The 531,438-nt window shown below is 45.2% G+C and overlaps 20 protein-coding genes, 7 long non-coding RNA genes and 1 pseudogene across 59 annotated transcripts; 19 read left to right on the top strand and 9 right to left on the bottom strand.

Moving 5' to 3' along the window:
* Positions 1–4,346: 4,346 nt before the first annotated feature.
* LOC125748085 (uncharacterized) lies at positions 4,347–12,908 on the bottom strand. 5 transcript variants are annotated; one of them, XM_049023899.1, is made up of 4 exons: positions 8,977–9,670; positions 6,342–6,505; positions 6,018–6,203; positions 4,347–5,933 (listed from the first exon to the last, which is right to left on the bottom strand). In XM_049023899.1, the coding sequence occupies exons 3-4, from the start codon at positions 6,163–6,165 to the stop codon at positions 4,966–4,968; spliced, it is 1,116 nt and encodes a 371-aa protein (XP_048879856.1). In that variant the 5' UTR covers positions 6,166–6,203; positions 6,342–6,505; positions 8,977–9,670; the 3' UTR covers positions 4,347–4,965. The 5 variants fall into 5 exon arrangements, with proteins under 5 accessions (XP_048879856.1, XP_048879859.1, XP_048879858.1 ...); XM_049023902.1 differs by lacking the exons at positions 6,342–6,505; positions 8,977–9,670 and adding an exon at positions 12,768–12,908; XM_049023901.1 differs by lacking the exon at positions 6,342–6,505 and having other exon boundaries at positions 9,110–9,671.
* Positions 12,909–15,260: 2,352 nt separating this feature from the next.
* znf362a (zinc finger protein 362a) lies at positions 15,261–46,743 on the top strand. 8 transcript variants are annotated; one of them, XM_049023524.1, is made up of 9 exons: positions 15,261–15,551; positions 19,260–19,323; positions 39,058–39,304; positions 39,692–39,998; positions 41,660–41,884; positions 43,509–43,587; positions 44,199–44,435; positions 44,737–44,824; positions 45,468–46,743. In XM_049023524.1, exons 2-9 carry the CDS (start codon positions 19,261–19,263, stop codon positions 45,533–45,535), a joined length of 1,314 nt encoding a protein of 437 aa, XP_048879481.1. In that variant the 5' UTR covers positions 15,261–15,551; position 19,260; the 3' UTR covers positions 45,536–46,743. The 8 variants fall into 8 exon arrangements, with proteins under 8 accessions (XP_048879481.1, XP_048879487.1, XP_048879484.1 ...); XM_049023530.1 differs by having other exon boundaries at positions 39,062–39,304; XM_049023527.1 differs by lacking the exon at positions 15,261–15,551 and adding an exon at positions 15,579–16,265.
* LOC125747917 (uncharacterized) lies at positions 20,542–22,586 on the top strand. Its single transcript, XR_007399401.1, has 3 exons — positions 20,542–20,630; positions 20,748–21,561; positions 22,556–22,586. It is a non-coding gene; the product is annotated as an uncharacterized LOC125747917 (long non-coding RNA).
* On the bottom strand, positions 31,318–31,915 carry LOC125747916 (uncharacterized). The gene is made up of 2 exons (XR_007399400.1): positions 31,825–31,915; positions 31,318–31,707 (listed from the first exon to the last, which is right to left on the bottom strand). It is a non-coding gene; the product is annotated as an uncharacterized LOC125747916 (long non-coding RNA).
* A 4,463-nt stretch (positions 46,744–51,206) lies between the features above and the next one.
* LOC125747788 (alpha-1,3-galactosyltransferase 2-like) lies at positions 51,207–62,483 on the top strand. Of its 3 annotated transcripts, XM_049023281.1 has the most exons (5): positions 51,207–51,357; positions 54,612–54,701; positions 56,131–56,220; positions 57,420–57,557; positions 61,130–62,483. In XM_049023281.1, the coding sequence occupies exons 1-5, from the start codon at positions 51,353–51,355 to the stop codon at positions 61,809–61,811; spliced, it is 1,005 nt and encodes a 334-aa protein (XP_048879238.1). In that variant the 5' UTR covers positions 51,207–51,352; the 3' UTR covers positions 61,812–62,483. The 3 variants fall into 3 exon arrangements, with proteins under 3 accessions (XP_048879238.1, XP_048879240.1, XP_048879239.1); XM_049023283.1 differs by lacking the exon at positions 57,420–57,557; XM_049023282.1 differs by lacking the exon at positions 54,612–54,701 and having other exon boundaries at positions 51,302–51,357.
* Positions 62,484–64,887: 2,404 nt separating this feature from the next.
* On the top strand, positions 64,888–71,861 carry LOC125747789 (epithelial membrane protein 3-like). Its single transcript, XM_049023284.1, has 5 exons — positions 64,888–65,350; positions 67,901–68,005; positions 68,613–68,715; positions 70,679–70,819; positions 71,147–71,861. Exons 2-5 carry the CDS (start codon positions 67,928–67,930, stop codon positions 71,317–71,319), a joined length of 495 nt encoding a protein of 164 aa, XP_048879241.1. The 5' UTR covers positions 64,888–65,350; positions 67,901–67,927; the 3' UTR covers positions 71,320–71,861.
* Positions 71,862–74,041: 2,180 nt separating this feature from the next.
* Positions 74,042–82,159, top strand: fam83e (family with sequence similarity 83 member E). Its single transcript, XM_049023273.1, has 8 exons — positions 74,042–74,325; positions 74,502–75,260; positions 76,946–77,092; positions 77,304–77,428; positions 77,518–77,946; positions 79,070–79,283; positions 80,048–80,245; positions 81,037–82,159. Exons 2-8 carry the CDS (start codon positions 74,781–74,783, stop codon positions 81,223–81,225), a joined length of 1,782 nt encoding a protein of 593 aa, XP_048879230.1. The 5' UTR covers positions 74,042–74,325; positions 74,502–74,780; the 3' UTR covers positions 81,226–82,159.
* Positions 82,160–83,633: 1,474 nt separating this feature from the next.
* On the top strand, positions 83,634–89,432 carry utp3 (UTP3 small subunit processome component). Its single transcript, XM_049023274.1, has 16 exons — positions 83,634–83,780; positions 84,284–84,371; positions 84,687–84,743; positions 84,913–84,969; positions 85,358–85,478; positions 85,845–85,913; positions 86,034–86,155; positions 86,279–86,440; positions 86,578–86,649; positions 86,753–86,793; positions 87,105–87,201; positions 87,769–87,882; positions 88,443–88,582; positions 88,671–88,740; positions 88,840–88,947; positions 89,103–89,432. Exons 1-16 carry the CDS (start codon positions 83,764–83,766, stop codon positions 89,190–89,192), a joined length of 1,425 nt encoding a protein of 474 aa, XP_048879231.1. The 5' UTR covers positions 83,634–83,763; the 3' UTR covers positions 89,193–89,432.
* On the bottom strand, positions 89,346–91,753 carry ppcs (phosphopantothenoylcysteine synthetase). Of its 4 annotated transcripts, none has more exons than XM_049023277.1 (5): positions 91,630–91,707; positions 91,361–91,427; positions 90,421–90,980; positions 90,226–90,329; positions 89,346–90,087 (listed from the first exon to the last, which is right to left on the bottom strand). In XM_049023277.1, exons 3-5 carry the CDS (start codon positions 90,950–90,952, stop codon positions 89,395–89,397), a joined length of 1,329 nt encoding a protein of 442 aa, XP_048879234.1. In that variant the 5' UTR covers positions 90,953–90,980; positions 91,361–91,427; positions 91,630–91,707; the 3' UTR covers positions 89,346–89,394. The 4 variants fall into 4 exon arrangements, with proteins under 4 accessions (XP_048879234.1, XP_048879232.1, XP_048879235.1 ...); XM_049023275.1 differs by having other exon boundaries at positions 89,347–90,087; positions 91,650–91,753; XM_049023278.1 differs by having other exon boundaries at positions 89,621–90,092; positions 91,650–91,752.
* A 7,084-nt stretch (positions 91,754–98,837) lies between these two features.
* LOC125747787 (beta-citrylglutamate synthase B-like) lies at positions 98,838–106,761 on the bottom strand. Its single transcript, XM_049023280.1, has 5 exons — positions 105,875–106,761; positions 101,154–101,384; positions 100,084–100,170; positions 99,792–99,995; positions 98,838–99,582 (listed from the first exon to the last, which is right to left on the bottom strand). Exons 1-5 carry the CDS (start codon positions 106,035–106,037, stop codon positions 99,107–99,109), a joined length of 1,161 nt encoding a protein of 386 aa, XP_048879237.1. The 5' UTR covers positions 106,038–106,761; the 3' UTR covers positions 98,838–99,106.
* Positions 106,762–114,710: 7,949 nt separating this feature from the next.
* LOC125747790 (uncharacterized) lies at positions 114,711–116,146 on the top strand. Its single transcript, XR_007399376.1, has 3 exons — positions 114,711–114,775; positions 115,230–115,308; positions 115,783–116,146. It is a non-coding gene; the product is annotated as an uncharacterized LOC125747790 (long non-coding RNA).
* A 14,029-nt stretch (positions 116,147–130,175) lies between these two features.
* Positions 130,176–187,504, top strand: foxj3 (forkhead box J3). The gene is made up of 12 exons (XM_049023272.1): positions 130,176–130,461; positions 156,211–156,632; positions 169,792–169,866; positions 175,182–175,265; positions 177,687–177,776; positions 180,438–180,566; positions 180,917–181,100; positions 182,221–182,829; positions 183,012–183,113; positions 183,744–183,935; positions 184,072–184,173; positions 184,273–187,504. Exons 2-12 carry the CDS (start codon positions 156,312–156,314, stop codon positions 184,383–184,385), a joined length of 2,001 nt encoding a protein of 666 aa, XP_048879229.1. The 5' UTR covers positions 130,176–130,461; positions 156,211–156,311; the 3' UTR covers positions 184,386–187,504.
* A 12,116-nt stretch (positions 187,505–199,620) lies between these two features.
* prdm2b (PR domain containing 2, with ZNF domain b) lies at positions 199,621–222,121 on the top strand. Of its 5 annotated transcripts, none has more exons than XM_049023266.1 (9): positions 199,621–199,932; positions 203,808–203,873; positions 204,799–204,919; positions 205,913–206,016; positions 206,649–206,801; positions 210,402–210,528; positions 214,888–215,007; positions 215,160–219,802; positions 220,165–222,121. In XM_049023266.1, exons 3-9 carry the CDS (start codon positions 204,805–204,807, stop codon positions 220,189–220,191), a joined length of 5,289 nt encoding a protein of 1,762 aa, XP_048879223.1. In that variant the 5' UTR covers positions 199,621–199,932; positions 203,808–203,873; positions 204,799–204,804; the 3' UTR covers positions 220,192–222,121. The 5 variants fall into 5 exon arrangements, with proteins under 5 accessions (XP_048879223.1, XP_048879225.1, XP_048879226.1 ...); XM_049023268.1 differs by lacking the exon at positions 199,621–199,932 and adding an exon at positions 200,010–200,022; XM_049023269.1 differs by lacking the exons at positions 199,621–199,932; positions 203,808–203,873; positions 204,799–204,919; positions 205,913–206,016; positions 206,649–206,801 and adding an exon at positions 209,776–209,799.
* Positions 222,122–223,003: 882 nt separating this feature from the next.
* LOC125747853 (uncharacterized) lies at positions 223,004–233,302 on the top strand. The gene is made up of 3 exons (XR_007399384.1): positions 223,004–223,486; positions 232,614–232,719; positions 233,054–233,302. It is a non-coding gene; the product is annotated as an uncharacterized LOC125747853 (long non-coding RNA).
* A 1,111-nt stretch (positions 233,303–234,413) lies between these two features.
* kaznb (kazrin, periplakin interacting protein b) lies at positions 234,414–348,736 on the top strand. Of its 4 annotated transcripts, none has more exons than XM_049022226.1 (10): positions 234,414–234,564; positions 259,235–259,392; positions 288,033–288,216; positions 323,691–323,795; positions 338,196–338,375; positions 342,420–342,556; positions 343,579–343,749; positions 344,079–344,268; positions 344,495–344,688; positions 346,089–348,736. In XM_049022226.1, exons 1-10 carry the CDS (start codon positions 234,489–234,491, stop codon positions 346,257–346,259), a joined length of 1,566 nt encoding a protein of 521 aa, XP_048878183.1. In that variant the 5' UTR covers positions 234,414–234,488; the 3' UTR covers positions 346,260–348,736. The 4 variants fall into 4 exon arrangements, with proteins under 4 accessions (XP_048878183.1, XP_048878181.1, XP_048878180.1 ...); XM_049022224.1 differs by having other exon boundaries at positions 344,495–344,625; XM_049022223.1 differs by having other exon boundaries at positions 234,415–234,564; positions 344,492–344,625.
* A 1,341-nt stretch (positions 348,737–350,077) lies between these two features.
* LOC125747629 (uncharacterized) lies at positions 350,078–353,213 on the top strand. Its single transcript, XR_007399348.1, has 2 exons — positions 350,078–350,268; positions 351,271–353,213. It is a non-coding gene; the product is annotated as an uncharacterized LOC125747629 (long non-coding RNA).
* An 8,661-nt stretch (positions 353,214–361,874) lies between these two features.
* On the top strand, positions 361,875–370,085 carry tmem51b (transmembrane protein 51b). Of its 2 annotated transcripts, none has more exons than XM_049023063.1 (3): positions 361,875–362,230; positions 366,863–367,271; positions 368,666–370,085. In XM_049023063.1, exons 2-3 carry the CDS (start codon positions 366,886–366,888, stop codon positions 369,057–369,059), a joined length of 780 nt encoding a protein of 259 aa, XP_048879020.1. In that variant the 5' UTR covers positions 361,875–362,230; positions 366,863–366,885; the 3' UTR covers positions 369,060–370,085. The 2 variants fall into 2 exon arrangements, with proteins under 2 accessions (XP_048879020.1, XP_048879021.1); XM_049023064.1 differs by lacking the exon at positions 361,875–362,230 and adding an exon at positions 362,237–362,575.
* A 5,002-nt stretch (positions 370,086–375,087) lies between these two features.
* efhd2 (EF-hand domain family, member D2) lies at positions 375,088–387,195 on the top strand. Its single transcript, XM_049022820.1, has 4 exons — positions 375,088–375,628; positions 384,143–384,290; positions 384,580–384,714; positions 385,120–387,195. The coding sequence occupies exons 1-4, from the start codon at positions 375,345–375,347 to the stop codon at positions 385,249–385,251; spliced, it is 699 nt and encodes a 232-aa protein (XP_048878777.1). The 5' UTR covers positions 375,088–375,344; the 3' UTR covers positions 385,252–387,195.
* Positions 387,196–387,881: 686 nt separating this feature from the next.
* Positions 387,882–393,577, top strand: taf10 (TAF10 RNA polymerase II, TATA box binding protein (TBP)-associated factor). The gene is made up of 5 exons (XM_049023626.1): positions 387,882–388,252; positions 388,839–388,996; positions 389,076–389,140; positions 389,342–389,456; positions 393,295–393,577. Exons 1-5 carry the CDS (start codon positions 388,114–388,116, stop codon positions 393,382–393,384), a joined length of 567 nt encoding a protein of 188 aa, XP_048879583.1. The 5' UTR covers positions 387,882–388,113; the 3' UTR covers positions 393,385–393,577.
* Positions 393,578–395,635: 2,058 nt separating this feature from the next.
* Positions 395,636–400,181, bottom strand: LOC125748106 (uncharacterized). 2 transcript variants are annotated; one of them, XM_049023940.1, is made up of 3 exons: positions 400,081–400,172; positions 399,611–399,731; positions 395,636–397,276 (listed from the first exon to the last, which is right to left on the bottom strand). In XM_049023940.1, the coding sequence occupies exon 3, from the start codon at positions 397,244–397,246 to the stop codon at positions 396,173–396,175; it is 1,074 nt and encodes a 357-aa protein (XP_048879897.1). In that variant the 5' UTR covers positions 397,247–397,276; positions 399,611–399,731; positions 400,081–400,172; the 3' UTR covers positions 395,636–396,172. The 2 variants fall into 2 exon arrangements, with proteins under 2 accessions (XP_048879897.1, XP_048879896.1); XM_049023939.1 differs by lacking the exon at positions 399,611–399,731 and having other exon boundaries at positions 400,081–400,181.
* A 73-nt stretch (positions 400,182–400,254) lies between these two features.
* LOC125748117 (uncharacterized) lies at positions 400,255–401,958 on the top strand. The gene is made up of 2 exons (XR_007399471.1): positions 400,255–400,409; positions 401,069–401,958. It is a non-coding gene; the product is annotated as an uncharacterized LOC125748117 (long non-coding RNA).
* A 14,148-nt stretch (positions 401,959–416,106) lies between these two features.
* On the top strand, positions 416,107–422,202 carry LOC125747035 (Y-box-binding protein 1-like). Of its 2 annotated transcripts, none has more exons than XM_049021714.1 (8): positions 416,107–416,415; positions 418,535–418,598; positions 418,776–418,809; positions 418,902–418,991; positions 419,390–419,713; positions 419,823–419,920; positions 421,409–421,656; positions 421,879–422,202. In XM_049021714.1, exons 1-7 carry the CDS (start codon positions 416,292–416,294, stop codon positions 421,623–421,625), a joined length of 951 nt encoding a protein of 316 aa, XP_048877671.1. In that variant the 5' UTR covers positions 416,107–416,291; the 3' UTR covers positions 421,626–421,656; positions 421,879–422,202. The 2 variants fall into 2 exon arrangements, with proteins under 2 accessions (XP_048877671.1, XP_048877670.1); XM_049021713.1 differs by having other exon boundaries at positions 416,108–416,415; positions 421,391–421,656.
* On the bottom strand, positions 422,193–432,824 carry LOC125747034 (rho guanine nucleotide exchange factor 16-like). The gene is made up of 14 exons (XM_049021712.1): positions 431,739–432,824; positions 430,904–430,955; positions 430,278–430,444; positions 428,582–428,638; positions 428,002–428,162; positions 426,609–426,761; positions 425,603–425,732; positions 425,418–425,492; positions 425,087–425,179; positions 424,851–425,002; positions 423,607–423,792; positions 423,350–423,420; positions 422,833–422,934; positions 422,193–422,745 (listed from the first exon to the last, which is right to left on the bottom strand). The coding sequence occupies exons 1-14, from the start codon at positions 432,267–432,269 to the stop codon at positions 422,606–422,608; spliced, it is 2,070 nt and encodes a 689-aa protein (XP_048877669.1). The 5' UTR covers positions 432,270–432,824; the 3' UTR covers positions 422,193–422,605.
* Positions 432,225–437,096, top strand: LOC125747037 (uncharacterized). Of its 3 annotated transcripts, none has more exons than XR_007399161.1 (4): positions 433,295–433,427; positions 435,395–435,533; positions 435,895–436,005; positions 436,994–437,096. It is a non-coding gene; the product is annotated as an uncharacterized LOC125747037 (long non-coding RNA). The 3 variants fall into 3 exon arrangements; XR_007399159.1 differs by lacking the exon at positions 433,295–433,427 and adding an exon at positions 433,679–433,756; XR_007399160.1 differs by lacking the exons at positions 433,295–433,427; positions 436,994–437,096 and adding an exon at positions 432,225–432,357 and having other exon boundaries at positions 435,895–436,898.
* On the bottom strand, positions 435,365–436,951 carry LOC125747036 (espin-like; annotated as a pseudogene).
* A 916-nt stretch (positions 437,097–438,012) lies between the features above and the next one.
* LOC125747033 (espin-like) lies at positions 438,013–463,350 on the bottom strand. The gene is given in 14 exon segments (XM_049021710.1): positions 438,013–442,012; positions 443,165–443,500; positions 443,717–443,859; positions 444,824–444,902; positions 444,904–445,032; positions 445,181–445,339; positions 448,440–448,681; positions 451,214–451,442; positions 453,999–454,130; positions 455,343–455,525; positions 456,129–456,315; positions 460,168–460,361; positions 462,577–463,188; positions 463,277–463,350. Coding segments are annotated over 13 exon segments (4,068 nt in total). The 5' UTR covers positions 462,871–463,188; positions 463,277–463,350; the 3' UTR covers positions 438,013–440,251.
* Positions 463,351–503,709: 40,359 nt separating this feature from the next.
* LOC125747918 (probable G-protein coupled receptor 153) lies at positions 503,710–524,370 on the top strand. Of its 5 annotated transcripts, none has more exons than XM_049023535.1 (7): positions 503,710–503,775; positions 504,011–504,060; positions 512,411–512,915; positions 516,194–516,623; positions 518,126–518,315; positions 519,593–519,765; positions 522,585–524,370. In XM_049023535.1, exons 3-7 carry the CDS (start codon positions 512,563–512,565, stop codon positions 523,329–523,331), a joined length of 1,893 nt encoding a protein of 630 aa, XP_048879492.1. In that variant the 5' UTR covers positions 503,710–503,775; positions 504,011–504,060; positions 512,411–512,562; the 3' UTR covers positions 523,332–524,370. The 5 variants fall into 5 exon arrangements, with proteins under 5 accessions (XP_048879492.1, XP_048879490.1, XP_048879489.1 ...); XM_049023536.1 differs by lacking the exons at positions 503,710–503,775; positions 504,011–504,060; positions 519,593–519,765 and adding exons at positions 504,715–505,398; positions 519,088–519,117; positions 522,221–522,240; XM_049023533.1 differs by lacking the exons at positions 503,710–503,775; positions 504,011–504,060 and adding an exon at positions 504,712–504,919.
* Positions 524,371–526,656: 2,286 nt separating this feature from the next.
* On the bottom strand, positions 526,657–528,727 carry LOC125747852 (transcription factor HES-3-like). Its single transcript, XM_049023397.1, has 4 exons — positions 528,156–528,727; positions 527,947–528,042; positions 527,522–527,603; positions 526,657–527,357 (listed from the first exon to the last, which is right to left on the bottom strand). The coding sequence occupies exons 1-4, from the start codon at positions 528,204–528,206 to the stop codon at positions 526,942–526,944; spliced, it is 645 nt and encodes a 214-aa protein (XP_048879354.1). The 5' UTR covers positions 528,207–528,727; the 3' UTR covers positions 526,657–526,941.
* Positions 528,728–531,438: the final 2,711 nt, after the last annotated feature.

Consider the following 531,438-nt stretch of genomic DNA (forward strand, 5'->3'; position numbering starts at 1 on the left):
CCGGGTTCAAGTCTCTGCTGTGGCTCCATGTGTGTGGAGTTTGCTTGTTCTCCTCCCCATGTCGTCATGGGGTTTCTAATAGGTACTCTGGATTGTCCCCACACTACAAAAAATATGCAAATTGTTAATTGGAGTTTTCAAATTGCCCAAAGGTGTGCATGTATGGTTGATTAACGTGTGAGTGTGCCCTGTGATGGGTTGGCACCCCATCCCGGGTTGTTCCCTGCCTTGCGCCCATAGTCTCTGGGTTAGGCTCTGGATCCTCCCCGCAATCCTGAGTAGGACAAGCAGTTACAGAAAATGGATAGATTGGGGGGGGACATGCTCAAATAAATGTAGCAAAGTGGGTTTTTTTTTAAGCCCCTAAGTTGGGTCTCTGCCTATTGGTGGATACACGGCCTCTAACGCACGCCGTCCGTACCATCCGCCAGATTCGCTTTGGCTGACGTAGTTTGATGCGATCGCAGAAGCTTGTTCGTGCCTGAGATGCATCATAAACAAATGTGGAGGGCCTCCAAGTGTTTTCTGAGTAGGAGCACTGCATTGAGGTTCAGTATCTACAGGAACAATTATGTAATGGCATTTATGGAGATTAGAACATGGATGACTTTGGGGGAAAATGTTGCAAAAAAATGTACAGTTAGGCAGTCTATCCCTATGCGTCTTCCCTAAGTGCATTGAGTCTATTGCTCTCCAAATAATATTGCCAACCAAAGAAGCGTAGACATTTCAGTTATTTCTCAGAATTTTTTCCCCACACATTATCAATAGTATAAGGATCTGTGTCTGTCATTTTACGATGTCTAGTGCTCTTCTAATTGTTCCTAGGACCTGGACCTTAGGAAGGAGGGTCCAGGTCCACAAGATTCTTTCCTTTGAGTTTCCATATTTTATTATCCCTAAGTAATGATTATTCGGAGAAGCCGTGGTAGAGGCATGGCAGCTTTCTGGGCTGAGTAAATGTGGGTCTCAGAAGAGGTGCTAAGAAATTTGCCGGGGTTCCTGATGTAACTCCAATCATCTTCGACTCGAAGCAGCAGGCCCCAGAAGACGGGGTTAGTCTGATCGAGGTTCTCATTGGCTGAGCACAAGTGGCCATGGCTTACTCAAAGATGGCCAGATGGGTAAACCCTGTTTCATTTCCAGGTCTTGTTGTTTTCATTATTATTAGTATGATGTTGATCTTCTGAGTTCCGTTTTTTTGGTGTGAAGGTCGGGGTGCTGCCCTGGTCTGGTGGATGCCGTGTTCCTACATTGCCTGATGTGCTTCTCCCTCAATCACTTTGAAGCAAAGCTGCTAATCAGTCATTTAGGCCTGGAATGGTGGCGGGTGGGGATGTGGTTACTCGAGGGCAACCTCCATGGACATTTTTCGTTCTTTAAACATACTTTGTTGTGCTATTGCAGCTAAAGGTCAATGAGGTTTGTGTCTATGTACAATAAAGAATGGTGAAAATCCAGTGCTGTCTGTGTGATCCCTACGTCGTAGGCGATGAGTTGGATGAGTGTCTAACACCCACAGCCACAAACCAAGCGGTATGACTTTAGGGGCTGCTCTGAACCTTTCTGTAGGCTTTTACCGTGGTGTTGCACTTAATTTCCCCGTTGATGTAAAGGAAAGGGCACACTTCCACTCTCTTCTTGTCTTCCACATTTCAATGCTGATTCTCTGATCCTGGAGCTAGGCTCTCTTTATGGAGTAGGATCCAATGTAGACCTGTGATAAAGTAAGCAGTTGTGGCCCTCAACCCCTCAGCCTCTATACTCCACTAATTATCTTGTTTTGTTACCTTGCATCTCTGGGCCACCCCATTCAGGTGTTCCTCACATTTACGTTCAGCCCGTGGATCCCCCCCTCCCATGAAAGTGAGGCTCTATTCTAGATATTCTAACCAGCTCCTTCCCATGAAGGAGCACTTCTCCTGAAACCGCTTGGGTTTCCCGCAAAATTGGATTAACATATTGTTTCTTTCTTACACCACCTAACTAGGGTGTGGCACGCTCCTTGCCAAGCTTGTGTTCTTTGTGCCCTGCAGGTCACACCACTTGTGTGTTGCTGTGCTTCACACGATGCTCCTAAACAAAAATGAACACATTCTCTGTGGCACGTACGTCGAAAATGATGACCACTTTAAAAGAGACCCACTTTCTGGGGTTTGTTTCTGCGTGCTTGTCATATACGACTCCTGCGGGCTGCTTTTAGGCAGCAGCGACTGGTGAATTAGAGACAGCCCTGTTAAATATGAAGGGGACTGTAACCCCGGGGCGTTGCAAAATCCATCTCGGTTTGCTTGCACCAAACTTGCAGCACTGACTTACTTTGCATTATTAACACCGGGTTCACACCCAGCCTGTGTTGGATGGCTGTTGCATCATCCCTGTCTTGCATGTTTAGCACAGCTCCGTTTGCTCTTGAATTGTCTCCGGTGCTTTTCTTCATTTCTCAATTTATATACTTTTATCACCATTCTGCAGATGCTTTCCCCTCTGTTCACAAACGTCCGGCCCTCAAGCTACGGCCCCCATCCATCCACAAGGTGATGAAGGTTGTGTACTATAAGGGACACTAGAAAGCAATAATGGTAGATTTTTATCCTCATCATCCTGATGTGAGAACCTGCCTGTCTGGTCTCAAGACTATGTGGAGGCCCGAGACACTTCAAACTTTTTTTTTTGTTTGCACTTTTTTAAATCTACATCTTAGTCCATCACCCCTCCTTACACACACACACACACACACACAAAGATTATTGCATACTGATGATGTGTGCAAAATAACAGCTTTTGTTAGAGGCAGGCGATACCCCTCCTTGAATACAAAAAATTCTTCCCATGCGTCGCATTCCTGACTAATCCTACAGAGCGGGGTGGTGCCACCCAGGCAGTAGGATCTTCGTTGTTTGCAAGAATGTTTGTGACTCTTGGCCTTTCGGAAGGATTAGGCCATAAAGAAGGTGCCAACGGCTGCACCTTCCAGGCAGGTGGGGTGGATAACAGGACACCTAAAATCCCGGTTTGTCAGTTCAGAGCAAATCAGATATTTCCTCGTATGGCTGAAACAGCTGGTCTTGGGAGAATTTGGTGCAGGTGGCGAAGGTGATATTCTGTGTTTAGACTGATTTTGTGTACAGCAGGGGATGGGTACTTGATCCACTGAAGGTCAGTGTGGGTTTTTGACATGACCTCGATCAGCCAATAGTAAAACAGTGGTTCTGAACTCCAGTCCAGGGGAACCGCTGTTATTGGTTGATCGAGAGGTCATCCCAAAAACCCGCACCGACTCTCAATGGATCAGGTTCCACACCCTTGGTGTACAGCAGTGGTTCTCAAACTCGGTACTCAGGCCCCACTGCCCTGCTTATTTTCCAGCTATCCCTGCCCTACACACTGCTGATTGACTGAACACATCTGATCCAGGTAATCAGAAGCTGAAAGACAGCTGGGACTTGTGTCTGAGGCAGGGATAGCAGGAAAACAAGCAGGGCAGCGGGGCCCGAGGACCGAGTTTGGGAACAACTGGTGTACAGTGTGCAACAGAAACAGACCCTGGATGCTACAGCGCAGAGTGGTCTATGCTCACAGATGGGTTGGCATGTGTCACTGCAGAGCCAGGTATCGATGCCTCTCTACCACCTGCCATAGTCCTGCAGCTCCCTGCTCCCCCGTTAAGGTGCTTTGGCTTGTCCTCTCACATTTTAACTGGCTCCGGCCCAATTTTGGCATAACTGTCATTAATCACTGTCCATATTTCAGACTGTTTCATGCTGCTAAAATGCTTTTAAATCATCCTTGATATGAACTAAGCAGCAAGATTCTTCAGCTTAATTTTTTTGTAAAAAATTTGGCCTAAATCTCAGTTTAATTCAATACCTCTCGAAACCCAACACGTTCCTGCACCCTCATTCATTATAATTTCGCAAGTTCAAAAGATAAAGGTCTTCAGTAAATGTAAAGCAATTTGTGCAGAAATGTTCAGCAGTCAGTGAAACTTGCCCAGAGTTTGACACAGTGCCATTTATTCTCAGACCATCATGCACACTAAAACAAGGTAGGCAGCAACTAGGTGTGCAGTTGGGGGGCAGTGTGAACATGTGTGGACCTGGGTGGTGCCCCCCCATCCCCCTCCCCTTAGCTCCAGGCTCTCTGCTGTAGGAACATCTGTCCCACGCAAGTCTGAGCACAGATTTGCTGAATGTTTCCCCCATAGGATCATGCCCCTCACTGCAAAAAGGTGCTTGTGCAACAGCTTAGCAACTACATAAATATACCACCCACCCACCCTAAGCAAATTTTTTTTCCCAGCTTAGAGCTTCATCTTCCCTGTACCCCCCCCCCCCCCCCCCCCCTTCAATCAAGAGTGGTTGCCGGGAGACCTCTGCTGTTGGACTTCATCGCAAGTTTTCCGGTTTGTCGTCACAGGTTAATAAACGTGAGGAATTTCACTGGCATGTTTGCCAAGAGGAATTTTGGCAGGAGGAACCATCGGTATACGTGAGGATTGTACCGTACTGAGGGCCAACGAAAATACCAGGAACAAACCTGTCAATACAAACCAAACGGAAATCCGGAAGATGTGAGACTGGCTCTGTGTAGCCGTAACATCCACACATAAATGTGATGTCCATCTGTTGAAGGCTGTCGTTTCCACGCTGGTCATGGCTGTCGCTCAGCAGTTACGGCTGTTTTTGTCTCGGTCCCCCTGCTCTGCCTGTCATCTCCTTTATATATTTTTTCCCTGAGAGATTCATGTACAGTTTCACCAGACACGGACCCCAAAAGTTCCAGTCAGTCTCCGAGCAAGAGAGACGGCGAGTTTTAGCCTGTCGTTCACTTTGAGGCTGAGGGATTCTCTTTATGCTCTTCAGAAGACAGGGACTGACACGCTTCTACTCTCTGCGGTGCAGGCAATCTAAAGGCCTGTTGCAGCTTGGTTCCCTGTAGCTGGAGGTTTCACACCCATATATCTCATGCCTCTATTGCCGTCTCCATGAGCTGAACAGCGAGGCCAGTGGAGGCGTCTCTCCGAAAGGTGAGCAGCAGCAGCTGGTTGACAGCCACATCCTCCCTAGACAAAGACAGCAGGGGGGACAGTGTCCACTCAGCCAGAGCCTCCAGGTACCGGATCAGTACGACATTGACACTTATCGAGGGGGGGAAGAGGTAAAGGGTAATGCCGCATGCGAGTCCGGTCAGCACCCTTCCTCGAAGGCAGGAAGTGACCCACCCCCACATGTCGGCCCCCTGTGCCATGTGTCCTAGGGGGACAGCCATTTGCAGGGAGCGGCTAGAGTGACCCAGCATCACGGTCACATGCTGAGGGACTGCAGACTCGCTGGTTTTAGAAGTAGACCCCGCAGCATCCGGGGCACACAAAGATATGGGTGGGAGGTACCCAGGGTGAACTGCTACTGTGCCGCTTTGGGTCGGCTCACTCCTGGGCAGACTCATACTCAGCGCCAAGGCCAGGAGGAGAGCTGGCCCAAACAGTGCCAGTGCAGGGTCCCCCACGGCAGCCAGGGTGATGGCGGGCATGTCAGGGAGGCACGTGGACAGGGAGCCCATCCTCAGCATGCAGGCCTTGGCATGCTGCTCATCCAGCCCAGCACTGAAGCCTCCGCGGAGTCCGCAGACGACCCAGATGACCAAGCAGCTGAGGAAGGCGCCGCCGTGCACCAGAGCTGCCTCCTGGCTGCCGTCCTCCATGTCCCCACCAGCCAGTGCCACCGAAATCCTCTGGTGCCCGACACAGCCTCGCCCTCGAGGCCGCCTCATCTTGTAGACCATCTCCACTGTGATGAGCGGGGCCGTCAAGAGCAGGGCCGTGCCATAGGCCTGCCCCAGGAAGAGCAGGAAGCGGAGGGCGATGACGTCGCTAGGAGTGGACGTTGGAGGCAGTCTGGAGCCTCCGGCCAACCACAGTAGGGCCAGGAACGCTGGGGGCGGGGGCAGAGGAGGTGAGCCGCTGGCGGGACACAGCCCAAAGCGCGGTACCGAGATAGAGGCGGCATCCCGCTCACCTGTGACGCCGAGGTCGGTGAACAGCAGCAGGCAGCTGCAGCAGAGTCCGACGGCACTGAGGTGGGACCTGAGTGTGGTCAGGGAGAGGAGGCTGCAGCCCACCTTACAGAAGCCCAGCGTTATCGCCGTCTCCAGGACGCCATCCATCGCCCGCCTCTCTTGGCGCCTCACCAATTCTCCTGTCGCTGTAAACACATCCATCATCACCCAGGTCTCGCCATGCCCCCACCCCCCAATCCCTGTTCCTGCACCATGCCGGAGATACAGCATCTGTTCTTTTCACCCTGGGCGTTTCTTTTGTGGTTTCGGCAGTTTATAATTACCCCCAATTTACTCCACTATCTGAGAGTTTAGAAGCGGCTTGCAGCTCAGTTCCTTCCTTCCAGGTGTCTGTGCTTTCATGTGGTGCCTCTACAGACCAGGCCTGCTTTCTTGTTTCACATGACTTAAGCAGGATCTCTGATGACTAAGTGCTGTCACCAGAAAGCTGTCAGACAGACATTCGCATTTATTTCTATAATCATGCCTGTCATATAAAACATCACACTAAGGCCATTTAAAGCCAGTTCTTTAGAAGATGCTTTGGAAGATAACTGGCACCTGCCTTGACACTTAGTACTTTATTACATAATGTTTACCTCAGCATAGGAATTAAGAGGTTGGCAGTCCTCAGTAACAGCAGTTGCGCACCAAAATTCAAACTTATAGCAAGATTGAGAGAAAAAGAAAAAAAAAATCACACTGGACTCTGGAGATTACAAACCCAAGATATCTTTTTTTGTCAAAGGTTTGTAGAGCTTTGTAAATACTGTGAAGACACATCTTAAGGGGACTATTACCACTTCAGATACGCGCTCATTTAATTTACCTGATATTCATTGTTTTCCTCTTAAAACAGTGCAGAAGTTAAAACACCCAAACTCAAAGAACCTTTGACAGAAGTGAAACCATTCCTTTTCACTGTTTTATTTCATTGATCAAAGTCCATCTCAACCGTGACAATTTCGTCACTCCCCATACGCCAGTTCTAAAGTTTTTTTGGAAACTGCATTGGGTACATTTCATTGGTTAATTTGAGTGCAATCTAATACTGTCCTCAGTACATATTGTGATTGGTTACTTACTCCTCATGCGTCATCCTTTTACCAAATCATCAATCTTTGAATGCTTAGGCATGCAATATTTACTTAGCATATGATTATTTTTTGTTAATCTTTTAGTAATTAATTAATTTCTCCCTGGCATGGTACCTTGACCCTCCATTTGTCTAAAACATTGTGCCTCTCCTGTCACCAACCTTGCATTGTTGCCCTAGCAGCTATCATTGTCTGTCCTTTATACTCTTTATACTCAGCGCTCCTGCTGCAAAACATATTCCTTCTTTTCTCAGCACACTCTGGGTCATTGTGCCTCCAGAATATATTCCCGTTATTATTTCAGAGATAAATCAAGTAAACGAGAGAGTAAATGCAAAATAAAAAGCTACTGAATTAAAACCTGTTCATTTTAAAGCTCTCTCCCACAATGGACAATCGCTTGTTTGCACCTCCGAAATAAATGTCACTTTCTAGACGTTCAGGCCTAAGCGGAAACGCCACTAAATATGGCTACTTCCTTTTAATGAGATTTAAATAAAACATCTTAGCTTGGAAACATGTACGTATGTAAACCAAGTACTATTCGCGAGAATTTTCACACAGGCCCACTGTTACCATTTTAAATATAACGGATTAGTTGAATGTACAGATTCCTATACTCGCCTTTTTAAGTTGTTCAGAGTAGTTTGCACTTAGGTCTATATAAACTACCGGTATCTTCATGTTTGGGTAGAGGTTGTTTTGATTTTTTTTTCTATCGATCATTATTCTTGTTATTTATTTAGCGAAAATGCGGTGAACTGATACCAGTCGTTCCAATACAAACACTAACTCGTCCAAGCTCCACTTATGCGGGCGCAAAGGGCAGCGTCGACTCACAGTCCTGCACCCAATCAAATAATGGTGAGTCTGAACTAAGGGAGAACAAAAAAAAAGTTTTTCTGAACAATTAAGAACAAGTGCTGCACTTTGGGGAGAAATATCTGTCCAAAACGCAGAGAACATGTGGGACACCGTATTTGAAAAGCTGTAGTCTGGCGTTGACCCGCTGTCACAGATTAACGTATTTGAAGATTATTAGGCCTACTTAATTCTTTTTATTGGCGACAGTGGATCGATTGGTTCCTTGCTTTAAATGAACACTGATTATAATGTCTAAATTTAGTTTGAATTAACCACTTTAATCACCTAGAAAAAAATTATCAAATAACCTTTGGTCATTTGTCAAACAGTTGACTCCGTGATAAAGAGCTATAATCTTTCTCTCTCGAAGTCTTCATTTCAGACTTTCAGTCACACATGCACAGTGTATGTATAATAATATCATTAACAAAACTATATACCATAGATATTAAACGACAAAAACCACGTGATATAGGCTAATAATTTTACGACAGGTTGATAGATTAATTTTAGCCCTGAGGACGCAGGTGCTGAATAAAAAAAGAACGAATTGCGAAAGCAAGATATATTAAGATAAATTATCTTATATTGACACTACTGACTTCTGTTCCTAGCAGCTGAACGATCACTCGTCAAAATACTTATTTCGTCACTCAATAACTCGAAATTGTTGAAATTAATAAAACGCTGTATCTCTCGTTTTTAAATACAAACACACTTCCAAAACAATCTATTAGCACTTCGTAAACGCTCGTCATATGTCAAAGTACAACATAAACCACAATTAAAAACTTCAGCAGGAATAAGTGCACATTAAGTCCCTAGGGGGAGCTGAAACAAAACAGGATAAAAATATTAATTAGAATGATAGCTAGATAACCGTGAAGTAATTTCCAGAAAGTGTCAGTCAGAAGTCGCTTAAATGTGACCATAATTTAATTAGCTAAAACATACATACCCCAGAGAAACAGTGTTTTGTAATCAGTGAGTATTATGACACTCTTATTTCCTTTGTTATTTCTGCCGTCAAGTGAAACCCCTCCATCTGTCATGAAACGTACTGGTGAAACAAAAATCGTTCTCTCGCGGACCTACATTGTTCTGCCACAGCAGCTGCTCCGACTCTACACGACTCTTTCGGGCGCTTTAGCTACACAGCCCGCCCAGTTCCACCCACTTCCATCTGAGAGTTTATACACATCCAGCGATGTGTTCTGCATTGTGCATCACGCATCGAGCTCATTCACCTGCGACCGATGCCTCTTTCCTTGTAAACCTGTTTGACGGTGTTATGAATGAGAGGATTTATGGATTACCTCTCCTCGTTTATTGGAGGGTGGAGGATTTGAAGACGGGAGCAGATGGCTATTGCACTCGCGGTGGACTACAAATTCAGCGGCTTTCCAAACATTGTTTGCTTATGAAAATTGAATGAGAATTGATGGGCTCCAGACCATTAATTAGCCCGATAGTCAGAATATAAATTACGGGGGGAATCCAGCATTGTATCTTTCCTGACACTGCTTTCATTTTTCTCCTTTTTAATATTTAGGGGAAAGCCCCCAGAAATTCTCCATATACCATCCCCAAAGTTTGGTGAATTTCACCAATGGTGGAGGCTGAAGCTAATTTCATGGGGGGGTTCAAACCTATCACACCCAAGGAGGCTTTAATGCACAGGCTTACAGTGGCCTCTGCTTAAAATTTTATTGAATAAAATTTTCAATTGTGGCCACCCCAAATTTTTGTCATCGCCACCCCCCACTTCTCCGTCAACAACCATTACCATCGTAGAAGACAGCAGGGGCCCCAAAACAGCCCAAGTGACCCCCGGACCTCTGTCCATGTTAGTGTACCTCTGAATGCAACCAGCTGTTAAACAGGTAATAGACTGGTACTTAAGGGACAGTGCTGGTATTCAAGTTTTTTTAAATGCTAGGAATTAAAATTGTACTTTCATTTAATTGCTTGTCAATAGATTTTCCGCATAAATGTCCAGGTATTGCAGAGGCTGTCTGCGCTTTTTCCGTGGCCTGCATGACCCACCATAGCCACTGTTTAGGCAACATGTCAAGGCTGGTTCATACTTCACGTGAAAGGGGGACATATGCTGTGCTGTGTTCCCTAGTCTGGTCATTGATGTCACTCGTCTCTCTTCGCTGGTACCCTTCCCTCTACTAATCTTCCCATTTTGACCCCTCGTGGTCTTGTTTATTTCCCTGCTCCACTTTTGCTCAACAAAGCCCATTTCTGTTCTCCTGATGCCTGCCCTCGAGTCCTGCAATATTGTGTCATGACACTAACTAAGTCATTCGAACTGAATTGATTTGCATCTTTAAAATAAGAACTAATTAAACCACACTGAAAACTAAAACTGAACTAGATATCAATTGAAAATAAAAAAGCACACACAGGTATACACCAGTCAGGCATAACATTTAATCCAGCTGCATAATGTTACGTAGGTCCTCCTCGTGCCACCAAAACAGCTCTGACCCGCTGAGGCATGGACTCCACAAGACCACTGAAGGTGTCCTGTGGTATCTGGCACCAAGACATTAGCAGCAGATCCTTTAAGTCGTTTAAGTTGCAAGGTGGGGTCTCCATGGATCAGACTTGTCTAGCAAATCCTATAGATGATCAGGTTTAGATCTGCAGCAGGCCAAGTCAACACCTTGAACTCTTTTATGTTCCTCAAACTACAACTAAACAATTTTTGCAGTGTGGCATCGTACTGCTGAAAGAGGCCACTGCCATCGGTTAATACCCTTGTCATGAAGTGGTCAACTTGGTGCCCAACAATGTTTAGGTAGGTGGTACATGTCAAAGTAACATCCACATGAACGCCAAGACTAGGACTCCCAACAGAACATTGCTCAAAGCATCATCCTCTGCTCCTTTCATCAACAGAAGTACAAGCTGTAGTTATAAACTGTTTATTAGCACTTATGTTTCATTTGTGTCTCATTATATCGGCCATACACAATGTACTGTCCAACCTCTATCTGTGTGCATGTCGCTACAGTGTCTGTATGTGCAAAATACCGCGTAATGCTCAACCGACATCACTAACAATGGCTAACAATGAACCTGTACTGGACTGCAGTTAACTCGGGTTCGACGTCATTCCCAGCGCTGACTTCCATCCCCCAAGGTAAATGGGGTGCAGCGTGACAACTGCATATGGAGAATACTCCCCAAGACTTTATGCTTGTCCATTTTTCCTGCTTCCAACACCTCCACTTCAAGAACTGAATTTTCACTTTCCTAATATATAATGGCACATTGAAACAAGATAATATTATTCACTTCACCAGTTTTAATGTTATGGCTAATTGATGTACGGCGTAGCCTAGCCTTCTGCGAGCCATTATAGGCCTAATCCTGTAACGAGGAATCCTATAAATGCCAGTATTTCCCAAATTTCTCTGTCAACCATTCTTCAAATCCACTAGCCATTTTTGTTCCCATTTTATCACAGATAGGTAGAAAAGGTATATAATCTTTGGCCCGATGTAGATTTTGACTTCCTGATACTTTTTCAATGGCCAATGAACAATCGAGGTTCACTTGCGTCACTCACAAGAGGCTCTGCATTGTTTCGTTTTTCAGGGTTGCGTGGCCCCCCTACGCAGTGCCCAAGGCCGGGAACTATGACAGAAATTAGATGAGAAGCTTTTGGTTGATATTAACCTGGTGTTTCCTAATCCAATCTTCGACAAACTGCAGACGGTCCACTTTTTTCAGTTTATGGAGCAAAAACCGTGGACTGCCTATGGATTCCCAAAGACCAGGTTAGGAAACACTGTATTAACCCATAGGTCTACCTTGTGACCAGGCATCAACACCGTGGTGAATTCTAACGCACATATTGATTAAAATGCATTTTTTCAAATCATAAATTACACACATTTTTCTCAATCAAACCACTGGTCTGCAGACTTATTTGTCTATGTATGGACAGGATGACAATCCCTGCTTGTGAGAAAATGACCCCAGTCGAGTCCCACTTCTGAGGAACCCATGTACTTTAGTGTTTTTCTGTCTACATCATTAATACGTTTAATTACTCGTAGTACGAATGCGTTTCCATGGTGATTTTTGTGATGGCGCAAACACTGTGTGAAATTGCAAATAGTTAGTAAAAGAAATCCTCAACTATTTGACTCCAGAGTTTTTTTTATCGCACATTTCCACTGATCGCACACTGCTTCGCCACATGGAATTCAGATTTTAGGTCGTCTAAAACAAACTTTTGGTTTTACGCCTCACAGTCATGGCATTGTGCATGTTACCTACTGGTTTTGATGTCGGGTGCATTTCATTGCCATGTTTAAAGTTTTACAACAATATGAATTGCAGGGGAAACACACAGTAAATTCCAGCTATTAACATCTTGTAAACAATCTAGGACAGATTCTGCGTAAAACTGCATCACACAAACTATGTAGCCATAGAATGGTACCAGGAATTTTTTTTCATCTCAACAAGAGAAAGACATCTTGGTTGCGATTATCACGGAGGTGATGACAGCTGCTGTTATGATCCAAGAGGCGCAGATAAGAGAGGAAAGTGAGCCTGACAAACGCCTAATGATTTGCTCGCACGTTGCACTCTGTAATGCACCGAACTTCTGTGTCCGGCAAGTGTTCGGATCTATCAGAGGGAAATAGGTGGGGTGCTTAAAGAGGAGATGGGGCAGAAAGGAAACAAGAACTGAAATAGCCAACGAGGGAGACTGTACCTTACCTGCTCCCCCAGTCTCCGGAGCCAAACACCGTAGTGTTCAAACAACTGCTTCTCTTGGGCTCCAGCGTTTTACAGTCCCTCCCTCCACAAGTCGTGGCATCTTGGCCAGCCTCACCTTACGTGTGGTATGCACGCGTCTCTGTATGCCTTTCGGGTGATTTCGAAATTTGCCCCGGATCGCAGCACGACCAGTTTGACTGTCCATCCGAGAATGATCAAATGACTGGTGTTCGAGTTTCGGGGGCTTTGGAGCTTAACTGGATTTTCATGGCTCACAACGTGTTGCACTACATTCATTCATTCATTCATTCATGAGTACATTACTATGTGCCTTAATAAAACCAAAAATTCTGTATTGGTTATATACCGCTTGATGTGTGCATCTAACGTAGCTTCGCATGGATTAATAACTACTGCCATCTAGTGGCAAACATAAGCCTATTGCGTCTAACTAAATCATATTCCTGCTACTTATTTCAGTTTATTGTATTCGGATGCGAGTTCTTTGCCCCAGAGAATTCCGAACAACAATAACTATTATTATTATTATTATAATTATATTGACAAAGTGGCTGAAAGCAACTTCTAGTTAGGAAAATAGCCAACATCTAAGCTAAGAGTAAGACTCCGTCACATGACGGGAAAAAGAAACTGATTTTCTCTCAAGGGACGGTACGGTGGTGCCGTGGTTAGCGCTGTCACCTCGCACCTCGGGGGACCGCGTTGAAGTCTCCCCCATGGGTGTGGAGTTTTCATGTTCTCCCCGTGTCGTCGTGGGGTTTTCCTTTTGGTGCTCAGGTTTCCCCCCATAGTCCAAAATATGCTGAGGCTAATTGGAGTTACCAAATTGCCCATAGGTGTGAGTGTGTGGTTGATTGGTGTGTGAGTGTGCACTGTGACGGACTGGCATCCTCCCATCCTGCGTTTCCCCACCTTGGGCCAGTAACCACATTGATAGTGTCTGGACACCCCCCCCCCCCCAACAGAACAATCGGTTTCAGAAAATGGATGGATGGATGAATTTACTTTCAATGTCAAATAGGCTATAGACTCATTACTACATTATAGTGTTTTTGAATTATACACGTAATTTACTTTATACAATACTGTAATTGGAAAATCGTTTGAAACAGCTGTACTGTATCAGTCAATAAAATTCATTGAATAGCAACACGGTCCGTTTAATTACCCTATATTCATGTAATAAATATACAAATGTCAATTAGATGGTAATCTGCTAGAGACAAAAATTTAAAAAATCAGATATAATGATCATTACAAGCGGTTTCCATTGTATATGGTGGGGTTGTTTCGGTTTATTGGAGATGTTATTGCGTCCCTCACAAACTCCACAACAATCATTACTCCCTCCCGAATGAGGCAGTATCCTTTAAGTAACTCAGCGTTCGTTTAATGTTTCCAAGGCATTGCGACGAGGACTGACAACAGTCATTTTGCGACTACATGCAGGGACGGATTACGGACCGGGCCAGCGGGGCCGCTGCCCAGGGGCCCTTGCGGTGCAGGAGGCCCGTGGGGCCCCTAGCCCAAAACAATTTGCAACGCTTATCAACAATGTATTTTCGTTTGTCTATTTTAGAGGGCCTACATTCTTTGATCCTCTGCCAACAAGGGCCCCTGACCCTATAGGGAGGGCGTTTGGCTGCCAAGGGCCCTTGAATTGTGATGGTTGTGGTGGTGCTGGGGCCCTCGTGAACGTTTTGCGCAGGGGCCCACACAACCCATAACCTGTCCCTGACTACATGTTTGTGAATTGGTCTTAGTAAAAAAAATAGGGGTCCTACATTTTGGACTGACACACTTTTTTGGGAGAATTTGTCCTAAATAGGCAAGTTAGGAGCTACTTTTAGCCTTAAGATGACTTGTGAATACAGGTCCTGGGCTGCAGTCCCTTTCTCGTGCATGTCATAACAGCCAACAGAGACCATTTATTACCTGTTGTATTTTGGTTGATTTTTTTTTCCATCTGCAAAATACTGTAAAAATAAAAATATTTTTCCGTTATACGGACGCCTATAATGATCAGAAGAACAGTGCCGCTGGAATTATATATAGACGTCATGCTCCTGGAAAGAAAGGGCCATTTAAAATGGTGCACGATCACCCGTTTGCAATGGGGGTGGGTGGTGCAATACGCAGCTTTGGGGCCTGGTATATGCAGAATTTGTGTCGGGTTTCGTCTAAATATTAAACAAGCGAGAGAGATGAATTAAGACAATGTTGGGAAAGAACAACACGCCATTTTTACCATTTTGATTTTCAAACCCTCCCAGCAACACCTAAGAGAATATCAAATACGGAGTAACATGTCTTCTTGGCGGTAAAAGCAACGAAAGCACTTAACTATTTTTATGTGTGTGCCATTGCCAGCCTTAAGGAACATTTCATTATCAAACATTCTTTGTTTTTTTCCCAATGCGCTGCTCGTTGTATTTACGGTGTCGTGTTGATTTTTAGGGTCCTTTACGCTGCACCCACAGTATCCACGAGGCTGCACGCGTCGGAGCAGGATCAGTTTATTATTATTTTTTTTTCATCGTTTCCTCCCCCAATCTGTTCAGTTTTCTTGCAGATTAAACATTATCCTGCGGAACGAATCCCCGGCAATAGCACGGTAATGAAGGCTATTCTACGCCTGTAGCACCCAGAAGTGAACAGTAGGCGACCCGGAAGGTCTGATTAACTCGGATTGAAGGCAGGCAGAAAGAACATCTTAACCTTTTATAATATATATTTATTTTAAATCTGCAACCGAGGTCCCAGGTCTGTATGAAATCCTTCCAATATTTTACGTCGGGCAACTTTCGGGTTATTTAGTTTGATTTTAAAACGGATGGATTGACTGATTTGAGTCTCCCAAAAAGTTGCAAAATACCCCAAGAAAGAGGAAAAAAGACGAGCGCATGTTTCAAAAAGGCAGCTTCCAAGCGCATCTGAGGGAAAAATAACGTTTAGACACAATGTAGCAGAATCAGCGTCCGCCCGTTTGCCGCTGGATTTATCTGGCAAAGCCTCCAGCGTAGCGCATCAAACGTGATGTGATTCTGCAACGCATGATTGCTGTAGGAAGTGTCTTTTTTTTTTTTGAGAGCCGGGCTATTCAAACCTGAAGGTCTTCGTAAACAATCATTGACGTCCTTAACCCTGATAAACTCCCGACAAAAATATACATACATGTTGCCCGAATGATCAGTTGTCTTACAAAGGCGAATTCTTGCTTGTAAAATTTAGGATCTGCAGAATATGGCGTCCTGTCCTTATAAAAATAAGACGGGCTGCCATTTTTGTTTTCCTTTTGTCTGAAAATTTTAATAAAACTGTCTGAGAATGTGGGAGAGGCGCTGGGGAGGACCACCGGCGTCCGCGGTTTCTTTTCTCCTCAAATCCTGCACTGGAGCCTTTTCCATTCAAAGCCGATTAAAAATGTTTTACTTGGAATTGCACCCGGAGAATATGGTAGAATAAAAGAAAAGTTAGGTAACTTTTTTTGTTCTAATGTGTATTATATTATCATTCTTGCTTGCCACGCTACAATATTAAAAGTGCATGCAAAATATAACTGAACTGTTTTTAAAAGCGGGTTAAAACACCTTTTCGTAAATCTGTTCTTTGACGCTGAATTCATTTCTGCTGGATAAATGAAGTTAGACAGGATTGATTCGGACACTTTGAACTGTAATTTTTTTTCTGTGTAATGTTGCGTCGCAAATTTCGTAGTTGGAAATGACGAAAAAATAATGAATTTCACATAGGTTAACATGACATCCCTAGTTGACACGTCGAGTAGTTTGCAGAGTTTCAGCGACATATATAGGCTTCAAAACCAATACCGAGTGAAAAACTTGTAAGTCCTTTGTGATTCTTCACTTCTATTGTAATATTATCGCGTAAAAGGTGCTTTGGAATTACAGAAAATTTAGAAATGTAAAATTGTCGAATTACTCATATTTTGCTACAGCCTCCATAATTTGCTCATAACGGGGGTGCGTTTGCTCAGCTGTAATCTTTAGCATTGAGACACTGAACAATTCATACAACTTTACTATCAGTGTCTGTTGTTTTAGGGTTATTTTTGCGTTGGTAATGAAGTGGAAGAGAGGGGAATTCTATAGACTTTTGAAACAGTACTGAAGAGAATCTTAACTTTTGTGTGAATCGTGTTTTTGTTTCTTTGAACAGTATTAGGTCTTAGATGTATACATAAATTATAGTTTTTTGACATTCTGGAATGTTATATTTTTGTATACTCTGTCATTTCTTGTAGTCTCGTTCTGTTTATAAATACTTGGCTCACTGTGAAAGCATGATTAAACATGACGAGAAAATATTTTTTCTTACTTTTTTCCTTCTCCGGTCTGTATGTGACTTTGTATGTGTGCACACCTTGTGCACACAAGCTTGCCATTCCCGGAGAACTTAGGAGTGTCAACACGGCTCCGGTTTGGTTTGTTTACATTAGTAGTTTGTTTTAGTAAAGTTAGCCATGATCCATTTATATCTGCGTCCCCTCAGGCCAGAACGTTTATACAAGTGGTGGTCTCACCGTCTCTGTGTATTGTTCCACCGCTTGATTGTTGAAGTATTTTTTTCTTGCCCAGTCATTACATGATCTTAAGAAGATCATATTCTGTGTTTCGTCTCTTTCGAGTAAAGTATTTGAATAACTGCTGCATTATTAAGATCTATTCAGAGAGCAAAAATGTTAATCTGGGCCGGAAGAAAATGAAATATTTCCTTAGTGTCGTTTTCAGAGTTACCTTGGAAATTTGTATGTTCTGAGGCTGTTTTTGCGGGTGAGTCTAGGACGATCTCGATCTCGATCTTTTTACAGTTAATCTCTTCTTTTTTTATTGGGGTTTCTCGGTGTTTGATGCTGAAAAGGTTCAAAAGTTGCTGTGAAGTTGGTAGAAATGAGGGAAAGTTGTGTGCGGCACTATGAATGAACTTTGGCACATTTCAACCAAGGAACGTTTTCCTTTGTAACATGTCGCTCGTTATGAAGCTTGGTTTCCTCACCGTAGTGATAACAGTCCCTGTCGATCTGTTTGCATTGGCACTACATATCACAGATGCCTGACTGCTTGTATGACATTCCAGAAGCATTTCCACGGTCTGTTCCCTCATAGCCACTCCATCCTCTCTGTCACAGACTTGGAATTCTGGAATGTTGTGTGTTTTCTGTAGACTGTTGCATTAAATTCGCCCCATTGTGTTCTAACTGAAGCAGAAACCAATGGTGTGTTGCTGCATGGGATAACATGTCACAGAGGGTGATGCTATGTCACATTGCAGAGAGATTGTATTCCTGGCGCCTCTCTAACTTTGAACGTAGTGTAAATATTCATTTGTTAAATTTTTTTCCTAGGGTATGGATTATTAAGTAACGATTAACTAAATTTTGTGGTGACTAATTTACTATTAAGCAAATGTGTCCTTTTAGGTTTATCATCACCTCAAACTTACCCCCAAAAAATCCACTACACAGCATTTAAGAATGTCAGGATAGGGAGTAAAGTCCTTAATTAAGACCAGCTGCTGGTACATCCAACTTACTTCGGTGTCCCTCGTTGACCCCAGGCTCAAATACCGGACCTGTTTTCCTGATTCTCCTCCTTACAGCCATTCTGTGTGTCACTGGCTTTTGTTTCAGCTGAGCTCTTAGTTATGCTTGATTGAGCGATCAGCCAGACTAACCACTGAAATCAAGTCACATTAATTTAGAGGTGTGTTTCCTGGGGAATTTTGAGTTTAGAAATAGTTTTGCGGACAAAAAGATATTTATATTTTTAAAATCTTTAATATTTTCTGTTCTTTACTTCAGAAAACAGTTTATTACTGGGACATATCTGCACAAATGAAAAATCAGCTTTTGTTCTTTTGATTTGGTTATTTCTGGGGGAAAAGTATGATTAACATGAATGAAGTTCATTCCTTTCTCTGTGTATCTGTTCCAGTTAGTATTGTGATATTCAATGTCATGTCTCATTTAATCTAAGTTTATTGAATGTGCAACAGTAAATAAACGGTGATAGGTGCAGGCAATGAAGTGAGTTTCCTTGAAAGCTTCATTTATTAATTATGGTTGCAAAATTCTTGGAATTTTCCCATTAATTCCCATATATTTCTATTAATTACCATGGAAAATTTCCAACTTGGAATATTCCCAAAATTCCCCAGCTTAACTTTCCATGAATTGGGAAGTCTCTGGAAATTTTCCACCCCTTTGCAACCCAGTCACATGTAAAAAAAAAAAGTAAGTAAATAATATATATATATTCAAAAATGTCTATGTTATAGCTAGAAGCTTTTACGGAGCATGTTTGCCTGTGCCTTGATGCTCTGATAATGTTTCCCCGCAAGCAGTGTGTGACTGAGATGGCTGGGGTCCCAGAGGATGATCAGTCTTGGGAAGTATGGTCTGGATGATGTTGCCATGGCAATAGTCACACACTGTCCGCCTTCTCGTTCCAGGATGGCCGAGCCTCGGTTTAACAACCCATATTTCTGGCCTCCACCACCTGCCATGCCGGGACAGGTAAGATAGCTCCTGTAGAGAGATGGAATACCGCTTTTGTCAAAATGACAGGTCGGGTCAAAGGTCACGTTCAAAAGTTCAGTGGGCGGAGCTTATGTTGTAGTGGGTTGAGCTTGGTTGTGTAACTGACGCAATAGCATATGGATTTAATTATTTATTTAAATATTTTTTTTTGTCTTCTTCCCCGGGGGGTTGGTTGTGTAACTGCTGCAATGGTATTTGTATTTAATTATTTATTTATTATTTTAAATGATTGTGGCTTAGGGGGCCTGGGTTGGTTGTGTTAGTGCTGCAATGGTATTTGGATTTAATTATTTATTATTTTAAATGCTTATTTTAAATGTTTATTATTTTAAAATGATATTGAGGAGAGTGCTTATGAGTGTGTATTATTTTAAAAATGATATTGATGAGAGTGCTTATGAGCGTGTGTTATTTGAATAAGTTATTATTATTATTATTTTGTGGTGCGCGGGCGGGAGTGAGCGTGGCTGGGTTACCTGATGGAGCGCGAGCGTACGGTGTGCGGTAGCGTGGTAAGGTCCCCGGGCTTCGGAGAATCAGCAAAGGACTTATTCACATACTGGTGCGGTAGCGCGGAAAGGTCCGCACGGCTTTGGATAATCCTCGGAGAGAGCGATGCGGGAGAGCTGAGAGGCGTGCTGCTGCGCGAGTCTGAGAGAAACTGTGAGAGACTGTGGGATAAAATGGTAAAGTTGGAGCAAAGAATGAGAGGAGGAGGTGCAGGGTCTATCGTCCAATAAAAACGCTCGGCGCTAGTTTTGACCGTGTGTTTTTTCCTCACGCGAGCGTTTGTATCACATCGGCGTATGGCGCCAATTTGTAAAGGTCATAAGTCGAGACATACATCGAGTCTGTCAATTTGTCCGCCAGTAAATTCTGCAGGGCCGTGCCACCTGGCCATCGAGGCGCCCCCCTACCCGGCCACGCGGGCCATACATCGAGTCTGACACTTTTGCCCTCCAGTAAATTCTGTTTAAAGTTTTGTTTTCACATACGTCCCAAATTACAGATAATTTTCTTACACAGGCACGAGTAGCATCATCAAGGCCGTACCACCTGGTCATACATCAAGTCTGACAATTTCCCCGCCAGTAAATTCTGTTTATAGTTTTGTTTGTCATACATGACCGTGCAGATATGGGGTGACAGAGACAATTAAATTGTATTGCGGCGAGCGGGGTGGGGGGGGGGGGGGGGGGCTATTCTTCCTAGGGCAGAGGCACAAGTATCTTCGAGGTCTTACCCTTCCTGCCAGCCAAAGAGGTTCATCCAGGCCTTACCCGGTGAGTATATTATTTCTTTTATTCGCGTGATAAAAATGCTAATTAATTAAATTAAATTAAATTAAATTAAAAATAACATTCTAATAATAGGTATTCTCTGTTTTTTCTATGTACAAGAGAGAGAGACTGCGCTGACCGGTCAAGAGAAAATCTACAAGAGACCTGAATCAGCAGTGTTATAAAGCACATAGCCAACGCTAATTAATAAAGAATTTAAGCATAATAGCCCAGACGTACCATGGCCTATAGCTGGTAGAAACGGAGCTATCCTACGGCCTACAAGATAAAAGCATATGGCACCAAATTGGAATCAGTAGTCTTTAAAAGAATAAATGGACTAGCAACTGTCTCTGGGGGAGCAGCCCCGGTTAGGTACTATTAAGCAGCATAGCAACTGTCTCTGGGGGAGCAGCCCCGGTTAGGTACTATTAAGCAGCATTTAGTGACATGCATCAAAACACATTTTTTAAAACTTTGACAGAATAAAGTCTTAGTTATTTTAATAAATATGTTTTTCAGTAAATGTTTATTCACGCGCATGCGGACAAACACACACCCCGGAGGTCAAACTAAAAAAAAGTTGATACAAACTACAGTTGTATCGGACACGCACACAAAAACACGAGAGTTTGCTCAATCAAAAAACACCAAACATATATAGTTCACGTTTTTTATTAAAATGTATAAGGATTGTTTTCTTATAGCGAAATTTTAAATTAATATGAGTGGGATATAAGTCATTTAGGCAACAGGATTTGAGGAAGAACCTAAATAGCAGCTAGAAATGACCGACCAGGCAGGCAGAAGTCTGCTTTTCTTATCTCACAAGTCATGGAAGGGTGGGAGGGGGGCCACATAAGTGTAGGGTAGGAACTGTGGAATCAGGCAGGGGTGCAAGAATTTAGGATATAGTCTTGTTATTTTAAAGAAGGTGTACATGATTATTTAATTATATTTAAAGAAGGTGTACATGATTATTTAATTATATTTAATAGGAACCAGTAAGCTGCATTTAGCACCATGCTGCAAATACACATAAAAAACTTTAAAGAATAAGGTCTTAGTTATTTTAATAAAGACATCCTACAAGGTGCCCACGGCCCCAGCTTATATAATCTACAAGCTTGATCTGAGATGCTTGCTGGAGTACAATGCTAAGTTGACAACGGTAACGGAGCTGCAGACTGTTTGATAGTTAATGAAACATAGTTCAAATTCAACAGTGTCAGCAGTCATCCACTATGCAGGGAGACTACAGATTCACTATAACGACCCCATTTATCTGCTAGAATTATTTAAAAATTGTTTTTGACAGAATAAAGCCTTAGTTATTTTAATAAATATGTTTTTTCAGTAAATGTATATTCATGCTCATGTGCACAAACACACACACACACACACACACACACACACACACACACACACACACACGCACACCGGTGGTCAGGGGCTATAGAGTTTAACTTTAGGTCTGTGAAAGTATAGGACCGCCATGTGTATACAGACCCCAAAACATACTAACTTAGTCGTTCATGAGTCTTATTGTAAAAAACCACACAAAATAGACTTGTAAATTTTAAAGAAAACACATTAACAGCTTTTGTTAATGTTTAAATGTATAAAAACTTTAGATGTGTTTGTTAAACAGTCAAACAAAAATGTGTTATTTTAAAGTAGTATAAAATATAACCTTAACTTTGGACGCAAGATGAACAACCTACACAGACACAAACACAGACAGACACACACACACAGCAAAACCCCAAGCATGCGCACAAGCGCACAACCAAAGGTTGGGAAGTGTGCTTTCCTTATCTCACAAGTCATGGAAGGGTGGGAGGGGGGCCATATAAGTGAGGGGTAGGAACTGTGGAATCAGGCAAGGGTGTAAGAATTTAGGATATAGTCTTGTTATTTTAAAGAAGGTGTACATGATTATTTAATTACATTTAATAGCAACCAGTAAGCTGCATTTACACATTAAATGCAAATACACTTTAAAACTTTAAAGAATGGTAATATAACTTGACCATAGTTTTTAGTTACACAAATATTTTAAGACGTAACATGAACGTTTTTCAAAGTAAGATGTACAAATGTTTTAAAATGTGACATGAAAGTTTTTCAAAGTAAGATGTACAAGTATTTTAAAATGTAACATGAAAGTTTTTCAAAGTAAGATGTACAAATGTTTTAAAATGTAACATTAAAGTTTTTCAAAGTAAGATGTACAACTGTTTTAAGACGTAACATAAAAGTTTTTCAAAGTAAGATGTACAGATGTTTTAAGATGTAAGATGTTTGGGTGTTTTACAAAAACATTTTGTTATATGTTTGCAGCCCAAACGTATTTTTAAAATGTACAAAGTTTTATGCATTCATTTTGTGAATTAGTTTTGAAATCTAATATGAACATGGCTTTTATTTTACAAAAGCAAAGTTGTAAAAATTTTGTAGGGTTTTTATCAAAGGAGATTTTGTTAATGTAACATAAAGTTTTTTTATTTTCAAAGTTGCACAAGTGTTTCAAAATGTATCATGTATACGTGTGTTGTATTTTTCAAGCTTGTACAAAAATGTTTATGCACATTTATCAAATGAGTTTTTAAAATGTACCATGACCGGGTGTTTTATTATTCAAAATAAAAGTTGTACATATGTTTTGTTATATGTATGCACCACGGTTGTGTTTTTAAAATGTACTAATTTTGTGAGGTGGTGGGAATAAAGCATATTTAAAGGGGTACCTCTCATGGAATCTACCAATCTTTACCAGCTGATGAACCCTGAGCCACACGGGGACAGGGGGTTTTAACCGTGAGACTCGACACCTAGGCATTAGATCCTTATGTCAACAATGGTCCCCATGCATGTACCCAGTGTAGGGTCAGGTCCAGAGAAAGCTGTAACTACGAGTGCACCTGGTTAACAGCATTTAATTTATAACAGTACGAGCTAGAAAAATGCATTTAGCAGTCGCATTAAAACACGTTAAAGACTTTAAAGAATAAAGCCTTAGTTATTTTTTAATAAAGATGGCTTTTCAGTAAATGTTGACTTTCCTACAAGGTGACCCCCGAGGCCTATGCTTATAGCATCCGGGTGCCTGATTTGAGATGCTTACTGAGGATGCCATGTTAACACCGGTAACTGAGCTGCACCATGTGTCACACTTAATGAAACTTAGTCCTAATTCAACAGAACCAGTCGTCATCCACTTTGCAGTGAGATTTCTGAGCGAAAAGTGAGCAAAGTTTCATTTTCTTACTTTACCACCTATCGGTTAGTAAGGGAAATGGAGACGGTAATATGTCGGACACGTCAATGGCACTGAGCACGAGGGAGTGTGCGGTGTGGCGCGAGCTGCTAGCTGATGTAACGCTGCGAACAGTGGGGCTCTTACGTTTTTAAGATGCGGCTAACTATCCCCGAGACACTTTAGCCAGGTTCGTGTATATTTGCTCTTAATGCTGCTGTCAATGCCAGGAGGGAGCTGGCTAGCAATAACATCTTTAGCTGGTCTTAAAGCTTGCTGTATTTTTCATTCAGTACATACACGGTTTAGAAGAAAACCTAATCGACATTTAAATAAATAAAAAATAAACGTACAAAACTATTGAAATCCACCAGAAGCATGTGCATATTTTTCTGGTTTGCATGTTATGTGTGGTTGTCTAAGCACCGTCGGGCCTAGTGTTTGATAGGTGATGGAGAAGCATACGGTCGTAAACTGCATGCGCTTATGCCAACAGGTGTTTAACATACAAACATAGACGCTTTCTTTAACGTGAAACATTTAAAGGCTCATTCTGTTTTGTCGACATTCTTAATTTTATTCAAGTAGCCTCTAATCACCTTACACTTGTTCTATTTTACTGTAGAGTATTTTAAAACAATGTCACTGTAATGTCACCACATGTCAAAGCTAACAAGGTAACATGATTGTATCAGCGGAACAAAAAGCCGTCGCCTGGATATGTATAGACAGATCATATATTGCTCAGCAAATCGACCGCATTATGAAATCTATTTGTATTTAGACAAATATATTGGGAATGAAGTGTCGCGTTTTAAGAGGCAGACATTGAGGCCGAATTTAAGTTGGTCACAAATGTATTTTTCTTCTGCAGCTAGAAGCGTCGTCTGAGCCTGATTTTAACTGGCATGTCGGTGTGGGATTCTTATAGTAGAAGTTATGTGAATTGCGGTACTCTGAAATTAAGTGATATGTGTATTAGAATCGTGAAGTGTCATCTTCCTTTTGTTTTAGCTTCCCCCTAGGCATTTTTATGAACTGTATTGCAATATCAGACAGTGTGTCATGAATTTCTGAAGGCATGTTATATATGACCGTTCCTTGGATACGTCTCTTGTACAGTAGTTACAGTTTGTCAGGACAAGACTGTTTGCCTAATGTGACATGGTGAACAAGTCCTGTGATTAAAGCATGTCTGCTGCTTAAAACATTGTGTTGTATGATGAAGGTTTCTTGCCGGTACATGTTGAATTACATTAGAATATTCAAGTATTATTTTTTAAATCATTTAATGAAATAGGTATTTATCTCATTATTGATGATGCCTGTGGTCCACCTGTATGACAAGTAACCTGTCCCGGACAGAGGTTTCTTCAAGGCCTGTTGTAGGAACCCCATGGTGTAGCATTATGAGAAAGTATACAGGGAGTAGTACAAATGAGCAGTCGCCCTGCCCCTCTTTTACTCATTTTGGATGCTTAAATTACTAAATTGTGTCTTTAATGCTATTCTGTATGATTCTATGGTCTGAGTGAGTCTCCAGTACTACATGAATGGTAAACTTAAAAACTCTACTTCTCTTAGCTTAATAATATTTTCTTTCTTGAGTTGAATTAGTTTGTGTCTAATTTTCATTTTATTGATTTTCTGCACACTTGGATTATTTATTTGCCCCCCTTGTCTTAAAGGCTAGAGGGGGTCTGTGCTTGTGACCTGGCAATTATTTTCGGTGTTTGTCACTAAACTTGCAATATAAAATTTGAAGACAGGTCTGTGACCTGTGCTTGCAACAAAAAACGTCTAAGTGGTAGTAGGCAAAGCACAGCACTGCCTATACTTTCTGAAAAGGCTAATCTTTTATGGCACAGACAGGAAAAGGTGATGATCCACTAGCAGCTCCAAGACGAAAATGGGGTTTATTAAAGAAAAACAGAGCACCCTGGGGTAAAATACTAAACAAAAAGGCCGTGAGGGGTCCGAAACTAGCTGGGAGAAATAAGATTGAACTAAAGAAATCATTAAGTAACACAACTAAGGAACTAGGCTAAACAGAGAGCAGGACTAAAAAACCAAGAAAAGGTGATGATCCACTAGCAGCTCCAAGACGAAAATGGGGTTTATTAAAGAAAAACAGAGCACCCTGGGGTAAAATACTAAACAAAAAGGCCGTGAGGGGTCCGAAACTAGCTGGGAGAAATAAGATTGAACTAAAGAAATCATTAAGTAACACAACTAAGGAACTAGGCTAAACAGAGAGCAGGACTAAAAAACCAAGCACACAGTTCACAACTAACACTGACCACAGACAGACGGACGGACAAACGAATGCATGTGCCACACACACACACACACACACACACACACACACACACACACACACACACACACACACACACTGTGAAATGACTGGTTGGTTTTTTAGTCCTGCTCTCTGTTTAGCCTAGTTCCTTAGTTGTGTTACTTAATGATTTCTTTAGTTCAATCTTATTTCTCCCAGCTAGTTTCGGACCCCTCACGGCCTTTTTGTTTAGTATTTTACCCCAGGGTGCTCTGTTTTTCTTTAATAAACCCCATTTTCGTCTTGGAGCTGCTAGTGGATCATCACCTTTTCTTGGTTTTTTAGTCCTGCTCTCTGTTTAGCCTAGTTCCTTAGTTGTGTTACTTAATGATTTCTTTAGTTCAATCTTATTTCTCCCAGCTAGTTTCGGACCCCTCACGGCCTTTTTGTTTAGTATTTTACCCCAGGGTGCTCTGTTTTTCTTTAATAAACCCCATTTTCGTCTTGGAGCTGCTAGTGGATCATCACCTTTTCCTGTCTGTGCCATAAAAGATTAGCCTTTTCAGAAAGTATAGGCAGTGCTGTGCTTTGCCTACTACCACTTAGACGTTTTTTGTTGCAAGCACAGGTCACAGACCTGTCTTCAAATTTTATATTGCAAGTTTAGTGACAAACACCGAAAATAATTGCCAGGTCACAAGCACAGACCCCCTCTAGCCTTTAAGACAAGGGGGGCAAATAAATAATCCAAGTGTGCAGAAAATCAATAAAATGAAAATTAGACACAAACTAATTCAACTCAAGAAAGAAAATATTATTAAGCTAAGAGAAGTAGAGTTTTTAAGTTTACCATTCATGTAGTACTGGAGACTCACTCAGACCATAGAATCATACAGAATAGCATTAAAGACACAATTTAGTAATTTAAGCATCCAAAATGAGTAAAAGAGGGGCAGGGCGACTGCTCATTTGTACTACTCCCTGTATACTTTCTCATAATGCTACACCATGGGGTTCCTACAACAGGCCTTGAAGAAACCTCTGTCCGGGACAGGTTACTTGTCATACAGGTGGACCACAGGCATCATCAATAATGAGATAAATACCTATTTCATTAAATGATTTAAAAAATAATACTTGAATATTCTAATGTAATTCAACATGTACCGGCAAGAAACCTTCATCATACAACACAATGTTTTAAGCAGCAGACATGCTTTAATCACAGGACTTGTTCACCATGTCACATTAGGCAAACAGTCTTGTCCTGACAAACTGTAACTACTGTACAAGAGACGTATCCAAGGAACGGTCATATATAACATGCCTTCAGAAATTCATGACACACTGTCTGATATTGCAATACAGTTCATAAAAATGCCTAGGGGGAAGCTAAAACAAAAGGAAGATGACACTTCACGATTCTAATACACATATCACTTAATTTCAGAGTACCGCAATTCACATAACTTCTACTATAAGAATCCCACACCGACATGCCAGTTAAAATCAGGCTCAGACGACGCTTCTAGCTGCAGAAGAAAAATACATTTGTGACCAACTTAAATTCGGCCTCAATGTCTGCCTCTTAAAACGCGACACTTCATTCCCAATATATTTGTCTAAATACAAATAGATTTCATAATGCGGTCGATTTGCTGAGCAATATATGATCTGTCTATACATATCCAGGCGACGGCTTTTTGTTCCGCTGATACAATCATGTTACCTTGTTAGCTTTGACATGTGGTGACATTACAGTGACATTGTTTTAAAATACTCTACAGTAAAATAGAACAAGTGTAAGGTGATTAGAGGCTACTTGAATAAAATTAAGAATGTCGACAAAACAGAATGAGCCTTTAAATGTTTCACGTTAAAGAAAGCGTCTATGTTTGTATGTTAAACACCTGTTGGCATAAGCGCATGCAGTTTACGACCGTATGCTTCTCCATCACCTATCAAACACTAGGCCCGACGGTGCTTAGACAACCACACATAACATGCAAACCAGAAAAATATGCACATGCTTCTGGTGGATTTCAATAGTTTTGTACGTTTATTTTTTATTTATTTAAATGTCGATTAGGTTTTCTTCTAAACCGTGTATGTACTGAATGAAAAATACAGCAAGCTTTAAGACCAGCTAAAGATGTTATTGCTAGCCAGCTCCCTCCTGGCATTGACAGCAGCATTAAGAGCAAATATACACGAACCTGGCTAAAGTGTCTCGGGGATAGTTAGCCGCATCTTAAAAACGTAAGAGCCCCACTGTTCGCAGCGTTACATCAGCTAGCAGCTCGCGCCACACCGCACACTCCCTCGTGCTCAGTGCCATTGACGTGTCCGACATATTACCGTCTCCATTTCCCTTACTAACCGATAGGTGGTAAAGTAAGAAAATGAAACTTTGCTCACTTTTCGCTCAGAAATCTCACTGCAAAGTGGATGACGACTGGTTCTGTTGAATTAGGACTAAGTTTCATTAAGTGTGACACATGGTGCAGCTCAGTTACCGGTGTTAACATGGCATCCTCAGTAAGCATCTCAAATCAGGCACCCGGATGCTATAAGCATAGGCCTCGGGGGTCACCTTGTAGGAAAGTCAACATTTACTGAAAAGCCATCTTTATTAAAAATAACTAAGGCTTTATTCTTTAAAGTCTTTAACGTGTTTTAATGCGACTGCTAAATGCATTTTTCTAGCTCGTACTGTTATAAATTAAATGCTGTTAACCAGGTGCACTCGTAGTTACAGCTTTCTCTGGACCTGACCCTACACTGGGTACATGCATGGGGACCATTGTTGACATAAGGATCTAATGCCTAGGTGTCGAGTCTCACGGTTAAAACCCCCAGTCCCCGTGTGGCTCAGGGTTCATCAGCTGGTAAAGATTGGTAGATTCCATGAGAGGTACCCCTTTAAATATGCTTTATTCCCACCACCTCACAAAATTAGTACATTTTAAAAACACAACCGTGGTGCATACATATAACAAAACATATGTACAACTTTTATTTTGAATAATAAAACACCCGGTCATGGTACATTTTAAAAACTCATTTGATAAATGTGCATAAACATTTTTGTACAAGCTTGAAAAATACAACACACGTATACATGATACATTTTGAAACACTTGTGCAACTTTGAAAATAAAAAAACTTTATGTTACATTAACAAAATCTCCTTTGATAAAAACCCTACAAAATTTTTACAACTTTGCTTTTGTAAAATAAAAGCCATGTTCATATTAGATTTCAAAACTAATTCACAAAATGAATGCATAAAACTTTGTACATTTTAAAAATACGTTTGGGCTGCAAACACATAACAAAATGTTTTTGTAAAACACCCAAACATCTTACATCTTAAAACATCTGTACATCTTACTTTGAAAAACTTTTATGTAATGTCTTAAAACAGTTGTACATCTTACTTTGAAAAACTTTAATGTTACATTTTAAAACATTTCTACATCTTACTTTGAAAAACTTTCATGTTACATTTTAAAATACTTGTACATCTTACTTTGAAAAACTTTCATGTCACATTTTAAAACATTTGTACATCTTACTTTGAAAAACTTTCATGTTACATTTTAAAACATTTGTGTAACTAAAAACTATGGTCAAGTTATATTACCATTCTTTAAAGTTTTTAAGTGTTTTTGCATTTAATGTGTAAATGCAGCTTACTAGTTGCTATTAAATATAATTAAATAATCATGTACACCTTCTTTAAAATAACAAGACTATATCCTAAATTCTTACACCCTTGCCTGATTCCACAGTTCCTACCCCCCACTTATGTGTCCCCCATCCCCCCCTTCCATGACTTGTGAGATAAGGAAAAGCACATTTCCCAACCTTTGGTTGTGCGCTTGTGCGCATGCTTGGGGTTTTGCTGTGTGTGTGTGTCTGTCTGTGTTTGTGTGTGTGTAGGTTGTTCATCTTGCGTCCAAAGTTAAGGTTATATTTTATACTACTTTAAAATAACACATTTTTGTTTGACTGTTTTACAAACACATCTAAAGTTTTTATACATGTAAACATTAACAAAAGCTGTTAATGTCTTTTCTTTAAAATTTACAAGTCTATTTTGTGTGGTTTTTCACAATAAGACTCATGAACGACTAAGTTAGTATGTTTTGGGGTCTGTATACACATGGCGGTCCTATACTTTCACAGACCTAAAGTTAAACTCTATAGCCCCTGACCACCGGTGTGCGTGTGTGTGTGTGTGTGTGTGTGTGTGTGTGTGTGTGTGTGTGTGTTTGTGCACATGAGCATGAATATACATTTACTGAAAAAACATATTTATTAAAATAACTAAGGCTTTATTCTGTCAAAAACAATTTTTAAATAATTCTAGCAGATAAATGGGGTCGTTATAGTGAATCTGTAGTCTCCCTGCATAGTGGATGACTGCTGACACTGTTGAATTTGAACTATGTTTCATTAACTATCAAACAGTCTGCAGCTCCGTTACCGTTGTCAACTTAGCATTGTACTCCAGCAAGCATCTCAGATCAAGCTTGTAGATTATATAAGCTGGGGCCGTGGGCACCTTGTAGGATGTCTTTATTAAAATAACTAAGACCTTATTCTTTAAAGTTTTTTATGTGTATTTGCAGCATGGTGCTAAATGCAGCTTACTGGTTCCTATTAAATATAATTAAATAATCATGTACACCTTCTTTAAATATAATTAAATAATCATGTACACCTTCTTTAAAATAACAAGACTATATCCTAAATTCTTGCACCCCTGCCTGATTCCACAGTTCCTACCCTACACTTATGTGGCCCCCCTCCCACCCTTCCATGACTTGTGAGATAAGAAAAGCAGACTTCTGCCTGCCTGGTCGGTCATTTCTAGCTGCTATTTAGGTTCTTCCTCAAATCCTGTTGCCTAAATGACTTATATCCCACTCATATTAATTTAAAATTTCGCTATAAGAAAACAATCCTTATACATTTTAATAAAAAACGTGAACTATATATGTTTGGTGTTTTTTGATTGAGCAAACTCTCGTGTTTTTGTGTGCGTGTCCGATACAACTGTAGTTTGTATCAACTTTTTTTTAGTTTGACCTCCGGGGTGTGTGTTTGTCCGCATGCGCGTGAATAAACATTTACTGAAAAACATATTTATTAAAATAACTAAGACTTTATTCTGTCAAAGTTTTAAAAAATGTGTTTTGATGCATGTCACTAAATGCTGCTTAATAGTACCTAACCGGGGCTGCTCCCCCAGAGACAGTTGCTATGCTGCTTAATAGTACCTAACCGGGGCTGCTCCCCCAGAGACAGTTGCTAGTCCATTTATTCTTTTAAAGACTACTGATTCCAATTTGGTGCCATATGCTTTTATCTTGTAGGCCGTAGGATAGCTCCGTTTCTACCAGCTATAGGCCATGGTACGTCTGGGCTATTATGCTTAAATTCTTTATTAATTAGCGTTGGCTATGTGCTTTATAACACTGCTGATTCAGGTCTCTTGTAGATTTTCTCTTGACCGGTCAGCGCAGTCTCTCTCTCTTGTACATAGAAAAAACAGAGAATACCTATTATTAGAATGTTATTTTTAATTTAATTTAATTTAATTTAATTAATTAGCATTTTTATCACGCGAATAAAAGAAATAATATACTCACCGGGTAAGGCCTGGATGAACCTCTTTGGCTGGCAGGAAGGGTAAGACCTCGAAGATACTTGTGCCTCTGCCCTAGGAAGAATAGCCCCCCCCCCCCCCCCCACCCCGCTCGCCGCAATACAATTTAATTGTCTCTGTCACCCCATATCTGCACGGTCATGTATGACAAACAAAACTATAAACAGAATTTACTGGCGGGGAAATTGTCAGACTTGATGTATGACCAGGTGGTACGGCCTTGATGATGCTACTCGTGCCTGTGTAAGAAAATTATCTGTAATTTGGGACGTATGTGAAAACAAAACTTTAAACAGAATTTACTGGAGGGCAAAAGTGTCAGACTCGATGTATGGCCCGCGTGGCCGGGTAGGGGGGCGCCTCGATGGCCAGGTGGCACGGCCCTGCAGAATTTACTGGCGGACAAATTGACAGACTCGATGTATGTCTCGACTTATGACCTTTACAAATTGGCGCCATACGCCGATGTGATACAAACGCTCGCGTGAGGAAAAAACACACGGTCAAAACTAGCGCCGAGCGTTTTTATTGGACGATAGACCCTGCACCTCCTCCTCTCATTCTTTGCTCCAACTTTACCATTTTATCCCACAGTCTCTCACAGTTTCTCTCAGACTCGCGCAGCAGCACGCCTCTCAGCTCTCCCGCATCGCTCTCTCCGAGGATTATCCAAAGCCGTGCGGACCTTTCCGCGCTACCGCACCAGTATGTGAATAAGTCCTTTGCTGATTCTCCGAAGCCCGGGGACCTTACCACGCTACCGCACACCGTACGCTCGCGCTCCATCAGGTAACCCAGCCACGCTCACTCCCGCCCGCGCACCACAAAATAATAATAATAATAACTTATTCAAATAACACACGCTCATAAGCACTCTCATCAATATCATTTTTAAAATAATACACACTCATAAGCACTCTCCTCAATATCATTTTAAAATAATAAACATTTAAAATAAGCATTTAAAATAATAAATAATTAAATCCAAATACCATTGCAGCACTAACACAACCAACCCAGGCCCCCTAAGCCACAATCATTTAAAATAATAAATAAATAATTAAATACAAATACCATTGCAGCAGTTACACAACCAACCCCCCGGGGAAGAAGACAAAAAAAAATATTTAAATAAATAATTAAATCCATATGCTATTGCGTCAGTTACACAACCAAGCTCAACCCACTACAACATAAGCTCCGCCCACTGAACTTTTGAACGTGACCTTTGACCCGACCTGTCATTTTGACAAAAGCGGTATTCCATCTCTCTCTCTTCCTGTTAACCACCCACCCCAGAAAATAAATACAATAAAGTCACAGAATCTTCTGTATCTGATCACAGTGTTACAATCCGGTTAGAGCAGAATAGGACAAGCTATGGCCCACAGGCTGCGTCCGGACTGCCAACAGCTTTAGTCAGCCCTTTAAGCCAACAATTATTCAAATAACATTTGTTAATAGTTTTAGTTTATAGTGATATTGTGATAACGGTGTACATAGTCATCCAGGGCACTAGATGGCGCTAGATCAGCTGCACTACTCTCATTCAAGAGAAATCCTGTTTTAGGTTTTCTTTTACGTTTTTCCTCATCAACTTTTGGAATATTTCTACATTATCTTGCAATACATGTTTATTAATGATTGTGCTGTGGATGTTCAAAGTACAAAGTGTAGTATAAACAGACTAATAACAAAAACTAAGTGACAGAGACATGTCAAGTCAAGTAGGTGTTTATTGTCATTTCAACCATACATACAGTATATAGTGAAATGAGAGAACGTTCCTCCATGTCCTGTACATTGTGCTTTAAGCAGTAGATTATGGGGGACAATGCACACAATTTTATTTTCAGATTATTTATTTTTATATGTATTCATAATTGCATGGTATCCAATTTTCCTTATCATATTAGTTATATTAAAAGTGCACATATGATTAAATTTACATTAGGTCATCTATAACGGAAGTGACCTGTTCTACAATTAAGATTGAATGTGGTCTTTGGGCCATAAAGTTTGCCTACCCCTGGTTTAGAGTACATGGACATTCTCAAAAAGTGTTTTTTCTGTCCCCTGGTGGAGAGTGGGGGGTATTACAGTAGTGAGTCACGATACACCTTTAGAAATCAAATGGGATGGAGCTCAAAGGGACCAATTTGAAATCAGTGTTGTGTTCTTACCTCCAAGTTAAAAATAATTTATAAAGTAATTCAACAAACAGATTGTAAAATTACCCAGGCAAAGGCTTAATTGTTTCAGTTTAGCTTATGTGAGAAGAGTTATCTCAAAAGGGATCTGTTTCAGTTCACATTTAACTAGATATGACTCTGATTTCCAGTTGCTTTTTGGATCAAAGAAACCACATTTGCAAATCGAAAAAAAATCATTGCTCATCAGAAGATGTCACTGCTTTGCGTCACCCTTAGTTTTGCTTAAAAGTTGTCCGGCGACTCAAAAAGTCGTTTGCATCATATGACCAACAGGGGGTGCTAAACAGGTCCTTAAGAATACACCTTACAAATAACATTTTGTTTTAAAGGGATTAGTACTTGTTTTGGAGGGAATATGTTTTATTTCCAAACCTTCATTAAGTCAGATGGTTTCTTAATGTATTTGCCTCACTTCTGTGATGCTTTAGGTAAAATCCCTGCTATATAAATACATTTAAAAAGTCCTACATGTGTGTATTATGTTGCATATGCACTGCTTATTATTAGGGGCAGGTTTTCATACTGATGATGTTGTAAATATGATCCATTTCTGGAAGCTCATTCACCTCAGTGCTTATAAGGAGGTGATTAAGATTATTGATCTGTGGATGTTTCTCCTCGCTTCCGAAACTGGGAATGAGTGCACTTATGGCTGGGTAATATGACAAAATATTTTCTCATGATTCATTTACCCGTAAGTCTATCAGTAGTCATCACGATAAGTCACGTTCAGTGCTCCAATTTTGCCTAAAATTCCCTTAGGATTCTCTTAAACAGATGGAGACCACGAATTGAATGGACTGCAAAGTGAGATCAAATCAAATTTTTATAGATAAATCATATAATTTTTTATCAGAAATTTTGTCAGTTGGCCACTAAAGATCAAATCAGTTCAGCTAATGACTCCATGTCTCCACAGACTTGTCTCTCCTGTTCCGTCGTCATTCTCATTTAGGATGCAGAACTGCAGGCAGCCTGTCCTTTGGTCTGCAGCACGCAGGGGCCCTACAAGCCTGCCTGGTGTTAGTCAGCATCCGTAACTCGGGGGGATGGGACACCTCTAGCTGCATCTCCTGCATTCTTTTTCGAACATAAGAGCCTGACAAGATGTACTTTTTGCTTTTACCATATTTAGCAGATGACTAATCACCTGTCTTGTTACTCTTTGGCCTAGACATGGTCAATCCCCTGACGATTACTGTGTATTTATAAATGCATCTCTGATACTCCTCTGAGTCATACATTCAAACAAGCAGTATTATCGTCTGCTAAGATCAATGTCATGATATAACATAGAACAGAATGTTCTGGTAACAATCATCTCTGACGCAAATCACCGAGGGCGACAGGAATTAATGCATTAAGCCTGCAATTTCACCTGTTTTATAAATTTTACAATCTTACAGTTTTATGTTTATACACGAATATTTAAGTATAATATTCTGTGCTTTTGGTATGTTGGTCAAGAAAATTAAAGGTTAAACTGCTTAAGTATAACTTTAGCTGAGTTGATGTTTTGATATATGGTAAATAGTATAACAATCACAAAAACCAATTGACAAAATATGTAATGTGAGTCTGTGGAATGCCAGTCATCTTTCATTCGTTCACTCCTCATATTAACTGAATAAAGTGTGTATTCTTTCCCATATACAGTGAGGGAAATAAGTATTTGACCCCTTGCTGAATTCTTAAGTTGACCCATTAATAAAGAACTGAGAAGTCTGTAATTTCACTGGTATGTTTATTTAAACAGGAAAAGATAGATAATTAACAAAACAAGCAAAAAAAAAAATCATTATGTAACAACTACAAACCAATTTGTCATTTATCTAGGGAAATAAGTATTTGATCCCCTACAAGCCAGCAAGTAATTAGGTCAAGTACATGTGCACTAACACAGCACAAGTAGTTCTTAATTAAGTATTAACAGATACCAAGCCATCATTGTCATTTAATGGCACTAATTTGTTAAATAGTATTCTTCGGTCACTAACCTGTCTACGTCTTCAACCTTATCACTCTGGGAAATACCAAAGAGACGTCTAAGGACATTGGAGAAAAGATTGTTGACCTTCACAAAGGTGGAATTGGCTGCATTACCATCAGCAAACAACCTGGTGAGGAAGTGACAACTGTTGGTGGAATTATTCGCAAATGGAAGAAAGACAAAATAACTGTCAATCTCCCTCAGTCTGGGGCCCCAAGGAAGATTTTATCTCATGCCGCATCACTGATCTTAAGAATGGTGAGGGCTAACCCAAGATATACACAGGAGGAGCTCGTTAATGATCCCAAAGCAGCAGGGACCCCAGTCACCAAGAAAACCATTGGTAACATATGCCGAAATCCCGCAATGCTCGCAAAGAACCCCTGTACTCTCCTGTGGAGAGGTTCTCAGAAAGGTTCCTCGTAACTTTGTGACAATGCAGCCACAGAAATTCTATTATATGGAATTTACACAAGAATCTTTGTCATACTGCTGTTTACCCAACTCCAGGCTTATAAATGTTAGAGGTATTGGTAAAAAAAATAAGAACAATATGAGACAAAGCAATATGGAAATGCAAAAAAATAAATTATTTAGTTTTTTTTATTTCATATTGAAATACCTTGATCATTACAGTCTCTGTAGAAGGTTAGGGTGGTATCTGATTTTCATACAGTTATACCATATGGTATTTTAACAGTAGTTTCAAAAGCAACACTGCTTCATTATTCTTGGCAATAAAATTCTCCGAGTAGGGGGCTGGGGGGGGGGGGGGGGACATAGCCAAACATACCGCTGTACCTCCCAAGCCTGCATTGAGGCAAAGAGAGGAAGTGTGACACCTCTGGCATCTGTGACCAACTTTAGGGAATGTGCATTGCGGTCCATATTGAGTCTGTAAAGAAACACATGATTGCCACTCGTTCATCATGGAGGCTTTACCACATTTTTGGGATTTAACTGCCTGTGGAATACCATTAGTATTATACCACAGACAGGATGAAGAGTAAGGAATTACTTGTAATGTTGCCACTGTTTCAGGTCAGAGAGCAATAGCATCATGAATAGCATGTGGACCTACAGCGAGTCGCTAAGTGGGCGGAGCCTCTGTGCTTCTGATTGGAAGATCGCTAGTTCAAACCCAGCCTCTGCAGTAAAATCACATGACCGTGGGTCCTTGAGCTAGGCCCTTAATCCCCAGCTCCAGGGCTGTCATTCGCTACCAAGCTTGCTCTCACCTATGTTTGGTATATGGACAAAAGTATTGGGACACCAGGCCAGTACACCTACAAGAAATTTTATGATATCCCATTCTCAATCCATAGGCATCAATATGGAGTTGCTCCGTCCTTTGCCAGTATGACAGCTGCCTGTCTTCTGGGAAGGTTTTCCACAAGATTTTGTAGTGTGTTTGTGGGAAGTTTGCTCATTCATCCAGAAGAGCATTTCTGAGGTCTGGCACCTGATGTTGGGTGTGAAGGCCTGGCTCACAATCTCTGCTCTAGTTCATCCCAAAGGTGTTCAATGGGGTTGAGGTCAAGGCTCTGCTATCCCTGCTGGCCCCTGGAGGATGGGCTCCCCCTTTGAGTCTGGTCCCTCCCAAGGTTTCTTCCTTCTACGGAGTTTTTCCTTGCCACTGTCGCCTATGGCTTACTCACTGGGGGCTTTGGGTGAGGATGCTGTAAAGCGCTTTGAGACAATGTAATGTTGTGATAATGCGCTATATAAAAATAAATTTGTTGTTGTTGTTGTTGTCTGTGCGGGCCAGTCAAGTTCTTCCACACCAAACTCACCCAACTATGTCTTTATGGACCTTGCTTTGTGCACTGGGGCACAGAATTGTCCAAAATGTCTTGATATGCTGAAGCATTAAGAGTTTCCTTCACTGGAACCAAGGGGCCTTGCCCAACCCCTGAAAAACAACCCCGTACCATTATCCCTCCTCCACCAAACTTTACAGTTGCAGTCAGGCAGGTAATGTTGTCCTATCATCCGTTAAACCCAGACTCATCCAACAGACTGCCAGATAGAGAAGCGTGATTCCTCACTCCACTGTACACGTTTCCGCTGCTCCAAAGCCCAGTGGCGACGTGCTTTATAACACTTGGCATTGCGCTTGGTGGTTTGCATGCAGCTGCTCGGCCATGGAAGCCCATTCCATGAAGCTCCCAGTGTGGAGCTCTGCAGTTACTGAGTCGACAGAGCGTGGCAACTTTTACGCTCTATGCGCCTCAGCACTCAGTAACCCTGCTCTGTTACTTTCAATGGGAAGAAATTTCACACTGACTTATTGCAAAGTGGCACCCTGTGACAGCACCACACTTGAATTCATTGAGCTCTTCAGAACGACCCATTCTTTCTCAAATGTTTGTAAACCTGAGTGCACGGCTGGGTGCTTGATTTTGTACACCTATGACAATGGGTCTGAATTCGCTGATTAAGCGACGTGTCCTGATACTTTTGTCCTTCTGGTGCATGTGTCTGTGTGTCATGGAGAATAAGAAGGAGTAGGTGAAAAGATAATTTCCCCACAGGGATCAATAAAATGTCATAATATTAATAACAATAAAGTTCTCAAAGCTTGTTCTTTACTCTAGAGTTGTTCTCAGAAAGTACGGGAATGTTTTTATATGATTCATTTACCTCTGCGCTTTTAAGGAGATGATTAAGATTACTGATCTGTGGGCAATTTTCCTGACTATCCCGACTGGCAATAAATGCACGTAAAAAATACCATGGTAAAAATGCCAGGCCACCCTCTGAGGCAGTCAGGCTTCAGGGGGCTCTTCCTCAAAACTTTGGGATTTAATTCCAAATAGAAAAGAAAAACAGACTAGCTCAAAAGAGAGCAAGGCCGCCAGAGCTGGGTCTTAGTTATTACAGGTCTTAGTTATTACAGGGTCACGTGTGACTCCACCCTTCCAGCTTGTGCTGGAGACTTTGATTGCTGCTCTTGATTCATTAATAACGGAATTTGCGATGACTTCTCTCTACCATGTGTCTCCTTTGCCAGCTAGACAATTTGGTGTTGATTAACAAAATCAAGGAGCAGCTGATGGCCGAGAAGATTCGGCCTCCGCACCTGCCTCCCACCACGCTCCCTTCCCAGCAGCCTCTGCTGGTGGCTCCATCGTCCTTGGATGGTGGGCAGCATGCAATACCGGTCCCAAAGTTCCAGCAGGTGCCTGCTCTTCATTCCCACAGCCCATCCCAGCCTGATCTTGCTCTGCACACCCGCCCTACCTCCAGCACTGTATCAGGTACTGGGGTGGGAGGGGCGTTATCAGTGAATCCTGGGGTATATTCCCACATCATATTAGGATATTATGATGTCGTGTCTCTTGATTGACTAAAAAACACAGCTGTAGGCATCTGTGTCGTTCATGATGTGGAACGTAGGTGTCTCTTGGTACAGCTGCCTGGATGAACTCTTCGGTCAGGCCTGCCAGTCATGTTTGTGTGTCCTAGGATTCAGCTATTAGTCCCTTAAGTTGGAGGATAGAGTTGAAGTTAAATAATAATAATAATAATAATAAACTTTACTGTTGCCTAGTGTTTAACCTGTGAAATATCACTCACTACCGATGACAAAAACTTTGAAATCTGAATGTTTGTGACGTGCCCTCCTTCTGTGACTCCTGCATCAGGTCTGTCACTAGCCTCTCGAACCTCAGAGGCCACAACCCCAACCACGCCCACCTCCAGCATCCAGAGCCGAATGGGCGGAGCTGCGTCCCCCAACATCATCTCAGGATTGGCCAGCCATCCTAGCATGGAATCCTTTAAGAACTGCACGGGCCTGGCAGGCCTGTTGGGCCCACCCCCAAAGATGGAACGTGGACGCAAGAAGATCAAGGCAGAGAACCCCTCTGGCCCCCTGTTGGTGGTGCCCTACCCCATTCTCACTTCAGGCATCGAAGGAACTATCCCCATGAAAGAGGGGAAGATCTACAGGTTAGGAAATTAGTGCAAGAGAAACGCTCACACAGTACTCAGTATTAGTGTTATCTTTCCAGTCCTCACACATGTGGGGACGCACTTTTAAAATGCTTCTTGTGATTAAGAGCTCGATAATGACAACAGTGACCTTTGTCTGTAGTTCATGGGCAGTCATTCGTTAAAGTTCCATTGCCAGGCTGACATCTTTAGATGATTATCTATTATGTCCGAACACGTTCATGCTCCAGAGGGGATCTTTTTCAGTTATGCCAACCAACCGGCTTGTCTTTGACGACACTGTAGGTGTAACTGCGGACTCATCTCAGTTGCAATACAGTGATGGCTGTTTCAAAGAAACCCTGCCCAGTAAAACCTCTGACAACAAAATGTGTCTGTGCCAAAGGGAACAGGATGGAAGGCAGTGTGAATGTGGTATAAAGACTTCGTGGCTTCTGTAGGCTGAGAATATTACCCAAATTCTTGCGTTTTAGTACCTAATCTCTGATAAACTGACTGCAAACAGGCATTTTATATTCACTGGCAGACTGCTCTTTGGACCATATGAACGTTACAAATAAGAAAACAGGCCGCTGTCATGTTAAAGGGGGGGGGGGGGGGTCGTAGAATTTGATGCCTGCTGTATATGGGACATCTTAAAGTTATTGTAAGACTTGTGAAATGGCATTCTTGTTCTTTTCCTTTAGTGCTTCATGTGCAAAGCTACATCTTTAGCCTCTCTGCACTTAGACACTCGAGCATTCGGTGGTATTCTGACTCACCAAAGCTGAGTCTCTCTGCAGAAACCCACAAACTGTATAGTGGTGCTTGAGGTTCATGAATGGATCCCTTCCAGGAAAGTGGTCGCGATCCAATTTGTATGTGAACCAAGGCAATTTTTCTCATAACAAACCATTAAAATTCGATGAATTAGTTCACAAATCTACCAAATAGTATATACTTTTAAATAATTTCATGGTTTTTATAGTAAAAACTTAAAGAAAAAAACACAATATAGTGTGGCGAAGGGCAGACTGAGGCATTGCGGGAGCAATTGTGTGGAAGATTTACACACGGCAAAAACTTGCGAGGATCGGACCCGGAATACACAAGACATGGGCAAACACACGCTCGACAGTAGGGAAATGTAACCATTAACAAGAACAACAATACAAGGGCTATTTACAATTACACGCGGGGCATGCTGGGACATGCATGCTGGGACATACACGCGGTGCATGCTGGGACATGCATGCTGGGACATACACGCGGTGCATACTGGGACATGCATGCTGGGACATACACGATGTGCATGCTGGGACATACACGCGGTGCATGCTGGGACATGCATGCTGGGACATACACGCGGTGCATGCTGGGACATGTATGCTGGGGGCATGCACGCGGGGCATGCTGGGACATGCACCCTGCCGGTGCTAAAGTAGTATTAAAAAAAGGAATCAGGTCAAGGAATCTGTTCATCGACCAAATATTGTACGCGAACCAAATCATTCGTAGGCCAATACGTTCGTGAACCGCAGGCACTGCTGTAGTTGATATGAGTGACACAGCCAGAGTCACATAGGGGGACAGACTTGCCTGATAAAGTGTGCTGATGGTAGGGAGTAAATAGGGTTGGTGTGATATGTGTAAAAGGTCCCTGTCTTCTTTCCCTACAGGTGTAAGGTGTGTCCCCTGACCTTCTTCTCCAAGTCTGACATGCAGATCCACTCCAAATCCCACACAGAAGCCAAGCCACACAAGTGTCCGCACTGTTCCAAGTCCTTCGCCAACGCGTCCTACCTGGCCCAGCACCTGCGCATACACTTGGGTGTCAAGCCCTACCACTGTTCCTACTGTGAGAAGTCCTTCCGGCAGCTCTCGCACCTGCAGCAGCACACCAGGTAGCCAACAGGGGGTGCTGTGCCCCTCCTTATACTTGGGTTCTTATTTATCAACCCTGTGTGAACCGTGCTTATGCACATTTTTATGCATAGAATGACATCAATATATTTCTGTGCGTAGAAATGTGCGTATATTTACGAATATTCCCAACAGTGCGTACACACAAAACCCTGGAGGCAGAGAAGCATTACTGAAGAAAACCAAGTCGCACATAAGATACTCCCACTTATCAGCCTTGATAAGCAAATAAAATGATCTAGTTAAGTTCACATAACAAATACGTGCAGGCAGGTCATGCTAATTGCCATAATGAATCATTCTAATTTCTTATAACAGGGTGGGCAATCTTATCCGCAAAGGGCCGGTGTGTATGCGGCTTTTTGAGATAACCTTTAGGTCAGCTGTTCAAACCCAGATGTGAGGACTCTTCAGCCAATCAGTCCTCTAATTAGTTCACTAATTAGGGAGTTGTAGTGAAAACCTGCATACACAACAGCCCTTTCTGGATAAGATTATCCACCCTGTCTTATAAGGTCCATGCCCAAAGAAACAATATATCACTGTGAATAAATGTGTGCTTTACGAGACAACTGACGTGTAGCCGAGTTAATTTTCAGGCATCATTCACTTATTAGTTTACTGCAGCATATGACACGCATTCCTTTCTGCAGACAGTTAATCACAACCGGAAATCTTGGTCTCATCCATCCATTCTCATCTCAGGTGACACAGCAGTAACTGCATATGTCACCTGCCCCCATGCTGGGCTCTTTTTTTCTTTGACAGGCCACTAGTAAAGTCTCCAAACAATAGCTATTTGTTTTTTGTTTTTTTTTTTAGAATTAGGTGATCAGTGATCATTGTTGACACACCACAGCACACAGTGCAAAACAGCGAAATGTGTCCTCTGCATTTAACCCATATGTGACAATGTGAAATAGCAGGGGGCAGCTAATTCAGCGCCCGGGGAGCAGTGCTTGGGGGCGGTACCTTGCTCAGGGTACCTCAGTGGTGCCTTGCTGGTCGGGGATTCGAACCTGCAGTCTTTCAATTACAACTACGACTCCCTAACCATTAGGCCTGATTTTCTGGTACGTCCAGCAAAAATTCCACCTCATTCTCAGTGAAGTTCAATTTTCCCCAATTTATGGTATATTTTGTTTTTAACTTTATTTCTTAATAGCAAAATACAGTTGCAAGATGACAATTAAAGTGTATAGTGCACAATATATTACAAACGGGAATCAGGATATAGGGGTATATGTCTCTTTATGGTTTCCATTTCCACAACACGTTCTCTTATTGTGCGGATCGACGTGTCTTATGCGGTACTTATGTCCATATATGGCTCATCTAGGGCATGTCTTTCTGTGCACATGCAGTCATACTTGGAATGTGTGAGATTTATCGACATTCACTTTGTACAGCTGTTTGTATGCGCGAGTGATATATACCATTTTCCTTGTACGTACAGGCGATTCATATGAACACATATAGGAATTGTTCTGTGCAAACTTAGATAAACGAGACCCCTGCAAACTTTGATAAATGCCACGATTCTGTTGTCGCTTAACCGGTTCAGTGCTGGCTGGTTGAGCTAATGGATGCTTGTTCCCCCTGCAGAATTCACACTGGGGACCGGCCCTACAAGTGTGCTCACCCAGGCTGTGAAAAGGCCTTTACCCAGCTCTCCAACCTCCAGGTAGGCCCAAAGCCTCACCCCTCGTTCTCATTCTCGCTGAAAAGCACAAAAAGGATGTCAATTCATTGTGCTTAGTGCAGTACGACATCGCAGCATGCTCTGATAAAGCCCCCACAGTACTGCATAGATATAAGAATAAAATGTTTATTTATTGCAAAGTACTTATATATACTTACTTTGCAGTGCCGTGTAAAACAAGCAAGAACAATCAGGGAAATCAACGTAATATATTATGTACATGGATAAGATACTGGGCAGATAAGGTGCCTAGTGCAATGCAAGCTTGCAGCAGGTTCTGCAGATGGGTTGTAGAGGCATATTGTAAGTAGTGTAATGTAGAAGCAGGTGGTTAGATGGGCAGGACAAAGTCAATGGCTGTTGCTGTGGACTACAGCTGCAGGGGAAAAGCTGTTCTGTAGGTGAATGGCTTTGCTCTTGGTAGATGTGGACGAGGTTTTATGGGTTGCCTAACTTCTTTACTTAGGGGTTAAACAACTGGTTACCCAAAAAAATTCAGGCGGCGTGCTACGACCCACTTATCATCCCATCCATACATTGACATGCGACAGCCCAGGTTCTGATGGACCCAAATTCTCTCCCCCACGTCCCAGTCCCACCAGAGGCAGCACAACAAGGACAAACCGTACAAGTGTCCGAACTGCTACCGGGCTTACTCAGACTCGGCGTCCCTGCAGCGCCACCTGTCGGCCCACGCCATCAAGAACGCCAAGGCATACTGCTGCAGCGTGTGCGGACGGGCGTACACGTCGGTGAGCATGCGCCCCGGGGCCGGCTTCGCCGCCACCGCCGTCCCACACCAAAAACAAAACAACAATTGGCACAAGCATGTAAGTTGCCCAAATATCCGTGACAAAGAATCCCAGTAACCTGACTAACAGCATGCTGCCAACACTGCGACCGGAGAAATCTAGCCTGTAATGCAGAGTCACGCTGCCCGGTCCTGCTCACTGATGCTCACGTGTGGACGAAAGCGTCTGCAAAACAGATGAGATGTGATGCTTCTCTGTGGGCCCTGTGACATTTCACTGTTGGAAATTGAGAAAGATTTAAGTGGGTTTTCTTTTCTTCATCAACATCTAATGGTAAGAACTTGCTAATTGCTCATAACTATTCCTTCTTCTTCCCCAGGAGACCTACCTGATGAAGCACATGTCTAAGCACACGGTGGTGGAGCACCTGGTCACCCACCACTCCCCTCAGAGGACCGAGTCTCCCAGTATCCCTATCCGTATTTCCCTAATCTGATTGGACCATGCCGTGCCACACCCCCCCTCGCCACGCCCCCAACCACTTTCACCCTTAGTGAAGCAGCCCCCATCTCAGCACAATTCAGGCCCACATTAATATTCTCATTATTAATACTCCTCATTAGCTTTTGAAGGCAACCCTAACAGGTTTGTCCTAAGCTGTTCCCTGATCCCAGTGGTGTCACCCACCCCCCCCAGGGACGGATTACGGACCGGGCCAGCGGGGCCGCTGCCCAGGGGCCCTTGGGGTGCAGGGGGCCCGTGGGGCCCCTAGCCCAAAACAATTTGCAACGCTTATCAACAATGTATTTTCGTTTGTCTATTTTAGAGGGCCTACATTCTTTGATCCTCTGCCTACAAGGACCCCTGACCCTATAGGGAGGGCGTTTGGCTGCCAAGGGCCCTTGAATTGTGGTGGTTGTGGTGGTGGTGCTGGTGGTGGTGGGGGGGGGGCCCTCGCGAACGTTTTGCCCAGGGGCCACACAACCCATAATCCGTCCCTGCCCCCCCCCCCCCTTGAGGCCTTATGTTCTAGACAGTATTTTTACTTCATAATCATGGAAAAAATAAGCTATTTTGAAAGTATTTTCTTTAACCCCTTTTCCCCTCAAGGTTTGTATCAATGGGGAAGAGTTGGCACCTCCAAAGATTATTTTACAGCACTTTCAGGCCAAGTGTGAAAGAAACCGGCCAAAAAAAAAAAGTTAAATAAATAAAATATTCTTTGGGCAGCTAAATTCTTAGCATAGGAATTGTTGAAGAAACAGAAGCTTTACCCTGTATACTTCCTACTTTGTTTTCATGATGCATAAGGACAATTCTGCTAAGACGACACTCATTCCCTGGCTTCCGAACAGCCAACTTTTATATCTTGTTCCATTCCAAAGAGTCCTTGCTTCTCTCACACCATTTCACTCCTATTGATTCTCTGTCACTGTGTACGGAGCATTACTGTTGTGTAACAGATCTAGAATATGCAGTTAAAATGTTACAAACTTAAGTTTTAACTTAAAAAGCATCTCTTTTTAAAATACATATATTGACATATATCAATACATTTTGACCTGCCAGAATCGAAGCAGACTGTTCCTTATGTACTGGGATGTCTCGTCATCCATAACTGGTCACAGTTCTCATATAGCCAGCAGAACCTCAGCCGAAGAACCATTATCTCCCCCCCCAGCACCCCCAGTAAGATGCTCTTAATCCAGCCACAGCCTGGATGCAAGCCACTGACTGAAGCAGGTGCCGGAAAGCAGGACTCCAGTCTGGAGCAGCCATATGCACTGTCAGAGTGCAGCTTTCTGGTGCTTCCTTGCTTTTCAGGTTTGCCTGATTACACAGGTTGTGGCACCGAAAGATAACAGTTAAAAACTGGTTGGTTTGGGGGGTGTTATTGGGCCAAACACACGCAAAATACAGCAGCAGGCATGCAGTGTCCCCGCCCTGATGTTTAAACCTCAGCTCTCTATGCCAAGAATTACAGACCTTGTCTCCTAACTCTGCCTTTGTTTTCATGAATTAAATGGGAACATGTGTGTTTGTTACCAAGGTAGCTTACTCCCATTTTTTATTTAAAAAACAGTGCGTTTCTGCTTTGGGGTGTCCCGTTAAGTTTGTATAGATATGTTGGTGTAGAAACAGACGACCATATTTTATTACCCATTTATTCATGTCCAAATAATAACAATTCTCCTTTATTTTATACATGTGTAAGCCTTAATTGTATTACCATTGTATATTTAAACATTTTTTTCCAGGTTATGTTTTGTACTGTATGTGTTTTTATTCCTTAGCATGAATACATTGTAAAATACATAACTGTTATTATCCATTTTCTATATGAAATGATTATATATGTCTAGTTATTAAAAATGCATTTTCCTTTGTCCTGCATTGTGGTACTATATACATTTTGCAGTGTGTGATATAAAAAGCCATGACTTTTCAAAAGAAAATTTATGGTAATCAGAAAATTATGACAATTTTTAATTCAGAGCAAGCTATTATATATATATATATATATATATATATATATATATATATATATATATATATATATATATATATATATATATATATATATAATAGCTTGCTCTGAATTAAAAATTGTCATAATTTTTATATATATATATATATTACACACAGACACACACACACAAAAGTTCCAGGTCACTTACAAATTTCCTGTCATTAAAATTACATCAGATTCATCAGAAGTATTATGTAGACATTATTAATGTTGCAAATGACTATCATAACTGGAAAGCCCATTATCAGCAACAATTAGTCCTGTGTTCCAGTGGAACGTTGTGTTTGATAATGCAAGTTTATCATTTTAGAAGGTTAATGGATCATTAAAAACCATTTTGCAATTATGTTAGCGCAGATGAAAATTGTGCTGATTGAAGAGTCAATAAAACTGGCCTTTGGACTCTGGAGCATCAGCAATTGTGGGTTTGGTTACAAGCTCAAAATGGTTATAAACAAAACTTTCTTTTGAAACTCGTCAATCTATTCTTGTTCTGAGAAATGAAGGCTATTCCACATGACAAATTTCCAGGAAACTGAAGATCTCGTACGATGCTGTGTACTGCTCCCTTTAGAGAGCGGAGCAAACCGACCAGGGAGGCCCCACAACTGAGCGAGGGGATTAATATATTTCAGACACTGAACAGAGGAAGACTGGCAAAAAGTGCTATGGATGGACAAATCCAAAAAAAAGTTTGAGGTGTTCGGATCACAAATAAGAAAGTTTGTGAGATTCAGATCAAATGAAAAGATCTGAAATGAAAAGCTCTCCTCAAGCATCTGCCAAGCATGGTGGAGGCAGTATGATGGTCTGGGGCTGCTTAGGTGATGGTGAACTGGGAGATTTGTACAGGGTTAAAGGGATCTTGAGGATTTTGTGGACAGGGCATGATTAATTAATGATGAATTAACATAAGAATGTAACTAAGACTTAACTTGTGGTTAATTAATATATAAGTAAGAGCATAATCCTGTAATGTTTGTGCCCCGGCAAGTAAAGTCTTATTGAGGAAACAAGCACATTTGGTAATTTGAGAACATTTCAAACTAACATCAACAAAAAAGGTAAAAACCTAGAAAATAATGAACAATATAATTGTTATATATGACATTAGAAATAATTTATTCTACGTGCAACAACATATAGAGCAAAGGTCAGGTGTTTGGTCTGTTCTTAGAAGCTGGAATATAATATCATTATTCTGAATTTTTTCTCATAAATTTACACCTTACTTTTTTTGTCTATAGTTACCCTAATGTGCCATCGTAGATTCTTGCGTGAGTGAAAGATTTATAGAAAAATATGCATACATTATTATAATAGCTTCATTAGAGGGACTATTTATTTATATATAATTATAAATGCAGTCAACGCATTTAGCGTTTTAAATGGCCTTTATTCATAAGACGAGTGATGTCACAGCTAAGGCTATCCGACTGATTCGATGCAGTCAAATGCAGCGTTGCGAAGTTAATATCTGCTTCCCTTTGACCACCAGGTGCCGCCACCGTGCTGCGAAGCTTCGAGTGACGATCCCTTTTCCGGCAGATATTTGTAAAGGAAGCTTCATTACTTCAGAAGGCTTCGTTTTCACATCTCTATGGGAGATAGAGCACAACGAGTCATACTTTGAAAACTTTTTTTTCGATTCGGCAGCTTATAAACATTTTGAATACAAAACAAATCAAAATTAAAAGTAATACATTCGAACCTTTACTCTCACTTCCGCCTACGTCACATTTCCGTCATGATCTTTTTTTGAAGCCGGTGGAAGCAAGAGCCAGTTCAGCAGCAGTATAGCAGTCGCCTTCAGTCATAAGAAGATCCATTTACTTAAATAACATAACACCACCTTCATCTTATTTGAAGAAACTAGATGTTATATATCATGCAGCATTGAGGTTTATACCCGGTGCAACAGCAAGAACACATCACTGTAAGTTATATGAGATGGTGGAGTGGACATCATTACATCTTAGAAGGAAAATGCATTGCCTGGTTTATTGCAAAGGCTTTAATGGGCAAATTACCTCAGTACACATGTAGTTTGCTGACATTCTGCACTAATGCATACAGAACCCGTTCATCAGTTAAGCTTCTCCTTCAGCCTCCCACCACACGCACAGAACTGAGGAAATCCAGCTTTTGTTCTTATGCACCGCATGAGTGGAATATATTACAAAATATATTGAATTTGGACTCCTTGCCTTCTCTGAATGTGTTTAAAAATCCCTTAAACTCCGAGCTTAAAGAACAGTGTCATTTCATACAGTTTCATATACCTTTATTATATTCTATGTATTTCTGGAGAGTTTGAGTATTTGTATGTGTTTCAGTTTGATGATTCACATTATTCATCTCTGTATGTATGTATATGAAACTTTTGTCTTATTTTTCTTATTTGCTGCCATCTTGACCAGGACTTTGTGGAAGAAGAGAGATCGTATCTCAGTGGAACCTTCCTGGTAAAATAAAGGATAAATAAATAAAAATAAAAAACACGTTTGACACTTCATTGAACTCATTATGCTGAAATGTTTTTGCTGTTATGCCATCCTTTCATATAATGCAGCAACTAACTTCATACTCAGCACCGTCAGACCTGAATATGACAAGAACATCGAAAACACCAAAAGTCAACAAATTTTCAATGCTCCCTCTAAACCCCGTTTATATAGCACAGCTAACGAGCTACACTCCATTGTACGAGCCATTATGTCAACCTGCACCTCATCTACTATCTAAAATAGATATACCAACCATGCAGCGAAGCTCTCTATTTCTGCAGCTGACATTTTCAGCGAAGCCATAAAAATTGTAATATGCTAGTAATAACATTACAAATATCTTAATCTAGTTTGTATTTTGGATATCCAAAATGGAATTATTACTAGTCACAGTGTCTATTACAGACATCTAAAAAGACAATTGTTGCTACTTCGAATGTAATTTCATATATAATTCACATTTGAAATATCTAAAATGGCCTGCTCAATGAGAACCTCAGTACAGATGAGTGGGGAAAATGACATTATTCCTACTCATAAGCACTGAATTACGAATGTTTGAAATGCTCATGGGTTCTCATAAGGAATGAATTACAGACATCTGAAATGATTACACCTACTTATTTAATGTTAAACCGGCATGCCATTTTGATAGTTGTCTTAAGAGGTCTGTGCCTCCCTCCATGGATTTGCCTCCCCAGACCATCACTGACGCACCACCAAACCGGTCATGCTGAATAACCTTACAGGCAGCATTTTGTAGAGCTCTGGCAGTGCTCCTCCTGCTCCTCCTTGCACAATGGAGCAGATACTGGTCCTGCTTATGGGTTAAGGACCTTCTACGGCCCTGTCCAGCTCTCCTTGAGTAACTGCCTGTCTCCTGGGATCTCCTCCATGCCCTTGAGACTGTGCTGGGAGACACAGCAAACCTTCTGGCAATGGCACGTATTGATGCACCATCCTGGAGGAGTTGGACTACCTGTGCATCCTCTGTAGGGTCCAGATAGTGCACCTGCTGGTAATTTCATTAACACCAAAGCAGCTGAAACTGATTAACAGCCCCCTCTGCTACTTCACTGACCAGATCAATATCCCAGAAGTTTAATTGACTTGATGTTATACCCAGATTAAAAAGTGTAAATTTTTTTGAGCAGTGTATTAATATAGGTCTTTAGTCTCAGCTCATGCAAATACTGAAGTGGACACTGTCAACTATCAATAGGTGAGCTCTCTGCAGCACCAAGCAGGAAGCAGCGAAACAGGAATACAGAATCTCAGGTAGACTAGAAGGATATGGAGACGACTTGGAAATAACAGCAGGTACGGTTCACAGTCCAGTGTTAACAGTACATCAGTATAATGCTTTGAACACAGCTTGCACTGCATTTCCACTGCTCTTTTAACTTACTATTCTATTTAGCACTACTCTGTCCTATTGTGCAGTGATATTTTTCTGTGCAAAGTTGAATAAATACACCTTTTACAAGAATTACGCTCTTGATTGCATTTATCCTGTTCCGTATCCATATATTTCTGTAATACAAAAGCAAATGTACAGCAGTGAAATCCAGTTGCAGTTTTGCAAATAGTGACCCTGTAAGGTCCCCTGTTTTTGCAAAATAATAATCTTTGACAAAAAAAATTATCTGTGACTGACACATTGTCTTTAGATATGAATGTAGGGTTAACAGAACGCCGTAGGACCACCGAGACGGCTGCGGCTTGGAGTACGCCTCGCTGTTGTCTGCCGTGCTGATTTTGCCAAGTTGGCCTACAGGTGAAAAAATGTTTTGCTAAAGCACCACTTTATTCCGGTTCATTTACCGTCGCATTTAAGCAGACATTGGAGAGTGGGAGGTGCCTTGTGCTTTAAAGTCTCTGGAGGAAGAAAATCGTTCAGCAGTTTTCGTACTGCATGGTAACTCGTTACATGGTCACGCCACACAAGAGAACTCACAATGAGGTAGGTGCTTAAGAGTTTGGTCAATCTATCTGGAGATACCACGTTAATAAGGACAACAACTAGCTTGATAATAAGTGTCATTTTATGTTTTGCATTTATTTGACTTCGTACGATTGTATTCTAACCGTGGCCAAAGTGAGCAGGGTAGATTTAATTAGAGGTTTACATTTTAACAGGCTGGCGTACATTTTATAATAACGGCATTTTGATATAAGCGACTATATGTTTTCTTCACCTATCATCGTCAATAGACTGTGCGTACATTTTAAACAAGAACCGCTTTGTCGGTCCCTTGAAATGTCACTATAGGCCACTATAGAATGTATAGGACACTTAAAAATAAATAGATTTGTGACCAATTTAGTCTAGGTATTCAAAATAAACCGCTCTGCTATAATTTGTATTAGTACGAACAAATAGGCGTAAATAAAAATTAAACAATAAAGAATATAACATAATATACTGACAGTTTTTTTATCGCGTTGATGAACAGAATACACACACCGCGTCTTTTTTCAACAGTAGTATTTTAATAGATGAAAGATAGTAGCTTTAACTGTTACAAAAGAGCCAGAAAATGAGAGTATTCGGTTAACTTTGTGTGAATACAGATGTTCAAATTCACATTTCGGAAATTATGTATGACTAAACTCTTCCTTAACTTAGCACGTTGTATCATTGTTCCCTGAAATATTATCACAATAAACAATAATATGTGCGGATAAAAAAAAACTGAATACTGTATGAACAGACAGGTAGCAGAATTTATAAACTTAGCCTATGTTGTACTTCGTATCGCGTTTTATTTCAGTTGCTAACATCTTAAGTTGCATATACCTTGCGCACATTTCTAAAACAAACCGAGGAATAATATTTCTTTACGAACTTATTTCGTGTGAACGTAGGTTCGAAATGCGCTTAAGACATGTTGTTTGTAAGTGTTTAGTTTCCGGCTTATTTCGATGGAAAATTAAATAATAGGCCTACTTGAGCCCTGGAATAGTAATACCAATGCGTGCTTTCTTAGGTAAACTAACAATATTGTAACTTTAAACTGATGAATTTATTATGGAAAATTGTTTTATTTAAAGCTCCTTGGACTTAATGTGAGACTTCGTTAAACATGGCAAACAAATAATAAAGCACGTTATGCAGTATAGACTAATGTGTAACTAATCTTTTTACAACCGAAAGGTGAAGATTTGGATTACCACCCCCACAGCTGCTTGAAAAAATCCACAACTTTAAAGGACTAGTTCACCATTTGTTTCCGCGTAGGTGAAGGGTGTGCTCGTGACCTGATGGAGGGTGGCGTGTTTCACCATGTAGTTTTCTGGTGAAGCAACTCGCGGCTTTTAAGGCAGGTCTTGGACACTGTAAAAACCGATCAGCTGCGAAACTCTGGGTGTTCCCCACAGCTTCCTCATTCGCCGGATGCCATATAATTGCGGTTTGTAACGGCCTAATTTAAGTACACATAAACAGTTTTTATAAGAACCATTCTGTCTCGTATGGGTGACGTTTTTGAGAATATAGGAGGCTCGTTGGTTCTGTTATCCTGATTTTAGACTTCTGTGCGTTTTGATGGGTCTTGAACGGTGTTTTTTAGTGGTTGTGTTGGTTAATATACTAGTAGTGCTGCTAGTTTGCTTTGTTAGAAGTAGTTGTGTAGCTCCTACTCCAGTACTACTTGTACTTGCAGCAGAGCATCCATAGGAAGCTCAGCCTGGCTGCACTTAGACCTATTTGACTCCTTGACAGCATGTATGTGTTATTTGCCTCACTTGTATGTGGCTTTGGCCAAAGGTGTTTGCTAAATACGTAAATGCTCCATTATTTTAGGGGTGCCATGCAGTAGGCAGTGCTGCCCCGCCAGGCCTGGGGGTTTGAATCCTGCCCTGCTCAGTATGTGTGGAGTTTGCATACGTTTTCCATGCTGCGTGGGTCTGCTCCACAGTTTCCTCCTGCATTTCAGGAAGTTGCAGTGTGAGTCATAGTGAGGCGGCAGCCATCTTTCAGTGCCTAGGCAGTTGGGGGTTAAAGGCCTTCCTCAAAGGCCCATGGATATGTAACTGGTCTGCCAAGGCCGGTCTCGAACCAGCAACCTTTCAGTCACAGGCACAGAGACTTATAGAATTCTAGGTGTTGTGATAACAGAATTGAGAGTATCATTCTGCATGCCCCTCACCTCCTCAACCTTTTCACAACTGGTTAAATTAGATCCTTGATGAGTCAAATGTATGCAAAGAAGCCAAGATTCAGAGAGCTTTCTATTTGTTTACGTAACATACAGATGAGGCTCCAGTATGTGTGTGGGAATACAATGAGATTTTAAATGTAGGGGCACATGCTCGACAGGGATGGGGGGTGTCCGTCCCCTGCTCTGTAGGTCATATAGAGAAGGCTAATGTTTGTTTTGGGTGTGAAGGTTGACAAATTCTTCAGGCACAAGGGTTAGATGACTTCATGCGAAGTGTTTAACAGGAGGCAGCAGTGTCAGTAATACTATTCAAATGGTCAAATGACACGATTGATTTCATCAGTGTCATAAATACGGGACATTTTAACTGGCTAGCTGCAAAGAATTGATTGGCCAGGTACAGCTGATTCCACATATTTGCTAATGGTATCCCCAGATAATAGAACAGACTCACCCTAGTGTATAAGGCTTATTGCTGTAAATAAAGGCTTGTTGGTTGGTATAGTCAGGAAACGTCATAGCTGTAACCATTAGTTCGTGCCTTGAGGGGAAGGTAGGGGTACCATGGTCGGTAGGGGTATTTCCTGTAACTGTAGCTCTTAACAACCTGTACCACAATGAGAGGGAAACATGCAGGTTGCAACAAGTCCAAGCAGAATTTACTGTCGGCTTCTCCTCCCCAGTTGACCGTTGTTGTGGGCTCTGAGCTCACGCAGCCTGGCTGTATTTATTCTTGTTTGTCATCCCTCAACCTGGGAAACTTTGTCTTTGGAAGGCAGTGTGTCTGGGCTTTGTTCAGACATGACTCTGTTCCGCCTCGCTTTTCGTCAGCTTTTGCCAGGTTTGTGTTGTCTAACTGCACTCAGGAATCTGCTTCTGTTTTTCATCTGTTCTTGCATTTTCTCTTTATATAGCAAGTCAGGATGCGTATAGATCTGCGTCGCTGTGGCCGATGCGAAACACTCAATGCTGTGACAACGATCATGGGACACAAAGCAGCACTGACTTTTAATTTCATTGTCTTGATTAATTTTACTTTGTTCCCCCCGTCCAGACACTTGCACCGAGGAAAAGGCTTGATTATTCTAATACTAGGTACTGTCCTCGGACTACTCATGACCACTTATGGCCCCATTTCAGTCAGGTAATTGTGTGTTTCTTTTATTTTTTTTCTATTGTCACTAGCTGTAGTTTTGTTTTCCTTTAAACAATAGCTCTCCGATTCCTTTTTGTGGAAATTAAACAACGAACAGGAAGTGACACTACTTTCTGAATGAATTATATCTTTGAAAGCCGGATTCTGTTCTCACAACTGCTGAGGCAAGGTGACACAGTCATCTGAAAATTAACAATATATCACTGATCATGAACTAGTGGCCACATATCGATATCCGAAAAACAATATGCATCTCTATAGAACTAAGAGGGCCCCTATTGTGAAAGTAATCCACAATATTTTTTTTTGTTGTTGAAAATTTAGTGATTAGTTGTCATTGTTGACACTCCACAGCACACAATGTGCAACAACGAAATGCATCCCCTGCATTTAACCCATATGTGACAACGTGACATAGCAGGGGGCAGCTAATTCAGCGCCCAGGAAGCAGTTGTTCAGGGTACCTCAGTGGTCCCTTGCTGGTCAGGGATTCAGACCTGCAATCTTTCAATAACAAGTGCACTTCCCTAACTATTAAGCCACATCTTCACAGGTAATGAAGTGCCCTTCCCCGATGATCGGTTGCATTGCCTTGAAATGAATGATGAGTGTATTGGCTTTATAAAACACTTTAACAGAATATTAATATAGTGTGTGTGTGTCTGTGTGTGCAATCCATGCAATTACCATTTTTGTCAGTGTTATTATTTGAAGTTTTATTTTTTTTTCCAATTTAAAATTAATCACTTTTTTTCAAAAGAAAATTTACCCAACTTAACTTCATACCTGGTAAGAGTTGTCTGCTTTGTTCAGTGCTTCAGATAAGTTTTCATATAAGGAAGATTGCAATTAATTGTGCAATCGCCTAGCACTCCCATCTTGGTGCATTGTAAACCATGATAAAACAGTACTCCGAGAACATTAACGCAAGCACATTACGTCAAATATGGATTTATTATTACACCAATCTTGTTCAGTACACTGACCCGAAATGTTGTCATGAAATAACATTATGTAGTCTAAACACAAATTAAAAGCAAGTGATTTAAAGAAAAAAAAACGGATATTACACCTATGCACACTGATAGCAATATGGTTTGAATGCCGCCCGCTGTCATTTATAAGGATATTGTTAACGGTATGGTTTTTCAAACATTGCATAACACTAAAGGAAAAGAGAGAACTGATCATCTCAGGTTAACGAGCACAGCACAGGAAACCTGACACCAGTGTAATTAGGTGACTGGGTAAAGGCGGGGACGGCGTCCTGTGAAACAAAGAGAGACACCTTTGTTTAAAACTCTGCAACATGTGCATAATTCTGCAAAACAGGGAGATGTCTTCTGTAACACTGTGCAAGCCATCGTGAAGGATATGCAGCTTTGGTAAAATATTTTAACTTCCGTGTTCTTGGCAGGTTCTTGGAAGGATTGATCCCTATGGATGTGTGTCCATTACCTTATGGCAAGAAACTCTGGAATGGAACAGACGGCTTTCTGGATCTCTGGTGAGCTAGTTTGCTTAGTCCACAGTCTCCTGACATGGCGGCCTGTCTCTGTTTACATCTGCCTCTCTTTTGCTACCGCTGGTGTACAGAAACCATAAATTTCTTGCCAATTAACTTGGCATATTCAGAGTGCTCAACTAATTCGTGTCCAGTGACAATACCCAAGCTAAGCACTGTCCTGTAAACCACCGTGCCCTGAGTGTGGGCCGTGTATTGATACAGGTGATGAATGTCCACTCCTGTGTGTATGCAGGTGTCTGCTCCAGTGTATGTCTCTTTTAAATTGTAAGCAGACGGAAATCCCCTCTTCTTTGGTACAAATACCAGTTAGTTAAATAGTAATTGGACCAGTTTGACAAGGTGGTGTTTCACAACAAAAAAAAAAGAAAAAAAAACAGGCCTGAATGGAATATGATCTGAAAAGCAGCACCTGTAGCAGGAGGGACTAAAGTGCACTGAGAGGATTAGGAGGACTGGGAGTGACCCAAGCAAGGTTCCAGGCCCCAACAAGCATTAAAAGATCTTCAGAAACATCCAAATTTGACATTAAGTGGAGCTCATACATCCAGTATCCAGTATGAGCTCCATGTGGGATTTTGGAAATTCATCCTTTTGTGTTTTACTTTCTTGCATAAACCTTCATAGAGGTAACTGTAAAAATAATTAATATTTATTCTATGACCTTTTTTTTACCCCCCCCCCCCCGCCCACAATAGATTACTGCTATATACATGATGTAATACCTACATATAATGCAATAGGAATATGTAATAGTACTACATAATGTGCAAAATGTTACTATGGATGAGGACAAAACATTATAACGTTATTACATTTATACTGTTAGGTTTTACGTGGTAAATGTGTTTTCTCCAATTGAAACATTACTGAGTCGCTACATCGGTTGCTGCATAAATGGTGTAATGCGTGCAGATACACAGCAGCCACAGTCAGCTCTCTTCCTCTCCTGGAAACTAGATTTGTTAAAACAGCACAAACAGGCCCCATGTGCCCTGACAATTAAACCCCCTGAGGGGACTTGGAGCTCTGGCAGACTTTAATTCTGAAACCAGTGAGGAGATCGTGGTATCAGACTGTATATCCACCCCAGACATCGACAGCTAAACATGGCTGACATATTCATTCAGTTGGTGCTCAGTTGAATCACAGCAGCTTCGATGTGTATCCCTCCCCTTCAGGGCCAGGACGGATGTCCAGACGTGCACGTACTGGGGGGCCCCCATAATTTGGGAAGGGATGTTTGACCCCATCGTGTTTGACCAGCTGCACAAGGAGACGAGCACCAGAGTGGCACTGACCGTGTTCGCAGTAGGAAGGTCTGTTCTGTTGCAATCCTTTTGTGTTTTGAGTTTTTTGCTCTTGTCGATAGTCATTCTGTTCGGTGGAGTGGAAAAGCCAGAACAGTATAAGATATTGTTATTCTATTTATACAAAGATATTTTGTGTGGCAACTTGCAGATAGAAAACAGCAGTAGGTATGAAGATGTATATCCATTAAAGAATTTCTGACACATACAAAATAAAAGCAATCAAAAGCAGATAAGTAAAAAGACATCATGGTCAGAAGACATTACTCAGTCAAAGTGAAACTGGGTAAAGTTATTGTAAGCAATATATATGGATGTGAGTGTCAAAGTCCATTAGCAGCAGAGGGGGTGGACGGGAGAAGCTGACTACCATGGACTTTGATGTCCTCAGTCTTCGGCTGCTATGGGGCACGTTTAGATGGAAACTCCAGCTCTAAGGGGAGACACTGGCACTAGGCATTAGGTCATCCGTCAGGTGACCTAGGAGGCTGAAGATGTTGACCCTCTCCACCTCTTTGCTGTTTATATGGAGAGGGGAATGGGTGGTCTTCCTGGATCTGCTGAAGTCCACAATTATCTCCTTGGGTTTTAGTTGTGTTCATGATCAGATTGTTGTCCATTCACCACTCAACCAGATGCTGGACCTCCTCATTGTCAGATATGAGTCCCCCTATAGCTGTATATTTAATTTTCTTTACAATACACACGAGCAGAATGGGCACAATAGAGAGCTTTTTATCTTCAGTATGAATTGCTTTGTATGGAACTTTCTTTTCTGTCCGGTGTTCCATTACCTGCCCATGAAAAATTCAGCACATATGTTTCAAAGGAGATGTTTCACTAGATAGGATCCCACCTGAACCAGTTTGGATGGCAGGCATTCCAGGCTAGAGGTTTCGAAATGGTGTCAGTCCAAGTCTCATGTCAGATGGTTGCCATGAATTCTTTGTAACAATCCCTCTACCTTTCAGAAGTGCTGGAAGAAGTATTCAATTTTCATACTTAACTAAAAGTACAGATACCACACCAAAATACTAATCAAGTAAAAGTGAAAAAAATATAATTCCTGGTGTTAAAAGTAGACTACTTAAGTACTATTGAGTACTATATATTAAAATCTTTTGATCTTACAAAAAGCAGCCTATCCTTTTAAACCTAACCCTCAAGACAGGTTTGAATATAGCATTGTAAGTTAGGGTATAGCCCAATAAGGAAAACCTGAGTAGGACATGTTCTTCTTATTTAGAAAAAGCAGTCAAAGTTTCCAAGCTTGCTGGTGGAGATTAGCAGAATGACCTTTTCGAATTTAATCTATTCACGACCCCCAAATTATTGCCTATTTAAACTTATCTACCTACCTAACTAATTATAAAAAGGATTAGCAATCAATATAAAACTTATACACACAAAAAGCACACATAGAAATGCAATAAACTTGAAATAAATGACAGTCCCGTACTCTGAAGCGAGAGCAGACATCTACGCACCACCATCGAGTCTTGCTAAAATTTCCTTTTTAAGTTCTACAGTTGCTCTCACTTCTTCCCTCTTTGGTTTGCCGCTATCACTGCTCACCTACAGGAATAACAGCCCTTATGAATCACTAAATTAAATAAAGCACGGAAAAATTCCCATTGAATTCAGAAACACAGCTTTCTCACATCGAACTCGATAGCGAGGGACTCATAGGCATCATCATCCCAGGAGGTCCGTCCGCCTTTGTCAGCCCATCAGAGATGCGTCTCGATCCGTACAAGTTTTAGCAGGAATAGTCGAGTTCCAACATTTCGGTTGAGGTTCAAGTTGAAAAAAATTCGACAGATCCGGTCGTTGTCCGAGTTGGTTGATTTAAGAGGCGTTCAAGTTCCAAGGTTCTGTTGTATAAACATTTTGCTGGCCAGCACCTTTAGACCTCTTATGTGAAAGGGCTGACTAAGTGCCTCGTCTTCCACTACGGAAAATAGTTGATTGTCCAATGCAATATCGCTGCCGTTATTTGAATAGGAGCTCTCTAGTTAATAGGGAACATTCCCAAAACTTTAGCCAATGTTATGTGAAGATTTTCTCAATATTGGCAAAGATCATTGTTACTATAGCATGAAACAGTGTAACAAAGGTTCTGTCAATGTTACCATGGAAACATTATTACCTGAACATCCTTTTAACATAATTAATGTTGATAAATATTGTTGTACGATAAAGTATTTCATAACACCTAGAGGGTGCAGAATGCTTTCGATGCAGCAGACCCAAGTATAGAGTGCAATTAGTTATTGTGGCGAGTGTTTGAGGCATTTTGATAAAGGGGATGACACCACGACAATTACTAATCATACAATATCGTATTTCCAAAACGACATCGATTCCATCTATTTTTGTCGGAAGTATATGGCCACTTTTACGTTTAAGTCCTGACTTCCTTAAATCCAACAAGTTATTCAGTTAAGCAAGAAATTGAGCTTTGTGACAGGTGCTGTTTAGTGAAAATTGGGTGCAAATGGCGGGGCCGGTGGTGTCACGTGCAAAGAAAAATATCTCAGAAACTAAAGAATTACAAGGGACAATTTCAACGACATTAACAAGCACAAACGCACCACAAATGATTGAGACCTGTTTGCTTCGAATCAGACACAAGGTTCCCGATGGTGATGTAACCATACAGGCATTTATATCTCAAACTAAAGAAGTGAAACTTCCAACCGCAAAAATGCAACACAAATGATCGAAACACATTGGGATGGGGACTTCACACTGTTCAGCCACACAGTTCCATGTGTTGCTTCACGTCAGGGCAATCTGCACTAACATTCCGAACATTCAAAGATAGATGAAAAGGATTCAGGTAGGATACCAAGTACCTTGTTGGTCTAAAGGGCATACACTTGGCTGCCAAGTACCAAATTATCCCTACCAATATTATTAGCAATGTCAAAACCTTTACACATTAAGATCCTGACATATATACTGTACACGTATATGTTACATGCATGTTTGATATGTGTCATTAATGTCGCCCAATTAGGACAACCACTCAGCCTCCAATGCCATTAGATAGAGGTTAACCAATGACAGGCACGAGATATATAATGACACTATGTTGAGGGGAAGGGGAATGTCACCCTAGGGGATCAGCCATTGGCTTAGCTAAAGCCTTCTAATTGGGGAACAATTTTGCTGCAAGGTTTTAGAGTTCCTGTTTATGTACCCTTCCCACAAGGCATACAGTGCACATTCTTACATCTGACAAACATCCAAAATCAAACAATGCCAATAACTGGGAAAATAGCTGTTTATTGAGCAAGATATTAGCCTTTTTCAGATGTATAACAAAGGCTTAAATTGATTTCGTAAGCAGCACATGGAGTCGTCATTAAATGTGAACATTGGTAGTAGCAGAAAAAATGTGAACCTTGTATTGAGACATGGCATTCCTACTCTTAACTAAATCAGAGCCTGTCTTACATATTTACTTATTGTAGTGCTGCCTGGATCTCTAAGGTGGTCACATGCAAGGCATGCTGAGATCCCTTCTAATAAATGCTGATCTTACAAGCTACCCCCTCTCTGTGGATGTCCTACAGGTATCTGGATGCCTACCTTTTGCCTTTCCTGATGTCTGCAGAGCAGTACTTCATGGTGGGTCTACCTGTGACATATTACGTGTTTACAGACTATCCAGAGAAGATTCCTAGTCTCAAGCTGGGCAGGGGGAGGACTCTTGAGGTCATTAAGGTCGCCAAGGAGAATCGCTGGCAGGATGTGTCCATGATGCGCATGAAGACCATCACTGATGCTATTGACGGCCACATCCATCACCAATGTGAATATGTCTTCTGCTTTGACGTGGACCAGATTTTTAGTGGCCGATTTGGCTCAGAAGCTCTTGGCGATTCAGTGGCTCTACTTCACTCTTTCTACTACCACAGACCCAAAATGTTCTACACCTATGACCGCAACCCCAAGTCAGAGGCCTACATGGATAAAGGGGATTTCTATTACCATGCTGCCGTTTTTGGCGGCCGGTGGCAGGAAGTGAGAAACTTGACTGAAGCGTGCTACCAGGGCATCATGAGGGACAAGGAGAATGAGGTGGAAGCCTTGTGGCACGACGAAAGCCACCTGAACAAGTATTTGTGGCTCCACAAGCCAACAAAGGTGCTCTCCCCCGAGTACTGCTGGGCAATGTTCATCGGCCACCGCAACGACATACACGTCCACCGCCTGCTTTGGGCCAAAAAACAATACAACACACTCAGGAACTGAGCAGTGTGGCACCTGGAAGACTTGTGCAAATACCACATGACTCAAAGTCACTTAAGTTCAGAAGGCGTAACGTCTTTGTGCTCTCTCTGCAGCGTTATTGTTCGTTTCTGTATGTTCTGAACATGCCATGAATATCAGGTCTCGAGTTATGCACGTTGTGCATAATATATACCAAAGACCTCCTGTATCTTCTGTGAGTGTTTATTCATGCATAACCTAGAAGAAGGTGAGGAGAACCCAATTCAAGTATTTGCCCTTTGGGTTTAGTTCTCTGTGAAGGTCACAAAGAAAGCAAAACCACTTGTCGTGAACCGGAAGCCCTGGTGCTAATAAGTTGATTTCAAGTTAAAGTAAAATTAAAAATGCACTATAGTCCATCCCGAAAGGGTACGACAAGGGTTTACTGTAAATTCATAAATACCACAGCTCTGCTTGCTGCTTTGGACGGGAGATGGAATGGTGTACATTGGAATTTACTTGATTCCTAAACTGCTTTTATGTACGTCTTTGCTGTCATGTACACATGTAAGCATGATGATAGCTGCACGTTCAACTTTCACATTGTGCAAACATTAAACATTGAGTGCCTTGAATATTTCACATTCAGAGCTGTCCACAGTCCAAATGTATGTTTGTTTTGTGTTTTTATTAAAGATGATTTTTTGCATTACACATTGCCAGTAAAGGCTGTCATTTTGTAACATATTTCAAACGTGATCTTAATGGAAGGAATAATCAACACAGGGTACAAAGTTTAAACTGGAAAAAATGCATATATCCTCCCACGTCATATCTTTTGTTTTAAGCAACACTGAATTTAAACAAACTGGGGGGTGTTTTTTGCACAAAATGGAACAAATGTGCATGATTGGCCAAAAACCTCATCGCAGTGAAGCCAGTTTTCAGAAGTCGGTTTCCTTCTGAGCTGAGCTTGCACATAAATGTACTAAGCCACGCCTCTTTGGCTACATTACGAGAGCTAGTCACACCTACATGCATGTCCAATAGAAAAAAGTTTGTAAGTTACCATCCACCCTCAGATTAGTCCATTGTTGCAGAAGTAAAGAAGATTGTTACTTCTACTGTTTATTAATTTTAATATACTCTCCATGAACTTAAAAAAATCATCTTCAGTGAAATACTGTTTCACTGTAGGATTCACCATAGATCTGAGTGGGGGAAAAAAGTGTACAGTTTTGAATTTCACTTGAATTTGAATTGCTAATAATGTCTGCAAATACTGGGTACAAACATTTAAAAAAAAAAAAAAAAAAAAGTAACCATAAGAGTCTCTGTAGACAACAGGTTGAAGGCTGAGTCCTTTAAAATGGGTGGTGCTACCACCACCTGCTGGCAGTTCACAGAATGGGAGCTGAGGGGGTGACACCCCCCACCAGTTGGCAAAGAAGCTTCCCTAAGCCGCTACATCGGCTGTGACTGCTACTGCTGCAACCTTTTAATGCGAATAGAGAGATTACAACTCCCACAGGACAACAGGAGGGCAATAAGTGATGGATTCCCTGCAGGTACCTCACCAAAGCCACCCCCCTAGCAGAACACATGATAAGTAAGCTAATTATATTCAGGCTTAACATTTATCCTCCCAGTTTTACCCGAGGGTGACTGAAGGGACAATGGACTAAGGGGACCACCGCCAAACGGACCACATGTGTGATGGTTTATAAATTTGAGCTGGTTTGACTGACAGTGATCACAGTCCCCTAATGATCACCTTTACTGCTGTCTTAGCCACTGGTTGAAAGCCAGGCTGATAGAAATCCAAATTAAGTCCCAAATACAAATCATTAAAGCGTCAGCTAAAGGTGAGTGGATACCGTCAGTGACAAATTAATTAGCCTAGATTTGTTGCGTTTCTCAGTTTATAGACAATCCCGGGTTTCTGTGAACTTCCAGTTAAACCTGGGTTAGTTGCCATATTTTTGTTTATGATGCTTGTGCATTTACATGCAGAAGGATTTGAACACGGGACCCTGGTCTGTAAACTACTGACCACTACTGCTTTTACCTGCTTGCAAGAATCATTTATACTTTAGATCAAAGAGCTGGAGTAAAAGCAGTACTTCATATACAGGATTTAAAGGTGTCATCCCTACATCTCTATGCCAGACTGAAAAATGACTTCCCTTTAAGAGGAGCTTGAGGTCCGGAGCCAAGGACACCTGAGACAACAGGATGAGGTGACTTATAGTCCAAATGATTCCTTAAGTTTAGAATTTTATTTATTTATTTATTTATCTATTTATTTATTTATTTATCTATTTATTTATTTATTTATTTATTTATTTAAAAAAGTGATCATCTCCCTGCAATGGGTTGGGGTCCCGTCTTGGATTAGTCCCTGCCTTGTGTCTGTAGCTTCTCGGATAGGCTCTGGACCCCTACGAGCCTGTGTAAGACAAGCGGGTATGGAAAATTGATGGATGGATCGATGGATGGATTATTAGCCGTGGTTAGGTTTTTGCAGAATGAAAGGTATGGAAAGAGAAGAGCGCATTTTGTTTGTACTACACTAGGTGGCAGCAGAGTAACTCATACTAGGAGAACAATAACCATTTTGATCCCGTAGAATTCTTTAAAATGTCACTATATTATTATTTTGATAACATGAAAATCTGGCTCAAGTTTTATTATATCCATCCACCTTGTCATTTATCCAGTACAGGGAAATTTCTTTATACTCAAAAGTATTAAGATTAGCTATAAATACAAAATGTGCCTGTTTTAAAGATGTACCTATAACCAGATGAAAAGCAATTGCAACCCGCTTCTACCTCAGTCTGCCATGGGTGGTCTGGATTTTGTTTTTTCGGTACAAGAGGAAGCAGAGCAGGTCTCCTGCGAGAGGCAATTTAGTTGTGGCCTAAACATGAATAAATCCAGACAATTATGTGCCGACATCAACAAGAACTCAGTTAACTGATCTTTCACACTGTTAAACTAACTAATGGTCATTGTAAAATTCTTCACCAGGTTAACAATATATTTAAAGTATATTTGTGTAATACAAGTATATTATATTCATGGGAAATTTTATGTGTCGGGAGAATATTTAACAAAGAGGAGATTATAGTACTGCTGGAAGCTGATGCTACAGATATAAATGTATACAATGCATATTTGCTTTGATCTCAAGTAACAGCCAAAGAGTGGAAATATAGACCATGGTAACCGAAATGTTCCACGTTGGAGGAAAAACTCTGAGCCAGTCGGTGTTTACAGTATGCCGCCTTTTCATGTGGTTTGTTCTTTTTTTGTCCCTGGGTGGGTCAGCTTGCCAGGGATCTGGACGCTGCAACTCCAGACTCAAAGACGGGAGTGAAGCAGAGAGGAAGCTCACCCAGGAGGAAATGGGTGTTGAACAGTTTTTTGCTAAAACATCAGGCACGTTCCCCAGCTGGCTCTGGAGAGCAGAGAGGAAGAGGTGGCTGATCAGATGAGAAGGGGAGAGTCCGGGAGCCCAGGCTGTGCTGTGAAATTGACCTTCTCTTTGTCTTGGGACGTCAGCTTATTGGTTAAGGGTGAGTTGTTACATTAGATGTCATGTAATGTAGTTGAGGTGGGCTTTGTAACAAAGCTGTTCGCCTGGAGATCGTCCTGAAGTTGTTTTCTTGGCAGGCCTTAGCTACAACCAGGGAGAAAATCTCTCAGTGACTATTTCTCAGTTAAACTAACATGAACTTTCTTGTTCAGTTTGTTGGTGGCCAAGATACTGAAAAATACCTTATCTTCTACAATGGACAGTATCTTAAAAAAATAATTATTTTCCACTGACCTTAATATTTATTCATATTCCAGAAAAATTGGAAGTAAAAAAAGCTGTCTGCCTATGGTTTGTAAATCAAATGTATAAATGATGCATTTCGATAAACCGTTCTGGATTTTATTATATCATGCATGCATTTCAGCCATTCACACCAGTCACACTCTGCCTTGTGTATTCTTATTTTCTGTAGTGGTATTTTCTCTTATCATGGTCCTGAACCTCATTTCCCACCGTGGTACTTTTCTCCTGGTAAATGTCACATGTTTCTTAATCCCTGGCACCTTCACTCTCATTTTGCTTCTGGGTTCTTCACTCCTATGTTGTTGCTTCTGGTTCCTGCAGCCCTAGTTCTCCAGGTGCTCCGAATCCGTCCTTGCGAGCCTCATCTGTGACACAGCACTTGATCTCAAGCATCATCCAGTGGGGGAGATTAGTGACTATAGGCAGAAGATGACAATTAATCATCCATCCATCCATTTTCCAAACCGCTTATCCTACTGGGTCGCAGGGGGTCCGGAGCCTATCCCGGAAGCAATGGGCACGAGGCAGGGAACAACCCAGGATGGGGGGCCAGCCCATTGCAGGGCACACTCACACACCATTCACTCACACATGCACACCTATGGCCAATTTAGTATGACAATTAATCACTAAATTCTAAATTCTAAGATTCTATTTCTAAGATCTCATATAGTGCTCACATCAAAGTATGGAGTGCCTTCTGCCTGTACAACACAGAACTAACGCTAGGTAAGAATCTTTCATGACATAAATAAAACAGATTTAACAAATGTGAGATGGAAGATGGATGGATGGATGGATGAATGGAGACTTCATTTATTAATATAAATTACAAGTAGCGAAAGGTGTTAGCTGAAAATGTTTTTTTCTTTGTTTGTTTGTGATTTACATTGTTCTCGTGTCCTAACAGAATCAACAGCAGATTTTTCCAGAACCTTCCTCCATAACACTATTTCTGTTAAAAAAAAAAAAAAAACAGACTTCAGCTGGACAGCATCTCCACAAACTGGCAGTCAGAACCCCACCCCCCTGTCCTGAATCTCTCAAAAATTATGCTGACTGAATATCCATCCATTTTCCAAACCGCTTATCCTACTGGGTCGTGGGGGGTCTGGAGCCTATCCCGGAAGCAATGGGCACAAGGCAGGGAACAACCCAGGATGGGGGGCCAGCCCATCGCAGGGCACACTCACACACCATTCACACACACCTACGGGCAATTTAGCATGTTTTTGGACTGTGGGGGGAAACCGGAGTACCCGGAGGAAACCCCACGACGACATGGGGAGAACATGCAAACTCCACACACATGTGACCCAGGCGGAGACTCGAACCCGGGTCCCAGAGGTGTGAGGCGAAAGTGCTAACCACTGCACCACCATGCCACCCCCCTGACTGTATATATTACAGTATATGTTTTGTGAACAAGACTCAATCATGCACAGTTAGCTTGAAGCTGGTTTGTTCCTCTTTACCAGAGGTGAGCAATTTTATCCTGTGTGTGCAGGTTTTCGCTACAACTTCCTAACTAGATTACTAATTAGAGGACTGACTGGCTGAAGAGTCTAGTTCTGAACTGTCCTAGTTCAGTTTGAACAGCTCACCTAAAGGTTACCCCAAAAACCTGCACACACACCGGCCCTTTGCGGATAAGATTGGACACCTCTGCTTTAAAACTTTCTACTGCAATGGTTTAGAATTCTTTCATTTTCACTTCAGTGAAAGAAGCTGCTAAATTTATGAGTGTATTACAATAAAAGGATAGGAATTGGGTGGCGGCATGGTGGTGCAGTGGTTAGCACTGTTGCTTTACACCTCTGGGACCTGGGTTCAAGTCTCCGCCTGGGTCACATGTGTGCGGTGTGTTCCTGTTGACTGTGACTCTCCGTGTGGAATCCTCTGAATTGACCCCAGATTATGATAGTTTTCCTGTTGCCTGTGACTCCCCTTTCAGGATCCCCTGACTTGACTCCTGATTAATATACCTTTCCTGTTGTTTGTGACTCTCCGTGCAGAGTCCCCCGAAATGACTCCAGATTATGAACCTTTTCCTGTTGTTTGTGACTCTCTGTGCAGAGTCCCCCGTAATGACTCCAGATTATGAACCTTTTCCTGTTGTTTGTGACTCTCCGTGCAGAGTCCCCTGTAATGACTCCAGATTATGAACCTTTTCCGGTTGTCTGTGACCATCCGTGCAGAATCCCCTGACTTCACTCCTGATTACCATGTGACGGTTTCCTGTTGCCTGTTGCCGATTTCCTGTTGCCTATGACTCTCTATGCAGAATCCTCAGATTTGACCCCTCATTACGATGCCTTTCCTGCTGGTGTCTATGACCCTCTTGCACCTCATCACCCTGGCCATGCTCTTCATTGCCACCACAGAGAAGGTGAGCCACAACCACCACAAATTTTTCTGGCTGAACTATGAATAATGTGCTCTAATGTGCACTAATTACAGTCTTAATAATTCTGCATCACAAATGCCGTACCGTTATAAAAGGAGTTTGTTTAATTAAGTTCCTTTAGATTGTACTTGATTGTATACAGTGTGATACTGCCAAAGAATCTCAGATAAAGCCTGTACTGTCTTGTCTACCATTGTCTTTTATTCCTCTGCTGTTTGCTCTGTATTGCACTATTGTTTGAACCCCCCCTTCCCCCATGCACTAGTCCCCTCCCTTGCAACTGTAGCATAAAAATTTCAGTGTTCCTTGCAACACAAATGGAAATTAAAACCTGAAACTTGTAACATGAAACTAGAGAAACAAGGTTATAAACAAACAGAGTTTTTGATTGATGTTTTGCATACTGCTGCACGGTCATGCTCTGCTATGCCATTTGTTTCACAATTATCTTAGGGATGAAACAGTTCCTTTTCCTCTTTATTCTCCAATACCCTGTTTTTCAATGTCGTAATAACAAGCTGCATCAGAGTTTCATCTGGGTGTAAACATGCTACCATGCTAATCTGCCTTCCTTGCCTCTTATTCTCAGTGGTGGTGGGTATGGGGAACCACGGAAAGCTCAGACCTATGGTATAACTGTCACCTTCACAACGTCACTGGAAGCTGGCAGTGTGCCGCCGCTCTGGAAAATGGTAAACATCACCGTCACGTGAATCTTCACTCAGGCTCCTCCTACGATCGTCTATAGAGAACATTTACTGCCAATTAAAAAGACAAACCCAAATATTTCCATTATAATACATCACACCTATATACACTAACTATATTCAATTCAAATTCATTTGTCTTTATATAGTGCCCTTCCCAACATTACTGTCCAAAGCGTTTAAATATTTTCAATCAATAGAAAAACATCAGATTGAATAAACTTCAAAGACGTGATGAAAAAACCCAGTAAAACAAATTGCTGTATCACGCACTTTACTAGAATGTCACCCTTAAAGGGCCCCTCCTACACTTTTCCGGTTTCTCCCTTTCCTTTGGTGTGTTATATGGCTTTATGTGCATGTAAATGGCCTGCAAAGTCTTATGGCCCAAAGGGAGTAACTCTCACCACAGAAACCACTCTTCTCTAATCTGCCTGAAACACCTCATTGGAATTCCAGCCCTTACTTCCCTTACAAGGTGAGGTCACAATCCTTCTTGGCCACCTACCTGCAAGGATCTACCTGCACAGTGCAGGACGGGGGGCAGAACACATAGGGCAAGCACACCGGGCTCATCGGGGGCTGGGCTTAAGGCTCTGACAGAGCATTATAGGCTGAATGAATAGAGATGTACAGTATGAGAAAAATAATGTGTTTTGATGTATGTATGTAAATCTATCGTAGTAGACCCCAAAAATCAGGTTATGTGCAGTGAAAATGAGCACAATAGGATCCCTTTAATATGTTCTTTTTCAGATCCCATCTATATACAATAACTTGAGAGTCTGTCCACTAAGATAACATAACATACGATAAAATAAGATATGATATTTTATATACAGCAGCAAGGTAGTTAAAGTGAAGACAAACATATAGTGCAAACCAAGGCAATGTGACAACCAAGACAGTACACATAGAGTGGACAAGTAAACACAGAGTAAGTAAGTACACAAACGTAATCATTAACATAAAAGATTATTAAGTAATAATGAGATATAAATAAAAATAAATAAACTGAAGGTACTGGCTCTGGTGGTATCTATAGTAAGGGACTTTTTATACAGAGTATTAAAGAGTATGAAAGCACACATCTGTTCATCGCTATCGTAATACAGGGTTTCGCTTTAATGTCCAGTGTGGGGTCTGTTGAGTATTTTTCCCCGAAACATACTCTGAAAACCAACCAGTCTCTGAACACAAAACAACACGGACAGCTGCAATGATCTTTTACTTGCTGCAAGGGAAGTCCGGTCCCCACATCGAGGTGTCAGCCTCTAAGTAGGACGCAGCCAACTTCGAAAGAAAAACTCCCCTTGCAGTTTCTTTTATTGAGGTACACAAACAGGATATGTAAATAACATTCAACATTACTTATCACTATATATGGGATGGAAATTTTTAAGCGACAGTTTCTTCAGAACTGTTATTGCTAAATTAAGATCAGGCTGCTGCAGGGTGTTATTTCCAAGAAATGGCAACTAGCATAATGACAAGAATAATACTGTATATTTCTCTAACAGGGTCAGAGCCAGACCTTCTACAATGGGGTGGCCAGACTAGACCCAGTGATTGTACTTGGGTGGCAATGGGGTAATATTTTGGCAGCTGGTCCGCCTCGGTACATCTTGTTGATTGACTCGACGACACACCCTGACTGACTGATGACGGGTTGGCCAGCTCTGGTTTACAGAGTTAAATGCTCCAGATTTTGTTTTCATTTTTTGGTGAGGGCTGGCAACTGGGTTGGGCATCTATTTAATAGAGGGGGGGTCCATGGGCGCCCCTGGGCCCCCCTTTAGATCCACCCCTGATGTCAGCGTCATTAAACCACCACAGACATATCAGAGCACTGCAGCAGCTTGCAGCTGCTTCTCCAAGCTGCAGGCCCTTGGAAATGATTGCTGAGCTACTCCATGTCTGTCTCTCCGGCGCCCCCCTCCCCATACAGACTGGCTCCAGGCTGTGCAGGTCCTAATGGTGCTGTCCAGCACCCTCTCCTTTGTCTCCTTCCTGGTGTTTATGTGGCAGCTTTTCACCATCCCACGAGGGACCCTCTTCTACTTCACCGGCCTGTGCCAGGTGCTGGCAGGTAGGACAGGAAAAGGTCACTCACCGTTCAAACACATCATAGTGTCAGTCCCAGAGGTGGAGAGTTCAGGTCCAGAAAGTGAAAAGCCAGACCAAAATTTTGTTTCAACCAGCCAGTTGAGAACTGGCGGTGACTGTGACTCTTCATACTCAACTGGTTGGTCGAAACAAAATCCTGGTCTAGATTCTTACTTTCTGGACCTGAAATTTCCACCTCTACTCCAGTCCTGCAGATCAACCCTGTTTTCACTCAGTGATCTTCATCCTTTTGGATGTCCTGACTGATAATCTAGGTCTGTTTTAACTCCCTCCCATCTCTCTCCCTCAGGTCTGACGGACTTTGCTGCCGCTGTTATCTACACGCTGCGTAACAGAGACATCTTGGAGGGCTCCAGGTCACTGGAGGGCAAGTTTGGCTACTGTTTCATCCTGGCCTGGACCTGCGCGCCCCTGCTTCTTTGCAGTGGGGTGCTCTACAGCCACCTACGCAAGAAGGAGTGACCACATCCCTCAAGGGCTTCCGTTTACACAGGTTCTTCAGCTCCACCTCAGATTTTAAGTACCAAAGTAATTATTTGAATAGTTACCACACCCAACACCTCAACTCCCAAGGCGGATAATTGAAACATATGGCAGAATAATCTGCGAGATTCCATTCCTCCAGGACAGTGGTGGGGGGGGGGGGAGACCCCCTGGATGAAGCTGACCCAGCGTCCACCTCTGTCACTGCTGTTTTCATACTTTCACAAAGCACCAAGCTTGTAGGTGCTAAGCTTGTCCTACCTTCACTACCTTGACATCACATCGTGAATAAGGGCAGGGCATCTGAGCCAACTACAGCTCTCTGACTCACCCCTGCAAAAATAAGTCCCCAAGACAATAACAGACACAGCCCATATGATGAGATTCTAGATTTTCTTTCAGAAACTGCTATTAAGTTTTTTTTTTTTCTTTTTCGATTGTTTTACATGATTTCGTTTACTGAGTGTGGTGCTGTTACAAGCATTTTTATGAATAATGTTAAAACCATTATTTACTTCCCAGGTTTGTGTCTTGAATATTTATTTAATACAGACAACATATAGCACACAATTAGCAACAGGAAACAGCAGTTCAGGATTTTGTCCCATGTTGTTAAATTTAGATGCGTACAAACTCACAGGTGGTTTACTGTGGACTTTGACAACTCAAAACTCCGGCTGCTGTAAAGAGAATATTTAGATTTGTGCGAGATGGATTTCACACGGCGTTGATTTCAACCGCAGGTGTGTGCAAGCAGTGGAGGCACCGTGCATATCAAACAGATCAGCGTGAACCGGTGTGTCACGGCACGTCTCCATGCGTGCAGCGCCATCTTTGGTGATGTCAAAAAATAGCGACACATCCCTTTAGAGATTACTGTAATCTCCAGGGAATCACATAGCAGCACGAAATGTTCAGCGTATGTTTAATGTTTTACTGAATGACTCACAAAGTGGAAAAATGTAAGCGATAAATTCAGTAGTGGTTGCCAGGGAGAACCACGGGGTGATAAAAACTGTCTGTTTATCTCCCACCCTACACCCCCAACCCACCCTGCCAAAAAATAGTGCATACCATTCCACACTACCCATAAATATCATATCATAAGCAAAAATGCGGGATTGGGCTTGTCAGCATGCGTAAATTCCACTGCCATCTTCTGACAGGGTTCTGATCAGTACCAGCTTACGCCACCAATGGAAGGTGCCGGACTTGTGGATGTTCTAATGAAAATAATGATAAAACTAAACAAGGAATAACATTTCACAATTTTTTTACTACTTAATATAATGTATATATTTAAAATGAGTTAACATTAATATCTATAAAATTACACCATAGTAGCCATTTTACATACAGTAAGAAAATGGCATATCCTGAGATAAAAAAAATAAGTTAATTTGTAATAGAAATTCTATTTATCTACATTAGATCATAAATATGAAAACCTTCATTATTAATTTGACCAAGTATCATGAATACGTGCATGTCTGACATTTGCACATCGCTCCAATGAACAGCAGCGACCAAAGCGGGATCTATGTGTATATCTATGGGCAGTAACAATCATTTTTATTAAGACATTTGGAACGCTACAAAAAAATAATGATAAATTTAAAGCTGAATTTATTAATTGCAATAGTACTGTACAAAGTCAGAGGTGCACTCGCTATATATATTTGACTGATTTCCCCGCTACCTCGGACTTCCAGTGGACCAACCCAGCTCCGCCCCCCTCCCCATCTCGTAGTTTTGAGTGCTAGCCTGCCTAGGTTACAAACTGGACTCAAGGCGTCCGCTCCTACAAGGTTAACTATGTCATAGACGTGATGTGCCACTGAGCAATGGAACATACAGCGCAAATGTCACTATGTTTTTTTTTTTCTCCACGGGCGCCCAGTACAAGATGCCACCCAGTTGCCCAATGTCGCCCATTCCTAAATCCGCCAGTGGATAAATTCCAGTGGGGGGTAGCCTATGCTAATGCCGAAACCTCGCTTTCTTGCCCAGAGGGCAGCAACTGCATCACCTATTGGACCCTGCACTAGTGTTCCTGCACTACCCCCCCTGAAAATCATTGCATGTCGTCATGGACAATAAGAGGCATGACAAGCAATGGCAGTTTGACATTGCGGGGGGCACAACTTAATCATTTAAATTCAAAGGTATGTTTATTTGGGGTGATGAATGAAACCAAATTAAATATTTGGGAGGGGCCATCCCCCTCAGTCCCTACACCCATAATGAGAAGGACAGGACAGGGTCAGCAACAGGACCCTTTTTACAAAGTCAAACTGCCTATAAAGCCCTTGGTGTCCATAAATTAAATGAGCATTGCAAATCTTGTTTGTCTTTGTCTTGCAAGACTGGCAATGCAATGTCCGGTGACAGTGCAGTGAAGGCATTTGACGTGACATGACACTCCTTTCCTCAGAAGCATGTCATGGGGTTCATGTGTGATGTCATGTGGCGACAGGGACTGAATAAATGCAACATGGAAGCTGCAATATTCTTGTAATCCCATATTTGGAGCATATCACATTTCCAAAGAACCTGTCATACAATTATGCCACATTTATATATTTATTTAACTATTCAAAGGGTGGGAGGTGGTAGATTAATAACAGACAGCTCCACCCAAAATGTGTCCCGTCATGGCTTGTACCAGCTGACCTGCCGATCCGGAACGACCGGTAAGAGGATGCTCATGTCACCGAGCTCAAGAAAACACCTGTAGCAGGCAGGGGAGGAGCCCAGTGCAGACAGGCAACCGCTAGCCGGATCAGAGACGGAGCACCATGAATGCGTGAGGCAGCTCGGAGCAGCAGAAGGAGGGCGAGGTGACCGGCAGGCTGATCCGGCACGGCCGAGGCGTCCCTACTGGCAGTCAGTATGCTCTTTCAGCTACTCTCAGAGAAAGAACCAGAAAGCATAACAGGAAACAGGAGGATCCAAAGGAATTAGTGAGAAGAGCCTTTTATAAAGGTAAGTCGTCTCACTGGTATCTGGTTATTAACCAAAATTTACACAATGAAAATTCAACCTTTTCTCTAGTCATTCAATATAGTTATATAAGTACTTATTCTGAATCCTGAGTTCTGTTTCGCCTTGTATGAGAATGACCAGTAGAAAATACAGCGATTCGTTGTTGTTCGTTACAGGTGTTTGCAGCTTGTCTCTCTTAATCTTTGCTGGTGATGGAACTCCAACTCAAGCTGTAGCCTCAACTGATTTCTGGGACAGTGACCGTCAAGGATTAAATTTCACGCGAAAGAAACCTAGGGCGGTAATCTCTGTGGGATCTGCCGGTGCTGGCCCTGCCACCGCAAACGTACGCCGCTGTTATGGACTGGCTCGTTTCCAGCCCAGCCGCACCGTGACTCTTGTGAGAACTGGAATCGCCAAAAGGCATCAGCCTGATCGTCAGCTGAGCCGGAGTCATGTCCAACTCCCAGGAGCAGAGCCTGGACGAGAATGCAGTTTTTGCTCCGGTTCCAGAGACTAGCCCCGAGTTCTTCCACTGCGAGAAGGAGCGGTATGCACTGGAGAGCCTGCTAAGCATGGGGCCCGGAGCCTTTTATACTCAGCTGGAAAAAGAGCACCTAGACCCCTTCCTGTCTCGGCAGGAAGTGGAGCAACTCAGTGCTTGGACCCAGGACTACAGCAGCAGCAATGAGGGTGTGGAACCTTCAGAGGATAAGGGAGCGACTCCTGATGAGCTCAGCCCAGGAGTGGATGACCTCTCCATGTGCTACTGGCCCACATTCTCCGACACCATACCGCCCGATCTGGAGCTCGGCTGGCCAGATGGAGATTCCTGGGCCCAACCGGGCGGCGTTCATATCTACACCAACCCCCCCTTGCCACAGACCCCCCCCATACGGGAGGTGATCAGGAGGTTAATACAGGGAGCTCGCAAGGTCAGTCGATTTTCTCTTTTGACGTCGTGAACAATTTAATGTCCACTTCTGTGTCTGACATTCCTTTTTTAAACATCATATCCCTACAAAAGAATCTTCAGCATTTACTGTTCTGCCATTTTGCCATCTTCAGCCTCATTCCATCCTGTCTTCACCATAACCTTCTCTCAAACCTATTGTTGCTGTTCGCATCACACATACCCAGCAAACGAAAATGATAGTTGCTGATCAACCAAGAACAAACATAAACATTAACATTAATATACTGCTAATGTCTGCCAAAACACATTCAGTCAGAGAGCTCAGTTTAAATCATGCATTAAATAATCCTCAGAATGAGGATAACAACAGTGCTGTATAATTCACAATTACAAGATTAGAAGATATCTTTACTATCACTATGCAAGTACAATTAGATGACGTTTAGATCAACCTGTAGAAGCCTCAATAAAAATGATACAAGCCAATGAAAATTTAAGAAAAAAAAAAAAATATATAAAATAAATTGTATATAACAATTACAATACGCAGTATAAAAGTACAAAGTATTGCACATGAATTATTGCACATGCAATAAATTATTGCATCTGAGAAAAGCAGCAGTTGAGAGTGCAAGATACCGATCACAATCAGCAGTATTGCACGGCATAATGGATTACAGGGAACACAACTGTGCTACTAAGATGAATGTGATAGCAGAAATGTCATACAGTCACCATGGGCAATTGAGTGATGGCTAGAAGCCAGAACAGTTGAAGTGGACGGCACATGTATAGTGCTTGATGAACGTTATGTTTATATGGCTCGTTTTCAAACACCAAAAGCGATTTACAGAACCAGTGGAGAGCCACTTCGACCTCCAGCACTGTGTAGCACCTTCCTGGATGACACAACGGCAACCATTCTGCGCCAGTACGCTCATCACACAGTAGCTAAGGTGGTGAAGGGGCAGGAGAGAGTTCACCAGTTAGATATAGGGGATGATTATGAAGCCAGAGGTTAAAGGACTACAGGGGGCAGTTTAGTCAGAACGTCATGGTACCACCCCTACTCTTCCACACAGATACCCAGGCATCTTTTATGACCTGAGAGAATCAGGACCTCAGGTTTATGTCTCATCTGAAGGACATTACTACCTTTACAACACAGTGTCCCCATCACTGCACTGGGGCACTGGGATCCACACTGACCACAGGACGGGTTACCCTGTTGGCCACACCAACATCCCTTCCAGCAGCATCCCAGCTTTCCCAGTTGGTCTCCAAACCAAGTACTGGCCAGGTCCAAACCTGTTCATCTTCAGATTGATTACCTGGTCTGAACTGCAGGGGGTACAGCTGCTGGCTGATGTGTGTGGTGTGGATAAGTCACAGTTCAGTTCAATCTGCTGCTGCTGCAAGTGTGTTTTCTGCGGTATAATTAGCAGTGGATTGATACAAGTATCCCAAATGAGTAGATATTGGACATGTAATGTTTTAGTACACATGTATAAGACATTTTGTTCAGTGTCTAGTCGGGTGATTTAAACCAAAAAAAAATCGGGCAGAATGTTTTGAAATCTGTTCTCGAATGACAACTCAGATTGCCAAAAACAACAAGAACATAAATCACTAGATGCTAACAGTCAAATGCAGCTCACGTTGGTCCTAGGCTTTTTGGTGACTGATTCTGTGTTTTCCAACCAGGTCATCGCCATAGTAACGGACAGACTGACCGACAGCCTCATAATAAGTGATTTGTGCATTGCCGCATCTCGCGGTGTCCCAGTGTACATCATCTTGAACCACAGGTCTGCCCAGGACACAGACCCCCCCCACAAGCTGAGACACCCGGTGAGAAATCTTTAAGCTGGGGATTTGGGGATTTGGGCACAAATTCACCCCCTGGACACAGGGACGTAAAACCCTGTATCAGTCTTAACTCTCAATGGTTGGCTAATGCTCCCATCAATCTTAACTCTCTGATCCAATCTCAATCTCTTGGCTCTTTGGTAAAAGTTCTGAATGCATTCTTGCATCATGATTTTTTTTCCTACGCATACAGAACATACGAGTTCGCATTCTGGAGGGCAGGTCGTTCTGCTCACGTGAAGGCAAGATGGTTACTGGCGAGCTGAGAGAGACTTTCTTCATGTTCGACTTAGAGGCAGTGATGTTAGGGAGTTACAGGTAAGCCTACCCACCTGTGTCATCCCAAAGGAGTGTCAGATGTCCCATTCAAGCACTAAAGTCATTTCCTATCTTTTTGGACCTTTCAGTCCCACGTGGAGCGATGCCCATTTACACCGGCAGCTAGTAGTGCTCCTGACAGGCCCAGTGGTGATATCTTTTGACCAGGAGTTCCGGATCCTGTATGCAGCGTCACTACCTGTCCCAGACACCTTGTTGGTGGCCCCACCCCAGAAGAAGAGAACATCTGACAGGACATGTCCCCAGTACAAACCTCACAACCAACTGAATGGACTCTCGCCAATATGTGACATGACCAGCCCCCCTCCCTCAGACTTTATTATGGACTGGGACAGCCTTGGGTTGACCAATTACAAGTTTTCAATCGACGAAGCTGTCAGTCCACCTTGGCAGTGGAGGGATCCCTCACTTGGTCCGCCCCCGTTAGGTGACAAAAATTTGTCAGTCCAGAGGAGGCTTCAGAGAAGCGGGGCACACTTATGGATGGACCAGCGCAAGTATGTGAAGATTTGTCTGTTTCACTTCATCCACCTATTGGGTTTAGAGTCTGAATCCATGAATCGGCACTTTCCCCCATTGTCTCATGATCAGTCCAGATATACACGGGGCATGCAGTGCAGTGACTTTGAATGCATATGAGTATGCATACTGTGTCCTGTCCTGAGTATCTCCTGCCTTATGAGCTGTGCATACTGGGAGATGGGACATCTCTGTTCAAAGCTCAGTATTTACCTCAGCTGATATCCTAGTTTTGTTGGACATCATTTACTATGAACTTAATGGCTGGCATGAGAAGTTCTGAAAGTTACATCATTCCAGAAAGTTTAGATGATCCAATAACCAATAACAATTATTGTTGGACAGTCAAAAAGAAAAAAAGGCTTTAAATTAGCATACTGCTACAATCTCTGCATTCAGCCAGTGAACTGCTCATCAAATACTCCTCAATATGAGAATGGCAACAGTGTTGCCCAGTAATTTACATATTAAACAAGTTTTAGTATACATACATATATATGTATACTTTACTGTCAACAGAGATGTCTCTGATGGTGCATGTTTTTTCTCTGGGGTGAAAATGATCTGTGCAAGCTGCATTCCAGAATGCAATGTTCAGCCAACCACATTTTTTTAACTTTCCCAGGCTCCTTCTCCAGCTAACAGGTGATAATAATCATGTTGTAAGCAAGGCCTCGTAAATAATGTGCTCTGACTTCAAGCCACAAATCCCATGATGCCAGTTTGGGAAGATCCTCTCACTTGTTGCTGCTGGTACCCAGCAACCTGAATGCACCCTACTGGCATTTGGGTGGAGAATGTGCTGCTGTCATATGAAACTCCTTAAACAGCTTTACAACCTAATGCTGCCAAAACTCTTCATCTAAGTGTTGGTGTAAGGATTCACCCATGTGGCATCATGTGGCTTTGGATTGTGTGAACGGACTGATCATGACAAGGTCTCCTGTCTACTCCTTCTTGATAAAAAACTTTATTGCAGATTCTGACTATTCTGTTGGCAGTATTTTAGGGCTTTATTGCTGTACCGTGCCATAAATGCTTGGATAAAAGTTTCACTTCTCTTCAGCCTTCTCACTGAGACAGTGTTGCATATTGTTCAAGGGTCCATCACGAGTCCCTCTGCAGGCGGACCAATCAGCTGTCCAGTGAGAAAAAGGAGACCACTCCCAGAGAAGAGTTCCTCTCCCGATCGACCAATCAAAGAGCAAACAATGAAGAAGGTTTACCCATGAGTCACAGGAAAGGGAGTTTTCTCGAGCAGGGGCTGAACTTCGAGTTTGACATCAGCTCTGGAGTGAGCAAACGGGTCCCCAAGGCAAGCCTGTGTGCCCTGTCCCTGTCAAAGTATCTCCTCTGCCTTTGTTCTTATCCAACTTTAAAAACACATAATTCTACCATGTAAGGCTGATTTATTCTTCTGCGTTGATCCTGCCCCGTGACCCATGCAAGTGACTTATGCTGTTGCGAGCAGTTATACTTATGCGCTGGTGTGTCGGTGTCACTCTGCAATCACGCCGCCAAAACGCTAGCTGGCCGAACGCAGTCAGTTTAGGTTTTCCTAAAACATTTTCAGAGGAAACAAAACTTTGCAAGCTTTGAAATTTTAATGATTATTTCTTTGCAAGATTATACAGTATATGTTTAAAAATCATATGCTTTATAAATTTGGCAAAAACAGCCGGCTAGCAACTAGCTAAATGAAACTTGTCCCACACTTAAACACCCCCAGCTGGAAACACATAACAGCAAAGCATTTGTGTAAGAAGACTGTTGTTACCAAGAACACTAATCACAGTTGTTGTGTCTGCATCACCGCAACTTGTAATTACATTTCTGGGGAGGTGCACGTCAGGCTACATTAAAGGCTGTCATAGGCTACGACACAGGTTACATCATAGGCTACGTCATAGGCTATGCCATAGGCTACGACACAGGTTACATCATAGGCTATGTCATATGTTACATCATAGGCTACGGCATAGGCTATGTCATGGGTTACGTCATAGGCTACATCATAGGCTATGAACGAGCAATGACTGCGTTCCTCTCTCCCCCCTCTCTCTCCCTCTCCCCCTGCAGAAGGCGCTGATACTCAGCGTGGCAGAGAACAGGTCTTACAGCAGAATCAGTGATGTCCTGAAGACTCTGCAGGGGCAGGGTAGGTGCTTCACTCAGCAAGTGGACACCACTAGAACACCACTCCCTGGGATCAACACATTTCAGCTCGACCAAAACCTTCAAGAGGAGTTCCCTCCAGATAATCAGCCGAAAACCAATGTAAGGAGGAAGGGTTTATTGTGACTTAGGTGTCTCAGGATGCTGTGAACCATGATTATTTTTATGTGTACAGTACTAAGCAAAAGTTTTAGGCAGCCAAAGAAAATGTTTAAATGATGTTTATGTTGGTATAAAACTATACTATTATGCCTGTCAAAATATGTTAGCTTAGCCATTTCAAAACCTCTGCTAAAATCACCCCATTATTTCCAGCAACCATCCATACACCCATCAATTTTTTAACTTGACCACAAGCACACCTCATATAGCTAATCAATATCTCACTGACTTTTTTTTACTAATTAAATTCATTAATTAATTGTGCTGATGGTGAAGTTTAATAAAGACATGGAACGGCTGAGGTGCCCCTGAGGAGAGGTTGGGGAACTGAAGTGGTGTTCATCTAGCCATCCAACTAGATATCAGTAACTTTTTGGAGAATAAGAAATTTCCACCAATGTTTATCATGTTGCTGTTACGCTGCATATGCTCTAATGTTAAATTGTCTTTTTGTTCTGAGCAAATACACATTTACTACGCAGATAAATAGCTTTAAATATTTATTTTGACTGCCTAAAACAGTATACTTTTGCACAGTACTGCACTTACAGGCGTGCGTGTGTACATGTGCATGCTGTTCATCCACTACGTACCGCTTGAGATATCTGAAATACCAGCCGCTTGTTTTCTTTCATCTGCGTGTCATAAAAAAATTATCAGAGTAAGGAGCTAGTGACTCTGTCCAAATATTCCTGGTCCTGCACTAATCCATTTCACCATCTGTTCCTCAGTCTCACACCACGGGACATGTGACCCCAGCCCAGTCCCTAATGAGGCATCGCACTGTGGAGATCAGGCCTGGGGTCAGCAGGGCCCCCAGGACTTTCCTGGATGGAGGCAGGCCCCGCAGCTCCAGCATAACCCTCCCACGGGAGCGATGGAAGTTCCTGGACGGCCTGAAGCATGACACCGAGAAGTGACCATAGACTTCGGAAATAAACTTATCGGATAATGTTTTTTTGCAATTGGCGGCAGTCTGAAAGAGGAGAAGACTTCCCAGTTATAAAACTGTTTAAAAGAAAATAGACCGAGCTGGAATGCTTAATGTGTCATTCATAGAATGCTAACGTAACATTTGTAAGGAATGAGGGAAGTAAGAAATTATAATGACACTACAACAGAAAATGCACTTGGAAATATCTGACACTGCCTGGAAAAAAAAACTGAACTCACGCAACCACCAACCCAGTATGTTTCTTTGGAAATGTTTTGTTCAAACAACTTCATTCTCAAGTTGCACTCCATACATGGAGATCTTATACTCTTGCTTAACAAAAACCAGTTGTCTGTCCCTTGAGACCTGGAAACATATGCAAACTAACCACTTCATACTGCCGCAACAGAATTCTCTCTTTGAGCACAATTCTCTTTGAGATTTGAGACCTTCCTAGGGACTCTGCTGGGGGCACTTTGATTCTCATTTCCATAGGTCCATAAGTCAATGTCTAACCCATCACCACTTCTGAGTACTGCAAACAAGACTAACATCTCACATGAGATAAAAGAAAAACATTGCAAAAATGATCTGCTTTAATGAATTTGGTCAACGGCAACATGATACAGTTATTCTCTTTGCTTTGTCATAGTGCTCTGAGTTATGATTGTTGTTGAAGTTATGCCACGATATTATCATCAGTGAACAAAGATATCAAACTCAACCATTTTGGCAAGGAATTCTACTATTCCAGGAATGTAGGCAGCATCAGCACCAAAGGTCACCTTCTACTAGACATCAAGTTCTGCATCCTTCAAATGACAATAATGCTGCTTATTTTGAATAGTTCAGGTTACATTCTGTTTCAATCTTAATAATACAAAAAACAAAAACAAATTAAAGACCCCTAAATCATTAAATCTCGCAAACTGTGTTTTACTATTAACTTCAATATTTTAACAAATCAAATAGTATTATCTGGCCTCCTAACCATCTCCTATATCTAACTGATGAAGTCACTCCTGACCCTTCACCACCTACTGCGTGTGTGTGTGGGGCCGTACTGGCGCAAAATGTTTGCCGTCACATCACCCATTTTTATTGCGGGTTCAGTGAACTGATTTTATTGATTCCATCATGCTGTACAAAGTTAGAGGTGCCACGTTTCCATGTTTGATTTCCCCGCTGATGGTACCTCGGGCTTCCAGTGGACCAGTTAACCCACCCCCGCCCACCTCCGTATCTCATACTTCCGAGTGCTAGCCTGCCTAAGTTACAAACTGGATTCACTAGGTTAACTGACCCACACGGTAATATGATATAACTGGCGTGATGTGCAAATGAGCAATAGAAAAGAGATTTCACAAATGTCAAAATAGTGTTTTTTTTTTTTTTTTTTTGGCGGGCGCCCCGTTCTGCCCCCCGCAACATGAGCCCTGAGTGGCTGCCCATGTTGCCCATGCCTAAATCCACCGGTGGTTCGACAAACATGCATATGCAGTGCTCACAGAACGTCTTAGGATGTTTGCTTAATTCAGTAAAAATATTGCAATTGTGTTAGTTTTAAAACAAAAATCATTAATTTATTCATTGGTTTACCAAAAATATACCTTAAAATATTCATTCTAAATAAAGCCTTCATTTTAAGTAGTAAGAAATTGAAACTTAAACTATAATTCTAAAAGAGCTATTCCGAGTTAAAAATTCCATAGATAAGCAATCTAATTCGGTGTTTTTTAATCGGTAACACCTTTGCAATAACATGAAACGCCAAACATTTGTGTTTAGTATCTTTCTGGGAGCCAGTGACTTAATAGCAAAATGGCAATAACAGAACTGAATGAGTCAGTCAAAAAAAAATATGACACTTAATAAAAAGAAAATATGTGCGAAAGATGTTTTGTTATGAATGAGTCCCAATAAATTAGCAACATTTTTAGAGAATTAAGAAGGCGTCCTAAGACTTTCTGAGAGCACTGTAATTGCATGCAATGGAAATTGGTACTAAAACGAATATACGTTTCCCAGCCGACCTCCTTTGGCAGTAGTACCGGAAATCCACAAGCAAAAGACGATGTGTGGAAACGAATGTATACGGTGACTATATTTTGCCTGGCAGAATGCAGTCCTAAAAGCAACACAAAAATGCACACAGAAAGTATACTGACCGTAGAAAGCAAATGTTAACATGGAACAAAACTGAAATCACGGATTTTAAGTCCCAGAAAAGGGACGTACGGTCATTATATTTTAAACGTATAAATCCATTTAGAGAAAACGGTCAATGTGCAATACAAGAATCTGAAAACAATATTAACCATTCAACATTTCAGATATCAAAACGCATTACACGCCCAGCACTCCCTCCACATACAAAAGTTCGGCGACGAAATATTTGCGCATTACGTAATACGTAACGTGTAAAACGTAACACGTAGCGTATCGCCCGCTAGACCAATAGAAAATCTGAAAGCTTTCCAAAGCAGAAACGTGGGGTACGAAGACTTCAGGAGCCGACGGCAGCATGGTCAGAGCGAGAAGGTTCGTATAAATTTATGGTTTGCAGTACCGGCTTGATTGAGGCTCATCTATGCAAGAGCAATTGGCTTAGTCTAAGTTCTCAGTGTGTATATTCGTTTTACAAACCTTATAAAAGTGGTACATTAATGAGGACAGCAGCTGTTTTCCCATCCGCATCAAAATAAACAAAAAAACAGAGAAAATATATAAATTACTTAATTTTCTGGTTGTTTTATGGTTCTACTACATTGTCTCTGGTGGAATTGATATAGTATTATTTTAGCAAATAAATGTAAGTGGTTGGTTCCCTACGTGTTTACTAAATCGTAGCTGACGATTACTTTTTGCTATTTTCCCTAATGACAATTTACATTTTCCTTGCATTAAAGTAGTGGACGAAAGTTGTCATCTCAAGTAAAATTTTTATTGTCTTTTAGTACGAAAGCCCAGTTGCCCAGAATGGGTTTCTTATTGCAGTCGTATTCACACTTGCCGATGGTTCTTTTCCATCTGTTTATCCTCAGGGCCGTCCGCCGGCCAAAGGCGAAGAAGGCGGAGCAATATGACAGCGATGACCCTGCTACTTACCGGGACATGCCAGTCCCTGACAAGGTAGCTTTATACAAACAGACTCTGGTGAAAGTTCCTTACCCTGTCTTTGCATATAGCTGGGAAGTTGCTTGTTCTTTTTATATGTGGGTTAGAGGTTAGAGACACAGAATTGTAAGCTGACAGCAACTCACTGTCCCAGGAAAGGCTGGAAGCCAAATGGCTCCAGAGGAAGTTTTAGATGTTTTTTCCATCGTACTGTAATTTTATTTTCAATCTGTACAAAGTAATTATTTCTAATAATCAGTTGAGTGTTTTGTGTCTTCCATATGATTTTGTACAAAACATTGTCTATTGTCTAATTTTTTTTTCCAACAGAAATCCTCTGAATACGTAGAAGATGAAATTGAGCAGTTCCACAATAAGAGGATCTCGGTTGGTATCCAGGGCTAAATGTTTCCTTTATTATCTCCATCAGTGTCACATCATGTGTCTGACTTAATTTAGGTCTGCTTTGGTGTTTGATATACTGATATTCTAATTCACAATTTGCAGACTCGACTTTTTGTATGTGTGCATGCACTTACGTTCTGGTTCTCTGCAGAATCTCCTTGCACGTGGAATACAAGCGGACAGTGACCAGGAGGACATAGAGGATGAGGTGTGGAGAAAACGTCATGGGTGGGGCTGTCTCTTGCCAGTGTGGACTTAGGGTTAAACAATTCTGATGCGTCAACCAGCCCCTAATGTTGTGAGAGAGTGAAAGTTGTAATACACAGTGGTAAAACAGGGTAATCCAGAAGACTAGAGTTTATGTGTTTTGCTCCAAAGAATGATTAAAAAAAAACTCCAGTCACATTTCCACAGACTCGTCTTAGGAGTTTTACCAACAGTCTGTATGTGACAGAAACATTACTTGCTCTTTAAATATTTGTCCATCGAAGTATTCATCATCCTGATATTAAACTGAGAGGTACTCTCTTCATCGGACTTCTTAATGCTTGTTGCAGAGAGATTGAACATGGAGGTACTTGTGCTTTGATCTTTAGGAGGAAGTGATGGCCCTGGATGACTCTGAAGAGGATGAGGAGGAGCAAGAGGTGGGCGAAGATGGAGAAGAAGAGGAGGAGACAGACATGGAGAGTGACCTTGAAGGAAGGAAAGAGGATGGTGAGTGGAGTGGATCAGAAGAGAGACATGGATGTTTATAACTCTGTTGTTCGATGGTTATTGTCTTCAGTGACACCTAATTGGGGAGCTTCTCTCTTCACCTAACCCATCTTGCTCTAGTTGGCAGCTGGGGGTTAAGGGCCTTACTCAAGGGCCCACTGACATGTGACCATTCTGCCAAGATCAGGCTCAAACCGGTGACCTTCTGATCACTGAGGGTTTAGCCCGCTGAGCCCCTTTTCAATGAGTCCTACTGACATGAGGGATCTGTTCACCTTCTGTTTGGCAGCTGCTGGCTGAAGGAAGCGCCGTTATGGTTTAATTTTGAGATGCGTTGTGTTTGATGCTACCCTGTCTTCCTCTTAGACCTCCCCAGTGACATGGCTTGGGGGCGCAGGAAGAAGATGTATTATGACTCCGATTATGTCGCAGTCAGTGAGTATTTGCTCCTCGCACTTTGTGACTGCCATTGCATTATACTCATGATTTTGGTATGTGGATTATTGAGCATGAGAGATCGTCTGGGAGATTTGACTGTATCTATACACATTCCAGAGGGGAAATCTAAGGAGGAAGTAGATGCTGAAGACCAGGAGGAAGAGGAAGAGGCAAAGAACATCCAGAAGCGCTTGGTGGGGAGTCTGAGCGAGGACGACTATGACCTGCATCTCCTGCAGGTACCTTCTCGGGAACCACAGACTTCATGGTCATGGTCACTTTTCAGCCTGGGAGGCATCTTTTCACACAAGTAAACGCTGCAACCTAAGTCACTGGTGCCTTTTCTGGGCCTTCTCCTGTAGGAGCTTGGAGGGGAGGGAGAGGGAGAGGTGGAGAGAAGCCTGGAGAAAGAGAAGCAGAAGATCGTGAAGGACCTGAAGCAAATGTCCCACAAGGAGAAGGTTAAGCTCTTGAAGAAGGAATCTCCAGAGCTGCTGGAACTGATCCAGGACTTCAAGGCCAAGGTACCATGTTGCATCAGACCTTCTCCCTGGTGTGCTGCTGGCTGTTCCTCAGCACCATCATACAGACAGTTAGCTTCAATGTTCTTCGATGTGATTCCTGAAGCGGCCATGGCGATAACTATGGTATGTTGTTTTAGCTGACGGAGCTCCGGGACGAGTTGCAGCCTCTTCTGAAAATGGTTAAGGATGGGCATATCCCTGCAGGAAAGGTGAGAGCCGGTCACAGAGGCACCTTGGGATGGATTTCGGTGTCTGTAATGAACTGGCTGTGTAAATTAATCCATTTGTGTCCTTTTGACTGGTTTTCTCAAGGGAGCAGAATATCTCAAGACCAAACAGCAACTGTATTTGAAGTAAGTGTGATTTCCTTACTTCCTCATTACATGGGTGGTGTGAAAAGGGCAATCAGCGTAAGATGCAGACAGGTACAATCAGGTCGTGTGTGTCACCATGATGGCTGTGGGATTCCTAATGTGAGCTCACAGTCCTTCTGACTACATCTGCGCAGTTACTGCACCAATGTGAGCTCACAGTCTGTCCTTCTGACTACATCTGCGCAGTTACTGCACCAATGTGAGCTCACAGTCTGTCTTTCTGACTACATCTGCGCAGTTACTGCACCAATGTGAGCTCACAGTCTGTCTTTCTGACTACATCTGCGCAGTTACTGCACCAATGTCAGCTTCTACCTGGTGCTGAAGTCCAAGCGAATCCCAGCCCACAGCCACCCCGTGATCGAGAGGCTGGTCTCCTACCGAAACGTAAGACGGCTCTGATCATGTGGTTACTTCTCATTAAGGTTAGGGCTGGGTAGGGGTTAAGGTCATCCTTGTTGGGATTAGGGTTTTTCCCATAGAAATGAATGGAGAGTCCCCACAAAGATTTGAATACAAATATGTCTGTGTATGTATGTAATGTATGTATGTGCATGCATTTCCCCACAGGGATCAATTCAGTGTTGTTGTTATTATTAATAATAATAATAATAATAATATTATTATATTATATATATAACATTGTGGGGACCAAATGGCTTAGTTTTTCTCTCCCTAAATTTGCCTGACCTTAAAGTTGTCAAATCACATTGAGCTGTACTTGAGTGCAGAAATCTAATATTTAAAAAAAATCTTTCTTGGTTTTCTTCAGTGAGTCAAAGGGTTACCCTTAGCTATCCCAGGCCAGCTCACTGGAAAGTGCAGTGACAGAAATGCAGCTGTTACTGAAATGGGATGCATCCTCATCAGGGAATGTCACAGAGTGCTTGGTTAATGAGCTTTTTAGACACACCTCAGTTAGATTGTCCCTCACGGTTTCCTCTACCTGCACAGCTCATAAATGAACTGTCCCCAGTGGATGCCAGACTCGCCCCCCAGCTGCGCCGCCTGCTGTCAGAGACCCAGCAGGGCACAGCTGTCAGGACCACTGATGCCCCCAGGAGGAAGGTGAGTGCATGGAGGACTGCCAGATGCGGCACATCATTTGGCCTTAAGGGGGACCTGTTATAAGTTTCTAGTTTTTCCCCTTTCCTTTAATGTGCTGTATAGCTTTATGTGTTTGTAAACGGTCTGCAGTCTTAAAAGTACAGGTCAAAGGGAGTAACTCTCACCACAGAAAACACTCTTCGCTAATCTTCTTGACATGCCTTGTTGGAATTCCAGCCCTTACTTCCTTAACATGGTGAAGCCACCTCAATACAATCCTTATCGGCCACCTATCTGCAAGGATCTGTCTGTAGACTGTAGGACGGGGCTGAAACCTTGTAGGGCAAGCTGACCAATCAAGAGCACACTGGGCTCATCAGGGGTGGTGCTTAAAACTCTAACGGAGCATTTCAGACAGTGTTATTGACACAGGGAATAGGGATGTACACTATGAAAAATGTTTTTCGAACATTGACACATATAAATCTATTCTAGTAGACCCCAAAAATACAATGACGTGAACATGAGCATAATGGGGCCCCTTAAAGGGCCACCATTCACAGCATGCATGTGCTTGTCAGGGTCCTGGAGACAGTGAGTCAGAAGCCGAGGAGGATTCTGACTCCGAGCTGGACGAACAAGCAGCCCTGCGTGCCTACAGGGAGATTGAGCGGAGGCAGAAGCTGAAAAGGACAGCCAAAAAGCTGCAGCCGGATGAAGCGTAAGGAGAAAGGCGGGGGGGCTTGTCTGATATGCGTATGGGATCGCCCTGCAGGACGGCAGCCTATGACGGTGGTCTTCTTTTTTAGAGAGGAGGAGGAAGAGAAGGAAGAGGAGTCAGACCTGGACCCAGATGCCAAGAGGGGTATCACTTACCAGGTATACTAAAGACCACTAAAAACACCAAGCTTTTACTGTTTATCGTAGTTCTTGGTGATACGAGCCCTGCACTGATTTCTCGTCCATCTCTTCCGACAGATGGATAAGAACAAAGGCCTCACGCCAAAGAGGAAGAAGATTGATCGTAATCCCCGAGTCAAATACAGGGAGAAGTTCAGGAAGGCTAAGATCAGAAGGAAGGGCCAGGTAGGCTGGAATTGGTTATGGTTTAAGTGACCGATGATTGGAAGTGTGGGGAACTAATTTTGAGTGGCAGTTGTTTTGTCCAGCAGCAGTTTGCTTAGCCTGTAAGTGTATGTTTTGCTAAATATGGTTGCCCAATAAACTAAACTATGTTTCAGGTTCGTGAGGTGCGCAAGGAGGAGGTTCAGTACGGTGGAGAGCTGTCTGGGATCCGTGCCGGAGTCAAGAAGAGCGTCAAGCTTAAGTAAGACTCCAGAGCGGTGCCAGACTGAGTGTATGGGGCTGGCCGTCATGTGGCTGAGCTGGAAAAGTCACACGGATCAGTGGTTTAAAAGTCAGGCCGTTGGCCATGACCCTGAGGGGGGCTGCATTGCTGATTTTGCGGCAAAATTATTAGTTTTTTTTAATTCATGGACATTCAGAACTCCCTTCCCCTCACTGTTTTTTTTGTCATATTTTACACTTTAACATTAAACATCTTTGCTGAATCATGCTCATATTTGGTTTGTAACATACCCACCACAGCACACGTGCAACAGATCTGTGATTTAATGATTGCTCAACCCTCTCGCAGTACACGACATACAGGCGCATCCCGGATAGGGAGACTGGTGACTGCTGCCACAGCAGTCGTGACGCTGTCTCTCCAGGAGGCACAGAACAGGCTCTGCCATCACATGTAGTGTTTACACATTTTACACCAATGCCGAGTACCAGTTTGGATTTATCTAGATAAGCAGGATGGGTGGGTTCTTTGGAGAGTCCGCCATTTCTAATGGTTGAGTTGGGACGGGAGGGGCTTGTCCATGCCCGATATGATCGCCTTACTCCTGCTGGGCAGTAAAGTAGCTGTGGGCTGAGACCAGGTTGCCGACGATCTTCTCCTCGATCTCCAGCCCGGCCTGCTCCTCGGCAGCCATGAGGGCCAGCTCTGTCGCGTGGTCCCGTGTCACCACAACCACGTAGCCGCGCCGCGTATCCAGCACGTTGGCCACCACGGCCTGGTGGTGGTAGGTGTCCAGTGCCCGACGCGCCCGCTCCAGCAGGATACCCGGGTCTGTCTCCAGCTTGAAGGAGATGACAAACGCCTTTGGGGCCCAGTCCTTCACCAGCGGAGACAGCATCTTGGGCACCATCTTCATGCTGAGCTGCGAGGAGGAGGAGGTGGCAGTGAAAGTTGGAAAAAGGTCCAGGCAACATGCTCTGTCAGGGCTGTTCGAGTACCATGACTAGCAAAAACTGCATCGGGCAGGAGGTTTGGCTCAGGCAGCTGGGCCTCACCTGAAGTGGCCCATCGGACGATTGGATCTTGTGCTCCGGCATCTCGGATGCCGGAATGTAGAAATCGGAAACTGCAGCAGCCAGGTAGAACATGGCCTTGGACCCTGCAGGTGGAATGGACGGGCAGCACATTCAGGAACCTGCTGCAAGGGAAAACTAATGTGTCGTGCCATTAGGGGATGCTGACGGCCATACCCATGTTGCTGAGAGCCTGGGCAGCAGCTTTGAGGAGGTGAAGGTACTCCGAGAGTGTGTTGAATTCCACCGGCAACAGCAAGCCTGCAGCCTTGACCTCCTGGTAGCGCTTCAGCACAGCCGCGATGCCAGGCAGGGACTCCTGATCCGCCACAACCCGGGCAGGGGAGCATTCCCCTGTGGCTGGCTCCAGCCGTAAGCCGTCCAGGAGGTTGACACCGGCGTAGCGGCGCGTGTACGGGTACAGGGAGCGGTGGCGGTGTAGAAACACCACGGCATACCCCGCATCCAGGAAGTACTCCGCTGAGGATGCCCCACGCCGCCCACTGCTGAAGTTGTCCAGGAAGCGGACCGTGCGGGACTCCAGGGGCACCTTCGTGCCGCCCGAGGTGACCAGCACCACGCGACGGCCTGCAGACCCATGACGCGCAGCAAACTCTGCCATAAGGCCTTTTACCATCTGTACATGGGATGGCACCACAAACTCCTGTGTCAGGCTGCCTTCCACGGTGGAACATCCTGCCTCTGCCATGTCGCTTTGGTCTGGTCTTGTTAGATTCCTGCATACATGAAGGGTAAGCCGGGATAGACAGAGACATTAGTTGGGAATTTTTAGATCACTAGGTATATATGAGTGCTTGTTCTATTATTTAATCTAAATTTGAGTTAAAATTTTATAATTGTGTCTACTTCCGTATCAGAACAGGTCCGGAATAAGCGTAAAAATGTTTTGGCGGTTCATTTAACTGAAAGCGATATGTCTAAGGGTTTGGGATATGGGGAGCCGGTATGGAGGTCGAAGAGATGTAGTATTGTAATCCAATACATTGCGTCCACACAATTTACAGGCTTCACGCTGCGAAGATTGGTAATGATGCGCGTTAATATAAAATGCTTCACTGTTAACGGATTAAGTGTCCAGGTGACCATCTGAACTTACCAAGTGCAGCTAGGCTAGCTGTCAAGCCCGACAGCGATCGTCTAACTCAAACGAAGAAACTGAAAATCTGTTGAGGAAAAAAGGATATGAAGGTACAAATGGCGATGCCGCACGGGCGGACCTTTTCATGAAGAAAAAATGTTTGTATTTAATGAATACATCCTGTTGAAGGTGAAATCCAATATATTATAACAAATTCGTTTAACTAATGGATATACATGGGTAATATCATCATCCACACATGTAAATGAAATTTTGGATGCACATACGTGATAAACAAATATCTTACTTCGAAAGTACACCATAGGATACACATGACAATTAGAACTGTGGTCCTTCGGTCTTCAAGTTCCCCAAGCACCAAAGGCCCTGTACAAATGTAGTTCCGGGTCAGTTATTGTCTCGTTGTTATTGATATCTGGTGTAGCATTTTCAGTAACAATTTACTGACCCATTATGTAGCTGAAGAAAACAAGACATAAAACATTAGAAGCTTGAATTTTAAAAATGATTTTTTTTGGCTGTCTTCATCGGGGGCATAGAGCTTATGTTTTCGTTATCGTTTTCAATATTAGGTGCTGTCAAGTCGAGGTTGACGCCAAGCGGTCATATAAACGGCATTCCTCATTTTTGTGGTGGTTAATTGAGTTCATCCATCTTGTCATATGTTCAGAAAAACACATCTTCAACTGGGGCATTTGTACTTCACGTGAAAATTTGGCTTGTTTTGATTAAGAATCCACTTCTTTTCCTTGCTCCATGGAATTCTTAAAAGTCTTTTCCAGCTTTTTGATTGTCTAGCTTTCGTATTCATAAAGATTAAAATAAAACAGTATATTCTGAACAATTCCGATTTTTGTTCTTAGACATAATACTGAAAGATTTAATTCTTTATTACTTTTTGTCTTCGTGTTGAGGGCTATTCCAATGAGGCAAAAGCTCTCTATACTTTTTACGTTTTAACTATCAACACTAACGTTTGCTGCCAAATGGAAACCTTTCTTTGTTTCCATTTTTATTTGTTACATATATAATCAAACGCAGTACAACTCTGAAGTGAGGTTACTGGATTAAATAAAAATAAAATTATTAAATATGATCTAAATAACAATTAAAATAATAATAAAAATAAAAAACACTGCAAAATAAATAATTAAATGAAAAATCCTGGGAGCCAGTTTGAACTTCCCAAGCATCCTGCGGTAGTGGAAGCGCTGTCGTTTAAGCCATATCGTTGGGTTGCGCTACGTTTGGCAGACCTTCTGGATGAGGACACCCTCTCCATAGGTGCCCTGCTGATTGTCGGGGGCTGTAATGCCTCACCTGTTTCCTTCAAAAGTAAACAATTTACTCTTTTGTTTGCTGATGTACAGCAGGGGGCCGCTTTCCTTGCTACAACTTGCCAGGTTCTCCACCTCCTCCTTGTAGGCCATTTCATCATCATTGAAGATCCGACCTGCCACGACTGTGTTGTCAGCGAACTCGACAATAGTGTTGAAGGTGAATGTGGCTGCACGATCGTGCATGTTGTGGACGACACAAAAATGACTATGACATAATCTTACAAGCCGACTATCAACTAACTTTAAGCTGCCGCATGTACGACGGGGCCAAGGGTTATGACATTGTGACTCAGTGGGTCTTCTTCCAAGTTTTAGCTGTTTCGGATTGGATTAAAGAAGATTAAAAAAAAGACAGTTCGACGGTGTTTGTGCAACACTCGCAGTATATAATGATCAGTGTTTGTGCGTTACCACCGTGTATAGTGATCAGAGCAGGGGACTTTGCATTCAGTCGTAGTCCCTCATATTCTTTATTAGGGCTATTTTTCTTTCAAGTGTCCAGAGATATTTTTCAATTTCCAGGATAAGTGTGGCGTCATCAGCATGTTGTGGGTCGTTACTGTTTCTTCTATCAAACTTGAGTCCATAGTTGTCTTCTTCCAGCCCAACTTTACTCATCAGGCCTATATTTTTTTGCATATTTGCATATGCAGACAAACTATAATGACAAAATACAATCATGTCTTGCTTTACTTGTCTGGAACTAATCAATTTCCCAAATTCCATCCAGTTTCTGTCACGTCTAGAGATTTTTTATAAGAACGAGATTCTGGTTTTGGTACCTCCATTGAGAACATTCCATAGTTTCACATGGCCAGCACAATGCAAGACGTAACTGTAATCAATAGTGTATAGTTTATTCGTCTGTAAAATCAACGTTTAGAAAATTGTTGCTAAATACGACACTAGATGGCAGTGTTTTATTACAAAGAAGGTCCAGACAGAAAACGGACCTTTGTGTTGCGTTTCTTCTGTGTGTTGTGGGAAAAAGTTCACAGAGTTCAAGCAGCTGGGAAGTTACTTATCGGAAGGGGAGGAATTTTGGACGGCTTTGCTCCAGAAAAATTCAGGTTATGAAATTTAATTAGAAAGAATTCAAATCAAGAGAATAGTTACAAACTTAGATACTAATATCACGGATTATTTTACTAAATTTAGGGCGGGAGTACTTGGAGTTAAAAACTGAAAGGCTGGAAGGGTGACAAGTTTTAGTCCTTTTGCCTCGAAGTCTTCTACGTGGTCGTCTATCAGACTTAAATCTCCTATGTGTTGTGGCAGACTGAATGCAGCCCTCCCATATTATTTCTTGAATCAATGGTGCATTGTGCACATCTCTTATGCAGTCAGCGGGAAAAATAAGGAAACCAGGAACCTCGGATGGGTAGCGCCCAGTCTGGCTGAATAGATAGTGGGTTTGGTTTATTGTGAGTCAATGCGAGGGTGTCACCCTGATCCAGAGCGGTCTGATGGGGGTCGAACCTCCTCTCCAGCAAATTATATGCTTGAGCCCCCTCCCCACTAGAGTGCGGGGGCTTTTCCGCACTCCAGCAGGACTCGAATAACGGGAACACTGCGCTGTCAGCATGAATCTGTCTGTCGTTGATGCCAAACCAACAGCATCAATAGCACAGAAAACCGACAAATTATGAATATATCTAACTATACATCGCTTGTGTTCTTCGTCTTCCTTTTAGTGAACTGAGTGATTTCCTTTGAATGTAGTCATTTTCAAATAGGTTAATTAATGGATCTTTATAATAATTCGCTTCCTGTGTGCAATAAATGGAACAATTTTCTATATAAAAAAAGAATCCCGCCAAATATACTTAAGTCTTCTTATATGTAATTTCAATATTATTCTTTCCGCGACAAATTATGCCCAGTTCGAGTACAATTCCCACTTTGCCAAAACCCTCCATCGCATATCTGGACTGGGGACCGATCCAAACTCGGGTGACACGATAGTACATACAAGTGAAAACGTCATGAAAATTTTGTCTGTATGAAATACAATCCTTTTTTGGCAACCAAGCAAAAGCACTATGTATAGCGACTACAATCCTATACTGGTACTCGAAAATCCATTTTTACAGCAAGACCACGTAATATTAAAATCAGCCTATAGTCTGACAATGCACGGCCTATCTGCCAGCCCACTGTGACACAGTGACATCTTTATGTTTTTCATTCTATGGCAGATAAGCTTTTAAACTTATCATAGACTATGCGAGTCCAGCTGCTATGGGTTTATTATTTGAGATTCCCCACTTTGCAACGATTTAATAGTGTTTTAACTTCCTCTGTATAACCAAACGACTAAACTTTCCACTGTTTTAATGCGGTTAGTACATGCTTAAAGTGTCCTGTTGAGAAAAATCGGGGGAAAAAATCAGCTGGACGAAAGAATTTGGCGTAATTTATTTAAAGAGGTTTGTTCTACTCTGCAGTCCTCGGGACGGAAGGAGGTCTTGGAGCCGGAGATTCAAAGGGGTCGAACTTCATGTGTGTGTAACCAATTACTTAAAGTGCAGTCCTTTGGCATCAATACCCATATAATTTGAGTGAGCTGCTTCTCAACACTAGACGCGTTATCAGAGGAACGGTACATAAACGTTAAACTAACAGAGATATCTATCAGCTAGATTAGGGTCATCTCTGTGTGATCGGTGGTTTTAAAGCATTTGGAAAACTTAATTTTATTATGTAAATAGATAGTCTGGCCTATAAAAGAATAGAAGCTAAGCGGTTTCATTTTTATAATAAACAGTAAATAGTTCAAGTCTGGTAAAGCCACATTTTGTGGCGTTATCTCTGCAGTGCAGGTAGTGTTGACGCAGTCTCCGGACTCCAGCTGAAATCTGTGTCTTTCTGAGCTCATGCCCCTGGTGTTTTCGAGCGGACACAACAACGCCACTGAAGGTCGTATCCGTGGCTAGTGGGGCTCCGCTTGCTCGCCTCTGCTTGCTGCGGTGTATCGCTGGCGCGTTTCCAGCGTCTGGATCTTCACCAAGGTTGCTGCTGAAGGGCTGGAAATGACCGTGCAGCTGCTGGCCGCGGTCGCTTACCGGGTGACCGTCCAAGAGCTGGCCTCGGGTGCTTACTGGATTGACTGTCCAAGGTCTGGCGGTCGCCCTAATTCGGGACAAACCCCCAAACTTAACCACGGACCCGGGGACTCGGGACCTGAAGCAATGGGACGTAGCGGGAACCAAAAGAAGCGGTTCTGCATTCTAAAGATCTGATGGCAGGAGCTGAACCGTCATAAATTAGGAATCTGAACGCTGGGATTGCATAGAAAAGCCCACAGGGACACTTAACTTATAGGAACGGAAGCCATTTCACAGAGGGTGACAAAATTATGATTTCTAGTTTTTGATGAAAGCAACAAGAACGTAGTTAGTGTGACGGCTAAAGAGTGGTCAGTGATCTAAAGAAGGAAGACTCCGCAATGCTGTGTAGATGTAAAGGCTGGGAATGATCACGTCGCAGCGTTGACGTCTCATCTCGGTCGATATCTGTCCCACACGGGAAAGCTTCAGCGTACAACCCTGAGAGGGGGATACGTGCTCGTTGCCCGAGTCCTAGGTGACAGAAAATATTTTTTAAATGGTATTTTGTACAGTAGCTCCGCAGCTTGATGTTTTGGTATTATTTGCTATTTTAAGGGTTTATAACAGGGTCGTCCAACGTGCTGTTAAATATAATTTATGTCCTATTAAGGAAATAAAGAATAAAAAAAAACATTTTATAAAGGGAAACGGATAAAATGAGGTTATTACGTATTTAATGAAACATGGGGGAGTTTGCTTATTGTCAACCAAATGCAATTTCTTACAGAGGACCAGCTACAAAACCCTGACCCACCCACAGCTGTGAGTAATGCTGCTAGAATCCCTCCAACATTCCTTTTTTTGTTTGCCCCAGAGGATGGAACGGCTGCTGTTGCCAGGGGGGGATCTCATTGTCCAATTGTGGAATAGCGGAATTGCAGACCACAGGGGGATTACCATGGGACTGCGCGACTCAGTCTGCAAATCAGGCATCCGTCTGCTTATGACTCTGATGGACTGTTGATTTGATGTACCTTGGTGGTAATTTATGATGCGTCTGGCAGAATGTAATTGAACCGGGCAGAAAATGCCGAATTTGTCAGCAGTTATGATAGACATGTGTCTGACACTGAGAATCTTTTGACGCATTTTCAAAAGTCCTTGCGACCAAACAATATGTTGTGGTCTAGGGCAGAGCGTATGCGGCTGCAGCCCTGCAGGAGAAGCAGCAGCAGATGGCAGGCCTATCGGCCTCCCATGGACTCCCCACTCTGCTTCCTTTGTCCCAGGTGGCAGAGCCCTGGGGATGTGATCATAGCTTGTCAGGGGTGGTGGTGGGGGGCGGGGCAGAGTAAAGAGGGGGTGGGGTCAGACGCGGCCAATGGAAGACCCCCATGACAATGATTCATCAGCTGGCCAACAGAAAACCTCGCTTTATTGAGACAGGTTAGTGCTCACAAACCAATTTCCTTTAAAAAATCCTACACAATAAATTAAAGGAAAATGAAATAAAAAAATGTTAAACATTATGTAACAAGCAGGGAAGGGAAAAAGTCTACATAGACCTTTATGGACATAGCATGTTTCTGCAGCATTTAAAATGGGGTTTATGGTTCCTTCAGTACACATCAAGCAGACCTTCAGGCAGCATGGAGGTGCTTCCGGAGTGGGGTGGTGAGACTGGGCTGCTTCCTCAGCTCATTTTCTAAAACCATCAGCATGGTTCAGCATGTGTGCAGTCCAGGGAGGTGGGGAGGGGGGGTAGACACCCAAATTCAGCTGTGGCTGGTTACCTGTGCTTCAACGGGGAAATCCAACCTCATGACTCCCCATAAGTAAAAAATAACATTACCTGTATCATCCTTGTATTTTTATATCTATTTTTCCAATGGGAGAATGAATGTGATGGCTTTTGAGTTGGTGGGGGTCAGTGGATAGAGCAGTGGTGGGTAGAGGGGTGAGTGTAGTCATCTTGCATGTGATGATACAGTAGCAGATGTGGTCTTTGTCTGTGATGGTACAGGTGTGGGCGTGGTTTGTATGGTTCTGATGATGCAGCACTGAGCTTGGCAGTTCGGTCTGCGGATGTGGTGAGCACAGAGATGTGTGTGGATACTGTGGGTATGTTAGGTTGAGACAATGGAGTGTAGCAGAGGTAGGAGAGGGCATAGTAGATGTATCTCATACGCAACCGAGCTTTAAAAGTGCTCATGCTAATCCCAGAACTGGGTGCATCGCAACAAGAACATTTCTATTTTCGCATCTGATTCCTTTTTTCCACCGTCAAGCCACCTGGCTGAGATGATCCTCCTAGCGCAGGCTGAATTCGGTCAAGAGCAGCCTCCCAAGCGTATAACTCCTGACAGCATTTGAGATTAACTAAAAACCAGGATGATATTTTCAGTCCGGCTGGTTCACAACGTTAGCGAGCAAAGCTGTAATTTATCCTTGGGTTAGGCGGCCTGTTTATTTTCATACATATAGGCTGCATTTAAAAAAATGACGAGGTGAAAATCGAACTACTTGTCTGTCTTGCTACGTTTAGGCTACATATTTTGTGTGAATCATTCAGGCAGTGAAAAGTGACTCTGCTTTGTGTCGAACCCGCTGTGGCTCCCAGGTAGGAGACCGCACCAATGTTGTCCCTCCTGAGACTGGTGTCCACTTACATGGTGGCCAGCTGGGAATATGTTTCCTGCTCCTCCAGCCTGTCTGATGACTGGGCTTAGGTGATGATTTGGTGAAAGCAGACGGTTGAGGTATCTAATTATGAATTGACAGACTTCACAATCTCCTGACTTACCTGCGTGGATCAAAGTTCAATCTTACATACAGAGAGCAAATTTGCAAAGCTCACTCGGATTTGGTTCCCAGTACTGTAACATGCAATGACGATGCCTGACTTTAGGTCATCGGCGGTCTCATCTCAGAAATAACAAAAAAAATGGACTGCCTGAGTTTTGCAAATTTGTTCTTCAAATGTTAGCCTATCTGCTCACATATCAAACTTGTGCCACCAGGGGGTGATGTAAACTCAACTAGTGTGGGGGTGGGGGGGGGGTGCGGGGGGCGGGCAGGTCGGTGGCTGAAGGGAGAAGCCCATCAGACTTTGCTGGAGGTAGCATGTTGAGAAAATAATGTTTACTTTGTTTCGGGTTAAACATGCTTATTTTAGCATCTAGGGTATAGGGTAAATGGGGGTGGGGGGGGAGAGAGAGCTGTGTTTTTATTTCGCGACACATAAGAACACCATGATGTCTGTGTGTGTGTGTGTGTGTGTGTGTGTGTGTGTGCGTGTTGTATTTCATGTTTCTATGGATGTGTGCGTGCACCACCATGCAGGATGGGAGGCCTCATTTAGTCAATAGCTTGATCTCACTGGCAAGGAGAGCGCTGAAGTTGTAGGAGGCGTCTGGGAGCTTGGGGGTGGGGTGAGGGGGCGGGGCCAGCTCTGGGTCGCTCTCGCTGGAGGTGGAGCCCACACTCATGGCACAGACCACTTCTGGCACAGCGCTGGCTGGCGGACATGCCTCGGGTTCGCTGCCTGTCTCGCTGGTGCTGGACACCACTGAGAGCAGGGAGCCTTTGCGGCCCAGCCGGCCTGGCAGGAGCGAGAGGGCGTAATCGGCCACGCTGCCTGCCACGTCCATGCCGCACACCTGGTCGAAGGCGATGAAGCCCACGTTGGCGTTGGCCTCGCACACCACGAAGGAGCCGTCGTTGCGCTGCAGCAGGTCGATGCCGCACACATCCATGCCGAGGATGTTGGACACTTGGATGGCCAGCTGCTTGCCCTGCTCGCTCAACGGGTACATCATCCCGACACCACCTGAAGGGGGCAGCAGAGCACCATTTTGATATTTAATCCAATGCGTTTTCAACACATAGTACCTCCAGCAGACATTGTACCATATCACACACACACACACACACACATCACATTCTCACACTGCTCACACATCAGCTGACCAATACATCTTTCAAGAAAGAGTCAACTATAGAATATTCTGGAGCAGATGGTGTACAGTGGTCACCCACCCAGGGAGCAGTTGCTCTGCATGCGGCCGTCCGTCGAGCAGCGTAGCATAGATCCCACTACACGCCCCCCCACCAAGATCACCCGCACATCCTTGCCGTGGGACTCCTTCACATACTCCTGGAATAGGTAGGGGGCGTCATGCCGGATCAGGTGGCTAAGGTCTGAGAGGTGATGCTTGTCCCGTGCCAGGAAGACAGTCTTTCCTGCATTGGGGGTAAAAGAGGTAGGCATGAAGTCATGAACGTGTCAGACACGCCATAGCGCATAGATTCCACGTAGTGGCTCGCTGACCTCGGTGTCCACGTGCGTTTTTTACCACCACGGGATAGCCCAGCGGCTCCGCCTCATCGATCATCTTGCGGAAATTCTCGTGTCCCCCTGGGAATGAGATGAGACACACAAGACACGCGATGTGAAGACAGGGGCTGGCCTTCTCATGCTGGAAGACACCCACGTCTCTCCCCGTCTTCCCCGACACCCAAGAAAAATCGACAACAAATGAAAACTGAACATCTGGCATTTTCAGGCCCTTTTTGGTATGTTTTCACTGTCCACATAGGGACATTTCTAAGGAAAGTCTGTGTGAAGTTTCTGTACAAAACGACATTCTGATGTAAAATCATGTCCAGGCTGTGCCCCTCTGCATGAAAGGTCACTCAGCACACTTCAGTCCACCACTGAGCTGCAGCTTAAAGTGAGCGAATTACTCTAGCCAATCACTAAGCAGAGGTACCTGAGATGCACCAATACGTCTGAGACACAGGCTTTTTGCGTGTCTCTTGTCCTCATGCTTCTGCATTGGACTCCCAACTGGAAAGGCGGACAGGGAATAGCTGGCTCCTCTTATACATGAAAGCCGTGAGGTCCTCACATCGCCAGTAGTGTCTGGGATGGGGGGGGGGGGGGGTGCTTTCTGATATGCCCAGCCGTCGCAGTTTTAAAAAACCTCGCTTGTGCAGATGGGGGTGCAGGCATAGTGATAGTCACCAGGATGCGTACACCAGCTACTGCAGACGTGTCAACAACTGCTGAGGCTTTGAGTCATCGTGCTGATGCATCTGTATGGAAGCTAAAACTGCATCGCATTAAAAGGGAACAATGTGGTCATTTTCCAGCACATACTTTATGATAGTCTAGGGATATCTGTGCTGTTTTCTCCTGCATTTTACACTTGAAATTGTAAAATAATGTTGCGTTAATAGGCCCAGATTTAAGTCATTCCATCCTTAGGTTTCCAATGGATGACAGCTGGACTGAAGAAACCTGCAAAGTCTTGGTTGAGGAGGTGAAATGACTTCGTGAGGTCCCTCAGTAGATGTTTGAAGACATCTGACGTTAGCTGGAAGCCACTTTGCACCTACCATATGAGAAGGTGTCCGGCAGAGGGACCCCATGGCCGGCCAGCTCCTGGAAGGTCCAGAATTTGTTGACGCAGTTGAGGATGGCTTGGGGTCGGTTCAGCAGCCGGCAGCCCAGCTTCTCCAGGTGCCGTAGCACGGTGATGTCACTGTCTGACTGCACCCAGGGTGTGGGGACCCGCACCACGGCCACCTGGGGGTAGGTCGTCACCAGCTCCTGGTCCACACGCAGCCCTGAAGAACCACCGGGTTGTGTCAGCCCATGTTTGTCCATCTGCCAGGGCTTCAAACACGCCACAGCTTGGATCATGAGGCCCCCCAACAGTTTTAGGATGAAATACTGCTGATGGTTTTAAAACGTTGGGCAGTGCGGCATCGAGGCGATCTGTGGCTGTCCTCTGTCTGGAGACGGGCCAGACACCTCACACACACACAGCTCAGGGTCACATCGGCCCCACACTGCAGCTTAAACCTAGACTGCCAAACACCAGACTCAGTGCCATATACCTTCATACAGACATTACACGCGGTTTGTATGAACAGATGTTAAGCCTGTGGATGTGACCTCTATGTGGTGTGGCCTTGTGGGTCTTTGTGGTGTGACTTTGTGGGGTGTGGTCTTTATGGCATAGTTTTCAGATGGTGCATCTTTTGGAAGGTGGGGTCTTGAGGCCTTGAGAGTATGTGTCTTTGTGGGGGCGTGGTCTTTTCAGGCAATGGCCCTTTGAACGTGTGGTCGTGTCATATGATCTATAAATTAAATACTACTACAGATGGGTAACAGGCATGCAACAGAATCAGAGGGTGTCTGCGTTTACAGTTACGGTGACCATATGCATTCAGCTGCAGCCAGGTGTCCATTTACAAGGACAAACATGAAACAAAGTACAAATATGGATGATAAAAGAGGAGGGTACTGGGAGACAAAACTGGTAAGGGTAACATGGGAATGTACAGAGAAGCAAAGGGCCATCAATGGGTAAAATAAGGCTTTAGGGTGACACTAATACAAGAGTCCCCCAGAGTCACTGCCCTTTACTGTCTGACACTGGTACTGGAGTCCACCAGAGTCTCTGCCCTTTACTGTCTGACACTGGTACTGGAGTCCACCAGAGTCTCTGCCCTTTACTGTCTGACACTGGTACCGGAGTCCACCAGAGTCTCTGCCCTTTACTGTCTGACACTGGTACTGGAGTCAGCCAGAGACTCTGCCCTTTACTGTCTGACACTGGTACTGGAGTCCACCAGAGTCTCTGCCCTTTACTGTCTGACACTGGTACCGGAGTCCACCAGAGACTCTGCCCTTTACTGTCTGACACTGGTACTGGAGTCCACCGGAGACTCTGCCCTTTACTGTCTGACACTGGTACTGGAATCACCCGGAGACTCTGCCCTTTACTGTCTGACACTGGTACTGGAATCCCCCAGAGACTCTGCCCTTTACTGTCTGACACTGGCACTGGAATCCCCCAGAGACTCTGCCCTTTACTGTCTGACACTGGCACTGGAGTCCCCCAGAGACTCTGCCCTTTACGGTTTGGCTCTGGTAGTGGGGTCTCCCACTACCTTCCCTTACCTTCTGTACAGAAATACATCTTATTTTATTTTGTATGCTAAAGGCTACCGGCCCGCGGACACTGCGTTTGTGTTTGCCACCAGGCATGTGGCAGACAGGGACGCCACAGCTGCACTGACAAAAATCATCTTCTCGAGCTGGGTGCACTTGCACCAAACAGATGAATCCATAGGACCTGGTGCAGAGGGTCATAGGTCTAGTTGTGAGCCACCATAACAGGTAAGCTGTAAAATGTCATAGCTTTTGCACACCATCAGTCACAGCAGAGATGAACAGCGCCATTATGTGATGGACGGGCGATGTTGTCATAGCTTAAGCTAATGTCTCTGGCTTAGGGGGCCAAATAAATCAACCGGCCGCCCTTTCTCTGTTGAAGTGGAGAAGACAGGCTATTTGTCAGTGATGCGAGGCAACAGCCAGGGCACCAAGGAAACTGTGCCAGCCAGGAGATGGACCTCTGGTTGCTGGGCAGGGCTGGGACTGGGGCTCACTGGGCTGCAAGTCGTGGTCTGTTGCTATAAATAATGGGGGTGCGAGATTCGGCACCTTTCAGCAACAGCAGCGTATCCAACTAGACTGTTGTCCCCAACAAAGTCCCCAAGCAAAGCAACTTCATACACCGAATAATACCCAAATCAGAGACACAGAGTGTCCAGGAACCCAGGGAGTGGCTGGGGGGGAGGTGAGATTCTTTGGACGCTTAATTACATGTCAACAGCAATCGTGAAATAGCCCATCCACATGTGAAGCATTTCTGTGCCATGCGCCCATAGCCTATCCCAGTGCATAGGACACCCCCACCACCACGATTACCCCCCCTGGAGAGGCTGAGTCGACAAACGGACCCCACGGGACCGCTGCAGCGGAAGGCATCTGCATGCTGATGAAGGCATCCAAGGAAACTTTCCAGTATGACCGGAACGCGAGAAGCTCCAGCAGATCTGCGTCTCCATGTATCTCCGCGTGACCTAAGACGCTGCCCCTATGGGAAATTTCCATCGCATTTATTTACATAAATTAAAAGCCTGCAGACCTTTTAAAGAGCGAAACGACTGCATTCATTCCTGCCTTGAGGCGACTGCATGGTGGAATCAAGAGTAACATCCAAGGGGAGAGATCACGGCAGTGCCTTGAGTTCTCCATGTTCAGATCCTGCTCTGACGCCCCCAGCTGGGGAAATGCCAGTCTGATTTTAGTATTACGGCCCCATTAATACGTGCTCTTTTATCTAATAAAATTTACATGCCCCCCCCCCCCCCCCATTTAAAACCTGCCCCCCACCAGCCTCCACCTGCCAGTCACCTTGAAAACAGCAGGTGAGGTGTGGCTGCCCCATTCAGGCGGGAATGCGGAACCGACCTCAAACTGGACCTTAATCTGGGATGTGAAGACGCTGCTTGCTGCAGGTCCCTAAGTCCCACCTGGGTAGTGATCATGGGCCAGCGACCCAGTCACTGTCCCCGTGGTCATGGACACTTTCTGCCGGCTTGCACAGCCCCTACTTGGCTGTTCTGCCGGACAGAAGGCTGCCGCGTTCTGCACAGACCACATGAAAATGACACCAGTGGGATGGGGGCGGTGGTCCTAAAGAAACACCTCTCTCCTGCGGACTCAGCTACTAAATGAGGTCCTTGATCAATAATGTACCCACTGTCATTGGTGCCGTGTGTGTGTGTGTGTGTGGCGGGGGGGGGCACACAGCCTTCCCTCCTAATCTGCATCACTTTTTCCCCCAGTAAACAAGACGAGGCTATTTCGATCCCCCTAACACACACGCACCACAGTAGCCCCAGGACCCTCACCAGATTTTTAAGTGCTCCATCTCATGTCCTGAAAAAACAGACCCCACCTCCGGCTCCACCACCCAGTGTCATAATGGACATGTGTGAAAATAAAGTTTTCCTCTCCATTCCTCTTTAGTGCAAAGTGCCCTTTGGACCTCCAAACAGTGACTACTGCATACCCCTCACCCGTCAGGCTTATAGCTCAGAGCATTATCTCGCTTCAGTCAGCATCCCTATTGGTTCTGCCTGGTTTTATATCGCGGACTCTTACGCTCATGCGGAACCATATGTGAGACTGAAAATCACGCTCAGTTTCAGAGCACTCCTGACCATCCTGAATGTCGAATGAGATAGATCCTGCGCAAAATGTCTCTCGGGAAATCGAAAAATCACAAATGAAAAACCCTGAGTTGTTGGGCAAGCTGGGGGCACCGCGTTCAACTTGGAAGTTAAATCATATGCACGTCCGCCCAGTCGCCACCGCATCACCCACATGCCCTGTTTGAACGCGAAAGCTGCGGCACCTAACGCCAGTCCTGACCGGTATAGCTGTAAAAGTCGAAGGCTGCGACCTTTACGGTGGGAAAAGCAATGAAAGACCGCTCCCCTGCCCAAGAGGGACACGCTACGTGGAAATGCATCAGCGAAAAGACAGGACTCGCACCTCATGCAGCTGAGGTGCGTGTCGCGCGATGAACGCCTTACAGCCTCCTTAACATCCATCCATCCATCGATCCATCTATCTATCTATCTATCTATCTATCTATCTATCTATCTAAAAATGACGTGCGCCGCTCTTTTTTTTTACCGCAATAGCACAAGTTAAGCGAATCGAAACAATTAACATTTTCACATCATTTGCATCATAAAAGGTAGGTTTCCTAAATGTCCGTTCACAACCTGTGTGTACGTGCTACACGTTTCCATGTCTCCGTAAGGCACCCTGAGACGCGCGAATTATTTCAGGTGCCTGCTGCAGATGGTCCTTCCTTCTACCGACGGCCGTCACTGAAACTAATTGCATAGTAAAGTGCATGATAATGTCCAGTGGCGTGATAAAAGAGAAAGGCGGGACCTTCATAAAACGAGATTTTTAACAAAAAAAATAAATAAAAGAAACAAACAGCGCCCATTTTGTAGGCTACCCCCCTCCGCCCCCGTTATCCAGACTGGCTTTAGCTGAAAAGGGTTATGCTGTGAAACGGAAGCACTACAGACAGACCCAACCTCAGATAAAACGTGCGCGCACACACACACACACACACACACATTTAATACACAGGTAACACACCCCCGTCTCTCCGGTCACCCCATGCATGCGGAGTGGAAAAAGGCAGCAGCACTCTGACTAGCGCTGCGCTTACCTAGCTGCCCCCCGGTGATGGTGAGCACAATCTGATCCATGAGCAGCGAGCGGAACTCAACATCATCCTCGGCGCAGCGCTGTCTCAGAGCCCGCAGGATCTGAACCTGCGGGTATTCCTGGCTGATGCGCCGGTCTGTTACGAACCACACCCGGGAGCACATGGCCTGGGATGCCAGGTTCTGCCGCAGTCGGGGTTTTGCGAGGGAGAGGGGTCCAGGGTCGAGGGACAGGGGGGACGAAGAAGAATAGCAGGATGCGGTCAGAGTCGGACGGTCGGAGGTCTGCTGAGGTTAAAACGGTTGGGTTCTCGGTCTGCCGGACTTCGACTAGGAAAATTTAACAGAGATTCCTGCACACGCTTGAAGTTTGCATCCGCGTTATTCCCGGTTAGTCGGTTCAGGGTCCTGATAAAGTGCAGCGAATTTCCGACTATCTAAGCCAAAGAAGGTCAAAGGGACTAGCAAGCCCGTTTGTCTGTGGTCTCCGGTGGGTTTTTGTTCTTCTTGCTGGGTCTGTCCCGTTCGAGCTGCGCTTCTCCACGACCACGGCTGCTTTGTGAATGCCTGGCTGCCTACCTACCGGATGGAGCAATCAATTTCTAGCGCTGATGCGGTGAGAACAAAGCTGGACACAATCTGTCTCGAACCCCCCAGTCTAACGTAATAACTTACTGTCTAACTGGAAACAAAGTAGCCGCCTGGAGAAAAAGAAAGACAGAAAAGATCAAGAAAAACTAGAAAATGGAGGCTATGATGACCGACATGGACGCGCTGCTAAACCTGTCCGACCGTCTTGCGGTAAATGTACCGCCCCCCGGCTTTCCACGGTTATCGGTGCTGAAATAATAAATAAATGATGTAGCTACGTTGAGTTCATCCTTGCCCACCTTCCCTTCGCCTGGGTTGCCAGATATTTTTAAAAACCTCCCCAGTGGTGGATTTAAACCATGTAGCCTAATTTAAAACAGGTTTTCGCTACTTGTTTAAGTTAATTAGGCCTACAATTCGTTTTTTATCTCACCGTTATTTAGGCCATATCAAATAACAAGCTGTACAATTCACAACTTTTTTTTCCTGCGTAGTTTATATGAATAAAATTATTCGGTTTAATTCAGTTCAACACTCAGAATTCTAGCCATGCCACGTGTAATGAAGAGGTCCACGCTAAAACAGCAATATACCCCCTGGTCTCTTAAATTACATTTCTGTCTAGTGTCTTTGATATCACTATAACGCAAATTACCAACGTAAGGGAAAATTTTTTATATAGAAAATGGCTTTCTTTACAGCTGCCCCTTCCCTATTTTATGTTATGTACTTAATACATTTTTGTAAAATTTAAAGAGAGCAGGATGCCCGTCTACTCCCACAGACTCACCTCACCTCACAACCATCAGCGTCAAATGAGTTCGCATTGATCGAGTTTCCCATATCTGGCAACCTCCCTCTGTCTCTGCCCCATCCGCCCCCCCTCCCCCCATTTGGAACTCTCCCTCTCCGCGTCCTCCAACAGAAGCAGCCAATGGACTCCCCCCGGTGTTGCCTGTCCTCCAACCAATCGTGGTCCACACACAAGTGCTTGCATGAGTGTCGGTCGCTCCCGCCTTCCCCAGCTCCGCTACCATTCCTCTCTTTTCCGTCTAAATACTTGAATCTTGGATGACATTGATTGGATGTTTATTTGCATTTGCGGTGCAGCACATAATCTATCCTATGAATGTCACTGAGGAAAGTTTTGTTTTCCAGATCTGGGATAAATAAACATTATTTGTTCATGTCACAACTTCTTCAGGCTTGACAACAATAAGACGGGAGGTCTATGGGTAGCGAACACAAAGATGATCATGAAACGGTTTGTGCATGCATCTTTTTAGCCAACTGTTAAATATAGCTTAATATAGACTGAGTACGGTGTTTATATGTGGCAAATTCACTTCTCTTTAGAGTAACTTCTGAGAAAACGCGCCACAAATTATGTGGTTATATAGGGAGATACACGTGTAAATGGACTATAGTCACCACCCAAAATACAAGCAACCATGTCCTGTATAATTTTTTGAATTAATAATAAACGTTCTTGACGTTTTTGAGCAAAGCTAAGACGACCATCACTAAAGACCTCGACATTTCATGTGATAAATTATTATAAAGCGGTAATCGTATGGTAGGTTAACTGGAGCCTACATTTTTCATAGGCATTTGCTATATATATGTGTGTGTGTGTGTTTGTAAGGAGTTTTTGGAAAGAAAATATAGCCTACTATTTCATATACAATTTCATACAATATACATATATATATAAATATATATACACACACACACACAACATTAACGGTATGTTCCATTCCACACAACAAATGCCAGCCATCGCAAAGGAGAAGCGCAGAGGTCCGCGGGAATCTGACAGACAAACCAGGATTATAAATGTGTAGGCGGTCTTCCTGTGAATTGAGCCAATGGGAGAAGAAGGGTGTGTGGTGGGCGTAGCCTATGACCGCTGTCTTCCCCTTAACGCCTCGTGAGAGAAAGAAAGTCTGGGACTGAGAGCTGAGGGGGGGTGGGGGCGGTGGTGTCCGCCTCGATCTTGCGACTCGCCCGAACCGGTTCAGACTGGGTACGGGGAGGTCTGCTGAATACTGACGCCGCAGCGAATGATTAAATGTTGGGGAAGAAAATAACTACCCTTGCACCAGCACATTGGTTTGTAAGCGAGATGGGGAACGCTGCTGGTACAGACGGATAGGGGGGAAAAAGCAGAGGAACTAAGCAGCTGTTGACATCATTTGAAGTGTCCGTAACAGACAAAGGAAGCCTCTCTCTGATCCAATAGTACAGTTATACTTAGTAGTATTGTGTTCCATATAACGGGATATCTGGCTATCGTTTACGTGAGACTCCTGAAGGTTGTCGGGGGTAACTCATCGTAAATAATATTATCCACCAGTCCATTGCCTTGCGGTATTAAGTTTCAGTGTCCGATAGATGGTGGACATATTATTGGAAGAAAACACTAGCGCCACGTAACGCCAACCCCGATTCTACCTTACGATTTTACAGGAATGCGCAAAAACAAATGTGCTTTGGAGCAAGTCGAAAAGCGCGTCATTCTTAACCACGCTAAGTTCTGCACAAAACTAATCACTGTTGATAAATGAGAAATTGTGTGTAAATTGTTCATGTGTCAAATTGGTGTGTCTTTAATCTGTCAGGCTACACGATCTGAGGTATTGCCAGTTGTCGTTTTATTTAAAGTAAGGAGTTTTGGAAAGAAAAATAGCCTACTCTTTCATATGCAGTTTCATACAACATACAAGTACAACTGAAGTACTGTATATTAATTGCCAATGGCTGTTCAATATGTAATTATGGATAAGTTATATGCAGAGCATAACTTTGAGTTTGCTGTTTTGTGGTAGATTTGTCATGCGCAGTCCTTGCGATGATGCTGTGGTTTTAAGCAAACTATTTTTGTATTCTCTTGAAATCATTTATGACATACTGCAGTTCAGGCGAGCATTTTAAGCAGATAAGTGGTGTAATAAAAAGGAAATATTTTCTCAGATAAATTGAAAAGTGAGTGGAAATGGTAAAAACGGCTAATTATTTGAACAATCTAGTCAAAATGTGCTGAACCGCCACATTTACTAAATTTCTGTTTAGGTCAGTATCTCCATCATCGGCTTTAGCTCGCTAAAATAGCCTCACCGTGTGGCCAATCTCTGCTATACTTGAGGAGAGGATGTGGTTCAGTGGAAAGTAAATTCGACCGGCTTAAATTAGGAAGTATCTGTTTTGGTATTAAATTAGACGTAACATACTGATAAAGTGTGACATCGCTTACTCTAAAAATAGTAATGAGTTATAGGTGTCCAAGAAAAGCAATGCAAGACTTCCACTTTTCCGTGAAAGCCTTCCACTAATGACTGAAGCTGTTTATGTAATATTTTGCAAAAAAAGATATGACACGAGGATTACTGTCTTTTTCAACTACGGATTGTAAACAATTGTCAACGATTTTACAAAGAGAAGCATTTGCAGTGCCATTTAATGATACATTGCATGCTTAAGTGATAAAACTTACGTCATACTATTATTGCACATTTTATTATTCCATGCCATGATATATCTCCTATTCAAAAATGTATTCAGTTTTATGTGAAGAAATATATAGTGCCGTTTAGTTCTCTTTATTCCATTGCGAAGCTGAGTAGGTAGTAAACATTACATTACTCTATTTAGTTTAATTATTCGTTCAATGCAGTTCGTCCGTATAGACTGAAATCCTGCACGTACTTTTAACTGCCCCAAATTACTGTCGCTTGAAATGATTGTTATATTTTCGCCTGGAAAAGCTGTTGGCATTAAGGCTAAAGGATGCTTAAACATTTTAATCTATAAAGGACCTGAATTGTGAGTGGGGAAAAAAGCAGGATAAAGTGTTTGCGTCTTGTATGCATACAAGCATTTCAAGTACGTGCTCATGATGTTAAGAAATGATTTTTACACAATCTGACTTGAACAGGCGTTGATATGGTGGAATGTAGACAGTAGCACCTAGTTGAAGAACGGTCTAGCTGCAGACGCCTGTAGAGTGGAGATCCACCAGAAATACGTCATCTCCACAAGAAAAACATGATCACAACTCTGTGTTACAGCGAATGAACCCTAACCCTAACCCTAACCAGAGCTCCACTTGGAGTTGGAGAGAAATAATCAAACGCACCATAAGTCCTTAAAGATCACGTGTTTCCTGTGGAGATGACGTATTTCCGGTGTTTCTCCACTCTACAGGCTTCTGTAGCTAGACCCTCTTGCTTAGTTGAGCAAATCGGAGCACTGACAGGCTGTGGGTTCTACAGCAAGGCCAGATGTCATTTTTCCCTTTTTGTACCCAATTACTGCCCACCGTGGTTAGGAGGTACCTCCTACCCAGCCATCTGAAACACATCCTTTATTGCTTGGACAGCAACACCAGCTTGGACAGCAAATCAGGTGCTGTATGAATAGTAACGCAAAGTGGAGCGAAACTGTTGTTGGCTGGGCTTGGTGCTCCTGAAAATAACAGGGATAAGGGATACCACTGATTTTCATTCCGATCCAATATAATCAAATACCAAGGTTGGTATCGCCAATACCGACCCTAATCTTCTACTATTTTTGTGGCAATTACAATGGGAAATAACAGCACAATACTTGAATAGTTTGCAAAAAAATGTGATATTTATAAAAAATAAAAAGGAATTGAGAAATTTACCTAAAATAAAGTATAGCCAAACAGAACGTGTTATGTACCAATACGTCATCAAATATGTTGGTGGCATATTCATATTGCCCCTAGTTATGTCATCAGCAGTGGTTGGCAGGGTTCCGCTAACCGCTAATTAACTAAGGTAACTTTTTCTTTAGCAATTAGCATTACCGCTAACTTTGAGAACTGTAGCGGACTAATTAGCTTCTGCTAATTTAGTTCAGCTAACTGTAAATCCGCTAACATTTTTTTTCCACAGGTAAACTGAGTAAAGTTTAATGGTCAAAAACGTTTGTAAACTCTAAAGTTTAAAGGCTGACTGTAAACGCAAAACGTGATTGGTCGATAACTTGTCGATTTAAGATAATTTGGGCTAAAGTAAGTGAAGTATGGGACTGAAGTGTTAAAAGGGTTAAAAATGTATCTCTCTGGGTATGTTTTTAAATGATTCAGAGCCAAAACCGGAGCTAAATTCATATAATAAAAGTTGGCCGTTATTGTTAGCTTCCGCTGATTTTTTTTTGTGGTTTATTGGTATAGCGTAGCTTTCTCAAACTATGGGCCGCGCACTGGTGCCGGTCCATGAGAGGGTTCCTGTCGGTCCGCGGAGCCTCGCTTCTGCACCAATCAAAATTCAGTCAGATCAGGTCAGATATAATAACAATAATAATAAAAACAATAATATATATAGTAATAATATCTATAGGTACTTGGAAATCCTGCATTGGTCGCTCGCTCTACTATTCCGTGTGATGACGTCATCAGTTTTTCAACGGCGGCTACGGGTTGGGTGCGAAAATGCGGTTTTCGCGGCTAGCTCTGCATTCAACTTATGAGATATCCGCCGTTTTGAATAATTTATTTATCCTTGATTTTCTTATTTTTTACCGGATCAAAATCGGTTCAGTATTCGCGGAGCAACAACAATTTCAAAACAAGGTAACTTTCACGCACTAAATAAAAATCGAAAGAATCATGGGGCATCGATTATTTGTGCACATGCATATTTATTGCACCTTAAATGTGAAAATTGCCAACTATGATGACGATTGATGCATGCCCACACTGTACAATCGTGTGCCCACTACAGGATGATTGAAGATTGAAGGGATTTTATAACAACTCCGATTGCCGTGCGGAGGACGGGTCAATGTCACGTGACCACCGATCTGGCTCCTGAATGGTTGGACATCATGCCAGCTACTGTAGATACCCCCAAGAAAATTTTCCTTTCAACATTCAACAACAAAAATCACTAAGATTGGTTAGATATTGGCAAAGTTATGGTTGTATAAGTGCACCATAGCCTATTTACAATTTCTTACATTTATTGAACGAGGCGCACTCGGCCCTCCGCCTATGCAGAGCGAAGTTGCTCTTAGTAGTTACAGTTTTTTCTACAGTTCTAATTGTAATTACATTAGAACAAAAGTCCGATTTTAGGCATATTAAATCTTCAATATCTCTGGTTCTATTAAAGCTATATTGACAAATGAGGTATAATTTTTTTAATGGTTTTTTAATCTCTTTCCATTAAAATAGCTGTGAAGTTAATCAAGACACCTTGCAGGGCCCTGCAGGCCCAAAGCCTGACATGACTGGTCCCCAGGACAAATAAGTTTGAGAAACATTGGTGTAGCGTATCAAATGGAAGCTAACTTTCTTTTAGCTGGGCCCACCACTAGCCATCATCCACAAAGTGGTGCCGACAAAGCACTTGCTTTTGCTATCAACTATGTGTAATCCAAAATTGTTTCATACAGTGGAAGACAAATGTCTTTTGGTGACCTGTTATTTTTCGCTTTTCTCCTCACTCATTTTTGTTACATTTCTCACAAATGCACCATGCTGTCTATGGGTATATGAGCCAGTTAAACATCAAGGACGAAAATGATTATAAATAGCTTGTAGACCACACACTGAGATTCTGCAACAGCTGCAGTGGTAAACTTTTTGACTCATTTTCAAACATATACTAGATAATCATTAAGTTTCAATTCCCAAGATAATAAAAATGTTTTAGCGTAACTTATGAGTGGTTTCAACCCAGCTGACTATCCCAGTCCTTGCGATATATAAGACATTAAAATGGGTACATCAGTGTATTTTATATAGTAGCCTGTAGTCCAACACTGGTGTACAACACATGCATATTTCTACGTATGTTATAAGGTAGACCACCTCATTATATTAACAGCCAAAAACTGAATCATGCGACTTCATATGCTAATACATTGTAATCACAGTTTGCCAGACCACCTAGACAAAGACCAGGACTCTTGGAACAATGAGCTTTGAACAGATGAATCTGAAATTGAATTATCTGGGCGCAGTAACAGAGAACATGTTTGGTGTAAACCAAAGACAGCTTTTGAGCAAAAGAACCTCATACGAACTGTGAAGCATGAGGGTGGAAATGTCATGGTTTGGGGCTGCTTTGCTGCAGCAGAACCAGACCAGCTCACCGTCACAGAAACCATTATGAATTCTTCATCAAATCAGAGGGTACTTGAGGACAATGTGAAAACATCTGTCCAGAAGTTGAAGCTGAAGTGGGGGTGGACCATGCAAATGACAATGACCCAAAACATTCCAGTAAATCTACCAAGGAATGGCTTGCATAAATGAAATTACCCAGAGTTCTGGAATGGTCAAGTCAAAGTCAAAATCCTATTGAGATACTGTAAGGTGATTTGAAGCGGGAGTGCATGCAGGACACCCTTCAAACATCACACAGCTTAAGGAATTATGCACTGGAGAGTGGGGAAAACTTTCTGCCAGTCGATGTCAGAGATTGATAGATGGTTATAGGAAACGTCTCACTGAGGTTATTTCAGCCAAAGGGGGAAATACTAGTTATTAGTGTACAAGGTGTACTAACTTTTTCCTCAGTAGGAATTGGCATCTTAGTTAATTTTCTTTGTTAAGTGAATTTATTTCTTGTTTTTGCATAGGTGATGCAATCACCTTTATCTGCTGATATAATTTGAAAGATTTCATATTGATATTTTGATATTTCTTAATAAAGAATAAAATATCTAATGGGGTGTCCTTATGTTTTCACTTGACTATATGTGTAAATGAATATATGTATATACTATTTAAATTAACGTGGTGTGCTCCTGTGTTCATATCTTTAAGACCATCATTTGAAATGAGCTTATTTGAGTCGTCTCCGCACAGCTGTCAATAAATGTTAACATTGTTAGTTGACACATTTGTAAAATAAAAGATCACATTTTACAGATGCAGGCTTTTCAGGACCAGCATTAGCCATATTTATGCATAAGTGAAGCAAGGCAAATTTCTCATCTAAACATGAAGTTTTATCTAAAGCTTTGAGGACAAATATTGCCGGTATCATCTGCATTAAAATTGTTTTCTTACCCCTCTGAAATCTCACCAAGAAAAAAAACAAATTTTTCTTTGCCTATTAATAATAACAAACATTACTTTTGTCAGGATCAGTCCCCATTTGGTCCTGTTTTGTTGCTTTCCTGTTTGGCCAGCAGGTGTCGCTGGCCATTTTGTTCCTTCGTCAGTGTCGTATCCCCTTTCTTAGTCCTTAGTGTGCTTCTCTGCTCCCCAGGCCACTGTGCAGCTGAATGGGCTAAGTGTACAGCTAAGCAACCATGATACTGTACCTTTGTGGGTATGTTGGGCTGTTTAATTATTAGTCTTGTTTTCCCTTGTTTTGTTAATATGTTCTTGTATTTTTACTATAGGTCCTTTTTATTGAATCCTTGTTTCCAGTTATCTCTAGCTGTGTTTAGTTTTATAGTAATGTCATGTAACCCTTGTTCCTAGTATCTCCTGGTGTTTCAGTCCATAGTGTTTGATGATAACCTTCACCTGTTCCCTTTAGCCCAGATCTCTTGTGTGTAATTAGTAATTTGCCCACGCCTGTACTTCGCATTGCCTGGTTATTTGAATATGCATGTGCCTGCCTTTGCCCTGTTCCTTTGTCAGTCATTGCTGATGTAGGTTAGTTCCCACTCATAGTCTGCTGTTATTGCTCTTTATTGGTGTAACATTCACAAACAATTTGTTTGCAGGGAATGCATCCGTTGCAAGAACTATACGCTCCTGTTCACTTCCCTCCACAGATTTATTCTTCTTGTTCTTCCACTTATCCTCTGAAATGTTACTTGAAAGCTGCTTTCCTTCTCAACTCTGGCCAGTGAGGTATGTAAGGGTGTGTTGTAAGGGAGCATATGATTGGCTAGAAACTAAACCTGCGACTGAATGTATAGAGAAATTCTCTCATTCTCCCACCAACTCGTCGTCTCCACACAGCTGATTGGCTGGAAATGAAACCTGCGACTGAATGTATAGAGAGACTCTCTCATTCTCCCACCAACTCGTCGTCTCCACACAGCTGATTGGCTGGAAACTAAACCTGCAATTGAATGTATAGAGAGACTCTCTCATTCTACCACCAACTCGGTCACTCCTTTGGGTCTCTCGTTCTTGTTGTGAACAAGAAACTTGAAGGAGTGACTGAGCTGATTTGTGAGCGAGAGAGTGGCTGTTTCTCAATATGCTTACTTGTCTGTTCTTGTGTATTTCGACCTGTTTTCTGTCAGTTTCCATTGCTGAAAACTAGTTCCAAAACTAAGAACAGAAAATAAATGATGTTATTTTTGTTTTTTTCTACAGCAGATAGAAGCCATGACCTGGTGTTCAACACAGTAAAGCCCCTTTTGTCCGTTTTTTATCCATAAGGCAATGTACACAAAAACAAAGCCATATTTTGCAGCCTTTCAGAGGGAGATAGACTATTTATTTTTGTCCTTAAAATTTATGAAAAGGAAAAGTGGCTGTGAATGATCTTGTACTTTCTGAATTCACCTAGTACTTCTCGCCATTTGGATGAGGTGTTTTTTGTTTGTTTGTTTGCGTGTTTTTCCTATTTTCCCTGAGATTTTTTGTTTTACTTTTCTGGTGCCTCTTGGAAAGTTGTTAATCTATATTTCATGCTTGTTTGATGTAAATTTTGGATTTAAATAAAGGTTAAAATTTATTGTTTATTATTATTGGGGTGGCATGGTGGTTAGCACTGTTGCCTCACACCTCTGGGACCCGGGTTTGAGTCTCCGCCTGGGTCACATGTGTGCGGAGTTTGCATGTTCTCCCCATGTCGTCGTGGGGTTTCCTCCGGGTACTCCGGTTTCCCCCCACGGTCCAAAAACATGCTGAGGCTAATTGGACTTGCTAAATTGCCCGTAGGAGTGCATGTGTGAGTGAATGGTGTGTGAGTGTGCCCTGCAATGGGCTGGCCCCCCATCCTGGGTTGTTCCCTGCCTCGTGCCCATTGCTTCTGGGATAGGCTCTGCACCCCCTGCAACCCAGTAGGATAAGTGGTTTGGAAAATGGATGGATGGATGGATGGAGGTTTATTGTATTATCCCATGTATATGTTGCTCTTGTCCCACCCAAAATGTCAAAGATGCATCGGTTGCATATTCACTAAATGAGAACAATCCCATGATTCATTGTATCCCAAATTTGTTCTTGGGAGGCAAGTTAGCAAGGTCGCTCTTGCCAAGCCCACAGCTGTGTCCAAATTCAGGAGCTGCATCCTTCTAAAGCTGCATTCAGAGACTGAATGTGTCAGAACAACGTAACAAGGCTGTCCCATTTCAAAGGCTCCTTCAGAAAGTGGTTTTGGAATGTATCCTTCTTTTGCCGAGTTAACAAGGATCCATCCATTGGATCCTTCATAGCCCAACATATCCCAAGATTCCTTGCACAGTCCTTCGAAGGATGCAGTCCTTGAATTCACAAACTGGGCACTTCTGTAGACCCTGCAGTTCTACAGCAGCCTCCAGCGTCTGCCCACGAGCATGTGATCGATCTCCTTTGCGACACCACCAGTATTGGAGTACCAAGTTCAGCGATGCAGCTCAGGGTGTTGGAACCAGGATCCAGCAACCCACATACCTTGACCTTTAGCAAAGTCAAGGAACATGGAGCCACTTTCACCCCGGTCTTCAGACCCATGGGGACCAACACAATCTTCATAACCAGCCCTGTCAGTGCCAGTGGTCGCACTGAAGTCACCCATGACCAGAGGAGTGTCACCTCGTGGGCACCCATCAACCACTGAGCGAAGTTGCATGTAAAATGTCTCCCTCAATGAGACATCACTCGCTGCGGTCGGTCATACACTGAGACAACAGACAAGACACCCAAGGAGTGTCTTAGCCTTAGCCTTGTTGAAAGGAGTGACATCAGACACCATCGGGAGGAATCGATCCGCTACAACAACAGCTACTCCCTGAGTATGGCAGCCATCAGACCAATCACACCACCTACAAAGATCTAACCACTCCCTGGTGTGCGTACCTCAGAGAGTGTTGCCACCGTAACGCGGAGTTTAGGAAGCTCCCCCAACAGCAGAGGAAGATGGTCATCCTGCCAGAAAGTGCTTTCCTGTGGGCAGCTGCAGCAGAGTTACTCCCACGGAGCGCAGAAGGGTGTTACGCCTGTTTACATTGAGCTGTTGTGAATTGTTTTACAGTGGCTGGAGTGCCAGTCCCACTACCAACCTCCAAAATTTTTCACTTCAAGTTGGAGGAATGCCTGCAGGGCTGGATGCAGTTTAACATCATACCCAAGACAACATAAACTATAATTCAATCAATACCATTTATTTTGTCAACTGACTTATTGGTGGTATTTAGCTTACTCCTTAGCATTTTTAGCCTTAACAATAGGCTATTTTTGACAAATGGGAGCACAAGTGTTTCAGGTCTATTTTATGCAAACAGGAAGTGCCGCTGAATGAGTTGGTGAACAAATCAGAATGAATCTTTGGGTTAGATTTAGGTAAACTGAATCAGATTGTGTCTCCAAAAAGTAATTTCACCCCTCACTAGGGTTCTTTGCTACCGTTTTCCCCAAATCTTTCCCTGTGTTTTAGGTCAGCCCTTGTTTTGACCCCTTGCGATCCTTTTGTTTCTGGTTAAGCATATGTACAACTTTGGAAAAAATTGAGAGACTACTCAATATTTTTTTTAAATCTGCATTTTTAAATCCTGGTTTAATCCTGGTTCTGCAGGCAGAAAGCTATTGTCATGACCTGCTCGTTTGGTCTCGTCTGCCACGCCCTCTCATTTACCTCGTGTGAAATCCTGATTGTTCCCAGCTGTTTCATGTTATTTTCAGCTTGTCCAGTGTATTTCAGTCCGCGTTCGAGTATGTTTCCCTAGGTCTGTCATTAACGTTGCTTGTTTGGAGCATGTTCCCTGTTAATAAACCCTGTTACTTGCCTGCACTCACCCTAACAGCTACGCTGAGCAGCAGGCTGTTTCCAGATTTCTAAGACAGCAGTACACAAGATCAAGGTGAAGCAGGAGACACTGAGAATGACTAGAAACCAGGGTGGAAAGGGCAGAAGCAACTTTCTAATGCCAGAGATGACTGTTAACTTACACGACAGTTTCTCATGAATCATATGATGACATCAAGTGACTTTCCAAAGGAAAACATTAAGTGCAGGTGTGAAGTGCACTGCTAGGACAGTTCGTATCAGGCTGCTAGAAGCAGGGCTGTAGTCCCATAAAGCAAGGAAGAAGCCCTTCATTAATGAGAAACAGGGAAGAACCAGGCTGCAGTTTGAAAAAAACAAAAAAAAATATTCAATGAAACAAAAAATTGTACTGTGGTCTCTTAATTTTTTCCTGAGCTGTATGTTCTGTAATAATGTCCCCTTCAGTTGATTGAAGCTGTGTCTGGATCGTCATTCCCTCCCTGCTTTCCGTTGTGACAACTTCATTTTCGTAATGACTGCTTTTTTTCCATACCTGAAACTATCAGAGACTGGCATTATTTACAAATGAATACATTTGGATTCCACAATATCTCTTTTAATTGACATGGATAATGCTTGTAAGGGGTAACCCAGAAAGGCGGAGTCCGCTGGGTGTTCCGTATTCCGCTAAATGACAGGACTGTCTTAAGCAGGAAACTCAAACTGATCAGTGCAAAGTATTGAGCCATGCATATGCGCCTTACTGAGCAATCTCTTGTCTTGTGTTTACCCATTGCTTCCTCCCTGTTCCGTCTGCCTTGTGTACTTACCTTGCCTCGTCCTCTCCCCAGACCCGCTCCCGAACCTGAACTACCTTCCCTGCTGAGACCGGCAACTCCTGTTCCCTTCTCCCTGTGTTCTCGTGTCCCATGTTTAATCGTCGGACAGATCTTTAGGCTTTGGACCCCTGCTAACAAACTCAGGGACGGATTATGGGTTGTGTGGGCCCCTGGGCAAAATGTTTGCGAGGGCCCCCCCCCCACCACCACCAGCCCCACCACCACAGCCACCACAATTCAAGGGCCCTTGGCAGCCAAACGCCCTCCCTATAGGGTCAGGGGCCCTTGTAGGCAGAGGATCAAAGAATGTAGGCCCTCTAAAATAGACAAACGAAAATACATTGTTGATAAGCGTTGCAAATTGTTTTGGGCTAGGGGCCCCACGGGCCCCCTGCACCCCAAGGGCCCTTGGGCAGCGGCCCCGCTGGCCCGGTCCGTAATCCGTCCCTGAACGAACTACGACCACTCTCTTTGTCTCGCCCCATTTCTTCGTTCATCTCCGTGCTGCCAATAAACCCTCGTGTTGTACGCATCTCTGGATCCCTGCTTCCCTTATTGAGCAGGCATTACAAAGGGTTACCAAACTATTGTTTATTATTTTATTAAATAAAAAGACCTCACTAGACTATATTTTTTATGTGCTTTATTGGTGAGATTTGTGACCAAATCATTAACAAGATTGTGCATTATGTCATGATCTGCCTCCATCTTGTCCCCTTTTAGCCAACAGAGGTTGCTGGTCATCCCATAATCACCTTGTTCCTATGCCCTCATGTCTTGCCCCTTTACACCTGTCTCTCTTCAACCAATCCTCTATATATACATATGTGTCTTATAAATTGTAATATTTGTGCTAACATGATATTTAGTTATGTTACTCAAATGTATAATTGGGTCAGTCCGTGCCAAATCAACCAATGTACAGAAAAGTTCATGGGCATCATTCCTGATTTTGATGAAAACTTGGTATTTTGAACCTTATAGAGAACACTGAAAATTCCCAAAGTTTTATTGAAAAATTCCGATGCAGTCAAAGTCATGGCCCTTTCAAATTTGGGTGCCACGCCCCTTTTTTGCACTCGCGAATCGTACATATAATTTGTAAGGATTTTCAGGAGACCATATCTTCGCTTCTAAGCATGCTAGAGAGCTGACAATTGCTCTCCTGTCCTACTTTTCCCTGTTCTTTTAGAATCTGGTATTAAAATTAAGCTCAGCACTTCAAAGTTATGGACCTGCAAAAATCAGTTTTTGGTTCACTTTTTTCGGAATTTGACCCCAAGCTGTGGGGTCACCACCACACCTACACCCAATATTCTTCTATATTTTTGTTATTTGAGGAAGATACTGTAAGCATATGCAAATTAATTCTAAATAACCATTTATTCTTTGATATATTGCCATCTGAAAATGGTCACAGGTGAGAAATCCCCCACAGGATCCCCTACTTCGGGGGCGTGGTTGGCTGTGTAGATAGTTAGTGATGGAAATGCAACTTATACAGTTGAAAGAAACATATCTGAACTATACATGCTGAAAATATAATGAGGTTCAAAATACCAAGTTTTCATCAAAATCAGGAATGATGCCCATGGAGCTCGGCACGGACTGAGCCAATTAATATAGCCATTTTGTTAATATACTATGTTATAAGAAAGTGCAGTGCTTTGATGTCCACTGGGAGTTTGGCCATAGAATATCAGTGAGAAAATGTACCCTATTAATAAAATAGCTGCCCTATCATTATATATTTGCACAAAGTGTGCAAACAAGACATATGAGCTACATTGAATAACATTTCATTTATATGTAATGCATTTGAAGACACACTCTGGGCCATTAGTGGCGAAAACTGCTGTACTTTTTTACCAAAATATGAGATTATCAAGTCACAACAGGCAATACTGCCTGTTACGGACGTGGGACATGGTGCAGGCGGGGAAAAGGTGACGATCCACTTAGCAGACAACAAGGATTCTCTGAGACAACAAGGGTCTATGGAATACAACTAAAATTCACTTGGGAAAGACACCAAAACAAAGGACCATGAGGGGTCAGAAAAAAGGGAAGAGACTCCAACACATAAAACAGACATAGGAGGAAACAGGTAATACAGAGACCAGAACTAGAGAATAGAGGAGACTAAATCACTTAAATACAAACAGGTAACCGGCTAACATGAGAGCAGGTGTGGCACATGAGAGAATTACCCAATCAGCAAGGGAAACAGCCAACAGGTGGAGAAACTGAACAAGCACAGAAACTAGGGAATTGTAACAAATACCAAAACTAGCGAAACATTACTACATACTGGGACTTAAACAACAAGGTTATGGAGGCAGAATACAAGCAGGGCAAAGCCAAACAGAACGTAACATAACAAACAAAGGGGAAACAGAGAACCAATGAAAAAGAATAATACTAAGTTGGTGAAGCCAGTCTTGGGCCCATGATTGGAGGATACCAGTCCCACACACTCCGCCCACCAAGCTAAGCAGCAGTCTGGTTAGAAAGGGAAACACACGAGGGTTTTCAGACAAGGAGTGACAAGACGGGATGGTCAACGACATCGAAGACACGAAGGGCAGGACCTGCCGGGTGCTGACCCTGACAACCACCGGACTGCAGTCGAATCACTGTTAAATATATAACAGGTTGATTTAACTGAGGAAAAATGGAGTAATAAAGAAGCATAATGTTTAATATTGTATGCACCTTAACAAATAAGAAATGACAGTTTTCCATTTGTTCACAGATATACTCTAACCCTAATCTCTCGAATGGCAACATAATTAACGATAAACCCGCCTCACTCATGTTTGTTAATACATAAATGACAATGTAGCATAATTTTATTCTGTGATAAATGTGCAGCAGGTGGCTTGGTCAAGTTTCCTGTTTAATCAGCTGAATTTCTTTTGCACAATATCCAGACTCATAAATGAGCACTGAAGGCAACCAGCTTCACAGCAGAATGTGGAATTAGTACAGGGTCAAATTAAAAAAAACAGACTAATGTGAAACCTTTATCCATCCATCTTCCAACTTTTTGTCCTGGACAGACATGCAGGGGCCCTGGAACACATCCCAGGCAGCACACGGCAGAAGACAGTGGTACACCCCGCAGTAGAATGAGAATTAAAAGCCATAAATAACATTTAGGGTAAGAAAAGGGCTGCATTGCACATGTTCAAGTTGCCAAACTTTAGTTTCTCTCCTTTGCTCATACTCAAATACACCACAAGGGGGTGCTCTTCTTAGACCAACAGATGAAATTCGTTTGCGGGGTTTTCTGTAAATAAGACAAGGCCTCGCTTTGCATTGGCTGCAAAATTGTCACTAAACCACAAGAAAAACTGATTGGTTAACTGTGTTAAATGAAAAAGTAAAAATCTAGAAAAAGAGTCTGACATGAGTGGGTTACAATGTCAGTTCACATGCAGGTAGGAAGTGTTCGTGTTTTGTTTTTGCTAGGCGTGTGCCGATACTGTGCTTGTGTTCTTGTGCCAATATGCCGATGCCTGTAACCAATATCATGCAATGCTGAATCAGCATAATTATTTATCAGCAAAATAAACTGGACAAAATATCAGAAGTGTGGAAATACTCCAGAGTATCGACATCAAAATGCAAAGCATAGCAGACTGCAAATTGTGCTCTAATACACCAATCAAGAGGAGATACGAAAACAGATTCAACACTAGTAATCTATCCATCCATTTTCCAAACTGCTTATCCTACTAGGTTGTGGGGAGTCTGGAGCCAGTGGTAGGGGCAGGGAACAACCCAGGATGGGGGGGGGGCAGTCCATCACAGGGCACACTCACACACACACTCATATGGGCAATTTAATAATTCCAATTAGCCTCAGCATGTTTTTGGACTGTGGGGGGAAACCAGAGTATCCAGAGGAAACCCACATGGGGAGAACATGCAAACTCACAGGTAACCCAGGCGGAGACTCGAACCCAGGTCCCAGAGGTCTGAGGCAACAGTGCTAACCACTGCACCACCATGTCGCCCCCCCATTAGTAATCTAAACATCTGAAAATGAAACATAAGAAAGGGCATGATGAGCAGCCACACTCTGCAAAACCCAGATGTGCAGCAAACACTGGCACAGAAAATGTCAAACGGTAAACCTGCAGTTAAAATTAATAGAAGGTCTTAGCCAATATTGATCAGGCACAGTGTCATAATACTGGTAGGCAGAGAGCGTAAATACTTTCTGAGGTCATACGGCATAATGCAACGTTTGCCATTTAAATTCAGTTGTAAACACTTAACATCACCTAGAATATTATGTATCTATTTTGCTTTAGGTCTCCAATGTTCCAGTGATATTGGTATATTTTTACTGCTGTTTGTGGTATTACTACTATACATAGTGCCACTGGTCAACAAACACAGCTGCACAGACACAATCATAATTCTTCCTTTTATTTTGCTTGAGTGCTCTGTGAATGTGACTCTTTTTACTCAATTGGTTGGTTGAAACAAAATCTTGGTCTGGATTTTTACTCTCTGGACCTGAAATCTCCACCTCTGTTATTTTGAAACTACTGTTGCTTGGGTTAGCACTGCTGCCTCACTCCTCTGAGACCTGGGGTTGAGTCTCTGCCTGGATTCCATGTGTGTGGAGTTTGCATGTTTTCCCTGTGTAGTTATGAGGTTATGTTCTGGTACTCCGGTTTCCCCACACAGTCCAAAATCATGCAGGGGTTATTTGGAGCTATCAAATTTCCTGTAGGTGTTCATGTGTGAGTGTGCCCTGTGCTGGGTTGGTACCCCATCCTGAATTTTTCCCTGCCTTGCACCCGTAGCCTGCGGGACAGGCTCCGGGTCCCCTGCAACCCTGAATAGGACAAGCAGTTGCAGAGAATGGGTGGCTAGATGGATGGATGGACTGCTACTGTTTGGTTTTTGTATTAACCTTCGGTCAAATGGATTCTCCTGTTAGTGTTTACAACCTTAAAAATAAGCAGTAGTTTATAGCCTGTCTCAATTTCAGTTATCGTATTATCAGTTATCAGGCTATCCTCCATTGGTATTACACTCCCTTTGAGTGATTCAGATCCTATCTGTCACTCAGTTCATACAATGTAAGTCTTTTACATCTTTTACATCCCAGTTTTCCTCTGTTACCTCAGGAGTACCCCAGGGTTCTGTGCTGGGGCCCCTCCTTTTCATTATTTATCTTTTTCCGTTTGGCAATATCTTCCAATATTAATTTTCACCGTCATGCAGATGACACCCAGCTCTACCTCACTTGTAAGCCCACTTTCAACCTTCCTCCCTCCTGCCTTACCGATTGTATGAAATAAAATCGTGGTTCTCTTCAGATTTTCTTAAACTAAACGGTGATAAAACTGAGGTACTCTAAAACAACTAAAACAACATTATCTAAAATCAACAGTTTTTCACTTGACATTGATAACTGCTCCGTTTCCCCTCCTCCACAGGTTAAGAGTCTGGGTGCCATCTTCGATAGTACCCTCTCCGTTCAGTCCCATGTTAATCATGTCACCCGGTCTGCATATTTCCATCTCCGTAATATCAACCGTCTTTGCCCCTCCCTCACCCCCCAGGCTGCTGCTATTCTTCTCCATAGTCTCATTACCTCTGGGTTGGATTATTGTAATTCCCTCCTCCTAGGTCTTCCCCAAAAAACCCTTCACAAATTACAACTCGTTCACAACTCGGCCGCTCGGATTATTAGCGGGACACCATCCCTCCACAGCATTTCACTCACCTTGCTGCACCTTCACTGGCTCCCTGTCAAGTTTCGTATTGAATCCAAAACCCTTCTCTTAACGTTCAAGGCCATTCACGACCTGGCACCTCCGTACCAGCATGATCTCCTTCACATTGTTCCCCCTCCCGCAGCCTCAGATCATCTTCTTCTATTCACTTGGCTGTCCCCTCTGCCCGTCTTACCACCATGGGGTACAGGGCCTTCAGTCGCTCTGCTCCACGGCTCTGGAACTCACTCCCACCAGACATCAGAAACATCAATTCACTTTCACTTTTTAAATCTGCCCTCAAAACCCATCTTTTCAAATTAGCATATTCTCTCTAAATTTTCTGTTTGTTTGATTATTGTTAATATTATTAGAATTATTTTATAAAACTCATTTTATTCTACATGTTCTCTGCATTTTATGGTTATTTGCTTTATTGTACGGTGTCCTTGGGTTCTAGAAAGGCGCCTTTTAATTAAAATGTATTATTATTATTATTATTATTATTATTATTATTATTATATTGCATATTTACAAACTAGTAGACTGTAATGCAGTTATGCAAGGTGAATTACAAAGGAGTGTTGCTGCACCACGATGGGTGTTTTCATTTTGGGTTACTAGTCATACAGTCTGAGGAGTCTCAGACAACCAGAGACAGAATTACGTTCCAGTGGCCTGTACTACGAAGTGGGGATACTGGCTCATCAGGGTAACTTGTCAGATTTAAGGTACCACAGTTTAAATGGACTTCATATTTGTTCGCTCACATTTTGCCCAGACTACCTTAAATCTGACAAGTTACCCCGATAAGCCAGTAACCCCGCTTCGTAGTACAGGCCCCTAGACCTCTCCACTGACATCCCACTTTGCCTTCACTTGAGGTTATTATGACTCATATGTTGCTTATACTGGCCACCAATGATCATATATGTTCTTAGTTATTTCTCGTATGCATCATATATCTGTGATTTTTTTTATGTTACTTTGCCATTGTTTTTCTAAAATCACATTTTCACTAAGATAAAAACATGTTTCTGACTTGTAACTGCTTATCAGATCAATGTTGGAAGGGGGGGGGGGGTCGCACGGGGCTGGAGACTGTCCCAGACAGCATAAGTCACTAGGCAGAGGTACCCCCTGGGCAATCCTTCTGGAGTAGGGAAATATTTCTGTGAGATCATGTATCAGATGCCGCTGACATCCCACCCCCCACTGTTGACAGCAGAAAAGTCATCGATGGAAGACATAGAGGTTCTGCTCAATTTTAACAAGTCTTGGAAAGATCACCAAGATAAGATGGCTGGTGCCCTGCAGATTCTTGTGTTATGTGTATGCCAGTGACTCAGTGGTTTTTTTTCCAAGAGAATCCAAGAGAAATTAGTACAGGGTTTATCAACGGGACCTCATGTTATCAAAAGTTTACCAGTTGGAGCCAACTCCAGATTCCCTCACTGAGGTGATGTACATCCAGCTGCCACAGTTCAATGAATCTCTGCAGCCTGAAAGACAATCTCTAATATTACACAATGATAAACCCATTACTGTGACCCAGTATATTAATGGAGTTCAGTTACAGCGAACAGAGGCAGATTTTCGGTACCAGTGACGTTCTATTGAACGTTTATATTATTTAATGAAGCCGGTACAGAGAGGTGTACATGGACAGTCAGGAGAGTTAGGCAATTCAGGTCCAGAGAGTAAAAGTCCAGACCGGGATTTCGTTTCAACCAACCAGCTGAGTACTCTGAGACTGTGACTCTTTATGCTCAACTTGTTGGTTGAAACAAAATCTTGGTCTGGACTTTTACTCTCTGGACCTGAGTTACTCAACTCTGACAGTCAGAACAAGGCTGTGCAGTCAGTAAGATAGAACACAGACCTCCAAAATATTCACAGATGAGAGACTTAAACTCGCGTGAGAATTGCTCCCTGAAGGCATAAAATGCAGTTATTGGCAAAGATCCACATAACACATTCCATCTTTATCCTTCTAAAGACGCTTTTAGCAATGGGAAGAGAGGGGCTGTGGAAGCCTCGTATTCATTTCTCATATAGGAGACCGGCCACAGTAGACACTGACCCCAGGCATTCTCTCTCAGAAAGAAGGGTAAAGATTTGTACCTTTGCCTGTCACTGGGATTGTACCCTCAATGCTTTGCCAATTTCTGTACCTTAAAAGGTACAATTACCTACAGATGAGGGTACAATTCACAGACCCTTGAAGGTATAGCCCCAGTGACAAACAAAGGTACAAATTTGTACCCTTTTCTCTGAGAATGTTTTCAATAGTTTAGCTTATAAGTCCTTGGCTGAGTCCCCTTAATTTGTATTTTCTTTCTTATTTGTATCTGCTTCTGGCCTTATGCTGTAATTAGCCAGTGTACATAGACCTGTTTACTGTTTATTTGGAGAGACCATTCTGTACAGCCAAATGAATCACATGGATATTAAACTACGTGGCCAGCAGATGGCGTAGTAATTAGGGTCTGGTTACCACTTCATGTCTGAGTCTGTACTTTGCTGCTGATGCCCCAGAGCGAGAGTTTAACAATTTCTTTGGAAAACTATGCCAAGCACAATAACTGGATAAGGAGTAAAATGATAAACTGTGTTAAATAGAATAGTCTGCTAAACAGCTGAGTAAGAAATATAACCTGATCCACATTATCTGAACTTGGCCAAATTCCACATCAACAGTAAAATCTTCAGATATGCACAGTAAAAACATTCTGTAGTCCTACATTTACTTTGGAATAAAAAACGTACTGTGTCCACGTAAAGGAAAATATTCTTTTGCAGTTTAATGAAGCAAATAATAGACAAAAATATATATTATTTAGATTGTATCGCCTCAAGCAAACTACTTCCACAAACTACTTATTTCCACACAAAGATGCTTGTTTCAAAATTTGGAATTAAAATCTTCTTCAAGAAATGTGATACTACTTGACATATTCCTGGTAGGTTAGCCAGTGATTTGTCAATGATTTTCATTATGTATGTGGCTTTTTAAAAATACAGTAATTTTAAAAAAATAAGGCCGTCTAAGATGGAATAGTGACCGCCAGTATACATTTGCACGGTGTTGTTAATTTTCTGCAATGATCACAAAAATCCACAAGATGGCAGGACAGCTCAGCTTCTCCAACCGCCAACCAAATAGAGCCACGACCTTAGAGTCTAGACATATATAAACATCTATGGGTTTGCAATTATTTCCTACAACAGGTGGAACTAGGTGGTGTGTTTATGTAGTGCTACATTGTCAGATAAAGGTAGCAGTTTGTGTCTTTGAAGGTACAATTACTTGTCGCTGGGGCTGTACCCTCAAGGGTCTGCCAATTGTACCCTTGGGGCTGTACCCTTTTTTGTACCATTGGGGGTACATTAATGTTTTTGTACCTTGGGGGACAAAACCGAAGCAGGGTAGTACCCTTTTTTTCTGACAGTGTATAGAATCATGTTCAATACAAGGAGCATTTATGGCACTGAGTTAGGTGTCTCATATTTAATGAAGTATTTTACCTGTAGTGATTTTGGACTGGAGAATATACAGAAGATGGATGCAGTGCCTGTCAGGGCAACAACCCAGTTATCAGATAAGTCATGTTTTGCGGTAGTGTCCCGCTCCCTCCCCAGCGTTAAGGTTCTTGTGGTTTTGTAGGCTGGGGTCGCTATGTCGGGGAAATGATTTGATGTGGATGGCGCCGTCAGCCGTCAGACAGAATCTGAATATATATCGTTGAGGCATTTTGCTGGGAGTATGGCGACAAGTCTAAATTTGGGATATGAAAACTCAGGGTTGCATGAATTTGGAGAAAGTGCTGTGAAAATCATTAGCAAAACATGCCTTTCATTTGATGGGGAAAAAAGTATGAAAGAGCAGAGAAATTGCAGCTTACGATTCGGATGATTAAACTTGTGATATTCTCACTACACAAATTGTGTGTGTGAAGTATGTCATTAGGAAATGTCTTTTGGGCACATTTATGAAATATTGAACTTCCAGATGGATCACTAATGTGTATTAGTTCACTCAGAGCGGGACTGTAGCAGTGAAATGCACAGATTCAGTCACGTTTCACGGATTGCCCTTGTAGGTTAATATGACATATAAAGAAGCTTTTCTGAACTTTTCTTTGGCTGGAGTATACTTAAAATGTAATAACATTAAATAATTGCATGTGTGTTTAATGGAAGCTACATAATTGTACCTCATGTCATTACAGCAATATATTTTGATGTGTCTCCTTGCTTTAGTTTTCTGTTTTGCATTAAAATATATGAAATTGTTTGAAGATAAGGCATTATACAACATACCCTCAATGAATTTAGAACCTGCATAGTGCTCCAACACACAACAGATGAATATAGCCCTCATCACGGACTCACTCTCACGGCTAGTTATGCAGGTAACCACAAGTTTTCATTTACCGTAACCTATTATTGCTTTTAAACATCGGTTATGTAATTTATGAAATCGAATATGCTTCATCACTTGTCACAGAGTAGCATAATGTAGCCCTGCCTATATTTACTAAGTCAGGTCAAAATAAAAGTGATTTTTCATTGCATGGGACCTGTGGACGCTCTCACCTGTCCAGTATTTTATTCAGTTACCATTTAAATGAGTTGTAGAGTACTTTTAACAATATAAAGTACTTTGTATTTTCACACACATTAATAATGGTGCATGTGACATGGCGATACCGTTGACATTTTCCGGACCTTTTCGATATTTATGACACAGTCCTGTAAATGTTTCACGCTGATGTTTCTGCCTCTAAAAAGGGAAAATGCAAAAAAAAAAAAAAAAACGCTATTTAAACAACGCTTTTAGTGCCAATGATTGTTTACAGATCCCTTCCAAAGACTATTTCGGAGGATTACATATTTCTTGCGGTGCAGAATGACAATTTATTTTATGCATTTATATTTATTATGAATGAATACAGCATCGGCATGTACGTTATCTTGCTTTTTCTCATTCAGGACCCACAGTTTCATTTTTATTGGTTAATGTTCACATTGATTAATATAAGGTTCGCCTTCGTACCGATTCAAAGTGACAGGTGAGACCGCCAGAGCTTCCAGACGAGTGGGGGGCTAGTTAACTGCGCGAATGTGGACCTCCACTGGTGGCACCTTGCACCGGTGCGCCGCGACTCGCTCTGGTTGGCGCTGCAAGTAGTTCCGGGTGTCTGACGGCGGAGCGAACGAGTGGTTCCCGGATGTTAGCTGGCTCACTCGCTTCTGAGAGGGAAAAAGCCAACGGCAGAAAGTGGAGGAGCCGACACGAAGGGTCTAGGCTGACCAACGCTGCTGGCCAAGCTGAAGTGGGCTCAACCCGGCACAAACGCGCAAGGACGCGCCAGCACCAGGGGAGGGGGGAGCAGAGGAAGGACTTTTCCCCCCGGGGGACGAACAGGTCGGAAGGGCCGGGGGGAGGGAGAGACAGTCGCAGTTCCAGTGTGAACCTGGACCGGTTCAACATACCACGGTGAGTGACATCGGCAACATGGGGGTCGGAGTTTCAACGAGGCCCGGGGGGAGAGCGGCGTTTTTGCCGCCGCCGCTGCACTCGAGCCCGTGGATTGGGTCGAGCGGGCGGGCCTTGACAGTTTCCCCTCACCTCCTCCTTCGTCACGTTTTGGAGCAAGGGGACTAGGGTAGTGGTTTAGTTACTCGGCTAGTTAGCTGGTTGCTGAGTTAGCTGCCACCAGGCGGGTAACGTGGCTGGCGCGGAAAACACATGAAATTGCGCCGCAGTCGCACCTCGACGCGGCTAGTTAAGTTACTTGGCAACGGGGAGCCTGTCGCTTCGGAAGCAGGGGATGGTTAAGGTTGACCTGCGTGGGCTGGTGCATCTGTCAGGTAACCGGTCGTGCCGCCGGCAGCCCGCTGGCTGCCCGGTGTGAGGAGAAGTTTAACGCAGCTTCTTTCCGAAGCCCAGGTGCTGGCCGGTCGCTTCTGTACCGCACGGTGCCAGACAGATGCCAAAAACACAAAGCGGTGCGGTTGCGAGCTGAGCATCTGAGGACCAGCTCGGACGCGAGAAGATCTCTGCGTGTACCTTACGCGCCTGTCTCCCCGCATGTTTTTTTCCGATTGCAGGGAAGACTATAATCCACATTTGTATGCAAATTAAAGGTATTGAATTTTCGTATTACTGTTAATCAGTCTGGTTATGCGCGGAGTGGATGCTCAGGGTGACACGCGTGAGGATGCTGACAGTCTTGCCTGTGAGGGTGGATGACACTCTCTTGTGTCTGATTCAGTTAACTTTATCTATTTATTATTAATAAACCTGACTATTCTTCTAACGACTGGTGAATAAGTTGATTGAGGGTTGCTGCAGTGCTTTGTCGGATAATTGTGTTTTAAGTCTTATTAAATTCGCTGTATGTCGTGGGCGCGCGTCTTTGGTGCCAGACAAAGAGGCTTCGTGCAAACGCATGTGAGCATCGGGCGTACTTTTCATGGTTGCTGTACATACGGTGATTCTCAGGAATCAGGGTGCGCTAGTTGCTTTAGATCCCGCGCTGATACACCCACTGACAGTTTATAGACAGGCGGTATTTATAATTGATATGCCCCACCTTGTCCTTCCTGGACCTTCAGGTGTGCAGATGGGTCAGAGTGCTTCCTCAATGTCTGTCTCAGTTTCTGTCTTATTTTTAGAATTAGATTTTATCAGATCCACATTGACCATATATTCCACCTTTCTCATGAATCTCGTGTCTTAAGGGCTATTTAATTGTTTTCAGTTGAATGGGACATTTTTCAGCCTTCCATTGTCAGTGCGTGTGAGTGCCAGTTTTCAGCTGGCATATTGAGAGATCAGACTGACTGATAAGGTGGCTGATATGTGGTAGTGATACTTTTGTGTTGATGACCAACAGGTTCATTTTTTCTGCTGTGTTCCAACATTGTACTAAAATGAAAGTTGAGCTCAGTTTCTTTGGCTGTTTAGTGTTTGACCTCCGTATCAGAAGTTTAGTTCTGCATTGTCATGCTTTCAGGGGTGTGAGGTCACCATGAGCACCAGCCTTTTTTTGAGTGGCACAGGATGCAGGGGGATATAATTAACTCCGACTGCTCCCCACCAAAATCTTTTTTGGCTTCCGTTTACTTTGCTGGTTGGAAACGTGTAGGCCGACCGGTCAAATAAACCTACCAGAATGGGTGCCAGTCTTGTTCTTAGGAGAACTCCAGCTACCATCAGCACCAAGTGCCTAGTGGAGACCTTATCAGTAAATGCACAGTCCATATAAATTGTTAGTGTGCCCAATAAATAATGGAGTGTGTTATCAGTGCCTATTCTACTAACAGGCTGCGATCACACCCCTCCACCGCAGCGCACTCTGCCTTCTGATGTTAATACGCTTCTGGGGATTTGTCTTATGATGATCACATACGTCGGTAACGTAAAACAGTTCTCATGAAGGGTCATTTTTTTTTAATTCCCTTATAGGCGGCCTAAAAATGACATCTTGAATTAATTATACTTGCAAAGTCTGCTTGCTCTCTTGATTTAGAATGAAGAAATGAATATAATTGTAAAGACCCCCCCCCCCCCCCGTTCTCTTTAAAGTAGCTTTTGTGAAAAAGCTGTGGCATTGACTGTAGACCTCCAAGACTGATGTACACTACTTGCTGGTAGAGGAAAGGATTAACTGTGTGTGTGTGTGTGTGTGTGTGTGTGTGTGTGTGTGTGTGTGCGCGTGTGCGTGCATGTGTTTCGGTGGGTCGGGTTCACTAGGAATATGTGTAATTATAGCTTTTTATCACCACCCAGTTCCAGTGTTCAGTTACTATTGATCAAGTGTTTCCAATCGATTAACTTCACGCAAATGTGACTTAGGACCAGAATGTGAATGCTATATATCCTCTGACCAAAAAGGGTGGGCCATTGATGTGGGATATTGCCTTGTACAAACTGTGACATTCGGCCTGTAAATGTTACTGGATTTCCAAGACACGGTGACAAGAACTTTTGTCTTTCAGCCAAAGAACTACTTGTCCAGCATTCTGCATATGTGGCCTGCCTGAGCCACTTTGTGTGTTGTTGGTGGGATTGCTTAAATGTCCTTGATTGAGAGCAATTTGGCTTTTTAATTACAGGACAGCTGCCTTGGATCGTGTTGATTGCCATTTGTGGAGGCTCCCGGTCGATTGTTTATAACCCTTCGAACTCTCAAAGCTGGATAGCCTGAGATGTAGAGATGAGGAGTTTGCAATAATTACTTAATTGGTGCGGAAACCTAATTTAAGTGTCAGTTACTGGCTTAGGTATAAGAAATGCTGGCTGATTTATGATGACTTTTTCTCTTAACAGTTAGTGTCAGATGGTAATTGAGCATTGTATCGTATTAGTATAGCAAGCAGATCATTGACATAGAATTTTTGTCCTCTTTTGCTGAAGTTCCGTTGGCTGAGGGCAGCAATGTCCACGCTTTTACCATTTCCAACAAAGGCCTTCGTGGTGTTTAAAAGCATGACAGAGGCAGCACAGTGTTTCTTAGCGGTTCTCCTGATACCTGTTTGTGAGGAACGTGGTCTGGGTGGTGTCGGCTGTTTGCGGTCACCCCTTTTGGGATCCTTTTTGATGTAAGATCGATACTGTAGTATTGAATATCTGTAGCTAATTAGGTCTTGGTAGTTCAGTGTCTGACAAATGCAAGATTATTTGTCAAAGGGAATCTTTGGTTTGATATGTTGTAACAAGCACTCATTGGTGATAATTGACTTCTGTCAATTAAAAATGCTTTTGGGAATTAAGAGCAATGGGATCAGAGTTTCAAAGGATGGATGATGCCCATTGCTACCCATGTTTCCGGAATTCTAGTGGAAACATTTTGTGGCATTAACAACTAACTATAAGGCTTATGCATTGAGGTCTTCCGGTTCCTTGCATGGGCAGCTTCAGGCCCAGTTTCTTTGTGGGCATTTTCAGCTTTGCCATACAGAGCCTGCACAAGTGGGCTTTTGCTTCTGCCTGCGAATGTCGACATGTGTATGTGTAAGATGTATTGTTTTCCCCCCCTTATTCTCCTCACTGAGTGAGTGTAGGCTGCTGAAAGGCAAAGCTGACCTGCTTCGTTTGACGCAAACCTCTGTGTTCAGTTTCATTAGTCCCGCCCCCGTTTCGGAGAGTGATTGTGAATGTGTGAAAACTGGTTACAGATCTGGTGATGTGTGTGTGTGTGTTTGCAGGCCTCTGACTGGGCTTGCAGGCAGCCCTGCACCTTACGCATACCAATTTGGTCATTTGGAATGCGCCGATGGCTCTCTGCCCGGCCTGTCTCCCAGAAAGCCTTTTTTAATTTCCCCCCTCGTTGAAGTGATTATTCAAATGGCCGTCCGTGAGATGGGGTTATCAGACCCCTGTTGGTAAATGGACTCCTGTGCAAGGCTAATGTCCCCCCCCCAGCTCCGAAGCTTCCCAGCAGGTAATTGGTAACTGCCAAGTTAGCGTGTGTGTGTGGTATTACTGAATCGCAAAAAAAGTGGTTTTAATGTCATTATTTCCCCTCTGAACTGTTTATATTGACTGTTCCCATGTAATACTGCATATCAACAGAATACTCATGGCTACTGGTAAAAAGTTACAATTATCAAATTTTATATGCTGCAAATGATGCTGACCATTGTATTTTATCTGTTACATTACTGTTTAAAAGACACCTGAATTTGATTTGTGGCTCAAGGTTGGCATGCTCCCAGGCAGCCTGTTTCCTAAAAATGAACCCTTGACCCTCATTCTGGTGTTCTTTGTAGTCTTCCGGGAGGAGGCTGTTGTTCCTTTGGAGTCACTTTTTTTGTGATAAGTGACCTTGTTGTGCGTCAGCTGAAGCAGTACCCATCTTCATAACCTCTATGCTGGCTTCAAGCCGCTGCCATCCTGAGATACACGGGAGTTGTTTTGGTACAATCATCAGAGCCTCTTGGGTTGCGGAGGCAAAAGTGACGGCTTGTACTAAGGGTTTGGCTGGTTAGCTGTATGATTTCCTGTTCAGGGTTAACACGGATTGGAGAGAGAATGTAACTTGGGCATTTGCCTTGTCTTTTTGCTGCTATGCTTCATTGGGCTGGTGTCAGGACTTGGGTCTGAGTTACAGGGGCACGAAAACAAAGCAGAACACAGTAGCGCAGTGAAGTGTATCCTGGGAATGAGGACGAGACAGACTGAATTATCCCAGATCATTGGAATGACTTGTAGTTGTCTCCTCCTTCCTCTTGACAGGGACTTCTTTGCCTCCCTCCCCCAGCAACCATGGCAATCAAACTATTTATTCATTAATTTCAGGCTTTCAGTTATGTTTAGCTGTTGTGGATTGTTTTGGGTAATTATACAATAGCAGCTTAAAAAATATGGTTGAACAAGTTGGAGGCGCTGTTAGACTTTGTGAGGCACCTTGAGGTGCGTTAAGGTGGGTTGAAGCCTGCTCCGTTCCTACAGGCAGAAACCCCTGGGCTTTCGAAGCTGATTTATTATTAATGGTATTCAGAAGCCAAAGTTTTCGCTTTTGCTCAGTTGGATGCTTTAGTCTATTTTTGCTGTAAATGAATGAATTTTTAACAAGCCCTTTCCCTGGATTTCTGGCGGTTGCGGGAAAGCAGCGCAGGGGCCTGCTCCCCTCCCGGGACAGAAGAGCAAGAGCGAGCTCAAACCAGCCGGGCCCTCACGAAGCCCGGCTCAGATGGCCGTTCGAGTTTTATGATTATCCCCTTCGACTGGGCAACAGCAGGAGCTGCGATGAACCCGTGGGCCGGAACTGGCAGCTTTGCGCCAGGGAATCGTTTTATAACATGTCTGTCGCTGACTCTACCGTGTGCGTCTCATCGTTTCATAAAGAGTGCCTTGAGCAGTCGTCGCGCACCTGCTTGGGGCTCGTGCTCAGCAAGACAAACTTGCCGAGTGGGTCTGTGCAGGCTGTGATGATCCTCGTGATCACTCTCCAGCCAGCAAACATCCTGACAGAGTGAGAGGGAAAGGGATTCTCTGATAGGGAAATGAATGAATGTGTTCATTAGGAAAGTAGCACTACTTGCTGGCATTTGCATGTTTAAGTGGCTGTGAGGTCTTAACACCTTCTTCAGAATGTGTCTCTGTAAGTTAGTTGGACCTATGCCACTCAAGCTGCAGAGATGTGGTGCCTGAGTATGTGGTAGTTCTGGCCTCATTACTGCTGTTTGTCCTGTAGCATATTATTGAGTTTCATTTGAAATGATAAACCCCAGGTTAATAGTAATAGCTCAGTTTTGATACTGTGCATAATTTGAATTATTCCTGCAGAGTCTACGAAGAAGGACTGAGTTCTTGCTAAGCTTGCACAGATTAAATGAGGTCAATACAGCACCCATAGTACTATTTAATATATATATATATATATATATATATATATATATATATATATATATATTTTTTTTTTTATTACAGTGGCCTGATTGAATAGTGCAAGCTTAGTTGGGTGTCTGGATTCAGTACTAGTATGGTGTCCTATTTACCTCTTAAGGTAAATAAGGTAAATCCCCCACTCTCTCCAAGGCAGTCTGTTGCGAATCGCCCACAGAAATCGTTCCGAAGGCCACAGTGGCTACCCTGAAACATTATCTGTTTTTTGGTGGTTTATTTCTGAGTCTCCCATGAACCAAAGTTGCGGTTAGTGTTGAAGCCTGTGTCATCCTATAGATGTTTCATGTGCTGATGGCTTGGTTTGAAATAAAACCAGAGATGGCATGGTACTGTGTGAAACCACAAAATGTCTAACTCTTCTTAAGAATTTCCTAAAATGCAGAAAGTGTTTTGCTCCAAAGAGGGCCAGAATTTAATCTGCATGTGTAATGTTTGTGTGTGTGTGTGTGTGTGTGTGTGTGTGTGTGTGTGTGTGTGGTTTGCTTAGGAGTTGACATGTCATTGAAATCCCCAAAGGGGCTTCTGTTGTACCTTTGAAAATAGTTGCGTGGGTGCTTTGGGTGAGAATGTGATGAGCCGATGAAAGCCATAATATAATTGCCTTACTTCAGCATGCCCATGGCTCAGGTTCAAGTCTTTGCATGGACTGAGGCTGCATATTACTCTGTTATGACACGTGTGCTGCCAGGTGCTTGCAGGAGCCGTCAGGCAGATCTGTGGCTCTGTTCTGTTTGTCGGGTGCTTCTCCCTAAACCGGCTCTCTTCCAGTTTGGCCCAACAAAGGCTGGCTTCGTCCCTCTGCCGTCCGTCGTTATGAAATTCAATAAATTTTGTCCCGCATATCTTTTTTAAATGCGGAGGAACATTCCATTTGTGATTCAGAAAATCCCTGTATGGAGCCAAGAAAGCTCTCAGTGGGGCTGGAGGAAACTCTATCTACTGAGCCTTGGCCCAGCATGGTGATTGACTGCTCCCCAGCTGATAGCCAGCTAGCCCCTCGGCAGCTGGGCCTGGCCAGCGCCGTCTTCCTCGCCTGCATGACTCCCGTTGACTAGCCCCTTGGCAGCCGGACCGTGCCTGCTCCGTCTTCCTTGCCGGCATATCTCCCATCAGCTAGCCCCACGGCACTGGCACGGCCCGGCTGCCGTCTTCCTCGCCGGCGTGTCTCCCGTCGGCTAGCCTGTTCTCTGCTTTGTGGGGCCCTGAGTCTGAGATTTTGGAAGGATATGTTGTGTTTCTCTAGTGACTCACATTTCCTTTGGACTGTGAGCTTTTCCCTCTATGTTGATAAACAAAGGAAAGGGGGTATGAGGATTGGGAGGGGGGGGACTGAATCATTCAGGAAGTGTGTGGTGGGACTGTCCAGCCCTGTGCCCATTGGGTGGAAGCTTTTTGCTACCAGGCAGTGGTGAGGAGAGTCATCTTTAGGGCTTTAATCTCCTGGTGCTGAACTGCCATTTGCAGTTTCTCTCTGCTCAACCACCACCCCAAACTCTGCTGTGATCTTCAGTGGGATGGGGAGGAGGAGCTTTGTCGGCTTTCATAAGCTTCACAGAAGTGCCAGTGTGTAAGTGTGTGCCCTGCAACAGACTGACATCCTATCCAGGGTGTACCTCTGCTATGTGGCCTCTGTTGTCTGGGATGAACTGCAGACTCCCCCACGAACCAGTACTGAATTAGTGGCTTGAAGATGGATAGGTGTATGTAGATCCCAGACCGGTGGTTGCCGTATTGTGTTTAAAAGGCACATATCCATATTGTGAATATACAGCCTTTGTAAGTAAGAAATCCATATGTATCTTAGTACAGAGGCTGGACATGGGCTCACCGTGGTTGGTGGTATATTATCAGCTTATTGATTCAAACCTTATGTCAGCATCAGAAAAATTGCTTCCGAGTAGTGCGGCTGGCTTTGTTTGTCTGCAGTACTATTTTGGGAAGATGAACTGAGCTTCGGTTACTTTCTCATTTAAGGTCATTTTGAGTTGGATTTATTGTTATTATAATTATTGCTGTTACTGCTGCCGCTATTACTACTACTGTAGGATGGATAATGGAATGAAGCTTAGCATTTAAGTACACAGCCGTTGTGGTTGCGGCCTCCTGCACGCGTTCCGTGTGCTTGGAGGCAGAGTTGGTGGTTCCCCAGGGAGCTCACTGTTACCTTTACTCAGTCCCATATTCATCTTCATGCCGGCGACAGAGTCACAAGAGACCGACTGGCCTACTTTCCAAATCTTCTAGGAGTGCCAGAGACTTCTGTTTGCACGAGAATAACTTGAGCAAATAAGTCGCTTTAATTGCAGGCTGTGTGCAGACCTCAGGGCTGCGTAGCAGGTAGTGTGTGTGCTACTTTGGATGATTTGTAGTTTGGAACCCAAGTTATATGTGCATATCAACCGATTGGTGCTCGGATTGGTTTATTTTAAGTTTGTATTTCCTTGAAGAGGTTACTTGGTGATTTATTTTGTTTATTAACCTCATTTCTATTGCGTATGTCTAATATGGGTAATGTTTCAGATAGTTGAGCATGCTGGATGGACTGTGGAATTTGTAAATATGGGCACCGTGGTCAGTGATACTGATCGTTTGTAGAGTGCGCACTGTAGGATCTAGCACTCTAGCATTGTCTGGTGATGTCTGAGGATGAAAGTAGAGAAAAGAGCTAGTAAGTATCTTTCCCTTATGGTGTCAAACAACAACTTACACATCACAGGGCAGTAATGTGTTGTCCATGTTGCAGTAGGGAAGGCATTGTGTGCTTAGCCCTATTCGGACTGTATTAGCTTTACCTGGGGATGTAATATAATTGAAACAATTACCGGAGAGGTCCGTAATTTTAATCCAGTCTGAATTTGCCATTTCTGTAATTATTACAAGCCTCCACAATAAAAATTCAAATTGCTTTCTGCATTGTAGTGAACGCAGACCTCTGTCGGTAATAGCAATGGAGTGCGAATTGTCATTCTGGTAATAAGGTCATATCTATAAAGACACGCATCTGTTTGGTAAGGCTGAAACGGCATTTATCTACTTAAAATCAAGCTTAAATGGGTACAGAGTTTTCCACATAAATATCTGACGACGGGTTCTTCTGTGGCAAGGTTTTCAGGAGGTGCCGAGCAGTATAACACTGCAGAGTGCACTGATTTGTAAGCTACTGTTTGGTCTGGAGGAAAAACAGAAAGGTCTGCTTTTGTGTTTGATTAGTATGTTAAAGGGATAGGTCTCCCACAAAAAAGTTCTTTAGTCATTTGCTTTTTTTTTTTTGTATGCGCTAACTCTGATGTTAACATCCAGACTGAATTAGTTGTGGTCATTTGTAGGGAATTACATATGTTTCTTAATGTCTGAAAGGGTCAGTCAGATCACTTTACAAATTACGTACTGGACTACCCTAGGTTTAACTAATCATGTCCAACAAGGGCTTTTGATGCATCCTTGAATTATTTGGGTGTGCTATGAAAAAGCCAATAAATGCATTGACAATGCAGTAGAAGAGCAGAAACATTTTACACAGAATATTAGTCTTTTGGTAATTACTGCTCGTTGCCTATTAACATGCATATAGTGTTTTGAGGTTTCAATAGCAGGAGACCTACTTGTGGATGACAACTTTGCACTTAATTGTTTTAAAACCGGCCGTTTTTAAGGTTGCTGTATTCGGTTTACCTGGTCTAACTCTTGGATTGGAATTGATTTTTTTCCCAAACTAACACCTATATTTCTTAATTTGTGTAAATGATTAATTGTGTTATTTAAGATTTATTGCAACATGTGATTGGCCCAGTTTTTTTTTTCTTTTTTTCAAAGCACTTTTGGAAAGTTTGCTTGGTTCTGCTGAACACATTTTCAAATCAGAGTAAAATTAATTGATCAATTAACTGCTAGTTGCTGACAATGCCCTATGTTCTGTGTATCAAAAAAAAATCTGTTGGTGGTTCTGCAAGTTTTTCAATGTGTAGCTGGTGATTGTACTACTGTCTGCCACATGTATTATTCTGTTAGACTTGTCGTCATTGGCCCACATGAAACGAGGACAATCATTTGTTGTGTTCTGAGTTTAAGGAACGTTTCTGCTCAAGCATGTTGCGTTATGATCATGCTTCTGTCTGTGTATTAATCATTTCACACCATTATCACTATGGTTATAACTTAGTTTTCAAGAATGGCACATTTTCCAGTTTATTTTATTATGTCAGGTCCAGAAATAAAAAAATTATAAATAAGCATGTCATTTTAACCTCCTAGGTTTTATGCATTCATTTGCTTAGCTGAAGAATGGGGTTCTAAACTTTTCTTCTTTATGACCTTGAGTTTGCAAATGTTAGCCTTTGTTCTCATTTTATTCTCAAACCTGCTCTTTTCACTGTCAATAGTCTTTCAGCATCATACACAACAGGCAGACAGACGTTTTTTATGACTGTGTAAAATATATGGTATCAAAAAGTCAGTTGCACCTAGGGCTGCACAATTAATCATTAAAAAAAAGGGCTCTCACGATTGACATCTCTATGCGATCTCATTACTAAATCACAACTGTGTTTCTGCATTGCATTACATCCTACTTTTTATAATTCTGCATTATTTTTAAAGTGTGTTTTCCCACCGCACCAGGTACCTTACCTTTGGTACTTTTAAGAAGTTACCAAAAGTATGGTACTTCAAGGTGTTGGTTTTCCACTGGTGTAAAAACTGGTACCTGCACTGAATGACTTCACAGCATGAGGCAGGGTGTTTTGTACTGAATTCGAAAAATATCTGTATGTTACAGGGCTTGCCGATGTGCAGTATTAATACCAATATCGTATGTTGTCTATGTGCAATTCTTACTTCGTCAGTCAGCCTGATTAAGGTCAGACCTTTTCTTTCAATTCTGTAGATGGACATTATAGCGCAATGAGTTACGTCTTGCTAAAACATTTTAGTTTAGCAATTTTAGTTATTACTTTTTCAAAATTATCTAGTGTATGTTTAAAAATCACTTTAAAGTTTAGCTCCTCTGCCTTTGCATGAACGATGCATGCGTTCTCCGAGACGGTCGTAATCATTTTCATCCTTGCTATTTAAATCCCTTCAAGATGGGTTTTTGAGAAATTTGTTGAACTCCTTTTTTTGTTTTGTAAATACCCCAATATTTATTACAACAAAATCACATTGCAATACTTAGAAATTTTCCAGTACTGTGCTGTCGTAGTATATTAAACAAAATATTTCTTTTATCCTATCCTGATCTCTGCTTCTTCAGACCAGATCGCCGTTAAAGCTTGAGTCACTTCATTTGTCCTGTATACATTATTATTATTTGACCTCATTTATCATTGTTTTCTGAGTTCACAACTGTTTTCAAGATGTCAGTTGTATTGCATTTTAGAGGCAGGCTATTTGCATAACTGTTCAACAATGAAAGCATTTCAAGTCCCACCCCAAAGTACCGAAGTACTAAAAAAGTATTCCATTGGGACTTTTGGTACTAGAGCTTCCGGTATGGCTGTTTTGGTTACCCTAACTGTATGCCCAATTGAACGTTTCCTTTCTGTTGTCAGAAGTTGATATGCCAGTCCTGGATCAGTCATATGTTTCGCACAGTCATGTTTCCTTTTGCGGTTTAATGAGTGCAATAAACATTTAAATTTAAGAAAAAAAATCATTACAGAGAATTGTGATCTCAATTCTAAGCAAAAGCATTTCACTTTTTTTTTTTTTCCCAGAATCGTGCAGCCCTAGCTGCAACTGGGAGGGCATACAGCATACAACTGGCATACAGCATTTGTATTACATTTTTTAAGTAAACTTATGGCCCGGGATCTCTGCTTGCTAATGTCATATTCCAGAATAGAAATATCAGTGATTAAGGTAGAGAAGATTTTTCAGGCTGCCAGTGAGAGCAGCCAAGTAAACTGTCAACAGGCCTAGAGTAAGTGGAGCTTCTTAGATGGAAGCAGTAGTAACTTGGTTGCTCAAGAATTTTAAATTTGACAATGTCAATGGAGATACTCTTGTGTTTTCTTGTGCAAATGATGATAACTTTCCCCACTTTGAAAAGGAAAGCTGTAGATGTTCATGCATGGTGGCTTATGAACAGCTTGTTTAGAATTAGCTACTATTTTTGTATAAGTAATCTAGGGAAATATGTAATGTTGTTAATTGCATAATTTGCATTTCTACCTCCTGTCTGTGCTACTTGGTGCTGGAATATTTTGGCTGAGTGTCATTGGATTTCTAAGGTGACACCCACTGAAAGTCCCAACTGTGGTATAGATATTTTCCTGACACTTCAGTCTTGTAGTGTTGCTTTTAAGATGCTCATGAAAGGCAGGATCGTCCCTCAGCCAATGTAACCAATCAGAACTGGAGCTTGCACCACTGGAAACCCCCTTTCTCACCCCACGCCCCGTGGCCCCCCACGAGGTGTGAGTTTAGTCACTTCTTCTAAAAATACTCCAGTGCCTCTGCTTCTCTTACGAGTTCACTGTCCCCAGGTCGGTCAGCGCTCAATCCTTCCCAAGTTCTACAGCCCGTCTGATGTCACAGAGGAAGGACGTTCAGGCGAGCCTGGTTGGGGCCTGTGCCTTGGTACTAGTGTGCTTCTGAGTGGCCTTTGTCAAATCCCTTGCTGATGGCAGTGCAGAATAGATCTTCCAAGCAGTGGCCCCTGCCAGCCATCAGGTACAGGTATGGAAAGGCTGCGTACATGTATATGAATAATCCCTTCCTCTACATTCAGGGCCAACACAGGTGTGGGCCGGCCAGCCATCCAGCTGGCGTGGAAGGTTGTGCTCAGGGGCTCGAACCACCACCGGCCCGGGGAGCCGCCAGCACCCGTTCTTGCCAGTTCTCGGCCATTGGTTTGGTGCTTGCACCAGCGGCCCTAGATTCTGGGTGAGTCACGCAGCCTGCAGCATGACATGCGACTTTCGCCAAGTGAGTCATCTGCAGCACAAAGGCCCTCAATGTGCAGGGCAGCTGTAAAAAAAGAAGTGAAAGATAAGAGCTTCTGCTGGTCCTCCTGGCTGTGGCTGAGCCTGGAGCTCACCAAAGGTCCACATTCCTATGCAGGCGTTTGTGACAAAATTATTCTTTTCCCAGTTGTGAAATGAGTGACATAAATCAAAGCTGTAGAGCTTTCCAATCAGTTAAGAGAATTTACAGGCGAGCATGTGGAACATTGTTGCAGTCACACCTAACCCGCCCGCGGTTGTTATTTAAATGCTGGTGGGCCTGGCTTTTCTTAGAACCGCATCTCTTAGGCGGTGTCCATGTGGGCTGTGAACTCCGCTTGGACTTCGTGCCTTGGATTCAGATGTGGGAGCCTGATCCAACTGTTTCCGTCCAGGTGGATGAGTCCAACGCAATACAGCCAAAGAGGCTTTGTGGGACTTCCGGGACCCCAGCAGGGTGAAATGGGGCCCAGCACAGAAGTTGCCATTGTTCCCCATGTGTTCATTGAGCCATTATTAAATGTTTCTTCGAGCCAGTTTTGCAAGAGTTTTGTGGCTCCTCGGTGCAGGATGAAGGTGTGAAGCCATGTTGTACTGAGGAATTCAACACACCGGGCTTCCTGATGTTGCTTGGTAAGACAGTGATAGTGATAGTTAACGCAGAATGAAACCTGCCCATGATGAATTTAGTTTGATTGTGTCAAGAATTGGTCATAAGCAATCCTGATCTATTTTTGTGCCAGCACAAGTAAGCAATGGAAAATAATGAATGATAGTCATTAGCGCCAAAATTATGCAGTTGCAGATCGATGGATGCAACTCCAAAATGGAAGGGGAGTCTCTCCTGATTTGTAATTAATTTTCTTCTTTTCGTCATATAAATGAGTGGCTCTCAGCTGCTTTCTGTTAGATCATTTCTGTGAGTGAAAGCTAGCTTTAGGTTAGTGTATGATGTGGGCCATACAGCCTAGACCAGGATTATTCAACTCGTGATCTTCAAGGTCTGAGCACTGCTGATTTGCCAACCTTCCTTTATCTGTGAGCCAGGTGTGAAGCTTCTGCGTTCAATCAGAATCAGTAATTATTAAACTTACTATCTAGGTGTACTAAAAACAAGGCCTGGATTTGTAATCGAGGTCCAGATTTGAAGAGCTCTGGCCTAGACCTTCTCCCCATCCTTCCATTTCAGCATCCCCCAGATGTGGCTGTGTGTCAGTTTATCAGTCTGCTTGTTTTTATTGGCCTTTGCAATGATTTGGCCCTGTGAAGACAAGGAGAACTTGCGTGCTGGTCACAGCATGAACACAAAAAATGCTAACGCGATAAGGAAAAGGACCAAATTTCAGGCAGCGACCACCATGTTTCATTTGTGTTGAACTTGTGTGCTTGTCTTTCACATCATATTTAGTATTATTGTTTTTATTGTTATTCTTACAGTTGTACCTCATGGTCCTGTGAGTTAAATGTCTTTTTTTGTAATTGTATTAAAAATGGAGCTGGCTGTCGTCTTTTCCTGGAGAGCCCCTTGAGAAGAGTTGCTTTCAAAATATTTACTGCAGTTAGAAGATGTGGGTGAAGGGAAATGTGCAATATGCTCATATTCTTGATCCTTGATTTGCCCATTGATAATAGATATAAGTATCAGGGTCATAAAATTGTGACCGTTTAAGCACATAACTAACATCACGAGAAAATTATCGTGCATTTAGACTTAGTCACTGTCTCTTTGAGGCGTGCAGAATAGTTCAGCTTTTTTCTTCCCCTCTCATGACTCATACCTTGCTTGTGTGTGTGTGTGTGTGTGTGTGTGTGTGTGTGTGTGTGTGTGTGTGTGTGTGTGTGTGTGTGTGTGTGTGTGTGTGTGTGTGTGTGTGTGTGCACCCACGTGCAATTTATATACTGTGCTTGCAATCACACTGTGGAGAAATGGAAATCGGTGCAGCTGGTCACTGTTGAGTTTAGTTGAGGTGAGGTGCTACTCACTGATTTGATCTCCAGCCTCACCTGCGCGGACGATACGAGAGCTCTGGAGGGTCACAGCCCTGTTGGTCTGGAGCCTGCAGGTAATGAACTGTAATAATATAATATCATCCGGTGGTGTGTTTGCATATCTCACCACTTTCATAGCTGATCATTTGCAACATTTTTATAGATCATCTCTAGGCTCTGAGATGTATTAGTAATCTGCTTAATTCAGGTGTGTTTACAGGCTTGTGTTTTTATTATTTTTTACTTTCGAGAAAAGCATGTGACCAGCAGTTGGTAGGGTCCAATGGACTTCTCCAAATGTTCTAATAACCCTCACGTGCAGAATTTCCAGGGGGTTCTGCCGTAAGCGCTGTGCTGATGAGACACATTCTCTGTGGGGGGGCCAGTTGCGGCGTGTAGGGGAAGCCGTTTTTGTCAAGTGTGTTGCGGTAAGGTTCCGTGACCCTTATCATGTGTGTGTGACTTTTTCTGTTTTTATTTTTTTGTCTTTCCCTCCCAGAGTAGGAGGTATTGGTCGTGGATGAATGATGGTAAACTGGGTGTGGTGACCAGGGGTTATTTGGTGGGAAGACCCAGCCAGAGAGGCCTGCGGCAGTGGGAGTGAGGGGGGCTCACATGGCTTGCCTGGCTGCCGCTCATGGGGGTGTACGTATTCTGCACCACCAGTCCTTACTGGCTCTGTCTGACTCTCCCACTGGCAGATGAGCGGGACCTTTTGCAGAGGCGAGTGCAGGGATTTCAGTCCCATCTCCTGCCATTCTGTTACGTAGCAAACGTACAAATCCAAAGTGAGGAGCACAGTTTGTTTTGTGGGGGGGGAGGAGAGTAGCAGAATTTAAAGCAGAAAATATGACGAACTGGGCGACAAACAGCAGCAGAAGTGATGGAAAGTGGGTTAAAAAAACAACTGCAGAATCCAGTCATACCCTGATAGGCGCGGCTCCGTCCTCTCGCTCAGACGCCATCTTAATTAGGTTACTGACATCTGACTTCTGCTGCTTGCTGTTGGTGCTAATGCACTCTTGGGGGAAGCTGCAAATGGTCTCGGTAATTACATTTTAAACACCCATCAAGAAGTCAGAAGCGTGCAATGCAGCGAGTTATCTGACGAAGCCCTTGAAGTTTTTAAAGCTTTGTGTTGGCTGGCTGGTGCCACTCACCCAATACAGTGTATATGTGTGTGTGTGTGTGTGTGTGTGTGTGTGTGTGTGTGTGTGTGTGTGTGGGGGGGGGGGGGGGGGTCAGTGGGACAGCGGGATGATGGTAAATGGAGTAAAGGGTTGCCCTGTGGAGAAGATTGATGCAGGTGGGGGCGCTTAGAAGGGATATTGGTCCATGATCAGGTCAGCCGTGTCTGTGCTTCACTGTTAAGGAATGAGGGTGGAGATGGAAAGTGGGTGTGACTCATGGTGGGTGGAATGATCTTCATCAGTCATTGCCCAGTTTATTATTGGTGCAAACAAAGCAACCCTTTGGACATGGGAGATCCCAAACAGTGATTGACAACACAAGATAGTACTGCTCATCTTGATGTTTGAAGCATCATTTCCTTGGACTTTCTAGAACCCCACCAGCACCTTATGGCTTCTCCTAAATCCGGTGCCATGCCAGCTTCCTCTGCTTTGATTTGTCTGCTATAAAGCTTTAGCTGAATGTAGGACCAGTGGTTGAGAACAGGGTGGCCTCTCCTTTCTTCCTTCTTGTAGTGAGAGGTTGTAGGGGAACACCTTGGATGAAAATAATGGATAATGACTTAGCCCACAATGGCCACCAATCATCTGTGAAGCTGCATTTTGGTGTGATGCCTGCAAAGAATGCTGAGTAAGAGGATTTCAGAGTTCTGCAGAGTAGCCATGGATGACATGGTCATCTCTCCTTCTGTCATCCCTGTTAAGTCTTTGGAATTTTTTTGAGGCAATATTTGTGTTGAGTCTTGTGTGTTAAATTTGTGTGTGTGCTGGGGTGTCTGTGCTCAGTTCTCTGTGCAGACTCGACTGATCTCTCTGGGAAGAGTCCTTCCATCTTGGCACAGTTCTCACAGAGATGCAGGATCACCTCGTGCCAGTATGTTTGTAGTACTGCCATGCTGTGGTCTTTGTTTGCCAAACAAACTGGTTATGCAAGGGCTTTAAGTGCAGCCAACTAGTGATCGTGTTGCACTGTGTGTGTTCAGTCCTTTTTGTGGTTCTTTTACTTTCTGCACTAGCCTGCTGACATGGGCTCTGTGTGTTCATCTGCCATGATGATGTTCTCCTGAGAAACTGCAGTTCCCATGCCGTGTTGTGGCTCCTGCGTTATTGGGGTGACCTCTTTGGTATCTGCCGAATTGCTTTTGTTTGTCTTTGATTTTTTACTCCCCCCCCCCCACCCTCAATTTTTTTTGTGGTTTTAAAGGTTCTCCAGCGAATGGGCAAGGCTTCATTTGAAGGTTGAAATAGGTGGCATTTCCCTGAAGTGTCTGAATGGTGAGGTAGCAGCATGCAGTTGGGTGTGGGCCAGGCAGGTCTGCAGTGTCACCTCCCCATGACAGACTGTTGCATTGCAGTGGCGGGTGGTGTGTCTGATGAAGACAGCTGAGTCTAGCAGCAAACGAGCTGCTCAGATGAACTTTCTGGGAAGTGCTTTCAAGTTTGAAAGGGTTGGGGGGGGGGGCAGCTCCATGATGATTTAAGGCTCCTTCTACTGAATGAGTACGAAAGGGGCTGTAAAAACTTTTTGCTCAGGGAACTGTCAACGGTTTTGAATTTAGTAATGTGAAGGATGTCTGCCTGTTTCAGTGATGCAACACTTTCCACAGTTTTGATGTGAAAGGCGCTTTTTGAAAACTGCCTTTTTAATGGCTAATAAGTTCAGTGTACTGCATGGTGGAAACTGCATGCTTTGGGTTGGCCAATATCATATCGATATTTTATCTTGCTTGCTGAATATTCACCCGGGCTTCAGATGACAGACGAAACATTTGGCCAGACTCTGGCTTTTCGGTACTATATGGACGATTATGCCCACAAATTCTTAAGCAGATTAATAGTTTGCCTAAATTAGTAATGAGGCATTTTATGATGCCCAAAAGTAATTAATCAGTATAAATTTGGCATATCCTTATGTTTAATAAATGTTGGACTTTAAACTGAAAAAAGTACCAGCACACCACCAAGATCTCGCAAGATCTCCTCTTTTTAAAATAGATGTCATGGCCGCTGAGCTGTTCCTTTCTTCGCCGCCTCTTCAGTTAATATCGCACTGGAGTATACCAAACCATAGTATACCAAAACAGTATTATGTGGTTTGCTCCGCTAACAGAATTTAATAAACGTAAAGATAAGCAAGCTTAAAACTTTCTAACTTTTGTGAATCACGAAACACATCTCTAACATTTTAGGCGGACTACTACTAAATTGTGGGTGTAAATAAATGTCCGTATAGTACTGAAATGCCGGCATCCGGTCAAATGTTTCGCCCGTCATCTGAAGCCTTGGAGATTATTGCGCATACACGATGTAATATCGATATATCGCCCAGCCCTAAGTATGATGTCGGTTGCTAAAACTCCATGGCCCAAGTGCATTTTTTTGCAACGGCAATAGAAACTGTTACAGCAGCACGATACCACCATGGTGTCCACGCCCCTGAAAAAATAACAGTGCGGCCTGAGGGTTAAGAAGCCGCAAGAATTAGAACTATTTGGCATGTTAGAAGCAGGAGGGAGGAGCTTCGTCCACAGGTAAATAAAAAGCCCGCTTCTCCTTCCAAATGGCTTCCCTCTCCACGCAAGCAGTTGGTGCCAGCATCCTGTGGTTGCAGTTAAGACTGCACAAGACTGTTTGGCTGCAGTGGCCGTGATAGCGTGCAGGATCTTTTTTTATTGAAATGTTTTGAGGTTTTCCCCTGTTTAAGTCAAGTCAAAGGGAGGGATGGTGAAACCTCACCTGTTTGTTTAGAAGCTCATTTTGCGAAGCAAGCCAGCAAGCTGCTGGGTGAGGAGGATTCTCCGTAGCCTCCAAAGTCACCCGTGACGCTGTTTTTGTCACGTACCACAAACAAGTGAGGGCTTTGCAAGGAAACACAGGGATTAATGGGTTAGGAGGAGTGAGCCATTAGCAGTTACTGCTGGAATGCATTATGAGGAGTTTGCTTTTTCTTCAGCTCTGCTGCCGCTCATGCAGGCCTCGACCTGCTGCTGCTTATGTCCTGCTCCGATGCAAAGATGCCGTAAGGGAACCCAAGTGCATGAAGACATAGAAACGTCTCTCTGGTTTAAATATGGGACTTGCGGGGACCATGGTTCCAATCCCCTCGTGGACTTTAAAAATGCATGTGGCGGTACTTCAGAACCCATTGAGGGTTGAAAGACCAGTCTTGTCTTGCACTGGAGATCCAGTATGCTTGGTGGCATAAGGGGTGATCGTGTCAGGTCGGTTCTCCTTATTCATGCCGCATGCAGGACTTTGCCCTGATTGTTCCACTCTCTGCTGGTTCTTTTCCTCTGCTATTCTCACCCTTTGCTCAGGTTTCAGTGACTTTAGAATCCCCTTAATCAGGACACCTACCCTCTGAACTTCATGTCATATATAAATATAGATGTTGCTCAGACATTCTGCAGAAGATGCCAATGAACTTATACAGCCATGTTCCTTGACCTGCATGCTTCTCTGCTTTTGATAGATTATGGTTGGTCTCCCTTTAAAATGGATGCTTCTCGTCAATCATTACCCAAAGTAGAATAGGCTACTATGACAGGTCATCCTGCCTAGATCTGTACCGCCTGGGGTGACCCTGGGGTGAAAACTATGGGATGTGTCTCTCCCTTGCCAGGGGGTATCTGTGTCTCCTCCAGATCATTGCGAAAAGACTGGAGACTATGACTAAACCTTACACTAGTGCGCTTCCTTGTTCAGTAAGCATGAAGTCCAAAGCAGCATTGTGCGGGGAGCAGGGTGTGGCTGTCAGCAGGGGCTGCCACCGCCATTTACCCAGCCATTAAAGACATTCCTGCACCAGATGAACTACAGGTGAATGTCTTAGTGTGCATAGTTAGAGCGTTTTTTGAAAAATTTGCATTACATGCCATTATCAAGAAGGTGCCATGACCACTACAAACCCCATCCATGTTCATTTTGTGGTCTTTTTTTTTTTTTAAATGCCTCTTGCGAAACTGAAACATTCTGAAGTCAGTTGTGCTGTACCTGCCTTGCTGTAGGCTCCGCTTCCGTGCTTTTTGGCCCTGCAGTGAGGCAGCTTGGCTGGCAGCAGTGCTGGCGCAGCAGCGGGCTGTGGTTTCTCAAGATTCGAGAGAGCTTGGCACCGCGACCCGCCCCCACCCACCGCCGGGCGCTCATTTCTGCCATGGAGAAGTTCACATCTTGGTTTGGTCACAGGTCACAGGAATTCCCCCTGTGCATGCTGGGAACTCCCTCCCATGTGATGACTCACTCCCACGTTTCAGAGGTTAACCCTCAATGGATAATCATCAGTCTTTCTGTCACTAACTTTCTTCGGTGTAAGCAATGTCCTGCAGTAATTCTCCCCCCAGACATAAGCGAGTGTGCCTGTGGCTGCTGGGGTTTGACCCATTTGTGTTTGTGTGCATGCGTGAGTCTACCTGCTTACTATTTTTTTTTAAATCGTGCTTTTTATGTATTATGTATATGTTACATTGTGGGGTGATAAACCTGTTGTTTTTAAATTAACTGTTTTAATATGGTCCCATACAAGGGTGTCATTGTTGTTGTTAGGGATTTTCCCCTAATGGACAGTCCTCACAAAGGTGTGTATGTGTTTGTGTGGCACGCACTTGCCATTAATAGATCAGAGGAACAAAATGGAAAGCATGACTGTGACACATGTGTCACGTGTCAAAGGCCAGGGGATCCGCCTTTGCTCTATCAAGGTTGGCTTCTCTTGGTGCTTCCCTGCCAGACCTCTTCGACCCCTGCCTCAGCCACTCCCTTCTCCCCCTACTCAGGCTTGGGGAGGGGGGGGGGGACACGAACGGCACATTGCCGCATGAGGACTGATGCGAGATCTGCATGGAAAGTCTTCAGCTCCAGCTCTCCGAGCGCAGCCTTTATCAGCTTAATGACGATGTGGCACCCAGGTCTGTGAGGCGGAAAAACATTTAATATGCCGTTAATTATTTCTGAGATTGGATATTGATTAATGCAAATAATGTAAAATGCTTTTAATTATAGCCTGTATGTCAAAGCCCGGCAGAGGACGGGTGGCGTGGCGTTCGAGACAAAGCAGGGAGATCTGTTTGGACCGATGCCAATTCAACTAATGAAACCTTATTCTTATGTCAGTGGTGTGGTTTTTTATTTTAGGTGGATGGGTGTGTCATTTATGTCTGAAATTTGGCAGTGCCTACCAGGTTGAACTTGGGTGAAGTTTTTATGTGATCGAGTGGAGCGGCGTCATGTGAAGATGTAGTCAGATTGGAGCTTGGAAACAGCCGGGCTTCTACCTGAATGCTGCCCCAAAGAGGCTGTGACTGAAAGTGATTTATCTATAATACCGGTGAGGTAGCTTCACGTTACTCTGCGGGGAGCACAGGGGAGATGGTGGCTGAGGGACAGTTCTGAGGGGTAGTGTGCATGCAGTGTTTTGCACTGGGTCTCTCCCTGTGATGAGCTTTTGCGGAATCTGGTTCCGTCAGTGGGGTGGACAGCGAGCTGTGACTCAGGCCGGATACCTTCAGTCATGGGAGCTGCTGTCTCTTTTCCTGGAGAATGGCCATAACATGCATCTCTGCATGCCGCTGCCCCCCCCACCGGCGCGGAGAGGAGTGTCCGACATCCTCACGAGGCATAATTACCATCGTATAAATTCACATCCCTCCTGCCGTGTTTGGGAGGTTTATTTGGCCTTACTGTGCATTCTGTGTCTAAGCACATGTGCATTTTTCAGTGATGGGGGGGGGGGGGGCTCAGCTCGAGCCTGACCACTACTCTGCCTGTCAAAGGGGGTCTGGCGCCCTGAATACACGGCAGACCGCAGTTCTCTAGCAGTGCCTTCCCCCCTCCCATTGGTTATTTGCAGTCACTGTATTTATGTTTTGATTCAGATGCACACTTGCAGAGCTTGATTTGGAGGGATTTGTAATCCCCTGGGGAGCTAGGTACAGTTGTAGTAATGTAGTGTTGGGGGTGGGGGGCTGTTGGTTGCAATTCCTTTTTGGCTGCGCCCCCCGCCCCCCCCCCCCCCCCACCACCACCTGGGCAAACACCTTCAGTGCTGATGCTGAAATGGCAACAATTGACACGTCGTTAAAAAAATAAATAAATAAAGAAGCACAGTGTTGGAAATAATGACTGGCTAATTAATGTTCTCTTCCTTTGGGTGGTTTCAGTGGAACCATTAAGCCTTTAATGGAGAGGGAAGACTGACATTTAAAGCCTCTGCCATTACCCTTTTTCCTTTTAATGGAGATGAGTCTGGGCTCCCGTGCCGCGTGATTACAAGTGTCGTGTAGATCTGCAGAAGAAAGACTGAGATATTTCAGTTTGCAGGTCTGAAACGCCTCCCTAAGCCCTCACCCAGGGGGTGGAAAAAGTGAGGGATCTCCTGCTGAAAGAGGCAGAGGTGAGAGGCTTCCCTCCTGCTAAGCGTTCTCTCCGATGCCCTGTCACAGATTCAAGGTGCCGCAAATTGTTTCTGGGTTGTGCTGTCGCTGGTGCTGGGATCCTGAATGGGAAGGCTGGTTCCCGTGTGACATTTGCAATTTTAAGAGTGGCGTATATTATGGTGTTAATTAGCGATGACAAACATCTGTGCCGTAGATGTTCAATCATGCTTCTTTTAGCGTCGATTTACTGACGTGTGCTTAATTTTCACTGAAGACTTTTAATGTTTCTTGTGTTAAATGTTGAGGCTTGATAACAGCCAAACAGCTTGGTCAAAAAAAAAGAAGCATATTGTCTTAAAATATTTCGATAGACCAATATTAATATTTATCCTTGGTGACTCCACTGAATATGGCCACCTGAGATGGGAATGGGGTTTGATATCCTTACAGCAGTGTTTCCCAGTCAAGTCATTGGAGACCCACAGACAGTCCATGTTTTTGCTCCCTCCCACCTCCCATAGGAAGGAGCAAAAACGTGAACTGTGTGCTAGGGAGCTTCAAGGGAGCAAAAACATGGAGTGGTTGTGGGTCCCCAAGGACCGGATTCAGAAACACTGCCTTACAGCAGCGATAAACTCGTCCAGCTTGTAATTGAGGAGATTTCAGCTGAAGCTGGAGATGAAGGGAGGACTGAAGGACTAATTCCATGGAACCGGGTTTGACAGTCTGCACAATAGGAGTACTCCTTGGAGTAGGATTGGTGAGCTGATTAAGTGATGAACTTCTGCTTTTTCTGAAAGGGGCTTTTACGAGGACAGGTGCCTTCCTGTAACTTCCTGTGATTCTCAGGTGCTGTTTGGAGAAAGGGAAATTTAGAGGTACGTCAGCTGGATGTACATATACTTTATGTGTTTATGGTATGTTCTCCAGGATTATTCTCCCCACCCTTTTGCAGCCTACTCCAGTGGATACAGGGGCTTGTAGTGGTCATGGCACCATCTTGATAAATATATAACCATGATGCGTGTCTCATGAGTGCTCATGTGTCTGCTCTGTTCGACGGCTCTTTGATCTCCAGGCTCAGAAGGGGGGAAGGCAGGTGTCTGCTGTCCATCTCGGTGCCTTTCGGAAGTGAAATTAGAGGAGAAATTACAATTACATGTCACTACTGTGATATTTCTTCTTTGGAAAAGCTGTTCTGTTTTGTAGGGATCTGTTTAATGCCTGGATGTGCTGAGGACACTGATCTGCTGTGTGCTTCTCATTACTGCAAATGTGCCTTTTGTTGGTTTCTTAATTGTAGGGCTGCTCCCTGCTGCTTAATCCCTTTACAGAGAGCAGTCTTACCAACATAGCAAATAACTCTGCGGTGAACGGGATGTGAAAATGAATCGGAATCATGCTGCTACTTACCCAGATTTTAGATGAAACACTTGAAGGTAATCCATGTAAATGCTGCTCCTGCCACAGTGAAGGCGAATGCTCTATCTCCTATGTTGTTTTCTCCCTTCCCCCATCGTTCTCTCTGTAGCTGCTGTTCATCCTGGCTCTGCAGTTAGCCTGGCAGTTTTTGGGTAGGCAGTGTGTCTGCATGGTGATGCAACTTCTGTATATTTAATTCATTCCACGCATTGGATTGTGGTCCCCCAACCCCCCACCCCCACCCGGCTTTTGGGGGCTGATATGGTTAGAACAGTGGGTCCTTGTTGTTTTTCTGAGTGTGTGATGTGAATGGCAGGAGTATGGCCTCCCTGACACCAATAACCAGCATTAGTGTGCTGTGTCCGGGGATGAAACATCAGAGCTGAGGCCGTGGGCTATTCCATTGTGTTTGTCTCCACACACAGATGTTCTAGATCGTTGGCTCCCCTAGTGGACAGCGCCTTCTTATGAATGGGGTGTGAGGACTCACGATAAAATGCCAGGCAAACGGCACATCACTGCCTCTTAAAGAGCTGTTAGCTGTTTTTTTTTTTTTTGCCGTTTTGCTCTGGAACCACGAGGCTGCCTGACAGGCAAAAGACCTGGAGACATTCTGCTGAGGAATTGGGTTTGTGAGAGCTATGCTGTCAGTGACTCATGTGGAAGCACAGATGTGGCTCCTCCCCGGACTTTTCAGCTTGGTGAATGGAATTCTGCGTCATAAATGGAGGGGACATCCCGTGTCTGAGCGAGAAGGTGCCCTGACGCACCATTAGCTGGTCGCACGTTGGGTGAGCAGGGTACATTCCTAGCCGGTGCTAGGTGACTCTTGTGCTACGTTGGCCTGTACGGAGAGATTGGTCATGGCGATCTGCCGTGACTCTTTGCACATGGAGTGGTGGTGGGGGCGGGTGGTATGCTGCGGAGATGGTGCACGCCTGCTTCCATGGGCCTAGTCGTCTTTCGGCTGTTCTCTTGGTGGGAGGTCTGCTGTTTCCTTCTGCAGAGTGTAGAGCTTGTGCCCCAGTCTCCAGCCTTTTTACCCATAAAAATAGCGGGGGTTGCACCGTGAGGAGTGGCCAAGGCCGCAGCCCAAGACACTCTTGGGGAGGGATGGGGTGTTGGTCGGGATTCCTCCTGGCCTTTCCCCGATTCGTGCGGCAGTTGTGAAAACAATTCCCCAGCATTTACTCACCCAGCAGGTCCGGTTACAGATATGAGTCAGCTGGAGCGAGTACGACAGGGTAGGCGACTGGGTGGGGTTCAGCCTGGTTGTGGGGGGGGAGCGCATGTGTGTGTGTGTGCGGATTTGTGTGTGCCACATCGTGGGGACTAAATATCCCAGCAAGGTGGTAAAACTCATTTTAGCATTTTTTTATGTTCTCACGATGGAAACCTCAATTTTATATAAATCCGTGAATGCAATCAAATAGCCAAGTGTTTTTTTTTTTTTTTGTTTCTTACAGTTAAGGTTAGGGTTGGGTAAGGGTTAGAGTTATCCTAGTTTGGAATAGTTATGCCTACAGTGTCAGGAATGTATGAACTGAACGTGTGCGTGTGTTTGTATGTGCATGTTTCTGTTTGTATGCTTGCATGTCTGTGTTCAAAGTTAATGAGCCAGACTGCGCGCCCTTGAGGCTCAGCGCAGAGCAGTGTTTTAATGCGTCCTGCCCTGCATTTGCTCCAGAATGGAGCCTTTCTGCTGTGCCTGGTAGTGTGGGCGTGTGGGTCCCCGTCACTAACTCAGCCTCGAGGGCCAGTTTTAAAAAAATAAAAAGAGGGTTGAGTCATGAACTGTGTGAAAGTGTACAAGTTGAGTACATAGACTGTTGTGATTGGGCAGCCTGCTTGTGGGCGGGACCCATCCGTGATGTGTTCCCGTATTTGTAGCTTAACACACCCCTTCTGGTTTTCCAGACCGCGTGTGGAGTGAAGGCACGTCAACAGCGCTGTGAGCCGAGGGAGCCCCCCCTCCCCCCTCCTCCACGCCCCCCGCTCCCTCTGCCTCCCCACTCACCATGACGTCGGAGTTGGAGAGCAGCCTGACCTCCATGGACTGGCTGCCACAGCTGACCATGCGGGCCGCCATCCAGAAGGCGGACACCCAGGGCACCCACGGCCCTGGTGGGCCCAAGAAAGGAGCCCTGCTGGACCCCAGCACCACGCTGGACCAGGAGGAGGTGCAGCAGCACAAGGACGGCAAGCCGCCCTACAGCTATGCCAGCCTCATCACCTTCGCCATCAACAGCTCGCCAAAGAAGAAGATGACCCTCAGCGAGATCTACCAGTGGATCTGCGACAACTTCCCCTACTACAGGGAGGCGGGCAGCGGGTGGAAGGTGAGGGGACCTCTTCTGGTGGAAAGGCTGGAGGGTGCTTAGCTGCTTTTTTGCGGTCTGGTGTTGGTTCAGAAAAGATGGCTTAGTTTTGTCCTCGAGGTGGAGTATGGCGGCTGTTCAGAAAGTCTCCTGTCTGTATCAGCTGAGTCCTTTGAGGATTGGTGTGAATGCGGGAGTGAGAAAAGGCAGCCCAAGTGTTACAGAGATGCTTGTATGCAGTCAGGCCTCCAGTGGGCATCTGCAGGAGTACAAAGGGTGAGTGTAGCAGCAACAAACAGAGCTCTAGGGGCAGAACGCTCTTGTCATGTAGCTGTGAATGACCTGAAACCAAGGGGAAGTGGTCAGGGAAGTGGGGAGTGCAGTGCAGCTGCTCAGACAGAGGACTTGACAGCTTTGTGGTGTCTTCACCAGTGTGATGAGACCTTTGTCTTTCATAGAATCTGCCTTTAGCCCCTGTGGGGCTTCTTAGGGTCACGAGAATAGTCCAGGGTCCTGGATCTGTCTTTATAGCATTCCGAGAGCTCGGGCTTTATTAGACTTTTTTTGAAAATGTCGTTTCCTTCAAACGTCAGTCGTGTTTTGTTTGAGTTGGTGTGTAATTAAGCAGGAGTGTTTTTAATTGGAGAGGGGTGAGATGGGGTCTGGGTACAGCATGTAGCTGCTGCACTCTTGATCACCACGCTTCCCTAATGAAGTCCTGTTTCCCCTTATTCTATCTTTCCTTTTTGTCTTCACCATCTTGTCTGTCTCCAGCTTTGTTTGTACATCTTCAAAGACTGACGCTGTGTGTATGTGGGTGTGCATGTGTGTGTTTGTGTCTGTCTGTCTGAAGGGGAAAGCTGATTTTCAGGGTGTGAGTATTTGTGGAAAATAGATGATCTTGTGGGTGTTTGTGTGTTGTGTTGGTGTGTATGGGGAGGAGGGGGGGGATCAGGGCACATTACTGCTCCCCCAGCCCTCCCCGCGCTTCCCCGGAGACGGCGGCGGCAGACATTTCCAACCCAGCGCACGCACTCGTCTGCTCCCTATGATAATACAGGCTGAGCGCAGGAGATGAAGCCTGGCTAATCCAGGCAGAGACAACTCATTTAATCATCTCAATAGGACTCCATTAGCCAGCTCTTTTAAGAAATATCAATAAGCGCTGTCAATAAGAGAAGAGAATTTATCAAGGTCAAAAAACATTAAAGCAGTATTAGGCAGGCGGATATGCGCACGGCCTCCGTGAGCCAGCAATTAGATTCCGCGGATAAAGCTGCAGCGCGTCCCCTCCGGCTCTCAGGAGTTTGGTACCGCAGCCGAAAAAAAGGCATGTGGCCTCCTGTAATTAGCCCATGCTGGCCTGAGCAGTGACAGCGGTGCTGGCGCTGAAGTTAGTGTCGCTTTGCGGCACGCTCATGTGGTGATGTCACCAGGACATCCTCCTGCGTTTTCCCCAGGCTAATGAAGTGGGTCGCTCACCTGGCAGGCTTGGAGCCCTCAGAGTGTGACTGTGTGAGGGCCGGCTAACAGGCGGCCGGCTCTGACTCGTTAAGGAAAACCGCCGCCGGCCCCTCTGCTGCAGAATGGACTCCCAGTTTGCGGTGAGACGTCACGGCTGCCTACTGGACTGTACAGTCAGCTCTAACTCTTAGCTATAGTACTGGATTTGCAAGTCTGGCTTGGGCACTGAAAGCCAAACGCAAAACCTACCGGACGCATGCACTGGGCTCTTCAGGTAGTCTGTCTACAGTGGGTTGCAATATGGGGACTGGCCACGAAGTTCCAAAACGTTAACGAGTGTCAATACCGCATTGGGTTTAATCTCGAGTTCCTCTCCTTTGCACCCCCCATCCCCATTCTCCTAATTGAATAGCCCAAAAACACCAAATAGTATTAGTTGGCATCTCTTAGCAACACACACAAACCTCCGTTAAAGACATTAGCCAGGTTTGTATTAGAGGATTATCGCTCGCTGCAGAGCTCCTGCCGTCTTCCAGGGTTTAAGTCTCCGTTTGCCAGGCGGGCCGATAATCCCGATACAGATCAGAGCTTAATCCGGTCAGGCGGCTGGATGTGGTTTTGCCTTGGAGGGTGACATCAGCTGGGCCCTGGGGTGCATTGAATAGGGGAGGTGGGGGAGGGGGGGTGGTGGTGTTTATGAATTAGATCAGGTGTTTTCCAAAGCATACCCATCATTATATAGGTGCAGGCTGATTACTGCTCACACCTGAGTTTTTCAGCTAGTTTTTGCCACTAAACGGCAGCTTAAGCAGGTGGTTTTGTGGGGATTCGGGCCCCTGCCTCGTGCTGCCTGCTCTGATTCTTATCCTACCCTAAGATGGGTTCTTTGACCTGAGATGGAGGCGTTCACTGTAATCATCAGTGAAGACAGCAGTGTGCCTGAATTAGTATCAGTATTAGCTTGATGTGTAGCATTCTGTAAGAGTATATCCTGCTCTGTGTCGGCTGCAGGCTGACACTGGCCCCGCCTTCGTCCTGTCCTGCCCCAACTTCCCCGCAGGAAACTAACACACAACCATGCGGCAGCCCAGGAATTCCCTGCAAGGTTTCTCCGGAGCATAAGGTGCCAAGGTAAACTGTAAGTGGCTCTGTAGCGACTGGGAAGTAGCACCGGTGTTTGCTCTTGGTTTGCTACCACCCTGGGTGCGGAGCTTATCTCACACAACTGCAGCCCCGCAGGGGCAGTGGGCTGCACGGACAGACGCATGTGTGACCGCGAGATGCAGCCCCGGTGCCTGCATGTGCCCAGCCTCTTAAAGCAAGGAGGCCGCAGTCCGGCCTGTTTGATCTCATTACAGAATGCAAATAGCCATGAGCTGCAAACAGATCAAAGGCTGGACTTAGAATTTGGACGCCCCGAATAATGGAGGCCAGAGGCATTTACGGTATCCTTATTTATTTATTTTCTTCTGAAATAAGTGATTTGGGGAGCGGGAGCTGCCTGCGGGGGTCGCTTCACTTTGGAGATAATGTTGCAGCTCATAAATACTTAATGGTGAGAATCAGAAATGTTGACAGGATTTACATCTTGTGGCACAGGTACCTGCAGCAGGCGCCTCCATCCCACTCTGTCAGTCCAAGCAGCCTGTTTCTGACGGCATCCAGCCAGCCCTCTACCTGTTGGTCGATTACTAATGTCTAATAATTCCACAGGTCTGCTCTCTGCATGTGTACCTGACCAGTCACTGTACGTGTTTGTTTTTTTTTGTTTTTTTTTTTTTGTAATCTATGCCCCCCTCCCCATCGTGTCTGCAGAAATGCCGTTTTGCTGTGCTTTGCCGAACACTTCCTGCTGCTCATTATTGACCTTGGAGGTCACTGCATTTTCAGTTCTTTGTCTCCTTGTTGTTTCGACAAATGGAAAATGCTAGGCCTGGCTGCGTGTGTGCCTTTGTGCCCCCCGCCTCTGCTCACACCTCCATAATGGTGACCTTTTACGGCTAGGTCATTTTGCCAGGTCTCAGGCTGCGTGGTGGTTCCCATCGCCAGAGGGCTTGGGAAGGTCGCGTGGAATGAGCTTTACTGCTTTCCCACGCAGTCACTAGGATGACCGGGAACGGCACTGCTGTTTGCGTCACTCTGCGTAGTTAGTGTGGGTTTGTAGGGGAGCATGTCTGTCCAGTCTGAGGCTTACCCAGCTTGTGGAGCCTGACATCATCCCCAAGGGGCTGTGTCCGCTCTCCACCTTATAGCTGCTGGAGGATTTCTGGGCTCTTTATAAATTACCCATAAAGCCAGAGGTCTCATTAGTCTTTAGGTCTATCTGGGGGTTGCTGGGGGTAGGGGGTGTAAAACCAAAAGGCTGTGACTGGATCCCACTCAGGATCCTGGTTCTGGAAGCTTCACGGGACCATGCTAAATGGCTTGGTATTAAACCCAGTAAATGAAATCCTGTTTGTCCTATATAACACATTAGTGAGACATACAGACAGAGATTTTGCAAGATGATAAATTTATTGGTCATACGCAAGTCTCATTTTGCGTTTCTCTGTGTGTTGTGAAATCAATTTCTCCCCTTTGACAAGAGGTAATGCTGGTTTGGTGCTGGGCCCCTCAAAGCACCTTTTCTCATAAACATGCTTTATTTTTAGGTGATTGCCTCCGTTAGCCACGCCCAGGCCTCAGCACTATAAATAGGACAAGCTGCTTTAACCCTGAATTTGGCTTGACTGAACCTGCCTGGGAGCAGCCTTACCTTCTGCCACCCCCCCCCCCCAGTACATGTCACGACTTGGCTTCACCGAGGATATCCCCAAACAGGACGTTGCCTCTTACCTTCTCATTGCCCAGCCCCCTCCACCCCAGCCAAAGACTTTCCTTGCTTTGTTGAATGCCGTTGACATTCTGATAAATCTGTCCCTCTCCCTCCCGCTCCTCCTGCCCCTCTCTGGGTGCCTCTTAGCCGGTGTTTGATCTAATTAACAGTGCGCTGTCAGTATTTTTCCTGTGCCCGAGCCTCCCCAGGCCAGGCCCTCTGCTCATTTGTTAGCCGCTGGAGTCGTTTCTGCTCACTTCATGTCCCTTTGCGTCTGTCCGCTCCAAGGCCTCTGCCCGGTTGCCACCACCCGCCACTTCCTTTTGTGGGATGAAGCCCGCTCTGCTGTTAATGAGCATTACTTTAGGGAAAAGCCCATGTGAGACGGCGTCATGGCCGCCGTCCAGCCCGCCAGCTGGGGAGCCGCGGCCCGGCAGAGGCGCAGCAGCGCTGATCACGGCCGCCAGCTTTCTCTCGCCGAGCTGTTTTGACGTCCCTTTAAGCCCCGTTCTGCTGGCGGCGCCGAGCCGGAGGGCAGGGGACAGGCTGCCACGGCGGACGAGTGCCACGCGCCGGCGCCCTGGGGGAGCTGGGGTCGGGATGCCCGTGGCAGATGGCACGCGCACCGGGAGGGGGAGGCTTCTCTTCGCTGTAGTGCCACCTAACCCCCCCCCTACCCCTCGGGTGCCTCTTAGCCACGTGTGTTGAATGCACAGAAATAGCCCCTGTCCCAGCATGCGGCAGCGCCTCCTCTGGTCTCTACGGCCACACCTCCGTCCGCGATAACCGGCTCCATTCTGTACAGTCCACACAGAGCGGAGCTGACCTATACAGGTCCCAGGCTGTGCCTGCTGGGGTGGGGTGGGGTCAGGGTGTGACCCCCTTTCACCCCGCAGGCTCTGCCCGCTGTGGTGAGGGCAGCTTCAGTCGCATGCCGAGCAAGTCTCTGAACAAGCGGAAACGGTCTTATCTGTTTTTTTTTTTTTTTTCTGCTTTTCTAAATGTGGCCTATTTGAGGTTCTCCCTTTCGCACCGTGCCCGCTGGCTGTGATTTGATGCCGTAGTGCCTGTACACCTGCGTGGTTCCCCCACTGTGGTTTTTTGGGGTTTCTGCTGATAACAACAACTCATGTTTGCCAAATTTCACAGGCTGCTCGCAAAATAATTGGTGGCAATAACCTGGTGAATGTATTGGAATGGGGAAGCCAGAAACATGCTAGGAGGCACGCAGGCTGCACAGAGGCCCTCCCCTTTGTTGTGGTCGCACTTTTTGTAATGTTGCGTTTTTCTCTGGCAGTTTACAACCCACCCCCTGATGGTAGTGAACATTGTGTTTGTTACTGTACAGCCTGGCAGGCTGTATGGACTGGCAGGAGTGAGGGGAGCGGAACAGGCAGCCCAGAGAGAGAGAGTAGCGTGTAACGAAAGATAACGAAAGATCGATCTGTGGACTACATTTAATAATAAATTATAACCACGTCATGAGCTGGTACTTTGAGACCTCGTCTATGTGGTGGAGCCAACGAAATCCTTTGTCATAATCAGCAAAGTTGATCCTCCGATGCAGTCATTGCAGTTAGTTGTCTTTAGCTCTGGTGCTGCTAACTTTGAATATTGATAAAGTTTACATATCTGCCGACAGTATCGGCCAAGAACGACACATCGGATTGATCTCAGTATCTTGATTTTTAATCAGTATCAGCCGATACCTATATGTTAACAATATATTTAGCATCTCTGTATATTGTTACATCTTCACGAAGACTACATGTAATATTATGAGTGAAAATCTTGATTCTCAGTGGGAAAAATGCCTCCATTCATGTTTTGACCTAGAATCACAGCTTTACTGGGCTGTACGTTGGATTTATGAGTAGAGTACATGCAATAGGGAGATTTCTTAAGGTTGATCGTGAGTGAAGCAGGAAAACATGTGCCTGGCTGAATGTGAACAGTCGTTGTCTTTGGTCTGCCTGAAGCTTCACGCTTCCACACACTGTCTCTGCTGCTTCGGCTCCAGTAAAAATCCATCTGATGGTCTGTGAGGAGGTAGACCACTGAAGGGCGTTGGTTCCGTTTGAGGGGTGGCACAGCAATGGTACATGCTTCACCTGGAAATGTGGGAACCATGTGACGGGCGCTGATGACTGTGCCCCCCTCCCGGCATCATCCTCTGGTCACTTCCTGCCCTCGAGAACCCAGTGACCTTTGAAACAACCGATCTCCACAGCTATGGAGTCGGTGCTATCATCTCTGCAGTGCAGATCCTGTGTGATGGGAAAAGGCAGCCAGTTGTCGGGTTGCAGGATCACAGGCAGGTTTGGTGTTCAGAGTCTGCCTCTTGCTCATGGAGGGACATTTGGGTACCAGTCAGGCAGTAGCAGATATGAGTCTGTCTCTGCTGACATCAGTGTGCCAGTGCCCATGGCACTTAGAGAAAAGCCCCCCTTGGATAGCAGTTTGTGGTGCCATTAGTGGATGGGCAGACACCGTGCACACTGGGCGTCGGGGGGCGTTTCCACACCTTGCCGCTTCTTCCTGCCCACCAGCAACCATGGGAATGGGCTCATTCTCCCAGGTGCCAGCTAGGGCTGGCTAGAGCAGGGGGATCAAAGTGGCACAGCGAGTCGTAGGGAGAACTCATTCCGGGTGCCTCGGGGCCGTTTGGATGAAAAGGGATCTCCCATTGCCTCCAAGGTGAATCAGAGCGGGGGGGCGGCTGTCATCCTTCTTCAGCCTTTGAGCTTTTGGTCCGTATGTAGGCCAGCATGTGCTTAGCCAGCAGGCCCGCAGTACTTTACATTTCTCCAGCTAAATTTATGTAAGGACTTTCGAAATCCCTGTGAATTAGATTCCGTCCGTTGCGTGGAGACTTCTCGCGAGCCGCCAGGCCGTTTCCTGCCCCCTCTGCTGGCTTGCCGAGCCTCGCCCCATCTTTTGCGCTCCGGAGCCCGTTCCCGCCGGGAGCCTGTGAAACTGACTCATCAGATAATCATGTCAGACAGACGGCAGAGCAATAAGAGGTCCATATGCTTCTGTTTTTTTTCTTTCTTAGTCCACAGTTTTGTTAACGGTCTGAGACTGTGCTCTTCTGGTGACTGACCACAGGCTTGAGTGCCAGATTTGCTTCTATAAGATGTTACACTCAAGGCTGTAGGCCAGTGTTATTTTTACCCCCTCCCCCCTCCCAGTTTAATGCGGTTTCCATTGAATTCGCCCCCACCCACCTCCATCTCGGATATTTATATGCTCATGAGGCAGATTGCGTTTGTTATGCAACATGAGTGCCTTCGTTAGATTTTTGACATGACTGCTGATCGTTTTCTGTGCAAACATGTTGCTCTGTTGACTGGGATGACTGTTCTGATTGGACCCAGAAGACCTTTAACAGGTCATGGGCCATGAAGCTCACACCAGAGTGGGCTTCTCTTTGCCTTCCGTTGCTTTTTTTCCAGCGTGGGTATAGTGTGGACGGGCACCATCAGCGGGGTTGCGTGTTAACCGTGCTGTCGATCAGCCATGGCAGCACGCATGGCAGTGAGCGGCCAGCGGGGTTTACGGCCTGCCGGAATTTTTGTGGGGAAGGAGGGGCGTGGCCTTTTTTCTGCCAGAGGTATGATGCGCACAGCAGTGGGTGGTGTGGACAGAGACGGCATGCAGGTATGCATGGAGCGCAGTGCGGCTTCCTGCATGCGTGTGCAGCTCTCAGATCAGAGCGTCACCACTGGGCTTGGCATGGGTGGGACAGAGAAGAGAAGCATGTGACTCAGGGATGGAAGGAATGAGTAGGGACTTCATTATGAGCCGGGAGTGGAGACAGGTTTAGCAAACAACGTAAACAGGGGGCACAAAAGCCATCTTGGCACGAGGGAGGTGCATGGGGAAACAATAGCATGTCACCTTGTGGATGCCTACTGGGGCTAGGGTGTAGGTGGCACGCCGGGATCATGCATCAGGGAACAGACTCGCCACCAGGCTCATCCTACCAAATCGCAGGCACCTCAGTCACGTTCCTGTAAAACCTCACGTGTGGAAGCAGTCGGCCTCTTCAGAATGTTACTGCGATAACTACAGTCCTGTAATTTTCAAATATTGATGAGGATCACACTGTACCACATTAATAATGCACATGTCAGTTATAAGCATGGGCGTAGGCTAGACTAACATAGCATGTAAATGATGATTTTATAAATGTAATTAAAGGTAATTACTAGCACCCAGTATTTGTGTAATTACGGTACTCTTTCTAGCTTTTAGCTTGTAATAAAAGGGTAATTGGAACAAACAGCCCCATCGATGTAATTCCAGGCATGGTTCATGCTGCCTGTGTCAGGAGTCCATCCGCGTGCACTAGTCACGCTAACGGCTCTTGCGTCATTCGCCACCCAGGTTGTGTCAGTGCTGTAGTGCTGTGCAAGTTACAATAACGTGTGTGCTAATTAGACAGCAGTGGGGAGGTGACAGTAGGGACCAAACCAACTGTATGGGCTCTTAATATACTGATCGTTGATACTTTTCATTTGGGTTGAATTTTGTTCTGTTTTTTTTCCCTATTTCTTTCTCGTATCCTCTAAGTGCCTTTACTTTTAGACCTTTATTGGTGGATAGAATTTGAGGGGTACCTTGCAGATTCCCTTCCTGTCACTCTCACCTCGTTGCCAGTCTCCCACAGTCTCCATGGTTACGCCCACTGTTGGACCGTAGTTTCTGTGTGTGGTGTTTCTGCTGGAAACCCCCGTTTGCCCAGCTTTTCCATGCTGGTTTGTTCACCTGGGCCTATTACATTAAAAGTGTGACAGGCGTGATGTGACCCAATGAAAGTGATTCCTGATATGTGGGGCTCTGAAGGCAAGGTATCCTTACACTGTGTCTCTGTTGAGATTTATTCATTGTGGTTCCTGGGTGTACACTCTGGGGTACGTCACAGGTGACCTGATCGTAAACACCGTGGATAATTGGCAGGCCGGCCAATTGGCCGTTAAAATGGACTCTTCCTCCCAGTTGACCTTTGCCCTTTCTGGGCAGGCATTCGCTAATATCATCTGGCCCGCACCCCTTGTCTTTTTACCATTTGACTTGCGTATATACTAATGAATGGGGAACCAGTGCCTTGCATTAAATGCTTTACCAGATCATTATAACAATGTGATAAGGCTGTCTGGTCCCACTCTCTGAGACACCAAAAAACCCAAAGTGGGACCTGCCGTCACGTGTGTGCGACCTCGCCTCATGTACGCGTCGCTCACAAACGCGCCCGTGGAGCACGACGCCGCCAGCATGGAGCTGTTACTGTTTGTTGGGATTTAGAGGAGGAGGGAGAAGGTAAATTTAGTAGTGCCTGACGTGCCAAAGCCCTGGGGTGAACGGCGAGGTGGGGACTTGTCTGTTTTATTGGGGGTTTGATTTAAAGCGGTTACCCGCGCCATGAAAACGCTCTCCGTGAGCAGCCCGTGTGCTCATGCACTGTCCGACTGCCGGCACTCTCACTTCACCACTTTCACTATTGTCTACTATTTATTTATCTATTTCCTTTTTTTTTTTTTTTTTTTTTTTTGTGGGTGGGGGTGTGATGTACGAGTTTAATTTAGTAGTTGAATGAGCCATTTCCCCAAGGTGTCCTCTGGTTTTAGAGAAAGACCTATTAAGTTTTAATTACCATAATACTTCATCCGTGCCTTATATTATTTACATCGCAGGGCCTCATAAAGTAATTGGATGCCCCTATTTTTTCCTTTCAATTAATCAGATGGTGTAATAGTGCTTCCCCCCCCCGTACCTTTTACCTTGGCTTGCATTTCATTATGGCAGCGCTCAGTTCATGTTGTATTAAACGCACGCACACGCTGCTTAGTGAAGATCAGACTTAAACCTTGTGTGCTAAGTGCCACAGCGAGAGGGAAGGATCAAATGCCTTTAGAAATGGGCATAAGATGCCTTTAAACCATTTTGGTAGGCATTCGCGCCTTTACAAGTGTCAGCCTGGTTCAGCTGTTTGGGGGGTGGAATGAGCCTGAACACCCACATCGAGCCACCCGAGACTGGAGACTGAGGCCTGCTCATCAAGGTGGGTTAAACGGTCTAGTCTGTACAGCCTCGTTGCCGTAGTTACACAGAATGTGGGACGGCAGCCAGCTTGACTGGTTAATTCCTCCTGTGCCAGGGGCCCTGTGTGTGAGGCTGGTTGAGCATGTGTGCGTGCGTCTGTGAGACAGACACAGACGATGTGCTTGCAGAGGAATGTAAGGCATCCCCAGTGGATGAGCAGTCATGTCAGTTGGCCCCTCCCACCCTCTATTTTCATCCTGAACCGTTTGTGACGCAGCTGGGATCCGATCCTCATGGTGCCGTCCCAGCACCTGCGGGGAGGCCATCGGTTCACTCTGAGGTCACACGGGGGTGTGCACTGTGCCTGGAGACCGGCGGCTTCCTGCGCTGCCGCCTGCCCTCTGTCCTCTGACGCTCTGTGTTGTGCTCTCTGGGCTCCTTCTCTCTCTCTCTCTCTCTCTCTCTCTCTCTCTCTCTCTCTCGTGGCCAGAGTGCCCGGCAGCCACGAGCAGGTAGCTTCTGCTTACAGCCGTGGTTCCTGCTGGCTCCTTTTAGATTGCTCCATTTTCCACTCCTGGGGGGGTTTCCCCTCTGCATGGACAGCAAGTCTGCAAAGAATCAGTGGAGGGATTTTATATGGGATTATAAATGGCTATGCATGCATTAAAGTCTGGTCAGAGGAAGGTGTCTTTAACGCTCTGCAAAGCTGCTCTGTTAATGGGTATTCCTTACTTCCCTGACTGCCCTGCTGGAGGTGGACCTGCCTATGGGGCTCGCTGTGAGCAGACTTGGAATGAGTGCCCCCCGGTGGTCTGTGTCTGCTCTGAGTGACGGTTTCCTCTGCAGTTTGTCTGAGATGTGCTACGTTCGCCGTCTCTCTCTCCCCATCGGCCACCCATCTGTCAGTTTCGCTCTACGCTCTTCATCCTGTTCGTTTTGGTGCTGCTCCCAGGCCCTCTTGGGGATGCGCGTGCGTACGGAAGCACCTGTTTCTGCAGTGGTTGGGGGACTCGGGCTTCAGCCCTCTGGACAGGTTCACCATCTCAGCCTAAGCTATTACACGCTTTTGGTTCATTATCATAATGAGTTCTCGCATCACAGGGAAACGCACCCTGATTTTAGATGGGGAAATCGCATTTACAGCTGGCCCACCTTCACAGCAGTTGTGTGAAGCACTGTTGCTGGCCAGTGCAGCAGGGAGACAGGCGAGCTTGTCGAACAGCCTGACACCTCATCGCTGGGGGCAGAGGAAGGGTGGGGGGGTTAGTCCCTCACCAGGTGCCTAGCTTGTCACCTTGGAAATATCACTTATTAAACCCTTCAGCAAGTCCTGAAACTGCCCCCAGTGCTGGTTATCCCAGCATGCCTGGGACGCACATGCGCTGCCTGCTGGCCACAACATCTCCATGTTCGTTCATGGATGCAGCTGGTTAAGGCTGCCCACCCCTGTCCTCTTCTTTGCTCCCCTTCAGTGTCCTTGTTGCAGGCTACCTATCAAAAATGACTGAACGCCTGTTAGCAAAGTGCTTGCTTATACCCAGGGGTCACGGTTTGGGCTTAGCACTCACCTGGAGCCTGCTGCTTGCTGGTGCCCGCTCCTGGTGCCCGCTCCTGGTGCCCGCTCCTGGTGCCGGTGCTTGCTGTTGGCTGTGACTCTGTCTCAGGCGAGTATGCGGGTGATGTTGCAACATGTTGCAGCAGGTTGGCAGCAGTGACTGGCTGATCTTCCGAAATCCTGTGTCCTGATATTGCTTGGTGGGAGACACAGGCAGGCAGGCAGGCAGTGGGTGGGGGGGGGCTTTTTCCTAGCGCTTGTCCCTGCTGGATGCCAGGCTTCAACGCTCCCCATCACTGAGGCTGTGTGGGCACTCTGAACACGTTGCAGTTTGGAGGAGCGGCCAGCAGGTTTTGGAAGAGGCCTGTCTCTGCTTTTGCTTTCCAAAAGCAGTCTCCTGGGCTCCCCCCCCCCCCCAAGCATGCATTCCCCAGCCCAGATGGGGTCCTACACTGCACCCTGCCCGGTGATGCCCCTGCCGTGTGAGTCTTCTCGGTCAGCTGCCTTCAGGGCTGCCGCAGTGAAGCGCGCTCACTAGTCAGCATTTTGGCCAAGCTCTTGGCCGGCCTCGACCTGGCCGCATTCCAGCTGTGGCCATCTCCTCCTGTCAGCTCGCTGATGGAAGGCTGCAGGGCTCTCCATGCTGGCCCAGCTCCAGCCCAGCCAATGAAGAGCTCGCCACCGCCCCAGTCCAGGGTGCGTGGCTTCATCCGGCGGAAATCGATGGACTGCCTGCTTTGTGTGGAGTGACAGAATGACCGCCCTGTCCATAGGAGTGCAAGCCGCCGTTAATTTCCAACTGACAGGGCAACGTGGCTGGGGGGGGAGTGGGGTGCCTTTAGGGACATAATAATGATCATTATTATTATTATTATTGTCTTTAAAATGACTCAGGATTTTTTACACACGTTACGAGTGAGCAGTGCTGCTGTGCAGCTGGTTGTGGGACAGCTTGCCGAGACGTGATGACAAAATATGGGGTCGTGACCTGGCACTCAGTTTGCGGGTTTTTTTCATCTGAGGTCTGTCACAAAACACACTATAAATCGTAAAGCCTTGCACATGTCTGTCTGCCTTGTGCAGTTGCTGGAAATTCACCACCTCTCCTTTTGTAGTGGGACCCATCAGGAAAAAGAAATATTAATATGCCCCTAGTTCATTTGGCAGGTCCCAGGTTTGAGAGAGGTTGACGGTTCACATTTATGTTTCATTTAGCAGAAAGGCGCCAAGTTAAGTGGTGCTTACTGTTTGTGATGGTGTCTGCTTTGACCTCAGTGTGTGTTTTTTCTGCCTTTCCACAGAACTCAATCCGGCACAATTTGTCCCTAAACAAGTGTTTTCTCAAAGTGCCTCGCTCCAAAGATGACCCGGGAAAGGTAAGATCCCCATCTCTTGGCTGTACTTCACCAAGCTACTTTGGAATAAAAAAAATGCTGAAACTTAGCTGTTTGACTGCTGAGAATAATTATTCAGACATTTTGCATGTGTTACGTGATTTATACATGGAGTGTATTGCTCTGGGTTTTAGGAAACTGTGAAAGGCAGCTGCCTGTTGGTTTAGTGGCTGGTAAAAAATTATTCTGAATTTAAACAGCAGATGGGGGGGGGGCACCTTCTCGGAGATCCTTCATACTCCACAGAACAGCAGTCACTTATGCTGAAGCGGCCGATCGGTTGGGGGCGTCATTGTTTACCCCCTCCTCCATATTTCTTGCCTTCGATTGAGTTAAATCACCCTCCTTGAACGCCGAGGGCTAAATTCTCTCCTGTCACCAGTTTTCTCATCAAGGCAGATTGGACATGGACAGTATGGTACATTGACATCTGTCCCACATCGTCCTTAAATTCTCCTGGTAAGCGAGCTTCCAGAGCTCTTTAAGGAGATGACTTCAGTGTGATCTGCTTGTAGGGGAGCGCCCTTCCTGCACTCTGAGTGAATTAATGTTTGCAGGCAGACCCAGAGGATAAAGATGGACCCCATCGAGGGAGAGAGCTTGTGCTCTCAGAAGGTTACCTATTTACAGACACTGGGGGGCATTGAGTTCAGCTCTTTATTGTGGCTATAAATGTTGTGTGTGTGTGTGTGTGTGTGGGCGCTGTCCCCCTGGATGTTTGATTCGTCGTCATCTTTTGGACAGACAGTGCTGCTCTTCTGGGTTTCCAGTGCCTCTACATCGGCACTGATGCTAAACTGCCAGGTGTCACCATGTAGTTTGTTGACCTGTTTACTGCGTTGTGTCCCTAAACAGTCTCTTCATCTGAAGTTCACAGGCTGTTGCAGCCACATCTGGAATGCCTTTGATTTCCTGCCTGTCAGCTCAATGGCTGCTGGTCACTTCACTGGTTCCCCCCGACCCACTTTGGTCACATCAGTGGCAGTGTTCCTTCATAGCTCAGTGCACAGTGGGCTCTGGTCACTGTTGGGTATCGGGCCTTCATAAATTAGTCCAGGAACACCCAAATTCAGCCCCCTGCTTGGATGTCAGTCATGTCACATGAGTACACAGTATGTCTTATTAAAAGCATTCTTCCTTAAATGAGTGTTGAAATTCTACCCGTCTCTATAATTTCAGCGGTGTTGGAGGGTCTCTTGGACTTTAAATCTTATGGAATGAAAATGAAGGGCCTGAGACCGCCAGCTGCTTTTGCCTGCATGCACTGGATATCAGAGCTATGGCACATGGGAGGATCCCCGCAAATCCCTCTTCACGCATGAATAACTGAGCAGAGCGCTTCATAAGGCTCTGTGCTTGCAGTGTGAATCCTTTAAAATGGGGATGGTGTTGGAGGGGTGCAGCATGCTGGCCCCGGGGTTTCTGTGTGCTTAGAGAGCTTCCCTAATTAAAAGTACCCCCTGACCCCAGTTCTCTCAAATAGTATGTGTGGGCGACAAGGCAGTTCAGCCATCAACAAATAAATGTTTAATTGCAATTAATTTAGTCTTGCAATTAGTTTTTATTCAGCTGATTTTTTTTTTTTTTTTTATCAAGAAATGTGTTTATTGGTAGGTTTTACTGTGCACTTTATTTTGTCAGCCTTAAGGCGGTGATGTTATTTCACGCTTTCCCAAAGAATCCTATGGAGGTGAAAGAGTCCGTGTGGCCCGTCCTGTTGAAGGCTTGCCATCCAGAGCTTCTGCGGAATGTTTCTGCTCTTCTCACGATGGTGGTATGAAGGAGAGTATTTCAGCTTGACTGCTGGAATGTGTAAAGGCTTCATTTGAAAGGTCATCGTCTGCTGGAAGGGGCGGGGGCAACGCAACCTTTCTGCCTTTAAGCAAACACTCTTCGTATGCTTTTGGTATTTTGATATTTATTTTTAAAATAGTTGTTGGCTTTTTCTAGTGGATCAAAAAGAAATATTAACCTCCAGTCAATAATGGAGGTTATTAAGGCTGTCACGCTTTAATTTTTGAGTCAGCATTTAAACATTCATGTTGCTACTGTATTTGAACATGAACTGGAAGGATTAGATGGGGGTGTTTCATGTGAGAACCTTGTTCAGTAAACAGATCGGTTACATGGCAGACGTCAGACCTTTTACTTTGCTCTTTTATATCCAGGTAATTGTTTTAAAGGTAATTACTGCTAGGTAATTGAGAATTACCTGCCTATACTTCTTGTATCAGTCTTCTTTTTGTTGCCTACAGTGTTTATGATTTACATTTTGCAACTGACTAGACGTAAACGTAGTCTTCAGAAATTGACGTGGCCAATTGTGGTTAGCAGTGCCAAGGTTTTGTTCTCTTTTCAGTTCTTTTGTAATGAATAATAATCTGACCGTATGTGTAACTGTCTAAAACGATGCTGGTGAGCCTTAAGTATCAGGCTGCAGTGCGATAGCACTCATGTCTGTTCGGCTCTCAGGTTTTTTTGTTACAATTCCGAATGCTAATTGGGGAACTCGGCTTTTAGGTATCTTTGGCACCCAGCCATCTTGCTCGCTCTTAAATGTAACGGTTGCCAGCTTTCAAGCTCGCCTCTTGAAAGTGGGGATGTGTAGAGTCTCTCCATCTGGGGGACCCATCTGAAACTGAGTAAATGAGGCTTGTTGCAGCACCGGCCAGAGACAGACTGGAGCACTGCTTCTCCGCCAGTGAATGCATGAAGTACAGGGCCTCTGTCTCTGCTGGCTGGGTGTTTTCCAGAGTTCGTCCATTCGAAATCGTTTATGTGTCACAAGATCAAATATTTAAATCCGATAGCAGCATCAGATGGCCTAATTGATGTTATCGACAATGAGCAACAGGAAGCTGTGAGCTGCCGAGGCTCTGTGGTGATGGGCTGGGAGGTTGGGGCGGCGCGTAACAAGGGCGGCACCATCGCCGTCTGTGTCAGTCTTTAATATTCAGTGTTTATTCCCACGTTTTTGATTAATGCAAACATCGTTCAGGCAGATGCAGGTCAGCTACTGGGTGCTGCAGGATCCTTAAACCAAAGATGATACATTCTCTCTCAGATCTCTAATTTGCAAATGTTCTGCATCGGGTCTTATCACTGGAAGGCCATTTTGATGGAACCTGCACACCTGCACCTGTTTCCTCTGCATACAGTTAGTGCCCCATGCCGCTTCTGCTTGCAGCTTAACTCTGCAAGCCTGGATCTACAAGCGCTTCTGTCATAAAGCCTGAATCGTGTAGAATTGTGTGCAAGGCGGCAACAGCAGGTGGCTGATAATATCTGCATGAGTCAGATTGCCCCTTGCCGCTCTCTCTGGATCGCATACGCCGACAATGAACCAGAATGCCAAAGTCCAGCTGTAACTGTCATGGCACAAGGCGGAGCTTTGACACGGTGAATGCGTCTGTCCGTGCAGAGGCCAGGGCTCGGCTCCGGAAAGCCTCATTCTGACGCATTCCTGTACTCGCGCATCTGTTTTCCTGCACGGATGATCCCCATCTTCATGCTGCTGTCCGTCAATTTAGTTTCAGTGACTTGTGCCAACAAGGCATCCATTAGTTGCTTTGGTACTAGGACTGTGCTTTGTGGACTTGCTGTAGGGGACAGGAGATGTTGTAAGTGAAGAGCACAGTTCTCCCCTAGTCAGACTGGACACACAAAGGGGAGATTGAGCCCCTGTGGCCTGTGAAAGGCAGCATACTCCCCTGAATGTCAGGTCCTGTGTTACCAAGACGGAGGGTTCCAGAACTCCGGATGTTTCCCTTTTAAAACTACTTAGGCTTTCTGTGTTTAGTAGAGATTTCAGTCTTGTTCACAACTGACTGCTTCAGTTTCGAATCGTATTTTGAAGCATGTTAAACACGGGGACCTAACAAACATTTGGTCCACAACGTCAGAAAATGTGGAGAGAATATTACTACTGGCTTCCTCGACGGGGCCATTGAAAATTAAATGTAAGTAGGAGGCCGCAAAGCAGGCTGCTAAATAATTCAGCAAGGTTTCCAGGTTTGCAGCTCAAGCCCCCCCAAAAAAATGTTTCCAGCTTCTGCCTGATTATCAGCACGGAGGCCTGGCCAAAAGAAAAGCTCAGCGATGCAGGCCCTCGGAAGGGAGATCGATGCAGCTGAGCGGGAGAGTGGATTCGGGGCTGTGTGTGTGCTGGAGTTATTATGGTTTAGCAGACCTTTTCAAGGATTCTGAAGGTCAGCCGAGATGCTGGCCAGGAGAAACTGCATTTTGCTAAGTAGCTTGCTAGATTCCACACACCCCCCGCAATATGATGGAGTGTGCACCATGTGCTGGGCTTAGGGTTGGGATTCTGTTCTCCCAAAGTGCGAAACAGAGGCGTTTAATCATAAAGTGCATGACTTCAGATTGAGTGTGTTTTTGCATTGATTTTGTGAGTTTAAGAGCACCAGCATGTTGGCAAATCCACATACTTTAGAATGGGCTTCATTAATGATGGTATGCAGTGCAGGTCAACCTCGAAGTACAGGCTGATGCGATTCCCAGACTGCCGTGGCTAATTGCTCTCTGTCCATCTGCTTCCTGGGGAGATGCCCGAGTGAGTCCCGAGCCCCAAAGACTGGTACAGGGACGGCAAATCGATGACGCTGACCGGCGCGCCGAAACCTGAGCAGGCTGCCTGTACTCTTACATCTTACCCAAAATGTTTCATTTCTAAAGGTCATGAATAAGGGATGAGCATGAAGGAGAGCGTGCTGTGTGGGAGACTCACCCCTTGTTTGTTTTTTTATTTATTGCTTTTCATGCACCTAATCCCCCCCCCCCCTTAAAAAAATGTATGAGAGCTTATTTCAAAAGTTGGCTGTTTATTGATTTCTCATAACTATTAATAAGTTATTATTGTGTTTGTAATAATTTATAGCTGTGGCTACTTTCATTATTCATGCGTTTTGTATGTATGCATTAGGATTTCAGCATTACCAAAAAAAGCAGCTTTTAAAGGCGAGAAAACCGAAATGAAGGGGCTGGTTTTTGGGGCCCAGAAGTGGAAATGTGATGCATTTGATTGGGCTGCTCGTGGTGGAACCTCTTGCTAGCATGAGCACACCCAGCTGTGGTTATGGTGTTTGGGGGTCAGCCTGCTTGCTGGCTCCCCTCACTCAGCAGTATGCACAGGTGTGTGTGTGTGCTTGCAGGCGTGGGGGTCCTGGCAGCTTCAAGTGCCTTCCTCCTGTCCTCTAGGTCATTGTGATGTGTGCAGGAGAGAAGTTGGCTCAGTGCATGTGTGTCAATCTGCTGTCGTGACCGCTTTCTTCTTCTTCCAGGGATCCTACTGGGCGATTGACACCAACCCCAAGGAGGACGCACTGCCCACTCGGCCAAAGAAGAGGCCACGATCTGGAGAACGGGTCAGTGCTTCTTACTATCTGTTCTGAAGCGCCACCCACATTATCTGATAGGACAATGGGTCCTGGCCCCGCCTCCTCTCACACCTCTGTATCAGCTTTGCCTGTAATGATCATGTGATAAATTGTCTCACAGGTGTGTGCTGGTACAGGTCTCCCTTGATTTTTTTTAATTTTTAATTTGCCTCATTTCTGCCCCTCAAAACAGTAAACACTTCACTATAATTGTGATTAATCAGTTTATTCTCACTTTTCAGACCATAAAAAACATTACTTTCATAAATTCTTTTAGAAATTATCATTAAAAAGTTGCCCATTTAATGATTAATTAAGCCATACATAATCATGATTGCTGAAAAAAACTGGCAATAAGTATCACTTTGGCTAGTGAACTTTGCTGGCTCCAGTTTGACGAGGGGCCCCGGCATGCAGGGTAACCTGTCGGCCTGTATGAACACGTACAGCTCTACGTCTCCAGATGAGTGTCTGCTGGAGACCTTTGTGATAACCACCAATTCTGTGATTTCCCCCAAGGGCCAATAATAACCTGAAAACTCTTATTGTTAGAGCAAATGCTCCCCCAAAAAGAGAAAATGTCACAGAGACTGACAGATGCATCAAGATCAACAGCTCCATTAAGGCTGAGTTTCCACACGTCAGCAGATATCATGGGTCTCCAGAGGCTGCTGGAGATGTGAGCCAGAAAACTTCATCTCAGTCACATAAAGAAGTCCTTAATTACAGATGAGCTGCCGCTCATTAATCCGTTTGCTAAAGCGCTCTGTGATGGCGTTTGGCGTGGCTTCTCCTGACAGTCCTCTTTCTGGGGCTTGGAGCCGACCTCTCTGCCCTTTCCCACGGCTGCTTGTGTTGGCCTGGGTGCTGAGCCCCGCCCCTTCAGTTTGGCTACTAGCAGCCCATCATCAAACTGCTGCTGTTCTTGTCACATCCATCAGGGACTGGCGTCTCTCAAAAAACCCCTCAAAGCGCCCTTAAGCTGTCGTGTGGAAGCGCTGATTACTATGACACACAACTGCCTCACCAACCGGCAGGGTCGAACCACTTGCTACACTGGGGGGTGCGTGTGTGCATGGCTAGCTGTCTGTCTGCCAGCCCAGTTTGTCCGTCCAGTCCAGACCAATCGGCACATCTTGGCTCAGCCTCTTTGTGAGCTGTACGTAAATTTATGTACATGTTTATGCATTATCTTGAAGGCGTCGGGCCTTATTAATAAACTATGCCCCAAGAACCCATTACACGCGTGGCTCTCTGTGGTGATTTTATTACAAACATAATGCAGCCCTTCCTAGTGCTTGCTTCTCCTTCCTCTTTAATTATTAATGGACTGCATGCTCTACGGTACACAGGCTCTCCAGCCTCCGGATTGCCCCTTCTCACAGCTGTCTTGCATCATCTTCCGGCCCTCCACATATAACCAATCTGTGCTGAGCGGCTGGGGGCCCTTAGGGGCCCCCGCAGTCTCTCCATTATGGACTGCTACTGCTGGGACAGCTGGTACTTGCATCAGACCATTGGGCCCTTCCAGGGACCCGGAGCAGAGTTCGGCCTCCTCTTGTGTACCTTCTCTCCAGCTCCATCTCTATGCTTGTTGCTGTCCTTTTTCATTCTGCCTGGTGTGGGGGCTGTATGTTATGTAAACAGCGACGTCTCGTTCAGGACAGGTAACCTCCTCCCCCCCCCCCCCCCCCCCCACACACGCATAGTGCGTCAGCCCTGCCTCGCCTCTGCAGGAGTGACCCTGGGTTTGCGCGCCCCGTCGCTCGTGTCTCTGTACCGGGCCGCCGAGCTCGCGCCCGCCCACCCGTTTGGCACGGTGTGGCACTGATGCATCGCGGCTCCTCGCGTCCTTGTCATCTTGGCGCTGGTGATGGTGTTGGGGGTTTCGTCCTGCTGTGATTACCCAGCTCTTCTCCCGGCGCCTCGTTCTGTCCTCTACACCCCCGTCTGCCCAACTCCGTTAAAATGCCCCAGACACTAAAATTGCAACTTACTGAAAGCTTGTTTCTTCCGCTTATCATGAATTAAAAATCTTATTGTTGGGAACCAATCCTCTTACAGTAAGTAGTTTCAGGATCCCAGGGTTATCATGCCCCCGCCACAAGCTGGGAAGCAAATGGGACGGCTTTATTTATTCCCAGCCCCCTGCCCCCACCCAACAGAAATTATTTTTAATTTGCCCTACGCGAAGTGCTTTATGCAACTCTGCAGGAAATGTGCACTGCTTTTGTCTTCACAGAATGGGAATTAAATGTGTTTTTTTTCCATTTCATTAAATAAATGTTGGGAAGACATATCAGTCTTTAAGAAACGTGCAGTAATTAGAAGCTGAAAGCAACTATCCACAGCTGTTGCTGCCCACTGGTCTGAAAGTGCTCCCCCCCCCCATACCCCTGTCTCCCAAAGGCCTCCACGCCATACAGCCTGGACTCGGATTCCCTGGGAATGGACTGCATCATTTCTGGAAGTGCCTCGATCAACACTGTGACTAACAAGGTAACGCGGCATGTGCCCACAGATGGTACCCTGACCTCACTCCCCTCGGTGCCAGCTGGAGCCAGTGTGATACGTGCACACAAGCACACACACAGCAAATACCTCCAATGGTGGGTAGACAGGCCCACCTCCACTGCTTCATAAAACACACAGTTCTGCTATGATAGGATAGACCCATCCCTATTGCTATACAATATACACATCACCAACAGTGATAGGATAGACCCATCCCTACTGCTATACAATATACACATCACCAACGGTGATAGGATAGACCCATCCCTATTGCTATACAATATATACAGCTCCAACGGTGATAGGATAGACCCATCCCTATTGCTATACAATATACACATCACCAACGGTGATAGGATAGACCCATCCCTATTGCTATACAATATATACAGCTCCAACGGTGATAGGATAGACCCATCCCTATCGCTATACAATATATACAGCTCCAACGGTGATAGGATAGACCCATCCCTATTGCTATACAATATACACTGCTCCAACGGTGATAGGATAGACCCATTCCTACACCATTCCTTCTGCTTGGTAGTACACACAGGTCCAATGACCCATCTGTGGTTCACAGCTCCATCAGTGGGACATAGTGGTCTCGCTCATGTTTCCAGTGTGTGTTTGTTCAGTAACTATTCCCATATGGTGAAGGCGATGCCAGGGGGACGTTAATGGAGACCCTCTCTGTGTTTCCACCTCCGGTATTAAGAGTGAAACAGCAGAGTTGCCCCTTTCCGTTTGGGGTGGGGTGGTTGCTTTGAAATTTAAATGGGGCTCTCAGCCTCTCGTGTTTTCCAAGCAGCTCCCCCGATTCGGCTCTGAGCCACACAGCCAGAAGTCCGCTTCCTGCTGTCCTCTTATAAACGGCTTTTGTTGAAATAGATAAAACTTTTAATAAATTAATGGTGACACCGCTAGCTGAGGGTGACTGAGGCATGATGCCGTCGTGTGTGGGCAGAGCCAAGCTGGGGTTGGGGGAGGGCTGGGCTAATGGCGTAGGCTGAAAGCCTCAGTGGCACCCCCTACGGGTCAGAGCAGGACGTGGGGAAACTCCCTCCAGCTGTCAAGACACAGGTGCGTGGGGGGGGGGGAGGCCGTGGCAGCCGAAGACGTGGTTTCCTGTGCCGCCCGCTCCGGCTGGCTGCTTCCGCAGGGGCTCGGAAGCCTGCGACGGGAATACCCAGGAGATGGCGGGGGGGGGGCATGGAGAGGGGGCTTCAGCCGAGAGGCTGATTTGAATTTCATGAGGATATTAGCAGATTGGCAGAGTGGCTGCGTCTCACACACCCACGGCACGAGGCAGCCATGACGCCCCCCTGCCTCCCGCCAAGCCTCCTTACACGCGGCGGGTAATTCAGCACTGCGCCTTCTGTTCTTCCCTGTGCTTCTTTATAATACATAATGCACACGCAGACGGCACACCAGCGGAGCTGCGGCTTATTTCCTGACGGCTTGTCAGCATGGTCGGGTTTGCCTTTCCATTCCCACCAGGGGTTGGGGTGGGGGGGTGGCTGTCAGGTGTCGCGTGGGGGCCGCGATCGGTGCTGCTATTTTAACTCTCCAGCTTGCATTTGTAACCAGCACTTAATGAAGCAGTAGATTCGCGGGCCGACAGTGAGGTCTCTGAACAATTAGGCGTTCTCCCGAGGGTAACGCAGCACTTTCCCACCCCGATGAAAGGTGCTCAGAGCGAAATTGGATGAGTTTTATCCGCCTCACAGCGTAGGAGTTTGTCGGCAAGGGCGCGCTGCGGTGCTTCTGCCATGTCGCTGGAAGTGGAAATTCCCACTTCCCCACAGGGGGGCGCCGCATCACATCTCGGGCATTGGGAGAGGCTGGCTGGGGATGAGCTTCCTCACAAAGGCAGTTATGCTTTCCACTGGTCTGACTGGGCTGCAATGAGCCCCCACCCACCCAACCCCTGATGACTGGTTCTGAGCACAGTGAATGTCCATCTAGCAGCCATCTAGCTGGGTCTGGGTGCTGCTTGATTTGGGCCATGGTCCGGTCCATGTCACTCTGGCTCCCCCGAGCTTCATTCAGCCCTCATCGGGGGACCAGTGTGCAGGACTGTCCCCGAGATTAACTCTGCTGTGTTTCTGAGTCATATCTTGCCTCCTTATGGCACCTCGATCCAAAGACGGCGGGAAAGGAGGTGACAGCTTACCCAGAATACCCTGCAGCACTACGGGTTCGACAGTCGCCCGTGCTGGCGTTCGGCGCCCTCCTGCTTTCCATTTCCGTTTACTCCTCACCGTGTGGCAGAATGCACTACGGCACTTCTCTGTCTGCAGAGTTTCTTGCCTTTTGTGCTTGTGTACAGTCAGCCAGCATTTTGCAAGGAAAGTGAGAATTGAGAACAGGACTTTGGGCTTCCAGTTATTAATGTCATTTTTAATGGCGCTCCTATGCATGTTGGGTGGAGGGCGCTATGTGCCTCTGCTGAAGTTTTTTCTGTGCTGCCTATCTGACACAAGCCGGCAGCTCCCAGACCCCCCCCAGTCCTCTACCCTTTGCTGTGGGGCCCAAGTGTCCCTGGGAGGGCTGGTCACGACCCCCAGCACAGCGCAGCCTCTCCCCTCCCTGCCTGGTTAAGCACAGTCGTCGTCGTGGTGAATCCCCTGACTTGCCTTTCAGGTAGCATTGTACAACACGGAGCAGGATGGCAGCGACAGCCCAAGAAGCAGCCTTAACAACAGCCTGTCGGACCAGAGCCTGGCGTCGGTGAACCTGAACAGCGTGGGAAGCGTGCACGGCTATTCGTCGGTGAGCAACTCATTCCTGGGAACGCTGTTCTCCATCGGCGAGACCAGGCTGTAGAACAGCAACTCACAAGTCTAAGAACGTAGTTTGCTTTCCGAGGTGCTGGAATCACGTCTCACTTAGACCAGCATCCTTAAACGCTGTTTGCCCAGCTGGGTGGATGTGGGTGATATTCAGGGTGATGTCAGTGGGGCTGTTGGGCAGCAGCACCCCTTGCAGGATGGGGCTCCTTCCAGAAAGATAACGGGCTTGAATGTGCTGCCGATTCTGAGCTCTGCTGCAGTGCAGCTGGTCACATTTGGAGCACAGGTACTCAGGGATCCTAATGACCATGCCATTTGACCCCCGAACAGGTCGGCAGTCACCAAGAGCCCGTGTCCCAGCCCATGAGCCTACAGCAGCCGCCCCCCCAGCCCCAGTACAGCATGCCAGAGAGGGACAAGCAGCTCCTCTTCTCTGACTTTGAAGATCTCAGTGCCTCCTTCCGCAGCCTTTACAAGTCTGTCTTCGAGCAGTCCTTCAGCCAACAGGATGAGTGTGCGTCACACAGCCCCCCCAGCCACACACGCGCACACAATGGGCGTGATGAGCTCCCTGTGGGGGGCGTCCCACTGCCCACACTGAGGGGAGCACTTCACATGCATTTGGTTTTCAGCTCAGCGTCGCTGCAGGGGCTCTGCCTTCCGCTGACTCCCCCCTCCCCCCCCAGAAATAAAAAAAGGCACTTTTAATCATTTAACTTCTCTTCCCTTATAAGACGGAAACTTCCTGACTTCTTTTTTGGATGCACTTCCCTAAGATGTTTTTAAATGTAATTTTATAATTATTATGATTTTAATATTTTCCTCCTAGCAACGATTCTGTTTTTTTTTTTCCTCTCCATGGTGTTGGGGGGGGTTAGTGTGAGGAGGGTGTTCATGCCCTCCCGTTAACCAATGAGTTACTGTGGAGTCGCTTCCTCAGACACCCCTGTGACCTGTCAGCAGAGAAGGGAGGCTCCCGTTTCTCGTCATTCTGCCGCCACCCTGTCTCCATAGAAACGGGGTCTTACTTAGGTGGTCTCTGGCAATTAGAGAGCAGCAGTGTGTGGCCCACTGGATTTCACAGTGCGGCAGTCGGAGAGAATTCCCCTGCTTTGATGGCGTCTAATGAGCTCAGGGGATCGTTTGCAGAGCGGTCCGCTAATTGCCGGACAGTGCGCTCAGCTCCCCGTCACGGGCCACCGCAGGCCTCCCTGGGTCTGACGGCGACTCTGAATGTGCCGGTGCTGACCGCTCGCCTGAGAGGAGAGCAGGCACATCACGCATGCTGCGCTGTCAGGGTTTTCTGTTTTTCATAATATCAAGTGAGCTTGACCTCTCAGCCCCATACAACAAAAACTCACAAACAAAGGGGGAGAAACATCCAGAGAAGGTGCTTTCAGGACAGCAACAGCCACCTTTGTGTGTGTGTGTGTGTGTGTGTGTGTGTGTGTGTGTGTGTGTGTGTGTGTGTGTGTGTGAGAGAGAGTGAGAAATGATTCAGGCCTCAGACCCGATTGATGCAGCATTCAGCCTCCTGTCCATCTTCCACCTTGCCTGGTCCTTTGTCCTCTTTCCCCTGCTCCACCTGCCTTCCTCTGTGCCAATGTGTTATCTCTCCTCCCACCCCCCCACAGGTCTGATGGGCATGCCCTCGGAGCCCCCCCAGCCAACCCACACGTCCTGCTCCTACCAGCATCCCCCCAGCAGCAGCATCAGCAGTCACCCGCACAGCGGGCAGAACAGTCTGACCAACAGCATCGCAGGCGGAGGCCAGGTGCCCCTGTCCCACCCCCCCCAGCTGCCAGCTCAGAACGCCCACTCCACCCACGGCTCGCCTCATGGACAGCACCCTTCCCAGCATGCACCACACTCTCAGCACCTTTCCCAGCACTCCCAGCACCCATCTCAGCATGCACAGCACTCCCAGCACCCATCCCAGCATGCACAGCACTCCCAGCACCCATCCCAGCATGCACAGCACTCCCAGCACCCATCCCAGCATGCACAGCACTCCCAGCACCCATCCCAGCATGCACAGCACTCCCAGCATTCCCAGCACCCTTCCCAGCATGTACCTCACTCCCAGCACTCTCAGCACTCATCCCAGCATGCACAGCACTCTCAGCACCCTTCCCAGCTTGCACAGCAACAGGGTCAACATCCATCCCAGCAGCAACAACAGCAGCAGCACCAGAGTCTCTCGCACCAGCCCCTTCCAACCCAGCAGCTGTCCTGCAGCACCGGTAAGACTCACCTCCCGCTCTGAGAGCCCTTACCTCAGAGATGACATGATCCTAAAGAGGTAGAGAGTCTACAGCTGTATGCTTCCCTCCAAGTGAGCAGTATGACGCCTTAGTTTAATAGCTGGTTGTGGGCGTGGCGACTCCCACAGTCCTCTTGCACAGCCGACTCCGTGTCCCCACAGGCCTTCCTGCCGACTGGTACCCCAACCTTGATGCCCTGAAGGAAAGCTGTCGTATCGCCAGCAGCTACAACTGGGCAGACGTGGACCTCTCACCATTTCAAGGTACTTGTGGGCTACGGGGTGGTGGTCTGACCCTGAAATCCAGCTTATCTGATGCAGAATATTAGTGATAAATAGAACCTGGTTTTAGTCTAAGGAGTTTTCATTATGGTAGGAAGTGTCCTTTCTGGTAATGTGGATAATGTCTCATGAGCTCAGTCACATTCATACTGAAGCCTTAATGTGTTTGGCTTTATTCTTGTTTCTAAGTTAGCAGTGCCCGTTCTGTAAAGCATCGATTTGTTCGGGGCCAGGATATGTCTTGATGTGACTCTGGGTCTTGAAGCAGCCGTGTCTCTGATCCAAGCGCTATTCTTTGCCAGCCTGACTTAGCATTAACCTTTGAGTTTGATTACACAACAAAGGTGTGTTCAGCAGGGTGACAATTGTTTGGTGATGTAATGAAACTGAGTAGTAGGACTGTTAACTGAATGCAGTTTGACACCTTTACTCCTCTACATCTTCTAAAACTAACACTTTTTTTTGTATTATGATTACAAGTAACTTGTTCATGTGGCGGGGGGGTCGATAAATGATCAAACAAAACAATGATGCAAGAATAGGGATCTTTTGCCCTGTAACATCCCCGCTGTGTGTGAGTGGCCGTGACTAACCGAGCTGTCTCTCCACCAGGACTGAAGGAGAGCATGAGGCAGGCGGAGCTCAACAACTGGTCCCTGGAGCCTACGCAGATAGCGGATCTCTGCTCCTCCATCAACCAGTTCTTTGCACGCACTGGAGTCATCCAGCCACAAGGGGCAGTGCAGCCCCCAGTCTGCCACGGATCCATGCACCCGAACAAGCCGGGTCAGCACATCAACACAGGTCAGTCTGTCTCTCTCTGTCTATATCTCTGTGTCTCTCTGCATGTATGTATTTTTGTATGCGTATGAGTGCATTAGCGCACGCGCTTGTGCTGCTGCGGGGTCTGTGTGTCTGACAGGCTTCTCCTGTCATGAAGGAAACCTGTACATGGAGTCTCGGCAGAACCTGCCAGCCCTGATGGGCCCCCCAGGGTATCCCCACATGGCCCCTATGAGCAGTGCTGGTCCCACCATGACAGGTACATACCCCCCCCCCCCCCGCCTTCATGGTCAATTTGATTCAGACCCTGGGCCTGTTGAGTGTCACTAAACTTGCTTCCCTCCCTCTCGCTCCTTAGGGCACCACACGCAGATGAACCAGCAGCACCTCATTCCTCCCGGAAACTTCCAGATGCGACGCATGCCCGCCGACGACATCCAGGACGACTTTGACTGGGACTCCATCGTTTAGGGGCCCAACCTGCTTCCCCCCCCCCCCACCCCCACCTCTACTGGCCCCATACCTGGCAGCGAGCTGCTTGCCGTGTGTGGGGGGGCAGGGGGGCAGGGGCGGCCCCTCCCTCCACCTTGGGATGGGACGCTTGGCATGCAGGTTCTTCCCAGAGGAAGACTTGACAGTCCTGACCTGTATACGAGACAAAAGTTACTCTGAAGACAATCATATTTACCAGGACATGTTTATGCCACCGCTTTTGTACATGTTGTCCAGCAAGTAGTCAGTGTTGTCAAAATGCCCCCTTCCTCCACCCCCCCCCGGCTCCGCAGTCGCTGTGTGGTGTCACCGTCTTGTTCAGTGTGTTCTCATTCCTGTGTTGACTGACAAAACGGCCATCCACCAGAGGGCTGGATGGGGGCAGATGTCCTGCTCAGTTATGTGCAGAGAGCTCATGGGTGGAGGGGGTGTGGCGTACCGCCTGTGGTCACCTGACCCGGAAGGTGAGGGGCGTGCAAGTTATCACTTGGTAGATGACATTCACGCTAAAGTGCGTGCGTGTGTGTGTGTGTGTGTGTGTGTGTGTGCGTAAGTGGCGCCTGCATTCATTATGCCGTCCATCCATCTTTCACATTTCATTGCTAATGTTTTAACTTTGCAGTAACAGTACATTGGGGGTGGCTTCCACTGAAATTGGATCCCCCCCAACATTGTGCACGCCTCAACTTCTGCATATACAATCACTGATTCAGCAACCCCCCTGCCCCCCGCAGCAGAAGTTTGGTGTCGATTTACTCGGTTTACTTGGCACAGCTTTAAGCTGCCTGTCAGTCCCGCCTGTGTGTGTCCTACTGGCTCAAGTGTTCCGACAGAGTGCCCCCTAGTGTTGGTTTGTATGAGCACAGGAGGGAAATCAGAGTTATTTGTGAAGCATATCACTAGGGGTAGATCAGCACATGATATCACACGCCCTTTGGAAATGGAGTGGAATTGGAAACTGCCATTGTATGTCCCATGTCAGCTGTGTTTATGTCAGTTTTGGAAATGAAGAATTTCCAAGGTTTGCCCTGTTCTGATGGTTCCAGATGATGGAATCAACCTATTACGCCATTTAACAATTTTGGAGAGGATTTCTCCGAATGTTTGAAGTGAGGGGTGTGTATAATTGAGGGTCTTCATACCTGAATCACTGTGGGCTCGGGCCGCCTCCCTACACCTTACCGTCTGCACATGTGTTTACTGGGCCAGGCGCACTGTGACGTGAGCACAAGCCTGGCCTGTAGGGGCCTGAGGTAGCGAGCCCACATCCTACCGGCTTACTGGGTTTGCGCTCAAGTCCTGACAAGTTCTCAGCCCTGCGTGAGACATGGTGGGTGGGTCCCTGCTGCTTCCCCAGGGTTGTTGTTCCGTCTCGCTTTGTCTTTTGCTGTCTTTTGGGTATTCAATCAGCTAGTCTCCCACGACTGTTACGCCATGTGTATTTCTGTAGGGGTTGGACTGGATTTCTTGTGTGCTATATGAATTGGTGGGGGTGTGTCAAGCTATAGGGGTGACAGCTAAGGGGCACATCCTGCCCGAGTCCCACCCAGACGGTTTACTTGCGGCTTGACTCTGTCGTCATCACTGCTAGTCCATGCCGAACGCGCATCCTGTTGCCCTCAGCTGTGCCGATGTGGAGCTGACCTTGTGAAAACTGGTATTCCCATATCTGTCATCTCCGTGTAGGGCGTGCAGTCTGAAAAACTATAATTGGATTTATTCAGGGTATGTATAATCAAGTATTTTCCTCTCTTTTTTAACGTTTTAAAATGTACAGTGGATTACAACTGTACCTTAACCGTGCAACTAACTCACCTACTGCTTGTCTTTGTCGACATTCAGGCTCTAACTAGGTTTGACTTTAACGTTGTATAAATGTTTGGTTGAAACGGATGCCGATGTGTTGTCAAAGAACCATTCACATAGACTTTGAAGCTGAAGAGATTAAGCTGTTGTGCGAGGAACCGCAGCCAGCTGACGAGCAGCAGTTGGCGTCAGCCGGCCTCCGGCCCAACGTCAGGCTTCGATTCCTAAGCCATCTTGTGTTTTAGTGTTAGAAACCTTGCCATTGAAAATAAGCACATTGTGTTAGTCCTGTGTGTGTTAAATTTTGTCTGTGTGTGAGAGAGCGAGAGATCCTGTGCCTTCCTCCCTGTTTACACCCCGCCGTTCATCCAAGGTGCTGCTGAACATCCTCTCCTGGGGAGAACTTGTCACGCTCCACTGCCGGTCAGGGTGGGTTCCAGTCCTGGGATGCTCTGCTTTTCGGTGGGAAACCACATTGGCCCCGTTCTGAAGTGAGGGTTTCTATGGTGAAGCAGACGGAGCCGTTTAAGCAGCCTGTGACGTGCCGTCCCACCTGCATGCTGACCAGCTGGCCAGGCCGGGCCGGGGGGAAATGACTCCATCCCGTAAGGCACAGCACTGTCCCCCCACTACACAGCCTGGCTGCTGATTTTTAAGGCTTTTAAATTGAATGTGTTTATGCGGTGGGATTTTTAGGCCTTGGGTTTGGTCGGTGGCAGGCTGCGAGGTCACGCGGCCCAGGTCTTCCGCACGCTGCCGAACGGTGCAGTCCTGCCGGCCACACCAAGGGCCGATTTATCACACGTCCACCACAAATCCAATCTCCAGAGCTTAGCACTGCGTAGCATTGGCGCACATCTCTCACTGGAAACCTTCACTGCCCTTTCAGCTATGAGCAGCCAGTTGATGGTCATTTTAAACTGGTAACCTGTCGCCAACAGGAAACACAAATATCTGTGGCTGAAGGGGCCACAGGTTAGCACCTGGATTTGTACACAGAATTTAAACGGAACAGGAGGAGGGAATCTGGGCGCCGATTTTGGGGAGGAAACGGGGGTGGGGGCATAGAGGAGGTACAAGAGGAAAAAAAAAAAGTCTGGATAAGACAAATCAGCCTATTTAAATATATTTTTTTTTAAGCAGTGTTCCTTCTATCCTTGTGTGTGCGTGTGTGTTTTGTGCGTTTTAAAAGTTCAGCTTCACTATGCCAGTGGAGACGCAACAGAGATTTTAAATCTGAAAAGTGAAAAAAGAAAAAAAAAAACATTAAGGGAGAAAACTGCCAAGTGCGGCTACATGAGGCCCGCTCCACTCAGTGTTGATGTGTTGTGTTGATTGTAAATATGTCTTTTCAATCATCCTTCTCTGGGTGGGTGGGTGGGTGGGCGGGGGTTGCTCCTGGGAGGCAAGGGGGCCCCCTGGATTTAAAGAAATGGGGAGAATAATAGAGTATTTTGTTATTGTTTAAAGGGTGATACAGTATGTACATATCTATATTGTATATATGTGATGAAAATGCATTGGCTTTTTTGTGTGACACTACCTTTTACCTGTACTATGGTTCTACAGTCAGTGTTTCAATGTTTATAAAGTATATTTTTGTTTTGTTTTTGATTTGTTTTTATTTCATTTATCTGTATTTGTTCTCCCTGCCCCCCATTCTCCTTTGTTATTGCACGATTGATTACTTTTGGTGTCCAAGAAATGACACGGCTATTCTTTGTATTGGTTTAGTGCTGTAAAATAAATCCAAAGTGTCATTAGGATTGTTGCTGCCAGACCCCCCCCCCCATCCAGCTCCCTTAATATGCATGAAAGGCACTTAAAAAAATTAAATAAAATATGTTAACTTCACTGTGGAATTGCTTGCAACTTGATGGCCACTTGTGTGTGTGTGTGTGTGTGTGTGTGTGTGTGTGTGTGTGGTGTGTGTGTGTGTGGTGAGTGTGAGTGATTGGGGTATGTACAGCTATGGCCAGAATAGAGAATGACACAAATATTAATTTTCACAAAGTCTGCTGTCTATATGATGACAATTTGCATATACTCCAGAATGTTATGAAGAGTGATCAGATGAATTGCAATTAATTGCAAAGTCCCTCTCTGCCATGAAGATGAACTTAATCCCAAAAAACCCATTTCCACTGCATTTCAGCCCTGCCACAGAAGGACTTGCTGACATCATTTCAGTGATTCTCTCGTTAATACAGATGACAGTGTTGACGAGAACAAGGCTGGAGATCACTCTGTCATGCTGATTGAGTTAGAATAGCAGACTAGATGCTTTAAAAAGAGGGTGGTGCTTCAAATCATTGTTCTTCCTTTGTTAACCATGGTTACCTGCAGGGAAACGTGTGCGGTCATTGCACTGCACAAAAAGCACTTCACAGGCAAGCGTATTGCTGCCTGTAAGATTGCACCTAAATCAGCCATTTATCGGATCAAGAACTTCAAGGGTGAGAGGTTCAATTGTGAAGAAGGCTAGAGAGTCCAGTAAGCACCAGGACCGTCTCCTAAAGTCGATTCAGCTGCAGGATTGGGGCACTACCAGTGCAGAACTTGCTCAGGAATGACAGCAGGGAGCTGTGAGTGTATCTTTATGCACAGTGAGCCAAAGACTTTTGGAGGATGGATTTGTGTCAAGAACGACAGCAAAGAAGCCACTTCTCTTCAAGAAAAACATCACGGACAGACTGATATTCTGCATAAGGTACAGGGATTGGACTGCTGAGGACTGTGGTAAAGTCATTCCTCTGATCAATCCCCTTTCTGATTGTTTGGGGCATCTGGGAAAAAAAGATTGTCCTGAGAAGAAAAGGTGAGCGTTACCATCAGTCCTCTGTCATGCCAACAGTAAAGCATCCTGAGACCGTTCATGTGTGGGGTTACTTCTCAGCCAAGGGAGTGGGCTCACTCACAATTTTGCCTAAGAACACAGCCATGAATATAGAGTGGTACCAAAACTTCCTCCAAGAGCAACTTCTCCCTACCATCCAAGAACAGTTTGGTGACAAATAATGCCATTTCCAGCATGATGGAGCAAAAGTGATAACTAATTGGCTCGGGAAACAAAACATCAACATTTTGGGTCCATTGCCAGGAAACTCCCCAGGCCTTAATCTCATTGGGAGCTTGTGGTCAATCCTCAAGAGGCTGATGGACGAATAAAAACCCACAAATCCTGACACTCCAAGCATCGGTTATGCAAGAATGGGCTGCCATCAGTCAGGATTTGGCCTAGAAGTTGACTGACAGCAACCAGGGCGAATTGCAGAGGTCTTGGAAAAAATAAGGGCCAACACTGCAAATATTGATGCCTTGCAAAAACTTAATGTAATTTTCAATAGAAGCACTTGACACTTATTAAATGCTTGTAATTATACTTCAGTATACCATAGAAACATCTAAGAAAAAGATCTACAAACACTGAAGCAGCAAACTTTGTGAAAATCAATACTTGTCATTCTCAAAACTTTAGGCCATGACTCTATATATTACATTGAGGGGACCAAATGTCCCCACAATTTGATAAAAATCTATTTTGGCATGGAGACCAATGTTTTGGTCCTCACAAGGGGAAACTCATTTTTATAAAAACCCGTGACTGCAATTTTATAAAACTACAAATACCAAAAGTCTTGTAATTTGGTTGCGGATGGTTAAGGTCGTCATAATTTGGATCAGGATATTGCCCATAGAATTGAATGAATGGTCCCCACAAAGATATGAATGCAAACCTATGTGTGTCTGTTGGGCACTATGTGTAGTTTCAACATCACTAAATTGTTTTTTCTATTCTGTATATATTGTGCATTTTGAAGGGTCAAACTCAATCCAGTAGGACCCTGACTACAGCACCTCGCTGTCAGCTGTGGACAGATCAGAGGAACAAGAACTGTAAGGATGGAGTGAACATTTCAGGCAGCTTGAAAGGCACCTTGTCTCTCTCCGAAGGCTCACTGAACATACACTTCCTTCATGGCAGTTCATGCTGTGTGTCCAGTCTCTTGTTAACAGCTTGTCCTGTTTTCTTTCCAATGTATGGAGGAGGGGCTGTTAACATTTTGCTATTTCGGAGCAAACTGCAGAGACAACATCAGTTAGCCAGATGTCAAAGCCTAGACCTGCCTCCAGTCTCCAGCCCCTTTCCTGGTGAAGGGGTAACAAACCGGCTCTGCACCTATGGACAACTGCTTGAAATTTGCCATTTCAGCTCCCAGCACAGAAGACTGCTGTCCGTTTTGGAACATTGCTACGTAGTCTTGAAATATTCACTATAAAAACAGGCAAAATAACAGAACAGGCTGAGGAGGTATATGTGAATAGCTAGGTGCTGTCATGTGTGTGTTTGATGTCTGCTGCAGCAGACAGTGTGGTCTCACACACACACACACACACACACACACACATGCAGCATTGAACCTTCTTGGCGGGTTCGATTAGGCACGGGGAGTCCCGCACATCACAAGAGAATCGGCTCATTTGGTGCTTAAATGGCTTTGGGGGTGTCTGAATTTCCCAGGAGACCCGGTGATCGGAAGACACAGCGGGGAAAAAATCTGACACGTTTCCCAGGGGAGTGGATGGAGTCAATGTGCGTGTCTTTCCCTGATGCGCGTGGTAGGAATTCTTAATAACAGCGGTAAGGATATCTTTAGAATAAAAGGTATAGGGATGTGTATTAATGGAAGGCATCCTGTAGAGAGGGCAAATCAGTAAGAAGATGGTGTGTTGGGACTAAAGTTGTTTATGGCATCATGTAAAAGTCAATCAAATATTGACCCTTCATAATCCATCAGTATTAAAGAAAAAATCCAACATTCTTGTTGTACGAATGTGTATGTGCTCATGACCGTGTCATGGTGCTATGTGTGAACAAAACCTGAAACACTACAGGGGAGTCAAACATCCCTGCTCGGTTTGCAACAATGTTAGCAAGACATTATGATGACGACATTAACTCAAGTAATAGATCTTAGTTTTCCTCATCCACTGGCAGTAAGAAACAGATCAAAATGGTTTTGGCAGATGCCTCTGTGGGATGGCGCCAGGCTCAAATGCAGTGACTTTGGCTTAATTAGACATGGTTCATTTTCTATGTTGTCAGTCAGTCATGGATTGCAGAATTTGCTGTGATTTTTATCTGAGTCACCTTGGGATTTTCCCATATGTTTTACTGGCAGAAATGAGTAGAATGGAAAGTAACAGGACTGATAACGTTGAAAATTGTTTGTACGGTAAATACTGAACCGCTAAAGGTGCTGTACAGCCGTGTTTCCCAATCCGGTCCTCGGGACTCACAGCATGTTTTTCCTCCCTTTGAGCTCCCTGCCAGACAGTCCACCGGATTGGGAAACTGATGTAGAGCGTCTCCAAGAACAACAGGCATAGACCCCACTTTCTATAACATCAATCAGCTGACTTTGTGTTCACAGGTGAGACTGGAGTAGGTTAACTGCAAAACCAAAAACTGTGAAGACACGACCGTGTGTGGCCTTCACAACAGTGGTTGCGTTTGCCCTGCTGGATTGCATCTCCATGCCTGTTACTCAAAGCACTTCACTAAGTGCTTCGGACTTTCCCTGACCGCCAAAGCCAAGCATCTCTGATGTGTGTGATCATGTTAGCATGAGGTCTTGGCCAAAATGTTCAAGTAGGGTTGAACATGAACATTTAGGATTCTTATCACACCGCCTGTTTGCCTTGAACAGAGTAGATATTCCAAGCCACAGCCCTCTGAGGATCTCATGTTTGTATATGTACTGATACGGTATTTGCAATATGGATCATGTGTTTGCTATTCAAAGTGCTCTATTCCTAATCTCCTGCACCGAGGCCTCACTTGACTCAATGACACAGATGTGTCCTTCACTGTAGTGGAGTTGTCAGCATCTGCCAGCTTGTCTTTCTGTGGTTTGCTGGTACAGAGAGCTGCTCCCCCCCCCCAACTGAGAACTGTTTCCTCTCAGGTCCTACTACCGCCATCAGCTCATGTCTCTTAACATCATAGGAAGCGGAATCATGTCCTGATTGTCAGAGGTTCTTTACAGTGACTCAGCTTGTCTTTGAACCAGATGTTTAATTCCCACAAAGGGAAATGTGTGCTGCTACTGTCCCAGTGCCCACAAAAGCACACTAGTTAAACCCAACATGTGAAATGTGAGGGCAAAACTATACACACCAACACCAACGTGCCTCTGGCAGGCTGAGGTCACTCCATCACAGATGAATTTTCCTCCATCTCTCTGATTCCTGATCTCTTGTTTTCTAGGTATTGTCTAGACCGGTGTTTCCCAACCTGGGCCTCAGGGACCCCCAAGTAGTCCATGGTTTTGCTCCCTGCCAGAAAGTCCACATTTTTCACTCCCTCTCATCTCTCTGCTGTGGGCTGTCTGGCAGGGAAGTGGGAGGGAGCAAAGACATGGACTGTCTGGAGGTTCCTGAGGACCAGGTTGGAAAACACTGATCTAGACCACAGGTCTGTCTTCAAACCACAGAACTTACTGTCCTGAAAGTGAAAGAGTGCAAGCACCAACTGAGAGCACCGATTTCCACAGTTTATCTGTGTGTTTGGACTGAGCACTTCGATTGTTTCTGAGATGTCTGTTCTTGACAAGATATGGAACTCCTCAAAGGGATGAAGATGCCACAGTCATCTCCTGTAGGATATGAAACTGCGAATGTACATTACCAGGCCTCTTCTGCATTGTGCCTTTACTTGCGCGATGAAAGCTGATTATGAACTCGCACCTCCTTTACACTGATCGGTGTCTTACTGCGTGTCACTTATGCCACTTACAGAACGACTCTGGTTAACTGCAGCAGTTTAGGCTAATAGCCTCAATAAGGGCATAAGAGCAGGGCTGACCTTGGGATTTGAGCCGGCAAAGCAGTTTTTAATGAGTACCCTGGACCCCGCTATTTCTGGCATTTAGTCACCAAGTAGTTGTTCTGTCTTGGATTGTGTGTGTGGAGGGGGTGGGGGATCCAGGTGTACATTACATTGTAAGGACCAAATGTATGTGAGATGATGGGTCCTTTCGGTCCAAGCAATGATTCTGAGCTGCAGTGCCCCTTATAGAAGCAAGGTTCATCCTGCAGTGGGTATGTGGGTTCAGCATTCACCATGCAATGCTAACAATGAGTATGAGGTCTACTCTTACGTGGACTGAGATCAACTTCCTCTGGCTGCTCTGCAGCGACACCTACTGGGAGAAGCCAGAAGGCTGAAGGTGAGCTTGGGTGAGGAGTTCTCCTCCAGGCATGTTGTGTCACTTGATGGAGCCTGCAGAGCACAAAGAAGCAGGTGACTGACAGCACGCGCCTCAGGGAGGGGGTGTGTGTGTAGAGCTTCAAGGTAAATCCTAAGAAAAAGACATAACTGGCAGCTGGAAAACTGGGGAAATGTTTAAACCTACACTGTGCCCCGCAATGAAGATGGCTGATTGTGAATTCCTGCAGAACGGGGGGGTTATTTTCTACAACAAGTTTCTACCCGCTTTCCAAGTGACTGAAACCCACAATAGTGGCCCAGCACCTTTATCTTTCAGCAAAATTAAAAACGGAAGAGGGAGTGTGGAGAAGTATGTGGTTTATTCATGATGTAAATATGGAGAATTGTGTTAAAACTTGAGCCGGCTGCCTTCTTCCCACAGAAACGATCTGCTGTGTGACTCACCTGTTCCCACCACGTCTGTCGGTGCTGAACACCGCGACTGACACACAGAAAGAGCTGTCTCAGAAACTCCTCTTTCCATCTGATGAGCTGAGAAAAAGAACATCTCCTTGCACTGGAGAGAGTCTGGAATTCCGCGGTTGCATTCTTCTGCTCCTTTTCATGAACCTCTAACAAGAGATGTGCACTAATGTGACTTCATAGTGCTGCAAACGTGAAAGGCACTAATAAGTTTACATTTATATTCATTTTGATTTATTCAGTAAGCGAGTGCGAGATTTCAGGTGAACAACCCTGCAGTGTCCCTCACCTCTCGTGTCATGTCCTGGGTTCTTTTTCTTGCTGAGTTTGGTCAAAAAAGTTGGGCAAGGTGGCCAAGGCGAAAGCATTTGGGGGGGATGGTGAGTAACACGGTGCCCATTGGGAGCAAAGTGATGACCGCAGCATCTGCTGAAGTCCACCGGCGGGCCTGTCGGCATACACAGCACCTGGGCCGGCTTCCGGCTGTCAGCGGTGGGTCAGGGCGGCCGTCGGTCAATGCCAAGTGGTCTGAGTCACATCTGTGTGTGTGGGCGAAGGTGGGGGGGGGGGGAGGGGGGTAGGGGCCAGAGCTGGGCCACTCATGGCCGGCCAGCCAAGCTGCCAATCTCAAAGATAACTCCTATATTTCGGCTGCTAAGCCACTAGCTAGTTGCTGCCAAGTACGCCGTGAAAGGTGCAATACCTGTGAAATACAAAACGATTCTATTCATGACCCAGCCTCTCCCGGCCTCATTGCTCCATCTTTAAACTGCCACTTGAAACATATCCAATATCCTTACAGCCTGAAAACAGTCTAGTTTATGGGTAAAATGCATATAAACACCAGGTCCATTTATCCTTCTCAAAGCCATGCAGGATGCACAGCAATGATGCTTCATTAGTTCAGATCTCTTCTAATAATTAATGATAATAAATGCAAACAATCTTCTGAACTAGAACTTCTCCGTGCTTTGTCTTGATGATATGAGGTACTGAGTTTAGACCAGCATGGCTGAACATTCAGCTGGTATGAAATCCAGTCGGTCAACTCGGATATATCCCACTACAGCCATATGTCAACTGACTGTTTAATTAAAATACCCATTACAGGTGTTTTTCGGATTTCCTTTGAGCTGCAGGCTTATGTATGACATCTGCCTGATGTGCTGATACTTCAGTTCACTTTCTGCTTGATCATCTGCGTTTCTGTCACATCCCTGTTGTCTGTATCACTTTCCACAACTTGTCATCTCTGTCATATCTCAGTTATTAGTCAGTAACTGATAACGTTTTCCTTGCTTGCTTTCCTTTACGGTGACAAGGCAGATTCAGCAATATTTCTGTCACATATTTCATTATACTCAGAATACACTGTCAGAGAGTGTCAGGGGGTGTCAGAGGGTGTCATAGAGTGTCATAGAGTGTCAGGGGGTGTCAGAGAGTGTCAGGGGGTGTCAGAGAGTGTCAGGGGGTGTCAGAGAGTGTCAGGGGGTGTCAGAGAGTGTCAGAGAGTGTCAGGGGGTGTCAGAGGGTGTCAGGGGGTGTCAGAGGGTGTCAGAGGGTGTCAGAGAGTGTCAGGGGGTGTCAGAGAGTGTCAGGGCGTGTCAGGGGGTGTCAGAGAGTGTCAGGGGGTGTCAGAGAGTGTCAGGGGGTGTCAGAGAGTGTCAGAGAGTGTCAGGGGGTGTCAGAGGGTGTCAGGGGGTGTCAGAGGGTGTCAGAGGGTGTCAGAGGGTGTCAGAGGGTGTGTGCGGACACCCAGTGGTGCTGGCAACTTCACCAACGACTGTTTCTTGTCTATGGGAATTTTCTTGGCGTCTGGTCAAGGTGGTCATGCCATCCATGTTAGTAGTGCTGAGAAGCCTTAGAACAGGGGTCTCCAACTCCGGTCCTGGAGAGCTACCGTCCAGTGAGCTTTCTATCCTACCTGGCTTCAGATGACCCAAACCTGTTCCTGGTATTTACCTGAGAACAGGTGTGGCTCATCAGAAGCCGGGTAGAATAGAAAACCTACTGGACGGTAGCCCTCCAGGACCGGAGTTGGAGACCCCAGCCTTAGAAGGTGCTGCCAGTCATTACCTCTTAGACAGGCTCTGTACAGCAGCTGCATGTACTTTTCCCTGTTCCTGCGCATGTCCAAATTGTGCAGATGTGCCTCCTCCTTAAAAACACATTTGCTAAGATATGCTGTAAGTTGTTGTAACACCAGCATCCTGCCAGTTGGTGGCACTCTACGGTTTTCAATGGACAGGACTCTTAAATTACATTAACGTCAGGGACGGATTACGGACCGGGCCAGCGGGGCCGCTGCCTAGGGGCCCTTGGGGTGCAGGGGGCCCGTGGGGCCCCTAGCCCAAAACAATTTGCAACGCTTATCAACAATGTATTTTCGTTTGTCTATTTTAGAGGGCCTACATTCTTTGATCCTATGCCTACAAGGGCCCCTGACCCTATAGGGAGGGCGTTTGGCTGCCAAGGGCCCTTGAATTGTGGTGGTTGTGGTGGTGGGGTGGGGGGGGGGCCCTCGTGAACGTTTTGCCCAGGGGCCCACACAACCCATAATCCGTCCCTGATTAACGTCACTAGTACCACTGAAGTAGTAGTGGAGCAGTCAGGCTGGCTTGAGGTCGTGTTGGTGGCTCCTACTGAATGTTCACAAAACATTATTTTTAAGATGCTTTTACAGGAGAATGAATAACAAATACAACTCATGGACAATGAGGCTCCTTGCCACTAAGTACGACACTCCACCTGCATGACCATAAACCGAAAATATTTCCAAAGTTACCTTCCCAAGACAGGAGGTCACAAAGCCGCAGAAACCAATCCTGAGTGTAATTAACATGAATAAACAACAAAATACCTGAATAATGACCCCCAAAAATTATACTGCAGCCAGCAGAAAGACGGTGATACGGAAAATTAAGCGTAAGGCTAAGAGTGCATTAGCATGTGACTCATCTTTTAATTACCTCGCCGGCTCTGTCCATTTGTCCTTCAGCTCGAGCAGGAGGCTTGAATCTTGCTGAGTTATGCTGATGAATTTGGGTTTGTCTCCACGAAGGTGGGAATCTCTTTTAGCTCAGCTTTGCATTGCGACTGCTGATTGTAGATACCCTCATGGCTTCATGCTCTTGGCACTCTGCTTGTTCTTTGTAACAAGGGCACACACCCATGTATTTCGGCAGCTGGGCTGTTGGATCAAGACAGCCTAGATGTGTTCGCTAGGTCTCCCCCTCACTGGGTAAAACAGGTACTGATCTCTGCCCGGGGTCTTGGCAGCACGGGAGGGGTGAACTGACAAACACCTCTGCAAGTTGGGCTCCTAGGAGAATCGAGGAGGACATCCACTGCTGACCCTGAGCTCTACAGATGGCTGAGACCTGGCAGCTGTTGTGGATACTGTCCCTCAGTTGGCAATATCAAACACCTTAGAAGACAGAGTTGTGTTCTGGAACATCTGTTGTCCTTGAGGATAAAGACAGGTTTATTCAACAGACAGAAGGAGCTCAGAATGCTTGCAACTTGCTTCTCAAGGTCTGAAAACCTCCACCTAAAGAATGCAACTCACCCTTGAGCGCCTCCATGTCGCTGAACTATGACCCAGCTGGAGTTTGGAGAATGTGGCAATGTGTGGTGATTCCATGTGGTTCAGCCACTGTGACTGACAGATACAGCACTTTCCCTGCGATTTACAGGTGAGGATGCAGAGCAGGTTGCCTGAGAATGAGTTACCACTCTGATCCAATTACATCTACTGGGGTAACATTATCGTTAACAGCAAGAGCTCATGTCCCAAAAGGTGTGAGTTCAAGATAAGGAAGGACACTTCTTTTCTATCCATGAGAGAAATTCTTAACCTGAGTTTTGGCAGCAGTTGCAAAAATTCTAAGCTGCCATGAATAATAAAACGTGACAAGTAAAGATTCCACCGTATTCACAGAATCGGTTTCAAAAGGACCGTCTGGAAAAACAAAGTGACGATGCGCCATCATACATTGACTTGCATTTACTGAACCAGAACCAGGGCTGAATAAGTTGGAGGTAATGCTAGATATATGAAAATCGTCTGTTTATTATTCTGGCTGCAAAATAAATTTTCGTAGTCATTAAAATCGCATTTGCTCCTATCAATTAATATCAAAAGTGATATAAAAGGACATTCTTCATTTCATTCATACATATTATGGTCCGTTTAACCTGTAGGAAGAGTTATAAAATATCTCCCAACTCAGTCGCAATTACGTACGCTCTAGTAACAGCCAACCAGCGTTAACTATTAGAATAATCCGCTGAAAACTGATTATGTGGATCAAACCCACTTTTGGTAACTATAATTATTTATGCTGCAATAGTGCCCCCTGCTGCCCAGAAACTAAACTAACTCAAGGAAAAGAGCGTGAGGAAGCATTTATTTCTAAATTCACTAATCCTGCCATAATTGCAGAAAGTGGCAGGGTACTTGGGTCTTCCTTGTACTAGAGATGTTTCCTGAAGATGGGGTCCCACCCCGTACAAACCCAGGTAGAACTGTGATCGACCTGTTTAACCTGCCATCGTAACAACACAACTGATACAAGGCCGTGAAATGAACCTATTTCCTAAACCCAGAACTTGAGCGCAATTAAACGATCCATCCATTTTCTGCCGCGTTTATCCTGTTCGGGGTCGCAATGACACACGCAAATTACTATTTATTTTCGAAAATAGACACCCAGTCCCAGTATAACCAGTGCAAAAGATAAGTAAAGGGGAGGTGGACTAAAAAGGAGGTATGTCAGTAATCCCCGGTGGAAAAACATTGGCAGATACTGACGTATAGTATGCCGATGACGTACGCCTGAAATTAATCAGAGCGGCTGGGTGCTGCTGCCGGCGATGCTGACAGGTACAGCAAAATACAGCCTGGAAAAGAAACGCCAATCTCACGCAGACGAAACATTAGGGATTAAAACAAAATCACCACATGGCGTGCAGATGCTCTAATTCTATATAACAGATAAAAAGGTACTGTTATGCTATTAGATTCCTGGGAATGTATGAACTAGCCGGTGTTAGGGGTACCCAGCTAAGAGACGGAACGGCACATCAGGGGAAAATACAGCGATTTACAAAAACAACGGGGCGACCTGAATAATCGAGGAACTATGTGCATCTTGCTCTAAAAGCCACAAAATAAAAAGAGGCAATGCCGCAGTGCGTTACTATATGGAAGTCCAGTAGACGGTGTCCCAGGTCAGTGCTGCATTTCTGCACTCTCGGCAGATTATGACAAGGGGCCACAGTTATAATGGGGGAAATACCGCATAGTAAAACAAATACCCAGGTTTCTCATTGCGGGTAAAACTCACGCAATGCACCGACCCCCATATGTGGCCTCCCTGACAAAACCGTAGCTAAATACCTAAATGCTTTTAATGCACATTTTAAAACGTGTCTTCGGGGGGCGTTCAAAGTGCGATCATACGACACAACCGGCACGCCTGCAACTGTAGCCGGGAGGACGGCGTAGCCTGCGAGTCCTGGTGCCCAGAAGATCCACACAGATTTACCCAACACACCCTTTTAAAATCCATCAATAATTAACAGGGGTACTTTATAGCATCGCCTTACTTTATAGCAATTAATTGTCAGCACACTACCAGGTATCTGTGGCGAATACGCCCCCCCTTTCCCCAGTCACCCCCCAGGCTCGTGAGATCGGTCTTGCTCCTTTGTTGAGTATGAATTTTACGGAATTTGGCGTAACGCATGCAGGGCCACGTCTTGCACCGGAGCGGCAGACACTTGTGGTGCGCTTGGTTACTTTGTAATTCCGTGTGGGGAGCAGCGGCCTCAGCGCAGCCGGGCCGGCAGCGAGGATTACGGCGCACGTACATCCGAGGCTCTGCCGTGCAGCCACACACCCCACACACACACACACACACACGGCTCTGCGCTCGCGTCCATCCGCCATTTTCATCTGATTGAAAGCAGGTAGACCAAAAAAGAAAAACCCACGCACGGTGCCGGTGAAAAGCACAGCAGGTAAGTGGGGAAAATCCGACAATGCGATCGGCGGGTCAAATCCAGACTCTGCGTGGCTTGAAATGTTGCAGCTCCGGCACTTTGATACAAGTAGGTGTAGCATCAGTCAGACCAGCGCACCGACTGACCGATGTTTGTGGGTCACAATACCGATATTTAGGGATCTGCACCGTCTGCGCCAACTTTGTGGATCAAGCCGGTGGGGGGCTACACCAAGTGTTACGACTCCCAAATGTTTAGAATTTGTTTTCATGTTTTATTTCTGTCGTAACTTTCGGGTCCGCACGCCTCCCCACTTGTCTTGTTGAAAGCACGACGTGTGGCTCGCATTAACGAGCGCTTCATATGGCCTAGCAGATAAAACCAGGTTTAATGTCAGGCTGGAAACGGACTGTTGCCTTTTTGCAGGTTTATCGCCTTTCTTGGCTTTATTTCGGGGGCAGACTGACTCGGGTGCGGGGCGCTCCGATAACCGCACATCGTTCGCCCCAACTCGCTGGCTTGCCTCCCCCCTTCCCTTCCACTGTACTTTTTAATTTGGAGATTTTAAAAGCATTTTGCACAATTTAGCAAAGTTCTGGTGTTTGTGAAGTCGGCTCTGCTGGGAATGCTGCGGTGCTCCTGTTAAAGCGGAGCCGGTCCATGGACTCTTTGTCCAATATGCCTACACTTTGCAACAAAGGTTTTCCGCGGCCAAGGAAATTAAAGTCGGTGTGTTTATTTTATTGCGTGCCGGCATACTTCATGATACCCCCCGCTAACGGTGTGCTAAGTATCTGTGCTGCTTTGTGGGCAGCGCAGGGTGGAAACTTCTGGATCCCGCACAATGTTGTAGATAGTAGCGTTATGTGTAAATCTCACGTTTGCTTCTCTCTCGCTTTGCATGACGGCAAGTAAGAAGATGCCGCTTCACAGGGAGCTCAGTGGATTTTTATGTCGTTCGCGCCGTGCGACGCTTTAGTTCAGAAGGAAATGAAATTAAACGGCGCTGACATGTGCTCCCTGATTATATGAAAACGACAAAGGAGCCTCCCCCCGCCCGAGTGAGACCTCGCTTTATTTACGCGTTTTTCCGTTAAAAAAGGACAGTCAACGTTTGTTTCTAAGAGTGACAAAGTGACTTTTTGGGAATGTAGGCTGGAAGGTGACACACAAGAAATAATAATAAGGAAACCGTTACGTGTATTATATAGAATCCGTCCTGTTTTGGAAACACAATGGGGTGGGAGTACACCCTCAAACCACCCCCATTTGTTTCCGAAAAACATACCCACCCACTTTCCCCCCTTCAAATTATGATATATTCTCTTTGTGCTTCCCCACAAAAGACACTTTAGAGTCATATCTGCAACATAGGAAAGAGACGTCTTCTAAAATAAAATAAAAATAAAAAATACCCCGAACCCAGAGAATGGGTCTTCCGAATTGGTGCGTCTTGGGCAATGGACAGGTCATCCTTCCCTGCCAGTCAAACAGATGGCCATGTACCAGACGACATGCAGCCTGCAGACCTGACAGGTGTATCTGAGATGTTGGACTTTGAAGAATGTCGTTCGAAGCCAGAGGCTGTTTAGTTGTTGGTTGGTGGGTCACATCGTGGATGTAAAGATGATTGTCACCTCTGAGGAATTTAGTTCAGCCGGCGCTGTTTTTGAGATGTGCCTGGGATCTCAGAGTGAAGTGGAAGACAGGTGACCTAGAGGTGAAGTAGGTATTCAAATATATATTGACTGGTTGAGTTGTGTAATTGTTTATCTCAAGTTGGTTGTGACTTCTGTGATTCGTCTTGCCATTGTGTTGCTGGATTTGTGTGGCAGAAGGAGCCCATTGTCCAGTGTGGGGAGGGTGGCATTTAAGTTAGTTGCTGACCCTGATGTTGAATTGGTAGTGACCGCTTCTGCTTGCACACTGGTCTCGTGAGTGTTCTGTGCTCCAGGGGGAAGCAGCGTGCTGACAGTCGCCATGCTTATCTGTCTGTCACCTCTGAAGTGACTTGGCTAATGTGACCCAGACTGGCAGCCAGACATTCATTGAAAGAATTCAGGATGAACGATTTTTTTTTTTTTTTTATTAATTTTTTAATGGCACAACCACAGGGTCTTTGGCCGGGCACGAGTCCAGTTATGTTACTGCTTGGCTCTGTTCTTGTCACTCATCATAGACCCTTTCTCTCCTGGTGGAGCATAGGTCAGCTACGATGCTTTATCATCTCTGTATTAGTCTGTTTTACCATCTTCTAAATGTATCCTTCTTCCTCCAGTTCCATCCCTATTGATCATCTTCAGCTGTGTCTAGGTCTGCCACAGTTCCTGTTTCCCCGGCAGATTCCATGTTAATGACTGTCTGATTTGTTGTGGATTTTAGGTGGGTGTCTCTCCAAACCCCATTTGTCTGTCTGATCTAGACATCTAGCCTCTTCTGGCCGGTGTCTTCAAGGTGGTCCACAAGCACTTGTTAATGAGAGTCTTATGATGCTCTTGTGATTTTCTTGTGTCCTTCATCTGTGGAGACGTGCTTATTTTGCATTTGTGTTGAGCATTTGGAGCTTGATATCCTGGGAGTTCCTGATGGCACTGGGAGTCAAAAGGACTTTTCCTATCCTTCCCTAGATGTCTGCTTCTGCTTGTCCATTTGCCAAGGCTTCCTCCGTGTCAATTCCATCCGATATCATGCATCCATAGCTGGTATTATTTATGCAGATGACCTTGATCTTGTTGCTGCTGCATATGGCACTTTTACAGGAGGAAATGCACTGATGTAATTGACACAAGGTTATCTTGGTAGCTTAGTAGCTTTTGTGACACCAGGAATAAAAGACCCACCATCCACGGGGTCTGAACAAAGAAGCAAGTGGGCCTTGTCTCCAAGCTGGCACTTGGTCCAATGATGCTGTGTGACCTTGTTAACTGGTCCTTGGGAGGTGGGATGACACCCATTCGGCTCAGCCACAACCATAGCTTCCTGCTTTGCTGCTTTAGAGATCATGTTTTCTTCTGTCTTTTGGAGGCTTGATGTTATTTGCGCGACTTGGTTTTATGCGGAATGTGAATATGTGTACCATATGGCATTGAACATAAGCGCATTTAAACATTTCTACATAAGCTGAACTAGCCAGTCATGTGCGCCATGGGTCCTCAATGCCCAATACTCATGTAGATCCAGGTGGTGCGCAAGATCAGCATTTTTACAAGTGTGTGATTTTCAATAAGAATTAAAATACGGAACTGCACCAAATTGATGTAGAATACAAAATAAATACTGCAGACAGAAGAGACACACATCCATGCGGCCAAAAACTATGATGAGCTCAGCATCTTGAAGGAAATCATGGGCAGTCAAGAGTTTAGGGCTAAAGTGCCATTATGGGGTTGAGTATTCTTGTAGGGGAATGCTGGTTTGGCCATCGTGAAGCTCAGTGGAAATCAACACATGGAGGCCAAAGTCAGAAATGGCCAGAATTTTAATGTATAGCCTTCTGGTTTGGCACAAAAGAAAGTGTCAATGTTACAGATGTGGTATATCTGGTAGTATCTTGTTGATATGCTGCTGTTCCTGTGACTGGCATGTATTCTTAAATTTGATATGAGCTATGACTTCTAATCAATGGAAGAAGGTCTGGATTGGGAGAAATCACGTCTAATGGGAGTTAAACCATTTAGTAGTGCGCTGGAGGAGTTTGGAGTAAGCTGAAAGCCTGGCTGAAGGGATTGGACAAAGGGGAAACTTTACTAGTGGTGGGAATTTGGAACAATTTTTTATGTGGTGTGGTTAAGCAATTTAAGCACAGCTGATATTTTCTGATATCCTGCATTTAGGGATTCTGCTCCACAAGCATAAAGCCATGTGATTGTCTTTTTTTTTTTTTTTTTCACCAGAACCCATGTGACCGGCCAGCCCGTTCTTCTTGCTGTAGAGCCCAGAGTGGATTTTCACTGAAGCAGGTGAGATAGTGAAGGCAACATCAAAATAGTTTGTCAGGGGGGAGGTGGGCAGACAAGCGTGGGTGTTTGTGCGTGTAGCCGTTACTATCTCTTGGAAAATGTGAGACAATATCCCTACCTAGGTTTGAACACAAAAAACAGAGGGGGAAAGGATTTTCAGCGCATTATGAATAAGATCATGTCCTGGACAGTTTCAAGTAGCAGTAACAGTATTTCCTGCTTGGGTCTCTATGGCTACGTTCACACTGCAGACAAATGTGGCCCAAATCCGATTTTTTTTTTTATTTTTATTTTTTTTGCTCATATGTGACTTGGATCGCAGTTTTGCATGACAATGTGAACAGCACAAGTCACATGGAATCCGATTTTTTAAAAAAATTTTTCTCTCCCCAATTCCGATTTGGGCCACTTATGTATGTGGTCATAAAGCGGATACAGGTCTGATGTTTTTGCAACGCGACGTCATTCATGCGACTTTTACGTCACTCCCGATCGACGGTCGTCACGATTCTGTCTCCGTCAGAGTGCCAAACATGGAGGAGAGTGCAGACGTTGGCCAGTAGAGGGATAGTGAGGTGCTGGATTTAATAAGTATTTGGGGAGATGAATCTGTTCAGGCAAAACTGGAAGGCTCATATCGTAACCGGGCAGTTTCCGAATCCATAAAGTGACGTCTTTGCGCATCATTGCATCTTTGTTGTTTTGTCGCACGAGGGCCAATTCAGTATAGTGGACCGTTCACATTGAAATCTGATATTGCCCACATTAGACAGAGTAATGTGAACAGGCAAACAAAAAACCCGATCTGAGCAGAAAATCAGAATTGAGCATTAAGGCCTGCAGTGGGAACGTAGCCTATAGGGTTTGGGCTTGGGGTGGTGATTTTGAGGATGGAAAGACCTCATGCCAGCGAGCTGTGTTTCAGAACGCGATGACAGCGCAGGGGGGGCTGCTGGAGACCCTGGAGGATGTCCCGGCCCACGTGTGGAAGGGGCTTCCCGAGGACATGAGCCTGAAGCACTCGGCTGTGAACCAGAACCGCATTGGTGCGTGGCTGTGCCTTGGGGTCTCGCTTCCATTAGACAGCACCATGCCGTTGCTCTGTTTCACTCAAAGGTAGACAGGTTCTGGAAGCATGAGACTTAAAGTCACTTCTTATCCGGCTTTGAATTTAGGCCTGGACATGGGGCCTCAAAGCCAAGTCGTACGTCGAAAGATCAGAGTAACAACCTTAGCAGAGGCTGTCTGCATTTCGCTAATTTCAGTATCTGAAGAGGATTTTTGCTTGAGGTCTGTTGCTCACTTGGATGGCCCTTGAGATGTCAGTCATGAAGACAGGCTGCCTACAATCCGAAAGGCATTTAAATTTTTATAATATAACGTATTTATCATTTGACTTTTCTTCAAACTACAAACCCGGTCCGTTGTCGCACGGTAGCCTTAACCCATTTGTGCAACCGACCATGAAAGCTGAGGAAAACAATGAGGATACAATAAAAAAAAAAACATGTTTTTATTTATTTAGCTACCCAGAGGACAGAAATGCCAGTGGCAACAACATAAAGTCATCTAATTGTGGTGTGAAGTAAAAATATTAAACGATTGACATCAGACAGCTGCTAATCGTAAATTTTTAACAAATGGGATCCCTGTAATCAAATCCTGCCTTCGGTTTAGGTTGCGTCTATCTGCTGGGTTACTGTCCATCCCTTATATGGTCACTTCCACTGAATATGTGAATATTCTTATGTTTCCATCCAATAATGAAGTTTGACTTCTAATGCCTCATAGCTCATTGACTTGTATAAAAGCAGACTAGCAGAACCAGCAATGCTTGAAAATCTTCCAGGTCTTAAGTCCATCTTGGTGTCAGTCTTCAGTTTTATTTTTTTAACTGAATTGCTTTTCTGCTGCTGCATACACCACGGGTTAAGAGCACATGTGTGTTTCCTTAGTGCGTACATGTGTGCTTGAATGGTTGCCTGGTTGCCAGGGTGACCCCCTGCCCCATCGTGATGTCTCTAAATGTGTCTCTACAGGTGTCTGGGCCTCCAGGCTCATTCCGAAGGGCAAGAGGTTTGGTCCGTTTGTGGGGGAGAGAAAGAAGAGGTCCCAGGTGACTAGCAATGTGTACATGTGGGAGGTGAGTGACACTGCAGGGCCAGAGGCTTGATACGGGCAGCTCACTAACAACCTTTCCGAGGACCCATCGTGCTTCAGGAAGTGAAAACCAGGATGCTTTATTCTTCCTGTTTTCCGGGAGTTCCTTTCTCAACAGCTGAATGCAAATGCCCTTTATCTAAAGAAAATCTACTGTTTTTTTCTCTTTTTTTTTGATGTTGATGTTGAGAGATGTGCCTCTAGCTTTTAGGATCATTCGCTGCATATTCGTGAGTAGTGCTAATAACGTTTAACGTACAACCGTCTGTATGATGTCAGATATCTGCAGCATCATGAATCTCCAGTGTTTTTGTTCTTTGTTTTTAAACCTTTGATACTCTCATTCATTTCTTTCTCGTTTTATTTTTTCAGGTTTTTTTCTTGTGACTTTTTAAATATTTCTAGTCTAAAAATGTTTCCAATCCGAACAATAGCCCTTATCGTAACTACACAAAAAAACCCTTGCAAGTTTGACTTAAAAAAAAAATCATTCAAGTCCATGCAACGATGAATTTGAATTGAAATAAATCCAGTTTATAGTGATATTAAATGAATTTTCAGCTAGGCAAAGTAAAATGAATAAAACTCAATCTGTGCTCTGTTTCTGTCGGACAGGTGTACTTTCCAGCCTTGGGGTGGATGTGTGTTGATGCCACGGACCCGGCCAAGGGGAACTGGCTGCGTTATGTGAACTGGGCTCGGTCCACACAGGAGCAGAACCTCTTCCCCTTGGAGATCAATAGGGCCATTTACTACAAAGTATTGAAGGTGCGTCCTTAGTTCCTACTCTTGGGCTTGTCTGAACATGCCACCTGCTGGATCATTAGAAAAAATACATTTTAGTTGTTTGACCAAAGCCCCCCTTTGTGAACAATATTAGTATTCAAATGACATGAACGATTCCCCGTATTTTATGGCTGTGGGGTGCTGGGAGTGACTGTATCTTCTGCGTGTTATTCTGTCGCCATCTGCTGGCTGAATTAAGTACCTTAAGCTGTTTTAATGCCAGTTTGTTTTCCAACAAAGCATTTAATTGTAGAATTTCCTTGGAGAGAGGGGAAAAACATGGCAAGACAGATGAGATTTTCAAATGTACCATATTTTTAAATGAGTAAAATTGTAATTCAGGGATTGGGTTGGAGCAGACACTAATGTGATCACAGCCTGTAAGGTGTTGAATTTGAGGACTGAGTGAGAGTATGAAGGTAACAGGAACCAGTAAGAGTCCAATGTAACTATAACATGTAATCAAGGCAGTTGTTCAATATTTGATATTCATCAGTCCGATGAAGACGAAGGCTTTTGAAGCCACAACAGTTCAAGCTCATTGAAACTATTTTAGCCTACAGCCAAATTTGCCAAGTAGTCTTTCTCTAGCCTTTCACTGAAACTTAAATATTTAAAGTTCAGATTTTGAATTCTCTTATAGAATATAAAAAGGCCTATTAAATGAAGGGTTTATTCTGCAGTCCACTTCATTATGTGTAAAGTCATTTTAACCAGATGAAGATTAACACCAGTTTTAATTACGCTGCTCCATCTGAAAGCTTGGGCCATTTCTTGGCCTCCCATTGAGGATTATTAAAGGCTGTTCAATGATGAGCCGCTATCTGTCACAACACCATGTACAGAACTATTAGGTAAGCCCCACTTCTGGTGATAATTTTCAGAAAGACTTGGGCAGAATGATTAAACTGAACGCATCTTTTTGCTGAAATGTATTTAGAGAGAAAATGTTACATTAGTCTGTTAGACAAAAATGAAATGCAGACTCTTGTCAGCGTGCAGAAGTTTTTGGCAAATCGGAAAGGAGTTTTTTTTTCCTCCTCATTTCTCAGGCCTTTGAAAGCCTGTCTACGGTGGTGTTCCTGTATGCTAGTGGAAAATCGCTATTCGTAAATTTAAGTTCATATGGTACAATTCAGACACAAGGCATTTTAAAGTGCTTTACGAAGGCATAAGGCATATCCAAATAAGTCATTAAAATCACATTTAAAAGACCATGAATAAAGGCATAACATAAAAAAAAAAACCTAAAAGCCAAACAGTTAACTGAAAAGAAGTTATATTATAGTGATAGTGTATGACTTAACTGATTTCATTTATTGAACAGCTGCAGCAAACAGTAATGTTTTAAACCCTGATTTAAAATGCTTTAGTAAGACTCTGTAATTCTCATTGCCGTTTAAGTCAGACGAAGGGGGAAGGTCATCATTTCATCACCTTTCAAGCCATTGGTCAAGCAATTTATGGAATGCTTTGACGCATGGGAAGGGCCCTGTCCTGCATAGATATCATTAACTTTTTGAAAGCTGGTGACTTCTTGTGCCAGTGTATAAAGAAGGTGTCTGCTGAACATTTCTAGAAGATAATTTTTTACACCGTATGCATGTTGGAAAAGTGAATCACTCATCTGTGGACAAAGTCTTTGTAAACTCAGTTTTAGCTGTGCCTGTGCCCATTCTTGATGTTTGGGCTTGTGTGCCTTGTTGAGTCAAGGTTGCATGTCTTTGCATTGTTTCCTTAAATTTCACTCTCTAAGTTCTTTTTTTGGGTTATTTAAATTGTAATAATAATTTGCTTAATAATTCTGCACAGGGGTGTATCCATGGTTTCCTGTTTTACTACTTACTGATAGTGCTCAGATTAAACAGTGAGCATCCTCTGCTTTTAAACAGTCCATTCTTTCCTGGAGATATTGGTCTTGAAGAAAAGTAAATTACACACTTGCCTAATACGCTGTACACCATGTGCAGAGTTAAGTTTGGTGACTGGAGATGCACCTTCACAGGAGATAGGATGCCAAAGGCTATGGTTAGCTTGTCCCAGTGACAGACATCAGTTGGTCTGCAGAGAACTTTGATTAGTTGCGATAAAGGATCTCAGTGGCCTGCACTACGAAGCGGGGTCACTGGCTTATCGGGGTAACTTGTCGGATTTACAGTAGTCTGGGCAAAATATAAGTGAACGAATATGATGTCCATTTAAACTGTGGTAGCTTAAATCCGACAAGTTACCCCAACAAGCCTGTTCCACTTCAGGGTTGTCCACCTAGGATGTCACCCAACCCAGGCATGTTTAAATCTCTGACAGTGAAAGTTGGTGATGGATGTTTATTGATGAGCAGAATGTTGTACGTTTGTTTTTGATGCACTGAAGCTAGCAATGCAAAAACACTTGTGAATATAGAGCACGAGGTTATGTTGGTAAGGTTGTTGCTGTTACAAATTCTCAAATGTGCTTTTCGTGGGGGGATACATAACGAGGCAGGAAAAACTTACACAGTGTTTATAATATTCTTGAATACCGATACAAATTATAACGATGTGTGTACAAATAATGCAGCAGAGAGCTACCAAAAGAGCTGTACGTATTCCAACATAGGCAGGACTTAAGTAGGACTATTTACTAGTGTAAACTTTTGTACAGCAGCAGTATGAGAACCACAGTAAAGTTTCTGCTACTCTGATTCCCTGTGAAACTAATTTATATATTGATTAAATCTGATTGCTTATGGAGCACAAAGATGAATTTTCTGTAGTCATAAGGTAACACTAGCAGGATGGCTCCAAAACTAGCTAACAGGTCTGATGAAACAAAAACACAGTCCTCTGTTTCTTGCCGGGGTAATATGGAGACGTTGCTCTATGGTGACGGTTTGTTGGGTACCAGTTTATGTTGAATTTTGTTCCAGTTGAGCTCTTAATCAACTACGCTTCGTGAACCAATACAAAATACTGATTTTAATAGAAACTATATGCAACAGGTACGTTAAATGAAACATTATTATTTTGTGCTAATATTTAAAATGTCGATACTGAAATATAGTTTGTCTTTAGAGGTGATATTCTACCGTATTGATTTAAAATAATCGCTCAGATTAATTTTGATGTGTAAATAACCATAAATGAACCTTTAAATCGTAGCTGAAATACAGCCTTTGCAGTTGCATTATTGTTAACCAAATATTCAGTTTAACCACCAAGATCTGTGATATTGCAGTGATTTCGAAGGCTTAAGCTAATTTTATGAGTTCGTTTGTTGGGGAAAAACTGGCACATACATCGGACCTCTAGCACCAGGAAGGGCGGATGCAGACAGGGTTTGTATGAGTCCTCCATCCACAAGAGGGGGATTGAACAGTCCTGCATCGAGTGGCAGAAAAGCCCGGCGACCTGACAGCTGGGAGCTGTTAATAGAGACCCGGACGGACCGTAGGGGCAGCGCCTAACCTGGTGTTTCGCTCATTCCTGGGAGCTGCTTTTCAGTCGCGACTAGCGTCTTCCTTAGGCTAAAAAAGATCGGGGGGAGGCCTGCGCTCCTACGCTTTCCGGCGCTGACTGGTCTCTCCCTCCTGCTTCCCCGTAGCCAATCGGACCCGGCGAAGAGTTGCTGGTCTGGTACAATGGGGAGGACAACCCCGAGATAGCTGCTGCCATCGAGGAGGAGCGAGTTAGCAGCTTGGGCAAGCGAAGTTCACCCAGAGCCAGGAGAGGTAAGCCGTGCTCAGCTACCTCGGAGCCCCCGGGACTGTCTCCGCGGCTCCCTAAGCCTGCGTCCCTAAGCACGTCCACCGTGCTGCCCGACCCCGCGTTTTGCGGTGTGTTCGCTAGGTCGTCTTCCTTCTGCTCCGATGTACGGGAACGCGGGGTGCCTAAAGAAATGCGACGTCGGTGGGTTCAGCCGGGCAGTTTGAATGACCTTTAGGCTCCTTCCGTAACGCTCCGATCGGGTGCTGCTGGTGTGTTTTTCCGGGGCCGTCGTGAGTATTTTTTAATATTGGGAAATACCGTAGCTGCCAGACGCGAATCAAGGCCAGGCGCCTTATGACGGTAGCCGAAACGCGACAGCCCGAAAACTAGGCGAAGCCGAGTGTTTAGATGAAGCTTTGCTAGCTAGTCGAAACCCACAAGCCCGAAGCCGTAGCCTGTTAGCTAAAGCGCGGAGCCGCCTCTCCTTTACGGCTACCGACGCCAGCTCTGTATTATTACGCGCTGCTTGTATGTTGAAACAGTGTAAGTAATATTAATGAGAAAATGAACTGGATACCATGGTGTCTCTCCAACCAGGCCGCGGATGCTAACGCTGTTAGCTTCGGCTGCTCCTGCTCGGCTGAGTGCCCGGTCGTCGTTCCGGCCACTAGCTCGGTAACTGGTTAGCCTGCGCCTATCGGTTTTCCCTGCGGTTCGCCGAGACCTTTTCAAAACTGTCAAATATACTTAGGCGACCTTAAAACGATTATGGGGGAAGCCGTCGTAGCGTTCCCTATCGCGCGGAGTTGATGCGTAAAAAATTAGCATGCATGCTAGCTAGGCTACGTGTCAGACTCGTATGATAAAGGTGAAGCACCGCATTGAATCTGCTCGAGTATGTGGAATGCCCATTCTCTTTTTAATGATTAGAAATCGCGTTTAAAACCCAGTTCTGCGCTTATTTTGTATGGACTGCTTTTTAAAAACCAAGAGGGAGACCAAAGGACTCCAACGCCCCGTCTGTTTTTCTGTGCACGTAGTCAGTGTGCCTATGTATTTCTGTATTTTTATGTCTCTGAATACAGCATGCAGCTGGCTCTCTGTATCTAAGGAATCTGGGGCCAGAATCGGGCCTGGGCTGTAGGAAGCAGGTCGTGGAGTGAGCCCAGTTTCCAGCTGAGCACACCCTTTAACTGACAGCCTGTTTTGCTATGTGGTCGATCGGCAAGGTTTTCATACTCCTCGTGGGAGAGAAGAATTGTTTGTATTGTTTTACATGGACATCTATGCTCTCTTATAAACCTGCTTTATGAAGCTCTTATCAAGGGTTTTGCCACTTAATGACCCTGTCGTGTGTTTCTAGGTCTTTTGGCATATTTACCTGTCAGTTGCCACCATTTGTTCATAGGACAGAAAATGAAACTCTATTTTTGTTGGGATTAACTTGCAATAGGAATGCACAACATTAAGTGTGACTAATGTCAAATCTTGTGTTTTTAAATTCCATCATATTTGAGATGACCATTTTACTCTTAAACAAGTGTGTGTATCAGTGAAATAAATCATATGGTAGGTGGGACTAGTTGCTTTCATCACTGGGTTATGTTTAAGATGTGCCAGTTTGTGTGTGCATGCAAGCCTAAATTCACCCTTGGTAGCATTTTCTGGCTGCTGTGACCCTGTATGTGTATTGCTGACGGAACTGCTCTGTTGTAAACATGGCTTTTTGCGCTTAATCGCTACTACACTGTCCTTGTTCACTGGTATTCACTCCTGCTGTTGTGGTTTGTCAGCCATTTTGGCCAGCTAAACTTATGTCCAAACCCAGTTTCTCCACGTTTGTGGTGATTTGTTCTCCTATTCCCTCTTCCCAGGAGTTTTGTCATCAAAGTAATGGACCTCCATATAGCCAGTGGCAAAGTCAGCTTACAGGCTGTGACCCCGAAAACATGAGTCAAAATACCAAAGTCGTATTTTTAAGTGTTTCTCTAAAGGATCATTTTTGTATTCTAATTCTATAAAGTGGTTGCATCAAATTCTTGAAGCAGATTTCTTTTTGGGTTTCTGATGGTTTTGTTTAAATCCCCCAATTTCAGAGATCTGTTTTAAATTGGTTTGCAGTTTTAAAGCTAACTGTTAATGTAGATTCCACAAGTAATGTGCCCTCACTTCAGTCAGATGTCCATGAGTGTTGTGGACTGTTTGGTTGCTGTAAAGCATGCACTAATCTTACGGTGGAGCAGCTTTAAAATGCTGCTTGATATTGATAAAAGAATTGATGGGGAATGGTAGCTGACAACTTCTAAAATGCACTGTGTGCTTTTGGAGTAAGACCTGATTTTTTTTGTTTGTCCATTCTACTGTATCGTGTTCTACAGGCTGTTTCCTTGTGTGTTGTGGTTGAACATTGTGTGGGAATGAAGGGTAATTTTGTTCTGTTACAGTATGTTGCACAATGCTTTTACAACTTGTTTGTTACTTGAATTTATGAAAATCATTTGGAAGCCCTAGTCATTTTTGTTAAATTAATCTTGTATGTCTGAACAATTTTAGTAGTACGTTTTGCAATGGTTGTGTTTTAGAGAAGCCCAGATTGTAATTTTCTTGGCTGATTCCGATCTCCAAGTTTTTTTGCAAGTGTGATCTTGTGAATTCTGAATTTCAATACTAAATTCAATACTGAATTTTGCCAATTCCGATTTACTTTCTACGAACAAGAAATTAAACTTTACAATTTCCCCCAAACTGCACCCAGTTATAGCAACTTCTCTCGCTTAAGTCTCAAAGTGCTTTGAGACTGGAAAGAGGTACCTGTAACAATGAACGGAAAACTAGTTGCTGTACATCCAACTTTGACATATTTTACTTAACCAAAAAGGAGCAGGTGCAGCAGTTGCAAATAATAAAACAATGTGTTATTTTCCAGTATGTTTTTAAATTCACCAGGTAACCCAACTCTGACCCTTTTCTCTTTTTATTCGTCTTAATAAAAGGCCATAGGTTACAGACCTCCCAATAACACAAGTAATAATAGGTGTATGGTAGTATTAATGCCAACATCGCATGTAATGCAAAGACGATTCTTACATCGCTAGTAAGCTAGATTTTCGTATTGTACAGACGTTGTAGTGCAGGGGGTTAAAATTTCACTAAAGCTTTTTTACTGCCATAACCTTAGCTAGCTTTGCAATTCCAATGGTTTTTTTTTTCTTTCTCAAGATTATCTAGTATCAGTTTAAAGTTTACCTCTGTTGCACCACGGTTTACTTTGGCTTTGCATGTATTACAAATTGCACAGAATTTCTACACTATTTCATTAGTGCATGGTTTTGAGTTTGCACGTGGCTATGAGGCTACTGCTTCCTCCGCTGTGCATATGTGTGGCGCATGCGTGAAATTGGTTCGGTATCAACTGTCCGTTGCCTATTCTGGGTTGAGCACACTGAAAAGCAGCCGATTCCAGTCCCTGGCCGGTTAATCGGTGCATCTCCAGTATATTTTCCATAATTACAAACCATGTCCCAGCATTTTAAAATTAACAAAACCACTTAAAGCAGACGTACTACAATGAAAGTCTGATCTTGATTACAAAATCAATCTCAGAGGTTAAGGCCTCACCAGTGATGGGTCTTGAATCTCCATTGTTGTTTGCAGACACATACTCAGATCTGTCACATTAATTTGACCAGGAAGGTCTGTTGTGTCTGGCAGCTATTTAATGCTCAACAGGGTTTGTAACAATCATCAGAGAACCTTCACCAGAATGCGACTCGGCAGGGTTGGACACTTTACAGAATTCAAATGATGGTCATGACTCTGGCTTGCATGACCAATGAACAATCTTCTTGCTCAGAATCCAGGTTTGACTTGGGTTTTCCCATCCTCTGGAATATGGTTTTGTATGGTGATTTGCGATGACTTGCTTATACGCTGTGAAGGAGCCGTATTGATACTTCCGGTTCACATCACTTCCTGGTATTACCCTTGGAAGGGGCAGCTGGTAATTCTCCAGGGACTGACCATGTTTGCTCCTGGATGACGTCATTGAGTTCGGCCAGTCTAATATTGATTAGAAAAAGTCTTTGTATATTCATTTAAGTTGACACTATTGGTATTGATGCTTCTTTTTTTTGCAATTTGACTGCAAGTGAGTGAAGAATACTTTCTGTAATGTGCCTAATTGTTTCCCTGAAGTGAATACATCGAATAGTCTGTCACCTGGATTTCCACACGTTTTTTTGCCTGATCAGTTAAAAATATCAAAGTTTTAATTTGTGAAATTTGGATTAACAGTGTTCGGGATATTAAAGGTGGTCATATAATTCAGACTAGTTTAAACAATGTAAACATCATCTTGAGTGTGTCTCTAAATCCCTGTGCAGCACGGAGGAAGCTGCTGGAGAGAGCCAGAGCCAGACAGGCTGGTTTGGGAGGATTCCGAAGCCTCAAGCAGGCGAGGGGAGCCAAGTTGACACTCTTAGAAATGCAAGGTTCAGATGATGGTGAGGCATCCCGCGCTGTTTTATCTTGAAGTGTTTTATTTTTATTATCATTTCCAGATAGGTTAGCTACAAAATGTTTACTAATCTGTAACTGATATAGAACTGATCTATGTATGTATCAAGTTTAAATTTACTGCTTTGTTGGCTTTCAGGTCTAAAAGCAGAAAGTGAGGGACCTTCACCCACTTTCGAGATGGCAACACAAGACAGTTTCCTGTCTGCAGAACCTTCCCAATATGTGAATGAGGATACCCCCCCAACCACCTCATTGGTGGAAGAACCGGAAGAGCAAGACTTGGAGAAAACACAGCAGGAGCCACAGGTGAACCTAAGTGAGTCATCTTCCCCAGCTGAAGCTAAGCCAGTTGAAGCAGAGGAACAGTCATGTCCAGAGTCTGGCTGTCAGGATCCTGAAGAGGAAGTTGCTGCTGTTGAACAAGAAACTGCATCCATTTCTTCTGCTCTGAAACTGGAGCCAGAGCCTGACTGTGAAGATGATTCCCGGGGGGAGTCGCACTTTCCGTGCCAGCATTGCGAACGTCACTTCACCACAAAGCAAGGCCTTGAACGCCACGTGCATATTCATGTTGCGGCAACTCGCCAAACCCACACCTTCAAGTGCCGATACTGCAGCAAACCTTTTGGCTCTCAGATTGGCCGGCGGCGGCATGAACGCCGCCATGAAAATGGCTCAAAGAAAAAACTTGGCTCCCTTAGTGGAACCTCTGACGCAAGTCCTTCATTAGCAACAGATAGTTCAAGCCCAGACCTCATTGCCACTTCTGGGCAGGTTTTGGTGACTTCAGAAAGCAGCAGTGGGCCCCCAGAAAGTTCTGTGGCTGATAAGCAAGGTGTGGAAAAGGAACAGCGCGCCGTCATTTTGGATGAAAAAGGAGAGCTGAAGGAGCTCTATCCTTGCAAGTATTGCAAGAAGGCTTTTGGGACCCACACTAATATGCGACGACACCAACGCAGGATTCATGAACGCCATCTGTTGCCTAAGGGGGTCCGCAGGAAAGGTATGTTGCTGCAGGAGGGACAGCCCCAGCAACCTGCAGCAGCCCCTGAGAAATCCCCTAGCACTAGCCCACATGCTGTGTATTTGCCCAGTGGGGATGTGGATGATGAAAGAGATCAAGATGAAGATTACATGATCGACATCTCTAGTAATATATCTGAAAACCTCAGCTTCTATATTGATGGAAAAATCTTGTCCACTAGTACTGTGAGCACCTGTGAAGTGGTAGAGGTTGATTCCAACTCGGCTTCAATGTTAGGGCTTGATGCCGTGATCATTAGCTCTGATAAGACTTCCCAGGCTGTAAAAGTAGAAACCACAACTTGCACTGAAAAGGAGATCACAAATGCGGTCCAGTCAGCAGCAAAAAGGAGAACATCTACTCCACCCCTCCTTCCTAAAATAAAAACGGAAGCTTTAGAATCGGATGCAGTATCTTCAGCCTCTTCGTCGTCTTCAGCTTCATCTTTGGCAGGTGGACTCTGCCCTCAAGCCACAGATTCCTTAGCTTTTCAAAAGGAGCGAACAGTCTATCTCTCCCCAAAGCTGAAGCAACTCTTACAAACTCAGGACAACCAGAAGCCCAACTTGACTCAGCCTGAAGCCAACAGGCTCATTCCACCTGCAATGTCAGTGGCTGTGTTACCTGCAGCTTCAGGGAGGTTCAAAAGAAGAACGTCATCCCCACCAACTTCCCCACAACTCAGTCCAGAACAGAAAGGTGAAAGTGCTAAGAGTGAAGGAAGCTTATTTTCTCTTAAAGTACCAAAAGTAGAAGGCCAGTGTATGTCTCCAATTTACCCTGTGTCAAGTAAAGGGGATAGGGATACAATGAGTCCCACGGCAGTGGATGCATTCAAAGTTTCTCCTGTCGATTGGCCTTCTACTCGAAGTGGTGGCAGCTCCTGTAACCAGCAGCCTCTGGACCTTTCTGGTGCTGTTGGCAAAAGAATCGATGGCCAGAACAAGGGACCCGGGGAAGCTGTCCTGGACCTAAGTATGCAACGGAAGACCTCCTCTGAGTCTGAGACAAAGGCTTTGCAACCGTTGGCTAAGAAGCGGAAACCCAATACCAGCATGCTGGAGAAAGTTTTAATGAATGAGTATGCCTCTTTAGACTCATCAGTAGAGGACGTCTCCAGTTTAACTGAAAGCCCAAGGATTCTGTCAACCGCAGACACAGTGGTCAGCTCTCTGGACATCAGTTCCACTGATCCTGAAAGCCTTCAGTCTGAATCGGCTCTTCACCCTCCCCCTCCATCATTAACACCAGTAATCATGAACCCACCATCACCTCATACTCCAACCCTAGCATCCCCTACTCCACCACCTCCAGTTCTACCAACTGTTCCTTCTCCTCTTGCTATGTCACCTTCTCCCAGTTCTCAGCTGTCCAACTCACCAAGACCTCGCCCTCTTCCTATTTTATCACCCGAAACATCTCCCAGACCTGCTGAATTTATCTTGGAAGGACCTTCACAAGATAGTGGCTCAAATGATAGTAAGACACCACCTCTTTCAGAGGTCTTTAATGCTATCGCTGACAGTGCAGACCTTACTACCCAGTCTGTAAACCTGAAAGTTAGTCCAGGAGTGTGTACGATGCTAATTGAACCCATGATTTTCTCTGATAATGCAAAGCCTTCCTCACCAGATGGTATTTTAGCAGAACAGTCCTCCTCTCCTCTTGGTTTTTCTGCAGTAGATGATATGAAGGAGGCATCACAAACTTGTAGTAATTCCGGTGTTACTGAAACAACAGAACTGATTGATTCGGCCTCCGCAGAGGTCCAGCATAGTGCTATAGACGGTTCATCAGATCAGAGTGTCATTCTGCTGGAGGAGACTGATGGCCAGGATCAGCCTTTATCAACAACTCCACCTCATTCGCTTGACCCTCCTGTCCTTGTTGCTTCTTTACCAGAGTCTCCACTGACCCCTGTTACATCAGAAAGCCCTCCCACACTAGTGTTACCGCCTCCTCTTGTTTGTACTGTCATCAATGATGAAATTAAACCCAAGGATGAGCCAGTTGACGTTTCTGAGGGTCATAACAGTGCTGCCACAGATCAGGCTTCTGACGAGGAGTCGTGCGAACTAGAGATGTTTTGCAAGAACTTTATATGTAATGTCTGTGAGAATCCTTTCCCCTCCATAAAGGAGCTCAGTCAGCATATTATGGGACATGCTCTGGAGTGGCCATTTAAATGCGAATTTTGTATTCAGCTCTTTGGAAATGCAGCGGACTTGCTGGAACACCGTTCTGCTCTTCACAGCGTGGGCAGGATCTTCATATGCTGCGTGTGCTCCAAGGAGTTTGCCTTTTTGTGCAACCTCCTGCAGCACCAGAAGGACCTGCACCCTGGGCATGACTGTACTCACACAGTAGTGGAAAACGGCAAGCTGAGACCTCAAAACTACACAGATCCAACCAAGGCCAACACTGAGCAGTCCCCCTCAGATGTAGCCAATGACTCCCCTGTTGATTGTACCTCTCTGGTACATCTTGAAGCTCTGAAAGCCAAAGACTGGGCAGAGGAGGAGCCGGACGATTCCACTGAGGAGCTGTACACTACAATCAAGATAATGGCATCTGAAGGAGGCAAGCCCAAGGGTCCAGATGTCCGTCTTGGCATTAACCAACACTATCCCAGCTTCAAGCCTCCACCTTTTCCGTATCACAACCGCACCCCTGCAGGTTCTGTGGCCTCTGCCACCAACTTCACCACCCACAACATCCCGCAGACGTTCTCCACGGCCATCCGCTGCACCAAGTGTGGCAAGAGCTTTGACAACATGCCGGAGCTGCACAAGCACATCTTGGCGTGTGCCAGTGCCAGCGACAAGAAGCGGTATACTCCCAAGAAAAACCCAATTCCTCTCCGCCAAATAGCAAAGCCTCAGAACGGTGCACCTTCACCTTTAGCAGCTGCAAATGGGGGCCAGATTACCTTCCGTAGGATGGGCCAGCCCAAGAGGCTCACCTTCAGTCAGGAGTCTTCGGGTAAAGTGAAGCTGAGCGCACTAAGCAAGAAGAAGAATCAACTGGTTCAAAAGGCTATATCCCAGCGTAACAAGTCTACTGCAAAGAAGGCCGCAAATTCTGAGGCAGAGCAGGAAGTCCACGTGTGTCCACATTGCAGGAGGGAATTCACGTATCTGGGTAGCCTCAACAAGCATGTAGCTGTCAGTTGTCCCATGAAACCAGTTTCCAAGAAGGTGAGAAAGGGTGCTGCAGAGGCCCTTACTACCCAGGATAGAAACACCAGCCTTCGTAGGAGAACAGCAGATGTCGAAATAAAGCAACAGGGGTCGGACGTTGGGCAAAAGACTTTGGGGAAAACGAGAGCCAGAAGCTCTGGGCCTGCAGATGGTTCTGGGGCACCTTTGAAACTGCTGCCTAGTAAAGGAAGAATGGCTGCCTCCCAGGCACCGCAAAAGAGGCTAGTCCCTCTTCAGGCTGCCACGTTGCCTTTTAGCAAGAAAAGTAAGAAGAGCGGTGATGGTCAGATTCCACATCCCCCTGGCATGTCTCCCACCAGCTCTGCTGAGCGCCTGGTCATGAGGATGCAGCGTGGGGGCAAAGCGGTCCTGGTCCAGAGTGCAGGGGATGGGAAATCGCAACAGCTTCAGCCTAAGAAGGATGAACGTTTCTCTATGAAAGTTAGAGAGAGGGTAGGCGGGCCGGTCACTCGTAGCCTTCAGCTGGCCAACACCACCAGTCAGATGGAGGTTAAGGCGGAGGAACTCTCCAGTCCGGAGTCCAGAGAGACACAGGTAACTCTGCATGGGGGGGAGGGCATTGATTGGTCATAACACTAAATTCTTTGGATATCTCAAGTGAAATGTTTTGCACATTGTCTGTCTAGGTGTAGTGAATTCCAGTTATTGAAAAACCTCATCAAATCCATTTTTAAATATAAGTGTTATATAATTTTTCTTTCCTCCTGGGGTGGTTTTTGCCCCTCGACTACTGGAGCAACTGTCGGATAACATTTTCAGTGGAACATCAGGTTTTAACACTTTAGCATACCAATATTTGTCGATTGAAGACTGCTAACTTAGTAAGCGCTATGTGCTGTTTCCCAGTACCACTGAATTAACCCTATTTACTACTTTATAATCCTTTCTGAATGCAGGAATCCTTGCTGAAACTGGCAGGCTAGAGCCAAGCGTGCCTCACTTGCAGACCTTGGAGCAGTGCTGCAGATGTATGGACTGCAGGAGCCACGAAGGACTCCATGGGGTTGGCTGAGAGTCCCCACAAAGGAGCATTTCTGTCATGGACTTTGTGTCTGAGCCCTTGCTGGATGTGTGCCTCTCGCGCCCACGTGCATAAACGTGCTTTGAAAACATCACTTGACCTTTGGCGGGCAGGGTCGCATTAAATGCACGTGGTGATAATGCTGCGAAATGGCAATCATCTGTCCCGCTGTCCAGATTACCAGCTTTTTTATTTCTCTCCCCTTTTTATGCTCACTTAAGCGTTCTTGGGATTTAAAGCTCACTTAATGCATGTGTACCGTATGATGGAGTCGGACCATATTCGTTGTACTTACCTTAGGTCCATCGCTGTTTAGTTACATGAATGACAGCTTTTACTTAAGTTTAATGCTTCATAACATGGAAGCTGTCCATAGGTTTAAAAGTGGTCAAAATTAACTGTTTTGGAAGCTATATGGCACCAAGCTGTCAAAGGTAATCAGCACGTACCCCCACCCTGGTCATCGCTCTGCTTGGGGGGGGCTCAGGGACTAAGCTTTTTGTTCTTAGGGTTAAAAAAGCTTCTGATCCACATTTATGATCATGTTAAATTATGAGTGTCCACACCAATCAGTTCTGGGTGTACAGTGAGTAGATGGTCATTCACTGGTTTTGGGGTGGAAATGCAGCCTGATAAAATGATTACAGTTACAGGGTGTTGGCCAGGTAGACCTTCGCGGGTCACAGGCATTAGTGTTTGAAAACATGCCAGGCTGGAGGGGGAAGTGTCTCTTAATATGTAGCATATTCAGCCTTACATAAGTAGTGTTTGTCCAGTTAGAGGTATAGTTGTGAAAATCTGGAATTTCGGTCCTGATAAAGGAACTTGTGCAAAGCTGCGTTCTGGCAGGACAGCTTCTGCTGATGCGACCCGAGGAGATGTGGAGTTCCTGGGGTGTTTTGCTTATGAGCTGGACCTCTGGTGCTTCTCTCCTGGCAGATTCCTTTCTAAGCACAGCTAAAGAGGAATCTCTGAGATGTCTGTTATCTCTGTGTCTGACCCTTTGCCGTCTTCAGGGGTAAGCCGGAGCCGCCGTAACTTGACAACTAATTGTCATTGCCGGGCAGCAAATTGAAACCGTGGCCTCCGTTTTTGAAACTAAACAGAGCCAAGCTATGGAAGCTTCTCACAGGAAGTCTTAGAAAATCATGATGGATACATCAATAGCCATCTGTAGGTGGCCAGACATCATTTCATCTGCAGGCACCTTGAAGGTTTTGGGTGTAACTTAAACATACGCCAGATAGTAATCTCTGTACCTGCCCCCCTTTTGGTGAGTTCCTACTCCCAGTGGGGGTTGGGGGTGGGGGGGGGGGAGCTCGGTTGCTGGCAGTGCAGGAGACTGGGGTTTCCCGCAGTGCGGTGAATTGGGGTTTAAAAAAAAAAAATCACGATAACCTGTCATTTCCAACCCGGAAGAATCTACCTCTACAAAGCACTTCAGCCAATCCGATCTCCTGCGTCATGCAGCCCTGCACCATTCCTGTCCCGAAGGCATGGACCTGGAAAATGGAGCCATTGCAATCCTTGTGTAAAATTTATGTAAAAAATGCTTGTAGCCTGTTTAAGAGAAGCAGCTGAAATGTATATTTAAAAAAATTTAAATTATGTTTCTCTATGGACTTTTGTTGTATATGATTCATGTCTCGGCATTGGTATATTCCGGTAACTTTTTTTTTTCCCCCTGGGGCGTTGGTCAGTTTAATGGAATGTTATGTTAAATGAGTTTTTTTTTTTTTTTTTTTTTTGGATCATTTTTGGGCTGGCAAACATTGACCGCTAATGTAATACAGATTGTTCTAACTGATATTAAAGAATTTTTTCCAGTTTCATCAGCTGCTTTCTTGGTGAGCTACCTTTATAGTATTGATTTTGCATGGGTGTTTGTGGGGAAAGTGACCCCTTGCTGCTCTTGTTCATTGGCAATGTATCCTGCCTCAGTGATTTAACTCACTGGCCAATTTTTATATAGGAAACAGTGCCCGGATCAGGCATAGTGTACGTTCTGAATGTGAACAGCCAGTGTTCTGAGTTTTGGAACTAGTCCCGTGTTACTACGTGTGCTGGTACTCCAGCAATTTAATAAACCAATTAAGTGTAGTTACTAAATTCTGACATATCACATCTGCTTGTTACAAACTGGGTCCTTCAGCAGTCTTCTGTAGATCTATGTTGACTAGCTAGGATGTTCCCTTGATCATTTTCTTTGTGTGTGTGTGTGTGTGTGTTAATTTTGCTATAAATTGTTACTGGGTTTGGGAGTTGTGCAGAAAATTGAGTTGTCTCATGTGGAGTGAGGAAGAAAATTGCAGTTCTCCATTCTAGAACACTCCATTTGAATGGGCTTAATTGAATTGGGTCTAATTATAAGCTCACTTAAAACACAAATCGACATTCAGATCTTCCAGTATCCCCGGAAGACTAGCGGGGAGCAAAGGCTACTCTTACTCTAGGGTAAATTTCTGCTGACTGAGTGCTCAGATAAGACAGGGTGGTTCAGGATGTCACTTCTGAGCAGAGAGCTTTAATAATGGCCTGGAGGAGACTTGTCATGACATGGCACCTTCAGCTTGCTGTCAGGTGCCCAGTGGATGAAATAAGCAGAATTTCTGTATGGCTGAGCTTAAACATGCATGCGGCTTCATTCCTATCAAAAAATGCTGCAATGATCTATGTGCTTTTTTTCTGCTCTATAACTCATTGGAGTGTCACCAGATTCCTACAAAGAACTTTGACCATTATAGATGAATTGGGAAAGTCTGACAGGAGGTGTCTGACCTCCTCAAGACTCTGTGCTGCTTCCCCCTGACCATCAGCCCTCAATAATTCAAGCTAATATTTTTAGTTGTCTTATCATTAGCTATCAATACGTAGCACTCCTGCTTCTCTTGACAAAATGTCACTTAACTCTTCCACCGCTAGAGTTGTTAAAGCGCAAAACCACGTGCCAAACGCCATTACCTTTTTATGTATCGCACTGACGGCGCTACATAAGACTGTTCGAGTGGGGGCGCAAGATCGCTTTGAAACGGGATAAAAAGAATTGGGCTTAACGATGGGCTGCTTTATCCCAAGACGTTGAGATATAGTTTTATTTCACACCTGCAAAAGGTAAAACCAGCGGTATGAATTGTTCCCCCACATATTCTCCACTTCACAAAAACCTACCGGACACGCACTACAAAAGCAATCAGAGGGTAAGTGTCGATCCATTTAAGTAGAGGTGATCCTGCCTTCACTATTTACTGCTCCACTTTAACTATGTATTAGTTGCCACTAACAAATACTCTCAATATCAAAGTAAAAACTGCAGAATATCCCAATGTGAAAGCACATGCAGAAAATAGTCAATCACCTTTGTACCAGTTTCATCTCAGACCCCGCTGTAGTTTTTATATAGGAATAAGCCGCAGTTAAAATGAGTTCCGTTAAAACACGGAAACGTGTTTCTGTAGGCCCACGTAATATTAGGCATATGGATTTCACTGAAATGAATATACAAGAGCAGTAGATCTCATTTAACTGCTGGTGACTATCTGATGGATTTGTGGGCTACGTGAAAGGCAATTTTGGAATCCAGTTTCGTGGGTTGGCTCTCATTCAGTAAGAAGATGGTCAAACATTTAATTGTTGTTGCTATTAATGCAGGCTTACGTTATTCTCTTAATTCTCTTACGTTTCTGTTAAACATTAAATGAAGATGGGTAATGTGCAGAAAAAAATCCACTCTATCATGAGCCGGATAAGCTTATTTTTATATTTCCAAATGATGCCTTGGGAAATCGCGGTTTCTTTGGAGCGACGGTCTCTCTCCAACTTAATGGTGCGCTTCTCTGACTTTTGCGTGATTCGCATTAGCGGATCAGCCCCGTGGACACCGCTCCGCTTATCGTTTACAGCGCCGCCCTTTGCCGAGTGTAAATCCGCTGCATCCGGCTATTAAACATTCATCTTAACGCCCAAAATCGCCCGCATTTCAGTAGCGACGTGGCGGCATCACTGCACATGATTACTTAAGTGTGATTTAAGAGGAGACCCGTGGTTTAATAAATGATTCATTCTGTAAGCCGTTAAAGATGTTAAAGGCGTTAAGTTTATCAGAGACATTTCATACGGCTGGGTTGTGCTGTCTCCCCCTGAAATTTGCGTACCCGACGCTTGTAGTTCAGCCTGTCATACCTCAGGTTACACATATTTTGGTAGCGAAAACCGCAAATCCCATAGAAGCTCCTCATTTGCCAGTCTTCTTTATGCAAACTTTGCAGTACTTTCATGCTGGAACATCTCTGTCAACTCATTGTTCACAATTCCGCCTTTTCTCCTACCTAAGCACTTAAGTGGAACCTCTTGAGATAATCAAGTACTATTGCTCCATACCGATTATGCTGGGGGATTGGAAAGGGCTGGTGTTTTAGCTAGCCTGTCAGGGCTTGTCTGATCCAGGGAACCCAAGTGCTTTATGTCCTGGCTGGGAATGAATACCTACTGTGTGCCTGTCTTTGTTTACAGAGAAGGAGCCGTTGACATCCAAAATTCAGCCGTTGTGTGGTGCGTGATCTTTAAGGTTCTTAACCTTGTACTTTACACATTCATGGGAAGTGGACATGGAAATCTAGGCTAATTAAACCATGTTAAACCAAGGCTTTGTGGAGAAACCCCAAAAGAGTTTAAGAGGAGTGCTGGGCATTGTCAGAAATGTGGTGTCATGCCTGTGTTCCCGTTAGCTAGTCCTGAACAATTGATTGCGGACAGTGGCTTTATGGAATAGAGGGCTGGGCCCATTATGAGTCTTTATACTGCTTGTAAATTTGATGGGCGGCCAGCAGGGGCAGCAGAGCCTCTTACTGATCATGCGATTTAGTTACAGTATTACTATTTCAGCTGCATTTTATAGTAATTGAAGATGCTTCAGGGAATCGTTTCTGCTGTCAGATAGCAGTGTCACTGAAATTTAGAGGTAATAAATGCATGGACAAGCTATTCTGAACCATTCATAAATAGAATTTTTCTGACCTTATCTATATTCCATCTATCCATTTTCTTTATGTGCTTGTCCTATGTAGAATCTCGGGGGTCTGGAGCCAATCCCAGAAGCTACGGGTGCAAGAATGGGACTAACCCAGGACAGGGTGGCAATCCTTAGCTGTACAATTAACTTGCATGTTATTAAGTTAGGGTTTTATTGGTGAGGGTTAGGGTCTTGCATTGATGCTTCTGCTTGGATGCAGAAGCCACCTAGTTTAAGTCCGAGTGAGTAACTCTGAGTTATGTAAGGGCTGCTAACATCATTTGCCCTAGCAGGAAGGTCTGTGATATTCAGTCCCAATTTCATTCGTGCAAAGCTTATCTTGAAGTTCTAATATTTTTGATGATGACTACTGCAAGTATAAGTCAACAGAGAATCAGAATCCGGAAATGTTATTGATCCCAGAGGAAATTGATTAAGAGTTACTGTAATTAAAATGCTGTTCTTGAGCAACCGTTGTGGTATATTCATATATTCACTACCAGTCAAAAATTTTTGAACATGCTGAGATTTTCTATATTTGCAAGATACTCCATCCATCCATCCATCCATCCATCCATCCATCCATCCATCCATCCATCCATCTATCCATCCATCCATCCATCCATCCATTATCCGAAATCGGGTCGTGGGGGCAGCAGTCTCAGCAAGGAAACCCAGACTTCCCTCTCCCTGGCCACTTCATCCAGTTCCTCCAGGGGAATCCTGAGGTGTTCCCAGGCCAGCCGAGAGACATACTCCCTCCATCGTGTCCTGGGTCTTCCCCGGGGCCTTCTCCCAGTGAGACATGCCCGGAACACCTTACCAGGGAGATACTGCAAGATACTAACTTAACATTTACTAAAAATACACTCAATATTCTTTGCTAACAAATATATTTACAGTATGTTCACCATTTGAGTACCTTTATTAGGAAGATAATGTCATATCTTTGATTAATCAAAGTAGCCTCCTGTAGCAGTTATAGCAGCAGAGAAAATTTGGGGCAGTCTTTCTATCAGGGACATTAAATACTGCTCTGTTTCATGGGATGAAAGAGTTAACTAGTGCATTTAAAGTTAAAGGACAGCCTAGAATTTGACTACGCCATCATCACACAACCAGTTAATTAGATTTCAGACATGCATTCTTACGTACTTTTTCATGTTATAAAGGAAACTTGTTTTATTTGACTTGGAACTCAAACACTTCTTAACTTGACCAACTTGGAAATCGAACGGGTCTATTGAATTTTTTTTGACTTGTACCTCAATCACAATGTTGAACTCGACCATTCCTGCTAAAATTGGTATTGGTTGAAACTCGATCGACTCTACCTATTCAAACCATGAATGGGTTGGTTGAGAAAATCCAACCACAACCCGACGGAAAACTCAGAACACATAAAACAAACCAGACCTGCTAAAACTTGTATGGACTGAGATGCGTCGCTGATGGGCTGAAATGAAGGCAAATGGACCAACTGGGATGCTGATGCCTTTGAATCGCCGTCAGTCTCGCAGTACCTCTCTCAACCAAGTACGACGTGCGAAAGCTGTGTTCCTGTGTTCGGTGTGAATGTTTTGTGCTTTATCTGCAGTGCATTTAGTGATGCAGTGATCATGGCCCCTAATAAAGCAAGCAGTGATGGCAGCAAACCAAAGACAAAAGTAGTGAGAGTAACTGTAGAACTTAAAAAGGAAACTATAGTGAGACTTGAGGTAGATAAGTTTAAATAGGCAATCATTTGGTGGTCTTGAATGGATTAAATTCATTTACATTATTTCTTATGCGGAAATTCGACTTGGAACTCGACCAAATCACAACTCGACAGGCCTTTTGCAACGAATTAAGTTTGTGTTTGAAAATATTTCAATTTGAAAATTGAAAATCTATGAAATAAGTGGAAAAGTGGTAAAAACCTGTAGAATGCAAAAAACGTGGTAATGTTGGGAACATAAGAAGCACAGCCTGCCTGCTGAGAATTCGTCACTTATTTAAACCAACTGCTAAAGATACGACAGATAAGACCTAATTAATAATGCATCTGTCAAGTTACATGATTCTGTAGTTCGAGCAAGAGAAAATGCTGGTAAATCAAAGGTAAATCCAGAGGCGCTGGACCAGGGACTCTGCAGTGACCAGAGGAGAGAAATGCAGTTCCCCTACTGCCGCGATGTTCAAACACAGAGCGACATCTGACATAGGCAGTGTTGGGCTGTATGTAGACAGACAGCTGCTGAAAGGATAAAATGGAAGGTTTAAGAAAGGCCTACAGACCTGCAGGCCTATAAATAAGGGCTGCAGTACAGACGCTTATGAACACATGCAGGCAACTGACATGGTTGTTATAGGCACCTGGCAACACACCTTGTGTAATATTGCTTTCATTCAGAATTTTTCACTACTTACATACTTACTTACTCATGCCAATGATAAGAGATTCATTACCTCAGTAAAACTATTCAGGAGAAACTTCAGGTCTGTTACGTGTTTTACCGGATATAAGTGTAGAGGGCCGTGGTGACATTTTGAAGAGGTTCTCCTATGATTATTGCTTTTTTCACACATTTCCAATTTAGCCAGCCTTTTACAGGAGGCAAGCATAAGTTGTGGGATGTGGTGCATGATTTGTCATAATTATGAGTGGTTGATCGGACACTAAATGCCCTTAGATGGGCGGGGAGGTGATTTGTGTCGATGTTCTGCAGTGGTTCTGTCGTCAAAGAGAGACCACGTGGAAATCATTCTGTGACCATCAGAGATGCTCTTGCCTGTGAGAAGAAAGTAAAACTAGCTCTGCTGTTGTATATAGACTTCACAGGAAGTGAAATTGACCCCCGTCTTTTTGTTGCAAATTTCCATTTTTTTTAGAAATGTGGGAAATCCGACAGGCACATGTCATCTTGCACTTTGAAGACCCTTCTCCTCTTTTCATTAGTAGACTGCAGGCTCCCTTGCAGCCTTGGCCAGGATTAGTAGGCCAAAGATGGATGGATGGATGATTTCAACTTTTTTTTTTTCCTTGCACGCTCAGTTGCACATCACTGACACTGCACCCTCAGTGGGCCCAAGTGCCCTGGCTGTGTGCACATCTTGTGCCAGGCATCGATCTTCCTGTCTGTGCCTTTATTACCGCTCTCTGTCAGCGGAGATGTTTTTACACCGTGTCGCACAGCACGGCCAGGCACCTCTTCCCCATCCCTGTTTCTGCCAGAACACATTTCTGCCTTTTCATTTGCCCCCGTTTGCAAAATAGACACCCTTGAAGGGGAACTTGTGACACTATTCATGTAGCATGGAAATTCACAAGTATTCATAGCTTCTGCTTCCAAGTAATAAACTGGACCCTGAGTCACTAAATGCTGTGGACGGGGGGGGAGAGGGGGTTGATTATTGCAACACAGCGGAGGCGGCGTGATTATGGTTGCATACAGTTTTTGGCCCCTGGCTGCGGCTATGATTTCAGCCAGTAGAGCCGCCCCCCCCCCCCCCCCCACTCTTCCATTGACCGTGTGCTGCTTGGCTCTGGTTCCTGCAGATGACCCAGTCCTTCCAGAACCAGACCTTTCAGGGAGTGGTGCAAGCTTCAGACTTACCATGTTAACTGGAACAAGGCATGTGAAATTTTCTCGGGATGTAACTTGTCTGCGCTTGGTGTGATGCTCTTAAGAGGGTGTCATGTTTTGTTATGTCATGTAGTTGTTGTTGACGTGTTTCCTGTTGACTAGCAGCAGTATCCCACAGCATCATGACATGTTTTCAGGCTATTTTAATTTCTCCATTGGGGGGGGGGGCGAGTCAATGGGTGAGGTCTGCTGCCCCCCCATCCTTTTCTTTCATCCTTTCCTCAGTGTCTTTCCCAATGGTCCCCGCTCTCATCCCCAGCAGCCCCCGTGGATCCCGCTGAGCGCTGTGGCAGTCCCCGGCGTGACAGCTGCTGTCGTCTCTGAAGATGGCACGGCTGTCTATTTGCATGTGTTTCTGCACCCCCCCCCTCCCCCCCCCATGTTTTCATTTCGGGCTGCTCTGATTCCCACTTCTGCTGGCAGACACTCCCTCTGTCCGGCTACACTGCCTTGCCTTTTGATCTTCCCCACTTTACATTTCTGAGCGGCGGACAAGCATAACATGTCATTTACAGGACCTTCTTTCGCTGCTGGAGACACTGTGATGTGATCCGCGCTGTCCCCGACTGTCTGTCTTACCATTGTCTTTTAATGAGCTTGATTGTAGATTGTAATTAGGGTACATCTCAGGGTCGGTAGGGGGTGGGTCACGCTTTAACCTGATAAAGACCAAGGATCAGGCAATACTGAGCAGGTGGAAGCGACCGAGAGAAGAAGGAAATTGTTTTTGAAGAAAATATCCTCAGCAAAAATCATAGCACCTGGAAAAACAGATGTTCAGATTTCTGATTTCTTGTTGCACAACTTAATCTGTTAAAATTGCTAAGAAATCTTTTTAATTTTAATAAAATTTTTCACATTTTTTGATTTTTTTTTTTCTGAGTGTGAAAGCGGCCTTGGAGACATTAATAACATGGGAGACATTAATAACATTAAAATAAGCTTCAACTGAGAGTAAAGTAAAGGTTTGCTTTTCCTGTCTGTGTTTGCTGACGCTCCAGCCGGCATAACGGCGTTAGTCCTGTTTACATGTGACTGCGGCGGCTGGTCGTGTCGTCTTTGTGAATTTCATGGCAGTGATGATGGCCTTTGAAGTGAAGCTGGAGGGATTACTTGGGGGGGGGGGGGGGGGGGGGGGCAATGAACTGGAGCTGAACCTCTGAGAGCAAGAGAGATGATAAAGGCAGAGAAGACTGGATGGAGGGGAGCAGCAAAGGACTGACATGGCTTTTATGCGGTCGATGCAGCGCTCTTCGTGTGGCACAAGTGACAGGAGTGTGTGTGTGTGTGTGTGTGTGGGGGGGATAGATGTACATTTCATTGTGGGGACCAAATGTCCCACAGTCAAAAAACTAAAAATGCCAAAAGACTTGCATTTTGTTTGGTTACTTATGGTTAAGGTTAGGGCTGGGTAGGGGTTAAGGTCGTCATGCTGAGATTAGAGTTTCCCCATAGAAATGAATGGTCCCCACAAAGATATAATTACGAACCTGTGTGTGTGTGAAATGTGTAGAAGCTGTACCTGAAAGCCCTGGCTCGTTTGCTTTCATCTCCTTTTCAGCTATAATTATAATTAAGAAAGGAACTTGCTTCAGGTCAGTTACGGATGTGTTAATGCAGCTGAGAGAGGGTAGATAGATCTGTCATGAGTGTAAAGACTGCCTGAGCCTTTCACTGTTTGCGGACGCCTGTGTGCCTGCTCTTAGCTGGCTTCTCTTTGAATAACTGGGATTAAGAGCTGGAGTCTTAGGTTAGACAGCTCATCCAGTCAGTCTCAGTATTCTTTATGTGTCCTCTGAAGGCAGATACCTTCACAAAAGAGCATCAGTCCCTTAATGTCCCTTCTGAGTTAATCGTCAGCCGGTTTCCAGTGCATCTAAAGAAAATGACTCGTCTTTGTGTGAGGAACATCTTCAGACTCTTCTCCTCATGCATATTTTCATCTGTCAGTTGCTGATGTGTTTTTTTCTTATTACACGTGACATTCTCTCCACAGTGAATAGAGGAAAACTGCATATATATTTTGTTGCTGGATTTTGGCTGTCAAGTGATAAAAACTGTTTTGCTGCGTGTCTCTACAATGGGGTTGTAGTTTTGATGTTGCTGACATTTACGGATAGGAAAGATGGCAGAGGAATACCTTACCCAATGTGATGGGGGGCTCCTGGGGGATCTGTGACTCCAGCCGGCGAACAGGTGGCCGGGGCCTTGTGGCAGCACCCCGGGGTAGCGGGCACCTGTTGGGGTCTCAGGATATTTTTTGGACGGCTGCCAACCACACGGCCTTCAAGCCACGCCCCAGGGACCAACTGCGCGGTCTTCGAACCACGCCCCCGCGACGAACCGCACGGCCTTCGAGCCGCGCCCAGCGACCAACCGCACGGTCTTCGAGCCACGCCCCCGCGACGAACCGCACGGCCTTCGAGCCACGCCCCAGCGACCAACCGCACGGCCTTCGAGCCACGCCCCAGGGGACCAACCGCGCGGCCTTCGAGCCACGCCCCAGCGACCAACCGCACGGCCTTCGAGCCACGCCCCAGCGACCAACCGCGCGGCCTTCGAGCCACGCCCCAGCGACCAACCGCGCGGTCTTCGAGCCACGCCCCAGCGACCAACCGCACGGCCTTCGAGCCACGCCCCAGCGACCAACCGCACGGCCTTCGAGCCACGCCCCAGCGACCAACCGCACGGCCTTCGAGCCACGCCCCAGGACCAACCGCACGGCCTTCGAGCCACGCCCCAGCGACCAACCGCACGGGCCTTCGAGCCACGCCCCAGCGACCAACCGCACGGCCTTCGAGCCACGCCCCAGCGACCAACCGCACGGCCTTCGAGCCACGCCCCAGCGACCAACCGCACGGCCTTCGAGCCACGCCCCAGCGACCAACCGCACGGCCTTTGAGCCACGCCCCAGCGACCAACCGCACGGCCTTCGAGCCACGCCCCAGCGACCAACCGCACGGCCTTCGAGCCACGCCCCAGCGACCAACCGCACGGCCTTCGAGCCACGCCCCAGCGACCAACCGCACGGCCTTCGAGCCACGCCCCAGCGACCAACCGCACGGTCTTCGAGCCACGCCCCAGCGACCAACCGCACGGCCTTCGAGCCACGCCCCAGCGACCAACCGCGCGGCCTTCGAGCCACGCCCCAGCGACCAACCGCACGGCCTTCGAGCCACGCCCCAGCGACCAACCGCACGGCCTTCGAGCCACGCCCCAGGGGACCAACCGCAACGGCCTTCGAGCCACGCCCCAGCGACCAACCGCACGGCCTTCGAGCCACGCCCCAGCGACCAACCGCACGGCCTTCGAGCCACGCCCCAGCGACCAACCGCACGGCCTTCGAGCCACGCCCCAGCGACCAACCGCACGGCCTTCGAGCCACGCCCCAGCGACCAACCGCACGGCCTTCGAGCCACGCCCCAGCGACCAACCGCACGGCCTTCGAGCCACGCCCCCAGCGACCAACCGCACGGCCTTCGAGCCACGCCCCAGCGACCAACCGCACGGTCTTCGAGCCACGCCCCAGCAACCAACTCGAAAGTTCAGGGGATGTCACTCATCACATTACTAACTGAAACGCTGTTGGCTGTTATTATGACATTCACCGAACCTTGCCATAGCTCCCCCCAGATACTTTACCATTTCCTTCTTTGCCTCCCTCACTGTTCTCTCATTTCTCCGCTTTAGGAAGAGCGAGGACATCGGAAATCGCCTCCGGCTGCCCCGGAATTCCCCTGCCATCCTGTGCTGTTGTATTTAAACCCTGCCACACCGGCAGGTGTGGAAAAACTAGGTATTTTAATGGCACAGATGGTGAGGATGTGAATGGAGAGGCTCTTTGGCCATGTAAGGTCACAATAACATGGAATTTGTTTCGGTGTGATGCTTGCAGTGACGTAGAACAAACGAGAGAACAGTGCAACATGGACAGCAGTCACCACACAAACCTACTAATGAGTAAATTACTTAATAGTCGTCCCTGTTCCGGTCCCTTCCATGTTGTTTCATTCAGCAATGCAGAGACATTTTGGTCATAAGTGGGAGTTTTTTTTTTTTTTAAGTTGACCAGTCTACAATGACTGTTTCACTGCGGAAAATGTCAGGTTGTTGCTGTCTCTCTTTCACAGGCGGGGTCACCTTCCATGACACACCTCCGGAATCCCCTTCCCCGGGGAAGATTTGACCTTCCTGACAGGCCAGCAGTCATAGGGGCTGCAGTTTCATGCTTGATGATCAGTATTGGCCCAATTCTGGATCATCTGAAAGGAATTCTGCTGTACAGTCGCCTGGTTCCCCGTGCACAGAGGCACGTTAATGTGGTGACAAGGTCCCTGGGCTGTTTGCAGGACTTTTATCGGTTACGAAAATGAAAACGCGGAAACATTTTTGTAAAGAAATTAACATGAAAATGAAATTAAAAAAACAACTAAATGAAAACTATAAATATTTCTTCTGAAATCAACAGTAATCAAAAGTCTTCAGGTGTTTTCCCGCTGTTCCCAGTTTGCTTCCTTTACGCTGTGTGGCCACAGATTCTCCAGGTTTTGTCTTCCTGCTATGAATATAACACTACACAGTGTGTCTTTACATTATGAGTGCTGTAATTTGGGAAATCCCCGCTTAATACACTGAAAGTGTTTTATAATGGCAGGGGGAAATAATTAACAAGCTGGAAGTTTGTCTTGGCCGAGCCTTTCCTACTGCATGCATAGCAAAATTAATGCTTTAATAACACTGCAATCCCTGGCCCCGCCCCCCGGCTGGGATTCAGGAAGGTCTTTATCTGGGAGCTTTAAATCTATTGCAGTTTCTGATCCAGCTCCAACGGCAGTCCTGGGTGTTTGTGGGGAGTCAGGGGGAGGCACACAGCATAGAGTGAGTGAGTGGGTGGGTAAGTTGGGGAGGGGGGGTGCATCTACCACGGAACCACAGCTTGTGAGCGAGAGGGAGAGAGACGGAGGGAGAGACAGGGAGATGATCTCTCCAGCTAGGGAGGCAGGCAGAGGACATCTCCAACTGAAATGCAAACAGTGAGAGGAGGGAGTAGGAAAAACGAAAGGGGGAGGAACAGAGGATTCAGGAGGAGAGAGAGAGAGGGGGAACGAGCGTGAGACGGAGAGAAGGGGAGTGGGACGAAGAGGAGAGCAGCGTGGGGTAGTGCTGCACTCAGGAGATAAGAGGACCTCGCTGAAAACAACAGTGTGCTTCCTCACGCCTGGGACCCCAGGAGAAGGGAGGAGGAGGAGGAAGAGAAGGTGTGCTGTTACTCAACAGTGGAACATCTGCCCCCCCCCCCCTTGTTAGAGAAGACCAGAGACTCGGCTGTGCTGAGTCTTCCACAGGGAGGTGCTGGGGCGTCGAGAGGCACGACAGCTTGGGCACAGAGGGGCCGACTCCGGAGTGTCCAAGGCGGGGGAGGGGTTCCGTCATTCCAGGGAGGGTTGGGAGCAAAACGGGGGGGTCCTGAGCACCGACGGAGAGGAGGGGACCCGCTGGAGCCAGCCACATACCGAGCTCTGCCACCTTCTCACCGGGACACTGCGTTTTTGTAGGGGGCCGGCTATGGACGACACGCTCACCTGCAGCCCCGCCTCCTTCTCGCAGGTGTTTGGCCGCCAGGGACAGCTCATGCAGGCCAGTGAGTATCTCTCGCCCTTTTTTTTACCCCCCGAAAGTGACACCCTGCCTAGACTTATCAGGAATGAACCTGGGAGGTCGTTCTCATCCCCCTGGCTTGAGGATGGTCTGCCAGGGCTGGAATGCTGGGATTCCCTTCAGCTCCGGGTTTGAAGAACAAAGGTTCCGGCAGGCAGGGGCTTGAGTTGTGAGTCCAAAGCGAGCGGGAGGGGCTGGATGTTCTGATCGGGTCGCCGTGGTACCGCTGTGTCCTTCAGGCCCGTGAAATAAGATTATCTATCTGAACAAGAGCTTTTGTGCCAGGACTCATTACCTCATCGATGCTTAATCTTCTCGCCGGCCATCCTCGACCCGCACGTGGAGGCGCTGTGCGGATTTTGGCCTCAGGGTTCAGCCTTGCCGTTTATGGGGCTGATTTATCCAAAGTCGGAGTGGATAAATTTAGCTGGACCGGTCTGGCAGACAGTACATCCTAGCGTCCATTTTTTGCGGTTTCATGTTTGATGACCTTGCCTTTGAATAACGACTTTGAAGTAAATCGATGTTGCAATGCCATGTAACACAGTGTAAGTTGAGCTCGGATATGACCGACTAGCACCTGCTAACGTTTGTGTAAGAAATGCCTTCTGAAGAAGGCACACCGTGTTTGCAGACTGTAACACTGTAACCATCACCATGATGAGGTCCTCTTAGCAGGAGCCCAAACAAGAACTTTTACCCAGCGGTCAGCGTTTCTGCTGACTAGCGTTGGATGTTACATGTGATAGCATGACGTGACAGGAGCTGAAAGGCATTTGTGGTGTGTTTCGCTGGGTCATACCTTCATGTTACTTATGGACTGGAGGTCTTCCCTACATTCCTTCTCCTCTAGCCATGTATCCCACGATCGTCATAAACGATACAGCACTGTTTGGGGGGGAGAGTTGGAGAAATTCTATTCAATCCAGCGACCTTGTCAAAATTTGCAGGAGATCGATGCTTACTGTGCTCTCCCCAGAATGCCATTGGTTGGCCTGTCTGTTGTACATGTTGAAGTGCGTGTGTCTGTGTGTCTGTGTGTGTGTGTGTTGATACCTGACAAGCATTTCTAGATGTGAAGTATGCAAAAAACGCAACAGGAAGAATTCCTCCTCAAAGATTTTTTTAAAATAAATAATGCTCTTTGTCTGAATATTTCAGAGCCTCATTAGTACCATCGTTGGGTATGCAGGATAAGCATCGCTGCTTTCCGCCTGCGACACGATCAGTATTAAAATTCTAGATTTGGCTTTGAGAAGCTAGGAGCCTCCATCGAGAAACATCTGAATTCGGGGATGAGATGATCCGTCTCTCAGAAAGCACCAGAACGGATGTTTAAAGCTGCCGTGGGCCTCTTATGTTTTTAAAACTTCCTCCCAAACATCATCAGGGATTCAGAGGTCAGCATACAGCGGGTGGGTGTCTCTGTTGGTGTCCATTCAGGTTCAGCCTGAAAGCTTTTCAGAACGTCATGTTCGAGACACCAGACATTCATACGTAGTGCTTTTTTCCCTCTCAAACGGAGAGGTTGTCTCCTGTAAATTGTTAGAAGGATGCTGAGCTATTTTTGACTTTGCTTGCTTTCACTGTGCCTCGTTCATTTAATTCATGTTTTATTTAACCCCCCCGGCTGCCTGAGCGAGGCCGGCAATAAACATCCAGCCCTTTCTAACATGTACCTCCCCCGGCTCAGAGGGAGGTCCGTACACTGACGAGATAAAAACTCGTTACTACATCTGGCTCAATGACTTGCCGGGAGACAACAATGATAATAATGGAACGATTTTGGTTTTAAACCGATCACCGTGTCCCACAGTCCCTTTTATCCTGAGAAACGTTTATTCTTTGGTGTAGATTCCACAGGAGAAGCCTACATTTCCTGTAGGACATATTTCTCCTGCTGCAGTCCCAATGTTCTGCTCAAAGATGACAAAGCTTCTCAGGGTGACTTACCTAAGTTCGCTGGTCAGATAAACCTTGGTGCTGACAGGCCATTGGAGTTCTCAGAATAGCTCAGTCGCAGGCCTGTTCTGTGCTGCTTCGGAGGCTCGACGTGGCCAGCTTCAGAACGGAAGTGCGACGAGCCAGTAGCCTGTCACTTATAACCTGTGCATCAGGGCAGTTTATTACCATCGGCTGCCTTTAGTCCTTTCCTGCCAAAAATCCTGCACATTGTAACTGTGTCCTTGAGCCCCTTCCATGGGTTTTGATCTTATGTTGTGAGTTCGCAGTGAGTTTGCGGAGTTGTCCTGCGGGCCACGCACCCCCCCCCCCTTAGTGGGGCTGGTATGACACATTACATTTGGAGGCTCTTTTGCATTTCCACAGCAAATTATTTCCACTTGGGTGGAAATAAACCCTCGGCATTTGCTTCTACACACTGACGTGAGATGCGTTTATGACTGCAGAAAAAGAGAGTGAGTTTTACATGTGACCTCACAATGGAGCAGGAAGAGAGGAAAGCCCAAGATTGTCAGTGGTGATTTGTAGTACTGTTTTTGAACAGAAGTCTATCTGAAAAACGGTAGCTTTCTGTCAGGAAGGCTGTCCCCAGGGCACCGAGACAGCCATGGAGGTTAAAACGGAGTCTTCGTTAATGAGGGCATGTTTTATTCATGCCTACATGTGTACCCTGGCTTTTAGTAGGGTGGCAAGACACATACAAAGAGAGGCCTCACTGTAGGACGGGTGATTGGAGAGTGACGGAATGTGAGGATCGCTTGCGTGCAGACTGCGTTACGTGTGAGGGCATTTGCGGGGCGTGTGTTGGGTTACTGCTGGTGTTACTGCAGGTGATATCAGAGTATAAAATGAGGTTTAATGACATTTATTCTCAGTGAAAAGTGTGATGTATGTTTTTTGCCCTTTCATGTTGGGTCTCACACAGGTTTTTCTTTTAAAAACTCAAAAATATACCTGTTTTTTTTCCCCGATATATGCTCTTTTGGTTTCCAGTCCCAGGGCAGCGGGATTCTCAGGCTTCTCTGGCTCTGTAATGACCCGGCATTTGCTGGGTTGGCACATGAAGGGGTAGCAGGTGGCAAAGTGATCGGGGCCGTGACCTCATAACCTTACGTCTCGAGTCCCAGGGAGCTTCACTACCTAAATTATCCTTGCAAAAATGAATGAAGGTTGGTGTTCTTGCACTGACCGTTGACCTTGACTAGAAGGCATCTGTATGAAGGATAGAGTAGGATAAGTCTGTAGTCACCCTAAGTGACTTGACAAACACCTCTGTGGCCTCCATTGCCCTGATCGCGCCACCCCAACCTTCATCTTATCATCTGCAGTTGACCGCTCATAACAGTGGCTTCACACCCATCTGGCCATGCAGCACGAGGCCCGAACACTGATTCCAGTTTCCCGTTAGCAGTCTTCCTCACGTCTCATTAACGCCGCCTTGGCCAGTTGTCTGAGATGTATGTAATTTGACACTCTTATCTTTGGGGCCGTTGCTCAGGATGGAGGAAGGCGCCAAGATGACTCTGATTAAACTCACACACCTACTTGGTGCCTTTATCCAAAGTGACTTTAATGACTTAATAATTTTCCACTTGGGTGACTTGCTGGGTCTTGTGCCGCCTGGCTCCGGGTTCGAGTGTTTTGCATCTGAGAGCTTATGCATCCTCCTTGTTCTTGTATGGGTGTCTTCTGGGTGCTCAGGGATTCCTCTGGCATCTCAGAGAATCAGAAGTTCTAAATTGTCCATCGGGTGTGACTGTGTGTGTGTGTGTGTGTGTGTGTGTGCGCTCACGCACGCCCGCTCTGACTTTTGTGACCTTGAGTGGATAAGCAGCTGCTGAAAACTTACCGTAAAAGTGTCACGGTGAAAAATTGTAAACGTTTATATAAATTCTTTCAATTCATGACACATGATTTTTTTTTTAAACACTTGGCCATTTGCAATATAGTTAGGAGGACCTAAGACTGCAGAACCAGCTGTGGCTAATTGGTAGCTAGCTTAAGGTTCTTTGAATCTTTTTTTATTCAGTTGAGTAAAATTCTGGTTCTTGATCAAACATTGATTGTCGCGGACGGGAACGGTGGGGGCGGGACCAATGCCTTAACTCTCTTTGGGTGTCTTGTGGTGTGGGGAGGCAAAAATGACCATGAAGAAGATGCAATGGACTAGATAGTGGTGGGCGTATGAGGGCGTAGCAAAAGCGGCATGATTGACTCTCCTGGGGGCTCATGTTTGTGTTTAGACTTGGGTCTTCACAGACAGGAAGTCGGTAGTTCTACTCCTAATTGGCAGGAAGTGTGTACAGAATTCTGGTGCTGTGTGTGTATTTGCAAGCAAGGCACTGGGGAGAACCACACGTGGGATTGTTCCCAGCAGATAACCGTACCTCTCTTCCAGGAACACGACCGTTTACTTGTTCCCAGCAGTTACACAGAGATCAGCGAGAAAGTCTGAAAAACACCGTCTCCTGGTTTTTGAACCAGAAAGACGCCGATTTCCTTAACGTAAGCTCTTTCCCCACCTCATCTCTGGATTTATGTGTCTCGTATCCATTCGCCCCAAATGAACACTAGGCAAACACACAGTAAATACTTAATGCGCCCTGTGTGGTACGTAAACGCTTTGCTTGCGCACGTGAGAGCATCGGGGAGCACGTCGCCAAAGACGAGCAAGCCGAGTCCATGCCAGGGCTGAAGGCCGTAGCGGATCAGCTCAGATTCGCCCTGCCAGGTGTTAGCGTGAGCATCGCTCTGTAATAGGGCCCCAGCCTGGGTAGCCAGAGGGATTACACAGTGCGAGGCTGCTGTCCCCGGGAGAAACAGATGTTTGGCATTGGGGGTGGTGAAAATAAAGGACTCCTAGCCCTGCTCTAACGGGATTACCCCCCTCCAGGCGGTTATCCAGGTCTCCAGTGTCGTTATGCACCTGCCCAAAGGTTATTACATTGCTGCAGATGGTCTGATTTCTGATTTTGCCGCTTTTGTCCAATGGAAGCCATAGAGTTACCATTCTACTGATGGGATTTAATGGCCTTGGGGAAAGAGGGAGCTCGGGGTGAGCGCCGACCCGTTACGCCCTTAGTGATCATTTCATTGGCGATTTTATGTAATATTGAAGCCATCTGTGAGCTGGGCTCCCGCTTCGAATGATTTAGCTGAGGCAGTCAGCCAAGCTAGTAATCAATCAGTAATCAGGTCTTTTCTGAGGAAAAGGCAAATTTCGATACGAGGAATATTCCAGACTGAACTCAAGCACTAAATATTATTTTGGTGTGTAACCCCAACTGCCAAACATTTGTACGTATCAAATATGTACATATAAGTTCAATATTTTTATTCAAGATGATCACTTGACAAGCCCTGTCGGGGGGGGGGGGGGGGGGGTGGATGTGGCCCTATCAAGCTGGATTTGTAACCCTCCATTTCCTTTGGCACTGAAAAACCCTGATGTGGCGGAAAGTGCGGCCTGCACTCTCGCAGGCTGATTTCCTGTGGGATCCTGCATCCAGCCCCTGGCCCACATGATTTGCAAGCCCTTCATACTTCACCTACCACCGAGTTCTTCCCACATCCTGCAGACTCATCTCTGCCGGGGGAATCTGTCGCCGATGTCAGGAACCGCGTGTCCGGGCCACTGGGGACAGAGATGGCAGGATTCTGCTGAAAAGGTTCACCTCTAAATTTGGTTGGGTGAGCTGAGACGGGTGGATCACAGTGACAGTACATCTCTATCTGGCTATGGAGATGATTCTGTTTGGCATGAGGCACTGATGCCGACCATCCTGGTTGCTATAAAGGAAATGATGCTGATCCTGTGTGTCTGTGTGTCTGCTGTAATGTCATCATGCCTTCCGATCCTCTAGCTGCATGCACACCCCTCCCCCCCAACTACATTTTGGGACAAGAAGCACGTTAATGCTTTTTAGTAGGGGGAATCAGCGAGGGGGAGTACTCTTGTTGCGGTGCGTACATGCAGTGCGTGAGGGGGACATCTCACGTAATAACATTTGACATAGTGCCATGCTGTTTATCGTCCATGGTGTTTGTCTCCTGTTTCATATCCATCCACGGCCGTCAGCCGACATTCCAGAGCACAGCTTTACACTGTCAGCTTAACATCAGTGTCAGCTATCACTCCTTACACATGACAGTGTCTATACAAGTAGGCAGTAGTAAAATATCCCATGTTTTCTGTCATTGAAATTTTCTCAAATCCACAAACAGGGACGGATTATGGGTTGTGTGGGCCCCTGGGCAAAATGTTCGCGAGGGCCCCCCCCCACCACCACCAGCACCACCACAATTCAAGGGCCCTTGGCAGCCAAACACCCTCCCTATAGGGTCAGGGGCCCTTGTAGGCAGAGGATCAAAGACTGTAGGCCCTCTAAAATAGACAAACGAAAATACATTGTTGATAAGCGTTGCAAATTGTTTTGGGCTAGGGGCCCCACGGGCCCCCTGCACCCCAAGGGCCCCTGGGCAGCGGCCCCACTGGCCCGGTCCGTAATCCGTCCCTGTCCACAAGTTTGATATATTAATAAAAAACGTTCCGCAGTATAATTGTGTGTTTAGCTTCAGTTCTTTGTCTTCACAATGTAGGAAGACGGTAACATGCGCCAAGAAAGACTGAATCAGGAAGAGGGAAATCAACAGACATCACATACCCTTTCTACACATGGCATTGCTGAATGATAAATAAATGTTACTCTAAAGCCACTCTTATTGTGTGTGTGTGTGTATGTCTGTCCTGCCTGTTTACTGGTGTCCAGTACAGAGTGTACCTTGCCTCATGCTGTGTGCTGGGATTTCTGTAGCCAAGGCTTTCTGAGAGTTTACTGAAGGCAGATGGGCATATACTATACTGTTTTGTTTGTGCAGAACTCCACATTGAGACTCAAATCTTAATCATTTGGACTGCATAAATGCTCATTTGACTGCCTCTGCTGGCCCCTGGAGGATGGGCTCCCCCTTTGAGTCTGGTTCCTCCCAAGGTTTCTTCCTCCTAGGGAGTTTTTACTTGCCACTGTCGCCTCTGTCTTGCTCACAGGGGGCTTTGGGCAGGGATAATGTAAAGTGCTTGGACAGAATGTAATGTTGTGAAAATGTGCTATACAGATAAAACTGAATTGAACTATTCTTAAAGTAAGTAAGGTCAACAGGAATTGTGCCACAATATAGGTGATCATTATAGGCAAAATGCTCCCCCACTGGGCTTTGATCACTAAATCACAGTACCATCCACTCACTGCAGGGGGAGCTAAAGCACAACATACCATTTGGGTTTCTCTCTGCCTGCAAGGCTGTTTCTGCCATTCAAATTTCATCAGTATTCTACACAGAGCCTCAGCACCTGTCTGTGGAGCCACACTGATTTTTTTTTTTCATGGAAAAAAAAATCACTAAGAAAAACCTAAGAATTACACGCATTTACATCATTCATTTGCGAAAGACCTACGTTCAAAGAGACGCAGGTCTCAGCCATCGGACTGGCTGGTTTCTCCGAACTCCACAGAAGTTTTGTAAAACCTGATTAATTTTCCTTCCAGTGTGACAGGCGGTTGGATGCGAACATTTCCAGTTTAGTTTTTCTGCTCATTCTGCTTGTGCTCCCAATTTCTCAAGAGGTTTGCTGTGAATTGCGTCCTCTGGTTTCATTAATTTCCTTTCCCTCTTCTTTTTTCCTCTACAGGTCATTGGTCTATTTCATCAGCATGTTGAATGTGACTGGTTCTTTGTAATCAGGCTGTCTTTAACTGACATCCATTGGCTCATGGTCACTGCTCACCTGAGACCTGAGAGGGTGTGGCCTTAATGCAGTGGCTGCAATGACTCCATCTTAAAAATGGCATCTTATCAGTTGATCTACGGTCCCTGCATGGCAGAACATAAAATAATTCTTTATTCTCCATAGACTCCACCTCTATAGTCTGTTAAAACGGAGTAATGAAACTGAGGCTGTATTCCAAGACTCACGAACTTTATTAGTGATGTTTTGTTGGGTGACTGAAGTTATTATAATTGGGTGGACAGAATCCAAAATGGGTCCAGATTCTAAAGTGGTTTTAATTACAGGCAGATCAATAAGCACCCAGGTATTACCATTGTGTTTACCTTAATGAGAGTTATTGGATTAACCTTTTTTCCAGGATGAGAATTTGGTTCAGCCTCATTAGTCTATAGTCATTAGTTTGACTGGGCTTTTTTTCCCCCTCGTCCATGTGATACATAGCGCTGCTCCTGCTATATCAGTGTAACTAACATCCACCGCATCTCGATAAGACCTTTCCTTTACTCTGTATGTGTACCACAAGGTGGCACTGTTGTGTCATGAAATCAAAGTGTATTTCACAATGGCTCCTGTCCTATGCATTGCCTCTGTTTTCACAACTGAGAAGCGACAGTAAGCGCGAGTGAAATAAATCCATAGGCAGGTATCAAAGATTACATTTCATTGTTTGCTATGATAAAAAAAATACTTAAATGTTTTTAAAAAGGTTTAAATTAAGATGTTGGATTTGCTTTGGATATCAGGCGGAGCTTACTGTGGCTTATCTCAGAAGTACCTGGAGCCAATGACATGGCCTTATCGTTTTCACTGGGCTGCCTTCTTGACAGCTGTCATGTCCAAGGAGACAACTTGATGTGTTCAGCTTGGTGTGTCGCAGTTTGGCTCCTTTCTGTCTTCGCTGTAGCTATATGGGCTCAGTAGGTGGCGTGTCTGTTAAGGAAAACCTGGGTTTGTGCTTATAGTCTTTTTGGGGAAACCGTTGGACTTGATGTAGCTAGTCTGAGTAACCTTCTCTGGTCTACTGGAAATTTTGCTTAAAATGTTGGGTGAGCATCTTACTCCATCATACTCCATCATACTCCAGCTGTGATTGGTAGTTCTTCTCAGGCACGAGTAAAAATGCAAGTGTCATTTGGTTATTTAAGAAAGGATGCAAGGATTATGGTTATGGAAACGCAGCTGGACATGGACCGGATCTTTCATATTCCAGACAGAGGATGTCAGGCACGGAAACGCGAAAGAGATTCAGGTTGTGCTACACAGAAGCGTCTGCACTATGTGTCAGCCCAGAGATTAAATGCAATTTTTTTTCTCATAATGTTCAAATGACGAAAGTGATTTTGCTGTTCCTGTCAAACTTCAATGTGCTTTAAAGTGCCTGGCCTTTAAAGGAACCATTAGTTATACAGAAATCCTGCTCAGTAAAGGATAAGAATTATTCTGAAGTTTTAAAAGTGGGATTAGTGTGTACTGTCAGTCACTGTCCAGATTAACCCAATGTGGACCAATAAAGTAACCAATCAGAAAATAAGCCAGTCTGTGACTGACAGCACACACTAATCCCACTGTGGGTTCCAAAGCCCCCCGCCCCCCCCCCCCACCGCGGCTTTCCATCATGAAAAAATAAACTAATCCACTTTGCCTTCACAGACCATTTTGCATACCAGATTGCAATTAAATTCTTTATGAAAAGAGCGTTGCAAATTGTGTACTTGTGGATATGAGATGGTGATATCAGAATAGAGAGAGTGATGTCTTTACACAAACGCAGCTTCTTACGCAGAGAGCGCTGGAGGAAGCGCGCTGAGCCTGTTAGCTTGCAGCGTGTTGGCGAGGGGCCGGAAGGTGCCGTCAGCATCTTGCCGTCCGGCACACCAGCTCCTGCCTATTACTTGTCGTCCACTTCATCCTGTAATGTAATTGGAGCAGGTGGCGTCTGGACTCTCTGTCCCATAAAGAGCTGTTAATAGCCCGATGCTGTCTTGGCAAGCCGGTCAGAGTAAGAGTGACCGTAAGACGAACGGAGGCCAGGATCCGAAGCGGGCAGGGGCCGAGAAGGGCTGCCTCAGCAGGGCGCTCAGCAGACCCGACGTCATACTGCTGCGGCACTAAAACCCACAAAGACAACCTAAATTTTATCAAAATCTATGAATGCGATAGAAAAACTGAAAATGCCAGTAAGCTTGTATTTTATTTGGTTACCTATGGTTAAGGTTAGGGCTGGGTAGGGGTTAAGGTTGTCATTGTTGGGGATTAGGGTTTTGCCAATAGAAATGAATGGATGGTCCCCACTGAGATATGAATACAAACATGTATGTGTGCATGTGTGTGTGTGTGTGTGTGTATGTGTATGTATACACTCTTGAAAAAAAAGGTAAAAATGCATAGCTCTGCTTGTCACTGGGGCTGTACCCTCAAGGGTCTGCCAATTATACCCTTAGCTGCAGTTAAATATACATTTTAAGGTACAGCAATGGACTCTGAGGAACATGTACCATTGATGGTACATTAATGCTGTTTATGCCTTTGGGATGTTCCTCAGGGTCCATTTCTGTACCTTAAAATGTACAATAACAAGGGTACAGAGCCACTGACAAGCAAATGTACAAATTTTTACCCTTTCTTGTATATACATACATACATGGGGGCGGCATGGTGGTGCAGTGGTTAGCACTGTTGTCTCACACCTCTGGGACCTGGGTTTGTGTCTCCGCCTGGGTTACATGTGTGTGGAGTTTGCATGTTCTCCCCATGTTGTCGTGGGGTTTCTTCCGGGTACTCCGGTTTCCCCCCGCAGTCCAAAAACATGCTGAGGCTAATTGGAGTTGCTAAGTGTGCCCTGCGATGGGCTGGCCCCCCATCCTGGGTTGTTCCCTGTCTCGTGCCCATTGCTTCCGGGATAGGCTCCAGACCCCCCCCCGACCCAGTAGGATAAGCGGTTTGGAAAATGGATGGATGGATATATATATACACACAATGTGGATTTTATATACATACACACACCCACACAAAATAAATATGTACCACTAAGCACTGTGTACTGCTGTTTAGAGCTCTGAACATAAAAATGTGTGATGTTGTGATGCAGCAATAACCTGAATTTGCCCCCTCCCCCATCTCTGAAACGATCTGTCCCAGCTGTACAACTAATGACCTCTTCTCCTGAATAGAAACTGAAACTGCCTGAATCATTGACTTATCGAATTATTGTTCAGTACAATGAGCATCAATGTTCATTCACCAACAAAAGGACTGGACAAAGAGCTACACAATGCTTTAACATGTGTAACTGTTGGCCGCACCAGTTCGTGTTTAAATTTTACTCCATGAATCTAGTGTTTGATAAGAATTTGGTGTTTATAATGTAAAACATACAAAAATATCCGTACTTCATGTAAGTGGATAGCTTGAAGATGAAGGGGCATAAATGTGTTTTGCAAACGGTGTGAGTTTACGGAAAAGTATGTCTACGCAGGCAAAGTCAACGCAATCACACTGATCCGTGGGGAATGGTACAGAAACACAGAACCGGGAAAGGAGCCAAGCGATACCAGCAGAGATGCGGGAAATACTGCATCTCCACTCGTGGGCGAGTTTGTCAGCAAGGGTAAATACATAAGCTGGCGCCGCCGTGCGTGGGGGCTGCACAGCGCGTGAGAAATTCCCGTCTTATGTGCTACGATCACGCACACATTGTATTCGCGTGACTTTAGCCCCTTGCCCAAAGCAGGCTTGAGCAAAGGCACGGACGGCTGAATATGCCCCCTCCCCCAGTCTTTATTGCACGGTGACTGTCTGCGGTTCTCACGGTGTCCGCCCACTAGGGCTGGTGCCGACGGACCGAGTTCCGGGGAGACGAGCGACTTCTTGCTGGACCGCTGTGGATCTGTCATCCCGAGGAAGGTGAGATTTACTTTGCCTGAGGGGCAAACATGCGTTTTTTTCCCAGCGCAAAACTGAAACCGGTATAACATTAAAGTCTGGTCTCGTACAGTTTTCAACTTTCCCCAAAACCCGCAGACGTGCGTTAATAAGACGTGAAACTGTGTGTCAGCTTTAATTTGTGGTTCATTACTTACGATTACAGTTAACAAGGTCTGTTTGTTTGCACACTGTGACTTTTTCCTGAAGTACGGAAATGAATGTATCCCAAATGTGATTTATTTTTATTTTTACGACGTAATCATTTTCCCAGGTGTATAAACGTGAACGAACAGCACCGATGGCTCCTTAGCTGCTGTTTCTACCATCTACCGGCTCATTTTTTATCTGGACGTTGCATTTTATCAACGGGCACCGTTGCGCCGTAAATTAACGCAGGAGTGTTTTATACTCCATGGAAAATTGTGCGATTTGTCATGGTCAGGTTCCTCACCTTTCCAGTGAACGAGGTGAAGTTTCGAATAATGTAATTAATTATAATTGATTATTTGCACGTCCCGATGTGTGAGTATTCGGTTTAAATCGCCTTTAAATGAGAGAAACATTTTAAAATATTATATTCTTCATGTTTCTGGGATTTTGCCCGTCTTGTCACCGAAGTTTGGCTTTCTGTGGGCTATGGCAAACATTTTTTAAATAATATTTAAATGCGGCACTAAAGTTTGGTCCGTCATACTGTCGTTTCATTTGTCTTTACCCAATGTACCTTTTCAGTTAATTTCTTCGTGGTAGTCAGTGATTTCTAAGTATAAGTGAGATCGTCTGTGTACTGAAGCCTTCATGTGGACTGCGGTGGTGTTGAGGGTGTCTTCACTGTGGTCAGACCACTGCTCTGTGACTTTGTGAGAAAAGGGAGAAGCTGCAGATCTCATGAATGGAAAAACTTCCCTACTTAAATAAATGTCTAAACTTCCAGCTATTAACAGAATACATTTCCCGGTAGGGGTCGCGGTAATTCCCAGACCTTTTAAGAATATATTAACAAAAAGTATCCCTTTCTCCCTTTGTTCTTGTGGTACATCATTCTGTATGTGCTGTGATTTATCACTGGATTCCACTGCTGCTGTCTTTGCTTTCTTAATCTTGACCTTCGAGAAGCCGGCTCGTGCACCACGATCAAAGCGAGGTGTAGGGAGAGGCGGGCCGCTGAATCGCGTTACGGAAATGAGAGATTGCAAGTCATGGGTGCTTCAATATTAAAGTCAAGGTGAATTACCATCTTCATCCAGGGACCCTCTAACGCAGACCATAAATTTGATTGGTCTCTGCTGTTTATCGACTCCTGGTTTTCCTGTGTTTTAAGTGAACTGCCCTCGTGGGACTCCAGTGTAATGTGTATTCCATTGCTGCAGGAAAGACTGGTCCTCCGACAGCGAGAAAACCAAGTTCTGGAAATGACTGAATGTGCCGCCCCCCCATGCCAAATCATTTTATGTACAGAGATAAATGGGGCCATTTTGTGTCCCTAGGGTTAAACTATTGACGGAAATCCCAGAGAGAACTTTCCATCTCTGTCAGGTTAGAAGTGAGCGGTCGGGCTGCCGGGGTGAGAAGCTCTTTTGTCCGTTTGTGAATCACTATCAGAATGAACCTTACACCTGTTTCTGTCAGAGTTAATCTGCCTTACTCACACTGTGTGAAATTATGGGGTATAATTTGGGCTTCTGCTGTTTGCAGCTGAGAGGTGGATAGTTCAGGTTCCAGAAAGTAATACTCCGGACCAAGATTTTGCTTCAACCAACCAGTTCACTACTGTGTGATTGTGACTCTTTATAGTCAACTGGTTGGTTGAAGCAAAATCTTGGTCTGGACTTTTACTCTCTGGGCCTGAACTGTCCCTCTCTGGTGAAGCCGTAACATGCTTGTGCAGGGAAATCTGAATGCTGCAGAAATTTCACTTTGACATAAAGCCAGTTAGGTTAGTTTCCAGTGACAATGCCTGGAGAGGCCTCTGAGGTACGAGACACAATCAAGGCAAATGTGTAACATTATTGCAGAAAATCCATCATTTTGTGTTATCGATTTATGTGAATTTTCCCACCGAGTTAAAAACTCATAAGAGCCGCTTCAAACCATGGCTGCTTGCACCTTTTACTTTTTAATAGTTCAGGTGATTTTTTTTAACCAGTGAACATAGACAATGTAGAAACTAAGTTCGGGATGAATGTTGTGATTTGCTGAATTTCTTCCTTTGTTCCCCATAATTCCGCAACTTGACAGGCACAGTGGTATTTTGAGGGCCTGCCTTAGTCACATGGTCAGAAGGTCATTTGCAGTCAAGTGTTGTTGCTATGGCAACACAATTCAGCATCGAGAAGCTAGGGATGCAGCAAAGCAGAGGCTGCTGGTTGAGATGCAGCAATGTGGAGGCAGCAGAGTGGGCGGGGCCAGTGCAGGAGCCACAGAGGGGGCAGAGTCAAAGTGGTGGCAGCAAAGAGACACGCTACTCAAGTCTAAAGTTGACATAACTCAAAAGATTACCAGTCAGCTGAGAGAAGCCCTTCAATTTTAAAACCACCTTACCCGTAATTCTGAAGGCGAAAATGTTCGGAATTGCCAGTGTGGTGAATCTGACTCTGCATGTTTGATATAATTTTGTGAGACTCCTGACACAGGTTGTGTAAAGAAGCAGAAATTGTTTCTTAGTTCTTACCAGACCTCACATTCTGAAAAAGTCTTATCAGATTTCTCGTTTGGGTTCTTTCAAGTGTTTAACATCTCATCAGCGCCTTTTATCTGACTCACAGAGTACCTGTCATGGCAACCGGCTATCGGCAGTGTGGAATGTTTACACATTTAATTGTAATTTATTGCAGTCGCTGGTGCGTGTGTTTGCTCCTTGGCACTATAATAGATATCAATGAGGGGTTCTGTGCTTGGCCGTGCGGCACTTAGCTAACCCTGCAGCCTGGGCTGGTTCAGTCTCTCTAAGTGTGGCCCCGTTCCATTCCTGTTGGTCTGGGTTCTCCAGTGCTGATCCTGCTCACTTTGCTTTTTAGTTCATTATGTTCCTTTATGGTTCTTTTTATTATGTTCCGTTTCACTTCATTGCATGCGGTCTTTGCGGTACACAGTTCAAGCTGACAGAGCAGGCAGCAAAAGTCAGTAGTGGAATCCAGTGAACTGTGCTGGAGAAATTGGGGGTGGGGGGGGAGGGGTCGCTTGAGTTTGCAAAAGTCAGAGGAAGCCTGTGGTGACACATTCTGGGCAGCACTGAAAGCTGGCTTGTTTCACACTATACTGGATCCGGGATTCTTTTCGTTCCAAGAATGTTTCCTGGGCACGTCTGTGTCACTGCGCTGCGCATCCGTGAGCAGCAGGACATCACTTATCTGGCAGACGGGCCTTTGGTTTCTCAGTCGCCGTGGTTGCAGTCCTGTCTCTTCATATCACCCCCCCAACCGTTACCCTCCCTATGGCGTTAATGTTTCTTCTCTTATGGTGGTCTTGGTGTCTTGAGGGTGGGGTTTGGGAAGGGGTGGAAAATTTCCAGAAACTTTTCATTCCATGGGAAGTTTAAGCTTGGGAATTTTGGAAATACTCTAAGCTGGAAACTTTCCATGGGAGTTAATGGGACAATTCCCGAAATTTCACAGCCCAACTTGAGGGGTCATTATAGATAATAACTGAATTTCTGATGGCTGTTTTTTTTCCCTTCACTGCTGACTGTCCATTAAATCAACTGTTCATGTTTTCCGGCTGCTGCGACCTTCATTTCTCATTCACTCTCTCTTCTTCCTCTTCCTCTATAGTCTCCCCCTGTCTTGCTCTTTTGCAGCTGGGCTCTGAATGGTGCCTAATTGAAACCCCTGTCTCCTGTCTAAATCCCTTGGTACATTCCCTTGCATGCCCCTAACTCAGGCCCTTATTGTTTGACGCGCCTCTGAAACATCTTGAACGATCTCAGAAGCAGCTGGTGGACCATGTGGCTGTGCTGGTTTGGCTGCAACTTTAACCTCAGTACTAGGCTTTGACTTTGAGTCTCTTTGGCAGAGAGTGCTGACTTTCATTGTGCAGTGTTTTCTTCCGAGTGCGTTTTTTTTAATACTGTTTTAAATTTGATGTGCAAAGATGTTGCTGTGTGGAGTCACACTGCAGGTGGAGGTGAAGCCTGCTGTACCTGGGCAGAGCCCTGACCAGGGGCTGTGGGTCAAACCTGCCGCCGTCCTTTGAAGTCCCAAGGGCTGGGAAGCGGAGAGCGAGTCCCAGGGGCGGGAGATGATGTGCGCGCTGTCGCCATGGCGATTGGTGTGGTGTGTGCTGCATAACTTTTTATTTTACGGATCTGGGTGATTGAGCTGGGTTTTCACGGTGAGGGTGTGTGTGTGTTTATGGGGGGGGGGTTCTCCTTCATTTTCATTTTAATTAACTCTCCAATTGAAATATTGAAATTGGCAGTGTAGAAAAAGGAATACGACCGTCCTGTGAAGCTCATTAGTTTTATCTCCGCGATGCGGACGGGTAGCCACAGTCCTGGTGTCTCTCCGTGCGAGGAGTCTGATCTAATGATTTGAGTAATTGGTGAAGCCTCCACCACTGGTGGCGGGTGGGCCCCCCCCCCCAGTGCTTTAGGGCCACATTGTGGGAACACAAACATGGACCCTGTGATCCCGATAAGGTGATTTTTTAGCCAGAGGCGGGATGTCGATTTGACGGCAGCGCCTGTGTGACCCTCGCTGCTTAAGCCACGCCTCCGTTTCAGCTGCAGCTCTGCAGTTAAACGTGCGGCAGGGGCCATCCATCTGTGTGTGTGCGCCGTGTGCGTGTCAGTGGAATGTGTGCGCGGTGGGCTGAGGGGGTGGCAGGAAGGTGAGCGGCTCTTGACAACGACACAGATAGCTGCTTGTCTTGGGAGGAGAGGAAACGCAGTGATTCAGGGCAAACCCTGCATGCTAAGACAAACTCGGAGCTTGGATGTGTGGCTTGAGAGAGCTGACACCCATAAAATCAGCAGTATTCACTTAGCCTGCTCATTAGGAATTCCTGCGCCGCCCCCCAACTCCCCCCCCCCCCCATCACCATGCTTTTCTTCTTAAATTCCTTTCTGTTACTGTGTAACATTGTTGAACTCCGGCTGAGGTGAGGAATGCACTTTTGCACCACTGTACATTCCCACTGTCGTTTCAGTTAGAGCCGCTGAGCGACACTGAATCACTCAGCGTAACACACCTGTCGATGACGGTAATGCTAACAGTCTTACAGACATCTGAGGACGTGACCCCCGACCCCAGTGTTTTTATGTGATTTGCGCTGTTCTGCTGAACAAAAATGTTCGGGGCTTTTCCAGGAGAGGAGCGAGTGCCAGAGGGATTCCAGAGTCTTCCACTGAATCCCATGACAGTGAAACTGGAGATTATTAATCTTGAGGCCCCTCATCAGGAATGTTACGGGGTTGGGTTACAGTCAGCGTTACTGAGAGGAGCTGGGTTTGGCTTGCTGATGGCTCTCTGGCGCTGTAATAAAGGGCCTGTTCCCGATCAGATCTATTCAGATCTGTTATAAGCCTCCCAGGTCATATTATCGTCACCCCTGTCCGTGATTTATGTGTTCTGTTGGTACAGGGTGATGATGGCTGAGTTGCTCCATGAAACTTTAAGAAATTTGCATCGTGTTACAGGACCATTTAAGACTCAAAATGTTAACCGTTCTCACCCCCCAACCCCCCCTTAGAGTAACACTCTACACCCTGCGGAGCCTGCATTAGACCCCAGGTCACGGTGGCCCTGTAAACAGGCTAAGAGGGGGTTTTGAATGTCCGTCGCTGTACCAGCCGTCGGGGGGCCGGATGAGAGTCTGAAAACCAGCAGGCGAGTTTTTTTGGTTCATTCTGAAATCAGCTTGGATGCCTTCCTGCAACCCGCAGGACCGGATGTTTCTGAGCGAGCGTGCAGCATTGCGAGGGGCATAGCACACGCGGTCTGTGGCCTGGTGGTGACCCCTACCCAGGCCTCTGCCTGAGGTGTGCGGATAGGCAGCCTCGGGCTTTGGGCCCCTCTGAGGACGGTTCCGGACTGTGTTCCGTGTCAGCCAGCACAGACCCGGAGCCGGATGAGAACCACATGTCTGACCTGGGCCGTGGGGAATTCCCCCACAGCCTGGGAAAAACGCAACAGACGGCTCAGCATGGTGAGTCCATGGGGGGGGGGGGTGGTGGTGGTGTTTGTTTTGGAAACGTTGAGAGAGTCAGACTGTTGCAAATTCCTGCCCTTGCCTCGCGCTTTCTCCCATGGAAACACAATCACAAAAGCCGGCTCCAAGAATCCCCCCTCCCTCCAAGACCTTCCTGGAATGCTCCCCCCCCCAGCCACAGCCTCCAGTAGATCCTATGGCTAGTGAAGTGCATTGACTCGCTGTGTCTGTCGTCTTTGTTGGTTAACGAGATGGCGCTCATCGCCATAGCGACCCTGGAATGTGGCCCTTTGCTCCAGCTGTGTGCCCCCCCAGGCTGACATCACACAGCTCACACACTGCACGTATCCAAAACACTCCTGTCACTCCCATCTCTTAGGTTTTTTCTCTCCTATTTGGTTTTCATTTTCCCCTTTTTGTAAAGATATCCAGTACTAAAATGTTTAAATGATCCTCTGAGAATCATATTTGCTTTCTCTTCGTTATGAGAGCAGGTCCCCTCATTGGCTCAGTGGAGGCTCATTGGCTCTGCTGACCCAGTGGTGGCCAATGAGGAGCTGTGTTGTGTTTTTGAACTGGCTTGTTACCTGGATCCCAAAGCGGCCCCACTCTGAGGCGTGTCTCTGAATGCTTTGCGGAGTTAGCGTTACAGTGGCGTTTCTGGTCACTATCTCAAGGCATTTCCTGTTCTGCTGTTCCTACATGACGGATGGCGCGGCACACTGTTATGCTGTCGGTGCAGTCTATCGCATCGTTTGCAACTTCACATTTTGTTCTGTGAATCCCTGCATCACAGTCTCTTTTTTTTCCACCTCCCTGTGTTGAAGCTCTCAGTCTACAAACATCTGCCTGACATGATACACAGTCGATCGCTCACTGATTCCACAATTGATTCCAGTATGACTTCCTGCAATTTGTTTTCGAAACGGGATCAATTGTTCGAGCAGCATGGAGTAGCACAGTCCAGTGTGGCAGGAACTAAGTGAAGCCAGCAATTCTGTTTTTTTTCCCTCTTGTTTTGCATTTTGACGGGAGGTGCAGTGCTCTGTGGGTAATTTCGACAAAGTCGGGTGGGGAGATGGCGCCTCTGGAGTCTTTACAAATCCTCCTGCTGTCGGAATCCAGCGAGAGTCGCTCTGTAATCCCCACATGAGGTTCCATTGAAGTCCACTACCGTGGCTTCCTGTCCAATGAATGTGCTTCTTTCACGTCTTTCCAAACAATCCTGCATGTGGGAAAAAAATCCGCTTAATGTACTTACCTGCTTTCAAAGTATTAAAAAGAAAAAGGAAAATACACTAACCTCTTATTTTTTTCCCCTTTGTAGTTCATTAAATTGCCTTTCCTGTTTTAAGTAATTCCTCTTTTAGCATACTGGTCTTACGAGTGAAGATTTGAAAAAATGTGGATTTATGAGAATGGATGTTGCTGAGGGCCAGATACAAATGAAACATTTCTTTCTTATTTTCTTCCTTTCTCATCATACCAGTTCCTAATGAAAGGTGCCTTCAGAAGTTGCCTGGTGGTTTCTCTGTAGCTGGGCAGCTTTTTATTTCTGCCGCATTTGACGGTGTGTTTTGGCCAAACAGCTAGGAGATTCTTTTAATTGTCGCAAGTTGGTTATGCGGACGGCAGTTTAAGATGTAGACAGAGTGTGTAGCTGGAAGTATGGGGAATCTGCTTCAGGTATTCGGGTAACTGGGTGAAGTCGCATTCCAATATTCCACACTCTCTTCATTTAGTGGATCATCGATTTTCGGCTCTGGGTCCCTGGAAAGACATGTGGAGGCTGAACTTTGAAATTGGGCTCCACAATATCACATCGCGATTATCTGGAGCATGTGCAATAATCAGCAGGGCTTTGGGTAACAGGTGAATCAATTGTCTGGACGTCAGCGTTTCAGTACTGTATGGAAGTTTACTTGCACCCACAATTTGGTAAGCAGATTAGTAGTGCATCTAAAATATCAGTGAGAGGTGTATTATAATGACCAAAAGATAGCAATCTGTATAAATTCTGCGTACCAAAACAGTTGCATGTGGCGTGCTCCGTTAACCGAATTTAATAAACATAAGGATTCAAATTTATACGAATGACTCTGCCCAGTGGCTGAACCTAAGATTGTACAGCAGCAGTGTGGATTCTGGCCTGGCTGTGGAACAGTGAAGCAGCACTTCTTCCTAGCACAGCTTTGTCAGGGTTTGTGGGATTCTGGCCTGGCTGTGGAACAGTGAAGCAGCACTGCTTCCTAGCACAGCTTTGTCAGGGTTTGTGGGATTCTGGCCTGGCTGTGGAACAGTGAAGCAGCACTTCTTCCTAGCACAGCTTTGTCAGGGTTTGTGGGAATATGCTCACCCAGTCTCCCTGTGCTTTGTGGATCTTGAGGTGGCTTACTGTGGGGGGTGTTACAGGAATATGGGGACCCTGTGTGAATGTAGTAAGAAGGGTCATCGCATCATTTGCACAAAATCAGTGTGGCCTGTGTGCAGCCGGTCTGTACTTGTGTTTGCCAGCATATCAAAGCGCGGCCGTGCCTGGAATTGCATTTGGTATGGGGGCTAAAAGTGATGCCCCTGCTATTTGCCGATCACGCTGTGCTTTTGCCTCATTAGACTAGGACCCTCAACACACGCCTGAGTGATTTATTGCGAAGTATGAACCGGCAGGGATAAGAATCGGCACCTCCAAATTCGAGACCACGCTACGCTCTCAGAAATGAGTGGGCTGTTCCTTTCAGGTGAGCCGAGAGAGTCTGCCTGCAGTAAGGGAGTTTAAGTACCACGGGATCTAGATCACAGTTGAGGGAATGTTGAGAATGACGGGTAGATCAATTATAGGGGTTTTGTGTGCACTGTGGAGGGCTGTGGTGATAAAGCGTTGAGTTAAGCCAGACGAAGAGACTCATGGTTAACTGGTCAGTCTACGTCCCTATGCTTACTTATGGGCACGAGCTGTTCGTAATGAACAAAAGACAAGGTTATAATTACAAGTGGCTGTGGGTTGTAAGTTTCTCTGCAGGGTGGCTGTTCTCGCCATCTGTTTGGCGATCCCGGGAGCCAGCTGAGGTCGTTTGGTATGGTTCCTAAGCAGAGATGGATTGTTCAAGTCCATTTTTTTTAATTAGTTTTTTTTATGGTATTTTCAAAAGCAATAATGGGGGGATCACTAATTTTGTCACCAAGAATTCAAAATACTACGGTTTACCCAATATAGTGTGGCAAGTGTAATATAGTGTATTACAGCATTGCCACCCAAGCCTGGTTGATGGCAGAGGTGGACAAATCAGGTCCAGAAAGGAAAAATCCAGACCAAGGTTTTGTTTCAACCTACCAGTTGAGTACTCGGTGACTGTGACTCTTTATACTCAACAGGTTGGTTAAAACAGAATCATGTTCTGGATTTTTACTTTCTGGACCTGAACTATCTACCCCTGTTCCCAAGGGAGATGTTCTGGGCATGTCCCACAGGGCAGAAGCCCCAGGCCACAGCCAAGACACTCTGGAGGGATTATATCTCCCAGAATCTCTGCAGTGACTGATCCCATAAGCAGCGCTGGGGGTTTCCTGCTAAGCCAGTGGAGGACACTCGTGCCCTCTGCTGATGTAGCCACTCTCCAGCACTTGCTCACTTCCAGAGGTGTACTTGTCCTACACACTTGTGGAGCCGGGGGGACAGAGTGGCATTAGCCCCCTCAGAATCGGAACCCGCCCCCATTTTCATTGCCATTGCTGATGTTGATCACATGGAACATATTTTACTATCAATTATCTAAACCAGAGTTTCTCATTCTGGTCCTCTGGGACCCCCAGGCAGTACACATTTTTGCATGGGAGCTGGGAGGGAGCAAAAACGTGAACCATCTGGGGGTCCCCAAGGACTGGGTTGAGAAAATCATGAACAAGGAATCATAGCCATAGTAATGTAGTATTTTAAGAAAATGTCCTTTTTATTTTGTACGGTTGGGAAAAAAAGATGTTGCCGACGGCCTTTTATTTCCCCTCTTCAGAAAATAATCTATCCTCCGCTGGTCCCTCCCTCCTCAAATGACAGCCATGTGACCAGTGAATGGGTGAACCTGTGTGACCTCTGCTTTTCAGTGCTCGGTAAAACATTCCTCTTGAAAGCCTTCCCTGTTCAGGAGGCTCTGTCATTGGGACATGTCGGGTCCCTCTGCTTTTAAAGGCCATTAAATGGGTGGTTATATAACACTTCATGAATCCGTCGTGTTGTCTTGTGATGGGGTCCAGAAGTCTACCCCACCCACCCTAACCTCACACCACCCCACATAGTTTTGTCGTTTTCAGACTCGGCAGTGATGGACCGTAACCTGACTGAAAGACCATTTCCGAAAAACAACACTGACAAATGTAAGCCCCCCCCCCCAACCCCATTGTAGTAATGGGCTTAGGGTAATCTCGCCTTACAGAGGGAGGCGCCCTGGCCAAACTCCTCAGCAATTCTGCTCTAATGCAGAACCGCAGCTGGCGTGATCTGCCAGCGCCTGGGGAATGTGAGAACATCAGTGTGATTCGTGGATCCTGCCTGGGCTTGGAGGCCCAGTCAGCCTCCCAGACCCAAAGATAACACTCTGGGTCTGATATAACTTTGTTCTGGCTATTATTTGGTTAATTGTGCCCTGCAAATAAATTAATGTAAATATAAATTGCATAGAATTCTTCTGGAGCATTATTCTTCACACGAGGGAGAATGTTTTTGCAACCATTAACTTAAATGAATATTAATTGTCGTGTGTGTGGTGCTGCCGGAGTGATCTCTTGCAAACTTCATTAGTCAATCTGCAGCATTTTTGAAACGGCTTCAGCTTATTATTGATTTTCTCCGTTCATCAGTTGGGACATAATTAGCCGGCATCTGATTGAAAGCAGCTGTCTGACGGTCCTCTGTGGTTTAGCCTGTATATCTCCCTACACACCGTTATCTGTTTGTTCTTGTTATCCAGCAAATCTTATATAATTTGACTGAGTTAACAGGTCTGCTAAATAGGTAATATAAAGTTTCAAAATGAGCTGTTTTTTATTTGTGTTTTTTTTTTTTGTGTGTTTTGCTGACTGACACTGAGTGACCACATGCGTTTGTATTTGTGGATGTGACACGGAGAGGGGCCCAGTGGCTCTCTGCGACTGGCATCACATCATCATGAATAATTTGTACCTTCAGTGCTCGGCTGTGACGATCATGAGCCTGCCGGGCGCGTGGGGATTGGTGAGCTGGAGTTATAGAAACCTACGTTTTACTTACCGTTCTTTAATTACTGTCGGATATTAACAGAAACCCCGCAGGATGCCTGTGATTTTCGCCGTCTGACTGAGTGATGTTATTTGCATTTAAGAGACAGGTGCCAGGCTGAAGAGCGGAGCAGTTGCCGATAAATGGCATTCACTGTGTCTGTCCAGAGCCCGGAATTCTGATGACGTGCGGTCGGGTCCACGTGGATGCTGTAAGGTGCTGTACACTCCCTCTGCGGCTGCTGGAAAACAAATAGTGTCTCGTTTTGTGAGCCATTGTGGAACACTAATAGCTGTGTGGGGTATAATGGTGGTAATGCAGGGAGGGGGCAGCCAGGACAGGCTATAATGTGGTGAGATAAGGCCAATCTCAGCGACAGTGGTCCTCAGGTCTGCCGTCAAACCGTTCAAATATCCTTATGCCACGGTATACAGTATTTTGATGGTTTTTTTCAAAAGCAATAGGCAAAATCTTGCTCTGGATTTTTACTGTCTGGATCTGAACTGACCATTTCTGATTGACAGTATTGTTAAATCACTGTAGGCTTATTCTGTAGCATGATATTTTACGGTAATTTCATTTTCATGGATTGGTATTTTTCCTGAGGTAATTCAACATTTGTTGTCAAAGGTACAAAAACTGGGCAACAGTGTCCAGTTCCTGAACCAGCACGCTTCCCGCTGCTTGGCCACATCCCAGTTGTCTTAAAGCCAGTCCCTTCAGCATTGTATCTTTGGAGTTGTCTGGCTGGAGTAGTTTACACATGGCATAAGAAGGACCAGAGAGAGAGTGATCAGAATTATACTTCTAAATTTAAATTCAGCTGCATTTAACCCACAGGTTTTGAGGGTGAGCCTGATAATTGCTTAAAGAAGATATTACAGCTCATTTAAATTTCACGATGAAAGGCTTAAGAAGCCTTTATTGCTGTAGATCACCCAGTTTACATAATATTTTATTTATAACACATTAATTATGGTTAATGAAGTTGAATGTAAAAACCCTTGTGGTTTTTTCCCCATCTGGTCAGTCAGCCATACAGCCTGCCTGCAGTGCCCACACTTCTGAAATCTCCACCCTGATCGCAGAATAAATTTCACATCTATGTTGAAGTTAGTCGTCCCAGAAGGGAATGACAGGAATGGCTGAGAGTGTTTTACTGAAGAGAGTGCAGATCTGCTCTGTGGAGTCTGAGGGATTATACACTATATACTATTTACTTTGTATAAGAACACAGGTGAGCTGGCTTTCAGCTGTAAAGCAATGGGCCTAAATCAGAAATAGACTTTATATGTTTAATGACCACCTGCAGCTTGGCTTTACCGTGGGTCCCTGCAGTGTTGTGACTTTTATTTAATTGTTCCAAAAACATCCCCCAATCCCTGTTCTGTAATCCCAGCACGGTCCCCATTCATCAGCTCATTTCCAGTAACTGCTTTTCTAGCCGGGGTTGCCGAGAACTGCACCCAAACGAGCGTGAGGTAGCCTGCAGCCCAATGACACGTCAGTTCCAGCAGATCAACAGATGGTCGTTTCGGTGGCGGCTGACGTTGCTGTTTTTCTCTCCCTTCCCCAACCTTCCAGCGGTGCAGTCCCTCACCAGCCTGAACGACCAGATCTCCCACTTCATGGTGAACAGGCCCCAGGCCCTGGACCATGAGGACCATGCCTTCCTGCCCACCGAGAAGGACACCCTGAAGAAGTCGATGACCTTGATGAGGCACCTGCTGGTAGACGCCCAGGTAAACACAGCTGTCTGTTTGCTGTTGTTCTTCTGTTGTTAAACGTCATTTGTAAGAACCCTCATTGTATTTATCACTTGCATTTGTTTAAAGCCAGAAATAAACCTGGTTACCTCCACTGGTTACCATCCTGTACTGAGAGGAAACTAAACCAAACACAGGAAAGAGCACAGAAAACTCCCCACACACAAGCAGCCCAAACACTGGGAATGTGTTTACCGTGTTGCACTGGTGCAAAAAAAACAGTCCAGTCCCCATGGTTCCCTTTGCTTGGCTCTTTAACGACCCCCAGAAGACCTCAAAGCTACGATCAGTACGCATCTCCATGACTTCTGTCCGTCTTCCACAATTAATGTAGGGAGTCCTTCTCTCCAACAGTGGCTGATGGTGGTACGGGGGGGGCAGGTGGTATCACATGCCCCACCCCCCACCCCCCCCGCCATGTGCCTCTCCCTAGGGGGATCACTGCTCCGGACTTCCTGAACCACGCCGGTAAAATGCAGTCAGCCGAGTTGACTTGCTGTTAAATGTCAACATTTGAATAATTGAATGTCTCCTCATTCAAAGGCGTGAATAAATAATTTAATGAGTCTGGGATCTCCAGAGCTTCTCCATTTTTAAAATGAATTGTTCAAAATCATTACCCCAAGGCCTCTGCTGTGACAACACGGGCCAATGTGATATGCTCGTTAAGTGGCTAAGAAAGGGGCTAAATTACAAGGAGAGACACAATGGCCTGAATTAACCAGTGACGCATTTACACTCACAAATTCCTTCGCCTGTGTTTTCACTCAGAATGCTCCTTTTGCTGTTGGGCCCGAGTTCTGATTCTGAATTCTTAAACACATGCGCAATTCCTCAAAGGGTGAGCAGAAGCTGAGAGGTTTTCTCCGGTGAAGTGGCTTTTTGTGACCTTTTTCTGGAAGGTTTCCTCTTGTACTTAACAATCTCATCTCCATGTCAGGAGGGACAGTGCACGTCTAAGTGTAAAGGAAGAGGTAGTCTTGAGTCAGTGAACCGAAGACATGCTCTTCCGCTCTTGGTAGTTCTTCGTCTGATTGATTTACCTGCTCAGTTATGTTTGTCCCGCCCTGGGCCTGTCCACCTCGCTTCTGCGCATGACGACCGTCCCCCGAGACAGCAAGCTTGAATGTATCAGAACGTCACATTTGCAAGGTTAGTGTGATGGATATAAATTGAAAATCATTCTGCTGAAGGCCCCTCCTTGTCTGCTGGCACGTCAACAGTGACAGAGACGAGCTTTGCAACTCCTTCAAGGTATGAATGGATGTGCTTTTTTTGGCGATATGATTGAATGGGAGCTTCAGGGCTTGCATGATGTCTCTGTGGGGACAAAGGGTCAAGCCTGCTTGATGGTAAGGCATAGGGCGGGGCGGGGCCGACTGATGGTAAGGCAAAGGGGGGGAGGGGCCGATGGATCGTAAGGCATAGGGCGGGGCCGATTTATGGTAAGGCATAGGGCAGGGCGGGGTCGAATGATGGTAAGGCATAGGGTGGGGCGGATTGATGGTAAGGCATAGGGCGGGGCGGATTGATGGTAAGGCATAGGGCGGGGCGGATTGATGGTAAGGCATAGGGCGGGGCGGATTGATGGTAAGGCATAGGGCGGGGCCGACTGATGGTAAGGCTTAGGGCGGGGCCGACTGATGGTAAGGCTTAGGGCGGGGCCGACTGATGGTAAGGCTTAGGGCGGGGCCGACTGGTAAGGCTTAGGGCGGGGCCGATTTGATGGTAAGGCATAGGGCGGGGCCGACTGATGGTAAGGCATAGGGCGGGGCCGATTTGATGGTAAGGCATAGGGCGGGGCCGATTTGATGGTAAGGCATAGGGCGGGGCCGATTTGATGGTAAGGCATAGGGCGGGGCCGATTTGATGGTAAGGCATAGGGCGGGGCCGATTTGATGGTAAGGCATAGGGCGGGGCCGATTTGATGGTAAGGCATAGGGCGGGGCCGATTTGATGGTAAGGCATAGGGCGGGGCCGATTTGATGGTAAGGCATAGGGCGGGCGGATTGATGGTAAGGCATAGGGCGGGGCCGACTGATGGTAAGGCATAGGGCGGGGCCGACTGATGGTAAGGCATAGGGCGGGGCCGATTTGATGGTAAGGCATAGGGCGGGGCCGATTTGATGGTAAGGCATAGGGCGGGGCCGATTTGATGGTAAGGCATAGGGCGGGGCCGATTTGATGGTAAGGCATAGGGTGGGGCCGACTGATGGTAAGGCATTGGGCGGGGCCGACTGATGGTAAGGCATAGGGCAGGACTGATGGTAAGGCATAGGGCAGGGTGGGGCCGACTGATGGTAAGGCATAGGGCGGGGTGGGGCCGACTGATGGTAAGGCATAGGGCAGGACTGATGGATCGTAAGGCATAGGGCAGGGTGGGGCCGACTGATGGTAAGGCATAGGGCGGGGCCGATTTGATGGTAAGGCATAGGGCGGGGCAGAGCCGACTGATGGTAAGGCATAGGGCAGGACTGATGGATCGTAAGGCATAGGGCAGGACTGATGGATCGTAAGGCATAGGGCGGGGCCGACTGATGGTAAGGCATAGGGCGGGGCAGAGCCGACTGATGGTAAGTCACCGCTGACCTGCTCTCACCTACAGAGAGCAAGTTTGGGCAGGCGTAAAGAGAATTTACCCATGGAGATCAATAAAGTATCAATAATTATTATTACTTCCAGCCTTCCTTTACCTGTGAGCCAGGTGTGAAGCCTCTGTGGCCAACTAGAGTCAGTAATTATTAAACTTACCACCTGGGGGAACTGGAAACACTGGCTGGATTTGGAATGGAGGGCCAGATTTGAGGAGCCCTGGTGTGGGGTATTGGGATGATCATAGCTTCATTAGGAGGGGCTTCTGAGGACAACAACACGGGGGAAGAAGCTGACCTTCAGGTTACACATCCATGCTGTCAACCACTGCTCTGTATGCGATAAACCAGAACTGTATTTGAACTATAAAGTAGGTTGATGTCAGGGTCATATTAGGTGAGTTGTTTTTAGGGAAACAAAGTAGAGGCTTCGCCTTCCTGGCTGCCAAGTGACTGCTTTGGCAAGCTCAGGATAGGCCCTCCCTGCTGTGTGCTGAATCGCTTGCAAACTGTGTAAGTGTGAAAGTTTGAAAATATGGATGGAATTGTCATGGCTATGTGAATATGAATGGCTGGTCATGGCTGGCTGCATATGACTGTGATCGCTACAGCTGTGCAATTATGAATGGGATGATCACATGGGGGCCTGTGATTTCCATGATGCGTAAAATGCAGACGGAATCACGGAACTGAGAAATGAAAACGTTATTTACTCATAAACATGGAAACGGACGGAATTTGCAGATATCTTGTTGACATTTTAAACCTATGAATGTTTTCGCACTTTGCTATTGTCCAGATTTTGCTGTTGTCCCGCAGTAGGCTTAGACAGAGACTTTTTAATGGGAAAATCTGGCCAAATTAGTGCAAGGATGTTGCCTAGTAATCGAAGGGCTCATTTCCCCTACAAGAACTCGGGGCTCTTCTCAGGTGGCTTAGCGAAACGGCCCCCTAATCTGACTTTTCAGCCTTCTGTGGCTCCATGTAGGAACAAGTGATGAGCGGGTCCATCCACGAGCGACCGGAACTCGCCCGATGCTATTATTCAACCTGACTGCGACTCGAACTGCTGGGTTAACTCTTCCACATTGCAAGGGCTAGGGGCACAGCCCCCCAGGATCTGGAAAAACCGCATAAGATGTTTTGGTCCCCTTGGTGAACAAAGTAAAGCGAACTGAAAAGATATGAGAAATGTGAGATGCAAAGATCACTGTGAGATCACTGCAAGATATCATGTGACAGGCTGCCGTAAACATACTTGGCATCCTCCAAACCAGCATTGTACATATATTTTATGCATTTATGAGAAACTAACCTTTTTTGTGTTGCCTGTTAGCCTTTGCGTCTCGTCTGCGACTTTCGCAAAACTCCCAAAAACTTTTCCAGTTAATTTCTTATGCTGACCCCGTGATGTATAAAAAACTGCAATGGGGAAAGTTGCAATGCAGAAGGGTCGACTGTATCTGTAAGGACAAAATGATACCCGACCTGCTTTATATGCTTAAATGTATATGCTTAAATTTTATATTAATTGATCTACCCACAAATGACCAGCAATGTTGAGGGCCCTTCTGTTGTTATGTTGAGACTGCCAATCTCACATGTATGCAAAACATTTATGTGGATTAAAGCACTGGTATCATATGTATTATATGACATGCTTCTTTTATATCTCTCCATTTCATGTATACAATCTCATTATGGTGGGAGTCATAAAGCAAAAATATTTGGTACATTACTTGAAACAATTTTGAAATGTACATGTAATACTGTTTTCTAGTCTATGTTGTCGAGGCGTGTATTTAACAAAAAAAAACATGTTTGTGGAATTTGCTCACTACTGCAATGCATGATGGGTGCAGTATTTGGAGGCTACTTAAATTTCACCTGCAACTGCTGCATCTGGCGTAGACAGGCCCTAGGTGTGAATTTGGAAGGGGGGGCTGGGGGTGTGGTCAATTTTTGCCCCAGGGCCCAGTGTACAGTTGTTCCGCCACTGGCCCACATCGTCAACATGCCCCGGCACCTGGGATTCGGGCTGATGCTGGGTCAGTAATGTATGGTGCCCTCTCACCGACCTCCGGCAAACCGGCACGTCGGCGAGCCAAGGCTTTATTAAATGCCTGCATTAGAGGCTTAACCTCCAGGACGTCCTTTTGAATCCCAAAGAGGCTCATGAGGGATTTGAGGGTGATTGGATGAAAGAAAGTGGAATATTGGATTTCTTGCTCCTCGGCTGAAGGATCTGAGGTAGTTAGATCAGCACTCTGTCATCCACATTTCCTCTAGTGCCAGAAGGGGTGGTGTGTGGCGTTCATAATACTCTTATGCTATTATGCTAAAATTGAGAGCATGTGTGGCTGTCTGTCTGCATGCTTCCTACCTGTTAGTACTGAAAGTGGACCTTCTCCAGATCCTGTTTGTGTTGCCCATCTGTCTTACAAAGTAGCAGTTAAAAGTCTGGATATCCCTACTGAAAATCACTTGTTTTTCAACAAGCGTATGACACTAAGCCCACCCTGAGGTTATGACTACGTATTATCTTGTGAACAAGGAAAGAGATGCAATGCTGAGACAGATGACCTGGCCCCCAAGATCCCCCAAGCAAAATCGTATAGAGTTGGGGCTGGAATGTGCTGAATGGAAGATGCTGGCAGGAAGGATGGCGAGAGTCTGCAACGTTGTCACTGAAGCAAAAAGGCTATTTTGAAGAGTCTAAAATTTGAGAAAATTCTGATGTTGCACACGTCTCTTGGTCCTTGCGAGGTGTGATATGTGTTACTTCATTACCTCACTGCCTTTTACTATAAGGTAAATAACATAAAACAGAATAAATGCATTAAAAACAGATGGATCCAGACTTATGACTGGAACTATATATGTTAGCATGTTTGTGTTTTTATGACATGTTTGCTGTATGTAAAGTTTTTTATCTCTTTTAGAGAGAGTTATTATAGGGAGAGCTGCTCGTATTATAACCAGGGCTCCTATCAGTCCTCTTCTTCAGTAATTTCATTGGCAACCCATTAAATATCGTATTGATTACAAAATTCTGCTGTTCGCATTCAAAGCCCTTTGCAATCTCAGACCTTCCCACTCTGTCTCTCTGGTTGTGCCTCATGCTCGCCTGACCAATATGGGATTTAGAGCTTTTAGTCATGTTGCCGCCAGCAGATTTCAGGTGGAGATGTGAGGTCCAGAAAATGCAAATCTAGACCAAGATTTTGTTCAAACCAACCAGTTGAGTATAAAGAGTCACAGAGTGACTCAACTGGTTGGTTAGAACAAAATCTCCACCTCTGGCCACCAGTCTATGGAATTCTCTACCTCCTGGTATCTGTAATATCGATCTTTTTAAACTTGCACACTCATTATGATTCTGCTGCTGTGGCAGCTATTAAATTATTTTTTTTCTTTATTGTATTTTTATTAAATTTTTTGTACTGCAACAATGTATATTGTGTTTTTACAGTAAGGTGTCTGAGTGCCTTGAAAGGCACCTTTAAATAAAACGTATTGTTATTTATTATGCAGCTGTGTATCTATCACTGAAGTACATTCCTTCTTTGATATCTAAGAGGTAGCAAAATGTTGCTCTTTTGGCTTAACTGGGAATTTCTGTGACAAGGAAAGTTTGTCTTCTCACAGAGAGGCACAATTTCTTTGCTGGTGAATTCCAGCCTTTTGCATTCTTTTGTTAATGAAGTTTTTTGCTACTGCTGATGATCAGAATTGCATATTATGCATGCATGTTTTGGTAGTACGATATGCGACTCGGGGGGAGCCCTTTTCGCACTTCCGTCTTTCGGGTGCTAATACGCATCGGCTCTGCATTCAGGCGAATACCTTGGCGGAGCTGTAAAGTAACAAAAGTACAAATACTTTTGTTACTTTAAAAAAGGTTTTTTTTTTTTTTTTAAATCGTACTTTGAGTACTTTTTTTCTTCGAATTTGTACTTTGAGTATTTTAAATTGTTGAAACTTTTACTTTCAGTTTACAATATGTACAGTATGTCAGCTAACATACTGATGTTGCCCAACATATCCATTAAATTGTCAGTATTCAAAGTCAGCAGGACCAGACCTAAAACACAGCTAAGCTGACTGAAATAATGGTGATGATTGCATTGCATGACTGGGCGTTTTTCATAGACCAGGGCTCACCAACCTTTTTGAAACTGAGAGCTACTTCACGGGTACCGAGCCATACGAAGGGCTACCAGTTTGAAACGCTGATCTTCATGTATAATAAACATGTTTTAAATGTTTTTTTTTAAGATATTGTCATTTTCAAATCTATATTTGCAGATGTGGAAATGTGATTAAAGAAGAATGGCAACAGGGTACAGTTGTGCTATTTTTAGAACAGGTCCGTGGGCGACTCGTGGTCCTTGGGGGCATGTTGGTGACCCCTGCCATAGCGGATGAAAAGGGATTTTTTTGGGTCATTCACCACATAAAGGTCTCAAAATACTGGCCTGTGACATATTTATAATTCATTATTAAATCTAGCCAGTCCATCAGTCTTTCATTTTCCACAGAATAAATGGACTGCATTTATGTAGCGCTTTTCTGCTCTTACGAGTACTCAAAGCGCTTTACATTTTATGCCTCACATTCACCCATCCACACACACATTCACACACCGGTGGCAAAGGCTGCCATGCAAGGCGCCAACCTGCTCACCAGGAGCAATTTGGGGATTCAGTGTCTTGCTCAAGAACACTTTGATGGGGTCAGGAGGAATTAGGGCTCGAACATGCAATGTGATGTCATTCCATCAATCTGCACTACAAGCCCGGCAAATTTCCCCCCCCCCCAACTGCAGGGGGGCTCCAGCTGTGATAAAGCTACAAGCAAACAGCCTATTTTCTCAATAAAAATAAATATCCTTGCAACATATTTTCATTATCGTGATGCACTGGAACTTGCGATGCTATATTCAAAGCAGTCTTGAGTGAATTTAAAGGAAAGGTTGCATTTTGTAAGATTAATACATTTGAATGTTGAGTACTTATTTTTTGATACTGAAGTAGTTTTAAAACCTAATTTTTTTTAATTGAGTAGTATTTTACTGGATGTCTGTAACTTTCACTTGAGTAACATTTTGCTGTGTGATCTGTACTTTTAGTTAAGTGTGAAAATCGAGTCCTTTTTCCATCACTGCACCGTCGTTATTTCTTCGAGGAGTTTATATATTTGTAACCAGACTCTTCAATATCACACGGTTTGCTAGAGCTGCTTGTTAGGAACTGCTGCATTGCTGGCTTTCGATTGGCCGTCATCCATGCCCTGAGCCAGCAGTCTGAGCCAGGGTGAGTCTGTGGGTGGCCTGGCAGTGCCACGGGGCTGGCTGTAGGCAAACGGGCGATCCTTGCCAGGAGGGTTCAGATGTACCTCTTACCTCATTCCATCTCCGGTTTAACAGGGCTTAGAATCAATGTGCTGATTCAATCCATTCCATTTGGGGCCTGTGGTCCAATCTTTCTGAATGAATTATTAACCAATCAGGCCCCAAGAAAGCCGGGGGGGGGTCCCCGTAATTAAATGGATCGCCGGGGCACTGATGAGCTTCCGTTTGGGATATGGTCTCGGGATTACAGTTTGGCAGCTGGCTGCAGTGGTGCAGCAGTAAACAGGTCGGAAGGAGGGTGGAGGGGGGGGGGGAGGGATGTAATGGACCTGTCAGAAGCAGGGGGGGCTGCTTCTGTCCCTTTGCTCCTCATGTCCTCATATCCATTTTTAGAACTAGCTATGGTTATTGAAGACTCAGTTGGGGCTGGAAAGGCAGCAGGACCTGACAGTGGGATTAAGCTGTCGGCCGGGACAGCTTCTTTTTTTTTGTGGGGGGGGGTCACTTACAGAATAGCTGCCCGTGGGCTTTGCAAACAAACTGCGATGGTTGGAGGGACTCCTCGCTTCCGCAGAGTGATGCTATCAGAAGGCTGGTCATATTCTGTCCCGTCTCCCGTTAAGAAAGGGCTTCCGTGGAGATGCAGAGTCCTCGATGGCTCACTCTGCGCTTTGTCGGCAAGCACGGCGATGTTATCGCGGCGTCACGTTAAAAACGCAACCGAAAAGGCAGAATAATCACTACTGAGTCTCACATTGTCACATTGACAGCACAGCGCTGGCTGTTGACCAGTAAGGAAGGATTCAGCATTACCTGGGGGACTTGAGTTACTAGGCAACCGCCATGTGTCAGGCGTGCAGAGTATCGGGCCCTGGTGATGTCTTTATTTACCCCCAGGAGTGAAGTGATGGCACGTGGCCGTTAAGCGGGACTCCAGAAACACACGGTTCGATGTGGCGTTAGCGTGACGTATCTCATCTTTGATGTGACGTTTTTAACAGAGGTGCTGAGATTAAGGAGGCCCACGCAGTGGCCGCCTGGGCAGGCTCGACGCTGACGGGAGCCAGTAATGAGGCAATGTCTCTCTCGGGGTATCTTGGGTGTGTGTGTGGATTATGTTTGTATTACATCGTGGGGACCAAATGTCCCCCACAATGTGATAAAGGCCTGTTATTTTGATGTTGCTGGGATTGTTTTTCAGGTCCACACAAAGATCCATGAATGAAATAAAAAAGTAAAAATGCCAAAAGTCTCATATTTTGTTTGGTTACTTATGGGTAAGGTTAGGGCTGGGTAGGGGTTAAGGTCGTCATGTTGGGTTTTCCCCATAGAAATGACTGGAGAGTCCCCACAAAGATATAATTACAAACGTGTGTGTGTGTATGTGTATGCGTATGTGTTTGTGTGCATGAGGGACACGAAGGAGGCAGCATCCAGCCCAGACTCCTGACTTATCTGTGACAGTACCGAGCGGATTGGCATGTGAGCCGGTCCCACTGCGGACTGCCTGGGGCTCGACACTGATGTGTTAAAGGGGAGTGACAGGGACACCATGTCCCACAGCAGCAGCTGACCTGGCGTTACCCTCTCTAGAACGTCAGCTCAATGTCGGACAGGCATCTTAATACACTTTGGATATCTTCCAGAAGGAAAAAAAATCAAGATTTCCGGCTGTGGTTCTGCCCAGACCTATAACAATGATTAAAAGTGTGTTTGTGTAATTGGCTGGGAGGTGTTGACACACCGATGAGTTACTTGATACTGGGGTCGGAGAAGCAGGCCACCCAACACCGGCAGTTACCCTTGTTTCCGTGACTACGCTGTGCACGGCGCGATAAGGAGTATCATCAGCCTTTATCTGATGTCACGCTGATATTGTCCAGCGATTGAAATAAAATAAATAGCGGGAAGTTGATTAAAAGGATTGTGAGGCTAATTCACGCTTGGTGGATTTAAGGGGGAAGCAGAAAATGCTGCTGATTTGTGGTTCGTGGGGGGGGGGGGGGCATGGTGTTTTATGCCACAGTGAACTGGTAAATCTGAAATTTCCAGTAAGAAACATCTAACTGTATAAATTAACAAAATTGCAATAAAAAGGCCCACGACCCAGAAGGATAAACGGTTCGGAAAATGGATGGATGGATGGATGGATGGATGGCAATAAAAAGGCACAAATGGGCATATTTGTCTAAGCTAAGGCGCAAAATAATACCAAATTATTCAAAAATGGTAAAAGTTTAAACACACAGTTCAGAGTGCAAAGGTCATGGCTCCACCTGCAGAGACAGTGTGTAGACAAGCGATTTCCCTCCCCTCTTTCTGTGGGGGGTGTTGGGTTTCTGCCCTTCTGCCGGCCTTCGCCTGTCTCCGCTGTGGATCTGGGGCTCGCTCTGCTCAGGGGGCATTATGGAAGCGGCCTGACTCCTTACTGAGGCAGCACCGGCTACTCAGCACCACATTCGCGACCTTTCAACAGGCCTTCTGGCCTACAGTAGCCCTCTGAAACATTCTGCTGCTCAGGCTGTATCTGATTGTGCTTCTGCCTTTTCATTTGTTTTAATTTGCCCTCAACTCCTCGTCTCCAGTTCGATATCTGACTGGCCAAAGGTGGCCCCTCCGTTCCTCTGATTTGACGCCCAGCACGACGCACACATTCAGCACACTCGCCTTGTGGACCTTGCCATGCTAATTTCCTCGCTTGGGCTCCCCAGGGTGTGATTTACTGAGTATTTTGAATAATCGTTTGAAGATTGGTGAACCTCGCGCAGATCTCTGGGTGCAAATTGGGTCCTATTTGAAAGGTACCTGAAAGCAGGGGGTGTCTGCATCAGCAAAGGAGAGCTAGTGGGTGGGGAGTAGAGCTTCCTGCTGGCAGCTCCTCGGGGTCTGCTGCTGGCTGCAGGAGGAGCTGCTCTAGCTTTCAGGTAGCCAGTTAGCACACCTGTTTGACCTTGGGAAGTGGGACTCCTAAGTTGAAGGGGTTACATTCCATGACCCCATTAAGTGGCCATTTTAGACCCATCGGACTTCATGCGGTGCTAGTTTTTCTCTCTGTCTGATGGTTTGGAGGCTAGTGTCTTGGAGATTCAGGGGATGTGAATCTGCTGGAACGAAATCATTAAGTAGGACTCGTTTATTCCAATGGCTTTGCAAGCTAGTCCAGGTGGTAATGGGGGGGGGATCTTTGTGCCATCTCCTATGGCAGTAGTGGCCACTGTCACTGGTTTTCTCAGAATCAGTGTATTCCCCTCAGTGCTGGTGATATACCCACAATGCAGCTCCCGTGCCAGTGACTCACTCCTTGGTCACCTGCTGGTGGAAGGGGAGCATCCTGTTACGCAACAGAAGGAAACCAGCCCCACAGAGCCCCAGGGACGGTGGGGACCATCACTGGCCCTTAACGTCACCAGGGTTCTCAAATTCACAAATATTTCCTGGTGAATGTTTCTATGGGAGTTTTGCAACTGGGTTTTTGTGGAGGATTTCATAGAGCTTAATTTCAATTATTCACCAGAAGAGCAAATGGAAGACAGTGGGGGAGGTGTATATTTTCCTGCTTCCCCCGTTCCCACATTATAACATGGCACTATTCAGCTCCTGAAGACAGAAACCAGTTCTTCCCTCTTTTTGCCATCACTGCGATAACCTGGTCAGTCCTTGAAGGAGGAACAGGCCACATTAAACCTCTGCTGGCCCCCAGTTGGCCCCCGTTGCCTCCTGCTTTGAGGCACCGGAACTGTCACACTTTCTGATAACTGTCAAGCCTGAGGCCTGCCCTCTTTTGAAGCCAGTTCTCCTGTGAATCCTGCATTCTTGTGAGATCTGTGTTCCTTTGACACCTGCACTCCTGTGACGTTCCTTGAGGCCTGCACTACTGTGAGGCCTGTACTGTTGTGAGGCCTGTGCTGCTGTGAGGGCTGCATTTCTGTGAGGTCTATGTTCCTTTAAGGCCTGTGTTATGAACCAGTGACCCGGAGCCATTGCTACACAATCCTAGAGAGGACTTTAAATAGGAAAATCAATACAAGAAAACTGAAAACAAACACTCCTTGTCTCCACAGTGCTGAATCCCTTTGTATTCTGGTTTACCTTTTAATGAAAAAATAATTGCTTATTGATTTCTAATCTTGCAGTATCATTGCAATGGTGTTGCCACTGAATTTTCCCTGTCATTATTTTGGGATGGATCATATTGACAGGTGGTACTTACCAATCAGAACTTATTTGATGTAATCCAGAACGTGTAACAGTTGCTTACTGGTTCCATCTCCAACACCACTCATCTGCAGCATCTCCTTTGCCCACATTCCCACTGTGCATCTCCCCTTTCGTTCCATTGTTGGTGGTTTTCAGACTGCAGAAGCAGCATAAATAGAAAACTTATGTTACCATGGTACAGAAGGTGAAAAGTGTATTTGTTCACAGTTCATGCTCCCTTCGCTCAACCCGTGTGATGTGACCGCAACAGCTGTGGGTACCGCAGAGCCACGAATGCGATCCACGCACAAGAAACCAAACATGCCACTTTTTGCATTGAACATGGCAGCCGTGCAGCCTTGTGATGGTAGCAGCTGTGTTCCGCCTTGCGGTGCTCCGGTCTGGCTCTGATCACATTCCAGAATCTCTGGCGGTTTCCTGCCTGCGCCCCCCCCCCACCCACCATCACATGTGTTACCATGATGCAGGAACATCTGGCCACCAAAACAGCTCTCAATTCACCCCCCTTCCCGAAGCCACTTAATGTAGTCAATGGTCCATATATGTTCAGAAGAACCTTGTGTTGGGTCAGTGCAGGTCACACTGCAAAGTATGCCAGGATGCCAGTCTGCCACGGGGCACTCAGATGCTAAGGACAGCACGAAGTCACCAAATCTACTAGGGAAACCCCCTGCAAATAGGGAAGATGATCATAAGCGCAGTTTGATATTTGCACTTGGGAGAGAGAAAAGAAAAAAAAGACCATCCATTTTCTGTAACAGCTTATTCTCTTCAGGGTCGAAAGGGATTCAGAGCCTTTGGGTGCAAGGCAGGGGGCAGGGGACCACCCAGCATGGGGCACCAGCCAATCACAGGGCACACTCATACCTGAAGGCAATTTTGTAATACAGATGAACCTAGGCACAGTACCCAGTGGTAACCCCATAACAACACAGGAAGAACATTCAAATTCCACACACAAAGCTGTGGCAGAGACTCAAACTCTGCTCGCCAAGGTGTGAGGCAACAGTTCTAATCACTGCACCAGCATGCCGCCTCATCTTGCTTATTGGATGTGTTAACTCACACATCTGATGCACACGTAACCTATTATTTTGTCCACCTATAGGATAACAACAAACCACTTAAAGCTGCAAATTGCGATAATAGTGTCATTAGGGTTACAATTCTATTCTACCGGCTTATTGAGCCTTGACGGTAAACAACTGCAATCAAACAACTACCCAAGACAAGCAGGTGCTAAATCCAGGCACAGCACCTTCTATTAGCTAGCCAGGCAAAATGCTCATAACACAATATACCTAGTGCAGGAGAAGTCATCCTGCTTATTCCGACTAGCATATGCTACGTCCACACTGTTATGTTCTCATTTAAAAACACAGACTTTAGTGTCCGTTTTCACCTTCCGTTGACATTACCCCGGAGTTTTCAACCCTGAAAAATGGAAGCTTTTGATGACGCTCACTTTGGTTTTAGTCTTGGGGGTTGGATGAGGGAAAACTGTGACGCGCTAATAGTGAGCGCAAGTCATGTCGTCATTTTGAAGGTAGCTTGTTAGCATTTTTGAAGATGCATTCCCCTCTGCAAAAATCCTATGGGAAAAGTGAACGGGATTTCAGATAATTGGCGACAATAACATCTATGGTTAAGATACGTTTTCAAAACCTTCATTTTTTGCTGGATGACATAAATTCTTTGTTACTGGTGGTATTTCACCAAATTCTGCTGTTTGGTGTCCCTGAAAGTAATATGTTGCTGACATTTTGGTAACGGAAGTGAAAAATGAACAAGTCACCAATCTGACTTCACACATGGCTTGAGTAGTATGACTGATCTGAGACCAGATTTGTCAGAAAATCCCCCCCCCCCCCCCATGCAGTTTGTCATTGCCAGTTCATTAGGCACCACTGCAAGTGAATAAATTAGTCAGCAATCCAATATGGCAGTTCGATCCTATGCTGTAGTGTCATTCTTTAAATGTGATCAGAAAAATTTATAGGGAGGTGAAAACTAAGTGACTGGCCCACTGTCTAGCTAACATGGGAGAACCTTCTATCAGAATGTTTATATCTAAAATGTTTTCATTTCAACTGTCCAACCCAGATGGACTCCAATAAACATTTGAGAAATTAATTATACAACTGTATTATAAACATTCAAAAAAGAAAAGAATGAAGCAATGAACAATGTTGTTTGGTAACAAAACACTTCAAAGCGTGGAATTTGCTTTGTTATGTATCATACATATGATGACAACGATAAGAAACAGCTAAGGTGTACAGCGATGTGGCTGAAGAATTTTTTCAACAAGCTTCCTTCGGGGGAATGCGGGTCCTGCGAAAACTGGTCTCAGATCAGCGATGGCTAGTTTAATGTTGGGAAATGAGCGCGTTACAGTTCCATTGTTCACCTCCCTTAGCAATGTTAGCAACATGCTAATTTCTTCCACATGAAACACTAAAATCTGTCAAAATGCCACCAGTATTTAATAATGTACTTTGTACAATGAAACGTTTTAACCACAGACATTGTTGCCGGTGATTTTCTGAAATCACATTCACTTTTCTCAACGTTTTTTGTGCAGAGGGAACCTGATGGTTGAAAATGCTAAGAAAGGAGCTACAATTGAGTCCCCAGTCAAGTGGCCCTTCCCTGATTTGATTGTTCACATGATCATACACTGATGTTAACGCTATTCCAGCATATGGTGGAGCTGCTTCCACTTTCGCTTTCCCTGTTGCTGACCTGCTAAATAGCATGATGCGCAGTGTGACCGCTGCGTATTTGCACAAAAGGAAACTAATTTACCAGTCACTATGTTCATGAGAGCAATGTAAGCAAGTATAACAGCTACATCATTGCTTATTTCAGTGTGGATGGGGATCGTTTTCGTTGAAAATCTTTGTTTTTAAATGAAAACATAGCAGCGTGCAAGTAGCCATAGATGTCCTATTTACCAATTAATTACAGTTTTGACTCAGGCAAGTAAGGGGGGGCATCCCTCCCCCAAACTCCATCCATAAAGAAAATACAAAATATCAACACACACAGAGCTGGGGCTAGATTTGAACCTGCAACCCTGTGGTGTGAGGTGACTCGGGGCCGGATCTACCTTTTCTGGGGCTCGAGGGCATGCTTTACTTGGGAGGCCCCCTCACCAAAAATGTGAAGATATCCAGAGATGTCTAACACCTAGAGGGGGCCATGTATATAATTTTTTTTTTCATGGCTTTGCCCCAGGCAGCTGCCTGCTTTGTCTGAGCCTGGATCCTGGGTAGGATGCTGACTGCTTTCTGTCTGCAGGTGTCTTTGGGGCCTTTGGGGTGAGCTGTTCGCGTTGCCCCCTTATAACGAAGCTGCAGCCATGGGAGGTGCTCACGTTAGAGTCTCAATCATGGGGGAATCCAGCTGCAACCCCTCCCACAGTCGCTGATGCTTAAGTTCCTTTTTGTGCTGCCCATCTTATCAGATGTGTTTTTTTAAACTTCCCCATGGGCCTATTTCACATGCCATGCAGTAAGTAAAGGGCTGTCAGCCTGCGCTGCCGAAGACTCTGTTTGGTGGAAGAGAGAATTATGTTTTGTGTGCAACACTTTAATTAATTCCCTTTCCTGCAAGCCCGTGGCTATGTATTATGAAAGCCTTTAATTCTGATGTGTTTTTTGCAGTTTTATTTCAGTATAAATCTTTATTTTCCAACATGGCAAACATTAACCTGCGGTAACTGCGGAGGGATGCACTGGTTGGATGTGCTGTCCAGGCCATCCAGTGTGTTCCAGGACTCTGCTGCTCCTAAATGTGGCTTCAGTTGGGCTGCACTGGCTTGCAGTGTCTCTCCCTTGCAGTGTTCTCTCGAGTGGGTTGCGTACGGCCTCCCTATGCTGTGACCGCATCGCCCAGGTGATCTTGTTCCACCCCGCAGATACCAGTCTGCACCCCAGATGCTCTGACAGTATTCCCGCTGGCTGCCTGGGGATGGCGCTGTGAGCACTCATGATGGAAGGCTAGCTCTCCACCAACCTTCAGACTGGGAGGCGACACCCAGGGTAGCATGGGCTCGACAGGAATCCTCAGCCTACTTTCTCTGGAGCCGGTTTGCGACGAAACTGCCACGATGGAAAATACTGGAATAATTTTACTCTGCTTTTGTTCCATCCATCCATTCATCCATATATCCATCCAGCCATCTTCTCTAACCTCTTACCCGATTCAGGGTTGCGGGGGGTCCAGAGGCTATAGACGCAAGACAGGGAATAACCCAGGATGGGGCGCCAACCTATTGCAGGGTACACTCACACACCATTCACTCACACACTCACACCTACAGGCAATTTGATAACACGTTTGTTACAGATACTAGTAATTAAGGTGCTGTCCATTAAGTGAAATAATCCAATTCTATTTATTAATTTTCTCATCTTGCAAGGCTGTTACATTGAAGTTTATCACTTAAATTAATGCCTGCAGTTTGATTCAGAATTTACAGTGGGTGATTGTTGATGCTGAATGACATCATTGTTGTGAGCCAGGTCTGAAGGGGACTCCCTTGAGAAAAGTGCACCTTGTGTTTATCTACAAAACAAATCTTTCACAGGTGTTTTCTTCTCTGTTCTGAGGATGGAGTACCAAGTCGAGCTTCATTGAAAACTGTTGGGAATGTTGATGAATGAATCACTGATTAGAGAATCAAGCCACAATAAGTTGCTTTGGTGTCTGTAGTTCGGCCAACAGCCACAGTTACTGAGCTCCTGCTCGCCTCTTTCACAGACACCATTGCATTCATTTTGTACAGCTTTCCTCACTGGTGTCTTTGCCCCAGCAAAGTGGCAGTTTGTCTAATATATCCTGCCTCATTTGGCATGTTTGAAGCCCTCGTGCCCCCTCCCCCACCAACAGCAGTACGTCGCTGTGTGCTGGTCGGATTCTGGCTTATGTCCTGTCCTTTCATAGGTTCCAAAGCCAGACTCAGCATTTTGCAGTGGTTTCTCCATATCAGCTAAAGATTCGGTCTCAGACGCAGCAACGCAGCATCTCTAGCTATCAGTCTCCCCCTTGGGCTTTAATTATCTTCATAGGTTGTTCATAGGTTTGGTATTTCACAGGCGTCTTTCTGAAGTGTCTGCAAATGTAATTGGCACATAAAAGGGAAAGAAAGAAAAGTATTGAGCTCAGTCGACCTACTGAAGATGCTTAACCTGACCCGTTTATCCGATGAACATCTCCGCCCCAAATTGCCATGGTTTAAAGCAGCTTAATCTTCATTTATTCATTTATCTGACACTTACGTTTCCTATATGGTTCTTGGGCATTTGACCCACAGCCTTTGTGTTGTTAGTATAGTGCTCTAACTGGTTGAGGTACCGAAGCTGTAATCTCAGTAGGAGACCATTGGTTGGCGAGATGTGAGGGTGGCATCTTAACTAGGGATGGGGGGGTTACATGAATCTGCCGTCATTTCCACCACTGAGAACATGGGTGGCTTTGGCCCGTTGCCCCTGGAGATTTTTCCGGATGTTTGGCTCACATCCCGCACAGCCCTCTGGAGCTGAGTAGCAGGGTAACAGTTCCAGCAGGATCCTTGGGGTTTCTCGAGAACTCTCTCCATGACTGTCATGCTTGGTAGCCTTTCAATTAATCCCCCCGGTCTGTTCTCGCGATGAACTAGGTAATTATTAAGTTCCTTCCAAACGGATCCTGGGTTTGTGTCACTTTTGCTCTGCTCTCTTTTTATTGACCCGGTTGTTTTCTGGAGGGTGGGAGCTGCAGTTCCTGCTGCCCACATGAGATGCGGGGGGTCTGAGAGGCATGCCCAGGAAGGAGCTCACCTTGCTGTCCATCGTGGGCTACTAACCACAACCAAAGGCCTAAATAGTTCTAATGAGAGGCAGAAGCACGTGTCTAATATATCAAAATGCCATTCTCTAAACATCTCTAAAGTAGTCAAGAATCTGTATGGTTTATTACATATCAATGTTGCTCCTAACAGTCATAGGGATACGAGAGCGTCAGCTCGCCGTTAGTGAGGTGCATCACCAGCACGCTGCCTGATCTGCTGGATGTCTGTGGCAGCCTCGCTACGCGTTACAACCTCTCTGCTAATATCTTTTTATTTGAAGACACTTGTATCAGATTGTACCAAAGCGCTGGTTACGATGCCCCGTGTCGTGCTTTATGCTTTCTCTCGTATTCAGTGGACTTTGTGAGTGTGATTTACAGCCCTTGTGCGGGGGTGTATCTTGCCCGCCTTAGTGCTGAAACCCTCCTCCTCCCCATTAAGTGCAGGAAGCCGCACAGCTGCCTCACCACAGCCCCCACCCCCCCCACCCCCCCCGATGGACAGCGCCTCCTTCCTCCCCGTGACAGACAGCCCTGCTGCGTCTGAGGGCTGCCCCTCTTATTGCCCGACTTCAGCTGTCAGACACTTCTCGCCCATCATTTACTCGGCTTTGCACCTTGGACAGAATAAAACCAGCGCAGGCTAATTAGCCCAGTCAAGTGAGCTACTTTCTATACCTGTGTATCCTGATGGGTTCAGACAGCTTTACTGGTCGATGCATTTGTGGTTAATTAATTCTGGCATGAAGTATGATAACCAGATTAGCAGGGGTGTGTTTCCCATACAACGATGGAAGTGTGAATTAACAATGCATCGTACTATGTTCGTTTAAACTAACTAACTAACTAACTAATCACACTGATATAAATTCTTGATGTGGGGTTCAGCATGTAGTCTATTAATGGCTCACTGGGAATGATGGGTGCACATCCACCCCCCCATGGCCACGGATTCAAACCCAAGCCCTAGTGCTTTATTTTTTTTGTTTGTAATATTATTCATATTATAACGAAAGCTCTCAGTGATTAAGAAGTGAGTCATTATTTTTAGCCATTATTTTGCCTGTGTCTTATTTGCTTTCCCCATGTTTTTTCCTGTTTAATATTGCGTGTACAAACGCGCCGAATGATGAATCATCTCAGCATCGTCTCCGCTATGTGCGCTTGCGTAATAATCATGCCGCATGTGTCAGAACTGCTTTGTGTCCGTTGACAAAACTCGCGGCGAGGCCACCAAACTACTAGACACGCTCTCTTGTTAGATAAGTTCTGTTTGGCTATAATTTATCTTGGGTAACATCATCTTCTACTTGTTTTTATAAATATCGCAATATTACCTGATGTGATATTGCATTGTCATAATCATGCAGCCGTAAAAATATATTTATCTATGTAATGAGTTCTACCATGTAGCACAAACAAGGTGGATATTCACTCCAATCGTACCATACTCATCAACAAGAAGTACATAAAAAGAACTCTTACAACTACATTTTCAAAGCACTTGACATGATAGATGCTTGTACAGCAATATTTTTTTATATTTTCACCTTACTTACACAGTGACTACCCTCCTTCGACTACGTTTTCTACCATCGATAACACAGTCACCCAAAACTAAGCTTGTAACTACAGCTTAATGACAGCTGTGTCGCTTAACGATGGTTCGTACGATGTAAGTTCACAATGCCGTCACCTCTGTAGTTTAAACTATGCTATCAGGTAACACCTGCTAAGTACTCATGTAGTTCGAACTAAGCTATGCTTTTTGGAAACGCACCCCAGAAGGTGAGCTCTGCTTCTTGTTTCCCGGAGGCCGGTGACACGCCAAGGCCCAACCAGACCAAAAGCCAGGTCACTTCATAGCTGCTCCCACATTGTCGCCCCTGAATAAACTGAGATTATGGCTGAGCCTGTTGGCGCCCCCTTGTGGTGAGAACAGGAGGCGTTCTTGTCCTGAATCCACCAACCACAGAATGATCATACAATCCATGTCATGTTAATGGGATTTTGTATAAATCATTCTCCCTCCGTTTCCCACGTGTTGTCATTTAGGGGGCTGATGAGCATAACGGGCACGTATCGCGCGAGCAAGCATCTCCTGGTCGCGACGGCTCAGTCACCTTTTGCTGCCGGTGCCGGCCGTGGCGGTAATGAGATGGCGGGACGTGGTGGAGCTCATCATCATCCACCCCGCAAAGAAGATAATACTGATGGGGGTGGGGGGGATGCTGAAAAGCAACATCGAGTTCATTAAGTGAGGAAGCCACATTCACTCAGAGGGGACATGGTAACACCTAAGGGGGGGGGATTGTCTGATAGGAATAGGTGCTGATTGTACAGCAGTATTATTTCAGAATAATCACGGCACAATTTGCGTCAGCCTGTGTGTGTGTTTCCGCCTTTTCATCTTTAGATGAAAGAAAGATAAAAGTCTCCTTCATTTGGACCCATGACTCGGACTGCCTCGGTCCATCCTGCCGTCAGTTTTCATTCTATAGTGCCTCATGCCCGTCAACACCAGCCCAATTTCCTCTGACAGGCGAGTTCTGAAGGCTGGGCGACTGAGGCCAAAACTCTGATATTGGGTAACGGAACAGGAGAGCATGTATCTCCATCCTGCCTCTGTCGGCGCACTGCCTACACGCTATACCAAAGTGGCAGCTTCTCCGGGAACGTTGGGGTGTAATTAAAGCACATCAGCTGACAGCTACATTGTAAAACACAGAGGAATTGCTCTTCACACCTCTTGACCAGTGTTATCTTGCAATTGTTCGAGGTTCAGTTTTACCACAGTTACATTTCTAGTTATGGAGCTTAGACATTAGATTACATTTTGGCCTCCTCTGACCCTATTACATTAATAATTAAAATATCTGAAATTCACTTCTTGTCAAACTGTGTCAGATTGTGACTTATTGTTGTGTTATATTATAGCAACGATTTTGCTACAGTTTAAATTCCCACGATTCCTCAATGTCGGCTGTTAAAATAAAGGGATTTACGTATCTATTCTGATAAACTAAACTCTTCTGCGCCCAGAGGATGCGACATAGCACAAATGAAATCTCATTCATTAAAGAATGAGAGATCTTGGATTTTCATGTGTACACACTGCTGGGAAAACCAAGCACATTTCAGGTTAATCCCGAGACCTCTGGCTATTTGTCATAAATTAATTTGAGAACAAAGGCTTAACGTTTGCCTCCTCTTCTAACACCGAATGTGGCTTTAATGTGAGTCACACACACACTGTGGTGATGAGTGCGTGCCTTGTCGTTTTCTGGGAGCGTAGAAAGGATCCTTCCAGGTCCTAAAGCCTGACCAACTTTGGTATATGTGTTTCTCTGATGTGGAGACAAGTTTTTGAGAACCTGTAATCTTTGCATTATATGGAATTCCCTCTGTTCTTTTTCAGAAAGGGGGGTGCAGGTAGCATGTGTTCTCTGATGTAGTGAGCATCACTACCAGGTCCTTTAAATGTTTGGGTACTGGCACCTTTTGGTGCAGTAGCATTCAAAATGCTGAATTGTTAATCCATCTGCTCTGGGATGTCCTCGTGAACCCACTAGTCAAGGGTGAGTGTCACACATTGTGAAAACGCGTGTTCCTGCCCCCCGCCCCCCCCCCCCCCCCCCCCCCCACACACACACACACACACACACACACACACATAGATGGTAGAGCAGAACTGTCCTCTCCGCATCCCTGGAGATCCTGAATGGCCATAGCGGAGTTTGCTGCTAAGCATCTGAAAGTCTAGTGACTAGTTTTACTTTTGGAATCTGGGTCACTGCTGGCTGCATGTGAAGCATTTCCAGTCACCGACTGCTGTCTCACTTCTTGCTAACTGCTGCCATAGCGATGGTGGCGGTGTGAGTCATGTGACATCACATTAAATGTAAACATTCTAAGCTGAATGGGGCTGGTTCGCACTTGGTGGCTGGTGGGCCGTTTCCCAATGCAGCTGCTGTGGGTGGCCTTTCACCCTCTTGCGTCCCCCTTACTTTGATCAGCAGCCTTTTCCGTAGGACGTACAATAAACAGAATGGCGACGTCTGGCCAGGTTTCGGGTTCGTTCGTTCGGAGTGAGTTAGTAGTCAGTTAATCTCCCAGTATCTGTCGGCACCATAAACATCCGCGAATCTGTCAGTGCTCCCTCACATTGTTCTTCATCCATGACCTTCTCCTTTCATTTTTGTTTCATGCCTCTCCGCTTTCATCAGCCGCTTCTTGAGATGATGCTGGCATCGATCCCAACGGAGAGTGATGATTCTTTGGTCGAGAAGTGAAGTAGCTTCACCGATCAGTAGGAGGTCCCGCCTCACTGTGCCTAAACGCTTCAGTCAGTCCTGGTCGGGTTGGCACTGGGCATGAGGATCGTCCCCAGTCAGGGGAATGGAGACGTCAGGCTATTAAAAAAAGCAGAAAGGGCTTCATATCTGCTCATATTCTTATCTTTCCGGGAATCTTCAGTCTGATCCCTGGATTTGAGAGGACACCACGGACCTTCAGGGTGACGTTAAACAGCCAAAGAGGGTTTCATGTTTATTTTTGGGGCTCACCGATTGACAGTCACTGATCAGAACCTTTGCCTGACCCGAAGGTCCTACCCTCTGTGCCTTAATTTAGCTCGATCCACAGGGGTCAGACAAAGAGTGTAGCTGCTGTGGAGGCGGCTGTGACTGCAGGTTGCTGTCGCTGCTGTTCCTGCTCACAGCTCCGGCAGTGAGGGGCGTCAATGACGTCAAACAGAAGGAAAATCCAGCCCCCCCCGGTTGGGGCTGTAGCAGGTTTTTTACGTTTCTGTAGCTTTTGGCCAGAATCACATACGCAGAGGCAGGTGGCAGCAGGTGCCGTTGCCGTGTGAATGTAGCGGGTGTTACCTGTGCCCATACCATAATAGTAACAATCCCTGGTGGTCATAAACACAAAAGGATATTTGGGAAAATGACAACTCGGGACCAAAACATGGAAAATATATGCAACCTAGCAGTAGCCGTCATCCCCAGAACCAATCACTTCTGTCTCAGGTGGGCAGAGTCTCTCTGAGTCCAGATGGTCTGGATTGATCAGTCGCTGCTCAGGCTGAATCCCCACTGCAGAGCCCCAGTCGTGCTGCCACTGATGTTGAGTCTGTGTTGAGAATGACATCATGCAGAATGCATCAGAGGTGTGATTTCACTCCTTCTGCGGTCCTTTCGATGCATGTGATGCAGACTATGTGTTAATATATCCAATGTGTTTTTAAAAGAGTTCTCTACGAGTTGGGTTTTCAAAAATGATTTTTATGAATAAACAAAGGTGTGCCCCAGAATACTTTCATTCAAATTAAAAAATTCTACTGAACAAAAGAAATTAAATAAATATCACCGAGTGTGTGCTGAATGTGACTGAACAGCAATGTTCTTAATCCTGATTTACCCGTCAGCTTCTGTTAAACAGTCCCTTTCTCTGAAAAGTCAATTTTTTCAGTTTGTCTTTGAAGTCTTTTTATCCCGTAAACTTTGCGCCTTGAAACAAGGATTAATTTTTTTTGTGTTTTAATTGGTATTAGACTAAGGGGCAGGTGGTAGGGAAGTCTTAGAGTCTACCTGCCCACCCCATTTACACTTAGTAGGTCATTAAAGGCCACCTGTTTCTGGCTGTAGGTGAGAGCTATCACTGTGTGCTTAAAGGTTACTTGGGGGGCAAGCTGAGGGGATTCCTGACCCCTGACCCTCAGACAAACTGCGGGGCTGTGCTTTGAGCCATCCTCTATAGGGGCATGTAGGGGGGCGGGGCCACAAGGACACTGGTCCCAGATGAAAGCTGATTGGTCCTCAGTGTTGCTCCTCCCACCACTCACTGATTCAAAATACATCATTGATTAATGATAAGGGTTGGCCCCTCTGCATGAATTATAGCCCCTCTTACTGTATGTCCCCCTCACCTGTGTATGTGACCCGATATGGCGTCAGCCCACCAGACTCATATGCCTGGAAGCTCACATGTTTAAACAGCATTCAGCAGATCGAAGTGGCTCCTTCACATCGCTTGAGAAGTGTGTTCTGTCTCCAGAAGATTTAGTCATTTGTTAAAGCAGAAATTAGAGACGACTGTAAATGGGCAGGATGAGATGTTTTATTTTGATTGCACGGCAAGAGCTTTAAACCCACTTAGAATTTATCTGACATTTTGAAAGGGATGGAAGATAATTCATATGTTCAGTGATAAGTGGTCCAGCGTGGTTCTGCACCAAGGGAGCGGTTTGGAAGGCAGTCCTGGTCGTTTGCGTGTCCACCACCGCGTAGCTGTTTGCCAAAGCTGTGGGTGTGAATTATCTCTGATTATGGACAGTGCACTGTGGGTATTTGCAGGTGGACACCCCCACGACACCTCCCCAGCCTGGCGTTCTGTCACACACCCTTTCTGAACTGTGTGTAAACACAGCTGTGTGAATTTTTCCTTTACTTCTGTATTGTGCACGTGCCCCCATCTCCCCCAGGGATGTAAATCATAGGCTCCAGGCTGAGCGCTGCGGTTTCCTTCATGGATCAGACCATGTGTGTAAAGGTGGGGGGGGGGATGTAAACTAAAATCTATCGACAAAGCTGTGGTCTGTTTTCCCACAAATCCCACGGTTCACGGTAGGAGGGGCCATCACTCATACAGAGAAGCCAACTTTATCATTGGCCAGTTATATGCTTGACATTGGTGACTGGGGAGGGGTCACTCAAGGGTCAGTCTGAGCCAGTGCCCCCGCCCCTGAGCCCCTGAGTTTCTCCTCTTGTCCCATCCCCCTTGCATTAGTGGGATGATTCTGAGAGCACCTGGGTTCCTCGGCCCACTGGATAACGTTCTGTCTTCTCTGTTGGCCTTTTAGCATGACGAGATCTTGGGCAGCGTTACTGCGTTAGCATGTTAGCTTATCGAGGCGTCAGCCACTGACGGTGAGGCCTACTGTACCTGTTTAGCAGCAACTTTAGCAACTTTGAATGTCCGGCTATAGTTTGTTATCAGCCAGATTGAAGCAATCAGCAAACAAAGCAGAAAACCAGAAAAAAAAGCCAGACAGAAGATTGAGAACGTGAGCACATTCAGCTGAGCGAATGCGTCGGGCCCGAGCGCTAAGCAGTAATTATACGCTCCCGTCATTTATTACAGGAAACGAGGCTGCAGTAGGTCTCTTCTGACAGGTCCAACCGTGACTGAAGCAGGAGAACTGGGAGGCGGTGAGCCGCCTCAGGCCGGCCCGAGATGGAAATAGTGTGCAGGCAGTGCCACTGCAAGTCAGCTCTTCGGTTTGGAGGAAACACTGGATGAGGTTCTTGGGGAATTGTCCGAGGAATCAGGGTCCACATGGGCCCGGTGGCTCTTTGCCGAGGGCTTGCTTTCGGCTCGAACTTGACGGGTTGGTTACAGTAGGTGTTCACCTCGCGATCTGTTCCACTCCTCCATTCCAGTTTACCGGTCTGGCCCCAGGTTTTTGAGAACGCCACTGTGCAGTACCCAGTGATAGGCAGGGAATGCTGGGATGGTCCACTTGGGAAATTGCCCGGCGCTGGCTATAGTGGGCCAGATGTGCAGGTCCCCCCCCCTCCCCCTGCCACCTGACCCTAGACCAGGATGTAACATCTCTATGTTACCTTTTTTTAATTAGTTTTCCAAAACTCAGATTTTTGCTACTGCAGAACCTATATTTGCCTTGAAGTGATTTGTAAGGGTCTGACAGGTAATAGCGGAAAAAGATTTCAAGTATTCACTGTTGACAGGTGTGAGAAGGACAGATGGACAGAACTGGGGTTTGTTCATGGTCATTTATAAACCCAGTGACAAACAAAGTCCTTACAAATCCATATTGTGTCCTACTCACAAGGCTGGTGAGCGATAGAATAGAGCTAAATTTGTAAAGAACAAAGTATCACTTTTGATGGAAAGTTATGGAAATTCAGCATTTTTTTCTCAACTTGTTTTCTGTCAGTTTCATTTGCCTGGATGCGATCAAAGTTCACATGGCCGGTGATCAGCTCAGCTAGTGCCAGAGCATCTATGATCCATCAATCTGAGTAAACCAACAGATTCACATGGGAAGACGATGGAGTGTAGCACCATGACTCTCACATACTATCTGCTATCTGCAGGACAGGTGCAGTAATTTATACAGTACGAGCAGTCTGCTGTACATCTGGCTAACAGGCCTGCTGGTGACAGCCCTGATCTCTCTTCTTCGGAACAGCTGGCCCCTTGGTCACTGCGTTCACCCGTGGGACAGGCGAGGGCCCAGCTGATAGCCCCCGGTCCTGGATGACAGGCAGCCCTCTGCCGGCCTTTCCCTGATTAACTCTGCCGCCCAGGTGCTCAGTCCTCACTGGCGCCCTCTGCTGCTCACAGGTGATAAGTCAGGGGTCCACGCAGGGACCCCAGGGAGAGGGGCACAGAGAATGAAAGCATGGAACACGTCCGGCGTGGGGACAAGAGGAACGGAGACCCTGAGCCGACGAGTTGTCTGATCCTGATTTTATGAATTATTTCTTCTTTCTGTTTAAGGCCATTTTATACACTCCTTTGAGGGGGGGGGGGTCTGTGTGTTCAGCTGGGGAAAGAAGACATGGTGGGTTGGTGGGCTGCATAAGATGGGGGATTTTTTTATTTTGTTTTTCGGATGTTAAACAGGTCTGTGCCCCTGGAAAAAAAATTAATTTCTGCCAAGTGTTTAGTAGAGAGCAGACTCCGTAGAAAAGGCACGATTTAGCTCACAGTTTGACTGTTCTCACAGACACTGAGCATGTCCCACCCAGGACTGGGGCACTCAACATCACTCCTAGGTATGACATCCATGGGGGAGGGGGGGGGGGGCAGATGGAGCATAAGAAATCCTGCGGCAGCTGGGAGGAGTGTTCAGGAGGAGGCTTAGGAAGAAGCAAAGCATGTTAAGGAGCTGCTGACCTTGATCTTCACACAGGACAGGGGACTCACTGTGTGTCACAGGAGCCCAGCCTGAGAGGGGGGGTCTCAGAGGGGTGTCCAGCTCGCAGCCGAGTCTGATGGCCTGACCATCCCTCACGTCTGTTAACTAACCAGCGCCTCGTTTTTTACTGGCAGCAAATGTGCCGCACTGTGAATCTACCGCATCCTCCCCCCACCACCACCCCCTCCCCACAAGGTCACGGTGTTATTTTGGCGCCGCCTGAGCTGCGTTCTTTCGTGACCCGTTTCATTGTGATGCTAAATGTTTCGCTCAGAAGTGGGGCTTTAATACTTACATGTGCACACAGCACTCCACTTTAAAAGCAGAGTTTTCAAGCATTTCACACCCAAAGGAAGGATTTTAACCGGAGATAATTTATGTGAGGCTCCTTTTTTCCTCACTGCATCGCTCGCTTGCCGTCCAAGGTCTGAGTCCTCCTGGGTATCGGCATCAGTGACATGAGATGCTGAGCATCCTGTCTTAATAGCAGCCCTTTATTGAAGCGTCTTACGCTTACGCTGTTGACATCGAAACATAGACTCCCTCCTGACTTCTCCGGCAATTCCTCCTGGCTCCCGGTGAGCCACCCGCTGTGTGGTCGCAGAACAGATTATGTAGGATTGTTTGTGTGGCACGGAACAGAAAACATACATCAGGGGCAAAGAATAAACAAAAAGGGCCTATCAAAGCCAGTATGCAGGGAGTCAAGCTAATGAAAGAGTACCTGGTCAAAAGCTACTGAATATACCCTGCCTTGTCATTTTCGTCATTCAGAGGAGCCTGAGATCAGGACAGCTGTGCGGCTGGCAGGGGCTCCTGCCCAGCCTCTCTGAGCGGCCCCTAACCCTGCAGCGCTGCGATCCTGGACGGTGGCCACACGCTTGAACTGCTCCTCTAACTTCTCTGCTGCTCCTGCAGGGTTTTTCTCGGCTCCCCTCCCTTGCCTTGTTGCTGTGTGTGTGGGGGAGGTGGGGGGCGGGGGGGGGGGGGGGGGGGGGAGCGGGCAGAAGGTCAAAGGACAAAGCTTGGAATCCGTAATGAGGCCCGGGAAGCGGAGGGTCGCGCAGAGCGAACACTTGATGACTGTTTGTCAGAAGGATTGTCATTATAGCCAAGCTCTCAGTGTGGGGGAAGACGGAGTGTGGAGGGGGGGGGCGGGGAGGTAATGGGGCCTCTTCGTCAGCGCAGAAGCGAGGATCGCTGACTCATTTCTGGCTGCTGTGTACAGGGACCTAGAGCACGTGTGTGTTAACCCCTGGCCCAGTAGAGTTCCTCCAGCTTGGTTATGCTGCCATTATTTCAGTTCTCATACCCAGGCCCACCCCCCCTCACCTACTGGCAGATGGTACGCTCCGTTTAAAACGGTTGGATCGTCATCTCTCAATGCACTGTGTCCTTCCAGGAGCAGCTGCCGTGAGCGGATTCTTGCAGTGGGAGGATTCTCCTTCTTGTTACGCTACTACAGCCCCACTCTCTCGCGCACACACACACACACACACAGCATGCTACATCGCACAGCAGGGTGAAACCAAGGAGGAAGCCAAACACCCCCAGGATTTTAGCCGTGTGCAGGGAGGAGGAATTAAGAACTGCAGGAGTACGGGAGGAATTAGGAGAGTTGAGAGTTGTTGCCTGACACCATGGCACTCGCTGTGGATTCTGTCCTCAGGGAAAGATCCTCAAAATGATGGATGACAACAAGCAGCTGGCCCAGCGCATCGACGGGGCCATCCAGTCGGCCAGCCAGGAGGTGACCGAGCTGCGCTGCGAGCTGAGTGCCCCCCCTCGCCGGCTGGCCGAGCTGGGGTCCACCGACACCCCAGGCGTGGACAGCAGTCAGCAGCATCGCCACGGTAATGCGGCATGCCACCCGGCAACTGGGATTGGGGGGGGCGGGGGCTTATAGAAGCATTCGAGGTGTGAGGGTGGGTCTGTGTGCATTTTGCAGGGGGGTCCACGTTGGGATGGGGGCTAGGTTTAATTAGTCTCTCGGAACTTTTAGCAGCATAGAGAGGGACCTGAACTTTTAGCAGGAGTCAGGCTGCGGCCCAAGCTGGGCAGTACTGAGCCCGATACCCTGAACCTGGTGGCCCGGCGGTGCATTCGGCACCAGGAGGGAAAGCGGACGGCTGTAAGTTTCGAAGCAGCACGTGCTTGGTGTGTTGGATCGCATCCTCATTCATAGCACCCTGTGCGGGGCTGAACCCAGCCAGCTAGCCAAACCTCGGTGGGGTCACAACCCCAGAGCCGCGGCTGTGGGCGCCATGTGGTATTGGCCTTGAAGCCCCGCCCTCCTCCCCGGTGCATTTCAGCTGCTGCCACTCTGTCTCGATGATGTCACACTTCCCGATGGCGGGTCGCACACAGATGTCCTTGCTGCCGGCACCCGGCGACGCAGTCAGGTGACAGTCAGCGCAGAGCGAGGGTGACGGCCACCTGACAGCGAGGACGTGGCCCCATCACCGAGGCTGGCTGACACGTGCTCTCGGATCGCAGCTCCCTCCGGTTAGCAGGGAGGAAGTTCCCCTGGCAGCCCTGGCCTCTGTCCATGTGTCTCCCTTGTGTCTGGTGGCATTTTTACCCCATTTTACTGCCCCCCCCCCTCCCCGGGTGAACTTTTGATGGCTGAGTACATGGGCGTCGCACTGCAGTCTCTGCTGCTGTGAAGCGAGGTCATGCTGCATGATTCAGTGCTGCTCTTATCGCAGCGCTGCTGTCCCGCCGATGGCCACCTGTCCCCCGCACCCCCCCAAACTTTCCGAGTTTAATACAGGCTTAGCAGGACAGGCTGCATGCTGTGGGACACATTGTATCCTCTAGGTGGAGCTGTTTTAGCGACTTACCCCCTTTCTCCCAGGGAAAGTCCAAGTTGCCATTGGTTACCTGGCTGCTTCCCCCCTGCCTTTATTATGGGTTAATTTTGCAGGGGGTAGCTAGTGGAAGTAAGAGCTCTGTGGCCGGTGGGGCGGGGGGAGGGTGGAATTTGGTTCCTTACCTCCAGAAGATGAACTCTTGAGAGTTTTAAAACTCTGTGTCTGTCTGTGGACTCTGAGTTTCACATTTTGCTAAGGATGGAAACGCATGCACAGTCGTCACTGTGAAACTCACGCCCCGGCGGGGTCAGTATAAACACAACATGGCCACGTGGACCCAGGACAGTTTGGCTGACACCGAATGGTTTTTTTAGACGGCTGTCCATATGCTGAAACGCCTCCATACTTCATTCTCAACTTAAGACCCCGTGACACACATCTTCCTCTCGGATTATCTGCAGTGTGAGACTTTCAGCTCTGCTGTGTATGTGTGATTGTGTACAAATGGCCGTAGAGGGGGCCACAGGAGCCCAGCTGTGGACAGATAGATGGGGGTGGGGGGTGACAGAGGGGCTGCCTATCTGCTTTGCTGCTGCCTCAGTTGCCGCGGCTGCGGATGCCCATCCCCGCTGCATTATCGCATTGTCGTCTGTGCTGCATTATCGCCTGTGACTTATCCCCGCAGCTCTGATCTGCTGGCTTCCTTTAACACGATAACCGTCGTTACGGACTTGGGTCGTGGCGCCAGCGCCCTGCCGTCTGAACACACGGGAACGGTAGCTTTGCGCCCACAAAGGGCTGCACAAAGATTCAATTAGCGGGGGCATGTTGCATTATTTATGGATTTGGAATCAAGCCTCCTTTGGTTAATGAGCAAACACATGGCAGACGCTGAATGCCGAGGGGTTCGACACGCACCCTCCTCCGGCCGTGCTGTCATTTGGTGTGTTAATGCTTCGCCAGGTGCCTGCTGGGGGTCATGTGACCATCACCACCATCACAGTAGTCTTGTTTTTGCCTTATTGCTTATCACTCTTTTTCTTCTTTTTGAAGAAACATTTTATGATGTGATCTTAAGTACTTAAGTGTCACCTTGGACTGCAGCTCTGCTATGGTGTCTGTGTTTTTGTTCTAATATACTTTTTGTTGATGTATTCTCTTCTGGCTTCAGTGCTTTTCTGCTGACTGTACTGCAGTTTCAGTGGCTCTGTGCTGTGCTGTCATGCAGTTTCAGTGGCTTTGAATTGCACTGTCCAGTAGCTCCAGTTGTTCTGTCCTACACTGTCCTGTACTTTCAATTGTTCTTTACTGCACTATCTTGCAGTTTCAGTGGCTCTGTGCTGCACTGCTCTGCAGTTTCAGTGGCTCTGTGCTGTACTGTCCTTCAGTTTCAAGAGCTCTGTGCTACACTGCCCTGTTGTTTGTTACTTCCTGCTGTACTGTCCTGGAGTTTCAGTGGCTGTGTTCTACACTGTCTTGTAGTTTCAATTGCTCTGTAGTGCACAGTCCTGTAGTTTTAGGATCTCTGCACTGCACGGTCCTGTAATTTCAATGGCTCTGCACTGCACTATGTTGTAGGTTCAGTTGCTCTGCACTGCATTGTTTTGCAGATTCATTTGCTCTGTGCTACACTATTTTGTAATTTCACTATCTTTGATGCAGTGTCCTGTAGTTTAAGTGGCTTTGTGCTGCACTGTCCTGTAGTATCAATGGCTCTGCACTATACTGCCCTGTCATTTCAGTGGCTCTGTGCTACATTGTCCTGTAGTTATAGTGGCTCTGTGCTACGCTGTCCTGTAGATTGTTTCTCTGTTCTGTAATTTCAGTTGTTCTGTGGTGCACTGTCCTGTAGTTTCAGTGGCTCTTTGCTGCACTATCATGCAGTTTCAGTGGGTCTGTGCTGCATAGTCCTGTAGTCCAGTATGGATCAGTCTCTCTCAGCCTGCTGTAGAAGGTGGATGGGTAATAGGTTCTATGGAGCCTGCAGAGTATTGGCTGTATTTCTGAATCAAAAGGCTCTGACTGTTGCCTTCTGCCCCATAGCTTGGCTGCAGAGGACCCTGCTCAATATAACCTCAGTGCACATGAATAACCTTGCAGGTCCTATAGAGAAGGAAGGATGAGAGTGAGGAAGGATACCCCAGCCCTCCACCTCTGCAGCTGGGGTCCCTGGGTGGCCCATGTAAGCACAAGCCTTGAGAGCAAATGCAGCACCGGATCTGTGCTGTTTCCGTTTGCCAGTTTGGGCCCTCTGGGTCAACACAGCAGCGGGTGGCCGCACTGCCAAACTGAAAAGGCGATGGCCTTAACGACTGCTCTTTGAAGCAGAAAGGAGCCGCCCCTGCGATTAAAACACGCCTGGCAAGCTGCAAATGCAACACTTTACGAGCTCTCAGCATTGATTAAGTGCCATGTGTACGATGAAAATCAATTACGCAAGCTTTCTCGGCGTCGCCGTTAGCGCCACAGTCGGTGTTGTTCCAGCACACGGAACGGCCGTGCACCTGCCATACTGGGACTGAGCAAAGACGGACGAATCTGTGCTGAGAAGATTATTGAAGATCGAATCAGCTTCAGACACAGTGGATGGAGAGCCAATGAGGATTGAGCAGGTTAGGGGGAGAGTGAATCAGGCATTCAGTAACAGGATTGGATATGTTGGGGGGAGAGCGAATAAACATGGTGCTGTTTAGAGCGAAGCCAATCATCAGTTAGCTTGTTTGAGGAAGGGTGCATTAGTGGCAAACATGTTTATAGGAGACGGATACTTATTCCCAGTACATTTGTGCAGTAGGATGCTCCAGATCTTTTCGGTGCTCTTCAGCCAGAGTCGTTTCCTGTTTACGAAAAGTACGCTGGTCCATAAATGGTCCGAGCTCGGCCGTTTAGGCAATGAGTGTCCTTGAGGTGAAGGGGGAGGAGAAGCATCTCCAGGCTGAAGAGGAGTGAAGCTTGCATCGAGTCAACATGCAGCTGCCCTCTGTGGACATGGAGGTCAAGGACAGGCCGCAGAGAAGATGTGTCAAGCACACTCAGAAACACACATGTGCGGTATTTTCTATGTCATTGTTCCTCTTCTGTCCATTATCCCACTAAAACAGATGACATATTATGGTTTTACAAAAATCTGCTGATCTTTCTCCTAAAATGAACAATTCTGCTAAAGAACTGTTCATTAACAGAGAGTTTGGGGCCCCTGGGCATTAGGTAGAGCCCTGGAAAACTGGTGGAGCCACACGGCCTTATGACTTATGCAAAGGACGCTCCTCTATTCAGTGCCAGATTGCATTTGATTCCCACTGAGTGACAACAGGAACCGAGTGGTCCTGGGGTCCTAATCCAAGGGGGTCGGCAGGTTCCCCCTCCCCACCACAGCGTGGGGCCGTTAGGCATAATCGGGGGGGGGTGAAGTGCAGCGTCCTGGGAACTCTGCTTGTCAGGGAACACGTGCATGACATGGCATGCCAGCCTCACAAAGGTCACTCGCTCACACAATAATGTCTCCGATTTTCCTCTTTTCAGTGAATGACAGTGATTAACGGTAATTATTTCCTTTACAGAGGCCATAAAGATCAGTTTGTGATCAGCCTTTCAGCTGGTGACTAATTCTGCTGCCTGATATAGAATAATTATGCTCAAAAACCAAAAATATAGCTGCCTTATATTCATATGGAGGAGGTGTTACATTAGCTACAACCATCTTATATTCATGTGGAGGAGGTGTTACATTAGCCACAACCACCTTATATTCATATGGAGGAGGTGTTACATTAGCTACTGCTGCCTTATATTCATATGGAGGAGGTGTTACATTAGCTACTGCTGCCTTATATTCATGTGGAGGAGGTGTTACATTAGCCACAACCACCTTATATTCATATGGAGGAGGTGTTACATTAGCTACTGCTGCCTTATATTCATATGGAGGAGATGTTACATTAGCTACAACCATCTTATATTCATATGGAGGAGGTGTTACATCAGCTACTGCTGCCTTATATTCATATGGAGGAGGTGTTACATCAGCTACTGCTGCCTTATATTCATATGGAGGAGGTGTTATATTAGCCAAAACCACCTTATATTCATGTGGAGGAGGTGTTACATTAGCTACTGCCGCCTTATATTCATTGGAGGAGGTGTTACATGAGCTACTGCTGCCTTATATTCCTATGGATGAGGTGTTACATTAGTTACAGGTACCTTATATTCCTATGGAGGAGGTGTTACATTAGTTACAGGCACCTTATATTCACATGGAGGAGATGTTATGTTAGCTACTACCACCTTATATCCATATGGAGGTGTTACATCAGCTACAACCATCTTATATTCATGTGGAGGAGGTGTTACATTAGCTACAACCATCTTATATTCATATGGAGGAGGTGTTACATTAGCTACTGCTGCCTTATATTCATATGGAGGAGGTGTTACATCAGCTACTGCTGCCTTATATTCATATGGAGGAGGTGTTATATTAGCCAAAACCACCTTATATTCATGTGGAGGAGGTGTTACATTAGCTACTGCCGCCTTATATTCATTGGAGGAGGTGTTACATCAGCTACTGCTGCCTTATATTCCTATGGAGGAGGTGTTACATTAGTTACAGGCACCTTATATTCCTATGGAGGAGGTGTTACATTAGTTACAGGCACCTTATATTCACATGGAGGAGATGTTATGTTAGCTACTACCACCTTATATCCATATGGAGGAGGTGTTACATCAGCTACAGGCACCTTATATTCATATGGAGGAGGTGTTACATTAGCTACTGCTGCCTTACATTCATATTGAGGAGGTGTTACATTAGCTACTGCTGCCTTATATTCATATGGAGAAGGTGTTACATTAGCTACAGGCACCTTATATTCATATGGAGGAGGTGTTACATTAGCTACTGCTGCCTTATATTCATATGGAGAAGGTGTTACATTAGCTACAGGCACCTTATATTCATATGGAGGAGGTGTTACATTAGCTACTGCCACCTTATATTCATATGGAGGAGGTGTTACATTAGCTACTGCTGCCTTACATTCATATTGAGGAGGTGTTACATTAGCTACTGCTGCCTTATATTCATATGGAGAAGGTGTTACATCAGCTACAGGCACCTTATATTCATATGGAGGAGGTGTTACATTAGCTACAGGCACCTTATATTCATATGGAGGAGGTGTTACATTAGCTACTGCTGCCTTATATTCATATGGAGAAGGTGTTACATTAGCTACAGGCACCTTATATTCATATGGAGGAGGTGTTACATTAGCTACTGCCACCTTATATTCCATTACGCAGAAGTAGAGTTCTCCACAATCGTCCAGATAGCGTCCAGCATAAGGGTCTCAGATGCCGCATTGTCTTCCACAATGACCAAAGCCGGTCACACTGATATGTCACCCACAGTCTCTTCCTGAATTGTTCCATTTCCTTGGGTTCAGTGGCCTGCTCTGTTCATCCAGTTTGGAGAATGGGTTAGAGTGGCCCCCCATGGTCCCTTTAAATCAGCCAGCTGACATTTTAGCTGTTGCTATCAGGAACCTCGCTCTCCTACGGTGATATGCTGTCACCAGCATCATTGCCATGGTGTTTTTGTGCCTGTTGAACCTCTGGTGGCTACAGGAGTATGATTTTTGTTTGTCTGGGTCGCCCTCTGCTTTGCGTCTGGTCTCTGTTGGTCATTGAATCCGCTGCAGATGCCTGCCATGTCCGTGATGGGCCATCAGTAATGAAACCTGCGGCTTTATGGGGCACGGAGCTTTTTAAAGAGCAGCCTCAAGGGGGAGCCCCAGCTAACATGGAAGTAGTTTTCCTGTTGGCATGGAAAGCTTCCCCAAAAGCTCATAAAGGGGGAATTAAAGGTGATGGTTTGACAGGGACAGTTAATTTAAGGCCTGATACATGCCATGGATCTAAGTGAGTAAATCACAGTTTTTGAGAATGAATGGTGACATGGTGATATTTGAAATATTGAAATAGAACCTTGGGTTACTGCGGATGAATATTTTGTGTAACAGGGTCGGTGATTCTGCACACAGTCAACATAAAGCTCTTGCTTAATTATTATGGTGTTGACAAAAAGGAATGCATTCCGGCTTTTCCCGGTTTTGGTGTCTTTCCCAGACCCATTCCAGCAAAAATGATTGGCCATTAATGGTTAAAGTCGTTGTTAATCGATTGTTTAGCAGTTATCTTTTGAAAGGCAGAGAGTTTATACTGGGAGCTGGGGGATGAGGTGTTATGGTGTGTTTGATTATCTTTCCGAAGTCGCAAGTTCCAAGGTGCGTGATGTCACGTCCGACTAATCTAGTTCATGGAGCTGCCTCCATGAACACGCTGCTGTGTGTTGTTGTTTTATATTTTAGCAGATTTGGAGTGAGATTCTTTTTTCTGAGAGACAAACGAACCAGAAACACGAACTAATCAAACCACATTAAAAGCTTTATAATATTTTAGTAGATCCATATTCTTTTTTCGAGAGGCAAACAAACTACAAACAAACAAAAGACACTGACAAGTCTGGTAAAAATCTGATATTGTATGCTAGGATACTGTTTACACTCATGATATGGTACTCTCTAAATCGATCACGTGCAATTACGTTTGTAACTATTAATACATTTAACAAAATAAACATTTTTAAATATTTATAAAATAGAATTACTGTTGACTGTGTAAGCCGCCATGTTGAAATGACGTCATAGGAGAATCTCGGACAATAAAATTCTGCCTGACATCAACATTGGAAAGGAGACGTGTTTCCGACAGGAAGTGATGTTTTTCATAATGTTTTTATCCAAGTTCCGACTTTCAAACAATAATCGAAAGCAGGACTAGACGTTCCTTTCTCTCTTGCATGGATTCTTGTATGCCCTCTCCCCACAGCTGATGGATTACTCTCCCCATCACTGACCTGACTGTGGGGGTCATAAACATGTGCTGGGCTTCCTCACATCGGACATCACACCCCCCCACCCCCAAAGAGGAATCCATTTCTCCATTTGGATTTGTTGAGGCTCCAGTGTCATGTCACTTTGCCCCCATGCCCTGTATGTGGGTTCCCATTCTTCACACCAGTGATCCCAGTAAGGGCTGACCACTTACCTCTGGTCAGTGGACAGGTGGATCGGGACTGGGAAGTGGGTGATTTTGGGGTAGTGCTGATTGTGTGTGTGAGTGTGTCAGGGGGGTATAAGGCCCCGTGGTGATTCATGATGTGCTTCAGAGGGTCTCGGCAAGTCTCCTGCACGCTTTTCCATGACTCTTTATGTCTGCCTCTCCCTTTCCACAAGCTCCTTCTCTCTTTTGGGGGGGGTATACACAGCAGGGAAGTCATTAAGCTGAGCTCAGACTACAAGAGGACAGTCAGAGGATACATGAAGAGCCAGAGAAAGCTGGTGGAATGCACTTATGGGAGTCTGTAACCCCCCCTCCCAGAGGTGTTGTGCATTTCGGCACGGCTCTCTATCGCAGCTGTGCGAAACAGTAACTAAGGGTGACCAGTGTTTTCAAGCGTGAGGCAGAGAGCAGCCGGCTGAATGGTCTGCTGAAGAATAAGATGGTATTTAGATAAATGCAAATCAGTCCCTGTGGCTTTTACTCTGCATCCCTTTTGTTTGTTTATCTACTGCAGTTGTCACTAACGCTTCTGCACCTCACACACTAACAGCTTCTGTTTGAGAGCCATAAAAACTGTTGTGCTTTGGTCTCCGACCCATGATGCATTTGGTTAAGGGTGAAGTTAACCTGCTGTCACCCTCTGGCTGAAAACGGAAGTCGTTTCCTAGTCTTTGTCAGTGCTCCAATGCTGATGCTGTTGTGGTTTGATACAGGGGTCATTTTCCCTTTGTAGTGGGGGGTAATCTGCAGAAAACAGCAGCAGTTTTCCTATAAAAGCACCATTTTATATCTATGTCATGCATGATTTCAGCGTGAGCCTCACAGGGCAACTGTTCACCTGCCTCTCTGTTTTATAAAGGCCAGCAGTGATTTCTCGTGTTGTGATTGAAAGGCGCTGTGAAACGGGCTGGATCCTCTCTCATGTTCCGGGAAAGCTGCTTTTGCCATCTTCAGCTTATGTCCGTTCCTCGCTTTACTTGGGCTGTTTGACACAGTAGGCTGTATTCTCTGCCCTGCTGAACAGAACCATCTGGCTAATTAGTGCCAGCGCTTCCGCGGTGATGAGTGACACGCGGCTGTCTGCTTCAGCTGAAGGATTTGAGGGACCCGTTTTGGTTCCTTCTGCCACCATTGCAAACATTACAAATCAGCGTTCCTCCCACTGTTTAAGTTGGCCGTAAAAGTCCTTTAGAAAGTTGTGGAAAAGTATATATAAACCGCAAGGTAAACTGCTTAGTTTAGTTTCAGATTTCTAGACCATATGCATGAAGAAGATAATTGAATACTGAGCTTATGGTGACTTTGCAGTGACTTGGAGAGTGATTTGATTTCGCTAATTAAATATGGTAACCTCCCCGCTCTAACAACATTTTGTTTGGGAGCCTCATTCTGTTAAATTGTCACAGTGAAACAGGGCAGGAAAATAGCTATAATAGCCCAAGGAGTATCTTTTATTGCTCAGGCTGTTTTAAAAGGCAGAGAGACGCTGATTGTAGAGAGAAAAAGGGAAATGACATGTTGTTTTTGTGTGGCACTGAACTTTTCTGCTATATTATCTCACGCACATTGCAGGGTAAGGCTGTTAGCTCCGAGTTTCCCCCTAATTTGCTTCTTGGCCACCTCTCCTCAGATTGTAAGCAATATGGTTTGTTGTAATTTTTTTACACTTTAAACTTGCAGTCCACACTGTCAGGAACATCTCAAATCTGAAGGGTTCACAGATTTCCTACCTCTAATGTGTGGTACATTTTTTATGTTAATAATGTCATCACGCTGTTAAAATTATAATATCTTTACAGTGCTGGAATCCTGGTATAGATGCACTGGCCAGTGCCCAGAGCCGTTAGCACCTCCTGCTGAAATTCCCCACAGATGTTTGACAGCTCTCTCATTTCGTAAACGGTCTTGTCTGTTGGGGAAAAGTCAGAAACGTCTGCAGAAGGTGCTTGTGCGAGTGAGCAGCTGGCTGACATGCAGATCGACCTGTCAGGCAGATGTGTTTGCTTGAGGTGACACGACATTGGATACGCCTGGCGGAAGGCGAGGCGGTGGGTGTGGTTCTCCCGCCGCGGAGAGTGTCGACCGTCTGCAGGCAGGTTTGTGGATCCCTCATTCCTCACTGTCCGTGTTATTAAGCAGGAGATACATTCCCTCTGAGAATCAGTTCTTTCGGTGAACATCATAGCTGCCTCCTTTTTATCATCTTAGCAAGTTAATCTCACTTTCATGGACACTTTGAGGTTGACTGGTTAATATTTTAGAGACTCGCGATGGTCATTTCAGTAGATACGGTTTCAGTAGGTGTCGCTAAGGGTTTAGTCTCTGCCCTTATGTCTCTTTATCATTGAGATTGTAATTGTAGGGCCTGCGGTAACCTCACTCCCTGGCAACCGCACAATGGATTCCAAGCCGGGTGGCGGCTGAGTGTCGGTCGTGAATCAGGTGGATCGGAGGCCCTTTGGGAATGCGATCCTATCCCAAGCAGTCTCCTCATTAACCAGGAGGAGGTTTGACCTCTACACCATGTCCCATGAGAGCTGTGAAATCCTCTCCTTGCCAGGTGACCCGTTTTGTCCCCCTCTGCTGGTCAGAGAGCCAGTTCTGATGGGGTGGGCACATTTCTCCCCACCTTCTGTAGGGGAAACTGGGAACAATTGTTGAACGGGGTCAGTTATTGAATGGGCTTTTAAAATACCTCAACAACTAACCCTGGCTCTAGGCCCCCCTACTCCTGCTAGCTTAAGGCTCCTAGCGACAAAACCTTCACTTATGAAACGTGTTATACTAAAAGCACAATGATTAATGAGTAAATACACACCAGATTCAAACACCAGACACACTTGTTCTCAGTCTCCTCTACACAGGTAGGGAGCAGCTTGCGAACACGCTGGTGCCCATTTCAAAAGGTATATATTTGGTCACCTTTACTAGCTGTTTGTTTTTCATATTGTCGGGCCCCCGATTCCACAATGATCACTGCCTTAGTGCAGCTTATGTGAGTGGTTTTGTTCGCAAACATTGCATGCTTCATAATGTCGCCTTAATTGACAGATGTCTCCCACCCACCAGGAGCACACACCAGGATTTGGGGGGGGGGGGTGGTTTCTGGTACCAGGAAAAAAAAATTCCAGAAAGTTCTATATTTCTATAACTGTTTCAGAAGGGAAGAGGTTCCAAACTACTGTATAAAACTCAGGTTATCAGTAGTACGAGCAGAAAGGGAATTATTCCACACATGCTCCCTCACACACAAACAGACCTAAAAGGTTGCTTGAGATGTGGATGATCAGAGACGACATCTTCAAGGCGCTGTCATGAATGTTTGGCCATCAAAGAGAACGCAGGATTCGAAAAGCTCTTTCATAATGGCCGTAACCAGGTCGTTTCAGTGTGAGTGAGCAGCAAGTCTTATGTCATAGCATGCTTTAACCCGTCCTTTCAAAGTGCTCCCTGCTTGCTTTGTTGTTGCGTTCTCTAGAGAGTGAGTTTGAAAGTTGTTTGTTTTATTCATGTTGAAGTTCTGTATTCAACAATCAAGTTATAGCCGCTCTGGGCTCCAGTGATGTTTTTTCGGAGCTGGTGGAGTGTATCACGCAATTCTGAGCTTGGATGCACTGTGAATTGTGCTGTCAAAAGCTGGGTGTATTAACTTTCACTCCACGTCAGTCAGTGGAATATGTGGAGGGGGGGAAGCAGTGTGTATTTCAGGGTTAAATTCCTTCTCTGTCCACATTAATATTAGCTGAAGTATTTTTTGTCATGGATCGTTTTTATTTTCTTAAGATCAAAGAGAACCATCTTTTGCCTCTGGACAAATATCAGAGAGCATTTGGAAGAAGACATAATTCCAATGAACGTGCACATTCGCAAGTAAGAGCTCAGCGACGTTAGAAGGAAACTCCAGAGATAAATTCAGCAGCAGGCAGGAACACCGTCTGACTCTGAAACGACTCTAATCTTCGTGTTCGGTTTGTTGGCATGACGCACGTAAAAAATATGAATATTGAACCTGATAATAAACACGACTCTGTAGCAAGAGAGCAGATTGAGAAGCAGACAAAAAAGCTTTTAGAAATAATTTCCTGGTAGCACGTCCCCTTCACAGCCTCACCTTGGCCGGAATGCGTTTCTCACAAATCAGCCTTTTCGGCTGTTTTTAATTTTTGGCAAAAACCTGGAGGTGTAGCAGGGGGACACTGAGCTGGAGTCGGAGCAGGCCATGTCCATCCTGGAAAGGAGGTGTGATGGACAGATATGTGAAAGTCAGTCTAGAAGCGGGGAGGGGGGCTCAGACGGCACACAAAGACCCGTCCGCATCTTGCCAAAGTCCGCAGCTGACAGCTCTGACGGAAAATAACACACCAAAAGGCTTCAGGTAATTGTCCCCAGATCTCACTCTCAGAAAATGTGTCCATCGAGGGTGGCTGAGCTTTTACTGTGATTGTCAGTCATACACTGACGTGAAACCGCGGAGATTGACTCCTTGCGTCTCTTAGCTCCGCTGAAGGTTTGCCTCACCTGCCCTGTGACACTTGCAGTATCATCCTTTCATCTTCCTCATCTACCGCCTGTCTTTTAATCTTTTACTGTTTGGAGTCCTCCTGTACACTAGATGGCAGTATCACCTAAGGTCAGCAGTCATGGATTTTTGTTGTTCTTCCCTGGTTTGTTCAAACAGAGCCGAGAAGAGCATACAACTCGATGCTCAGTGAAATTAGCTCCAGCCACTTCAGGCAGGTTATGTGCAGAGGCATTGGATGGCCTGAGACACCACCAGGGATAATTCGCACGTCATAGGCAATATTCTGGCCACCTAAAGTCCAATAGTGTGATTCTGGGAGAACCTTCATATTGACACTTCTCAATCCCCTCTTCCTGTCTGTATACTCTGGGTGTAGCCATGACAAATGCCCCACCCCCACAAATAAGCTTCTATTGATGGTAAACGCTTTGCCCCACTGTCACGTTTCCATTTTCCCCAAAATTGGCAGCAGAGATGAGTGTCACTCGTCCTCATGAAGTGCGTATGGTAGCCATGGAAACCGGGGCTGCTGTGACGGTGGTTTCTCTTGGGGTGCTGTGCTGCCTGCCCTACTTCCACTTCTGCAGTTCCGATACCCTGCAGAGGGACTGCGAGAAGGGGGTCTGTGTTCACCACCTGCCATTTGTGAGTGACCTTTTTCAGTTAATTAATGTACATTTCATTTTCAGATTTATCCTTATTAGTTTAAAGTGGCTGACCTTTTCAGTGAGACTGGAAGACGTGGGAACACCAGATATTAGGCCCAACAGATGTTTCCTCACCATTGGTAAACTTTGTTCTTGGGGAAATAACTCTGAAAGTGAGATTAAAGTCTTGTCTCACATTGCAGGCTGCCATTTCCTGTCCATGCATGAAACTGAACACCTACACAAGCCCAAAGAGTCCGTTGACGATACAGCCTGGTGAACTTTGACCCTTTAAAAAAAAAGAGGGTACAGGGGAGGGGTTTTGAATCTGGAGAAGCTTCCCATTGGATGAAGGTAGAAAGGAGTGGGGTGGTTTTTTTTTAACACCGATGAACAGCTGTAACTGTGCTTCTGGTACTTTGAGCCGATGGGCTTGGCGTGGTCTGTCTCGCTTCGCTAATCAGGGTGGCAGGGTGGGGCAGCCAAACTCGTCAGTGTTTAACTGGGTTGACCTGAACGGTAACGTCATGCGTGCGGAAGCATGTTCTGACAGGGACTGCCGTGAGGCCCCAAACATCAGCTGTGTGTTTCCGGTGTGCTGTGGATCTATGGTGATGGCTGAGCGTGCTGCAGTGTGCCAGGAGATCGTGACCTCGCTGCTCAGTGATGGTGCTCACTGTTCACCCCCCCCCCCCACCTGCCTCTTCTCCATACCCCTTGTATAAATAGAGGCCCCGAGTTTTGGCTGTACGCCATATTGGAAAGCACACGTTTTCCCTGTGCTTCTGTCTGGCTCTGCACCTTCATTCCTCACTGCCTGCCAAGCGTCCTTCCCCACCCTATAAGAGTGACCCCACCCCCCACTTAGCAGGTGTGGGGTGTATGATTCTCCTCAGGTCAGATGGCACGGTATCCTCAAACCCAGGGCCGGCTCACATTAGTGCGTGGTGTGTCACTCCAATTTGGTCGCTGTGATGCTCACAACAGAACATACATCGAGCAACATAATCCTGTCAGACATACATTTCGATTCCTGCTAATTTTGTCCTTTTTATCATTTTTCGGCATTATTATGCATGTAAATTATGTAGCTGGTAATAATTGTCTGTCATTTATTTAAATTTTTTCATCTTGTTGTGCACAAAATGGAAGGAAATGTTCTCCTGATTGTTCACCATGTTCCTCTTCATCTTCTTCCTCTTCCACAACCTCATCTCTCCCTTCCAGTCAAGGACAGGGTTCCAGACCCCAGGGGCGCTGCTACACCGTTAGTTAAGTATCAATTTGTACCTTTGAGGGTACAAATACATGTCACTGGGGCTCTGCCAATTGTGCCCTAATTGTAGGTAAATTTTTGACATTTTAATTTAATATAAGGTACAGAAATAGACATTTTTGTATCAATAGGGCTACATTAATTGTTGTCGTTCCAGGGCCGTAGCCTTTTTTATGACGGGGTAGAGATTCTGGGCCCCACAACCAAGACCAGTCCAATTATGTTCCCAATATTTAGGGCCCCATGAAATTGTCCTAACTTAAAGTCTCCCTTTATTACACTCCTGCCAGACCCGCAGAATGTTGTATAATAAGTAGGCGGTCATACACCCAACTCCCCTCTCCCCCCAGTGTGCCCCCCACCCTCCATGAAGCAACATTGTGGCCCCCGTCTCCTAATGCCGATTCATAGCAGCTGGCAAATCACTTGCTTCCTCGAGAGCCATGGTACGCAAACAGGAATCGCTCCATGTATAGCACTGGGAGGGGGGGGGTAGCACCCAGTTACTTCCCCTCCCGGGGAAGCCGTGATTGCTATGGACGGGTTAAGGCTGTTGGGTTAATGTCTGTTTTGCTGAAGCTCAGTCTGTCTGCTCTGCTGTACTCGTGGGAATCTGCAGTTAAAGCTAAGCGCAGGCAGGGGAAACATTCGCTGTGTTTAATTTGTATTTCTCGCACAGAGTGGCGGCTTCATTACTGGTCGGATGCGACGCTTTCGCCGAGTACCTGTCGCATAGCAACTCCTGCGCTTTGCGCTCAAGCAGCCACTAAACGTTTTTAGGTCAGAGTAATGTTACCCTTCCCTGCGGAGGTCAGAGGTCAATGCAGCGCTCTTCATCTCTAATCAGGGCGCCCGCTGCCTGCCTTACCACATCGCGTGACCCCCATCCTATTCCAGCACTAGTCCTCTGTTGGATTAATTAAACTTTCCTGCCCTGGCTCTTTCAGCAACATTGCAATTCACTGGTGCTTTATATCTGTGGCACGAGCCCATTGCAAGATCTGAGCGTTTAAAAAAATGTTTGCGATATTTTATTCTAAAGATAAATGTAATTAGTGGTTCTATGTGTCTGTGTTTTTTTTTTGTGGTGAAAATGCAGACATTGCATTTTGAATCTTGGCAGTTATTTTCCTTTAAAGTCTCTGGAGAGACTCTTGTATGAGAAATAGGTTCCATTTTTTTCCAGCTATTACATTTGCATTTTTGCCTGAATGACTTTTATTGACTTTTCATTCCATGAAAACAAGTTTTGTCCAACAGGAAAAGCTGTGCAGTACCACTGTAATGTAGAGGTAATAGCATATGGTCCTTCCATTCCATATCATAAAGCTTTAGTTTTGCTGATAAAGAGGTCTAGCTGGCCTGAATATGTGAGGGCATGATACCCATTGACCAGAAACCAGTACCTTAAATGCAAAGCAGATTCCTGGGCCCTGCGTTAGAGTGTTGCTTTAATGCATAGTTAAAAGACTGGTTTATGCTGTTTATTATAATTGCAGTAAATGGCTTCGTGCTCCCTGCCCAGGAATTGCTGTAACTCTCTCTCCCATAGGGGTCTGTACCCTCTCAAATTAGCAGAAAGCATCAGCAGATTTCAGACAGGTGTTATTTGGATGTCAGGGATTGTAGTACCAGACCTCCTTCCTGCAGCACCCATCCCCAGCGAGCAAAGGAGCTGTGAGTATCGATTACTGTGAAGCTGCTGTGCATTTGTTCCACCAGATGATCGATGGTGGAAATGCACCACGGAAAGCTGTGCTTCTTTTGAGATTTGCAGCAGCATGCAGCGGAGCAGAGGTCCTGCGACAGCTCCCAGTGCCTGTCATGCTTTGGGTCATGGTTCTCGTTAAGGACTGAGGGGCGTCTCCGGATGCTCTGATGGTTTAGACTCTGTGTCACTGTCTGTGCAGATGATGATGATGTTGGTGATGGTAGTACGTTGGCACGCCCAGCTGGAGGCCATTTCACTGAAGAGCTCTACAGGAACGTCACTTTTTTCTAGACATCAGACACGAAGCTACATTGTCCAATAATGGGTTGGAGCCCCCCCTCCCCGAAAATTATTTGCTACTGATCAGGCCCATAGCCAGGTAGTAAGTTTATGAATTTGACTCCCTCTCAAAACCGGTTGCCGGACACCCCCAGAAATTTATTTCTGGCTTGAGGCCTGCTTGACTAACTTGAGAGTTAAGTCAGGGTGTTTGTTAGATGTTTATTTGTGCTCCAGGGCCTCACTTACATTGTAGCAGCTGCTTAGGAAGGGCTTGAGGGGAGAGGCTCCTGTATAAGTCAGGCTTAATATCTGTTCCCCGGCCTGCATTAATGAGAAATCTAGCACCATTATTTAACTGGAGAGATTGGAGAGAATGTGGTACATTTACTTCCAGCTCAGGGAACCCAGTGTTGGTTTCGTGAGTGTTGGTGCTGTGAGTGTTGGTGCTGTGAATGTTGGTGTTGTGAGTGTTGGTCTTGTGAGAGTTGATGTTGTGAATGTTGGTTTTGTGAGTATTGATATTGTGAGTGTTGGTGTTGTGAGTGTTGGTGTTGTGAGTGTTGGTGCTGTTAGTGTTGGTGTTGTGAGTGTTGGTCTTGTGAGTGTTGGTGCTGTGAGTGTTGGTGCTGTGAGTGTTGGTCTTGTGAGAGTTGATGTTGTGAGTGTTGGTTTTGTGAGTATTGATATTGTGAGAGTTGGTGTTGTGAGAGTTGGTGTTGTGAGAGTTGGTGTTGTGAGTGTTGGTGTTTTGAGGGTTAGTGTTTTAAGTATTGGGTTCTGGCACTGAGGGATCCAGGGCTTTGGCAAAATGAGCAAGAAGAGCATGGTGTTCACATACTGCCTCAACCTGTGCTTCATATTAGCCAGCTGCTGATTAAATAACCAGCCACTCAAATAAGCTATTTTCTCTATTCTGAGATGCTTGGATATTTCTAATACTGGGCATTTAACTTTGTCTGTATGTAGTAATAATTACAGAATACTCACTACTTGTGTTGTGGAATTTGATTGTATTTCTTACGAGACAGACCGTGCGTATGGCCATCACATTTGGGGTGGGAAAGCAGTGTCAAATCTCACATTCAATGCAGGGAAGTGGGCATGTGAGTCATGGAGGTGCATATTTTGCACATATATGCACACACACAAACATACACAGAATTTTATAATTATGTCTTTGTGGGGACTCTCCATTCATTTCTGTGGAGAAAATTGTAATCCCAACATGCTGACCTTAACCCCTACCCAGCCCTAAACTTAACCATAAGTAACCAAACTTAATATGAGACTTCTGGCAGTTTTAGTTTTTTGATTGCATTCACAGATCTTTGTGGGAACCTAAAAAATGGTCCCCACAACGTCAGAACGACAGGTTTTCATTACATCGTGGGGAACATTTGGTCTCCACAGTGTAATATAAACATAATCCACACACATAGATGTTCTATCATCTAAACCTGACTTACTGCCCTGTGGTAAGCCATATTATTATTAAATAATATCTCTGAATCATCGTACAGATATCTCTGAATGATTTACTGATGCGTTTAAACATTTTAACATTCAGAACTGTGCTGGAATGTTTAAAGATGGCAGTAAATCATGTCAAGTTATCTCTGAATCACTTAAATATATCTAAATATGAAAGACGTGTCTAGATTATTTGTGATTATCTTGTTTGTTTAAACATGTTGCAGTTAAATAAGCCCTGATACCTCTGTATTTTTGCGCTCGTCCAACTGTTTCGAAAGATGATGATTGCAGGCTGAATATCTTATTAAAAATACAAAATTAGCACTATTCAGGTTTAGAAGCTGCATTAAATGTTAGCAGAAGATATAAATCTGAATTAGATGGATAGATAGAAAGATGGATGGATGGATGGATGGACGAATGGATGGACGAATGGATGGACGAATGGATTAATGATACTTTATTAATCCCGAAGAAAATTTAGCATTCAAAGGTTTCATGCACATTCTTCCCTTTGACCTCGCTGTTTCAGCCATTTGTGCCAGAGATCATGTCTTCTGTGGTAATTATGTTTGCTCGCCGGCTGTTTATTGAACCGTTTACTCTCTTGGTGCTCAGGCTGACGTTTTGGTCTTTCCACAGTTTGCCAGTGGAATTCAGATCAGGACTTTTTCTGGACTCCTTGGGTGTGTGTGTGTGTGTGTGTTGATTTTCTTATTTATGAGCCACCCTAGTTCAGCTTTGACTCTCTTTTTCAGTTTATCGTCATGCTGAAAAGTGAACTGTCATCCCAGTCTTTTAAATGTTTAGCAAACGCAGTCAGGTTTTCCTGTAGCATCTTCCTGTTCTTCACTCTGTCCATCTTTCCTTGACTCCTCATATTCCCAGCTCCCGCTACAGGGAAGCATACCTTATACTGTACGTGATGCAGCCTCCAGCACGCTGGCTGTAGGGATGTGTCAGCTAGGTGATGTGCTGCTTTGGGTCTCTGCCAGCAATAATATTTGTTCTTTAGGCCGTTATGTTCTAATTTAGTGTTGCTTTAACCATGAGATCCTTTACGGCCTTTTCCAGAATATGCAGGTATTTCATTACACTTGTCTGGCAGGCTGCAAAGTATTTTTCTTTTTAGTGATGGTTGTCATGTTGGTACTTGGGTATAATTCACTTTGCATTTCTTAATGACTGTGTGCCACAGGCATTTTCAGGCCTTACTTTCTTCTAGCTATCAGTAATGAGGGCTTTAATGATCACTGAGCTTCTGCTTGCCTAATGAACCTTCAAAGCATTTTGTCATGAGACATGAGCAGAGAGCTGACATAGCAGCTGTAGCACGTTTTGCTTTGCTTTGTGTGATGTGTAGTTGACTGCCATTGTGGGAAAGCTGGACTCGCTTGGGCACAAAAGCAAGTGTCGGTGTGAATAGGGAGAATCTGAAATGAAACAGAGGAAAACAAAGTATTTTGGTAACCAGTCTTTTATACCTTCACACCGTCCAGACATTATATGGTGACACACGGAGTTTTTTTTTACAGTATTTTCAAAAGTAAGGCTATTCTGGTGTTCTTAAATCTTATGGATAATTGCCAGCTAATTTAGTTGGCAGGATTTAAAAATACCGCGGTATACCCAGAATACTGCAGCATACAATAATACCGTTATACCCACCATTTTTGTGGGGCCTGGAAAAGCAAATGTGGAAAAAAATCAGCAGTGGTGACCCAGGTTTTGTGGAATGCAGAGACACTGCAGCTTCCCCTAGTTTCAAGGATGATTTAAGCGGTTTGAAAGGCCTGCTGTCATTATGTGTAACTCTTCTGCGAATATAAAGTCTGTGAAGGTGCTGAAGAGTTCTACACTGATTACAGTCACATACAGTATGTCACATACATTCCAACGTCACTGTCGGCAAGTGACTAGTGTTCCAGTTCATATTCTGTTACCGTGTCTTCAGTCAGCCACTGTAGCATCGTCAGACTCTCTGTCATGACGTGCATCTACGACACCCTGAAGTCCTTCATGCGAGGAGATGTGACCTGAAGCCGTACTCTCTTGCTTCCCGTTTCCCCCAACCTTGCTTGCCATCGGCCGCCACTCCGGATGCAGATCACGGAAGCAGCTGTTGGGAAAAATGTGACGGAATATTTCCTCGAGTAAAGCCGCCTTCCCTGGGGGAGCAGATGGTGCAGTGGGTTCATGAGACGCCAGGGTGGCGTTCATCCTCCAAATCCACATCATTGTTTGTTCTTACGCTCTTCGGCGAGGCCGTGATTTCGAGCGAGAGTGCTGGACGGATTAATCTGTCCCTGAATAGGAGCTCTGATCAAGCACAAGGACGGACCAGGCAGAGTTCCATGTTAGGAAGCCAGTGATTAATTAGAGCCACACACTTGTATGTGCACTAGAAATAACAGAAATGTTCAGGTACCAGGCTGGTCCATAGTGCCACATACAGACTAAAAGAGGTTATATATATGATGGCTAATCATGAGAGTGCATAACAAGGGATTGATCATAAGACTCGTTAAGACAAGTTAAAACAGGATTAATGCAACACTTGTGGCATTTTACATAGACGTGCAACTCGAAAGAAGTTGAGAAGATGCTGAATATGCAGTCAAAGATACTGTAAACCAGTACAGTATGGGAGGGGGGAGGATTTGAGGGGCTGCAAATCATCTTAAGTTTGAGCAGATGGGGAGAGGGCCAGCGAAGAGATGAGAGTCCTGACAGGCTTGGGGACAAAGTCATTCCAGGGTCGGGCACGACTGGCACAAATGCCACTTTCTAACAGAGTGAATCCCAACCCGGTTTTTGGGGGACCCCGCAAATGGTCCACATTTCTGCTGCTACCGGAAACTGGGAGGGAGCAACAACACGGACTGTCTGGAGATCCCTGAAAACAGGGTTGGGAAACGCGGTGGGGAGCCATGTTGGGAAATACCATTCTAACAGATGGGTGAGGGACATAAATTCCATGCGAGGAATGGGAGGCATCCTCCACAATGGTGGTGGCCTAGCGGATGAAATGTTTGAGGAAGATCTCATGAATGGAAGGGAGAGACATTCTGATTTTTAAGCTGCTTGCATTTTAAGCTGTGTGTATAGGGAATGGAAGGTGTACCCTTCACAACCTCCGTGAGATATGGAGACATTACTGCACAGTCTCAGTTAAGGAGATGGTGTTGAGGTCCCAGGTGACATCATTTGGTACCTCTGACTGTCAATATTTAGTAGGAAGTAGCCAGCATGTGCCTTTCTGAAGTCAACAGTTATCTCATCTGTTTTGTCCACATTTTGTGTATCAGGTGTTTAAGCAAGTCTGAAGGTGCAGCTGCATGTGTGGTTCAGTTGTTTCCTATTAACTTTGCATTACATTTCAAGGAGGACACCTGAAAAAATTAGGGAGGTTCTCAAGTGTTCATAACAGTGTTAAGACCAAGATTACAAGTTGTGGATGTTGGTCTTCCGATCTGTCTCAGCTCACCTTGTGTGCTTGCTGCTGGACTGAAGGAAATATCTTCTTACATATTCTGGTGGTGAGCCTGAGATAGCTGACATGGTTCATGGTTTCACTTTCCTAGCCGCCAGCCTCTACTCTCCACCTCTCCCCCCCCACACACACACACAGCTGACCCCTGGTTCTCTGTGGCACCCTTGGCACCCCGTCCCAGTGCTGCTGGTCGTCGGCTCCAAAGGCCAGGGGGTGGGTTGTGTGCCGGCTGACAATCTCCTCCGACCTTCAGAGGACCCTTGGACATTCATGTGAGGTGATGTCTGCAAGAATGTTTGATCAGTCAGTCATACTCCGGTGAAGTCACCCAACAAGCTGGCCCCCAAGGCCCCTGTGGTGCACGGGCTGTCTCCGTCCGCCCCACCTACCACTTTGCCGTGAAGTTAATGAATGCTGCTGTCATACTAATTACAGATTGGTTTAAGGCCACGGTGGAAATGAAGTGCGTCGTGAGAATAAATCGTGGGTGTGGGTTTGACATTTCGGAACCAACCTTCTGGGGCTGCATCCTTTCCATAACAGTGCTCTCCGGTTCCCCAGCTCACTGACTTGTGGGAGTTAAATGCCTGTTTAATTATAGTCCACTACCAATGGCGAATTTTTCCGTAGAATTACTGTGCCACTGTATTCGATCTTGACTCACACAGCCAGTATTTTACAAAGCCTCAGAAGTTATTTTTCATGTAGGACATTTTGCATATCATTTTAATGGTAGTTGGATTGTGCTTCCAGGTCATGTTTGTAAACACTGTAAAAATTGCTTTCTTCATTTGAGTGAAAGTTTGCTGCATAAATGCAGTTTGAGCAGGAGTAATATCTTTCTGGTCGGTTTATAGTCCAGTTTCCCCAGTTCAGTGTCTGGCTTATCTAATGAAAATCTTCTGTTGTTTTACCTTAAAAGCAGCGGAAGCCCGATTTTGTTTAAGTTGGTCCATCTCATTGCACTGCTAAGTTTCATGCAAGCCCAGTTTCAGCGGAAAAGATCTCAAGATTCAAGATTCTTTTAATTTGTCACCTGCATAGTTATACAGGTACATCATCTCAATAGGTGGAGGTGGAGGTGTCCTACAGCGCCCCTGGTGACCTGACGTTAGTCTGGTGGCGAGATGCAGTGCTTCTCTCAGAGCCTGTGAGGTCTGGGGTCTCCAGGCAAACCTTCTATGTCCTGTTCATTTGCACTCTGAGGCCAAGGCTTGCTCCTGAAAACAGCTGCTGAGAAACTGAAACTGCTGATTAAAGAAAATTTTAAGATAAATGGTCACTGTGGATGGATGCATGGATGGATGGATGGATGGATGGATGGATGCTTCAGGGAATTGGGTCTGTCACTGCATTAAAACTGGGTAGATGTGTACACACGTAATTACCTGTCATAGATGAGATCATGGCTTTGCATGCGTCAGGTGAATCGCAATCGTTACCTGAAAAGTTAATCTAGAATAAATGTTTTCTGATAGGGCCAACCCTCAGTTACAAAAATTAACCTTATCCCTCCTACATAACCCTCCGCCCTTTTCCGTCACATTCCTCTCCCACTTGTCAACCTCCTCCTAAACCATTATTGGCTTCTCCCTTTTCATATTTAACTCCTCCCATTTCATGCAGCCCCTCCCACTTATTCATTTGTCTCCAGCCACCTGTGACACCAGGAATGTCTTTTCCATTGCAAAGTAAGGTATATGGAGAATGAGAGACTGTGTGCCGGAGGTGGGGGGGGGTGTTGAATTTAAGACAGGGAGGGAGTATGTGAGCTTGGAGGGGCTTATCTTGAGGCTTAGATGGAATTAACCGGATAAAAGTGGCTCATTATCAAAGCTGTCCTCCTGTCAGTTTTCCTCTTTGCAGTTCTCACTTCCTGCCATAATTCTGCCTCCCGCATCACTTCTGGGAGTCTGCGGGGCTCTTACAGCTGAATTGTGAGTAAGTCTAACTCCAGGCACCGGGCAGCCCACATAGCTCAGACGACCACTGGGGTTGCACTGCGACCTACTGTGGAAATCCAGGCGCTTCTAAAAGCAGAACTTTCGGTGCTCTGGTGCCTGTGCTTAATGAGTAATTATCTTGAGTTATTTTTATGGACAGGCTGAGCCTTCTGTGCCCTTTTTGACTGCATGTGTAATTATTTGTCTGGCGGATTATATTTTTATCGTTTTATCTAAATTTTCACTCAGAAATTTAATATCTGGGGCTTGTCCTCACATAGCGTTCATGTGACCCACCGGAGAGATGCTGATGTAAGCCGCTCTAACTGGCCCACAGACCCAAAAAGAGAAAATAGGGGCCGTATTAATATGGTGCAGAATGTGATCGGGGGGGCAGATGGGTAACCGTACTGTACCTGGTGGGGAGCAGAGCCCCCCCAGTCCCTACCAAAGCATCTGCAGGCTGTTTATGCTGTTCATGAATTATTTTTTAAATCTTGTATTTTTCTGCCGTAATCATAATTTAGCAAGCAGATGTCATTCGGATCAGGGAGCTCGAGTAAATTTAGTGATTGGTTTACTTCTGCAGATGCTGTTTGAGATGTGTTTGTAATTTCTTGGTAGTTCCCTCATATCTGTAAATCAAATGTTCTGATTCTGTTCATTTTCTCGGGGAAGGAAATCAAGCTGTTATGAGACTTATGGCTTTCTAAGGAACCTCACTTTTTAACCGCAAGCACGACTGGCAAACCTGCTTGATGCCTGTGACTGACAGAGATGGAGATTTCAGGTCCACACAGTACTAATCCAGACCAAGATTTTGTTTCAACCAAACAGTTGAGTATAAAGAGTCACAGTCACAGAGCACTCAATTGGTTGGTTGAAACAAAATCTTGGTCTGGATTTGTACTCTCTGGACCTGAAATCTCCACCTCTGATGCCAGCTACGCTCAAGACCCATAAATCTCTGTCAGAAAGAAAGTAACCAACTTCCAAGGAAAAACAAGAAGGCATTTTAACCTGTTGATTTACCTTTTTACCTGTAGTTTGTAGTATTGTGGCTCCAAGGCAGGACGTAGCATGAGATATGTTTGAACTGCATGCAAATTGACATTCATTGCTTATAAGGCCAGTCATTTAATTAGATGCTGTAAAGTATCTGTCCTCTACTCCTCCATCTGCGTTGCCTTATTCAGACTTGCTGTTTCTGGAGATGGTCACCTCATCTCAATCTGAGATCCCTGGAAACACACATTAAAATAGACCAACTTTCACCCCGCAAAAGGGAATGTGTTGTCTCTACATGTTGCACACGTTTCCATATTGTCGATACATCTTTTTTGGCTCGAGGCCACCTTATAAGAAAGCATATCAGAAGGGTCTTCAAGGGTCACCATTACTTCTTAGCAATAACACTGTGCAGAGAAGAGTAAATCATAAAAATGTAGTATGCAGGTAGGGTGTCTATGGGCTTCTCTGGGCAGTATTGTCTACAGTTTCTAATAATCTTTTGAGTTCCCCTCTGTCTGGTCATCTGAAATGACATCAGGTTCCTTCATCACGCCACAAAGCATCCTGGGAAATCAGTAATTTCCACAAATATGTGACAGAGTTTGTCCATTCATGCCAGGAAGTCTTCATAGTAAGCGGACTCTCAGCCCTTCCCTTCAGAACACTCCACACTGATGGTACCCCTTGTGTCATCATAAATAGCCCCCCACGCCAACATTACACCCGGAAATTGGGCTCCTGTGTCTGTCTCCACAGCAACACAACAACTTGCATGCTGTCTGTCTGACAGCCATTACAGGCACTATTCTATGGGCCAAAGAGGCAGGCAGACACACGTGGGTGAGGGAGAATAGCAGCTGGTTATTTCCTCTACCGTGGAAAGTCATTTTAAGTCTTCCGTTGAGCATTTAGTCAACTGGAAATCACAGATAAGTCCTTAATTGCATTGAAACACACTTAGTACTATTGTTTGCATGGAATAAATTCCCCAGGGGGCCAGTGTATACAAACAGCATCGTAAACACATACAGCATGCAAATGAACAAGCATGCCATGCATCAAAGTACTTTTTAGACTCAAAACTCATAAGTGCCGCATTATACAAAGGCAGTATGCAGGGAACAATGCTGTGTTTTTGACAGTGGGAAGCTGGGATGTACTGTTTCTGAGTATGTGAGGAAAATTGTCTGTATTAGCTATTGCCTTTGGAATTTCCTTAGCTGTCTTATTTATTTGGCTCATTTTATATGTTGAGTTTTATATGTGGTTCCAAGCTGGACTAACATTATATTTACCTGACTGGACAGTTTTTGTTGGTTCCATCAAACTAAGCCGGGACTGGGCAATGTCACTCCCATTCAAAATGCACGACCCCGGTTTGTTGTAACTGGAAGATCTTGCTGCCGCTATGAAAGAACGAAGCCTCCAAATGAGGAATCTGGCTCGGTTCATGCAGAATAAGAAGACCTTCATGATGAAGTGAGATTTAGCAGGTCACCAGCAGCCCTGAGCTTCTGCTGGTCCTGCTGTGTGGAGCAGGGCCCAGGGTGGCTGGCATGCAGACTAATGGGCAGCTTAAGGCTCACTCGTTTGCTCACTTGTTTTCAGGGAAACGTGGAAAGTTACCGCGTCGAGGTCTCTGGTGAAATGTTTAGCTGGGTAAGGAAACGTGATAGAAATGGAAAAGGAGGTTCTTAGGTGAAGAAGAACAAATCAGAGGTCAAGTGTGAAGCAGGGGACCAAAGAGAGGTTATGGGTTGTGGGTGAGAAGCGGGAACTTGTTTTACTACACAGAGGAGTGAAATGAAAATGGATGTTGATTTCGGTGATGGAGAATGTCTGTGATACAAGGGTTGAATATTTGGTCTATGGCCTGCCGAGAAAGAAGAGAAGTGATTGTCAATGAAAGGATGTTGCTCCCATCCTGGAGATCCATGCCTTCCCCCAGTCTTACAGGGTTTTAGGATTGACCCCCTGCTGGTATTAGAATCACAAGGACAAACCAGAATATGTATGTCGGCATAAATACTTTGTCGGTAGCAAGTGGATCAGATCAATGGAAATAACCCCCAGTCACCCCCATTCCCAGTTAGTCGGAGGCCTCCCCCCAACCCTTAAAATCCACATCAGATGTGCTGTGTTTGAAACCAGGTGAGAAATGTATGCAGCATAGCAACTTTCTTCCTGGTGCTGCAGACAACAGCCCCAGCAGCAGGAAAAGGGGCGAGTAACAGCCCCCGTTTTTGAATCGCGACACTGTTGTGGGTGTGATTTGCGCGATCCGATGCTTTCAGGAAATGTATGCTAATGCTATGCTAATCACCTACATGACTAACACTGGTTGTTGCTGTGGAGACCCGCTGCCGCCGTCCGGCATCCATTAAGGCCCCTCCGGCCTCGTTGGCGCCGTGTCTCTCGCCCTCTAACGTCAGCCACGGTAAATTACCTCCGTGCCCTTTTTGTTTATTTTGGCTGGAGCCGTTTCTGGCCACGGTGAGATTGCGGTGCCCATTCCGGCAGCTCCTCAAGCGCAGCACATCTCGATCAACTGAAGAAAAATGGAAACACTCGAATCTATTTTCCCTCATTCCTCTGGAGAAATGCTGGATGTCTCATTTCCACACTCAGAGTGTCTGTTTATGTCTGAGTCGCTTCTGCAAAATCGTCCATCAGGGGCACAAGCCAGTACTATCAGAGCTCTATAAATGACACATATGTCTTTGGACAGAGATATATGATTGGTGCAGGTCAGAAGCAGAGAGCTTAGAATTTGGAGATATGTTCTCCAACAACCTACAGATGTATTTTTTTTTTTGAGATGCAGTCAAGGCTTTCTGCTTGATTTCTTCTGAGATGAACCTAAGAAATGTGGGCTAACGTCACGACAGTTTTGCCACAATCTCATTTTTTGTTTTTTTTTGCATTTTTTTTTATTCCGAGAATAAAAGAGCTTGAACACCAGAGAACCCTGGGTAGTTTCTTGTTTTCTGTGCTTAGACCTGATGGTTTACTCCTGACCTGCAGGGTTGGTCAGATCCTCCTTTATAGACATTTCAAATGCTCTAGTTTCTACACATTTTCAATGCAGCCACTTCCCTCGGGGCCACACTGAGTCCCCTCGCCCATGGCTGCAGACCCTCGATAGGCTCGTATTGGGTCTCAGCCCGCTCTCTAGGCACTGTTTCCCACAAGCAGCTTCAGCGAGATCCCTAGGTGTTACTGTTACTGTCCCATCATATTGACCTCACTGAGCAGTATGTGCCACAGCGCTGAATTTTTCCTGCTGCTGCAGCAAAACTCTTTAATTCGCATCATTTTCTTTGGATTCCCTCGAGTTCAGAAGTGAAAATAGCATTGTGAGTCCTGAGTACTTTCCCTATCACCAATCCTACCCCATTCCACCTGTAGACACCAAGATTCCTAACAGTCCATGATCCCCCCCTTCTCCCCCAGGACAGATCGGCATCCCAGGGCTGGGTGAGGCTTTGTCTGCGGTGACGGTCCCGCATAGGAGCCAACATGCTGTATCACTCCACTGGTACCAAACCAGGGGGAAGGTTTTCTGTTAACATGACACCTTTGAGAACAAACCACTCCCTGGCTGTCTTTCAAGAAAATCGTATGTGGCACAGAATTATTTCATGACTGATTTATGGAACATTTTCCAGAATCTCCAGCAGAAATGCCTTGCCCCCCCCCCCCCCCCCCCCCCCAAATCACCAAATGGAAGCTGTCCTGTGCTTCTCAGGGACAGACTTTTCTTCACTTCATTCTGCTCTCTTGCTAAATTGCTGCCGTTCCGCAGATGTCTGCCAGCTCTCCTCTATGGTCAGCTTAGGTTGGGCTGGTTTCTGCCTGCTGCTCCAGGCTTCTTATTCATCTGAGGAAGGGACCTACTCTTGGAGAATTATCTTGTTCATTGCAGCCCAGTTACATCCAAGGGCACAACAGCTGTGCCCCTTGGTACCAGCTGCCCTGTTACTGTGGCCCCTCCCGAAGGCCCCCTCCCCCACATGCTGCTGCTGGGAACCACAGGAGTCGCCATCGCTTGCCCTGAAATGCGCGGGACTCTGGGCGCATTGAGGGGGTTTCAGATCGAGCTCTGCCAGCTTGCGGTTCCTGGAGACATCTCTCCGTCTGGCGGGGGCGAGTGGCCCGCTCTCTCAGAGCAAGGGATGAGAGAGATGCCTGTCGGCATGGCGACCTGGTACTGTCCTCCTCTGCCACCTGGTTGACGCAGGGCTCTCCTGCTGCTGTGGGTCTGGCGGCTCTCAGATACAAGAAAGTCTGAGACATTCCTGTGGGTTCCTGGGAGCTTCCCGAAAGCCTACACATTCTTACCACCAGGGGGCATTGCAAGGCACAGGACTGCAGTATCCGGCTGTGCTGGGCTGCCCTAACTTGCTGCCTCCTCACAGTTGGGGAAGCTCTTTTGTCCTCTCCTGTCCATCAGGCTCACACTCCCCCCACACTGCTGTACCATCACCCCCCATTATCCTGCCCCCTAACACAGCCCCAATATTGCGCCTCAAGGCTGCCGCTCCAGTGACGGAGCCGTCGGTGGGAAACTCTTCCATATCTCCTCCGATTTTTGTCTTAGTTCCATCGCAGCAGATGCTGCCGCCTTCCTGCCTCCTGGAGCTTCTCGCTCAAATCTTGCTGGATGGATCTGATCCTGGGACTGGTTCTGATCTTGCAGCATAGCAGAGACCTGTAGCATGTGAGAGGAGACACCGTGGCCTGATTGCTGTTAAAGCTCAAGGTCCCCTATTGCCCAGCGTGTCCTGTGAATTTAGAGCCTGTTTCAGAGCAAGAAATAGCACATCTTGTTCCAGCCCTGAGAAACGGTGCACACTTAGGCCTGAAGATGTGCCAGGAGTTGGGACAGACCCTCAGGTGGCCAGCAGGTGTCATGATGCCACAATGTTGGTGGTAGTGATTACTCTTAATGACAGCTAGTGAGCAGAGCTTGTCAGAAACCAGAGCACTTAGTGGGATTGACCTTGGAGAAGCTGCAGGAAGTCACCATTAACAGCTGCGCTAAAAATTTGTCCTAAACAGCAGGTCAGGCCGGCTCCTCGCGCGCGAGACTCTCCGCGTTCAGGCCGGCTCCTCGCGCGCGAGACTCTCCGCGTTCAGGCCGGCTCCTCACGCGCGGGACTCTCCGCGTTCAGGCCGGCTCCTCACGCGCGGGACTCTCCGCGTTCAGGCCGGCTCCTCACGGGCGAGACTCTCCGCGTTCAGGTCGGCTCCTCACACCCGACTCTCCGCGTTCAGGCCGGCTCCTCACACCCGACTCTCCACATTCAGGCCGGCTCCTTACACCCAACTCTCCGTGGTAGCTCCTTAGGCACAACTCTTCTGTTATAACAGTATGATGTCTAATGTATTCTTATGTGTCATTGTGTGAAACCCAGTCTTCTGTTCTCTTCTGTGCTCTCATCTCTATTTAAAAAGGTTTTTATTCTAATTATGTGCTTAGCTGAAGATAAATTATTTTTATATACCTCCAGGTAACGTCGTTTTGCCCTCAGTGAATTCCGTCTGAAATTAAATTATCAAATCAGAGAAGTGGCGATGAATCAGTGTATTAACGTCCGTGAATCCAGAACGTCTCGTCTCGATGGGCATTGGTCCTCCAGCCCGTGGGCAGATGAGCCCCTAAGGCATGTGTCATCTCCTCTGGGTCTCTGAGGGACCCCCCATGTGACCCCCTAATTGTGGACTTTTGCCTTTAGAGGATTATTTTGTTTTAAATGTTTCACAATAACAGAGTTGAGAGGAAGGAAGCAGCCAACAGGAGAGAGATAGGATGCTTGTGGAGTAGCAGAAGGTACCTGTTCATGGGGGGGGGAGGGTTTAAAGACCAACAGCAGGAGGCTTTGTAGGAACCTGAGGATGAAAGTGGGATGGAGAGAAAGCCAGTTCTCTGGAATGTCTGTAGACTGTAGACATTCGTGCTCTGTGTTTGTGTCCTTGTTAGGGGAACGCGCAGACCTGAGAGCTCACATCCTGCACAGCTGCTTCAGTTCACATAAAAGCCTCTGCCTGTTCTCTCTGATTCTCCTTACTGCTGTTCTCCGCCTCCCTGTCCTTTGCATAGGAAGGCTTAGCCGTGAACACTCTCTCTACGGAGGTGGCTCAGGCTAAAGATCAAAGGGTACCTAATGAGTGCTTGGCAACAATTAACTCAATTCCCATTTATCTAGAATCTTGCAGGGTTTGTCTGGTCACCCCAGTATGTGCCACTTGTGGCAGCACAGCTCGCGAAATGCTGCTAGTCAGGGGCTGCTGTAATTTCTGTGGAAATTCCCCTTAATCGACTCTGTCCTCATTAGCAAGCCTTTCAGCCGGGCTATATAATGAAGACCCTGGTAATTAAATCTGCCCTCTTCGGCTGTTCAGAACGGCGATCACATTTGTATTATCATTTCCGACATGATTCTGGGCTCTTTTTCTGTTATCATCCAACAACGGGGATCAGGGGAATCTGCCATTGCGGAGAGGGCGTTCCCGTCCTCTTGTATGACGAGTGTGTTTCCATCACCTCTTACACGCGACCTTGTCCTTAAGGACAGCAGCTGAACTGCAGCCACATTTCTCCAGTGTCTCTGTACAGCTCTGGACGTCTCTTATTCCAAGTGGTTGCATCAGTCCGGTGGTAGCTTGTCTCAGAGACGGCACTAGAACATTATAAACGTGGTCTGATTGCTTGTTCAGTGCAGTGGTGAGGGAGAGTCAGGTGACTATGCTTAGTTCTGATTAGCTCTACCTCTCTCCCTGACAATTTGATAGTGATTTATTTTGTGTACATTCTTGAGTATGGGTTTATACCCAGATTCCTCTACTCTGTTTGTGCTTTCTGTTTTCTCATCTGCCAGAACGGCTTCTCGACTTTCACGCCATTCAGCTTGTGCTATCCCTTAATTACAGCACTGCCATGGCCTCGTTCTGCGCCCTCCCTGAACATATTGCTCACAGAGGGCAGCTTCTAGCTCTGTTTCTGGAAGCTTCCTACAGGCCTGCCCCCCCCAGCTCAGCAAAAAAAAGGAGTAATATTCTTATGGAACCCCATGATTTTTACCCCACCTGTACAAAGGAGGGGCATGTTTGATTTAAGGCATAACTCAGGCGATTTGATTACCCAGAATGCCACTTCCTCTCTGAGCCCACACTCTCATGTAGTCCTGACGTCCACCTGATGTTCCTCTTAAGTTTCGTCCGAATTCTTTTGTTAAGTGCATCTCCACTCCCAAACTAGGCTCCCTTACCTCCAGGGCACATGCAATGTGCCCTCTGATTAAAGCAGGAAGGGTTTTCTGAGGAGTGATGCAGTCTCCATCCTGTGCAAATCAGCCGTACCCTTCTGCAGCTTCTTGGTGCCACAAAGATGTCACCATGTTGCTCTGAGCTGGTTTCTCCAGCTATGTTTCAAAGTTGCGTTAGTAGGAATCTTCATCCTATCTCACTGCCAGAAAGGATTAAAATCAAACCCAGGAGGAGCAGTATTTCAGGACGTGTGATTTAGCTGTTTGGCTAGGGGTGGTGATGCTGCTTTGTTAGCCTAGCACCACTGCTGCCCGAGAACGTTAGCTAGAGTTTAACTTCCGCCCCGTCGTCTCTCACGTCGTGAGTCTCTTTCAGGCAAAGTGAGCAGCAAGACATTTGGGAATCAGAAACTCCTGTAGAGAGTGAGGCAGTGGAAAATTAATTGGAATCGCTTGGTTTTTAGGGCATGGTGTAGTGTAGTTCAAAGGCCGGGGACATCACCGTAATGAACACGGTGAGCTGTCAGGCTGAAAAGCCTAACGAGGATCTTGCATACATCTGCAAAGGCCTGCTGTCATGAGGGGATTGGTATTTTTACCTGGCAGATTCATTTTGTTGTAAAATTCTTGTAAAATCTTTGGGTTTGAGAGTTGGATCAGTGGTGACATGGTGCTGATGTGACAGGCTGGTTTCGGTGCCTCCCCCCCAGGTAGGGGGTCCCTTGCTTCCAGAAAAGCTTGTGACATCATCCTGGCAGGGATATGTATTATAATCAGACAGGAGGAAGGGAGAGCTTATGGGAGTTTTACTCACACAAAAATGTTTTGCGGGCAGAAAAACGATTGATTCAGAGAGATAAATCAGATTGTAGAGGAGGTGTGTCCAAGCGACTAGAAGAGGCAGGACCAAGATATCTGATTGGTTGGTCTTGTCCCCTCTAGTTGCTTGGACCCACCTCCTCTACAATCTGATTGGTTCAGAGCTGGTGCAATAAGGAGTAGCCTCTCGGAAGGGCTTTACAGACACATTCACTTTCAGTTTTAAAGTAGTTTATAAAACCTGAAGTACTGTCTCCCCTGACATGGAGTAGTCGTTCACCCTCCTTCAGAAGGTCACAGCCCCTCCCTGGGTTAGAGCAGTCAGCCCCTGGTCGGTGCTCATGAGTTGCTCTGAAATGTCGGTAGCCAAGTGCCCCGTCTGGTCCTCTGACCTCTGACCTCCCTTCCCCTATGTTTCCAGGTGCTTCATCGGCCTCTCAAACATGAGGCAGGCAGCAGCTGTAATTATCTCTATTGTTTGGCACCAAATGGTCCCCCATGCGCCCTGGTGAGGAGCAGGGGAGGCGTGGGAGGAAGGCGGAGGGGCTCCTCTCGGCACCTCAGGGAGGGAGGAGCGAATCGGGTTTGGGAAAATGTCGCAGGTATTCATATTTCACGGCAAACAAACAATGGCAGCCCTTGTCATCGAGCCGTGCTACATCGATTGGATTATTGATATGCTAGGTGGCCTTTTGCAGGCAGCCAAGTGGCAATCGGGCTTCCCTCTCCCCGAGAGGAGAACAGACTGCTGGTGTCGGCCCAGCGGCTCTCCAGTGCAAGCGTGATGCTGTTTCTCTGCAACCTAGAGTCGCACGCTTTGGGTGCTGCCCTCGCCTTCCAGTGTGCAGGAGCCCCTCGAAGTCACCAAGGAGCAACGGGCGGTGCCATAACGAGGTCTCTGCACTGGCAGGCTTCTCCGAAAAGATATTAGCGATCTTTATTGTTATTATTAAAAAAGCATACAAAGAGCTCCTCGCGGAGCCCTTTAACTCCCATCCTGTCCCAGCATAGAGCACTTAATTCACACAATTAATTCAAACATTTATCAGAAAATTGAATGGCTGCGCTTAGCTTTCATCGGTGGGGGGAAGGGTGGAAGGAAGAGGTAGGGGGGATGGTGGATGGCCACGAAGCAAACATCCGCAGACCATGGTGGTGACGCACTAGTGTGCAGTCGTCCACTCGCTATTGACACACCAGTGCGTAGTAATTCAGATGGACAGTGACCCTCACTGGATCCATCTCCAGGTAGCGGCACACGCCAGGGACGGATTATGGGTTGTGTGGCCCCTGGGCAAAACGTTCGCGAGGGCCCCCCCCACCACCACCACCACCACCACCAGCACCACAACCACCACAATTCAAGGGCCCTTGGCAGCCAAATGCCCTCCCTATAGGGTCAGGGGCTCTTGTAGGCAGAGGATCAAAGAATGTAGGCCCTCTAAAATAGACAAACGAAAATACATTGTTGATAAGCGTTGCAAATTGTTTTGGGCTAGGGGCCCCACGGGCCCCCTGCACCCCAAGGGCCCCTGGGCAGCGGCCCCGCTGGCCCGGTCCGTAATCCGTCCCTGGCACACGCACTCTGTCAGCCTCGATCTGCCTGCGCCCCCCCCCCGACTCCTCTTGTCATCCACGTTCGGCGAGGACACCGCTCTCGTGAGCAGACCGGGCCTCGGATTTCTCTCATCACCTGCCGGTGTGAAACTGTGCCTTTGCACTTTGTCAGCAATGTCCCGACGAATGTGATATCCGTCCGCTGAGGCTCTAATGCAACTTTGGCGGGAACGCTTCCTTTTGTTATTGCAATGAGCTGGCATTTCGCCCGTGCCGTACTCCAACTTTACCTCCCGGGACTGCCTCCAGATCAGCGTGACCGTAACTCAATAAATACGGATTGGCGACGTCTGTATGCATGCGACCCAAGCCACTCCTGTGTTGCATGGTAGCACCACCTAGCAGTCAAGAAGAGAACTGCCACCGTTTGATCTTCACCTATTTCCCTTCATAAAGAGCCTGGCTTTGTTTTAAGGAGTATTGATTTGCACAGTGGGACGTGCTGCAGCCAAGACGAAGGACGTGATGTTTATCCAGTTCTAAATGCTGGGGACTGTTTTAAAGAGTCCCAACCCTGTTACTCCTAATCTCTGGCAGCCAGGAATCATCTGTACTGCTACAATTGTGCCACTGGTTCAGTTTGAAGGGCTGTGTGTGTTGTCTTATGTTGTGTTATATAATGTTATAAATAACTCATTGTATTACTTCTAAACTTCACTAGTCTGCTTGGAATTTAGCAACCCCAGGGTACTACAGACCATAATATGATGTTTTTCTGTATAGTTAACTGTATGTTTGATTGATTGTTTATTTATTGTTCATTCAACAGTCACAATATCCATCAAACAAATCGGAATATATGTAACAATATATGGAATATGTGTAACAATATATACAATAAAATTACGGGAGTATATAATGAAAGACATAAAGAATAAATACATAATGAAAAATGTAGTAAGCACTATCTGCAGGCTGAAGCGCTCCTGAAGCGATGCCGACCCCTTCACAATTATATCATCAAATCAATATTATGAAACACAATTGATCAGCATACTTACCCTGAAGATGATGAACAAAGAATCAAAATAAATTCGCAATGCAAAATGAAATCCAAGTAATCCTTCCATTTTCACCTCATATTTTACAGTTTCATTTAACGCATTACTCTGCAGCTTTATATAATCACAAACTATCCCTTTTAAAGTATATTTTAAATATTTTTATAGATGTACATAGTGTCAGATTTTCTTTAAGGCTGTTTCTGTTTGCTCCCCTCCACGTTTTTTGTGTCGGTAGTTTCTTGGATGGGTGTAAACATGTATTCACTGCGGCGTCCATTTTTCTGTGCATTATAGTAATACCATGTTTTTCTTTAAAGGTCTGTCTGGGAATTTTAGGCAGAAGACAGTGACGGAATTATGTTTCCAGAACGACCAATCAAGTCTGATGGATTTCAGTAACCCAGACACCTCCGTGGATAGAGGTATGGATGACGGAAATCAAATGAGATCATAAAGGTTTATGTTGTGTTTGAGCCTGGAATGGTTAATTCTACACCAAACTACAATATATTACACCACACTATACTACACCACCCTATACTGTGCCGTACTGCACTATACTGTACTATACTATACCATGCTAAATTACTACACAGTACACTATACTACACCACCCTATACTGTGCCGTACTGCACTATACTGTACTATACTATACCATGCTAAATTACTACACAGTACACTATACTACACTATACTGTGACACACTACACTGTACTACACTACATTACACTATACTATGCCGTGCCATGCTATGCTACTATTCATTACACTATACTATACTGGATTCAAGTACCAGGGTTGTTTGTTATGCAGATTATCATAACAGTTTATACTATGGAGTGAAAAGGAGAAAGGAAACACAAGTGTGAGGTTAACAGGAGAGAGAGAGCAGCAGAAAGAGGGCAGACATAAGGGAGAAAGAGGGGTATGAGTGTGAAAAGGGGGGATAACGAGAAGAGAGAGGGGACAGAGTGGAGGGGAGAAGCATCTCCATGCAGGTCTCAGACCATGTCTGTGACTCATCCAGCCAAAAGGATGCATAGAGCCAAAGTCACAGAGAGTCACAGACTCTCCGGAGAGTCGGTGGCCGACTGTGGACTGAGCCAGACTCCCACATGGTTCTGATGTGGCTGCGCTTTGGCAGCTCGATAAGGTTCACGCGATAAACCTGTTAGCCTTGAGATTAAAGAGCCCTTTCTGTAGATCATTCTGTCAGAGAGTGTGTCCACCATAGCTTCCTGAGGGGGGGGGCTGTTGAGACAGGGCCAAATGATTTAAAGGCGCATGACATAGAGAAGAAGAAAAAGACCACTGATGAGGCCTGTAAAAATTAAACCAATTTGAGGGTGATATAGGGACATATGAGCAGGAGCGATTCAATGTTAAAATATGTAAAAAGAATATAGGTACAAACAAACTGAAAGATTAAGGGAATTGGGACAGAGGAGAGGGAATCGGCCGTCTCCTGCCACAGGCCCCCTTAGCCTGGGTAGTGGTGTTTAGGTGACTGCCCTGTCTGACATCGATCCCTCACAGCGCCAAGTGGTCCCTGGGAATGCATCGATCGCGAGTTGTGGGTGTGTCAGGGTCCTGTCTGTGCCCCACCATGCGGGGGGGGGGGTCCAGCTGATCAACACCGAAAGCAGCAGACAGGAGCTGTGGGGGTGAGAGTGAGGGCCTGCTTTATGTGATGGGGGAGGAGGGGCGATCAGTCCGAATGCACCAATGAGAGGGCAGATTAACAGCAGCCATCACCTGCCCTGCTAAACTCTGCCATGCCAACCAACAGAGGAGCCACAGGTTATGGAGACGCAAGCCTGCGGGTGCGGAGGGCAATTGGCTACATTTACTGTCATTTATAGCAATTTAGACACCTTGGAATATGGGGCTTTGATGGATGTAAACAGGTGAACAGTGAGGAGGTGAGGAAAAGCTGCTTGCTGTGTGACAGGTCCTATGCGTGCTGAATGTGAGTCTGCAGAGTCTGACGGGCCCTGTGAGTGCTGTCTGTGAGTCTGCAGAGTCTGACGGACCCTGTGAGTGCTGTCTGTGAGTCTGCAGAGTCTGACGGACCCTGTGAGTGCTGTCTGTGAGTCTGCAGAGTCTGACGGACCCTGTGAGTGCTGTCTGTGAGTCTGCAGAGTCTGACGGGCCCTGTGAGTGCTGTCTGTGAGTCTGCAGAGTCTGACGGACCCTGTGAGTGCTGTCTGTGAGTCTGCAGAGTCTGACGGGCCCTGTGAGTGCTGTCTGTAAGTCTGCAGAGTCTGACAGGCCCTATGAGTGCTGAATGTGAGTCTGCAGAGTCTGACGGGCCCTGTGAGTGCTGTCTGTGAGTCTGCAGAGTCTGACGGACCCTGTGAGTGCTGTCTGTGAGTCTGCAGAGTCTGACGGACCCTGTGAGTGCTGTCTGTGAGTCTGCAGAGTCTGACGGGCCCTGTGAGTGCTGTCTGTGAGTCTGCAGAGTCTGACGGGCCCTGTGAGTGCTGTGTGTGAGTCTGCAGAGTCTGACGGGCCCTGTGAGTGCTGTCTGTGAGTCTGCAGAGTCTGACGGGCCCTGTGAGTGCTGTCTGTGAGTCTGCAGAGTCTGACGGACCCTGTGAGTGCTGTCTGTGAGTCTGCAGAGTCTGACGGGCCCTGTGAGTGCTGTCTGTGAGTCTGCAGAGTCTGACGGACCCTGTGAGTGCTGTCTGTGAGTCTGCAGAGTCTGACGGACCCTGTGAGTGCTGTCTGTGAGTCTGCAGAGTCTGACGGGCCCTGTGAGTGCTGTCTGTGAGTCTGCAGAGTCTGACGGACCCTGTGAGTGCTGTCTGTGAGTCTGCAGAGTCTGACGGACCCTGTGAGTGCTGTCTGTGAGTCTGCAGAGTCTGACGGACCCTGTGAGTGCTGTCTGTGAGTCTGCAGAGTCCGACGGGCCCTGTGAGTGCTGTCTGTGAGTCTGCAGAGTCTGACGGGCCCTGTGAGTGCTGTCTGTGAGTCTGCAGAGTCTGACGGACCCTGTGAGTGCTGTCTGTGAGTCTGCAGAGTCTGACGGGCCCTGTGAGTGCTGTCTGTGAGTCTGCAGAGTCTGACGGGCCCTGTGAGTGCTGTCTGTGAGTCTGCAGAGTCTGACGGGCCCTGTGAGTGCTGTCTGTGAGTCTGCAGAGTCTGACGGGCCCTGTGAGTGCTGTCTGTGAGTCTGCAGAGTCTGACGGGCCCTGTGAGTGCTGTCTGTGAGTCTGCAGAGTCTGACGGGCCCTGTGAGTGCTGTTCGTGGATCTGCCTGCGTGTTTTTGTGCATTCGTGTTTCCTTGGGGGCAAATATGTGTCTCTTTGCAATTGGTTACTCCAGTTGGCCACACCCCCTGAGAAAGGTTGTTGGCAATGTGGGTGGGGTGGGATGGAAGAATTCCAGAGAGTCTTGGAGGAGTGTCACAAACAGGTGCGGCAGGCGGGAGAGAGAGAGCGAGTGAGAGAGGCTGGCTCAGGTGTGCGGGTGGTAGCGACGCTTCCTTGTGGCTGGTCTGGGAGGAGCTCGGTGAGGGGAGGCAGCCAGTGGCAGAGTCTCGCCCGTGCATGTGCCTAACGTGTGGGAAGCCGCCACAGACAGATTCACACTGAGCGAACCATGAAGTCAGATGGAGAGGAGGGCCGCTCCAGTGAGTATGGGGGCGACTTTTAATATCTGTGGCTATTTACTCAAGATAAAAAGGGGGGGCATGTCAGTACGTCTCTGAGAGTCTGTGTTTTCAGGGCCACCTGTTAGCTTCAGTCCTGTTAATACAGGAATTCAAAGTAGAGGCTGAAAAACACAGTACACAGGTAAAAAAAAGTGTGTCCCTGACAGGCTCCTGGGACCGGCTGTTTCAGCCTCCAGGGCAGAATTGCTGCTGCTCTCGTGTTTCAGGGCCGTGAAAGAATGAACGAGTGTAGCTGGTTAGAGAGAATGCAGAGGAGATGCGGTGACTAGCTGCTTATCACTGAGGTGAGACATAAGTGGCAGTAAAAGTGACATAAAACAGTGAAGATTCAAGATTCCTTTATTTGTCACATACAAGATGTAGTGAAATGTACACGCTGAGGACTGTGCATAAATAGAAGGTGTAGAAGGTATACAGTGTTCATGTTTAAGTAGTAGTATACTTTACTATACAGTGTACATATGTTCAAGTAGTAGTATACCTTATTGTAATTATAAACCAATAGATAGCTTTACTGGCCTGCTGAGCTGCCAATCAATCAAAGCCTACGACTGATTGGTTCATCTTACTGATGGTTTCAAGAAGCGCGTGATTCATTCATGTTACCCAGACCTTTGGTTCTTGCCTGGCATGTCACCTGTGGAGAGTTATTGGCCCAACTTCTGGAGGGCTGATCCGCCTCAACAGCCTGATCTGTTCCTTAGTGAACATGCTGTAGGTTTGTGCTTCTCGCTGTTTTCTTGGGTAATAAATATGTCTGCATTTGCGAGGGTCCTCTAGGCGGCCAGACCAGAGAGAAGCGCTGTACCAGAAGGGGTCCCTGGGCCCCGCAGGCTTGGGTGATTGTGGTTTCACTTTGCGTCCCGCTATTAACCTGAGAATGAGCGGTCACATCGTCGTTATTCCTGGGCTGACATTTCTGACTGCCTTTGCAACAGAAGCAAAAAATAAGAAATAAATAGAATTGAATTACCAGGCAAAACAACCAGAGACGTCTCTGCCTGGAGGATTTTGTTCCTGCTCTGTGAGCAGTCAGGTTGCTGGACCTTGGGGGTCACGTGGATCGTTTGCTTTCCGAAATGAAATCCTATTTTGCCTTTAAATATTTTAGTCGTTAGGCTTGGGCCACGCTGAAAATGCAAAGTATCGATCGCGGTGAGTCTTGGTGTAATTTCTTGTCTGGATAAGCTGCGTTTTATCGTAAAATTTTATCCCACTATTATACATCAGAACAATCTTCTCAGAAGTTTGTAGTTTTATGTTCAAATTACTTTGAACGTTGTCAGAGACTTGCTGTGCCTTGACGACGGAAACGAGAGCAGAGACCACAGGGGAGAATCCCACAACGCTAAGCAATATCTGGATTCATAGCATGGCAAACACCTCAGTCTGTCTCTGAGCTGGCCTGGCCGTCGGCACACGTCACTGATCGTATATTCTGAGTGATTATTTTTGGGATGAAGGGAGTCTACATTTCCACCCTCATGCCTCAGCGCAACAGGGTGACATGGAGGGAGATCCACTTCAGAGGGCGGACAGGATGATGACTCAGCGCTCAAGAGTTTGCAGCCCAAGAGAGGACGGCATGGTGGACGTGTCATTATACACACAGTACTTTACAAATGGATACCAACAGATTTTTATTGGGGGGGGGGGGGTGATATACTGCAAGCCTGTTATTGAGATTCCTTCAGCAGACGAACATTTTGTCATTTTGGAGAGCTGGAGGGTAACCTTTCTTATTGGCATCCAAACGGTGGTACAATATTTACTTGCTGTATTTCAACTGCCTTCTTCCTTTGGAAGCAAGTGTCAGGCGTAACAGTGCGTGTTTCTTGAACGTTAAAAATACATTTTCCTGTTCGGTGGAAGCATGCCTGCACGTGTGACAGAAAGGGAGTGACTCTGATTTATGGCTGCAGCTTTTCCTTGTTTATTGTGTTTGGAATTACGTAATGCGTGATGTGTCTGTGCTTCACTATGTATGGTATAATGTGCTATGTGTCTCTAGTTCACTGCGTTTGTATTACCTACTGGCAGTAGTTTGCAGTGTGTGGTATTACATGCTGTCTGTAGTTTGTAGTGTGTGGTATTACATGCTGTCAGTAGTTTGCAGTGTGTGGTATTACATGCTGTCAATAGTTTGCAGTGTGTGGTATTACATGCTGTCTGTAGTTTGCAGTGTGTGGTATTATATGCTGTCAATAGTTTGCAGTGTGTGGTATTACATGCTGTCTGTAGTTTGCAGTGTGTGGTATTACATGCTGCCAGTAGTCTGCAGTGCGTGGTATTATATGCTGTCAATAGTTTGCAGAGCGTGGTATTACATGCTGTCTGTAGTTCGTAGCGTGTGGTATTACATGCTGTCTGTAGTTCATAGTGCGTGGTATTACATGCTGTCAATAGTTTACAGTGTGTGGTATTGCATGCTGTCTGTAGTTTGCAGTGCGTGGTATTATATGCTGTCAATAGTTTGCAGTGTGTGGTATTACATGCTGTCAGTAGTTTGCAGTATGTGATATTACATGCTGTCAGTAGTTTGCAGTGCGTGGTATTATATGCTGTCAATAGTTTGCAGTGTGTGGCATTACATGCTGTCTGTAGTTTGTCGTGTATGTTATTACATACCTTGTCTGTAGTTGGCAGTGTTTGGTATTATGTACCACTTCTGTAGTTTGCAGTGTTTGGCATTATGTTCAATGTCTGTATTTCATGGTGTTTGGTATTACATACTGCATCTGTAGTTTGTAGTGTTTAGTATTACGTACTGCGCTTGTAGCTGACAGTGTTTGGTATTACATACTGTGTGTCCATTCTCAGCTGTGCTCTCTCTTTAACCACCAGACTGCAGAGGTTAAACAGCATGTAACGGTGTCAGTTGCTTTTCCTGTTTGTCCCTGTGGTGTTCTGGCTCATCTCCTCCTTTGCTGTTGCTGTTGAACTCCAGTGGCTTCCCACACACTCCCATCCTTCTAGGTCACCGGCATAGAGCTGTACACCCAGCAAAGCCTCATTCCCGAGAACAAGGTTCCGTGCCACTTCTGGGTTTCAGCAGGTTTCATTTGTTTCCTGTAAAGTGTCTGTGTACTGCTCTGTCTGTCATCTGTGTGTCACATACACCTTTTCCACCTTGGCGAGCACATCGATGGGGCCGTGGTGTCCATCAGAGCTGTGGAGGATGCTCACGACTCCTACAGTCTTATCGGCCTTCTACCACTGACCCAGTTGTCAGACCTAAGCTGAGCTGGCCATCGGGTAATTGAGCTGAAGAATTACTTCACTCTGCCGCGGATAATTGTTTTTGTGTAACACGATGGGCCATCTTAAGCGATTTGTTCTGATCACAGTTTAGGGTACTATGTCAAGGAAGGAAAACAGTCTGCATACAGATACATATTTGTATTAAATCTCTATTATGAATAAGTAATGCTTGAAGATGGCTAACAGGGTTAGTCAAACCATGCATTTTCTGAGGCAGGCAGACGTGTTCTGTGACTTCCCTGTAGATACAGCCATTGCTACATCACCTGTGAATGTTTGATGTCCTGAAAGGCTGTATCTTTACCTGCCTTGGTTATGCTCCCAGCTTGTTGGCTCTTTACTATATGGTTTGCTTTAGGATAATCAGTTTTTATTGAAAAAAAATTCTGAGCTAAATGAACAAGAAGTCGCACATCAAGGCAGCCAAGCCTGTTGTGCATATAGAGGATTTTATGTTAATTGGAAGTGCAGATGGACGATTGTATGTAGGGACACATTGCAGTGTAAATTAACATTGAAAACGTGCTTAAAAGCTAATATCGGGTTTTTCAAGATGCATTTATCTGCTTTGTTCACTGTGGTCTTTATTCGCATTGTTTCATTATCCACTGACAGAGTTGGGTAATTCGTGTAGAGAGTAAAAGTCCAGACCAGAATTTTGTTTCAACCAACCAGTTGAGCATAAAGAGTCACAGTCTCAGAGTACTCAACTGGTTGGTTGAAACAAAATCCCGGTCTGGACTTTTACTCTCTGGACCTGAATTACCCAACTCTGTCCACTTATGTTTGAATAATGTTTGGAAAGTCTGGAATCTGAAAATGAATTAAAATATTTACACATAAACATAGAAATCAAGAAAACATGCGGTGTTGTGATCTTCTAGTACGTTTTCAGAACTATGCTTTTTCATTAAATTGATTGTGTAATATGCACCAGCAACCTACGTACGCAGCAAAACCCGTTCACAAGCATTCCCGGCACGATGGAGGCGGGGTGGTGAAAATGGCACATTAGCGCTGATTGTTATGACCTTAGGCCTTGCCGTGCATTCTTACAAGAGCCGCTGTTACCTGTTACACACGCAGCGAGAATGGGTGAGGATCTCTTACAGGTCACATTCGTCTCCACACCTTATTAACCTCATTAAATGTATAGAGTGTACTTTGGGGTCAAAGGTCAGAGAAGCGAGGCCTTCGTTCCAGAATGTAACGGAGCATTTCAAAAGGATGCCTTTATTAGTTTTAATTGCTTTTTAATTGGTTGATTTTAGTGAACATTTCAAAACATTTATGATGGATCCCCTGTGCCCTTTGTGGAACCTGGGTGAAATTATTCCGGCACTGGCTACGAACTCATGAGCAGATTATTAAATACCATTTTATTAAATCAAATAGCTTCCACCAACAGTGCAATATCAGGTGGTTATGGTAACTGTCATTCTGGTAATAGGGGTCAATTCGCAGTGGACAGCTTTGTTTCAATGTTCTCCCCTTCTAGCAGTACAGCCCTACAGTACCCTTCTAGCACCAGCTGTTTTTGTTCAGACATGCAGGAGTAAGGGATCAGTAAGGCCCTCAGTTTTCAGGCGCCATTGGCGATTATCGAGGGGTCCCTCCTTCAGTTTCCCCTCGCTGCCTCCACCGCCATGCCATGTCAATCACCTGATCTCCCTAATTGTGAGCCCTGTCTCCTTCTGTCCTCAACGACCCGCCTTCCCACACTGGCACGCTGAACAGATTGTTCTTTTCATATGAATTGACTCCATAATTCTCCAAGCTGACGTCCCCGGCGAATAGCTGTTCATAACCATAACTGGATGCCATTTCAGGGACCCCTCTGATGGATTTTGTCTCAGTGGTGCGTGGGAGGGGGACGGTTGAGATGGCGAGCCGCTACAACCGATCTGTTGCCCTATTCTGGGCAAGGAGGCGGAGATACGCCTGGAACCACTGGTAATGACATCACAAGGGAGCTGGACCTCACCTAGTATGGCGCTTCCTGTAAACGTGTGGGATTAAACCTGGAACGGACGCCACTGAGCCTGCCGCTCACCACACAGTAGGTGCCTTGTAGTCTGGGCCGGACACTGTGTGTTTAGACAGGATTGGTAGTGTATTCATCCAGGCACTCTTTCAGCTAGCGATTTCACTATGGGAGGCCTCTGAATGAAGTTCACCTGAAACAAAGCCTTTGACTTACTTCCTCTTATTTCAGCTGGAGACTCTGTGGAAAGTTCAAAGAAAGTGATGGCTTTGTCCCTCGCTCATCTTACCCTTGCGATTTGGTGAATGGAGTTGCACAAAAGCCAGGCAGGGGCACAATGTCGTCCCTGAATCCAGGCAGAATAATGGAATAAACAAAAGCCCGCTTTCCCGTCTGAGTGGATAGAAAGAGGTTGTTGTCTTGGCCACCTGTGATTGGTGGAGGGATGTCACATGACGACATTCCTCATGGTACTAAAGGCAGAAACTTTAATTCAGGTCTTGATGGTGGCGTAGAGAGATCAAACTGCAGTGAATAAAAGGCGTGCTGACAGAACAGTGATGGGAGATGTTTTCATGGCTAATCAGTTTTCCTCTGTCCATCGACGAGCTTTTCCAAGTCTTAGAGGAGCTGCAGTGTGTGATTAAAACACGGTGGAGCCTGAGAAATCAATGCAGACAATCCCAGGACAGATTTGTTCCCCTGAGATGCATTTAATCGAACTGAAATTAGTCACATGATGAAGATGGAGAGAAGAAGGCAGTTTACAGCTTTTTATATACATTTTCGCCAGGAGACAAAGACAAGAGTTTTTGAGCTGATTTGCACAGGATGCCCACTTATTCATTACATTAACGCCTTTATTAAGGTTAGGGTGAGGGTTAGATGGGATAGAGGTGACATCGTTAACAGTGTTTATCTGATGCCATAGCCAAACAGATTTGACGGTGCCTGACCACCTCAGGAGGGGACACCGATGCGATGGAAGTGGGAGAGGGCTTCTGCTCACAGGGCTGTGAAGGAGCTGAGTCAGCAGGGTCCTCCACGGAAGGCGTATGAGCTAATGTCCCCCGTGCCAGGCCTGTGACGCCAATCCAATTTACTCCACTGTCCACACATCTGCTGTGTTTTACGAACACGCCCTGCGTTCCCGATGCTGATCCGTCGTCGGCGGGAATCGGCCACGTTCTCCTGCCCCACCGTGAGTCACCGTGATGATGGCAGGAGTGCGTGTGTTTGCCCGTGTTTATTTAGGCACACGTTTCGGACTTGGTCTTTCGTGGCATGACGTCAGAGCGAGCGGGTCGTGCCGTTTCACGCCTGGCTCGGTGACCTACGACGTGATGTTTTGCAGTGTACGCTCACCGGGGAGAATGCTGTGAGGAAAGCCCGCTCAGGTGGTTTGATCATGATGCTATCGCAACACAGGCGAGTCCGCGCAGTTCAGGAATCACGTTTACAGCTCCTTCCGTCGGCATGTATTTATGAGCTAATTAAGTGTCGTTAGCGGCTCCTGATGAGAAGTGGAGGCTGCCCATCCATAATGCTATTTGGGGACATCGCTCGACACTCTGGCATGCTTTGTACGAAACACGCTGTCATGTTACCATAGAAACAGGAACCATTACGGTTGTTTTTCTCTGAATTACTCCGCAATGATCACTAAGCAATATCAATGGATGCGAGACCAGTGGGAAAAGGGCTACTTAGTTAACATGAACTGGCTTTTGGACTGAGAAGACTCTCAGATTTCGGGCTCCTGTGTTTCCCAGTTGTGTAAAGGAGCCTTTAATTCTACCTGCTCTCATGGTTTCCACAGTGCCCCCTCCTCCCCCCCAACTGTAATTTTCACAAAGGCGGACTTGGTGTTGGGTCTCACCCTCAGGAGCTTCCACTGTCAAGCAACTGTCCCCCCAAATCTGCTCTCTAAGTAATGTGAGAAGCTGAGATAGCAGGCAGTTATGCCCCCCTCCCCCTTTATCAAACCCTCTTTCTGTGGAGTGATCGCCTTTATGTAAATAGGCCTGTTAAACAGCCATTTTCCAGGCTGGAAATGTACCTTCCATTATCTGCGTGGCGTGTGAGTAATAGAGGGTACCTGTGAACGGAAAGGGCAGCAACATAATGGATGCACAGAATTATAATATTTATTCCCCTTGATTGTTAACCCTAAACCTCTCAAATGATCCACCTTATTATCCCAGACAAATGGACGTTTGCCGGCTGAAGCGTTTCAGTAACTTAAACTGGCAGAACGGAGCCGCTGAACTTGAGTGTATTCTGTTTGAGGCAGGGAAGCAGAGTGACATAATTACTCAGTGCTGGGTTATGACACTTCAGCCAGGGGTCAAAGTTCACAGGCTGTTTTTTAGGTGCCAGACTGACTATGGCTGCATGTTTTTTCTCAGTACAGTCATTTTATAGCTAATATATACTCCATAATGATATTATATTTGCATATTTTTATTATGTCACATCTGCTTTCTTGCTGGGTGACATTTCAAGCACATTGTGTGGACTTACAATAGAAAATATTCACTATAAAGACATTGTGGCTGTTTTCTGTCATTGTCTGTTGACAGATTTAAAGCCATAGACAGCGCTAAACAGATGTTCTGACTCAAGGCCTCCGTATCAGTACTGGCAGTAAATTACTAAGCTTCTGAATGATAAAATTGTAAATCACTTTATTCCAACATCTCGGCTCGCTCTAGTTTCATTTTACACACCTGTAATGCGTCGCGAAGTTCTTCAGGCAGAATATGAGTCAGTTTATGCTTTGGGGCAACTATGTTGGGAAAGAAAGCTAAAAATAGGCAGGAATTAATTGATCGGTATGAGGCCACGCAGGCCAACTGCTGGCTGAGCGCTAAATTTTTTTCACAGAAAACAGGAAAGACAACACATTAGATTACAGGGTGCAGTGCCATTTGTGGGATATGTCGACACACCCATTGAGAGCACACTCTGTACGCCCCCGAGGAGCCACGCATCCCGTATCGCATTTAAAAACCCAGAATTGTCTTGCGACGTGCAACCAGGGAGCTGAGGAGCGAAGGCAGCTGGAGACCGAGGCAGGAAGGAGATGAGGGGCGACGGGGAAGGCGCCCGCCACATGGGGGCGCCAGGGGCATCGCTGTCAGCGCCGTCACTGGCATGCATGTCTGTTAATTGGAATGAAACAGCGGAATGAAGCGACTCACTCGGGTTTCTCTCACGCCCTTCCTTACTCGGGCCGCTAAACCTGCTGGAATTTTTCAGGATGACACTCGGTGGGGCTCGTCATTCAGAGCTGTGAAGACAAAGGTAATGCGATGCTTTGATGCTCAAAGGACTGGCAGTGATTTACAGAGACGCTGTCTGATACAGAGTGCTGAGCTGATTGGATGAGCACATCCCCACAGGGGGGTTCAGGGGTCAGCAGGACCAGCCAGCTTATTTCATTGGGTCACTTTCACCTGGCCGTTTGGATCTATCGTATCCAGAATATTGGGTCACTTTTAACTGGCAGGTTGGGTCCATAGTGTCTAGAATATGTAGTCACTCTCTCCTGGTTGTTTAGGTCAATCATATCTAGAATAGTTAGGCTACTCTTACCTGGCCATTTGAACCAATTGTATCTAGAATATTGGGTTATTTTGGGGGGGGGGGGGGTTCAAGTCTCTGCCTGGGTTACATGTGTGCGGAGTTTGCATGTTCTCCCCATGTCATCGTGGAGTTTCCCCCCACAGTCCAAAGACATGCTGAGGCTAATTGGACTTGCTAAATTGCCCGTAGGAGTGCATGTGTGAGTGACTGGTGTGTGAGTGTGCCCTGCGAATGGCTGGCCCCCCATCCTGGGCTGTTCCCTGCCTCGTGCCCATTGCTTCCGGGATAGGCTCCCGACCCCCCGCGACCCAGTAGGATAAGCGGTTTGGAAAATGGAAGGATGGATATTGGGTTGTTTATTCTCACCTGGCCATTTGGGTCCATCTAAAATATACTGGATATCTAAAATATCTAGAAAATCAAAGCAAGCAATCACAAGAAAACAATTTTAACGGGTAATAGGAATATGGATAAGAGAGAAATGAATCTCAATTGAATAATTTTGTCTGTTAAAAATGGCTTGTTTCCTAAGAATGAAAGCATCGTTAATTTTCTGGAGAAAGCTACATAGTCTTTGTTGCATCTGTGAGCCCAATCTTAAGCTTATACCTTATAAAAACATGCCTCACGCAAAAACCAACAGCCATTCTCAAGGCTAAAAGCTTTTTTCCATTCATTTTCAAACCTTCCACTGGATCCATTTTCTTCATCTTAGATGGTTGGCCGTCTTTTATGAGACCATGATAAAATACCCTGCGCTGGGACGTCCTTCACGTCTCCTGTCCTTCTGCAGTCAGTTGTTCATCAGCATCATGCTACAGCAATCTGCAAAGTTGCCTGCAGCCATTATTCCGGGATTCATGTCACCTTCTTCCTGACATGACCGTAAAGGATGAGTTTAGCTTGTCAAAACCTCCTGTAATCTAACAAAAAGTGGATCTCAGGCTGCTCTGGTGAAACGTTACTCTCACGCACGGTCCGGAATAAAAGCATTCGGGGCACAGTGGTCTGACCCTCCATTCCACATTGTCTAATATGCTGGTATTCCTCTGACCCTTGACTCCAGGAAGTGCTAGACTATTACTTTGCATCTTGTCTTTGGTCTTCAAAAATCAATAAACTCAACAGTGGCATATAACTAATGGTGGGGTGGAATTTTTAATAAGATCTTATTACAAATCTAGATCTGCATATCAAGAGTTTGGTTTATGTTGGGTTGGCACCCTGCCCTGGGCTATTCCCTGCCTTGCACCCATAACTTCCTGGATAGGCTCTGGACCCCTTGGACTCTGCATTTCAAGTAGATAGAGAACAGGGGTGGAGAACCTGTTCCATGGATGGCCGATGTCGGTGTGGGTTTTTCATGCTTTTCAAGATGTCAGCAGTGATGGCCAAACTAATGTTCCCAGTGATGATCGAAGATATGGACTGAGGAGCGGAGTGAAGGAGTAGATTGATGAACAGATGACAGGAAGCAAGGCTTCAGTCTTGAGCCAGTCACAAATGACAGACATGGGTTAAAATCACCTCTTAAGCGCACCATCCCTCTCAAACCTCTGCAGAGTGTGAACATGCCTTCCTGATTGACTGTTAGCGTGATGGCTTCACTGGTGTGATTGTGTTACATGGTGCCACTCCTTTGAGATATTCCAGAATACTGAATCATTAGCAGTATGATAATCCATTTTCTCAGCCTGCTGTTCATTCTTTTGCTCTCTCACCCCTTTCTTAGGTTTTCTCAAATCAGCCTCATTGTTTACAAATAACTTCCTGGATCGTCTCCCTTTATGGCTCATTTCCATCTTTAGTGCATGAAATAAATTTTGTTGCTTCCTCCCAGACAAGTTTATCTGATATTTCTTGCATTTTTCACGGAAACATAAATGCTTTTTAACTTGGAAGGTGTCAAGAACAGAAGGCCAGACAAGTCCTTTATATCTTCTTTTGAATGATTCGAGGCTTACGGAAGGGATTTTGGCTTGCTGGCGGCTTCTGTTGGTATTTAACGTGACGCTGGTTGGCGAGATCCCAATGGCGTTCATAGGTTTGTTGTTAAATCCTGTTCTGTTATCTGTCCAAATGCTTTCGTGTTCCTTGTGAAGTACCGTCTCTCCGTCATGGCACCCTCCAGTTACACTCACCCTTATTAGTGCTACGATAGGGAGCCTTTCCGGGCCATGGCTCCGTGGACAGGGGCGCGTACGCAGGATCTGCATGCCTGTGCTTTCAGTAGGGGGTGCTTTGGGAGATCTGTATACCTGCAGCCAGAAGGAGGCGCTGTGCTAGGCTCTAACCATGTGTCTGCCCTCAGCGTTGCTGCAGGATGAGGTGGCCCAGCTCAAGGAGGAGGTGCACCTGCTGAAGCAGATGAAGGACATGCTGAGCAAGGAGCTGCAGGACTCCCCTTCTGAGGTGCTGTCCACCACCGAGCTCCGGGTGCAGCTGGAGCAGAAGGAGCAGGAGCTGGAAAGGGCCAAGGAAGCGCTACAGGGTAGGACCCCCAGCCAGGCATTATCCTCCCCCTTCTCCTCCCCTTTATGTGAGACCCCCCCCTTCTGTCTCTCCTCCCTCTTATGTGAGACTCCTCCCCCTTCTCTCTCCTGCCCTTTATGTGAGACCCCTCTCCCTTCTCCTCCTCCCCTGTATGTGAGACTCCTCCCCATCTACTCTCACCCCGCCCCTTAATGAAAGACTCCGCCCCATTCAGCTCTGCCCTCCCACCCCTTCATGGACTCTGCTGCTCCTGTTTCACAGACTCTCCCCCACCACTAACATAATTTCTTTGCCTGATGTCAGATCACAGACATCGGATGGGAATGTCCAGTTGCACGTATGATAACAACGTTACTCGATGTTGTGAAAATGTTTGTGCCACATCCATATAATCAACTGTAACATGATATAGAGTCATCTGCTGCTTGTCACGACACATTTTAGTTTGAGAAATTCACAAACACAACATAAAGTGTACATTCAGTGTTTTCCTCCATTTCTGAATGATAGTCGCCTTCAAAAGCCAGTGAAATACAGATGTTCCTCTCTTGTAACATTCCTACAGCAGCTCAGTTTAGGATTGATATGATTGTTTGTGTTTGTGTGTGTGTGTGTGTGTGTGTGTGTGTGTGTGTGTGTGTGTGTGTGTGTATGTGTGTGTGTGTTTTATAAATCTAGCTGCACAGTAGCCTAACAGGCGTCTGCAGACATATAGGGGTAATGAAAACCAAGATAAGCATTATTAAAATAACATTCTAACAGGATCATCTTTCTCGGGGATAGAGGCTCTCCACTGCAGTTCCACAGAATGTAAACAGCTTGACACCATCTCCAATCTGTCTTCCATCCTGTTAGCCCAGTCACAAACTCGAGTAAGTCGGGTATCTCTGCATGAGGCCCCACTAGAAGAAGGTGTGAAGCATTTAACACCAACACTGTCTTACTCTAACTTACGAATCAGTGTGTCGGTGTTTAAGTGTCTTCCTCCATCCATGCAGTGGAAAACCACCTGTACACTTACAAACAGGAGCCACATCTGCCCAGTTCTGAATGCCTGTGATTTTGCTTTGTCACCTGGAATACACGTGACTTTCTGTTGGCTTTTAATTGGGTACACTGATCATCAGTTGGTTTTAATTTGATATCCCATTTGTTTGTTTTTTCATTGGATGAGCTGAAGTGACATTCCATATTTTCTTTCTAGGGTCTTATGGAGCCATAAGGTTTTCCTGAAAATGGTGGCTTATGGCAGTTAAAGAGCAGGGAGTGTACTAGTTACAGAATACTCTGAGGTCTGCCTGCCTTTTCGTGTCACTCACAGCCAAATTACCGCAGGGAAAGAGCCCTTCACACGGTTAAGGCTGGTCAGACTGGCTGCTTGGAATCAGTATCAGTGCTTGGAAGCCCACAGTGGCTTTTAGCTCTTGTATCCTCATTGAGCCCAGCTGAGGTTTGTTTGGCTTGGGCTCACATGAAGGGTTATGTTAGCATGTGGCTAAGGGAGCCGCATTGGGTCACGAGCAGGTGCTTGGGCCGATGCTTGCAACCTTGCCCTCCTTTCCGAAGGGCAGCTTCAGGGATGATGTGTACGCCATGCGACCCAACTGCCCACATTCCTTGAAAACATTTACAAGCCACCGTCCCATTACGGCATAAGATAAGTATGTGACCTAAGGGGGAGGCCATGTCCGTTTATCTGTCTGCAGGCTGCTGAGAAGGTAGCATTTTACAGGCATTCTGTCAAGCGCACACACAAAACAAGTACAAACGTGAATGGATGGAATCGGGGGGGGGCACTCCACCTCCCTGCTCAGGTGAAACAGGTGCGAGGCTCAATGGCGTTGTTTGGGAATTAGGACTGGTGTGGCAGGAATGCCGGAACTGGGGCGTTAAAAGAGAAACGTCTACAATCCCGGAACGACTAGCGATCAAATCCAGGGGAGCTTTGCTTCACAAACGAAAAATAAGCGGACAAAAATCAGAGAACTTAAGTCTTTGACTTAATCACAAACCTACTGCTTTTATTTCTATGTCATGTGAGTGGTTAGGAGAGTATCAGCAGACGGTTAATCAGGCAGACCACTGGCACCCGGCCAGTCAGCACCTCTGCTCCCCATTTTACCCTGGAAAAGCCTTGAAGCCAGCAGCTCCAAGGTGGGTCAGTGGGGTGGATCTGCAGGGATGTTAGGACACTCCTGACGGGATGTGCACTTCCACAGTGATTTTGGCAATACCGCCTTGGTTTTCCCTGTGCTTCTGAAGACTTATACAGCTTTTTTTTTTTTTTGCTCCAGTAATTTATTCTTTATTTTGCGAAGGGGTCTTGTCCTCAACTCCATTTTCAGCATTAAAGTCCTTTTGTTTGATTTAACCCTCCATCCTGGTTTTTCGGAAAATCTCTGCAGCCCGGCTTTCAGCGGCCAGCCTTTTAATACGTATAATCACACCTGCGTGTTTCAGGAGACGGGCTCATTTTTGGCTGTCTGGTCATCAATAGTGTTTCCGCAGCGTTCCTCTTTATTGGATTCAGGGGGTCACAAAGCTACTGCTTCACCTCCTGGTGACCTTCAAACACTGATGGTGAGCCGCTGTCTTTTGCCGCTCTCGGTATCACAAGGCGGAAATGAATGCTTCACAGAAATATTAGGTACTCAGTTGGGAAGCCACTCATAACATCTCTAAATATTTTTCACCTAGTTGAGCCAATGTGCTACAGGATGTTAATTTCTGTCCCGTAATTATAAGGTCTTCAATTACACTCTTATAATCAAAACCGCAAATTTGTTTTTGTGAGGTTGTTCGAGGAAGCGAGCCCAAGGGGTTTAAATGTGGCAGACAGTGCCCCCTGGTGGTTATGCTGTGTATCTACGCACATATTTGCCCTGTGACTGTATGCAAACAACAGAAGCAGCAGCTGCATTGTAGCAGCACCGCCTCCGGGCAATTATAAAGGTTGAAAACCAAAGACAATCCATTCAGATCCACATGCTCCAGCTCCAAAGCGTAAAAAACTAGCAGACCCTGATTTCACAGTTTAACCAAAGCCCAGTTTGCAGCTGGTCTGTGCTCTTGTACACCGGGCGGACGTATGTGTTAAATTTCTGTACAGTTAGCTATTCTTATCGCATTTCAATTACGTTTTTAGCAGCCCCGGCCGCTGTCAGTTTGCCCGCAGAGCTGCGGTGATGTGTTGCGACTCCTAACGAGGCTGTAACGTCAAGCTGAGTTTTAGTCAAGGTTGTTTAAAGGAGGTGTTATTGCAGGTCGGAGTGCAGCATAATTGTGTTTCCTGGCTTCTTTGGCTGCCAGGTCACGGACGGCAGCAGGAAGGCACTAATGCCTTCATTAATGCCAGTATGCCAACCAGCATGTTCAGCCCTGCTGAGCCAGTCACCATAGCAGTCTAGGGGCACGCCCTACAGACACAGCACTGTAGCAAAGCAAAGGCCCAAGGTGGGTAGTTCAAGTCCAGAGACTAAAAATCCAGACCAAGATTTTGCTTCAACCAACCAGTTGAGTACTCTGTCACAGTGACTCTATATACTCATCTGGTATGATGCAATGGAACCAGGAACGCCATGGTGATTTAAGGTATAGACATGCAACCCCAAGGTTGTCGGTTCAGGTTTGCTGCAGGCTTCCAGTGAAGGGGTTAATCTTTCCCTTTCCAATAAAAGTGTCCACTGTTGTCAGATATTCTGCTGTTTTGGAAACACATTGAAGCACATGCAGAAATCCTGCTTTTGAGGATTAACTGTAGTGAAAAATATATTCAGGTATATTCCGCGAGATGCTGAATGGTGATCTTGTGCTTCCTGTAATTGGTTATCGCGGGGTGTTCCTCAGAGAGATGGCCATCACTGCACGGCACTGCGTACTGAGGCATGGTGAGTTCCAGCTGGGAGACACTGGTGCTGTCGTTGGTTTGAGGGAATCTCAAGCCTGTGCTGAACGCAGTACCAAGGGTTTTACTCTTTGGCAAAGGGGACTGTTGGACGTCACTGATGGCTGAGGGGGTCTGATGCCATCTCTGCGTCCGCAGCGATGAAGGCGGACCGGAAGCGGTTAAAGGGGGAGAAGGGAGACCTGGCCAGCCAGATGCAGCAGCTGTATGCCACGCTGGACAGCCGTGAGGAACAGCAGAGGGACTTCATCCGGAACTACGAGCAGCACAGAAAGGTGGGTCTCCAACAGGCTGCCCCAGAAATGGGAAGTGTCTCTCATCACCATGCACAGCAGATCCTGATAGGGTTGCCAACCTTCCCGCATTGGACCGGAGATTCAGGAAATGGAATGAGGCCTCCAGAGGTTTTCCGGGTATGCGGTTTAAGTGGGAATATTTAATATATAAACAATACTGAAAATGATTTGGATCATATAAAATCATATGATGTATAAGTATTGGTGTTATTTAATGTTCTTAATAATATATGTGTATACTATATCTATAATATTAAAAGTTATTATTTTTTATTCACTAAATTGTGAGATCTATGCATCTTGGCTTAGGTACGCCACATTGTTAGGTAGCAGCCTCTCTCTCGTGTCTGCTGTATCTGACACCTTGCAATCTCGCATTACTTGCAGTAACTTTTCAACATTTCAATGTTTTCGGTTTTGCATTTTTAATAATGGACCTAGTATTGTTCACAAATGTTCACATTCACTGGGATGTTCCGTTCCTGACCTTGTGACTATATAAGAAAAATAATAATAATTAATGATACAATTTAAATATTTGTGTCTCTCATCTGGAAAGTTCTGCGATGGCTTGTTCACCTCCTTGCACTATCCCCCCCCCCCCCCCCCCCCCGCGCTATGAATAGGATAAGTGGTTACAGGAAATGGATGGAAAAGATTCACGCAATCCCTTACGAAATAATTTTAACTGGACTGGCTATCAGATTTGCCATGCATTATGAAAACAATTGCAAACTAGCTAGTAAGCTACTTGCAGACCTGTTGCATGGTTAGTAGTACTATCGGATTAGTCTCAGATTAGCTGACTATATAGTTAGTGACCTCCCCCCCAAAATTCTCAAGGAACCCTGTCAGATGGAGTTGGCAACCCTAGATGTTGACATTTAACATCTCACTCCTGTTGACTCTTACCATCAAACATCCTACTGATCGCAGTCAGTCGTGGCTCTACTCTTCCTCCCTGGAAAGAGTCTCTCGACGGCCTCCTTGTGCACTTACAGGAGAGCGAGGATGCGGTAAAGAATCTGGCTAAGGAGAAGGACCTTCTGGAGAGGGAGAAGTGGGACCTGCGGAGGCAGGCCAAAGAGGCCACGGAACATGCCAGCACACTCCGCTCCCAGCTGGACCTGAAGGAGAACAGGATCAAGGAGCTGGAGGCTGAGCTGACCATGGTGAGAAGCTATGCGGCAGGAACCTGCCTGCCCTATTTCCATATCTCACACTCATCATTTAGCGGATCCAGGTTTCTGTCAATATTGTTGCCTGCATTGAGTTAGTCTCCTTTTCCCTACAAAACTTTCAACCATGCATCTCACTCTGTTTCTCTGCCTGTGTGGTTTAAAAAAAAAAGCCTTAAAAACTCCTTGACCCCCCCACCCCAACAGGCTTCGGGTTTTAATGATTACCCAGCATTTCCCATCCGCGCCTCTACTGGTTATTTCCTGCTGTTACTGTAGTCTGATTGACTATATAAGTATTCATAAGCCTCCCCCCTCCCCAGGCCAAGCAGTCGCTGGCTACGCTCACCAAGGATGTGCCCAAGCGGCACTCCCTGGCCATGCCTACGGATTCGGTGGTGAACGGGAGCCAGGAGTGGGTCCTCCACCCCGACCTGCCCCTGACCGCGGCCATCCGGCAGAGCCAGAACACGCTGTACCAAGGCCACCCGGCACACACCGTGGACAGGCAGGGTGGGTCAGCATCGCATATACACTTGGTGCCGAGGGAGTGTAGTCACAAATGATCCCACTGACTGCCATCCCCAGGCACCGTCCCCGGGGTTTTTGCCATACCTCATAAAAACACCCCGGCTCTGTTACCCTGCCTGGCTTTTGAGCTCCTGCCCCATGTCTCTTAGGTACCACACATGGCCTCAAACGGAATATCTGTTTCTTTCGTGTGTTCGGTTCACAGCAGCGGTTAGGATCAGCCCCGCCCACTCGCGGCAGGCTTCCGTAATCTCTGACGCCTCAGCCGCCGAGGGCGATCGCTCATCCACACCGAGCGACATCAACTCGCCTCGGCACCGGACTCACTCCCTCTGCAACGTAAGACCGCATCCAGCTGCTCCCCACATCATGCCCCCCCCATCCCACCCCGGGCGACTCAGGGTTTCCCCCAGGAACCACGTTAGCAAAGCCATTGCGGTCGTCCAGGAAACGGAGACATCGCAAAACATTTCAAGCTCCTAAACAAAGTCATTAACCTGGGAGGGGCAGGAACTTTTGAGAAAAAATGTGAGGCATGCAGCCTGGTAATTTTACCTAGAAGGGCTGGTGTGGCTGTATGTGTCAGGCGGGGCCACTTTCCGTGCCTCCAAACTCCGGGGGAAACCCTTCGCACAGTCAAACCCAGAGATAAGTAGTCAGGAGAAACCCCAACGACGCAAACATTCTGCGCCATGTAACTCGCCACTTCTGTTTCTGCCTGTTACTTTTGAGACTGTGCTGCTTTCATCTGTAATGTTGCTTACAACCTGTCAGCCATGCATTTTCAGTTTTTATACACTACTGCCAGAACTGAGGCCATATTTATTTTATTTTTATTATTTTGTTTTTATTATTTATTTATTACATACTTAGAGGTGAATTTGATTAGCCTGGGTTACTGACGCTTATCTAATCTGAATGAAAGCCCTGTCAATAACATACTGTACTGGGCTAAAGTCTTAGGTTGTCAGAGAAACCTTTTCTTAATCATTTTCTTCTGGGAAATATGTGTATATTTTCTCAGGAAAAACATAATTTAATATAATATATACTAATAAACAATATTACAACAAAGTGGAGCAATATTTTTTTCTATATTCCAGACAATTATTGGTATCTAGTTGCATGGTGAGATGAACCTCACATCAGTTCCCCAACCTCTCCTCAGGGGCACCTCAGCCATTCCATGTATTTATTAAACTTCACCGCCAGCTCACTTAAATAACAAACTTAATAAGTTAATAAACTTTTTGAGGTATTGGTGTGCCGGTGGACAACCTTAGTAAATAAATGGGTATCCTGGAAATAGTGGGGAGTGACTCGAGGAGAGATTTTGAAATGGTAAGCTGACACACATTGACAGACATAAAATCGTAGTTTTATATCAATATGAATATTATATAAACCTAATTTTCTCTGGCAGCCTGAGACTTTTGTACAGGACTCTATACCAGTACTTTGTTAACTTTGAATAACTCAATTTATGAGAAAGAAAAAATAAATGTACTTCTAGACCTTTACCTAATTTTATTGCCATAATGATTATCAATTGTTATTATTTTGTTTGTTTTCTGACTGTTGTTGTAGCTTTATATTTCTTGATTTTAAACCAGTGCCTTACAGCCCTGATCTGGCCCCGCGTGCAGTCAGATTAATTAGGCTCGTTCAGCATGGCGGATCCGCGTCCTGTGGCCCCGTTAGACGCAGACTGAGACGTGAGCCTGTTTCCACCCGCTTTCTCCATTCCTCTGTCTCGCGTCCCCCCCCGCCTCTCCCTCGCTTCCGCCGTCCCGTCGCCGCAGTCGATGGAGGACCTCGACGACCAGAGGCGTAAGAAGAAGAAGGAGAAGATCAGCCTGGGCTCTCTGTCGCGGGTGTTCGCCCGCGGCAAGCAGCGCAAGTCCATGGATCCGGGCCTCTTCGACGGCACCGCTGCTCCGGAATACTACATTGAGGAGGACGCTGACTGGTGACACCATGACGATGGCGACCAGCCGCATGTACATAGTATACATGAACACCATATAAATAAACATATGTGTGCGTCTAAAGCTATATTTGCATATATTGTTTTTATATGTGTTTATATATACAGAACTGTATATATACACAGAGCTATTGTGTGTGGATATGTTTAGCTGTGGTTAAAAAAATTTATTTGTCTGTATATATTATAATGTTTATTTTTTGTAACTCAGAACTTGAAGGACTGTTGTGTATTTTGTAAATATCACTGTAAATTCTGTGTTTGTAAATGTATTTTGTTCAGCATGCCTTTTAATTTTCCTTTTATACATTTTATAAGGCACTTCTATTGCTCCCCCCATATTTATGGTCCAGCCCAGTCTACCCCCCCCCCCCCCCATCCCCCAGAATGGTACGCTCCCTCAGCTGTTTCTGTGTGGGCTCTATGTTTAAGTAATCAAATCGAACCTATGACTGTGTCCAAATGCGGATTGGTTGGGCCAGAACCAACAGTCATTGCCTGTGGCCGAAGCATGAAAAAATCCCTCATCTTCAAAAGACATCCTGACTGAACATTGAAAAATTCCATGTGGGAGTAATTATTTAGTAATTATTTGCAAGTATTCATGGTAAAATGTGGGTGTTTTGCCCTCTGGGATAGGAACAGTTTTGCATGATGTAGCAAGAGTGGTTTTCAGTTTAAAGCGAACATCCAGGCTTTTAGAAGCTGTAGGACTGGTCCAAACCCGCAGTCTATGGGCAGGACACAGAAACACAGAACAGTGAACGGGGGCTGGTGGATGTACTCTCTGTTTGTGTGTGTGTGTTTTTTTTTTTGGGGGGGGGAGGGGTGGTAGTTGGGGAAATAACCGGCTATGGGAGGGAATGTATTTATTTTTTCTCGTCTTACATCATCATTTTCTAGAGAGAAAGGAGGGTGCCTCTCCTGGAGAAATCACGAACTGCACTTTGATCACCCCCGACTTTATTTTAGTGGTTTTCCCGCATTCAGAGTCCTGTGACAGACGCCTTCTCTTCTGTCTGCTGACACGCTGGTGGAGTCAGGTTGCCTCCGTGTGAGTGGAGACAGTCCGCTTCTCGAAGACCTCCAGCCCGCTCTGTCTGTCTCATGTTTACATGAACCGCTTTTGGCTCTTTTCTTTTACACCGAAATAGAACAGCAGTTTGTGAGAGATAAGGCTACGTTTTTCTGCAGAGTATTCAGGCTAAATCCATCTTCTTCTCCCTGCTGAATAAACGGCATCTGTTTCTGGAATGGTAAATGGTGATTGTGCTAATTAGGAGCCGTGTATTTTGGAAAAAAAGAGTGTTTAAGCAACAGATCTGAGGATTATTTATTGCGAGTCACTGTGCCTTCATTGCAAATATGTCTCATGCACTGTGGAAGAGATGGGGGGGGCAGACAGGTGCATCTGCAGGTATTTCTGTCTTTCGGTTTACAAATTTTGTGAAAACGTCCCCAGCAGGGCCTAAATCTGATGTACTCGGGGAGGATGCATTTCTGTTTGTGACTTCGTCTGCTTTGAAAACATCTAAAGGTGCCAAATGTTTCGTTTATCATCTGTCACCTGCTTTGGCATTCAGGGATTATTAAGTAGCGTAAAACGAGATTCAAAAAGATGTCCCCATAAAAGTAAGAATACAAATGTGTGCGTGCATGTATGTGTGTGTGTTTATGGTATTGTGAAAGCGTCCAAGTCATCTGGTTCGTGATTATAGATTGTTCCTACTTCAGAAATTCTAGACATTATATGTGTGAGTACAGGCGTAAATCATGTCTATGCTTGTGTGTGTGTGTGTGTGTGTGTGTGTGTTCCTCAGCACATCCTTCCCAAACTCAAACCAGATTCAGCATCGCATAACAGACACTCACGAATGCCACAGCGACACCAACCCCACAGATAAGAATAGCTGTTAATTAAAATGGAATCCAAACGAGGACGTGCCAAACGGTGTGCAGTGTTTAATGAAAAGCGGAGCTGTTTCTCGCCTTGCATACAGCCGCTTTGTCTCTTGTCTGATGCTCAGCCCTGCCTTGCCTTAAAGCAGTCTGTCTTTGTTCATTCCCCACCTGATGTGTGGAATAAGGTGCGTTTCGGGAGTGAGTGTTAGATGAACAATGTAATTAAATCGTTTGTTTCATTCGCTGTAAAGGCACTGACAGTTTTTTTTTAGGGTAAAATAGCATAATTTTAAACATAATTTCTGTATTTCAATTCTGTGGATAATTTTATGTTGTCTGTTTTGTAAATTAGGAAATATTGATGAGATTAAATATATTAGAATTTTATTTAAAGAACCGGAAGGAAGGAATGTCAATAGCTTAATAGCTAAGGAGCTGTTTGCACTCGGACCTCTGACCTCTCTGTTGTTCGGGGTGAAATGGACTGTGGTTTCAGCAGCATGGAAACCCGTGACATAAATCTAATGAAAGACTTATTTTGAAATAAAATGAAAGACCGAACCTTGGCGTGGCTCCTTTTCGTCCTGTGCCGTTTCGTGTTGTCTTGTGACGTTCCCTTCTAGGACAGAAGATTCAGAAAATCTCTGCAATATGTCCTGTAATCCAGGGGGGCGACGTACCCTGATCACCTCAGACAGGTTAATACGAGCTTTCGGGTGGGAGGAGGGACCGTAAACGTAACTCAGCTCGTGTGGGTGATGCTTAACAGCTATGCAGCCACATACATGCTGAATCGGTCAACAGGAGCACTCTTTAATTACTGTAGTCATGGTGATATGAAGGAAGAACAAGCTGTATTTTTTCCCGCTTATTCCCTCCCTCTCTGTCCCCATCTTTCTTCTCCTGCAGTTCTATATATTTTTTTCTGTCTTTAGGGTAATAATTTTTTTCTGTGAACCTCCTGCAAGCCCCTTAAACTGACTTCTCTGAATTCTCGACTGGATGCTTCATCGTTTCGGGCAGCCCCTGCTTTGCTCTACCATTTCCTCACACATCCCCCTTAAACACCAGTGGCTCTGATTAATAGCATGACAGTCACGGTAAATAAGAGTCACAACATTTCATGTGTTCATTACAGATATTTCCTCACAGATACTGTGAGAAAAAAACTGAACTCTTTTTACTCCCTTCCCTGCAATAGTGAGGGGGGGCAAATAAGGCCCCCGGCTGAGTCCCCCAGTGCCGACCAAATCACATGTTCCTCTGTGACTGCTGATCCCTCTTCGTGACAGTGACACACATTAATGACATGCTTTCTGCATCTCCGCGCCATCAGCACTTCTGGTGAACTTCCCACAAACCATCTCTCATTCTCCTTAAACTTCAGTTTCTTTGCTCAAAACAAGACAGAAGGGAAAGTCTATATTTCAAATGCTTTGTATAAAACGCTATTTTCTTACATCCCTAGCCTCCCTTCAGCTGTCAGAGGGACTGTGTTTGTTCTACCAGTGTCTGAGCTATGAACTCCTCCTATGAGCAAGAAAACTGCATGAAAGCCCTGAGCAGCAGGCAGACTATATAAAAACAGGCTTGAGTATAATTTGCATATTAAAGATATTGAAAATGATTTGGTTTTTATAGACCTGTAGTATTTTCAATTGTGGCGTTCCCTGCGGTAGATTTCCGAAAAGAATTCTGTTTATTGAAATATTAAAGTTTTTTGAACGTCCAGAATTAAAGACATTTTTTTAGAATTTTGGAATGTTGTAAGAATTAGAACGTTGAATATTTAGGTTTTATAATAGATTTTGGAATATTTATATTTTGTAATTGTATATTTAGAATGACTAAAGCTATTTGTTTTGTTTTGTGGCTATTCTAGTAATCTCTGTACCGCTGTCCTCTGGCAGTTCTGACATATTCCTCTCAGACCCTACACCCCTCCCACCACTGGAGACCACTGTTTTATTTATATCGCTGTGTACTCAGCTGTTCAAATGTTGTTAAGCTGTTTGCGAATCCAGCTTGCTTGGCTGCATAGTGAACAAGCAGAGGAAGAAGAGGGATGGTCATTAGCACTTTCAGAAGATCAGGTAAGCTTGGGCAGTGTACTCACTTTACGAGGGGTCAGGTTTTAAATATTGCACACCTGAAAAAATATGGTTATTTCGGAAAGATTTGGCAGAAGCCCAGCATTTCATGTCTCTGGCAGGTCAGAGCATTAAGATTTCTTGTGACATTGAAAAAAGTCCATCGATGTCCACCCCTCAAATCTCTGCAGATACCCAGTACTGATTTGTCAAGATTCACTGGTCTCTTTGGGCCATTCCAGCAAAGTGGGACTAACTGATAGGGTCCCAGGAAAGGGACGACTTTTCAGTCAAATTCACTCTTTACAAATGTACGCCATTTAGACACTTACACACTTGGGCTCTTTGGACTTTCTGGTACTCACTGTGCAGATGATGAGCTTCTATCAACAACGTGATATTATTGTACCACCACCTAGTGGGAGCTCGCCGGAATCACACTCTACAGCTAGTTTCATGACCACAAATGGGGTCTTCTAGATGTTTCTTTTTAATTTTCTGGCTCATATTGTATGAAATTAACTGGGACAGTACCGTCTTGCCAAAAGAACTGAATCGTGACGCTGACTTGTGGCGTGTTGTAGCCAAGCACTGACCGTCCATCTCAGCATCTGAAAGTGGCATGTGGGGCACAAAGTATAGGGAAGGAGGATCGGGGAGGAGGGTGCGTGGTGGAAAATTTCCCAACTATTTCAAAAATAGGTGCAAAATATCCTCGTGTGAAATGTCAAATGAGTTGTTACAATAAACACTAGCTTCTGGTTAAGAAAAACTGGCATTTTTTTACAACTTGGGCAAGAGAAGACAGGTCTCTTAACTGGCATCTGCTGGTCACCAGATAGTAGAATGAATGTCTCTCCCATTTCCACGACACTTCCGTCTCCCTGCAGCTGAGAAAAGGCCGGGGGGGAGAGGGGTCAGGCTACCTTTTATGTCCATAGCTAAGCGTTACTTTCTTTCTGCTGTCTGTGTAGATATAAACCGGTTTGTTTATGTTCCTCACAGCAGAAAAGCAGATGATGGACCATCAATGAACCATAACAAGAGCTAACATCTGTAAGAAGAGAAACCCCTTAGGCAAGAGGGCAGCCCACAGCTCATGCCCAGGTATAATCCGGCTCACAGCATCTTGGCTGCTATGATGAATCAAACCTCCCAGCTTGCCTCGACCCATTCCAAAGCACTCAGAGCGGAACGCTGTGACACTGCATCGTCCGTGTGAGCCGAGCCACTCACCCGTTAAGAGGTTTGTTTTGGAAGGGCGGCAGTCAATCTCGTGAGAACGTGGCTGAAGAGCTTCTCTGACGCTGGAAAATAGAGAGATGGACAGCAAACTCCCTCGCACGCGAAGCTATCTCCCTACTGGCTGGTCCGCCAGAGAGACAAGCTATCTCCCTACTGGCTGGTCCGCCGGAGAGACAAGCTATCTCCCTACTGGCTGGTCTGCCGGAGAGACAAGCTATCTGCGAAGATGTAAGACTGTGATGGTTCATGTAGGTTGATACTTTACCAGAGGCATGATGACCATCTGGGACATAAAAAAATAAGACCTTTGTTGGCCCCGACTGTTAATCACCTCTGCTGATGAGTGTGAGCACAAGACAGGCAGTAAATCACAGGGCTAATGAGTCTTAAACTCATGGGTTCGGGGGTGGAGATAAGACAGAGATTCCCTGCCGCTGGACGGTCATTATGCCACACAGAAAAGAAAAGGCAGTTGTGTTGTTTGTGCTTAATCTCTTGGTCATACACTAACCAGCATCTTGCCTTGGGTGTTTCCTGATGACTGTGAATGACTTTATACTGGATTATTCTTTACAGATGGATGGATATACTATGGGCATTACTTTAGTATCAAAGTTTGGTCCCAGAGTTAACAGCACGAAGATGCGAACCTGGAGGCCAGCCTCGGGTTTGGCATGTGCTGCTTTATGCAGCAGTGCAGGCTGCTCCTTCAGCCCCTGTGATGTTAGCTGAGTGGAAACCATTTCACCTGTACTGGTAATGCTTTTACACCAAGGCAACACATCTCCCCAAAGCAACATACCAACTTTACTTGTTATGGGTCCTCTAACAAGTTAAACACGTCGCTGAAGGGTTCAGCAGCTCACAGGACTCCACCGCTGTGTGAAGCGCTTGCTGATTTCATTTATGTCCTTTTAGGTATATCCATCCACATTCTGTAACTACTTCTCCTATTCAGGGTCACAGAGGATCTGAAGCCTATCCTGGAGACTACGGGCATAAGACAGGGAACAACCCAGGATGGGGCGTGAACCCATCACAGGACACACTAACACACTATTCCCTCACACATGTACACCTATGGGCAATTTGGTAACGGCAATTAACATCTGCATGTTTTTGGACTGTGGGGGTGGGTTGGAGTACCCATGACATTGGGAGCTCATGCAAGCTCCACGCACATTCAGCCATGGTGGAGACTCGAATCCTACCCCTAGTCAACAGTGCTAACCACTGCACCCCATGCCCCCCCATTAGGTATAATCCAATTGATTATACCTAATATTTTACAAAAATTTTTGATTTAATTCAACTGAAGTGTGTGTCATGGTTTACTTTGTGGATTTGAAAGGCAGCACAAATCTTACTCATCAGAGGTGGATAGTTCAGGTCCATAAAGCAAAAATACAGTCCAAGATTTAGCTTCAACCAACCGGTCGAGTATAATGAGTCAGGCTTTTAAATCTGCACTCTGTTCAGTGATGTGAAATACTATCCCTCTGTATTTCATTATTGTGTTCTGTCTGTTATTATTTATTCTGTTATTACCTTATTCATTCATGTGTAATACCACTAGGATTACATAGACCCAATGCAATACTACCTGTATGAAAGCATCTTTTCGGATGCTGATACCTGGTACGTGTGCAATTATGTTAAGTGTAATAAGAATGTGTGTAAGTTCAATAAATTGAATGAATTTGTATCATTTTGTTTTTTAAATATTTCTATAATACCGGTATTTAGTAACATTTGTTTTTAATGTGATTCTACATTTATTAGATTTATCTTCAGATGGTGTTTGTTATTCATTTATCTCACAGCTGTAACAACGGGATTTCTCTTTAGTCCAATGCCCCCTCTGGCTCAGTGGGAGCTCTCTGTGCTGCCAGTGAGGTCCACTGGCTCTGTGTTCTGATAAGATAAGACTAGGCAGGCAGCCATTACTCAGCTACAGACAGGAGATGGTGTGCGCCTCAGTGAGTTGGGGGAGGGGTGCTTGTATTTGGAAGGTTGGTGGTTCAAATCCCAAAGCTGGCAGAGTGATTTTGCCGGTGGGCCGTTGAACGAGGCTTTCCTCGTCTGATCCTTCTGTTGCAAAAAAGTGTTTCACTTTGGATAGAAACTTCTGTTAAGTTAAATGTCTACATGCTGCGTGAAATAGAGCTTTAAAAAGACATTGATTGATCAAAGCCAGTGAAAAACTACAAGACAGTATTGACCTCCAGTGAAAGACTTTTAATCACCTTGATTGCTCACTCCTTTGTCTTCTGCAGGTGTATTTTCATATATTCCTAATGGCACATTATCAGTGAATGACATTAGGTGAGGATAGGGTGGTTTGCAAGTGGCCACTGAAGTTGGAATATGTCACAAAATCCTAAAGTAACTCTATCGTGCATCCCCATCCTTACTCAGAGACGTGATTTTATTTTTTTGTTTTACTTACTCACCAAATTGTGCTTCAGGCTCCCCCCCCCCCCCAAAATTAAAATGCCAATATAGGTAGATGGGGAGGTGCTGTCCCCTCCTAAAATCTGATTGGCCACCTGGGTCACCTATAGGCTCTGAGTGATTTCTGTTCTGTAGAATGCAGTTCATCCCAATGCACCTTAGTGAGAGAGGATGCAGGTTGTGAATGTGAGGTAAGTACACATTTGAATTCACAGAATGGCATGAATATACATGAATCCTAAAAATACATGAAAGTTGCTGTTACGTTTTTGCTTCCAGTTTTGTGCACTGTCCTGCAGAGGTGGAAAGTTCAGGTCCAGAAAGCATAAATCCAGACAAAGGTTTTGTTTCAACCAACCAGTAGTACATAAAGAGTGACAGTCACAGGCTGTGTCCGAATTCAGGGGCTGCATCCTTCAAATGCATCTAAGAACAGAAAGTGCTGTGAAATGGGACGGTCTGGCCTATGGAAAACTTTCTATTTGCATCACCAGCTGTTCCCACCCTTAGCATTGAGTCATGAAGCGCTGCTCCTATAGCCTAACTAGGACACATCCACTTAACCTCTGCCCCGTGAATATTGGGATATGCCGGGCTGCAAAGGATCCATCAGCAGCGTCCTCTGCAACTCGTCAAAAGAGGGATGCATTTCTGAACCACATTTGAAGGAAGGAGCCTTAGAAATGGGACGGCCTTGTCGCACCTTGTCACACCGGCGTGACACATCGGCCCTTTGATCGCAGCCTTAGGAGGATGCAGCCCCTGAATTGGGACACACTCACAGAGTAAACCTTGGCCTGGATTTCTACTTTCTGGACCTGAACTTTCCTCCTCTGCTGTCTTGCCATCTGAAATAATAGCAACGCTACAAGCAATTGCTTGCTTTTGATTGTGTCATTGATATTCCAGCAGTTGCTCTGCTAATGTAAACAGCACACCCTCACCAGCACCCTCACCCACACCCTCACCAGCACCCTCACCCGTACCAGCACCCTCACCCACACCCATACCAGCACCCTCACCCACACCCTCACCAGCACCCTCACCCACACCCTCACCAGCACCATCACCCACACCCTCACCAGCACCTGCACCCACACCCTCACCAGCACCATCACCCACACCCTCATCAGCACCCACACCAGCACCCTCACCTGTACCCACACCCGCATCCACACCAGCACCCTCACCAGCACCTGCACCCACACCCTCATCAGCACCCACACCAGCACCCTCACCTGTACCCACACCCGCATCCACACCCACACCCTCACCCTCACCAGCACCATCACCCATACCCTCATCAGCACCCACACCAGCACCCTCACCTGTACCCACACCCGCATCCACACCCACACCCTCACCAGCACCTGCACCCACACCCTCACCAGCACCCTCACCCACACCCTCACCAGCACCCTCACCCACACCCTCACCAGCACCTGCATCCACACCCTCACCAGCACCCTCACCCACACCCTCACCAGCACCCTCACCCACACCCGTACCAGCACCCACACCAGCACCCTTACCAGCACCATCACCCACACCCTCACCAGCACCTGCACCCACACCCTCTCCAGCACCCTCACCCACACCCTCACCAGCACCTGCATCCACACCCTCACCAGCACCCTCACCCACACCCTCACCAGCACCCTCACCCACACCCTCACCAGCACCCTCACCCACACCCTCACCAGCACCCTCACCCACACCCTCACCAGCACCCTCACCCACACCCTCACCAGCACCTGCACCCACACCCTCACCAGCACCCTCACCCACACCCTCACCAGCACCCTCACCCACACCCTCACCAGCACCCTCACCCACACCCTCACCAGCACCTGCACCCACACCCTCACCAGCACCCTCACCCACACCCTCACCAGCACCTGCACCCACACCCGCATCCGGAAACCTCCGGGTGACAGTTAGGACAGTGACAAACTCCCTGGGAACGTGAGCCATATTCTGCTGTTATTCCACACTATCTAGCTGGATTGTCTATAATGACAGAAATGCAAACTTTCTAAATGTTAGGTAAGATTTGCCTACTAATTGTCTGTTACCTGTTTAAAATGAATGATATTTTAAACAAAATTATGAAAAATATTTATATATTTAAATGACGCAATTTGCATTTAAATTAAAACTGAAGAATTAACATCAGTGTTTTAGATGCACGCAGAAATGACTTTCTTCATCCGTCAACCTCTTCTGATGAAGAGAATGATATCGGACAGATTGCTGCAGACACATACAGTGACGACGGCAGCAGGAGGCTCCCACTGCAGTTTGGACCCGTGCTTGGTGCACCTAACAGTCCTCAAGGTGGAATAAATGTAATGTCAGTGATATTAAGGCACATTGCTTCAACCTATGAATTTCTAATATGTGTTTGTGTGTTTAAGCCAAGTGTCTCTTTTGGGTTACTTTCTTTGGTTCCTGTTTCAATTTATCAGCACTAATATCAGATAATATCAGAAGTAAACATCAGCAGTTTCCTATTCCAGTAATAAGAGAATGAGGACTCAGAATGGGGGCAAGGAGCATGTGAGCTCCTGACGCTGAATGACCTGATACAATCTGATCATCAACCACATGGGGCTGTTTTTCCAGACCCAGATTAAGTCTAAACCTGAGCAGAATTTTCAGTGATGATTTATGATTCACTGCCAGTGTTGCTATTTCCTCCAGGAATAGGCTAAATCCCTGTCTGGGAATCTGGTCCATATAAAGACATGGTGTGTTAAAATACTTCTCACCTCATAGTGAGGGGAAATGTGCTTCAAACAACATGCAGCTGTGGGTCCAATCCTGCCGGTACTGAAGGTCCTCCCCGGAACTGAACAGGCTCACGGGTGGAAGTGTCTTTTAATCGCACCTACGATAAAAAAGACCATATCCGGCTCCAGTCCTCATGAAGCAGGATTCCGCTTAGCGTTTTAACTCCCCAGCCCCTCCATATCATCACATCATTCTCCTCCATCGCTGTTATTTCTAACTGGTATGCAGATGGAGGTTTTCCAAAGCATGCCAAGGCAGATCATCATGTAAAAGCCGCGGTGCCACAGGCTGAATGCAAAGGGGTGTGGGATGCAGCTCGTCCATCATCCAGCCCATAGCTCAAGCATAACCGAAGAGAGTGGAAGGAAGCTGCAGCCTGCAAAAGCTGGTTCTCCACCGGCAGAGCTACTCCGGACGTTTGACAGTGAGAATCAGAGACTTTTTGGCTGTCGTGGACCACACAGCAAAACATTAGCCATTAATAAAGAAGAAAATATCGCACTGCCAAGACAAGTGTTCTATTCAAAAATTAAATCCTGGAGGCAGTAAAAGTGATAGTGACGGTTAATATTGTTCAATAAATCAGTGACCTCTTTAGTGTTCTAGCTGACAAAACCAGTGACATGAAAAACAGGAATAAATCCTTCCGTCCTGAAATATTATTAGAAAGGCTCAGCGTGTGAGATTTTCCTGCATTACCAGCAAGCTAGATGCCATTGGTCTGACAGAAAAGATCATAAATTTCCCTGAATAATATTGGTAGGCATACAGAAAACATTTTGACAGTGCTTCCGTGATGAGTGATAGACGATCACAATGATGGACACATTCTGTGGGAAAACACACTTTCTGTGTGCAACGCAATGCTCACTGCAGTCATAGCTGACTCAGTGCCAAAGGTCTCACGTATCCCTTATTGGCCTCGGAGATTGAACACCTTCTTGTCAGCCTCTGTATTCACCAGAGATGCCAGGAGGCACAGCCAGATATGTTCAAGGATCAGTCCTGGGAGATACAAAAGTTTGAGTGTGTCAAGGACCCGGGTTTAGCACGAAGGCGTGGCATCATGCAGGCGGGGAAAAGAATGTGGACGACCCACTGGCGGCTCACAGGACAGATGGGAATTTATTAACTAACAGAAAAACACGGGAAACACTACAAAATAAAAGGACCACGAGGGATCAAAATTAAACGGAGATAAATGAAGACTAATTACAAAATGGGTCAGGGCAACAAGGGGTGGGTGGGTAACAAAGAAAACAGGCAACAGCTGAAACTAATAATTAAATGCAGGGAACTCAAACCAACCAAGAAACTAAGAAAACAGAATCTACACTAGGGGAACAACAGACAGGTAAAAACACAAGCATGGGAACAAAGCATGAAACCAAAACCAAATACAAATCACAAGACACAGGAACTAGAAAAACTCATACAAATGAAACACTAGGGAACAAAATACTAAAACGGAGGAAGTGGGATTCAAACAATAGAGGAGTTAACGAGTCATGCGGCCGACAGGGAGCAGGGGAAAGCACTAAGGCTGACAATAGGAGGTACGGGATGAAGAGCAATGCCTGCTGGCCAAACTGGGAAGGGACACAAGAGTGGAGCAACAGGAGCTGATCCTGACAGAGTGACACCAGGTGGGTTTGTAGGGTCCCTGCGTGCTGCAAACTAAAGGACAGGCTGCTTGCAGTTCTGCATCCTAAATGAGAATGACGACGGAACAGGAGAGACAAGTCTGTGGAGACATGGAGTCATTAGCTGAACTGATTTGATCTTTAGTGGCTAAGTAGCGACATTCTGTAGAGTCCTTAGTGACACAAGGTGTCAGTCTGATGGGATCTGGTCTTTATCTTTGGAATTAGAAAGAGCTGTTCACCTCACTCATGCATTACAGGACAGGGAGGCCTGTGGACAAAAGCTAGAAACTGTGCAGCAGTGTGTCTTCTGCATTGATTGGGTTAGCAAAAGGCAGCCAAAGAGCAACTCTGCTCTATGGATCTTTTGTCACATCCACTCCGGTTCGGCAAAACTATGATCAGGATAAGGGATGTTTTCATAGGAATTTCATTCTGTTGTCACAACACTGCCTCAGGAGCCCAGGACTACCACAGCTCCAAACGGCCACCAACCTGCGATCTGCACCACCGACGGTTTGCGTGACGGTGATGGGGGATGTGAGACTCCGAGAGCAACAGGCCATCATCCTGCCTCCTCAGGAACAATGGCGTATTGATTAATTCACCTTGCTATTCCAGCAAGTTACACAGCCACCATTAAGACATGGGACCCGGCCCTGCTTTTCAGACTCATCCTCATCGCCAGCTAAAATAATAACAACGCAGACTGAGACGACGGCATTTTTCTGTTCTGTTTGTTTCCAGAACATTTTCGTCAATGTTAGTTCTCTTCTCTTGGTTAAACACCAGCAACCCAAACAAGACCGGCAACTGTCCCTACAACCCCCTCCCCTTCAGCCTACAGGCAAGCAGAGGCTTGTATGCAAGATAAACTCCTGGCTTAAATCAGACTTCCTGTGTGCCTGTGAGTATATATATCAGAGTTTCTCTTTCCCTCAGACTAGTCAGGCTATTTCATGAACATGAGCCATATTAAGTATCACGTACCTTGAACTTTGCCCCAGCTTAAAGCAACAAACAGCCAAGATGACGAACGGGGGAAGGAGGGTCTTGGCCAGAGTTCAGCTCATATTGCGGGTGTGCTTACACTGTCATTGCTTTACAAAATGTCCGAACGTGAGTGACTGATGTGTGCTGTCAATCACTGTCCTAGCTAATAGGCACCAATATGGCAGCCCATCAAAAGTCGACTAAGGACATTGTAATCCCTCCCACTGCAGCCATTACTCCCATTGCTACACAAAGGTTCATGAGAGATGTGTGTTTACAGATAATTTGGTCTGGATTTAATTGTTTTTCGTGTCTGTGTGATTGATTAGATGGCATTCTTAATTTTCTTCCAGCAGTAGTACATATCTGCCACTTACTGTATGTTGATTTCTGGTTTGTTTTGGAGAATATAAAGTGTCTGCATCTGTCTTATATACACCGGTGTGGACCTGCCCTCCATTCAGAACTTGTACATGTCCAGAGTCAGGAAATAGGCAGGAGCATCACTGCAGAGCCATCACACCCTGTACACAACCTGCTGGAACTCCTCCCCTCCGGCAAGCATTACAGAACACTGTATGCCAAAACAGCCAGACACACAGACAGCGTCTTTCCACAAGCCGTCACTCTCATGAACATTTAAGTATCAAGAATAATGCCTGTCCCATAATCTGCCATCACCAAGCATCCACTGTACTGTTTTCGCCATATGTCTGTCCTGTTTGAGTTTACTGAGAGCGACGGAAAACCGGAGACAAATTCCTTGTATGTGTAAACAAACTTGGCCAGATGGGCTGATTCTGATTCTGTCTGAAGAATCCACACTTAATTGCACAAAGGCGTGCGAATCACAGATTTCAGTGGCCTGTGAATCACCTTTGGGTGGCCACTTTGGCTTGTCACCTCCTGTTTACTTCTTTTTGTTCTGGTCTTTAAAACTAGTCAAGTAAGTTATTCTCCTGAGTGTCGTCACACAGCTTTTCATTAATGCAGGATATGTTTAATTAGCTTCTACACAATGTGAAATATTTCATTGTTGAGGTTCCAGTTTTTCTCTTCCTTTCCCCTCCAAAATAATGTTATTTTTGCATATTTAACGTACATTTCTGTATAACCCACCCCAGCAGAGCATTTCTATGTCCTTCTGTTCATCCCTTTATCATTTCCTGCCAACATCATCTGCCTGTCTGCTTGTTCCTTTGTCCGGTTCTTTTCTCACAACGATTTATCCAGTCAGACATGTGATCTAGACAAAACAGCAAAAATGTCAATGAACAAAATGAGTCAAATGTTTACAAATTTTACAAGGCATTTACATGTTTTCAGAGTAGGCTTTGTCAAGCATGCAATCTCCCTATATGTTTTGTTGATTTTCCATTTCTGTCTCCATGTATACATAAATGTTTACTTGGCTTTGGGTTCTCGTGATCCTTCAATGACATGTTGACAGGATTTTAATCAGGTTAATTCATGGCGAATGTGAGTAATTTGAAAAAAATAAAAATAAAATACATGCATAAGGACACGTCTCTTTTTAAAACTATGACTGTAAGAAAATAAAAATATTTTTGTGTCACTCATTGATTGTTTCTGCATACTGGAGGCTGGACCATATTGCTTTTTCTCCCAGTAAGTTTTTTCCAGTGCCTTTTCCACAGACTGGGAGGATGGATGGCAGCCCCAAGCACCATCAAAATCAGTCTTGACGGTTCACTGCAGCCTCATAGATGTGACAAACACCTGTGTTTTCTTTTTTTTTTTTTTTTGGGAGGGGGGGGGGGTCCGCACTTGGTTAAGGGAGTGAATACCTAGTTTACAGGAAGTGTTTAGGTTCCGGAACATGGTCTCACCTGAATGTTGCATTTTTAAAACCTGAGTGGGATTCTGTTGATGTACCTTTGAACTAAGCTATTTGCTCATGTCCTAGTGAATTATGACAGAGGGCGGTGAGTGGGTCAGTGGGCTAAGCCTCAGTGCCACATATGCTCAGAAGGCTGCTGGGTCAAGCCCCAGCCTCAGCAGGACAGTCACATGACCCCTGAGCAAGGCCCTTAACCCCCCGCTCCAGGGGCACCACATGTTGGCTGACCTTGTGCAGTGGCCCCCAAGCTATAGAGAGCAAGTTGGGGCAGGCAAACAGAAGAATTCCAATGTACTTGTGCAAATGATAAACTGAGGATTTATTTTTTTTATCAGCACTCTCACTTAAGCTGGGAGACAGAATTAACATGAAGGCAGACTACAGATTCACTCCTTCCCAGTCCATAGGAATCAGCATTTATACGTCTTGGGAGTCCATTCCCTAGTCCTAGTGGGACTAGCATGTTGGAGAATCCTTTTTAACGCTTGGGACACACCAGAAAAATCCACCTCGCACCATCAAGTGAATGGCTGTAGACCTCAGGCAGGTACAGTGGAAACCTGTAGCAAGTCACGTGTAATGTATATACATTACACATAATTCGCTGTGCCTGTCACAGACATTTCTAAATGCCATGAAACGATGACTATGTGGGTGGTGTGGCAGGAAGCCGACCCGATCCCTCTTAATCACTCTGCGCTTTCCCTGCGTACTTTGCGCATTCTGCGCACGCCGAGTCCGAGGGAAACCGGTTGTCACGTCGCCTTTTGCCATTTGTATGGCAGTCGGGAAAAGTTCCCGGCGTACAGCATTACAGGCTGATTACACGAGTAAAAGCCGAGAAACCGGCGGCGTTAGTTGATCCACAGATAAGGGGCAGAATCGTACAACATCAGATGGTATTTGTGCGTTAAAAACGGGGGCTGTATTGGGAGGAGACACTTCGAAGGAGACTTGCAACTGCGGATCTGTAAAGGTAAAAGGCCGCCTCCCTCACCTGTACGCCTTTCTGCCGCTCTTTATTCAACAGAGATTAAACTTTTTAGTGTCGCTTATATTAATGTATTACTATGGCAGGATAAGCCAGATCTAATTAATGCTGCGGATTCGGTTTCGGGTGAAAGTTGTTGAGTTATTTTAGTGATCCATGACTTTTATAAGTATAAATACCAGACTGTTGAATGAAATCAAGTCCTGGAGTCTAATTCCCCGTCATGTTGGAGTCCAAAAGCATTTACTGCGAGAGCTGAATCGCACCTGCCTTTTTCATGCAGTTTTACACGTTTCATTGCGATGTGTGGAGACATAATCACGGCAAATGGTAAAGTATATCTGCGATCGTGTAGGTTATCGATTTCGTGCGGATATTATCTTTGGATGTGAAATTACTTTCTAAAATCCTGTATTTTGCCGATTCCTTTCCACGGTGTATATCTTCAGTAAAATTTTGTGCAGTTTTGCTTTAATACAAATAAAAATATTCAAATCTCATTTGCATCAATGGCTACACCTGCGTTTTGCAAGTCGAAGAGGATCGCTGCTTTTAGGAGATCAAATCACACTTTGGTGTTTTTACTGAAGTCGATTTAGTTCAAATATTTAATGCCTTCCAAACTGCCCTGTTTTAGATAGCGTGGACTTATGTTTCTTGTGTTGTTCAAGGTGAATAATATATTTGATTATAATCAAATATAATTAGTCTTATAAAACTTCCTGTGGCTGTGATTGTACATGAGCGAAACGTGTACCCAGCTCAGGCGTAGAGCCGAACTTCGTGGCAGTTTAGGGATTTCCTCCATGTTAACGTCCCCGAAGACACCTGCCTTGCGATATTTTTGGGGGGAGGGTGTGTAGGTCCTTCCCCACCAACCCACCGATGCCCCTGAGCGTGACGTGGAAGTTCAGCCCACAAGGGACTAAATCTGAAAGGGCCATTTCATGGTCTGTGAACTGAGGTGCCTAATTTCAGGATCGGACTTCGGACTTAGCAGTTGTAACTGTTGGATGTATTTTCTTACGACATCTCTGAAACAGACTGTATATTGTACTTGTGATGATTCCACATGGAGTTTGCATGTTCTCCCCATGTCGTCGTGGGGTTTCCTCCGGGTACTCTGGTTTCCCCCCCACAGTCCAAAAACATGCTGAGGCTGATTGGACTTGCTAAATTGCCCATAGGTGTGCCTGTGTGAGTGAATGGTGTGTGAGTGTGCCCTGCGATGGGCTGGCCCCTCATCCTAGGTTGTTCCCTGCCTCGTGCCCATTGCTTCCGGGATAGGCTCCGGACCCCCTGCGACCCAGTAGGGTAAGAGGTTTGGAAAATGGATGGATGGATGATTGCACATCTAGTGCATGGTTTCTGTGAATGGGAGAACTTCTGACAGTTAAGGGTTTGAGGAAACAACTAGGGGATTATTGTAAATGTAGGTTATTTTTGGAAAATAAATTTGTGTTGGTGTAATTTGAATGCTGAATATAACTGGCAAGGTATCTATTCTGCTGTGACCTACTTTGGTGTGCTCCCTGGTATGCAAAGGTGGGAAGTGGCATGGCTCACATGCCAATCTGCCAACCTCTCTTTGTTTGTTTTTTTGGGGGGGTGGGTGGGTGTCAGATTGCTCCCACAGCTATTGCTATCTGAGAGAGGTTACAGCATTGGTATTCAGTTTCATTTTTGGTGTGTGTATGTGTGTGGTAACCATCTTGATGTGTCTTGATACAGTGGAGGGAGAGGCAGGTTACGGCAGGCCGCTACTGAATTTCCACCTTAACTGTGACCGGCATGTTTTTCAGCATTGGTGTACCTTCCAAATCTGACAGAAAATTCACGCGAAAAGCAGGAATGGTCACAAGGGTGGGTGTTTGTGAACCCAGAGACTTGGGTTCTGCGGGATGGACCAATTTTGTAGGCAGTGGTCACTGCTGCAGTCGGGTCTGCTTAAAAGCACCTGGCGTGTATTTTAATTTAGACTTAAGTGCTAGTGAGATTTCAGTTGTTGTTTTCCTTTTTTTTTTGGTGGGGGGCATTTAAGGCTCAGAATAAAAGCCTACTTCTGACTGATAAGCAGTCAGAAATTATGGATATTAGCCTCTGTTGTACATTTGACGACTTGTTCGTAACAAAATCAAAAAAGGGAGTTTGAGCTGCAATTTGACAGGCGGACCTTTAATCTTTTTCAGATGGGTGCCTTTCTGACAGCACTCTGAGGCCTGAGAGCTTCCCCCAGCTCACGAGAGCTTCAAAGCAAACTATTTTTAACTGGTGTCTGGCAAAAGTCTGGTTGTTCGTAATCTGGTAATCTTAGGTTGCGGTTTCTTGGAGAACTGGGTGTAGCTATTGATTATTAATTTAAAAAAAGGCATTGCGTAATTGTCACTGAGTGGCTTCCGGAACGTTTCTCTTCATCATAAGACACTGTGTAAATGAATGTCAGCCAGTCACCATCCTGCTCCTTCATTTCGTTCTTGTATGAGTTTGGTTCATTGTTCTTCGTGGATTTGGAATAGTAGACGTTTCAACTTGCCTCCGTTGACCAAACGGCAGTCCCCATGTTCCATATCAGATCCATTTCCTAAGTCTGTCTTTAAGTTGAATTTGTAAGTAAGCCTGAAAAATAATATAGTACTAAGGTTTATTATTACTGTATAATTAACTAAACACGGTATCATGCGATACCTTGAGCCTATGAGCTTATGGCAGTCTGTTCTTAAGGGCGAGTCTTGTGTCTTTAAGTCGGACGGTCTTAACCTGGTGACTCCTTGTATATGCTGTTGCTTTGCATTCTGGGACATGAGGAGGAGATTGGTGGGGTTAACCATGATTGGATGTGTGTGGGCCAGCTCATAAGACTGGAGGAAGGGAGGTCAGCAGCTAGAATTGTTGCCGAGTGGTTAATCTCTGAGGAATGCGCAGGGAATGATTGTACTTGCAGTAATTCTTGTCTCTAGGGGGGTGCTGTTTGTAACCTTGTTGGTGTCTAAATGCAAGCCAGTTTTCCTTGTTTGTTTGCCTTTAAGAGCCCTGTGCACTATATCAGTGTGTTGGGAGTGTCAACTGGTGGATTGGAACGTGGGTGAAAGTACAGGTGGTGCAGGAAGGGCAGTGTCACCGTGGCAGCTGGGTGTGTAGCCATGGCGTTAACGTAACAGGGTGCTGACTCCAGATGGCTGCGTCCTCTCATTGCTGTTTCCTAGTGTTTTTACTGCCACATGTCAATCTGAACTAATCCTAACTGGTATCAAACTGGTTCATGTATGTGCCGTATCTAAATCAAATAATCTGGGCTTTTTAATTCCCTTGAACCATCAACAAGTGTAACGGCACAAATCAGACCTACCCGTCTAAGGGTCACACAGCACACAGTCAAACCTGAGACTTAAATGGCCTTTGCTCAGACGAAAAACACAATACAATGAGTGTACTGTCATTCTCATGGTAACAGCACATCTCATGTGGTTAATAAGTGGTTTGTCCACTAGACTATGAAGTCTAAATTAGACGTACAGTTTAAATTAAATCAGATAATAGATTGTGACCCCAGTAGTGTTATTGCTTGGGTGTTGGGAGTGTGTTTTACTGTCATTTTTATGTTGACAGTCAGAACAAGCCCTGGGCAAACCACATTAAACTCGTGGATATGGTTCATGTGTTTACAGGGAACTGGTCACCACTCCCTTCTCTGGACTCCAGGCGAACATAAAACAATTCTCAAATCTGCTTTATAAATATAAGAAAAAAAACACGGCTGAAAACAGAGAATGGGGGAAATGAGTCTCACAGACAGTGTCTGACCCCAGGGTCCATGACTACAAGAGCTTTAAGTGGGATACACTAGATATCGGGTTCCACGTGAGGAGAGATTAAATGAGTTTGGATGCCCAGAACACCACATTCAGGGGATAAGCTTGTTCAGAAGTTACCATGTGCCTGTGAGGGGTTTACTGCTCTCCGTGCCTCTCAGCCACATGTCAGAGACTTTCAGAAGAAACCTACCCCAGGCAGTTAGCCCACATCTAAAAAATAAGAGGTGGTCTCAAGGTGGATGAGCAACACAATGGCACAGGACGGAATAGGCATGACAAAGTGATTTTTGTGGTGATACGTCAGGGAACTACAGGGACTGGCATCATCGCAACCTTAACAGTGAAGGGGATGTGTAGGTCTGACTCTGCTCCTCTGCTCCTCAAAACGTCAGGTAATCTTTATGCCAACGCAAGCATTTCTTGATGTTTGAGGACAACATGCTGAAAACATCTCCACACCTGCTAGTGTCAACCTTTTAAAGGCTAAACTGGTTCCACTGGCCCTCATACCTGGATGGCCTGATGTACGCGCTGCTGCCCCCGGTGTTCGGAACCATGACTGTGCAGGAAGTGAGGTGGTGTTTTTTGTGGCTCTGTTCAGTTGGTAAACGGGGAAGTTGGGGTTACCTGTGGGTGGATTTTGGCCAAGGTGGTGGATTCAGAACCCGATTGTGCGGATCCACCAAGAGCTTGTGACTGCTGGTTCTGCCCCTGTCACAGGACCTATCATTTTGGACTTCAGTATATTATACTGTGATTGCATGTTTTGTGTGATCTGCTGATCATCTCTTCTGTGTCTCACCAGACAGGGGGTGTGGTCCATAGCCCATGGTCCGGACGGGCCCTGGGGAGGGAACGTCCTATAGGGGGCGTAACCACCCTCCACACCACTCCGTTGGTGGCCACAGCTCTGGCTCCCAGTATGCACTCTGCACTCTGGGAGTGGGCCTCGTCGCCCTGGGTGTGGTCATGATCGTGTGGACTGTGGTGCCCACAGAGCCTGTCTACAATGTATCAACCATCAAGCCCTTGGATGGCAGCCAGGACTCACGAGGGAAGACCTCATCCATAGCCTTCGTGTTGCTGGCCGTGGGTCTAGCCATGTTGCTTCTCGCCATCTGTCTAGCTCTGAGGAACAAGCGGCGCCAGAGGGTCCGGGATCCTCATGAGACAAACTCCCGCTTCCTGAGCCCAACTGAGGGAGCAGCAGATGCGTGAGTGCTGCCCCCTGTCTGTCAGGAGGTCTTTTTTTCCCCCTCTCATTTTCACTTTTTAGAAGTCTGTTCTCACTGATAATGACTGGAGGCTACAACCCAAGGAAGGATGGTTTAAGGCTGATTTTCTGCATGAAAGCGACGCCATAACTATGGCATAACGGCGTGTACCGCCCCAGAAATGTAACCACACGTCGCAGCATCACAGACCACAAAAGCTGTGATTGGTCTGATTGGTAGCATTCCTTTTATTATGGGAGTGAGGAAAGTGTACATCCCAGGTGTATTTATATTGCGGATTGAAAGTGAAGTGCTGTTTATATACGGCATTAAATAACCCCCCCACCCCTTGCATCGTAGCAACAGGTCTACAAAAGTCTGGATGACGGCGCCAATTTCACTTGCGTCTACTAGGTTTACTTGTATTTTACAAGACTTACAAAAGTAAAAAGTAGCATAGCATGCTAACTGTAGAAGCGAGAGTGCATAAAAAGTGGCTTTGTAGCAGCTAGACTTTTTTCCAAATTTGTTTACAGGAAGTTTGGAGCAGCACAAATTCAACCAGAACTCGATAAATTGATTATTTTTTCAGTGTTTCAACTTTGTGATACAACAAATGAATATATTGCAGGGTAGGAAGGCAATGAATGCAGCATCCAAAACTATGTATCACTTAGTGTTTTGGTGGTGTAATTGCTGACTGACACAGACACACAATTACAAATGCTCGCAACGGCGTAGGTACGACGCAGAAACATAAATCAGGCTTTAGAGCAGGGGTCTCCAACTCCTGAAGAGCTACTGTCCAGTAGGTTTTCTATCCTACTTGGCTTCAGATGACTCAAACCTGTTCCTGGTATTTACCTGAGAGCAGGTGTGGCTCATCAGAAGCCAGGTAGGATAGAAAACCTACTGGATAGTAGCTCTTCAGGGCCGGAGTTGGAGACCCCTGATTTAGAGTGACGGCTTTGTGTGACAGTCCACACTCTGGACTGAATAATGGGGGCTAGACTGGTCATAAGCTCGTTTGCTCTTGATGTCCAAAGAAAACAGTCTAGATTTTTGGCCTCATCTGTTTATTTCGGGCCAGGAATGTGAGAGTCTCGGGCATCTTTGACGACTTGCGCTCTATACTGAAAACATCGCCGTCTCCAAATACGATGTGAATGACTCTCATCTACATCCAGCCTGTCATCAGTGAGATACTTCACAATTAATTGAAAAATACAGAACATCTTCTTGACTAAGAAATTACAACTCTACAGACTCTTCCAGCCTCTAATTTAGTATTTATAGTCTGTAGATTTGTTGTAATTTCTAATATAAAAGTCCATATTCTTAGCCATTCCCCTAGTCTTCAGAGAGGAGAAATGCATACTAACGTGTCTCCACAGGATGGAGGAGGCCCCGAGCTACGACGTGCCCAGTTATGAGGAGGCTGTGGGCAGCGGGCAGTACCCAGTACGGCAGAGCAACCTCCGAATGAGCTCCTCCCAACTGCCGTCCTATGAGGACCTAGTGGCGGCCGTCCAGAATGAGCCCATGCTCCAGGAGGCCCCTGTCCCAGCCCCTGTCCCAGCCCCAGCCCCCACCCCCGTCCCTGCCGCAGCTCGCCGCAGTAGCCGTTCCAGCCGGCTCCTGCGCCCCCTACTGGCTCGGCGGATCAAGTCTGAGAAACTAAGCCGAGAAATGCACCTCGACATCCAGTGCTTACCGCCGGGGGGGCAGGGGACCATCGAGCCTCTGACCCCCCCTCCACAGTATGAGGAGAAGATGCCCGAGCTTTGAGAGGCCTCGATCGGCCCTCCTTCCCCGTATAAGCAGACACCATCCTAGAGGGAGGAGCCAACCCTGACATGCAGGATGCTCTGATGATCTCTGGGACACCAGTGGCAGATCCCAGCAAAATCATTTCAGATGACAGAAAGAACTGAACAAGACCGGACTGAGCTTCTCAAACAGATAGTGCCATGGCTTCCCCAGTTGGTCACATCTCTTCATGTTATAAGATGCTGTGAAGCGGCTTCTTGCCGCCGCTCGTGCTTAACGTTACAGGTGCCTGCGAACCCCAGGAGAGGGCGATCTGGTGGACCGAAGTCTCCAGTGTGCCGTTTGAGCCAGCGTCCAGCCGACTGCTGTCCTCTTCGTGTTCTCAGGATAACTGATTGGCGTTATGACTCGTCCGCTTTTCCCTGACATCGTGGGAGCTGGATCGCGGGGAGGCTGGCAGGGAGACACGGAGCAGCGGGTTGTGGGTTTGGGGGTTAACGGCAGGGACCTGCTTTCTCACAGACCCAGGGATGGTGGCACTGCTGAGAAAGAGGACTGTGGCGTATGCTGTGTCTGCGTGGCCGTGATCCGAACACCAGCTTCGGACCAGGGTCATGCAGCCCGGTGTCCTCACCATGAGAACCACACTCCACTGTCAGTATAAAATAAAATAAAAATTGTGGGTGCTTCTACTGATGTTGATATCTCACTTTGGAAAATGTTAAGCTCAATCTGGCTAATATTATGTTGTCTTAATGTTCAGAACCACAGCAGGTTGTTCAGCATGAGGCGTAGATTTTAAGTGTGAGTGTAATTGTGCATGCTCTGGTTAAGGTACTTAGACAGTATGTTGTGATATATCTCTACAGTGAATCGCCTTGGATAACTTGTATTAATCCTGGAACTTGTCAGATTTTTTTCTATGGCTAGGGTGTACAGCAAATTTGATTAATGATGCAAATCGCTAAGCAACTTATGTATTTATTTTCTAGAAACTGTTTGTTTATTAAAAAAAGATTTCTCTGGAATAAAAGGAGAATAGAGTCTGTCTTGTTCAGGTTTGTTTATTCTGTCTGCCTGTGCTTTGCTTAATGTCACGGTTTAAGCCTGGCTTTTGATATCACTGTGTCTCTCTCCTAGGTCGTTAAAGGTTGTCTTTCACGTGTCGCTGCGGGTGACTGTGTACGTGCTGGTTTGCTCAGCTACTGAATTTGGCCGTTTTCCTTCCCCTGCAAGACCAGCCACGAATGAAGACCCTAGACTGAAGTGTGCTTTGTGTTATAAGCTATTTGCCTCCCTCTAGTGGTCATATCAGGTACTCAAAACACTTCAGTAATTGCAGATGAACTATTGACTCCAGTTACTTTGATTCTGGTTTCTGCATGACAAACTGTCAGTGACAGACTGGTCCTGTGCTCATTGTTGACTTAAGGAAGCTTTGTGCTCGTACATGCTGAGTGGACTGACTGAAGCCCTTGTCAGTGCCTTCACAGCATGTTTGAATCACCTGCTCTGTGATCCTTCACCTTTGATTCTTGAGGTTGTCACTCTGGGGTCCGTGATCAGAAGCCTGCTGGTTCAAGCCCCAGCCTCAGCAGAACAGTCACATGTCTTTGAGGCCTTCAGCCAGGTCCTTAACCCCCAATTGCAGGGGTGCTGCATGAGCCCTGTGCTGTGAGACCCCCCCCCCACCAAGCTATGGAGAGAAAGATGGGGCAGGTGAAGGGAAGTGTTCCAATGTACCTGTACTTGTGCAAATAGCAAATGAAGAATATATCATTCTCTTTCCTGGAAGGTCTTTGGGGGTTCATCACATCTCTAAACACCATGTAGCCAGGACAGATAAACAGGTAGGTAGTACAGCCCACTGCCTGGCTACTTATTTCCTGATCATTCTTTATGCCAAACCAGTTGGAGAACAGCTGTGTAGGTGTCTTGTTGCGTATGCTAAATCTGTGGTTCCTGGGAAGAGGAAGCTAAACCTGCCACAGTGACTGTTCTGCAGGGTTGGCCTGTTTGGTGCAGGGGTGACCGTTCTTATCCGCAAAGGGCCGGTGTTTATGCGTCTTTTAGAGGACTGATTGGCTGAAGAGTCCTCACACCTGGGTTTGAACAGCTGACCTAAAGGTTATCTCAAAAAACTTGCACACACACCGGCCCTTGGCGGATGAGACTGGCCACCTGTGGTTAAGTGGCTTAGCAGCAGACTGAGTGCATTCAATAAGTCCACCTGACAGAAAGTAGTATAGTCACGCCACCTTATTGTGATCTGTGGTGAGGTTCCTCCTACACTATCTGCCACTGCTTAGCCAATTAAATTGAACGTCCACCCTTCCCACAGAGGACTGATAAAAACTTGCTGAGGGAAGGACTTGGGTGGGGCTTCTTCTCTGAACTCTGACCCAATGTTCTGGTGTCTCTAGTCTTAAAGAGCGACTCGTAGAATACCGTTAACGTTGTTCACAAGGTTGGTGGTTCAGGGAGACAAACTTCAGGGACTATTCTGGATGTATCATCCAGCGCTAAGTTTCAACACGAGTCTGACAGCCTTGAAGTAATGGCATTTTATTCCCCATGGCTGTCTTACATTATGGAGATCTGCAACAGCGCTCATTTGCTGGAGGAAATGACATCATAGCTGTCGAGATACCACTTTGTGGAACGTTCCTAGAAGTTTGCTTGTATTCTGTCTGGTTTCTGGGTTTTAGTGGAAGGTGACGGCTAAGTTTGGGGTTGAGGCCCAAAGCTGGGGCCTATGCGTGAGAGGCGGTCCTCAGGCATCTCAGAAGGAGCACTGCAGAAGCACACAGAATCACTGCAGAAGCACACAGAATCACTGCAGAAGCACACAGACTAACACTCAGGTTTTCACATGGCACCAACCTGCCAAAACGCATCCAAGGTGAGATCGAATAAGACTCCTCTGCCGCCCCAGAAAGCGCTGCATGTGCCCAGTAAAACAGCAGCAAGAGTGTGTGGCCCATAGACGTACTGCACACGTTTCCCAGTGTGTGAGACAGTGATGCCTTTTTAATTTTACTCCAAGAACAGCCACTTCAGATGGGAGTCTTCTGCCTCTTAGTAGGTTGGAAGGAGTGTCAATTCGAGTCGCCTTCAGACAAGATGATGAAGCAGAGGGTTTGTCGTCGACTGTGGTGCCTTGAGGACCATCAGGGTCTCTGACACCTACAGTTCAAAAACTTCTTTGTTAAAACGCTACATATTACAAAGATGAGATTTTTAAAAATGGTTATTCTTTTGGAACCATTCAGTGTTATAAAATGTCAGTATTATAACGGCAAAATTATTTAGACCAACTGGATTCTCATAAGACAGGGATCTGCTGCAATACAAGTTGCAGATTTCCCTGCTCAAACACACCTTGTTGAGCTCACCAGCTAAATGACAGGTTTAGTAGGTGTGTCTGAACTGGGAAATCTGTAATACGGGGTTAAAGGAACTTTATGCAATTAGTTCTCTTCCCCGATGAGGCACATCTTTTCCTGAATAGCTCTGCTGTTTCTCAGACCAGTGAGCTTCACAATCATCCATAATCCTTGACTTGTTTAAGGATTCCCATGTCACCTTAAAAAGAATTACGAGAAATCCTGAAAATTCTGCACGTCTGACCTGTTTCACCAGTGCCCTTTTAATGTGTGGACCATCCATAGAGGAAATAATCGAGTTCATATAAACACTGCTAGTGTTAGTTCAAGACTGTTAACTTTTCTATGCTGGTGAGGAGACCTTCACCCAAGCAGAATAATGAAAAAATTTTAAGAGAGTAACTAAATGAATGTTACATTTATATAGCACTTTTCAAGATATCCAAAGTACCTTACAGAACCAAATAAGAAGCACTTCAGTGTCCACCACTGTGTCGCCCCCACCTGGCTGATGTGATGCCAGCCATTCTGCACCACTACACCCCCCCACACAGTAGCTAAGGTGGTGAAGGGGCAGGAGAGAATTCACCAGTTAGATTTAGGGGATAATTAGGGGGGCAGATCTGAAAAGGCTACAGTGGGCAGTTTAGCCAGGACGTCATGGTACCACCCCTACTCTTCCACACAGATGCCCAGACATCTTTTATGACCTGAGAGAGTCAGGACCTCAGGTTTATGTCTCATCTGAAGGACATTACTACCTTTACAACACAGTGCCTCCATCACTGCACTGGGGCACTGGGATCCACACTGACCACAGGATGGGTTAACCTGTTGGTCACACCAACATCTCTTCCAGCAGCATCCCAGCTTTCCCAGTTGGTCTCCAAACCAAGTACTGGTCAGGTCCAAACCTGCTTAGCTTCAGATGGATTACCTGGTCTGACCTGCAGGTGGCATGGCTAACTGAGCATTTTAAGTCTGGCTCTGGATTTCTGGTAGGGAAAAAACACTTATATTGCATTGTTGTGCAGATAAAAACTTCAACACATTGATATTTAACTTGGCGAACAGTAGTTTTTTTTTGTTTTGTACATGACGCCATTAGAGACTCACTAATTAGCTTATCTACCGCCACACCAAAGCCAAAATGTGAATAGGGAAATATGTCTTCACATTTAAAACCTCCCAGATATGCTATTCATTTTCTCATACATACTTAATGGATGTTGTGTTTCTCTGTCTGCCCGTCTCGCCACCCCACCCCCAGACCAGAGTGCCCTTTATTTGTCTTTTTCTCCCTCGCAATAATGACAGAGTTTACTTAGCCAAGGAACAGGAAGTGGCTGCAGTGAACTTCCTCCCAGCTCTCTACTACCATATATGGTAGCGGGACAGGTAGCCTAGAGTCTGTGAGAGAAAAGACAGTGAGGTGGGTTGGGTTGCCACACGCATGCGTAAGAAGCACATGAACCAGATGAAGCCGCTTCCAGTGTTACTATAAGCCACAATGAATCTCCCAGTAATGTCTCGTGAGCAAGAGAAGCACCTCAAGGCTCTCTGAGCCAAAATCCCAAGAACCTTTGAGAAAGAGTGATGTCAGTACAGTGAATGGCCAAGAGCAAGCCTTAAGTTATTAACTTTATTGACTTTAATGCCTGCTTGTTATGTTAGTCTCAGTTTGACTGTCTGAGAGTCTGCCAGCTCTTGAAAGCATTAACCCATCAGCAGATTCCAAACAAACGGTGTTACTCATGACTGAATCCCTACAGAGTAGCCTTGTCTGCAAATAATGCAGCACAGAAATGCTTGCTGTAGCACATTGTTTGCATCTCCAGTCAACGTCTATGTGTAACGTAATCGAAGCCGATGAGGAGGGGGAAATTACACAGATTCATACAGTGGCGTATTTTAACCTACAAGCAGTTTGATATTCACACTTCACTTACAGTGGATTAACTGATATCCAGTTTGGATTCTGTCCTACCACCTTCGTGTTCCGCAGTAAGATCTCGGTCATGGCTGGATAGGAAAAGATGGATAGAACCCAAGGTTCAGATACAAACTCCTTAACATGTTAAACAAAATGGCCGAATGGGGATTAATTTGAAATCCTCTAACGTTTTACAGTAAAATGGATCTTAATAAGATGTTTATAGAATTGATCTAACAATCTTGAACGAATCTAACAAGCTTCTCCTGCTAAACGGGCGCTGTAATATCAGCCTCTTCCACAGGGGGTCGCCTTTCAGATTTACCCCCGTAATCTGACAACTTTGGCGTGTTAGCTGAATGCTATGAGAACAAATGAATTTTGCTATCCATATCAGTGTATTTCTATGCGGCATTTCTATATACAGTAATATGCATTTTGAATAATAAATGGCACACCCAAGTGGTTTGTTTTTATGTTTAAATTCTAATTCTTTAGAACTGTATTTTTAGAAATGTGGGATCTTTAGGATTTTCTGAATTCGCTAATTTACTTTTAAAATTTGAATTATTGCAAATATTTCAAAATTTATACACTTTATTTTATTGACCCGGTCCGCGGATGTTCGGACGTCCCACGCTGCCCGGTGTCCTTTGGGGGGGGATTGCACGCTGTGCAGCGCTTTTCTGCCCTGAAACCATTCGCGTCCTTAAGAGGCGTGGCTGCATACAGGAGAGGTGAGTTCCGAGGAGGTGAGGCGCCTTTGGGCTGCAACTGCTGCCGCTTCTCTAAGGAGGAAGCCCTCTCGATCACTCTGGCTGACGAGGGGAATCCAGCACGAACGTAAGACTCCAAAAGGGGTTTTTCCAGCTCGTGGCGTGTTTCAGTTTTGGTATTTCGCGCATCACTTAACTGCACTCCAGCAGACCTTAGACGCACCTTCGCGGTGTTTTATCTGTTCGTTGATTCGGTTTTAAAAAAACCATGGCTTCCGACGAACTGGCATCCAAACTTTCCCGGCGCCTGAACATCGAGGACGGCGTGGAGCACCCGGTGGCCGTGGGCTGTGGCCATGAGGACGGAGGGGATGAGAAGCCCACCACGGCGAACGCCGACTCGGAACTGGGGGCCAAACTGCTCCGGCGCGGGGAGCTGAACGAAGGGATCGGGGAGCACCAGCAGCCCAGCAGCAAGGTGTTCAACCCTTACACCGAGTTCAAGGAGTTCTCAAGGAAACAGATCAAAGACATGGAGAAAATGTTCAAGCAGTGAGTCCCTGCCTGGGGTGACACGTGTAGAAGACGCGTTACTTATAATATTTGTCTTAGTATGTAATTGTGAAGTACTGGACCCACCCTCCCCATAACCGCGCAACTTCGTGCATTCATTTTTGAATTACTGTTTAAGTCATAAGATTTATATACAGTGCCTTAAAAGGCTCATTCTTAAGTTAAAATGTGCAGTTTGAAACGCCGCCTGTGGGTTGAATGTCTGGAATAACGCGAATAGTGTAAGACAAGCTGTCAAGTTCAGTGACGGATCCGGCCGCCTGATTAAGCGGTTCGGCTGTTAGACCCCAACACTCGCATCAGGGTTTGTACAGCAGCCTAAAAGGATCCTTATTTGTCGTGTTATTCCGGTTTATGGGCTCCAATTCATCCATTTGACTCAGTAATCGGGATCAGACGTAGTACCTTTGATCCTTTCGCACGGGGGGGGCGGGGGTGATGTGACAGGTGCTTGGTGATTTTTGACATTTTGTGCGGATTTTCTCCGTCCAGCCTGGAAGGAGCAGCATGTTGGCGCCGGTTTGGGTTTTTTTTTTTAATATAAGATTTGTGCAGCTGGAGATGCGTTTTCCGCTAAACGTGTCGACACATGCGTTTCTCGGGGACCGGGGACATAAAGGAGCGCAGACGCCCATAATGTCCTTTTAAAGGTTAAATTTGTAAGACGCCATATGACGGATATGTAAACATTAACAATACCGGTTACTGACTCTTACGTAGTTACTAAGATACAGAAACAAAGCTGTTTTAATGCTTAACTACACTCAGTTAAAAAGTTCATGTTCAGGGATGGACATAAGTTGTACGCAAGTACAATTTTCACCTTTAAAAACGATACGTGCGACTATCGACAAATACAGATGTTTGTAAAAGCGCAAATGCTTACTTATTTTTATGCATTTGCGCTGTTGTCACAAGAAAATACCTTGCATTTTAACCTGAATACCGCAATTGAAGTAGAGTTAGGACATAAATATTAAAATGCATTATATTCTGTTTTCAGCAGCAAAAACACTTAAAATAAGTACATTTACACTGTTACCACAATCGATTGCCGCACGTTTCGTTTTTAAAGGTGAACGCATACGAATTGCGTATCAGTTACTGTATGTACTGTTTCCTCTTCTAATGGAAATGCTTGTAGTTAACATGATCCCCCTCCCCCAAAGCCTTTGAGATAGATCTTTGAGATTTCTGGGTTGAAAAGCATCAGGAAGTTCTTCTGAGTTACCGCAGCCTCTTCCAAACCAGCTGGATTAACCAGAAGTGATCCAAGCACCCCAAGTTTAGCATGGGGCAACTGTTAGGAGGGGGTAGGGTCGGAAATCACGAGAGAAGATGGGGGTGGGTTAATGGTGGTGTTACCACGAGGGCCTGAATATAGTAGATGATCTTTATAGTGAGACAGACCTGAGAGTACAAGGATGTGGACAGTTTAGACACACAAATGATCTGCAAATTCAACTTTCATCTGTCGGTACAGATTTCTTTTGCTCAGTCAGCTTCACAAAGAATTCCCAGAAGCCACTTCAGCGACGAAAAACTGGGGGGGCAGGAAATGAAAAATATCTTTCTATTTATGGAGCCACACCGTTGTGCCGGAAGTTCATTCCTTGGCATGTTTCTCTCCCACTTTGTGGAAGTGAGACTTCTACAGAAATCTTCAAGTGAAAACTGTTACCCTTGGGCGAGCCATTCAGAAATACAGGTTATTCCAAAGCGACCGTCCCAGCTGCCCTGGGGGGGTGATACTTGATTGTTGGCCTGATAGGAGATCTCGGTTAGAAGGACCCTCAGAAACAGCCTGAGGTCATGGCTGCAGCTGAGGCCTTTGTGAACCAAGGTGGGGGGCCCCGCCTGGCCCCCGCCTGGCCCCTGCCTGGCCGCTTCGAGGGCAGCGTTGAGAAACGTCGTGTGGGTGAAACCACTCGTCTTGCTAGTTGAGTGGGGAAACTGCTCAAAGCACACAACCACACCGTGAAAAGAATGTACCCCAGGCTATGCGGACTGCAGCCCCCCCCCCCCCCCCCCCCCATCTGCTATCTGCTCCTTTGTGAAGTTATGCGTTACGGGGGTGGGGGGGATCACCATGAATTTACAGTCTGATCTGCCCACTTGGGCTGAATCTGCACAAACAGCAGACAGCTCCTTTAACTGAAGCAGTGCCACTGACAGTATGGCAGTAAGTGATGATCATTATCTTCCTTTAAACTTCTGCTCTCCCAGAGTGTTGAAACAGAACCGCTCGTTCTTCCTCCTTGGCCTGCTTCCCAGGCCGGCCATTGCACTAATCTGGTACAGTTGGCCCGTGACTCACACTCGCGGCACGCTGGACTCAACGGTCCGCGTTGCTGGTGTCTCATCAGTTTACCTTCCCGCCGTTTGCGTCTAGAGTTTCAGCGATAAGTAAATGCCAACAAGGCTGAAGCTACGGGCTGCTTCTTCCTTCTCGGCAAGCGGAACCTGCAGCACTTAGTTCCTCATTGATCTTGCAGAATGGGCAGGTCTGGAGCCGGCAGTTTCTGACTCTTCTGTGGGCCAAACCTCCATTTACCTGTGATTGATAGAGAAATGTGGTTTACATAGGACTGTCTGTCTATATAGGACTGTCTGTCTATATAGGACTGTCTGTCTATATAGGACTGTCTGTATCAATGTGTCCACATCGTCCCTTTTCCCAGGCAGGAATTACAGCACACAACCAGCTGGCAAAAATCAGAGGTAGCTGCAGGTGGCCGTGGGTGTACCAAAGCCAGGGCTGATCCCTGAAAATACAGACGGCAGTTAAACATTAATTGCAAGTAGTGTTATCACATGGTTCAGTGTAGAACCTCTGATAAGCACTGTAAGTTTAAGGGTCTGTAAGTTTAAGATCTGCTTACCCAATGAGGTTTCTCTGTGTCTCTCACCCAAGGCTTTATTTTTTTCCAGAAAAGCTTTATCTCTCGCCTTGAAAGTACGCTTTAGTGTCTTAGTATTGTTGGCTTTAGTGGAGGTTTAATAGCTTAATAGCTTTAATAGCTGAGGGGGCGTCATGTCTCAGGTGATCAGCAGAACAGGTGTTAGCGTGCGGAGACACAGGAAAGGAGGACTCCCATGTGGTGGTTAACCGGGGGGGGGGGGGGCAGACTGGCCCCCTCCGTGGAGCTGGATGGATTGCAGGCACCTCTGGTTCTCGTCAGATCAAAGGTGCCATTGTGTTCACTGTACATATCTTGGTGGGATTCAGCCAATAAAAGGAGCCTAAAGGTCATGGGGGGGGGGGGGGGGGGGGGGGGTGGCATAACAGCCAGAGAGGAGGGAGTGTGGTGGGAACTGCAAAACTCTCCTAAATGCCAGGTTTATCGCAGCCCCACCCCGAGGGGTTATGTGTTGGAGCGATAAATTTCGGAATGCTTACTGGGAGGTGACTGTAACTGTGGCAATAAGTGAACAAAAAGGTGTGTGTGTGTGTGTGTGTGTGTGTGTGTGCATGTGTATGCGTGTGTGAGTGCGTGCGTGCGTGCATGCGTGTGTGAGTGCGTGCGTGCGTGCGTGCGTGTGTGAGTGCGTGCGTTTCATCATGGTCTTCCTACAAGTCAAAATCCCCCAAATAAAAACTCTCACTGCTTGGTAGAAATCTTCACTTCATCTTCTGGTGTTTGAGGTTGGGGGAGTTTACAGTGAAGTGTCACTGTGATGGGCGGGGGTGTGGGGGTTGTGGGGGCGTGGGGGTGTGGGGGCCCTTCTCAGCTGAGAGAGCAGCTGAATCATAGAAAATGAAGGAATGGCAGTTTGGCTTTCACTACCATCTGGAATGGGCTTTAATGAATAGAGAAAATCCACCATCCAATGAGAGTGTGCACCAAGATCACTCCAACCAATGGGAGAAGACATTACCCTATGCAACGAGAGTGTGAAGCAAGGCCATTCCAACCAATGATAGAGGACATAATTGTTGTACAGTGGCAGCAGTGGTGCTGTCCAGTCGGAGGAGATCTTTGTCTTTCAACCAAGGTACGCTCCCCAATACTTTCAGTCCGTGATGATATCCAATGGAATATTTGTACATTTGATGCCCATGCATGACAGGTTATGGAGTTTGATTGAGGTTACTGGCGCTTGGATTAAGATGGACAAAGTTTGACATCTTGGCACCTGATGATGCTAGTGCTTCTAAGAGGTTATTACCAGTCACGCTTCTCCACATGTGTCCAGCTATGGAACCACACCAGCAACACGCACCTGCGCACAGGTGCAATATAATGTCAAGCACTGGTGGATGCTGATCCGATGCTAGCCTGGAGGCCATTGTTGGGAAACTTCTCAGAGCTGTTCTGGGTTGAACTCCAGCTGCAAGTCAGCATGTAATACCGATACATGCTGCCAGAAATTGGAATTTCCATAACTAGTCCAGGAAGGACAACGAGTGGGCAACAGGGGAAGGGGCTCATGTGTCAGAATGATGGCCTTCTACTGGCCAAGAACTTACTATCATATTTCAGTTGGTTAGACAGAGGTCACAGCAGCCTCGGAGATCCAACCGGCCTTGAATGATTGGTGATTAGGGTTTATCAAATCATGTGACCGGTTCTCTCACTCTCCCAAGGCCTTAAACACAGAGTGTTTATTATCCTAAGAAGAGCTTTGCTGGGAAGTCTACTTAACGTCAAACTAAAGTAAGAGGAATAGACTGTTAGCGTTTCCCATCTGGACTGGTGTGCTGTTTGGTGGATGTGATGTTTTCTTTATCTTCTCACTGGAGCAGAGATCAGTGATGTAATGACATAAGTTCTTAAAGACTGTGGAAATCTGTAGCGATCTGCCCATTTCCTAAGGCTCCCTCGTCTCAATTTTAAGAGCGGTATCTGCTACTTTGCTTGGATCTCTGTGATCTGTGATGGTGATGGTCCCGATGAACCCAACGCCAGCTTTGGCGTTTAGCCCCGAAAGCGGAACCAAGCCCTGCCTGAAGACAGCAAGGGTGCGTCAGCCTGCCCTGTGAAGGAGAGCGTGTACATTTTTAGGAAGCTCGTCTTGCTTCTATGAGCAGCTCAATCCGGGAGCAGCCAGTAAATCTGTGAGTTGTGCAAATGAGCATAAGCGATGGGCGGTGTCTGTGGTTGAGAGACACGTGTCATGTGCTTGTGACTGGGGGGGTCTGGAATGCGCTGCGATGACGTCGTCGTGCATGATGTTCCTGTGGCCAGTTTCCTCTGCCCCTCCCCCAGCCGCTTGCCTGTCTCACATGCTGGGCTGAAACCGTGTCTCCTGGGAAGGTTTTCTCAGAGCCGTTGGCTGTATCCTAGCAACGATCATTCTCCCTTTGGAGGTGGGGGCTTGGGAGGGGTCATGATGGTTGAGTGAAAGTGGGAAGAGGGTGACTAAGTAAGTGATTAACCATATTAACAAGATGTTAATGGAAACAGTTTGGACTCACCAGCCTATCTGCAGTGCATCCATCTTGGCTAAGCTCTGTCATCACGCCTGCATTCCATCTTTGATGATGATGATGATACTTTATTGATCCCCATGCGGAAATTCTCCATCTTGCTTTCTGTTGGTGAGGGCGAGCTTGACAGCGAAGGGCAGCCCCCCGTAACAGTGCCCAGGGAGCTGGGGGTTAAAAACCTTGCTCTAGGGCCCATAGACATGCCGAGTCGTGGCTTAAATCTTCAGATCAGACACAGAGGACCAGCCCCTGTGCCTCCTCGCTGTCTGCTTAGTGCTCTGGTGATCAGGTGATTCAGCACTGGAGTGGCTATGCAGAACTCAGTGTAATTGTATTTCTGGCTGCAATTACAGTCACAATAATAAAAAAATTATTTGTGCTAAAAATTAAAGTAACATCAAAGTACAAATGTGTCGTCATATAAGCATCAGATGGTCTTCAAGTTCAAAGGCATGGTTTTCCTGCTGGGTGTGTGATTTGAGATGCACCCATAAGCAGACCACCCGTCCTGAGGTGAGTTTGCGCCAATCGGTTTTCTCAAGGCGATTAGAGGCTGTGACTGGTTGTCGTAGCCCTGTTCACCACTGTGTGGCGCACTGCTCTGATTTCTGACCCAAACAATATGGCTTGTATATCCTTGAACAGCCCCCAGCCACACAGGTGGCATTTGGGCTTGGATGCTGTGTGCCTGTTGGAAGTTTTAGCCTCTCAGACCCGATGACTCTGCGATGGTGGCACAACATCTTCCTTCCACGCTGAAGTTAATCGTTTCCTCTTCACTCCGAAGACTCCTCTGACTCAGCCCAGAGCCCTCGGCAAGGCATAAGCAGGTCAAGAAACACCCTGATACCAAATATGGCTTAATTTCACAGCTCCCTCAAGCTGAGGGCCTGCCGGAAGCAGGCCTTCGTGGTCAGGGAAACCAGAACTGCTGGTGCTTCCTCTCTGCCTGTTGCTGGGTTGCGTGGTGCTTACCCAGCATTTCCTGCACACTCATATATGCCTCCCGCCCCCTAAAAACACTGGCCAGATGGATGAGGAGAAGACTTTGCCAGAAGAGCACTCCCCACCGTTAAATACATGCAGCAAGGTATCTCTTGCAGAAGTCTGGTCCTGCCTCCCGGGGGTCTGCCTGTCTAGCATGACTGTGCATGTGCTGCTCTAGGAATTTCAGACGTGATTGTCTTATGCAATCGGGAAACAACCGAGTATCACAACAGTATTTCAATATGCTGCATCATAAATTTGAGATGTTTGAGTTTGAGTTTGAGTTTGAGATGTAATCCATCATTACTTTTAAGGCTATCAGAATAGGATCTCGCGCATACTGTACAGTACTATACTAATCTGGGTTTGTGTTAGATATACACACTCGATTAGGGCAGCCTACTTGTACATGCCTGCTCGAAGACACACGAAAGCAAGCATCCCAGGGAGGTTCAAACTGAGATGCCCTGTTAGACATAGACAAGCACATACGGCCACACCCCCACGGCTTCTGTGGCAATGCCGGAACTTGCCGGGTAGGTGAAGACTGGGGCAGGCCCTAGCAGGCCCTCGGAGGTGTGGAAGCCCTGCACTCCACAGATTCCTCTTTTTTGCGACTGCCTCTGTCTTGACGTGTCTTCAGGTGAGCAGAGTGAGCCCAGCGTGCTTGTGCTGGGCCCAAAAAGTCAAACTTAAACAGGTTGAACATCACAGGTAATAATTTAGTGGAAACCTGAGAATGAGTAATTAATTGAACTAGACAAGCATACCAAGTATCGAGACGTGGAGAATGTTTCCGTGTCTTTGTGTAGGAGAGGATTTCAGGCGACACGTGTGAAGTTTTCAGTGGCTTATAGGGCAGGGGAGTTGGGGAGAGCGCTTACAAAATGGAAGCAGGCTTCCTGAACTTGTGGTAGCAGGAAGACACTTCGTGCATAAGACTGGGGGAGAAGGGTTGGGTGGGGGGCAGCATTTAACGGCGATTCATATCATGCAAGATGGGCACAGCAAAAGCAAACAGGAAGAGCCAGCAGAATGAAAGATCGACAAAGATGTCTGTTGTGTATGTGCGGGTTGGGGTGTGTGTGCACACAATTAAACATCTATAAAAAGTTCTAATGAGCTGGACATTAGGTGCACTTATAGGGTCACCTTGTTTCCATGCGAGAAATTCCATTCGATTTCAAAATAAGAGATATACCTGATGGATTTACTGGTATAACATGTATAATCCTCATTTGGCCTCATTTACTGGTTTGATGGAGTGTTTTGTTTTTTTCCACACTTTTCTGAATCTTTGTGAATCTTTGCGTGTCCAGATTGAAGCACATTGTCATTGGTCGGTAGGTGGTGGTTTTTCTGTTCCAGTTGCCTTTATGGTCTGAGTTTCAGTTCAGCATTAATTTCTAGATTTTTGATGTTTTTACATATTGCAACTTCGGAAATTTTTAATACATGTGATTAGACAAGGGAGTGTACCTTTGCTGATAGAATGGAGATACCGGTGGACTGTGTTTTGGTGCTGCTCTCTACTGGTCATCCATGGTATTGAGTCCTCTTAGGCAGACTTCACACCAGAGCTGTTCGTGATCCTCCCCACCTGCTACTTATGTAATATTATGGTACCTCTGAGTCAGAGTTGGCATGGACTTGCCACCACCCCCCCCTCGCCCCCTGGTGGCAGCCTGCACAAGCACAGCACTGTGTGTTCACAGGTTTTATCCATCTGCACATTTTGAAAACATATCTCCATGGTGATGCTAGCTGGAAAGATAGACATTGTCATGACATCTTCAGCAGACACATGCAATGTTGTTTTGTTTCTTAAATTCTCCATCTGCTTTTCTTTAACTGCCAATTTTCTTCGTTTTTGGGGGGATTTACTGTAAAGCGGTTGTGAAATGTGGGTCCTCATAAAGACCAAGCCGAGTGTTTGTGTTGGAGATTGACTAGCTGTGTCTCAGAGGTGTTTGCGAAAATATGAACATGCTGTTTGCACTTTAGCTCTGTAACCTGCACAGAACATCTGCCAAACTTGTATCCCCAAAACAAAAACAATCTCTAACTGTTTGTAGGTATGATGCGGGGAAGGATGGCTTCATTGACCTCATGGAGCTGAAGCTGATGATGGAAAAGCTAGGGGCTCCACAGACCCACCTGGGCCTCAAGAACATGATCAAGGAAGTAGATGAGGACCTGGACAACAAGCTCAACTTCAAGGAGGTGAGAGCTTCTCATGAAGTGTGGAGCTGAGGCCTGTTTCTGCTCCCTCCGTCTCACTCTCTCCATTTTTTTCTTTCATCTCTGTCTCTCTTCCTGTTGTGTCATAAGCAGGATTTAAGTTAGTGCTGGACCATAATTTTCTTCAGTGCATGAAGTTGCCAGTTTGTCAGGAGTGGGATTTAATTTCTTCCTGAATGTAAGAAGACAAGATGTTTAAGATGTTTAGAGGGTTGTCATCTGGAAACAGACACACTGGAGATTTAGTACTATGGACCTCCCTTTTCCACAGTTCCTGTTAATCTTCCGGAAAGCTGCAGCAGGAGAGCTTCCGGAGGACAGCGGGCTGCACGCCCTGGCCCGGCTGTCTGAGATCGACGTGTCCACGGAGGGAGTGAAGGGAGCCAAGACCTTCTTCGAGGCCAAAGTAAGCTGCAGACGTCCTTCCTAACAGATGCAAGCCGTGAGCGCAAAAGCAGCCCTCATGTGGCTGCTTTTAACATGATGTTCTGTCTGACAGCGTTGAATTTAATTGGTGCCAAAGTGCAAACTTTGCCCAGCAGGTCAGCCTGAACTTAATCTTTGAAGGTGAATTTCATCTTCTTTCTACGCCTTTCTCTGTCTCTACCAATCGCATGGTCAGCAGTTTACGGCCTGTGAGGACCACCCACCCTGACATGAACTAGACCGTGCCTCGCTTATTTGCGGCATCATTGAAATGTTGTCATCCCGTAATATTAAGCTTCTCCACATCTTCATAAACCGGTCCTGGTATGACGTTGTTTGCCGCACGCATCGTCATCACTTTCCAATTTGCGCTTCACCCGTGTAGGTTAAGGCCATCAATGAGTCCAGCAAGTTTGAGGCCGAGATCCGGCAAGAACAGGAGGAGAAGAAGAAGCAGGCAGAGGACAAGAAGCAGAGGCAAGCTGCTTTCAAGGAGCTCAAGTCGGCCTTCAAATGAGGGGCCAGCCTCTCCTCCATCGCTGGGCCTCCCCCATGCGCCCCCCCCCCCACACCTGATTCTCTGGGGCCCTGCTGTGACCCAACATCCACAGTTCCAAAGTATTTCTGTATGAATAAAAACAAACTGCTTTGTCGTCCCACTGCTAGCCTGGTCTCTGCATGCCCCCTGGTGGTGGTGGTGGTGATGACTTTGTTTCCCCACTTCCTGTTTGTGTTCCGTAACCAAATCTCAGCTCCTGCAGCTGCTTCAGCTGCCTTCAGTCAGACTACTCATATCAGGATGCACTCCAGGGAAGTCCAGCGTATCTGCCAGCTTGTGAGGCAGGGGCACGCGGCCGTAGCTGCACAGACCTCCACAATGCTCCATGGGGAGTGTTGGCACGTGTTGTTCGTAAAAATATACTGTAGACTTGTTTACAATATGTAAATCACCAATGCAAATGCCCTGAAGCTGTGCTGTGCCCAATTCCATCTCTGTTCCTCTGCCTGTTAAGGGTTTGTTTTTGTTGGCTTTTGGTCTGATGCTGGTGTTATAACTTCCTGCGTTTACCCACACTGGCGCCATTTTCCTTTCAGCCCGGGTGATCTCTACTCCCTATGCACTATTCTCACCGACTGCCTGACACTTGCTAATGAACCACATTTCAGCAGTCCCTCAGTGGTGGGGTTACCTTCCCTCCCTCGCAGGGGGCGTATTTTCAGATCCTGCTCCAACTTTGACTGTAACGTTTCTATAGTATTTTCTCATTTATTGTAATTAGCATCAAGCATGTTCTTCACTGCTCGATATCGGTTTGGATGTAAAATGCCTCTGTAGTTGCCTACAGAAGTGCTGGCCACTGATTGTTTCTTTGTGTGAGGGCATTTCCTTTGAAAATTATCTTTGTTATATAGCTTGTTATTGAGTACGTCACTTTCAGCATCGAAATCCTTGGTGTTATTTTGCTGGGTTTAAGCAAAGCAGTCGCTTTTAAAATACAATAACAGACTTCACCTTGAGCCTTAAACACTGAGGATTCCTATTGAGCCATCGGGTAACCAAATGATATCAAGCAAGTAATGGGCCATTGACAGAACGGAGTGAAAAATAACATGAACTGTAACACCTGTTAAACTTTGATTAAATAAAACTATTTTTTCACTAGAATAAAAAAATAGTTTTTTTAGAGTGTCTGCTTCTATATGTCCTGTTTTTTTCCTGCATGTCTTTCTGCATGTACCTGTAAATGTCCTAATTGAGATTATTATGTAATACTGCTGACTATGACAGAGTGACTCCATCCTATCTTGTGGAGATGTGAAGTTTAATGTCATGGTCAGACTTGGAAATGAGCTGCATAACTTTACATGCCATACAGTGGAGTCAGAGCCAATATGATGGTAGGGAAAATGTGTTATGTCTAATTGAGAACACAACTATGCCATGTCACAGAGGATATTAAACAATACACTGAGCTAATGTTTCTGGGTTTAAATGTTCTGATGGCTGGTCACCAGGGTATAACAATGCTTCCCTTGTTGTAATAATTGTGATTCTAGTTTATTGTTAATGTGTGTCCATTGCTACACTGAAAAACTGTGCCAAATTTACGGGGGAGTGTATCTCTGGATTAAGAGGAATTGAATGGGGAAATTCATAGACACAAACATGGGGGGGATAAGTAGGGAGTTTTGGGGGCTTACACTGCATGTATAAACTCTTCATTTCTTGACATCTCATGTTACCCTCCGTGAAGATGTAGTCAAAGTGAAAAGCATGGATAATACTTGTTATACCATACTGTATATGTCAAATACTGAAATGATATTTGCCACAGGGCTTGGTAACCTCAATGGATGCCCTCTCTGGTGACTAAATGATGAACCTTCACACCGCACATTTTGACTTTAAAAAGTACGTTTTGCTTGGTTTTATAAATTAATTGGATGTTATTGTGTGTTTCCACGTTTGCTGAATTTCTGACTTTGCAGCAATTCTCTTCGGTGTATGTTGTGTACGGTGTACGGTCATGCATAGTTCTGTGGGGTTTTGTATTTTAATACGAATAAATGACCCCATATATTTTTTAAGTTTCTAACACAAAGCTCGATTATTCTTGTGGCAATAAATAAAATACATACAATAACGTGTTTTATATTTTATTCATTTGGGTGCTAATCCGTTAATTATAATGTTATGTGTTTTAATCCATCCATCTTCCGACCGCAGCATATATTACGGTTGCCAACTTCGATCGGATAGCTGGTGTGAGATTTTCAATTAGACACGTCTGCCCAGACATTTACATGTATGTAGAAGTTTTATTATTTATATGTAGGGCTTGTAATTACACCGCTTTTGTTGTAGCTAATTTGGGGTTTATAATGGAATAATATAAGATTTGCCGTAAGACTTCTTGCGTGACCTTGAGTAGAAACCGTCAGTGTCACGCCAGATGCGTGAGAGTTGGCAACCCTGACATATCAATATCCCATACAGCATAAGGAACAAATCAGGAGTACACATTGGACGGGGCTGTGGTGGCAGTTAAAATAAGTATTCATCATCTGAAAAAAGGAGAGACTTTCTACACAGATAAAACAGTTACATCGATTGCTCGGAATCAAAATAATGAGGCAGAAGTCCTGACGGAGGTTAATTCACGTAACACCCGGAAGTCACATTGACGAAAACGGAGGCTGTTGCAGTTCGTGATTGTATACGCGAGTTATGACGCTTTTGTTGTATTTTTTATCTTATGCATAACTTGGGGATTGTTACCAGACGATTAACAAACAGAGACGCCAACTGTAACCTCTTGTAAACATATACAAGGCCGTCCCCCGTCTTTCCCAGGCTAGGCGGGCGCTTTGACGGAAAATGAACGTTGATGCCTCGCAGGCAGTCGCAGCCGGAGGCGCATCCTCCACCTCGGCCTCCAGCAGCAGCACCAACACCACCAGCAGCGCTGTGATGAATAACAGCGCCGCAACCAACGTAGTCTTGGCTGCCGGTAACGGTGAGTGGAGCCGGAGTGACCGGGACTGCGCAGTCAGACCGTGTACATCTGCTACTTAATACTTAAAAAGAGCAGCGCAGTGGTGTATTTACAGCTGTTTGCATAACATTTAGCGTTTATTTTCCTGATTTTAAACCTCACGTTATGATTGAAGTGCAGTTGTCGGAATAGGGAATTCAGGATGACCAGCTCTCACGCGTCTGCCGTGACACTCACGCTTTCAGACTCATGCAAGAAATCTTACGGCAAATCTATATTATTCCATTGTAAACCTAAAATTAGGTACAACAAAAAGCGTTGGTAGTTTGCAAAGCCTACAGACTATTTATAAGGTAATGAAACCGTTGCATACATGTAAATGCGTGTGCATGTGTGTGCGGACTTGTCTCGGATTGAAAGTCTCACGCGAGCCAACTGAACTAAGTTGGGTAATTTTGTATTTTCTGCCCGTATTTGCGCTGATCGTATCGGATCTCCGGGTATCGTGCTGTACTACACCATTTATGAAAACACTCAACAGGTAATGACACTTGAAAAATTCTTGTATACGTTCTGTCTGTATATTTAAATTCACATCCTGCTGCAGTACCGGCGTCCGCCGCCGCTGCTCCCCCATCGTCGGACGCCTCCGTCTCTAACGGGGTGTACCTTCCAGCTGGCATCACTAACGGCGATGTGAAGCCGGTGGTTTCCACGACGCCACTGGCGGATTTCCTCATGCAGCTGGAGGACTACACGCCCACGGTAGGATGCTCGGCCATCATCACTTCTATCTGTAAAAGCTTCCCCCTCTTGATGTAGATTTTGTGTCGTCCTTGACCAGATTCCAGACGCAGTGACTGGCTATTACCTGAACCGTGCTGGCTTTGAAGCATCAGATCCCCGAATGTAAGAGGTTAACCTTTCCCTGTAATGGTCCTTTTTGTTCCTAGATTCACAGCCTGCCCCATTTGTTTGGATTGTTTACTGCCGTGTTGGTTGGTTTGTTTGTCTCTTTACATGCTGGTCCATTTGCTGTGCTTGGCCTATGCTTCTTGTGCACTGCTGTGTGTGCTGGTGTAAGACCTTCCAGCATCTCTCTACCCCTAGAATTCGTCTGATCTCCCTGGCAGCGCAGAAGTTCATCTCTGACATCGCCAATGATGCCCTGCAGCACTGCAAAATGAAAGGTACTGCATCAGGCAGTTCCAGGAACAAAACCAAGGTGAGTCGGCATCCCATTACTCATTTCGCTAGTCCCTGTGGTATAAACTCAGTCAGTAAACTCTTCAGCTGGCTCTTTTACTTTTAGGTACTTTTACTTTTATTCCTGAGAAATTTCTGTGATGGTAAAAAAAAGTACCCACAGTGTCACAGCTGTGTGATATTGAAATATTTTTGTTCAGGATTGGTGGGTTTCAGAGAGAAATAGTTCATGCCCAGGAAGTAAAAATGCAGACCAAGATTTTGTATCAGCCAACCTGATTGACCTGAGTGCTCTGTGACTGTGACTCTATACTTATTTGATTGGTTGAAACAAAATCTTGATCTGGAATTTTACTTTCTGAACCTGAACTGTTTACCTTGGGTGGGTCTGCTTTAAAAAGTTATTTAATTTCTATGAATGTGATTTCTTAGCGGTATGAATTCAGTTCTGTCCTTTTTTGACTTGATTTAATACAGTTTAAATGGTAATTATAGCTCCCACATAATTAATGGGCTATTATGCAGCACGGCTGCATGTGTATGAGTGGCTGGATCTTTTGGGGTTAAAACTCATTGGTCAAAGTCAGGTCTAATCAGTCAGTATCACTTCTGATGGTATAGATGAAGGTGGCTTTTGTGCCTTTTGTTAAACAACCTGTCAGTCCATGTCAAAGGTCACAGGTCTGGAGATCACCCAATACAAGTAAAGCCTAGTTCATACTTTACCTTTTCCGCATGCGCTTTCAGGCTGGGGACAGTCATCCGCGCAACAGTTTGTGTCCAGGCTACATTTTGCTGCTGATGTGGATGGTTGCGGTCAGTGCATGCATACAACTGTGATATTCCACCAGACCAGGAGAGGGCAGATGTACACAACTACAAGCAGTGTAGTGAAACGGGTAAACTTCTATAAACAGTTTTAAAGTTACTAGTCATGGCTTGGGCAGCGTTATGGTAATAAGGTGTTCCACATTGTTTTGAAATCCTTAAGTCGCAGCCCCCCCCCCCCCCCCCCCCCCCGACCCGCTCGGAAAATTTTAAGGATTCAAAACACCGAAATAGTGCTGCTTTTAAAATAACATGTACTTCAGTATAATGTCTGGACAGTAATGAAAAATACCTCTAACCCTCTTCATACAGCTGCTCACCCTAACGACTACTAACTATTCTTCCTCCACTGTTTTGTCTGTTACCTCGGATCTGTGAAAAAACACACTGCCACCTACTGGAAGTACCTAATCAAGTATCTTGCACATGCGCGGTCGATGCGCGCAGATGTGCAAGGTTTCCGTTAGACATAACAATCTGGGTTACATTGCACACCGACTGCATTCGTCAACAGCCAACCCCCGATGATGAAATTTGCCTTGCATCCCCTCATCTGCAACTGAAAGTGCCCACAGAAAAGTGAAGTATGAATTGGTATTAAGGGAGAAAGGCCAGGAGCAAAACTTGCAGAAGTGGTGCAACAGCATATTAGCAGTAATAATATATAACTAAAGTGCATGACTTCCCACATCAGCCCTGGTCCAGAGGAGTCTCCACTCAGAAGGTTTGGGTCTCCTGACCGGTTACTGGAAGCTTAGATGGTTTTCACTTCTGTTTGCTTGAATGTAATGGGGGTTGTGAGATCAGACAGTAGGACTGGTTATTACTTCATGCGAAAACGCAGTGCCGGCCTGTCAGCAATCCTGAATGTTCTTGCTTCTAGTACTGATGCGCCAGACAATCATGTACTTTGATATCAGGCGTGGTCTGGTGCTGTAGAGCAAATCTGCTCTTAAAACTCACATTCATAGTGTGTAAATAAGAATTTTACTACCCATCAGACGTTATATAGCACTTTTCCTACAAACGCAATGTTACGCAAAGTGCTTTACATAATAAAAACAATGTCGACCCACCCCTACTATCACCTTTACCGAAACTATGTAAAATAAAGGAACAAAAGACACGAAAGACAATTATAAATAAGTAAGGAAATAAATAGATATTTAAATAATAAAAGAATAGACACGACAGTAACAACAGGACCTGAGGAAACGCCATCGTGGATCTCAAACTTGCACGAGGAAACGCCTGTGGCAGGTTAAAATATATTGAGTAAAATTACGATTGACTTAATAAGAAGGAAAAGAGAAATTTATTTCTAGAAAATAATATGATAAAGATAAAGGAGGAGAGAAAGTACAAGCAACTGCCAAATAAAAGTATAAATGGTGGGATGAAAAGGAGGATAATATTAGGGACGGAATAATGATGATAAAATAATAGGGTTTGAAAGAGATGCAATGTTCTGTGGGAAAAAGAAATAAGGTATTAAAAGGAAGATGATTGAAAGTATAAAATAAGAGAGAACATAGCAAGTAATAAAATGTACAAATATATACATTAGTAGACAAGCAATAAATAAAGTTTCGGTAAATCAATAAAACTCAAAGAAAGCCAGATCACAAAGGTATGTCTTGTGTCTGCTTTTAAAATATATACTAAAGCTAACTCTGCAGTTCAGCAGGCTGGATTATAATCAATTTCACTCAAATTAACTGAAATATAATAAGATGCGTAAATTAAATTAAAACTACAATTTAATATTGAGCCGAAAACCAACTAAAATAAAAACCAATCAAATACTTGCTGTTTCTGTTTTTAAAAACTATTTTGCTAAAATATTTTTTTTTGGTGGGGTGACGTGGCAATGCAGTGGTTAGCGCTGTTGCCTCCCACCTCTGGGACCAGGCTTTGAGTCATTATGGGGTTTCCTCCAGGCACCCTGGTACCCCCCCCCCCCCCAACCCTAACCCCCCTAGTCAAAAAACATGCTGATTACTTTGCGTTGCCAAATAACCCATAGGTGTGTGTGTGTGCCCTGCGATGGGTTGGTGCCCTATCCAGCGTTGTTCCCTGCCTTGCATGTGTAGTCTCTAGGATTGGCTCCGGACCCCCCGCAGCCCTGAATAGGACAAGCATTTTCAGAAGGTGGATGGATGGAATTATCTTTGGCCCTCTTGCGTAATGCACTTAAATCATAGAAACAGTCGATGGCCCTGCATCTTAACACTTTGTGGAAGCAGATTCTTACAACTTTCTGTCTATCCCTAGAAATAAAATGAGTAAAACCTAAAGTAAATTATATAACAACTAAATGGATTTACATCTATAAAATGAAAACTAATAAAATCACATCAAAAAGTAAAACTGATATAAAATTTAAATATCCAAAAAACATAACATCACAGACGCAAAAACATACACAGGGCATTGCGGTACGAACATATTTGATATTATTTTGTAGCGATCTGGGAGTTTTTATAATGGAGGAATCGTATAAATGCCGGTATTTCCAGTCTTTGTCAGTCAACCATCCTTCTAGCTATTTTTGTTATTCTGGTTGTGGAGAATAGAAAATGGGTTACAATCTTTAGTTCGATCTGCTTTCTGCTACTTTCTTCCCTGGTCGATACATGATGGAGATTTGCTTGCGTCACTGAGCAGAGCCTCTGCATTGTAATTTGTTTTGGGTGTTGCCTGGTCGCGCCAGCGCCTCCCCCTCCCCCCCCCCCCCCCACACGGCATCCAAGGCCAGACCTTCTAACAAAAATGTATGTCGCAATTCGCCACTCGCACTTAGCGCACTGCCACGTTTGTGAGAAGCCAAAAACAGCCCTTAGTGTCAAATTCAGGCTCTGTAGTCAGCTGGGTCAGAATTTCCCAGTCCTCAAGACATGCGTGATGAGTGACTGTAACATCCAGAACTCCCAGTACTGGTGACCAATGCATCAGCGTTTGCCCCAGTGGCATTTAGCCATTTATACATGCATGTATGTATTTGTTTGTTTACTTTTGTCCTTCTGCAGGACAAGAAGTACACCCTGACGATGGAAGACCTGAGCCCAGCTCTGTCCGAGTACGGCATCAATGTAAAGAAGCCCTATTATTTCACCTGAGCCTGTGGTAACTGCAGAGCCCCCCCCAGGGTCATCACCGGCATAAACACCCCCTCCTCTCCACTTTTGTTTTGCTAGTCAAATATTTCTCTTAGGTGCACATGACACACATTTGTCTGATTTAACCTGTTTTCTTTTGTCGCTTACTGGAGTGAACACTGCTTTTTATTGACAAATAAACGACTACAAATTACTGTGGTGCCTGATTAATCTGAGACGCCTGCTGTCAGAGGCTGTTAACAGAATGTGCGTTGAAGGATGGCGTTTGTCTCTCGTGCACGGCGGGGGTGTTTCCAGTGTCTATATATATATATACACACACACACACACACACATACACCCTAATGAAGACACAAAAAGTATTTCTCAAGGTTTTTGACACATGGCTATTGGGGTGCCCCTTGATCTAAAGTGTAGGGGCCTCAATCATTTTTACTGTGGGTGTTTGCACTGCACATCTATGGGAAATCTTTATTTTTCAAGCTTTATTTTGGTTCCTAGTTGGGGTTTTGTGAGTTTATGTGAAAATTTAGGGTAAAATTTGCCAGTTCCTGAAAAACCATTACATGTCTATGGATAGCTTAAGTATTTTTTGAAAAATAACCACAAGGCTTGGCAGAAAGAGTACCAAAAATGCGTTGGTGACAAAATACTTGAATGTGTCAAGTTCTGAAATGCATTTGGAGTGTTTCCGTCAGGCGATGTGCTTTACCTGCTGGTACCTACTAACGCATTTTATTCAGTGGTCGGGTGTCATATTATCTCAGCTTCCGTATGCATGCAAGCGCCGCTAAATTAGGGGTTTTCTAGTTTTTGTAGTGTGCTCTGCGTTGGCCAGGGTACATGCCCTATAGAGACCCTGCCCCATTGGCTGGCAGTGTAGGGCTGTGCCCCTGACTTCGCCCAGCCTCCAGATGACATCAGTGCCGTCAGAATCGGCCCACATCACCCATTTGTCCTGCTATGGTGGCTCCCCAGCCATGGTCTCGTGGCAGGCAGCTGGCCAGATACAATCATATTTATTCTAGATAAAACACACAATGAACAGGCGAACAAACGTTTACTGCTACCGTAGTAAATTAAATCAAAAGCGAAAGTTTTGGAATGAGCCATAATGAGCTTACTGCTTCTGACCGACCAGCTATGTGGTTCCTTGTTAAGAATCTTGTCCTTCTACATTTCAAAAAACTTGTTTTCTTTTGAGTTCTCTGTCATCTTCCCATCAGACTCCCTGCTCTGCCCTTTTGTTTTACTCCTTTATGGAAATCAGGTACATATTGCTATACACTGGAGTTGCTTTGCATCAGCATTCATATGCGCCCCTCCTCCTCCAGTGGATAAACCACTGAATGGGCAAGGAGAAACCGGTTCATACTGGTCGATGGGAGCCCATTTCCTTACATTTTATTAATACTGGCTGTACCTGTTGTGAATTCAAAGGAATTTCCACTATTACATTAGGCTGCCTTTCCATTATGGCACTCCTCAGGTCCAGAATGCCTGCATTTTGTGGTATGATTGATTGATCTTTATTGCCACTATTACAAAAACAGTTTAGCAGCTCTGTTAAGCAGCATACGTTAAAGTCATAAGAAATAAGAACAGCACATAAAAGAAAACGTAGACTTGCATAGAAGACAGTCATTCAGGGGGGTGGATATCATTTTACAGAACAGTCATTCGAGGGGTGGGCACATTTGATATGTATGTGTGGTACTCCTGTAAGATAAATAGTTGTAATTTTGGTACATTTTGTGTTTTCTCAGGTTTGCAGCTAGTGAACACCTTGATTTTCATCTGCAAATTTAAAGGTGAAGTTGTAGAAAGTTGGTTTCAGAGTGTGTGTCCCATGGAACTGAGTTCAGTTAATGGGTTTATGAAGGGTCAAATTCATGATACTGGGCAGTATGTTTGTGTGGGTTTGACTTCAGTGTGTGAAGTTGCTCATTTGTCACGTCTTTCCCACCAGTGGCTCAGAATGTGTGACCATGCAAATGTCCTGCACAACACAGTTTGATTCTCCACTCCTCCAAGTCACTGAAGCCAGATGTTTTGAACGACAGCAGGTGCATCACGAATATTGACATTGGCATTTATGAGTGACATACAGGGGCGCCGCTAGCAATTTTGGGCCCTATGACAAAATATGAGGTTGGGCCCCCCTACCGCACCCATTCAGATTTCTGGGGGCCCCTAAAGGGCGTGGGCCCTTAGAATTGTCCCAACTTTCCCCCCCTTAGCGGCGCCCCTGGTGACATATGCAATTTTATTATGTTACACTTTTTTGCAATTATGTTGAATTCAAATACAAAAATATTTTGTAAGTTACAAAATGTAGAATCCCATGTGTGCTTTTGCCAAGTGACCAGAGGGAAACACTCCAAATGTGCTCAGAGATCAGGTACGTCGCTGCACAATAACATAAAACCTTTCTGTCCCCAAACTTAGACCCTTTCATCTGTGGTTGAAAGTTGGTAAACGTGCATGTTATCAGACCATTTAATCTTCCAGTTTTTGTGCAGAACATTCCTCAGTTTTATTTTTGTCATCATAAAGATACTTGTGTCTAATTTTTTGGAGTCTACCCACTATTGGACACTACTGATGAGCTGCTTCCACAGACTGGCCTTTCCGAAGGGATTCTCGTGTTTAGGTTGAAGTTGGATTTTCTCCAGATGCTCCAAATCATCTAGAAGCTGATGTGCGTGAGCTTCTGACGTGACCTAGCACACTTCCTAGCTGGAACAGAGGTCCACTGCAATCGAATGTGATCTCTGCTGTCTAGTGGTCACACACGCAAGATGGCCGCTCTTGTCTTCTCGGAGATGGTAGAGATGCCACGAGCAAGCCGATCCTGGCGGACAAGCGCCCGGCACATCTCCCAGTCGCAGATTTCATCGAGGGTCAAGACAGATAGTCCCGATGCCTTGCCACAGGATGCGAAGATCACTCCAACCACCAGGCTATTGGCGCACATCAGCCAGAGGAGATTAAAGCTGATGTAAGAGGGAGCATTGAAGTCTAGGAGCCAGAAGGCTGTAGTAATGAAGAGAAAGGGGCCCCAGCTGGTTGCGAACCCAAAGACAAGGCTGAGTAAGAACGCTGATCCATTCATCCTGTCCTGCCCTGTCCAGGAGAAAGCTGGACTCACCCCTTCAATATGCAGGTCCTGAACCTTCTTATACGTGAAGGTCAGATCACTATGTTTAAGGGTTGGACAAGAGTCTGTGTACTTGTGGCTTTCTCTGATCCACACGGTTGCTTCTTGGCGGAATGTTATCAGTACACACAGAGTGAGTAAGCAGAGTCCAATGCTGAAGTAAGTTACTACAGAGGATTCGTGAATCATGCACAGCTGATAGGGGTGGATATGCCAGACCACCGTGTTTGTGACAGAGGAGGAGTAAAGGCAGGCCAGTGCCCAGAGAAGGAGGACCAGCATGGAGTATGCAAGCCCCCTACGGGTGTCTGTGAGGGGAGCTCCGAGCAGCAGGTGAGAGACATGTTCCAGTGTCCCCAGGAGCAGAACTGGGAGTGGCAGCACGGAGTAAATGGTTGAGGCATGCGCCAACACAAAGCACATGCACTGCGCAGTGTCGACGTGCTCCCCGAGGAGCCAGGGTATCGTCACCACTGAGAGGAGCAGGCCGTCAGCCAGGATCACAGAGTGCGCCATGTATCCCATCAGCGAGCGTCGCAGGCTGCTGAAGCAAGATACGGCCACCAGCAGATTGAGGAACACCTTCAGGAGTAGGATGAGAATGAATTGTAGGGTGTTGCCCTGCCTGGAGACCCCATCTGCCCCCAGCACCCCAAACACAGTCATCTTCCAGCCACTGGTGTTCGCCTCACACATGGTCATTCGACTCGCCGTCCTCTCATCCTATGATGCCTGAGGGTGGAACACAAACGGCACAGTTAAAAGACATATTTTTGCACTGGGATTCCTACACATCAGAGGGTTTTATGCAGGGGTGTAACTTCACAATATTTTGCCGCTAACCAGCTGAGCTAGGTCAGTAAAAAACATACTAGCCACATAGTTCAACGGTGGTGCTGTTGGAGAACCACAACAATATGTGCAATTTTGGAAGTATCAATCAGGAATTCCTCTTGGAAAACTCCGAGGGATTTCCTTGAGAAGAAGAAAAAGATGTCTTTTGCAAAGGACGATGAATTAAAATGGAAAGTGAGGATTTTCAAGGAAGTTATTTCTAATCTACTATTGTTTTTTGAGAAATGAAAATACAAGAGCAGACAACTTCCAATTCGACAACCATGTTGGAGAAAATGCGGTGAGATTAATGTGAATCATTCACATATATTTTGGAGAAATGATGTGTATGTGGTTTCAAGCAGAGTATTTGCTTGTGATATTCCTAAGTCTTGTAACATCCTTTATTGGGGAAAATTGAAACAAAAAGTGATCTAGAAATGTGACATGTACCTAGTTAAGATAATGTTGGAATCATCAAAGAAGACAATAATGACAATGTGCTACAAATGTCAATCCTACTTAGGATCAGTGGCTAAATGTAATTGAGGATATTTTGATGGAGCAATAACATTTATTTATTCTTTACTTCAAAAGTTGTTTTTCGTGAGAGTTTTGAAAAATAGAACCATTTTACGTCACGATAAAAGGTGTCTGCCAATCAAAACTCAAAACCTTGTTACAGCAGAGATTGCCTCTTATTGTAGATATTATCGAAATTCAGCAAACATAGTGAAAGGGTTTGGAACACAAAAATGTTCGGTGCACATCTCTGCCTGTGGACATGTTCCAGTAAAGATCTATGATTAAAAACCACCTGGATCCCTTTTGTTGAAAGATATCATAATCAGGAAGCTGAATACTGAATATAAAGCTAACTGTACCAAGGTGACAGGATTATTATGGAGAAGTTATTTTGAGAGTTTGGGAAAGCCCACTTGTTATGTCAGGATAAATACACGTATTATCTCTGGTCCAATTGCTGTTAGTGACCCATAAACCTTCATATAACCTGCTCAGGAGCAGGTTAGGCGTGTAGTATGAGATATGGTGGTGATGTACCCCACTAAGAAAACCAGTAAGTAAACCAGCGTCATGATAATCGGAAACTTTACCTCTGACAAACTTCAGAGTTATCCGGCGAAACAAGAAATCCTGTTTTGTGATACAAGTAACTTAACATGAGATAAGCTTGTCTCCTGATCTGAAAGCCAGTGTCTGGATGTTCCAGTTGTAATCAGTTACTTGCTCTCTTAAGCCTTTTCCTGGGTATCTGTTCGGCAGATCCGTCTGAACAAACTAATAACTAGCTTTAAATCAGGCTTCCTCAGTGGTGCTCCTGGAGTGCCACAATCCAACACAGTTTGCAAATTTCCCTGTTCAAACCGTACTGCATTCTGGACCCCCGGACCGGAGTTGGGGAACCCTGTCTAAACCGGCCCTTCAGAGTAATTAATGAAGAATAATTTATTAAACTATAACAATTTAATAATACTGTGTTACTAGTGTGCATAGGAATGAAATTTCCAGTTTCTTCTTTAAGACATTTTATTTACATTTTCACTGATCATCTGATGATTATTATTATTATAACTTCATTTATATACATAATAACGTCATATCCACCTGTTTTCTCTGTCAAAACTTACAAAAAGATTAAAAACTGATCCATCTAATTAACTAAATTCTTTTAATAGCACAGTGAATGACACAGGTGAGTCATCTCTGTTTACTTGAATCCCGTAACCCTAATTGCTTTGCTTTCCAAAATATCACAGTGAAGCTTCAAAGCCCCACTGTGGGTGGGATTGTTCAACGATGCAAATCAGCGATCGGCCCAATGCACTTCCCATCAGTGACTTTATTAATGTTCGCTTGGTTAAACCTGGCTCTGATTGGCTGCACACGGTGATCTCAGCTCTCGAGGCTGCAGAGCCCACCCTCATGACTCGCCATTGTGATCCTCATCATCTCTCTTGCTGGTTAATTATCCTCAGTGCTCAAGCTGTTCCTGGTGATCTGAGGCAGCATTTTAGAAGTCTGCAAATCTCATGGATTTTTTCAGCACTGTAAACATAGGACTCATTAACAATATTTTGGTAGCATTGCTTGCTATTCTTATTATCGTGTTATTTTTTTTACTCAAATAATTTTATCCAAGGGAGCATTTTTCATTCAGCCCAGTTCAGTGCATTTTGCAGTAACATTTTTCAGACCTTTTAAAGTAACTACCTTATAGCACACAGTGTGTGGCAACTCTTCCTCTGCTGGTATGTCTTCCCTACAGCCAGCTGTGCTGTAATTCTATCAGCGAAGGCATCTGAAAGTGGTGCTGTGGCGAACATGCACCTCTCTGTGCAACAGAGTGGCCAGGTGTGAAAGATTAGATATGACACACATTCCAGACAGAAGTGAAAGACAGAATGTGAGAGGTGGAGATATATGTGCGGATGCCTGTAGCTGGAACCATATAAGAGGTTCCCCACTTCCTAGTCAGAACATTTCCCCACATAGAAAAGCGACCCTTTAAACAAACTCGATACATTAATGAATCTCTTACATGTGATGTCATCGGGTTTGACTCGTCTTAACCTGCCAAGTGCAGCGTGATCTCTAGGGTCCGCCGTGCACCCTGGATGCCGTGCCCCCAAATGTGCAAAGGTGTTCCCACAGCGGTAGGTAGGTCAAGCGTGGCTCCTTACCTCAAACTGCAGTGCTGGCATCTGGTGAGCTGAGACGGCAGCAGACAGGCTCATATGCAGCTCCCGATACAACGCGCTTCCTTTTATCGGTCTCTGGCATTGCAAACAGGAAGGATTTCTGTGCCACGCCCATCTTGAAATGTAAAGTGGGGGGTTGAGCCACTCGTAGGCGGGTTCTGAAGTCAAGAGTCTCACTGAATGTGAGGGACCTGCGGATTCATCCCCTGGGGCTCTCATGTTTATCCCAGACAGTTTCGTTTTATATTCTTGAGAATCTCTTGTCATTTTAACCCTGAGGCAAAGCACAGAGTTCAGGAAGCGTAAAATAAGTAAGTAAACGTTGCATAATAGCTTGGATAATTGATTGCCCATAGAATCCCAGCGCCACTTCCTGTTATCTTTGCAGTGTTATTATCATTCACTGAACAGCAGGTGGATGTATAACAACTTTTCTACATGCTATTAACGAAGTCGCCAGTGGATATATGGCTGAAAACCAGCACTGTCTGGTCCTTACTTGAGCTAAGCCCTCTCTTGTTCTCTCCTTAAAAATTAAACTCAAAGCGCAATGCCCCGATTAGAAGTTTCCTCCCTAATTACTTGCGTCACACCATGAGTGAATATGCTTATCTGCGACGTGGTGTCAGGTTTCCAGCTCAAGCCGTTTGGTCGGTTGCTAATTGCTAATTACAGAGTAAATGGTTGAGGCATGCGGCAACACAAAGCACATGCATTGCGCAGTGTCGACGTGTCGACATTTTTTTCAGTAAATATAATTCCAGTGAGGCCATGAAACAGGCTAAGAAAAAGTTGTTTGAAAGTAATTCTATGTCTATATGAAGGTTTTTTGTTACCAAGGTGCCACACGAGAAGCACCTCATGATGGGTTAAAGTGAAGAACTCTACCAAAACTTTTGAAACCGCATTGTTGCAAAACATATCAGTGGAACTGGTTACAGACGTATTTCAAAACTTGTGAATTTTCCAGGAAGCTCCACTGGAGCCATTACTTGCAAGTGGAAGGAACATCAATCCACCATCAACCAGCCAAGCACAGGAGTTCTCCGTAAGATTTCTGACCAGGGAATAAGAAGGATAGTCAAAAGAGCCAAAGGCCACTTGGAAAGAACTCCAGAAAAACTTGGAGGCGGCAGGTACAATCGTCACAAAGAAAACAAATGGCAATGCTCTCCATACTCACCCACAGGGCTCTGTTACTGAAGAAAAGGCATGTTGAAGCTCGTTTAAAGTTTGCTATACAACATTTGGATAAGCCTATGGAAAACTGAGAGAATGTATTCCGGTCAGACGAGACCAAGATTGAACTTTTTGGCTGTCATGCTACACACCATGTTTAGAGGAGAAATGGCACTGCACGTCACCTGAAAAACACTGTACCAACAGTGAAGTTTGGTGTTGGGATCATCATGGTGTGGGGCTGGTTCATATCTCATGGTACTGGCAGACTTTGTATAATTGAAGGAAGGATGAATGGGACCATATCCAGGGAGATTCTTGAAATAAATCTGCTGCCATCCACCAGGATGATGAGGGTGAGACATGGGTGGACCTTCCAGCAGGACAACGATCCCAAACATACAGCAAAGGAAACTCTCAGTTGGTTTCAGAGAATGAAAATCGACTTGTTACACTGGCCCAGTCAGTCAGCTGACTTGAATCCAGGTGAACATTTGTGGAAGGAACTAAAGATACAGGTTCACAAGAGGCCCCTCCTGGAATCATCAAGATTTAAAGACAATCTCTTTAGAAGGTTGGGTGAAAATGACACCTGAGCATTGCAGGTAATTCGTTTCTTCATACAGGAAGCATCTGGAAACTATCATTATAAAACAAAGGCTTCTCTGCTATTAAATTTCACTTAGTGGTTCGATACTTTTTTTTTCTTGTGTCATTCCATGTTATTGTGCTTAGCTTTATTTACGGATTTTAATGTTGTGAATTCTTCATATTTGTGGATTTCTTGAGTTAATAGCACTGTCTGGTGAAAATGTCATGTGAATAGGCTCATTAGAAATATATTTCCTGACAAAAAATGTTGACTAGTTTAATAGTCAGTTCCCCCACAGTCTAGTCTTCTAGCCCTGGTAAGCCATTATTGCTTCCTTATTTAACTATAATTTAACGTACCGGAAGACTGGGGTGAGTTGCCACTTGCTCCACTAGCAGGGAGAGAGGAAGTGGCTGAATGAAGGTGGTGGCATGCAGGCATCCTGTGTTTGTGGGCAAGCTCAGATCATGCTATGGCTGTAATGAGCACCAACAGCCTGAAGGCACGGGCCATCACCAGCACGAGTTATATAGATCGAAATGCAAATATTACATTAGACTTCATATTTAAAAACATAACCTACATACTTCTGTTTTTTTATAAAGACAATTTACCATAGACACAGATGAACCTTACCACAGGCACGTTTGCCCATGTACAAACAGATTGACGATCCCCACATTTATCTTGCCTCTTTGACAAACATTAGAGGGTAGTAAAGAGTTTACTCCTTAGTCTGAAAACTCGTCCAACAGGTTTTCCTAATCCAGGCCAAGAATCATCAGCGCACCAGCAGCACGTGGGGGGACGGGGGTCGTGATATACGACGTTTAATGTGACACGATGCTTCACCAAACGGTGAAATCACTAAGAAATACATCCCACACCAGGTGTTTATCTCATTACAGGTTTGTTTTTGATGTTCAATGGTGTCTTCTTCAAAACCAGCTGGTTTGCCTTGCAGCAAACATTCCTCTGAAAGCCAGGAAAAAGAAAATGTTCGACAGTGGGTTCTCTCCCTGGTGATTCCCCTGCCCCTCGGGGCAGCAAATCAGCACCTTGTTTTTCTCTCAAATCATTGTCTTGCCCACCACTCATCCCCACGTCCATCTTCTCAGTCAATAACTGCGCTCCATTACTAATCTCATGCCATCTGAGACAGATGTCTGCATCTTTTTACATATTCAGTTACCTTATTTATAGACTTTGCTTAGCTGCCAGTTTCACGCTCTCATGATTTCTTACAGCTGGTAGAGTTACAGAATCTTGATGAGCATGGCATCTTTACTCAGGGTACCATCTGACCACCATGTGTGCTTGACACAGGCCCAACAGAAAAATCCCCAGCCCAGGGATTTAAACCAGTGACCTTCTGATCACTAGCAGTGCTCCGACCTGCTTAGCTATACATTGTCCCACCCCCTACCCTGTTTACACACAACTAGCTTCCCCCATGCCACACCTCAAGAGCATCAATAACTGTGTTCTATTCATGACAGGGTAAAAGTATCTACACTATATGGTGAAAAGTATCTAGGAAACCCTGATAAATCCAATCCAGTTGCAGGCGCATGGAGTGTAACAAAGAACACAGTCATGCAATATCCTGCAACAAACACTGGCTGCAGAACGTGTGATCGTACAGAAGAGGCTAGTGACTTTCCACTTGACACCGTCATAGGACGCCATCTGTCTAACAGGTTGGTTTGACACATTTCTACTCTGCTAGTGGTTTCCTGGTCAATCCCAGCCAAATGCGAAAAAAAAGTTCAGCTGCAAAGTGGCAGACTGACCAGCTTTTCTGAATGAGAAGTTTGACCATATAGCACAAGTACTGTTCCTGTGACCTTAGGGACAAAAACACTGAAACCACTGGCTCCATTGTATTAAAACACCTCCTTTTCAGCAATTAAGAAGAGGCCATAACTGTTGTGTTGCTTGTTTGTTATTGTATTAAACCAAGAGGCAAGTGAGTACCAATTAAATCAGAGGCGGACTGAGTAATAGCTACACATAACAGGCTGGTCTTCATAAATGATGGGGATCTTCAGCGTTAAGTGCTACGGGTAGGCAAATGTGTTGGACCAGTTACTCCTGGTCTAATGTTAACAGTACATATGATTTTCCATTTGGTATCACCAACATATCCGGGCTCAGTGAACGATATCATTTCCTAAAAATAAATACAAAATATGGGGGCGGCATGGTGGTGCAGTGGTTAGTACTGTTGCCTCACACTTCTGGGACCCAGGTTCGAGTATCCGCCTGGGTTACATGTGTGTGGAGTTTGCATGTCCTCCCCATGTCGTCGTGGGGTTTCCTCCGGGTACTCCGGTTTCCCCCCACAGTCCAAAAACATGCTGAGGCTAATTGGACTTGCTAAATTGTCCATAGGAATGTGTGTGTGAGTGACTGGTGTATGAGTGTGCCCTGTGATGGACTGGCCCCCCATCCTGGGTTGTTCCCTGCCTCGTGCCCATTGCTTCCGGGATAGGCTCCGGACCCCCCGCGACCCAGTAGGATACGTGGTTTAGAAAATGGATGGATGAAATACGAAATATTTGAGATAAAAATAACATCCCACAAAAACAAATATTAAAATTGTTGCATCCAGCCATGCACTCAATAAAGACCATTTCAGCTTTTGGTGTACACACCGGTTTTAAAACTTGAGTATTACTCCAGTAAACCTCTTTTGAACCTGGTTCCACTGTACATTTCCACAAATTCATCCATGACTTGCTTGCAATTTCAGGTGTGCTGAGGACTTTCTCCACCCTGTATTGTAGAGAATGACAGTGGGTGGGTTCATTACTGCTGAAATCCGCTCGTGTGTGCCAGGACTTGCGCTTGATGCTGTGGTTCTGCTGGAACCTTACTGCCATCGTAGACCATGTTTGAAAATTGGGTGGAAAGCCCAAATGGCTTGGAGGATCCAGACCTGGACAGGAGCCCTGGAACAACAGCAGTCAGGGGTGAACTTCGGTCAGGGAACTGGGATTTCTACCCATTCCGGTTGGTTTGTTACTGTATTTACCCGCACTGGAGGGATCCGGCCCTTTAACACTGCTATTGGAAGTCCCTCCCACACCCTATTACGTTTTCCACAGCAAGAAAACTCTTTTTGGTGTTCCAGTTGTACGTGGTCACACTCATGTCCTGTTTTCCTCCCAGGAGAGATGATAGACTTCTGGTGGACAGGCTAATAGAACATCACATTATGAACTGGTCACCACAGAAAGATGACAAACAGTTATTATAGCACACCCAAGAGCGCGAATGGGAAATGAAGAAGTCTTGTCCGTTTTAATGGCGTTGACTGTGAATGAGGTGATTACAGGAGCTGCTGTAAAAACAACAAGCAGGAAATTATGACGTGTTCAGGAAACTCCAGAAACAGGAATTGTAAATGACCTTTAATGTTGTGTTTATCCTGGCAGTTAGTACAGGGGTGCTCTACAAGTGAAATCCTTATGAGCCTTTTCTACTGCCACTAGGAATCTGAGTCGTACCCAAGCTGTACCGCGAACTGACGGTATTCCACTGTAAATTATACGAGCTGTACCCGAAGCGTCCACGCGCTGACATGGTGCCGCTTAATGGCCGAAAGTGTGACCAGACCGAGCTGGTTGGGTCACCACCGTCTGATTCGTCCAAATGCATGGAGATACCAGTGACCTGCGTCAATACTACTATAGAACAGCGGAACGTAATAAATTTGTGATGCAAATTTGCGCGAGCGAATGCTAATTCCGCTAACCTTTGATGCTAACGTAACAAAGCACAAAAGTGAGATAAAATTGTAAATATTTATTTTTATAAATGCATATACTTCAGGATGCTTAAAATATATATACAAAGACAAATCATTTTTCGTGGGGGATTCATTTTTATATTCATACAACAACAACAACAAATTTATTTTTATATAGCGCATTATCACAACATTACATTGTCTCAAAGCGCTTTACAGCATCCTCACCCAAAGCCCCCAGTGAGTAAGCCATAGGCGACAGTGGCAAGGAAAAACTCCCTAGAAGGAAGAAACCTTGGGAGGGACCAGACTCAAAGGGGGAGCCCATCCTCCAGGGGCCGGCAGGGATAGTCAAATAGAGAGATGGTTAAGTGCCAGAGATGGGCCAAGTCACATTGTCCCAATCATAAGATTTGGGAAATAACTGGAGAGCAAGGAAGATGACAAGCCAATGCCGATGCCGCATCTTCTTCCAATCGCCAGGCAACCAGAGGTAAGGCAGCGGGTCATACATGGAAGATCAGAACGGCGAGCTGGATGCAGGGACGTCACTGGTGGTGGCGACGTCACATGTGGCCGGGTGTGCTGGATATCTTGATAGATTGAGGTCTCCAGGCAGCACCCCCCAGGAGGAGTAGGGGAAATAAAATGTACAATTAGGCAAAGTAGAGGAGGCTATTGGCAGTGCTAAAAGCTAGGTGAGTGCAATATGAAGTGCAATGTGCAAGCTCCGGCAGATATGGCTATGGCAGCATCAGTAGGAGGGAGAGGCAAGTGGGAATGCAGGCATGGGGAGTCCCTGAAATGTCAACATTCCAGTTCCACAAGAGATTGCGAAGCTAGAGTGACAGCACTGACAATCCAGTTTATCCAATGGCACCGATCCCCACGCAGCTCTACACCTCATACTATAGGTCTGACTGGGAGTGAGGAGTTAGCTAGGGCTAGAACTAGTGTCCCTATACGCTAAACTAAACAGGTGTGTTTTTAATCTGGACTTGAATATTGAGAGTGAACCTGAAACCCGCACATCCGGTGGAAGACCATTCCACAGCTGAGGAGCTCTGTAGGAGAAAGCTCTGCAGCCTGTCGTAGCTCTTTCTACCCTAGGCACTAACAGATATCCCAGGGCTTGAGAGCGAAGCAAGCGTGGAGGGTTGTATGTGGTCAGCAGATCACTAAGGTATTCTGGTGCAAGGCCATTTAGTGCTTTATAAGTAAATAGCAGTATTTTATAGTCAATTCGAGACTTAACTGGCAGCCAATGAAGAGAGGATAAGACCGGTGTAATATGATCAAATTTTATAGTGTTTGTTAGAACTCTGGCTGCAGCATTCTGTACCATCTGAAGTTTTTGCAAGGATCCAGACGGGCAACCCGATAGGAGGGCATTACAGTAATCCAGTCTGGAACTTACGAAGGCATGTATTAGTTTTTCTGCATCATTAAGTGAGAGCATCTTACGAAGCTTGGCTATGTTCCGTAGATGATAAAATGCAGTTCTAGTAATACTTCTTATGTGAGCATCAAAGCATAGATCTGAATCGACAAGAACACCAAGATTTCTAACCACCGTGTTAGGTTGTGTAGGAAGGCTACCAACGTTGAGGTGGTGAAACTTATTTCTAGCAGCCTTGGGACCAATTACCAGAACTTCTGTTTTTCATAGGCTGCTACATCCCATTTACAACTGTATGCATTTTTGTAATATTTTACAAACATGCGGGGATTTAGGGTACATCTTCTGCTTATTTTATTTGGCTCTACGAACCTGACAAATCTACTTCCTTCTTCAGCAAAATCGAGTGCATGCCTCGTGAACGCGCTTGTCACCAGTTAACAGGATCACCACTTAAACCAGATACTCGTCCAGTCCCTCGTCATCTCACGCCTTGACTACTGTAACTCGCTTCTAGCGGGTTTACCACTGAGCGCCATCCGTCCCCTCCAACTGATTCAGAATGCAGCTGCTCGTCTTGTTTTCAACCTTCCCAAGTTCTCCCACACCACTCCTTTGCTGCGCTCCCTCTACTGGCTTCCTGTAGCTGCACGCATCAGATTCAAAACACTGATGCTGGCATACAAAGCCAAAAATTCTCTGGCACCATCCTACCTAAAGGACCTCATCACACCACGCTCTGCACCACGATCTCTCCGATCCTCCAGCACTGCTCGACTGGTCCCTCCTCCCCTCAAGGCACAAGGAAGACACGCATCTCGGCTCTTCTCTGTCCTGGCACCTAATTGGTGGAATGAACTCCCCCTAGATGTCCGAACAGCTGAATCCTTGACTGTCTTCAAGCGACGACTCAAAACATTTCTTTTTCAGAAATACTTGACGTAGAACTTCTATATTCTTTCTCGACTCTTATTCTGGTGTGTTTTTAAAAAAAAAAAAAATAAATAAAAAAAAAAAAAATTCTGCACTACTCAATGGAGTTCTCAGAGATAGTATTCATAGCTTGGGTCCTTATTGAGCTAGCATCGGAAATTCATTGCAGAGTCTCGAAGCACTTATGTAAGTCGCTCTGGCTAAGGGCGTCTGCCAAATCCTGTAAATGTAAATGTAAATAACGCTGGCGACACATTTACCGAGCCGGCCCTTCTGCTTTGGAAAGCCAAAGCGACCAGGAACTATAATGTAACTAGTCTCTCTTCGCGGATCGAGTTGGGTATGGCCTGGTTCCTGCATGACACTGGAGAAAAGCCAATACAAGGCCAAATCAGTCAAGGCTGTACAGTTCACCGACTCTCCACCAGGGGCCCTTAACACCAGGCTGTTCGACAAAGCAAGGAAAAGCTTGAGGTCAGAGAGCATCGTCTGCCAGCATCTCTGGAGGAGAGAGAAGTAAGAGTCTTGCTCAAGGGCCCAAAAATGATATGATTAATCTGCTAGCCACTATAATCCAGGTATAGCCATAGATCTGTAATGGCTCTGAGCAGAGGTTGCCATCGTATTAATTAATGAAATCCAGGTTCAGTCAAGCTGATTTCTCAGGGTAGACCCTTGACCTTCTTCCATCCTAGCTGACCTTGGCTCTGTTTGCTGACCCAGCTTTTGAGGGCAGCATGAACGCAGTTGTAGAAAGTTCTCAGGCCAGGCTGTAATCAAAACTGCTCCAAACTTCATAATTTTTTACAAAAAGAAGCACTGCCTGGTGATCTTTGCCCTGTGGTGCTGATCTTTGCATCATGACGTTTTTTGGAAACTCGTCTCCTGAATTGTAGCACATTATGATCTCTCATGGTTAAGATAATCTTTGCATTATGATGTTTTTGGGAAATGCCTCTCTTTTGTAGTGCAAAAAGTCAATGAGGTCACTAACTTGCTAGCTAAGTAAAAAGTAATGTTACATATGGTTAGTCTGACATATTGGTATCATTGGTCTGCAGTGTAAATCTTGGCTGATATTGCTGCTCATTATTGCCGGCCGATATTTTAAGTTATCAGCACCAGAGCTAAAGGCACAACTAGTAAAATAATGGATATTATTCCATAACTTACTCCATGAAAAAGAGCAAGTTGAGGGAGGCGTAAAGACAATTTCCCAACGGGGATCAATAAAGTATCGATTATTATTATTATTATTATTTGGACGAGGAGCCATTTTCCGTGGTGGCAAATGAGCAATTTCATCAACACATTCACCACTTGGAAGAGGTCACAAAGAACTGGCGTATGATTATAATTAATCTCCCCCCAGCAATACTGTCCAGCTATTGGTCACACCGTGCTACCTGAAAATTTGTAAAAAATAAAATAAATAAATAAATAAATAATAATAATAATAATAATTGGTAAGTACCTCCAAGAAATACTTATCTGAGGTTTTAATTAAGAACTTTTTGGACAATCTTTCAAAATGTCATTTATGTAAACTATATGGTTACCATAATTGGTCTATTTCAGTTCCTACAAATGAAATGCATGGAAAATACTGCCAATCCTAAATGTTACTCTTTTGCTCCCCCTGTTGACTGAAAGGTCAAGCAGCAATAATAATGATCTTATGGGCACGGACAACTTTCCAAGAGCAGATAAGGCTTATTGTGTTTTCTCTTCAGGATATTCAAACCTGCCCAGATAGATCACTCACCGAGCTCGACACTTTAACCTTCACGCCACTCCCAACGCACACATTAACCCCACCATTTGTCCACAATGCCTGCACTCCTCTAAGGTTATCCTTTCACTTCCAAGCCAATGAGCTGTCCTGTGTAGTGTTGTATGCATCTTAAACTTGTCCCATTATTGCATTTTTAAAATGCATGTGTTAACTTAGTCATGCCTATTAAATTTAGATCATATTCATAGTAAATGTTTAACCTTAAACGTAGATAAATCCTTTATACAAAGGAATAAACTAATATAAATTTACCATTACCACATCTACCTGGGTCCCAAGGCCTGATCTCAACCCACTGGAGAATCACTGTCCTTGTGATGTGATGTGCATGACCTGTGTTGTTGGCATCAATATCGCACATCACCCAGCCCTATAATATACTATAGTCATTTTCAGTATAAAATACCCCACCTCACGTTGTGATGATGTCATTCAGTACTGGTACCGGTTTTTACGCCAGTGGAAAACCAACATAAGGTGTACTGTACTTTTGGTACTTTCTTGAAGTTGTGGTGTTAAGCCCCACCCACCCCTGGATAGGGGCCATGAGGACACGTCCATCCTTAATTATAGTGCTCTCAGGTCTTTGGATGAAAGCAGGGCTGCTCCTCCAGCACTCCAGGGAACATCCACAGTTCCCTTCTCTGGATCTGTGAGCTGCACCATTGTCTCAATCATGATTCTACAACCCTGAATTTGAGAGGGAAGAGATAACAGCAGTTCTCCTTTGAGCCCCATCTTCACCTCCACCCCCATCCAGATGATATAGAGACTATTGCCTCCAGCTAAAGTCTTTCTTCACAGTTGAACTTGTCTACTGGCAGCTAGATGGTCTAACCCTCGCTAGACTCGACTCGCCCAACCCCCTCCCATGCCCTAGCATTGGGCCCTATCCTCCACCACAATGGGGTCTTTTCAAACCAGCCTCTTAAAAGTTCTAGACAAAGCAGGAAGTGTTTTGGGTGAGGTGGGAGGCCTTCGGGGTCTGTGTCAAAAGTGTCCCTTTGTGTGGATTGCAGTGGTCAGCCGTTAATAACAGGCACTTTTTGCAAACAGCCAGCGCTCTGAAATAGCTCCGTCAGGTCATTAGCATGACAAAGGGAAGGGGGGAGGCTGTGACTGTGAAGTGCTGTGGGGGGGGTGTGGGGGTCAAACCGGGCAAGGCCCAGGAAGCGTGAATGGGTCTTTTCATCTAGAGATGGTGTCAGGCCAGGAGAGCCCAGAGGAGGAGGAACCCAGAAGGGCAGGGAGTCAAACTGGCAAGGCTCACGTACAGTAACGTAGACTGAATATATGGGTGGGGGGCATATCTGCCCCGGATGTTTCCCCTTTCCCCTTACGTAACTGATTGTTCTGAGCCGTTAATCACTTTTAATTTCTCTAGCTTTTAATATGCACTGACACTTAAAACACTACCCTAAAGGCACACTGAGGTAAGGACTTGTCATCCTGTCACATCTTCCCAGCTGGGGACCCCCATCCCACATACCAATCCACAAAGAAAACCTCCTTTTCTCTTTTTTTTCTATTATATTATTAACAAGGCCATTTTACCCAGAGCATTAGCACACATTGCCAAAATATTTTTTTAATGTTTATAAATGTGCCCATTCGTTCAGCATGATTTTGCATTACTATTTCCTCTGAAATTATTTTTCAGAATACAACAGCGGGTTGGTTACTCGCAAATCAGAGTTAGTACAGCCTCCCCCCTAAAGTGAGGGTAAGTTATCTTGTGGTACCTCTGCCCTTTCATTTTACTAGTAGGTGAACCCGCATTAATATTGCCCTCTACCTTTTCTGGTCTGCCTTCACACCCCTTTCTCCTTAATCTTCAACAGCACCGGATGTCACTGTATGAGCCATCCCACCTGTCCGTCATGCTCCTCCTGTGTATCCACGCAATGGGAAATGAGAAAGCTCACACCTGATCAATTTGAACAGGGGTACATTCCAGGGCTTGGAAGCGGAAACACCTGGCCGAGAGGCTTCACGCCTATATATGGGCGGCCTAGTGGCGGGTATTCACTGATTGTACATTCCATCAGTGAGAGCAGAGTGTGAAAGCTGAATTAGCAGGGCAATGGCACAGCTGTACATAAAATATTGCAACCCACACACAGGGGCATCAGAAGCATTTTGAATGTGGGGGGACACACTGGCGTAAAACTAATATTGTATATTAAATGTGGGGAGTCCAAACGAATAATTATGAAATGTAAGGGGGACACGTCCCCCTCAGATTTAGTGGAGGCGACGCCATGTCCACACATTATAATGGGAGACATATTAGAGTTCAAAAGAGGACAAATTGTTCCTGTGCGTCTTGCTGGTGCATCCATGACCAAGACGGCAAGTCTTTGTGGTGTATCGAGAGCCACGGTATCCAGGGTAATGTCAGCCTCCCAGCAAGAATGATAGACCACATCCAACAGGAGTAAATGTAGATGGAAGAGGAAGCTGAAATGGATGTCTGGGCACTAACCCGGATTGTATCCAAAAAACCCCATAAAACCACAGCTGCTTCCAGTATTACATGCACACCTCGACTCTCCTGTTTCCACCATAACTGTTCATCAGGAGCTCCACAGGGCCAATATTCATGGTCAGGATACTATAGCCAAACCTTTGGTCACTCGTGCCAGAGCTAAACGTTGGTTTCAGTGGTGCCAGCAGCACAAATCTTGGGCTGTGGACAATGTGAAACATGTGTTCCTCTCTAATGAGTCCATCTTCACTGTCTTTCCCACATCCGGGAGAGTTACAGTGTGGAGAAGCCCCAAACAGACTACCAAACCATTCTGGAGAACAATGTTCACCCAGAGATTCAAACATTGTACCCTGAAGGTGGTGTCATGTATCAGGATGATAATGCACCAATACACACACCAGGATGGGTGACAGAGTAGTTTGATGACCATGAATGTGAAGTTGAACATCTCCCATGGCCTGCACAGTCACCAGATCTGAATATGATTGAACCATTTTGCGTTTTTTTAGAGGAGCGAGTCAGGCAACCTTTTCCTCCACCAGCATCCCCTAGTGACCTGGCCACTGTTCTGCAAGAGTTCTGACCAAAGTGCAGGACTTGTATCTATCATTCCCAAGACAAATTGATGCTGTATTGGTTGCAAAAGGAGGTCCTTTACAATATTAATAAATTATTGTGCTCTAAAATCAGGTGTTTCAGTTTCATTTTCCAACCTCTGTAATCTGGTAATATTTAACAGTAATATATAAATCTACATTAGAAAATAATTTTACTTCCTCTTCCAACCACATACAAGTGTATATCTAGGTTGTAGGGGAAATCTGAAATATTTATTTGAAAATAAGAAACATTGTGTTTTAATCTGTAGGATTTTATTTACAGATTATGTTGCTGCTGAACTTTTAAGAAAACTAATATACAGTGCTCATTGAAGGTCTAAGGACTCCTGCTTAATTCAGTAATTAAATTTAACCATGCAAAATTATTGGTTGTATCACAAAATCAGTACTTTATTCATTTGTTTGCAAAAAATAAATATCACATTAAAAATAGCCAGTAGTTTTAAGCAAAACCTTCAAGTAGTAATAAATTGAGCCCCAAATTGTAGATCTAAATGAGTTGTTCACAGTTAAAAGTGTCATTGACAAGCAGACTTTTTGAGTGTGTTTAATTAATAACACTTTTGCCATGACATAAAACACCAAACATTTGTGTTTAGTGTCCCTTTAGGAGCCAATGAGTACAATTGCAATTAATAGCAAAATAGCAAGAACAGAACTTAATACAAAGGATATATCCGTTGGAAGATACAGCTGTGGAAAAAATTGAGACCACTACATTTAATTGAAATCTGCATTTTTTAATTCTGGTTTAATCTTGGTTCCGCTGGCGGGAGGCTACACTGTGAGGCAGGCTGCTTCCAGACTCAAAGTTTCTAACACAGCAGTACACAAGAATAAGGTGAAGCAGGAAACATTGGCAATGACCAAAAACCAGCCATGTAGAGGGCAGAAGAAACTTTCTAATACCAGAAATGATCTTTAATTTATCAAACATCATGAATCGAATGATGACATCGAGTGACCTTCAATAGGAATGGGAAACATTAAGTGCAGGTGTAAAGTGCACTGCTAGGACAGTTCGTATCAGGCTGCTAGAAGCAGGACTGAAGTCCCATAAAGCAAGGAAGAAGCCCTTCATTAATGAGAAGCAGGGAGGAGCCAGGCTGGAGGTTGCAAAAAATGTATATTTCATACAAGCACATACCCATACATTGAGAAATATGGGAAACTGAAAATGCTGTGGTCTCTTAATTTTTTCCAGAGCTGTATGTGCAGATATGTTAAATATTGCCTGTCACTGGACTTTTTTAATGAAACCAATAAATTTGCTATTTTTTTTACAGAGTAAACCAAGCGTGCCAAGACTTTCTGCGAGTGCTGTAGCTACCAGGTAACTTGTTGGGTCTTATGACTGTAAGAGCCTGGAAGGGAAAGTGGCATCATTGTAAAGTGTCTGTCATACACTCAAGGCCATCGTCCCTTATATGTGTGCGTGTTTGTGTGTGTGTGTGTGTGTGTGTGGGGGGGATAGTTGTCTGAATAGGCTCATTAAAAAGGCAGAGTCAGTGGTAGGGCAGTCCCTGTACATGAGGACGGCAAAACTCACCACCATTAAAAACAATGACTCTCATGCTATCAGTGGTCTTGGAGCACCGTAAGGCAGCAGATAATGCCACTATGGTGCACCAAGGTGCATTCCTGGGGCCCCTTCCAGCCAACTGCCGCCACCCATACCTTAAGCCTCCCGCTCCCAGTGATCTGACCTTGAATGGGTTACATTTTTAATTCAATTTCATCATGTTTACCATTGTAAAGTGCAGCTAGAATTTCTCACTGGGATCAACAAAGTGCATTTTAATATATTTCTATTTGTTACATTGTATCATCGTTCTTGAGTAATTCTCTGTTTATTGTATATGCACACGTTTACCCCCAGGAGACCACATGATGCCATAGAGTATGTGGATATAAATTTATTATTAGAGCAGTGATTTCTGATTCTGGAGAAGGACAAAAAAACTTGCCTCTGTGGCAATTGTAATGATTTACTGTAATAAATAGCACGTAGATGATGAAGGGTCTTTTTTGTGAGCGTTACCACGAATGGCGGTGACATGATGTGCTGAAGGGAGGTGGTCAATATTTTGCATTTAGTGTGGCAAAACTGAAGGTGAAGTTAAGTACCATTAAAACAGTGGAAAGCATGACCTCAAACATCCCCCTGAATCAGTTACCCTAGTCGGACCTTTAAATTCTTCTAGACCACAATCTCAGACACTCCAAAGGAATGAGAACATCCTGACCACCACACAGTCCGCATGACTACAGGGTATGGAAGCACGTTGGTGAGATTATCATCGACCCCTCCCTCCCAGAGCACCACCTGTTCCCTTGACTCACTTCTGGAAAGTGTCACAGGTCCAATAAAACCAGAACCAACTAGCATTTCAGCAGCCTGTCTTCCAGAGCAGTCCTCATAGTGAAAAAGGGACCGTATGACTGACTCCTGTCTGGACTACATGTATTACTCAAATACAAAGCTTATATTATGGCAACATGTAATAGTTATTCTGATGAATTGATGTGTGGCTTCAGTCATGTAAATTGTTTTTATGTTTAAGAAGACCAGCCAAGACAAATTCCATGTAGATGGAACACTAGGCATGAACTTACGCACTATCTGATCCCGATTCCAAGAAACCCACTGTGAAATCATTTAATGATAAATAACCCCTTGACCTACATATCCCCTAACCTTAGCTGAACCCAAACTATAACGATAGCACGTCATGTAATGAAGCGTCATTTAAAACAATTAGTGAGACTGATGTTTGAAATTAATGTTGATCTTCGCCTTGAGATGTAACATGAGAACTCAATTAATTGCCCATACTGCTTTAGGTACTTCTTGTGTATAATGCATGAAAACGTTTTTCGTATATAAAGCACAACAGCCGGCGGATTCGTTCCTTAAGAGTTTACCCCCCGCATTGTGGTTATATATATATATATATATATATTTTTTTTTTTTCTTTTTCATTTTGCCTGCGATTAACACATCAGCAATCTTATCACCAGATAATAAAAATGATAAAATTTCTACTGAATTTCTGCTGGGAGGGACTTGCTATAGAAACTTGTAAAATGAGCCCAATTGCAAAAAAGACAACCTTCTTTGGGCAGCGCTTCGACCGATTTTGACCAATAGAGATCGTGAAGGGCGGACACGAGTATTAACGGACAAGCAAATTGGCCAATCATATGTGGAAATGGGAGTGTAGCTCTTTGGGAATATTGCACGATATCGACGCTCGATCCGTCCAGTTCGATCGGCAACGGGAGCGGAGAAAGAGAAGCTGAGAGCCCGAAAGGCAGCAGCCCCACCACCGCCGGCCCAGGTTACCATCTAGCACCGGGAAAAAACACCAAAACACTAGAAGGCCACCGCCGGCACAAAGAAGTTAATACCAACAGCCAGGAGACCACCATGAGCAGCGAGGCCGAGACGCAGCAGCAGCCGCAACAGCAGCCGCAGCCGCCTCAGCCTGCCGAAGCGGAGAGCCCCTCCAGTCCGGCGGCCACAGCTACCGCGGGGGAAAAGAAGGTCATCGGTGGGTATGCCGGAATGGTTTCGTTTATGTGCCTTTATTGATTGTTTTTCTTATTATTTCAAAAGTTTCCCAAACTACACGTTAGTTACCACGCGCAGTTGAGCTGCCTCCCCCAGCTCTTTCACTCCCAATCGCTTGATGGACTTGATCTGTCAAACTCTTTGTGTAAGAGGAGCCGTGGAGGTGCTGGTGAGGAGCGAGAGGGGAGTAAGGCGACGCTTTCGACGCGGAGCGTAGGGCGAGCTGGCGGCCAGGTGACAATCGGCTTCCACCTGGGCTCCGAATTCCATCGGATCGCTCCTCCGGTTCTGTAACGGAAATTGACCACGGCGGCGGCTCGAGGCAGGGCGCGAGAGCGAGGGTGGAGCGCCGCGGCGGTCCCTTATCGGTCCCCGGCGGCGTGCGCGCCGTCCGCTGTTAGGCTAGGAAAGGAATGGGGGGTGACTAACGTGATAAACACGCGAGCCCGGCCTTGCTTTCGGACGACCCGATTCACATCCGACGCGCAGCCGCCCCCCGTTTTAAATCGCCAACTATCGCTGCTGTATGGCCAATCGTTTAATTTTCAACACTTCTGTAAGTGTTGCTGGTTTTGCTGTATGTACGTGCGTTTAAAAAAGTTGGCCCGACTTCGGCCAGTTGAGGGGGGGGGGCGACTCGAACTGGTCAGCCGACTATTCCGTTCTGGCCGGCAGCGATGGCCGACTAACCAGCGGCGCCGCTTTAGCCGGCCATACGGTGTCTCTGTAAAGGAATTCGCCCCCCCAATTTAAAGCCGGAGCGGGTGTTGATTGTATTATTTTTCCTTGTTAATAAACTGGAACTGAGGGAAGGAAAGGAACCTGAAGCTAGGAAAGCTTGGACGGACATGGAATCCAAAATGTCTGCCGCGGTGCTCGGCTCCCCATTGTCTCGCCGGCGCGGTACGGCGTTGTTATAATTCAGCCCGTTCAGACGCCTCCGCGGACTGGGTGTAACCACCGGCTGGGCTGGGTTCGGCCCGGGTTTTTTTTAACACGTGAGAGCCCCGCTTGTCGTTTGAACGGCCCATCCGCGTTATAGGCGTTCATGTGGCCCGGGCCGAGACACCGAGCCCTCTGGGCACTTGGTGAACAAGCACCGTAGAGCCGGTGGCCGCGGTATCGTCTCCTCGCAGCACCGCATTAGGCATCGTGGTCTTTTGTTATCGTGGTGTGGCGGTTCCCCAAACGTGCTCACGTGTCAAAACTGCACCGGTAGCCTTTTGCGTTCCACTACTGGCAGGCGAACCACGTGTGCGGTGAGACACTTCCTTGATCGCCGCACGGATTCCCGTAAAGCAGTCGCAGGCCATGGCCGACCCCCACGCTGGCCTCACATAGCCTCGTACACGTGTAATCGCACGCAGTACACGTACGGCGGATGGGTGTCTCTACGGCCTCTGGGCGATCGTGCCCACCGGTCTGCGCCGTGCGGCCTGTGTCCGCCTGCCGTGTGGCGCAAACGGGTTTTTACATCAGAATCTAAAAAAAGCACCGCGGGCCGGAGGTTAAATATAGCGACGGCCCGGATAGTTTTCCGGCCCTTGTACGTTCTTGTGAAGTCGCGGAACATTTCCTTCTGAAACTATTATGTGCCTGTAATCATCGATTCCAAACGAGTTGTATCAATTATTAAATTCTTTGTGAGCAGAGTGTTTATCCCGTTTTGTCGCATTAAATAAACGTTAATTAAAAGTAAGTATCTGCTTGGTATTGTTTTTTGGGTAACAGGGGTTTTCGGGCATCTAACTAATCAGAGCAGTATTTTTAGTTTTATAACTAGTTTCACGTTTTATGCAATCGATTTGGTAAAATCCTGTCCACGAAAAGTAAGTAAATCACTGTAGCAGATGGCTGAAGCTGGAATGTAATCTGGGTCCTGTATTTTCTATTTCATTGCATTTAAAACGACTGTGTTTGCATTGCATTTCAGTTTTCTATATAACTGAAGAATTTCACGATCATTTAATACAATTTGGTCGAAATTCAATTTGAAATGAATCTGCTTTGCCACTGAATGTTTCTGTCCAATTTGTTAGTCGAGGTTTGCTGTATGTTTGTGTGTATGCACACTCAAAAGCATTTTATTTTTTTTTCAGCAACAAAAGTCTTGGGGACGGTCAAGTGGTTTAATGTGAGGAACGGTTACGGTTTCATCAACAGGTGAGGAAGCCCTGCTTCTTTAGGCTCTGGGGGTGTTATTCTCCCTCTACCCCAGTTAGTCAGCCTTGTTTCTCTTTCATGTTATTTGTTGAACATATACTCCAGACAGTTCATCACCTGATTACCTGTAATCTCAAATATCAATGTCAGATTTAACTCTGTTTTTTTTCATGTTAGGAATGACACAAAAGAAGATGTCTTTGTACACCAGGTATGCCTCTGTGCTGTGTGTTTTTAAACCTACTATTTCGCGTGTCTTTCCTTGACATGTGAAATGAAGTAACTTGTTTTCCCACCAAACAGACTGCGATTAAGAAAAACAACCCCAGAAAGTACCTTCGCAGTGTCGGAGACGGAGAAACTGTTGAGTTCGATGTAGTGGAAGGGGAGAAGGTAATGGCCACCAGTCTCTGTTTGGGCTTCTCTTGGGGGTCTTGGCGAATGGCTTGACAGTGGTTACAGGGTTACAAGGTACATGAGCTGCAGTTAAGGCCCATGCACAGTGATCTGTGCTTTTTTCCTTCTACTGATTGCTTAGACATCTGCTTCTGCCTTACGCCTGGATGTTTTGGCTCTGCTGCCCGCTGGTGTGTTTAACACTACAGGTCACTGCCTGGGGGGGGGTGGGGGTAGGGGTAGGCACGTCACCTAATAAAAACGTGAAAAATGTGGTTGTGGGTGTTTTGAGTATTGATCTGTGTCAGCATGAAATGAAGCTTGGTCTCTTGGTGCCGTGTCCTCTTGCTGTTGAGACGTACTCTGCTCTGAAACGCTGCCGTCCCGCCATGCAGGGTGCAGAAGCCGCCAACGTCACCGGCCCGGGAGGTGTCCCTGTCCAGGGCAGTAAATACGCTGCGGACAGGAACCGCTACAGGAGGTACCCACGTCGCCGGGGCCCCCCACGTGGCGACTACCAGCAGGGCTACCACAGTGACGGGGAGGGAGAGGGCCATGAGAAGAGGGAGGGAGTGGAGAATGCCCCAGACGGGGACTTGCAGTCCCAGGAGCGCAGGCCTAACTTCCCCCCCAGGCGTCGCTACCCCCCATACTTCGTCCGTCGACGCTATGGCCGACGGCCACCTTACACCAATGCTCCCCGTGGGGAGGTGACAGAGGTATGGACTTCCTGCTTGTGGCCTCACTAGAAATGATTTTCTGTTTATATGGGCAAATGGCAAATTTTGTATGCAAAAAAGTAAAGGTTTGTGTGTCTGTGTTATGCAGGTAGGTGAAGGAGATGAAAACCAGGCCAGGCCTGACCAGGGAAACAAACCCATAAGGCAGAACTACTACAGAGGCTTCCGGCCAAGGTTCACTGCCAGGTTTGCATTCTGCTCTTGGGCAAGAGGCTGTAGTAACAAGCTTTGGGGGGTGGGGGCATTGTAAAGTTATCTTAATCTGAAACTGGCAACTGAAGTTCAGTTGTCCTGCTGAGAACCAACATGATGTAATGATCCTTGGTACCACAGCTCTAGGCAGAATAGGTGACACCTGCTTTGTGCTGGTGTTTGAATGCAATTTGTACCTAAATTTCTGCCTGAGACACTCATTCAGCAGTGGACAGATCACTAGTTCTTCGCTTTGAGCAGTTTGCACATCTAAACCGCAGTTTTCATTGTGTAGAGGCTAGGAATGGAAAGCCGTCAGACCAGCTGAGTTAGATTCTTTAACGAAGGTATGTAACCTTCTGTTTAATGTTTTTCTTAGAGACTTAAGCTGCTTTAAATTTCATTGTCCCTTGTCTTAAGAATGCATGAGTTTAATGATGCTTTGTTGGAACTAGTGAGTAGCGTAGGTGAAGTTCTGTATGCATTTTTCCTGACTCTGAAGTCTGTTCCAGGTGATTGTCAGACTTGAATTGGTCCAAAGACACACTTTGCGCACCAGAGTACACTTGATATAATAATTCATATTTTTAGCTTCTGTAAGTGAACGCCAGTTAGCTCCATCTTGCCTCATCATATAGTGTATATTTTTCAAGGACCCCCAAAGTAACGTATATTGGAATAAATTAGTCTCAGAAATGAAATGTTAAAAGGCTGGGCATAATGGAAGAGGTCTGCCAGAATCAAGATGCATCATGTAGTAACACAGTTGTGATGTCTTCTATGTAATAAACTGTAAACACGACTAAGAACAGCACTACTGCTGTCCAATCGTGATGAAGTTGTTCTTGCCAGATGATTAATGTTGCTGAGTAAATGTTTGCTGTTATCTGGCTGCTTGTACCAAAGCTGTCAGCACTAGATGCAGAGTATTAAAATATAGATGCGTTAAGGCTGGTAATTAGCATTTAAGATGCCTGAGGTTATAATTTAGTGGTTACCTGGGAAAAGATTCCAGATATGAAAACTGTTGGAATTCCTACCGGCAGCTGCGGGTCTGTTTGAAATTGTTAGGTTGGCTGAATCAGTTATGATCCATTTCTTCTTCAGTTCTGTTGCGTTAAATGGATTTAGAGTCATTGCATGGTTAGGACCCCCACTGCTGACCACCAAAACAGATTTGTCTACTGCTGTAATTAGTGGAAACCTTTTAAATTCACTGATTCAAATTTTGAACTTTGTCCCAAAAGAGAATAAGTTGATTTTAATTGGCTGTTAAATGTATGTGCCCCATTGGGACAATATGTTTTAGTGGAAAAATACCATGTGGCTTACAGTATCTTTTCAGCTGTGGGCCTCTTGGGGTAATAGGGTCATTACACGCAGGGTTCTGTTTGTGGGGGGTGCACATAGTTGGACAGTAATGCATTGTGGGTAACTGCACCCTCCGGTCCTCGTGGTGACCAGGGGTGCTACCCGTCCCAGACCTCCCCGAGACGGCATCAACGAGGACGACAAGGAGAACCAGGGTGACGGAGCTAAGACCCAGGATCCAGGTCAGCGCCGGTACCGCCGCAACTTCAACTATCGCCGCAGACGCCCACAAACCACAAAGCCTCAAGAAGGCAAGGAGAACAAAGCCGCCGAGATGCCAGCGGAGAAGCCGCCCGCTCCCCAGGCCGAGCAGGGCGGGGCTGAGTAAAGACCGGAGTACCATCTGTACCATCTACCGGGTAGGAGCCACATCGGTCCCCAGGCTGTCTGCATATGTGGTCCTGGTGCGTTCATGACGGCACATAGCCGTACCATATCCTGCTGGATGGTCTTCACAGTATTGAATGGTGTCCCATATCACGCATGCAAAGAGCCTCGGCATTTACACGTCATAAGTCAAGCCGCAGTTGGACACGGCTACAAGGAGAATGGCGTCCTGATTGGTTCTTTTTCTTTTACAGTCATGTCAACATGAAGAAACAACGACACGAGCAATAAGACCCAGATTTGACTTGACGATCCTGAAAGCTTGCGCCATGTTCGACCAGATGACCACCTATCGCCTGCTCACCTATGCAGCCGTTTTCCCATTTTATGACCGCTTCAAATGAATTTTATTGGGGGAAATGACACGTTTTTGTAAAATTGGTTTTCTTTTTACACCAAATCGTTTTTAAAGCAGTTATTTGATATCTGGTCAATTTGACATTTTTAAATGAAGTTTTTATGTACACAACATGAATTTTAAAAAGCAAGCTCAAATAAAAGTCAAATACAAAGTTTAACTGTTTTATTGCAAGAGTTCATTCCGTTGACACTGTCCTGACACCCTAGTACTACATTTTGTACTTAGGGCCTTTACAACGGAGGCACCCAGGTTTAACCATTAAAATTATTTAGAACAACCCCATTGGCCCTGAGCTTTAAAAAGATGGAAGTTAACGTGTATATGCGCAATAGTCCTGTCTCTTACAGCAGTGTGTAAAGCATTCAGAACAGCCCTAGGCACTGTCCCTCAGTTATTTTGAAAACATCCTGGACATTCAGAACATAGTCTGCTCATGTCTCAATCTCTCATGCCTACAGGTGCTTTTTGCATGCTAAAAACATGCAGTTGCGTAATGCTGTACCAACGTAAGGACAAAAGTGTGGAGGGATGGGGGAGGGGTTACATATTCCCCACCCTCTTCAGACATTGGTCTCCTTCCGCAGCCGCTCCATTCGGCGCAAGTTGTTGGCCACAGCTGCACGGTTGGTGATCGCTGTGACACAGCTGGCTGGGAACCAGCCTCGCTCACCATCGCGCATTCTCTCACCGCGGTACCAGTCTGGGAGAGATGAACTTGTATGTTACCGTGGCACATAGGGTGGAAGCATGGTGGCAAACTAACTGGAATTTAGCTATCCTTTCTTACCGCCTCGGGCCTGCAGCATGACGACAACCTCTGCTTGCTGCAGTCCCAGCTCGTCCGACTCCCTGGGAAGATAAGCCTTCGTCACCTCATACTGGGGCAGGTCTGGAACCAGAAAGAGTTTACTGGTCTTCGATGTGTTCTTTGGTGACTCATTCACAACCAAGGTCGCTGAATATTAACCAAGCATCGGCAAGGAAGCAGTGAATTCATTCCTTGTTTGACAACTCATCAATACAACTAAAAAGTCACAGCTATGTTGACGAACATCAAATGGCATGAGAATGCTAAAATGGTACGTTAAAGTACATTTCTTTTTAAATCCAGATTTCATTACAGGAATAAGAGACTGTACAACGAACTTTAGTCACACTTATGCAAACTCTAAACAAAGCCCCCCGGTGAAATTTGTCTGTCATCTGCCATCCATTCAACACATTTTACGTAATAACAGGACTAAGCATATTAAGTGGGTGGAGCCTTGACTGCTTCAGGGTATCCTGGACAGTGTTGAACTCACCCTCTTTGTTTGGCACACCGTCTGTGTTTTTGTTGTGTTGCAGAGCAGCCACCCATCGATCACGATCCAACCTGACAGCAGGACAGAAACAAAATGCCTTTTAAGGGCCAGATATGAGCTGGCAGCAGCAATTCGCCAGCGTTTAAGGGTGATTTAGTCTAGCTGCTACTGACAGTTTTTTTTAAGAGAAGAGCCACCAGCAGAGGGAGCCAAGACGTCATTTATGCTGATGCGGAAACAACAGCAGGTGGACTCACAGAGACTCAGCCGCTAACAGCATCTGCTCCTCACGTCCCTCACTGTTCTTCTTCATCAGGATCTTGAGGGGGTAGGGGCTGGAGCCGCCCTGCTTCAGCGAAGGTGAGCTCTGCCCTTCCCACTGCGCCGCTTCCACCTCCAGGTTCTCCAGCATAGCATAGTCCATCACCACATAGGTCTCCTCACTGGAACACAAGGCACACGCATGTGAGCGCTCCGAGGCGGTGTGCCCATCTGACCTCAACCTCCTCTCTGATTATTCTAAAGGAAGCAGGGCAACCGAGGTTATAAATCAAGCAGGACTGCAGCCATCACCAGAAGACACAATGTCTTTCAAAAGTTTTAGTCAGAAAAGATGCAAACTTTACAAACTGAGGCAGGTTACGGCATCAGGGAAATCTAGCCTCTGTGGCTCATGGTACAGTACCCATTTGTCCTAACGACCTTGTCATCCCGACTCGGAATGCAGACACAAATACGTGACGTACATTAGGATCCATATTTCAAGATGAAGATGAAGTTCTAAGGCACACAACTGTGTGTGTGTGCGTGTGAGAGAAGGATTGCTCAGAAGCAACTTGATGCTGCAGAACACCAGTATTTTCTTCAATGAATAACAACCACATTCCATTTTGCACTTTGGGTTCTTTCATAGTTAAAACACTGTCACACCAACCATGTCGATATCACGTCAAGCATCAGTTGGAGAGTGGTCCGAACAGGGAAATACCACAATCTGTGGACAAGGTGTGGGGGCGGTTAAGACTTGTTGATGTGAGATATGAATGAAGGCTATCCTACCCGTCGTGGGTACACTGTTGATGGATAGTGGTTTTTCCCTTCTCAGATTACTCTCGATAGAAACTCACCAAGGCCAACTGTGAGCACAACACAAGCCTTGCTGTTTTGGAGCTGCTCTGACGCAGTCGTCTGACCATAATGATTTGACTGTTGTCAGACTCCCTCGGATCTTTATCCCTGTCCATTTCTTCTGCATTCAACATGTCAGCTATGAGTACTGAATGCTACCATACCTTCTGATATATCCCAGACCTTGACCTGCATCAATTTTATGAATGGGTCAATATTACCCACTTAATGTCATAATGTTGGTCATAATGTTTTGCTTCATAGGTATATGCTGCTTTGATATAACACCAAAGAGCATCGGAGGCTATCCAGGTACTACACGAAAGAAAAAGCGACCATCAGACCCTCCGCAGACACAGCCAGCAACTCCCACCTCTTCTTCCTGGTGACGATAAGCACATCATTGAACAGGAATAGGTAGTAGCTCTTTGTGCTGAAGGCTTTCCAGATGCTGACATCCAAAAAACACGTGGCCACCTCGCCCCGCTTCAGCAGCCAGCGGGACACGGAGATGAGTGGAAAAGGCTGTGGAGACACACATGCACACATTCCCGTCACACTGAAGCTAAACCTGACCCCAGATCCAGGATCACTGGTGCATGCCAGCACCTTGATCTTGCCAAAGTCCAGCTGGCGTTGGATCGTGTACATCTGCTCAGTCCTCTCCATGGTCCGAGCCCCGTCGTTGCATTTCTTTACCAGCTGAAAACAAAGCAGGACCAGTGAGGGACGAGGGATGAGATCACTGGTGATACCTGTACTCACTGCCTCATTAATTGCAGTGAACAGACCATGAACTGAAAGTGAGCAGTGCTATATGGTTAAACAAAATTGCACAATCCCAGGATCATCAGTTCTGTCAATCACAGTGAACGGGATTACTCTGGGATGATTCTTGCCAGAGCTATGGTGGAACTGAAAGCATTTGTAAACGGGATACCTTACTGATGGCCTTCAATGCCCACTCAGCAGCAAAGTACTCAGCCGTGTCCTTCGGTGTTTTCTGCCAGATGGTCTGCAGAGAGAGAGAGTGAAGGTGCCATCGTTCAGGCGAGCACTAGGCCTGGTCTAGGAGAGTGCGCATGGGCGGCAGAGAGGGCTGGGAAACGCGCGTGGCAGACTTACATCCATGAGCAGCGGGAGCCTGGTCACCCTCTGCATGGGCAGGATGAGGAAGGAGAGCATGGGAAGTCCTCCACATTCCGGCTTCATCTCGATCTGCTTCAGCACCTCCTTAAAAGGGCCACTGGTGGACCTATAGGCACAGTCATACAGACAGACTCATCAATACACACAGTCACGCACAAACACATAAATACACAGATGGACATGCATGGTCACAAACACGTAGATACATATTCAAGTGCGTAAGCACGTATATACACGGACACGCCCACAAACACATAAGTACAAACAGACATGCACACAAACAGTCACATGGACACATGCAAACACACAGATACACAGACACGCGTGCAAACGTACAGACACACAAGCAAACACATACATATGATACAAAATCTTAACCATCCATCCAACTGTAGAATTTTACCCTTTAACATCCAGCCCCTTTACTTTTTATAGTTTCCAATTTAGATTTTTTTTCCCCTTTCCCTCTGCATGACTTATTCTGACCATGATTACTATGCATTATGCGCTGTGTTCTCACAATAAAAATACTTTTAAAACAATACATCTTATTTTTCAATGCAATACTTGTTACTATATAATAATTATCCTGAAATACAACCTAAAAACACGCATCAATTTTACAACCACTTTAGCAAGGTAGGAACACACTCCCACAGTACTGACACAAATCCATATAAACCACAAGGGCAGTGCAGAGAGTGTATGTGAATTCATACACAGAGCCACAGTAAGAATCACACCCACGACCTGAAGGTGTGAGGTCACCATAACGGCTCATAAAAGAACATACAAACGTGCTGCATGTTTAAAGAAAATATATATGCTGGGAAGGGCTAAATTCCTCCGTATGTCTGTGTTGCGCAGAAAGGCCCCAAACTGAAAGTAAATCCACAGTTACTGGAAATCATTCGTGTCCAAACAGGCAGAGAAGTGCACAGACAACTGTAGCTTGGGCCTGATCCCAGGCTGTGGCACTCACAGCAGCTTCTGGAGCGCCCTCTGCTGGAAAATTTCGTTGGCACAGTAGTTGATGTAAGGCTGGAAGTGGTTTGCGGCATGGTCGTGTATGATGTCGCTGATGTCACGGATCAAAGGGTTCTCGCGGTGCCGTCTCTCCAGGTCATCAAAAAACCTGAAAAGTTTGCCGGATTGGACAGGGTCTGTCATGTCTTTCACTTGAACTCTAACTGCACATGACCATTATTTATTTTATGATTCAATTCATAAAAATTTATATTCATTATTTATGTGAAATTTCTGTTTTATATTTTTTGGTAAAATATATATTTTTTTATCTTCATAATGCACCATGGGGGACCTGTGTGGAACCACATTTCAATACACTGTATACCGTGTGTATAGTTGTACTGACAATAAACTAATCTTAAATCTTGAATGTATGGGGGAGCACTCTCCAAACCCCATTAACCCCTGAGGCGTGATACATGCCCTGTCCAGGCCTGCTTTTAGTACAGACATCTAGTGCGAACTGAGGAGGAGGAGGCTGGGTGTGCCTTCAGTTAATGAGCCACGTCAATGCCTTATCCACAAACAGATCCATTAGAGAACCATTTGTGTTCACATAGCTTCAACTGTGCTCTTATAGTGCACAGAAAGATCGGCTCCCCCTGTAGGATTGGAGGATCACATATAATGAGAGCTTGATTGATCCTGGTCAGGCCGGTATGAGAGGATCCTGACGCCAACAACTTCACTCCTTATCTGTGTCTCTTGGCATGAAATGAATGCTTTCGATTAATCGGGACGTGGTCCATCACATTCTAGACAAAAACTCCTCCACGGATTAGCAGGACAAAACATTCCTGCCTTGCCAGATCAGGAAAAATATCGGGCCTCGGATGGCAGGGAAGCCCAACAGGTTACCACATGCAGGACCATAAAGTGGGGGGAGATTTCTAAATTGACCCCCACCCCCACCCCAGAGTCTGCCTGCAAAACCAGTCTGACAGGCATGTTGTGACCCATCACTGCATGTTACCTGACTCTCTGACAGGACTGGGTTCCAAGATTTCATACACCCCTTCACCTCCATACACTAAAACTACATGCAAGTCATTGGCTTTAGGAAAGAGTGAGACTGGGGAGCGATTCAGGTCTACGTGTTTTTGCCTGCATCTGTCTATTTTAGCAGTTTCTTCCTAAAGGGATAATCATGCTACAATTGACAAACTTTCAGCAGCAAAACAAAACAATATCATCATACCAGTAGACATTCGAGGAATGAACCTCAACAAGAACCTCATGAAGAAGAATCAACAAGAACATCTAAAACCTGGACGTTCAAAAAAACGGTCCTTCCCCATTCTTTCCTACAGAACCATGTTCCCGAACGTCCCAGCCTCACCACTCACCGGTGACTTGCAGCCTGGATGTCTAAGATGTTCGAAAAGAGATGGTGATGCTCCGTCGCTGTCATGGTGTCATGCAGGTCCTTGCTGGTCCTGAAGTGACGTACCAGGATGTTCAGGCTGTGCAGGTATGAGTATTCGGATGTGATGATTTCAAAGATGGCCTGCCAACACATCAGCGTGTCAGAGGGCTGTCACAGAGAGTGTCAAACAACGAACTCCGATCATCCTAACATCTTCCATAACCGCTTCTCCAGATTGGAGACAACGCCAAGGAGAATAGGGCACACAGCAAGAGAGACACCCTGTATAGGATGCCAGACTGCTTCAGGGCAAACAGACACTAGGGGTAATTTAGATAAAGCAATTCAACCAGTCACATGCTTGTAGAAAGTGAGAGGAGTCCTGTGCTTGGGTAGGACATGGACAATCCAGCACAAAGAAATGGGGTTAAAATAAATAAATAAATAAATAAATCAAACCCACAATCCCCAGGGTGTGAGTTGACAGTGCCAAGCAATTTTGGTCATTTTTTCCACCATTATTGCAGTTTAACAGAAAAAGCAAACGTTCCCCCACTCACCTCCTGTCGCTTCCTCTCTGATGCTGATATATTCTGGAGAATACCGGTTTCTTTCACCTAAAAGACACACATCCTATTTTACCACCGCAGTTTGGATTTCACCACTTGTACAGTTTAGGGCAGAGCAGCCAGGCCACAGTAAGCATTTCCTCTTTCCCTCTGCATCCCATCTTCTCTTCGGTCTCATTCTGTGCCCCCTCTAGGCATTTGCTCATTGGTAGCGACAGTCCACACTGCCTTACGCACTGAATAACCTGACAGATTACCCACCCAGTCTGATTCGGTTCAGCTTCTTGGTATCTGAGAACAGGTTCTGCCTGTTTCTGTTGCCTTTTCAGACAGATCTGTTTTCAGGTTCCTGTCTCACCCTCTTGGCCTCTCATTTGCCCAGGATGACTGCTAGCACTTGGGTTACATGCATCTCGGAGACCTGAGATGGAGGGCAGCGCGGGGGCTGCGGCCTAACGCACGACAGAAGGCGTTCCGGATTCAAGAGCACAACAGAAGACATGACCGAAGCCCAACTGGGCCAGATTACTCAATGGTGAAAGGAGAGGCCTCTGGCCTACGAGTCGCGATCTGTCAAACCCTATCCGCCCAATTCCAGAATGATTCACAAACATCAATGTAAAGGAATTGTGTAACTTACTATATAACTGCAAAGACATTCCGATACACATGAATTTACAGGCTATTAATTCCCAAAAGGTACTGGCAGGCAAGCGTATTGACTGGAGACAAAAGGAAAAACCGTCCCAAGAACCTTCAGATTAAACTTCTTCCTCTGTCTAGAAAGTTTTCACAGAAAAGGATTTTTCTTACTCTTTTTGCCCATCTATGCCTTGTCTCTTTCTTTCAAAGATCGCATTGAAATTATGCATTTAAACACATTGATCTTTCAACATTCTATTGGTCAAAGTCGCCTTCAATTCACTCATACAAACCTGCGAAAAACCCACGAACCTAGGTACCAAAATAAAGCGTGAAAGTACTTCTGGAGAATCATAGCAAAACCCACTGGGGAAACGAAGGTGAAAACTTAAACTTAATGACGTGAATTTTTTACATATTTATTTGGTAGGAGAATAAAACATTGTGACTTATTAAATCTAACTTGGGCCCATTTCCGATTTTTACCTGCCTATTCCCATACTATACAGAGTGAACTACAATCTCCAAACAACACCAAATGTATTTTGGAATTTTAACCAAGAACCACTTCCTGAATAGTAATTTAACTCAGGCAATGGGTGTGACACTTAGAGAAATAATCCAAAGAGGATGGAGAAGTTAGACTAGAGTGGATCACTAGTCTTCAACTGTGTCCAGCAGGCTTCAGCCTGACCAAATAAATATAGGCAAGTTATTCGACTTGCATGACAAATGTAGCGGCCCTTTTCACTACGGAGATGGCTGCTGGCTTTAAGAACACCAATGCCACATATGGTGCTTTTCCACTGCCGCCAAGAACCGGGCCGTACCCGACCCATACTGCAAACTGGCTCTTTTTTCCCCACTGTATAGTATGCAAGCCATACCCAGCCTGTAACTGTGCTGCTTACTAGCAAGGTCAAAAGCTTGAGCAGGCCAAGTTGCACCACCATCTGACAGTATACAGCTGGATATCAGTGCTTTGGTGATGCTGCCTGGACTCAGTGTGGAACCTTGGGCGGCGGCATCCCAATCACTCGCTCACCTGTGGCAGTTGGCCCCAGGTAATATGGGCAGGCCTGTAGCTCTGGACCACGATGCTACGGTCTGGTTCTGGTGGCTCAGCCTGCGCATCATCAAGCAACTCGTCGTCGGCACTCTGATTGTTGGAGGTCAGGCCTCGTTCTCGGATCTCCTGGTACAGCCGGGGTTCTGGGTGCATAGACAACACATCACCCCCAGGGGGCACTCCACCCTTGGTTTCCTCAGACTCGATATCGCTCTTAAAAGTACCACGACCAAATCGTTAGGCCTACTACACACAGCTCAGTAGCCCCATTAAATACATTTTATCAATAACATGAAATTTTAGATTTAAAAGACCAACTGAATAATTACTGAGAGTCCTCTGACCAACTATTTTATGGAAGGCCAAATGAAATCAACAAAATCGCCAGTTAGGAAAAAAATTAGCATACAGAGTGTCCCTGTGGAATGAACACACACACAAAATTATGTGGAGCTTTCATTTTGATTTCCATTAATCAGCTCCTAAAGCTAGAGGGCAATAAAACTTAAAGCCTTCAAATACAAAAGTAGGAGAGGTTATTTGTTTTGTGATCATTTGTCTTCAGGTTTTATTAGAGCCTTTGGCTGAGCTTGTACACTCACCATCTTTGAAAGAACTCCTGATTTTCTGGTTCCTTTTCCATCCAATGGTCCTCTGCAACAAACAGGAGCAGAAGGGGATTAGCAGATGCAGAGCAACAAATATGGCAGCATCCCAAGAGAAACAGCTCCTATCCAAATGCCTTCCACAGACACCAAAAAGCAGGATCTCCACTACTGCTGGCTAATTACATTCCACATCCACCAGAAGCTGTGATGTGGTTGGAGATGAATCTGTCATGCTCTGAAGCTCTGGAATGATGTTTGGATTCATATTTGGGAACTTCTATTTTGTGCAGACAAAAAAAACGTACAGATGCTCCTCACTTTATAATGGTTCGACTTCACGATGGCACGACACCGAGTCACAATGAGTAGTCAACATTTAATTCTGATCTGGTCCCGCTAGCGATATGCCGTACAAAACTTTCTGCTGATGCCAGCCACACTTCCAGTTTAAATAGCGATCACAAGTGTAAAGATCTCATACACCGATTAACAACGTATGGGATGGTGTTTATATATATATATATATATATATATATATATATTAAAAAAATACTTATTCGGTGACAGTATTCAATTAATTATCATATCAAATTCATATTTGAAGTAATGTAATTTCCACTTACGATGAGTTCATCAGAACGTAACCCTATCGGGGAGCAACGAGCTTTAGGCCTTGTAAAAAAAATGCGAGTATTATATATCCCAGCGCAGACCAGTCACTGGATCGTGTTAGGAAGTACTTAGTATCGCTCACAGTTTACAAATTCCCATGGGTCCAACAGCAGCTCCCACCTGGGAAGTCCCCCTTTGGAGGACAAGCACTACTTGCCTTGCTGCGTTGCGGTCCGCGCCGTGGCGGCTCCTTAGTGGGGGGGTTCAGGGCGAGGGCATCCAGGTCAGCGGGCGTCTGTCCACCGGTAAGGAAGTCCACGGCGGCCCGGTACGACTTGTTTCTGCGGTTCCGGTTCAGCGAGCCGCCATCGCCCTCGCTGTCGTAGTCCTCCCACGACAGCTGCAGGCCAGGGACTGACGGTCGCTTGTCTTTCTGTCCACCGAGAGAAGCAGGGAGGGTGACTACGGTAGTGTGGTGGCGAGCCTTGGGACGACTGGATACTGCTAGATTTCGTGGGATGATCTGCTCTTTCCCAATTTTCTGAGCCGCCTTGCTCTGGGTGCTAAGCACCACTCCCCTCCGACTCAGCTCGTCCCGGGCATCTGCCGGGTGGGGAAGGTCCTCCAGAGAGCCTCCGAGGTTCGAGTGACCATCCAGCTGCAAAGCAGACATCCGATGCTCCAGCGTTGCGGACCTCGGCTCCCCCATCAGTCTGGAGCGAGCTCCGTCCAGCTGTCTGTTCGACATGTACCTGGGAAATGACCCGTCCGAACGTGGCCGTCAATACGGTGACAGCACCGGCTTCCACCAGCGCATCACCCCTGTGGGGATCAAGGTGGGCTGCAGAACTTTGTCTGGAGACAAAAACAAAAGCAGCAAAGGGTTAAAATCCACTCTGAGCAGCTGCTTATCTGTAGGCCAGGGCAAGCCGGTGAACCCCCACAGTCAACTTTGTGTCCGCAAACGTTAAAAAATCTGAAATTTCGTCTCACAAACAATATCCTGATCGCCTCTAAAAAAAAAGCAGCCGGCTGACGTCCAACATATATAAAGTATTAAAGCTGGGAATATTATTTGCGTGTGTCACATTACATTTAACTGAAGAGGGCTTCCCTCCCTTAAACTGGGCAGGAGAAGTCCAACCCGAAGCCTCGACATATAACTAAAGCATAAATATAATATAGTAATACGGCGACCAGGTTTATCCCATTAAAAACTTTGCGACTTGGTTTTATTCGTTACGGGACAAGCACTGATTAGCAGATTACAATCTTAACGACACGTTACTTTTGGCAGGGTGTCTATGACCTATACAGCACAACATAGGAATACAACCGTAAAAGAAATAAATCACCGACGTCACCTGGAATATATGTAAAGAGATACGCCGAGCTCAACATTTACACATACCGAAGCCGTAAGACGTGTTAAAACTGCTCTATCACATTAAACCGTAAAACGTGCCCTTATACACCTTCGTTTTGAGTCAAATCAGCATATAGAATAACGTATTGAAAGCCTGTCAACTTGTTCCGAACCAAAGCAGCTCGGACGAAAACGCTGTTTTTTAAACAACTGGTCAGAAACAAGCTGCCGTGCTGCTTAGAAAGTTTAGCAGGGAAGCGTCAGCTGGTCCCATCGTAGGGAACACGGCTTTCCGAAAGCAGCCCGCAAATTACGCGAAGACTTAATGACTCAGTACCTCGTTCCGACAGTGGAAAAAAACCCTTGGATAAGCGAGCCAGAATTATTTTTTTTTTAAAAAAAAAGAAAAATAAAGAAAAGGTATGAAGGCGGAGGTGAGGAGGGATTCCCGGGCTCCGAATCGCCGATGCGCCCTCCCAGTTCCCTGCTCCCCTCCCACCAGTCCGCCCAGACCTCCAGTTTCCGACGCGTCGCACGCAGGTGTGCGGCTCACCTCAGCGGTACCGAACCGGGGTTCTAGCCACTAGCGACCGAAACACTGTATTACAAATCGATGGCAATAAATTGCAATGAACTTACCTTCAAACTTTTAAAGCCAGAAACACATATGCGTGAGGCGGCCGAAGCGACAGCACTGCGATAACATCCGGCATCACTGACATGACATTTCGCAGGGCCGACGCGCCGCCTGCTGTTTAAAGCTAACTGTCAATCCAGGGGGGCGTGAAACGGACTTTCGCATGGAAACGGGCAAACACAGGCAGGAGCTGTTGGCAGTGATTCACACGGCGTTTAATTCGCAGTTACAGGTGAAATGTATATATTGCTTTATTAACATAAACATATGGGACGTACGTACAAAAACTTGGACACGTTGATGGTAACAGTGCATTACGGGAAAAGAATCAGCGGCACACAGTGACTCACTGGTGCCGCCACAGGGGACTACTCTCACCTACTGTGGCAGAAATTAAGACAGGGCTGTCTAATCTTATCCGCAAAGCACCGGTGTGTACACTGGTTTTAGTTGCAACTCCCTAATTAGAATACTAATTAGAGGACTGATTGGCTGAAGAGGTTAACCCAAAAACCTGCAAACACACTGGCCCTTTGCGGATTACAAGGAGATCACTGTGCAGTTTCTGTAGGTTGGCGGCACATGATTAACATATTTTGAGCTTTGAGTAGGATATGGCTGTTTCTCAACCATGAACCCATGAATCATGCATAAGAAACCCTATATTCATCCTCCTCCTGTTTTTGTTTTGCACATTACGTAATAATGCTTTGTTTTGTTGTTACACAGAACAGGCATCTGATTAAATTCACTCAAAGGGTTCTTAGTACCGGGATTTGATCCCTGCGCTGATCATTCTTATTCTTCCAGCACATATATGACCTTTATGTGCAAATAAGTACACTTAGGCTACTTATTTCACATACTGCTTATGCATCCTAACACAGACCACACGTGACCGTCCGCATAAACGGAACATTCTTGGTTGAAGCTCATCGCTAATTAAAGACTTCAGCAGAGATCGGGACAGAGAAACACAGACTGTGTAAGCCTAGTTCTAGAATTAACATCAAAAAGGACACATTTTCAAACTCTCCACTTATTACATGTACTAGTACAACTTAAGCCTTAATGAAGTCATCACTGCCTTTTCTGTGATATTTTCACACCCCAGGCAAACTGGATTGCATTAAAATGTATGACATGCTCCTGTACTTGAAAATTAAACCCAGACATATAACACAGATCCTATGTGCTCAGGGACGGATTACGGACCGGGCCAGCGGGGCCGCTGCCCAGGGGCCCTTGGGGTGCAGGGGGCCCATGGGGCCCCTAGCCCAAAACAATTTGCAACGCTTATCAACAATGTATTTTCGTTTGTCTATTTTAGAGGGCCTACATTCTTTGATCCTCTGCCTACAAGGGCCCCTGACCCTATAGGGAGGGCGTTTGGCTGCCAAGGGCCCTTGAATTGTGGTGGTTGTGGTGGTGGTGATGGGCCCTCGCGAACGTTTTGCCCAGGGGCCCACACAACCCATAATCCGTCCCTGTGTGCTCAAAGGTAATAGAATACTGATTTCCTTCTATGGTCTGTTAGATCATGCAGTTTTGAGTTCGAGACTCTCTCTCCAAAATGTGTTTACTGGTGATGTCCTGAACCTGGTTCTGATCATATCTGCCACCTTAGCCACAGGGCATATGGGCCCTACCTCAGGGTTCACTTAATCACACAAGTGTGAGGCTGGGTGGGCAGGGCAGAGGAGGATAACTCAGTAACACTGAAGAAATAAGTAATGCTATGATGGCTGTTCAGTTATTCCAGGGTGCGTCGCTTGAACGTGGGCGTCTCTGACACCGTCACCCTTCGCAGAGGGATGTGGGCTGGACAGGAATAAGGAGACTACTGCTTTGCTGGGTCTCATTTCTTCAGGATGACCTGCCGTTGCCATGGAGCCAGCTTGGTCTCGTCGTAGCCCAAGTACCGGAGCCTCTGCAGCGTTGCCTTTTCCTCGCGCTCCTTCTTCGCCCTCTGTCGCTCCTCTTCTTTCCTGTGCGCCAATCAGAGAAAGGTGGGTTTGTTTTATAATTGACCACCAGATGGCAACATTGTTACAATTTTTTTTCAGTCTTTTGAATGAGAGACATTTCATAAGGACAATAAGAGATTTTGATGGCAACGTTTACTGAATTTACCATTTGTTATTCAATAATATTCTTAGAATACAAGGTGGGCCACAAAGAAATTCTTACCGCTTTAGCTCCCTTCCCAACCCAGAAATGGTAAAGAGAAAAAGAAAAAATTTATTTTTAGAAAATGACAAGTGCAGAGAAGCATGAAATCTGTTTTTGAAAGGAGTCCAAAAATCTACTGTGACAGCAGGGAACAAGAGCTCAAGCACCCCTGGCTTCCACTTACTTCTCATTGTTTAGCTTCTTCTTCAGGATGTCCCGCCTCCAACCTGGCATGCTGGCCAATCGCGTCTGCTCATCTTCATCCTGCCAATCAGGGAGATGTCAGACACTCTTCACGGAAAGTCGCCGGTGTGGAAACGTAACTGATGTTCACACACGACACTGACAGATAACTAGGACTTAGCCTTTGTGTACCATACATACATCAAACTGGAAACAATTCATAAAACTATTAAAAGACACACTTCTTCCTTTGATACAGAGAGCAAGCCATTCATTCAGGCACCTCAGACATCTTGCATTCTGAACAAATGCTCAGGACATTCATCTACCTGGTCATTCCATTGTACCTTACAGAGCTAACTATAACGAGAGGAGTTTCCAATACTAATTAAAAATGTTTAACGAATGTGAACATGTAACAAAAACAAGGGCAGTGTCAGTTCCTGCCACATCCTTTCATGTGCAAATTTGTGTCTAAGGTGAACATGTCAGAGTGAGTCTACACACCCGTACATAATGGAAAATGGATGCAAGGCATGAAAATGTGCCTACAGCTGATTCAGCCTAATGTGGCCATTTTAACTGGGCTTCACACCACCTAAAGTAGGGATGTCTAACTCCAGTCCTGGGGGGCCGGAGCCCTGCACATTTTTGGGTTTCCCCTCATTTAACACACCCGATTCAACTCCTTGTGCTAATTATCACACAGCTCTTGAGCTGAATCATTCATGGTGGAACAGGGATAGAACTAAGCTACACAGGACTCCGGCCCCCCAGGCCTGGAGTTTGACACCCCTGACCTAGAGTAAACACAACCCCTCACTCAAGATCCAGATCATAAGCATATGCTCCAAGTACAAGGCCAGTAAAACCACATGGACTGATAAGTCATTCAGGTGCACTGATGCCAGTATCCAGAACTGTGAATTTCTTCACCAAAGGGAGCAAATTATAAAGATGTACTGAAAAAAGTTGACAATGTCATCAAACTCACCTTGCATACTAAGCAGGACATTCTTGCCACCACTCTTGTGTGCGTTTCTGTATGATGGCTGTAGTTTTAAGCCCCCGGGGCCAGTCCGTTACTCAGTGCTATTTCTGTTTCATTTTTCAGCAAATCGCATGGAATGTTCCAAGTACACGACTGAAAGAAACGTTTCTCTGCGGCATGATGTACCAGCAAAAATGGTAGTAAACATAACTTGCAAAAAAAATTATATTGCCTGTGGTGTTAATTCCCCCCCCCCCCCCCACACACACACACACACACACACACAAAGTAATTAGAGAGTCACCAGGGATGGACCTTACAGAACATACTCATCTTTCCAACATATCAAATTTCACACATTGAGTCTTTTTGTCACCAGCAGTTCTGCCCCCACAGTAAACCAATACAGGGCTTTCAATTTTAATGGTTCCCCATTAAGTTCACCATGAGTCCTGGTGGGTTTAAGAAACCAACTGACAAAAAAAAAAAAAAAAACTACCGCTGACTGAAATGGCCTATTTACGGGCAGGCAGGGAGCACTTTGAAGCAGGAGAGGGTCTGTAACGGAAATTCTAAGTGTGAAGCTGTCTCAGTAATTACATCAGCAAATATCCTCCTGGCAATGAGAATGATTTACCAAAAGAAGTTATGGAATGACATAACCTATAGTAAATGAGCTGCGGTTAGTATAGTGAGATAGGATGCTGAGGGGTTACACTCGTAGTGTAGGCGAGAGTTTGAGATTGGGGGGGGGGGGGTCACAACATTATAAATTAAGTACAAAGGTCTATTAACTGGGGCGATGAATGAAAGAAATTTAAATATTCCTCCCACGGTTCCTACTACTCTGGTTACGCCCCAGGAACGAACATTCTGAGTTTGCTGAGAAAAGGGGGGAAAATATGGACTGATGTGGATGTCATGTGATGAAGACTGTGATTGGTTAAAGAAATGAAACGCAAGACCCCTCCCTTTTTGACCCAGGGATGCATCGAGTCAGCAAAATTAGGACGTGCCCCTAGGAACAGAGAGGAACCAGCTTAGGTCAAGGTGTTCTTCTCAGTGAAGCCAAGTTACAGATAATCACTCAGCCTGATACTTCACTCACAATCTGCACACTGGATCTATAAAGAAAAGAGATACAGCTCTCAGTTTGAAATGATACATTCCACATGTCATGGAGTAGGACACAGATTCTGTGTTATCAACAGTGTTAAGATGTCTATCAGTGCCAAACTTCTCATCTCTTCCTGTACTATATGATACCGGTTGGTAATATGCTTTAGATGTAACTGATGAGGACTATTAATTACATTAAGATGGTTGACTTTGCTTGTCTGGTTTGGCCATTTGGATCAAATTCAATATCCCTAGCACAGCTGAGAGGATACACTCAAATATAAAACACAATGAACATGTGGAGTGACATGTAGAACGAAAAAACTGTTGAATTTCAAGAAACAAATATCTAAACTGGCAGCAGCTGAACGGTTTGAATCCAGATGCACAGAATGTCATGGAGCTAACCTTGAATTAAACAATCTGGCATTTTGAAATACAGCTTTATTGACAATTATGTCATGTGACAATTCTGCAAAAGTTAATAAGAAACACACTCAGTAAAAACAAAACATGGTTATATCACCATCAATGTCTGTGCCATAGATGTGACCTAATACTAAATATAAATACGGAATGAAAGAAGTTTGAAAACATTGCCTTTCTTCAAAATGATATAATACCTGACATATTTACGGAGTTACTGTTCAAACGATGATTGGTCAAATGGTGACTGATCATGTGCCGATTGGTCAAATTTGCACTTTGGATTTATAAGCCAGGGAAAGGGAGTGCAGGTCAAAATAGCAATTGGTCAAATGGCAGAAAAAGTTCTGGTTACATAAAATTATTTAAATCATATTTAAAAAAAAGACCCAGTCTCTGAAATAAGTACATAATGATTTCTATGACATGAATGAAATTTCTGTATGACAAGAATAAAAAGGCCAAGATGCTTCACTTATCCAGTGTTTGTGTTCAAATCGCACCTCCTGTCTGTGTGGAGTTTGCACGTCCTCTTTGTGCGTTTGTTTGTTTTTCCTATGGATACTCTGGTCTCCAGTCCAGAGGGTGTTAGGCTACAGTATGACTGTGTCTGTGTGTATGTACCCTGCAATGGATGCATATCTTGTCCAGGTTGCCCCAGCTTATTGCCCTCTGCTGCCTAGAACAGCCCCCCCCAGCAAACTGACTTGAATAAGTGGTTAAAAGATGAATGCTAGTAACTGAAGATCACTGGGGAAAAAAATTAATAAAACAGCCAGTGGCAACAGACAGAAAACACTCTACTTTCTAATTTCGAGTAGTTGGCCTTACGGAATGTCAGTCAACTGAGAAATTACTAGGGACTGAGGGGTTAACTCCTATGTTAATTGCCATTTGTCTTCTGTACGGCTCTCAATCCGTTTAAACACTGTGTAATGAATTGCTTATTTTGTAGAACATACATATTTTTGTAGTAACACACCAACCGCACCTATAACTTGGTTGAAATGTTACTTAGCTATGTCTCCTTGTCTGGACTGATCACACTTGTGTGATTAAACAAAAAAAGGTTTCAGATGCAAACTGCCTCTGAATCTCAGTGCTTCATTCACTTGTAAGGATGTGTGCCAGGGGCAGGGAACTGAGGGATGCTAGTGTGGGAGTGGCCCGTCAGCACCAAGTGGGGAGGTGACATCTCTCAAAGTCTCGGTTGCAAGAGAAACAAGCAACATTCCTAGTCCATGATTATTATTATCAAGCCAAAGGCTAAGTGATCATTCCTTGTTGACTTGACCACTTGTGGTGTAGAATGTTTGTAAAACGTTATGTAATATTCTGCACCCAAATGAATCAACGTGGTTGCCATAGTTTGTACCAGACATATCTGGAATTAACAAAAACAAATTATTTCACTATAATTCCTAACATACTTCAAACATCTCAGTAACCTATAAACTGAGATAGATTCCTTAGTTTTAACCACTTTTAGTCAATAAACTGCAAAAATGTTTCATAGCTATGCAGGAAACAAACTCTTGACAGTAATGCCAGTTGAGTTCCTCAGTGTTACGCATCCGTATTCCTCAGTTGACTTGTTGCTGCTCGTATTCTCCTGGAATTACAATGTGATTACACAAACAGTTCCCTAAGGCCCCACGAAGGTCAACAAGGGATGTGCTTCGCAAAATAACTCAACTAAAGAAGTTTGTTCATGTCACTTTTCTATTCATTGCTGAGCAAGAGCCCATGAGAGACATCTCTCAGCTCACTGGAGTTCCATCTTTCCTTGTCTTTGCCTGAGCTTGTAATCTTAGGTCACTCGTTACATGGCAAGGGTCAAATGTCAAACAGTTCTGCCTCCTTCTCCTTCCAGAAGGAGAAGCTGCGGTCTATGTATCTGCAAATCTCCTCATTGCTGAATTCTCCTAGCTCGGAGATCACCTGAAGAGAATCCTCATGGATTCCAGGTAGAGGTGCTGCCTTTTCATGCACCACAGCTGGACCTGGGTCTAACTTTGGCTCGGGTGGGACCTCAGAAAATTGTGGGTCCGGTTTCTCCACATGACACGGACTGACCGCTTCCACCACCTCCACAGAATCCCCAAAGTACTTCTGCTTTATGTCCTCAAATCCATCAGACCACTTCCTTTTACCAGACTCTATCTCCTCCATGACTTCATGGTGGAACCTCCGGATCAGCTCCCAGCTGTGACTGCCCAGGTGGTCGAACATTTCGAAGCAGAGTAGGTGACGGAACTTGCGCTCCGAGCGAGACATGCTCATTTCAAGCAGCTGGAAATACCCAAGCATGAAGAGGTCGAGAGTCAGGTTGTCATAAGCGACCGGAGCCCCATTGATGTGCGGGAGGAAGTGTTCTGGCCAATAGATCATCTGGGCTCGGCTGAGCCGTCGTAGCTGCCTAGTAGGAACCTGACTGATGATGGTTCTCCAGTGGTCGATCAGATTGCCCACCACCTGCCTCTGTTTCATGAGGTAGATGAGTCGGTCATCTTCATTCTGCTCGCTGCTATCCACATCCGCATCGCTAAGGCAGTACGAGGAACGCTGGTGACTGCTTCCTTGTCTCCTGGTGTATTTGGGCCTGACAGAATCAGTAAAGGTATACTTCCGCCAGTGCTCCAGAAACAAAAACACTATTCTCTCCTTCCTCATATCTATGTACTCTTGCACGTAACTCAAGTCTGTTTGTACCTCTAGGCTGCGGGTCTGTTGGTCATGGCCCAGTAACAGGTCTGGGGACATGGGTGAAGGGTACTGATTTAGGTCAGGCTGGGAGAGGTTCTCAGGAGCATAGGTCAGAGAAGCACAGGATGGCGTTATGATGGGTTCATCCACCAGTTCAGTCATGTCAAGTGGTGGAGCTTGGCTCTCAGAGTGCCACTGTATGTCCTCTGATGGGCAGACATAGTCCTCCTCTAAAATGGGCTCTGACCTGTAGCTCATAGACTCACTCCCCACAGGCAGAGACCGTTTACGCTTGTACACCCTGCCCATGCTCTCTGTGGATTCAGGCCGGCTGTGAACCTCATAGTTGGCCTTCAAGTTCTTCACCGACACGCCACACTGCTTTATCTCCTTCTCAACCTCTTCCCGGGTGGAAAATGACTGTGACCTTCCAATGTTTACGGAAGCAGAAGGCTGCGTAGGACCAGCTGAGCTGCTTGTTATAGTCTTGTTCTCCACTTGAGCGTATATTGGAGAGATCATATCCAGAATGTCTATCTGCTTGCCCCCAAGAGTGGCCAGGAGGATGGCCATACTCTTCAGCAAGGTGGAGATCTTGCTGCACCATGCTGGGAGGTCCTCAGCCTGCCCATGGACCTGCTTAGGGTTGACGGAGAAGTGCTCGTGGTTCAGTGCTGCAGATACTGGTAGGAGCTGCTGCAGCTCTTGCTCCAGCTGCTCCAGCTCTGTCTCCACCTCTTGCACCTTGTGCATGACCTGCAGGTTCTCGATCTGCCGCTCAATACGGATGAGGTCGTCCTCAGTCATGAGCTCCCCGAATGGGCCAAGGATGGCGTTGTGGGCGTGGGAGTAGTGCCAGTCCTGGGGCTCGTAGTACCCTCTGGAGGCAAACTAGATTGGAAATCAAATAGGGGGCAGGGTTCTTTCCAGTCATTGGGCACTGTCCATTCACAGCAAACACCCCAATTTACATGATTTTTGTAATGTAATGCCATGGCCTTCAAAGATGGTGGAAAGATGGAAGGATAGTTTGCAGCAAAGTTCTGAAATTCATCCCTTCGTGGGTCCACCACTGAGTCACAAGTAACGTAATAGGTTCACGCCTTGGCCGTGTTTGCATTACACCACTGAATCAACATGCAGGAGTTTGGAGCTCGAACACTCCACCCTAAAACTCAGGGATCCCCATGGCATCCCTGCGTTTAAGATGTGGGTGTGCTGTGCAGCTCGTCTGGGACATGCACGGCTCTGTTTAACACCACAGCACGACCTTCATCGCATCACAAAACATGCATCAAGCACATCTCAAAACATAAAGTAAAGAACATAAAATATCTGAAGATCTTCTACCTATAAGCACCTTCTGTGTCTGGCTGAGCAGTTCACCAGCCACAAAGTGACGTTAACCAGCTCTCTGACGCTATGCCTTTTGTTTACAAAATTAATGTGTACACATTTCAATCAAATGTCATCAAAACCAGAGAGCTCACTTGCCTTCAGTAACATTACCTTTCTAGCAAAGGAACCACGGCTAATTTCAACTTCAAGTTACTTTAGCTACAGCAACAAAGCTATTGCCATCCCATCCAATTTCAGGCCACCATAGTCTCCATAAGCCAGCGCTATAGCTCTTTATCCTGTACATAAGATAGTGCTTTTAGATTTGCAATAATTATGGAAAAGGACTGGTCTCCATTCGGTTGCGTTTAGCTACAGAGTGCTCTGCAATAGACCTGAATCCCATACAGTCAGTGGGTCTTCTTATAGGGCTATAAGAACTGCTATAACCCTTGTGGGAGGCAACTGGACCACCAGGACTACAGAATAACAGATTCTGGTCCTGCTGCCCAGCACAGCAGATGAAAACTCACACAGGTCATGCAGTACACAGCACGCCAATGTCAACATGCATGCAAAACTAGGCTGTGTCCACAAAGTCCCCTTTATGTTGGTTAACCACTCCCAGCCAACCTGGTATTTCAGCTAATCTCACATCCCAGCTCACCTCACATCCCAGGTAACCTTGCATCTACCCAGACCTACCTTGTGCCTTAGCTCCTCTTCCTCTTGTATCTTGACCTGGAGCTTGCGTACCATCACCTGCCTCTTCCACTCTGGGATGGCCCTGCCTTGCTCATCATGGGTGGGCACCAGGGTCTCCACATCCACCAGTGGAGTTTTCTGCACGGGGGGGGGCCTTGCATTGCCATTCACTAAGGGAGGCACCTGCTCATAGCTGACGGCGTTCACCGGGGGGTTGGAGGCCGGTGGACTGCCTGGGGTTGGGATGGTGGGAGCCAGGGACGGCGCATCAGCTGGGGAGGGAAGCTGGGATGATGCAGTAAGTGAGGTTGGAGGCTGAGAAGCAGGAGCCCCACCCTGCAATGCAGATTTCACATTTAAATGTCCAAAAGCAGTGGGTGGATAGACTGGTGAGGCCTATAAGTTTTGTAGACAACCAGCAGCATTTAGCACACATCACTGGCTGTGACAGACCATATGATTACACCATGTGATATACCATGTGATATGGGCAGCAGGGGTGGTACATATGAGTCATGACCTCTAATTAGGAATACTCAGCCAATGGCTTACACTGCTCTCGTCGGGCCTGCTGGTATAAACGGTGGAGTATCCTTTACTCTGAGGTGTTGGCTTCAGGCTCTTGCCAGCTTTGATCTCTGCCAGTAGTTCTGAATTGTCTCCATTGGGGGACATCATGTTAAAAGACTTTGTGCCTGTGGACAAGACATAGAAATGATAAGACCAAAGAGACAATGTCAGAGAACTTCTAACTTGCCACTAAGTACCAAGAAATGAGACAAGAAGAAGACTTGTTGCATCTAAAGATTTTCATGGGTAATCTACTTTTCTGCTTTGTTCCACTTGCAAACTGCCCTGTTTTATTTCACAATTTTCACTGGGCAGTTAAATCAAATCATGCAACAAGCACTTTAATATTACGATTTGCGGTTTTATTTCTAGGGATGCCACCACTTCATCTTAAATCAGATGAAGATTAAGACAGGAACACCAACAATCTCATCCCTGCCTCAAACAGCTGATTACTGTGGCGTGACACAGATCCAACAGAAAGAGGAAAAGGAATGATGGGTAAATGGAAAAGAAGTTCGATCAGAGAAAATTCTGGACTAATGAACAGGTGACGGTAGAGCTCAAAGGAAAAGAAGAACCTCATTAGGTAATGAAATGCAAGAGTGCGATTCTGGATAAGGTATGTTTACAGGGGCAATGTGATCTACACAGCTAGAGTATAGGGAAGTGTCGTGAAGACAACAGCCAAGGGAAGGACCACAGAGGTTCTCAGGGTAACCAAAGTCCTGGTATTAATTTGTAATCAGCTTTAGAGTGGGGGGGGGGGGGTTCAATGGCTCCAAGCTGATCTCACTCCTCTGATACCAAGACAGCTCTCTGTGACACTGTTGAGAAACCGCAGACATTTACTCTGTGAGTCTGCATGGGTCTCTGGTGGGGGGTAGTGCTGCGATATGGGGTCTGCCTACACTCCTACGATTCCTCAGCTGTGATCCGTCGCATTCCCTGCCGCATTCCCTGCCGCATTCCCTGCCGCATTCCCTGAGCTATACTACTGATACACTGTCTTCCGGCAAATATGATCAGCTAGTCACCAGAACCGGCAGCCAGGCCACATCTGCAGAGAGACAGAGACCGTGCACTCACTTCCAGCGGAGGATGACGGCCGCCGTTGGCTGGAGCTGTACTTGGGGGGCGGAGCTTCTGAAGGCAACGGAGGAGGAGGATGGGGGGGAGCGGGTTGAGTATGGGCCTGAGGGGGGGGGTGGTGGGGGTGGAGCCGGCGGTGGGGGTGCCGGTCCCCCCACGGCTCCATTTTTCAGTCCATCAGCCGGCTCCCCCGGCAGCAGGGAATCCTGGGAGGAAATGGTCAAACACGGGTTCCAGATGTCGTGAAGGAAGGCTGGGAACTGAGATTTCATCTTCCAAAGCCTGCACTGAAACACACCATAAATACTGGATTTGATGGATACAAAGTGGTTGGTGCCAGACACTGGCTGTTACCTCCTGGCCGGGCAGCATGGCTCTCTCGGGTCGCCCTGCCGTGCCCTCGGCTCCCAGGGCCTTGTAGTAGTCGGCGGTGCTGGGCTGCTTGCTGAAGCTGCGTGACTTTCGGGTTGAGTCTGTCCGCCGGAAGCTGCCTGGGGACTCCGCTGCAGTCAGCTGCTTCAAAAAAAAAAACCAGAGACAGGCAGAGCGGGTCTTTGTTACCATGACGACGGACCGCCTGGCATCCCATGTGACACAGATCCATTGGGGTCACCGATGTTGCTTCCTTTTTGTCTGTATTTTGATTTTGATTTACAGAAAGACTCTGCCTAAATGATTACTGCCAGCATTATAACATTTCTCTACCACCACTGTGCTTATGAACGATGCATGATTGTTCAATAGCCTGTGTGCAATGGATACACATTGACATGCAAGTCATATGATTACACAGATCTGCTCTTTTGTTTCATTTAGATTAAATCCAACCATTAAGAGTTTATTAACACTTTGATTGCAGATTCAAATGACCTTTACTGCACAGTAATGATATTTTATTGATGTAACTAACCTGTTAAAAATATACAATTTTAATGATAAATCCAAATGTGAGGACTCTTCCGCCAATCAGTCCTCTAATTAGTAATTTAATTAGGGAATTGCAGCAAAAACCTGCACACACAGTGGCCCTTTCTGGGTAAGACTGCCCTGCCCTGGTGTAATGCATTTTTCTCAAATATGTGCAGAGAGCCATTATCCAGAATGAACCAGAATCATAAATGCAGGAAAATTCTATTAGTGATGCGTGCCGTGATAGTGAACATTCAGCTAGTGATGCGTGCCGTGATAGTGAACATTCAGCTAGTGATGCGTGCCGTGATAGTGAACATTCAACTAGTGATGCGTGCTGTGATGGTGAACATTGTTTGTGATGTGTGCCGTGACGGTCAACATTCAATTTGTGATACGTGCCATGATTTTGAACATTGTTTGTGATGTGTCCTGTGACTGTGATGTGTGCCATGATTTTGAACAACCTATAGCCACGAATCGAGTAACCAAAACAAATTTTTGGGTTGCAGGATTTTAGTGAACAAATGGGTTAATAAGAAAAATGTGTGTGTAAATGACCCCAAGATGGGGAGTGAAAGCAACCCTGAGGGAGGCTGGACACTCCAGGACTGCCTGGATCACTTATCAAAATCCTCATGATTAAATGAGCCATAAATTTCCTTCCATATGGTTTGCATGGTCAGCCTAACAGCCTCAATATAGTGTCAACAACTAAAATGTTGTCCAGCAGTGTCAAATTTCACAGGTTCCTAAAATGACTAAAATGCATGACAGCACGGGACAGAGGCTGAACAGGAACATGGAGAACCCTCAGTGGCGGCCACAGCATGACAGCAGCTCAGAGTCGAGCGGAATCCAAGAGATCATGCAGGAGGTGCAGCGTAAACAGGGGAGAGAGAGATCTGACAGCGAGATGAAGTCGATCCCGGTCCAGCTTTCTGACACTGCATTTAGCTCCCAAACAGCACCACCACAGATTCCAACACTGCAGAATGTTCTAGAACTCTGCAGAACAGACAATCATCCGGGATCACAAATTCCAAGCTGTCATACTCCAGTACAATTTCTTTCATCATTATTTATATAACACTCAAGATCATCCTTCATAGACAATTTCACACACAGCTTCACACATCCCAATGTCAATCGATGTGTCATGACAATAAAGCCCTACTGCTGGATATGGTTGAGTGCTCGTCCATTAACACATTATATCCCACCCAAGTGACACGGTACACGCTGCTCGGAAGAGCCAGTGATGCCAGAGAGATCCCTCATACTGTAGCCCTCGCTGTAGTTACTCTGGAACATGGTTTGTCAGTCAAGAACTTGTAAGTCATTTGAAAAAAAAAATAAAAAATCAAAATAAAGCACATTCCACACAAGCAAATCAGCTCACCTCTGAACACTCCTTCCTGGTTCCTTTACTGACACCGACACCCTACATCCTCCTTCCTGTGTATCCCCAATACATCAAAAGACTCAATCATGCAAAGAAGCTGGAGTTAAAAGTCTTCGGTCTGTAGTTTTGACGCCCGGAGCTCGTGCAAAACTTCAATGCCTAACTGGTCGCATCCCCCAACACCTGCCTCAAACTACCCGGCCTCTCGTTTTACCCGGACGCTTCATCAATAAACTACACCTGTCACATCACGCTAAGCTGACCTCACCGTCTCCATGGCAGCCCAGCCAGCTCCTCGCACAGGATTCCTTACATCGTTGCCCATCGAACAGGAGAAGTGATCTGCGCGCGAGGAAATGGTTCTTACTGTGTGCTGAGCGTTACCCAGCAGGCAAACAAGACAGCTGACAGTGCTGTCAGACAGGGTGGTAAGCACCGACAATCAGACATTTAACGGGCATTCAGCCGTTTCTGTTCGCTGCCAGGTGAAATCAATTCTTCGACATAAGCTGCTGTGTACTGAGGTCCAATCCCTTAGGGCCTCTTAAATGGGTCTGGCCCCTCGTCTTTCATTTTACAGCATGATGGAGGCTTGTCTGGCACCTAGACACTGTTTCATGGGCTATAAGAAAACCTCACACATTTCTGGAGACAAGAGGAACACAGGATATTTTGCCAGCTGATTTGCTGAGATGGGCACTAAATGTTTTTAGCCCGCCAAAATAAATGCGTATTTATTGGCTAAAATCATGAATAGCTTTTTATATTATATATGTTTGCCATGCCTCCCCCCCCAGTAAACCTCAACCCTCCTATCCATTCATCTCTAACTACGTCCCTGTTTTTTCCCCATAACATTGACTCAGGGGTAGGTGAGGCAGCTGCTTTGTAAGTTTTCGCGCCTCTGAAAGCCAGCTAGTGCAGAGACCAGCTCATTCAGGATCCACCTCACACTGCCCTCAGTGCCTCCCTAATTAAAACAAACATTCAGCTGTCTCTGGAGAATTGGGCATGATTTCACAGCTGCTGTCACCTTATCTTAGGACTAAATGTCCTTCTGGCTATTTATTAAAGGTTTAATTGACCATAAAACTCTGCAGATAAACACCAGTTAAATCTGAAACAAATAACTTTGCCTGTTCTGGAACATTCTGTGGGACAGGAGCTTGAAAGACATCTAGACGTACATCTGTAAGCTTGTAGACAGCAGAGACAGATCCTGGTCAAATATATAACTATATACCCTACAAATTATACATTTCTTAGAGTAACGAAACATTTCTGACAGTGAGAACTCACCTCTCTCACAACAGTTTCACTCTCCACATGACGTAGATTTTTCTTCACTTTTACGTAGACTTCAGCAGGTGGCTGATCGCCGGTAGCTTCGGGGGCGGGGCTAAGGGGACCTGGGGGTGGCGGGGGAGGGTATGCTGGTGGTGGGGGCGGGACTGGCATGTGCCCGTAGGCCCCGCTCTTCTGCGCCCCTGCGTCCGAATTCGACACGTCCATGCAGGTCTGCGTGTCTGTGACGGCTGAATCTGAGAAACCGTTTTCCAGCAGATGAAGGAGTCAGTTCAGGAATGGGTTTCCCGTTCCTCACAGTGACATGGAGAACACTTTCCTTTAACTCAGTGGCTTTCCCGATCATTGGATACAAATTATTCAGGAATTAAATACATCCATCCATTTTCCAAACCGCTTATCCTACTGGGTCGCGGGGGGTCCGGAGCCTATCCCGAGAGCAATGGGCATGAGGCAGGATGGGGGGCCAGCCCATCGCAGGGCACACTCACACACCATTCACTCACACAGGCACACCTATGGGCAATTTAGTAACTCCAATTAGCCTCAGCATGTTTTTGGACTGTGAGGGGAAACCGGAGTACCCGGAGGAAACCCCACGACGACATAGGGAGAACATGCAAACTCCACACACATGTGACCCAGGCGGAGACTCGAACCCGGGTCTCAGAGGTGTGAGGCAACAGTGCTAACCACTGCACCACCATGCCACCCCGAATGAAATACATACACTACACAAATTAAATGTCAAAGGTCAAACATTTCGCAGAATTACATAGATACTCTGTGTCATTTAACAAGTCACCAGTAGATGGCAGCACTAGTGTCTACAGCAAACCTGGCCTTGAGCAGTTCACTACTGTAGGGAAAACTAAGCTGAAATTCATCCCAAGACTCAGTCTGAATAGTCCCCATTATTCTGCCCTCAAATGCAGGCACATGGTACATTAACTGTCCAACGATGCTAATATTTTGTTTCCTGTCACTACGTCTCGCAACAAAGCAGTAACAAAGAGTAACTGAGTTTAGGATAGATACAGCCTCCATATGCACACAGTCTTTGCTTTATTCCTTCCGAATCTGACCCACTTTGGATCAGACGGCTTAGTTCCAGTCTAATGGAGTTCTGACCCTGTCCGACCCGGATTGCCAGTCTGTCCACATGAAGTCTGCTCTAATTATGCAGTGGCCTGATTGTCACACGGCAGCCAGAACGTTAAACTGGCATTTTTTATAGACACCCAAAAATTAACTTGCAACGTGTCCTCTGCGCTTCAGCATGGAGAGCCAACCCCCCCCCACCAATAAATTCTGCATCATTCTGCACACACTGTGACTACTCTTCAAGTCGACTTTACTGCTCTGCGATGACACTTTAAGCTTGACATTTACTAGTTGCTGATCACGTGATTATGAAACTAACAACATGGATGTCTCAAAAAATACTGGTTACACGCACATGCAGGGAAAAGAGATCGAACTAGTGGGGCAAAGATTAAACAAGTGGAATTATGTTTGTACCTCAGTTCCGTTCAGTGCATTAATGAATACCTTCTTACTTGTGTCTCCATATTTCAGCCTCCAAATTCAACAATAACTAATATACTTTTGCCTTAAATCTTCCATGCTGGAATAACGCAAATTCATTTTTTATTCCACGGAAAATGACCAATCAATTTGCTAGCCACTATAACATAAATTATAAATGTGTTACGGGTCGTATAAATAAAACACCGCGTCCCGTTTTGATCGCGACCGACCCCCCAATAACTAACAAATCACTAACACAACCACATGGTTATCCTACACTGTTTTGGGGTGTCGGTGTAGTTTCATATGAAATTACCTGCACAGAGTTCCTGCTGTGAGGTGGGAATGCGACACACAAAAGCGGCTAAGGAGTACAGATCAAGACAGCCCAGGAACTCGGAACCAGGAACCTGGTTCCTGAACTTAGTTGGGAAAGCGCCTTACGACAGCAAGAACCAGGCTTACAGGCTGGCTTTGGCGTGAGGTTTGTTTTCCTCCGCAAGTGTTATGCCGACATATCAGTCTTACTCATTTCAATCTTTCGCACCTAAATGGAAACTGCGGCCAATAAGTATTATTGTTATATAAATTGTTGCTGCTGAGTTGCAGCCTGTGGTTGTTTCTCCTTGTTTCTGTTCCGTGTTAAAAGATATCTGTACGTCTGTCGTCAGCATATGCTTAAAGTTTCGCGAATGCAGACTGTCAATTGACGCAAAGCATTCCCTTGTCCTGTGGTTTTATTAAAGACATCATCACCGATTAATTGACGTCGGCTCGACTTTCATGACATAACTGTCCAGTATAAAGTCACGCAACCCCTACTTCTTTATAAGCTTAAAACTCTAAACCATCCAAAATGGTTTGGTTTAGTTAAAATTGGGCTGGGATGAGTTTACCGTGCTAAAGGCAGGACCTCCGCAAGCCCCTGACCACGCATGTGTGAGAGTGTGTGCGGGTTTTATTGACCATATCATGGGGACCTAAACCTGTTACTTTTTAGCTTGTGAGCACGTTTTTCAGCTCCCCACAATATAAATCTCTAATTTGATAAAATTCTGTGAATGTAATTAAAAAAACTAAAATAGACAAAAGTCTTGTATTTTGTTTGGTTAATTACGGTTAAGATTAGGGCTGGATAGGGGATGTCACTGTTAGGGTTAGGGTCATGCCCATAAAAATTAATGGAGGGTCCCCACAATGAATGGCATATATGAATTGCGCATGTGCGTGTCACTGACCATTGGGGCCACTCGTCGGCTGCCCCCCGCTCCTCTTCTCGCCACTGCTGGATTGGCTGGAAGCGCAGGAGTCGTAGTTGGACAGAGTGCTGGAGGGCGAGCCCACCTCAAAACAGGCAGGCTGGGCGGAGGAGGAGGATGGGGCGTTGGGGGAGGACAGGCCTGAGTCCGACTGCTTGCTCTCCAGGTCGGCGGACGGGTCCCTGGAGAGCACGCGGTGCTCCACGCTCTGTGTGGACACACGGGCGCGCACACAGCCTCAGCCAGGGGCCCCAAATTGGAGGAACACCTGGCATTTCCCATCTCACTGGCTTTTCCTAACACCTTCACATTGCATTGTGGGATTGAGGCTCATAACACTGTAGTACAGAAAGTCCCCGTGATACGAACCACTACCGTTCCGAGAGTGGGTTCGCAAGTCTAAAAGTTCAACAAAGTTAGCATAGGCGTCCAGCTGATGGCACTCCAGCCCCCAACCCTCAACTACTATCAAAGATATTTACACAAGTTAATATTTGTATTTTTGTTATTGGTTTCAGATGCATTTTAACAACCAATAACTGATTTTCTTTTTTCCTTTGTTTTCAGCCAGTTGATCTTGCTCACATCTAGCGAGCGAGCCTACGTCACTGTATCAAGAATACGTCTGCACACTTACTGTACCCCTCTTTCATCCCCCAACCCTCAACTGATTGAAAACAAGTATCATAGATAGCGCCTACATTTTTAATTTGGCAATTATTTAAACAATTTTTACTTTACTCGCCATGCACATTAGTATCTAGAGGATTGCAGAGGATCTTCTCATGTGGAGGATTTTCTGCAGTTCACAGCTATGACCGAAGCTCTTACCAAAGATCTGACTCAGAAAGTCCAATGGGGTTTCACAACCTCCCCCACCCCACCACGGCAGCAATGCTGACCAGGAGTAGGGTGGTACTTTATGGAGACCTTCTGATTTTGACATGATTCTTAGTGAAGAGGCTTCTTCTACCACTTAATGTCCAGTTCAGGTGTCACTCGAGTCAACCAGACGCCCACTCATCGAGGACCTTCCTTCTGCCTGCTGCTGTCACAAATAATCCATAAATCTGCGTTTACATGTAGTATGTCACATGTAGTATGTTATTATATCACACATCATTCAGCACAGTACCATGCAAGATACTGTACACATGGGCTGGGCTTGGGTTCGAGGTGGCGACCCTCCAAAGCACAATCCTGAGAGCCCACTTCCATGTGATGATCAGGGTAGAGCCACCCCCCGCCCCTCCCAGATCACTGCTGCTCTTTAGAAACTCGCCTCAATTCTATCTGGATGGTTAGCCAAAGCCACCTTTATCGGCTTGACTGCCCTTCAGCTAGAGATGGGGGGTGGGGGGTGGGGGGGTGGAATGGATGTATTTCAGAGGTTCAGTCAAGTTTAGGAAGTCGTTTTGGAGGATTACAAAAGCAAGTCTTTAAAGCTAAGGAAATGTTTAAATAGCACAATCAAAAAATCCATCATGTTGATTAGTAAGCCATTAGCCATTTAGCACTTAACAGCTCACATTTAGTGCAGGAAAACATATTCTTTTATTTTAGTGGGTTAAATATCCCTTAAAAGCTTAAGCTGGTTTAAATCCCAGGAGATTCCTACTGGGGGTCTTTAAACAGCATGTTTAACATTAATTATTTATAGGAAAATGACTTAGATGCATAAATGAGTCAAAGTTTTGATTAATAGCTCAGTGCAAAGCAAAATAAACACACAGTGACTTATTTGGAGGGGGTCAGTTTTCAGTCATTTATCCTGGATCTATCTGATGGAGAGCAGCATCCTCATGCAACTGCACAGGTTGTAAATTAATTGTTCCTAATCAAAACGACACTTTTCTATGTAAAGGCCGTCTTTCAGCAAGGAAGTAAAACAACAAAAATGTAGCCATAATCTTCCGGCATCCAATAGGTGTCTCTTCATGTTCTCTCTTCATGACACCATTTACCCCTCAAAGTCCAATCAATCTAATTAAATCTAAGCAGCCTTCATCGACACGCTGTGAATGTCATTTCCAGTGCATTACTCTGAATGCACTGTCGCTCTACTGAGTATTCCTTGAAAATGATTCATAAAGTCTTCAAAAGCCCTGACTTGGAAATGCCAGCCACAAAGAACAGCAGAGAATCACCCTAGTATGACCGCCATACAACCACAAATTACTTCTTACTATCACCACAGTACATCCACAAAGTATTTATTGGTATTACTATATTACAACCAAAAATTGTTGCTATTACAACTGTAGAACCACAAAGTACTGTTGAGTATTACACAGTAAAACTGCAAAGTATTTCCAAGGGTTACTATAATCAAACACAAAGAACAACTGAACACCACCTTACAAAAAACACAAAGTAGTGCTTAGTATCATCATAATATACCCACAAAGTATTTCTCAATATTATTACTATACAACCACATAATATGGTATGTATTACCACTGTCCTACTACAAACTATTGCTTAGGATTACTACAACGCAACCACAAAGTATTTTTGTGTGTTACTAGCAGACAACCACAAAGTACAGCTGAGTATAATCACAGTACTCATACAAAGTATGAGTATGGCCAACTCAATGCATACAACCGCAGAATCAGCACAAATCTGGGTAAAGTATTACACAAGCAACCAAAAAACCATGGCCCTGATTCTGCTGAAGGCAAAGACCAGGATAAGAGGGCAGACAGGGACAGGCAGCAGGGGGGCAGACAGCAGCAGCAGTGGATGCAGTAACCTCCCTTACCATGTTCTCCACAGTGCGCAGGTATCTGGCACAGTCACTGTGCCCGTTGTACTCGGCCAGGTCCGCCGCTGAGAAGCCGTCGCGGTCTCGCGTTCCCAGATGCACTCCGTTCACCACCAGAACCTGACAGCACTAGCAATGACAAATAAAGCAGAACTGAAGACCATCTTTGAAAAAGCTGCATGGTTTTTCAGTGAGTAACTAGAGGTCTATCTTCCTGGATTTCATCACCTTATTGTAAGAAGAAAATATTAAGTGAGTATTAATATACTTTCTGCACAGTTTTAATTAAAACTGAAAAAGGAGCAATACAGTCAAGACTTGCAGATGTACTGTTTGCTTTACTTGTATGTTACAGTGGACAGATGCTTCTGCTGAATAAAAAATAACATAAATGTAATGGCAGAAACTGGCAGCCGTGAATGAGAGTGAATGACCAAAGACACAGTCACATAAACTGGGTCCTGGGGACCTAACAACCAGGTATCACACACGTTATTTACACTAAATCACACAGTATTCAGGAAAAAAAAATAATTAAAAAACAAAGTGGTGAAACCCGACAAAATGGTCCAATAAACACATTTGTTATGAATGAATGAATGAATGAATGAATGTATGAATGAATGAATGAATGAATGAAAGAAAATTATTAGCTTATTGCACATTTTCACACGGGAACTGCCAGATCCTTGGAACTGAAAGCTGAACTGCATTTAGACCTTGAGACATGGTGCTCCTTCCATCAAATGGCTGAACGATCACATGAACGACAAACAAAGCCAGTTCCAGAAAACGTTAAAATAAGTCACATTACCTGCTGCCACTAAACATCATGTGACTCTTCACGCAGCCACTAAGCTCAACGCGGTTAAGATCCAAAGCGGTCTGAGTAGGCCGCGGTCCAGCCTGCCACTGGGCATGACAACTGGGACCTGCTGCTACTTATCACATGACTTAAATTAACTGACATATCGTTAAGAACACCATTGTGTTAAACATAATTCATGAAAGTAGAGGAATCTCTATAATGGTGAAAATATGGGAATCGGTCTGTTTTCTGAAGAATAAATATTCATTCCATTTATTTGATCATTTATGACGTTTAAAAAGAGGATTATATTTCACAGCAATAAGGTTAATTTAGATTAATCGAGCCATCAGCTACTCAGACCTCTACCTCCGAAATCTATAATGGACATTATAACGCTAAGGCCTCAGAATTAGTTTTAGATTAGACGTAATAATTAGGTAATTAAATATAATTCAAATTGATAAATCATTTAAGGGATGCCCAGTGGGGAAGCCCCAAAGAGGAGATTCTTCCAGGGTCGCAGAGCCCACCTCCAGCTCGCCGTTCTCCGCCGCGTCGTGCAGAGGGGTCCCGCCCCAGCCGTCGCTGACGATCTCGCCACCGTGCAGGAGAAGCCAGCTGAGCACCTTGGCGTGGCCGCGGCTGGCCGCGAAGTGCATGGGCGTGGCGCCGTCGTTGTCACGCTCCGATAGGCTGGTCGGGGTGAAGCTCACCTGTGTCCCAGAAGGAAGGTCTAATGTCACGTTCGCTGCGGCCGGGCTGCTCTGGACAGCGTACTGGGAGGACTGGCGGATAACTGGGATACCCTAACCCAGTATCCATCTACTCCTCGCATCCTTAACTTAGACGTGTGTTGCGTTTAGTCAAAGTGACCGTCTCATTCAGTATTATATGTAACTATAATACTTTTCTTTTATATATTAATAGAATGCAGCACGCATGTGTGTATGTGTGGATTATGCTTATATTACACTGAGGGGACCCCAAAATGTGATAAAAACCTGTTATTTCAGGTCCCCAAAAAGATCTGTGAATGCAATCAAAAAACTGTCATATTTTGTTTGGTTACTAAAGGCCACGGTTAGGGCTGGATGGAGGTTAAGCTCGTCATGTTGGAATTAAGATTTTTTCCATAGAAATGAAGGATGGTCCCCACAAAGATATGGATACAAATGTGTGTGTGTAAAGCCACATTTCATATAGCATTTCAATTTAAGTCCAATGCTCAGATACAGGATGTGGACTTTTCTGGAATTCACACCAACATGCTTTGTGTCACATACATTCACACACCTCCCCCCTCCTGGCCTACATACCAGCCAGACGATGACGGTGATGTGGCCCATCTGGGCGGCCGCGTGGAGTGGCGACATGCCATCGTGGGACCTGATCCGTGACTCTGACCCGCAGTCCTTGACGAGGTACTGCACGACCTCCAGGTGACCTTCCTGGCAGGCCAGGTAGAGGGGAGTGGCCCCATTCTTCGTCTGGCTGTTGACCACGCTGATGAATCACAGAAACAAGTTTACACAAGTTCTTGATGTTTCATTCATATGTTCCATTCCACAAATCTGCTCACGCAAAACATATGACAAATTAAGGTTGAAACAGATGTATTTTGTACACATAATTTGCAATTTGATGGCGTTCTTTACATTTATTATTCGTTTAAATATATACTAAGAAAATAGCTGCATTTTTCCAGTACTTAAAATAGCCGACGATCTAAGCTGTTTATATAAACCAATCAGATATGAGTCACAGCGGTCAGAGGAGTAACTCCCAAATAAAAGGATCTGTTTCAGAAAATCGATCTAGAAACTTCACTAACAGGTTTCCTAAGCATCTCTCACTGCCATTAGGTACGTAAAGCTCGTCATAAAGCTGTTCTTCAGTAGCCTGAGCAGATTTCACGACACGCTGCCCTGGATCCCACTCCCACCCTTACAGCAGAGAGTCAGGGGGCAGACCCACCCCCTCCTTAATCCCGTCTACTACTAACGCGATAATGAGTCTCCATTCTTGTGTCAGATGGCCTTGATCAGTCTGGAAGCTTCTTCCCATATATGCCTGCATGTGTTCATTTCAGAAAGGACTTTTATGAAAGAATGAGAGATGAGTCCATCTTTTGTCCTGACGGGGGGGGGGGGGGGGGGGGGCGATCACACAAAAAACAAGCGGGAATTAAAAATTCATGAGCTGGGTTTCCATCAACAGGATGCCTTAATCATGTATGAGTGTAACGGACAAGAGCTGAACAAGGTGAGTGGGATACAAAACACACACACACACACACACCTGCTGACACCAACATATACCATACGGGGCAACTGCTGTGCATAACACAGGTATTATTTTGAGGGCTCTGCATGAGTCCACATGCCTGAGGCCTCACACACACACATACACACATACACACACACACATACACACACACACATGCACACACACACACACACACACACACACACACACAGAGAAAGACACACACTTGTGTAAACGTGAGCCAGTACACAACAGACAGACATACTTCCTGCTGCCAACAGGCTCTGCTTACACGTTTGTAGTATCTACAGACTTCTGGATTTCTCTCAAACATCTTGAAGATGCAATTACACAAAACACAAACACACACATCCACAGGTGTCCATTCCTATCTATGCTCTGTCGGGGTTTTTCTTCATCAATTGTTTGCATGAGAAATACGGAGTTATTAATGGCCTTTTATTACCCTAATCATTGACTCATTTAGCATGTCGGCCAGAGCGAGCACTTGTTGAACAAAGGCTGATTAAGATCTCAATGGCCTTTCCGGTTTAAATAATTAAAACGTTAAATCAAAGGGTTTAGCTCCAGGGCAACATAAGCAAAGTGGGTCAGAGTGGAGGAATGTTGATATTAAAAAAAAAAGAGGTTAACAGACCAACACAGGACAGGCACCAGAAGCCTGAACCGCAGAGTCCAGCTTCGAGCAATCTGGAAACTTCTACTCCGATCGAAGTACAGGCTGTGTGAGGAAGAGGCACATGCGTGGCCGGGTGCAGCCATGCCGTTACATATCATGCCGGTAAGTACTTTAAAAGTCCTGATCCGGTTCAGGGTCATCTGAAAATGGTCCAGTGAGGACCGGAAGGTTCCAGAAAGCTGACGTGTAGTTAGGGGTATTATCACTATGGGATGGTGCAGACCAGTGAAAGGAGAACTTAGAAGCACACCAGGTGCCCGCTGCTGGTGGTCACTCACACTCCCAGTGTTCCCAGCTATGGGTGCCCAGTATAACTCTGCCCCAGGTAGTGATTAAGCCCTGGGGACCTTTTCGGACAGTAAGCTGGTTGTGTAACATGTCTCCTTGTTTCTGAGCATCTTTAGCTAACACTGGCAGATTTTGTTAGCTCTTAGTTCTTATACCCTTTGTCACATTAGCACTTTTGGTCAATAAAGGCTTATCTGTCTATTGGACGACTGGCTTCAGAAAGAAGTGGCATTGCGCTAAGCACAGCAAGCCCTCCCCAATGCAATGCTGAGTGTTATTGTATTATTGTGTGTGTCATTATGTGAGCTACTTTGTGTATGAAGGTGCCTAAATTTCCTCCATGATTAATAAAGTATTATCTATCTACCTACCTACCTACCTACCTACTCCAGGAAATGGTTCACCCTTCTGTCTCCTCTACATCAGTTTTATGAGGAGGCCTCCTGGGATGTTTCTCCATCCATGCTGAAGGAGGCTCCACATACATGCTGAGCACTCACTGGCCACTTTCCCTTCATTCTCCACAGTAACTCTTCCCAAAGCATCTCTATTGTGTCTAGGTCAGGTGGCTTGCTCATGTGACACTATCACTCTCCCTTGTAGGTGGCTTTGTGTGTCCAAACTTTTGACTGGCACTGCACGTGTGCTTGTCTGCGCATACAGGCCTACAGGAGCACTGAAGGAAACATAACACTGATGGGGGAAATAAAGCAAAGAAAAACTCTCAGCCTCCTGTAACAGTGAACGCTGGAGCACATCCCCCCAAAGATATATTTCAGTGCTGTTGCTCCTGGGCTCTTCCACCATTATCTTCGCCGACCCAGCATCTAACCTGAACGATGCTGACACCAGTCCAGCACCGTGTCCTTGTTCCATGGGATCTGTTTTCAGTCATTACTTTATGGCCAGTCAACCATTGTGCGTTGCCATAGAAACAGCCACAAACAATGCCAGGAAATGAATGGCCTTTCGCTATCAGGTGGCGCGTGACCCCACCTCCCACCATCCTCCTCCTCTCCACTGCCCCCCCCCCCACCCCCCCGGACTGGCAAGGATCGACACAACCGCTCGTTCTTGGGTGAGGGGAGGGGGGAGGCGGTCTGTCAGCGGTATACCTGTGTATGCAACCCATTTACCATAAACCACGTTACTCTCATGATGCGCTGTGACCTTAAAGTAAATGTCAGATACTATGTCAGCCTTTTTCCAACCTTTAGAAAACTGTTTCTTTTACCATAATAAATAATTCAGCCCAAATCAACAAGAATCAAGTACTATTTAACACCTGAAGCTGTAAGGTTAGGCGCAGGTTCGGTGTTTTACCGCTTAACACTGACACACCAAAGTAGATAGATCATGAGCCGCAAAAGGTCCTCTGAATTTGCAACGTGCCCAGAAGTGTTTCATTAAGACAGAGGGCATCCGTCATGTGGCCGTGATTCGCAGCGACGTTCTCAAGTGAATCACCAGATGACACCATCTGCTCACATCAGCTGACCTTTACTGTGACTCCCGGAAATGGAGCGTGACAACTGACTGGCAATATGCATAGCTATGTAAAAAGAAAAACTCTATTCCACATTTGCAAATACATGTGTTTTATAAGTTATAATAAATTTTCTGAGTTAAATATAATCATCTTCTGCCTTACAAAGATGACACAGTGTAGGGTGGGTCTTCATTTCCAAAAGATTTTGTTAGAAATAAAAATAGAAAAGAATATAAAAGTTATTAACATATGTTAAAGTTGTTAAGGAATGTTACAATGATAAGGTATACTTACATAATGCTTGTGGATATTCTATGAATGCCTTATGAATGCATTATGAAGGTGCAGTTAATGTGAAGTGTTAACTATTAATTTACCACATACTAAACACCTGGTGTTATATATCCAGTTGAACCCATTTTCTGAAACTCCAGCTTATGGGTTTATCAGGTGAAACAGTCACATTTATAGATGTTTCAAAGCCACTACATTCTTACACACGTCACCTGTCATGCACCATTGCACTATGATATTTACCTGGTTCTGTGTGCAGCATTGCATTCTGGGAGATCTCCCTGGTGCTGTGCAAAATTCTGCATGCTGGGAAATTTACCTGGGGCTGTGTTGCAGAAGAAGCCGCAGCGAGGGCAGGTCTCCCTTGGCAGCTGCGTAGTGGGCGGGCAGTGCCCCCGTGTCTGTGGCCATCTTGGGGTCCGCCCTTCCCCCCCTCAGCAGCCACTGGATGATCTCATGATGGCTGAAGCGCGATGCCAAATGCAGGACTGTAGCCCCAGAACTGTCCCTGTCCTGCTCGTCGAAGGCAGTGAGAGAGGGACAGGAGACAGTGGTACAGAGGAACTACAGAAAGCAATGCTTACTGGGGAGGGACATGATGGAACTAGAGTCATGTGAAACGTGTATGTTTACATAAAGAATACAGATGTGTGACTTGGAGGAAGACTGAAGTAATTATTGAGCACAGAGTTTAAAAATAATAGCACCTGAGCCTCGGTGAGTAAATACTCAGGTTGCACTTTTACTCAGATCCATTCGCGTGTGTACAAGGCCGAGAGAGAGTGACTAGATAGGCATGCGCATGACATCTGAAGCAAGGGGACCTGCATCGTAAACCTAGCGTCCAGCTTCATAAACTGGTCAAACATGAATCCATGTCAATCAACTTAAACCAAGCAAGAAGTTAAGTAATACTCCACAAAAATCCCTCTCCTTTTCCTGATAGGAATCCGGGACAACAGCAAATGATCTTAGAGAAGGTGAAAATGATCTCTGATAATGTGAACGGCCCACAGGAAGGACAGCTGAGGACGGCAGAGCGTGCCACCGAACCTTAAACTGGAATTCGAAAATTTGGTTTTAATGTCATTACAAGACACAAAAACGCCAGTATCAACCCCAACCGAAAGCTGTGGCAACAGACCCAAACCTTCCCGACACAATGGATATAACTTCCCTCTTCTCACAGTGACATTTCCTGGCGTGTTTTTGGAACCGGTCACGTTCTGTCGGTTGCATTCTGCCCCCGCTATGGCTACGATCTGGCAGCATAACTCGGCGAAGGGGCTCGTGTGTCACAACGGCTGCCCATTTTCACCGAGCTGCGCTGCCAGCGGGACGATGGTGTGAAACACAGTGTCCAAGCTGCGAAGTGAAGCTCCTGTGCTCTCTGCTGATCCTAATCCCCCATCAGGCTAAATATAGGGCTCCTCCTTAATCCCCAGCGTAGCGTTAGCCTGGCTGAAACTCGCTAATCTGCTAAAAGGCTGAAGCGCCACTGCAGGGGCATCCGGCGAAATCCGCTCTCGCCGAACCCGTCCAGCCACAGCACTGCGCAGCTCCGCCACCTCTGAATCCCCAGTCAGCACGCAGTCAAAAACGCGACAGGCAGTCGGCTACCTTAACTTCAGGAGACCAGCAGGTCTGTTTCACGTAGATAACACAAGATGTTTTCCATATTTTTTCAATTAAAATTAGGCGACAGTAAAATATCGAAACACCACGTCGTAATGTAATACTCATAAAGTAATGCTATAATCGCAAATAATCACCCGGCTGACAAATATTTTTCAATTGGTCTGAAAATAAATAATTCCCCCGATAAGCTGCTGATTGCAGACATCAACTAATTATCCCAATTAAGAAGAAAACATGTGATGTAATCAAATTGCTGGTGTGATTTTTTTGTAGTGCTGGATGCAAGCTTCGCATGATTTTTATTCAAAAATATATCAGCATTTATTGCTTTTCGTGAGTAATATAGCAGCCTAATTTAAGTCACACAAGGTTTATAGTTCATTATTCCCTAATTTCATTCTCTATACCATTATTCCCCCCCCATGTAAAAAACTTTGGACCCTACCCTGGAAGGCTGGTTAATATTAATAAAGTTTCTCATAAAGTATGAATTTTTCTAATATCGAAGTGCTTTATTTGTTACATTAACATTACATTAACATTAACATAAATGTTATGTTAAATTACAAAGCAGAAATCCTTTGTCAGAAAGTGTATCGATAATTTTATTTGCACTGCCTAAATGAAGATTTACAATGTCCACATAGGCCTATATACATTATACTTACAAATCACATAAATAATTTAAATATATAGGTTATATGACAGGAGTAAGTTGTTTCAATGATATTAAGCGTTCACAGACTTGTCTAAAATTTGTGGATCCACAATAACTGCGCATTCTTACTAAGAATAACTAGCCTACTCATGTACATCAGGTAATCTGTTCCTGCATTAATTTAATGTTTTTATTATTCAAATTTTATTATGTATTTTTAGAAAACAATACTCCAGCCATTCATCTCCCCAGCTCCCGGTTACTGTCGCGTATAATAACAACAACAACAATAATAATAATAATAACAATAATAAACAGGGTGGTAATCAGACCGGTAATATTATGAACGTGTGTATAATAATTGACACTCTTCCAGTTTTGCTGTTATTTGTCAGCTTTTTGCGCCTACAGAAGTGAAACTCGGAGCCTTACCGAGGCCCGGCAGCCCCCACGGGTCACCAGCCACTGCAGGCAGGCCAGGTTGCCGGTGGCCGCCGCGTCGTGCGCAGGACTCGCCCCGTTCTTCGCCAGCGAGTTCCCGGGCAGCCCCGCATCCTCCACCAGGTAGCGCAGACAGGTGAGCTTGCCCGATCGGGCTGCATGGTGGACTGGAGTGGCCCCCAGCGGGTCTCTCACGCCGGCGTGCAGCGCCTTCTCCGCCTGCAGTATTTTGAGGGTCTGAAGGTCCCCTTGGCGTGCAGCCAGCAGCGTTCTCTCCACCACCATGATGCTGCCCCAGGATTAACTGGCCCGGCGCATCCAAACGCGTCCCAGTCGGACCTCCGGCTAACTCCTCACGCGCTGTCAGCCATTGCATCCGTCGCAGTTTCGGTAGCACATTTAACAGTTTATCACATGAAATTATACCGACGTGACTTCGTTTCACAGCGGGGACAGCAGGCGATAGGGAAAATAAATATATTAAAAGAACAGAAATGTCACAGTGCATTCAACCCCACCGTCTCGTATTTATCCCGCATAACTTCGCGTGCACTTTTCTCGTAACCAAGTTCTTGACTTCGGGACTGTCTTACCGTTTTAAACCTGGATGAGAAAAAAGATAGATGAAAAATAACTTGTACAGTAAATTGAAGGTGTTTCAATTGATTGTTCGCGCAACGCGACTGCCTACCCGGAGTGAGCTGGATGGCCGGCTAAGACGAGTAAACGCGCTAGTTAAATAATACATACAGCGGACGGTCCGTGGAAGCCGCGGCGTTAAAGGGGCCGCAGAGCTTATCGCTGCAATTCTTTTCCAGCCCCCACTTTCCCCCGAAGAGGCAGGACGCTGGAGGCCAACTCCCATACGTTCAAATCAAGACACTTTTCAAAACATGTGCTTTTGCAGTCATTTACATATTACAGCGTTGCTAATGACATAATTATTTTATAGCGTTAACTCGTAATTTTCTGCCAAACATCTCAGTCTTCGTAGTTATAATGTTCTCATCAAACTGACGCATCCGTAAAACACACAAAGTACGAAGTATTGCAGCTGAGTGCCAAGTCCTGCAGGAAAAACTAAATTGTGCTTTAATAATAATCTCATTATGGTTGTGAATGGGAACACTGTAAAACGAGGGACCTACGAGTAGGCCTACGAGGGACAATTTTTAAAACTGCGTTTCTCAAACTGCACTGATTACGGTTCTGCTGAAATTGATTTAATTTCTTCCAAATGAGAATTTAATTAAATTGCAGACATTTACTTTACAACTGAATTTAATATGCTTTTAATCTGAATTCTCCTTTCAGCCCTGTGCCATGTCAGGATTAGTTCCTGTCTTGTCCTGTTCGGTCCATCATTTTCCCGTTTGACCAGTAGATGTCGCTGGATATCCTGTTCTCCCGATGTTCCCTTAAGTTGGCATTGTTCTGTTTTTTAGTGTGTTACTCTGCTCCACAGGCTACTGTGTGGCTTAATGGAGTAAGCAGATGGCTGCAACCTGAGCATCCCTACTGTTGTGACTTTGCGGCAGGCCAGAAGCGTAATTAGTAATGGCCCCCACCTTTCCCTCATAATGTCCTCATTATTTGTGTATATAAGTACCTGCCCCTGTCCTGTTCCTCAGTCGGTCATTGCATTTGATTCCTGCATGTGTTACCTACTAGTGGTTCAGTTTGATTGTTGTACAAATTTGCCTGTGTCCCATTGACTTTTCTCCTGTGCAGTTTCAGCTTCTATCAAAATTTAAACATCATGCCTCATTTTCACCGCTCATGGACCCTATTGTTTATGGTTTTCTGCATCTTCAGTTTACAGTAAAGTCCCTTGTTGTCTGTAAGCTGCACCTTGATCATGTCCCCACTATAACATGCCATAATCATTTGGTGATCCTTGATTAAATGATCTTAATTTGGTTATTTTGGGCCGTTTAAACAGTTTAAAGAAAAATTCCATTTTCAACGATTTCCTATTGTTTCTATTATTTAGAACAATAAGTACTTTTTTCTGATTTAATCTGTCATTAGCACAGGGGTCAAAATCTACACTGGCAACATGAAAACATCGTCTTAGCAAAGCCTTATGAATCAATGTGTGAAATATCAAGTAAATATCAGTGAATAATCTTGATGACATTTTCTGTAAGGGCAGTGCTTGTGTACGATCAGTGGCGAATGCTGGCAATTGTGCAGAGGAACATCTTTTGAGGGGGTGCCCCCAGCTGATAATTTATGCTATACCCTCCCTTAACAATTTTTACTATCGTCAGCACCTACCACCCCCCCAACAGTTCTTTTATCGCCCCTCTTGACCGTGATCAGTGCAGCTACGTTGGCATGGATGCATCAGACACGCTGCCACTGTGCACAACCAAGTTCAGAAACTCGACCTTGGGTCCGGTAGGCACAGAGTGATCATGCAGACCCACCAACGGGGGAAGCCGAAGCCTGCAGAGAGATTCTGGAGTCACCGTCTGCTTCTCTCCTCTTTACTGGATTGAAAGTTGCCTCAGGCCCCAGAGCAGAAACAGGAAGCCAAGCTGGCTCGCAGCTTGCAGGGCACGATGATGGCAAAGGCTGGAAAACAAATGCTGCGAAGGCGGTGGTGTAGGTAAAAAAAAAAAAAAAAATAGGCAAAGAACAGCCAATATATCAGTCTCGGTTCCTTCAAAAAATGAGCAACCTTACTAGTTACAGCAAAGGAGCCCCCACCGTCTGCCCACCTGGCAGCATTTATCACTCACAGTGCAGCGATTCCCGTCAGGGTCATATGGCGTCAATATTCATTTTCAAGATGTTGTGTAAATTCCTCTAAACATGTCGAGAAGTCAAAGTAAAAACGGAGTAGCATTTTCCTCATGACATTGCGACAAATGTCACTTTATTTTATAACCTGGGACATGGCAGTAAATGAATAACCGCTTCAGCAGAAAGCAAAGGGAGATTGCTGCGTTCACATCCTTCACATCGCCTGTGATGCAACACTGGATGTACTGGGTGGTGGTTGAGGTGGGACCTGAACCGGTCACTTATCCAGATTTTCCAAAGCTGTACCAGATGGGCTCCTGTCAAAGCAGCTGGCAGCAGACGAGGCGCTCACTGTTTATCTCCGGCAGACAGAGTGTGTGCATGAGGCATTCACAAACACACAAATAAATATACACACATTTACACACACATACACACACAGAGAGAGCTCTACTCACATCTTTGTGGGGACGTCTATTCATTTCTATGGGCAAAACCCTATTCCCAACAATGACGACCTTAACCCCCACCCAGCCCTAACCTTAAATATAAGTAACCAAACAAAATATGAGACTTTTGGCATTTTTGATTTTTCAATCGCAGTCGCAAATTTTTTGAAAATCGAGTTTCCCCTTGTGGGGACCAATGCCCCCTCCAACATCCAAATAGCAAGTTTTATGAAATTGTGGGTACTTTTATATTACTGTACAATCTGACCCACACACAAATACACACACATACACACACAGATTTCTTTCTGGAGAATAAACGTCTTCTAATTTTGCATCTGAATGTAATGACAGACAATTAAATATCTATTTTGTCTTTAATATTCAGCTTAATTTCAAGCCTTTACAGTGTTAACGTATCCAAACATCGTTCAAATACCTCACACACCATGCACTCACACACCATGCACTCACACACCATTCACTCACACGCTATACACTCACACGCCATACACTCACACACCATTCACTCACACGCCATACACTCACACACCATTCACTCAAACACCATGCACTCACACACCATACACTCACACACCATTCACTCAAACACCATACACTCACACACCATCACTCACACACCATACACTCACACACCATCACGCACACAGCATACTCTCACACACTATTCAATCACCCACCATGCACTCACACCTGTGGACAATTTGGTTCCTCTAATTAACCCCAGTGTGTTTTTGGACTGTGGGGGGAAACTGGAGAACCCAGAGTAAATCCCATGATGACTCGCGGCGAACATGCAAACTCCACACGCATGCACCCATGGTGGAGACTCAAACCAGTACTTACTAGTGCACCCCCAAGCCACATTTATCCATCCATCCATTAATCCATTTTCCAAACTGCTTATCCTACTGGGTTGCGGGGGGTCCGGAGCCAATCGCGGAAGCAATGGGCACAAGGCAGGGAACAACCCAGGATGGAAGGCCAGCCCATCACAGGGCACACTCACACACCAGTCACTCACACATACACACATACGGGCAATTTAGCAACTCCAATTAGCCTCAGCATGTTTTTGGACTGTGGGGGGAAACCGGAGAACCCGGACGACGACATGGGGAGAACATGCAAACTCCACACACATGTAACTCAGGCAGAGACTCGAACCCGGGTCCCAGAGGTGTGAGGCAACAGTGCTAACCACTGCACCACCATGCCACCCCCCACATTTATCCATATGTACAAAATATGAAATAGTCAATAGATTTGTGCAAATATGTATGAGAGTCTATAGTCTATACCATGCAGTATTGAGTACAAGGCAGGGGTAGACCCTGAATGGGATGCCAGTCCACTGCATGTCTAATACACACATTACATGCAATGCAGAATCAAAAATGCACCAAACCACATGTTTTTAGACTGCAGTAGGAAACCAGCAAAACAGAGAGAACTCCACAGACAACATGGGAGAACACACAAACCCCACGCATAACATGGGGAGAACATGCAAACACGACGCACATCATGGGGAGAACACACAAACCCCACGGATAACATGGGGAGAACATGCAAACACGACACACATCATGGGGAGAACACACAAACCCCACGCATATAGAACAGAGACAGGCTTCGAGTCCCCAGACCTGGAGGTGTCAGACAGCAGCACTACCCATAGCGTCACCCTCATAAAATAAGTAGGTCATTTTTTTTAACAACTGCATTTGAAGCTGTCTGCTGTAATTACAGAAATGCCATAGCTGTGTTTTCCGGTACATAGTGATACTATTTGTTTTCATCAAGCACACTTGAAGGTCCCCTGCTGTCTTTGTACTGAAGAATCATATGCCCAGTGAGGGTAATACATGCGGTCAGATAAATTGCAAAAGCCTTCCCACACACAAGCACAAAATACTTATTTAGCCTGTGAATTTTCTCCTAATTCAATTTCTGTGTCACTTTATCAAAACTTGAAATTAACCATAAATTAACAGTTTGTTTAAGGCCATCTTCCGTCTATGTCACAAGCTTCCAACTGAACCCTGGAGTGTAGATTACGGTGTGTTTCTACACTCTCCTCTGTGATGTGGTGTACTGCAGTACCTGGTCTTAACAGTAGAGGGTGCAGAGTGGAAGGAAGAAGTCAGAATGGCGAGATATGCCTGGCCTAAATTTGGTTGCAGTGTGAGACTAAAAGTACTTCGGGGCTCCCGAGTGAATGTAAATCAAATATGATGATATCTGTCTAGAAGATTTCGTATTTACTGATTCTGCCTCTATGGGTCAAGGTCAAGGTTTACATTGCTAAGACACATGTAAGAAAACATTGTTGATGGAATGTATCTTATTCAAAGACACATTTTGTGATGCAACATCACCAAATGCCGATTTAAAGTAATTTATAATAAGCTGTAATCTATAGTTGTAGTACTCATCATGTCCAGCAGGTGGCTCATCTTCAATATATTTTTGACATAACATCATCATATATTACCTTACTTACAACAGTCATTACAGCTCCATGGCAGCAGTCTCCATCAAAGGCCGAAGGCTCGTTCATTTTTATGTATGTTCCTTCATTTGTAAACGTGAGCTTAATGCACATTAATGCATCTCAAATTTCACCCCAGCTCACACACCACACATACACTATAATATTTCCAGATAACCTTCACTGAATGGAGACGATTCCATTTTACCTACCTGCAGAGAGGCAGATCAGCTAGAGATGGATGCCTAGCATTTGCCTTGATTTTGAGGGCTCAGGTTGGGGCTTCTGTGAGGCTCATCCAAGCCTCTTTCTACCTCCTGGAATTGCTGCACTGTCTGCCTGACAGGGTGGGGCCCAGTCTTCCAAGCATGAGTTTGTCATAGATGAAGGATCATTGTTTCGACACATTGTGGAATCTGAGTGACCCGTATCCCTGTGTTTACAGCAGCATTCTCCCAGGAAAGGATCTACACCAGCGCTGCAGAGACATTCCACCAACAAGAGAGCGCAACCAGCTGGCAGCAGGAGGTTTACAACACTGCAATGCATGATGGAAGCAAGTGAGACCTGCAAGCAGGTTCCCAGTAAAGTATCATCCTGCAGCATCAATGCTCTATTTAAAGCCATTTGTGTGGAGTCAAACACAAAGGTATGAGGGGACTCAGAAGGGCAGCCGCATCTTTACCACAGAGACCAGGGTTAAGTGCCTTTCTCAGGGGAATGACGGCAGTAAGGCGGTTTGTACATTGAGGCCAATCATCAGCTGTTTAACCACGTCGGGTTACCTAGCTCAGCTTTTAGCCAATATATTACAAGGCCGGATTCCTGAGTGCTGATTGGCCAGGTGAATTTGCAAGCACTAAAAAAAAAAAAAAAAAAATCAGTTTAGGCAGTGGTTCTGGGTCATTAAGCTGAGGAGTGCAGATTTGGCACCAGGCTGGAGGTGGCGTTGTGCAGAGAGAAAAGACAGCCTTATGTGTACTATCAGAGATTCAGGCTGCTCCGATGTCCTCTGGCCCTCTAAAGGTTCCCACGAGGCCTTGGGAGAGAGAGGATTATGGAAGCAGACATTATTAGCCTCTGTCACTCCAGGTTAGTGTCATGTATCTTGCAGGAGTCTCAGTCGGACAGCAAGACGCACCCCCCCAGGCTGCACCCTGGGTGCAAGCAGAGCTGCCCTACTGAACCGGGTCGAAATGGGGGCCAGGAGCACACTAATTGCCATGTCTCCCCCCACTGCACACCGTTCAGCAGGGTGCCTTAAAGACAACAACCACACTTTGCAAGAAATTGTAGCCCCCCAACCCCCCCCCCCCCCCCCAACACCACCTACACCAACCTGTATGAACTTCATATGCCCCAAGTTGGCTTCTCACCATTAGCTTCTCTTTCGGTTTCTCCTGCCCCAAGTTTCTGCTCCCAGATAATCCCTCAAACTCTGCCTCATACTAGCCTATCCCCCACCCTAGGTTACTAATTGCCAGTCAGACTCTATCATGTCACCCAGCAAGCTTGAAGACCCTGATGGTCTCTCTCTCCCTCTCTCTCTCCCTCTCTCTCTCTCTCTCTCTCTCTCTCTCTCTTCCTGTCCTCATGTATAGATATGCATTCACAAGCAGTCCTGATGCATTTCCGAGAGCTGCTGCTGAATGGGTGCTGCTTATCAAGCTAGCTGGCTGGTCTCCACAACCCATAAAATCACAGGGGCACACTTAAAGTATGCAGTTAATTCCAAGGATGTCAGTAGGGCACATTATAATAAACCTCCTTGGCTGAAACGGAGGTATAGGATATATAAGGGATCAGGTGAGTTGGGGTAGAGAGCCAAACTGTCTGAAAAGGTGTGGTGGGTGGGGAAAGTTTTGGATGGGAGGGGTTTATGTTGGGAATAAAGTCACACCCCAGGACCACAGGACTCATGGCATTTCTGTGGCTGTTATCAGGAACTTTGGAAACCAAAGTGGCCGTAGACTGCTCAGTAGACTGCACAGCCCACATATACGGTCGATGCCCTGTTTGAACACTGTTAGCGATACTTCTAGCACAGCATCGGCACACATCGCCCACAATGACAATAGCGGCGTGAACCAGCGGACCCAGGAAGTCTTAGAAAAATATGGAAACACTTGCTTTTCCAGATTGCACAGAACTTGGAGGAGCGAGCAGGAGGGCCAGTCGATAGAGGGTACACAGGGTACTGTGGCCTGCAGATAGGCAGGCCCTGCTGCATGAAGGAGCCGGAGGTAATGGGAACCGTGATATGGTCTCTTTGTCTTATTAAATACTCACCTTTATGTACGTGCCTGAAGAACGGAGCCAGCTGTGTGTCACACGTTTCAGAACATGCATACCTAATAGCAGATTACTTATTAGAGCTAATACTTATTATAACTGTTAGTATTGCGTCTGAGAGGAAATTTGTGAACATCAGGGGCTTTTGGACCACAGTACTGCTCACACGGAGCATGTGTGCATGCGAGGGCGAGGAGGTGGTGTCGCTGTAGGGCTGGAGACAGAAACATGTGTGGAAAGTTTGGAGTGTTGAACTGCCATGGTCATCTGGAACTCTGCACTTATGTGTGTGTTAGTGGGGGGGGGGGTCCTGCATGGTTGGCATGGCAACCAACCTGTCAGGATGGCTTGAGTGTAAAATGCAAATTGTTTTTCTCTAAACAATCTGCTGGAAGCTCTCTCACTCCATCATCGACTCCTTGTTGCTATTTATGACTTGAGACAAACATGCAAATGTTCCAACACGCTACTTTTCGGATTGATTTTCTGGAAGAAGAATGAGATGCATTTGTTTGCTTGCAGTTCCTGCATTCTTGCTCACCTGTTTCGCAGAATAAAAATATTTTAAACTATACTTGAGGCAGGTGCATGGCATCCCATAATGATTTTTCAGTCTGTATTATCTAGGCTCCTCAGGGAGAGGGGCTCACCACTGTCTGACATTTCCTCCATGAACATGGGGCCACAGAATCCATATTATCTGCCCATGGCGAGCAGACGTGCCTCCCACCTACGGTGGTAAGGAGCAATGTGGCGCGTTGACGTCGCCGTGACAACGCTGGAGCCTGGGGGGCGACAGCGCCTCAGATACAAGTGCAGGGCAACTGTCTGCAGGATGCTATCTGACACCTCCACACTCTCACACCGAGGTAAATTTCAGTTTGTGGGCCTGTCCTCCTGATTGGACGATGGGACCTCCCGTGGTGCCTAGGAGAGGGGGTGTGCAGTGGCAAGACAGGTAGATCAATTATACTGTGCCTGTTAACTAATTTTCACTGCTAAACTATAGCCACCTTACAGTAGCTGCTTCCTCTCTGGTAAATGGCTGACCTTTGTGCTCACCCACGTAAATAAATACGGCTTGCTTTGGAATTTTTGATACATGGTAATCGGGCTTTCATAAGGAGCAAAACAGCAGAGACAAATACTCATTACTAATCACAGCCTCTTATCCAAGCTGTTAGGAAATACGAGGCGAGTGCAGAAAAATTTGTGCTTGGCTTCACATCCTTCTCCGTCCACAGGTACAACTTCCCTGGAAACAAGATAATCAATGAACAGCTAATTAGCACTCAATAATTAACAGTTCTATATCCAGTCAACGGAAACTCTATGAGCTTTCAAGAAATGCCTCAAGAACCATCTTTTTCATGAATACCTTAGTAGTGTTCTTGGGAGAGAGGTCCAGGTGTCAGCCAACTCATCAAGGTCTCCCCCACGGAAGCCGAGATCCTCAGGTAAGACGCTTTTACCTGAACACCTCCAGGTAGGATTGTCTCGGGTAACAGCCATACAATGTATCTGTCAAGGCAAAACCTTAGATAATAATTGCTAACACCGGTAATGTGCTGATTTCCTATGTCACACCACAGTGGTGTGTACCTGTGACAGGATACGAAAGTGACAGGACATTGTTCTTTTGTCAGGAAGAAGAACATCTCTTAGGAAAATATCAGCAGTGTCTTTCACCAACAAATGAAGAAATGGTCAATGTGTCAGCCTTTCAGAACAGGGATGGAGAGACAGTCAACTTGTCAACCTTTCAGAAAAAAGGAAGAGGTATTACTGCCGGAAAGTAAATACTGAGGCCCTGGTGACGGCTGGTCATTTTTGAGCTTTTTAGAGACTAATAAAAAGACATTTCCTGTCTCTCTGCACAAAGACCTTCAATGGCTCATAACCCTTTGACAATTGTGGAGGATCATACATCACCGGCAGGTACCGGGGCACTGTACTGTTCAGCAGGTAAGTCTTACGGAAGCTGCAAGAGTGTGTCACCTCACATCTGGATTTCTGGACAGAAATATGTTAAGCAAACTGAAGAAAACATATAATGTCAACACATTAAGAAGGAAGAAAGGCAACCAATCACAATCTGAAAAGAAAGGTCACCTGCTCATGGTAGACCAATAGGTTGGTAAGGCAATGCAGCCATGTCAATGTCCTAATATGCAATATTAAACTTGCGATGAGTAGTTCACCGCTGAAAACACCTTTTTACACAATCCCATGGACCAAGAAGCTGCCCGTATTGATAGTATTGACTTCATGGTTAGACCCTACTCACAGTTGGGCAGATGACCTGTAGCTCTAGAGTAATTAGCAACAATGAGCAACTGGAAATGACTCTAAAACCCCTACAGTCATGGACCCAGGGCAGGAGCGCCTTAGGTGAGGTTTGTTACTGAGTCATGTAATCTCTAAGAGAGTAAACACAGAGGATAGAGTCTTCTGTAGGTTTCAGGTTAGTTCTGTTTACAGTTTAGCATTATGGTTTGTGAAGTGAGACGTGTGCCGCAGGGAAGGTTATAACATGACAGCTTTTAGGCTGACTGAATACCAGACACGCTGCCGCATTTTGAATAATCTGCAAGCCGTCGGACGGAACAAGCTGGAAAACCTCTAGTAGAGAGTTGCAGTAAGATGACAAATGCCTGGACTCGAAACAGAGCTGCATACTCAGACAGAAAAGGCCTGATCTTCCCAATGTTATGCAGGGTAAATTTACAAGCTCGGTGCTATGTGGTCCGCAAAGGACGGCCGGTCGTATATCATTGGCCCAAGGCTCCTGGCGGACCTTGATGGAGACAGCGTGGATCATCCATGCTGAACAGTGGTGTCATGATGGATGGTTAGGGCCGGCAGGGAAGACAAGAAGCTCGGTCTTGGAGAGATTTAACTGGAAGTTAGACTGGCTCAACAAACCAGTGGCCTGCTTTCATCTGCCACCCCTTAGCTGGTCTCTGATGTATCCTAGTATGCGTTTGCGTCTTTCACTTGAATAAATCTTATGTTAGGTTCTTGTAGTTTTTTGTAATGTATTGCGTAGCTCTTGCCCCAGTGCTAATTTGCACTTGTTACTGAAAGTTCAGTCAAACTTCATCTATGCATAGCTGGTACCTTGACAGCTGCATGCTTGTTATGTGTCTGCCTCAGTCACTTTGGACAAAAGTTTCTGCTAAATACATCAGTGTGAATATAAATGTAATACATATTCAGCTTTTTCATTTTTTGTACCCACTGCTCCTTTTGAGAATATTAGTTTATAAAGGGAATGTCGCTGAATATTATACTATTGGTGGACCTTCCCCTCCAACTCTGAGAGCCGTATCGTTCTATTGTTGGCTGGTGAAAGATTCTTTTCAGGAACGAAATAACTGGAAACCTCTATGAATATTTTCGTCACTCATTATAGAGAGGTCTTTATGGGATAACAGAGGAAATTCCTGCGCAAAGTGGACTGAAAGTCTAAAGGAACAGGACATGACTTCCTAACTCTACTTGTCCTTCATAAGCATAGATAACCTTCAAAGCTGCACTTCTGCTTTATAACTGAACTTAACCCTCATAGCTATGCTGATTCTTCATAATGTATCACCTTTTATTATTGTATTTACTCTTTACATCTGAATTCAATGTTCATTACTGTCGCCCGTCCTTCATAACACCCATCCATCCATCCATTTTCCAAACCGCTTATCCTATTGGGTCGCGGGGGGTCCGGAGCCTATCCCAGAAGCAATGGGCACGAGGCAGGGAACAACCCAGGATGGGGGGCCAGCCCATCGCAGGGCACACTCACACACCATTCACTCACGCATGCACACCTACGGGCAATTTAGCAACTCCAATTAGCCTCAGCATGTTTTTGGACTGTGGGGGGAAACCGGAGTACCCGGAGTAAACCCCACAACGACATGGGGAGAACATGCAAACTCCACACACATGTGACCCAGGCGGAGACTCGAACCTGGATCCCAGAAGTGTGAGGCAACAGTGCTAACCACTGCACCACCATGCTGCCCCCCTTCATAACATCTCCTCTGTAAATGTAACTGATCTTAAGGTTCATAACTGATGTAAACCTTCATAACTTTTATATATACTTACTTGGTGATTCAATAAATATGGTGACGTGGAAACATAATGAAATGTTTCTTCGTTTTGTGTTCACTAGGTAGAACGTTGCTGCTGTGCAGGACTGAGAACACGAGGGACGCAAGCACAAGCGGGGAAATGAGATGAAAGGAGCAGCATAGATGGTACCTGCCAAACCAATGAGCTCCTAACCAGTCTAGGCAGCTCATACGACTGAGAGCTTCACCCAGAACTTACCAGGAGTTTGTCAGAGTTGTTTTTTTTCCAGAGATTCTTCACTTCTTTGGGGTTTCTGAGCTGCTCCAGGGCTTCTTACTTTCCTGGAAGGTACAGCAGTCTGTCTCGTGGCTCCATTTGTTTGTTTCATCCTGTGTTTCCTGCACATGTCCCTCAGCTTCCTCTCACGCTCGCCCACGCATGTGCAGCTGAGAGAGAGAGGGTGGAGTTATGTTCACGCCTTTGTGTTCCTGGATGTCGGGCTAATTTAATATCCTGGGAAACAGCAGCCCTCACCCAGACAAAAGCATACCCACAGATGGTGCTGACCATGTAACAGCTGGGGATAAGGCCAGTAGAAAGGGAAGGTTCATGCTCCCACTGCAGGGGTGTAGGTACAGGGACAGCAGTCTTCAAAGATGGTGTGCTGAACATTCATTATAATCATCTTCCTCCCAGTATACCCAGCCTCCACCAAGTGGGGCACCCAGTCCATCATTATCAGTCAAGATCCCTAGACTCTAGCTCGTCATTTCTGGTTTTACGTGTGACCCGTGACTTGCCTGCCTTCCATGAGCATTGTTCAGTCACCATCTCTGAAGGGCTTGGGGAATCGTACTCTATTTCCGGTTTTTGAAAACCCAGGCCAGCTGCCTCTTCATGAATTTTAATCCAGAGTCACACACACGCTTGCCCACGTGAATTTCCCAATACATCTCCACCGTGCTAATGAACAAGCAAACGGGCTACGCATGAACATTTAAGACACATCGAGCCTTGTGAAGATCATATTTAATAACCCTCTCCCACACACACACTCACACACACACACACACACACACACACACACACACTGCAGCTGAAATGCATTTAAATAACCAAAAAGGCAAAGCCAATTCTGGAATATGGACTGATTTGAATTTCCCTATCTCCGTGAGTTTAGAGGATTCTAAGAATTACCGTACATCTGAGTCGACTTTACTCATTTTTGCCTGAGAACACAGACTTTGGGAGGCTAAGATGCCTCCACATCACAGAGCTTGCATCGATTTTGGCTTGTGGCACAGCAACAGGCCACAGAACTGTCACCTGACTTCATCATCGTCACATATTAACCCAGTCTCACTGCTATCAGTAGCTGCCATGCATCCTTCCTCCGGGCTGAGTGTGTAGGGTGTGAAGTTGGGCCTGTTTACTGCAAGAGTTTCATAACAATGGGGCTAGGTATGCCGCACCAGCCACCTTTATAACCACCATTATAGCCGCTAATTATAACCAAGCGAAACAAAAGCAAGTGCGCACGCTCCCCACCGCGCACCCCCCCCGCCCCCCCCCCCCCATCTCCTCCCGCCTGACGCAGGCATCACATTACGAGGTGAGACACGGCCTCCCACCTCCCTGTCTCCAGTCAGCAAGCAGAAGCAAGAGATGTCGCGATGCTCCGGCCCACAAAGGGATGAATATTTATGGAGAAACTAGGAATAATAATTATAGCTGTCAACAGCCTGGCCTTTCGCCCTGCTGGCATCATTCAATATGCCTGTGTTACATATGTGCAACACGTGTTAAATATATCAAAATCACGTTCGGTGTGTCACAGATGGACATATAGATTAGACCAGAATTATATATATATATATATATATATATATATATATATATATGTATATTTCTTTTTTTAAGACGCACTGCACATGTCTGAATGTCCTACTTTAAGCAATTAAAAAGATGAGAAGAACCATGAAATTGTGGCAAAAAGAGTTACTATTGTTTATGTGCATGTTTTGTGTCTCTTTCACAGTGAGAAATTCAAAAGATCTGTTTCAGAATCATCCACATAAAACCGCTTATTCTTAACATAATTACCCTGAATTAGAAGAAAAGAAACTGTGATGGACAAATTAGCATAAAAAGAGGGCAGGATATTTCCAGTAACAACAAAAACTGTTTGAAATTAAGGGGATCCACAGTTAGATATTTAAATGGTTACTGATATTGGTGCCCATAACAATCTGCTTGATCTTCATGGTGACCAGTTTGTTGGCACTGGGGTCTGACTTTTTTTGGCGGCAAAACACCTCGTGAAGATTCATGACCCCAGAGCTCACGGGAAAGAGTTGAGATGGACGTGCTCTGGTTGGATACGTGCAGTTACCAGGGCAACAGTAAACGTGCTCACAGACCACAGGACACATGTACCTGGGGAGATGGGACGTTCAGCAGTTACTGTGGGCGAGAAACAGTAATCTTATAAATATGACTAGTTTCCACCAGTAAATGCTTCTGTATGGGTGGTGTTCAATGTGGCTGGCATGTCTGATGTAAGACGCAGAGGAAAGGCACAGCACAGGACTGCCCTTATCTCCGCCTGCAGCCTGCGGTTCAGCTTCCACACCAGATCTTACTGAAAGCCTTTTGAAGGTAGTTATCCTGCTACTTTATAAATAAGAACAAACCCATAAAGTTGACCTCACTCGGAAAGACTTTTCAGTAAAATACTGTCCCCTTTTTTGTCTTTAAAAAGTGAACTGAAAGTTCATGACAATTAATTAAACCCATTTCTGCTTCAGTGGACCAACAATGTGGCACACAGGGATAACTTTTTATCTTTAAATTGGCTGTCATAACGGTGGACTTACTAAAACCTACTATTAATATTTACTAAGAGTAAACGTCAATGATGCCGGCAACACAGAACCAAGAAATTATGCCGTACTACAATTTTACAGAAATGCTGTAATGGTAACAACAGCAGGCCAGCTAACCTTAAAATCATCATAAAAACAATTTTGACTACAATATTTTTTCTAGATATATAATTTTTTTAAATTACACAGTTCTGTGAGGTAAGTGACAGATTTGGGGTTCTGAGTTCACGCGGTAACCACCGTTGTTAATGTTCCCTTGTTTACAGACATGAGGGCAAGAAAAAATAAATAGCATAGTACTTCAGAAATAATGAAATCACTTCACAGGAGTCCTGCTAAAAACCTCGCGGAGCCCCATGTCGGTGTGGGGAAGGAATCGGCGGCATTCGCAGGCCTAGCTCTCTGCCGCTTTCCGGCCCGGTGTGTCCTGTAGCAGCCTGCTTTAGATGGATGGCTTCATTAAAACGCCATTGTACTCCACAAATGGCCCCGAATGAGAGGCACGAAGGAGCCGCTCTCTGCGCCGAAGGTGGTTCATGTGGCTTTGCCAAGATGCAGCAGGCACGGGGCATCCATTAATCATTATCCATTATACATTATCCATTACCACCGTGACACACATGCAGCAATCAAACACCTTCACTCCTTCTGCATAAATGATGGGGACACTAATTATTACCTGAGGTTTCTTCAAAGATTTTATTGAAGGACTTTATGCATGCTGGATTGTTAGGCTAATTATGGGGGCAAAATAATTCAGTCTGTCATGTTTTACGTCAATGATATTTATGCACTTTTCTTCACATGTTCTTCAGCCAAGTTCCGAATGGGGTGGGGGGAGGGAGTTAACCCCCCCCCCCCCCCCCCCCCGCCAAAATATCCCTGAAGAAAAAGGATGCTTTGCATCTCCAGGATAAACATGCAGTAACAAAACAAATTTGACGCTACTTCATCTCACGTTTCTCAGGCTTGTCTCAAGGGAAACCATCATGCAGAAAGGCGCAGATCTCTCATCGAAAAGATCAATCTCAGCAGGGTCAGTGTTCTCCTTTCCTGCTGGGCAGAAGATTCACGCAAATCCCATCGGGAGCTTCTCACCCAGACCTCCTTTACCTTCTACAGCACAAAGGATTCAGGAGGATTACAATGCCTTTTAACAGAAAATTAGCACATATGTCGGAATAGAGGATTGTCGCCGCAACAAGCTGACACGAAAGAATTTCTAGTCTACTGAAAATTAGCTTGGAAAAATATTTGCCATTTGTTGAGTAGAATGTTTATTATTTAAAACTACATATGGGAAAGGTCTGTTGTTATTATAAGTGAGATAGAGAGAAGACACTCAGCAAAATTGTTATCGTACTTGTTTGGATTCTCCTACACAATTGGCCAAAGTTAGTCATTGTTGAAGGCCCTGTTGTTTATTATTGTGCTTATAATTATGTTTGGAAAAGGTCTGAAAACCAGTTTCTATGTAGGTGACGCTAAAAAATTGTGAAGTTTACAATGCGGCGTCGACCTCGTCCCTGAAGTGATGACATACTGCCAGGCCCTCTGCCCTCTCGCTAATGTGGGCTTTGCTGCTCCTCTGCAGGACGCTGAAAGGGCTGATGGCAGCGGGAACATGTGTACGATACGCGCTGCGCTAAACAACATCCACTTTAAAGTCCATGCTTTCGGAACTAAAGCACAAAAATAACTAAACAGCTTCCATTCTCTTCGGAAGAGGAGTCCTTGTGAATGCGAAGCATTAAAGCGACCTTCTCGCCCCACTTTGGCACACCTGCGTTAGCAACGGTGAGCTCAGCGTTACGTCCGCGGCCGCCACGGCAACCTGCGGTGCTGCCCAACCCCTCGTTAGGGAGTGACATCCGGCTGACGTTCCGGATTGAGCGCTAACCTCCCTTATATTTCAAACGTACCCCCGTGCCTTCATCGGCCACGCAGTTAAATGGGCTGTAACCATGGCAGCACATGCTTGCCGCAAAAATCCATTTCCCTCACAGTTTGCGGAATATGTTAATTCACGCGATGGCCGTTCATTTCGAGCAGAAGAGCAGTGAACAGCAAATGCACATCTTCATGGTCAGATGTCTGTACCTTTGGGTATAATGTGCACATATAAAAAGACAGGAACTATATAGTGGAACTATCCATTACTGGTCCCAAACCTGTTTCTATAGTAACACCTCATTAAAAGCCGTTTCAGCCTTTTTGTTATGCAGTGATAGGCCGCGTGCCCTGACAGAAGAGGGGGGGGGGAGGGGCTGGAGCCCAAGTTATTGATTTCCTGTAAGTATGGATCTGATTTGCGCTTTGAAGCTAACAGACACTTTTCTCATGGCAATCATAATGCCAGGACAGAAATAGGAGTTCCTTATGAGTCACTCGTTGACGAGAGTCGTTTATTATGTGAATGGTACTGTTTTGGCAGGCTACATTATGGAGAAAAATTACTTTTTGGTAAGCTGGAGGGCGCTTGATGATTACAGTTTTCCTGCCCCCCGCCCTCTCCCCAAGTATCTCAATAAAGCTCCTTTAACTTAGATGCTCATCGGCCAAATTCCTCTTTGCGAGAACGGAGCTGCTGCTGTTTCCACGGAGACGGACGGCCAGTCGCTTTGCTCTCCGCAATGAGATCCGCACGTTGTTTCAGCTCAGCCTCATATTTCAATCCATTTTATGCTGCTTTATGTTTATTGTCATTTCAGGGACATATATATAGCTACAAAGATATTACGGTATTTACTGCTGTGCCATGGAAATATATATTTAATAAGGTATCTTTTCATGTTAGCTTGACATGATCTGTGTATATGTTTCACGAGTACATTTAAGACTTTATTATTGGTTTTTACTAAGATTCTCATTAGTGCTGTAATTTTGAAGAAAGCCATCCAGAAAACTTTCCAGAAAATGATATAGCTTTTATAAAAGTTATTTAGATTCAAATGTATGTAGAGTAGACTTTAATTTTTTTTTACAAATGGATGTGATGTCAACATCTGATTTGCCTTCTAATGGTATTCTGTTAATCAACATCCTTTTAGAAATGGATTCCTTATACTGTGATATAGACGGTAAGAGAGGAATTTCTTGGGAAGAAGTGCTCCCTGGGAATCGCTAATTACCTCAATGTCATGTATTAAAGCAGATTTTAAATGTGTGACTGATTTCACTAGGTTGTATGCAGAATGTTTTTGAAAGGTCTGTGTAAAATAGCTACTGTTGTGTCTTCGGAATACTCTTTGAAATAGGGGGCTGGAAGTCAAAGAAAATTAAAAAGCTGTTCAACACAAGTCAGGGCGTCCAAAATGGGAGAAAGATAAGTATGGTTTCTCCAGTAAGAGGGGAGTGTACTCCTGTGAGTACAGGAACTCGCAGAATGCTACAATGAAGAATATATTACCCACTACCTATTTTCTTCTATGATACATTTAAAACACTTGTACATCACTGTGGACAAGAGTGCTTGCTAAACTAATGAATATAAATGTCTTGCGAATGTAAATCAGTTGCAGTTGTCTTCATGATATTCCATCGCGATGACTGAAAAAGTCCTGGTCCCTTCATTCCTTATTTCCTGCAGCATCTGTCATACTCAGAAAAAAAAACATCCTTCCCATCTGACATATTCAGAATAAATTGCAATATTAAAATATTAATTTATCATATAGTGCCATAGCACTGCTAGTCTGTTCTGTGTTCTCTCTGCTTTAAGAAACCGCAAAAGAGTGAGAGGAAGAAAGCAAAGCTCCATAGTAATATTATATTTAAGCTCATCCTTAGAGACCCTCGCTGTCATACTGAACTTTCATGTCACCGCATTAAGCTGGAACATCATGTAACCTAAACAGCATTTGCATTCATTCATTCAGCCCCAACTACGTCCAAAGGCCAGTCTCCTCACTGTCAGGGTAATAACATTAAAACAGCAGCATCCAGTGACTCATTTGAGAACAAATAATAGGTATCCTTTGAAGGAAGTGCTGCATTAATTCACAAGAAATGTATATCAATGATAGGATTTACCCTGCAGTCTATACATTTGCTGAATGTTTAGTTCATTTTTGTTTTGATCTGTATTTCAGGTATTGCTTACACCAAGGCCGAAATAAATTAAAAATGGCTTGTGAAATCAGCTTTGAACAGCATATTGAGGAAAGCAAAAATATCCTTTCCCCACGATTTATGTTCATCAACACCAATGCACCAATGTGATCGCACTTGCATTGCAAAACAACAGGCGGAGAACTTGCCGCCTTCCCCTCCTGTCTTCCCTGTTCTCATTCACCCCCCCCCATTTTCACTCAGCCTTCCCCAATCACCCAAACATCTCTTTTAATAGCAGTGAGACAGTGATTTCACAGATTCACCGCAGGAAGTGAAGCATTTAGGTTGTTGTCGTGCAGTGGGACTCCATGTTGGCTATTTATAAACCTGTTATTTATGACAGCTTGCCATCACACTATAAATCAGCCCCCTGCATTTTTAAAACATTATTTATGAGCACATATTGCAGATTACAGTAGGAAATTCCTTATTTGTAAAGCTAAATATTGTCTTGTTCTTAGTGCTTTAAAACAGATTTTGAATTTTCCATTAAACACCTCTAAATGCCCTTCCTCTCTCTTACTAACTTTTGTTGAAATGTGGTCTTACTGTTCTTCACTTATTTGTCGTATACAGTCCCTTCCTTCCGCCTTATCAGGCAGCCTGGTCAGTTAGGGCAGCAAATGAAAATAATAAGGAATAAATGCAATACATCCCAATCGTCCAAAGGCCTTTCTGAGCGGACAGCAGAGACGTCCTGATGGGAAAATGCGCTGCTGAATGATGTATTATTTTTAACAGCGTACCCCCATCCACACCCGTAGTTCCCATGGAAACGCTGCTCATAATAATCTCTGTCTGTGACATTTCACTGTCTAGAAAAATGTATCTGGCCGATGAACAGACGATGCTACTTGTCAGTTTACTTAGCGCACGCTCACACACTCTCCCGTACACATGTTGCGGGTGATTTTCTTTTATGGCCACAAAGCGCCAACATGAAGGATGAATGCAAATGTAGCCGGAGAGGTTGTGCCGTATGGGGAAAGTTGTACAGGATAATATGGAGAGCCAAATTTTTATATCTTTTATTTTGTGACCTGACCACTGCATATGAACTTGACAGGGAGCTGTTGCACTCATCCATCAACTTATCATTCAGCTGAAATACAGCCTAGAAGCTATCCTTGGAAGGCAGGAAGCAGGGTACACCATGAATAAGTCCATCACCGGCACATATACACATATCATGTATACTAATTGCTGAGGAGGACAAAAAAAGGTGAAACATGAGGGGAGCAGGAAAACTGCAAACTGAGCCCCCTAAGGAAAAAAATTCTTAAAATTTCCAAAGCATTTGAAACCAATTTTTTTTTTGCGTAGGGAACAGAAGAAGCAATCATTCATCCCCAGAGCATGCAAACGCAGAGATGTTTCAGCCCTTCAGTCCGGGTGGTTCATGTTAGCTTTGGACAAAAACAGGCGCAGCTGAATTTTATTTGCTTGCCATTGGACCAGACAACTGGCTAATTTTTACAGGGGGGGGTCCTACATAAAACAGTGCACTTTTCTCACTGGTTCATAGTCTAATATTAAATCCAAGACTATTTCCACTTCCCAAGTGTCTACTTTGAGAGATTTCTGTCCTAAAATTGTCTCTTGGGCCATATTACGGAAATAAATCTGAATTAGAAGTGAACTGTGTGTCTCAGGACAGTTTTCCGAGATTAAAAATTCTCACACCAGAGGAAGGCCGGTTGATCCCTGCCTCCATCTTCCGTTCCACCAATGATCTTTTTTTGTGTGGGTTAGAGGTTGGCACCGGCTGTGAGGTTCCTGCTGAAAAGCGGAGCATGAGGCACGTGCGCGAGCCTGCGTGTGTGTGTGTGTGAGTCAGGTGCTGTATCTATGCAAATGTTTCCTAAAGTGTCACTTTCTCCCATACATACATAATTGCATCATGAGTCATGACAAGTCATGAGTTAAAACAATTGTGTTCTATGCCTTCTTGGTAACTGAGAAGACAACTAATGCTGCCTCTGCATCTAAAGATTTAAAACTGTACTGCAACAAATTTGCAGCCACTGAAACAGTCAGTGTCACTGTGACTAGGAAAACAGCATATGGTGAGCATTCTGGCTGCATAAAGTAAAGAAGAAATACTTCATTGGATAGGTTTTTGGGATTTGTACTTCAGTATTTTGAAATACTAGTAGTTTTACTTTCAGTATTTAAACTTTCACTTTGCTGAATATGATTCATTTGGTTATTAATAATAATTTATTGTCATTGTTATTGTCATTATTACGGGGTGTCATGGTGTCACGGAGATTAGTGATGTCACCTCACACCTCTGGGACCCGGGTTCGAGTTGCCGCCATGGCTCCATGTCTGTGGAGTAAGCATGTTCTCCCTGTGTCACTGTGGGGATTCCTCTGGGTATACCGCCCCCCCATATATAAAGGTTAATATACTGCAATTGCTGCCCGATATTTAAACTTTATCAATATTTAAAATTAGCAGCACCAGCTATTACTAAGAAAATGGTGATGATTATATCAGACGATGGAAAACAGGGGTTTCAGTCAGGCTCATTCACCACTTATAAGAGATCTAAACGGCCGGCAAAATGCTTATAACGCACTATTAAATCTTACCCATAGATCGATCCTTCATTTTCCACAGAATAAAAACGTTATTCCTTTAACTTGCACCACCAAGCTTGGCAAGTTTCATTGTGTTTTCTGAATAAATAGGATGTATGGAACTCAGTTTGCCTTGTAGGGATGCACTGTAGCTTACAGTGCTATATTCAAACCTGGCTGGGGGAATTTAAAAGCACAGGTTGCTTTTGGTAAGATCAAAAAATTCAAATGTTGTGCTTTCAGCTTTGGTACCTTTAATACATTTACTTGAGTAACGTTTTGGTGAGTATTCTGTACTTTTTCTTAAGAATGAAAATTAGGCCTAATTTTTCCATCACTGGACCGAGCCACACAACTAGAGGCCTGGCCTGGAAAGAAGCAGGTTATTACGGATGGATCCCTCTCAGTGATAATGGGGTCCGAGCAGAGGAGCTGCTTGGAAAACACAGAATGGCTTGGGTGGACTTTAAAGTAAAATCAAGGTGAGCTGGGCGAATTAGGGCACGAGAAGTCTCTTCACTGGTGGTTTGGATGGAGATATTACTGGGGCCAAAAAAACAAGCATTACCAGTGACTCTCACCCCTTCCGGAGATGGCCATAATCTCTCCCGTGTTATTTACATTCTGCATAGTTAGGCTGTGTGTAAACTTTTAATAATTATCATTATTATCGTGTGATGCTTTACGACAATCAAAATGCAGTGGTGGTTTCCAGTTGCATGGCTCTGTGTTGCAGTGGGTAGTGCATTGGGTCTTTAGTTTCATCCTGGAGAGAAGTGATTCAAAGGTTGTGGATTTGAATCCTGTTAAAGCTTTGGGGTTGGGAATAGCCTGGCAGGTTAGGACTCTGTGACTGTGATTAAAAGGTTGCCAATGAAATCCCTCAGACTCACTGGATCCTTGAGCAAGGCCTGTAACCCCAACTGCTCCAGGGGTGCTAGATGCTGGCTGTGACCCCCGCCCCCCCAAACTTTTTTTCACCTGAATACATATCTGTGTGTCTCATATAGAACAAGACAAGATAGATAAACCATCCATCCATCCATTGTCCAAACCGCTTATCCTCCTGGGTCACGGGGGGGTCCGGAGCCTATCCCGGAAGCTATGGGCACGAGGCAGGGACAACCCAGGATGGGGGGGGCAGCCCAAATAGATAAACCCCCACAAATAATTTGACAGGTAAGTACCTCCAGCTGTCATAGGTAGTGCTGCTCAATTTAAAGGGCATATTCTGAGTGTTACCACTCTCCACAGCTCATCCCCAAAGAATCCATGTAAGGAGGGTGGGAGAGGGATCTATAAGCCTTCCCATTTAAAAGAGCCAGCTGTGTTTGTGTTGTTCAAGCCCTTCGTGTGCCAGCTTCTCACTCACAGGTCATGAGTATGAATGTTTGTGGCCCTGGGACACGGCTATGAAGGTGATGGATGAAGTGGTTGGGCCAGCGGGCACCCAGCCACGCTAACATTGTCACAGCCTCGGCAGACATTAAGGACGTCCACGGTGAGAACAGGGAAAAGGTGCGACTTGGGGCAAAGAGCAGGCAGCGCTATCAAAACAAATTATGATTGGCCTTTGTGAGAGCTGACAGCTGGAAGGTCTCTCTCCGCTGAGTGCCCATACGGTCACCCCGTCACCTCCATTCACAGCTTCTAAGGTGTTATGTCCGTCCTGAGGAAAATACACACGGACAGACCATGAAAGGTGGCAAGCAGCCTGCTAAAAAGCTTTTGGAACCATTCTGTGCTTCAGAATCTTGTTTTTAGTATCGAGATTGAGGCCCAGAACCTGCATCATTGCTTCCTGCCTCCCCCCCCCCCCCCCCCCCCGCCCACTCGCAGTCCCCAGGCTTCATCGTATCTCCTCGTCTGACCCCCTTTCACTTATTCTGTCCGTCCTGTTTCCCCTTCCCCATCCAGCTTTTGCCTTCTGTTGTGTATGATCCTGGATTGCTGTCTTGCCTGAGCAGGAGCGGGCTGGCATCAGCCCGGCTATTTGGTGGGGGCGGCCCTGCAAACATGCCGAGATTGATAGACGGGTTAGACACCCCGAAATATAGGCTCTGTAATGCCAGGGCTGTAGAAAGAAGACGGGCCCTGACAAGAGCAGCCCACTGGGAAAACTCCCCAAACTTCCCGGTGGCCAGTGGCTGAGCCTCAGGTTCTTAAGCCTTTGGCAAACAATGGAATCACCAACCTGACCACTAGTTGCATCTGGCAGAATGCGAGACTTGCTCAGTTATTTAAATGGTTAATTACTTGTATATTGAACAATGGTTTATTTTTTCTGCCCTGATCACGACTGATCAGGTGTGGTATAAGGCTTATATATCTTCTCCATCAGTTGCCGGTTAGGTAATTTAGCTAGTTAGTTGTCACTGCAGTGTTAGTATTAGGATCTAAATAAATTTTGTATTTCACTGCACTGGCATCCCATCCTGGGGGTTCTCCAGACCCCATCTGTGATCCTATACTAGTAAAGTGGTTGCAATATGGATGGATGTATGTTTTATGATCCTATTCCATAATATCATTTCTTTTAAATTGTCCTTGGCCAGCTTCTTAATAGCAGTCCGGGTGAATGAGGTCTTGAGAGGTGTTGGAATATTTTGTGAATGTGACCTTTGCTCTGGAAACTGGAGCACATTCAATCTGAAAGCATGCGCATCCTCCACGTTTCCTCAAAACGGCGTGAAACAGTAGGGAATAGATTTTGAGGTACATTTTCACTCCTTTGGTGGGTGTGTCAGGGGTTTTACACAATCAGCAGACCAGTCATTTACACCACCAGTCAACAGTTTTTGCACACACTAACCTTTTCAACATTTGCATGTTACTCACTTAACATTTACTAAAAATACACTCAATATTCTTTGCTAACAGATACATTTACACTACGGTCACATTTCAGTACTTTTATTAATAAGAAAATGTCATATCTTTGATTCTTCAAAGTAGCCTCCTCTAGGAGTTATAACAGCAGAGAAAAATCAGAATCAGAAGACTGTATTAATCCGGGAGGAAATTACTCACATTACGACTACAGAATCACATGTAGACGCAAAGACAAGAACAGTACAGTATAAGTATAGAAACAGCAATGAAGTGTAAGCTAATAAATTAGCTCTGTTAAACATTCTAATGAAATAAAATATAACAAATCTCTGTACAGGAATCTAAAAGTACCTTTGTCCAAAAGTTACAGGAAAGGTAGAAGTGTATAGAAGTATATTGCACAGTAAAATATAAGTATATTGCACCAATATCATAAGTGTCACGCCCAGCTCGTACGATCCTCGTGTGTGCCACGCCCCCCTGATTATCCACGTGTGCTTCCCCGATCGTACCCAGCTGTGTCCGATTATTTTCGCCCAGTCCTGTCTATTTCAATCCATGTCTTGCCTTCGTTCCTGGTCCGTCATTGATGTTAGTCGATGTTCGAGCCCTTGCTCCGTCTGTGCAACCCTGCTCTAAAATAAATCCCCGTTTTTCCCCTATTCTGCCTGCCTGCCTGCCTGCCTGCCTGCCTGCCTGCCTGCCTGCCTGCCTGTTGCCTGCCCGTGCGATCACGCGTTTACCCAGCGATCGTAAACCCGCATCGTGACAATAAGTGGTTATATTGCACCTGTTGGTAAAGGCAAGTTAAACAAAAATCGAGGTATGTTGCACCGAATCTTGGATTATAATATTACACATCTTAATTGTATTGCCCAGATATCACAGAATCACAGATGATAAAAATAGTTCACAGAATCATAGGTAAATAAATTGCATATTTAAAACCAAAAACCAAGCATGGGTAGCATCAGTTATTGCACAATTATTGTAATAGCAGTAAGTTACTGTGCCTATTATTGTGAATATGAGTGACGGATGGAGGAGCTACGGAGTCTGATTGCAGTGGGGAGGAAGGATTGTCTGTATTCTTTCTACAAGGGACATTAAATGATGCTCCGTCTGTGCCTTTAAAGTTAAACGACAGCCTAGAATTTCACTACGCCATCATCACACAGCCAGTTAATGTTAGTAGTGTCAGGCATGCACTGTTAAATACTCTTTATGTTATGAACTTGTTTTATTTGACTTGTATTTTCATTGAGTTGTTCACTCAATATTCCAATACTTAACAAGGATAACTAATAAAAAGTTTATGAAACAAATGGAAAAGTGGTAAGAACCTGTGCTGTGCAGATACTGTATACTGGTAGCGTATCCTCTGTGCAGATGGTGGAGTTCTGTGAATTTGACATGTAAGCTATGATTTGGTTCCACTATTTGAACTTCAGCCATGCCCCCCTCGCTGATCTGCCTCCCTGGAGTATTGGCAGCTGTGCCTGATTCTTCTAATTGTCAAGGTTATCTAATTGGTCTAGCTGGTTTCCCCAGTATTAGAATTGTTGACCTATGTCCAAGTGCTGGGTGTCTCAGATCCCTGCTTTTCCCTAAGTGCTTGATTCTCCCTTTGTGGGGTTTAATTAGTGTGTTTCTCCTGTGTTTCACACCATCCCTGTCTTAGTATGAGTGTGTGGCGATTCTCCCTTTTCTTCATGTGTGCCTGCCTTGCCCTTCACCCCTAGGATAGATCTTCTGGATTCTCGACCTTGGCTTCTGCTCCTGACTTGGACACTTACATCTTATTTTGGTTTCCTGTTTTCTCTCTTTGGCTACCTTCTCCCTGAGGTATCTCATCATAGAATTCCTCGCTGCAAGATGAACCCAGCTCTATGGTAACCTAGCCTATCTGGAGCAGTTCTTGGAGGATATGACTTCCGTCCAGTTTCCTGCCTCAGCTCAATGTCTGTGTTTTATAGACATCAAATACACCAGCAACTCACAGTACCTATTGTCCTCCATTTTGACTCTGGTGTTCATCCATTTATAGCCCACAGCCAGGAAGTTTGCTGATAACACTCTAGCTCACCATCTGAAACTCCTCCTGCAACCATTTGCTGCTTAACATTTGTGCCCTGCACTTGCCACCCCTAGGGGAAGGTTATACCATACAACATACAAAGCTCGTTCTTCTTCAACTGGGTCTGATCCATCAAGAACAAATTTGGCTCTTTATATCTAAGTGCCACAGGGATCCTGTAGTTCTTGTCCATCCCTGGCTGTGTAATCACGACTCTGAGATCTCATAGCGCATGCGTGAGAACTGCCTGGAATCCCTATTATTTTGCCTCTTGTTTACAGTTACCCATCTGTGCTGAACCGTGGAGAGTTCCAAGAGTGCACTAGAGGTCCACAATTTCCTTGAGTATCACTAATTCCAAGATGTTTTTAGCAAGGTCAGTACAACCAAGATGCCCCCGCACTTTCCCTGGGACTGCACTATTGACCTACTTCCGGGGGCTCTCTCACCTAAGAGCTGCATGTACCCCCTAATCTTGCTGGAATCACAAGTGATGGAAGAGCTTGTGGAGAATGCTCTGCAGTCCCGATTCTTCTGGCTACCCATCACTCATGTTGCTACCTGATTCTTCTTCATGGATAAGAAAGATGGAGAACTGCATCCTACATCAACAACTGAGCCCTGAAGGAGGTCACCCACAAGTACAGTTCCCCACTGCCCTTGATCTCCACCTTCTGGACTAGGCTATATTCACACATTACTTCACCAAGTTGGATTTGAAGACTCCGTATAACGTGATCTGGATATGGGAGAGGAATGATTGGAAGAATGCATTCTTCACTACCCATGGTCATTATGTCTAATGATATTGAGAGGTTAAACCAGGAGAGAGGGAGGTTCCTCCACTTGTACTGTGTTAATAATCAAGTGGACTGGTGCCAGTATCTCCCATGGGCTGAGTGTACCTAGAGCTCCTTGTATCATTCATCCCTCTGGCTGACTCCATTCCAGTATGTTCTAGGGTATCACCCTCTGGTGTACCCCACTTCATGAGTATGGTTCTGTACCCATGATGTCTTTCTCCATCTCCCATCCAATAAACTGTCCCCCTGGTATACTGGCCCTTCAAGATCCTTCGGCGTATCAAGCCTGCTACCTACCAACTGCAGCCGCCCAGTCAGTACTGCATCTCTATAGTGTTTCAGATCTTCTTGCTTAAACCTGTACATTAGATCCCACTGCAACCATCCACCCACCAATCAACCCCTCTGTCCCCCTCGGTCATTGATGGAGCTCTGGTGTATTCAGTCCACGCCGTCTTCACTTCCAGACATTGGAGAGGCCACCTTTAGTATCCGGTAGACTGGGAGAACAATATGGGATATCCTAGACCCAACACTGATTGCTGACTCCCACCATTAGCATCCTGACTGACCTGCACCTCGGCCTCATGGACACCTCCAAAGCATCAGGTATGCTTGGAGTCACCCGGGGAAGAGGGGTATCATAGGGTTTGATTGGGTTCCTCCATCTGGCCATCCCCCTATTGCTGCTTGTCCTCCCTAGAGTACCTGATTCTTCTAATTGTCTGGGCCATTTAAAAAGTTAAGCTGGTTTCCCCAGTGTGAGGAATGTTTGATCTGATCTGAGACCTTCTGGCTTCTCCACCTTTGCCTCTGTTCTTGAAAACAACCATTGCTTCTTGTCTTGGTTCCCTCTTCGCCCAGTCCCCCATCCCTGAGTTATCTTTTTACATAATGAATAATGTGCTGTCCATATGTTGGTCAGTGTTATCCTGTCCTGTGCTTATTTGAGCATCATTTCTGCACAGTCTACTGTTAATAGAATCACAGTACCTTGGGTTTACTACACTTGTGCGGTTCAGTGGTGCACAGGGAAAATACAAACCTCTGTGGCCGGTAGCCAGAAACCTTTTGCTTCCACTTAACACCTTTAACGTAATATGTCCCTTAATAAAATGTGACAGTTTCCACACCCCCCTCTTGAAAACGCTCTTCCTTCTTTTGTTTTGAGTAATTAAACTTGATGATAATTAATGACAGTAATCCATTTTCTCCCCCATTCCCAGGTGCCTTGCTGTCTGGTTTCTGGTGAGATTTATTTGCCCATAAAGGGAACCATGCAGGGGGGGGCGGCCTGTAGTGTGTCGGTTAGTGTTTGATTGGCACATGGACTCCTCCCCCAAAGGCTAAGCCATACACTTAACCAGAATAAAAAAAAAGACACCTACACTTTTGGATACTAACATCAGATGCGCAAAAATTCTATCAAAATAAAAATCAATTGTGGAATTAGTGAATATCAGCCTGAATAATTAATTGGGTTTCACTCATGATCGTGCTTGATTTTGTTCTCAGACTATGGCCACAAAGCTGACAATGGCACAAATTGTTCTGTTCTCCTACTTCCCCTATATATGGTAAATTTTGTAAAGTGCATTTCGTGTCTCAACATCCTCTGGCATCCATATTTTCATCCTGGACTTGATGCTTAATAAAAAAAGCATTAAAACCCATAACTTGTAGTTAACTGAACCTCTTGGTTCTACTGCTCCTGCAATCAGAAGCATACTGAACCACTTATCTTTCAGTTCAACACAATCATTTTGAAATATTGTTTGGTGACGTTAATGCTTTGGTCAGACGTTGGTACACAATCCTATTTCGTGTCTACCTCTCCTAAACGGTACAGGATCACTATTCCTGGTGGCGTGAGCACAAGAAAACCGTGTCCTTATTTGTCACAGCCCACCTTAACTATTTCCGTTGCCATGGTACCTGGGCCTGGGCCAGATATGTAAAGGAAACCGGAAATAGTCGCTCTTGTCTCATTCTGCCCCTGAAGAGTGCGTCTGTCAGGATAACTGCGCTGCTGACGTCACTGCTGGAGAACATATTATAATTTTTCATATAATCTGCTTACAATAAATCAACTGCTTACAATACATTTCAACAGGTGGAATCAAGACCAAGCTTTCATGAGGGGTGGGGTTATCTGCGGCAGCTTCTGGCACCCGGACATTTTAATTATGAAACATGGAGAGACGGTGGAGTTTAACCCACACTGAGAATGACGGACAATGATCCCGGGAAGGTTTGTAGGTCGTCCTTTTAGATCTTCGCACACATCATTCTGTTTGGATACCTCTTCTCCCAGGTCCCCCTCCCCAAAAAAATTTAAAGACCATTCACACTTACAGTAGCCCTTTATATGCAGTGACAACAGTTAAAAGATGAAAGGGAAGACATGGAAAGCCGGCCGTAGCAGCCATCAATTTGAGGGGAGCGGTGAAGGAAAAGGCCTACTTCTGAGATAGTCTGTCCCTCACCCCCCTGTTCCCCGGCCTTTGAAATGGAAAAATAAAATACATCCATCGCACAATAGGCTAAGGTGACAAGATCAAAGTCATCAGACATCAAACAGCAGTAGGGAACGCGCACTTGAGTGAAGTAAGTTGGTCTTTTTTTTTGTCATGGAAAGCCTTTTGGTGTCCTGGACAAGATCCAGACCCGGGCCAATGCACACCCCCACCATGAGTCATACACAGTGGCTTCTCTGCCGATGCCTTTCATTTGTTGTAATTGTTTTTTAAGTGTGTGTGATACAAGATGGCAGCATGGGGGGGCATAGTGTGCTTTGTTTGTTTCTAACTTTTCTCCAGTTCCATCTCTTTTTATAGCAATGCTGTAGGTTTGGTATCAATATCATCCATCCATCCATCCATTTTCCAAACCGCTTATCCTATTGGGTCGCAGGGGGGGGGAGGGGGCACGAGGCAGGGAACAACCCAGGATGGGGGGCCAGCCCATCACAGGGCACACTCCCACACGATTCACTCACACATGCACTCCTACGGGCAGTTTAGCAAGTCCGATTAGCCTCAGCATGTTTTTGGACTGTGGGGGGAAACCGGAGTACCCGGAGAAAACCCCATGACGACATGTGGAGAACATGCAAACTCCGCACACATGTGACCCAGGCGGAGACCCAAACCTGGGTCCCAGAGGTGTGAGGCAACAGTGCTAACCACTGCACCACCATGCCGCCCCCGGTTTCAATATCAGCAGGGGCCAAATCAGCCCCAAATCCTCCACCCCCCAAAACACATGGAGCTTCCGATATTACAAACATGCCTTTGTTGTCTAGTTCATGGTGTCCCTATGATGGACACGACCCCTAAAGGCCCTGCTCCAACAGGTGCCATCGCTGTGACTTTTCTGCTGACTGTCCAATTCTTACAAATTTATTTCCTTTTTTTCACAAAATAAAAATCATTTTAGTGACCTACAGTATTTAGGATGAAAACCGACAAAATGGCCAGTGGCTCAACAGCCAAGCGATGACCAAAGACACAGAGTGCCCCTTGTTAAGTCTGCAGTTTGTGGATGGAATGTTACCTCCATGACTTCCTTAATCTTCATCGTCACGTCCGCTTGTTGAAGTCACCCGCCTGGAACAGAGACCCTCTGCTGGCTGTCAGGACTGCCTTTGCCTACAGAGAGGCTCGTTAAGCTTAGACACGTTTGGACACATCGGCCCTCCTAATTGGCAGCTCAAAGCTCAGCATGGCCAGGAATTTGCACTCCCCTGAAGATACAGATAAGGTGGGTTAAGTCTGCTGCCAGAAACTGCCTGCACTGTCTCCACAAGAGGCTGACAGATGTGGGGATGACACCCCCCCCCCCCAGAAATGACAAACATAAGACAGCAGACAGTCCCACCTTGAATAAAGAAAGCTAAATGGTTAGGTAATTAATGGGCACGAGTCCAAAGCTCATGACACACCAGAGGTGGAAATTTCAGGTCCAGGAATTAAAAATCCAAGATTTAGTTTCAACCAACCAGTTGAGTTGAGTACTCTGTGACTTTTCATACTCAACTGGTTGAGTTAAACTTGGGTTTTTGGACCTGATCTGAACCTGAACCTGGACCTGGACCTGAAATTTCTACCTCTGTGACACACTTCCCCTCCCTAAGCAGAACTGTGCCAAAGCCAGTTTTTATTCTCCACTCAGCAAATTTAATTGTTTTTGTCCTTCTGTTCAATGTTGCTCATGTATCACTCAATAAAAGTGACAGGAGCATTTCGAGTTATTTCTGTCTCACAATATAACAGCTAACAATTTACTCCTGATCTGAGAAAATGTCTTCATCTTGTAGAAGGGCTTATAAGACATAATTTCTGAATTTTAGGCTCAATCACGGACAATCTCAGTGAGCTTAACAGACTTTCCCCAGAGGTAGTGAAAGGAGCCCTACCTTAAAGGGGGTGCCACTCCAGCTGAGCTCCACTGGGCCTCATTAGTGTCCATCACCACTAAAGTTCCTTAATTTAAAGACTTAGCACCCTTGATTAGCCTATCAGAATGCTGGGATTGCAAACTGCACCCCCATCTTGCGAAGGGAAGCACCTTGTGATGAACAGATGGAATAAAATAGGACAGACAACAAAATGATAGGACAGAAAGAAAAACCAATTAAGTCTCACTCACAACCGCACTGTCTGCTCATTGTTCTCCTTAGATCCTCAGGGCTGATTTGGAGGCCCTCCCCAAAAACACAGACTCTAAGGATAGGAAGCCAGAGTTACAGACTTCAGAGTCACCATGAACAGGAAGCCAGTCCATCACAGGAGTCACGAACTTCAGAGTCACCAAGGATAGGAAGCCAGTCCACCACAGGAGTCATACACTTCAGAGTCACCATGGACAGGAAGGCAGTCCACCACAGGAGTCACACACTTCAGAGTCACCATGGACAGGAAGCCAGTCCACCACAGGAGTCACACACTTCAAAGTCACCAAGGATAGGAAGCCAGTCCACCACAAGAATCACACACTTCAGAGTCACCATGGACAGGAAGCCAGTCCACCACAGGAGTCACACACTTCAGAGTCACCATGGATAAGAAGCCAGTCCACCACAAGAGTCATACATTTCAGAGTCACCATGGACAGGAAGCCAGTCCACCACAGGAGTCACACACTTCAGAGTCACCATGGACAGGAAGCCAGTCCACCACAGGAGTCATACATTTCAGAGTCACCATGGACAGGAAGCCAGTCCACCACAGGAGTCATACATTTCAGAGTCACCAGTTGCAAGAACAGCACATATCTGACTCTTAGGTACAGGTGGAACCAGGAGCAAAATTAAACATGTCACCTTGGAGCTGAGTGATGTTAAACCTGGGATAACCTTTAGGTTCAAACCAAGGTGTTCAATCGCAGGTGTGAGGACTCTTCAGCCAATCAGTCCTCTAATTAATGATCTAATTAGGCATTGTAGAGAAAACCTGCATACTCAGCGGCCCTTTCTGGATAAGATTGGCCACCCCTGCCTCAGACACTCATGACTGATAGCACATATTACAGATGGATACTTAAGAAGATGATGGCATGTGTTTAGATTAATTAGATAAATTAGACAGTGAACTATTAATTAGAGTGCAGTATTTGCCCAAAATCCTATAATAGCTAATACATTTATTTTTGTACTATGATATGAGAAATACCCAAATATTTATATATAATTTTATCTGGTACACTGTCCTCCTGTGTGTAAATTACACATGAAGTCCTTTTAAAAATATTTAGGTTTTCATTTTCATTTAGACCGATATAAACAAAGAGGAATATACGGCACAGCATGGATGTTCTTTTCTGGAAAAAAGCAGCCTTTATAAATTATTCATCAAAGAGCACCAATGCTGCATTTCAAAGGCAGTGCACGAAAGATACCAGGAGGACAAAGAAACCTCCTTATGTAATCATGGCGCTAGGTTTTCACAGATGGAGATACTTTCGTGTTTACCACTTGGAGCGTTCAGCCGCATGTTTGAGTCTGTCAACAATCCTTTTAAAAATTATGTTGTGCTTGATTTGTTCAGAGGCACCTTTAGCAAGACCCAGTACAGAAAGGCTAATGTAAGATACTTAAAGAGCTAAAAGTCTGCAGAGGTGAGTGCTGGAGAGCGACACGGGTAGTGATTGAAGAAAGTTGTATGGAGCAGTACAGTTTGTGGGCTAATATTATGTTCTTTAACAATGGGGAGGGGGAGGTTACTAAGTGCTGTCCTTTCTCTGATAGGTACAGTGAGTGGGATAACCAAGTGTTGTCCTTTCTCTGACTGATACAGTGAGTGGGATTACCAAGTGCGGTCCTAACTCTGATAGGTACAGTGATTGGGATTAGCAAGTGCTGTCCTTTCTCTGATAGGTACAGTGAGTGGGATTACCAAGTGCGGTCCTTTCTCTGATAGGTACAGTGAGTGGGATAACCAAGTGTTGTCCTTTCTCTGACTGATACAGTGAGTGGGATTACCAAGTGTTGTCCTTTCTCTGACTGATACAGTGAGTGGGATTACCAAGTGCGGTCCTAACTCTGATAGGTACAGTGATTGGGATTAGCAAGTGCTGTCCTTTCTCTGATAGGTACAGTGAGTGGGATTACCAAGTGCGGTCCTTTCTCTGATAGGTACAGTGAGTGGGATTACCAAGTGCGGTCCTTTCTCTGATAGGTACAGTGAGTGGGATAACCAAGTGTTGTCCTTTCTCTGACTGATACAGTGAGTGGGATTACCAAGTGCGGTCCTAACTCTGATAGGTACAGTGATTGGGATTAGCAAGTGCTGTCCTTTCTCTGATAGGTACAGTGAGTGGGATTACCAAGTGCGGTCCTTTCTCTGATAGGTACAGTGAGTGGGATAACCAAGTGTTGTCCTTTCTCTGACTGATACAGTGAGTGGGATTACCAAGTGCGGTCCTAACTCTGATAGGTACAGTGATTGGGATTAGCAAGTGCTGTCCTTTCTCTGATAGGTACAGTGAGTGGGATTACTAAGTGCGGTCCTTTCTCTGATAGGTACAGTGAGTGGGATTAACAAGTGCTGTTCTTTCTCTGATTAGTACAGTGAGTGGGATTAGCAAATGCTGTCCTTTCTCTAATTGGTACAGTGAGTGGGATTAGCAAGTGCTATACACTGACACGCAAAATATAAGGTTGACTGACATATAATAAACAGTGTAAAATCATAGAAAGCAGTAAAGTAACACTGACCAAAGGCAGTAATGCAGTCCATTTTAATCACTAAAAGGTTTTTTTACGTTTTAACAGGTGAAGAATCTCAGTTCTGTGGGTTATTAATGGCAGATTCATAGAAGAGTTCCATCTATTTTTGTCCTTATATTTTTTCGAGGGGAAAAAAAAACTCTCTTTCATGTCTATTTTTGGAGTGTTATTTTAGCAGATTGGCAGGGATTGATATTGGCTGAGCACCCCAGTGAATTCTGCTAGGGGGGATGTTCTGAATATTAACTGCCCTTAAATCTGACGGAATTAGGCACAAAATTCACAGCATTTGACTGTATTACTTTGTGCATTTATTTTACTCCTTCGGAAGGAGCTTCCTGTGGCCAAGATCACCCTTACAGTTTTACTAATCCCTACTCCCCATGCCAGTGCTTAAAAATGAGTAGAGATTTTACAATTATGCCATCTTAAAATGCACCTCGGTCTGATTTGAAAACCCAGCATAGTGCTAACAAAAAAAGACTGAAAAAAACACAAGTTAGGTTGCTATAGAAACTATGAAATGCAAGTCTATATTTAGGTTGCCGGTCCTTGGAAAATGGTCACCGGGGGTTAACATTTGTTATGTGGTTTAACGTTTGCCTAATTCTCGAATTCAGGCCTGAGCACATGAGAGGCCAGAAAAAGCTTCTCAAAACAGTCCCCGTGTTTATCCTGCCTGTTTCCCCCGCTGCGGACGACCTGGATGAACAGGCAGCGATGGTGGTGGCAACTATACTATTCTGAAGACGCTCTAACCACTTATCAAAATAAATGGTGAAAAGTGCTTGTGGCTCGAGTGTTCCAAGTGCCAGCCATGCCTGAATGCTAAAGCGATTTACCTTTAAAAATCAGCATTTCTGGTGCATATTGGAAAAAGAATCTTACAGACAAAGAAACTGACTTCTCCCTGAAGGCTCTCCCCCTTAACTGGAGAGCAAAAAAGCATTCCTAACAACTGGTTATAGAATCTGCTTAATGAATAATATTCACATGCAGGGCTGTCAACCCACCAGGCGACACAGGAGGCCACGGCCATCTTCTGAGGCAACGTTGACTTAGCAAGCCACTGGCACCAGTCATCGTGCGCTGTGCACCGTCCGAGACGCAGCCAGCAGTGAACGTTGCCTAAGGCACCACATCGGCTTTGACCAGCACTGGTCACATATCCCCAGGCAATTACAGTGTCCCTTACTAAAAAGACACTGAAGTCTGACTGTCAACAGCCAGTCACAGTGTCTCATGCTAAAAACTCACTGAAATCTAATTGTCAGCAGCCAATCACAGTGCCTCTTACTAGAAAACACACTGAAGACTGACTGTCAGCAGCCAGCAACAGTGCCTCTTACTAAAAAAACTATGAAGTCTGACTGTGAGCAGCAAATCACAATGTCTTTTACTAAATACACACTGAAATCTGACTGTCAGTAGCCAATCACAATGCCAGCTGTTACTAACAAGTATCTCTTCAAGGATCCACCGAAGTATTGCAGTGCCTCAGACTTTGAATTCAAACATAGCAATACATAAATAATAAAAAAACAGAAATGCCCTACTCAGAAAAGGACAGAAAAATGCAGGTATAGGGCAAAACCAGAGGTCGAAACAACAGTTAAACCAAGAATCCGCTCCTACCTTTCATTACTTACCCAGGGTCCTCTTTTGTTCAGGAGCTCGATGTATGCGTTGGCATTTATGTCTGATACCTATAACTCACTTAAAATCCATAGCCATTCACAGAAACCGTCTCCGAAGTGTCTAAGCGGAATTTACAGACAGCACTCAATCATTGGAGTTTCTTGTGTGGCAGACACCATCCAATCAGATCAGAGAGAGCTTCTGTGTCCTCCAAAGACCATTTAGAAGGGAATGGCACCATGCATGACATGAGATCTGGTGAGGCACACAAATATGACACATGCATGATAGGTTCAAGTCATCAGCATCATTATGGCTGTTGTTGATGCTTTGTCATTGGGGGGGGGGGGATTCACTAACACAATTCTAGCTGCGTCATGTCTCATTACTATAGCAACGAGAGTGATGGACAGCAGCTAATGAGGAACCCGGTGAACCTGGGGTCAGGAGGCCACCCGACAGCAAGGTGCTGAGATCTCCGACGCTGTGACCTCTAAGCCCACACACAACCGACGGAGAGTGTCGTTCACATTGGGTCAGTGATCGAAACAGAAACAGAGCTTGAGTTTGAATACAACTGACTCAAAGGCTGCTATTAACAAAACTGAAAGGTGACAAAAGTCAGAGGAAACTGAATTTTTTACAGAGACTTTGCTGTTTTTCTTTCCGCTGCTATTTCAATACTGAAACCTGTTACCTTCCAGTGCTCTACTGTTGCAGTAGCACAGAACACGCAGAAATTTCATAAAATATACTTGCTGGTTTTCAGTGAATTGCAGAAGAAGAATGTCTCCATTCCGAGCTTCATAAGGTGCCACACTTCATTATATATTCAAGATTTTTCTCTAAATAGCAGCTGAAATGTCTCCCCCCTTTAGCAGTGCGGTTCGCGGAAGATCCGTGAAGTGTGTTTTATCTCCGTGATTCTGTTTGGAATAAAACAGATGTCTGCGATGGGCTGGCCCCCCATCCTGGGTTGTTCCCTGCCTCATGCCCATTGCTTCCGTGATAGGCTCCGGACCCCCCGGATAAGCGGTTTGGAAAATGGATGGATGGATGGATGGATGGATAGATGGATAAAACAGATGTTAAAAAGGCATTGTATTACCCAGACTAATATTAGGCGGATTGAAAAACATTTTAGAAGAGAGAAACTCACACCCGATCAAAGCACTGGTTTTTAGGTAGGGTATTAACAGACTCTGAAGAAGGAGTGATCTGTAGTCAAGATGAGGTGTCATGGGACAGCCGAGGGGTGGTGGAAAAAAATACCTCTGGAAAGGAACGAGGCGATGTGGGCAGTAATTTATTTTCTCCAAGGGCGGTGACCAATGAAAAGTGACAGAAAGAAATGAAAATACATGAGGCAAAGGAAAAATATTACCACAAGAAATAAACAAAAGCAAGGCCAGGCTTTGGCAAATAGTGCGCTCAATTACAGCTGTGAGATCCACTCTGTACCCATGGCCAATCAACTTCCCCAAAGACACAACCCGTGCTCCTTAAATAGGAATGTGCCCTTTCAGTCTAAATACAAATGGAACAAGGGAATCCCTCCCAACAGCAACAATTCCACAGTTACCCAGATTTTTCTGGCACAAATTGGAAACTGCAATTCCCATAATCCCCCAGTTGGCAGGTCCTTTGCCCCGCACCTGATGAAACCTGTAAGTAAACCCAAAGCAAACTAGGGCTGCATCCCATTCAGCACACTTAAGGCCAAGCGCGCTAAGGTACTACACACTGCGGTGACATATTTTTAAACAAAGTGTCCAAGTGCACGGGGATTTCTTAAACCAATGGGACACACTTGAGATCTAAAGAGGTAAACTAGAGACATGCTATAATTATATTGTCATTTGGGATGGTTGTGTTTGTGGTTGTCCTCTCCCACTTCAGCAACAAAGCGCAGCATATGTAAACATTGGTTATACAACTTTGTGTATTTACTTTGAAACTACTTTGGAGTCATGTTGGGCTGTGATACGCTTGCAGACTTCCTTGTGTTTCATGAAAGCATTAGTCATCGCTGATGCAGTGCATTGTGGCCTATATATTTAGCGAAAGTTCGCTTCCTTGCAGTTTTTGCCAAAGTGTAAATCAAGTACACGTCAAGCTCGGAGCACTTGGCTTAGCTGAGGAACAGGACACTACTTACGCTAGGGACATGAATGCATATGTCAAGTGTGATCGTGTGTAAGTGTGGACCAAGTAGGACAAATGAGTCCAGAACTATTTTTAACAATTACTGTCTGGCTTTGTATATAACAGTTAGTAATGATTCAAATTTACTTACACAACCAACTAGCTACCATGAACGTATCCAAATAATTACACGTTTGTGTTTATTGTTGTGTGCAGGTATGTTTGTTCAGCATCTGTTGCAGTCAGGAATTCTTATTCACACTCTGTGGTCCCAATAAATACTTGAAAACTGTTCTTCATTATCCCTGATAACATACGTGTGCTCATTTAAACCCAATGCAATTGAGTATATGGTCAGATAATTAAACAATTTCCTTTTTTCCAGATTAATCAGACAGGATATAATCATGATAGTGTGATCTATAATCAAAAAGGGGGGGGATCACAGTGGGCTGATAATCAAGAAATCTATAATTAAGAGATGGAAAATAAATGACCAAAAATGAAGAATCAAGACAAAAATTTGATTGGTTTATAATGAAGAAATCTCCCTCTTTTTTCATTATAGGTCTCTTGCTTTGGTGAAATGGAAACAGTGGGAGGGTCTGGAAAGGGTCTAGGGGGGAAATGGTCCCTATTTCTTTGTTAAGAAAAGCAGAAGCGATTCTGCATGCCATAAGTAGAAGGGTGATTCAAGCACTGGGTAGCATTTGGTGTAATATGATTTATACGCCTACATAAAATGTGAGGAAAAAAACTGTAAATAGATAAAACACAACTTCAGTAACACCCGGCAAATATGAAAACAACGAACAAAATGGTGAAAACAAGACATAACAGTGAAAAAACGCACACATCCTTCAAAAGACCGTGCTGTGTGAACATTTAATGGTGAGTAAATTAGCTTAATCTTTAATTAGCCTAAAGATTCGGGTATATATAAAACGGGACACAGAAAAGCAGAGGTTACCTGGGAAATAAAGACAGAAGTAAATGTTATGCTAATTTGAGCGTGTGGACACTGAGCCGAACCTGAGCAGTACGGCAGGGGCTGTCGGACCCTCAGCCCTTGAGATGGGGGTCTGCAGAGGCGAGATTTTGCTGTGTTTTTGCTTTACCACACCATGCCAGTGTGAAGGACTGTGCTGCACACTCCTGGTTCTGGGCTCACTCAAGCTTGCCTGTTCTCGGGGGGCGGGGGAGGATGCACAGATTTTCCAGCCCGCCACTCTGCTGCCAGTGGGGTGGACTCAGGCCTCAGGCCCATGAGTCACTGCACAGATGGGAGGACTCCCACCCCCACCCCCCCCCCCACACACACAATGCCCCCCCCACACACTCAATTCAATAACGTGTTACGTGGTTTCCTGCCAGCGACGTGTCAACAAACAAACGATGAAATTTGCCCTACATTGAAGGTCTCCTCCACCTCCTCTGCCCCCCCCCATGCCCCCCGCCCCCATTTAGGGCTGTCCTTTACAGGGAGTGGCACTAAGACCTGTAAATACAGCACTGGAAGCTCACTCCATCACTGTGTCCTCCTCCTTCAGTTCTGCCCGGTTCCAGCACGTCCCACTTCATGCCTTCAGAACTGACAGGTGGAAAACCGTTTTCTTCCCCCATCCAGTCTCATTGGTCATGCCTCCTACCATCGCTATTATTAAAAAATGTAATCCACCTCAACTGCACGACAAAAGCCATGCTAACTTGTTCCTGAATTCTGCATGGTGCCTTTTGCTGAGCCCCCCGGGGTGTGTCTCTGAGACATTATGTCTGTTCCCTGTGAATGTCTCCTCACTCTCCCTCCTGGCACCGGTAAGGACGATGCTCTATTTCAGTGTCTAAGCGCCTGTTTGACAAAGCCATGCGACTCTTACTGCCAGGTAGGCTGCCCAACAAGACAACGAAGCTGCTTTCCCCAGACAGTCTGTCTAATTGGTCCTTTCCTTGTCAGAACAATGCCAATTTGTTGCTATGCAATGAGGGCAACCAATCACAATGAAATGAAAGTAATAAAATGTTATTCCTCATTAATTGCAGTGATAATAAATCCAGCCTTATTAATAGATAGTTCTGTTCTACATAGCAACCCAGGATAATGTCACATAACAGTATGGTCGTCCAACCACCTCCGGAATACAACAAGAATACTGTAAATGCTGTTTTAAACAGTGTATGCCTATGACTATTTAACATGTCATATGACAATGATTTTATATTTTGAGGAGCATCCAGCAACATGAAACATTAAAAACATAAATAAAATATAACAGCTCAGATAACTGGATATAGATTTCAAATTAAGTTGATTAAAAGATTTGTAAATCAGTTACTAATTTGCACAGTTACACAATTTTGCTAGATTTTCCAGTAGCCAAGAGTGTATATTCATTCACTGGCATGGGCCAGTCTTGTTATACTGCATGCAGTGAGTGACATTAAAGAATTCTCAGTGTAGACCTTTATTTCATTGCAGGACTGGAACTAAACTTTATTTGTAGCTTTTATTTATAACCCCCCCCCCCCCCATAACAAAACATTTTAGTGAGAGACACAATCAAAAATCAAGATTATAGGCCTGTAATATTCTTTATAGGTGTGATATGTATAGCGACACGGACAACTGGAAACTGTGCACTGCGTTCTTCAGCAGCCTCGTCGTTTAAAAGTGGCGAGCGGGTTTGGTGGATTTTCTGGGCTAATCCCACAAATCACCAAGGATACCGAGGGAAAAGAAACGCTGTTTTCTGGCAGCTTAAATTCCCACTCAGTACATAAACACTGACCTGAAATAGACTGGGTACTGCAATGCAACCATTTCCCTGCCACATTAGCATCTGTTACACCTCTGTTATAATAATAATAATAATAATAATAATAATAATAATAATGATGATGATGATGATGGTTTGTCTTATGTTTAGATTATCTGCTTTGCCTTTATGTAAAAGTACTATAATATAGGCCAGTAATATGAAGTTGGAGGCTGTGTGTTTGTTTCCATTTTTTAACCTCTCGTTTGTCTCTCCTCTCAGAATAGAGATCCATGCGGACACCTATAGTGCAACTGCATCGTTGTCTTGGAGTGAGTAAATATTCAGCATCTGATATTTTATATGTTCATTCATATTGTATCTGTGTCCCAGTCCGAGAGACTCAATTTCACTATGAGTGCGCAAAATAATTCCACCAAAAATAAAAATCCTAATAAGATTTCACGTTTTTACACTGAAATATTCACGATTTAAATACGCCACGCTTAGCGTATGGAAACCATCCATTCATTCATAAAGCGAGGGACTTTGGGGGAAACAGTCAGGTCCGATAACACTGCATAATAACACAAACAGTATTGAAATTACCAAAGTGAGAAACTGAACGATAGCAATAGAATACATGCCTCCGGATCGGCGGAGAGACGCGCTGGCTTCACCCAAAAACCCGGCTCGTTTCTGGCGAACCGATACTTCCAAGCGGTCGGGCGCAACCGCCTTTACTTAACAGGTTTGATCTCTTTGATGCGGAACCCTCGGCACATCATGAGACCACAAACCTGAACAACGTTACATATGAAGTGTATAGCGTTCGATCTGAAATAAAATACAATATTTTTTCACATGGCAGCCATACCCTTGTTTATAGGCTGTAATTGTATGTACTCCTATTTCGGGATAATCAAATTGTTAAACAGCTCAAATTCCGCGGTAAATAAGAGTATACACCCGGCTGGTGTCCAGTGTCGGTCTCTATCCGCTGCCTCGGATTCATGAATGAAATTTCGTTAATGTGAAACGTTTCCAGTCGCCGTCAACGCGAAGGGACAGAACAAACGCGTAGGATCAGAACCAAGCGAGAAACACCCCCCTCCAGTTCAGCGCTGGCCGCCGCAGCTGCAGCGTCTGCTCCATCTCCACGCCGCAAATGCCTTTGTTTCTGAGCTGCAGGTGAAATTAAAGATGTATTCCCTTTGCCCTGCGTTATTTGTGAACATGTAAATACGTCCACATATATCCTAATTGATCTTTTTTTATTATTTGCGAGAAAAAGGAGGAGAGATGCTCCTTGCGCTCAGCCAACGGCGCGCTTCGCAGCTTTGAACCGAAGAGCGAGTCGCGGCCGGCGCCGTTTTGAGGCTGCGCGTCCGCTTTTTGTTCTTCGGGCGGCTCTGATCTCTTACTCTGGATGGATGTGACACACAGCTGTTGTGGATTTTTAAAGATTTTTACATTTTTACACGAAATACGGAAATCGTCATCTTGAGTGAATATCCGCAACAAGGAGATAACTCTTTTTTTTAATGGTTATGCGCGTTTAACGATATATTACCGAAGATATATTAGTTTTACTTTGAGTACAAGGTCAGACAGCAGCCGGTGGGTTTAAAAGAGGGGGAAACTTGATTCTTCTTGATTCTGGTGGAAAGGTAAGACTACCAGCTGTTTTTGACACATCTGTGTGGTTCACTGTTGAAAACAAAACTTGGGTTTTCTTTAAAAACTGCACTGAGCATTTTCGCGAACTGCTTCGTCGTGCACAGCTTATGACACCCTCAGCACATCTGGCCGACACGCTCTGTACCTAGTTTACAGGTAAATGGTGGACTCTCATTACTGCTCAGATGTAGAATAATGACGACTAAAATGTCAAAAAAACAAGCATTTATCATACACAGCGCAACCCAGCGCAGCAGTATTTAAATATTATATTCTCATTGATTTTTAATAATTGGGCCCTATACATTGCCACAGGTGACTCAAAATCTAAATCCTTAATTGCGTTTATACGAACACGTATCAGTGTCCTCTAGAGCTTGCATTAATAAATTATAGGTCTTGGCTTTATTTAGACCATCTTCATCGCCCTATATGGGTATGACAAATCTGAGGACCGTTTTCATCTTGAAACTGAACTGTTAGGTCACCCTGGTCTTAGGTCGTATCCCCATCTGCCCTTAACCCCCCACATCATCAATGGATGTGTAGAATTGAATTAAACTTGTCCAGTGTGGTCGATCTACGGTCGGTTTCGTGAGTTATTCGCTCGAATTGCTCCTTTTTAAGTGTTATGAGTTGGCGAGGGTATGGCGATCTCAGATCAGTGCCTGGGGCAGTCGCTACCCCGGGTTGGATGTGTAGCGGATTGTAATGATCATAAATTTTTTATTTTTTTTTCATTTGAAAAAAAGAGGCGACAATGCCATGTATCGCAAACTGTTGTATTTGCAAGAATTTATCACGAAACGTAACGGGTTAATGTATGTAAATCGGTGTAAAATGCGCCCTAAACCCCTATATTCATACGTCAGGGAAACCGTCGTTTTCTGTTCCCTAAGAATACTTTTTATCTCCTGACTTGTAAGTGCGTCGTACAGGTTCCGCTGCAAATATGTCGTTTTCAGTGTTACTGAGATGTTCTGCGCCCCGTTAACAGTATATGTGTACGACAGAGATGCTGTTACGGAGGAGCACGGTGTGACCCAAGATTCAAGCGGAGCATCCGACGGGTTTGCCCAGGGCTACGCCACGGAAAATGCGCTCGAGGGTTCGGGAATGGGTGGTGTTAAGTCGGCGTTACGGTATACATGTGTGTGTCAGGGAGGGAGCGCTTGATGCCGTTCACGTTAATTACTAATAAGCAATACTGTATGCTGATGTTGAGAAACCGTCAACTGCACCAAATACTCAGTTGGTCATTTCTAACAAAAAAGCTGCTATTGTGTTCGTTGTTTTAAAAAGCATTCGGTATAATAAAAGTTTTAGAATTAGACTGTTATATAGAGCTTTTCCGTTTATTCACACAAGCAAATGGCAGAAAAGAAAATTATAATATGAAGGAATCAGAATGTAGAAGAAATGCTTCTGATGAACTTTTGGAAATAAAGAATGGGTCGTAGATACGTTTATTCAGTTCCTAAAACACCAGAATGGCGATTTTCCTGATTTTTAGCGGATGAAACACGGCAAGGCGATGGATTGACCTCACAACTGTTCCCGTGTAATGAGGAAGCTCTAGTTTAGAAATACACTCTGAGAGCGAAACAGCTTCTAGTGGGAAGCGGAGCCTTAAAGATCCAAAGTCGAATCCTCTTGATCTTACGTCGTTGTTCAATGAGAGGGTTAAAGTTCAGCATTTGGAGCGTCAGTGTACAGCACGGTTAGCTTTGCCTGGGTATAGATGAAATCCGTCCGATGCATATAATACTGTTAAGTAACCCTGCACTCTGGGATTCTTTGGACTCTTTATTTTAGCGGCAGATCTTTGAATGCCTGCATTTACCGTACAGGCCTGCTTTACCAGAAATTACTTAAGGCATTCCAGAGCCAGCAGACCGTGTCTCCCAGTTTTTTTCTCCTTTCAAAGCTTGTTTATTGTGACTACAATTGTTAGTTGTACAACAAAAGTTGCAGGACGGGTGCATGTGTTAGATTAGTCTTCAGATGAAGAATAACATTTTCACATCTATTACATTGCTATCAACCAAACCTTTTGTGTTGGGTGTTGTACTGACTTGAAGGTTGTGCTTTGGGAATGTTTAACATCATTCAGCGTATTTTCAGCTTTTTAAATTGCAGTAATCAGCGAATTAAGTTTCCTTCATTTATTGTTCTGGGCCTGAATTACTGTAATTAGTGGGTGTATCTTTTTTTAAGGAGAAATATTTAATCTAGATGTGTGAGACCCTCAGGCAAAGCATTGCATCTGTCCCTGCACTGTGTAGTTTCAAACTTACTTATTCATTTTTAAAGTGTCACTTTTTAAGTGTTCAAGTTCCTCACAGCAGTGGCAAGACGATGCAGTAGTAAAAGTATCTACCACATTTCTAGGGCACCTAACAACACATTCCGTATGTGGTCTACAAGGTTGCCACTGGCTGGCATGAAATTTTCATTTCAAGACAAGTTTGCACACATATGCACATGCATTTACATGTATGTAGCAGTTTTATTACCTTGTGAATAGTCTGTAAGGTTTGCAGACTACCTCAATGCTTTTGATATAGCTAAATTTGGGTTTATAATGGAGTATTACAGATTTACCATATGATTTCTTGTGTGAGTATGAGAGCTTGAAAGTGTGAGTGTCACCCCAGATGTGTGAGAGCTGGCAACCCTGGGTCTATGGAGTTAAGATGTGTAAACATTACCAGATGTTCCAGACATGCACAGGCAGGGATTTTTGGAAACATGGTAATGATGGTGCTCTCTGAAGTTTTACCACGTTCCCCTTGGTTGTTATCAAATTCGGACAAAGGTGTTTCTTCCTGCACATATCACTCCCACTCTTTTAAAGACCGCCATTGTAGACTAGCTGATTCCTCCAGAAAACTGAGGTCATCCAGTGACGGCATTTGATGCATTTTATAGACCACTCTCAACTTTTGTGTCCATTGTTTTTTCTTGTTATTTCAGAGTTGTGTGTGTAAATGATGCCACCACAAAACTGTGAGATTAAGGAAAGCTTGTGTGCGCGAGCACACACACACACACACACATACACACACACACATACACACACACACACACACACATACACACACACACACATACACACACACACATACGCACACACATACACACACACACACACACACACTCCTTGTGTGGCCTCCCTGGTGTAAAATTGCCATGTAAACAAAAACGCAGAAGATGACAAATGTTGAGAAGCAGACCTTCGTAATGCTGGGTCCTCCATAATGTTCATGGCGTTCTGGGCTGACAAGATCATTTTAAAATACAGAATAACACCTAAATATTATATTTGTTATTTAGCAGTCGTTTGCTCAAAGCGATGTACTAGTGAGTCTTCCTTTTAGCTGCCAGAGAGCCTTTCCAATCACGAGCCAGCTGGGGCTGTTATTGCGAGCCTGGTATGGAGGATTAGGGATGGGACCGAATTAGACGGCTCGTTCACAACCTAGGTTGACAGGTGACTGTCGTCTGTGGTTCTAATTGAGGTTGGCAGCCTCCTCTATTTTGGCCAGGGCAGGGTTAATTCTCGGTTTTGGAGTCGTTGCTGTAGTATAGCAGGAGCACTGGGAGAATGTGGGTACAGCGGAGCTTACGTTGTTCATGCCCAGCAGTAGGCAGCCCACCTCTCAGACCAAACCTTTCGGTCCCGGGGTACATGACCATAGTAACTAGTATAACAGAACTGCGTGATGTGGTTTGCCAACTGCCGAAACCCTGCTCAAGGACGTAGATGTCGCACTGGCTACCTGCAGCTGCATTTTCCCAGCCCATCATGCCAACGTTGCTGTTCCAGGAGAGCAAGAGAGTAAAAGGCCAGCATGCCCAGGGAAAGCCATGCTGCCGGCTTGGGGGAGGGGGCTTTCTCATGGTTTGGCACATCTGGGACGTCAGTCACAAAAGCTGTGGAGCTGCAGCTCACTATGAAGATAGGTGACGTGTTTATGTTTATATGGTGACAGAGGCGGTAGAAACTCCATTTTCTTCTTCCTGTAGTGAAGTCAGGGATGATCACAGGAGACGTTAGGGACTCCGGGGGCCCGAGGCAAAAAACAACAGGGGGCTCTTCAACTCCCCCTCCCATGGTAATAAAGCAGATTTGTTGTTGCAATGTACTACGTAATCAGACCTGCTTGAGGGCCGCCTCCCAGTTCTGGGCCCCAGGACACTGCCCATCCCGCCTGTCCTATCGCTGAACCCCTGGGTATGAGCTTGACCAATCTTCATGGGGAAATGGGGAACTGGGCCTCCAGTGAGTCCATCAGCAGTCCTCATCCTAGGGTTTGGTATGGTGGTGATGCAATTAATGCGGGGACTGTACCAGAATGAGGCTGTATAGAGGGCCTTGAGGTGAGGTGGTCAGGTTTTTATGAATTTTGGGATGGACTTCAGGATCTCTGTAGCTTCTTGTCAGATGTCTGGTTCTGGGAAAACGAATGAGTGTTTCTGTCTGAACTGTCTCACCATTTTCTGCTGGTCCAAATGGATTTTGTGCCTGTGTAGCATTTCATGTGGCATTTAATTACATCAGGTGCGAGTTTTGGTTGGTTGTTTGGTTGGTGCTTCTTATTTGGCAAATCTTATTGGAGTTTGTCTCTCCTCTCACCCCGTGATCCACAGTTTGAACCCAGACATTCTACTTCAAGCCATAATTGGCATCAGGTCCAGAGGTGGAGATTTCACGTCCAGAAAGTAAAAATCCAGACCTAGATTTTATTTCAGTCAACCAGCTGAGTGCTCTCTGACTGAGACTCTTTATACTCAAATGGTTGACTGAAACAAAATCTGGATTTTTATTTTCTAGATCTGATATGTCCACCTCTGATCAAGTCTGCGAGCGGTGGAGAGTATGGTAGGATGGCTGCTGCGTGGTGGTCATTTGGGGATTGAAACCTCACTCTTCAGCTATCTGTCATCTCTGCCAGAGTCCTGATTCAGACTCTAAAGAAGTATTTCCCAACCCAGACCTCGGTGAACCCCGGACAGTTCACATTTTTGCTTCCTCTCAGCCCCCAGCATACCTGTACCAGGTATTCGGTGTTCCTGATTGGCTGGAAGCTGAGAGGAAACACTGCTCTGAAGCACCGGCATGTAATCCTTTACTGACCCAGAGCAACCATAATTATCCATTCAAAAATGCATATGTACATCTTTCTCGTATGTCTATATTTATGCATAAAACCTTTCCATGGACCTTAAACTTCATGCCCACTCACTGGAGGTCCTGCAGGATACAAAGCAGGATGACCACAGCTGTGTTCACACTCATCCAAATCCACCTTAGTCAAGCAAGTGACCTTCAGCCTGCACACTGACATTTCGCTGTGACTCCACCACGTGAAATGATGATCCTGCCCCAGGGATCGCGACCTGTGGTGTAAATCACCAGTGGGACCGTTAATGAGTTCCGTTCGATGTGCACTGCATTTGGATGTGGCGTGCGGGCATCGCTACGGTGACGGGTCACAAGATGTAACCACACATTTTTTGTCATAAATTATGGTCGAGGCTTTTTTTAGGGGTCATATATTTCACGGTGAGAATCCTCAAGTCGAAGAACAATTAGCATTTTTAATATATCAGAGGTTCTTTCAACACCGAATGACTCACTGCAAAATGCCGACTTTCGTCCCATGCTGCTCCTTAACTCCTATGATCCGTGTGACGTCGACTTAAAGGGATCCCCCACAAGCCGTTTCCCCATCACAGTCTTGCTGGTTCGGGGTTTTGTGTGACAACTGTGACTTCGAAAAGCCACCGAAGGCATGAATATTACGTCCAGTCCAGAGAAACCCAACGAGGGGAGATGACCTGCAGCTTTTCAGAGATGCTGCCACCACTTTGGCTGCCTGCACCAGGCTCTTTTTGGACCGTCGCTCGTTACAGAAGCCTTCAGTGGCTGTGCTTGTTCCGGTTCCTGACGCTGTTGGGTCAAAATCCTTCTGATATTTGTGTGATTGGCTCAAGTAGCATTGTTATGAATGTTAATGTCACTGAATATAGTCGCTGAGTGGGAATAGAAGTCATAGCACAGTGCTAATGAGCCCCGAAGGTGTCAATCGTTCTAGTTTAATACAAATCAATTCAGATCCTTTTTAATGCACTCGCACAAAACAATCTGCAGTTGTTTTGCTACCCAGACTGGAGGTATGCAGGTGTGAGTCATGATATTTAAGGTCAGAGTACACTCTAGATGATCCCAGTAACTGATTCCAGAGTTTAATCAGCTCTTGCCGATTCAGATTAATTTATTGATTTGGATCATTATTAAAGGTTGTATTTGTAAATTTGAATTATACCATTTTAAACTGGCAGAGTGAGAGCTGTTTTGGATGGGGGTGATTAAAGAACCTTTTGGAACCTGTTAATGTCAACTAAAATGTTACCCTAATTTGAATAGTTAATCTTGCTTTCTAGGGGCAGGGGTATTTGGATGGGGATATATATACGTTTCCAGCAAGGATACTGCAATTCTAAGAATATTTTCTGAATTATTAGCTGGGGTTCTGAAAATGATTTGAATCCGTAAGTCATTTTAAAAGATAATGAAAGACTTTGACTCGTCACAGTGTGTGATCTAGTGTGTAGATCAGCAGGTTAAGACGCTGTGCCCATAACTGGTAGGTCACCAGGTCAAATCCCGTGTTTGGTAGAGTGACTTTAGTATCAAGCCCTTCACCTTGGGACTGGCTGACCCAGCTTTCACAAATGTGCATCCATTTGCACAAAACTCTCTAATAATAAATCAAGCCAGATGATTGACTGTCGGTTAGTCTCTCACAATCTGTCACGGCTCTTAATGACGATATGTTGTTACTCCTCGTACCTGCAGCCTTTATTTTGTGTCACTCTTTGACATAGACACACCCCCAAGATGTGATCCTTGTAACCCACACTATTCCATCTTTTCTACTCACTATTCAAAATGGCTGCCTAGCACATATGTGTGATTTCTGGCGGTCTTTCCAGGACTCCCCCCACGTCGTTCCACGGCCGGCATGACCCCCAGACTCTCGGCCGGGCCCTTGAGGAAGGACCACCCAGCAGAGTAGGATGCCCCATCCAGCCCCTCGCTCCCGTCGCTCCGCTCGCTCTGCTTGTTCCCATCGCCGTGCGCCGTCATGAAGGATGAGGTCGTCGACAGCAACGTGCTGGCCTGGCTGGCCTGTGCGGGGGTGTCTATCTTGGCCAACGCCTGGGCCATCCTGAGCATCAGCGCCAAGCAGAAGAAGTGGAAGCCCCTGGAGTTCCTACTCTGCACGCTGGCCGGTACCCACATCCTCAACATGGGCATCCCCATCACCATGTACTCCGTCATCCGGCTACGTCGCCGCTACTCCACCTACGAGTGGAACGAGGGACTCTGCAAGGTCTTCGTCTCCACCTTCTACACACTCACCCTGGTCACCTGCTTCTCCGTCACCTCCCTCTCCTACCACCGCATGTGGATGGTGCGATGGCCTGTCAACTACAGGTAAGGGTGACTGTCCTGCTCGCTGTGATCAAGCGTGAGGTGGCCCGAGGGAGGGCAGACAGGCAGAGCGGGAGAGAGAGTAATAAATACCTGTTTTCCACTAGTGCCATGTTAGTGCTGGTGCCAGGACTTACAGGGAGCTGGTTCTCAGAACCGGCTCACATTTCCACTGGTTAAAAGCATGTATAATAGACGGCAAGTCCTTTTTTGAATTTGTTAAATGTTTTTTGACAGAGAGTGTTTAGGCTAATGCTATCTTTAGTGCTGGTTCTTAAGTTAGCATTAGTCAAAATATTCATTTGCACAAAACATGAACTAGCTACATTACAAAGCATTACTAGTTAATATTTATAACTAATTATTTGCTGCATTATTTGCTGTGTAGATTTTGCAGTTGTTCAGAAGATTGATCAAGCCATTGATTGATCACAGTAGTTCCTCAATCACATGCAGTTCATCCAAAACTTTCATCAGTTTCATCAGAGTCATTTAATTACATATGTCACCATCTCGAACATAAACTTGGGAGAGCAAGCACCAATTTTTAACTGCGTGTACCCGTAGAGAAACTAGTTTCAATCGCACTTTGAAGGGCTACCAGCAATGAGTACAAATCAGTGGGGCATTTTTTAAATTCTTCCATCCTGAGCCGCCTTGTGGGAGTTTTTTGTAGTTTCAGTAGTTTTTTTTTTGTTTTGTTTTTTGAATTTGTTAATAATTTCTCTCATACTATGAAAGTAGCCTGCTTTCTCCAGATTCTACTTTCTGCGTGTGTTTAGCAAACGCTAAAATTAAACAGAACATCAAACACTGTAAATAAAAGCGGCTCTGCTGATGTTTACAGTGCACTGTAACCCCGTCTAACACGCTGACATCACAGGTTTGCAGTTTCAGATCGGCAATTCTCTGGTTCCGAGCCAGAGCTGGTCGGTCAGATTCCGCACCAGTTGATTGGCAGTGGAAAGCCTCGGGTATAAATTAGGCACCGTGTTGTTGGAAAAGGGGTAAAAGTGGGGTATTAGGTAAAGGGACAGTGCATGAAAAGGGGAGGGATTGGGGGAGGGACTGGGCAGGAGAGGATGACAGATGCAGCAGGACAGGGAGGATGTGAAGAACAGTGACTGAAACATCTAATATCCTATATCACTTCCTGTCTTGGTACCACTCACTATATACAGTATCTCCTGCTTCAGTCTGTCTCCATTCAAATCTTATATTCCCAAACATCCAGACATAACCATTTCAGCGATGAGCCTTATCAGACAAACTGATGCTAAGGGCTCTCAGTGCTCATCTGCCTTGTGTTTTACATATTTTACTTCTTTGGCTAATTACTAAATTTGGAGGTTACATTTTTAAAAATACTTAAAAATATATGACTCCATATTTAACCCTGATTCTGAGCATTACTCTCCTCCCAGTTCTGAACAGGATAGTGTGTCATCGCACCAGGCGGACAGGAAGGCATAAATAATGAATAGAAATCCTTCCCACATCTATCTTCATGGGGGAGGAGGTTTCTGTCTGATGGGATTCGCGACGTGTTCCTCAGGGTCTGTTGTGACGTCAATGCTCCCCCCGCCCCCCTAGCCGCCTCTGTCTGTTCTCTGGGCATTTCGGGAAACCCTGGTGTTCCAGGGAAAGGCGTTGGCCGGTGCCAGGCATGTTCTCCACGAGGACCACGACACCAAACGGCCACTAGGGGGTCCTGGCAAGACGTCGCGGCTACGTGAGCCCCCATACTGAAACTCACGCAGATGGAGCTCCATGAGGGGGTCGAGGGAAAGATTATGCTGCCTGGGTGATCTTTGACAGCCAGATTGGGGCTTCCAGGGGTCTCGTGGACCTCCAGGGACCCTCCAAAAATAACCTACCATCTCCACTCTGAAAAATAAGTCAGAATGAAACGTAAGCTGATGTGTCCGTGATGAAAAACAGACGCCTCTAATTAGGATTCCGGTATGTGGCACGTTGACCTTACCCTGTTTCCAGGTGTTGGTCTTAGTCTGTGTTTACGGGACCGCCCCCCCCTTGACGGCCAAGGCTCCATATCCTAGTACACTGACATCGTAGGATGTCAGCCGCAGCTGCTGATGGCTGTTCAGGAAAAGAGTATGTATGCCTTGTCGTAGATGGCAGCTATGAGCGGGTTCATGTGGACCTGGTTGTGAGCCGGGGGGGTCGAAAGGCAGGGATGGGACAGATCAGAAATATGATAGGAGAATTTGCAGAATGATTCAGCTGACATAGGTAACTGAATCGGACTGGTAAACACAGGCTGTTGAAGTCAAGGTTCAAAACCCATATGGAAATTGATACATTTACTATGTAACAATGAACTACAGTTGGCTGCCATTTATGCAGAAGGTATGTGGTCATGTGTGATACATATAGCACACATAATGCGCTCTGGAATGGATGGATGGATGGATAGATATTTTCTGTCAATGAGATGGTGCATAGGCCAGGTACAAAGAAGTTACCTTTGTAATATTAATCTTAATATTGCAGCCTTTTCACATTACAGCTGGGGGCTCATCAGCTCTTGAAAGCCTCCTGCCTGCTGAGTATCTCTCTCTCTCTCTGTCTCGTTTTCTCCCTCTCTTCTGTCTCTTTCCTTCCCTGTCTCTCTCTCCCTCACTCCCCCATTCTGTCTCTCCCCTTCCCTGTCTCTCTCTCCCTCACTTCCCCATTCCGTCTCTCCCCTTCCCTGTCTCTCTCTCCCTCACTTCCCCATTCCGTCTCTCCCCTTCCCTGTCTCTCTCTCCCTCACTTCCCCATTCCGTCTCTCTCCTTCCTTGTCTCTCTCTCTCCCTCACTCCCCCATTCTGTCTCTCCCCTTCCCTGTCTCTCTCTCCCTCACTTCCCCATTCTGTCTCTCTCCTTCCCTGTCTCTCTCTCCCTCACTCCCCCATTCTGTCTCTCTCCTTCCCTGTCTCTCTCTCCCTCACTCCCTCATTCTGTCTCTCTCCTCTTCCCTGTCTCTCTCTCCCTCACTCCCCCATTCTGTCTCTCTCCTTCCCTGTCTCTCTCTCCCTCACTTCCCCATTCTGTCTCTCTCCTTCCCTGTCTCTCTCTCCCTCACTCCCCCATTCTGTCTCTCTCCTTCCCTGTCTCTCTCTCCCTCACTTCCCCATTCTGTCTCTTTCCTTCCCTGTCTCTCCCTCACTCCCCCATTCTGTCTCTCTCCTTCCCTGTCTCTCTCTCCCTCACTTCCCCATTCCGTCTCTCTCCTTCCCTGTCTCTCTCTCTCCTTCCTCACCCCCATTGTCCCACAGGCTGAGCAACACCAAGAAGCAGGCCGTTCACACGGTGATGGCCATCTGGATGGTGTCCTTCATCCTGTCTGCGCTGCCCGCTGTGGGTTGGCACGACACCACCGAGCGTTTCTACATGCAGGACTGCCGCTTCATCGTGACGGAGATCGGCCTGGGCTTCGGCGTCTGCTTTCTGCTGCTGGTGGGCGGCGGTGTGGCCATGGGAGTTGTGTGCATCGCCATCGCACTCTTCCATACCTTCTCCACGCGGGCGGGCCGCAAAGCAGACAAGAACAAGTTCAATGTGCCCACCATCGTGGTGGAGGATGCCCAGGGCAAGCGGCGCTCCTCCATCGACGGCTCGGAGCCTGTGAAGACCTCTCTGCAGATCACCTACCTGATCAGCGGCATCGTCTTCATCTACGACTTCCTCACCGGCTTCCCCATTCTGGTGTGTCTCCTCCAGCCCCTTCCCTAGGCTTGTTCTGTAGTAAGATAATTCTTGAGATTCTGATATTTATATGACTCTGGTACTGGAAATAGGGTGACCATCCAATCCACAGTATGGGCTATGAGCTAGAATGGGGTTTGTAAACTACCATTTCAATTAAAAAGACCTGGATTTCACTTTTGCGCTGAGTTCTTGCTGTGTGCTGATTGGTCAGTCTCATACAATCATGCATGTGTCACTAATGTTAATGGGAAACAGCTGAATGAGGTTTTCAATCAAGGTAAACCAGTAAAAGCAAAAGAAGAACAGAACTAATTAGCCAAACACAGGAGCCTTTCAGTTTTAAAGTAGTAACTCATAGTGTCCCTCCTGACATAGGGAGTAGATGGTCAACTGTCATTGAGTCATCCAGGCAGGATGGACCTCCAAGACACTCTTAGATGGCACTGCATCCTACTTTCTGAGTAGCTATTTTCATAGAAGAGCTTAACATTCAGCTTTCTTGGTTTGACCCTTCCTGTTGACAGTAGCACAAATGGATTAATCTCAGGAAGGCCTTCCCTCAAATCCTGGTTAGAGCAAAGGGCAGCCCCTGCTCTACCCTCTGATACTGCTTAAAGATTTGACTTTTTCGTTCAGGAACATCCCCCTTTTAGAACTCATACTGTGGTTGGATGTAAGGTCCCAACTAACAGAGCTGCAGTTCAGGACTGGTTCCTAGAGCTTCCTAGACATGCAGTCTTGAAGTTTGCACTGATAAATGACACGCGCATCAGCCAACCCACTGCAGCACACAAAGCTTGGTGGTAACTAATCAGAATGGAGGTTTGGACAGAGACAGCCAATGTTACCTTCTTAAGCCAGCGTCTCAAATTGCTCAGTCTTTTAATGGTCTAAACTTCATGCGTGGTGTCATTAATTGCATGTTAATTAACAGTAATATAAGGCTTTAATTTTCTCATTGCTAATCTATACACCTAATCTCAGCCTGGGGCAAATGTGTTGTCATTCTTTGCCATTTTTTTACACATAGCAGACAAATCTTCACTCTGCAGGATATTTACCTAAGGGATATGCCTAAATTACCCTCTCAAGGATACAACAGAAGTGCTCTTTAGGGATTTTGACAGGCAGCTTTTACCTGCTGTACTGACTGATGAATGCTGGTTCGCTGTTAGCTTAGGGTTCAGATATACTGTACAGCAGCAGTGGTCAATTTTATTGGCAAGGGGCCAGTGTGCATGTAGGTTTTTGGAATAACCTTTAGGTCAGGTGTTCAAACCCAGGTGTGAGGACTCCTCAGCCAATCAGTCCTCTAATTAGCCATACCACCCCCATTCCCAAAACGCCATATAAATGTAACATTCATTCATACTTAGTAATTAGAGTTGCAGCAAAAACCCACACGCACAATGGCCCTCTTTGGATAAGAGTGGCCACCTCTGCTGTATAGTCGGGTAGGAATAATGTTTCTCCCTGGTTCTTCATGTCCACCTGCTCAGGTGGTGAGCTTCACCAGCCTGCGGTTTGACCGCTCCTATAACTGGATGGTGCTTTGCGTGCTCTGGTGCTCCATCGCCCAGTCCGCCCTGCTGCCCGTGTTCCTGTGGGCCTGCGATCGCTACCGTGCCGACGCCAAGACCGTGTGGGAGAAGTGTGTGGCGGTCATGTCCAACGATGACGTGGAGGACGGTGAGCGGTTCACACCAACTCAACTGAGTCTCTGCACATGATCCTGTAGCACAGGCCCTGCCTTGGTGCAGACTCTGTGTGAAGTGAGTGCCACGGGGTGCACTAGTGCAGTGTTTCCCAAGTCGGTCCTCGGGGACCCACGGACAGTCCGTGTTTTTGCTCCCTCCCAGCTCCCAAGCAAAAATGTGGACTGTCTAGGAACTGAGAGGGAACAAAAACATGGACCAACTGCCGGTCCCCAAGGACCGGATTGGGAAACACTGCACTAGTACATTCACAGTATTTTTCGCATTGACTTTCTTACAAACCTGATGCCCAATTCCCAGAAAGTCACACATCAGAAACATATTTTCCATGGAGCTCCACCGTGTTCCTCGCATACAAACTCACTTGTCTAGGCTGCTTGGTTTGTGTGGTTTCACTGAGAGTATGGCGAGATGCTTTGTACTGTATCAACTGATCTTCAGCCTTGATACCTGCTGCCCACTGTTGAGTCATAAAGGTACCGGCAGATGTTTCTGTGAGATCAGAATCCAGTGTGAACACAGGTGTATTCTAGAAACTTCTTACCTGTATATAAACCTTTAGTGGCATGTCCATTCTGTACATAAAGTTGACAATCCACATGTCCCTCATTGGTCTCTATTGACAACCTTTGACCATTTTTCCTCATGCTAGCTATTGGTTCATGTTCACATATGATGACAGCGATGTTTCCTGTTTTTCTGTGACGTTTCCCTGTTAATCGAGTTACTTCCTTGCCTGCTTCCAGAGGGAGTGCCTTGTATAAACCAGCTCAGTTGTATGTATCTAGGTTGTTTCAGCCTTGCAAATCCGCTTTTTAAACTCGCATGCCTGTCTGCTTCAGCAGGTGCTAACATCACCATCCATCCTTCAGCAGCTCACCTAACATTAAGAAAAGCATTTTACGCTTCAGTTGCCTGTTACATCAGAGACAAGCTTTACACGGAATGACCGTCAAACGCTTAAACATTAAGGAACTCGTTGCGTTTCAGTTTTAGACAATTTCTGAAGTCACAGTTTCCAGTCAGCGGGATAAAGCAAAATCCTGACTGCTTTGATTCTGAAAGAAACTCAATTTTCAGCATCAGATTTACAACACAGTAATTTGGATAATGTAGAATGACATTTATTTTGAAATTAAAATGCAGTTAAAGGGAGGAAATCGTGAACTGTATTGTTTTTCTAAACGTCTGTCTGTGTTCGATTAGATTTGTTTTTTCAATTCTGATTTGTATGTTTTTCTGCGTTTGCAGAAAACAGCCAGGATGGAGGAATTCATCCGGACTTAATATATGACAGACCATATGACTGTAGCCCCACTGCTGATAACATGACATTACACCATATTGCCAAGTACAAAACCTCAACCTTAGAGAGGGGTTACCTACTGAGAGAACCACAGGAGGATAAAATGCATTATCTGCAGGTATATTTCCTTTGACTTCATTTTCAAAAACTGCGCAGATCCCCTCTTTTCACCGACGCCAAGTAGCATCCATGTGCATGCCAAAGGGAGCCTGTAATCAGTCCAGCGTGCTGGGCCTCCCCCTGCTGGGCAGCTTTAAACTGCAATATTCAAAACCAAGTGCTTCTTCAGCCAAAGCATGAACTTTAAGGAAAAACACACCCAACGTTCAAATGCTTGGAAAATGCGAATAATCGACTTTTAACTGATGACAGTTGTGTTATGTGAGGCTAAGCGTTCGATTTTTCGAAATGCACAGATTCACAGTCAAATTTATGCTTCTGTCCCCAAATCGAAGCTGCAGAGCTACGGCATCCATGTTGTGTCTGAAACGAAAACCTGATGGCAATAGAATTGTGAAATGCTGGTCTTTTAACCTTCTGAGTTCTGGATCAGGTCTGTCAACAGTCCTCAGGTTCTGGTTCCACTCCAGCTGTGGTAGTTGCCCCCTAAATTAACCATAAGCCTCATTTTCCAACAAATGTGGGCGTAGATCCCCTCTGAGAGGCTGTCAAAGCTGAATGGCCAAGTTAGTCCCATTGCTGTAATCCCACAGCCCAACTCAATTCTGCCAAACCTGAGATCTTGAGGACTGAACATGGAGGCCTGATCTATGATCAGAGATCCACTCATCATGTCTTAAGGGATCAGATCAAGGCATCTCCAGCTCCAGTCCTTAGGTGTCTCCTTCCCACTGGTCATGTCACCTGCATGTGTTAGCAAAAAAATGTCTTCTATCAGTCACAGGCAGGGTGCTACATTCAATATTACTCACCCAAATATCTATTTTCAAGCACTGAGGCCTTGAGACATTTCAGTTCTCCTTTAGGTTCTGCTTCAGTACAGTCTTCCTGTTCTTGATAATCAATGTCCACCAAAATCGGCTAAGGCTCCATCCATCCATCTTCTAGCCCCTTATCCTGGTCAAGGTCAACTGGAGCTTATCCCAGTCAACATAGGACCAAAGGCTGGTGTATATGCTTGATGTTACTCCTCTCTATGACAAAGCACATGTACATCATACTCTATGAGTAAGTTAGAGCCACCAGGTGATCTGTGAACTATGGGAGGAAACATACAAACATACAAACATCATACACGGAGGGTGGAGGTGGGATAATAATGCGACCCACTGAGTCACCAGTCCCATAACATAAAAGTAGCTCATTCCCCATCCTGACACCAACCAGACCCATGGGACTGGAGCTGTTGCTGCCTTGTACTGATTTTATATTCACCTGGGCCATGCTTTCTGAAGCTGCCTTTCCAGCACGTTATCTAATGGCGCCCCCTGTGGTATGATGTGAATTGCACAAGACTGAAATAAAATAGCTACCAAATATATGGAATACACACTTGGAACCGAAACTGAATACCGGCTATAGCTTTGAATTTTCGTTACTTTGACTATATCGTATTAGACCTCTGGTGTGTATGTTAAGCATGTTTCAATAATAGAATTTCCGGGTTTGAATGCTGTCCGTCCTTGTCCTGACGTATGCATGATCATATTCATATCAGCCACTTATCTTCCAGAAGGTGGATGACATTACCTCACCATAGGTGATCCATATATTTATTCATAATCCTTTACATGAGGAACTACATAGTCTAGGGAAACTATGGAAAGACTCAGTTAACTGCATTTGTAAGCCTATAGAAATAATTGTGCATCACCCTTTACAAGGCTCTGTGATCACAAAAATCTGTATACACTTGTTTCAATGTAGTCTGACAGTAGGCAGTTAATAGCACATTTCAGTATTGGTGGCATATGAACTGTGCTTTGTTATGGCCCCAGCAGCATTTTTCCACACTTCTTGCTGTGCTGACAGTTGTTACTGAAGGAACGTTACTTGCTGGTTCAGGGAAACCGGTGTTCTGTGCAATTCGCAATTATGACTCATTGTGGCCATCGCTTGCGAGGCCAATGCTTTGCTGCCCTCTGCTGGCCGTAGAGTGAACAGCGACATCATCCATCGCGCGCCCTCTGTTTTTTTTTGTCTCTCTTTAGGATCCCAAGCTGAATTGAACGTTGGTCTTGAATTTACAAAAATGAGTGTAGTTTCCACTGAATTTCTGTTGTATTAAAATGTATTTTTCAAATTTTACATATTGAGAGTCATGCAAACCAAACCAAAAGAAGATGGAGCGTGTTGCCATTCTTTAAACCACACTGTGGTCAATGTAGTCATGGCGTCAATTCCATTAATTTGGAAATATGGAGCAATCTTGAGGTCACAGGTGAATCAAATCAATCCCATTTTACAAAAAAAAACACAACATCAACCATTCAAGACTAACATTTCAATCACTGTAGGGTCCTCTTAAGTGTTCCCAGCCAAGCTCACACTGAGTGTGCTGTAGACGTATGACCTGTATATGTAAGCTGACTGTGTGTGTCTCTCCTACCCAGTCCTCAGAACAGTGTGGAATGTGAGTATCCCTCTGCAGGCCTGACCCTGTGCTTACTATGCTTTTCTGGGTTAATGTGTTGCCCTTTTGGGATGACAGAAATGTCAGAAAAATGCGCGGGAAAGAATCTGAATTGGTTGGGAATATAACAAGGAAATTTAGTTTATTCACACATCTAACAAAACTGACAATTAGAAAAATAGACAGTATTCCTTAGATGCTATTTCTGAAAGAATGATCTAACTCTTGTTTCAAAGATTTCAGGATGTTTTTCCAAGATATTTATTGACGTACAGAACTCTGATACAATCTCTTCATCTCTGGTGTTCTCCTCATGCATGCGTGTGCATGTGCGAATGTGTCAGGTCCCTCCTACACGAAGATACTCTCATGACGAAAGTGATGTATGGACCACTAGCCATCTCCCACCATACCTTCACCGCTGGGGTTCCGCAGAGGACGTGATGTCGTTGCCGCGTTACAGCGTGCCCCTGCAGGACCGCCGCCGGCGCAGCTTGGCATCGCCACAAAGAGAGCGGGCACCACGACATGCCAGGCGAACTTCAGAGGACGCTGGGCGCCCCGGCAGACCACCGTCACCTTGGGGTGAACCCCGACAAGAGGACCTCAATTGCTTCAGTAGGGATGAAGTGGTGAGCTTTATCGATGATACACCACTGCCCACCCCTAGGGGGAGCCCTCGGCATGCCTCAGCACTGTCTCTGGTACCTGATACACGGAGGCAACGTACCTCGCAGGGTGCCCACTTTGCCCTTACTGACTTTGAACGTGAGCCCCAGGCCCTACGTCGCCCCACAGATGCCCCCAGTGGCTCCAACAGCAGGCACACGGGGCAGAGCCCCGGACCCCGTAGCCCCGGGAGGGGTTGTGATGGCCATCGTGATGGAGCACGCTCACCCAGACTGATCCACACCAATCAAACATCATGGGCAGGAGACCAGTCCTCCCAGAGACCCAGAACTGGCTGGTTGGTGGAGGACCATCACACACAGTCGAACAGCAAGGGAAGCCTAAACAGCTTTATGAGCTCAGCCTCCATTTCCTCTGGGTATAGAACCTTTCAGTCAGATTCTGTAGAATCCACCAGCTAAGGAAAGTGAGGGACCGGGTGGATGATTACTGATTAATGCTGAGTTCTTTACACAGCTGAATTACTGACAGCGCTCTTCAGTTTTGTTCATTTCTGTGTGGAAAGTAAGCTTTCTTTTCTTTTTGTAACATGGGAACAGATTTTCACTGCAGAGCTTTTTCTAAAGCACCAAAGATTACCCGGTGTGGGCTGGAAGGTGTATGTCAGTATGCACTATGGATATTTTTCAAGCCATGGTATATGTAATATTTTAACAGGCCTGTACATTAACTGACAATGTGTTACAAACTCAGGCAGCCTGAATTTGCCGGCACTTACGTAACCAGGCCCCTATAGCGGATCAGAAGTGTATCATTAGGGACAGCGATACCTCAGTAGACTGAACTTCAGCCATCCTCATATGCATTACTTAAAGTATTCAGTAGACAATGCAGTCTTATAACATCAAACCCTTATTGGTGCAGTTAATATAACAGTAAGGAGTAGGAAAATACTTCGAGTTCCCAGTGCGGGCAATGCACATGTATGTGAGAGACAGAACGACTTATTTCACAAATGTTTCTTTTTAAGCAAACAAGTAGCCCAAATCCCCTTCAGATTACACCCACTGGAAAAGCACAGTGTTTCATGCTTATGTTGCTTAATCATGTTTGAAAATTTGTTTTTGTAATTGTTCATGCCCAGCGTATTTTGTGTTTCGTGTCGTACGCCTTACAAAACCGGACGTTGACCAAACGGTTTGAGGTGATCTAAGATTAACTCAGAATTGTCATGGTGTTTTTTTCGCTTCTTAAAGTGACCGAGATTAGCCTATGATATTCTGTAAGGAAATGAGGGGGAACAAGGAAATAAAACTGACGGTTCTTTAAAAATGTCGGGGTGGGGGGTTGTGTCTGTGTTGCGTGACGTAGACTATAATAAATTATGATTAAGGAGGAAAGTTGTAAAGACAGGAGCTAAATAGCATTGCGCCCACAACAATCTTAGCGATAAAATAAAGTGAACGTTAAGATAAGTAAAAAACTTTACTTGGTGTTAAAGTGTTTTTCCTCGGAATTCTTTTTCAAACAGGTCTCTTTGGTCCCAGATGCTCAAGACGAGGGCATAGAAGGCCTGGCATTGGGCATCGCTTATTGTAAGCGTCTAGCTGTCAATATCTGTGCGTCTGCTCTATTCCTCCGCAGTGCTACCGCAGCTGAAATGCCGAATGACTGAGTTTTGAAGTTAAGCAAGTAAGGTTAACGAAATCCAAAACTACTAATGTAAAGGTTTCCAGCAAGATACAGATTGACTGATAAATGTATACAGGAGGAAAATCTTTGCTTTTCCGTCGTCATAAAAAGCAAAGCCAGGTTAGGTTTCAATAGGTTTCAATTTTCTCGGTGCCCTGCTGCACCGCTTTCAAGAACCTCAACATGAACCTCCCCCCGTAAAGGTGACTTAAAAGATGTCCCAGTCCATGTGATCCAATATTAGGAAGGTTCAAAAACTCTAAGACACACGCTATCAGAAAGGCGGCAATAAATGGTCAAGTTAAGAGTCTTCCAGTTTTTTCTGACATTTCCATTGGCTGACTTATAATTACTGCAGTTTTATACTGTCAAACCGATCACAAACGAAGCTATTTTAATTTACTGAGAAGGACGATGGAAATGAAATAATCTATCATTCCGTGTAGGTGAACATAGTACTTATTCGCAAATATGCCTGCTCTATATACCCTGTTTCGGCAGTTATGTATCGGAATCGGATCAGAACTGAAAAAAATGTGAATCGGCTCATCCCTAGTACAAATGGATGCAACTAGCCTTTCACGCGTTGATGAATTTCAGGAGTTGGATTAAGAGATCACTTCATGACTAAATAAATCGGGCTACAGACATTTGCTCGTCACACAAGTCGGTGCTTATGACAATAACAATTAGTGGCAGAAAATTCAACAACAGGTTCCTGGCTGTGCAATTATTCATGCTTAATGCGTTAAATCAGACAATAAAGGCGTGAAGGAGGGCTGACGAAGGTGGTCACTTTTTAGACCAGAACTGCAGACGGGAGACTTGCTGTATATAGATAACTGTCCACGCACAAGTATTAACAAGGGGCACTAAATCAAATATCAGTCAATCAACTAGATCTTCATGTAATTGCCAAATGCATTATTTGTTACAATGCTGTCTTGCTGTTTAGACAGAGATAGGGGGAAAGGGTCGGACTAAACATGCCTACGATTTCTTTCCAGGTCAAAATTAAATCGGCATTTAGGCTTTTTCGCAGACTTATCTGTCCAAAGGGATTGGATGTTTTATTATATTATTTTATTGAATACCTTTAAAAGTTCAAATACCAGTGATGTGTAAAAAGCTCACATTAGTCGATACTGACACAAGTCCATCTCTAACAACCCGAGTACGAGTCAAAACTGCATGCGTCCGCCAGTTGTGGGGAAAATCCGGGTTAATACTTCTCTATTACCGGAGCTGAGTAGGTAGGCCCGAGTCCGCAAGAACACAAATTCATTCTAGACCATCAATCTGAATCAAAAACTATAAACGAAAGATTAAACAAAACTTCCATCCATCTTCTATATGCGCTTATCCTATTCAGGGTCGCGGGGAACCAGAGTTACGGGCACGAGGTATAGGGAAAAACTGTAATGCACCTCCACTGCATTCTGTAGCTATAGTTAATATCACTGTAACATAACTATATCCTATATACCTACATACAACTATACACATTTTCTTTCAAGTTCTTTTTAAATTTAATTTTTAAATTTTTGTTTTTTGTATTAAATGCTTTGACACTTTCTTAAAAGTAGCATATACCCACAATATAGAGTGGAAATAACGTACATTTACAAATAATAATTATATATATATATATATATATATATATATATATATATATATATATATATATATGTGTGTGTGTGTGTGTGTGTGTGTGTGTGTGTGTGTGTGTGTGTGTGTGTGTGTGTGTGTGTAAATTAACGTTATTTCAGCATTTCCCGAAAAAATGCCTTGCTGGGGGTGTATATTTCTCGAAGTAAAACAACTGGGTATACGGTATTCCCGTAACACCGGTAATGCCCCCAACCAACCCATGCACTGCAAAAATACCCATCGTTCCGAAATTCCGACAGTATTCTGAGACGAGGATATATAGTTGTGTCCCAGGGCTCCACGGATGGACTTAACAAAGATGAAAATTTCAAAACATTTAAATTGTATTCATTGATTTATTTTGCAGTTCTGTTATTACAAAAATATATTTACAAGTAAAAAAAAATCTTACATTCTATGGCAGCATTACTAAATGCTGTCTGTTAACTATTGTAATACAAGTAAAGTAGGGCTGGCTGCTAAAGGGCTGGTTAAACTATACGGTGGATACTGACATTTTGAAAATGTACTTTCTCACTCAAAAAATATTATCCTAATTATAAATATTAAAACATAAAAGTATTACTGAAAGCTCAAGAATTGAGCTTAAGCAGAACACATAGGTGTAAAGATACCGCGTATCAAACATATAAGTGTCTCAGTTCTCCCTTTTTCTACCATGCACTTAACCAATATTCACCATAGGCTATATTTAAGGCATTCAGGGTTTCACCAAGGACGCCAATAACATTGGGACGCGGCAGGGCGATGCTCCTTTTGCAAATTCAAGAAACCGGGCGCATGCGTCTCATTTCGGGAACATGGAAGATGTCGCTGATTTTTACTTTGAACTCTTATTTCAGCCGATCGCGGGTCACCTAAAAGGCTAATGTTACAGTCCCTGGCTGTTACTGGCACTGGGGTCCATGGGTGTGGCTCAGTAGAGGACATGCGGTGATTCTCGTCGTTGTCTGCGGTGCTGGACCACGAAGGCAGTCCGGACAGGCGGTCCGAAAGATGTCTCAGGACATTAAAACGCAGCACACCGTTAGAGTTATCGGCCGTCAGCAGGAACTCGTGCACCCCGTTCAAACAACTTTTAAAGCCTTCTTGGTACTCAACGCACTTAGAATCCATGAATCGACCTTAGAGCGATAGCAAAGAAAACACTTTATTACAATTTGCATTTTAAAAGTTTCAACATTCTGCTTTTAACGCTCATTTCATTCATAAAGTAATATTAGTAGAATATACATTATATCACAGCAAGATTAGTATATTATAGCAGTGAAAGCGAAGTTAAACTGACCTCGTTGAGTTTTTTGGAGATTTCGTAGATGTTTTACCGTCATTTCTAAAATGTCCGCTTTTTCCAGTTTTCGTTTCCGAATCTGTTAAAAACGTAGTCAATTGCAAATAAAACAATGATAACGTAACAATGATAATCGCATGATGCTACTGGGGGCGTTTCTTGTGGTTTAACTATTGAAGAGATCATGGACTACGTCAAGTTCACCCTGGCCTTGACTGTTTTTTGTTTGTTTGTTTGTTTGTTTGTTTATTTTTGAAGGAAGATTGTTATCGGGGTAAAAATAGGCTGCTGGGCTCTATAGGCTTAAAATACTCGGGGCTACAGCTTCAGATGTTGATACGCTTTCTTATATGTTGTGAAAAAAGCATTTGTTAAACACTTAACTCTAGGCCTATTTGTAATGTTAGAGGCTCCATACTTACGTAATTAGTGTAGTAGGTTTCCATCAGCAGTTTAAGTTCGTCCAGACATTCGTTAATACGAGCCCTTCTCTTCTTCTCCATTAACGGTTTTGAAACCTAATTAAACGAACACCAAATATTATTTACTATTAAAATATGCATTGACCTGAATTTTATTTTATGTAGGCCTATTGGCCTAATCATTATTCTAATGCGTGACCAGTACCAACCTTTCTCCCGTTGTTAAGCGCCTTGGGTGAATGATCAGAAACTGCGACCATCTTCAGAGTTTATGAAATTTCCTTCGCGTTTGGTCCCGAAACAGCCAGTGAGGAAATTCGGCAGAGCGCCACAATTTATAGTCGGTCCTGTTTAACATGTGAATGCTTTGGCTTCCCCGCACTCCGCCGAATGGACAGAGCAAAGGCAATGACACTCACGTCAGCCGTATGAGTCTCGTCCACTTTGAGTCCAATGTAAAAATGATTTTCAAAAATGTCATCTAGCACGTCACAGTCTAAGTAGTGTATTTTTTATGATTTTGGGTATATGATTAAATAATAAAGTGCACTAACAGTCTAGCACAGTAATAAATAAGCATTTGTATTTAGCCTAATATAAGAACATCACTCACTAATTATGAACTTTATTAACTCACTTTGACTCTTCGCAGCAATTATTGCCGTTTTATTGCGCCCCCTTAAAGATTCGGCCACGGTTTCTGTCCCGACGTGTGAGGTGGGACAGAAAAGCGTAAAAATCAGTGCATAAAGGGAGTCGATAGCGAAGTAAATGGCTTGGCTCGAAGTGTGGGGGCTGCCCCTGTTTCAATACCAGCTCCCTCTATTCATATCTTTCTCTTAGCGTTTCGCACGGTGGCGGTACCGTGGAAATCTCTCCATGTCCCCATCGAATTCCAATTTTCCGACAAAATCCCAGACAATGTTTAGCAAATGCGTTAAATAGCCCGGCTTGTCGCATGCTTCTGTCGATCGTGTTCTATATTTTACGAACTGCGTCATATTGACATTCGTATAACCTTTAATGCCACGAGTTTTCCCATATAACTGAAAATCTGAACATAGTTTTCAGAATCTTTAGATGTTGTAGTTTTTGCCAAATTTGAAAACTACGATTTTACGTGAAAACGAGCTAAGCTAGAAATATTTTTGTCATCTTATTGTTTTGTATTTTGGGCCTGACATTTTACGCGCTTCACTTCTTAAAGACGCTATATAGAACTTGTGCAATAAGAGAACAACTAGAAAATTAGTAACTTCTCAGTTGTTGGTTAAGAACCTGATGAGGCTCTGATAGGTCCGATACTTGCCCTTAACTGGTTGGTATATCTGAACAGGTAGGCCTGTGCCTCAAACAAATATTTAACATCTTTCAAGAATAAGTCTCTGACAGTTAGGTGTAATTTCCATGCACTTATGTAACGAAAGTTACATAAATGTGTGGAGTTTGACTTGAGATACACAAAAAACACAAAGGCGGGGACAGAGGGAGTGCGCATTAACATATCTGTGTATCCAACCACGATGGCAGGGTGGATGAAAGCACCATGCTTTGTACCGCTGGAAAGGCTCGGGTTCCTTTATCTAGTCAGTTTTGTGTTAAAATTACAGGCGCATCAAAGCTCTGCCTCGCTTCCCCTATACAGATTTGTCGTAGCCAGACTTGGTGTTGGTATATCTCAACAGGTGTGCCTCAAACAAATACTTGACATCTTTCAGGAATAAGTCTCCGAGTGGTTATGTTTTTAAAACCGTTTAACTTTATGACAATTCGGCCGACAAGTCTGAAAGCACATCCTTGTCACTCTGTTGTGTTACAATTTTAATGTAAAGTGTGTTTAAAAGTCGCACTGCGATTTATGTGTTATAATTCCACGAACACCAATGGCGGGTTGAATGTGGAAGGGTGGATGGACTTAACTTCAAGGTTGGTTTTTATCATAGAGCAATTCTTTACACTAATCGATGAGTATAAACATGTTTATAGGACCTGAACAGAGATTATGCGGTGCGTGCATGCATGCCTTTGCCTTGACCAGCAACAAATAAGGGCCACCTTTCCGAAAAACCGAGGCAATTAAATTAATTAACCAGCTTACCCAACAACTATTTATAATTCTAGATCAGTCCAAGGTTGTTACCTTCTTTACTATTCGATCCATTGACAGCATTGGCCGAAGCACAAAAACACAACGTCCACAGTTAGGCCGGCCTACATTAGATCTTCTGAATCTGTTTAATTCCATTACATTTAATTCCGTAAAATGTACCGACAAATTGGCCGTCAGCACAGAACGCCCGTTTCAATTTGCAGTGGAATCGGTATGAAATCGGAGGGTCGCTTTGAAGTGCATTAAGTTCGCTGCGCCTCCTTTGTTCGATTCCAGCTCTGTTCCGATTTCTGTTTTTCACGGTAGCCTGTAACCAGCTGAACCGTGGTAATTTTCAAAACTATTAAGAATCGTTAATTAATCTTGTTCATACGTGAAACGGATTTTACTCAAAGTAACCGGCTAAAATGGATTTCAAAGTTTTAGGCTTAAAGTAAATTTTAAAGAAGCATGAAACCATAGGCTAGTTTGGAAAATATTACTTAATGAATCTGAATGGATATTAACCGAGACGAATGACAGAAACCGAACAATTTAACAAATGGTAAATTATAACCTGATTAATATGAACTTGACAGCAGCTTTTGGGTTAAGTGATCGAAAGAGTCCTTCTAGAACTTTTTCCTAAAGAGTAAAACAAAATACTATAGCGAACAAATGTGCTGAAATGCTGTCATTTTGATCGTCATTGAATAAGACGCGTCGACCATCTAACAGCAGAAATGGGAGCCCATGCATCTTCCAGAAACCATGTTATGATGAAAATCAAAAGCTGCTACAGGGAGTCCTCTCTGATGTTTGCTGTCGCTGTTTCAGGTCATTAACCACGGCACACCTTTGTCATGCGACCACAGTGGCCGCCAGCCTTAAACTAGCGCTGTAATAATTTGACTATTGGGCTCCTGTTAACAATTAGTGTAGCAATTATGCAATTACCCACAATAAAACCACGTACGAGGCGGCGTGTTGCGTCTTATTAGCAAAAGAAAGCCGGGATGCGAGGAGAGGGGACAAGGAAGCGCGTGCAGTTCCCCTTCCTCAATAACTCCGTCCTAGTCGTAAACCTGCTTTCTGTAGTGGTACTAAAAATAATAATTTCCGAAATTCAGGTTCCAGTCTCACAACATACTCTAATCACCAGTGTTTCTTTTTCAAATAGGCCTAATTAAAGTTCATTTCCACTATTTCACACTTTCTGCTTTTTTTCCCTCTTAGATACGGTGCAGCTAAACGGTGTTCTGACAGATGGCCTCACAGAAAGACATTTAATAACAAATAGAGACACGTTCTGTATCTTGTGTTTTAAAAGCAAGCGCTGAGGGGAAGGGTAGCGCTAAAAATGCGTCCGGGGGGCATCTCTCAATGGGCAATAGACCCTCAGA

Source organism: Brienomyrus brachyistius, chromosome 8 (genome assembly GCF_023856365.1).
Source record: "Brienomyrus brachyistius isolate T26 chromosome 8, BBRACH_0.4, whole genome shotgun sequence".
Taxonomy (NCBI): domain Eukaryota; kingdom Metazoa; phylum Chordata; class Actinopteri; order Osteoglossiformes; family Mormyridae; genus Brienomyrus; species Brienomyrus brachyistius.

Coding starts and splice junctions, on each gene's coding strand:
- LOC125748085 (XM_049023898.1), bottom strand. CDS start 9,070: ATGACAGATGGAGGGGTTTCACTTGACGGCAGAAATAACAAAGGAAAT. Junction 6,204..8,976: donor CAAAACACTGTTTCTCTGGG/GTATGTATGTTT, acceptor ATGTGTTTACAG/CGACAGGAGAATTGGTGAGG. Junction 5,934..6,017: donor CACCGACCTCGGCGTCACAG/GTGAGCGGGATG, acceptor CCCCGCCCCCAG/CGTTCCTGGCCCTACTGTGG.
- znf362a (XM_049023522.1), top strand. CDS start 16,547: ATGACATCCCTAGTTGACACGTCGAGTAGTTTGCAGAGTTTCAGCGAC. Junction 39,999..41,659: donor AAAGAGGGGAAGATCTACAG/GTTAGGAAATTA, acceptor CTTTCCCTACAG/GTGTAAGGTGTGTCCCCTGA. Junction 44,825..45,467: donor TCAGAGGACCGAGTCTCCCA/GTATCCCTATCC, acceptor TTTCCCCTCAAG/GTTTGTATCAATGGGGAAGA.
- LOC125747788 (XM_049023281.1), top strand. Junction 56,221..57,419: donor GACGGCTTTCTGGATCTCTG/GTGAGCTAGTTT, acceptor CCTCCCCTTCAG/GGCCAGGACGGATGTCCAGA. Junction 57,558..61,129: donor ACCGTGTTCGCAGTAGGAAG/GTCTGTTCTGTT, acceptor GATGTCCTACAG/GTATCTGGATGCCTACCTTT.
- LOC125747789 (XM_049023284.1), top strand. CDS start 67,928: ATGCCTTTCCTGCTGGTGTCTATGACCCTCTTGCACCTCATCACCCTG. Junction 68,006..68,612: donor TCATTGCCACCACAGAGAAG/GTGAGCCACAAC, acceptor TCTTATTCTCAG/TGGTGGTGGGTATGGGGAAC. Junction 68,716..70,678: donor TGCCGCCGCTCTGGAAAATG/GTAAACATCACC, acceptor CTCCCCATACAG/ACTGGCTCCAGGCTGTGCAG.
- fam83e (XM_049023273.1), top strand. CDS start 74,781: ATGTCCAACTCCCAGGAGCAGAGCCTGGACGAGAATGCAGTTTTTGCT. Junction 79,284..80,047: donor TGAGCAAACGGGTCCCCAAG/GCAAGCCTGTGT, acceptor CTCCCCCTGCAG/AAGGCGCTGATACTCAGCGT. Junction 80,246..81,036: donor ATAATCAGCCGAAAACCAAT/GTAAGGAGGAAG, acceptor TCTGTTCCTCAG/TCTCACACCACGGGACATGT.
- utp3 (XM_049023274.1), top strand. Junction 84,970..85,357: donor AGGAGGACATAGAGGATGAG/GTGTGGAGAAAA, acceptor TTTGATCTTTAG/GAGGAAGTGATGGCCCTGGA. Junction 86,441..86,577: donor TCCAGGACTTCAAGGCCAAG/GTACCATGTTGC, acceptor ATGTTGTTTTAG/CTGACGGAGCTCCGGGACGA.
- ppcs (XM_049023277.1), bottom strand. CDS start 90,952: ATGGCAGAGGCAGGATGTTCCACCGTGGAAGGCAGCCTGACACAGGAG. Junction 90,330..90,420: donor CCAGGCTCTCAGCAACATGG/GTATGGCCGTCA, acceptor TTCCACCTGCAG/GGTCCAAGGCCATGTTCTAC. Junction 90,088..90,225: donor CGTCCGATGGGCCACTTCAG/GTGAGGCCCAGC, acceptor CTCGCAGCTCAG/CATGAAGATGGTGCCCAAGA.
- LOC125747787 (XM_049023280.1), bottom strand. CDS start 106,037: ATGTGCTCCCGGGTGTGGTTCGTAACAGACCGGCGCATCAGCCAGGAA. Junction 100,171..101,153: donor GCCGGACACCTTCTCATATG/GTAGGTGCAAAG, acceptor TCTCATTCCCAG/GGGGACACGAGAATTTCCGC. Junction 99,996..100,083: donor AAACGCACGTGGACACCGAG/GTCAGCGAGCCA, acceptor CCCCCAATGCAG/GAAAGACTGTCTTCCTGGCA.
- foxj3 (XM_049023272.1), top strand. CDS start 156,312: ATGACGTCGGAGTTGGAGAGCAGCCTGACCTCCATGGACTGGCTGCCA. Junction 156,633..169,791: donor AGGCGGGCAGCGGGTGGAAG/GTGAGGGGACCT, acceptor GCCTTTCCACAG/AACTCAATCCGGCACAATTT. Junction 181,101..182,220: donor CTTCAGCCAACAGGATGAGT/GTGCGTCACACA, acceptor ACCCCCCCACAG/GTCTGATGGGCATGCCCTCG.
- prdm2b (XM_049023266.1), top strand. CDS start 204,805: ATGACAGCGCAGGGGGGGCTGCTGGAGACCCTGGAGGATGTCCCGGCC. Junction 206,017..206,648: donor GCAATGTGTACATGTGGGAG/GTGAGTGACACT, acceptor TCTGTCGGACAG/GTGTACTTTCCAGCCTTGGG. Junction 206,802..210,401: donor TTTACTACAAAGTATTGAAG/GTGCGTCCTTAG, acceptor GCTTCCCCGTAG/CCAATCGGACCCGGCGAAGA.
- kaznb (XM_049022226.1), top strand. CDS start 234,489: ATGGACGACACGCTCACCTGCAGCCCCGCCTCCTTCTCGCAGGTGTTT. Junction 288,217..323,690: donor CAGTCAGCAGCATCGCCACG/GTAATGCGGCAT, acceptor TTTTCTTTAAAG/GTCTGTCTGGGAATTTTAGG. Junction 342,557..343,578: donor ACTACGAGCAGCACAGAAAG/GTGGGTCTCCAA, acceptor GTGCACTTACAG/GAGAGCGAGGATGCGGTAAA.
- tmem51b (XM_049023063.1), top strand. CDS start 366,886: ATGGTCCGGACGGGCCCTGGGGAGGGAACGTCCTATAGGGGGCGTAAC. Junction 367,272..368,665: donor ACTGAGGGAGCAGCAGATGC/GTGAGTGCTGCC, acceptor GTGTCTCCACAG/GATGGAGGAGGCCCCGAGCT.
- efhd2 (XM_049022820.1), top strand. CDS start 375,345: ATGGCTTCCGACGAACTGGCATCCAAACTTTCCCGGCGCCTGAACATC. Junction 375,629..384,142: donor ATGGAGAAAATGTTCAAGCA/GTGAGTCCCTGC, acceptor AACTGTTTGTAG/GTATGATGCGGGGAAGGATG. Junction 384,715..385,119: donor AGACCTTCTTCGAGGCCAAA/GTAAGCTGCAGA, acceptor TCACCCGTGTAG/GTTAAGGCCATCAATGAGTC.
- taf10 (XM_049023626.1), top strand. CDS start 388,114: ATGAACGTTGATGCCTCGCAGGCAGTCGCAGCCGGAGGCGCATCCTCC. Junction 388,253..388,838: donor AGTCTTGGCTGCCGGTAACG/GTGAGTGGAGCC, acceptor ATCCTGCTGCAG/TACCGGCGTCCGCCGCCGCT. Junction 388,997..389,075: donor TGGAGGACTACACGCCCACG/GTAGGATGCTCG, acceptor GTCCTTGACCAG/ATTCCAGACGCAGTGACTGG.
- LOC125748106 (XM_049023939.1), bottom strand. CDS start 397,246: ATGACCATGTGTGAGGCGAACACCAGTGGCTGGAAGATGACTGTGTTT.
- LOC125747035 (XM_049021713.1), top strand. CDS start 416,292: ATGAGCAGCGAGGCCGAGACGCAGCAGCAGCCGCAACAGCAGCCGCAG. Junction 419,714..419,822: donor CCCGTGGGGAGGTGACAGAG/GTATGGACTTCC, acceptor TGTGTTATGCAG/GTAGGTGAAGGAGATGAAAA. Junction 419,921..421,390: donor CGGCCAAGGTTCACTGCCAG/GTTTGCATTCTG, acceptor CGTGGTGACCAG/GGGTGCTACCCGTCCCAGAC.
- LOC125747034 (XM_049021712.1), bottom strand. CDS start 432,269: ATGTCGAACAGACAGCTGGACGGAGCTCGCTCCAGACTGATGGGGGAG. Junction 426,762..428,001: donor ATCCAGGCTGCAAGTCACCG/GTGAGTGGTGAG, acceptor CAAACTTTTCAG/GTTTTTTGATGACCTGGAGA. Junction 425,180..425,417: donor CATTGAAGGCCATCAGTAAG/GTATCCCGTTTA, acceptor CTTTGTTTTCAG/CTGGTAAAGAAATGCAACGA.
- LOC125747918 (XM_049023535.1), top strand. CDS start 512,563: ATGAAGGATGAGGTCGTCGACAGCAACGTGCTGGCCTGGCTGGCCTGT. Junction 512,916..516,193: donor CGATGGCCTGTCAACTACAG/GTAAGGGTGACT, acceptor ATTGTCCCACAG/GCTGAGCAACACCAAGAAGC. Junction 516,624..518,125: donor TCACCGGCTTCCCCATTCTG/GTGTGTCTCCTC, acceptor CCACCTGCTCAG/GTGGTGAGCTTCACCAGCCT.
- LOC125747852 (XM_049023397.1), bottom strand. CDS start 528,206: ATGGTCGCAGTTTCTGATCATTCACCCAAGGCGCTTAACAACGGGAGA. Junction 528,043..528,155: donor CGCTTAACAACGGGAGAAAG/GTTGGTACTGGT, acceptor TCGTTTAATTAG/GTTTCAAAACCGTTAATGGA. Junction 527,358..527,521: donor TCTCCAAAAAACTCAACGAG/GTCAGTTTAACT, acceptor TATCGCTCTAAG/GTCGATTCATGGATTCTAAG.